The sequence below is a fragment of the Pezoporus wallicus genome, unplaced genomic scaffold (genome assembly GCF_028554395.1).
Source record: "Pezoporus wallicus isolate ANWC-B61680 ecotype Strahan unplaced genomic scaffold, APGP_CSIRO_Pwel_v1 contig_6382, whole genome shotgun sequence".
Lineage (NCBI taxonomy): Eukaryota > Metazoa > Chordata > Aves > Psittaciformes > Psittacidae > Pezoporus > Pezoporus wallicus.
In genome coordinates, this window is record NW_026638015.1 from 2781379 (window position 1) to 3287806 (window position 506428).

Sequence of the window (506428 nt, forward strand, 5' to 3'; positions counted from 1 at the left end):
TATTTTATTTCTCAGTAAAGCCGTCGCTAAACACATTTCTGCTATTTTCAGGTCTTCAGAATGCAGCTTTTGAAGTCATATGTGAAAATATCGGGAGAGACTGGAAGATGCTGGCACGAAAACTGGGCCTTTCTGAAGTGAAAATGGAAAGAATAGTGGCAGAGTATCCATTTAGCTTGTATGAACAGCTGTTTCAGTCCCTGCAAGCGTGGCAGAAAGGGAAGGGAAAAGATGCAAAGGTGGCTGACTTACTGAAAGCCCTTCGGGGCTGCCATAAGAATTTGGTGGCAGACATAGTTGAACAGAAGCTCTCACAATTGGATGCTGGAACCAGCTTACATCAACATCAAAACAATCCCACATCCCCCAGCGAGGAGGAGAGAAGTACCAAGTGCCTTCCACTCTTCTGAACCAAACTCAGTATTGGTGGCTCAGTTACTTTTTCTGCTATTAACTTACATGCCTTAATATGTTGATTTGTGGTCAGATGAAGATTAATGTAAAACCAAATAACTTTGAGGTAATGCTTTGTAGTTTTATGCTTTCTTTAAGAGATTTGAACTTGCACAAGACCCGAACTCTGTGTGTTGTAGAAATTCTCACACTTTCCTTCTACCACTCACCTGAAAACAAGATCTGCTTTACTGCTGGTAATTGTCAGATGTGTCTGCTCTGAAAATGCATCCATGGGACACTTCTGCGGCAGCTGTAGTTAAAATTTCATGGGGAGGCTGTTTTTTTTGTGGCCTATTATAATTGTAATATGAAAGGGGGAAAGAATAGCTTAGCTCTGTACTGGCTTTTCTCTTTAAGTAGCATAAGATACTGTCTTCCATAATTTGTCAAATACACTTTCTCTTTGTAAAAGGACATGAAGATGACCGTAACCTCTGGCTCCACAACTGCAGTGTGAGGAGGGTAGGAACTATTGTGGTGGCTTTTTATTGGCAGGAAATGGTTGAAAATTAACTAATTTAAATCGGAATGTCTGCATCGAGTGCCTGCCTTCATCCTGAAGGCGATGTTCTCCTGAAGCTATGAAAGAAACTCTGTGTGTGTCACGGATCTTTACATCAGCCTCTCTTTACTGCCGTCAGTGCAAGATTCTTTCCTAGGAATCCTCTCAGAACCTGCATCACAGATGTCTGTATCCCAGTCATGTCTGCTGGAAGTTGCAGCTTACCTCATACGCATCTGCAGTTATCTCTGCTCATAGTAACAAAACTGTACTGTAACAGCCTAGAAAACAAACTGGGTTTAGCGAAGGGGTGTGAAAGCCTCCTGAGAGCAGATACATAATATGGACTTTTCTTTAGTGGTATCCCTTGAAGATCAGCTGCTTTTGCTTTCCACCGCAGGTTGTTGTCTTCAGAAGTTACTCTAGATCCAACAACTCTTCCAAGTCCTCTGCAGTTGTTTAGTTCATTCCTGTGCCTTAACACCTTTTGGAAGTGGTTGTGAGCAACTTGCAGAGCAAAGAGGGTGTGAACGAGACCAGATTCAGCTTTAATGTGGAACAGACTTCAGAAATGGCCTTCATGCCTAAGCTAAGGGTGGAAAAGTTGCACAAGCTTCAAGACATGCAGGGCTGTAGAGAACTGTTCTGTATGTGAGGGGTGAAAGTCCTCTGAAATCGTTATGTTGGAATGAGTAGGATTGTTTGTTACTGCAGACATCCTCACAGATACTGGGAGAGGAGAGGCTCCTTTTTTGCTGTGACTGAGCCCCTTTCAGTTATACATGGTGCCTTTACTGTGAAAGCCAGGTGTCAGTGTGTAACATACCACTGCTCTGCATAAACGCTGTGACATTGATAACTTTCAAGTTTTTGCCTCTGGTTTTCACAATGACACCTGAAAACTTGATCACAGTTAACGGAAGGTGCTGTAATGTGAACTTATCATTTCAGTAAGTTTTTGCCTTAACTGATACAAGTGTTTTTCTAATCATCGTATATTAAATATCAGTGATTGTATGCATGCAAAGAAGCGATGGGTAAATACAGAAGTTCCCATTTGTCTGCCTTTTAGGCAGGTGCAGACCTCTTAAGTACTTGCTCCAACAGTTGTGTCAGTTGCCAGCTTCAGACTTGCAGTAGGAGATCCAGTCTGCACTTCAGCTGAATGACCACCTCAGATGTTCTGGAGGGTTTTATTTAATAGGTACAGTCTTCATTCTGTAGCATTTAAAGAAAAATACTACTTCAGCCTTTTTTGCTTTATGCGTCTAAGCAATCTGTGTGAGCAGAGTGGAAGAGAAGTTAGCAAGATGAGTTATGTTTGTGGTGAGACAGCTGTGCAGCAGTTCTGAGCTCAATCTGAGCAGCAACATGTTTTTCTTACCCACTTGTACTAGGTCTTTTGGTTCTCAGAAGGTAGATTTATCTGGAATATGAACAGGAGTATCCTGCCTGCTGCATATAACTAAGATACCTTAGGAATCAGTAAGGATAACTTGTTAATTGTATCCAAGTGCTTGTCAGCTGCAAGAAATACTCTGTCTCGTAAGATAAAATCCCTTGTTTCTTTAAGGAGTTGTACACCATGGATGTTCTGCTGTGTGTGAAAGCCATGATCTAGACTGCATCAATCCATGCAGTACCTCAGGGCCAATTAAACTGTTTTTATTAGAGATTAAAAACTTAATTATGTGGGGAAAAGATCAAATGGAATGAATGGAACAAAAATTTTTCATTGGGAGGGAGGGGTAAGGGAAAAGGGCTCAATTTGTAAGGAGATGTGTTGTGATCCAGGGAGTGAGCTTTTATTTTCCAATGAAGCTTTTTGGACTCAAAAGTTATTTTTACAACTTTTAATTCCAAGTTTTCTATTGTCTCACTTTGTGCACATTTCATTAAAAATACTTCCTTAAAACCAAAATAAATTGGACTGGTTCATTATATTATGGGGTTGCTGTCTATTATGAGATCCCTAATTGGGAGAAGGTGAAGGACACTTTTAAAGCAAGGAGTGATGCTAAATGCGTTATGTGACCAATGTTCTTGGAACACAGGGGGGAAAAAAAGAAAAGGCAAACAGCGTTGTCATTGGATGTCTCAGAAGTCATAGAATCAGAGAAGGTTTGGGTTGGAAGGGACCTTAAGCTCATCCAGTTCCAACCCCCTGCCATGGGCAGGGACACCTCACGCTAGACCATGTCACCTAAGGCTCTGGCCTTGAGCACTGCCAGGGATGGAGCCTTTAGGGCTTCTTTGGGCCTCACTACCCAAAAGTGCTAGAAAGGCTGTAGTTTTCCTGGCAGGAGCAGCATTTGAGTGCAGTCAGTCTCGGAACTGAGAAAGAAAACAAATCTCTGCCAGCCCTCAGGAGCTTAAAACTGAGTCACAGCGGAGTGTGTGTATGGGAGATAGGAGTTCTGTGAGTAAGTGCCTTGCGATTCTTTCCTTCTTTTTCCTCTGCTAGGCGTTCTGTGGCAAGGCTGTTGTATTTGGTGTATAATTAATTAAAACCAGTTTATAGCTTATTCTAAACCTGTCCAGGCTTTTAGAGGATGTGTTAAGAAGTTAAATTGATAGAGGCTTTGGTGTCTCGTGAAGGATATGCAGGCACTGAAGCGATAGCGTGCGCTTAAAAGCTTTGAGTCTCTGAGATGAGTAACTTAATTACCCGTTTTATCAAATCCTCTATGATACTCTGCAGGAGGATCTGCCTGGGAGGAATTACTAAACCCTTTTCCTTTTAGTCTCTTGAGAGTCTTGTTTCCTTACAGCCTGGAGAGAAAACAGCCATCAAATCATGTTGAGAGTAAAAAGTGGCATCTCGGGAGAATTCCCTTTAGGAGGATTGCTTTTCCATGTTGCTTCATACTCCCCTTCAGTACTTGCTTCCCATTTCCCATGATTTTTTCAGATACCAATTATAGATACCATATTAAGATTGTCATTACCGAGTTGAAGCCTTGCACAAATTGGGTGTCATGAATATTTCAGATGCAATGCCCTGTTTTCTCCATTCCCGACACACAGGCAGCTCTGTTTCCTTCAAGTCTTTGTTTCAGGCCTACAATAATTGGCTGCTTTCTGAAATCTCATTGCTTCATTTGTCTAAAGAAAAAATCTCAGTACCACACGCTGCATCCCCAACCTCTGGCACTCGGCATGCTCTTAATTCAGGCGTTTTAGTTGAGTATTTCCCAATGTAAATGTATTCCTCATCACTCTGTTCCTTTATCAAAAGCTGGTTTGTGCTGTTCTTGTTCCCTGCACGTATCACCTATGGCCTTAAAATGTGTGCCAGCACGGAGTTGTTTTTCCTCTTTTGATTTATTACTTCTTTTCTCTGCCAATGCTTTTATTGCAAGGGTACGCTGGAGGAATTACAGAAACTGCTGTTTAAAGCATATACCATAAAAATAGAACTATGGGGTGAGAGGAGGGGTTGGGGAAGGAGTTTCAAGTAAAGGTTCAAGACCCTTTGAAGAGTATCTTTGCCTTCATAAAGCCCGTTGTAGCTGAGGATTACTTAACATGAAGAGGGTGTGTTGCAATGGGCTCTGGGAATTGCAAGTTTACAGCCAAGGAAGTGCAGTTTTACCCAGCTGCAGGAAAAGTGCAGATTAGTTCAGGCTTGTGAGTGGAGTAAACTCATGGGCACTCTTAATGAGTAAATAGGCCTGAGTTTCATCCACAGAACTATCCCTGTAAGTGTGTCATTGTGGAAAGCATTAAACATTCATTTCTTAAACGAGACTGAAAACAACACGGGTTTGTTCTTGTGAAATCTGATGTAATACACATGCAAATACCTTCAGTTGGTGACACTGATGGGGTTTAAATTCAGTAATCCCCGTGACTTGATCAGTGTTGGTCGTTGAAAACCCGTTGTTTCCCAAATACGCTGCGTGTGGTGGTGGTGTGGATGCTAACGTTGCCTTCCTTTCTTTCAGCTTGGGGTTTAGCTTGTCAAAGATGAGCAATGCTGTGTTTCTGGCAGGTCACAGTACTGCAGTTTCAAAGTAACCAGCTATTGCAGCCAGGTCAAGGGGTTTGTGTGTGTTCTCTAAGATTGAAGAGATTGGTGTATAAGAAATAACACCTCTGAAAGAGGTGTTAAAGTTTTGAGGTTTTGAGGATTTGGTTTTGTGGGTTTGAGGATTACATCTCCAGTGCATTGTGGTAAGTACCTTTGCTCAGGAAAGCAGCTTAATGTCAGCTCATGTCAACTGCTTCAAAAGTTACCAAAATGCCATTTGTATTTTCTTCATAGTGTTCAAGCCTTCAGTCCAGGCTCTTGTGCTGCGTGAAGTTACACAGGGATACAATGGACCTTTGTCATTAAAGAGGCAAGAACCATCCAAACAGGATCTCCTGCGGTAGGTGTTTTAGTTACAGGTGAGCCCAGCTTTATAGAGCTCCTATGTAAAGCAGTAATCTTGCAATTAATAATGTTCCCAATATTTTGTAATGTTTTCCATTTCTTAATTCCATTATTCCTGTTGATCCCAGCAGGCGTGTTAACTTCAGAGAATGATCTGCAGCATTTAATCAGTGAGCACTTCTTCCTGGGGGCTAATTTTAAGGGGTTTTAACAGCTACTTTGCAAGCGTGCACACTACCTGTGGCAAAGGTAAAGGGATGCATGAAGGCTGCATTTCTGTACACAAGTTGGTAAGTGATCTGATTTTGTACACAGTGCATATATGCTGTATAGTAAAGCCAACGTACCTGTTTTTTATATACAGTGAGCATATAATCACTGAGAAGGGTTTGGCATAAAAGCCACAAAGCTTTTCTTCTTATTAATGGTAAGATGTGAATAGTGGAGCTAAATGCTTACCTTTGTTTCCTCACCAGTGAGGTGCTTCCTGTCACTTCCAGGCATATTGCCAAATTTGGGGGTGATAAAAACCTGCAGAGCAGAAGTGAAGTAAAAGGGTGCAGCACGTGGCAGGTCTGGGCCCATGGCTGCTGGCACCCACATCCATGCTTGCTTTTCTTTGTTACACTCAATGGGAGCAGAATTTAGGCACAGCTTCCCAGCTGTAAATTCCCTATCGTGGGAAACCCTGGATAGCCTGAATTACCCCCAGAGCCATTACTCCCATGGCAACCAGCGTGCTCAGCAGTCCATGGGCATGCGGCTGCAGCACGCTGCCTTCTGGCTATCCCAGCCAGCTGAATACAGGTTGGAAGCTGTTACTAACTGTGAGATTTGCTGCAGTCTCCTGTTGGTGACCACGTCAAAACCCCAAGCTCGGGAATGTAACATGAAATGTCCTGACTGAATTCTCTCCTTTCAGTTCCGCTGCTCCATTGGACAGGGCATACAAGAGAGCACAGGGCTAGAGATTAACACGTTCCCTTTCAACTTCTTCCTATCCACCAGTTTAGCACAGGGTGCTTCTATTTCTATATCCACCTTGAAAGGCAAAATTCAGACTCGTGTGTCTAACTGCATGTTTGTGCATGAAGTAGCTAATATATATGCAGATGAATTACAAGTGAGTAGAGCTAAACCCAGTAAAGTACATTTCTAGCTAAGGGCTACTTGCAGCTCTGTTATATATCACCTAAGTTACTCACTGTGGACCTGCTCATACAGTTTTCTGTATTCTAGTTTAAGACATAGCCCTCTGATGGTAAAGAACTTCATGTCTCCTTATGGAATGTGTGATTCTTGAGACCGAAATGTCACATTCTGCAGCTGGCTTGTGGCTTTTAACGGGTATTAAGTGTTACCATATATCTTAGATGACTGCATTTAAGAGGCGCTTTACTCCATGCAGTGTTTTTTCCTTTCATTTCCTGGCACTTCACGGTTGCCAGTACTCCAGCCTTGACTCACTTCAAACCTCTATTCCTGTGACTAAATGAATGAATTAGAACTTAAACCCCTTAGTTTCATGTTAGACAAACGTTATCAAACAGTAATGTGAGTACCTTAATGTGAGCAAGAGACACCCACAAACCATGAACTTGATTGTAAGAGTAATTCTGTGGGTGGGACCCTCATTTTCCACCCTGCATTTGGTACATGAATATAATGCTGGGGAAGGAAGGTGTCCAAGCCACCTCAGTGCTTAGCCAAGATCCCAAACAGTCCTTGAGCTCCTCAGCATATGTAACCCATCCTTGTGCTCCCTACAGCCTCTTTCAGCCTCTTTAGTTACAGTGGGTAACTCAAAACAGCTGGAGTGTGGCATAGGATACTGTGATCATGACTTTCTCCCTGGAAAAAGGAGATCCTCCTTTCTCCTCATCTTGCTTAAAGTGGGATTGGACACAGGAATCCTCATCAGAGTGAGAAATCCTTAGCCCTGGAAATTCCTGACTCTCCAGGAATCATTTTCACTGGATAAGCTACTGAGCAGTGTGAAAGGACCAGATCATTTCACAGCTTGACAGCCAAAGACAGATCTCACCCATCTTTACTTCTGTGAATGAAGCATTGCAGAAGAGCCTAGACCACACTCTCGGACTAGATACCAGCACGAAACCGTGTGGAGTTCTCAATTTCATTGTCAATCAACACCTTTGAAAAGTGCCCTGAGTTTGCTTTCACACACCATGTAACGCCAATGCTTATGCATTTCCTAGGTTAGTATTCCTGCTGGTTTGTGGAGTACTGTTATTAAGGATACTGGAATTTAGTTTGAACTGATTTTTTTAATGGTGACCATTTTAATAATGGCTGATTCAAGTATGGTTCTGAGCAACCTGATCTAGTTGAAGATGTCCCTGCTTATTGCAGGGGGCTGGAACTAGGTGAGCTTTGAAGGTCCCTTCCAACCTAAACTAGTCTATGATTCTATGGTTGTGCCATGTCTTCTGCCAGAAGAGGCCTCACCAGCGAGGTCTGATGTCTGTTATTCAGGCCTATTTGTTTTGTGAGGTCTGAGAGATTCCCACAGGCTAATTCAGAGGAATTAGAGGAAGGATTATGGAGAACTTAGATCACAGTTTCTTTTACTTAAATGACACCTGAAGTGCCCCATAGGCTTCTCACATTTTCTCCTTTAGAAGGTTGCTTTTTCTCCCTTATCTCCCTCCTGCAAACTTATCCCCACACACATCATTAAGGGTGGAATTATTATAACACACAAGCCTGAGGGAGGGCAAACACTTGTTTTCTTGGTGGTTTGTAGAGGACTTGGACATTTCTTGTATCATCCCTCGTTATTCAGACAGCCTGTTCCTGTGAGTTTTAACATATTCAACAACCTCAGCTAGGGAAAATTGGGCACAGATGGAATTGCCACAGTACCTGTAAGCAGGTCAGGGAACATCCTGTTTTTCACACATTATCATGTCAAATGTTACAGCAGCAGTGGCAGCTTCCTGTTTTTTCCACACAAAGAGAAGTAATGGGGAGCTGCTGGACACAGGATGCTGCCAGCTTCTTTTGGCCTTGTATTCTGAAACGACAAAGGTGGCATTATTAAAGCCAGACAAAAAAACCCAACCAAACTGAACCATATGAGCTGAAAAACCCTTCATAGAATCATAGAATAGTTAGGGTTGGAAAGGACCTTTAGATCATCCAGTTCCAACCTCCCTGCCATGAGCAGGGACACCTCTCACTAAACCATATCACCCAAGGCTTCGTCTAACCTGGTCTTGAACACTGCCAGGGACGGAGCATTCACAACTTCCTTGGGCAACCCATTCCAGTGCCTCACCACCCTAACAGGAAAGAACTTCTTCCTTATATCCAATCTAAACTTTCCCTGTTTGAGTTTGAACCCATTACCCCTTGTCCTATCACTACAGTCCCTAATGAAGAGTCCCTCCCCAGCATCCCTATAGACCCTCTTCAGATACTGGAAGGCTGCTATGAGGTCTCCATGCAGCCTTCTCTGCTCCAGGCTGAACAGCCCCAACTTCCTCAGCCTCTCTTCATACAGGAGGTGCTCCAGTCCCCTGATCATCCTTGTGGCCTCCTCTGTTCCAATAGTTCCATGTCCTTTTTATGTTGAGGACACCAGAACTGCACACAATACTTCAATACTTCAAGTGAGGTCTCACAAGAGCAGAGTAGAGGGGCAGGATCACATCCTTTGACCTGCTGGTCACGCTCCTTTTGATGCAGCCCAGGATACAGTTGGCTTTAGAATCATAGAATCATAGAACAGTTAGGGTTGGAAAGGACCTTAAGATCATTCAGTTCCAACCCCCCTGCCATGGGCAGGGACACTTCACACTAAACCATGTCACCCAAGGCCTCATCCAAAAGGCTTTCTGGGCTGCAAGCGTACACTGAAGCCAGCTCATGTTCATTTTCTCATCAACCAACACCCCCAAGTCCTTCTCCGCAGGGCTGCTCTGAATCTCTTCTCTGCCCAACCTGTAGCTGTGCCTGGGATTGCTCCCACCCAGGTGTAGGACCTTGCACTTGGCATGGTTAAAATCCATGAGGTTGGCATCAGCCCACCTCACAAGCGTGTCGAGGTCCCTCTGGATGGCATTCCTTCCCTCCAGGGTATCAACCGAACCACACAGCTTGGTGTCATCGGCAAACTTGCTGAGGGCGCACTCAATCCCACTGTCCATGGCAGCGATGAAGATGTTGAACAAGACCGGTCCCAACACCGATCCCTGAGGGACACCACTCGTTACTGGTCTCCAGCCAGACATTGAGCCATTGACCACAACTCTTTGTGTGCAGCCATCCAGCCAGTTCTTTATCCAGGGAGTGGTCCATCCATCATATTGATGTCTCTCCAATTTAGAGACAAGGATGTCGTGTGGGACAGTGTTGAACGCTTTACCCAAGTCCAGGTAGATGACATCAACTGCTCTACCCCTGTCCATCAGTTCTGTAGCCCCATCATAGAAGGCCACCAAGTTGGTCAGGCAGGATTTCCCCTTAGAGAAGCCATGCTGGCTGTCACCAAGCACGTTGTTGATTTTCATGTACCTTAGCATGCCATCCAGGAGAATCTGCTCCAAGGTTTTGCCAGACTGACTGGTCTGTAGTTCCCTGGGTCATCCCTTTTCCCCTTCTTGAAAATGGGGATTATATTTCCCTTTTTCCAGTCATCGGGAACTTCACCTGACTGCTATGATTTTTCAAATATGATGGCCAGTGGCCTCCGCACTCGTAGCCTTGCTAAGAACTACCTGCTGTCTATATACGCAGGCTTTTTTTGTGGCTGCAAACTGACACAGGTAAGAGATGCTATCTCTATAAGCACTTAAAAGTGGGAGTCACGAACCTGCCCCATTGCTACTGAATGTCCTGACTTACCTGCAGAATGTAGGACAAAACAACCCAATCCAGCAGCATGTTGGATTTGGTACCTAAAACTTTAATTGTCCCTGTAGATTCTGGCTAGCATAAAATCTGATGGTTCTGTTTACAGCACAAATCTGGTACCGCAGAATTTACTTGCATTGTATCCCTTATACTGCATATTCCCCTTAGTAGCTGAATATCCATGGATATGTATCAGGTAAATGCTGAATCCTTATGAAAGGAACACTGCTGTTGCACATCCCTTAGCAGTATACTGGACTCAAACTTGTGCCATGTTATTTTGGTGAAAGGAAACTGCATAGTTTACTACAGGAGGGAACGTAAGTGCTGGACACAAAAATGATGTGCCTCCCAAATTGTGTATGGGTATATAGACGTGTGTGTGTGTATAGCGTGTGTATAAATACACACACCCTTAAGTAAAGTGATTTGGTATAATGTGGAAAACAAGACTTTCCTGACAGGGCTATTTCTCAATGCTGCTTCTCAAATTTATGTCTATCACTTATAAACTATATGCTCTCTCTGTAAAGAAATATGTCCCTCTGACAATCCCCAGGAGCAGTGAAACAACAGTGTTGTATTTCTGGGCCAACACTAAATATGAAGTACAAATTCAGGGCCAGCTGTTGCCTCTTCAAGACCAGGCAGAGCAAAAGTGATTTTAAGCCATTGTTTTAATCTTGCAGATTTAAATGCAAGAATTGGCTTAATTCCTAGGGTATATTAGAGCAGTCATCCGTTATTGTAATGCTCAGCATTTTCCTTCAATCTAGTATTTTGGGTTAATATGAAATCTGTGCTGCTGACATTAACCCTCTGCTCATTTCCCTGTTCTTCTGCCCTTGCAGAAGGTGTAGACAACAAAGAAATTATTTAAGAGTGCAGTTTAGAAACAATATACCTGACCAAGTGAATGGAAGAATCCTTCCTTCTTGCTCTGTGTATACTTTAATGGTGCCCCTAAATGATTACAGCAGAACACAGGTGAGTCCCTGCCATTTCAGTCTTTGGCTTCACAGGTAAAAAGTACAAAGAATGAGTTAGTACCAAGTTCTTTCTCAATAGCTTTTATGGCAACAATTCATGAGACTGAATCTTGGCTAGACTTAAGGACATGGAACTGTTGGAACAAGTCCAGAGGAGGCCATGAGGATGATCAGGGGCTGGAGCACCTCCCATATGAAGACAGGCTGAGAAAGTTGGGGCTGTTCAGGTTGGAGAAGAGAAGGCTGGGTGGAGACCTCATAGCAGCCTTCCAGTATCTGAAGGGGGCCTATAGGGGTGCTGGGGAGGGACTCTTCACTAGGGACTGTAGTGACAGGACAAGGGGTAATGGGTTCAAACTGAAACAGGGGAAGTTTAGATTGGATATAAGGAAGAAGTTCTTTACTGTAAGGGTGGTGAGGCACTGGAATGGGTTGCCCAGGGAGGCTGTGAATGCTCCATCCCTGGCAGTGTTCAAGTCCAGGTTGGACAGAGCCTTGGGTGCCATGGTTTAGTGTGAGGTATCCCTGCCCATGGCAGGGGGGCTGGAACTGGATGATCTTAAGGTCCTTTCCAACCCTAACTATTCTATGATTCTATAATATTTCACATCAGTGTAAGAAGAACTAATGATTCTTGGAGGGTTTTGGCATTGGTATTTACAATTGTTTAAGGGGCAAAGGGAAGTTATAAGTTGATTTAGATTTGTGAGAGGATCTGACCTGTATTTGGAGTACTGACTGACTGATTGTGTGTAACATGAAAGGGAAAAGTGACCAATGTTCCTCTAGCTCTTTGCGCAAGAGCTTAAATGTATCATGGCAGCTTAACTTAAGGCCTAAGCTAGAACCTGTTCGTGAGTCAATATTTATGTTGAGTCACTCTTTTGAATGTGAATTACAATGCAAACAGATGGTCTGGTCAAATGGTCTTTAAGGTGAACTGTGTGCAGGAGAACAAGGAATTTAGCTTTGAAATAAAGCATTTGCCCTTCTCGCTATGGCACAGATGAACAACTATCTGAAGGGGGCCTATAAGGATGCTGGGGAGGGACTCTTCATTAGGGACTGTAGTGACAGGACAAGGGGTAATGGGTTCAAACTCAAACAGGGAAAGTTTAGATTGGATATAAGGAAGAAGTTCTTTATTGTGAGGATGGTGAGGCACTGGAATGGGTTGCCCAGGGAGGTTGTGAATGCTCCATCCCTGGTGGTGTTCAAGTCCAGGTTGGACAGAGCCTTGGGTGCCATGGTTTAGTGTGAGGTGTCCCTGCTCATGGCAGGGGCGTTGGAACTGGATGATCTAAAGGTCCTTTCCAACCCAAACCATTCTATGACTCTATAAATGTCAGGTTGGCTTTTGTTTTTCTGTTACTCCCCTTTATATCTTACAAGTAGTTTTCAGCCATTTCCTAAATTTTTTTTTTATTCTTACTTTGTTTAAGGATTAACTTAAGACAACAACAAGGCTTCTTCAGCTTTTGTCCACCTGCCTAGAAATACTGATTTCTTAACCAAGAGCAGGAAGAGATCTACCATTCAGATCTTTTTCTCTTGTTTTTTTTTTCTCTTGCAAGCTACATGCCATCAAATCTCACTTTCAGCAGCTAGATTGTAAATGAGTTTTTTCTCACTAACTGCTAGCATTAATTAATTGTAATTTGATGAAAGCTATGTCAATACCTCCATACAGAGGAACAAAGCATTCAGGCAAACAGAAAAAGGCAGAAGGAACACTCGAGTGACTAAGAGTATTATCTGGCACAACACAGGGACTAATCTTTTGTTGGTTGCTAAGATGAGTCAAAGACGGTATGTAAAGACCTCCTGTAAGATGCCTGAATTCAGAGGGGTGACCCACAGGGTTTAACAGGGTTAAGAAGCACAACCTGCATATGTGAAGTCTGACTCCAGTTACAGGGGGCAAAAACTGTGGTGTTCATGCTCATAGATGTCCATGTTGATGGGGTGCGTGGTGGGAGTCTGTTTTCACCGTTATCCCTGCTACCACCACCAGTGGCTCCTCAGGATGCTGCTCTGCCACGAGGTGTACACACCACTGTGGTGTGGGTACCACTGTACCTGCAAATCCAAGCCTCCTCTGGGACTGGACACTTGCGTCTTTGGGACACAGAAAGCCATGTTACACCAGTATCAAACGGGGGTTAATATAATTACTTAGGGCAGCAGCAGCTTCAGTTCCAATGCAAGTACTGCTCTGTAACAGCTACCTGGAGCTATCATATGTGATGATTAATAACGCTGACGGAGATTTTGCTGAAGTACTTTGCCTTTATAGTGGGGAGGAGAATTACTGGTATTTAGACTATGTGTACTGATTGCACTGGATCCCCATAACTTCTAATTCCAAGGGCTACAGAAAGCATTCCTCAGTTTTTAAACGCTTTGCATGCCTCTTTCTTTTACAGAGGAGATTGCTGTATAGGGGGAAGGTAAGTTTGGCTGCTGATGGCAAGCCAAGAAGGGATGCAAGGCTTCATTGTGGTTTTATTCATTGCTTAGAAGGATGCTTCAACAAGCACTTAGGCACCCTTAACACACTCCTCTCATCACCAGGATTTCTTAGCAGCACTCGAATTACAGTTTTCAACAGGAGCCCTGAAACTGCCTTTCTTTAAGGGAAATGTGAATCCCTTAATGTGGTAGGGATAACCTGTGCAAGCAGGGTGGTGCAGAGGCTGCTACTGCTCCCATTGACATATCGAAAGATGCTGCTGGTGTCCTCCCTTCTCCGTGAGGCACTGTGGGTTCTCCTTCCTGCTGCTGCATGCTTGAGTTTATGGATTTGCAGGGAATTTTGCTCAGTCATGATGTTAATTCAAAAGATAAGGATGTGACCACGTGCAGCTTTACCTTTCATGTATTCGTTAGTTAAACATCAGAGTAGTGAACACTTCCTGGCACAGGGACCACTGAAGGGTAAGGACAAACCAAAACAGAAGCAAGCAGGGAAAGAATTTACTTGCAAAGATGCTGTTATAATTCTGCCAAAGAGAAGAAGCACTTATTATATTTCCATTACTTTCCTTAATCCTTGTTTCAGGTTGACTTGAGCACTGTTCCCAAAGGTCTTGAGCTTTTTCCCTCTGGCAAAAGTAAAGCTGCTTTTCCTAAACTATTGTCTGTGTTCCCTGAAGGGTCTCTTCTGGCTCTGATTGCTTTTAAATGTCACTCTGCTGCTTAAGGCTGCTGGTAGGTGGTCTGAGCTGAATGTTTACTGTGATATGGTTTATACCTATACTTATTTTCCGTGTCACATCCTGACCCAGTAACCTCCTTCTTCTCAAAATGCTGAAGGTGGAATTCAGTTTTAAATGACTTGGTTGCCTGGGCAGGATTGCTATTCATCAGAATAGGGAAATAATACTGGGAAATGCACTTTCTTTGATAGAATCATAGAATCGTTTGGGCTGGAAAGGACCTTAAGATCATCCAGTTCCAACCCCCCTGCCATGGGCAGGGACACCTCACACTAAACCATGGCACCCAAGGCTCTGTCCAACCTGGCCTTGAACACTGCCAGGGATGGAGAATTGCCAGCCTCCCTGGACAACCCATTCCAGTGCCTCACCACCCTCACAGTAAAGAACTTCTTCCTTATATCCAATCTAAACTTCCCCTGTTTAAGTTTGAACCCATTACCCCTTGTCCTATCACTACAGTCCCTAGTGAAGAGTCCCTCCCCAGCATCCCTATAGCCCCCCTTCAGATACTGGAAGGCTGCTATGAGGTCTCCACGCAGCCTTCTCCAGGCTGAACAGCCCCAACTTTCTCAGTCTACCTTCATACAGGAGGTGCTCCAGTCCCCTGATCATCCTTGTGGCCTCCTCTGGACTTGTTCCAACAGTTCCATGTCCTTTTTATGTTGAGGACACCAGAACTGCACACAATACTTCAAGTGAGGTCTCATGAGAGCAGAGGGGCAGGATCACCTCCTGGTACCTGGTTAATATACCGTATCTATAGGCAGATAATTTCATCTGAGCTCTAGGATCACCTTGAAACTTGGGATGTTTTTGGCAGAGCACACTGCTGCCATTGCAGATTTCCATCATTTTCAGAACTTATCTGTTGCAGTTTTCTTTATGACTTCATTATGAGGCCAGTGCTGGCTTTTATTCACCAGCTCAGCCAATTCACTTTAGCAAATTCATATTTATAGTAAATACTGTGAAGACTGTGGGCAGTTCTGAAATGGTGAAAATAAGGATTTGACTCATGTCCATGAAGGAGTGATTCACCGAAAGCCTTATTTACATTTTCATTTGCCTATAAGCTGAAGCTGGTTGCAGAGAAAACCCATTTTCCTTGTTTATACACATACAATTATACACATGCAATCGTTTATACACGTACAATTTGGGACTAATACCTTACCAACAGTATCTTCACATGCACAGGTTAATATTTCAGTTCAGATGCATCTGAATGCTGAAGCCAGTGATTGCTGCATACAATTCCATGCAGGCAATGTGCATGTAATGCAAAGTATGTTATCACTTGAAATCTCTTCAGCTGAGGATTAAAAATAGGCTTAAGTGCTATTTGAGATCTCTTTATATTTTTAAATGCTTTTATCTACTTTACTACAGTAGGCAGAACTAATAATAGAGGATCCTGAGTACGTAGAAATCATGTACTCAGTGGACTCATGTACAGTCCACTTTGCTTAGTGTCTACTCCAAAGCCACTTGAAACAGTAGGAGCCTTTGCATAGCAGACAAAGTGAAACTGTTTTTTCCCTTCAATCTCTGATTTACAGGAACAGAGGTGTTACTTCCCATTCAAATCCCTTTTCCTTTAGTCAGGCTATTTAGCAAGCTCATTGCATATATTACTAAAATAATACAATCTTTTAATGTTATGTTTTTCTCTTAACAGGTCTCAAAATATTCGGAAGCCGAAGCCTCAGTTTTGAAGTGATCTGTGTCAGAAACCAACTCCTGTTCCCTCTTGGGCTCTTGCAAAGTAAACAGGTGAAAGGCTCAGTGTCTATAGAGCTCACTCTGGGATCAGTGCATGCGTACAAAGGTGGTTTGGAATACAAATGACATAATTCTTTTTCTTGTTAATTGATATTTTGCATGTCCTGAGATACTGCCATGGCTCTGAAGCTTCAGGATCCAGTCTTGCAAATCTTACTGTGAGGGTGGTGAGCTGCTGGCACAGGGTGCCCAGAGATGTGGCTGCCCATCCCTGGCAGTGTTCAAGACCAGGCTGGATGGGGCTTGGAGCAACCTGGTCTAGTGGAAGGTGTCCCTGCTGTGGCAGGGGGCTGGAACTGGATGAGCTTTACGGTCTTTTCCATCCCAAACAATTCCAGGATTCTATGAAACACAATAACTTAATTCCAGACCAGTTAAAAATAACACTAGCAAACCTTGGACTGCTAAATCCGAAGCAATGAGGCTGGTAACAGCACTGCTTATTTTTATGGACAGTCACATTCATTTTACTTGTTGCCTACAAACAAGCTGTGCTCTTTCTTGCACGTATCCAGCATCCCAGCCCAGATTCATCTCAGGCTGGATGAGACATCTAACTGTGGCTCCCACAGCAGGAGTCCGGCTGCCCCAGGCTCCCTCTGTAGTCAATGAGAAGAGACAAGCATCCTGAGCCGGTGATTCATGGACCACACCAAAGATCTGAATCATTCCCATGGAGTGGCTCTCTTGCTCCACTGATTACAGAGGCAAACAAGGGTAAATAGGTTCATGATGTAGGTGGTCAGCCAGGTGGAATGTATCCAAACCTGTTTTAGTTAGTCAGGAGCTGCATTATCACAGCTGGTTCTGAGTTCTTGACTCCAGACAGTTTCTCCTTCCAATATTATTCACAACTGTGTCACATGAATCTGACCTTTCCTAAAAGTATTCTTTCTTAATGAAAATGTGTAGCTAAATAACACACAACCCTATTGCCCTGATCTTAAAACTGAATGCACTTTTAAGTAGATATTTCATTATAGTTCCAAAACCTATTTAAAGATGGGCTGAAATCAGTACATTCATTTACTATAGACTACATTTACATTAGATATTAGGGGTATATTCCACTCCAGACTGAAACAGATGATACTTTGCTTTAGAAATCTGCCTAGCTCAAGGGGATTTCTGCTGCTGTAAATCCATACAAAAAAGACAACAGCTGCAATAACTCTGAACTGCAATTGCACAACTGAAGCTGCAGTCCTTTTCAAGTTCAGTGGGTCTGTACTTGAGTGGGCCTATGTGATTTTGGCTGCAGGAATAGCAGCTAAATTTGGAAAAGATTTATGGTCTTGACATACATATGATTCCCATCAAAAGAAATCATGTAAGGTCATCTGGGCTCCTAAATAGTTTTCTGCATGTCTCCGGTTTCTTTTGTGGAGACTTCTCTTCTTATCAGAGGCAGTAAATCCAACTCAAAACCCTCTGAAATTTCAGAGCAGCCAATTCTGATTTGATTTACACTTCCCTTAATCCAATGTCGCTCCATGTGGACCCATGTTATGTAAATGTTGATGTCAAGAACTGTGTCAAGGCATGGTTTCTAGATGTCATGGCTTCTGTTGCCGTAGGGCTGACACATTTACTAGTGCATTTATCTTTATACATGGGCATAACCATTAATTACCTCTGTCCTCTTCTCTATAGGCCACCTTCCAGTCTCTTCCCCTCTCATTCCTTTTCCCTCCGGCAAAGCATCTCCTGTCTAGCAACCTCTGGAGACATTTGTTACGGTAACAGGATAGTCCAGGTCAAATCTATCTACTGACAAAAGAATAATCAATGCTGTTGGCAAAAATCCTGTTCTTTCATCTATTCACTTTGGTATAAAATGCCTGAAATGTGTTCAAAATGCGTTCTGCTGCTAAGTCATGAAGTCTAAAGGACAAGGAGTAAATAAGGTACCATCAGCTCGACTCAGAAGGAAAACCGTGTAGGCGATCTCGGACTATTTTAGGCAGAGGTTTTGTGCTGGCGTAGGGTGGCTTTGAGGCTCACAAAGGAAATTTCAGTGCAAATGAACCATAAATCACTCTGTGGGCAGAGAAAACAGCAGATGCAACCCCACGCCGCTGCAAAGGGAACGGAGGAGTGCTTTGCTCCTTCACCCTCTGGTGAGGAGCTCTTCCTCATGGTGACTGCAGGTGTTTGTCCTCAGAGGACAGGGAAGGCAGCTTGGCATGGCCGGAGCATGACACCTCCCTGGCAGGAAGGGGGTTGCTGTTTTGCTGAGCTTGGATAAACATTAGGAGCTAATTTATCATGCCACAGGAAAGGAAAGCACTGCTTTCCCCCCCTCCTCCCTGTTTTAAGAGCTTTTGTTTGAATTTCATCACGTGGTTTTGAGGTGCGAAGAGTGGAGAGATTTAACCTGGGTCTCCGAACTGATTACTTTGCTGTCAGCAGGTATGGAGTATGGGTCTTTCTGGATGTGTCTGCAAGTGTTATGTATCCCTAAATGGCATGGACAGGGAGCCAGACCTCATGCTGAACTCGCAAAAGCGACATCATACCCATGTAGTTAGAAAGCTCTGAGCTGCTACTGCTCTGCCTCCCGTACAGTACATCTCAGCATATCATGCCCAGGAGATAAAAGAAAGGAAACATTTTTCCTGTACTTTAATAAACAGTACAGGAAAACATTTTTCCTGTGCTTTAGTTTTCCTGTACTACAAAGTAAATAGGAGTCAGAAATATGTCAGTATTCCGGCATTTGCAGAACCTGGCAGTTCTCCTGACTTGATTATTTCATGTGTATTACGTGCGACACAGAGCATTATATGCAAAGATCTGATTATTCAGACATGTTTATAGCATTTGAAGTCCTGACCCTAGGCTGATCTGCTCTGGACTATGGAGGACTACAAACGGGGATAACAATATGGCTTCAAAATCAAACCTCTCGGCTGTTTTTGAGGTGCCTTAGAAATTCTGCTGTATCCACAGTCTGGGCTTCAAGTGTAGCATTTACAAAGCAAGGTGTCTAATGAAGGTATTTGCAGAATGTCATGTGGGAGGCATATTCCTTAACTAGGATATTCTGGATTCAAGTTCCCTCCTGGACTAAGCCATCCTTCTGGGCATAAGTGGGTACTTAGCTCTTTATACTCGAGGAGACAGTGCCTCCCTTTTATATAGCAGACATTTATATGCCATGGGAACCCACCTGAGGCTGAAACCCATTTCTGAAGAAAGTGCTTAACCACTTACATTTCCATCTCTCCTCTGAAACTTATGCAGAGAGCGATACATTTGAAGGTGACAAAGATAAAGGTGACAACTCCTTGGGGCTGAGGAAGGTCTAGAGCTAAAACCTCCTGCCTCTCAGATGGGAAGGCCAACCACAGATGTGAGGAGCTGAGAAAACTGAATGTGAGAGTGTCTGTGCCTTGTTAACAAAGTGGTTGAAGTGAAGATTAGTATATGGGGTTCATTCATATTCACTCTCCATTTTGGAATTGTGTGGTAGGTTCTTTGCTTTCATAATGAAGTGTGATTATAGTTGGTAGCTAGTATTTGGTTTTAACTATTTAAGAACAAAACAAACCTTAGTTTCCAAAGAAATTACATTTTCTCTCTGTTTGGGATGACCTGGAATGACATCTTTCAGGATCTAGGTGAATACTGAGGTTCACTTATTGATGTATTCCACATAACCTGGCTCTGAGATACATGAATATGAGTGGATGTGTTATGGTGTCAAATTGATAGAGATTATCAACTCTGTGCCTTTACGGTGTTCAGCCTTTTGCCCTTGCACTCACAAAGTCTCCACTTGACTCGTGTTAAACGTAAATAAAATCAGGCCAGATTCTTTCTACTAACATTATTAGTTTTCACTTTTTATGTGGGATGAGTTGAAGTGAAATTGTGTTTGTTCATGCAGCTGTAAATTCCACTTTATTTTTCAGCCTTGTTCTATTCTTCCTTGAACGTATTATTTTGAAGATGCTGCCTTGACAGCTCCTTAGGCTGAAGTCCTCTTCATCCATGATGGTACAGCAAAAGTAATGAAGATGAAAGGTGAGGATTTTGCCTTTCCTGCATGCACTGTCCACCTGGATTTGGACCTTCCTCAACTTGCAACATCAGTTAGGCAAAGCCAGGTCAAACAGTTCAAGCACGTCTGAACTCGTGACTCCCTAAGGATAAGGAGAAAATAATGAACTTTACGTGATGACTCCATTGCCCTCACCACCAGAGCTGACACACCTCAGGAATGTATTTGCAGGGAAGAACAATTGGGAACTCGGTTTAGGAAGGGGACTGGCACAACCTGTAAGGTCTGCTGGCAGGAGTTAGTGCTTGGCAGTGGTCCTGCCACAGGGAAACCCCCAGCACTGGGAACCAGTTGCCTATGCAGGCTCTCATGTTCAGATCTCTGCTCTATGCTGGAAATGTTCATCGCTTGTCAAGGAGTGGTAACAAGGTAATTCCCTTAAACTCTTGAAAATAAGAGTGGTGAGGCAACAGAATGGGTTGCCCAAGGAAGGGTGGTGTTGGTCGTTGATGTTGGGGGTGTTGGTCAATGAGAAAATGAACATGAGGTGGATTCAGTGTGCGCTCGCAGCCCAGAAAGCCAACCGTATCCTGGGCTGCATCAAAAGGAGCGTGACCAGCAGGTCAAAGGAGGTGATCCTGCCCCTCTACTTTGCTCTCGTGAGACCTCACTTGGAGTATTGTGTGCAGTTCTGGTGTCCTCAACATAAAAAGGACATGGAACTGTTGGAACAAGTCCAGAGGAGGCCACGAGGATGATCAGGGGACTGGAGCACCTCCTGTATGAAGACAGGCTGAGAAAGTTGCGGCTGTTCAGCCTGGAGAAGAGAAGCCTTGTGGAGACCCCAGAGCAGCCTTCCAGTATCTGAAGGGGGCCTATAGGGATGCTGGGGAGGGACTCTTCATTAGGGACTGTAGTGACAGGACAAGGGGTAATGGGTTCAAACTTAAACAGGGGAAGTTTAGATTGGATATAAGGAAGAAGTTCTTTACTGTAAGGGTGCTGAGGCACTGGAATGGGTTGCCCAGGGAGGTTGGCAATTCTCCATCCCTGGCAGTGTTCAAGTCCAGGTTGGACAGAGCCTTGGGTGCCATGGTTTAGTGTGAGGTGTCCCTGCCCGTGGCAGGGGGGGTTGGAACTGGATGATCTTAAGGTCCTTTCCAACCCAAACCATTCTATGATTCTATATTGTGTCATGAGTAGGTTTCGTAGTTTTTCAGTCTCTTTTCCAAAAGTAGTTATGGTTCCAGTCCTATAGATTGTTCCCTTCTGAACAAATTTCTGAATCCCTTGAAGCCACTGTAGTGTGGAAACGTCGGCTGGGATGAAATTCAATGCTTTTTGTCAGTGGAAGGAAAAAATTTGCTTTCCTGGTAATAAAGAAGCCTATTCCAACTGATGGAATGCAGTTGATGGTGGCTTATTTTTTGCATACTTTCATTGTTATATCTGCACATTTTATTGAAAGTTTATCATGCAATAATAGTTCATGAGGGACATCAGCTGCACGTCCCCATTTTGAGAATGGTAGGAAGTTATTTTATAAGGAGGAAGTTCTTTACTGTGATGGTGGTGAGGCACTGCAGTGGATTGCCCAGGGAAGCTCTGAATGCTCCATCCCTGGCGGTGTTCAAGACCAGGCTGGACAGAGCCTTGGGTACCATGGTTTAGTGTGAGATGTCCCTGCCTATGGCAAGGGGGTGGAACTGGATGATCTTAGGGTCCTTTCCAACCCTACTTATTCTATGATTCTAAAAATCAGCATTTCTTCACATACCTTTACCAGGTTGTCTGTAAAAGATGTTCTTCCTCCTCTCAGAATTAACATGTAACAGTCTTCTTTGCTTCAAACATTTTTTTGTGCAAGTATAAGCATGAAATCTAGAACTGTATAAAACTGTACCTACAGTAGATCAGTGGATGTAACATCCAAAATGGATGTTCTGCCACTACAGGTATAAAGACTACTCTGCCTGCAGGGCTTTATTTGAAGAGCTGGTGTCTAGACTGTTATTAACAAACAATTTCCCAGTGAAATCAGTAATTCTCAATATTGAGGGCTTTCTGCTAAAAATTAAGCAGGCTGTCACTTTGGTATTAGGCTTGCAGTGTAAATGAGAGCAAAATGAAGATAGGGCAAAAAAACTTTAATATTTCAAAAAGTTGATCTGTATTTTTTTAAATAATGAGCAAGAGGAATTTCTTTGCTTGTTTTGAAATGTTTTCAGTTTTTAAAGTCTCACTTTACTTGACTGGTATCAATTTGACTTCTATTTTTTATTACCCTCCTGAATGTTGCATTATAGAGGAAGGAAAGGATTATCTGATAACAGCACTGGGTTATACCGAGACTGTGACAACACAGCTTAATTCATAACGTTGGGAGGTTTCCTCAGGAAGAGCACGATTGATTTGGGATTTTTTTTTTGCTATTCTTTTTATATTGAAAAGTCAGATCTCAGCATTTCTACAATTACACTTCAATGGTGCATTTATCACTCAGCGTTAAATCTGTGCTAACCAGAACTCGTGACCTGAATGTACCTTATAATATTTGGCTTTTTCCAAAGTCATGTGATCACATCAAAAACATCGAGAATAAAAACTAGATTTAGACCTCATAACTTAAACACGTGACCTGAATTCACCCTAAAGGTTCAAACAGCAAAGGGAAAGCGCACAGTGTAGTAACTTTGCAATTGTAAAGATTTGTGTGTTTGGGGAAGGAAGTGTGACTCATAATGACCCTTTCTAACCAGCGCTGGGTGTTGAGGTGGTGTGTTTACAAATCGAGTGTCCCATAATCCAGTCACAAATCAGTACAACCTCTCCAGTGCAGGGACTGCTGCTTCTTGGCGTGATATCCCTCTGCCTGCGTAAGTGGCCCTTGATGCTTTGCAGAGCTTTCCACTGTAAAAGCAAAGCATAGGGTTCAAAATGCAAACGCTTTATTCATAGTGGTAACCCGAAGCGAGAGAAGAGATTTCTCTACGCTTTGCTTACAAACTCCAGCCTTCCTCATGTGCGTGCTAAAAGCTTTAGGAAAACAATCCTCCGGGATCAGAGCAGAAGCTATATAAACACAAGTGGAAAACGTTTATCTGCTGGTTTGGAAACTGCTTACACAGGAAAATAAGGAGTCTTTTGTCAGTGAAGCCAAGCCCTGTTTCCTCGGGAGAATAAGCCACAGAAGTCACATTGGAGCTGCGTTGAGGACATGGTGGCACCGCTTCCTCACAGGGTGAGGCGGGAGAGGCCTTGGGTGCTCCTGGAATCATAGAATGGTTTGGGTTGGAAGGGCCCTTAAGATCATCCAGTTCCAACTGCCCTGCCATGGGCAGGGACACCTCACACTAAACCATGGCACCCAAGGCTCTGTCCAACCTGCCCTTGAACACTGCCAGGGATGGAGCATTCACATCTTCCTTGGGCAACCCACTGCAGTGCCTCACCACCCTCACAGTAAAGAACTTCTTCCTTATATCCAATCTAAACTTCCCGTTTCAGTTTGAACCCATTGCCCCTTGTCCTCTCACTACAGTCCCAAGCCTTTGGGCAGGACGCACACGTGTTATATGAATTAAGGCTGCACATGGCTCCTTACGCTGCTTCAGGTTTTGTTCTCTGCAGCCCCAGCATGCAAGCGCTGGCACCTCCAGCCGTTTCACTCACCAGAGCCTTAGTTACACTGTTCAGTAGGTTAGGACCATCACCTCACAGCTCTGTGACACACAAACGCTGTAAGGGTGCAGATGCCGGGTACGGGCTGAGGCCAGGTCGATGGTGAGAAGGGCAAGCTGAGGCGATGGGGTGCTGAGGTGGTGGGAGAGGGCCTGAGGTGGTGGGAGAGGGCCTGAGGTGGCTGGAGCGGGCCGAGGTGATGAGATCGGGCCGAGGGCTCGGGGCAGGGCCCCGCTCCCGCCCAGCGGGCGCTGCCCGCAGCAGGCAGCGGCTGTTTGTTGTCAGGAGCGGGCAGACCCGCCCGGCAGGGCCGTGCAGCGACACGCAGGCCGCGGGAAGGACTTCGATTGCGGGGCGACTCTGGCACACGCGGCGGCGATGACTGCAGACCTGCCCTGTTGCTCAGGCCTCAGCGAGCACGCCTCCTACCCCGGGGCTCAGCGCCAGAGCCCTGGCACCCTTCCTTTCGGGCGGACACCCGTGGGCGGCGGGAGTATCGCTCGTAAGAGAAAGGAAAGGCGCTCAACACGGCCGCAGCTCTGCCTGCGCGGGGCAGCGGGACTCGAACCTGGGTCCCCGGCGGTGGGGAAGGAGCCTCCCCACGCGGTGCATTGTGGGCACGCACTGATTTATGCAGGAGCCGCGGAGGGCGCTGGGAGAAGCGGGAGGTGGTGCTGGTGGTGCTCGGTGCCGGCAGCGGGTCGGGGGTCGGCGGCAGTGGCGATCGGGGCTCTCCGGAGCGTGAAGGGCCTTTACCGCCCCCTGAGGCCGCGGCGGCACCGCCGGGCCTAGGCTGCTGCGGGACGCAGCGGCACCTACCCGGCCTCAGCCGGCCTCTCGCCGGCCACCACGGACGTGGAGGAGGAGGAGGAGGCGGCGGCGGCGGGCGGAGCCGGGCCCGGCCCGCAGCGACGCGAGTCCGCCAGGGCCTCTGCGGCCGGACTCGCTCCTGAGGGGCTTCGTTGAGTCCCGGACTCTGTGCGCGGGCTGTGGGGCCGCGCTGCCGGCGTCGCTGGGGCCTCCGGTGGGGCGAGGGGAGGCCCGGCCCGGCTGGGTTCGGCGCTCCCAGTGAGGAGCGGAGGTGGGGGGATCAGAAAAGCCCCGTCTCCTCAACCGGCATCATTGTTCGTCGGGCCTTGCCGCTGGGAAGAGGAGCGGCGAGCCCGGGCGGGAGCTGCCCGTGCCCCCGTCTGACTCCGGGGCCTTCCTCCCCCGCCTGTGCCTCCCGGCGCTGGCTCCGTTCTCAGCCGGTTTCTTTGACCCTTTTCGGCTGGGTATCTCGGTTCTGAAGCATCGTCGGTGGGACTGGCCGGGGCGAGAGCGGGCGGAGGACTAACGCAGAGGGAACAACAGGTCTCCCTTCTCGCCTTCCAGAGCGATACCAGCGCCTTGCTCTTGGGATTATAAATGTGTGAACTAAGACCCAGGGAACTGGAAGGAGAACCTCCCGCTGGAATTAACAGAAGAGGAAAGAAGGGAGGCTTTTCCAAATCCTTTACGAGAAAGCTCGTGTCGTTTTCCCATGCTGTCCGTACTCTGTTCAATAGCGCGATTGTGACCTGAGTGGAATTTAAGAGCGATGAACTGTTGAAGGTTGTTGCACCACTGCATCAGGCTGTATAAGTTTTTACTGTTCCTTTTCTTCAGCACATGATTCCTCCATCCCAGCTGTTGCAGGACCTATGGGCCATTAATAGAGGGATGGGAAGCTGAGACAGTTTATTTTCACATTCTTTTATTGTGGGGACTTGGCTGGTTAACTGAAGCTGCTGCTGCTTTTTACTGGATCTGCTGTTTTCTTGGCAGGTTTACTTGTTTTCATGTGCGCGGGGTATTTCAATTGAATAGACGTTGGACTAGAGCTGAATGGATGCTTTACGATCCAAAAGGTTTTTGGGGGTAGCAAAAGCCGACTGAAAACAGAGAAGAACTGGTACTGCAGGAAACCTGGGGCCTGTTTTCCAAGCCTTTTTATTTTATTGAGCAAGGTAAATAACGTAGTGGTGTTAAAAATATAGAGCTTATGGTAATCGTGCATTAAAATGTTACAGAGCGCTTCAGGCTGTTCCAGGTCTTTTAAAGTATTGAGAGGACCCACATTAAGACTCAGAAGAAGTTTAATTGTTTTTTAAAACGTTCCGATACGAAGTGTGACATTTAAGCCTGATAACAAACTTCGTGGTACCTGAGAGCTGACGAATCTATTTGTTTCTGATTTGCCTTAGGTTATTGCAGGGCTGTGATGTTGAGAGGCTGGCTGAAGAACTTCACGAGTCTTAATGGTTCAGTGAGAGTGTGCAGTAATTAAATCAGTTTGTCTTCACCAGTCTTTTTAAAGACTTGATGTATTTAACCTCTTGTAAGGATCTGTTAGGGTCTCTTAAAAGTCCTTCAAGGTTAACAATAGTACAGTGCTTAATTTGCATTGTTAGCTGGATTCGGACTCTGCCTTTAATTATTTTTGCTTACCTTTTCTTCTGTTATCCACAGTGATAGCTGCTGCCACTTCTTAATGAGGTTTTTTGTTTTTTATCTTCCTTTACCTGTGTATCACCTGAATTGGACTATTTGGATTTACCACTAATTTACATGCATCACTTTTACCATAGACTTTCTACAGCCTGCATAAACTCAAAGTACTGTTTGAGATACTATCTTTGTATGTTCCAAGCAGATAATGCTTTTCAAAATATGCAGTGTAATCACTTACTAGCTTAAGTCTGTAATTTTTGGTGGCACGCTGCACACCTTATCTCTGTTTTTCTTTAAAGAGCTCAGCAGCAGTTTACTTTTAACAAAAATATAAATCCATTAAAATGAGATCACAGTGTGAAACACAGCTGTAAAAATCTGGTTTTGCAAGAAGTCACAGGATTCTCATTATGAAGCCATGCCTTGATTAAATGGGTTGTAAACCTTTTCTCCCTCGGTCTTAATGAAACAGTGGCAAACTCTAAGGTGTTGGCAACCTTTGCTGGTGCTATCATTGGGAAAGCTAAGTTAGTGTTCTGGGTAGTATCCCAAGCTCTTTTGCTTAACCTGTTTAGATTTGTTTGACTTAGAAACTTATGGTCTTTGTTTTGTCTTATTTTGTTTCAAGATGATGTGTGAGGTGATGCCAACCATCAGTGAGGCAGAGATTCCCTCTGGGGGAAATGGAGGCCATGGTTCAGGTTCCCCGTTACAGTCAGATGCTGATTCCCATTTTGAGCAATTAATGGTATCCATGTTGGAAGAAAGGGATCGCCTTCTGGAGACACTAAGAGAAACTCAGGAGACACTAGCGTTGACCCAGGGCAAGCTACATGAAGTTGGTCATGAGAGAGATTCGTTGCAGAGACAGCTCAATACTGCACTGCCACAGGTATGGACATTTTGAAAGGAAGGTACCTTTTGATAATACTTGCATTGTTTGTGCTATTTTGTTGGCTTTTTTGTGTATTTAATTTGCTGGAGAGTTACATCAGAGGCAGATGAATCTAACTTGGTACTTTGCTGAAGTATCTGTTGGTGCTTGCTCACTTGGAGAAAGAAAAGCAAGGCAAGGAGGGAACATCAGCCCTTTCCCTCCAGTATGCTTTCTTTGTTTTTGGCATTTCTTTGGCTTAGCCAGAGTGTGAAGCCGTATCTACATTCTTTTGCTCAGTAAAACTTGATGGACTTTCTCCTGTCACTGTTTTTAATGTTTTTAATTGCCTGATTTGTTCATGTACTTAAGACTGGGAAAGAAAGCAAGCCATTCTGTTACCATTATGGACTTCAACTTAAAAACTTGCTAAGTTTAAGACTGCTACCTTGTGAATACATGCTCAGTGGTCATGGCATCAAAACACCACACTCATGGTATTGAGTGTAGTGTTTAAGTCATTTAGTTCCTTTTGGACTGACTTCTGGAGAATGCAGTGTACCAACATGCAACCTGTAGTGCTAAATGTGTTACGCAGGGCGGTAGTGTGTAGTTAGAAAAAGGGATTAGTGTCTAGAGAACTTCTCTGTTTTTATTGATTCTAGTTAAGAAGAATACAACTGAACTTTGAACACTTGGAAAAGCATTTGGTTGTGGGCAAAGCAGAGACTGCTTTCAAGTGTCAGTTAACTGTTGATAACCTTGCACTTTCTAGTGTGGTTGGTTGTCCCAAACATGTCATGTTGATGTTGTACTTTCATATATTATGCTAAGAATACTTATTATTTTTACAAATGTTTACATAGCCTTAAATATTGTAGTTACTGTTGATACCCTTTAAAACAACAGGTTTAAACCCTTCTGCTTCCACTGCTCTCATTATCATATAATTACTGTATGACCCTTGGTATGTACTAGCAATTACTAAGGGAGAGAAACTAGGAAGTAATACATGTTAATCTAGTTGTGTTACAGTGGTATGATGGAAATCAGAAAGGACAAGTTTCCAACCTTTGTTGCTCCCTGGGTTAAATCATGTGCTGCAGGCAAAAATCATTCACTGTTGTTTTTTGGTTGTAATAATTGTGGCTTCTCTTTAGCTGTCATGTCAGGTACATTAATGGATGCCATTAACCAATTGCATGATCTGTAAACTTGGAATTTGTGGCTGGGTAGAATCACCCAAGCTCTGAATTGTACTGTTCCTCTTTTCCCTTTTCAGTTCTCAGCTTTCCTTCCTAAATCTAGTAAGCTGCTTAGTTTTCAAGTAAACACTTCTTTCTAAACATTTCTAAAAGATTAATGCAGTTAAAAACAATTCCCATCTTCAGGAATGTCATAATTACAGAGTTTCACATGAAATCTGGAGGAGACCAAGTCTCAGTTGAGTTGAGAGAGAAATTTTACTGCTATGTATATACATATACAGGAGTGTATGGATTTTTGTAGATTGCTGTTGAAAACAACTGTTGGCTTAGTGTGAAACTATGACACTCTTGTCCTTTGTGCTGCTTGAGCTCAAATGCTTGTGGAAAGTGATAATTGATGGGCTTTCAAAAGGCGAGAATGTTTTATTAGTCTTGCTTCAATCAGAAGTAACTGCTGTATTTGACAAGTTTTTGTTATGGTGAAGAGTCAGTTGCTTCAGAGGTGTAAATTTCTGATGAGGAGAAACAATGTCGGGTATTTGGGTTTTTTTGAGCTCTAATAAGTGTTCCCTGGGAAAACTCTGCCGTGAGGGCAATATGTGAAACTACTCAAACTTTCTTGTTAATTATTTCAAGCTGAGCATTCTTTTGAACTACTGCCTCAAATGACCTGTTGTTCAGCTGTGGATTGCAAGGAGCAGTAGAAGCAGGAGAACTTTAAATTTACTGACAACTGCGCTGTATTTTTCTTAGGGAAGAAGAGATTTAGTAGTGTACATTCTCCTAAGGTTAGAATTATAGAATAGTTAGGGTTGGAAAAGACCTTAAGATCATCCAGTTCCGACCCCCTGCCGGTGGCCAGGGACACCTCACACTAAACCATCTTGCCCAAGGCTCTGTCCGACCTGGCCTTGAACACCCCCAGGGATGGAGCATTCCCAACTTCCCTGGGCAGCCCATTCCAGTGCCTCACCACCCTCACAGTAAAGAACTTCTTCCTTATATCCAATCTAAACTTCCCCTGTTTGAGTTTGAACCCGTTACCCCTTGTCCTATCACTACAGTCCCTAGTGAAGAGTCTCTCTACAGCATCCCTATAGGCCCCCTTCAGATACTGGAAACTGCTCTGGGGTCTCCGTCCAGCCTTCTCTTTTCCAGGCTGAACAGCCCCAACTTTCTCAACCTGGCCCTCCTCTGGATTTGTTCCAACAGTTCTTTTATCATAGTAGTTTTCAACTAATAGGTTCCCTTTAATAGATCACAGGTTTAATTGTGAAGATCTGTTCAGTTGTACAGATATTAGTATAATTGCATGAATTACTAAATCGCTATGGAACCAACATATTCTTTCTCCCTCAGACTTGGTATGTAGCTTGCCGCACATCTTTGTAGTTGATTCTGGAGTGCTTTGTCTTAAGGAGTATTGAGTTGACTTGTTTGTGTGTCTGCTTTTCCTGTTTTATATATTTAGCTGAATCAGCCAGTTAGACTGTTCTGATGACTGTTGGAAACCCCTTGTATAAAGGGAGGAATGCCAGATTGATTTCTTCTGTGCCAAAACCACTTCTCTGTTTTTAGTATCAAGGCACTCAATTTTTAATGGCATCCCTGCACTTAATTCCTGACATTCTCTGAGGTTCTCTTCCTAAGGAAGAGTCTCAGACTGTTCTGTACGTAGTTAGACAATGGCAAATGGGTACTTATGTATTTGCACATCTTGTAGATCATAAAAGTGAATGCAACTTGGTCTGCAGCAGTGATATGCGTTTTTGAGGTGCCAGGGAAGTTTACTTGTCTGGCATACCTGTTGTCTGGTGGTCAGCCAGTAATTTAAAGCATCAGCTCTAACTCACATAAACCCATTAACAGCTGTTTGGAGGAAGGAGATTTCCCATGTGGATGTCTGGTTTGCAGAGAGAAGAGCATTCTAATCTTCTATAGGTGTACTTTATCTGTGACATTTACACAGAGTAAAATTGACTGTGTGGTTGTTTTTGTATGGACAGCTGGAAATGAAACACATCGATGCTGTCTTGATAGAATAACTGGATTCTTGGCAATGCTTTTTGTTTTCTGGGAGTTACCTTCTATTACAGATTACCCCAGTCAGACTGCACTCTGACCTTGGAATGTGAACTTGATGACATGAAAATGCTGTGCCAGAACTTAAAATTGATTTTTATTCTGCCTAGAATTTTCATAGGCAAAAAAACCCCAACTTTTTTACTTTGAGAACTTAAAGAAGTTTTATCTTTAATGTAAATGCATTCAGTTCCAATTTAATTATGGTCTTAGTGGATTGAATTATGCCCTTCACGTGCCTTTTAGAGTGTGTTCTACAAAATTCTAAAGGCAGGCTTGTGTTCTTAATCTGTGAAACGTACAGGATGCTACTGCATTTAGAAGTAAACTTTTGAAGTTAGAAGAGGTTTAAGTGACTACCAGCCTCTTGCTGTTGAGGTGTTGCAGAGTAGGGTTTGTCTTGCTGGTAGAGTTTAATGTAGACCATAGAAGCATCAAATCGTAGAATAGTTTGGGTTGGAAAGGACCTTAAAATCATCTAGCTCTAACACCCTTGCATGGGCAGGGACACCTTCCACTAGAGCAGGTTGCTCCAAGCCCTGTTCAACCTGGCCTTGAACCCTGTCAGGGATGGGGCAGCCACTGCTTCTCTGGGCAACCTGTGCCAGCACCTTACCACCCTCACCGTAAAGAACTTCTTTCTTATATCTAACCTGAACTTCTCCTGTTTAAGTTTAAACCTATTACCCCTTGTCCCATCACTACAGTCCCTGATGATGTTTCTGTAACTGACAACAAAATGTTTGTTTTGGATGGAAGAGATGAGCATTTAAGTTACAGAGACTCTGATACCTAGCACAAATAAAAGTGCAGCTGATGAATTCACAGCAGCTTATATCAGGATGACAATTTTAATATGTAAGCTTATAAAACTCTTAACAGATGTAGACATGTTATGTTTCTGTAATACAGCAACACTAAGATCATCTTAATGCTGCATTTCAAGTCTTTTTGTCTTAAATTTATACTACTTTGTTTTCATTCCTGTGCAAGGTAAGTAAAACCCTTTGTTGGAGACTTTGTGTGTAAATAAGAACCTTGTACTGTAATATGGAGGAAAAAAAAAAAGCTGCCTATAATTTTGGCTTGGCTTTGGCTTTACTGGGTTGCCCAACATGTCTTAATTGAAAATGAGTCTGCAGCAGGCCATCTTTAGTTGCTTTCTAACTATAGGAAATACCTTACCACTACTGCACATTTCACTTAAAAATAGCATGTGTTTGTTTATATTTATATTCAGTTAAAGTCGGGTACATCTCTATAGAATTACCTTCCTCACACAATCTCAGAAATACTGTTCAATGTCTCACATGAGAAATATCTAAACACTTGGTCCAAGGACTGTGCTGGTATTGTTTTATAATGGTGAGCTGAAGGATTTAGTTGCCATTTTAATAATGGTGGTGTTTGGATTTCCTCCAGACAAGTTTTAAGTAATACAGGATGTCCTAGATGTGGAAATAAGGTTTTGAATTGTACATATTATGAAGAACACAGTTGCAGAAAGTACATTAAGGAGAGGGCTTGCCAAACTTTGCAGCAGCTGAAGTTTCCTTAGCATTTTAAGTGCAAATCCATTTCCAGTGTTCACAGCTGTTCAGCCTTGAGGTGACATAGCTTTTACTTCTTATTCTTGCAAGATGTAGTACTGACTTCTAAATAAAAGACATAAATCTCAGCAGAGAGCCCAGTGTCCACGAATGATAGTGATCCAAAAGGTTTTCAGGTGTGCAAGTGTATGTCAGAGGAGATGCATCTTCCACTTCCCTCATCCCATTCTGACAGCAAAGATCAGCCTGACTCTTTCCAATTGCCTTTTCAGACAACTATAATCTTAGTCTGTGTTGGGTTTCAGTTGTTAAATCTTACTTGGCTCTTGCTGTTAGTCAACTACTGGATAGATTTTTTTATCTACAGTAGTTTAAGTCAGATGGAAATAGGAATTCATGTTCAGAGTTATTTACTGACTGTATCAATAAACCTCAGCTTGCCTAACATTTCTTTGTATTGAAACAGACAATTTCTTGTCTAAAACTGTAAGAATATCAAGTTATCTGAAAGTATGCTCTATGACTGGTCAAAAAGAGGAGTAGCTGCACTTAATATAGTGGAGTATATTGAGGACCAAGTCTCTAGCATTTGTTCTGACTTCTTGGTTTCTCATTTAGAGTTTTGGGTGTTTTACTGAAACATCCCACCCCTACCCAGCAGACTTCTGCTTGCCTGTTGTTAGCAACTTGCTGTTTATACTGTGCTTCAATTTATCTTGCTTGTGAAAAGACCTTCTAGGTAGATGGAATTTGGAGTTAGGTTGAAGTTTTCTTGTATTTGAGGATGAATTTCAGTGCTGTTATGATGTCCCATCAATCCCTTGAATAAAAAGACTGTGCAAAGCCTAAACCTACTGTTTTTCCTTCGTTTATTTGGAGGAAGAATGTTTTGATGACTCTACAGAAAAGCTTTTTTTGTTTGTTTTTCATAGGGTTATAGCTCTGACAGATGAGCTGGTGATTATTTTTTCCTACTCTTCTGTGTACAAATGCCTGATGATGGGTTTATTAATGTTTGTTAGTCTTCACTTGCAGTCTAACAGCTGTATGTAAGCTTGGGTGAAAAGAGCTATGATCAAAACAAGCTGTTCTACAATCTTAGGGTATATTTGGAACCAGGTGAACTTCACATATATCCACATCTATGTTAACTTGCCCATAGCCACTTGTACAACAGGTAGTGTTTATTTTGGTATTCTGAGAATTCTTTGCTTGCAAGCCCTTGCATTTTTCTCTCCTCACTAAATACTACTTTAAAGGTGTTTGCTAGCAAGGCTTAAAGATTCAGTGTGGCTGCATAGTTGGAATTTCCATCTGGACTCTTGGGTATTTTTGTTTTTTAAAGATAATTATGAATTAAATACAATGTTCTCCTCTCCCATCTCCCTCTTAGAAGTTCCTAATGTTATAATATCCATTGGTCTGTGACTTTAGTTTCTGCTTTCTGGTATTTATTTATGAGAGGTCAGTGTTGGTTTTACTCACTACAGGATTTGATATTAAAATTAAGAGTAGATGTTTGTGCTTTGATATATGTAAATCCTTTAGAGGTAACAATGTTGTCAGAGAACTTGAATCATTAGGAGAGAACATTTTAGCTGTCTATTAGTAATTGTGCTTTATGCTCTTCCTATGTTATCACTGTGTTCCAGAACTCAAATAACTAAGTGTGAAGTTTATTATTTATGCTTTTCTAAATTTTTCTTGCTTTAAAGGAATATGAAAGAGGTCTCCAGTTAAGCTGCTTTGAGCAATTTAGGGAGCTTAAGTCACTTTAAGTCTGTAAGGCTGACTGGTGTCTGTTGACATATATTAGAGAATACTTACCATAATCTCTTGCTCATATGGATCTTGAGCTACAAATACTGAGAAAGGATAAATGTACATTGTGTGTGTGTCAGGTAATCTGGGTGTTCATGACTTTCCAAGTGTATTTTTTTGTAAGCCTGCCTGTGGAGTCTCCAAGTGTAAATGGGGAAATGGATGGCAATTCTTGCCAGGAAAAATGTTTTCATATTCTCCAGGCTGAAAGAAGAATCATTATTGTGCTGTTGAGTGGAGTGAGGTTTTTATTCAACTTGGACTTTTTCACAGGAGTGCATGGAAATAGTGTTTCTGCATCTTGTAAACTCCATCTAACTGTGTAGTGAGTTGAATACGTATCCGTAGGTCACATCAGGAGATTACACTGCCAATTGGTATAGTCAGAATTGGAGGACTGTGATTACAATACTAGATGAAGTTAATGCTCAGTTTCATTCTGGTATGTTGTTTCTCTTTAGGTTTTCTGTAACCTGATGTGAAGAGTTGGTTAACTTATTTTTTTTCCTGTGACCTTTATCTATTTCAGACTTTACCTTGGGTTTTGTATAAGCTCTACTGAGTATCAGCTCCTTTTCTTCTTATGGGCATGACAAGGCTCTGTGGCCTGCAGCATTTTTAAGAGAAGCTTTGTTGCTTAATCTTCTGTTATTCCACAGTGGCTAGCCTTGAACTTTGCCCATGTGTTTATGTTCACGTCTACTCAGGGTATGGTTTTTGAGGATAGTATGACAGTCTTAACAGGAGTATGATTTTTAGTTGCATCTGAAATATACTATGACTTTTGATGAGTACACATGAATAAGAACAGTCACCGTATCTCTTCCCATAGCTCATCTGGTTATGTCTTCAGAAATATAAATGTTAAAGAAATGGTATTTTGTTTTAGAACTTCTGTGAAGTGCTCCAAGATTCCTTAATGTAAAGATCCTCACACTGCTGATATTAGGCATAATCGGGTATCTTCAGGTCAGATCTTAAATGAGGTCCCCTTGTTTAAAGGGCTGTGGCGAGGAAAAGCTTGGAAAGATAGAAATGCACATCCTTCTAGTTTTATTGAGGAGAAAAAGCTTCCACTTGGAAAAGAAGCGTTTTCTATTTGTTGTGATAGGAAAATGGACAGGCTTTGATTTTTTTTTTTTAACTTATTTGTTATTATTTTACTTTTTAGGGTTTTTTCCTTCCCCCTCTGTAGAACAGCTGTCTATGTTTGGGTATGCTCTAAGTCATGCTGTGTTGTGCCTTACTCCTCTTCCTAGTACATGGCAGAGTTTGGTGTCTAACTCTGTTTCACATCTAACTGTCTGGAAGTATTCTGAAGTGCAGTGTTTGCTTCTTTTAATCCTACCACCCATATAGATAGGGGAACATTGTTTTTAAATGTAAATTTACCTCTTTATAAAGAGTTACAGGGTAGAATACATGGCAAAACTGAGTGAAGAATGTAGACCATGGGTTAATAGAATCTGTACTATTGGAAGAAGTGGGACTCTTCCCACCTTAAATTCACAGACCACTGCACAGTATAAGGATATAATTATATAAGCTGGATAATTTACATAGCTTAAAAAACAAAACCAAACCACCTTAAGATGTGCAGTTTAAACAAAGAATTAGTGTTGACCTATACAAAGTTTAGACTGGCTTGATGTATAGTTGAAAGATCTCATTGTGAATGTTCATGTAAGGAAACGACCTTGCAGTTGAAGTTTATTAATAGTTGCCTTTTTAACATTGACAATTTCCTGTACTGAGAAATGGTGTTTGTTTTGAATGACATGAAAAGGAATTTTGGCTGCCCAAGTCCTTGGTGTAAATGCTAAACCTTTCTTTCATGTGGAGAGGGCTCACTCCATAAAAAGGATCATAAAATCCTGTTATTTTACTGGGACATTTTAATGCTCCTGGATCCATGGTTATCTCGGTAAATAATAATTTTATTAAGCTGTTTTAGCACTATTTCTGAACATGATCATGAAACCAAAAAGGGAGAGAGGTATCTCAAAGTGGAATTGCTTGCTTGTTTCATTGTGTGCTGCTTGATGTGAAAGCCTGTTTGCTGTGTAAATCATAGTTGTTTTAAGAAGTGGAAAGGGAATTCTGCTGCATGCATCTGAAAGGCTGCCTGCCTTGTTCAGTGGCAGGGTTTAAATTGTGGATTTGAATTGTGGATTTGAATTGTGGATTCGAATTGTGGATTCTCAAATGTCAGACGTGAGTCTGTCACAAATAATTTGGCAATATATGCTTTGACCAATAGAATGTTACAGTCTAGACTCTCCTCTTCTTTGCACTGCTATCCATAAATGGGAACCCCTGTAGCTGAAATGGTGTTTTACCGTGGTGGGGTTTGTGGGTCCCCATTACCCTTGCTGTGAATGAGTAATACTGGACCTAAATTCTGTTACAAGCTGTGCTTTTCACTGTAGATTGTGCTTGAGTAAGACTTGTGTGTTTACTGTTCCCATGGGGAGCCTGAAATCTGTGTAATTCCATGTTCTTTAAGGTTCTCTTGTGCATTGTATTGAAAGTCCTGATATCTTGCACTTGAGTCTCTTGCTACTGCAAGGATTTAAGACGTGGGCTACCTTTTGTCTTTTAATTTGGAAACCCAGAAATAAAAGAAACTATTGTCCCAAATCAAAGGTAATTAAAAAATTTCAGTGGGATTCAAATGTTCAGAAGAGTTACTTGTAGTATAGTCTATGTTCTTCAGATAATCTAATTATGGGAGTAAAGGATGACTCTACAGCTGAGAGACCAATATTGAAACAGCAGAGTATGTATGGAGGGTGCTCTTGGATTTATGGGTCAATCTGGTTGTGGCGCTTACATGTTCATGCGTGCCTTAGGTAAGCTTTTAGCTTCAGAATATCTCTTCAAAGCTCCTCTATTTGCCATATTACATTGGGGTGAATGACTAAAAGATTGGTTTAGATAATGTTGCAGGTGCACTCTGAATCTTGAGGGTTTCTTACTACTTTTATTCCCAAGTCATGTATTTTACATGCAGTATTCCCATCTTCTTGTAGCTGATGGGGGGGAAGGCTTGGAAGGTCCTAGCATTCTTTTAGCTTTGTGTTGAGGAGCACAAGGCAGGTGCATCGTGTAATTTATGCCTTTGAGAACATGCAGCTTGGAGTTTGCAGAATGTCTTTGGAGGGTGTGGTTCAACAACATCATCTTCCAAAAGCTGAGCCTTTGTTTTAACAATCTGGAATTACTTCATGTAAAATGGATCTGAAAAAGGTTTTTTGGATTTTAGCTCTTGCTGCTTGTCTGTGCAGGAAAGAAGCTGTCTTTTCTACCTCCTGGAATATTAGTTACGCTAATACTTATGTTGGTGTAACTCTGATCCCCTGTTGGAACTGTAGTCTTCAGACACTGCGTAACTCTTCTGTAATTTGTGCAGTGGTTATAAAAGGTTAAGCCCTGGGAGGCAGTAGAGGAGAAATGGGCCAAGCATGCCTTTACTCAATGGATTAGGAGGCTGCAGCATTTCCCTGTTGCATCATCTTTCTCATGTTTGTAGCCTAGTGTGGAATAGGAGCTTCTCATCCCATCAGACCAGGTTCCTCACCAATCCATCTTCTGCTTCAGCATTTGTTACTGGTTACAGCATGTTAAAAGTCTGTCTTTGTCTCCTCTTTCTTTTATTCCTTTCCTGCCTTTCAGTGTTATTAATATCCCTGGTTTTGTTCTTGGATGTAACATTTTTGGGTTCAGGTGGTTATGAAGTTTGAAACTGTTGATTATGGGCATCGTTTATGGCAGACAAAATTTACTTTGAAAGCTAAAAAGCTTTAAGAAAACCCTGTAAACCAACTCTTTGACACTTAATGCATGTTGTGGAGGTAAGTTTTTCTCTTGTCTGTTGCAAGACCTGAGACTACTCTTTTTGCATGGGCTTGAATTGCCTTTATTTGTAAAAATGGAGCAACTTCTCTATGCAGTGTTCCAGTTGCATTTATTCTGAGTATTGCAGATTTGGATATATTTAGCTTTTGTAAATTCACTTAGCAGGTAAACTGGGGTGGTTGAGTACAAAGAAATAGAAGAAGAAAATGTAAAGAACCTGTAAGTTAAATTTCCTGCTGAAGGCATGTGTCTGTCCTCATTGAGTATTACTTGCTTAAACAAGTTTGAAGTTATAAGAGTGAAGTGTTCATCACTTGGCAAAATAAATATATATAATAGGAGAGCACGGAGGGGGAAGTACGTGTTGGTGCTTGTTTAATGAGGGTGGCTTGGCCAGCCTTATTCAGATATTCCCAAGCATTCCCTTTTAACATAGTGTGAAAAGGTACTTTACAACTGTTAGCCACAGAGTTAAACCTGACAACTAGAGGCCAAGATGAATGATTAGAATAGGGCAGGGCAGTGCTTCAGCTGCTGCTTGCAGCTTTTGCAAGCAGAAGTATCTTGTCACTGAAATGATTATGCATGACAGATCTTGTCCTGGCTCTGTTTCCTAAAGAATAGTATTACTCATGTGAGGATGAATTTTTTAAACACATTAGAGCGCAGTATTTGGGATTAAATCAGTTTGAATTTCTAAACCTCATGGGAATTTCATATTAAATGAGAGCTGAGCCAGAATTGTGCTATTGCTTGTGCGTGCAGCTTGTGTAGAATTGATAGACACTTCTTTCTCTTCCCTTGCCCGTGGAAACTGATAGTTCAATGTTGTTTACAACTTAAAGCATCTTGCTATAGCTTTTGTAGTAGCTGCTTAGCCCCTGTAATGGGGGGTGGGGGGGTACCAGGAAAAATACTGAACTTGCTAAGTTTTCTCAGCATCTCACAGTCACAGTAGTTTAAGGATTTGGCATTTTTGAGGAGCGTTGTGTGTCTTGTATGGGATTCCAGAACAACTTGACCAGCTTTATGTGGAGTGGAAAAACTGAAATGAAGTCTCTCTAGTGTCGTATTAAAGATGGAGACTGATTTTGTCCCATAGCTTGTCAAACTGGTAATGCAGGATTCTTCCTTTTTAATTAAGTACAACTATATTCTCCTTTTGCCATAGTGGGTATGGGTGTGGGTAGGTTTCTTCACTGACATGGACTCCAAAAATGGAGATGCCTAAAGCTACAACTAAGAAGTTGTGCTGCTGCTTACTGTATTAGTTACTAATCAAAATAGACTAGGCTAGGGGTGCAGGAATGTGGTAATTCATATTGTGAAACCCTTAGAATTCACTGATTCAGAGTGTAACTGAGAGGCATTTGTGTTCTTAAACACCCCCCAAGTATTGTGAACTTATTTCTGTGTTAAGGTAAAGTGTTCTTCTGGAATATTGGTAGTTGGAGTGTTACAGTATTGGAAAGGATTACTCTGTTATTGCCTGCTCTCAACAGTTCTGCACAGAGCAGCCAGACACATCCCAAGTTGAAAAGCCTGTTTTTCAACGATGACTAAAGTTTTCCTGATACATATTTTAGCTGATCTTGTACATTTTCCCAAGCAGAACAAGCTTGGTATGGTTTCAAATACTTTTGTTTCCTATCTGCCCTTTCAGGGGATGTGTTCACGTGCGCCCAAGAGCAGCTAAGGTGGAACTCTTTTTGCATAACCACTACAATGAAAAGATTCTAGCCATGTGATGGAAGAAGGTTTTCTGCTATTGCATATGAATAGATGCTAAGTTTATGGCAAGTCTGAAGAGTCCCTCTCTATTTCCTATGCTTGCTGCTAGATAGCTGTTACCTTCCAGCTGTTTTAATGGTTCTGCTTTTGGACTTCCTTGCTCAGAAGATTCACAGTATTGCCTGAGGAGGGACAACATTTTAGAAGTATTTTGCAAAGACAAGAGAAGAAAATAGCTTAAAGCTAGAAACTATTTCTAGTTCATTTCTTACTGTCTGTGTATTTTGTTAAGTTGCAGGGTTCAACCCCCCAGTAGAGTATTTGGAGAAAACCTTTGGGAGGAAATACAAGTACTTTGGTATAGTTCACTGGTTGGATATGTAATCTTTAGTACAGATCTGTAGCTTTACAAGTAAGGCTGTGTTAAAGAGGCTATGGTAAAACTGGGTTGTGTCCACTCTGGATTAACTGGGCAACTTGGTCTAGTGGAAGGTGTCCCTGCCTGTGGCAGGGGGTTGGAACTGGATGGGCTTTAAGGTCCCTTCCAGCCCAAACCATTCTATGATTTTAAAAGATACCCTGTGTGATCCGCCATACTTGCAGCAAGCCTCAGATGCTGGCAATCAGTTAAAGTCTGATGAAAGGGTTAAGAAATTACCTGGAAAAATGATGGATTCTTAATGCTTCAGTGATCACAAGGCTCGTTGCCCTACAGGAAGATGCTTAGCAAACTACCAGTTGTTAGACTGAAAGAGGAGTAACTAGGTGAAAGTGACTTGGAACATGACATTGTTTAAATCTTTCCCGAATTCCACAGACCTACAAAGGAGTTGTAGGATGCAGCTGTGGCTTAGTGTTGTCTTGTAGCACATCACCAGCAAGTGGTCTTGTAGATACCAGCTGTTGCAGATGTTACATTCACTGTGTTGTATGTAGGTCTAATTAATGGTGGAGCTTGGAAGATGCTCAGAGATTGCCATGTGTATGTTGCAGTGCAAAGTACAGTAGATAATCAGTGACTGTTGGCTCTCCAGTGATGCACAAAGATACATTTTTGCATGAAGCTTTGCCCCTAGTCTTGTATACATAACAGCACTGTTTTATGGGGTTTAGAGGAAAATTAAATGCAAGAGTATAGCCAGTAATGATTGTGCTAGTCTGGGTGGTTTATACAGGCTGTAGTTAATGATTTGAGTGTAGGTGGCTCCTCTTTGCCTGTCTTCAACCTATGCTTTGCTCTGTGTACCTGGGTTTACAGTCTCACTTTCCAAACTGTTCTGTAGCTTGTGTAAAGTTTGAGTATTGAGTAATGTGGTGAAAGGAAAACCTCTGATCCTTCAAGGATTGAGAGGCTGGGTCCAGCCATGTTTGAGGTCTGGGACCTTTACCCCCCACCACTCAAAACAAGGCATGTGTATCAGAAATGTGTTAGATCAGGGAAGGGGAACTACAGGAGGGAGAACATGGAACTGATGTGTTTCTGCCACCCTTTTCCTGTTACAGCTGCATTCCCCTTGCAAAGCTGCCAAACACCACCCTTCATTTATGTTTTCTTGCACTTCAGTATGCAGTGTTTCCTGAAAACTCCTTCCAATGAAGTCCAGATTTAGTGCTTTGTAGTTCAGGTTCAGTGACTAAATTTCAGCAACTTGGGTAATTGGAAACCTATTTATTACCATGGAGGCTTGGACTTACTATAAGCCTTTCCATTTTGCTTTTGGGCATATGTTTGGTACCTTCTGGTTGTGTGTCGAGTTCTTTTGCTCATTGCTTGTCAAAGCTAGGCAGTTGATTTTACTTTCAGCTCCTAAGTGGCCTGGAAACAGGGAGTTTCATTCCAGAGCAGTAACATTATGCAACTGTAAACACTTAAAAACCTAATTGCCTGTTTAGGATTGAGCAGTGTTAATGACAAAGCCTAGATAGGTCACTCCAAGAAGTAAGCTTGAAGAGTACCAGACTGAAAACGAGGGCTGGAATGATAAGTTTCTCAGGCTTAGAATTAGTCACTGTCTGTCAGCTGGCAGCAATATTCTTCAGTGTTTTCATGCAGTTTTACTGTTTCTGCCAGAGGGGAGGAAAAAAAAAAGGTGTTTTTTTTTGAGTCAAAGAAAATACAAACTTCTGAGAGTTGATTAAAGGTGGTATTAAATGTTTTAAAATAGCTCAGTGCCACTGGTTGGAATGGGAGAGGGTTTTTAATACTAAATAAATCTGCACTTGTGTTTTGGTAGTGGTCTTTTGACTTACAAACTATCTTGTGCATAAGGAGAAATAGGAGAGGAGGCTGATACACTCTAACTTATAATGAATGTACTCTCACTCTGGTGGGTAGTTAGCTCTAGTAGAAAAACCTCACATACATTTTAATATTACTGTAAGTATTTCCTTACATGCTCTTTTAAGTTGTTGGGGTTTTGAGAACTAAAGATAAACTTAGTTCATTGACCTTATTCTCTTAATGCTTGAAACAAGTTTTATGTTTCCAGGTCAGGAAATCCAGGCTGCTTGGTGCTTACTGGAAATGAATTTCATTAGGTGAAAAGCAAAATATTTGTCTTTAGACACTCCAGGCTGATATTTTTTTCTTTCCCATTAGCACATGCCAGAGATATGGAAATGTTGGAAGCAGTGTGATTCATTATGTAGAACAGGCGAAGTGCAATTTGTGTTGCTTGTTGTTTCTTTGGGATTTATTGTTGTTAAAGTGCATGTAACGTTTGTCTTGGAAGGCTGGATTTAATGAGTAAAACTTGTCAGTTCTTTTCTGTTTTAACTCTAAAATACCCTTGAACTATTGTTTAATTCTGACTGCTACCTTAAACCCATTCCAGTGCTTTACCACCCTCACAGTAAAAAACTGCTTCTTTAGGTTAGATATAAGGAAGAAGTTCTTTACTGTGAGGGTGGTGAGGCACTGGAATGGGTTGCCCAAGGAAGTTGTGAATGCTCCATCCCTGGCAGTGTTCAAGGCCAGGCTGGACAGAGCCTTGGGTGCCATGGTTTAGTGTGAGGTGTCCCTGCCCATGGCAGGGCATTGGAGCTGGATGATCTTAGGGTCCTTTCCAACCCAACCCATTCCATGATTCTATGAAACAAACCCCACCTACACTGGTGTGACTTAATAGGTACTAAAGTTTGCTTGCTGGGAGCCTCCAAATCTACTGGGGACATTGGCCACTGTGTACTACCCAGAACCCTTTGGTTTAAAATGAAGTGGCTATGAAATACCCTGCTAAGCTTAGGTTTTCTTTGGTTTCTTTACTTTTAAGAGTGTGTATTTTTCATGCACACATCATTTGGAATAGTTGTGGTTTATAAGTAACACGATGGAAACTCACCTCGAATTCTGTCGGTTTCTCATCCCTGATGGCCTACGCTTTGCCCAGTTGCTCTTTTCATGCCCTCTTCAGCTTCTCAGGTTTTTGAGTAGGCTGTTTGATATGCAGAGTATGGAACAGAATGTTAGCAGTGAAACAGAATATTACTTGGAGATTAAACAGATAAATTCTACTCACGTATTTCTGCCAGAGATGTTCCTAAAGATGCAAGAGTTGCATCTCCATCCTCATATTGCCAGAAGATATGTTAATAGCATTTAATAGTTGTATTCTTTGAATCTAGAATCTGTTTCTCTTCTTTGATAAATTTAATGTTTCTCTTTTTGTAGCTTTTCATCCCTTAAATAAGCTTTCTAGTCATGTTGTAGCCTATAATCCACAATTCCTTATGCACTTGCATGGCGTTGCATTTTATTGTAGAATAAATTCTTTCTGCTTGAGCAAATTTCAGGCAAACTTAGTTCTTTGTCTGTAGAGCATCCCTAATACACAGTTTGTTAGTTGACTTTCAGGGATTACCTCTGTTTAAGCTTTTCCCTAAGCTAAATACTGTCTTTCCTGTCATGTAACATTTATTGTGTTGTGATGTACCACTGTCTGTGTATGTAATCTATAAATAATGCTTGTAATAAACATGGAGACCTGTTCCTGAAAGCATGTTCCTAAACCATGATTTTGCAGGTGACCAAGTGCTGTCAGCTCACCCATGCAATATATATGTGGTTGACAGGTAGACACTAGTTGATCCAACTTCTGGAAGGCTGTTTTTGGTTTTGCCTCTAGAATACTAAAGGCTGAAGGTCAGTTCTGAAAGTTGATGTGAAAGGAATGCTCTTGATTTAAAAAATCATGGAGTTAGAGGATAATAATAGCCCCCAGAAAATGTATTGCTGAACAATAGCAAATTTACTTGCTCAATTTAGCTGTTTGTTCAGAATATCATTGCTGGCTGCATGAATGTTATACTTGGAATGATGCACTTAATTTAGAAAGATACTTCAGTCAACACTTCAGTTTAGTATCGAGTACGGGTGTTTGTCACTAAGTTCTCATCAACAAGAGATACTTGCCTGGTATATTTGGCACTCTGACTGATTCTTGTAAGTGCTCTAAAGTACTTATTCTGAGTCCTATTCTTGTCATCCTTAGAGATGGGTATTTGTTATCCTGATGGCAACCAGAAGCAGAGCAGAGCTTTGTTGTGATGTTCTCAATCTCATTAATTACAGCAAAGTAATACAGTTTTATGGATGAGTAGAAAAGATTCTTGCAATTTTTCTTTTTCCTTGAATTCTTTCTCTACATTCATCTAGTGCCAAAGAAGAAATTAACTCAAACTATTCTGAGATGATACTCTTGCAAATGGTTTCCTTTTTGAACTGCTTGAGGAAATCATAAATTATCTGCTGTAAAAGGCAGTGTTAAAACTAGAAAGACATCCCTCTTAGCATTGTCAGCTGAAACTAGGGGCAACTTAAGTGACTCAAAGCAGCTATATTTGATCGAAACAAACAGCAACGGAGGTGTTGTGCAATGCCAGAACTACGTGTCAGTCTGTTTATGCAGCAGCAAAGTAAATTCCTGTGTGCATTGTTTCTTTGGGGTCATCTGACAGTGTGGTGGCTTGTGTCATAATTATGATGTGTTTGTGCTACAATTTATATTTGCACAGAAGTCTGAAATGGAATAGAACTGTCTGTACTATAATCATTTGAAGAGTGAATATATATTCCTTTCATATATACAGCTCTTTCTCAGAACGTGAAGCTCATACAGATAATAAAATGTATATTAATGGTATACAGTGATTTTTAAGTTGAGAAAGGCTGATGAAACAGCATATGGTTGTCTTTAATGCTTTCTTTATCCTGTGAAAGGGTGAAGATATCGCAAGTCTTTATCCAGACTTGAGGTAGAGACTGGAAAAATAGAGAACTTTCCATGTTAGTCTATTCTCCTTTTGGAGAACTGCCTGAGGTTGATGGTTCTAAATGTTAGTGTTGGCATTTGGAGGTTTTTATTATATTATTATTAATTTTATTATATTTTATTTGAAAAGGGCAGAAAGCCACCAAGAAAATAGGTTCCTATCAAGCTCTTCTGTGAATACGTGGAATCTATTAGTACTCCTAGTAGTTTCAGTAGTACATCATTATCTAATACATAGTAGGAATGGCATGTGAGGAACTGTGATTTTGGAACCACGTTGTGGTTTACCTAAGCTTGTGTTGGAGCAAAAAGGGATGTGTGCTGTCAGTTGCCTGGGAGTTTTGGAAGCTCCCACAGGTGGGATGTTGAAGGTACAGGAGAAGTTTGGACATGAAGGAGCAGTCTGCAGGGAAAATTCAGTTTTTCCATTGGCTCCTGTGAAGGCTGAAGTAGGTTTTTCTTTGCTTGTTTTTGTGTTTAAAAGTTCCACTACCTGTATTTACAGACCCGGTTGTTCTAATAAGTGTATTTCAAGGGATTTTTTACTTGAAAATAGTAGGGCAGTTTTTTTTCCTTTCTAAATACTGCAGCAAAATATTTATGTGAGCGTAATTGGTGGACAAATCAAACGGGGGTTCTTAGCAACTGAAAAAGGAAAAGAAATGAGGAATTTTCTTTGCAGTGATTTGCTGGTTAAGTGGGGGGACTATACTGAATCTTTTTATCGATGAACAGATTTTAACTAGGAAGAGGGATTCCAGAGGTGGATTCTGCATCTGTGATGGTGGTATTACTGTCCTTTCATAGCAACTTTTAGAAGCCTCATACATTAATCATTCCAAAGGAGTTCACTGTGGTATATGTTGTGCAATTTCTTCTTTGTCTTTCTAGTCACATGCATGCTTTAGAATAAAGTTTACCAAATTAATCTTGGAATTTGCAGACAGTGTCTTTTGCAGACAATATCTTTTGACTATGTCTGCTTATTTTGGCTGCAAATTAGAGTCTGCAGATGTGCTACCATAATTAGTTGCTGTGTATTGTTTTTAAGCATGTGTTTTCTGTCACTTTGAGTTTTACTGCAAAACAGCTCTGTCTTCAGTTTTTACTTGGTAAGCTTTACTCGCTATTACTTAAGTAAAGCACAACTTAATTATGCTTTACTTAGCAGTTACTGTTTGTTAAGCGGAGTATCTTGCAGAGCTTGGGAGAGTTAGACAGTGTTTGTGCGCACAGTGTGTCTCCACAGTATTACATTGATCTTGGTTGGCCATTTGTCGTCTTCACCTTGTCTTCATCATCACCAGCTGTAGTGATCAACTGTTTATTAGATGTGACTTTCACTTATTGGTGTTTTCCTTACTTTAGACAGTAGAGAAGCCTGATTTATTTACTGCATTTCAGTGTTTTCTTACACAAATGCTTCTAAAGCGTTCACTGGACATTGGAATAACCCGTGTGTATTTATTTTCACGTTCTAAGTTGCATCAATGACACAGTGGTGTTGTTTTCCTTCCGTTTCCTACAGATTCCTCTTCTAAAGCATGGATTCACACTACTGCTGATAATTTCTAACATAGCTCAGATTACAACAGAAATTTTGCCTAAGTGGGTAGATAAGGTTAAGTTCAGTATTTGCTTATAAATGTGGTGTATATGTTGTATATGTTATTCTATCTGGAGTATGCTCACTGAGTTTATAAAACATTTAAATGCCTTTAATGTTGAGTGTTTTTATTGAGGCTGTTGATAAAGAGTGGAAATGGTTTAGGATGTAGAGGCTCTTTCAGATACTCAATACAACCATAGCTTCCTGACAGAACCCCCAAAACGCAGAAATACGTTCTTTAATAATGACTACTCTCAGTGTTCATAGCAATAAAACGTGCAGTAACCGATGTGAGTTAGCTTAATTCCTGTTTCCTGATGACTTTTCACTCTATGTATTATTTCACTTCAGTTTGGTTTGGTTAAAGCTTTATTGAATTTGAAGGAAAAGCCTTTTGAGGGCTTTGAGCCCAAGGGCTCAGCTTTTAGAACATTCTGATTCTAATCCTCTGGAGATTTTAGCAGGACTATAGGGAAAGGGCTGTTTCAGTTCCGTTTTGTGAGATTTGGAAGTAAGTATAAATGAAATTCCTGTGTGTAGCTTAAGTAGAGAAATGGGTAAAGTTCCAAGTCCTCCAGCAGCGAAGCTTCAAGAATGCTCTCTTACTATGAAGAAGTAACCTATTCTGGTAGCTGCCAGTGTTATGCATTGTCTCTCACTATTAAATACCGACATGAAATTTGATGTTTTGCTGGTTTCTGTATTGTATTGTGCCGAGTGCTCCTTTTTTTCATGTCTCCTTCGACAACCCTTAAAAAAACAACCCAAACCCCACAACTTTGTGAAATAATAGCAAAGTGCATCCCAAACAGGGTTTTCCCTTTGCTTACCAGGGAAGCCCCATGTCAGATAACTGCACCGAGAGACAAATGAGTCTTCAAAAATACTGGTCAAATATCTTTTATCTTTACAGTTGACAGTGTAATGGTTTGAAGTGCTTGAACGTAAGGCTGTTTAGCAAGACTATACAACTGTATTGGCTTTATACATCTGAAATGAATACTTCAAGAAATCGTGTCAAGTGTACACATGAATCCACTCTCACTGTACCCTGAGATTTGATGTGCTTATATTTCTGTCTGTTTTTTTTGGTCAGGAATTTGCAGCGCTTACGAAAGAGCTGAATGTGTGCAGGGAGCAGCTGCTGGAAAGGGAAGAAGAAATCGCTGAACTGAAAGCAGAAAGAAATAATACCAGGGTTAGTTGCTTGTCTTCTCCAAGATCACCGTGTTAAAGCATCCAACTGAAAGTGGTTTTTCCCTGATGGTCGCACACGAATCCTTCAAGTGTTTTGATGAAGAAAGTTTGGAAGCTTATGCACAGCTCCCAGTAGTGCAGAGTCAGGAAAAGCTTGTAAGACTGCACTGCTGTCTGTCAGTCATCATTCTACTTGGTAAAGTTTTGTAATCCTCTAACGCCCAAGATCAGAGGAATAGAGCAGACAAGCTGTCAATAGACATGATCTGTTTCAACAGCTTGCACTGTTGCCAGTGGCTTTCTGATTTAGAGCATTTCCTATGTATATTCTTCTGACAAGCACACAGCTCCTCAGGCTGGTGGCAGAACTGAGAATACCTTGGTTAAGTAGAAATCTCATTTAAAAAATAGACAGAGATGTAGGAAATGCATTGGCTCTGATGCAAATTCAGTCACAGGTGAAATGTTAAAAACAAGTCCTTACTCCTAATGCAGTTCTCTTTGGCTTTCAGATTTGAAGTTTAGAAATCAAAACTTGGTGTTTTAGGAGGCCAGGTTTTCTGTAGTTCTGCAGAACAGAAATAAATGTTGTTCCTTTTCTGTTTGTTGTAGCTGTTACTGGAACATTTGGAGTGTCTTGTGTCCAGGCATGAGCGATCTCTCAGAATGACTGTTGTCAAGAGACAAGCTCAGTCTCCAGCAGGAGTTTCCAGTGAAGTAGAAGTTCTCAAAGCACTAAAATCTTTATTTGAGCACCATAAAGCCCTTGATGAAAAGGTAATGAAATATAGTAGCTAACATCATCTCATCCAGTCTCTTCTGCCTTTTGTGTGGATCATGCAGTTGTTCATGCTAAAGCTTTAGAAGTCTCTGAACTTCCTCTGTAATAAGATGGTGGCTTTGCTGTAACTGCATCAGTAACTTCTCTCCTAAATTAATATTGTTGTTCTCAGTAGTAGTTTATTCTAGTACTTTTAACAGTGGTAGTCTAAACTAGCATGGTTCAGGGGTGATATATTTGTTGTAGGAATGCATACATTTGCTTACCTGGATAATATCAAGATTTAAGCTTTTGATTGTACAATACAAGAAATGGACTAGAGAGAACAGGAGGAGAGGAATCTGCCTACACTGTGATATAAAATAAAGCTGAATTAAAGGAACTCCGCCCTTCAGATGTGCCTGATGTTGGGAACAGGATATACAAGTTGTGAAGTTTACTGTGAATTGTGCTGCCAACTCATAGTTTGCCTAACTTCTGTGACCCTTGTATATAAAGTCTAGCAAATTATTTTAAGTGGAATTCTGTCTCTTCTTCCCTGTTGTAAATAAGCAAAAGCATTCACACTCTGTGCCTTACAATAGGATAGGCAAATCCTGAATGTGTTTAATTCTTGCCTAAATTTACAGGTCATGTTAAGATAAGATAAATTAGTGACAAAAAAGGCAAAGCTAGATTTTAAGATATGATTTGCTTCTCTGGAAGGGTTTTTTATAGTGTATGTTGTAATTAGACTCAAGATTATGCAGGTCTCAAGTGTAATGGAATTAGCATCTTTTATTATCTGAAAGGGCATGGCTGCATGGCAATAAATTAAATGGATTTCTTGTTAATTTGAATGATTTCAAATTACTTGGAATTACTCTTTCAGGTAAGGGAGAGGTTACGAGTAGCACTTGAAAGATGTAGCTTATTGGAAGAAGAACTAGGTACTACACATAAAGAGGTATGTGTCTGTATTTAAAAGAAGGCTTCATGTGTGCAGTGTGTGTGTTTTAGCCAATATTTGTACCCAGTAATTTATTCAGTTATTAAGGTTCACTCTGAATTTCTTGTGTTTGATATTTTGACAAATAGAATAACTGTAATTTTTAACTTAGTCACTTTGAAAGAGCAGGAAAGGGGGAGGGGGGGAATCCCCTAAACCCAACCCCCCCTGCCCATCCCCTCCATCAAAACAAAAAGAGCTCCTGTGGCTTTAAAGTAAGAGCTTTTGGGTTGCAGTGGCATAAGTTTCTGAGTGCCTGTGCCGTATTTTATTAATATATACCTTGCAGTAGGATCAGTAATTGTTTTCCTCCTTTGCTTTTGCAGCTGTTCTTTATATTATTACTGAGTAAGGAACTGACTTAAAACATATGGATGTAAACTTTACTTTTCTTTTAGTTAATGATTCTGAAAGAGCAAAATAATCAGAAGAAAACACTTCCAGATGGGATGCTGGATATGAATCATGAACAAGAAAATACACCAACTACAAATGGGAAGGTACAGATATTAACTTTAATGATGAATCATTCATTTGAAAGTATAATAAAAGATTTTTGAGTGATGATTTAATTAAAAAGCCTGTTACCACAATTTCAATCTTTGCAATTTGTGCAGTAATAAATGGACTTGGAGGGGTGTTTACAGGTAACAGTTTGGTTTTCAAATGTGTATGTAACATGAAAATACATATTTTCTTTTCCCCTGTTCAATAGCGATCCTCTGATGGTTCCTTATGCCACGATGAAAATCTTACTAAAGTGATTGAGCTCCAGGACATCATAGATAAGCAAAACAAAGAGCAGACACAGATGAAAGAGCGTCTTACTGCTTTGTCTAGCAGAGTAACAGAGCTGGAAGAAGATCTTGATACAGCTAGAAAAGACTTAATAAAATCTGAAGAAATGAATACCAAGTTACAGAGAGATGTACGAGAGGTGAGGAATACACTGTCAGAATTTGGGTAGTCACAAATGCAACTGCTTTATAAAATGTCAGTCTTACTGGTGCTCAGTTATACCTTTATGCTTTTTAATGTCTTTGGTGTGATAGTTGAGAAGAAAATCTAAGACTAACTAGATACTTCATGAATACATTAAGCTGGAGAAGATTTAGCACTGTGGACTTGAACATGTTCTTGAAAAGATCTTGACATAAATGCTAAGATTGTTCATGGCATTTAAATTTCTTAAAGATGTATGTGGTTAAAGAATCACTGAAATGTAAGTGGTCTGACTGACAGTTCCTGTTACTGATCAGTCACTAATCTTCAAGATCCAATGTATTGCAGTGTACTGTATCTTTATTAAATAGAAGCAGAGCTTAGTTAAATCCAAGAACACACTTTGTCCCCAGCAAGTAAAGATTGCTGTGTTTGTGCCATTGAAAAAGCAAATAGCAGATCTGTGGTATAATATGATCATAGAACCATAGACTGGTTTGGGTTGGAAGGGACCTCAAAGCTCATTTAGTTCCAACCCCCTGCCATGGACAGGGACACCTTCCACTAGAGCAGCTTGCTCCAAGCCCCTGTGTCCAACCTGGCCTTGAACACTGCCAGGGATGGGGCAGCCACAGCTTCTCTGGGCACCCTGTGCCAGTGTCTCACTACCCTCAGTCATTTATTTATTTACTGAAAGGGAAAAAAGGCATTGAACTTGTAAGCCCAAGTAAGACTTAATTATTTTAACTTCATTTTTTACTGAAGGAAATAAGAGTCTATCTGATTTTCATTTATTTATGATTATTTTCAGTTTGTGGGTTTTTCTCCCATTTTGATCACTAAATAATAATCCTTTATATTCTAAATTCTGTCTTCTGTCTTGCATAGACTATGGCCCAAAAGGAAGACATGGAAGAGAGAATCACAACTCTTGAGAAACGCTACCTCGCTGCACAACGTGAAGCTACATCTGTGCATGACCTCAATGATAAACTTGAAAATGAAATTGCCACTAAAGACTCCATGCATCGACAGGTTGTAATTTAAAATATAAAGTACATTCTGTTCAGCATAAAACTAGTGGAAATAATGTTCATACTGTACTAAAGTACTTTGCTTTTAGGAAGATAAATACTGTGTATGAAGTGCTGTTGTTAGTGGTGGTTTTTCAGTAACTGGGGGAGTGCATCATATGGAGTTTTACCCTGGAAGCAAAGATGAGAGAATTTGTTGGGGAGGGGCAGTGGTTTTGAGCATTTTGTTGCACTGGATCACAGTGCAGCAGGGCTGTTGTCCCTATTAAGTGTGGATTTTCAAGTTCTTATATGCATATCCAAACATCTTTAGTTTCATGTGTGAGAATTACTCATTCGAAGCTAAAATGGTTTTAAACTTCATATAGTGTGTAGTGATTTTTGTAGCCTGTAATAGAAGTAAATGTTGCCTTACTGCAGAAAGATAATTGACATACACTTGTCATGAAGGAGTCCAACTTTATAAACCAGAAATGGTTGTTTAGCCAATCACATTCAAACTAGAGGCAGACAACTCCTAGTCAACAAGAGAAGTCTCTTTTACTGCAATTCTTGACAAAAGTTGTACGTACTTTAAAAATATACTCTTATATGTGTAGGTTATTTAAAATACGAAGGATTTCTTTCCTTGTAACTTAAGTCTTAGCACAGCTGTGACATAGGAAATACACAACTTGTTCTGTGCTGCTTCCTGTAACATAACTATGTTTGGTGAAAGAGTTGCTTTCGGAGAAGACACTAAATTGTCTGCAGGGAAAAATAAGAAAACACTTCTTCTCATGTTATGAAGAGGATGCCGCATCTTTAGTTATGAAACCAGCTTTGGACAGTACGGGCCTAGTGAGGTCTGATAAGGGCAGTAATTTTTATCCTTGACTTCCTCTGTGATGAAAATTAATTACCACTCTAATGCTAAACACTTGCTGATCATAATCCTGTCCAGAGTGAAGATAAGAACAGGCAATTGCAAGAACGACTGGAACTGGCTGAGCAAAAGCTGCAGCAGACTTTGAGAAAAGCTGAGACTTTGCCAGAGGTGGAGGCTGAGCTGGCACAGAGAGTTGCAGCACTTTCGAAGGTGAGTCAGTTGGGCAGTGTCCTCAAGGCTCTCTTCTCCATTGGTGTCCTGCTACACCAAATCTGCTCTTAGTGTGGGTTTAGTTACGTTGTGGTTTTCGTGTTTCCAAGGCCAGGTTGGACAGAGCCTTGGGTGACATGGTTTAGTGTGAGGTGTCCTTGCCTATGGCAGGGGGGTTGGAACTGGATGATCTTAAGGTCCTTTCCAACCCTAACTATTCTATGATTGTCATCTCCTAGGTAGTTCAGAAAATGCTTCTCCTTGCTTTCTGTTTTCTGTTCATCTCTCTGAACACACTCCAGTTTACTTTGTTTTTAACTTTTAAAAAAGAAATTGTTCTTTTTGGAACTTGAGGCGGTTTCCTGCTACACGATGAAAATGTCTCCAAATTAGTATTTTGCTGCTTTTTGTTAAAATTCAGTCAATAATTGCACAAAATCTCCTAAAACAAAACTGTTTCTGAAGGGGAACACCGGATTTCACTGTTAACCAAGTGAGGAATGTGGGGAGAGAGAGAAGTAGTGGTACTCATTAATACTGAGTTTTTTAGAAGGCTGCAAATGGAATAATGAAGTCTGAAGAATTATATGTAATAACTACAAATAAGCCTTTTCAAGCATGTGTGTATGTTTCCTTTTAAAGTCTTAGTTTCATTTCTTTCCCTGTTATCTTTCCTGTCCCTAACTGGCTCTGTAGTCTGACCTTTTGTCTCCTGGGAACTCTGCTGCTAAAGATGCTAAACTATTGGAACTTACCACCAAGCTTAGGAAGGTAGAATTTGTATATTAGTCCTTGTTTCTGCTTGCTGCTTTCTGCTTTGTCATGAGTACTAACAAAGGGTCATGTTGAGGCTGGTGAGGAAAAGCTGAAAATGCATTTATTTCAGTTTACTTTATTTTTCTTTCTTGGGGGTATGAATGAACTTCTGCTGTTGCAAGCTCATTGCAAATAGGAGTTGATTCATGGTGCTCTAGGGGTGAGAGGCTTCATCATTTTGTTACTTACCATACAGACTCTTGCTAGGTTCTTTCAGTGACAGAAAGGCATCTGTTCTGCATTGTGAATTAGCATAAATGGCAGTTGCGCAAAGCATGTTAGATATATTATTGTGTTTCCATGTTTCTATGCATTTGAAACCTTTTTATTTGTAAAACAAACAGATTCTAATGTTGTTTTCAAATTGACAGGCTGAGGAGAGACATGGCAATATAGAGGAACGACTGAGACAGATGGAAGCACAGCTAGAAGAAAAGAATCAAGAACTGCAAAGGGTACCGTACATCTTTCTAGCCAAAATACAAAGCTGAGAGAAAGAATCTAATCCTTTTCTAGCTGTTCTTATTTCTCATCTTTAAAGGAAAGCCAGAGTTCAGGCTGGCTAATAGCTGGGAATGTTGAGCCACTGAACTGTGATGGCTAATCTTAGATCTCAGGAAAAAGCTGAAAGTCTCCAAATATGGCTAGCAATTAGGCATTTCCAAGCATACTTCCTGATGAGGAGACAAGTAAAAAACTTGCCAATTAAATAACTGTGGATAAATTGGATCCTAGCTTATAAATAATGGAATTGGTTCTGAAATCTGCTTTTTCTTGAGTGTAAGCTCAGCTGTTCAAGCTTCTGATCTTTGAACAGTTAGTGAAGTCTTAAATGTCCCTTATGCTCCCTTATGGAGTCGTGAAGGTACATGCAGTGTTCCTTATTCCTTGGGAGAAATATTTCTATTAAAGAAAATGCGTTTGGTTTAAAGCAAGCTCACTGTTTTTTGCAACCTGGAAGTTCTTACAGACATGGTAAATTGCAAGTTACTTCAGTAGCTTTTATGTATCTTAGGCCAGACAGAGAGAGAAGATGAACGAAGAGCATAATAAACGTTTGTCAGAAACTGTTGATAAGCTTCTGTCTGAATCTAATGAAAGGCTTCAACTTCATCTCAAGGAAAGGATGGCTGCCTTGGAAGATAAGGTAACAACTCACATTCCAGCACATACCTTAATTAGATGTTAGTCATTGTGTAGTGTTTTGTGTCTTTTGCAATGTGTACGTAACTTCAGTGAGGAAATACTAAATCCTTATTAATAAATAGTTCATGTTAAGGATGTTTTCTACTGTGGATTTTGAAAACAGGTTCTTCAATCTCATTTTCTAGAGATTGTCCCTGGGCATTGTAACATTCCCTAGGTGACCGGTGTGGACTGCATAAATAAGCTCATCTGGTGTAATACAGGAAGTCTAAAGAATTAGAAGTAGAACTTTGACGTTTTTAGTTCAGTTTCTTCTATTTGCCACTACTTTTGTCTGTGCCTGTTAACCCTGAGTCATTGTGAGATTCTTGCAAGTTGAAATAGTCCTCCATTTTCTTCCCACGTAGATCATTTTGAGACAGGCTGTATGAATATATGGCTATTTCTTTCATGTATGCCTTTAAGTCAGGTTCCCTTATTCTGCATCCAACAAAGCAGTATCTTCTAAAGTAGCACTTTTCTTGATGCTGACTTTGAATTGATTTGTCTTGTGTTCTGGGTTTTTTTTTTTATCCAACTTTGTTTCTTTTACTGGAGAGTGAAATGACCATCTGGTCAATAAAAGCAAAGTGGCTTTTGTTTTAAAGTCATGTCAATAAAATGCTTCAGTTGCAATATATAACAGTGTATTCAGACTTCTATTAGATGTTTGCTTTGTCTTGCATTCATGTCAACTCATTTCTCATTCCTAAAGCATCAGTCAGGTACCTGACATTGTATCTGACATGAATTCTTTCCAGAATTCCAGGACTGTATTTCCCTGAGATGATTATGAAGATACAGTTAGTTTTTTGCCCTGCTTTTGTACCCTTGGAGGTGAGAGATATCAGGTAGTGCAGAACAAATGTAGCTCCTATTGATTCTCAACATTTGAGTTAATGATAAAGATGGTTTTCATCTGACATCTAGGGCTCCAAACTTGTGGTTTTTTTTTTTAGTTATCACTATTTTCAAGGTCACCAACTGTTCCTAATACTTCAGAAATTCTTAGTATGGGCTTTGATATGGTATCAACAAGGTTGTTCTATAATAGTCCTTACAAATTTAATATCTAAGAAATGGCTGACTGCATATATTCTTTACGTGTGTGAATACTGTGTGTCTTAGGGTTGACCCTAACTCACCTTTACCTTCCAAACCTCAACTGTGCTTATTAATAATGAGGAAAATGTAGTTGTCCTTCACCGATACAGCTTCTAGGAAAGTTTTCTTGCTGTGGCTTCCAGCTCATTCTTTTATGATAAGTTGGGAAGAATAATGCAAGTAAAATTGTAATACTTCCTTCTGATCGCTTTCCTGGAAGAATTCAATTCCTAGTCTTTTTTTTTTTTTTCCTGGAATGACTTGTTTGCATGAAACTTTATTTGCATCTTAAACATGTAATAATGATATTGCTTACCTGAAGGAAACATGTTTAACAGAACTTCCTGGCAATTGTGGAAAAGGAAAAGTGAATGCTGCTTAATTCGCAGATGATTCTTAGTCTGGTTTTGGAAACTGCTTTGAGTAGAGATTGTTGTAGTCATAAGTATTTATATTTACTGGAGTTGTTCAGAAGTCGTGGTATAACTGTAAAGATGACAGTTCTGATGTTAACAAAGTCCCTTAAGTCAGGGAGTGTTGCAGTTCTGGAGATAGGATGCCTCCAAGAAATTAATGTGTGGTAGTTTTGTATGTCAGGCAAGTGAAAATAAAACGAAAACCTAATGGTAACAGCCAGTAATGCCTTAGTAAGCATTTGGTGAATTACTTTGAATTAGTTTAGCTGCCTTGTTATTCCTTTGGTTGTTTTACTAGCTTTGTCCAACGGAGCTTCAAAAGGTTGGTATTAAGTTTTTATGGAACTTGCACTGTTACTAAAGCCATTTTTAGAGGGCTGTACACCTGGGACTATAAACCTCCAACTATAATCAAAATGAAATGATGAAAGCAGTAAAGTATCTGTAATTTAAGATGTTTCTGTCTGTATAGTGGTGACTGATTTTTTTTGGTACTTGTCTTGCTTGTGGTTTAAGGGTGGGAAGCTGTCATAAGTAACCTGATTTATGATACATTTTATTTTAGAATTCACTTCTTCGAGAAATTGAAAATGCAAAGAAACAAATAGAGGAACTTCAGCATGAAAAGGTAGAACATGTTTTTCTGATCTGTTATGCTGGAAAATAGTTGCTGCATTGCTACATAGCATGACTGGGCTTTAATTCCCCCATAAAACATAACATTACCTGCTCTGTTTTAAAAGTAGGGAGCTGTTATTGCTCATGTTATGGTATTGTGTGCCTCAGCTTTATGATGATTTAATAGGTAATACATAATGCTTGACTCAGAGACATAACATACTTCTGAATATGTCAAGTAGCTGGAGATACTGGCAATTTGTCCAAGTTTGAAGATTGTGTAGAACTTTTGTACTGTTTTATGTATAAACTTGAACAGTTAAAAGATAAATGCTTTTAATATTGGGGATTTTCCCACCATGTTTTCCTTAAAGCATTGGGTATCATGAAATGCTTGTTTGTCTGATAAAACTTTAAGAATTGGTTGGAGAGAAATCAGTGTTAGGCTTGGCTGTTCCTTTGCAATAGCAGCTCTTGGGTGTTTTACTTGTCCTGGGACTGTCAAGTTCCCTTCTTGAATAATAGTGGTGGGGCCTTTCATTCCTGTGCATCCTTAAGCAGTGGGCAGTGGATTTGGTTATTGTTTATTATATCACAGGTGTACTGCATCTCCCCAAATCACTCCAGTAAGTAACTAGGCCATACTGTAGAGGCTGTGCTTCTGGACTAAAATGGAGAACACATTCAGAATATTTTGCAGAATATGCTTTGAATTTCTGTATGTGTAGGCTAGCAGTTCTCACATGAGGCACAGATGTTCATCATCAGCCACTTTTTATTACTCTTGCGTTGTTTTCCCATTCATTGGATTTCTGTTGTTAAATTCAGAATTTCTAGAGCACGTAAAACTGTCCAAGTTCAAAGTGAATGCATTTGGAACCTTTGTGCCCAGAGCTAGAAAAATCTTCTTGTTTCGTATTCAATACTTTCACTTGTGTATGGTAAAATTAGTAATATGTGAATTTTATTTGGTACCTTTTAAAAATACATATTGTCATTACCTAAAGTCACAGTGTAGAGAAGCAATAGAATTACTCTTGGATACCCTTTTGTGATGATGCTGTATTGCTGTGGCAAAAATCACTTTCATGTTTTACATCATTGAAGGATTATGTTTTAAAATCTGTGATTTCTGAATTTCATAGAAATGAGGTAAAACCCTTAAATGTTAGTTTATAAATCAGTATTTGACACAGATTTTTTTTTTTTGCCCCCAAGCATATTGTTATGTATTTTATCTATTTATTTTTACAGGATCAACTTGTAGTAAATGTTGAAACATTAAGGGCTGAAAACGACCAAGTGAGACTCAGAGCCACATCACTTCACCATAGGTACCACCACTTAACTCTAGTTCAGTTTTCTCTAATTTCTTTTCAAGTCTCTTTGCTAAATGTAATTTTGTCTATTTTAACTGAAAATACCTAAGTCATAGCTATAAAATGGATTCTTTCTAGAGCATATAAAGCAGGTTTTATACTGCTTAAAATTGGTATTGGTGGGACAAGAGGAATGATTTGGGTGATTGGTTGAGTTTGTTTTCCCCTTTCCCCTTACATTCATAAGGATAAAATGTTTCTTGGTGTTGTAGCCGACCCGATTTCAGATACCCAATGACACCTTCATCTGTGGCTGACAGTCACACAGACTCCTATGGCACCTCCTCAGTGTTAAGGCGTCCCCAGAAAGGACGTGTGGCAGCTCTCAGAGATGAGCCCTCAAAGGTAAGAGAACTCAAATGAAAATAAATACAACCCTTTGGCAAGATGATGCTGATCTACTGCAAGGAGATTTTAGAATAGGATTACATAGCCATAAGAATACTAATGCTGGATTTTATAGCTCCTGTTTTACTAACTCATGCAAAGCTACCAGTCTTTTTATTTGTTAACAAATAATAGCAAAATTATTATTTTGAGCTCCAATTTGGTTTAGATATGATGAGCCTGTAAAATATCACTTGAAACAGTCCTGCTTTAGTGTCCATTCACTAATCTAACACATAACTGTTCTGGAAGCAATTTCAAGTCCCTTTCAGGACTTGTGATTTCTCATTCCATAAAGCTGATTCCAAAATTCTCACTGGATTTGATAGCAAAATGCTACTGTAATTTATGGTGTATATAGCCCAAGATACGTGACATTTACAGTTACTCAATGGGGATGCCCATTTTGACATTTCACTTCACTGTAAGAGGCAAAGTTTTCTACATTACAGCTTTTTTCTTTATATTTCTCTAAACATTGCTGTCTCGATGGATGCATTCAGCATGTAAGTGGGCTCTTTAAAACTTATTTTACGTATTGCAAACCAGCAAAACGTCGTGGTTTTCCCATTTGAGTTTGGATTTTTTCTTTTTTTCTGTTCTTTTAGGTTCAGACTCTGAATGAGCAGGACTGGGAGCGAGCCCAGCAAGCAAGTGTATTGGCAAATGTGGCCCAAGCATTTGAAAGTGATGTTGATGTGTCTGATGTTGAGGATGATAGGGAAACTATATTCAGTTCAGTGGATCTGCTGTCACCAAGTGGTCAGGCTGATGCTCAGACTTTGGCCATGATGCTTCAAGAACAGTTGGATGCCATCAACAAAGAGATTAGGTATGGTCTGTCTGCCGTTAAGGTTTGGTTAAAAATGAGTTTGTGACACTAACAATCCTTTTTGTGTGGTTACTTGGAAAATGGTGGTTGTCCATTCAGTTTCCTAGGAAGGGGGCTGACAGTCATAACTAACTTGCTTATGCCTAAGCACTTTCTCATTCTTTATCCTTAGACCCATTTATGGAAGGGATTGCGTGTTTTTAGTTTGACAGAAACCCCTGCACGGTGGTAACAGCAGGAGTGTTTACCACTTCTTTACAATTGGATTAGTAGATTTTCAGTGTGTCTGTTTTGTCTGATAACTACTGCTTCTTTCTAATGCCTGAGTCAGCCACTCTGTTCATATGGGTCTTGTTTGAATGTCATGTTCCTTTGAACCTTTTTTCTTTTAGACTTATACAAGAAGAAAAGGAAAACACAGAGCAGCGTGCAGAGGAGATTGAGAGCAGAGTTGGTAGTGGAAGTTTGGATGCCCATGGCCGATTCCGGTCCATGAGCTCCATTCCTCCTCCCTATGCAAGTGGTTCACTTGCCGGTTCTTCCCCGCCTGGCAGTGGTCGCTCCACCCCAAGGCGGATTCCACATAGTCCAGCTCGGGAAGTGGACAGACTAGGTATCATGACACTGGTAAGTATCCATTAACTTGAATTTTTTGGAAGAATGTTCCTTGTCTCTAGAAAATGGGTTATTTTATTTCCCCTTCCTCTCTTTCTTTCTCAGCTGTATTTTTCCTTTCTCTAGGTTTTCCTACTGCTTCCTTTCAACTTCTATAAAAAGTGTAAGATACAATCATAATGATTAGGAAAAACGTTCAGAACTCAAGTGTATTATCTGGTCAACATCTCATGCCTAAGTATTCATTCTGTTGTTCTGGTCTTTCCTCCGACTCCTCTTCCTAGAAGAAACAACAATTTCTTTTCAACCCCTGCTACAGCAAACACTTTCTTCCTCTGCTTTAAGCTTTATTCCACCATTCTACTAAATATGCAGCTAAAAAGTTATTTACACATACTGCTTTGATCTTGATGACTCTGAAGGTATCATAGCTGTTGTAATGAGTGCTAGTATCTTGTTTTAGCCTATAAAGGCTGGTAGGTAAAAGAAATATCTGTTAGACCCAGTAGCTGATGAAGTAGCAACTTATGCTTAGGAGTTCAGTGAGTAGAGAAAGATGCATCCTTTCTTTGACGTTCATATGACTGCTTAGAAAAAGTAATCCTTCTAGGAGCTGCTTAATGCACATAAACCTGTCTATAAAATGAAGGTGCAAGTGTTCCACTTTCTTGTTTTTATGTAAGTGTTAAGCAAACCTAAGTTTCTCATATTTGGGATACCCTTCACTAAGGAGCATCTTGGATACAGGTATTTGTTTGCAGGCACTCTCCAGGAAAAGCTGCTTCTCTGATTTAGTTCTGTACACATCCCCTTGTCTCCAGATTTGCATATGCATTTGGAAACTTACTTGTTGTACATATAACACCATACTTACTACACCTTACTGTCTTGGATTACTCTACTTGTATCATGAATAAACCATACCAATCAATAGGCAAGGAATGCTTTCTATCACTGTAAGACCAGGTGGACTGTAAATAACAGACTTGGCTCATTTAGGTCTCTTATAACAGACTTGGCTCATTTAGGTCTCTTTATAGGATTATTTAAAAACAGGTGTTTTAGCTAACTGCTTCTGTTGGCTTTTTGAAATGAATCTGTGCATATTCCAAAAAGTCTATTCCTTTTCCATAAAGAGGAATCATTTCTCCTTTCTTGCATTTAAAAAACATCATTACACTAGTTCTAACTGTATATCTAGGGTCAAGCACATTTCAAAATGTGGCATGCTTTGTATTCTGATGTTTCAGAGTAATAAGTAGTTTAAGTACTTACCTTACAGAAAACCATATACAAATGGAAGTAGCTATTTTCATGGAAGCTAGATCAGAAAAAACGTGTCTTGTGCTCAAATCTAATGTCACTGAAGAACAGTGAACTGTAATTAAATTCACTTTTAATCATAACAGTTGTGAATCAAAAGCATTTGATTTGTTATTTGCAGTTGCATTTGTCTGGCAACTGATTAGTGAAAGCTTCAAAACAGGAAGCTATTTTTCCAGTGCTACAGATAAGAGCTTTCTAGAAGCTTTTGGAATGGCTATTATGAATTATAAGACTGAATGAGTTCTTGTGGTCCCCTGTCCCCCTCTCCCCCTGTGTTTTAATAGAAAGCTGTATTAGTTTCTGATTGTGTAGGCAAATTTGCTTAATGCTAACTGCAGTTAGCATTACTACAACTGGTGGTAGGTAGTTCAGTTACCTGAAACCCCCTGATGCTTAAAAAGGATTATAAGGAATCAACGTGATAAATTGTGAAACCTACAGCTATCTTGAACAGGTCCTGTTTTCATTCCATATAGTAAACATTTTTATGGGCTATCAGAATTAATAGATAAAAGATCCAGCAAGGGGAAAATGAGCCTGCTGTGCTTTGTGTAAGAACTTGCAGGAGTAGATGATCTTTAAAGGTCCCTTCCAACCCAAACCCTTCTATAATTCTGTGAACTTACAATTTATTAATATAGCACCATATGGTTAGATTGAACACAACTTTACATATTAATAGTTATGTACTAATAACTGCATATTCATGCTGAATAATGCAGCATGTAGTCTAAATAAGAAATAAACATAATGCTGTATGTATTCTAAATAAAAATGCTTAAAAGTTGTTGTTTGTGGGGGGAAGACAACACAATATTCCCTCTTCCCCCAATTTCAAAGGGGACTGACTCTATTTTGGTTACAGCCTTTTGAAACAATTTGTCGCTAAATTGAATGATAACTATGAAGCAAATGATAATTATGAAGCAAATGATATAAATTAAACTTTTGTTAGCATTGCTGATGTAACTCCAGATTGCTGCCTTGCTCTGTGCACTGGCAGAGGTGAGAAGTACCTGTCCACCTAGGAAGAGAGATACAGTGGCACTGGAGTGGATGGAAGGTAAAACAAAACTGGTGGCAGACTCTTGCTCAACCATTCCAGGCTTTAAATGTAGTGAAAAACCAGAATACTGTTACTGTATAGAAATCAGCTATTGTTGGCACTCTGCTCTTCACAGTTATTAAAGCATGGCTGGTTCTTTATGCTGTGTAGGAAACAACTGCAGAAATCACTAATATGTGAGAAGGGATTACTGCAGACAAGGTACTAAGCCTGCCTGCTGTAGCTACCATGTAGGTGCTATCGTACAAGGCAGGTCCTTGACATATGACCGGAAATCCTCTCCTTTTAAATGCAACGCCTTATGCCCCTAATGTACTTCTTTGGTTTCTTGCTGAAGACCATGCACGTTTTGTGTGCTAATTTGCCTGTGGTAACAATACATTCAAACATCTATATTATTTTTACTGTATTTTACAGTATATTTTACAGTATTTACTGTATTTATTACAGTAGATAACCAACTGTAAGTCTTCCTTTATTTTTTTTACTTCCTTTACCCCTCTTCAGGGTTACATCTAAGTAATTTGTGATTTGAAGAGTACTTCGCACTGTGTATCATTGTGCCATTGCTGTAATTGTTGTTTATATTCTCCCTAATATGTTTTGTCTGTATGAGTTGTTTCAGTCTGTGCTACAGTTTCCAATAAATACAGCTTTTCCAAATTTCTTTCCTTTGCATGCCTCTGTCAGCCTAGTGATTTAAGGAAACACCGTAGAAAGGTAAAAATCTTTAGTTTATTTACTGGTGTGCCTTCCTTCCCTGTTCCCAAACTCATTAATGGATAACAGGAACATAAAGAAAGCATTTGCAGGGTTGTTCTGTAATAAAGCACCATTACGTGCTCTTTGATATGAAATGTAAAATGTAAATCATTTTACCTGAAGTGTGGGTTTGTTGTTTGTGGTGTTTGTTTTTGGACTCCTGTGTTGCTTTCTGTCTGTAATCACTATTTTGCAGTCTTCATGAAACAATATTTAACTTTAAAGATCTGTTGCTACGCACACAAGTAAGCCTAATTTCTATTAATCAAACTTTGAGCCATAGGCACAGGTATGCAGAATCTGACTTCACAGAATTGGTCATCTTGCTGCTGATTGTCTAAGCATGTAACAGTGAGAACTGAGATGCCTTCTCTCACAGGACTCTTTGGTTTTCTGTCTTTACATTTTGCTTAAACTGAAGTCGGGTGTATCAGTTTCGTAGTGTTGAAGACATTACTTCAGTTCTAAGCTCTCTGAATGAATAAAAGATGAGGGCTACTTGCTCATTTCACAAGCTAAGACTTAAATTGAATAGCTTGTCACTGAAGGCAGCAGAAGATGCAGGCGAGTCAAATATGCAACTGCAGAATGCTGAGAGCAAGAGTATTCCTTTAACACTGAAAAAATTAATTTTTTTCCTCTCTATTTTGTGGAGTGCTGATAATTGCATTTGTGGTTTGGCATTTCCACCTAACCCCTCAAGTTTTCATTCATTTTCCATTAGTCTCCAGCTTCTAGAGAAGAGGTACGAGATGATAAAACTACAATAAAATGTGAGACATCGCCACCTTCTTCACCTCGATCTTTGCGTTTGGACAGAGTCCAAAAAGGAGCTTTGCATACTGTGAGCCATGAAGATATCAGGGATATTAGAAAGTAAGTAACTGTGAATAATTCAGGCTTACCAGCACCTTAATATTTCAGATCATCAGAAAAAATTAATAATCAGAGCTGTTCAGCCTGTGGGATTTTAGTCCGGATGTTGAAGTCTTTCTTAGAGTGTGAACACATAAACGGGTGGCTGTGTGACACAAACAACAAGAATACAGGTTTTGTTAATGATCAGAAATGGCTTTATCTGAAGAATTCTTCTGGTACTCAAGGTCTGCATTCTTTGCTTCATGTTTAGGTAATAAAAGATGTACAATTCCAGCTGTCTTTTAGAGGCTGGGATTTAGGTATGGACTTAGAAATAAATTGCAGAATTAGCATCATTTTGATTGACAGATGTTCTTTTCAATGTGCTTGAGTATCTGGGTGGATTCCACTCAAGTATTTCAAAGCTCCATTGTCCTCTCTGGGTTGCACTTTAAACACTTTTATTTCTTAATAAAATAACTTAAATGACTTGTAGCTCTATGCTATGGTGCATAAACATCATGTCCCTTTCTTGCATAATTCAGCTGTTTCCACTGCTTTCTTTGTTTAGTGATGTGTTTCAGTAGATACATTTCTTTTCATGACTCATTAGAAGCAGAAATCAGATGTCATTAGTGAGTTTGAGCTTTCATTAACTTGCACAGAAACCAGAACTTGCCTTTTACTGTGTTGTGTTAGTAGATTCGTTGTACATATGGTCCTTCATGACTCCTTTCTTTTATGCAGTTCAACAGGCTCGCAAGATGGGCAAACAAGTAATCCTAGTAGCAGTAATAGTAGCCAAGACTCCCTTCATAAAGCCCCCAAGAAGAAGGGGATCAAATCCTCTATTGGCCGCTTGTTTGGCAAGAAAGAAAAGGGAAGACCTGGACAAACAAGCAAGGAAATGTTAGGACAAGGTTGGTTTGCCTTAACTTTCATTTTGATTCCCATTAGGAGAGGGTGTGAAATACTAAATGTCATGTATATGCACATACATCATAACATTATTTTGCTGCTGATGTGCAGTGTTTTTTGGAGCTAGTGACACTGAATATTCTGGTAGGTCTTTTTATGACTGTAAGATGCAATTGGGTATTGCTGTCTTTTAAGTTTTCTGTAGCCAGGTTATTGAACCTTATTGAACAGCTTGTTACAGCTTGTTTTGTGAAGCAAAAATTTCAACTGTATCTTGGAAGTGAAAGAGGATTTTGTTGGTATTGACACCAACAGTTGTCTTCACCCAAAGGAGCTGCCTTGAAACAAATCCACCTGGCTTCATAAATGCTATGGTTACCTTTCTCTCTTGTGTAATGCTTTGTGTAAAGCAGTATCCTTGATGTTGACACCAGCCATGTGTGATACGGGAGCACTAAGACTTCCTGTTACACGTGGTTGAAACATGAGATTCAATGTGCAACTCCAGCTGGTTTTAGACATCACCTATTTGAGTCTGACCAATCTGATTTTCACATTTTTATGCACCGTTTTGATGGGTATGTATTCAACTAGAAAAAGGAGTGGTAGACGGGTTTGGAGGTTTAGCTTTGTACATTTCTGATCAGTAATATAACAAAGGATTAAATACTTCAGGAAAGCAGGTCTGATTTTTGAGTTACAACTGGCCAAAACTGAGATGGTAACAAGACTGTTTTTTTGTTTGTTATTTTGTAGGGGGTATGGCAGAAGCCGATAGTTCCTCTCAGGATGCATTAGGCCTCAGCAAGCTTGGAGGTCAGGCAGAAAAAAACAGGAAAATGCAGAAAAAGTAAGTACCAAATGTTTGTCATCCTCTATTGTTAAGATACTGCTTTGTTTAAAAATGTTTTCTTTTTTGTTTTGCTCTGTTTCCAGGTATTTTTGCCTAGTATGGTGCTATGGCTAATAAGCCTCTGTAGACTTTTAGAATGATTATTTCCAGAGCAATAATAACAGTAGCATAGATGTGATGGTAAGCTAGAAATGAATTTCAGTGCTGAATGCTTATGTTGAAATGTTGCAAGAAGCAAACATGCAGATAAAAGTGGGCTCAAATCAAACCCATACCCACATCTGTTTTATTTAATACCTGCTTTGGGTTTGATTCATTTGGATTTCTCGAAGTTGTCTTTGGCTGTTACTTGCTCCAGAGTGTGAAAGTGTTGGCAGAGTGAAAGCCTGAGGTGTTCTGTACAGACATCTTCTGTGTGCATTTGCTGGTTCCTTTCTAGGTGACTCTGAAAATCTTACCTTTTGTGTTGCAGCTGCTAACTGCTGTTCAGTAACCTTTTTCACTTCTGGTTGTCCTGACACTTTCTCTCTTATATTTTAACAGCTGAAATCTTTACTTGCACTATATAAGTCTGATTTCCTATTTTTTTCCCCCCATAAAATGTGAATATTTCCCCTTTATTATGGCACCTTTTAGATACACGGTTACCTTTTTCCTACTCATGAGAATTTTTCACTGTGTGTCGTAGAAAATCTTCACTTTACTGTTCAACTTATGGGTATCTATTGCACACTTTGTTGCTCCCTGACTTAGAAGGGATGAAGCAAAGATTATAAGCATAGGTGGAAAATAGATATTGCTGCTAGTAGAAATCTTGCTGCTTATATGGTAATACAGGAAACACTCAAGTTTCTGTAAGTAGGATCAGGCATTCTTTGCATTTTTCCACTCAAAGCTGAGCCATTTACCTTGAACTTTTGTTGCTTCTGTTTTCTTCAGCTGCCTTTACTCTGTGTTGCAAAAGCTGACCAAGATCAGACATGTCTTGTTTTTTTCACTTGCTTTCTGAAGACCGAATAGTGAATGTTGAAAAGAAAGTGTGCTTCTTTTTTCTTTGTGAGAGATTTATTGCAGTACCTAAGTTCTATTAACCAATAAGAATAATGCCTGGTGACTGCTAATGCAAACCAGCAGTGTGTTGGTTTGAAAAGTCAGAATGGAATGTGGGTTTGTTTGTATAACAGAACGCTCAGCTGTTTTTCTTCAAGCCGTTACACTGAAGGCAATCCTACATTATTATGATCTGGTATTTTCCCTTTTCTACAGAGCTTTAAAGTCAGACCACATCTTGGTTGAATAAAAACTTCTAGTCTGGTCATACCTAAATAGGGGTAGGCCTGTTCTTGGAACAATATAGATCTTTCTCAATAGCAGGAATAAATGTCATTCTGTAATAAATCAATCTATGCTGTCTTGCTTCAATAAATGCAAAAAATGCAGTTGCAATCATGACTTTTCTTTGTTAACATTCTTCTGCATTTCAGAACTTACTGGTATTAAGTATACCTCATGGCTGCATGTTGTTGGTTGCTTAAAAGGCAAGTGTCTGTATTAGACAAATGCACTTACTGTCTTGCCTTCCTATTAAATATGAGTATATTTTTATTCACAAAAAGCTATCTGTGATGCAGGTATTTCAGTGAAAGTGGGTATGAAACAAGAAACTCTCTTGATGAAGATATATATCATAATGTTTAGTGTCATTGCTTCTTACAGCTAAGTGCAGCAGCAGGGCCCATTGAACTTCCATGAGAAGCAAATCTACCATTATAAAGACATACTTGAAAGCAGCTGTTTCAGATCCTTTGCTGCCTTCTTGAGGTGCTCATTATTAAAAAGTGGTAAAGCTGCTCCGAATTGTTTTTCACTTTGATAGTGGAGCAGAGTGGGGTTAGATTCTCAAGGTGGACTGTTTGCTTGTGAACTCCTGTGTTCAGCAGAAAGAATTCCAGTTACCTGGATGCCTGGGAACAATGACAGCTAGTTCTGCTTAGTCTTCACTAATCCCTATGTGCTTCCTTATCTTCCCGATTTCTGTACACAGACTGAAGGCAGTATTCAATGTCTCTACTAACAAAAATCTATAGTTACAGAGCTAAATGGCAGTCTGTGTTAATTGTCTGGTTTTGTATGCCTTTGAGTTCACTTTAATCCTCGTTTTACATTTCTCCTTCACTGTTTTATTTTCCTTTTGTTTACCATTTGATGTGGTAGTGCAAAATCAGGGTAAGTTCACACTTCTTTTCTTAGGATGGTTGTGAAAGTCTGAGAGCTCTCGTTTGGATTTTTTAGCAATATATTAAAAGCTCTAACTCTCAAAGTCTGATAAGAGGAGACACTAGATTCAAAAGAGTTTATTGTGGAAAATGTGTTGCTGAAATAAATCCAGTGTCGTGTAGTTCAGTGTCAATGCTAGTTCAATGTCTTGTCCTAATTTGCATGGTGTGTATTTCTGTAGCAGAAATAATAAACCTTACTTAGAATGCATTTAGTTTTGTAATTTGGGTCGTGTAAGTTGTGTAACAGTGGTGGATGTTTGTGGCAGTTCATTTAGAAGGTAGAGATTTGTGTAAAACTGTTGTTCTTTGTTTAGTAAATCTGACTTGGTTTTGGTGTTTTGTTCATGCTGTTCATCATCTTCGTGAGCTGTGCCATGGACAGTGTTTGCCCCAACTGTATTTGTGCTTTTCTGTGTACAACGCAAACTTAATACTGCATTAGTCAAAAAGGAAAATCCCTAAATTTAAGATAACTCTCCTTAGAAAAGATACACACAAAAGGTTTCTTGCATCCCTGAGATCAGTACATAATAAGGATATTAACCTTCCACTGGTGTTCTGCCTCAAGTTAGTCTATTTTCATCTTGTGTTTTCTATGGCTGCCTTTCAGTTTTTACACTTTGCAAGTCTGTCATTCTCATCAATATCACTCTCTTCACCACCACACAGCTCTACTCTGAACTTCCTCCAAATCAATTATTGTCAGTTCCATCCAAGAAATCTGGAATACAGCATTCCCCTTTGGCTGCAAGTTCTGGATTTATCCATTCCCATGCTGTCTTAGTCCAGTGACAAAGTGTTGCTCTGGGCTGCTTTATTTTCCTTGTGGTGTTAGTGTATGCTTGCCTGCCAAAAGCCATTCTAAATACACATACTTCAAATGGCCTTTAAAGGGCCTTGTGTGTTCGCATCTACATCAACCACCTGCAGTTTTGACATCATTTCTCATCCCATATGACCACAATTTCTTTGTTCTCCACAGCTGGTGTTAGATGCCTTTTGAATGTGTCTAACAACAAGTGTTCCCCTCTTGCAGCAGCACATGCGGTCTATTCCAAGTGATGTTCAGCCAACCTTTTATTAAGTCTGTAGACATCTATCCCTTCATTTTGTCACCTAAAGAGTTAAACCAGTAGCCAGCTACTCCTTTGACATTCTTGTGTCCTTCACAGTGCCAGCTTTATACCATCTGCTAACACTGCCAACATTACTGCAGTACTTTTTTCCTCCCAAAGATACAAGGCTGGATTTTGCATCCACTTATTGAATGGTACAATTGGATGGCCTGTGAAATCGTGTCAGATGTTCTTTACATAATCTCATCATGTATTACTGGAATGCAGCAAGCTGCTTGGTGAAGTTGGAAGGAGTTGTTGGAAAAGTGAAGTTCTCTACTACAGGAAAAAAGCATTGATGCATTACTGGCAGAGGAAACATCAACTGCCTTTGAATTCCTCCTGTGAACTTTCAGTTTAATATTTCCCATGCAAGTGCATTTTCTATCTCTTCTTGCATATATATGTATTCCACAATTAATTTTCCTCTTCATGGATGCATTCCTCTTTGGGTAATATCAGCATTAAGTTATCTCGAACACTTTTTGGTTTTCTATTTCTATATGTTTGCCTCTATCACATAACACTTCCTTCCAGCTACACAGTTGTTTTCTGCATACAATACCACCACGAGTGTAAAGTTTTCATTATAACCTCATGTGTCTGATATAATCCCTGTATTACTCATCTCCAGATGACTTACTGTTTAATGGTTAACCTGAAGTAGGCAGCAAGACTATAAAACTACTAAAAATGACACTGGAGGTCTCTGAACTCCATACAATACCCTAAGCAGCTTTATAAGCTGGGGGAGAGGCAGTGATTACCTGCTCTTGTGGGGCCATCCTAGTCAGACCTGAGACTGCTTTGGGCATGTCTGTGCTCTTTCATCACTAGTGGTCCTCCCTCACTGTGCACAGTTGCCTTACTACAGCCACCAAAAAGAAAACCTCCAATTTTGAAGTTAAACTGTTAGGGAAAAACATTGTGTTCCTTTCTGGCAAATACAGTATTAAGCATTTTATTCTGTTTTTACCAAGCAGTATTTTATAATACCTTATTAATTTATTTTTCTCATGGCTTAAATCTTTAAGCAACAAAGTGAAGCAGAACTGACTGTGTTCAGGGCTGGTGATCTGTGGGATTAATGTAATGTGTTCTGCAGTAGCAGGAAAATAACTGATCTTTTATTCCTAATTTAGAAATATATGTATCTTTAAAAGCTAATACATATTTGTACACTTACAGTCTTCTCTTTGTTAGTGAAATCTAGCTATTGAGCTGCTCACTGCTGAACACTATTTCCACCTTAGTTGTTGGCTCTTTAAAATGGGTATATTAGAATGGTTATTTGTAACCAGTTGTCTGGCATTTCCTTCCTTCTTCCCTCCCCTCTTTTCATCCGTGGGCAGCACATTTAATTAGGGTGAAGTATTGGGAAGCTCTTAGAGCTGTAGGAATTTATTAACATGCTGGTGGAGAAATACTGTCTATTGATAAAACAGTTCCTAGTAGATTTATTACTTCATTGATTATTTGTAATACCTAGTTATCAATGTAACATAAGGATTCTAAGTATGCAGGCATGTCTAAAAGCTGAATTCTGCACATCCATTTTTGTGCCAGTAGCAAAGGAAACTACTAATGTGTCAGTAACCCCTTTGAAAGATATCTTGTGTGGTAGTTTTTAATATCTAGCTTTGAAATATTTTATCATCTTAGGTCTATTCAGTACAGTTCTGAAGGCAGGGAGATCTTGTTTGGTTTAAATTGTGAGAAAGTGATAAATTCATGTAGGATCTTGAATCTGTTGTGTTGCTGCTTATCTGCCTAATTCTACACTTGCAAGCATGAATAAAAAGCCTAAGACAGTAAAACCTGTCCAAATTAAAGTCCTGAGGAGAGTGAGTAGAGACTCAACCATACCCAAGGCACCTTAAATATGTTCTTTTCCAGACTTTATCTGTTTTTTTTGGAACAGATGTACCCAGGCAATGATGTGTGCTTATACCCACAACACTAGTTTTTGTCTTTCGGTTTATCAGACAATTTTGGCAGCTATTTATAGGGTTCTTGTGAGCTTCCATTGTTTCTGTAAGCTGAATTGTCAATATCAAGCTTCAGCCTCTTCTGTGTCAGAATAACAAAGGAAATGGTGTCATCAAAGGAGATGAAAGCTCAGTTTCAGTACACAGCCTTTCAGAATACAATTGCCAAAGCATGGATCTCTGAATGTAATGGATGTCTGAAGTGGTGCCTGACAGGCTCGCTGTTGCACGTTGAAATTTGCCACGTGGATGGTTACTGTTCCACTTTCCAGCCTCAGCAGCCTGATGGACATTACCTTTCTGATGGCATGAGTATTTGATGTACTCATGGCTTTCCACAGGTTTCAGATCTGCATGTTGAATACAAATGACTTCAGTTTGAACAGAAATTTGCAGTAATTGAGAATCTCACAAACAAGTCTGACATCTCCCCTGTGTGTTGGCAGTGTTGGTTGGTTAGAGTGGCAGTACCAGTTTCTGAAAGGCAGGATCATGAGATTTCTTATCCAGTTCAGTTTATATCACTACATAGTCCTTGAACATGTGCTGTGGCTGCTTTACTGGGTATATCATATAAGGCTGAGAAAGAAAGAAAGCTGACTGTTGGAAAGAAGGTAGTAAATTGTATGCAGTGTTTAAATTGTAACATCTATTTACTAGTTTCTGTTTATTACTAATAACTGTTCCTGTAATTGTAGGCATGAGTTGCTAGAGGAAGCCAGAAGACAAGGTTTGCCTTTTGCTCAGTGGGATGGGCCTACTGTGGTAGTGTGGTTGGAGGTAAGTGGTCCCTCCAAAAGAAATAAACACAAAATCAAAAACATCAATGTACACACTTCTAAAGAACATAAGGTTTTGGAGCCAGGAATGTTTTCCAGATCCTTACTTCCTTTATTTATGTTCCAGCTGTGGGTTGGGATGCCAGCCTGGTACGTGGCTGCTTGCCGAGCAAATGTGAAAAGTGGTGCTATCATGTCAGCCTTGTCTGATACAGAAATACAGCGTGAAATTGGAATTAGTAACCCTCTGCACAGACTGAAGCTGAGGCTGGCCATTCAAGAAATCATGTCACTAACAAGTCCGTCTGCTCCTCCCACCTCAAGGACGGTAAGGAATGTGATCCAGCTTTACACATGTCGTAAAACCATGGAGTTTCCAAGAATTCTACTGAAAACATGTAACTGAAAGGATTTGAACTTCAAATACGAATTTCAGGAAACATAAAATTGTAGGGGAGCACATTATTTACATTTAGGATGTTTATTTTTCATGGATATCAAAGGAATAACTACATTTTCTTAAGGAAAAGAGGAATTTTTATCAATGTAAGTATGTAATCCAAAACACTTAGAGTGCACATTATTTGCCTTATCTCTTGGCCTCAGAAGAATTTATAATACAGATGAAATATATATATGCATCCAGAAATTAGTAAACTAGTTGGAGGCTCTTTTAATCCATGAGTAACAAGGCCATTAACTCCAAATGACGATTCAGGCCACAGAAACTAGGAGTCCACCTAACTCTCTATGCTATAGTAAATTTAGACACTTAGCATGAATTTCCTGTCAGTCTAAAGTTACTTCTCTGGTTCCTGGGATAACATACTGGACCACAAAGGTGTTTTTCAGATTAGAGCACAGTCAAGTGTTTGTCCATTAATTACATTAGTGTAAGCTATTTATCACCTTCAGTGTTAATATCTTTGAAGAAAAGTGATCCATGTTAATAGCTTTTGTTCCATGCCGTTGCTTTCAATAGATATATACCTTTACTTAAGACTTAGAAACCATTGCTTTTACCCATGCCTGCTCCTTCGTGTACCGATTGCTTATATGTTCTGCAACCTCTCCTCTTTGTTACTGCTTTCCTTTCACTGGATGGGATTGATTCCCTGTGGGGTCATATTAGACCACGGGAAATGTCTGGGTAACACATGAAGAAATGGAAAATCTTACAGCCACCCAACAAACGGTTAGTTTATGGTGTTGCCACTTCTTTTCTTAGAGTGCTTTTCCCACTTTTTGAACACTTGAATCAAGTGCCTTTTGGTCGTCTTTTTTCTTTCTCTCTTTACTGAATGCATTAAAATTCCGGGTCATTGCTTCTTCTAATGACTAACCTTATAACCTGCATCTTGATAGTTTTTTCCAGAAGAAGGAAAAAAATCAGCATTGATAAGATCATAAACAACACCGTAAAATGAAGCTCTGATTTGATTTCTAGAAAGTTGAATCACTTGTGCAGAAATCTCTTCTCTCCACAAAACTTTAATCAGTAGATGGGTTTTGCAATTCTTACATGAAAATGAGTGCCATATATATATATATTTACAATGCATGATGCTTGCTTTATCTGGATGTTTTGGAATGCAGTAGACTTAGTTTTGCAGTGCACCTTTAACTTGGATCTCTGTACTAAACTTAAATACTAATATGTATGTGTTCTTTTGCTTTTCTAACCACGTAACAGGAAGATGAGGAGGGAAGCTGGGCTCAGGTTGGAAACTTTATGTAATATTACAGATTATATGTGAACTGTCATGATAATTAAAGCATGAAAGAATCAGTTTTTCTTTTATAGCAGTTTTGTTTAGTGATTTGGTGTGGCTTGGGAATTGGGATGGGGGAAACTACAGGCTTATCTCTGTATAAGATGTACTTGGAAGAGGCACTTTTATATTGATTTCAATATTTTAATGTTTTCTAGAACTTGCAATATTTGGTGGTTCATCCTTTAAACTCTGTAAAATACTTTGTTACATAGTACATCATAAAAAGCTGTGCATAAGGGTTTTTAATAATAGGATTGTTAGAGGGAAGAATATTCTGAAGTCTTATAATTAGCTTTCCAAAATATTTATCTAGCTTATGAATTACCAAAACCTAGTTATTCTTTCTTGTTGTATTCCATGTATTGAGCATGCAAGATCAGGTTTTAAAATGACTTCATAACATAAAACATGGAAAGTTTTGTTGTGAGTACTTCTGTCTTCCCAGAGCTCTAACAGGAATATCTGCTCTGTACAGAATGTCCCGGCTCAACACAGCCACCGTTATAGGTGTGCTACAAGACATACTGAACCTACATAGTTAAGCAGATTTCTGTGCACTAATTGTGTAATCCTCCTTGATTAATTGTTTTCCCATAAAGCAGTGACAAATCCTAATTGTATTGTCGGGCATTAATATAGTTGAGTGTTTTGTACAGGGGTATAAACAAAACACAGGATTTGCCTGTGACCCATATCTTTGGTATAGTATAGTCTCCTCTTGCTTGGCTGCTCTCCAGCTTAAACCTGTTTAAGTCCCATTAACTACATCTCATACTCATTTGCAGATTGTTAATGATAAATATCATAGCTTGATTACCTGTTACAAGAGTAACACACACTTTCAGCCTGCTACCTAGTGATGGCTTGGAGAAATGCATTTCTATGTGGCCTTGTTCCTTTCCAGAAGATGCTTCCTCTAGAGGAGAAATAAAGCTTTTGACTTCTAATTGCACAGTAAAAATGAATTATTACCTTTTAAATTCTGGGCAAAAAAGGAGCTGCTGGGTTTTGTTGCTCCAGGAAAGATTAGATGCATAGTAACAAACTTATTTTTAGAGGTTTTCCCAGAAAATGCCTGGTGATTTGCAGGTCAAAAATGCAGTGAGATAAATATATATATATATATTTTTACTTATTATTTTTAGGATAAGGAGCAGAATTTAGAATCGCCTGTTCTTCAGCAGTGGCTTTTTATCAGTTTCTGAAAATAAAACCCCCCAACAATTATTTTCTTTTGATCCCTTGCATTTATATGGTAATGTGACAAATAAGATACCCTCTCCCTCCTCCCGTTTTCAAGAGACACTATTTTCAGCATCTAAAAGTGAAGTGCTGGGACTCTTGCTATCAAAATGGGGTAGATTAGTCTATTTTTATTAGTTTTTGCATATTCATGCTCTTCAACATGAAATTTAAGGCAGTTTTACTTGATCTGAGTATCTAAATTTGCTTTTCTTCATCAGAATAACTTCTTCAGACAATGTTTTGCTTTGCATACCTTTACAAGCTAAGAATTAAATACGCATAGTTTAACTCTTATTTCTTTCAAGTTTTATGACAAAGCTTTTCTCTTTTACTTCTCATTTTAATAAGCTTTTTCCTTCATTTCTTAAAAATAGACGTTAGCATATGGTGATATGAACCATGAGTGGATTGGCAACGAATGGCTCCCTAGTCTGGGGCTCCCTCAGTATCGCAGCTATTTCATGGAGTGTCTTGTTGATGCTCGAATGCTGGATCACTTAACTAAAAAAGATCTGCGTGGGCAGCTTAAAATGGTGGACAGCTTTCACAGGTCAGTAGGTTTAAACTGGTGGCTTAACTTACAGTAAATGTTTCCCTTATCTCTAAATGCTTTCTTTGTTTCCTTTTCTGAACAGAAACAGTTTTCAGTGTGGAATTATGTGCCTACGAAGATTGAATTATGATCGGAAAGAACTTGAAAGGAAAAGAGAAGAAAGCCAGAAGGAAATCAAGGGTTCGTGCATTGACCTTGGTCTGATTCTAATGTGTTTTCACTGGTCTGCTTCAAAAATCTATGTATAAAATATCAAGTCCTAAACACAGGAGATGGGTCTGGATGCAGGCCCCAAGCAGTGGATCATGAAACACATTGCTAAATCCCTTGTGCAGAGAGATGCTACAAATGCGGGCATTTTTTAAACTCTCACTGCCCTGAAGCTTGAAACAAAACTAAATGTTTTAGGAAAATGAGGGGTTTGAAAACGTTTTTGTTGTTTTTCCTTTTGTGTGAGTGTTTTTGGGTCTTTTTATTGCTGCTTGTGGCTGCTGATTTCTATTACCCAGCACTTGGAAAAGGTACTGAGGTGATGTAGGTGTTTATAACTTCCAGATTCAGGATTATTATGGAAGAAGAAAAAGTAGGATGGGAATTCACATTGTTTTGTAAGACTTCCCATAGAAATTCTGCCCCCTGCCTAGTACCAGCACACTCTTCTGACATCTTAAACATTAGGTTACCTTGTACCCAATTTGCCTAGAAGGCCCTGTGCCTGCTCTTCCCCATTCCTTTTAAAGTGCTGGTACCTTTTGGTAGTTATTCTACTAATTGTGCCGGAGAATGTTGCCAAGAGTCACAACTAACTGGCATGAAACAAGCCTGTGTTGTGGCTGGTAGGCCTTTTTTAGCCTCCTAAATGGTATGACTGCATTTATTGCCCATGGGGAATTGCTCCTTGGAACATGTAACTCTTAAATTCCTCCTGGGAATTGCTTGGGGAAGATGCTAGTTCACGCAAGCCAGAAACATGCGAAGGATCATTACAGCAGTTCAGTTGGTATAGGCATTCCTGAGTAGTGTAAAAAGACCCTACTTGTAAGGACATATTTGTTGTTTGACATTTGGGCTGAACCTGTAAATGCTGCTTTGTAATGTTTTATCCTTTAAAAAAATCAAAAGATGATTGCTGAACTGTTACAGTATAAAATGCCTTCCAGCAAACTTCCAATATATTTAGTTGCCACTTACAATTTATGATTGTGGAAAAGTATAGTAGTATGCATTAGTAAATTGAACACCTCCATAACTTAAAGGTAGATTAGATTATATTATAAAACTAATAAATAATGAAGCTTTAAACAGTAATAACTAAAGCTCTCTGTTCAAACCCAGTATTGAAGTGCATGAGAAACTGCTATAAGATTTTTCTTTTGAGCAGTATAATTTTTAGTCTGCCTTGGGTGACATCCAAGTGCCTAAGTGGCTGTATAAATAGGAGATCCTGTGTTCACCATCTGCATGAGTGCTATGCCCAGCTGAACTTCTCGTAACTGTGACTAGCCTCTGTCTAGGCAGAGGAGATTGAATGAAGACTGTTCCTTCTGGGTGCAAGGAAAACTACTGTATAGAAAGAATCATAGAATGGTTTGGGTTGGTAGGTACTTTAAAGCTCATCCAGATCCAACCACCTACCATGGGCAGGCACACCTTCCACTAGACCAGGTTGCTTCAAGCCCTGTCTAGCCTGGCATTGAACACTGCGAGGGATGAGGCAGCCACAGCTTCTCTGGGCACCCTGTGCCAGCGCCTCAGCACCCTCACAGGCAAGAACTTTGTAATTATCTAATCTAAATCTTTGCTCTTTCAGTTTAAAGCCATTCCCCTCTGTCCTATCACTGCATGCCCTTGTAAGAAGTCCCTCTCCAGATTTCTTGTAAGCTTCTTTTAGGTATTGGAAGACTGTTATAATGATCTGAGTCGTGGAGTCTAAGCATGAAGTTTGGTTGCCAATTCAGAGCACTTTGGGCACACCAAAAAAGGCAGGGGCAGATTAGATCACAACATAAATAACAAAATTCCTTAGGGACTACTGCTTAACAGCACTTAGGACTAGCTGTGTGTGTATGAAAATCAATCCCAACATGAGCATAGAGATCAGGAAAGGATTGTGGGGTTTTTGTTCAGGGAATTGTATTCTATGGTTCTATGCTTATAATTTGGGTAACTCTTTTTTTTTCCTCCATAGATGTCCTTGTCTGGAGCAATGAAAGAATGATCCATTGGGTCGTGTCCATTGGTCTTAAAGAATACGCAAATAACCTTGTAGAGAGTGGAGTTCATGGTGCTCTTGTGGCCTTAGATGAATCATTCGATTACAATGCATTAGCTCTCCTATTACAAATACCCACACAAAATACACAGGTAAGCAGGAAGTAGTTACTTCATGGCTGATAGGATTTTTGTCCTCTCTGTCAGGTTAAAAATGGAACTGAGTAGGGTTTTTTTGCTTAGCTGAGGGCATGTCTTTCTATTCCCAGCTCTGGGAACTTTAGAAATGGAAAGTTACCCATTATCCTGTAAGATAAAAACAAAGGACTGCGCTTTTCTGACTGTTTCCTAAGTGTTAATAACAATTCTGGTTGATAAATTTCCTTTAACAGAAGGTACTGTTTGAATATTTTCCCTGTAGCCTATTGTCACATTAGTGTAAAACTCATCAGTTTTGTTGTTTGCTGGTTTTTTTGTTCTGAAATAAGGAAGTTTGAACCAGAAATCATGAACTTTGTCCCGACTAAGAGAAGGGAGAGAGCTGTTTAAGCCTTCCTTAAATTTTTAATAAGTTACAAATTAAATGGTAACTTTTCAAGAACTGAGTATGTTTGTTAAACTGATAAGGTATTAAACAATGTGGGTTGTAGGAAGTTTTAAGAATTACTATAGGCTACTAATTACTATACTTTGGGAATTTATTTCCATTTCTTTTTAATACTGTAAACTTCAGGCTCGTGCTGTTCTGGAGAGGGAATTTAATAACCTTCTTGCTGTGGGCACTGACAGAAGACTTGATGAAGTAAGTTACTTGAGCTGTTGACCTGTTTTATGGTCCTGAGATCTTTATCAGAACTGCTAAGTGAAAGAATGCAGCTTGAACCTCTTTAAGCTATTGACAAAGGAGTAACAGAAACCATAACTTGTAATTCTTTGAGAGTTTCTGAATGTGTCAGGTTTTGTGTATTTAGGTAAGATGAATTTAAATATGACACTATTGAGACTTGCTTACAAGGTTAATAACTAGTAGGAACACTTTGGGCTGAATCCTCTTTCTGTCTAAAATGTGGTAAAACTAGTGACCAATGATGCAGGTGGACAAGTTATAACAAACTAGGTGTGCGACTTTTTTCTAGACCCTGTGAACCCATAGGCTAAAAGAGAGGGTGTTACATCTTTAACCTTTTCAGTTATCAATGCTGTAACTCCATGAACAGTTACAAGCTGGTGTTAATTCCCAAGAGAACCTTAATTCTCTGCTGCCTCTCCTCTGGCTGTCTTGTTCTAAAGGGAGTTTGTGGTAGCACATGTAGGCAGAAGTGATTCAGATTAAGTGGCAAAACCCTAATGTGATTAACCAGATCAGGAACCAGACCATGTTATCTCAAACATACGTGCAAGTATGAGGAAGAAGACAGGGAAAGAGTGTAAGTGCTGGCATGAATGGCTTTTAGATCAAGTGAGGTGAAGCATACTCCAGTATGTTTATGAAGGAGGCTTCTAGGACAGACCTTAATTAGTTTTGTGTTCATCTTTTGCCAAATGGATTTGTTGTTGGCCTTCTGTAGCACATCCTGACAGCCCTGTTCTCAGCACGCATCTCTAGAGATGTAGCTTTTATTAATAACATCATGAGAAAGCAGCTTAATAGTTTTCTAAGGTACTTTTCCTTAAGTGATTTCAAACTGCAAGAGAAGGAGCTTTGAGGGAATATATGTTTGCTCTGCTCTAGCATCATAGGGTGGTTTGATCACAGCAATCTCTTTAAATAATGTGGATACTTCTCTCTGTGTTCTACAAGGAGATAAAATTGGGTAAAATGCCATTCAAAGCATTGAGGTGTTTCTAAAGGTGAAGTTGGCAAATGGAGATGCATGATGGGTATATTTGCATTGACACAATACCTTCCCTCTGAAAGACACCTTTTGGAAGTGGGACTTAGTGTTTTATTTAGTAAGTGCTCTATTATATTTCTGATGTGGAATATTACTTCAAAGATGCAGAAGCATTAATGAGCAGAAAATGCACTTGGGTGATTACATGTTAACTTTACCCAAGTGCTTAAGCAGAAGACTTCAGAGCAATATAATATTTATTACACTTCCTTATTCCCCCCCCCAGTATCACTTCCTGCTGTCTGTGGCATGAGAAAGCACAACAGTGGTATCATTATTCCTGTAAGTCAGAATTGAAGGTTAAAAGTAATTGTTCAGATTAAGCCTCTATTTGTTAGTGTTCCCAAAGCAGCTTTTACGATCTGTTCCACTCCTCATATCCCCAAAGAATGAGTGATGTGACACTTAGGAATAACTGCAAATCATGACATGCAAACATTTGAAGTACAAAAGGTTTTCCTCAGTGTGCTAGGCCCATGAATTTCCATAGTTTTTGAGCTGAAGAGCCTACACTCTAGCAAATGAACACAAATTGGTGCAAATTAAGAGCTCTGCTGCTGTTACACCTGAACTGTTAGCTCACTCACATTAGCTCAGTCAGTGGTCATACATGTACTTAAGATTGTCATTAGTCCTTTTAATGTCAGTAACAATGCTACTTTTTTGAATCACTGATGATGTTTATCAATGTAACAGGATGATGATAAGAGCTTTAGGAGAGCACCTTCATGGAGAAAGAAGTTTAGACCAAAGGACATAAGAGGTTTAGCTGCTGGATCAGCAGAGACTCTTCCTGCAAATTTCAGAGTTACAACCTCAATGTCTTCACCCTCTATGCAGCCAAAGAAGATGCAGATTGATGGTATTGATTTTGTATTATTTTAAGCATGATGCAGTTTTTTTTTTTGCTTGAGATTACAGGGGAGTTAAGTTCAAATGACCTTTTTGCTGCATAAAAGCATCTGCCTTGTGCATGGTTGTATATATAACATTATGTTTAACCACAGGGTGCTTTATCATTTCAGGAAGTTCTACTAATTGTGGAGTTTCTTTTTGACTTCATTGGAATAATAAAATGAGAATTATAGTTAAAAAGATATTTATTTTAAACTAGGAAAATAAAATGACATTTTAGTAGAAGTCTTTTAATAATGTGATGTGTAGTTTCCTCAGTAGCAGCAATTAGACCAGTGTTAAGTCCCACTCCTGAAGTGCAATAAAACGTGTTCAACAGGGATGTGACTAAACTCTCTTGGATAACTTTGAGGTTATTAAGACTTGAGTCCCCTGCAGTGGACACTTAAGTGCTGATCATACTTGAAGCCACTACTTCCTTTGTTGCTGTGTACTTAGTGATCTGTATATGTGCCTGTGCAGAGATACATATTAAACCCCCCCCAAAAACCCAGCAGGAGGTGGAAGTTGATCAACGGTCACATGAGGTATCTTGTCTGTTTAAAAACAGTCTCTTTAGTACCATGAGAATAAACTTTTACATGAACTTGCTTTACAAAACACAAGTAAAAATAAATGGAAAATGAGTTTAATTGAAACAGGGTAAGAATTTCAGCGTAACCTGAGACTTGTCTTAGGTTCTGAAAACTCTGTAAGTAAAGCTCAAAGAAGCAACCTGTGCATCTGATGTTACTCTCCTAAAATGTGAGATGTTTTAAATTAGCACTATCAATAGCACAAAATGTTTTCCAGAATTTGTGGAAAATGCTGTAAATGAAAATAAGTGAAGTCTTTACCATCTAAAACCCTTGTCTTCCATAAGATATCAAAAAAGCAAACCAGCAAAATATATAAACTATATAAAGTAGAAAATAAATCACTTGTAGAATTACCTTTGCCAGGTTTTGTATGCTAGCTGGCAGGCAGACGTGTTTAGAATTCCTTTTGTTACCCACTGAACTACAAGTGGTTAACACGGGAACTGTAAAATACATTCTGCTTTCCTAACTTGTAACCTTAGTGCGTACCATAGCTGTAATCACATTGCTGTGATGGGTTGTTTTTGAAAACTAACATGCATGCTGTGTTCTGCATGTCTTCCCGTGCTTCTGGAAATAGGCAGTGTATCAGGAACACAAAGATTGGATTCTGCTACAGTAAGGACCTACTCCTGTTAAAGCCTTCTCCTGGTGAGTAAAGTTGATAGGTATCATGGTAATAAACCAGCTGTTTATGAAATAAAATGTCAGGTATTTTAATACAGTGAATTTACACACTTCAAACTGGTTTCAAGTTTTCCACATAGATTATGTTGAAAACTTGTAGCTTATTTGGTACAAGGAGAACTATGAGTGCTTAAATATTTACTTTTGTAAACATATTATTTTGAGGGGTTTTTTGAACAGCTTCAGAAAGGACCCATGACAAATAGCTATATAGAAAGTGTTGAAAGCAAAGATTGGGTGGAACAGCTTGTGAAAGTGGGGAGGAGGGAAGGGAACTAAATTAGGCATATAAAGGAAAGAATTTCTTGTGTGACACTGCAGTTGAGATTACTGATCTTTTAGAGTCCTTGGTCAAAGTTACCCCGCTACAACATATTTCAATACTGAATTGTTATAGGGGTAATTCCATAGTTACCTAATTCTTGGATTCACTGTGGTTGCTTAGGCTGGCTGGTTGGATTTAGCTACCTGCAGCCTGAATTTGGGTACCTGTGAGCAGTGCTGACACTAAGGAGCTTGATAACACAAGGGTGTTGTAGCACAAAATATATGTATTTTGGCTTATGAAAGATACATATTACTCCAGGATTTGATACAGCATCTCTGCTGTATTTTCTCCTAGAACAGTATTTCTCTCATTTTGCAAAGAAAAAACTATATATTTTTTTATACTATATTGGATATTTTAAAAAGTTAAAATCTTGCCCTCATTAGTTGGTATTTTCCATGAGCTATAAATTGCCTGTCTCTTCTGCTTACAGCTTCTTTCCTTTCCTCTCACCAGTAATATCTCTACTGAAGTACACAAGTTCTGAACCTTTTTGCATATACAAGTTTAGCTCTAAAGGGCTCTTACGTATGAAGTGTTGAGAAGGGAAACTCTTGCACATAGCAGCTGGAATCATGTGGCTCTGTCAGTTCATAATCTCATCTCAAGAGGCTATGTTAAATTTCTTTTAGTTTCAAGCACTGAAGTTTGAAGTCTTTCCCTCCCCCAAATTGTCCCCAGTGTTACAGGATTTTCTACAGTCAGATGACCTAGGATAAAAATCTAGGGAGACGAAATACTTGACCTCAAGTGGTTTACTTTTGCATTGCAACTGAAGGTATCAGAAGGCCGTAAGACTGTATTCATCATGGCATGGCAGTAATTCAGTGCATGTCTGCTACACTGCAGAGCTGTTTGTGACAAACTTGGAATGAAATGTGTTAAAAAACCTGCTAATGGATTATTTTGTGTTCTTTTTGTGTGTTTTTTGTTTCTTTTTTGCAGTTTACCCACACTATTTCTACCGGTGATATGCAGCATTTTGAACATTTGGAACCCTTAACCTGTTAATACTTGTTAAATGGACACTTTGAGATATTTTATTACAGAGTTTTTAATTAGCAAATAAATTCATGAGTACTATAGAGAAAATATTTTAGAATCTAAATGTTTCTTATATTTATGTGACTTCTCATTTATATAGTTACTTACTTTTTTCTGTTTCTATTCAGTCTACAAATCAAATCATTGCTGATTTTTTTTTTTATTCTAAGTTTAGTCTTTCCAACTGAATGTACTGTAACGCTTGTATGTATATGCCCCTATAAGTAATATAGGGTTTTTGTAAATTATGCAGTTACTGTAATTATCATTGTTTTTTAATAATGAAACTGAAGGTGAAAAGGATTTTCATACCTTTGTAAAAGTACCATGACACCAAGCAGTATATATTTTGTCTTTTTGAACTGTTAGCTTAGCTCTGAAAACAAGTCCAGCTTTTTTTCAGGTAAGCCTATGTTGTCGTTGGAGGTATGGTACATGATGGTTCTTCTTTCAGAACTGTACCTTTCCACAAAGAGGATTTGTCAAGTAGTGGAAATCTGTCTTTATTTAAAATGTAACTTGTTTTTAAAGCTGGGAGGAACTATAACACTACGGAACACATTTTAGAAGTGACTGACTTGGTCATAACACTCTCTGCTGTACTTGTGTAGCGTATCTTCACGGTGACTGAAGACAAGCCATAAACCAAGGACTCTTTGTTTTTATTTTTCCTTAACTGAGGAAGATGATAGACTTCATCATAATTTCTGGTCGTAATCCACAGGCCACAGAGAGTTTCTGTCCTAGATCTTTTTGATTTAAAACACTTGTGAAAAGATGCTCTTGACACTAGTTTTAATGGACCAATAATTGAAGCACTGCAGCTTCATGTCAGTGAGTAGTGAAAGATGAAGGTACAAGGGGCTGAAAACTAAAGCAGTGCAACTTCTAATAAAGGCCTTACTTTTTCTTATGTAAGTCATCATTTGTGTTTTGTAAACTTCTGAAGAGTTGTCTGGACTTTAATTTTGATGGCTGTAGCCATTTTGGACCGTGTTAAGTAGAAAATGTATCCAACACTTGTAAATGGCATATTAAAAAGCCAGCAAGAATCTGTTCAGATGGTGCATTATTTATTATGCAACAGTATATATAGCATGTCTTTTATTCTTGTTTGTTTTCCACTTTTAACTTGCTTGTAAAACTGAAATCCATTGTTACTGTTCTGTTTTTTCTATTAATCTTTTGTGTATTTTCAGATTATGTAACAATATGTACAGTCTACTTTTGAACTATTTTTATCACAGTATTATTTATTGCTTTCTTTCAATAAAGTACTGATGCATTTTCCACTGCCAATAAAACACTATTGAAAAGCTAAGATCTAATTGTATGCAGGCAGATACTTTTTCAGTGAGTGGATATTGTCAATAAAGCATCTTAATGATTGTTTGCTGCCCTGTAGATCTTGTTTCTCTCCAGCAGAGAAATGTTCCATTAGATGTGACATTTTCTTTGGAATTGTTTAAGCTCGTGTGTTAATCACTTTCTGAAAACCACTTTTCCAAAGAAAACTGCTTTGTTGCCTACTTCTACTTGTTAGTTAGAGCTATGATTTACTATTAAAGCTATCACACAACTTCAGTGTGTTCAGGTCCACATGATGAAGATTAAAGTACTGTCCTATATAGGAGCAACAGTTGCTTTGTTAATAAAATGAGATTATGACCATAGTGTTATTGGGGGAGAAACATAGGAGTCAAGGGAACCGGTACAAAATTGGGTCATAATAGGGCTGCTTATGTCAATTTTAATATATTTGTAAACCATTTCTTGCATAGAAAAGAAGACAGAAGGATAAAGTCACAGGATAATGGAAACAGTAGAGAAGCATATTTCATTATGTCCTCTAGATCAACAGCAGGATGTGGAATGCATGGAATGGCGAAACATTGTGATTGATGCTTTAAACATTGTTCGATAACCATCTCTGTTTGTCTAGCTTGTCTGTATGAGTTGCTATCTATCTGATCATTTGCAGTCGCTTTTTATATTCTCAGAGAATCTATCTTTCTAGAAAAAGCTAAAATGAAACTGCAGAAGGAGATCCTGACTTGCTGTTAAGAAAAAGATTGCATAGACGTTTCTGGTCACTGATGTGATAGTAGGTGTTCGAAGTCATGTATTGTTGCTTCTCGGGAGTGAAAACGATGCGGAATAGACTTGTAAAATGTGAAAAGAAAATATGTTTATTATTTTAAGGCTGTAAAACCTTAACTGTTATGGAACAATGGAATTGATATGAGAGCTAGAATAAATGAGTGAAATAGAAAAGCTTTCACGAACTGGCAAAATGGTGTGTTGACTTCCTTCTGAATTATACAGCAAAGTTTTATCTAAAGAGAAATCTGGAAAACCACTTCTGGCTCAGTTTTAATAAACTCCCCTCCCTCCTGGAAAGAGAAACATGCAAATGCATGTGTAGAAGGCATATGGGTGTGTTACAGTAATGTTTAAATAAAGGTTGGTTAAATATAACTTCTTGTAAATTGGCAAATCTCTTTAGTTGGAAAGAGAGCTATCAAAGTACGCATTTAATCTGCAATGAGGAGGTGGTAGAATTATCTCAACTTTAAACTTGTGATTTTGGTTTTTGCATGTTCAGAGGGCAGGGAAATCTCAAAACAGGTGTTATAACTTGCTTCATCTTTCCTCTTTCAAGCTTGATGTAGAAGTAAAACACTGCTCTTGCAGCGCTTCACGGACAGTAGCGCTTTATTGTGCCAAAACTCGGAGCAGAGATCACGTGAAGTAGTTCAAAGCAGAACGTGAGTTTGGAACTGGGTAGACCTAAAGTTCATTTTTTATGTCATTTTTGCCAAAAAGGTAGTTTAGTCTCATTTAAGCAGCAGCGTTTGGTGGGTTTATATGGCATGGATGGGAAATAATACATAAATGTGGCTGGTGTTTCTTCCTGTCATCAGAGGGACCAGGGAAGACTCCACAGCACCAGAGCCAGAAATAATGCCAGAAGGAATGAGGTTCTCTGAGCCTGCTTTCTCCTCCAGCAGAATTAAGTTTACCCTTATCTTTTAAATGTGCCATACTCAATTTATCTTATCCTTCACACAGAAAAATACAGTAATTGAGTCTATTTACACTGTGACCTGACCATGCTTGGCTTTAGGGGGGTGGAGGCTGCTGTCCCACCAAGAATGGGAATTACTAGTGCGTTGTCTTCCCCTCTCCAAAACCTATAGAACTGTTTGCCTGGGTTTATCTTACCCATTATTACTGTTTGAATTGGTGTATTTACTTGTAATGTTTTTCACGAGGAATGTCAGGCTTTGGGATCTGCTTCCCTGGGAATAAAACGGTGGGAGAACCCCTCCTAAAGTGTTAAAGCTGCCTTTGAAAACCTGCTTGCTTCTTTCTTCCCATCTGTTTAATTTAGATAGCCCGGGAACAGTCAGATGTGAATCTTTTGTTCACTGGCAGATCCAAATCCCTCAAGATGACGCAGTTGCAGTGATGGTGCAAAAGTAAGTATTAATATTTCAAAAGAGGGAGCCGAACCAGCCCGTTTCAAGCTGTACCCAATCTGCTGTAGCCATTAGAGTCCTGACGGTGCATTTTTGATGGGGTAGCGCTTTTAAAACCTAGGAAGAGGATACATTATAGATATTATACATTATAAATATAATATGCAATACATATAAATATATATTATAAGCATTTATATATATATATATTCCACTCATTTCGTTTCCCGTCCATGGCCCTCAGCCCTGCTGCAGCTGCCGCAGCTCTCCCAGCCCGTCCCACAGCCCCGTCCCCCGCCGGGGCGGTGTTACAGGGACGCCGGGGCGGGTCCCAATCCCACCTGGAGCCGCCCCGCCGTGCGGGAAGAGGAAGTGGGAGCTCGGGAGAAGCGGAAATTGCAGCACCAGCAGCAGCCGCCAGCCTGGGAAGCAGCGGCGGGGAGCCAGGACACCAGCGGCCGCGGGAGGAGGTGGTAGCGGGCGGCAGCGTAAGCGCGGCGGGGATGGGCCGCGGGGGTCCCCGGCTCGCTTGACCGCCGGTGGAGCGGGGAGGCCCCGGGCCGTACCCGCACCCCTCCTTGTGCCGGGGGTGCGGAGCGATGGGGAGGGTTCGTTGGGCCGGGCGAGGGCTGAGGCGGCCGGGGTGGGGTCGGTGTTGGGCGGGCGCGGCCGTCCTGAGGGGCCGTGAGGCGGTTGGAGGAGGAAAGGCCGAGCCGGGGGTACGTGGCTGCGCTTCTTTTGTTGTTTTAAACTCCATGAAGCTGCCCAGAGATAACCCACCCCCCCCCCCCCACCCCCCCTTGAAAGAAGATAAAGCCGTCTGCTGAGGGCTTAGGGGGCTTGGTGAGGGGGTAAGCCAAGCCATGGCCAGCGAAAGTCGGGTCTGAGGTTGTTGCGCCCTCGGAATGAAGAGCCGTCTCCCTCAGTGTCCAAGGGGAATGGCAACCAAAGGTGCAGCATGACTGCGAGGTGCCCCATGGAGCCTTTGCCTCGACCTAGAGCTGGTGCTGGTTTCTCTTGGCCTGCAGCGCTGTGTCTGGGCTTAAAAACGTTGGCATTTCCCTTTGTTCCTTCAGGAGTTTGTCGTAGGCCCTGGGGAAGAGCGGAGTTCCCGAGCTAAAGGTGCTGGGTAGGGTGGTGGTTAATCATAACAGCGGTGAGGGGCAGAGCTGGCCACATGAACTCAAAGCTTATATTTAGTCTGACTTTGAACCGTACTGTTTTCCTTTTCCTTCAGAAATACGACCATGTGAGTCAGTGACTCATAAAGAGATCATATTTCTCCCCATTTTGCATTGGAAGAGATGCTGGAATAGCAAGCTGCTGCGGAAACCAGGCTTATTCCTGTTAGCTCCCCACCAGCAATCGGAGAGGTCTTGACTGGGATTCCTTGTTACTAAGCTGCTTAGCTCCCTTTTGTAATTAAAATTGGTAATTAGAATGCAGGGTTGAGGTGTGGAAAGATGTTGGCGTTCATGTGCATAATTTAGGGAGAGACGTGGTGGATTCTGGATTTTGTAAGGGTATGCATGTGAAATCCTTTTTTCCTTATTGTTTGTGAGAGTGTGAGGGGGAAGCAAAGAAATCTAGATTTCTGGATCTAGAAGATGCAGCTTTTGTTCTTTTGAATGCTTGAACGCAACTGAACGTGTAAAGCAAACTTACACAATCAGGTAAATGCATGAACCAGGTTGTCTTTTGCACCAAATACAGAGTAACCGTGCACACCTGCACTTCAGCTCTTGTCACCTGAATTCCATCTCGAAATGAATTGGAGAGCGTGCAGCATGGTGGAGTACAGGAGAAAGGGTACATAGCATCCCTCTTAGGTTTGGTTACAGAGGTAGAACTTGCACCCCACATTGAGTTTCGTTGTTGAGCTGGTTTGGTTTTGCTTTCCAGCACTTAGTTTTGTGAGAGGGTTGATTTAGTGAAGGCCCTGTGGCAAACTGAAGGGTAGGAGAGCCTGAGATATGATGAGAAGGCTTTAGACAGGATATTCTAAGGAGGTAAAATGCCAGCGTTCTAAAGGTTTATATTAAAAACTTGCAGTCTCACAAGTTTTCAGAGTATTAAGCCATATAACAAAGGCTAATACTTTAATTTCCATAGGAATTTGGAGATGGGAGACCTGAAGAAGCATAAGGGGAAATGTACTACTACTTGTATCAGGGTATCATCTGCTCTACTCTTAAAACCTCCTTCCAGGCTACTCCCTCACTTGCTACTTTGGTGTGTGACTATCAGTTGTTCTCATCCTTGTTACCAGTCCTGAAGCGCCCCTTACAAGTGGCTCATCAGCTCATTCTGTCAGGCTGGTTTATTTTTCTCTGTGTGCTTTACCTATGGATTATTAGCTGTGCATTGAAAAGAGAGTTTTCATTCTACCTATTGAATTATCCATATATTATGAATGAAATAACCCACAATAATCTCTTTTTAATTAGAAAGAGAAGGGTAAGCAGACAGAATGATGGTATGTTAAAGAACTGTAGTGGAATAGTAATGAGAAGAGATAAATCCTTCTTCTAACTTGTGTGTCTGAAAAGCTAGATGAAGAGAAAGCTTTTTAGAGTTCATTTGTTTTGGCTTACCTAGAATAAAGGCCATAAAATACTCTTGGCAGGTCATCTGTTCTGCTCACTAGTCACAAAAGTGTTAACTGAAAGCGTCCAACTTGATACTTCACAGGGGATAAGGTTTCCAGAAAGTGAGATGTCCAACGTTATTAATTGGCCTGGTAAAAAGTGTTGAATTGCTTCTAGATGTTATTTCTTCCCTTGTTATGAGTTTTGCTTCTTGTTGCCAGTGCTCCAGCTCTTGCCCTCTGTTTCTCCTGAAAGTGGGACACGATGCTGAGGTTGTGTACGTGTTTCACGAGGGGTTATCTGAGAAACACAGTAACTTGGTTGTTCCAGGCAGGTGGACTAATGTCTAGGTTGCATGCAAATTCTTACAGTTCTTTGGATTTCTTTCATGATGCTGAAACTCATTATGCAATGAGGCTGGGTAGGTATAATGTAATATAACGTAGGCTATGCTGCCTAATGAACAATATCATGCTTATCATTGCTAATGGCTGGGGAAAGAAGCCAATTCCTACACCTTAAATATATGCATAGAGCCTAGAATTAGCAGCAGTCTTTGGAAGTGGATGTTGGAGAGCTGTTTGAAGAGGAATCTTTCAGTGCAGTGAATGAAGATAAATGTTGAGCAAGGAAAGACTTCCTTGTTCTCTTTGAAATCATGTCAGTGATTCCTCCTAAGCTTCTTGCAGTAGGAAAACTAAAAGGGGATTTCAAACCAGTTTGAGACCCAGTGGTCAAATTGACTTTCACTGCAAATGTAGCTTCTGTTTGTGTGTTTAAATAACATCCTCCATTGAGAAGTTTGGATTGCCTCTCCATCAGCTTTATACGTAAACAGAGTTGACATGTGACTGGAGCGTGACAGAGCTTGTTCTGATGGTGTTGCAGATGTGGAAGGCTACTGCAGGCCTCGCTGTTTGTATCAACCAGGTTGACGGAACTGATGACTGGGAGACGGATCCTGATTTTGTGGTATGGCTTTTGAATGTTACTGATTCATTCAGCAGAAGTGTGTACCGTGGTGTGTTAAAGAGGAATTCTTCAGGGTGGGGACTGTATCTCAGCAAAATAAACTGATAGGAACATATGCCTGAAGAAAAAGAATTAGCAGTTTGTGCTTGTGGGTGATTAACAAAACTATGTTCTCTTGGCTGGGTACTGCAGGGAAGTCTCTACGGAAGAGGTTTGCATCAAGAAGCAGTAGCCTCTTGGGGCTTGAATGTCTGCTCTGTGCATTTCAGCAGGGGACAAAGCTTATGGCAGAAGAGAAGTGAGGGTGGTAGAATCTTCTCTTCTGACTCTTCTGATGTCTCTGACTGCTGAAGGCTTTTGTTGTGAACTCTCAAGTGCAGATAACTTAGCGATGTCTTTGGGGTCTTAACTCTTCTTTATGTGTGTCTTTTGCAGAATGATGTGAGTGAGAAAGAACAGCGCTGGGGGGCTAAAACTGTGAAAGGATCCGGCCATCAAGAGCACATCAAGTAAAGCAGCTCTCTTTTTCAGTTTATTAAGTCACAATCCCAGCTGACTTTTAATCAACTCATGTTCTCAGTTACTTGTATCTTCATAATTAAACAAGACTCTCTGTAGAAGATTATTTGCCAGATTGCTGGTCTTTCAAATGTGTCAGTATCTTCAGATCTGAAATGAAGATCAGGAATTTGGTGTAGGGGCTCTTACATCTTTCTTTGTAACTGGAAATGTTATTTTTCCTGCCTCTTTGTGTCTGGAAGGCTTCTTTGTCCTGGTTTGGGGCCAGAGCCAATAGTGCCAGGAGAGAGGTTTCTGTTGGGTGATCTGAGCAGCTCCAGTTTGGTACTTTGAGGGTACATTTTGTCCTTTAATTCTTAGGCTTTGTTGAGAAAACTGCTATCGAACTCATAAAAATTCTGGCAGAGTGACAAACTGAGCCCTCTGGCAGAAAAGCAAACGAGTGCGTCAGGGAGGGCTGTGTGAGACAGAAATGATCCATCTTCTTAGTCTTGTGCTTCTTATGAGAAGTGTCTGAGACTTAGCTTTAAAGCAGTTTTAGGAAATCTGTGGTTGTGACATTCATTTTGGGTTTGCTTGTGTATTTCTGGGGCAGCAACCCTCATGGTATAAAGCTAAGAATAAATGTCATCAGTGTTGCGCAGGGGAAGTGACTGAACTAAGTGTGTTACTTCAGGGATCAATGTTATTCTGCCCTACTTGGAGTGCAGTGGGGATGTTTACTGGCTGAATTCCACCTGAGGAAGCTTTAAACTCCAGTGGGAAGTGTTTAAAGGTGCACTTTACTACCTTGGCTGCTTCTTCCTGCATGTTGCAAGGGAACATTTGGGGAAGAGAAGGGGCATGTCTCCTTCTATCCTTCTTTTATATTGCTGTTGTGTCCAGAACGCTTAGTTAGAATCAGAGTCCCATTACCATAGGGACTGTCTGATAAGAGATGATCCCTATTCTGAAAAGTTGCCATCTAAATAGAAAGAACTTGAAATAGGATATTAGAAGAAAACATGTTTCAGGCACACAGGAATTCTAAGTAGTTGGTTGTTCAAATAGCAGAATACCCTTCAGTCTTAAACCCAATGTTTTTCACTAGAAAAACTGTCCAAAAAGGCAACCTTGTCTAGTGTGAGGTGTCTGTGCCCATGACAAGTGGGTTGGGACTAGATGATATTAAGGTCCTTTTCAACCCAAACCATTCTATGACTCTAAGAATAAATTCTGTTGCTCAGAATATCATGAACTGTTTTGTGCACTGATAAAGCGAGAAGGGCTTGAAAAATACAAGTTGTCCAACTTTAATTAAGATGATATTTTTATCATCTTTTTATTTTGCATCTTTTTGAAGTTATCTTCTGAAACTTTCATAGTAAAACTTGCTGCTTAATTATCTGTCTTTAAAGTATTCATGAGCTGAGAGAGAATGTATTCCAAGAACACCAGAACCTCAAAGAGAAGGAGCTTGAAACAGGACCAAAAGCTTCCCATGGCTATGGAGGGAAATTTGGTGTCGAACAAGATCGCATGGATAAAGTAAGTATGAATGCTTCCCTGGGACGATGTTGTAAGTCTTGCCTCACTTTGTTTGTGGCCAGCACAACTACGTATGTGAGGTAAGCTTGGTGAACGTGCAAAATTGTTCCAACTTTGCTAGTTTCAGAGATGCAGGAGCTGAGATCATGGCATAAGCTATATGCAGTGGTGGCTCATTTTGATGGCAGAAGAAGCACTCTTGCAGTGCTTTATCAAGGACACTTGTAACCACTACTGCCCAATTCTGTCAGGCCATCGTGTTCTGTTTCCCAGATAAATCAAGGTGCTCTTACATAAATACCTGAACTAAAGCACTTGAAGCATCAGGAACAAGTATTTCAGGTGGCAAATCAGGCATATATGGTTGATGAGAAGTTCTGGGATGCACAAGGGGCCCACGTTTTTGTTTGATGCTTGCTCTGTCTTTAGAGCAAGTCTGTATGCTTATGTCCTGAGTGGATTCCCCTGGAGCCAAGATTCAAGTTTCTAACTGTGTATTTTTAAATTAACAAAGTACTTAATGCATGAATAAATGCAGTTTAGTTTCAGTTCTGTGCCAGAGAATGAGGAAAAGGGTGGGCAGCAGTGGTAAACTGTCAAAGGTGACAACTAATCATTGTATTTTTAAAAAGTCATTGATGGTAACATTTTACATAAGGACTTGATGGCAGTTGAAGTTACACTCTATTAACAGAAGAAATGATAATTCTTAAGGTAATTCTATTAGCCATGTGATAATTAGGCATACCAACTTCTGGCTAGTTTCTTTCATGTACTCTTAAAATAAGAGCCAAACTGTTTCCTGAACAAGAATGATTTGATTTTCTTACTTTACTTACTTTCTGGGTTTGTAGTAATTTGGCAGCTTTAAGGTTTTGCTGGATTCCCATATTCCGGAGTAAATTGCTGTCTAATTGTCAGTGAAGCAGGCTAGTCTGACCTTTGAATTTGGGAAAGGACTTGCTGAGCACATTCAATCATTAGTCCTGTGTAGCTCCTAGCATCAGCACGTTATCCTTCTCCTGAGTGATACTGGTGGCAGGAGATGTTCATAAATTATGATTTTAATAAAGCTTTCTTCCTTATAGCTGCAATTCTCAAACCTCCTCAGTGAGGTCTCCCCTTCATAGGTATCTGTTCCTCTGTGCAGGTGTGCTGGTGTTAAGGCTTGACTCACCTAAATCAATGAGTGTATCTGCAGCATTGTCGTGGTACAGGTTTTTGCTTTATTTAGGACAAAACCTTCGTGCTGACTTAAAATGAACGGTTACATCATTCTGTATGGCAGACCTCCATAACTGATTTAAAATGTAGCACGGTATTGTGCTGAGGAATTCTGAGGGCAGATTACTCTGAAATACAGATTTCTAAGAAAAATAGTTTCCATGTCTTTTCTAAAAAGGAGTTTGTGGTAATGGTTGGTATTTGATGAAATCCAAAGTTCTGGTACCACGTAAAGAAAACAGCATGCCTAAACCTCACCCACCTCAACTGATATAGCAAAAGAGAGGTCACATAAACCCCAGAATTTTCAGAGCTTTGTGTCTTTCATAAATGTAATGGGAATTGGGAGCCTTTTCTGTGACATTTAACAGTTATTCTGCTACAGAACACCTGCAAAATGAACAAAAGTATGACTGTTTCAGTCAGGAAAATAAAGGAGCTTTTATATTGCTTGTAAGCTAAGGTAGCGTCCTATTATTGTCATCCTTGTTCTCTTACTTGGTAATTACTTCACCCATTATATGTGGTAATGTTTTGCTTTCCTGAGTGCCTGGAATGTTCCCTGTAAATACTGTAAAAGGCAAGTTACTTATTAGACACCTTGTGTCCTCAAATGGTCCAGCTGTCTGGTAGAAGACAGTTTCTCGCTCCTCAAAGGTCAGAACTTGGGGCAGCTGCTTGGAGGGCTCCCTGCTGCAGATGCAGATGCTGACTGCCTTGAATGGGGCGGGTGGTGTTGTTGAGTCATGAGAGGTGATTGTCACAAGGTGCAGCCTCTCCATCTGATCATGGCTGTGTTTGGCAAGTTACAGAGTCTTCTCTTTCTGCCTCTGACAGTAATCATATGCATTTGAGACTCAAATGTTAAAGTGGCAAAATGCAAGTTGCTCTGGCCAGAACTCAGTTTTGGCACTGGACAAGAAAAAGCATTTTTGCTATGTTATGCACCCCTCAAGGTGCTTGGCTGTAGCATCAACCCCAGTATCTAGGAGGGTGTCCTAGCACTAGATTAAAGTAACACTAGTAAATGCTATCTGGATGTACTTGCAGGTGTGTAATTACACATCCCTGTGTCTTACCTGAAGCCAGTCGCAGTGTGATGTAACTGTGCCTCAACTTGCTGTGTTCAGCTTGAGTTCCAGGTACAGGCTCAAACTGAAGACTGTGGTGCAGGGATGCCTTTGGCATGGGGAGCTCTGCCTTTACGTGGAAGCACCACTTCATGCTGAGGTGCCATTTTGCAAGTGAGGAGAATGTATACAGAGAAGATGCCTAAATTTGATTTATGATCAGAGCCCTTCCTTAAAAGTATGTCAATGGAAAACCTAGCTGTAGTTATATTTGGTTACAGTCTACTATATGGGACTAAGCCTTACTTCAGATTCTTCATGAACACCATCAGGATTCTGTCTGTATCTTTCCTGTTTATCATTCCTGTGCTTTTGAAGTAAAAATGCAGAATTTAACACAGTCTTTATGAAATACAGTCACTGCTGTCAGACTGTTTCTTGACACTTCATTGCCTGGGCTGTATTGCTAGCATGGTGATGGTCTCAAAGACCTCTCAAGAGAGTAGCCATTTCCAGGGAAGTTAGTTCCAACAAGAACACTGGCAGTGATGTGTATTTATAACAAAGCTTATCCTCAGGTTACATGGTGCACTGTTTTCCATACAGAGCTGCGTAGAACTGCTGCCTGTTTCTGAACTTTCCCTTTGTTTTTAGTCAGCTGTTGGACACGAATATCAAGCCAAACTTTCTAAGCATTGCTCCCAAGTGGATTTGGTGAAAGGGTTTGGTGGCAAGTTTGGAGTGCAAACTGACAGAGTTGACCAGGTAAGCAATTCCATTTCATATACAGCTACTCACAGTAGTTAAGTTTCTCATTTTATATGTACAGCTGAAAAATTCCAATACCTTAAAATGCTGGTCTGCTCTTCCAGCTGTATTTGAAGTTTAGCAGTAAACTAACACTGACTTTTATGGAGATAAATAACTGTTTAAAGCAAGATAGAAGAAGGCCCTAATGGGAAATTGAGATGAATTGAAAGGAAAATCTACTAAACGATCATACAAATGAATATGGCCTGGAGTTAAGTAGGTATTTATGCTCCTGATCAAGGAGGTCAGAGCAGTATGGAAAGACAGAGGAGCTTCCTGTGCTGTGTCCAGTGAAGTGCATGCAGTTTTTCTACTAGTATCTAACTCTTTGTCATGCAATTTTATTTCTCTTCCAGTCAGCTGTTGGATTTGAATATCAGGGCAAAACCGAGAAGCATGCCTCCCAAAGAGGTAAAGTGGTGAGGTGGTCATCTCTGTAGACACATGTATTTTATAAATAGTAGAATAGATCCCTACTCTTCTACTGTTTGGGAAAAGACCTTGTTTAGTGAGGCAGTTGTTTAGTGGTGTTCTCAGTGAATCAAATGTTGAGGGGGTTGGGAGGAAAACAAGATGAAAAACTGAATTTCAAAGCTATTTCCTGAGTTGATGAAGTTTTGAGACAAGGAAATAGCACCATCATGATTGTCATCATGAGTCTTACTTGTCTTTTACAAGTGAGGATCAAGGAAGTGAGGGTCGTTTTAGGAAGACCAGGAGTTGTTCTTTAGTGTATTGCACCCTGTTGGAAATAAGGAGTAGATTTAAGAGGAACCATCATAAACTATAGGGGCTGTTGCCCATCTTATTTTCTGTGTTTAAACTTTATTTTGCGTGCTAAAGAGCAGTATTTCATTTTGAAAGAACTTTTTTCCCCTCAATTGCTGAGATGGTTCCATTAAAAACTTCATAATTTCATTTTTACTCTCAAGGCAGACTGCTCAAGTGGTTTTGGTGCAAAATAGGGAGTACAGGCTGACAGAGTGGACAAGAGTGCAGTGGGGTTTGATTACAGGGTAAAACATGAGCCACAGAAGGGTGAGTAGGCACACATAGTAGTGGGCTCATCCTCTGATGTAGTAGGCACTCATGATAGGGCAGTGTTGTAAAATACTAGGATTTTTACATCTGTTGAACTCATACCCCGCTGAAAGTTAACACGGAATAAAATTGATGTTGCTGAAAACTTTAACTTCTAAAAAAGAAACCTAAACCACAGGATTTGACTGCTTTTAAGTGATGAGCCAACTGCTCTTACTTTGGAAGCATTTATCAGATTTAGAGTTGTTATTATTGTGTTGCTACTCAGTTTTCCAGGCAGGTCTGATCAAAAATTGACCATTTCATGGAAAAATTCACACTTTCACCGTCTCTTTTCTTTCTATCTCAAAGAAGCATTTACACTCTAGAAATGCCAAAGAGTACAAGGGGGTGTTTGTTTAGGAGCATCCAGGCTGTTGCTGACATTGGTTTTGATGTTCACTTTGCTCTAAGTGTCTAAAGAATTTTATCAAGGAATCAAACAGCAGAATTGCTGATATTGCCCAGCAGTTGAACTCCACATGGTGCTGCTTTATTTTCCATCCTGAAGAGTTAAAGAATTCTGAAGTATTTATGACTTAAATATCTGGAATGAAGATTAAATGGGGATGTCAGTTCTTCGTTTAATACAGGATGTAATGTTAGCAGGTCTGATTATCACAGTTTCTCAAGGTAATGCTTTGTCATTGAACGCTTACAAACAAAATTCTTATCTCTAGATTATTCAAGGGCTTTGGTGGTAAATATGGTGTTGACAAGGACAAAGTGGACAAAAAGTGCTGTTGGCTTTGAATATCAAGGCAAAACATGAATCACAAAGTCTTTTATTATTTTATTTCAATATACTAGTTCAAATCAAGCAGCCTTTTAAACTTGGGATAAATATTTTGGTTAGGGTGTGTTTTTTTTTGTGGTAAATGTGTGTTTGCCCTTTGTCTATGCAGATTTTTGTTCCCCTTAAATGAAAAGGAAGGCATTGTAAACTGTCCCTGTGTGTTTCACAAGCACATTTCCAAAGGACTTAATGTCTATAGGGATGTTATTGAAATAAATGTGTAATTGCACAGATCTGTGGTATTCAGAGGAGGTATCAAGTCCTTCATTATTTCTGTATCTGTGCTCTACATGTGGCTTTAGGTAGGAGGTGCATCAGACTCTTCACATCTTTAAATACCATTGAGTCTGTGTGCTGTAACCTGCACTGGATTTGTGGTGCTTCCTTGCTCTGTGATCCCAGAGTTCCTGAATGGGTATCCTACCCCTCTGCTGAGACAGTCAGTGTAGCAGGGAGGGGAAAGAGGGAAAGATACTATCATTAATGGCAGGGCAACTTACCCCATAACATTTTACTGTGTTGTTTTTTATGAAATACTCTTTACAGTCATAAACTGCAATAATGTTTTCTGAAACTTCATGCATACAGATTATGTAAAGGGGTTTGGAGGCAAGTTTGGTGTGCAGACAGACAGACAAGACAAATGTGCACTTGGCTGGGATCACCAGGAGAAAGTGCAGCTGCACGAATCCCAGATAGGTATATCAGTTCACAATTCCTTGCCTTTCTTTCTGACTTCCCTCATTTTGACATTTCTCTTCCCTCTGTGAACCCTCCTCCTGTGGTATCTTTGGCCACAGTAGCTGACACGGGTCTCCTTTTTCTGTGTTTGAATGGTTGCTGTGTATCGGGTGTACTGGTGTCTGCAAAGCAGATTTAACGCATCTGAGTCCCCAGAAGCTCTGACTTCTCCAGATTTATCACTCCAGTAATAAATTCTTACTGGAGAAGCTTTATGAGTTTGCAGGTAGTCTGGATTGTTTTTAACTTTTTCAGTTGAGTTGTTCAAACCACACATTAACAATTTCTTTGTACTTTCCACAAATAATCTTCCTTTTCTGGTTCCTGTTATATGTACCCCTGGTTTTATGCAAGAGTAATCTAATATCTAATGCTGTCCTTTCTCATTGCCAGTTTAGGTACCTATTCCTATGGAATGCAGGTACCCAGAGCAGAAGTTGCTCCCCAGCCCTCTGCCTATCACCACCCTTAACTTAAAGAAACAAACTTAATTGGTTTGTTTTTCAGTTAAAGAAGTTAAAAGTGATCCTCAGATTTATCCGGGAGGATTACTTGAACACCTCCTCCCTTTTTGTGCCTTCATTTTATACCATATATTATAATGGCTCTTCTAAGGCAGCATTTGGGAATGGTCGTAACTCTTAGCTCAAGCTGTGCAGAAGCAGGACTGTTCCTCTTCTGTTAACCAGTGCTGTGTAGGAATATCTGGAGGATAGCCTCTCTACCCTATCTTAACATCTCTTTGGAAGTCAGATCTCTAGTGTACAAATACTAAGCACACTGATGATAACCACACATTTTAGTCTCTTGTATCCTTTTGTATGTTGTTTGTTCTGGTGAACATATTATGTGTGTTTGTGTTCGTAATGTTGATTAAATACAAGTGCATTATGCAGTATCTCTGAACAATGCGAAGAAGTGCTTTATTCTGTGACTTCAGAATGGTGTTCTTGCTAGGGTCTGATAAATCATGTTGACCTCTTCCTAATCTCAAATGGAAACTTCTTTTGAATTTCGTCTTACAAAAGTATATTGAGATGATTTTTTTTGCCATTCAAAATGATTGGTAATTGAAAATACTGCAAAAACTTTGAGTGTCATGTGGCTTTTTCAGACTATAAGAGTGGCTTCGGAGGGAAATTTGGTGTACAGACAGAAAGGCAGGACTCATCTGCTGTGGGGTTTGATTACAAGGAGAAACTAGCCAAGCATGAATCTCAACAAGGCACCGTTTTCACTTGTTACTCTCTTAACAGTGCAGCCACTTCTTACACAGTCTTAAATAGTTCTCTGAGTAGATTGGTGCTAGTAATGTGCAGACACTTTCTTGCGCTTCTATTCCCACGTGATCTGGCAATGTTCTTCCATTTCACTCTTACAGTGTTACATAAAGCAAGCCTCTTTTCAGGAAAGAGATAGCCAGTGTTTAGTTAAAAGCTCTATAATATGCATTATTTAATAGCTATATATACAATGCAATAATAACATTACTCGTATCATGATGTTAATGGCATCACACTGACCAGTTTTAGAGTAAATGTGAAGTTTTGCCTTTAAAAATTGGTGGGGAAAATACTCAGCTAAGGGCCATGGATGTAACCAATAACAAGCAATGAGTTATGGCAAGATCATTTAAAAACGATTGTAGTCATTAAAACAAGAATCAGGGAATGTTTGTGCTTCTTGGGTGAGCAAATGCTCTTTATTCATGCTCTCTTTATTCATTGTGAAATAGTTGGGGTACAAACCATGAATTCCTGGTTTTCCGTTATCTTAAAGTGAGAAGTCTGGATCAGGAAAATGTAAGTTTAGTCCATTTATTCTGGCTGAAAATACATACCAAGCTGAAGAAAATGAGGTTGTTCATTCTCATAGTATTTTTCTGTGCTGTAGCGACACAAATACACCATCAGATGTGCCTTAGCAGAGCACAAGGACATAGGCTAAAACAGCTGGACCCAAGTGGTTTTGGGGCTAAGAGGGAGAAGGAGTAATTATATTCAGGGATGTATAGGAAAGCCTGTGCATCTACAGAGTCCAAGGGCACATTCCTACAGCTCACTGCCACCAGGAAGGTGTTTCCAGCCGCACACTCTTTCTGCTTCTGTTGTGCTGTTTCTGATGCTCATCAGATGTTTCTCTCAGTACTAACTCGCTACAAAGAGCAGAAAGCTGTTTTTGGGGCACTTGTTTTTGGAGTCTTAACAAGTGCTGGAGTCAGCATCAAGTGAGCAGAAGAGTGTGCAGCTCAAGGGTGGTACAGAATAGCATGGCCACCCCATTTCTGTGGTTGTGAGTTGCTGCAGGCTTGTGCTGTTTTGTGGAATTGCCCCTTTCCATGTTAGAACAGGAGTTATTACCAATGACTTGAATATCCATCAGTTGGGTATCAGAACCAAATCCACTAGAATGAGAAATTTATTATATTTGCCTGTCATTCATAGAATTTACCATGTTAAAGAGAAAAAAACACCACCTCTGTGGTCACTGAAGACTGGATAGCGCTCCTTTGAGCAATGCAAAATCGCTTAGGTTATATGGTTACTGCAGAGGGCTAAGAATTGGTGCTGTGAAAGGCTGTGTTACAGAAGTGATGCATTAGAAGGGCTCATCCCTTATTCCTTGCTTGATACCTTATCAATCCTCAGCTTAATGTTTACTCAGAGAATGCATGTGGCCCACAGTCTGTCATCTGCTGGTGTACCTGAAGGCTCTTGTGTATCCTTTCTGCATCTAAAACCAGGTTGCATTTTCTTTGGCGGCTGTCACTGTACCTCTGCATGCAGCTGAAATGGCTATTTATTTGCATTTGAAATGGCTATTCGCATTTGGCAGAAAGATGGGAGGGGTAACAAAGTCCCTGCTCTAACCCTTTTATCCTGATTTTAGATTATGCAAAAGGATTTGGTGGGAAGTATGGAGTACAGAAAGATCGGATGGATAAGGTATGACAAATAGTCTGTAGGGATATAGTATAGTCTGGTTAGATCTGTAGGGTTCAGCTCCCAGTTTCTGGATACTTCTCCAGTCTAATAGTAGACTTCTGTGCTTTTCTAAATCTTTAAGAAGCCAGTTTATACACACAGCACCGATGCCAGTTTATACACGTCTGTGTGTACATTGGGGTAGTGTATATAAATAAGTAGTGAAAATTGAAGCATGGAAATGAAAGAATAGTAAACTTTGTATGAAATAATGAGAAAATCCATTAATTCCACAATTTCAGTCATGTCTTCTAACATGTAGCTGATGCCTTATATCTTGAGGATATCCTTCTAGTGAACTGCTTAAAATAGATGTCTTTTACATATTGACTTTGCCTGCTTTGATTCTCTTTAGGATAATTTGGTTTAGTATTCTGTAACAGTAAAAGGGCAGCTGATACTCCCCTTCTACCTGTCCATGAAAAAGTCCTCACTGACATTTATCTACTGAATAAATTTACTCTCTGCTTTATGTAGGACATTTAAAAGTGAGAAAGTAGTGGAGTTTGACAGTCTGTAGGATCTTTTTATTTGTGCCTTCAGGACTCAAGACCATTCATTTAAAAAACCCTCCTGTTTTGATACTGTTCTCAAATACAATATTGTTTTGATACTGTTCTCAAATACAATATTGTTTTAACAATATCTGCTTCTTTAAGGAGACTGGATGCTTTTACCTTGATGAAAATCCTGCACAATGTAGATTTGAACAGCAACAGCTACACAATAAATATTTAGGACATTGACTCATTTTTAGTTTTGATGAGTCACCTGTTCATAAGCTACATTTGTTTTCTAATTAATAGGATTTGAATATGTTTAAACCTGCCCCTGGAGATTAATTCTTCTGTAGTTCAATTTACAGAGAGGATTATTCCATTTGTCAAGTTTTGATTCTTCCCGATTTTATTTCGGTGTTCTGAAGACCAGGGGCAATATCACAATAAAATGTCACAGATTGAAGCTGTCTGAATGTCTCTATGAATTTGTGTGTTGTAACATACTCTTTCTCTCCCTACTGATAGAATGCAGCAACTTTTGAAGATATTGAGAAACCAGCATCAACTTACCAGAAGACCAAGCCAATAGAAGCTGGTAAGGCAGTGGCCCGAAATCCTTTCTTTGGAGGTAATAATGTTCAAAAGCCTGGAATATCACTGGGATAGAAGAGGGCTAAAAGGACTTTCCCGAATGGGCCGTGAGCTCAGAGAGTAGAAAAGCAGAAACAACTTCAATCCTAGCAGAAATTTGTACCAGCTCATTCCAGGCTACCTTTACTCAGAACCTTAACATTTGACTTTCATTTAATCTTACAGTTGCTAATAAAACAAGCAGCATCCGAGCTAACTTTGAAAACCTAGCCAAGGAAAAAGAGCAGGAAGACCGAAGGAAGGCAGAAGCTGAGAGAGCCCAAAGAATGGCCAGAGAAAAACAAGAACAGGAAGAGGCTCGAAGGAAACTGGAGGTCAGTAGGATTCAAATCCCATTTGAGCAGCATGTTTTGTGTGTTTCAGTGCAATGCTGGGAGAAAAAAGAACCTTTTAAGGAGAGATACTTTCCTTTTTCCATCCAGACCTTGAAGTTCTTTGTTCTTCCTGTGTTTGTACCTGTGCTTTACCTGTTTGCAACTCCAGCCATCTATCAGCATGTACCATATGTGTATCAGACATCAGATAGGGTGATAGAGGAACACTTAATAGTATATATATTTTTATCAGGCCTGTCCCAAAATATGCAAGCTCATCTTGACCACTAGCATTTGCGGCCTGACGTTTTCCTTCTGTGCCTTTTGGTAGTACCAGATTCCCATGGGCACAGAGGAGCTCATAAGGGGAAGAGACATGTGGTCCTACAAGAGTGCTTGTTCAAGTAGTTTAATACCATGGTTCTGGTTGGTAATGCTAGTTTTTTGGAGCCAGTATTGTGGAAGATGGAGGTGGTATCACCCGTTGGTATAACACATGCCTATGAGATTGGGGGAAATAACCTTCCAATTGTTAACTGAATCTTAGTTAGGGAATTAAGAATCTTAGTTCAGCATTGGCATGGTTAAAAGCTTTGTGATTTTTGTGGTATTCAGAAGCAAAATAATTGCAGGAAATGCTTAGTCAGAACCTACATCTTAGCTGCCTTATAGGATTTTCATATTTGGTGAAACTCCGCTGCTGAGATGGGAGGACTCGTGTGTTAATAGTAACTCACCCATTGTGTCTTGTTCATTTCTTTTGTTACACAATGCCTGAGGTGCCTTATCAGTAATCCTGAAGGCCTCTGTCTGCAGCTCTGTGACCTTTCACACAAGCTGCTGCAGCAGTGTTTGTCCACAGCTGCTGTGGCAGTTTTCCTTGCAGTCCCATGCTGTTACTCTGATGTCATTGCCTCATACTAGTAAACACTGATATGGCACGGAATGGGAAGCAACTGATGCTGGCATTAAGAGTAGTCCCTCTTTTCCCCTTCTTCTCTTCTTGTTTTACATATATTTGTTTGCACTAGAGAAGAGTAAGCATAGGACACAAAAGGAGCCAGTCCTTTAAATTCTGAATAAATGCTACTTAGCCATACGTGTGCATTGAGACTATAAAATACTGATACCTAAGTAGGATGCTACAACTACTGCTGCTAGTGTTCCAAGCAGGAATAACCAGTAGGGAGATTGAGCAGGTCCTTATTAAAAGCACACAGTACTCAAGGAGATGCACAGGAAAAGTGGTGAGCCCCATCAGCATCTTCATTGCCACTTGCTATGCTGAAGAGACCCTTCCAGAGGAGAGTGCTTGTCTGGGACTCTTGTCATTGCTCTTCCTGGCTGGCTATGGGGGAGTTTTCGTGTTTCCTTCTTTCTTGTCTCTCTCTTTCTCCTCCTTTGTTTTTATTTTCCACCTAAACTATCTTTCATTGTTAGACCCAGTGTAGCCCACCTACTGCAGGCCCCACTGATACATCTTCTTGCATATGAATTTGTCTCAACATCATAAGACATCTGGAATCCAGGAAAGATGGTCAGGTGGTTTCTGACCCATTTGGTCCTTTGCCTGACGACAAATGGGACAGACCCAATGACTGGTTTCTCAGATGTGGCAGATACTTCCTCTTAGTGGGATGCTGCTACAGAATGTCAAGGTTCTGGTGTTCATCCCATTCCATCAGTATGGTCTAATTCATCACAAGTTTAGACGTTATGTAACTAGTTTGTTTTACAAGTAGGAAGAACTAAATGCATGGAAGGATTGTGGTAACCTAGCTCTGATCTGAAACTTATCTGGGACATTCTAGCTTTATAGGATAAATCAAGTCAAGTCTCTTCATCTAAAGTGACAGCTGCTTTGGTTTTTTTCCTTTCAGCTTATCACCTCTTTTGCCTTATGCTCACACAGTACATCTTGAAGCCATATGCTCACTGCATGCATATATCACAAGATGAATGGGAGTTCATCTTTGTATATCAGTAGTTTCTTCTAATGCTGCCTTTCATCCCTGTGGACTTGGTGAAATTTTAATACCTTACCCTAACCACTGGGTTTCGTTACTGTCCTGTTACACCTTTAACACAGCATCTTAAAGCTAAGAGATGAGGAGGGAGCTGAAGCTGAGAATTCAGTCTTTTCTGTTGGATAAGGTCATCCAGCCTGCTCGGGGGTGCTACTCTGAGCCACAGTCAACTTGGGACTACCCTGTGTCATTCTTAGCATTGGCACCATCCTCCAGCACACGGAGAAAAGCTGATCCTTTGCCTTGAGGAGAATTTCTTGGTTCCCCTCTCCTCAGAGCAGTAAAGCTGGAATGCATCCAGTGTGTGCAGTTGCTCTGGGAGCTTTTCAGATGAGAACAGCCGAATGCCTCAGCATTTGCTCACTCGGAGCCACAGCAAAATGCTATCGGCATGTGTCACCACCTTCTTCTGGTGTAGCTGTTCAGCTGGTAGCCCCGTAACTCCTCTAGCTGTTGCCAGGCTGTCTCTGCTCCTGAACTACTGTCCACTCTTCCCAGCATGTTTCAGTGTGTTTAGGCTTAATACATTGCCAGTATCTAGGTCTGGCACCTAGCTGCTTCCCTAACAAAGTGATGTTTTGCTCCTCATCCTGTCCAGTCCTTGTCCTTGCCACCGAGACTGCAACACTAATGAAAGAGCTGTAGTTCCTCAGTTCCAGAGGCTGTCCTATGGGGTGATGAAAAATGGGAACAAATAACTCTTTTTGGACACAACCTGGAGACAACCTTGAGGTGCAAATTGCTCTTGAAAGTGCAGATCCACTCCTTCAGGAGATCTCCCTCTTCTTGGCACTCATTTTCTTCTGTCAGCACATGGGGTGTGGATAGCATTAAGACTTGTGACTTACAGCAAACAGCACTGTTATCTTTGCAGGATTTAATTTAGCAGATACTTTTACAGGTCTCCAAATAAGGAAGAACCGTGATAGGGGCTGATGGATATCACAAGTATTGCATTGTTAATAAGGCTATTCTGCACCCAGGAGATCCCTTTCTTGCTCTTGCTTCCAGTTACTTCTGAGACTTGCTAGGAAATATCAGGCCCAAGGGAAGATGGGCTTTCTCAGCATTCACTCTGCTCTTTCATTTATTTTCTATGAGGTTTGTATTTGCACCTGGCAGTAACTCCGTTCCAGCATCACTACTACTGCTTTGTTGTTAGACAAGTGTCTGGTGTCTCTAGGACTTCTCAGCCTTTCTGAAGCTTCTTAGGTCACCTGAAGGATGCTGATGGTAGTTGATAAGGCAACATTCCTCAGCCAAGGACTGTTACTTCCTTGCTTTGGTTTGGTTGTTTCTGGGGGATTCTGCAAAAGACCAGTCCCTGTAACCAGATCATCCTTGAACACCTGGGTCTTACAGTGAGTGTTCTGAAGTAGAAAACTGGACTCATGGTCGAGTCTCAGGTGGTACGAGTTCTCTTGTTGCAGGATACTCTATCTTAACTCAGTGCTTCACCTCTTGGCTACTGCTTCATGGAAGTGTCTCTTTCCTAGGGCACGTGGCAGCTCTGATACCTCAGACCGATCTGTTCAGTACTTCGTGTCTGTTTTTTGCTCTGCACCTTTGCTACAAGCAGGCTGATGTTCCTCAAGATGCAAAGAGGAGCTTTGTGTGATGGCTGTGTCTCCAGGGCATGCTTTTGATGTTCCCTCTGTCTTGACAAGTAGGGCTGGCAGTATATTCTGCACTACTGTGTGATTTCATTGCACCACAGTTGTGTTTCCACAAGGAGTAGCAGCTATGTGCCAGTGCATCATCCTGTTGGCTCTCATTGTCCCAGTGTGGCCTGTCCATTTTGGTACTGTAAGTAACCAGGCTTTCTGCTTAGCATTCCCTTCTGCTGCATGGGTTTGTAGCCTGGGTCGAGTGGAGGAAGAGGTTCAGCTTCTCCATTAGCTCTCTTGCCATTCATTTTGGGTGGATTTAGGCTTTTTTTACCCACGTCATTTTTTCATTGAGCTTTCCTCCTGCTGAGGAAACAGTTTTCCAGAAGGGTTTAAATGTAGTAACACAGGTTCTCATCAGTCATTGAACTGTTACATCTTCCCCCCCCAGTTCTGTCTCAGAAATGACTTACTTTCTTTACTGTTATTTTTGCTGTAAGTGTGGGTTAAATTCACACCATTATGCTTGATTTTTTTCTTGTGCTTCATCAAACTCTGTTGCCTGGACACATTGATATTTCCCCCAAAACTGGTATTTAAATTCCACCATAACCAGATGATTAATGTTCTTCCAGCCTGAGCATCTCCATGCTTAATTGTGTGATACTGCAGGGAGGGAGGGAGAATGAGTTTAAGGGGAAACTAGAATGGCACTGGCTGCACTGGCCTCACTCACAAGCTGAGCAGGAAAAGGGGTGGGATGTAAGCCACACTGTCCACAGTTACTGTAAAGGGTGGGGATGGACTTTGACTCAGGTGAACTTCCTTGTAGAAACAGAAAGCTTTCTTACTTCAAGAAAGTGTGTGGGCATACATGCTCCCACAATGGGAAAGTACATATGGGCTGCATTCCTTCAAGAGCCCTGTTTACTGGTGATCCTTTTTCTCTTGCTTTTCACATATGTCACACAGTCAAATGGTGTTCAGGGAGCTCTTTAGCTGCTGGTTTGAATTGACAGGTGCCTCATGATTTAGCCAGCCTCTGCTACTTTAGGGAACAAAGCAGGATGCTCATTCCCATGGAGCATTTCAGTGAGGAAGAAACCCAGCCTGAAGGGGGACCGTGCAGTTTAAATGTTTCAGGGCCATTACTCTGTGCCTGTCCTAAGCTGTAGTCTGGATTTCAGAGACCCATCTCCTAGGACAGCTTACTGGAGCTGTTGCCATGTTTGACACTGTTAATGGATTATTGCTATTTAGTTTGTCCCCAAACTCAGGTTTGACTTCTAAGAAACACTTTGCTGGTGCTTTTTGTGCTGTAGCAAAGGAGTTGAAAGTGGGGGGAGCACTGTTTGCATCCGGACTGTTTCCAGGAAGGACAGCACTGGGCTTTGAATTGTCTTCAAAGCTGGCTTTGTTCTCAAGACCCACTTTGCTTGCTTTCTTTGTTATGTTTTTCCTGAGCTGTGCCAAACAGAGGGAAGGAAGAAATGTTTTGTAGCAGAGCCCTATCCCTTCATCCCTGGACTACAGTTTATCCTGAGAGTCCTTTGGGGAGTTACAGCTTGACAGACTGAAACAACTGAAGTGCACACTCTCTCACAACATGTATTCCCTCTTCTTTTACTACAATAAAGAAGAAACTTAGGCCCTAGATCCACAGTTTTCTTATCCCTTATGGTAAAGAAAGAAAGGCAGAAGAAAATAGCTGATTTTTTTAAAGTCTTCTAAGTCATGCAAGCAGTGTTGCACTTCTTGTGCTATGGGATCCTGGATTCCTAATGCATGGCTTTCTAATGCTGATTGTGGATGTGCCCTTTGATTCACAGGTGGGATGGCACAGCATGAACAGCCTGAGTGCCAGAGAACACTTGATTCAGATCCATGTTATAGAATACAGTAGCAATACTGGTTTTATTTCTACTGCATAGAGCTCTTCTGAATGTTTGAATCCCTCATTGTCAGTATTTAGGACCTAGGTTTGTCTGAGCTGTTCAGTCTTTTGCCTTGGAGGTGTTTTGCAGACTTGCAAGAGCTCGCAGGATCGTTTCTCATCAAAGATAATAGATCAGTTGTACAATTAGAACACGTGGGCTTCAAGTTCTCTAAACTTAGGCTAAAATGGGACATGAGGCCTAACAGAATGAATCTGTTGGACACAGAAACCATTCAGCTCCTATGGAAATGTGCCTCAGAGCATTTTTAAATGCGCATGTGTACATACTGCACAGGGTTTGTTTCTGCACTTCTTTGCTGTGTTTCTGAGGCTTTACTGTCCAGCAACACTAAACCTTCAGGCAGGTCCAATAGTCCAGCCCTCTTTGCTGCCTGTTTGCATCAGTTCATTGCAGCATAGGCTGGCTGTCATCTTCCTTACTGGAGGCTTGTTTCTTCTTCAGAGTCATGACATCAATGATTAAACTGCCATGAAGTTTTTCTTTCTCTTCAATTTAGGAACAAGCTAAAGCCAAAAAACAAACTCCACCACCATCTCCTGCCACGCAGCCAGCTGAGCAGAAGGCACCCTCAAGCCCAGTCTATGAGGTTAGAGTCACTTCCAGTACCTGCTTTTTGATCCTAAGGGTAGGAACCTGTTTAGGGACCCTTGACAAACCTCACCTGTATTTCTGCAGGACGCAGTTTCCTATGAAGCAGAGCCTGCCTACAACAGCACCGCGTATTCAGCTGCACGTGAGCCAGAGCCCAGCTACAAAGCTGCAGAGTCAGACTACCAGGAAGCTGTGAGTCAGCGAGAGGCAGAATACGAACCAGAGACTGTCTATGAAGTGGCAGGGGCAGGAGAGCATTACCAAGCAGGTAGAGTGTCTATTTCTGATACTAAACCTCTTAAGCTACAGATTACTCCCATGTGCAATGACGTAATGAATCATTGTGCTGACAGGACACTGTCCTAGTTCTCTAAAGTCTCAGTCTGATGAGACTCCTTAGATTCTCCACCAGCAAACTGTAATTAGGAAAGGAAGGTGCAGCTGGAGCAAGGTTGAAATTACTTAACCAGGGAGGTGATGGTGCAGTAATTCTGGTGCTCCCTAGGGTATCAGTGCAAAAAGAACTTCAGAAGTGGTTACCATTGCCCCCTGTGCAACGCAGCTCAGCTTGTGTACAAAGCACAGAGAGAAAATGTGTGCTGGCCTACCAAGCACAACACTGTCAGCACTTCCTGGACTCTGAAATGGACGTGATGTGTGCCGTGCCTTTAATGGAGTGGAGTGAGGATGTCCCAGACTAATTGAAACTGCAAGAATAAAGGTTCTTTCAAATTCCTGTTTTTCTCACCTCTTCTGGCTACCAGATGAGGTGTGAAGAATGAATCTGCCTGCTCTGGTACCAAAACCTGTGAATTTTAAACAGGCCCCTTTCTCCCCTGCTCCATGCAGACTTATCTGGTATTAAATAGTCTCTTACTCAGTGATCTTGAGCTCAGTGGCTGTTCTGTCACACTTACAAAAGTGTTATAAGGCTGATCATGTCTACTTTACACCCTATTGAATACCTGCTTGTGAACGCTTCCTTCAGGCTTTAATTGTGGGTGATTTAGGAAAAAATCCATTTCAGAAGGAGCATCAGCACGTTTCAGACCTGCATTGTTTGTTCCCTCCTTCCTATGGGTGTTGGCAGTAGAATTAAAGGAGGAGCACCACACGAAAGAGCTCCACGTGATAGGTAGTGTGCTTCATGCTGTTATTTTTTTTCCTGTCTCTCTCTTTCTAGAAGAAAATGCTTATGATGAATACGAAAACGAACTTGGGATTACAGCCATAGCCCTTTACGATTATCAAGCTGGTAAGCAAAGCTCTTGGTTTTAACCTTCTCTTTGAAAAGTTTGTTCTGCACAGATAGGTAAGTCTGGATTTTTCCTTTGCCAAGCATAGAAGAGTTGGGGCTGGAGAGGACTTGAAGATCATCCAGTTCCAACCCCCAGCTTGTCACCTCTTGTAGTAATGTATGAGATAAAGCTGTGAAGATTTAGGGATCGAGCAATAGCACTGAGCTGCTTCTGAAAGCTACTAACCACTGTGTCTGAAAGAGTGGGAGTTCTCAAAAGCTCTTTTAACCAACTGTTAGCGCTCCTTAAACCCTGGGCAGACAGGGGTGCTGCAAAGCGTGACTGACTGATTCTGAGGAGAGATCAAGACCATGAAGTGGTTTTCAGTGTGTTAGGTGGGAATTGTTGCTCTGAGTTAGAAATGCGCTTAAAATGCAGTAGGTAAGAACCATCCTGCCAGAGGATGGGGGAGCGTCTCTGAGGATAGCCGTGGCCTGATGGGAGAGGGGAGGGTGAGGGGTGTCTGTGGTGTGATTAGTGGTGGTGGGTTGGTAGGTGAACTGCCCCGTGTGAATACTGAGCCTCTTCCACTCCCTCTGCAGCGGGTGATGACGAGATCTCCTTTGACCCAGACGACATCATCACCAACATAGAAATGATCGACGATGGCTGGTGGAGGGGGGTCTGCAAAGGCCGCTATGGGTTGTTCCCTGCCAACTATGTGGAGCTGAGACAATGAAGCCTCCTGTCTCCTGGTTATGCCTTAATTCCCCAGTCAATAAATCTGACTTTAATACACTACAAATCATGATGCTTTTCTGAGGACGGAGGGGTATATACATATTGCTTTTATATTTAATACTTTGCTTTTTAAGATGTTTATGCCACAGAAATCGCTAATATATTGTAACTACCATGTTCTTCACTAAGGCTCTAAAAATGATTTTCATGCATTTGGAGAACATCTCTCTGCCAAGTTAGCAATTGTCATAAAAAGCCTTTGGAGGACAACTAGCTGTCTGTTGTAATAGTGCATGTTTTACTCATAAGTGAGCAGATTTACTTAGTGTTTAAGTCTAGTTAGTCTTCCACTAAATGTTTTCAGCTAAGGAGATCATGGCTATGCAGGTTATTTGCATTTCCCACTATGGAGGAGTGGGGAGGACTGAGGAGGTGCATATTGTTTTCTTTTCTTTTCCAGATAGCGCTTGACAAAGCGAAGAGAATGCTTGGCATTTGCAGCTACTGGCACTTAATCAAAACCTGTCCAATATTTATGGAATATTAATGTTAGGAAGGAAACAGTCTGGTTACTTTTTCCTTCTCTTTTCAAGTGAAGTTCCTTGGCTTTTACATTGATTTTTATTATTAGTGTTTTCCTGCTCCTGCTTCTCCTGTTCATGTGATCCCAGAGGAGGGCTGCAAACACTCTAGCACTGATTATCCCAAATTCCTTTACTCTGTGTTTCGGTTTCACCCTCCTCTTTCCCAGGAAAAGCTCCTCTACAAGTGCTGAGACACTGAGCAAGGGAAACTGGCATCCAAATCTGTGTGACCACCTGCAGGAGTAGCCTCGTTGCTTTAAGCATTGGAAAATGGCAGGCTGGAATTGCTGCGTGCAGTACATCCTTTGCTCTTACAGGCAATGGCCTGCTGTGCAGTAATGACTTTTTATGCAACCATATTTGAGTCAAGGAATGTTAATACAAATAATTCGGTTTAAACCCCATAAAAATTAAACCTTACAAGAGCCAACTCCACTTTTCCTGTGGTCAACACAACCTTCCTGTAGTGTTCTACTGAGTAACAGCATTAAACCTGTTCCTTGCCAAAACTGAAACTTGTCCTTCTAAAGGTGACTTGACTGCAGATTTAGGGTCCCTACCAAAGATAGCAAGTTGCATCTAATAGCGCACGTGTTCAGTGTATGTACTGTCTGTTTCCACCTTCTGATCCAAATGGGAATGGCAGAACTGGTGCAGTAACTAAGAAAGAATACAAAGATTTGGGCCAAGGGAATATAGAAGTCCTGTATAAAATGGTCAGATGTATAATGTAACTAGGGAGAAGGCATCACGTTGAACCAATTCTTGGATGGTTGGGACAATCCTCAATGAATGTCATGTGTGTGTCATGATTCTATATTTCTCTTCCTTCTCATGGTCTCATTTCCATGTTGTATTTGCATTACTATAGGGTTGGGTTTTCTATGCAGTTTATTTTAGCCAATTTTGCCTAGAACACCTCATAGGGATATGATTTTTGTAAATTAAATATTCAATAAACTTTTGGAACCATTTGCATGGGATATTTTGGTATTTTTAAACTGCTTTGTCAGTCTGTTTGTTACAGATGGTTCCATCTTGTCTCAAGCTTACCTGGGACCAGCCTGCATCCACACTGCCTACGGAAAGCTGCCGCAGGATGCTTCATGCTGGCGTGAAGGGCACCTCCATTCTCTTAGGTGCTGCTGCCTTCCAAGTACTTCTCTTCCTCAGAAACTCGCTGCCTTCCTTTGCCTTTTGCTCCTACTCCCGTGTGGAAATATTTAGAGCAGAATTTTGTCTTGTATTGCCTTTAAGTTCTGCTACAGTAGAGGTGAGCTGTGGTTTCGGTGGAAGAGTCGCTCATGGCTTCTGGGAATACTGATGGCTGCAGGGCATGGAGTGCTCTTGGAAACAGCCATCAGCTACAGTCAAATAAGCTTTGACATCATTGTAAAGCTGTTCTGCTCTTAGTCATGACAGGGATCCTCAGGTCAAAGCTTTGCTCCTTTGAGCCTTGGCTGCAGGAAGATGACCAGAGCCCAGATTCTACAGTTTCTAATCCTGACCTTTACTGGGAAGCTGAGGCTTGACCGTGTGCTGCTGGAAATGCTAAGGAAGAAAATACTAACAAACATCCTTCTAATTATCCTTTAATGCTACTACATCTACAGGCAATGCAGAGCTTCAGAGCTCACCACCATCACTCCTAAAATACAGCAAGAGAGACCTTGCCTTAGTAGATAAGCACACCATGGGAGAAGGAGCTGTGCAGGTACAGGGAGGGGTGGAGTGTGGGGTTCTTAAAGCTCTGTGTTGCTGAAGACAGATTTGAAGGGGTCAGTGTGGGTGATGAGCACAGTGGTAGCGGGGGGGCAGCAGCCCCTGGGCCCTCCCTGGTGGCAGGATGGTGCCATCCAAGGGTCTTTTGATGTGTGCTGGGTGAAGGTGTGTGGGGTACGGCTGTGAGGTCTGGCCTAGCAGGCTGGAGGATGTTGCTACAGCTCCCCATCTGGGAAGAAACGAGCTTCCAGCAGGGAGAAAAAAGCTCAAAGGGGAAGAGGCAGCAGCTCCATGTGTGAACTTACTTGCTTCATGTAACGGAGGAAGTTTCATCTCTAAAGTACTAATTCCACTATCACAGTGCCACAAGATGTTCTATACGAGACTGATTTAATATCTCCTCAAGTATATTTAGGTAGCAGTGTTAAGACTGTACAGTTGCTACTACGAAGAGGCAGTCAAGTCTTGAAGCTTTAAGATCACTCTTACTCATCAGCAGTACTTGCTCTATACACTTGCTGCTGGAAAATACCATTGCAAACGACCTGCATTTACCATCAGCAGGGCTGGCTCAGTGCTCCTTATGAATACTAATGTGAGCAGCAAGCAAGCTGTTAATTTCTGTTAATGGACGTCTTGCTGATTTGCTGTCTGACTTTGGGTGAGCCATTTACTTCCCTGGCACCTTGAATTCATTGTGTTGCTGCTTAATGCAATGCCAGTATCACTCCAGAGCATGCTGGGGCTTCAGGTGACAGAAGGCAGCAGCAGCACCCATTTTATTCACTGTGTAATCAACTGATTTTACGCTCGAGAGTCATTCTTCTAAATTAATTCTAATTAAGCACATAGTAAAGCCACTCAAACTAATTGTTATATAAATATTTTATAGTATTTTATGTTTCATTTGCCCATTTCTGTAATAACTGCTGGCAACAATAAGAACTGCATCGGCTGAACAGCAATTACATGGGAGGTGGAGAAATTCTCAGGGATGAGATGCCCTTCACTGACCTGCATTGCCACAGTGGTGTGGCAGAAGCACCAGCTGCATTAAAACTGCCACTGGCGGGCCCTGGCAGCTGTTGATTGTTAATGCTGACTGCTGTTAGTTCAATAGTGAGGCTCAGCCTAACTGGATTTTGACTTTTAACCAAGGCAGGGGACTGGGAGGCAGGAGAAATGACAAAGCCCAGGGAGGAGGTGGTTTGGCCGAGATAAAGCACGTACCAGTACGAATTTCATATTGCATGTGGTCTGTGTGTCCTCTGCAGGTTTTCTTCTGAACCCCTGAAGTCAACCTCTACAATCCTCTCAGCACATCCTAGTTTTTAAGTCTTTTCTATCAATGCTCTTAACCAAGATTCTGAAGCAACTTTTAGCCAGGAGCTTTTGCAAATGCAGACCTAAAGCCACCTCTGATGTTCTGAGACTTCAGCCTGTCATAGGAGCATTCAAAGTGCAACCCATGGATGTTTAATACCCAACCAGCAAGTTAATTCCTTCTGGTGCAAGTTCAAGAGCTGCTGTCACTTCATTGTTGGTATTCACCTTGCTGCAGGCTCTGCTACACAGGGATATGAAGCTTTCAAGATTCGGGCTGCACTAATATGGCAGATAGAATCATAGAATAGTAAGGGTTGGAAAGGACCTGAAGATCATCCAGTTCCAACCCCCTGCCACAGGCAGGGACACCTCACACTAAACCATGGCACCCAAGGCTCTGTCCAACCTGGCCTTGAACACTGCCAGGGATGGAGCATTCACAACTTCCCTGGGCAACCCATTCCAGTGCCTCAGCACCCTTACAGGAAAGAATTTCCTCCTTATATCCAATCTAAACTTCCCCTGTTTAAGTTTGAACCCATTACCCCTTGTCCTATCACTACAGTCCCTAATGAAGAGTCCCTCCCCAGCATCCCTATAGGCCCCCTTCAGATACTGGAAGGCTGCTATGAGGTCTCCATGCAGCCTTCTCTTCTCCAGCCTGAACAGCCCCAACTTTCTCAGCCGTCCATACCCATGCTTGTCCATACCCAAGTACCCACAGGATGCTAATGACATGGTGCTTTTTATTAAGCTTGAAGAAGCTTCCTCATTCTCCTCATGCTGAGCCCACTACTTGTGCTGTGATTTACTGCTAGAAAGTTAGTTGGTGAAAGGGGAATTGATGTATTAGTCCATGGAAAGTGGAATAGAACCAAAATCAATCTCAGCTGAGTACTACCTTGGGTGGCTTCCAAAAAGGGAATCTGGATTGATCCAAAGAGCTTTACTTGACAAATTTGTCCCAGGATCTGGGAAGCTCGGACAGAAAAGGGGCATGGTGCATCTTGGACTGCCTGGGAAGTGCTTTGCATGCAGCAGGGAACTTCAAAAAGAGGCGAGTGGTGGCCTAGTAGAGAGTTTAATGGCCATTTGGAGCCAGGAAAGGTTAATTTAGGAATTACTGTTATTTAAATAGCAAATAGAATCGGCTGTTTCAGCTGTTCCCATTAGCTGAGCCCACTGAAAGTGGGAAGTGGCAGCTCTGCCTGCAGGGAACAGGAGCTGATCTTTACCTCTTGCCTTTGAGCCTGCTTTGCACACAGCAGCCATCTGTCTATGTGCTTACCTAGAGACAAAAGAGATGGTGACACTGAGTTAAAAACACCACCTTGGTAGCCTTCAGATGAGGCACGGGGCCAGCCTGCTCCATGAAGCCTCCAAAGAGTAGAGAATCACAGACTCCCTCACCTCTTCCTGATGGGTAAATCACAACTGGAGAATCAGAGTGGCTTTTGGTGTCCTTACCTCCTCCAGGCTGTGCTCACTGCTCAGCTCGAAGCCCAGGGAATGGCTGCACCCATTTTGGCTGACCATAAACTCCTAGCAGAACTCCCACCATCAAAGATGGTCCTCGGAGACCCCACGTGAGCTCCCAGGTCAGCACTCCCTGTGTCAAATTCCAGGTTTTGGGTTCTAGATGGTTTTGGCAGTGCAGAACATTGCAAAAATACAGAGTAGGAGATGGAGAAAGAAAAACTAAACAGGATTCATCAGTGAGCTGGACTGCGAGCTCCAATGCAAAAGGAGTCTGAAGCGGAAAGTAAATGTCAGGCTAATGCCAAGTCAGGAGCTGGGGCAGGAAAGAGAATCTAACTGAATTTCCTCTTAAAAGGTTTGTTAAGTTCTAAGCCTACAAAAGCTGGAGAGAACTGATGCAATTTGCTTTCTTACCCATTGGCAGTGAGGCCAAAGAGGTTAAATAATCTCACCTTTGCTCAGCCTAGTTGTGAAAATGTCAGGTGAAAAGCTTTATAGTTTTTATTAATAGCAATTATCCTCACTGTCTGAACCTGGTAAAGCTGCCATTGAAGAGTTAGGAGCACTTTTTAACTGGACAGAGACACATTTTGCTTCAGTAGCATCCGTGAGTAGAGACCAGGCTAGGAAGTGGTCGGACACAGGAGCTTGCACTGAAGCAAGCATGATGCCAGCACCCATCCTGTTCCCCCATCATTCCTCTGTGCAGAAAAGGTTTGGAAGGGAGCCCATGGCTGGATAATAGCACTGTGAGGAAAGGCAGGTGAGCTACTTCTGCCTGCAGCTCTTCATAGAGTTCCGATTCTTCATGAGCACTTCTGGCCAACCATGTAGTTGGTATCTGGTTTATCTGAAGGGGGCCTATAGGGATGCTGGGGAGGGACACTTCATTAGGGACTGTAGTGATAGGACAAGGGGTAATGGGTTCAAACTTAAACAGGAAAGTTTAGATTGGATGTAAGGAAGAAGTTCTTTACTGTAAGGGTGGTGAGGCACTGGAATGGGTTGCCCAGGGAGGTTGTGAATGCTCCATCCCTGGTGGTGTTCAAGGCCAGGTTGGACAGAGCCTTGGGTGCCATGGTTTAGTGTGAGGTGTCCCTGCCCATGGCAGGGGGTTGGAACTTGATCTTAAGGTCCTTTCCAGCCCTAGCTATTCTATGATTCTATCTCCATTAGAGACTGTTCTGGATCATATTTAAACCTGCAGTGATCTGTGACAAGCAGTTGCTGTACAAAGACATTCTTAGAATTGTATTAGGTGTTTTGTTGAGTCTTGGACAGGACTCAACATGTGCTGAAGCTGTGGCAGAAAGGGAGCTGCTCACAGCCAGGTCCAGAGCCCAGGAGCTGCTCTTTGTTTCATGGGGAGGTCCATCCTCTCAGCGAGCGTTTACCAGGGCTCTCATTTTTCATGGCAGAAACCTCTGTTACTAAAGCAAAGGTAAGCACTTCTATATGCAGGCTCAGCACATGTTCCCTTGCCTGCTGTGCTGAGGAACAGCAGGAGAGAGTAGTTCTGTCCACAGGTGATGTTTCTCAGGTCTGTTGGCCATTTCTCCTAGAGCATTGCAGGCCCTACCTCATCTGCTTACTAATTCTCTTCAGCAATGTATATTCATTTAATCTACATGGTACCAGATAATTACATGCTCATTTACGTTTGTACCACTTCTGCCATTATTATTATTAATGCTGCTGTCAAATGTACTTGTTCATCTGGGTCCAACAGCCAACTGTGTCCAGCACATCCCAACTGATACACGTTAGGAGCTTATGCTCAAGTTCAAGATGAATTATTGCTCCCAGGCACCTAAGAGTGCTATTACCATTTCTAGTAAGATATAAACTACTGCATGTATCATCCTACCCTGAATTCATCTATTGATGCCAGCTAGAAAAAGTCCTAATTAACCACGAGGGACTAATCCTAATTAACTCTTAGGGCTCTGGCTCCCTTGTGTCACAACAGTGCAAGAAACCTTAACATGGCCAATGAAGCACTGATAAAGCAATCAAAATCTATCTTAATGCAGCAGTGTAAGAACTCAAATACAGGCTGGTAGAATTCCAAGTTTATAATAACACTTCTCTACTAAACAGTGGATGTTATTTCCATTGCAATCCAGAAACAAATACTCCAGGGAGCTCCTTCTACCTGAGTCTAGTGCTTTTAGAACTGCTTCACTGCTCATTTGCACTTGAATAACCTTGTCCTGCTGTAAACCTGAGCTGTTGGGTTTGGGCTTTGGAGTCGTCAGCCAGAAAAGCCAAGCAGATCCAAATGTTATAACACTAAAGCTTAAGTATTCTTATTGTAAAGAAAATACTGTTAACATTAAAGGGCTCTAAACCTATTAGAAATGGTTCATTAAATCCTGCCCTGTATTAGCCCTACTGCACAGATGTTGTAACATTTGTCTCTGAATTTAATAGGTGCATGTTGACAGGACAAGTACCCAACCCTTACCAAATTAACATCACCAAAACACAGGTTGGGACATACCTGTCAGCCCAGATAGGAATTAAAATAGGCAAACACTGAAGTGAGGTTTTCAGCAATGTGCATGCATGGACAAAGGGATTTACACCTCTCAGAGCTTGGCTACAGCTCCAGTGCTCCCAGTCTAAATAACTCCTTTAGCCATCACTACACAGCATTCACTATGCATGTAGCCACGTGCCATCTTTTCCTCCTGCTCCTTACAGCACTTCCCTGCAGGTGTTGAGTAGAGAAGGGACTGTTGTCACCAGACAAGCCAGCACTTGCCTCCCCTCAGTCCTGGGCTGTCCTGCCAGCCTTCCCAACCCACTTAACCAGCACAGCTCTGAGCAGCACCCAGACCAACAGGGCTGCTCCTCCTCTTTGCTCTGTGTAAGGCAGTGCAACAACCCCACATTCCACAATTGAGGTGGACTGAAAGCCCAAACAACCCAAACCGAGCTGGTTTATTTTGGTGGGATGATTTTTTTGAGTCTCCATTTACAGTTCAGGGATAAAACTCTTACACTAAACCCAAGAGTCTCAAATAACCAGATAGAACTTGTGCTCTCCATACTGCAAGTGAGCAAACACAATGCAATCGTAATGTAGTCCAGCTGGCTGGGAGCCTTGATATCCTCATTAATAGGTTTGTCTGGTGCCCTCGAGGGGACAGTGAATCATCCACAGCCACCCACTGGAGTCTGTTTGTATTGTTTTTGCCTTTTAAAATCCCTGAAAGCAATTCTTTACGGGATTCGTTGCTGTGGTGAGCTAGACAGGCAATTTCCCATCTGTTGGGGCACCCTCTGGTTACAAAGTTTCCTTCATCTATTATTTAATGGTTGAAAAAAATTAGGAAAATTAATGTGTTTTGCTAAAATTTAAGCTTTCAGTCATTACAGAATCTGCTACAACTTTTCTGCTGTCCTTTCATACAGCTGAGCTGAAATCCAACCCCTGCATGTTCTAAGGTGAACAGAAGCTGTTAGGGCACATACCCTAACAGGTTTATGAAGGGGGATGACACGACCCAGCACTAGAGAGCTTAGAGGAGAAGCAAGCAAACAAACACACACAGTCAAGTAAATGGATTGAAATTAAAACTCCTTACCCTCAAGTGATGGAAGGAAATGAATGAGATTTCCAGCACCAAGGCTCTGATCCAGTCCTTCCTAGTGGAGAGGTAAGAACCTTCTGGTCCTGCCCTTTTATGAGCCCATGGCTAAACCAGCTGGCCAGGAGGTAGCAGTTGATTAGCAGGGGGAGGTGTTGGTGCTGGTGCACAGTGCTCAGGTGCTGCTGCTTGTTTTGATTGACTCAGGATGCTGGTGAAGGGACGGTGGTGAACCAGGCTGGGGTTGTGAATCCCACACTATTCCTTGTAGGAGACCACACTGAGCCATGTTCTGTGCACAGTAAGGACTTCCAGGTTCCAGTTGGAATTTATTCATCACCAATGGGTAACATGTTCTTCTAGCACTGACATCCCATTTAGTTAAAATCCCTCTCCTGGCTCTTCACTCACTCCTGGGAGTGGGATAAGCAGGCACAGCTCATTCCAGCCTCTGACGTGCTCAGTTAAACAGACCGAGCCATTTAAACCCTGCTGGGATCCCCACTCACTGCACCTCACCAGTAGCTGGTCCCCACTGATCCCACTTGTACCCATTGCTGCTGAGCTCCTGTGAGCACCCCTCAGCCCACTCAGCTTGCCAGGTCCTTTCATTGAGAACAATGCCTTGCCAATTTGGCATGGCTACTTATTGTCATGGCTTGCTCAAAGTTTTCTCTTCCTTTCTGTCACCTCCAACAGAGCAGTCCTGTGGATTCACTGGGAGATTTTCCACAGGCACATTGTCCCTGTTTCCACTGCACTGGTCTTTCAAGTGTTTACTATGGGATATTGAGCTTCCCTGTCAATAAAGCAGCCTCACCATCAGCACAGTCACTGAACGCAGGATTAGGTCTAGTATTAAGTGACTTTTCTTTAAAGGGTTGACAATTGCCTGGCAGTGTGAGAACACCGTTGGTGTGGGGATGGGCAGCAATGACAGACTAGAAGGCAAGGTGTGTACATGATCTGCTTGGACTACACACAGCATGGGAAGAACTCTCCTCTGAAAGAAAACTTCTTTCTAAACTTGTCAAGTGCATGCTGGAGGTCACCCCCCTCGCTTCAGGTCTTCTCTGTAATGCAGGAGATGAGCGTTAGTAGAGATTTCAAATAACCTCAGGTGAAATGTACAGCACATTGTCTCTTACTGGGTCACTATCAACTCGTACAGGTGAGTTAGACATACAGAATGTAGGACACATTATAACTAACACCCACTGCCTTGCAAGGAAGAAACTTGCTGAGACAGCACTGTGGAGAACAGTGTGGCTTGAGGTAAAAAATAGACTGCTAATCACAGGAGTATTTCTGCTGCACAGTCAGACACAGAGCTCAAGTCTGACTATTTCCAGGTACAAAAGAGGTTATTTTTGTTCATTTTTCAGCACCTCGTGTGGACTAAGACATCAATGACACTTCTGGTTTGGTCTCAGCTCTTTTCTCTCTCCTTTAATGAGAGTCTTGGAGCACTCCCTGGACTTCACCCCTGCTGCACACTGTAAAGCTCTGACACCAGCATCGAATGGGACCTCAAGATACACCAAGGTCAGGACGAAATGACAAGTGATCCCAGCAGTTCCTCACTAAGTATTTTCTAGGGGGTAGGAAGTACCACACGTGGCAGCACTCCGAATTCCTTACGGACAACAGGGCGCCCATGTAGGGAGCTGTGAATTCTTTACATCGTGGTAATGAGGCAGTGTTTCCCTCAGGATTTCTGCTGAAGAAGAATATCCTTGAGGAAAAGGCATCAAAGGTTTCGGAAGGCTCAGTTTCAGCTAGTACAAGTTATAAGGAATGGCTTTAAACTGCTTTGAAGTATCTAAGGAAGCTGGGAGATGAGAGACAACTGGATAATGCAGAAGTATCAATGGAAAATAACCCATCAAACATGAATTACATGTTTCTGTATATTGTATTTTCATCAGAATTTCCAAGCAAACAAACAGGTACACTGCAACACTGAGCCCAACACACGGACAAGCACATGCAACACGGTGCCCTAGTTGTACATGAATTCCCAACGTGCTGTTCAAGCACCTTTACATCAGAAGCACACAGGAACTCACACACGTACACGTGTTCCCTCCACCATTAGTCCTGAGGGAATACTTAGGTCTTCCTTGAGAGACCAAACCTCAGTTCTGCAAGTCCACCTGGGAAATCACCCACCAGCTATTCCCAATGGATCCCTCACCCAAGCACCCGTCCCTCTCGTGCAGCTTGGCTCTGCAGCATCTGCCGGTCACCAGGTTGCAATGTCTGACATGGCTCAAAAGAGCACGAGAGAGATTTACAGCACTGGAGATCAAACCCATATTGTCATTACAGCACGTGCTTGATGCAGATGAAGGCAAGTATGGAGGCACGAACACTGTAAACATAAACTGAGAAACCAACCACATGTAACTAGAAAACCCATTACAGAGCTTTACAGATTCCTCACCCCATGTATAATGTGTGTAATGATACAGTCAGCCTTTGTTTTCTGACTTAAATATCCAGGCCAAGTCTCAATAATAAAAAATTGGCTAAAATGCCACCTTGTAGGAAGAACAACAGTAGTTTCAAATCAATACATATCTTCAAACCCATCTATTGCTCTGAGACCATCCATTGAGCTCCACTAGATGTCAGCGTTACAGAACCAGTTTGTTTCAGACTTCAAAGCACCAAGTCCACTTGGTTCACTTATTGTAGTTACCTTGTATGTGACACACAGCACATGTCAACTACACCAAGCACGGGTTTATGGAAGCAAAGTGAACCAAAAAGAACAGTCTGGTTTCATTCTCCCCCTCCCCTTGTTTACTTGTTTGGAACAGAGAACTTCAAACCAGTCTCATGATGCTGAATATGTTTCAAAATGAGATGGAAATCATCTGTTATTCTAATCAGTTTTCCTATTGCAGTGACATGAACTTTGCAATTCAGACCCAGCACCACGAGCTCTTTTTGGCAGGTCCTGTAAGACCTTGAAGATAAAGCTCTTCATGTTAAATACGATGTAGTTGAGCCAGGTTGAAAACTGTTAAGCCACGTACAAATTTTACCCTCTCATTTCCTGCGGTACTGTTACAATGGAGACAGCAGAGCTGCTGGGGCTTTTCATGGTATTGGACAAAAGGAATGAAGGACTACAAAATGCAGGAAAATACAGAAAATCAAGAACAAAAAAACCCACAACACATGGATACAACACACAGCACAACAGCAATGACCAAATCTCTTTTTTTTGACCAACAAGGATTGACAATTGGGAAGTGCTCTTTGTTCTGCACTGTAAATCATAGAATCACAGAATGGTTTGTGTTGGAAGGGACCTTAAAGCTCATCCAGTTCCAACCCCTGCCATGGGCAGGGACACCTTCCACTAGAGCAGGCTGCTCCAAGCCCCATCCAACCTGGCCTTGAACACTGCCAGGGATGGGGCAGCCACAGCATCTCTGGGCACCCTGTGCCACCAACTCAGCACTCTCCAATACCACACTTCAGTTAGATACACAGAGGTTTATCACTGCATTACCACAATACCTGAAATAAAAAGAGGATGTTTTCTCTTTCAACAAAACAAAGCTGCCAAGCGAATTGTTGTTGGAAAAATATGAGAGAAATAACAGGTAACTACAAAAATGATGAACTAGAGCAACATCTGAGAAGGAAAGAGTAGTTAAGGAACGTATGAAACCAAATGGCAACAGTTCTAGGCATTTATTCCAGTATCTTAGAAAAGAAAAGTAAAAAATATTCTTCATTGCATCACCATTTGAAAATAGAAAAACAAATGTTTAGATTCAGCCAAAAGATGTGAATGGTTCCCTTGGAATTCCCATTTTGAGCCTTGTTTATTCACAGTACAAACAAACCCCACCGGTACATTTTTCCAGTCACAAGACACGCAAGGAGCACCGACCAGATCCTTTTCTCCATGGAGCTGCTTTGCCCTGCAAAACCTCCCCAAAACTCCCTCCCAAACCTTTCAGTGCCATATGGAATTGCAGAGCAGAGTCAGCCCCAGTGCCCTGAGACCACCAGCAGCAGGCAGGGCAGAGCTTGCATTCCCATACACGTGCTCAGGGAAGAGAATACTCATCCATCACTTGAAATCCACCTTAAGGCAAACAGATACGGAGGTTTTTTTCCCTCTTGTTGAAAAGTTTTACTTTTCCAATAGCAAAACATGAATCAGACATTCAGGAAATGAATTAGTGTTTGGCATAAGGAATGCTTTAACCAAAAAAAAAAAAAAAGAAGAAATAAAAAGGTAAATCAATTATTTCACCTTTATCTACATTTTGTTAAAGCATTTTATGCGCTTTCAATAACAGATTGCAAGGGGGTTGGCAACTTCTTTTTCTTTTTTTTAATGAAAATCCAGACAGTGTTCTCTGTTTGCAATCAGAACCACAACCTTAGTGCAATATTATATTTATTTCTTACAGTAATTTTGGTTGCCATACAAGAGTATTAAGGATTGGGGAAAAGTGCAAGTTACAGGAGCTTGATTTGTTTAATCAGTCGAAATCAGAGGAATTAAAGCACAAAAATTACAGCAACATAGAGAACGTGAACACAAGTTGTTACACAAACTATAGCGAGAAACAGAGTAATATCTAGAAAAGAAAAGAAAAGATGTAATGGAAAAAATCATCAATATTTGTGGCTCATACACATAATCATCGCCAGATCAACTGGGTAATGCTCTTTAAGAACGGAGGAAAAAAAGCACTATTTTTCTTAACTTAAGTCCCACAAATAATTAACTTTTGTGATATGTAAATTCTGTAAATCAACAGTCACATCTAGTCATTTTATAATATATGAATTCAACTTAAAATGTTCTCAGACACCTAGGGCAAGGAGTCTGTGCAGTTATACACAATTTACATCTTGTAAGGTTTTGGTATTGTATACACAAATATTACAGAAACTAGGCATGTAAATGCAATTTATTTAAATTACAGTGTATAAACAAAAGTTGATCCTAAAACCCAGAATATCAGAATGTATTTCAGAGATCTCTAACAACTTGGTTTGCACTATCATAGTAGCATGAAAGAAATGGGTCTTCTCTCCTCCCCCCCAACATTTCCAGACTGGTGAAAATACTCGGAGGCAACGTCGTTATCTGTTACTATTGCTTTCTGGAGCAAGATCCTCGCACAGAGCTAGAGACCGATTCCTCTTGGCAGAGGGGTATTTTAGTGGGGAAATTAGGTCCACCCAGGTCTCCTCACCTTTACTTTGTAAGACACAAGGTAAAAAATAAACTATTTCATTAGCTCTTTAAACCTCTTTTCTACTAATGGTATATTGTACCTAGTCTTTCAGTACCTGAAAAGATCCACGAACAAGAAACACACCTGTGTAAGAAAGGGATTACTGTCACCTGTAATTTACCGTGTATGTCAGCACGTGTTCAACGTAAATTCAACAAGAATGTTGTGATTAAAAAGCAGCTTAAAAGTCAACTTCTACATCTGCTTTTACTACCGTATTTCCTAATGCATTTTCTGGCACACGTTACAGAGGTAAGATCAACTGTACCCAAAGAAACAAAAAAAGAAGAGATCATGGCGTTAGTGGTTTATTTACTGAATTCTGTTGTATCACCAAATGGAAGACAATGATGGCTAAATCACCATTTTTACACCTCTTAGAAAGGATTTGATGGCCTCAAGTTGCCTGTATCGCCTATCTGGATGACACTGCCGATTTCTACATCGCCTACGGAAAAACTCAGTACTCCTCAAAGGAAAACGCCTCAACACTTGGTTTTTATTACAAGGTTACTTGGAACTTTCAAATACAAATATAGGAACAGGTCTTAAGTCAAAAGATCTTTGTTGTTCCGTAAAGGGGGCAGGAGGCTAAGTGAGTAAGTTGTATTTTATGAGTATCCAATGAATTGGTAACTGTTAACCACTTCTGAAGAAAGATTCATCCTCCTTTGTAGAAGTTCTAGCAAAGATAGAAAATATAACATAGCTCTGCTGGTTCAGATGCATCCAAATGAGGTTGATTTTTAAAAAGGTCAAGACTTTATCATTATTCCACAGAAATAGTAGTAAACCACAAAAGTTTTATTTTTTTAGTGTTTTTTTTTTTGTCTTTTTATGTTTTTTTTTTTGTTTTTAACTTCCTAGCACAGAAGTGGCACAAAGGCTGCCAGTAGACCAGCCACTTATTTTCTTAAAATATTGTGCTTATAAACTATCTGTACAACTATTTAAACTTGCAGTAAAGAAAGATATTTAAAATGCTAAACTTTATGTACTCATACTAGGGCTGTTGCAGACCTAATTAGACACTTGTTTGTGAGCAAAAATAATCACAATAAAAAAATTAGAGATAGGCTGGACCATATCAAGGACCATATCAAGGAAAGAAAGTTCAGGTACCTTCCAAAATGTAAGAGAACCTGGAAGGATGGTAGGTAGGCAGTCTAGCTGTCCACACACAATTTACCCACCTTGAACGTCTTGAGTATTACGTTAATAAAGACCTACAAAACTCACAGCTATGAAGAGGTGTAAATTACAAGGGGAGCTCAAACATGCAGAGAGAGATTTGTTAACTTTAAAAAAAAAGGGAAATAAAAAGGAAAGTCAGACTTTTAACCAAATCTGTGTATTTCTCCCCTGCTGACTGAAGTCTCCTGGAAAGCCCTCGAGCTTTTTCCCCACCACCCCAGTCCATGCTGGGCCACAGGGTGCATGCATCAATCCTGTGACTGCACCAACAGCCATGCAAAGAAATGGCTGGAGCCCCTGAGGTGCTCAGCCTGCTCTCCTTGCCAAGAAGCCAATACCTGTTAACGGTGACAAAAATGAGAAGTTGGATGCCTACCCAACTCTCCTGGCCCCTCGGAACACACGTATGCCGAGATACTCTCTACTACTCTCCATCCTGGCATCACCTTCTTACCTTTTTTTGCTTTTCTAATGAGTTGAAACGTTCCCATTTCTGCTAAAAGGCTGAAATCCCTCTCTTCACTTAAAACACTGGCAACCTTCCCACTGACTTCAATGGGAACATTCATCTATCTTCTTCTTCTTTCTTGGCCTGATGTTCAAACTAACTAAGCACTTACCACTCACTGAATTAACCAGCATCTCTTGGGGCTCGGCATATTTGAGTATCTGACTGTGAGGTCCAAAGATGCATCTGTACCAAACCCCAAATTTTTACTGGCTTGCAGAGTTCATATTGCAACTTAGCAGCAGTTTAGCTGGTTGAAAACTGGGGGTCTCAGGTTCAAACTAGCTTCATTTTGTTGTACCTCTAAGTGTGCATTCCTCCTCGGATTTTACGCAACGTCTGCATCGTCTTATAGGTCAAGTCAATGGAGCGTGTATTGAACTTGTTCTGCCACCTTGGAAGAGTGCTACGTATAACTGCAGAAATAAAGAAATACCAGGTAAAACAGAGCAAGGTTACCTTTGAACTAATTCCAGCAGAACAACCAGCTTCACTGCCAACAGGTCAGAGAGCTAAACTAGTAAAAAACAGTAATATGAACTCCAGCACCTGTCTTTGCCTCTGCTACCGATAAAAATGGGTCTGAATGGCAATGAAGCAATCTGTCCTCTTAAAATGAACTAAGGGCTGGGGAAGGAAGCCTGCTTGGAGACTGAATGTCAAGAAGAGAATATAGTGCTTTTCAATACAAAAGTGAACTGCTTGCAATTCTAAATGGAAAGAAAAGCTGCATGTAATGATTCCAGCAGAAGGGCAGTATCAAGAGATAGGATTTTTGAAGTTAACAATTTTCTCTCTCTCTCTCTCGAATCTCCCCACAATTTTGAAATAAAATGGCCCCACTAGTGTAAAACATTTAATTTCTGCTTGGGCATGTAGCACACAGTCTGCATTACCTGAGTACCAGAAACTGAACTGTTTTCCCCCTCCCCCCCCCCAATTTTGCTGGCACTCGCAGACAGACAAGGCATTTGGGGTATTTCAGTACCAGCCCATCTCTAGTTATCAACAGAAGTTTGTGAGGCAAAATAGCTATTCTTATCTGTCCAGCAGCTGTTTCAAAGCTCTTTCTATGTTCATTCTGTGCCCAACTCTAGTCACTCCAAGGTCTATCAGATCTTCCTTTTGTAGATTTGGTAAATGAGTGCCATCTATTTCATTGTCCATAAATGTTTCTTTATGTTCACCTAAGTTTAGACTTTCCAACCAATCTGCCACGTCTGGTTTAGTCCACAGGTGGACAGGCTTAGTTGTAAAAGGCTTATTTGAGATTGGCTGTTGTAATATTGAGGGAGAAGGAGACCTGCTGCGCCCTGTGGTCAAGCCAAATAAGTCCCCTGAAGGGGGCTGGCTGGGTAGGCTAAATACATCGGACAAAGTTGGAGAAGGAGATGAAGCTGAAGCAGAAGCAGTCAGAGGAGCAGGCATGATGTCTTTATTGATCTCTGTTGGTGAAACCACAGGGCTTGGAGCATGCCTTGCTCCTGAGGTCCTACTGTCATAGTCTGGGGACCTGCTCTGCAGTGTGATCGGCTGGCTGGTTCCAGGTCGGACAGTAAAAGTGATTGTTGTACTTCGTGTACCTGAGACAGTACTCATGACTTCCGTGCTCCTGAAATGGCAAACAGACATGGAGAGTTAGATACATCAGCCATCAGCTGAAGGGTTGTCCGTATCAACATGTGGTAAATAAGGGTTTGGAATGCTTCAATATTTCCATTTTTTAATGAGCACTATGAGGTTAAAAGTACTATGATGGTATCATGGAATCTTTTCCATAAAACAATCATCAATGGTAAGCCATAGTTAAAAACAAAACCTTTGCTCATGAGCAGTTCAGGAAAACACCTTCCAGAGCACATTCTTCCTTTTTAAGGCTGCACCAAATTAATTCATGGTTAAATGAGAAACACCAAGTGGAATAAGCACACAAGCACCTTGTGCTCCCCAAGAAGTGCCATCAGGAGTTGGTCTTCCCTTCGTTCCATGGAGGGGAGGGATCCTACAGTTCAGTTTTAACCTTCCAGTTTTACACACTGTTAGCACAGCTAATAACAGTAGTATAGGATGCAATGGATCTTGGATCTCTGGACATCTACTCAGTGCATTTCATGTTATGTTTGTATTTTAGGGTATGTTTGTATTCCCATTTGTTCACAGAATGTGTTGCACAAGCTTTTCTTATTTCCTATTCTGTTCTGGCGGCCTTTTTGTGCTTTAAAAATGACACTGTCCTTCCAAGGTTCATAAAGGGCCTTCTGTGTCCATTTCTTTCTATACAGAAATGGTACCTTGGCAGTTCCACTACAAAACTTAAGGAGAAAAAATTCTTGTTCCTGTGCATGCCCAGAGGTGATGTGGTTGTGATGAGGTCGCTGGCACCTATCTCTTACCTAAAGGAAATTCTGGATTACAAACTAAGCAGGCGTGAAGCTTGCTAAGAGGTCAGCTCTGATGGGAGGCTCACAGGCTGGTGAAAGAGCAGATGACTCTGCTTTTGTGTAGTGGCTATAGAACAAATTTAGAAGCAGAAGATCCAGGTTCAGGTTTGATCATAATGTAAAATGCTTAACCCCAGAGCCCTTACTTTTCACGAGAAAAGTCTTCCAGTCAGAGTGTGCACTTGAGGATCTTCCACAGAACCACTGTGTACCTTAAGTTCCACAGTTTTTCTCTTGTAAAATAGCCTGCCAACCAGGAAATCCTTCAGACAACGAATTTCAGACACTTCCAGACCAATGGAAGGATTTATTTATCCTTGAAGCAATGCCATAGACTCCAGAGGACAATCTGGATTGTTAGATTTCTAACCTAGACCCTGACTGAAGCCCTCAGTATCCAAATGCCAGATGGCCCACAGGTCTGATCTGTCATACCTGCATAAAACTGAAGATGACTTGAGTGCATGATGTCAGATACAGATGCTTTCATTAATAATGCAGCTTCACCACTGGGCAGAAAAGATCTTATGGAGCCAAAGAAGGAAGATTTAAAGTGCTGTTATGGAAGAAACTGCCATCTCTTCCTAACTCACTGCTTAAAGATTTTGTATTCATTGCCACCAAATCAAGTACCAGAACTGATCCATATAGCAGGGGTCAAAGCCCACATTTGTTCTCTCTGAAGCACGTCACTTCACTAGATTCACTTCATAAATGAGAGGCCCTCTTGTGCTGCTTTGCCCTAGGTAACTGTGATGGCTTTGCTCCTTCCTGCAGAGTAATGTGGCTGCTGGGGAGGAGGACGTGGGGTATAGGATTAACCTGTCTCAGTGGGACTGCTCCCAGTGCAGTGTAATTGTGAACTCCACAGTAAGTGACTTGATTTTGGTCACCCACATCCCGAACAGAAGAATGGTTAAAATTTCAATTAAAAAGATGGCAAATGGACTATTAATCCCCTTCTCTAGTATGAGCCTTCCTGCAGTCCTTGCTTTTACTGAACTGGAGACATTTTTCAGCGGTTCCTTGGTCTGCTGCTTGCTGTTGTGAGCCCTGTGAGCTACATACTCCCTGTATCACCTCTGGGGCTTTGGCACATAATTAACAAACCCAGACATCAGGTAACCTGCAGCACTACAACACTGAGATTCAAAGCATGCTCGTATCACAGTGAGACTCACTCAAATAAAGCTCCAATACTGTGTTATTAAGAAAGCATTAAGAGTAACTGTTTGGAGCATGTACATGTTATTCACATAAGCAATCCCACCAGTCTCCCACAGATTGTTCCATATATTTCAATGTGAACAGGGGGATCTTTTTGAGTGTTGAGAGATTGGTACTTCACTTAAAACACAGTAGGAACAATACTTGTAGCACTTATGTCTTTGCAATTCAACAAAGAAAGGAAACACTTGGCAAGGTTTTGAGTGTTTCCTGTGAGGTTTTGGGGGCTTAATGGCTCTCCTTGTCTTCCAGCACTGGAGCTAAGCATTCTTAGAAATAAAAAAGTCTGTGGCAAGAAACTATTAAATTCTACTAAACAAGGGGAGCAAGTTATTTCTACCTACTTTAACTTAGCATTAGGAATCGCACACACTTTATAAGGCATGATATGATTTTAAATCAACAAAAAACCTGCTCTGCTAAGGACTGGGATAATGCTGCCATAGTGACTGCAAGAAAAGCAGGATGAGTTTTGTATGAATGTGAAAATGATTCCCAATCTCCTTACCTGCAATTACCCTCTTACTTAACTTTCCTGTGTTACAAATACTAGAAATCATGCTTTTGTACTCACACTCATTGTGGCAATATCTTCTATTATGCCAGATGCTGAAAGATCATTTCTGTTACTTGACTGACAGCTCTAGGCAAAGTGTACACCTTCTGCTTTGTAACTCACTTTTGCTCCTCCTCCCCTCTATTGCTCCTTTCACAGACTCCCTGCCCATCCTTGTTCAGGAAATCACTGCCACTGTTCCTTTAAGGAAAGTATATTAAGCTACTAAACCAAAACACTCAAAAGGAAACTGCAGGCTCTTGTTTTAGGCATTCCTTGGACTACTGTTACCTAACCTCAGACCCATGGGCAGAAACAGTGGGTGAGCAAAGCAATGCAACCAACCTTGTACTTTGCTTTCTGCCAGCCTGGATCAAAGCAATGGCTGTGCACAGTTACAAGCAACACTAAAAGATCTGTGGGCATCTTGCTTTTTCCAAGACATTGGTTCAGGGCTACTGACTGTTAAAAATATAGCTCTGGAGCAGTGCTAAGAAAATGTTTTATTTTACTTGATTATGAGGTTTCAATACCAGTCACAGTAGTACTGAAGCTATCATTTATACTAACCCTTTTATCATAGAATCATAGAATCACAGACTCGTTTGGGCTAGAAGGGAACTAAAGCTTATTAGCTCCATGCCTCTATCATGGGTAGAGACACCTTCCACTAGAGCAGGTTGCTCCAAGACCTGTCCAACCTGGCTTTGAACACTGTGAGGAAGGGGGCAGCCACAGCTTCTCTGGGCAGAAAGCTCAAAGCACTTTCTTAACATTAACAGACTTAATCCTATAGTAACACATTCTGCAAGAAAGTTATTAGCTCTACCACACACGTGGGCACACAAACAGGTCTGTGAGTCAGCACATGGCCCCACTGCTGCAACAGCAGTTTAGGACAAGTTTTAACCACAGCAGCTTAAGGTCCCTGCTGCCTCCAGAACTACTCAGCAACCTGCAAGGCTCCAGTTGCTGTGCTTCAGCTGGCTCTGCTCTCAGCTCTGCAGCCTTCACACAGAGACATGGCCCTCATGAAGGTCACGTACAACTGCTGAAGCCCAGAGCTGCACTGCCAGGCTTTCAGTTTAAAGTCCTTAACTCCAAGACTAATTTTTCCCCTTTCTTTTTCCCTTCTTTCACCTGCCAAGTCAACTCCAGCATGTAACAGAGACCACTGTAATTGTAATCCGAGGGAAAAACACGCCTATTTGTGTAACTCCTGTGCATCCTAAATTGTAATTTATGACATCTCCAACACAATCTGTTATGCAGATACAGCCCTGAAACCATCGGCTGTCTTGCATGTTATGGCTGATTGGTTTCCTGGTCAATAAGGAACAGGCACATTCCAGCTGGAAAGCAGGCATGGTTTTGTTGTATTGTGGCTTTTCCAGAGAAGTAAGAGCAATTTCTTAAGCCTTATTTGATCATCTGTTACACTAAACATATTAAATCCGTATTAAACCTGTCTAACCCCAAATTTCATTTTAGAAAGGTGAAAAGTCTGATAATTATTTTAAATAAGATTTACTCTGTTAGAATCAGCATATGGTAGCAATTTACAAACATTTGTTGCTGTAAGACTGCACTGTCTGCAATGCCCATTATGTTGCTTCACATTAAAATCACAATATATAATTCCTATGTCACAATGATGTGGCTTCTAAGTATAAAAGCCATCAAAATAGCTTCTATGCCAGAAATTCAGGATTCCAATTTACTGTTAAATTAGTATCAGAAGCGAATTGGTGAAAGATGGCTCACTGCAACCAACCAACCATTAAGCTCTGATGGGAGCTGTTTTGTCCTGTAACTTGCCAAAAGACTCACTGTTTCTTCCACTGTATTAGAGAAAAAAGTCTTAACGACCAAGAGAACCAATAAATGAAGCAAGTCCCTATACAGAGGTACTGCAAGAAACATCTTACAGGTTTTGAGAACACATCAACCCAAAACTTTGCCTTCATCTCTTACATTTTTACTTTATTTTTGGGCTGTCAAATGAAAATTGAACAGTAGGAAAGCAAGACAATAATTATCTGGTTTTGGGGAAGATAAAGAGCAAGGGATGATGTGATGACTGGCGGGATACAGAGCTTCTCATAATAGTGTTATTTTAGTGAGAAGAACTGAGAAATGGTTAGTATCTGTGGCAGGTACTTCAGCAGGAGCAAAGAATAATCACTGAGGTCTGTGGGAGGCTGTTCAAGATCATCAGCTTCCATTCAAGTGGCAAAAATGTCTCGAAAGTGTCAGGAAGGAAATGGTGCTGATGGGGCAGAGGACAGGGAGATGGCCTCAGCCGTCTCTCCTTGGAGAGCTGCAGGAAAAATGGTCAAGGGAAGCTGAGAGGAGAAAGGGGGAAACCCCACCACTTCCAAGGATGAAAGACTGGACAGTGATAACTGCTGCAGATCTTAATTCTTTTGAGGGCTATTTTGTCTTTACTCTTCCCCTCACACAGGTATGTAAAACTGCTCTAAGCATCCCTCCCCACCCCTCTCACCTCTAAAAATCCAACAGAATTATGGCATACTTGAAAAATCACCCCCCTTATTTAGGTGCTCAGACAGAAGTTCAGGAATCTGGGCTTACGTGCTCATGTTTGTTTGAATACTTCTCTAATGAAAGTAGCTTTTAGTTCAGCTTGAGAGGACATTCTATGTCTGGTTCTGGAATGGCTACCATTTCTGGATTAGGATGATCTAATCCACACTGCACTTTGTAACAAAGTCAACACCAAAATCACTAAAGTGCAATAACAATGAGTGAGCATTAAAAAGAAGCAGAATGTATATAACACAGAATACACTATGCTTTATGGTCATCACTTACTTCATGGCACTTCAGCATGACCCTCTTCTGACAACAGCAGTCATGACAGCAAATAAAAATGACAAAATGGAATGACTGAAACACCGCAAAAAATTACTGACAAAGCAAGCAATCCTGTGAAAATGGCTGACAAACAGTTAAGGAAATGAAATGAATCTAATGGGACAGCAGTAAACTGGAAAATCAAAGCTTGAGAATTATCCACACAAAATACGTATTTCATCATCTGTGAAATCCAGACACCCTTTACGATAAACCAAATGTAGGATCAGTCTCTACGTAGGACTCACTGCTAAACTCATTAATGCCTTACCTGTTTGTGAAAAAAGGGGAACTTTTCCAGGTAGTCATAAAAAACCCCATCAGAGATGGACAAACCCCCTGGCCATAGAGAGTTTCACTGTTTAAACTTGTTATGCCAACACGGTCCAGGTTATTTTTCCTAGAGGACCCAATCCTGCACACTGAAACATCCTCCATAACCACCACATTCATAACAAGTATTCCCCACTTCCAGGAGTGATGCCTAAGCTGCCCCAGAGGCCACAGGGGCATTATACAAACACAGATGGAGAAACATAAGCACCGTTTGAAATAGAAATTGTTTCTCCCTATGGCAAAGCCATTGATCATTTTGGTGTGGGGATGGCAGCAGCGGCAGTTGCTGTTCATTAGCCCTTCTTAGCACACTGGAGCTGGAGGGAAGGATGTAGTTTCCACTGGGAGCTGTGGCTTTTCTCCTTCCCAGCCACTGGGTCTATTCTGCATTAATCAAGCTGACATTATTCAGTGGATCTCGCAGGCTTGCACTTGATCATTATGTTGCTAAGCGACTGCTGGGTTCACAGACAGAGCGAGCACTCCTCCCCTAACCTGATAAACACCCCTGCATTAGTCTTCTCCCCATTTCTTTTATCAGCTCCATATAAAAGTCAGTAGCCTCTCAAGTGAATTTATAGCACCGCTGTATTTATAGCACTGTGGTCGATACTATCATTACACGCTGACGGCAGAGCATCCCCTGCCAAGCTGCAGGGCTCTCCCAGGCTGGGTTTTCCCATCTCTGTACCTGTGCATATCCAAATTTGGAAAGGGAGTTGCAACCAGAGCTCATCACTGGGGCTATAGTTCTGGGTCAAATGAACCCTGAATCCAAACAGCCTCAACCTTTCCTGTAAGGAAGGATGGGCAAAAATGGAGGAAGTGGCGGTTGGATGTTGTGGCCTCATGACATGGACACAGCAGATAAAAACTCTATCGCCAGGCCTAATGACCAAAATTTCTCGAAGTAAAGGATGGCCAAAATTGGGAGTGGGATCTGGAGCTCTGTTCCAGAATCTTCTGATCAAACCCTTTAATTATGCTTTTATTAGTACAAAGTAAGCAAGCATATCCTTTTGCTTTTTCCTCCTCTTCCTTCCCCTACCAGTCTCCTTTTTCCTATCCCACGGCTGGTCATTGCTGCTGAGCAGCAGATGGTTCCCAGCCAAACGTTTCCATGCTCTATTTAAAAATCTTGAAACTCAGTGTCTCCATAAGAACCACATAAAACTATAAATACACCGTGTAAAATTACTGCTAAAGCAATGTGCAGAGAAAAAAGCAAGTCTAGGGACGTTTTTTAATGTAATAATTGAGAGAGAAATGCTGCTCAGTACTGTAGAAATATCTCTTCCTAATCCTCATTTATCAAAAACATAGAGAGAAGGTATTTTTATGGGTTCCTGTAGCAAGCCATTACACAACTACCTACAATTTAATTCACCTCTGTGCTACTCTAACAGGGCAATCGCCGTGAGTGAACTACAACTAAATGTCTACTGGCTGTGCAAAAGTAACTCCTGTGATATCCTATAGTGATATTAGGATTCCTGTCACTTCATGTATGTCCCAATGAGCAAATCTATGTTTGTAATTTCATTGCGCTGCTAGTGCTGGGCACATCATGCAAGCGAGCCTGTGAACAATGTTCCTATTTATAACACCTCCCAGTACTTCTCCTTGGCTGAAGGATATGGACAGGCATACTCATTTATTAGCACTCTTCCTTTAGCAGAGCCAATGAGCTGTCCTTTAATTTAGCAGAATCCCTTCTTTCCCTGAGCTAAAACTCCTTACTCCCTTTCTAATGCTACCTAATGGTTATAAGAGAATCAAAAACCTCTAGGAATTATAGCTTAAAATTTAAATATTAGCTGTAATACTTGGAATTTTGGCAAGATGGTATTCCTTGGTCATAATATTTGACAGCTTTATGAGAAATGATGTCAGTTGTGCAACTGGGCTAGAAAGGCTGTGATTTATTTTACTTCTTAAAACATAAGGCAACAGTAAAAGGAGTAAAAAACCTCAACCTTTGTCTGGGAAGCATTTACCATGTATCCATCACTTTTCTGCAGGCACCTCTGAGAACAGAAGTGAAATGTAAAGCGGCAGTTCAGGGCATAAACATACAGAGCATACCGAAACGAAATCAGAGCGTTTTCTCCACCGTGACAAATTTTGCTATTAGCCTTTTGCTCCCTGTTTCATGCTCTTTATCAAGCTCAGAAGTCAATCCTCTCTCATCCACCCCTGGTGATGAAGCTCAGAGAGAGGGGAAAGTGTCAGCCTTGCTCCAGGGGCAGGAAGGAGCTGGGCACAGGCTCAGCCAGGCACCACCTTCCAAACCACCGCTGCTTCACACGTAGGACTGCTGATTCTACAAGTGAACTTCTCCATTTACATCTTTCTACACCACTCCTGTTAAGATGACAAGGAATTGCCTGCAGCACCTTTTAAAACACACTTTTGGTATCTGTGGAGAGTTGGCTCACTTCTGCTGTCTCTGATTTATTACTTAGCTTAAAAGAGAAATCCTGAGTAACCTTTGCCAATCATTTTAGTATCTTCAGTTCACCTCAACTGAAAAATAATGCAATCACATTAGTTTTAAAAACAGAAGGAACCAAAATACAGTCCTCTCACCTTCCATTCCCAATGGGAATACTGTGGAGGTGTCATTTTCTTCCAAAGTCAAAGGGCAGCCAAGAGTTTTGCTGCTTTAGCCACTGTCCACCTCTTTATTGCCTTATAGTCCTTTCACCACTGTTATACCTTGAGATCCTCTCTCTAGTTTGCAAAGATGCCTGTTTGGGTTTACTTTTCAGGAAAGAAGTAGGATTTCAGCTACACTGCAATAATGCTATGTGTGGTTTGGTTTCCAAACTGAGTATCTGTATTCCATAATGTAATTTGCCAGAGCTGAGTTATAAGAATTAAAAAAGCTAAGGGACAAAAAACCTACGTAACTTTCTAACACTGCCCAACTCAGATGTTTCTCTAAAACGTAACAGTTTGTTTTTCTCCAATGAAGTGATGTAGTACCTTTTAAACAGTTTTGTTTTCAGCTTTCACACCTGTTTAAATGTCTTTTCATGAAAAAGATGTATCTCTGTTTGCTACTACTTTTCATTTTCCTCTCAGGAATGATAATACTTTGTCATATTCACAGTGCATGGTAGTTGCTAGCCTCAGTTATTTTCTAAGAAATAAGGATGACAAAGATCTCCTCTGTAACCTGTAAATAACTATCAGTTTAAATATAAAAGATGATATATAATGTTATACATAGAATCATAAAATAGTTAGGGTTGGAAAGGATCTTAAGATCGTCCAGTTCCAGCCCCCTGCCATAGGCAGGGACACCTTCCCCTAGACCATGTCGCTCAAGCCCTGTCCAACCTGGCCTTGAACACTGCCAGGGATGGAGCATTTACCACTTCTTTGGGTAACCTGTTCCAGTGCCTCACCACCCACACAGTAAAAAACTTCTTCCTTTTATCTAACCTGAACATCCCCTGTTTCAGTTTAAATGCATCACCCCTTGTCCTATCTCTACAGTCCATATGAAGCTAGAGGCAACATGGATTAACAAGAAACATAATCAACAGCTAGCAAAAATAGTACTCTTGAAGACATAAGACAAATAATATGAAACGAAATGTCAGTCATCTGCAAGACAAGACTTATGTAAATTCCAGCTTAGTGCACCAGTATTGATTTTATGCTTGCCTGAGGTATTCTCAAATGTAGAGCTGTGCTAACTTTAAGGACTGTCTTCAGCCAGTCTATATTGTTTTTCTTATACAGTTTTCACTGTATTGTTTTTTCATGTATTAAGGCTTTTCTTGTACAGACAACTCAATTTTTACTCTATTTAATCAAGTGTCACTGGTAGGAATTCCAGAATTTCAAGGTTTCTTTTCCATGTCTTCACTCTATAAACCAAATTATACATATCATATATATGTGTATATATATGTGTGTGTATAACCAAAATATCTCCCTGCCACCAGTTTGATGATTTCCATCTTCCAGGATGATATAACTACCTGATGCTGAAGCTTTTGATCACACTGATTTCTGAATGAGCAATCATTTGCAACTGACAGATCCACCCCTCTCCTAAACCCAAATTATCTTCATGCATGCAAAGAACAGTGGCTGAGTTAGCTCATATCCAGCAGAATAGCTGTAATAAAATTTACTTAAATGGTATCTTTTCTTTAAAAACAAAGTCAGCATTGTCTTTCTGCAAAGAACGTATTTCTATGGAGCAGTCTGGGACAAACAATGTGCAATACTTCAGCAAAAGGTACATTTAGGTGCTGTATGTAAGGCCAAACCACACCACAAAAGAAATACCTCAAGCTCTCAATAAAACTAACACAATTACCTTTTCTTTTCTTTTTCTTCATAATCGTGGATGTTATGTCCATATCCCACACAAATGTGGCTACACAATTACTTACACATTTACCCAATGGTGTCTGACTACTGGAAGTCACTTATCACCTAAGTACCTTTCAGGAACCACTTATATGCAGATGTACTGCACTGCACTACTGGGGATGCCGCTGTTGGGAGAAATAAGCCACCTCCTTGAACCTGCAAACATCAGAGACTGTTCACTAACAAGCATGTGCAATAGAAAGTAGGAACTTAAAACCTGTAATACTAAGTGGTAGAGAAGATAAATTACTTTTTAGTAAGAACATGAGTACTGCAAAGTGATTTCAAGGAGTGATTTTCTAAGACAGGTTTATACTTCATGCTAAAGTGGATTAGGAGAGGTATCAGCATGAATCAAATGACATGACACAGTTAATGTGGATTAAGCCAAGGCAAAACCACTTTTTTTACCTGTCTGAAGCCAAAATAATTTATGGCACTGATGAAAAATTAAATTACCACCACATTTTATGAGATTTTTTTTTTTTTTTTAAAGAGAGAAAAATACTACTGAAAAATAAATCTAAGTAACTCACACCAAAACAACTGAAAGGTTTGTGGAAACTGTCTTCGAAATTGGAGAAAACTGGGAAAGCTCCTGTCCCATGGTGTATATTACACAAATGTTGATAACATAGGAATGTAAAACTGTTTGTCACAGAATATTCATTAAGCAAACCTGTGCAATAGAGACTACATTCCTCTTTAATCAATGTGCTTCACAGGAGAAGTTAGTGAAGGGATGGAAAACATCCAGCCTTTATTAGAAATGATTTGGTTAATTACGTTTACCTTGTACTGAGACTTGCAGTTTTTGTTCCAGTAGGTGACTCCAATCCTTCCCCTGGCTTTGAGGATTTCTCTCTGTTCATTTGCTGCAGTATTGAGTTCAATTCACTAATAACATTAGCCTTTGGGCCTGAGAGAATTGGGCTTTTCACCTCCGTCATGTCACCCCATAGCTTAGATGTCCTTTGGGGAACAACTTTAGCCATATTGGGCTGAGCACTGATTGGAGGGGGGGGTGGAGCGGGAGGAGGGATAACAAAGCTGTCTACAGTTTCTTCAATTAGTGTATCCTTGTAAAGTGCATTGCTTTTGTTGATTATGGGCTTCATTTTTGGCTTAGGAGGTACTGGGGGTTTGTCCACCAGAAATGTTTGCCCATCTGCATAGACTGTACAAGTATCCACATTCTCCCCACCTTCCGAGGACAAGGTAGAGATGCTGGACACCGTTGAGATAGTGCTGGTTGTCTCTAAGTGATGGTCACTACTACTCCGACTGTCTACTTCCTCAATCCCAGAGTCAGTGACGTTATCAAAGCTGTCAGGGGGTGGCAGAAAGGAGGCAGGCAAACAGTTTGAAAGAGCCACTTGCTTTTTACTGTCTATGGAATTTGTTGCCTGGCTGGAGGCAAATGGCGCAGGTGAAGGTGTGCCATTCTTTCTTTGCGTAACCATCTCTGTTAGAGCCGAACCGGGAGCCGCACGGTCGTCGGGGATATCAAAGCTGTTGGCAAACTCCAAGGGGGGTGGTAGTGGCTCAGTGAACATGAACTCTTCATCGATATCAATGGAAGCTAAGGGTGGTGGAGGGATGCGGAATGGCAGGATGACGGGGTCGTCCACAGAGCTCGCTGCTACGATGGTTTTGCAGGGAGATGCCGGTGGCTCAGCCTCAGCAGGCACAGTCAGCTCGCCTTCTGCTTCCTCACTCCCCTCTGGCCTCTCTGGTGGGGAGTTTTCAGGGTTGGATTCCACTTCAGTGCTCTTTTCCTCTTCATCTTCGGGCGCTTCATCTGACTTCGCTGTGTCCACAGTATGAACCATTAACAAGCCAGCTGACTTCTGCTGTGAAGTATCCACGATGTTTATTAACATGTTCTTCTTCTCCTCAGCTTTCTTGTCTTTCCCTGCATCTGTTTCATACTTGTTCTCGGTCTCCTGCCGTCTCAATGGGCCACGAGTGTTTTGCCTAGCGACAGGAGCAGTAACGGGAAAAGTTGTTTCCATATTGGGTCTCAGCTTTGTATCGATGTAAAGTGGTTTATTAAGGTCAGCTTTAACAGTGTCTCCTTTGCCTGGAATCTGCTGGGTTTGTTCTTTCATGGCTCTGTCCCTGGCAGAGAGAGCGAGGGCTAGTGGTGAGTTTGGATCTAATAGCTTTCCTGTGACTGGGTGAACGTAACTATCTGAGCTGGGTGCATTCGTGGACTTAGCTGCCACTGTACTGTTTTCAGTACCTTTCGTTTTGGACTGAGCATTTAATGTCCTTGAATCACTTTGATTGCTGGGTTCACTGCTATTAAAAAGATTTTCAGGCTCTCTAAGTGCGGGAATTGGAGATGGTGACATAAGCTGTCTAAAACCATCCTCACTACTAAACATTGCTTCATCAGTAAATTTAGATTGCCTCATACGTGGTGTTGGTGTTGTTAGTCCAACATCCTCATCTCCCAGGTCTGTGGAGAGGAAGGCTGGAGAATTACGCCTTGCTTCCAGCCTCTTCTCCCTGTCCCTCACTGCTCCAGCGATGGCTGCTGCAAATGGACTGCTGACACCTAAGCTATCGTCAGGTCGAAGTTGCCCAGGTTGCTCTGAGGACTGAGGATCGATTTCCATGCTGCTCCCTTGGCTGCTTTTCCCACTGCTGCTGGTGGATGGCTCTTTCACAATAATTGTTGGGATTGGAATGGAGCAAGTCTTTTCTGGACTGTCTTCAACATTAGATTGTTTCACCAGCATCCCCTTCCGCCTCGCTGGTTTGGCCGGCACGTAAACTGCTTTGCTTGCAATCTTCCCAACCTCAGAATAGGGATTTTCTGGCATCTGACCCCTCTTGTTCCTGAAATTTGCCTGAGATGCAGCACTCCGATTGTACAGGTCTTCAGAGTCCAGAGAGTATCGGTCCAGTTCTCGTCTGAAATAGATCCCCTTGTCCCTTATCATTGTTCCCACACTCTCAGGCCTAACCAAAGTAATTTTTGCACCTGAATTCTGATTAAATGGAGGTTTAATAGTTCCATAGCTCCTTGATGTCAGGGATTTGGGGGAGTTGTACAGAGAGGGAGAAGGTGGTGGTGGTGAAGGAGGTAAGGACTGTGGTGGTGGTGGGATATCTTCAGAGGTGTCAGGCATTGAAAGACTTCTGGTAAACTTCAACATAGGAGGAGCCAAAAACTGCCGTTCTTCCTCTGTTATTCCTAAAAATCAGAAAGTATATTTAAAACACAGTCTTCCACTGGGATCCCTCACATTGTATTATTTCTGTATCCAACCTAAAAGTGCCAGGGTGCGTTTCACATGACATGAGGCATATGCAAAGTTACAAAAGAGGGCTTTTGGTTGATTCCTACAATAAGCATTCCTTCCTGTTGAAATTCCAGAAACCTGGATGCCAGAATTAAAAGGGATGCTACAGAATTTTAATTAAACTGATCACTGATGTGTAGGCAAACGCTTTGGGTTTAGGTATCACCAAGGTAGCTGTAGAGAAACACATTTGCTTTGAAAATTACTGAACAGGGAAGACATTCTGTGCAGAAGAGTAGTTTACGCCTTGCTCTCCCACTCTATAAAAGCACATAATAATGCAACTTCGAAACGAATGAATTTTTAAGATGCATTTGAAACTTAGCAAAGTGACTGCGAAGATTCTATTGGGGAAAAAAGCCTAATGTTTCATTTCAAAAAATGACATTATATTATCACAAATACAGCTTTTAACATAAATAAACTGGATAATATTGGGGTAATTCAGATGCTAATTTTACATCAGCTTAATGCGTTTCTAAACTGAAAAACATCACTACTAAGATTACTCCTAGAGAACAGAACAAGCCTAAATTTGGCTTTTTTCTCTTTCGTAAAATCATCTATTGTCATCATTTGGAATGGAAAAGAGGTGAATTTTGTTCCATTTGATCAATAGGGATTCCTTTGTAAGCTACACAACATTACAACGCTTTTGCCTCAGTAACAAAATAAAAAGAAATATCATTTTACCTTGGGTAATGCACTGCAAAGGGCTTGTACTGATAATTTGTTCCCTTCTCACTGCCCTTCCCTGTTAGAGGGAACATTCTAAAGAAAGGAATTAAAGTTCCATACTACTTGCCTACTGCCATCAAAGCAGCCTGTGGAAATACCATCTGACACACAAACTTCTTTTCTTATGAACTTTGCATAAAAATTAAACAGTCATTCACTGAGGTAAAGATGCTTTAAGAAAGGAGCAAAGTTACTAAAATTATGTGATTAATGCACAAGCAAACTATACATCAGAAGCATTTTACCTATAGATTTTTGTCTTCTCATTGTACCCCGAGGTATACCCAGAAAAGGACCTTGAGGACTCCCTGGTACAGTGGGCGTCATCACAGCAATACCCTGTCTCTCATACATGGACTACAAAAAAGCAAACAAAAAACCCCACAAGCATTAAAGCATGCAAATCTTTCTCTCACATGTAAGTAACTCTGCTGTCATATCTGCTAAACCCCTATCCCTTTTACTTAGAGTTGTTATGGAAAATATCAGATTTGGTATTATACTGGAGAGGAAGTGAAGAGAAAGGGCAAGCTGGGCTTTAGTTCCATGTTCATAAAATGAAAACGGCTATAAGTGGAGTTAGTTGAAATTACAAGGCAATATGTTCAGATTCCAGCACATTTTGTGTGCAGCAAGAAACACAAAGCATGAGCAATTACCTTTTTTGTCATTCACTTCAAAAACCTGCATAGGTGTCAGCATTCACTCTGCACCAAGCTGTATGCTCTCTTTGCTTCTGAAGAACAGACCTATCCCTGGAGTACAGAGTCAAGGCGTTTTGCACAAGGTTACACTGTCAGTGAGCATCTCAGCTAGGAACTGAGGAACATTACCTGAATCCCAATATGCACTCAATTGTCCCTCCTTCTTGTAGATCATTATGAATCTACTTGTTTTCTGCCTCTTAGAACAGCCTTAATTTCCTTCCAGCCCAAGTGTTTGTTGTACCAGATCTGATGCTCTTTTGGAGGAGTGGGTAATGGAAAAATACATGTAACATGCAATAAAACCAATTATTTTTCACATGCAAAGCTCTGTAAGAGCAAATTGTGCAACTGAACAATCCAATTTCAAAGTTCTGGAGTTTAAGTTTTTAATACATGCTATAGTATTACTGTAAATTCTTCCCTTACAAATAATCCTGTGTTATTTAATCCAGATATTATATATGCCATTATTAATAATAAAAACTTGCAGTAGAAGAAACCTTCACATTAGTGAAAACTGTATGGCTGCACTAACTCTTGGGGCTGAAACCGAAACAGCATACCTTGACTTTGAGCAACGTTTTTTTGCTTGGGGTTAGTATTGTATTGACACCTTCAAGTTCAGAATTAAGGCGGAATAAATTCACATCTGTCTGAGTAACACTGCGGTAGCAATGCTGTTGATGGGACAGTCTCAGAATAAGGATGTAATGAGAAAAGTTCTACAAGGGGAACGCTGACTTGTGTTAAAAAGCTATTATTAGCAACGCAGAGTAGACCACGCTTAAAGTTACAAGATAATAAAAGCAAAATGAGTATATAAAGCAATGTTCATAAACTCAGTTCTGTTGTATGCCTTGTACACTGCCACCCCCCCCCCCTTCAAACAGTTTCTGAAATGAAAGCAGTACTTCATAGCTACCACTCACATTCATATCTGTAGCTGAGGGAAAACATCTACTAGAAGGCCGCTGTTTAATAGTTGCCACTCTTGAGTCCACAGTTGCATTGTCTGCAATTCTTGATGGCTTGGAAACTGGTACTATTTCATCCACCTTATCTGTAATATAAAAGTATTCAGTAAAATAAGTATCATTTGTCCCACAACTGAAAATTTCCGTATTGCAAGGTCAAAGGAAGAGATTTACTTCTCAAAAAAATGCAAAGAAAAAGTTGTTTTTTTTTTTTTTTGGCAATTTAACAAGGCAACGCTTGAGCATCAGAAGTCGTGCAAGCCGAGCACTTTTTATTGCTGCTACAGAACATGCATGCTTTAGTTTTAAGCCTGCATGCATTCAATGTTTACTTAGTGTGACTCGAAAAACAATCCTCTTCTTCAAACCTTCAAAATGTGAAGGGAGAATATCTATATAGAAATGGAAAGAAGACCTTTAGAAATAATGAATCCGTACAGCACTGTTTCAAATAGAGATAAGCAGACTGTACTTAGCCATCAGAAGTTCAGTGATATTTTGGACAATAACAAGTACTCCAGAAGTGCTCTTTTATGCCTATTCTCCTTAAGTAACCACATCCTAATTTCTTCACATGCTTGGATTATCAGATTAGCATTAGTAACTGCATCATTTAAATGAATCTTTTATATGTATTTTGTACTTTAGTAACTGAACAGCCTAGGAATATATTTAGCTGTGGTCAGAAACAGACCAAACGAAGTCCAAATCTGAATGAGAACTTTAACATTTGGATTTGGGATTCTGATCTATTATATGATGTGACGATAAAATATAGGGAAACTTTAATCAAGATCTTCCAAAGCTGAGTGTTAGTTTTAGCCCTGTCTCCAAGTTTGGTCACAAACAAGGTTCATCAGCATTTAATACATAACATTACTGCCTCAGATGGAAGACCTCCAAGTACCATCTTATCAGCTAATTATAGCCTGATAGCTCCTTTACCGCCACTTCTACTATTATGAAACTAAGGCATGGAGAAATTAAATAACTAGCCTAAGCCAGCAAAAAAGTTCAATGTCTGAATCTGTGCTAAAATCCAACTTGAATCACACCAGCCTGTTTCCTTACTATGCCTTCCACTGAATTTGCTTTTCTGTATCATGCCAATTTAGTGTTTTTTTTCCTTTGTAGTTTCATCAAAGTAAGGATTACTTATATAGCCTGTGGTATTTATGTGAGTGAAATACCTCAGCCTGCCTCCTAGGCTTCCATAATGTGAGTCGGGGCAATGTTACTTTTCAGCAATTAGATCCATCTCCCAAATATTTGCTTTAGCAAACAAGGATAGCTACTTCATGAGGCTACTTCATGAGGCTACTACAGATGTAAACAACACAAGGTTGTGGTGGTCTAGTGATGGTGTTACTATGCCAAGTATCAGATTTAGGGAGTTAAATTTTACCTCTCACTGGAGAGCAGCGCACTCAGGGCCCTGGATATGAATATGGATGGGAATAAGCCAGGAGGAAAAGTGCTTTTGATTCCTCTAAACAGTAGATCTGGCTGATGCAAGGATGGTATTTTAAACAGGAGAAGAGAGGGAAGACCTTTAAGCCTTCTGGTTAGGAAGAAGGTTGTCCTAGAAGTGGATATTTCAGTGTCACAGAGGGTCAGGGAGCAGGCAGGAAAGGAAAAGGTTGAGCAGAACCAGTAAGCTGAACACTGTTGAAAACTGTCTCACAAGAGTAGTGTTGCTGTTGCTTTTCAACTGAGGTTAGCATTCAATTCTTTTCATTGGTCTGCTTTATTTTTGTGGGGTTTAAATCATCCAGTGGAAGGAGAAAAGGAAAAAAAATTCTTAAAATCATCACGTATTCAAAAACTTCACATTTCATGAGATTCTGTAACACAAACTGTGAACTTCTGAAAGAAAAATATCTGCACTTCTGCTCAGCAAAAGGCATCAGAAAGCAATGGCATAACCATGGACATTTGACCTATACAACAAAAAATATGGCTAGACTGTAGAATCATCCTCAGGGGATCTATCACCAAGAGCTTCAACTGGGCAGAGATTTCCTGTTAAGTCTCTCCCACCCTTTTTAGCATCCCAGAAGCCAGACAACTGGTCTTTGGGATACAGAAAGAAGGAAGCTTTGGAAACTGAAGCAGTAGGTACTCAAAATCTGTAAACAAGAAATATAAATATACCATGTATGAACTGATCCCCTTTATTTTTAACAGACACATGTAACCATATACCCATTCAGACAACAAAAAGCTACAGGGAAAGAGTGATGAGGCTATGACAGACACTTGAAAAGCATGAAAATATTTGTTTGGGGATGAAACATACATACCCTCCAACTGCACTGATTTTGCTAGACAATACTACAAGTCAGATCCTAATTTTGGATCTGACCAAAATATCAGTTGGTACCAATTCTTAATACCATCTACTGTTCCCAGTTGGAAAAATCTTTGGTTTGTGTAGGTTTATTGCAGGTTTCTTGTCTGTAGACAGGTTTTCAGTCCCTACAGATGCTCCCATTCAAAGGGTGCTTTGTGCCTTGCTGAGCCTAGCTACAGCACTTAAGACATGGGAGAGGAGAGCAGGTTAAAGCTTAAGCTGCTCTGCAAGGAGCTCTTTAGGGGTTCCTCATGTAGTATTTCCAACGGCAGCGCTGCTATATCTGTGCAGCTTCTTCTTTAGCCCTACTGCCCTTTGATCAGAAAGCAAAGGTAGAGTGGAGGTTGTAATTTTGAAACTACCACAAAAAATCTGAAGCTACAGAAGCAGCCAGCATGTGGAACGAGCTTTATTCTACATGGCAGCAGCTACATGGCGGGTCCTGCAGGATACGTCAGAATCTCAGCATCAGGCCGCAACTGCACCACACTTCTGATGTGAAAGCACTATGTAAGTAAAAGCATTCTCACTGCATTTTCAAACGTGCTCATTAGGCCAAGAAAATGAACTGGCTGAATTGTATTTAGCTGCATTCCAACTCATCCCAAAGAAGTAAGACGGAAGCAGATTGGGACAAACTTTCACTTGCCTTTGCCTTTCACTGTTCATATCCACAGTACCAGTGTGCAAACCATGTATGCACCAGAAACACACATTCATAAGGCAGCACGTACTGGAATAATTTGTCAGGCTCACTAATCAACTTGTCTCCCAACCTCCTTGTGATCTTCAGTACTCTGCAGCATGCATTCCTTGTACCAATGAGGGGAATCTTACAAGCTTGTGTTTGAAATTCTCTTTACAAACAGTTTAAACTAAAGAGATATGAAAAAGCCACAGAATGGGTGCAAAAATTTACATCTGGTGTGAGGTGTGTGGACCACTTGGCCAAAGAAGCACGCCTCCAATGGTGTTCTTCAAAGGAACGCAGCTGGACGTAGGCGGAAGGGAAGAAAAGATTCCTTAGTGGAAAAAGCCTACGCTGGAGGTTGGCCATGCCAGCTGCATTTCATGGTTAAACTGGTCATTTAGCAAAGTAGAGCCACAAGCACACACACACACACTTCTAAGGGAGCAATCTATGGCTGGCTGGCAGGAGAACCAAATAGTAGTTGCTTTATTCTGAATAACTTCAGTCTCGCAGAAAGACAGGGAAGAAGAGTCTGTGGCTCACTGGACAGAGCGCAGCTCGGCTGTCATCACAGAAGAGGAGTTTTAGGCCTACAGTTACTCTCTAGTATTTGCCAGAGGAGGAATTCATCACTGCTTTGCCATATAAACTCTTCTGAACCTTTACGAGAAGTTACAACGGCAATGTTGAGAGTCAAACACAGGAGCCATGCTACACCTGTGATCATCAGTTACCACTGCTCAAGGGGCTCCTGGTAACAGCATCCTTTCGGAGAACTGTCAGGGATACCACATGTATAAGCCAGTCTGATGCCTCTGCATGCATATAGCAATTTGAGTGCCACTAGATTAAATTCCCCCGAGAGAGGCAGCACCAACAGATATAAAATAACTTATTGTAAACTGCATTTCCATCTGCCCCGTGGGTTACAAATTGGACCCGTGCTCTGCTCAGGGTGCCAGCCCTCAGGAAATTACACGGCCTAAAGGCACAGAAAGGAGTTGCATTTTATCAACATGTAGGTCATCTCTGATGAAAAGCTCTTAAATCACAGACAGAGTAGCACAGTACCCAACAGCACGTCCTGACTTTTACATTCTCAAGAGGTCTGGCTGCTAGGCAAGTTGCTTTTTCTTTTTTTTTCTTTTTCTTTAATAATTAATATCTATGATAATTACAGGGGACAGTCTCCTCCTCATAGATTTGTTGCAGGAGATGGTTCTTATCCCCACAGAACTCATTGCTTAGTGACTCCTGTTTCCAATCCCCAGACTCTCTCAGAGGAAAAATTATAATGCTGCCCATCAAACCACCAGATCCATCATAAAAGGAACTTTGAAAATGAGAGTCAGGTGCCTAGATAGATCTGGTGGCACATCACTGTAACAGGCCCCAAAAGATAAATATGAGGTATGATCCTGGCAACATTACTTATTGTACGACATAGCCAAGACATGTGGATTAGCTCCACCGAGGGTCTTAGAAAGTGAGCTTGTCAGACCCACAGAGGATAAGAATGATCATGATCCGGTACAGGCTAACCCCAACACCTCAGGCTGGCATGCCAGAAACACCAGGCAAAGACTGATCGAACACAGTTTTGGAGGCGAGTATTGCCAAGACCTGTATACTTACCACCAAGTCCAGAACGCTTGCTCAGAGGGGATGGGATAATGGAGAAAGAAAACTCAAAAAACAGCTGCCTCAAGAAATGACTTGTATTTGTAAGAAAAGCAATGAATGCCTGGCACAGAGTAAAAAAATGCTCGTATGAAGTTAAAGTGAAAGAACAGAGGCAAATGTTCTTCAAATACCAGCAGCACACATCGTTAACAGTGCAAATAGAAACTACAAAATGTTAGACTAATCTAGTCAGCCAGAATACAATGTTAGCCAATGTAGGAAATGGTTGAATTCTGCCACTGATGGCCTTATGGCTAAGAATTAAAAGGACAGGCACATTAAAAAAAACCCTAAAAATCCTATGGTGTGGTTATTTTTTCTTCCCTCCCCCTTTTGCCTGGCGTGTAGGCATGGGCAACGAGGCCCTCTCGGTTATGGCTCTCTGCAGCCGGCCACTGCGACAAGGCAGCGTGGCCTGCGGTGGTTCTCGAGAGTCGCTCGTCCCTTCGGCCCCTGGTAAGCACACAGTGGAGGATGCCACTGCGTCCTCACCAGTCCATGTCGAGGCACAAGTTAACTCGACATGGGGGGTGGCTCTTTGGGAGATGCGTGTTTCAAGGACCTGTGTCCTTGGCTGCTTGAGGAAAGCTAAAATCTCTGACAGGTAGTTATGGATGGCTCTTGTGGAGGTAGCCACAATGCCCAGCTGCAGCTCCATACGGCCCATGGACTGTGACATGAGACCCATGGACTGTGCATGCTCCCTCTTGATATTTTCCAGCAGCTGCACAATCCTACTGTTGGTTTCCATCAACAGCTTCTCTCCCTCTGTTAGCTGGGGCTGCCCTCTCCAACCCCGATCCCTAGGGACAGGCTCAACACCGCAGCGCTCTTCATTCATTTCATCATTTCCCTCCTCCTCAGGAGAGTCACTTTCAAACTGAGGAGTCCTACTGAGTGACTGATCCCCGGGAGACTGTATGTCCATGGTACACTCCGGAGTCCGCGCTGGCGTTTGAAATCCCTCAAAATCCTCCCCAACGTTGCTGTGCGTTTCAGACGAGGACAACGGCCACTGCCAGCTCTCTGTGGTCCTGGCTGGCGAGTCTTCGTCAGAGGCAGGCACCGAGGATTCCTGTTCTTCAGCCGGTGTGGACAGCGAGCTCCCTCGGTGATGGCCAGCTTGCCCCGAGGATCCAGGAACCTCCCCATCTTGTTCCCCAGTGACATCTGGCAATCAAATAGAGGAGCAACAACCACTGTATCTGAGGCCAGGCAGATGGAGGTATCTACATGCATTGGACAACACACAGAAAGAAGCCAGTTGGGAAGCCAGAGTGTATGTGTTTGGGCAAACGGAAGGGCGGACTAAAGTTTAGTGAATGCACTGGGCACGTGGTACTTGACATTATTAACAGCTTTTGGTATAAATGCACACTGTCCTGTACCCATAACACACACAGCCATGCTGCATCCCAAGGCAGGAACTACCAATTCACCTCATCGTGACTGTGACAGGAAATGTCAGTGAACCTATCAAAAAGCTCACCTATGCACTGCAGTGGTGTCAGTCAGAAATCCCTGGGACGAGCTCAGGGCCAAGTGTCCAATTGAGCTTCCTGGGGTGCCAGATGTGCTCCACCACTGGCTGAGGGCAGCCCTTTGTTGTTCTGAAGCACTGCTGTCTATCTTCACTTTTGTCCGACGTCTCACGTCACTCCCACCCCCAGTGTGCTCTCTCCCAAATCACTGCTGCAGCACGACGGTGGCTGTCCACAGCGTGTATCCCGCGAGCAATGCCCTCCCTAACATTTGCCAGATTTTCCTTGTTCTTTTCTCCAAACAGCAGGAAACGCTTCCTGAGGGCATTGCTCGCCAGGATCTCATCGTCTTCTGAAAATAAACTGAAGTTTTGCCCTCCCCTGGCTACCTCTTCCCTTGCCTGAGGGCACATGGTGGAAATCTGGGTGCAATTGCTTCCCTGTGGCAGCTCAGTGTGCAAAGAGGCATTGTTACAGACATTAGCAAGGAGGATATTGTGCATATGCTTACTCTACATCCTCCCCTACATAAATGCACTCCCAAAGGCTAGAGATGGCAAAACTTTTTGCACCCACAGCGATCACTGGCTCACAGCAGAGCGCAGTCTGTCCAGCACCATTCTTGGTTACGAGAGTCAGTGGCTGTAACTCTCACCCTTTCCATGCTTCAGATAAAAATAACCATGAGTTAATTTTGGTTTTTTTTGGGGGGACAATTCGGTCATCAGAAATTAATCTGGGGTGGTCTGGCTAAGATGTTGCAGTACGGTAGCCCAAAAAGCCTGCATTCCTCACACTCAGGCAAGGGATATGGGAGAAAAGTGCTGCTGTTGGGAAGACTGTGACCTGAACAGCATGGCTGGCTGTGCTGCTCACACTACAGTGCTCTGGGTGCCAGCCTGCTGTCATGACTGCTCTATGGCAGCTCAGTCTTGAAAAATGTTATTATTTAAGGAATAATTTCTGCTCTGTGAAATACCTTTATATAGATGCTGCTCTTCAGAACAATTTGAAGCTGTTGGAAGGTGTTGCTGAGGTCATGTTAAATGATACTTCTGTTTATGAATCTGAAAAGTCTGGTTTTGTCTGCTTTTTTAGTTTTTCTAGTTTATATGGTTTTAAATGAAAGCTCCTTCTGACAGACCCAAGGATGTCTCCTCCTGTGTGTCAGTCTTTGTCTACCCTAATATGGCATTCCTTATTTCTACACTCAAGTGCCTCCAGTATTATTCTGCCCTGAAGGGGATTCTGTATGTCTTAATATAATTATGATTTTTAAAAATATTAAAATAATGGATATTAATTGTGCATTTAGGATATTCACTACTTCAAAGTATTCACATTCAAAGTATTCACATTCTCTCTGTGTCTGGCTGGACTGTCCAGTTGCATGTTTTATGGAAAGTGAGGATGAGATTGTATTTGTAAAAAGGCATGAGCTCCTTATGAAAATGGATCTTAGGGACAAACTGTCATGCAATCATTGGCTCTTCCACTCCATGGAGATTTGAAAGGGACTGTATATCAACCTAACTATAGTAACGGCTTCTTCCTTTGCACTTCTTCTCTCCCTATGCCTAATACAGCTGTAGCTGCAATCCTTCATTAACAAATCTCTCTTAACAACTAGAGTATAGGACCATGAAATTCTTTCTCAGCATTTTCCTATCTGAATACACATGAAAAAAAGAACAAAAAAACAGGGGACCTAGTTTTACCACACATAGCAAACACACATTTCAGTTAAATTCTATGGAATTGGAGAAAGATGAGGGATCATATATATATTCATTCTGGTAGAGCCACTGGTCATACAAAAGGTCTTTGTATTTCTTCTGACAAGTCATCAGAAAATTGCCCGTGTACACTGACAAAAGTGTCCTAAACAGAGCTCACCTAGCAACTGGTAAGTAAGAAAACCAAACTCAACTGACAGTCAAAACCTGAAGCAAAACAGAGCAAAACAGAACAAAAGACCCCTTCAAACCCCACATTAACTAATGAGTATTTCTGGAAAGAGTATCACTGAGTTTAGTTGGTCCAGGTTCAGGGGGATCATAAGAACACTTTTGTTATTTGTGCATGTTTACACGTTTGCCAGAGGCTCAAAAGAAAAGCTTCTGTGAAAAAAACATACTAAAGTTTTGCAAAATTCCTAATTCTCTATAAAAATGTACCACTTGCTGTCCTCCTAATCACTATATTCAGCCTTTCTGAGCTGAAAGAACAGCATCTGGCATAGGTGACCAATAACACAAATGACAAAGAGCACAAGAAAACAGTGAAAACCCCTGTGTAGAAAGTTAATTGTGGAAACTACTGGCGAATACTTATGAATAATGAATACATTCAACAGGTTTTAGGATAGGTTTGAGGATTGACTAGCAATGAAAAAGAGGAAGATTCGTAACTGTTACTATATGTAACAACGCGTTCAATACCTCTAGTAACTCCGGTTATGGGAAGCTTTGTGAAGCACTGACATGGGGCATAGGGAAACCAAGGCATGGCCTTATACGAGCTTTTGTACACTACAGAGCATTCTTGGGAAAACTGTGTGAAGGTCACTGGCTGTCACCACCTTCATGAATGTGTCAGTCTCTGCCCAATAAATCCATTCCTTGATGACCAAAGGTCGCCCTATAATTCAGACCGGATCTTGGCTAGATGATTGCACTAGTGGCTAGGTTGGTGCTGTGGAAAAGGTGTGCCAGTTACAGTAGGGGCACTGGAGAACCTGGTTTGGCCAGAAACTGCCCTTATTGGCCAAAAGAAGGTGACTACTTCAAACAGCTGCCGAAAGTGGGATTAAAGCTGACTGAAGGAGTTACCTCAGCTAACTGCCTTTACCTCATTTCCTTGGCAAAGGGGTGACTTCCAAGTGACTGTCAAGTCAGAATTAGCTATGGACCAAACTATATACCAACACGGTTGACCTTACTTGGTTGTTAACTTGCTTAAAAAAGATTTCTCACATTTAAAACCAAGTTTAAATACAGTGTGTACAAAGAAGTACAGCTAGCTTCCTTAGGGATGAAGCAAAGGGAAGAGTCAGATTCTCTGATCTAATAGTTTCCACCTTACATACCATTCCTACACACAGCATTTTGCTCACAGTGATATACACGACTTACAGGCAAAATAGGTCACTTAGGTCTTTCATAAACATCTTTATATCTAATGATACCAGCCAACTAACTGACAGTCTCCAAACCGTGACTTGCTTCATGTTCCCAACCTCATCTCCCTTACTCTGACAGGGCATGACTCCCATTTTGATCTTGAAGTGACCAAGTGAAGAATCAGAAAGGAGCATGCATATGGGCTAAAGGAAATACAAACATCTGGAAGATAGTGACCCACTACACTTCAGCTTTCGTGTTTGATTACTGTGAGCGCTACTGCAGCTATTTCCAAAAGTTACATGGGATTCACGTTTTACCTTGCTGATCCTGTTGTGTTTAAAGAAAAAATGAGATCTGTGATTAAAGCGGTCCATGTAGTAGGAACTAGTGAACCTTCATCAAAATCCTGGCTATCCTCCTTTCCTGTCAAGCAGGTACTCTGTTTCTGCAGTGAAGCCCATAGCTGGCTGCTTGCACGGGTGTTTGCACTGGGCTGATAAAGCCTGGTCTGATGTGTTAAATTAGCAATTGCTCCTGGTGGCCACAGGAGAACTGCTCCATCTTTTGTTCCTGCAGGGGTGATCTGTGGTTTGCCTGATCCTGTTTTGAACATGGTGATTAGAAGACAGGATTACTCCAGCCTTTAGGCTCATGAACATGTCCATCATTTTGGAGCATTGCTATACCATGCTGTCTCTTTGCATCACAATATTCATTACCAGTAAGAGTCTTTTACATTTGTTATTAGACATACTTAGGACTGTAGCAGTTATTGGGTTAAGATACACAGAGAACTGAATAGTCGATTCAGCTGTAGGGATAGAGGACTGAGACAGAGGCCAAGAACAGAGCAGGGCTTTGGATATAAACAAAGTTTAGAGACATCAGAGGTATTTCTTTAACTTTTGTTCACTGAGGAACATTTGAGACTTATGCCTGTGTTGTGCCTTACCTGCCACTTGGACTGGCAGTTGATCCCTCCCCTGAGATGTGCTGCTCTTTAAGAATCCCTCCTTTTGAAATCCCACCATTTCTGTTTCACCTCTGCTACTGGATCGTTGCCTTTTCCATTATCTTTCCTTTTCAGGTTCCCCACCAGTGGAGCTGGACGTGAGGGGTGGGGTACCGTCTTCCTGCTGACAGGTAGGTGGAGATGTTCCTTGGCCACAAGAAGTGGCCAGGAGCTCAACAACAGCGGTAACACAGTTGCGGAGCTTCCTGGGACCTGCCTCTGCTGCTCTGGACCTGGGCCTCTGCCTGTATCTGCATCATGCCTCCTGGGGTGGGTGCATTTTTCAACCTGCTTAGGTACACCAAGGTGATAGATGCCTTGTAAATACCTAAGATAGATACAGACAGAAACTGTACCATGCACAATCAGTTATGCAAAACTTCATACAATGCCAATTGCACCTATATGCTGTAGTATCACCCACCTTTTCTAGCATCTGCAGTCAACCACAGTCCAATATTTGGCACATGTATTTTTCCTTTTGAAAAGTGATGGGAACACAGGACATTCATTCTTCCTTGGTGTCAACAGGACTAGGCGCATAGCTCTTAATGTCAGGTATTGCATATGCACATATTTTGTTCCATAGCCTTCCCTAAATGTGAGTTTGCAAGCTGAGTTTAATTCCTTTCATTAGCTGCTAAAATTTATTTCCTTGTCAATAAACTGCAAAAATCAGTTCCATAAGTACTAAAGGGGTAGTCTTTAGGTGTGTAGATTTGTTTAAACTACATTAAAACATGGCTATGATGTTGCTTTTATCTCATGGATTAATTTTATAATTTCTTCTATTTTTAACTACAAGCAGCTTGATTTTAGTATAAAGACCAGGAGTGATTATGTGTATAAGTTTGCATGTCTGAAAGAAAATAAGCATCTAAACCAAGCAGATGCACCTATATACACTGTATTCCTTTTAGATTTTTGTCTCTTCCCATATTTATACAAAAGACCTGGCCCTGCTTAGTTTATGAAAGAATAGCTGGAAAGTAACTTGATAAATACTTCAGGGTGAATGTCTGTGGATGGGGGAACTATGTGAAGGGCAATTTGGACAAACAATGAGTATGGGAATCTAAATAAGGCTCTCGAAGAAGCAGATGAACTCCAGTACTAAGGGGGTGGTAGCAGAACGATGAGAACTGATTTCAAAAGAAAGCTTGATCAGAAGACAGAAGTTTGTATGATAATGTTGCCTGTCATAGAAGCAGTTGTGCTTGATGAAGTGATTTCTAGTGTCTCTGGGGAAAACCAGGTGACTCCTATTTGCAGATAACTAAAAATGGATTTTTTAGCTATTAGCTATGCCCACTGACAACTGATGTCTTTCTTTTTAGCTACTGAAATCAGAATAGAGGTATAAAAATTCATCAAAGACCAAAAGTAGGTAAAGTATAAGTAGGCCTTCAACATACTGCTCAGCATTTAAAGACTAACCTAATGCGAAAGCACTGCATCAGAGTAAGAATGTTAAAGGTTAAGACTGAAATCCAAATTTGTTGTTTATGATCACATTTAGAGGAAAGAAATAACAAGTTCAGCCTACAGTTATGTCTTGTAAATGTAGAGTTAAAGAATATACAAGAATGGAATGAGTTTTCATTTAGACAATTAGGCTAATCCTCATAAATCTGCCACCATGAGCACATTTTAATCTGGAATTAACTTCTTCCAGCCCCACCCCAAGTGAACAATTTGCAGGATTGTGCTTAAATCACAATGCCAAAATCACACATTTACCATACTGCAAACAACAGGCAGAGAATATTACTTTAGCAGTTACCATCATGAGGAGATAACAGAAGTGCTTTGCAATACAGTCAAAACCATAAGCCATTTGAAACACTTTTGTTCTATGAAAATGGAGTAAAAATACTTGGATATTCTCTAGGATACTGTAAACGCTACACTGCACATTAAAATCCAAAAAAGGGAAAACTTAGGTAAAATAAATCAGTAAAACATAAAAACTGCTCAGTGACTAAAATGAATCATTGAACATTGAGTATCTACAAATACCATTACATGATTTATGAAAAAGATTTGTATGTATTCACAATAAAGAGCTAGCAAAACTTTCTGGAAAGAAAGTCTTGTTCTTCTAGGGCTGAAAATACTTTCACATTAGTACATATAAATCACATTTACATACGATAATCACACCATCAAAAGTAATTTTAAGGAAGGCAGAAAACCGGTATGATCAAATTCTTTCTATAGATAACAATTTTCAAGTACCAGCTCTTTAACAGTATGATCAATTAATGAAAGAATTATACAGGCCTTTAAAATGCACCTGCAATCCTGAAGCCTTACAATTCGGCCTACCTTGAAAGAGGAATGGTCATTGTCTAACAGTGGTTTCTGTTCAAGAACAAAAACAAAGCAGAGAATATAGTCAATACCCACTCCTACCCTGCAAGCCAGGTGGAATTTAAGTGGCAATTTGATGTTCTGTTTAAGAGACAGCATTTGAAAATTTGGCCTAGTCACAAAAGAAAGACAAGCAATCAAAAGAAACCAAACAGAAAGGTGAAGGACCTAAGACACTTGCAGTCTTCTCTGTTCTTACACTTAATTCTCACGCTTCCACACCGAGGGGAAAAACCAAACAAACTAATGATGAATTAGCTAAAACCATTTATTTTTAATTATGTTAGAAATGAATTAACATGGGTATGTGAACATTTGAAGGAAAAAAAAAAAAAGAGAAATAGCAGCAAAGGGAGTTTTGAGATGAGGGAGGTAAGTCCTTCATCTCCCTGGCTCCTGAAAAAGAGAGAGAACACATTAAAAGTGTTGAAAAAGTTTTCCACTGCCCTAACTGTACCAGGCTGGAAAACACATGCAAGTTTTACTGTTCCTCAGGCACTTGTGACTTTCAGTATGTGGTTAGATATTCAATTAGTAATATCTGAGTATAGCAAGTGACACTCACATATGCCAACGCATTTAATTCCTCTGTTTCCAAATGCTACAAACCCCATGTTTTCTTTAACACTTACAATTACTTTTCCAACTTCTTTTATACCATTGTCTTGTTTGGTTGATGCTGAAAGGTTCTGAAAACCTTTTCAATTACTGTCCTGTAGTAAAGAAAAACAAGTATCAAAAAAGAGTGCTACATACACAGGAATAAGCTGATAAATTCAAAGTAATATCAGCACCCACACAGAGACTCAACCGACCTCTGCCCAGGATTACAGGTGTTTGTATATTATTAGTTAAAGCTGCCCAGGTCACCCAACGTAAGCCCTGGTTTGAAGTGCTCAGTACTGAGAGTTACCTCTTAATTCTGTGCCGACAGATGCTAATCGGCACATTGCCAGGTAGGTGCCAAATTTTTTTCAGTGGAAAACAAAATGTTAGCATCGTGCTCCTTGAAATGTGCTGATTTTTAACGCTTTGCTCTTCCAAAGTGTTTTGAAAGCACGTATGTCATAGGCACAGTCCTAATCCTTCACGTTCTTACACTGCTATGGACTCCCCACAAGACTACAAGTCCTAAAACCTGTAGCCTTGCTACATCAATAAAAACTGGGGCACATAGTTTTTCGCACATACACTTCCCAGATTCCCCCCAGAGTCACTGCTTTGTACTGGTGAAAAATGACAACCTGATGACAACCTTTATCTTATTACTACATTGCTATATCATTAGAATTGCAAATATGTAATGCAAATCAATTACTTACACGGATACCCTTCAAGAATTCTTCATTAAGCCTGATGCCTTTTGCTCTCATCTTCTAAAATACAGTGGCTGGTGAAGATCAGAAAACCTTCTTCCTGCATAAAAGCACTGTAGATGCTGGAAACTATCAAAGGAGTTGACGTTGTGAGTGCTGTGAAAGTTGCTTTGATGGTACTTCCGTTGTTTCCTGCAGACAAATCTGCATCATCAACTTCACCCCAGTGAAATAAAAACCTTATTTTTGAACCCAGACGCCTTTGTGAGTACTTTCTTCAAACACAACATAAAACTGTAAGCTAATCCACTGCTTGGCATTCACTGATATGTATTTGCTCTGCAATTTCATTGTTTCAGATGCCATTTGAATGTGCCACCTTTGAAACAATGGACGACAGGAATGGGATGAAGTGTGGATGCTTATTGCAGACAGAGCTAATAATATTTCTTTTGAATGCCATCAACTGATATTTTTCTATTCAAATAGAAAGACTTGATGCCACGTAACAATATTCTGTGTGGATGATAGCACAGTTACTCTGTACCTGAGAGGTGGTACTAGCATCTAAACTGTTCACCGGAGGAAAATCCTGCATGTGTATTTGGTACTAGAGCCCACACCAAATGCCATAGATCAGCATCAATACATACAAAGGGATTATTTTATATTGATTACCACATCAAATCTACGCACAAACCAACCACCCCAGCTCACAACTGACATTCGTGTGACACTGTCAAAGTGATATTCATTAATGCAGAAGAATAATTTATCCTGTCATTCCCATTCCACTATGAAAATTTAGCCTGCTCTAGTCTTAATTTTGTACTTTCTCTTAGAGGATTTTTATATGAGGTTTTTAAAATGAAACACTGTCCACTTTAGCTTTCACTGGAAACTCCGAATTGCTCACTAAATCAAACCCATTTCCTGGCAGTGAAAAACCTTAAGAGAATGAAACTTGTAAATTATGTACCTAGACATTTACAGAGCTTAGTTTATGAATGTGTTCCTTAAGTACCAACTAATTTTAACATTCTCCATCCACAAGAAGTTAATGATAAACAAGTTGAAAAAACAAACTGAAGGAAACTCCCTTAGAAAGCCACATAAACTTTCCTATGAGAAGTTAAATCTATTATTTTAAAATATTAATTTTGAAAATAGTATTTTCTGCAGTGATGAGGAAAACTATGACCTGAAATTTTTCTTTTAAGGTTTTTTGAGTATTATCAAATCTTCTTTTTAATTTGCTGCATGAATATTTTGGTTGCTGTTCAGTATTAACAGGCTCACTCCACATTACCTGGAACTGTATTTTACGTACTGCCTCCAAAAAACTGCTGCTACAACTGTTAGTTTACATGTTGCTATAATGTACTTATCCAACAATTCCTGTGAATGTACAAGACACAAAAGAAAAAAGAACACCTCTTATCCCTCCCCACTATCCCACAGAATCCAGAAGCAGTTTCCCTATTGAAAACGCATCCCTCCAAACATACAGTTTGAAGTTGGATGCTGTTTCTCCAGCTCAGGCAACCACTGTAAGCAGAACATCAGTGGCACGGATGAAATGCAGGTTACGTTTTAGTAACTCCCACTATGTGACTGCAGTCATATGCTTATACTGCCCATGCCATAATGTTGTGAACCCAGACAGGTTATTACTTGGATCTTCAGACACAAACTTCCTATCTTCTATCTGAACATAAAAAAAACACAGCCTATGTCTTTCCCTCTTCCTATCTTCCCAAGCAGCCGTGAACCCTCTCAGAAGACAACCAACAAAACCAGTCAAACAGAAGCACAAAAGCCATTATTTTCATCTTAATGCCTCCCTCATCTATGACCCAGAAAACTGAATTTTCCATTGAAGGAAAACTCTCCAACAAGAACGTAATGATTTTTTACATGCTGCCAAAATACATTTTTCAGAAAAATACCAGCAGCAATGGGATTTATTCTGGCACATTCTCTGATTGAAGAATGGCAAATATCACTTCCTGGAACCTTTGTTAGTGACCTGAAAGCAGGTCAGGAAAGAAAAAAGTAATCCTGATTTTTGTCCCATTTAGTGTTAAAAAGCAAAAGCTTCCCTGTTGAGAGAAGCCACTGCCTACAGCCTAGCTTTCCCTTCCATGACACTTAACTTTGTTGAAGACTGCAGACTGTTTTACCAGCTATCACCCAGGGGCTCGGGGAGGTTTTAGACCCTTCCTTGGGTTGGACACCATGAAAACGTGGAAATGACACAGCCCTGCTCAGGAGAGCTCACAATCTAGGAGAGCAAAATGACATACAGGAGCATGGAAAAATACAGTTCAACACAAACAAACTCTGCATACATGTATATACATTTACATTTAGAAAAGCTATCCAGGTAGCACCACTATTTCTACCTGCCCCTCTGCCTAGCCATCATTACTTAGATGATTGCTTAATAGGGATCGTAGGGGAAGTGGGTCTTAGGAGAGATTTCAAGGAGAAGGATGTGGCCTTATGAATCAGTTCAGGAAGGGCACTCCATGCATACGGGACAGCGTGGAAGATGTTATACTGAAAAAATAGTGCAGAGCAGCATTTCTCCAGGTCAAAAAATGCCAGTGTTGTGTGCAAGATCCCTATTTTCTTAGACAGAGACAGTGTGGTTATGGGAGTAACATTTGGCCATTAAAGAGACAAGTGAAATCACTAACGTAGGACTACACTGAGGATACGTTACTGGCCACGGATACTCTGAGGCTGCCAGGTAGCACAGTAACTGTGGGTGATGATATGGAAGGGTTTGGAAAAGAGCTGGATACAAAGAAGGAAAAAAAGGCAAGATGAAGGAAAGGAGACAAAAGTAAGAAATGTGGGGACTATTTTCAAATGTAGTCTTCTGTTTGAGTTCTTAGTGTGTTTGCAATTTATTAACTAAGTAACTAAAAAACATATAGAATAATTAATGTACATTTGACACCATAAAATAAACTGGACTATATGCCAACATTTACATTATGTTATTATCCTTCACTATGGAAAGGTGAGAAACAGGTTAAACAAGAGACAAAATGCTTCCCCTTACCCTTCTTCTTCCGTACTGAAGCTTGGAAATAGAAAGGGAATGAACTGTGAATCAATTCTGAAGGTAATTTTTATATGCTAAATCCTTGTCTGTTATTTTGAGCATAAACATTTTTCTTCCATCTAAGAAGTCAGTCTCTCCCTGCTAGCTTCTGCTACGCATGTCTCTATCAAACCACAGCAGACAGATAAACAGCTTGGCAAAAGCACAGTTCATCAGGGTTTATACCTTAGCTATATGAAATTGCTCTCCTGCAGGTATTAGGGACACATGTACATATTGTTTCCTAAAAGGTTTATTAAAAACAGTACGTGGGGCAACTTATTGCTACCAAGGCTTTCCAACTACGATAACAGGGGATTTTCATGCACACTGATGTGGAAAGGAATCAGGAGCACACGTTATCTGCCACATTTTGGATTAACTCATTTGAAAGAGAACAACTGAGATGGTCTGCTCAGTATTATGGAGCACGGAGTGGCTAAATCGGTGTCAATAAAACTGTAAGTAGAGTTCAGAGCCAGGCAAAGGAAGTAACTGTAGAGAATGCAAGATCTATCTATCTATATATATTTAGAAAAAGATGTTATTTAGCTTTGGTAAAAAAACAGACTCTGAGGGAAAACAAATGTGGAAATACTATTTATCTGTTTCTTCTCCTATGCAACAGGTGACATTCACTAAAACTAAAGGAATCACATTTAAAACCAATAAAAAGGAAATACATTTGTACACAGCACATTATTAGCCTGTGGAATTCTCTGCCACAAGACGCTATTGAGACCATGAGCTTCTTTAGTTCAGAAAAAGGATTACACATAAATAGTGATGAGAACATCCACAGTGTTCATCTCTACATGCTTCCTATTTAGGCTGCACATATATGTTATGAAACAAATGCTTGTTCATTAGATACTTTAATGGTATATAAAATGTGGGTGTTCTCATAGCTCATACAGATGTCCAATATATACACAGATACAAATAAAGATATATAAATTATATATAAATACACACATACAATCTGTGTTTTATGTCAGAAGACAACTTTTAACTGATGATAGTGAGAACATTTTCTCTTTGGAAGCTTGGTTGGTTGTTGTGCAATTTAAGGATTCTTGTTCCTTCTGCTAACAGGACCAATATTAAAATAGGTAGACCACAGATGTTATTTATAACAGTAGTCATATTGTTTGCTAGAGTGGCAAATGTTCAGAGTATCACACAACTGGTATTTACAGGCTTGTTCAGGAAGAAGACAAATTTCTGCCATGCTCTAATGTCACTACAGTTTTACTAGGGGACATACACTTGTGAAACATGGTTCAGGACTATCCCTCAGAATAGTGAAGTCTTGCCACTAATATCTGCCCCATCTGGATAAAGATATAGAAGGGAAAGGTGCTTAAAGATTCAAGTATGTTCCATGGTTGCTAGCCACAAGAGCTGCTGTGCTTTCTGTCAGCCGATGAGAACAGCAGATCAAGTACTATAACCTGAACAGGGGGTGAGAAAGCTAAAATCTGATGGTCATCACTGCAGAGCTGATGTTACAATCAATAAGCTACTTTCCTCTAGAAAAGAGTGCTTCCTCTCTCTGCCTTAAGAACAGTATCTACTATGTGAGACTGAAAAGTAAGAGAAATAGAAGAATATCCAAAGTGATTGAAGGGGTAAATCAGTGTCCAAGTATTTCTGCCCCTTGGGAAAATTTGCTGATAAGCCAGCAAAGTTTTACAACTTCTTAGCACTCCATGCAAGGAAAACAAATCAAAACATCCAGACCCCAAAAGTGGCTCCAGAAATAATAGTTTATATTTTAATCCTGGAAGAAAAATTATGGAGCATTCACAAACAGCTGAAACCTCTGGTCAAGTTCTTAAACTTCCTGGCATGGAAACCCCAAATTTCCTGAGATCTTGGAGCTACATATTCGAGTGTTCCATTTTGGTCTTCATTTGGTTGTTATACCACAGAGAAGACAGTAACCACTTCAGCACCCCTTTCTTGGTAAGAACTTCCACTGCAGCTATGTGACTTGACTCGCTAAAAGATGGATGGGGTCCATCTGCCCCAGAAAACATTAACTTCCAAGGGGAGAAAAAGTGGCCACAAGGCTTTGATTCCTTACAGTTAGCCTTGAGATGAGTCCATGCCAGAAAAAAAAAAGTGATTATAAAATGTGAGGATTTAAATCAATGTAAGGTTACATGGAATAATGGTTCTATTATATGAGAGACTCTTATTACTCTGCCATGAGGGACATGCTTTGTTTTTCTACCCAATTATCACTTGCTAAATACACTGGTTTAGTGTCACGGCCATATATAAATATGCACTGGGCTTTCCTCTTTGTATATATGGTCCATTAATAACATATTTATTAGCCTAGATGCAGAAATTCTACTTTTTAATGACCTAACAGAAAAGCACTATTACTTTCCTCACTTCTAGAAAACAAATCAAAATTCCCAAAGGATTATGCATATCTAGAATGTGGATGATCAAGCGAAGGAATCTACAATCACATTTCTTAAACTTAGCAAATAAAAGACTCAGTACTTTTTTATTACCAACAGTGAGAAGAATTACGTTTATATCATGCACAGAAGTCAAAGTGATATAATAATATGCACTTTCTCTGAGCAGAGGCTAACGAAAACAAGTTGAAGTTGAAGCTGCTTTAACACTGTCAGCTTTTTAACAACAGCTTCTGGCAGCTTACCTTTATCCACTAATGAGAGGCCACAGGAATTTAAAATAAAACAATATTAGATGAACTGAAAAGGTAGAAAGCAAAGCTAACAAAATATGACACAGCATTACTTTCTAATAGATGTGTCAAACTTTGATGATGCATAAAAAATGTATTGACATTCTCTTGCGTAGCAGGAAAGGCACAAGTTTAAACAAAAACTCTTCATGCGAATCATGCATAAGTTGAACTCTCCAAAGATGCAGCATTCTTGAAACCTTTTCTGCTCTATATACTGTACACAGTGCAGTTCCTTATAGGCATTTTAACATATATGCACGATTTATTTGTATTTATTTACATTTCTATTATGTCAGCATGCTTGTGAAAAAACACTTTCTTACCAAGCTCTTCAAGCTCTGAGGTCATTGACTTAGACCGCAAGGTCAGTGCAGTGGTTGGAGCTCGCTTAGGAGGCGGTGGGGCTTTGCATTAAACAGAAGGATATACAGTGTAAGTAAATCCACATCTCTAAAGCACTATATTCAAATACACAGGTTTATATTCATTTAAAAGAATATGCTACATTAAATAAGGCAACAATAAATACGTACACAGAGAGGAAAAAAACCCTGAGATGCTTTTCATGTACTGAATTTCTATACTGTTCCTACTTTAGCGTAGGTAGTTTGACACATCAGCAAGCTTTTATGTAACAGGATACATAGAAACATTTAAAGCTAAAGAACTGTGCACTTCTATTTTAAAGTAGGAAAAAAGACTTTCTAGAGAAAGTGCCTCCCAGCAGTTGTGCCCCTCTTAAGAAATACATAGCTAAAAATCTCCTGGAGACCAGGCAATCTCTGCCAGACTCATTTCATCTTTGAAGAAACTCTTAAAGCTGAGAAATACAAGAAAGAAGATTGAAATTTATCTTAATAGTTACAGTGAGACTAGGGAAAACAGGTGATCCTTAGAATAAAGAAGATCTTCAAATGCCAAGGCAATCAGCTAGCACAGAAACTAAAATCCAGCATGCGTTTTAGTATCCTGATAACAAATGTTTCTGGAGGTCAGAAAAGAGCTTAACATCAGAAACATATTATGCCAGTGTTGGTAGGGTTTCCAATAAACAGAAAGGCCTCATGAAAAACTCAGAAGTCTTAAGTGTTTTGGTCAATAGCATACATCAGGCTACACTATTTTGACAAGAGGTGGCAAATCAGTTTGAGGGCACGAGTGATGAAGGAAAGAAGGAGAAAATGTTCTCCTGTCCTCTGTGTCAGCATCACCTTTTCCCTGTTAAGCTCTATCACCTTCTTACAGAGCCCTGAATGACAGTATGTCACAAGAAAGCAAAACTATAGCTCAGGTTCAGGGCCAGATTTGAGGCTGTGTGGGTACTGCACATATTAACTCCAGTTCGAGATCTGCCCTTGCCCAACAAGAGAAGTGACAGCAAATCTGTGAGGAAAACTGCACAAAGCACTGGATTGTTAAATGGAATTTGGGATTGTTAAATGGGATTTGGTATCTGCCACCGGCCTCCCCATAAAGGAGAGTGACAGCAAGAAAATCCTTCCACATTCCTGAGGTACAAGGGCAATTGCAGGTAACAAGAAAGGCATCAAAAAGGGACAAAATTAAAGAGTGAAGGCTTTTTGGCAAATGATACATTATCAGTAGAAGGCTCTGGAAAGATTAAAGATCTGGGTTTGTTTTTACAGAAGCAACTTCCCTTTGGATTATGTACAACAGCACTTTTCTTGCAGGCCAGTGTGACACATCCCAAAAGGCAGAGGTGGAAGGTTTCTTTAAAATGTGTGAATAGTAATTCTATCAAACTAAAAAATGCGGGAATAGTAATTCCATCAAACTAAAAATAACACAGGACCATGCCCTTTTTTCCCCCAAATGGGCTTTAATTTTAATAAGCAGATGGCAAGAACACTCACAGTGTAGCCAAAGTTTCAGTCAGGACAAAGAGGCAGCCCTCGGGTGGCAGTTTGGAGCCCACCCTCTGCTGAAGAGCCAAGTGGCTGTGAGCGGCAATTTCAGAAACTGGTGGGAGGAAGAGGAATCTTCACAAATGTGCTGTTGCTGTACTGAACACTAGTTAGCAGCAGCAATCTTTTCTGTTTAATGATAATTATGAGGGCCTAATGACTTCCCACAGTAGCTGTTACCTGAAAAAACTCAGGGGTATCTAAGGTGAAGGAAATAGTGCAAAATCCTTTTTCTTTTTGTCTTTTGGTGAAGTTTCGGTGGGGTTTTTCTGGGGGGTGAGTGGGTGGGAAACACACTGAAATTCCTAAGGGATTAGCTCAACCTTATGATATAGGTTAACCCATAATCTCCATTAAACCTTACTAAGAAAACGTATTTCTTACTTTTCTTATTCTTACAAAGGTCCCTTCTAAAATGTGTGTTTTGCAAATCAGTAGTTCTCAATGATTTTAAGGGTAATTCAGTTTAGAATTAAAACATAAAAAGACAATCTGTTCTTTCTGCGTTTTTGTCTCTCACTACTGCAAGGAGGTTTACTACAAGATCTTCAAACATATGAATGTATGAAGATCCATAAAGATGAAATTTTATGGCCAGCATGAAAAGGGAATATTACCCTTTTTGTCATATATTAATGCATAAGTCAACAGAATTAAATTGCTCTAAATTAAATAGAAGATTATTTCAAATTTTAACAGTGAAGTCCATAAATCAGGATTTATAAACCAGTAATTTCATGTCCATGCTCTGTTTTCTGTGGAGCAAGACCAAAAAGACTCCATTAGGAAAACAGGAAAATGTACCTTTCTTTCTAGCTGTGTCATCTGGATCAAGATTCCTGGTTACTGTGACAACCTTAAGAACTAGGTGATTGCCCCCTTGTCGAATCATGTTCACCACCTGCCTGTGGCCAACTTTCACCACGTTCTCATTGTTAACCTGCAAAGAAAGAGAACAGCCTTTCAGATGAACATGCAGAAAACATCAGTTCTTTCAGTTTGAGAAACAGAAGGTGGAAAGGACAGGATGATGGAGAACTTCTAATTCCTAATTGTCTTCTAATAAAAATACATATTTAAGAAACAGCACATGAAAACAGAAAAACAAAGCTAGATCTTCATGAAATATGCACCTAATTTCCTTATAATTGCCATGTTTTAAGAGAAGTTAATGAAAAAAGGTCAACCAAATCTTTCCCTTTATGTGTTTTATTCCCAGCAATTCATGTGCTACAACTCTGCATTTCATACACTAAAACCATTTTCTTACATGACAGTAATTCATGATTCTATTATCCACAAACATTTAAATGCATTCTATGCTCTCTAACATAACCAATGAGAAATTAAAAACTTTTACTTTACAGATCATCTGGAAACAAAGATTTTTCACTCCTGAAGTAAACTCATGTTTAAGAGACACTCTTTTATTATATGCGCTCTCCTCATCTCCCAGCATTTTCCTTCTGGAAGTTTCTGGAAGGATCTAATGTCCTGCAAGCAAAGGCAGGAGGGCCACAGCAGTGCAAACCAGTCTTAACAGAGTTAAGTGTGTGAAGCCCCGACCGGCTATTGCAGTCATGCCAATTAAACTGCACTGCAACATTCAATCTGAAAATACATATTCTCTGGGTAATTCCTAGTGCTGCATCATCATTTTCTGCTCTATATGTCTTTCCATAATATTAATGGACATAGAAGAAAGCACAGGCATAAAACCTGTGTATAAGCATGGATAAAAGTAATTGATTTATTCATTCAATCTAGAAGAAGTCACTGAAAGCTATCTGAAATCTGAATGACAGCTGCATATAAGTGCTGCATGTGCTGTTTGAGCATAAAAGATATTGAGGAATGGAATGAGTGAAGAAAAGATGCTGCCAGAATCCATGCTGGGAAGTTGATGTCTCTCCAAAATTCAACTGACTCAGTTATATTTCACTGAGATTGCTCAGTGCCTTCCAAAATGAACAGTCATTTTCCAAATAAAGTGTTTTTAGGCTCCTCTATTTGTTCTGACAGGCTGGGCATCTCACACACGGAATAATTTGCAGTTTAGAGCAAATTCTCTCATTAAATATTATTGCCATTCAGCAGAACAAGCACAAGCAGAACCATTTCAACTCAAAATCATTTTCCCATCCATTGTAGCAAAAGAAAACCTTGTCTTTTTTCAGGCTTTAGCTGAGACAAAATGCATTATGCTGAAATAACATCTTGGTAAACCAGATTTAAACACAATGCTGCAGTCAGAAGTCTCAAAGTATGTCTGTGTGCGATGGCTACAAGCTTGAGATGCTTTCTGAGTTTCATGTGCAGTGATGTAGGTGTAACACATGCTGAACACCCAGACCTGCTGAGCAGGCAAATATGAAGTTCTCCCATTCTGTAGGTTGGGGATATAAAAGAATATTGATTTGAATAAGACTCTTGCTGTTCTATTTTACATATTCTTGGCATCTGGCATTTAATCCCAAGATCCGGTATTTATTTAGCTGGGCCAATGGCATGTAAATTTTATCTGCCTAAAACATTTTAGCAAATGGAATTATCCATTTACTTCCCGATTCCTTCCAGTGTCAAGACCTAAACCAGGTAATCCTATTCCACAGCAAAAAAGTTTATGTAATTAAGAACTACAGGAGGCATCTACTCTATCTTTACTGGATCTAAATTTTAAGCCACTGGAAGCCAGTGTGGATTACAATATAATCCCAACTGCTGTCAAAAATAGAGACCTCCAAATAAATCAGAAGTTAAGATTAATCAAACACATGTACGCTAGTGTAAAGTGATAAATGTGTACAATGATCAACAGCTTCTGCAGCATGCCATCTGTTCACATCCCTATGTGCAGTGATATTTAACATTTAGAGCAAGAGCAAATATATATGACATGTTTTTTTAAAGCTGCTTCAGAAACAGCACCTGTAAATGACTGTTTCTAGCAGCTTTGTTTAAAAGGAGTGTTACAAAAGCTGGGACCCAAAAGATTTCTATTGTAAAGATAAAAATATTGATGGAAGATGTGAAGATTATTTAAGCCAGAGCTTACAGAAATATTTGATAACAAAAGAATCAGGAATTCAGCAGAGCAGGACCTCATCTACCCTTTAGCACTTCAGTGAGTAAAACTACAGCATGATTAAAAAGCCACAACATTGGAATTCTCAATTCCAATTTCAATGACAAACTCTCTATTTCTTTTGACCTTCTTCTTCACTATTTTCTATCTAAGCCAAATGACTCCAGAAATGGTCAGTATAAGGAGTAAGTCACCAGAGTTCCAGCAGGTTGCTTTGATATTTTTAGTTTGATATTATTCAGCAAAACTTTATCAGGTGTGAATAATGTGGTGAGACTGTCTCTGCTTCCACCTCAAGTTTTGGCAGTGGGGAACGGTTACTGAACCTCATCCAGGCTTTACAAACAGGCTGAAGACAGTGAACTTTCACAAGCAGTAAACCAGATATCTATGTAATTGTACTGTACTGTAATTGATATTAAATGTGAATCGCATTCATAGAATCATAGAATAGTTAGGGTTGCAAAGGACCATAAGATCACCCAGTTCCAACCCCCTGCCATGGGCAGGGACACCTCACACTAAACCATGTCACCCAAGGCTCTGTCCAATCTGGCCTTCTTTGAAACATTACAATATCCTTTTGCTTTTAGTGGCAAAATGTGTAGAAGGATGTTCTACAAACAGCCAAACTACCAAAGCTGCTTTGCAGGCACAAATTTGTGTCTCTCTCCTCTTCAACCCAATCTTTCATCGTATTTTCTGTAGTCTTTCACTGCAAAACCTTACGTTCTTCTTTCCCTTTGACTCTTCCCCCAAATTTCCCTGCACAGAACATTCTTTCCGATGTCCTTCATATGTGAAAATACAGAACAGAAATAAGTACGTGCTGTGGCTGGTTCCATGTGACAACAATGGCATCTGGTGAGCCAATAATGCAAATGCAAGGAAAACTGCCCCTTGGGACAGCCAACACTTTCAATAAATCTCTTCTATCCATTCCCAACTCTCAGGAAAAGTCTCAGGACTTTATATGCTTGAAATTCACATTTTAGCATCATTTGGTTAAAACTGGGCAGTGGGATGGAAGCTACTGAGAAATAATTCATGAAATAATACAATTATTCCAGACTCAATGCCTTGAAAAATTAGCCTCAGCTGGAAGCCTGAGCTATCTCAGGCTGAGCTTTCACTTTGGGCAGGCATGAAATGTTCTTGAAGCGTTTAAAAGGAAGAATACTTTGGTGAAGATCAAGATTTTTTCATCTCTATGTCTCAGCACTTTTTCTACCTTGTATGATCAAGGTACACGGGCTTTTTTAGAGCAGTACAATTTACAAGGCAGGAGAGTGATGACTTAAGAGCAACTGGAGAGAAATGAGAAAAATCCATAGTAGACAATTTTTTCATATAAAATAATTTGCTAGTAGTGTGCAATGTGTTGCATGTCAATAACTTGAAGTATTATCAGACACAAGGCTTATACCACTGTTTTTGATGTACCTCATGCAACATTACCTGGCGTGAACCACTGGGTGGAAAGGATCGAGTGACCATGCACAGAGCCAAGGCCACAGGCAAGAGGCAGTTGCTCCCCAGCCTTCACCCCACAGGATCACACCACTGCAAGTCAGCTTACACCTAATGGCAGGTGGCACGAGAGAAAGGCAGAGCAACACTATGCATCAGTTCTAGGCCCCTCAGTGCAAGAGAGACATTGAGGTGCTGGAGCGGGGCCAGAGAATTGCAATGGAGCTGGTGCATGGCCTGGAGCCCAAGTGTGATAGGGAAGGGCTGAGGGACCTGGGGGGTTCAGTCTGGAGAAGAGAAGGCTCAGGGGGGACCTGATCGCTGCCTACAACTGCCTGACAGGAGGATGGAGCCAGGAGGGGCTGGGCTCTGCTCCCAAGGAACAAGGGATGGGACAAGAGGAAACGGCCTCAAGCTGCACCAGGGCAGGTTTAGATGGAGCTGAGGAACAATTCCTTCCCCAGAGGGTGCTCAGGCATTGGAACAGGCTGCCCAGGGCAGGGCTGCAGTCACCGTCCCTGCAAGTGTTCACACATTGTGTAGATGAGGCCCTCAGTGACATGGTTTAGTGGGTCTTGGTTGGACTTGATGATCTTAAAGGTCTTTTCCAACCCAGCTGATTCTATGATTCCGTGATTGGTCAGTATTTGGAGGAGATATGGATGGACCTGTTTGCAGCCATAAGTGGAGGTACACGCAGCTGCTCAATCCAGACACTTTTGGAAACATTTAAGACACTAAATATTCCTCCATGAAAGCAAACAATACTTGCCGTCACCTCCGCAGAGTTAAGAGGTTTTATTCCTTTCCCCTAGCTATGGAATCAGTTATTGACGTAGTTGTCATTTCACAGCTTCCTACAGCAATGCAATACACTAGAGTGTGAAACAGTCAGTTCTCCAAGACAAAAAGCAGTGTGCTGTGTCTCCTTTGCACCCCCACCACTGTGACCACAGCAGACACATTGCTGCTTCCTCCAACACCCTCTTAGAGAACTGAAAGAGCTTTGGGGCTTGCATTTGGTGTGCTTCAGAGCTGCGACTTACGCATGCTTAAAGCTCCAAACCAAAGACTGTGGTCAACAATGACATTCCTCTTGCATAAAGAGCTTTGAACATCACTAATGAAGAGTTCTCTCTCCAACATGGCCATTCTCCCAAGAGATGATTCAAAAGCATGGACTAAAGCAGTAACAAACTGATAGTCATAAACTACACTATCTCTAACATCCAGGTGCACTGCTCTGACTTGATCTTACTGAGCATTTGTACATCACAACATTTAAATCCCATAAAACCCAATAGAAATAATAAACTTTACTCAAGAATAAATAACGCTGTGGTCTCCAAGAGCCAAATATCAATCACATTTTTTCTCCACATAGAAGATGCATGAAAACCCATGACATCAATAAATTCCTTCTGAACTTTACCAAGAAAAAGATGCTCCTGTTCAGGCAACCCAGACACAAGTGCACAGGACGTAGGAGGAAAATAGCTCATTAAATGGAAGAAGTTTACAAAGGGATAGGATGGCAACTGGTTTGAGTATGAATGGAAGGCAGCAAAGTCATCTGATGGGTGATTTCAAGAGATGTGCTCTGGCTGGGAAGGGTACCACAAAAGAAGGCCTGAAGCCAGAAGCAGAGGAGGAAGGCAGAAGCACTTTTTAACATGAGATGACTGCTATGAGCACAAAGAAGCAGAAGCAGGTGTCTTCTGGTCTGTTTGTACAAAAACATTTTAGGTAATCTCAGAGGCCACAAAGAGCTTCAATATGCTGCAGGAAGAGAGAGGACTACAGCAAGATGTGAGGCAGTGCAGCCACACAGGTGCTGCTGAGGGGCATGAAAACCGTAAACTGGTTGTTTCGTGTATAATTACATTGGCACAATACTAAATGATCACTATGCTGCCTACAGGGCAGCTGGTATTGACTGCAGGAGCAAGGACAGAGATAGAATTACCTTGAAATTTGTTCCCTGAAGATGAAACTTACCCTTCCACCCCCCAAATAAAAGTATTTCCAGATTTTAAAGTAAATGAAGGAGTATATTATTCTTTACAGTGCCCACCTAGTCCCCAGAGAAAGCTACAATTGGGCAGGTCCTCATTCTTTTGCCACATTCCCCACCAGGAAACATCTGAGTGCAAACAGACTCTTCAGTGCGTAAACACATGCATTTAGCTCACTTCCACAGGCAGATTTAGGGGAGGAAAAAAAATGCTATTATCGAAAAATGTGGATTTGGGGGGGGGGGGAAGAGTGTTAATGAGTGTCCCAGAGATGCTGGGGCAGTGTTCAAAGCCAGGTTGGACAGAGCCTTGGGCAACATGCTCTAGTGTGACATGTCCCTGGCCAAGGCAGGGGGTTGGAACTAGATGATCTTAAGGTCCTTTCCAACCCAAACTATTCTATGAATCTATGACTCTATGAAAATGAAATGAAATAAAATGAAATAAAATAAAATAAAACAAAACAAAGCACCAAACCTGCAAGTGGTAGGACAGCAGATGCATGAGCTGGAACATATTCACCAGAGCAGCCTTGCCGTAGGAAGGTGCAAAAGAAAAAACACTACCAGAGAAAGAGACCTTTGCAGAGTTTGTTCTATTAATAATAATAAAAAAATCTTAATTTCTTGCATCTTCTTAATCTTTTCATTATCTAAACTTTCTCTCAGTGGAAAATACAGTCAATCATTTTCAACAGAAATTAAGCAGACAAAACTCCATCATTCTGCTCACAATGACGATCGGTGCAATGGTGAATAAATTCACCTTGCAGTTGTGAATGCATGTTCTGTCAAAATAAGCTTCCAAAAGCTCTTCCTGTCCATTGAAGTACTTCAAAGAACAACAAACCCCAAACCTGTTACACACACGTACAACCCCTGCCTACACACTCCTTAAAAATCCATCGGTTTTTTACAGAACACATGTTAACCCAATTACAATTTGTACCAGTGCAATAAATAGCACACAAGTCATTTTGTGGGCTCAGATTATACTTTTGCATTTCAAGTAACTACACAGATGTGCACTTAACGCTGTGTCAGGATGTCACAAAGCAGCAGGAATATCCCATCTGTGAAGTGCTCTTATTTTGTAGACTAAAACGTGAGACAAAGACACAGTGACCTAAACAATCTCTGGGAAGTTATTTGTTCACTCATTGTATCAGTGGTGCTAACCCAGGGGTCTGCTGCAAGACTCTGTAACTCACTGAACACCAGCAATTGGTTGTGATGTAGGGGTTGTGTTCCCCCAAACAGTTTGTGATGAGCTGGAGCAGTTTATAGCACAAACTTAGGTCCAAAACTTAGACCAGGTCACGGTGTCTTGTGGTTGTGTTGACCTGAACACTTTGTGATGGGCTGGAGCAGTCTATAGCACGAACTTAGTTCAGGTCCAAAATCTGCACTCTACAAGTGTATTTAGTGTCTCAAATCTATGTTAAACCCCATAAATTCACTCTAAATGCTGAATGCTTTTACCAGTGCTTGCCTTCTGTTGTAATTCAGCATCAACAGGCTCATAAGCAGCATGAAAGTGGACAGTACACCTTGAAAGGTTTCTGTGCAAAGCAAATTCAATCAAATCCTGTTGGCAGCATACTTCCCCTGAGTATTACAGGAAAGGACTGAATGAATAATACATTTGCTGATAGAGTTTGGAAATCCTAATGAGAAGGCAAGTCAAAAAGGTCCAAATCCAAAAGATGTTTTGGATTAATATGAGATTTTATGTGCTTATGAAATGCATTTAACCACAAATAATTTCAAGATCCATTGTCTCAAAAAGCTGGCCTATGAGTTTGATCTGTGTCTTAAAATAGAAAGTAATGTAACTTATAAATGAGTCCCATAATGGAAATTTATTCATGAATTTCTATTTGTAAGCTCCATTATTCACATCATGCTACAGAAGTTTGAACAAAAAGACAAAAGGAGATGGCTTCAGTCCACTGGGCCTCAACTATTCATCTACTTGAAAAGGTCCTGAAACAGTCTCTGGAAACTCCTGAAAACCTACTCATACAAATAAGAAAATAGGTTACATTCTGGTCTCCAACACTAATATCTCTGATTGTGATTAGTGTTTGACCAATGCCCATTTCATGTAATTAGTGTAAAAGATGCTTCAAAGACTTCATGAACTGGTGACTTAAAAGGCACTATTAAAAAAACCCAACACCCAAACACAGAATCAGGGATATCAGCATGAGGAAATTCCATCTGGAATCTTGCATTAGTAAATTTGTAATAGTAATCCCCCTGTTCATAGATTTGCCTGGGTTAGTGGCCCTAATGCACGGGAGGCTGTAAAGGATCAGGAAACTGGACTAGGTGGTCACCAGAGATGACATCTACCTCAACAATGTGATCCTATGGGGTTTCTTCAAATAAAGAATCACAGAATCATAGAATGGTTTGGGTTAGAAAGGACCTTAAGAACATCCAGTTCCAACCCCTGCCATGGGCAGGGACACGTCACACCAGACCATGTTGCCCAAGGCTCTGTCCAGCCTGGCCTTGAACACTGTCAGGGACAGAGTATTTACCACTTCTTTGGGCAACCTGTTCCAGTGCCTCACCACCCTCACAGTAAAGAACTTCTTCCTTGTATCTAACCTGAACTTCCCCAGTTTAAGTTTAAACCCATCACCCCTTGTCCTATCATAAGGAATCCTTTCAGAAGAAGAGGTACATATGAATTACAGAAGTATCAAAATCAGTGGTAGCACTGCCACAGCACAAATTTCTCTGCGTAAGTTCAAACACTGGGGTAAACAAACAAGCTATAAGATATCTAAGGAAAAGACACTGTGGAGATAACACGTCTTGAGGCTTTCTGTCTCATCCTGTCACCACACTTCCGCCTGTTTCCACACGGGGGAACATTGTGCCTTTTCTCCAGCAGCTCCCATGACAAGGAACTGCGAACTACCTGGGGCTTGTCTCCAGCAAGGACATGCTGAAGCAGTCTCCCTGGTGAAGCCCAGGTTCTGCAGGGCTGCTCCAGCCAGTTAACAGACTTCCTGCAGTTGATACAGCAATGACAAAACTCTCGTCTTCTGAACTGCAGCAAGAACCTTGTCTTTGCCTAGAGATAGCTGAGCCCCGCTGCTGAGGAAGGCTTTAGCCTGCATCTCTTCATCCCTCTGAGTAGCACCAGTACTGCACATCTTGAGCTGTGTTTAGGAACATCTATTTCTGATAGAAGCATTGGAATGAAGAGGCATCCCAGCTCATAAGCTCCAGACTCCTTTGTTGTCATGGCAACTGCATCACATAATTTGTTTAACATTTAGCCAAGCTCCATCTTGGAACTTCTTAGATTTCTTGTCCCTGTTATTCCTGTTAGACACAGAACCTCTGGAAAGAACCTTCTTTTCCTCTAATTTCCATCCTAGCTGTGACTAGCTTGTATTGATCCTTTTTCCCTGAGCCAAAACTGCCAGAAGCCGCAATAGCTGGTTTCCTGCTACTCTCCATGCATTCTACAAACTCCCATCTATCAGATGGGAGTAATGTCCTGTGTTGGCTGAACAAGCATTTTAATAACCTACCATGACAAAGAGTCTAAAACCCAAATGGAGCACAATAGTTGTCCAGCCCTTCAAAGTCAGAAGAGTTTGGTTTTGGTTTTTGCTTCTATGTGTCTACTTCATGTGTCTATCTATATGTCTTAACTATGTGTCTAACTATGTGTCTAACTTTTGCTTCTAACTATGTGTCTAACTTCAAACTAGCTTACAAAGATGGTCGTATGTCCACCTGTATTTCACCCAACCTCCACTGCACCCATGTCTGACCTCTCAAGAGAAACACAAAACGTACTTTCTTCTAATAACCTACTAGACTTAGGTGGGGAATGCTGGTGTTACCCCCTTCCTCACAGCCCTTGACCTGGAGCAGAGACATTTGTGAGTACCTGAGAGAGTTACTTACACACAGCCAGTGGAAAATGTTTGGGAGTTTATGTTCAGCAAGAAAATATTTGATCCTCATGTTGGTTTAACAACTGCAAAAGCCGTGACCTTTTTCCACAAGAGTCAAGTTGTGATTTTTGCTCGTGTCCATCTCTATGTATATATATGCACACAAACACAGCACAATGAGAAAACACAACTGGATATTTTACTGGATCTTTGCTTATTCCCAGGTTATTTTACTTAACGGCTTTCAATAATAATCAAGCCTTACTAGAAAACAAAAGCAATGGAGTAAGGTAACAAAATGTTTCTCAAGAACATCTTTTGTCCCGTTAAAAACATTGCCAAGAAATACAAACATCAGCATTGCTTCTGTAAAGAACTCAGTGGTCAAGTTTGGGGTCAAAGTTGAAAACATCCACTACAAGAAAAGCAGCAGCATTGAAGGTTGCCGTTTATCTCTTATCCATGGCATGGCTTAAAAGGTGGAACCATGTTAAAGCAGCATTTTACTCTAACATTTTGCATTTTGCCTGCTTGTATCTAATCTGAAAGCTATTGAAAGTAACAGTACTACTGTCCTCATAGGACCACCTTAAACAGAACATTTAAGCATCACTCAATTACTTGGGCCCATTCCTATTAGAAATAATTGTCTCCACTAATCAGGACCTGTTTCTATTTGGTTTAAGGCCCATTTCTTATCAGAGGTTCAATTAACTTTATTGCAGTTGATTGAACTGCAGTGTACTGCGATCAATTAAATGACACTTAAGATGAATCTGTCCAATGGCTTTCAGGTGCAAGAGGTAATAGTTTGTTACCTCCCAACTTCTCTTAGGGAAAAAAAATCAAGGGAACTGCACACATCTGTTTTCCTATCTCACAGACACACCTGAAAGCGTTTCCATTTCTGAGGAATCTTCAGAATAGTATTCCACCAAACTGGCATCTATTAATACAAGGCAGTATGAGATAGTGACTTCCACTTGATAGCTTAACCTGGTTTAAAGAATGTGACTTGTATTCACTGAATATTTAATGGTCTGAGGATGTCAAAGATGACATAAAGATGTGCAGTGGTTGTCTGGCAGGCCTCAGCTCTCCATTTCAGCACACTCAGCTCAGCCATCAGACAGGAGAACCTGGGGACAAGCTCTAGTGCTCCAGCCATGGAGACTGGGCACAGTGTGGTCAATAGATAGGAAGAAAGTCTGGGCACAGTTTAACATTTCATCTCCTTTCCCTACCAAATCTTCTCTTCTCTTCCTTAACCCTGTCCTGCTAACTCAGGAGCATGCCAGAGACAAGTATGTCACCCGGCTGGTTCACAGTGATCCTTAGGAGAAGGGTGGCCTAAAATTTAATCACAGAGGTTGGATTTGGCATTCACCTCTCCCCTTGCCCTAGTTTTGTTGGCACTGTGTTTATTTGTTACTCCTTTTGTCTTCTGAGGATGGACTTATTTTGTGTATCTGAGTTCCATTAGTACCCAACAGTTCATCCGCTCGCTGGTATGTTTGTTGCTTCTTTCCTTAAAATAAAATAAGGAAAGATTTCTTTTTCTTTTTTTTACCAAATTCCAAAGCTTTAAAAATATATGTTCTAATTTAAAATTCAGTAAAATTAAAATGAAGTTTGAAGTGCAACAGTGAGTATCTTAACATTCATTTCATGAACATGTCTCTTGCATTTAATTTGTTCTCAGATGCTATTACAGCCTATAAATTATGGTACAGAACCAGCACCAAAAATAAGGTACCAAAAATAGCAAACTAGAGGTCACCCATATACTAACGAAACATCTCTTGCATATCTGCCCTTCACAGATGAAAGCATGCATGAAAACCTAAAACTGCTCATCCACTGCAAGCAAAGCTGGTTTCTCCTCGTTTCTCTGACGTATACAGTTACCACCTCTGCTGAGGTTTGTTGTGAGGTCTGAGCAAACCCGTCTGCTCACGTAAAGAAAAGCAATGCAACCCAAGCTGCACGTTCAAGCAGTGGTTCTGCAGTGCAAAAGCAAGTTTAACAGGCTCTTGTCCTTCTGCTCTCCCCTGCTGACCGCTCACACACGTACTAGTTTGGCAATCACTCAGCAGAGACACTAATGGTTGTGGGGCTTTTCTGAGAAGCTGACTCCAGAGGGGAAAAAAACCCCAGGAGGATCATTTTAATCTGTATCATTTAAGTGAAATAATCATTTCATGATTCCACAAATGATCATTGTGATCTGACTGCTGGGCCAGTGATGGGCAGCACAGTGGGTGGACAAGTTGTGGACAAGCACCCTTTTGGTACTACCACGCGTTGATGGTGCATCCCTCAGCTCTTCTGGGACAGCTCCTTGCAAGGAAGCCTGAAGAACAGGATTCTGTTGGGACAAATTGCATTGCTAAGCTAGGCCTATCCCTGGAGCTCACTCATGGAGCAGCCTCACCTGTGTGTGGGAACAGGCATGAAGGACAGAGGAAGCTGAAGCATTCCTGCTGCAAGTGCTCATGAAATTGCACCCTGGAGTAGTGCTCATCTGCCACAATGACCTTTGAAGCAATTAAATGCTTCAGACCCCAATGAAATGATTCCCAGTTTAACACTTCATAAAAACATGAGGCTATGCTCAACCCTAAAAATAAATCCTTTTTTTTTTTTCAAATCAGGAGTACAGTGGTATTATGCAAGCACCGAGAAGACAATAGATCTTTATTTGAATTCTGAATGAACCACCTTATAAGTATTTACAGTAGGTAGAAGATAGCAGGCTGAGCCCTTCTATTTTTAAAACTGTGCATACCTACATTAAAGGCCATTAGGCAGAGAATTCTAAGATAGGATCAAAATATAGATCTCTTTAGGAGTACTAATTCTGCAGCCCAACAGTCCTTCTCATTAGGTAAGCACACATGAACCAAGCAACACAATTTAAAATGAAACATTATAGATGCAAGATCAACTGACTGGTTCTGTACATTTCCATGCTTTTTAGTTAAAGTCTTTACAGAGATTACACAGATATATTGACAGAATGTGTTGCCATCAAGCACAGATAATCTATATTTCCTCCTCCCACATAGAGTCACTTTCCAGAAAATGCCTCTGCACTAGAAACAATAAAAAAAATGAATTGCTCATGTATTTCTCTTTATATAGGAAAGCCCTGCAGCATCCAGAGATAACTCTTTCTTAAAGTCATGTTAGTTTTAACTGCGCTGCCTTCAACCTGGAATCGCTCATAAGGTTTTTTGGAGGCCATGTATCATGTTGTTAAACCTCACAGAACTGTTAGGTTGGGATGTATGTGTTGGCATTTGCTATACAAAGCTAAAAGAAAACACAATAAAACATTTATGTCTTTAGAGTGAGACTTGCAGGCAATTACTTTGTTCAGATATACATGCTACAAGCAAGTAAGGAAATAAGAGCTACACAAGAGAGCTTTAAATAGGTAAGCCAATGTAAAACAATATTCCTTATTCAGCATGAAATCCAGTCACTTTCTCTATGGAAGAACATAAAGAGTTGCTTCCAGAGACAGAAACAGGAACAGCTTGATTTTTTAACCACAAAGACTGGGCCTTGTTGTAAAGCACATTTACTTGATGTGTGTCTGCAGTGATTACTGTTGGGAAGGAGTGCGGTTTTGTGTTTTAACACCTATTAGAACATTACACACTCTGTGGGCAGGTGTTTAAATTTGTCCCCCACCAGACCCATGGAGCCTGTGGGCAGCCCAAGTTCAGCACCACTTGGTGTCCCAAGAGCATCTGATCATTTGACTCCTGTTTGCCCAGCAGAGCCGTGCAGCTGACCTGTACTACTGAAGGGCATCCTTGGATCCAGCAAGTCCTGATTCAATTAACTTTATGCTTATATAGCACTAGTGACTAAAGAACCGGTCACCAGTTTATGCCTGACGACCACATGGCCATGGCTATGCCTGAGAACAAGACTGAATGAAGACTGAAGCCCTAAGGAATGCTTAAGCACATCCAGCATCATAGGGGCATAGCACGCTGTAATTACAAATATGCAACTGTTTAGTTTAAAATAACCAAACTAAATTATAAATACATTTTAAACTACCTACAAGCAAGGAACAGATTGGAATTACTAAGGCAGAAAAAAAGAATCCACTCCAACTGTGATAGGAAAAGAGGTAATGGGTTAAAACTTAAACAGGGGAAATTTAGATTGAATATAAGGAAGAAGTTCTTTACTGGAAGGGTGGTGCGGCACTGGAATGGGTTGCCCAGGGAAGTTGTGAATGCTCCATTCCTGGCAGTGTTCAAGGCCAGGTTGGACAGAGCCTTGGGTGACATGGTTTAGTGTGAGATGTCCCTCCTCAAGGCAGGGGGGTTGGAACTGGATGATCTTAAGGTCCTTTCCAACCCAAACCGTTCTACGATTCTATAACTGTAGCAGCTTGGTTGCAGAAAGACATGCTGACACCTTGGGACCTTTAAGCCTGTGCTCTGGTTCAACAGCCTTGAAAAGGGAAAATAACTAATCCACTGTAATGTACCTGACCAACCATTTAAGGCCCAATGAATGGAAGTGAAAATCAGATTTGATTAGGAGCACAACACATTGTACAAACCAATAATTTTAGTATCTACTATTAGATAGTGGAAGTATCTAATAGTAGATACTAAAATAGTAGGTGCTAAAATAGTAGATTCTAGATTAGAAGTATCTAATATTATTACTACTATCTACTATCTAATATTTTTAGTATCTACTTTTGCTGTCAAATGTCAAAATTCACCAGATACATCTCAAGGACAAAACAAAAATCCTACTCATCCTACTTAGTAAAAGAGTGTATCTGTATGTGTATCTGTGTACATACATATATATGTCTGGATATGTGTATCTGTAGCCACCATGTTAAACTGACACTAGCACAGATAACATAGTGTTACACAGCACCAACTCAAAAGTAGCAAAAGACAACTTTTGCAATTCTCTTTAAAGAAAAAAAACTTGTTTATAATAGCAACTTCATTAATTCATAATGAGTCCTTTTGTTACCACCTGGAAGTAACAATGTTCTAATTTACTTACTGTCCACATAAAATGACTTTTTATCATCTCAAGTGAAAGTATAAGTGCGAAAAGAAATGTTTTTTTGCGTAGTGACCCTGCAGCATAGATGTATAACAGCAGACTCCTCAGAGCATTTTGTCATAGTGAATAAGAATCAGCAACAAACCTTTCATTAAGTTTGATTTTATTTGTAAATAGTTTGAAATAAAACCCTATTTTCGTATGATCTGATGACTCACGGAGCACGAGGCAGTTTTCTGGCCTTTCAAGCAGCGCCACGTAGCCTACACAGAACACAGTCCTGAGGCAATATCCTTGCAGCAAAAGACAAAACCAGCTGAGCAATGCTTTCCCTTATGCATTGCTCCAAGCCTGTGGGTGCCTGCAGTGGCAATGAGGGGATGCAGCCCTTCCTTCGGGAACATCTGCTCTGCAGTCAGATCCTGTATTAAGACAAGCTGGAAATGCTGCTTTGGAAGCACTTCTTTCCTTGTAGTGGCCAAAAGGAACCCAAACCTGCCCTCCCCTTTCTTTCATAGCTAAAGTTAGCAACAAAATTGCCTGCTTCCCAAACAGAAGTCAGCTGTGCAATGTATTGGATGAATCAGTGCTGTTACGCACTGACATTTTAGGAACACACTGAAGAGCTACAGGGCCATGTAAAAATGTGCGACACATCAGAAGCATATTATCCAAAGAAACATGTCACAAACTGAACACAGACACTGAGGAAAGGAGGTAAATGAAGCCCAAGTGAAGATAACAGAAAAGGGTTTTCAATTAGAAAACAGCAGCCTCATTCCTAATAATAGTAATTCTGCAAATTTGTTATCGTGCACTTTGATTTGCTGTGCATTAAATTAAAAAGAACCCCTAACAACAAACCCAAATATACATAGACAGCAAAACCCCAGCTTGATTCTATGTTACATATTTTGGAATGTGAATTAAATCCAAAGCAAGCAAGAAAAGATTAGAAAAGGGCCTTACAAAAAAGGAAGAACAGAAATGATCATAGATAGATACAAATGATCTATGATCACCCTGATCACAGAATCCCAGACTGGTTTGTGTTGGAAGGGACCTTAAAGCTTCCAACCCCCTGCCAGGGACACAGATACCTGCCCTAGACCAGGTTGCTCCAAGCCCTGTCCAATCTGGCCTTGAATACTGCTAGGGATGGGGCAGCCACAGCTTCTCTGGGCAACCTTTTCCAATGTTTCACCGCCATGTATCTCCATGTACACCTCAGTGGGTGATGCTCCTATACACTGAAGGGCAGAAATGCTAGGTGCTTCCAAAAGTAAGGAAGAGAAGCTTAGATTTAAACATCAAATATCATGCAAATCCTTTATAATTTAAATTAAACTGCTTCATATCTAAGTGTTGTAGAACGGAATTTAAATGTCAACCAAGTTCTTATGCAAAGGTTTAACACTCAGAGGCACTGCAGGAAGAGCCAGTATTTCCTATAAAATTATAACTGTCAAAAGATGTGACTTGTATTCTGCCCTTGAAAGTGAGACCTCAGGACGGCTTCGGTGAGACTTAGGAGCTCAAATTCCTGAAGTACTTCACAACTTGCATCCCACTGCAAATGAGATACAGCTACCCAGGGTGCTGGGATGACTCCTGGGAACACTTGATGTGCCAAAGCTTAATCCTAAATAACCATCATGAGTGAAGGGCCAGTCAGATGCTCACTCCTGACAGCAATACAGATGGCAAGTTATGCACCTTCCTAAGCACTGAACTCCCTGCTGGGCTACTAAATCCTGCTTGGCCAGCACCTGCAAGGGCACTGCCGCCAGACCAACTGAAGGGTTTGGGAATCAGCATGGGCTGAGGACGGTTTCCAGGAGACCTGATGGACGCAGCTGCCCTGTTTTGGAGACTAATTCTAATTGTATGATAGCCCCTTGTTCTATGCCAGAAAACTTTGGATACTTGAATTTACTAACATTTGTGAATTTTACATGCTAAAGATATATCTGGGCAAAAGAACTTTGTGTTTTGCCAAACATGCATCAAACAATCCCACCAGTAGTTACTGGTTTCATGTCAGAGCTAGAAATAACAATTTCTTTCATGACATGTTGCTCACATGGCTTTGCTGTGTGACACCCTCACATAGAGACAGAAATGTGAGAAAGAGGTAGACTCACAAGTCTAATGTATAAATTTTAGATGACTTTTAGGTGGTAATTGATTCTTCTTGCATGCCACCTTTTTTTTCTCCCAGCCTCTTAGCTCTTTGCTGCGTTGCCCATATTGCAGTAGCATCTCTCCAAATACCTTGACCTAAATCAGTTTTGTCCCAGTTACTGACATTGACAGACTGGCAGTGGTAGAGGGACAATTTCAGTGCATCCTAATACTCTTCTTATTGATTTCCAGGGGGGTTTTTTTTTAGACTACCGGGAAGACAGCCATGAAGGATGTGATTTAGAACCTGAAGCCTGACTATGCTAATGTAAAAGCTTCAGTTCTAGGAAACTTGCCATAAAAAGTAACCTTAATGTGTGCTACTCACTCATCCTAATGTGTAACCCAAATCCTACAGAGGCAGCAGGGGTGGAATTGCCCCAGTCTGAAGCAGAATGGCTTCTGCCATGGGCTTTCATTAGTGCATCCTTGTCAGTCTTCATAGTGACTTCCTGCAGAGCGCAAGCAAATCCTGATCCAAACCCCCTGAGAGCTTCTGAAATTAGGTATATTTTTAGACATTCTAAATACACGCTGTCTGAAATAGTTCAGTGATCAATTGCTAATAATATATACTTTCTTTCACACGCATATATATGCTTATCAGAAAGAATGTATTTCTTACTGAAGCAGCACAGTTTTGTCCAGAGGAATGGAGAAAAATGTAGGTGTGCATTTGACAAGGTATAGATCTGCTAGAAATAACTCTGCTAATGGGGATGGGAACAGTAAAAACTGTGGTGTCAGAGGCAGCAATTTAAAAATAGATCAATAAATAAATGAATAAAGTAGATAAAATACGCCATTCATTTGTCCTTAATGTTTTCTCAGTGGGGAGGAACAGCTATAATCTGATACAGCCTTTACTTGCTCCAGTCTGGGTACAACAGGCACAATAAAAAGAACACAAAAGGACATTGGTCCAGGAAAATAATTCACTCTTCTCATCAACATCCTGACTCCAGTTTTAACATAGTCTCAACAGAAAGCTTTAAAGCAATTTTGCTCACGTTTACATGGCAGCTCTTTCTCAGTGCTCTTGCTCAGAGAGACAGAATCTCATTAATTCAGAAACTGATTTTATATAAATCTGGAAAAACTAAGTTGTAAAATCCACTGAGTCTGTATGTCAAAGTCAGGGCAAATACTTAGGGTTTCCTGAGTTCCCGTGCTATCCCTTGATGGCTGTCTCTTTGGGAACCCCTGCCATCCTTGTTTAATGTGGTAATACTCCTGTGCATCCTTCCCATGTACCATCCCATACACACTAAATGTCCCTATTCCTCTCCTTTTCATCTGAAGACACTGAAAGCCACTTCATCCTTTACCTCATCACAATTTATTCTGAGGCCATGTGTAGGAGACAGAGAGGGAATGATTCCCAAAGTGCATGAGGATCACCTGAGCTAGCACAGAGCAATCTGGCATACCTCAAGGATGCAGTGTGACAGCATGCAGAGCAAGGAGCTTGAATCCTGGAAGGAATGCAGTGACACCAGCAACATGCTGCCTTCCAGCTAAATCAGCACTGCATCAACAACTTTCAGTCACTTCTCCTTCTGGAGCTGGTGCATTCAATGCCAGCTCAAGGCTCCTTCCACCATGCACAGTACTAATGTGTGCACCCAACACTGGTAACATTACATATACAGGGATATGTATACAGGTCAGGGGTGACACATATGGAGATAGCTGTTGAAGGAGCTAAGTGTGGTTAGTATGACTCCAGTATTCTCAGAGCTAAGGCATTCGGTAGTTATCCCTCAGCAGCTGAAAGATACAGATAAATGTGATTATGCGACTGGAAAGATTTCATCTCTTACTTGCTGAGAGTTTTGATTTTGCAGCAGTTTTTAACCCTGACAGTTTGTGACCTGATTTTTTTCCTTGACTTTTGAGACAAATATTTATAGTTCCAATAGAGTCTAAAACCTGACTCCTCACTATTCCTCACATCTCAAACTGCTCACAAAGAAAGCCATCAAAATCAGCTCTCACTCTACCCCAGTACAGTCACATTTTCAGAACTGAAGTCAAAGATACCATTAAACATGCATTTCATAGTCATGAATAGGGTAAAATTACCCCCCCCCCCCATCTGCACTTTGGTGTTATAAGAGACTTTAAGTAAGATTGTAAATCTGGAAAGAGACATCCCAGACCAGGCTTTAATATAGCTATCAAATGCACACTGACCTGTTTCTGGTATATAAACAGTGAATGCTACAAGAAACTGTAATACAGATGGGCCATTACAGTGCCATTGTACCTGCATGGTATCTACTTCATCTTAGCTTAGTATTTTTCTCTTTTCTCAGTGTTCTTTAGACTGTTACAATGTTTTAGACATACGTCCTTGCTAAGTGATAGATTTCCATGTGGAAGACTAAAGATGTGAATTTATTTGCTTGTTACATGGCTCATTATTTAGAGTGCTCACTGGTTTTGTTCAGTGGAATGACGGTAACGGTCACTTTCCCATGTCAGCATTAGCAAATAAGTTTCAAGAAGTCACACTTGGATTATAGAGTAATTCTTTACTGCAACAACAAACCCCTGCTCTAAGGGCCAGGAACTTCCAGTCATTCTTAAAGATGACTCAGATTAAGAGGTCACTGTGAGGAGAAAGAGACTGCTGAGATGTCTTGATGAGCTGAGGTACTGTGGTCACAAGAGAAGGATCTTGAATAAATACTTTCCTGGTTGGCTTTATTTTCAAAGAGAAAAGAAGTGAGTGTATCACAGAGTATTACTCACAAATTGAGGGTATGTAAGAAAATAGCAAAAGCTCACTGGAAAATTGTTCTCTGTCTATGGAATAGACAGAACTTCCATATGTAGGAAGTTGTGTGGATGCAAGAACTCTAAATACAGACATTCAGTCACTTTGTTATAGATCAAAGACCTAAAAAACATAATGCAGCCTCCTCAAAGCATCAGAATCTCAATTTACCTTCTGCTTCCAACATTGCTTCAAAATAAATTGCACACTTACCAGAGAATCACAGCATCATAGAATGGTTTGGGTTGGAAGGGCCCTTTAGAGATCACCTAGTCCAAATGGGCACGGTAATCTTTCACTAGATCAGGTTCTTTCACCTAAACCCACACCATTTACCTTAGGACAAATATTTGTCCTTGTTGCATATAAAAGAAAGCAAATACATTCAAACATCAGAAGCAAGCCAAGATTAGAACTGTGTCATTAGTTATCTGCACTAAGATTAAACTGATAATAACTCTGAAATAGGGAGGACCTTGGGGTTAGCTGCTTAGCAATAGGAACTTCTCCCTTTCAGAACCTGAACAAGGCCAGAGAGTCCGGTCTCTTTTTCTGATTATTTATAACTTAAAGCTTTCCATCCAGACAGTATAGTTGTAATGTTATTAATTACAAATCAATCAACTAAATCTTTACCCTATTTTGATTACATGATGTTGGTTATGCATGACAAAAATATTCTTGTTTGATATCAAACCCAAATAGTCTGCCTGAATTCTGACCTCTAAGAGTATTTCTAACCAAAGCCATGGTGCCATTAAAGACTATTATCACTGAGACTGGTTCAGTTCTCTGTGCTGCAGTGGATGCTGGAGAGGGACTCTTCATCAGGGACTGCAGTGACAGGAAAAGGGGTGATGGCTTTAAACTTAAACAGGGAAAATTCAGGTTAGATATAAGGAAGAAGTTCTTTACTGTGAGGGTGGTGAGGCACTGGCACTGGTTGCCCAAAGAAATAGTAAATGCTCCATCCCTGGCAGTGTTCAAGGCCAGGTTGGACAGAGCCTTGGGTGATATGGTTTAGTGTAAGGCGCCCCTGCCCATGGCAGGGGTTTGGAACTGGATTATCTTAAGGTCCTTTCCAACCCTACCCATTCTATGGTTCTATGATTACAAATTCTAGATCCGACTCACCAGGCAGGAATACTGCAACTACAAAATATCTTCCACCATCTTTATCCCACTCACTTCAGTAACATCAACTAAACAATCAGGAAAATGGGTGAAGTAAGAATTAGGATCAAACTCTCTCTAATCATGGGAAAAGTTTCTCCTAACACTGAGGAGTTAAGTCACTAACCAGCTAACGAAGCATAACTGGTAAGTAGGACAGAACTCGTTGTCTTTAGCCAGGATGATACATTCCTAAACAAGAGGATGAAATGGAAAATTTTTAAAAGCCCAAAATAGAAAGGAAGGACGGACTGCAGCTTGTGATAAAAAATGAAGAGTTCTTTCCTACAGCTGGGAAAGATGAAGCAATCTTTCACTGTTTAAACCCGCAGTCTGGGGAAAGCCAGGTATTTTACATTTTTACTTATTGCTTTGCCTTCTAAGCAGGAAAGGTAGCTGATAATTTTCCCTTTTGTTTGAAGTCTTGAGCACTGCATTCGTCACAACTCCAACTGAAACATCAGCAAAGTCCTAGTAAATCTTTCCTTCAGGAAATCATAATTACCACTGGGCCTCGAGGGCTTATCAATTACCTTCCTCGCTCCTGTGTTTGCTTCTTGTTTCCACTGCAAGAGTTACAATCATTTTGGCTTGAAGCGATTGTGCTACTTTAACTTTTTTTCCTCTTCATGCTTTTGAAAATGAAGATATGAAACTACCTGTTTACAAAGCTCCATGGGCTCCTCTCCCTTTTAGAGTACTATCTTGTAACTGAAGCAGCTCCCAGCTGCCTCCCCGTCCAGCACTCCCACCCCTGGCCCTCAGGTTAACAACGAACACCCCCACTTAACTACGTGTAACTGTATTGATTTCTTTTCTTTTTTGTCTCACCCCAGGCTTATCACGGAATTTATCAAGAGATGAAGAATTTTGTTTGACATAAGTGGAGCCCATCTGAAGAACGTAGGAAATCTAATGTGGCCGAAAGCTATGATTTAATACAGTACCACGACAGCCAGTCAAGAGAAGCAAACAACAAAAACCTTACTGAGCATTATCTAGTTTCAGAACTGTGGATGCTGTGCTAGTTAAAAGCTTCCTAGATAATACTTAAGTCACAGAAACAATCAACTGTGGCTCCTTATTTTCTTTGCCATTGTCTTGCAGCGAGACACAGATGAAAAAGACAGGCAAAGCAAAAGCACAGGCTCTGAGGTTTTGCCAGGATTTTGATTAGTGGACGAAGTCAGTGAACTACACTTTGTCTTGTCTTTTATGTAAGAATAGGGATGAGTCATGCAAGACTAAAATAAACACCTTTTTAGAGGCAGTCTTGCTAATAATAGCTGCTACATCTTTATAGTCTTCCCTACTTGGAACTACACTATGACTAAACAGTAGTATGGACCACAGTACACTCACAGCTGAGTTTTACCTCAGCTGATTTTACCTTAGTGGTTTGTTTTCACAATATCAAGCCTGACAGTTCACACTAGACAGTTTTGTCAGGTTTATGTGGCAAGGTCTACCTAGTGTGCAGGCTACAGGGCTGGTGGCTGTAAGAAGCTGCTAGAAGCTTCCCCTGTGTCTGATAGAGCCAATGCCAGATAGTTCCAAGGCAGATCTGCTGCTGCCAAGGCCAAGCCCATCAGCAATGCTGGTAGCATCTCTAAGATAAGATGTTTAAGAAGAGGGACTCCCCTACCCTTCAAACTGCACAACTGCACCCAGAGAGAGGAATGAGAGTATGTGACAGAAACGGCTCTAGAGGCACCAAGGTCAGTGAAGAAGGAGGGGAGGAGGTGCTCCAGGCACCAGAGCAGAGATTCCCCGGCAGCCTGTAGTGCAGGCTGGCTGTCCACCTGCAGCCCCTGGAGGTCCACAGTGGAGCAGACTTCCACCTGCGCCTTATGGAGGTGCACAGGGGAGCAGACTTTCACCTGCAGCCTATGGAGGACCCCACACTGGAGCAGGGGGATGCTCAAAGGAGGCTGTGACCTCATGGAGAGCCCATGCTGGAGCAGACTGCTGGCAGGACCTGTGCCTCTGTGCAGAGAGGAGCCTACGTTGGAGCAGGTTTGCTGCAGGACTTGTAACCCCAAGGGGAACCCAGACTGGAACAGTCTGCTCCTGAAGCATGTGCCCCATGGAAGAGACCCACACTGGAGCAGTTCACACAGAACTGCAGACACATGGAAGGGACCCACACTGGAGCAGTTCACACAGAACTGCAGACTGTGGGAAGGGCTCACATTGGAGCAGTTCATGGAGGACTGTCTCAGGGATGCCACGCTGGAGGAGGGAAAGAGTGTGAGGAGTCCTTCCCTGAGGAGGAAGGAGTGGCAGAGACAATGTGTGATGAACCGGCCACGACCCCCATTCCTCATCCCCCTGTGCCACTGAGCAGGGAAACACACCCATGTAGAGGAAACAGGGAGTAAAGCTTGGAAGAAGGGAGGGGTGGGGAGAAGGTGTTTTCAGATTTGTTTTCATTTTCTAATTACCCTACTGTGATCTGATTGGTAATAAATTACACTGACTTCCCCAAGCTGAGTCTGTTACCTGTGATGGTAACTGCTGAGTGATCTCTCCCTGTCCTTATCTCAACCCATGAGTCTTTCTTTCCCCCCTCCATTTTCTTTCCCCTTTCCAGCTGAGGAGGACAGTGATCCCTTTGGGGTGGGGGCACATGGCATTCAGCCAGGTCAACCCTCCACAACAGTGGGGCACAGCAATGTTAGAAATGCGCTATCACGGAAACATTTATACATCCATTCATCCTGTGTGACTACCAAAGTGAAGGTGGATTTCTCACTGCAATGCTAACCTAGAAAACAGGAACAGTGCCTTTTCCTAAAAGATAAATCATGTCTGAGAACTGTTTCTGACAAAGAGAGGATGTTTTCAACACACACATAAAATAATAACACATTAATTATATTATGTTTGAGAAAACTATTAAACCATTAAATGTCTTTCATGTGTCACTGGGTACGAGTGAGTATGACCATCTCCAATGGTTTTTATACAGCAAATTCAAATAGTAGGTAGATGTAGAACACAGAATGCTACACAGGAAATGTTATCTAAGGACAAAACCTTTCACAGTACAGCAAAGCTCAATAAACAGAATGAAAGGAAAACTTCCCTGAGCTACAACTGGACCTTGAAAAACTATTCATGCTTATCCCAACAGAGAAGCTCTTCCTGCTTGAATGCGCACCAGAGAACTGTATTGGATATATGTTTCTTTGGATTTAAACAGATGGCTTTCAGAGGCTGTCAAGCTCTCCATCCTCTCCATAACAACAATCCCCTCCTGTTCCTTCGGCTCAGCAGTTAACACAACAGCTGAACTATGGACTTGATATATTGGTGCTTATCCTCAACACAGTCCTTCCATTGTCCGATTCAAAATCAGCACCTTTTTCTGGGTTTAATCAGCTTTCTATACAGTCACTTACCCTGGTTAGAACCTGTTTTCATATAATCGCAGAATGGTTTGTGTTGGAAAGAACCTTAAAGCTCATCCAGTTCCAACCTCCAGTCATAGGCACGGACACCTTCCACCAGACCATGTCACCCAAGGCTCTGTCCAACATAGCCTCGAACACTGCCAGGGATGGGTCAGCCACAGCTTCTCTGGGCAGCCTGTGCCAGTGTCTCACCACCCTCACAGTAAAGAACTTCCTTACATGTAACCTGAACTTCCCCTGTTTCAGTTTAAACACATCACCCCTTGTCCTATCACTCCAGTTCCTGATGAAGAGTACTTCTCTGGCATCCCTGTTTTATTTAAACATAGTTTAATATAATAGAATGATCATATTTTGAAAACATATCTTAATTCTTCCAGTGGGGGTTCAATTTTGTAGAAAATCAAGAAAATGCCTTGCAGGTTCAATGCAACTGATCTCTCACTACAAGCCTCCAACAGGACTGCTGTCAAGTCACTGAATTTTGTCCTTCAAAACTGACAACCAAAACTGGCTGTTATTAGACAAATATTGACAATGGCTTTCTCTAATTTAGCTTTGAATTTCCTCTGTGAAGATCTTTTAATTATGTAGCCAAACTTGGAAAAGCAAAGCAACAAGAGATTCCTTCATGGCTCTGAGAGTCTTTTCATATTATGAGCATGTGCCATTTGTGTTTTAGCAGAAACACCACATAGCTTCATCTTGTTTCTTATGCACATCCCAATTATTTCAAAGAGATGTATTGAGACTAGAAAATTAATTGTCCTGGCAGCAAGAGCAGGACAATTAATTAAGCAGGACAATTTCCTAGTCTTTAAAAGCAAAAAATCCCTATCTATTTATCTATCTATCCATCCCTCCATCATCCATCCATACACCCACATCTTCTAGCAGTGGAAGAATTGTGCATCCCACACACCTGCAAAGCTGGATTTGTATCTTTATTATCTTTCTTTTGTTTCACAGAAACTTTAAGATTAAGCATGTTTGTCAAATTCCTTTTCCTTGCTTTTAACACACAGTTTTACAGAAGTTTCTTCCAAAACATCCTCTCAGTGAATAAGAAAAGATGACTTGGTGTATTTTTCTTCACAAAGCAAAAGCAAAATGTTTCAGTAGATTACAGTAAAACTGAAAGGAGAATTTCCTTAGTAAAGAAAAGAATCCAGCAACAGTGTCTAATATAAACTTCCAGAATCAGCATCCAAACAGGAAGACAGCTGCCCTGAGTATTCATATTAGCTACTGATTTGAAATATCCTCCTAAGTTCATGAACTAAGTAAATGAACTAAGGTACTAGTGGCTGCCCCATCCCTGGCAGTGCTCAAGGCCAGGCTGGACGGGGCTCAGAACAGCCTGCTCTAGTGGAAGGTGTCCCTGCCCATGGCAGGGGGGTGGAACTGGGTGAGCTTTAAGGGCCTTTCCAATGCAAACCAGTCTAGGATTCTATAATAGGCTGTTAGAAACTTCTCACACTTTAAACTTGAGGCAGAATGAAAGATGAAGACCAGAATGGCTACATTCCAGTAGACTACTAACAGATCTGCTGTTAGGGAGGGCTATAGGTCCAATGGCAGGAAGGCACCTGCATGGTAGAAAAGAACAGAAACTTTCTGTCTCTGCTTTCCGAAATGTCTTCCCCAGTGCACTACATGTTTCACACAGAATACCCCAGATGGATGCTTAAAGGGCTCATTAATTCCCTAAACACAGATTTCTGAGGATCTGTGCAACTCAGACTTTTGTAAAACAGGAAGGGAGAAGTAACAGGCAGAAAAACATGAGGGAAAAGGAGTTAATGTGTGTATGCAGGGATGCTCATAAGCATTAGGAATCAGCAACAGCTCCAATTTACTTCCTTTGGATCAAATGCTCAATAATTGACTAATTCAGTTGAAATACTTTCCAGTACCCAAATTACATTTTAAATATATCTTTCCTTTTGTGACAGCAGGCACAACTTTGCACTGTAGTTTTGCTGCAGATTGTGTTTGTTGTAACAGTAGCTACAATGATACTTAAAGGAGCAAATATGTGGCCTACTAACATTTTGGAGGAAAACCCTCCCAGCCAGAACAATCCATCAGTGCCTCCCATCTTTACCTTCTTTGCTTTGTTTTGCTGCTCTACCACTGTCCACTTTGCCACCCTGAGAACTCATCTACTGCAAAGACACAAGTAATGACAGGATCACTGACCACAGGATGGTAATGATACTTTTTAGAATGTTAACTTGGATGGGTTTGGTTTAAATTCACCAAAAACAAATCACAAAGCCCCAGAAGAAAGCATAATAAGTACAGCCCTTCCTAATTGCAGTAACAAGAAAAACAAAGCTAATAGCAGCCAAATTCTCAGCTGTTTGGTGTGTATATAATCCCTTTCCCATCTTAGCTAGACAGAGCCCAGCTCAACTAACAGAAATAACGGGTCACTTGGGAAGGTTCCTGATGGTTTTGGTTCTGTTTGTGAGACAGCAAACTTTCTCCTTTCAGAAAGTAAGGTGAGATACAAGATTTGACTCAATACCCGGCCAAACTCTACCAGCGGTTTACTACAGACACTTCCAGCAGACTGTGCTCCTTCTCCCACAAACAGACTTTGAACAGGTGAAATGTGAAAAACATGCAGTCCACTGTATTAGAAACACATACAGAGAAATGGTTTGGCTGGTGAAGGACAGCAGTAGCTCTGATGTTCCCCCTGGGTTCCTACTCCTCAGTAACATGTGCAAACATTGCCCTAGCATCTGGATGGAGAGAAATGGAATAGTAATTTACTGGGTTTATGGTAGCTTAGTAAGTGGAAAACTACAGCTTCTATATTTAAGGTTACTGTAATGACCAATATTAATTCATTCCCTGGGTATTGGGACAGATTGAGCAGCATACGCAATCCTATGAACTTTATCTGATGCAGGATACAGTTCACTTGATTTGCAGAAAAACAGGAAAAAGAAGTATGTAAATGTTACAATATAATATTAAAAATTAAATGAGAGATGAATGGATGAATGGGACACTGGAAACACCTGCTTCAGGAAGAGTGCTCAAATCCTGCTGCATTTGAAGATGGGACTTGAGAAAATCAAGACACAAGTCATCCAACAGAGTAGCCCAGCAAGATCTAGAAAACCTAGAAGAAATAAAGCAGCATTGCTGGAGCAGGAAGTTAAGGGGAGATGTAGAGACACATGAACCACAGAAGTACCTCATGAAAATCAACTGAGTGTTGCATTTCAGAAAAAGCATGCTAAAATACAGATTCTTTGGAACATGCATAAATATTTGATTGGTTGATAGCAGAAAAAGAGAGTAAAATCTGTAATGCAGATTTCTGCCTCCTTCTATTGTCATTTAAGATTTCACTGTTGCTATCTGACCTCTTTTCCAGCTCGTCTCTGTAAGAACAGATGGGAGTCAAGTGAATGACATGGAAAGGAATAGTGAAGTCTTAAGCCCCTCAGAGAACCACAAACAAGCTGTAGAAATAGATACATTTTCTCTTCTTAGCAGTAACTGTTTACTAGAATTTTCCTCAAATTACACCCCTTTTTCTCCAGTCTCCATGACTGATAAACTGAAGGAGGCAGCTTCCACCACAAACACATTCCTAAATCCCTTTTTTTTCCTTATCACTCACTCAATAATAAACAGCTCTGACATATTATTGTGGCATTTGAGGAAGGCACAGATTATCTACAATCACATTCTAACATCCATCTCTGCAGCATTTGTATCAGCAGCCTTTGTAGCTGAAAACTTAATATGAGATCCATGAAAAAAATAAGGAAAACTCTACCCATGGAAGTATCTATTTGGAATTTTGTTAGTCTGTGACTATGAGAGATGAAAAAAATATATGGAGAAGGCTGGACCAGAAGAGGCATCTCTCAGTTTTCAACATATTGTCTCATGTACATTATTACCTGGGTGTTAATACTGGAACTGTCTTCACAGCAGCTATGATCGTAGAATCAATGATAATGAAGGATGCAGCATGGACCAGGTGCAGTCCTATTTCGTACTTGGGCAACTCTCTTATGCGTAAGTCTGAGCTGCTGTACCCTCATTACTTTGGTGCCTCAACTGTCCATAACAATCCTAACAGAACCTCATCTGTGTGTTTGCATGTGTATACATAACCATATGCAAATGTGTATCTGTGATAGAATCTTAGAATCCCAGAGTGGTTTATGTTGGAAGGGACCTTAAAGCTCATCCAGTTCCAACCCCTGCCATGGGCAGGGACACCTTCCACTAGAGCAGCTTGCTCCAAGCCCCGTCCAACCTGGCCTTGAACACTGCCAGGGATGGGGCAGCCACAGCTTCACTGGGAACCCTGTGCCAGCACCTCAGCACCCTCACAGGGAAGAACGTCTGCCTAAGAGCTCATCTCAGTCTCCCCTCTGGCAGGTTAAAGCCATTCCCCTTGGCCTGTCCCTACAGGCCCTTGTCCAAAGCCCCTCTCCAGGTTTCTCATCAGCCTGGCTCCAGAGCAGAAATGCTCCAGCCCTTGCAGTGTCTCCATGGCCTCCTCTGGACTTGGCCAAGCAGCTGCATGTCCCTCTTGTGTTGGGGGCCCCAGAGCTTCCTTGTGGTGTAAGCTGAGGTGTATATACATACATACATATATATATACACTCCCTTGACTAGATACGTGATGAAGTAGAGCCTAACACTCTTTCTAGTATCAATGAGTCCTGATCCTTCACACTCTGGCCAACCATGCACACTTTAAACACTACCAGAAAGGATGAAGAAACCACCGCTGTGAGTAGATAACCACGACGCTTGTACAGATTTGCTTTCTGTAAGTCTGAAGAGAATTCAAAGATAACTGCAGACTGGATTCTACTGGTCTAGTGACAAAAGGACAGATTGTATGGTCCAAATTAAAGAGGATGGCACCAGCTTCTTATGCAGCTGCAGCTATCAAAGGACACTAGGCCACTACTGACGTATGGTACTGCTGACATACCCGCGGCTCCAGAAGGATGTATTAGCGTTTCCTATCTACAGACTTTGCTTGTACTTCTGCGTCACGTGTAATCATCTTATCACAACCCTTAGCTATTTCTGACCTAATTTTTATTTGTGATCCTCTCTGCCCATATAACATAAATGATGATACTCCTTTCATCTGAAGCACTGACATAATGAATAGCTAGATGATAACACCATCCCTGTATTCCCCTTGCCTATGTCGTTTCACATATGCTTTTACATCCCTGTGATCTGACTTGTCTTCTGAATGTGGCCCCACTTTTGTTTGATAAAAACTCCAACCTCTCAATTTTCTGCAAAATGTTGAAAATTCTTTAGATTTATTTCTTAGAGTGTTTTTAGTTCCCACATGTTGATGTGGAAGTGGTGAGAGGGGATACCAAATGTATTACTGATTCCGAATTTCAAGAATCTGTGTATTTTTGAAAGTCTGGCCCTTAAGATAACAGAATCACAGAATAGTTGGGGTTAGAGACCGTAAAGCTCATTCAGTTCCAGCCCCTGACATGGGCAGGGACACCTTCCACTAGAGTAGCTTGCTCCAATCCCATTCCAATCTGGCCTTGAACACAGCCAGGGATGGGGCAGCCACAATTTCTCTGGGCTGCCAGAGAAGATACCAGGTATCTTTAGATCTCTCTCATTCCTGTACACTGTGGGGATAAAAACCCAGTTACTTCTCAGTACAGCAAAGGATGAGGAGAGCAGAAGCACGGCAATCTCTGCCTACAGGAGTAATGAAAAGTTTCAGGGATGAAGCCTGCCCAGCACATTTGCATCATTATGCCTTATCACAACTAAAATCTGTTAATCCAATTAGAGTAATTCATTCAATGTACAGCAGTTTCTGTGCATTAACATAGCAATTACATGGAAATACAGGATCTCTGAAATTCTAAGAGACTCATCTGATTTTTGACTGCTATCATGTTAAGAGGAAATATGAATAAGAAACTATGCCACTGTTTAAGTGTGTCTGTGAGCAAATGCTGTTGCTGTAAGGAAGAGTGTGTGGGTGGACATGCTGAAATCTCCTTGGGATCAACTGCTGCACTATCACATATAGAACTTACACTGTTGAAGCAAGTCCACAAATTATAAAATAATATATATTTATTTCTTGCTCTATTTTGTCACTAGTGTTAAAGATCAGTATTTGCTTCCCACTAGTGAGCATGTTTGTTTCTATTAAAACACTCTCTAATAAAAAATGAATAACAACAGCAGCCATTTGGCTCCAACCGTTCCCCACAAGGAAGTCAAGGTGTCATTCACAATTGATTAAAAGAAGACTGAAGTTCTTGTGGTTATTTAAGAAGTAACTGAAATAATTCCCAGCTTTGTTTCATCTCCTTTCAGAGTATTACTTAAACTTCACAGATAACTCTCTATTTACCAAGCACAAGAATTCTGAAATGGATACTGAACACCAACATTACAAAGAATGTGCCTTGGCTCACAATTTGCTTTAGTAGTGAGTTCAACATTCAAACCAGTAAGTTTATTACTATTTTCATTACTTAAGTAAAGAAAGCACCTGTTTCAAAGATGGATGTTGATATTGTTAAGTACAGGAAATGACAATATACACATACAAACATACATGCGTGTGTATATATGTCTCTTCCTTAAAGAACTGTCTCAAAATGACTGAACTCTGGAGGTTAGTTTCTCTAAAACAGACAGTAGGGAAGAAGAAGGGGACAAGAAGGAAAAAAGAAGGGAAGAAGAAAGAAAAAAGAAAGGAAAAAGAAAAGAAGAAGGAAGAGGATGGGAATAAGAAGTGAAGGAAAACACAAGAAGAATGGAAGAAAAACCCTTTTAGCAGATCCAAGAGGATTATATTACATGATGTATTTTAAGAGAGATAACAAGGATTTCCTCTCTTCTCAGTTATCTTTCCCATAAATGTGAACGTAAGTCCATTTATTTGCATTACTGGTTTAAACCCAACAATCTCTGTGTCAAGAAAACTAATAGGGAATGTATCTACTGCATAAAGTGCTATAAGCATCATCATCAGGCTAGCAGGCAGGAAACAAAACCCTGCTAATCCAGACATTGCCCTCTCCTTAAGGCAGCATCACATGCAGAACCTCACTTTTCTCAATTAGTCATCTGGAAAGTGAGAACATACTTATTCCTCTTTTCAAGTGTTTTGGCATCTACTGTTGAAAAGCAAGAAGATCAAGAAGATCTGCAAAACTATGTGTGTACAATGTAAAATCTATACCCAGATCATCAGGGCAAGTGTATCCTATTTCTGAAAAAACTTTGCTTAACATTAAGCTGTGGATGTCAGAGACTTCTAACGTGAAGTGACACTTAAGGCATAACTAGACCAGATGCTTTAGAAGCTAAATCAGAATGCAAACAATTAAAAAATGCAAGACTATGGAGCTGTTGGAACAAGTCCAGAGGAGGCCACAAGGATGATCAGGGACTGGAGCACCTCCTGTATGAAGACAGGCTGAGAAAGTTGGGGCTGCTCAGCCTTGAGAAGAGAAGCTGCGTGGAGACCTCATAGCAGCCTTTCAGTGTCTGAAGGGGGCCTACAAGGATGCTGGAGAGGAACTCTTCATCAGGGACTGCAGCAATAGGACAAGGGGTGATGAGTTCAAACTGAAACAGGGGAAGCTCAGGCTGGACATAAGGAAGAAGTTCTTTACTGGGAGGGTGGTGAGGCCCTGGCGCACGGTGCCCAAAGAAGTGGTAAATGCTCAATCCCTGGAAGTTCTCAAGACCAGGCTGGACAGAGCCTACGGTGACACGGTTTAGTGTAAGGTGTCCCTGCCCATGGCAGGAGGTCGGAACTGGATGATCTTTCAGGTTCTTTACAACCCAAACCATTCTGTGATTCCACGATGCTATATATGTGTATCATGGAAGGAGCAGGGTCAGAAAAACATCAGGAAAAAGGAATGAATTTATTACACAGTTTCTTGCAGTATATTGGGTAAATAATTTATAAGTTGCTGCTGACTTGATGAAAATCAAAAGATTTTTTTTTCTCAGATAATAAATTCTTAAAAATAAAAGCATCAAAATAACCCGGTCTAACTGATTTACTTGGCCTAAGGTAACAGTGATGTTGCATTTCTGAAACTCCTCTGGGGAGGGAATCAAAATTTGGAAGTTTCCCATGATAATAAATAAAGTTAGAGATGTGCTCATGAATAAATTGACAGAAATGCAAGGAACAGCAGGGTTTGCACTGAAAGAGCCCTCCTGTACAAGTACCAAAATGTGAATTTCAAGCTTACTGACTAGACAATAATTTCAGCATCTGTACCTAAATTATGGCTCCATTTTAAATAAGAAAACTCAGCAATATCGATTTTATTTCAAAGAATTGAAATCCTTTTTCAAACTTTATTTCGAGGGCTGGAACAGCACTTTCCTTCCTCACCTTATATAGGCTCTTTTGAAATGAAAACTGCACAGTATAGAAGGAACTGAAAATTCAAATATGTATCAGAAGGAAAGTTATCTTAAAATAGTGTTTCTTTCTGTATTATTTCTAGTGGGGTTTAATGGTTAGCTAACTACAGACTTTCAAATCAGAGTAAGACATTTAATACCCTGGTCCTCCATTACCATGGCAAAACCAGCATGGCATTTGGCTGCTTGGTTCAACAACATGTTATGTTGTCATTACAAGCTGATCCACCTCTTGTGAGCTAGTTTGTTAATGCTGGCTCTTGAAATGGATGAATGAAGGTAAGAAATTGTCAATAAAAGCTAAAACTAATCTAACAGTAAAAGCTTAGACAAACAATTACTTATTTCTCTTTATGTTGATGTAGGTATATGGAAAAACAATGAATAAAGCAAGCATATGTGTGGGTCAGTAGCTAAAATAGTATGGCTGCAACTTGTCCAATACAGATAGCGCTGTGTTCACTTCCAGTGTGGTTTGTTGTAGACTGGTTGTACTTCAGTGGAGGAAATAATCCAGCTGGTGTACTTTGATTATGCATTTTCACTCCACATCTTCTCTTCCTTAGGCAGAACACATACGCTTTGCTTGCTCTAAATTTGATATATATGTACTCATATCCCCATTAACCCCCCCCCTAAACTTTACTAATTCTTGTATGATCTAAATATATGGAATTCATATGTATATATATAAAATCATCTCTGGCAGTGTTCAAGGCCAGGTTGGACAGAGCCTTCGGTGGCATAGTTTAGTCTGAGGTGTCCCTGCCCATGGCAGGGGGATTGGAACTGGATGATCTTAAGGTCCTTTCCAACCCTGACTATTCTATGAATCTAAGAAAACACATATTTGCATTCCAAGATGATGGCAGCATTACCTATAACACTTTTGTCAACCCTGTCAGTAGTCAGGAATGATTTAAAACTAATACAGACAACAAATGCTAACCGCATGAATGAAGCCATAAGCAACTGCTTACTGGTTCCTGCTATCAGCAAAATAATCCTCTGCAGAATCCTTTTGGATTTTAGAGTAAACATATCAAGGAGCAAATCAGACAGGAACACAGAAGGGCTCATCTTTGTTACAACATGCTACAGTTTTTTTTTTTTAATGGTCAGAATCAGGATCAAAAGGGAATGACACTGCAGCGCTGCACCATTTATCATTTTTCATTTTCCAGGAAGACCTCTAATGCTAAACAGGCCAAATGGGTGAGATGGTTTAGTGTGAGGTGTCCCTGCCCATGGCAGGGCAGTTGGAACTAGATGATCTTAAGGTCCTTTCCAACCCTAACTATTCTATGATTCTATATCCAGCAGCTGATTCCCTAAACCACAATTATTCCCATGATCTCTAGGGAAGATATGAGCCACGTCTACAAAGATAAGGACATCTAAGCTTCATTTTAAATGCATAAGTAGTTAGTGGCATAAACCTCTGCACAGGCTTTGAAATTACTCCTTATATCATACAATCATAGAATGGGTTGGGTTGGAAAGGACATTAAGCTCACCCAGTTGCAACCCCCTGCCATGGGCAGGGAGGCCTCACACTATATCATGTCACCAAAGGCTCTGTCCAGCCTGGCCTTCAACACTGACAGGGATGGAGCATTTACCACTTCTTTGGGCACCCTGTGCCAGGGCCTCACCACCCTCACAGTAATGAACTTCTTCTTTATATCTAACCTGAACTTCCCCTGTTTCATTTTGAATCCATCACCCCTTGTCTATTGCTGCAGTCCCTGATGAAGAGTACCTCTACAGCATCCTTGTAGGCCCCTTTCAGAAGTTGGAAGGCTGCTATATATACTAGTGTGTTTGTTTGATAAGACATGTTTTAAAAATGGCCATTATCCAAGAAGTGTTATAAAAAGACTTCTGAGATAATAAAACCAGTCCAAGGAAGAGTCCCATGTGCCATCACTGCAGTTATGCTGCCAACACAAATGCTGAAGATAGCAGATTTGAGAGAGAAAACAGGTCATTCAGAACAAGGGGAAGGTCAGCAAAAGAGACAGCATGCAAAAATACAGATGGTCACTAGTGAAAAACATCAAAAGGACTACGGAAAAACTGAAGGTTGCTTGAAGAATAAAGCAGAAAGTGTACAAAGAGATCTAGAAATCCTTTAAAGTGACACAGCATTTCAGCGGTGTGCAGACCTCGTCAAAAAGGATTTTTGGTCACAGAAAATCTATTACTAAAAAAATTGATAACTTCTGAAAAGAATTTAAAGCAAGAACTATAAATTCTAGACATCAGTCAAGAGCTAGAAAATAAGGAAGTGAGGGTCAAGATGAAGGAAAAGGGACTTCAGAACATTTGGAGGTTAAAAAGAAGGGAGTTGGTGGTATGTGAAACTCTTGAAAGAACAGTTACCAGGACAAAAATCTTGAGGACACACAGAACTACTTCAAGGAACTGGGCAAAAGACAAACCAACTTGCAGTAGGAAGCTTATTCCATCTTCTCAAGTGAGGATTTGATCCAAATGACAAGGATAAAACTAAACACTATTCTGTAACCACAGAATGTGAATTACTTGAGAGATGGGAGAGAATAAACACCAGCTGAGAACACTGACATAATAACACATTGAAATGGAGGGGATTCAAGCAGGAAGAATCTCTTTTTCTGTTTACATTGATTCTTTCCCTGGATATTATTAGATTAATACTGTTTATCACAAGAAAATGATCTTCAGAATCCAAGTGACAGAAGTCCATGTCAAATAGAGAGGTACAGTATTAGCTTCTCAAAGTCTGGTGTATGGAATGCATTTGAAACTGCATTCAATTATAAAATGGAATAAATTAGATTCTTTTTCCAAGATATAGGTTGATTTAAAATACCACTGAGTTGCAGAGTAATGATTTAGTAATATTTTTGCAGGAACTCAGAATTACCCTGGAGAATCCACTCCAGGAGGCACCAATTCACTCATACCAGCAGCAGAACTCAGGTTATATCCAATTCAGACACATTTAAGATGAGGAAATCTGACCTTCTGCTAACCTGTATCCTTATTCTATATATTACTATGGTTAGGAACATACTTGTAGACAACACTTCAGATTATGATGCTGGACAGAACAGAAAGACAGTGCTACTATAAAAAGTAAGCAGCATGGAATTTTGCCTTCAGAACTAAGCAGCTCTCTGTTGTAGATGCTGGACCTTACAATTAACCATGTGTCCATCTTTTAAAGAAGAATGTCTTGGATACAAACCAGCATGCCAGAAATTTCTATCGGTAACACCATAGAGAGATTTGGAAAGCTGAGGTTATGACATCAGCCTGTGCTGCTATTCCCTGTACCACCTTGGACATCTTTTCCCTCAGGATGTTTTAACCAATAACCTTTTCCTTTCCTACTCCCCAGAAAGGCAAATCCAGACAGAATGATCAAAGCCATTTCAATTTTCAAGGTGGGCATTCCTTTTTAAGAACTGTAACTTTGTCTCCTGAATGTAATGATTCTGCTATTCATAATCTTACCAGTTTTAGGAGAATTTATATAATACACAGGATCTGAAAGCTGTTCCTTTCAGATCAGCCCTCCCAATTGTCTGAATTCAATATTCTATGCAAAGTGCTACAGATCACTGCTTCTTTTAATTCCCACAGCTACTGCATATAACATTACTGTATCTGATCACCAGCTCCTGTTAGCTGAGATTCATTTACAGACCTCAGTTTACTACAAAAGGGTTGATGCAGTTTTCATCAGTAATGTTTCCCTCTAGATATGTAGAGTTTAATCATTCCTGTTACTATCTATACCTATGAAAACTTCAATACATCTCAATTTTGCCTAATTTGTATTTGAAGAAAACCCAAACAAATATAAATGCATTTTTATGGAGTCCTCTTGCCCACTTGAGCTGGAAAGCACCATTCCAAAGGCAGTGTGATAATATACTCAGGGCTCTATTTTCTTTTCCAAATTATTTCTACAGAAAAAGTAGTTAATATTCCTGCTGCTGGTATCATGATCTACATAAAATAGGAATCAAAGTATTTTATTTCATGTTGACATTTCTATGTCTGATAACTGAAGATTCTCTAATCTACCAGACTATGTCAAATGCTTAAAATCCCATCTGATGTTTGGAACAAATGAATAACATCCTGGTCTCATTTCCTGCAAAGCAATGAACTTTAGAGATGGGAACAGATCCTCACACCACACTGTGCTGCTCTCTAGCAACAGCATTGACAGGTTAAACATTTCCCTCCTGTTCACAAAGCTTCTTCTTTCCATAGATTGCTCCCATTCGGAATAGTTTGATCATTAGGAGCAAACCATGGTGACTTCTTCAGTCACCATGGCAGCACACTGGAACATCAATGAGCATTTAAAATCATCTGCTGTAATCAGGAAACAGTTCAAATAAATTTCATTGTCTTCATTACTCCTGAAATCACTAAACTGTCTGAAGATCATTCTAAATATGATTGAAGAAAATAAGTTACAGTAACCACTTTCTCTAGGCAAAAGTTGGTAACTGCGTGTGGTCTTTTTTGGAATGAATTTTCTTCATCATAAGGTAAATTCTGGAGTACTAATAGGTTTCCTTAACTATGCATAGTAAAATACTTTTACGTTGCTTTAAAAACCCCATAGAAATACAAGCCATAAAAAGCCCTAATAAATGAAGCTGAGCATTAGTCTACTACAGAAATGGAGAAAGCCCCACTCTTTGTCCCAGCCAGAGAGATCTTCTTAATGATGGGGAACAACTGGCCTCATGAATCCAATTCTTACCAACAAATAAACTTTCTTCTCCAGAACTATTCAGTAAAAACACTCCCCCACCTCCATTATTTATTGATTAAAATGGATGTTGTAGTCTATTTAAACAATGATTTTTACAAATATTCCTTTTATGAAAATACCTAATCCACTTAAAATCAACCCCGTGTAGCTCTTGGGGGCCTATGCTTAAGACTGTGAGGAGAGCAGCAAGCCAGTCAGTAGCAGCTGCTTTCCCCATGTGCTTTGTGTCTGACAGGGAAGAATGGCTCTGGAGCTCCTGAAACAATTCCCTCAATACTGTGTCTAAGGAGGACAGCAATCACTGCATGATCTGCTTCTCTTGATGATGCTCTCCATGGTATAATTTCTAAATCTTGATGCTGTTCCACATATTTGATATCATTTTATGATTTCCAAACAAGCTTGATTGCTAATATCTTAATTAGGATGTCTGGATCCAGAAGTGCCAGCAACACCTGCAACAGCACGGACCTCCAGGAAGAGAAATCTCCCCAGGAAGCCATGGTGACACTGCATTCAGCACACAGCCTCGCTGATTTTGTTCCAGCATGAGTATTGCTATGTCATCCTTCAGTTACTGCTCTGACTGCAACATAGGCATATCCAGGGATTACTCATCTGGCGCAGGACTTTTGTATGAACAAAGTCAGAGGAGCCAATCAGGCATCTACCATTATCAGTGGCTCAATCAGAAATCAGTTTGGAGAGGCAGGTAATGATCACGATTAAACTCGTTACACTGCACCTCCTGTTTACAGGCTCAAAATACATTTCAGGTACATTCAATCTAACCTGCTGGCACCCATACTAACATTGCCATTAGGGTTTTATAAATATATCATGACTCAAAGAAAAGCCTAATACCAAATAAGTTCCTACTTTTTGTAGGCTACTGTTTTAATGCCTAAAAAATGCTGTTAAGGCATAATATGTTAAACACCACGGAGATGATTTCACTGTAATACACTGGAATTTTTAGTAAGTATATAAAGTCAGCGTTGCAAACCAAGGCTGGAATTATTCTTTTAAGGTAATCTTTTACATTCAACTGTATGAAGAGCACATGATATGCTAATAGCGAGGTTTCAGAAATGGCCTAAACCAATGTGGGCGAATTATTAGCCTCTTCTAAAAGCTATCGAATAATAAAGTTACTCAAAGGAAGAGCTAAAGCTCACTGCAGATTACTAGTTCCAGTACTGGTATCTTTTTCTTCTTCCTATTGTACGTCCCAGTATGCCTTCCCCAAATATGAAGTGTGAGTCCTCAAACCTAAGTATTCACCACTTGGAAAAAAAAAGCCATATGTGACATTGCCATGATTCCAACAGCTTTTCCTGATCCTAACAATGTTGTGTAGCATTGTAATTCCACTTCAACTCTTCTCCCAGTTTTGTTCTCCAAAATCTGACACAAAACCACATTAAAATAATAAACCCGTTCATTTACAGCTACAGAAAAGACGAACAACTGAATGTTGATCAAAAGCAAGAAAATATTTCGTGTTATGTTTCATCTCTTTTGCTGCTTTCTATTTCCCCACCTCAGCCTTACATCTCTATGACAATCATTATACAAACTACATCATTCTGCAGCCCACACAGGCAGTTAACAACTTATCCCTGTTGTCTCAATCATATCCACTTATGAAAACGGCAATCATTCTTGCTTTGAGATTCTGATAAATGAATATGAATAATTAATATTATCCCTTCAGTCTCAACACTAGTTTTTGCTGTCCCTTTAATTCCTTGGACAAACAGGTTGGGATCTTCATTTTTGTGCCTATTAAGCCCCAAATCTTTTAATGCTATCAAAGCAACAGTCTTAATACCCTTGATCTGCCCATAAAAACGTACATTAGCAGTGAATCATGTCACAGGCTTCCACCCAGTACCCTGCATTTATGGAATTTCAGATATGTGTCAGCTACTTCACTTGCATCTGTTGAATCCACAACGCAGCTGACTCCAGACCTGATGATAGCTCTGCAGTTGGCCCTGTTAGAACCCCCCCACTGTTGTTGTTGTTGTTCAGTCTGTATTGCTCTTACAGCGGAGACATCTCTCTCCCTGTTAGAAAAATCCTATGCAATAGATGGAAAACTTCAACCACCAGCAAAATCAATCTTGCTTTGGCTTGAATTCAGCGTTTTTTTTTCTATTTTCCCTTCCAATGAAAAGATTTAAGCTGTTACTCGGATTCCTCTCAAATACTAACATGTTATCTGTCACTAAATATGTTGTCTGGCTTTCATGCTGACACTATGATTTCTCTTCAACTTCTGACCACATGATGTATCAAACAGGTCACCTCCACAAAAAGATAAAATACCCTCTGGTGAGCTTAGTTGAGATCTTCAATCATGAGCACAAATGAAAAGCAGCATTTATATTACCACTGTTCGTTTAAGAAATGAAATGTGAGCTTGAAACTGTATTTCAGTATAAAGAAACTACCTTTGATCATCTCATTATTTGACCATGGAAAACATACCTTGCTATTAATAGCACAGGCTCATTAATTCAAACTCTTCTCATGAAATTACTGTTTAATCTGAAAATTCACTGGAATCCACGACGATTTCAAAAGGGTTACTTTTGTCTCAGAAAGAAAGAGTGTATGAGCTTTTTGTGTCTTTTTGTAATTTACTGAAAAAGCCAAAACATTCTATTAGACCATTTATCAGCTTTAACCGATATAAACCTTGATGGATCCTTAAAGATCTTCAACAGGCTCCAAATAAGAGAATTGCAGTTTTAAATTCCATTCTACATTCCAAGCTCATAGAAACCACAAATGTTACGCCTTCTCACATCTTATTGCCAAAGCTTAACCCCAGGTTAAGCGGATATTGGATCTAGATGATCCTTAAGCCCTTTCCAACCAAAACCATTCTATGATTCTATGATACAGCTTTCTTAAACAGATCAACACTGCAAATTGTGTACCTTTGGTGCCAAAGCATGTTTTTGATAGGATTTATAGACTTTGTTCATATTATATAACAAATTATTGTCTTCCAGAAGGCAATTTACACTTTCATAAAGAATTTTTCTGTGCTTGTTTTTGTGCTACAACCAGGACATATGTCTGACATTGATGCTATACGATACACATCAACAGCTCATTAAATCAGCCACAGTCATTTCATTGTTTAACACAGCTGGTAGTCTGAACAAATCTTTGCCAGCTCATATTCCAGAAAGTGTCTTGTGGCTGAATAACCTCCAGAGAAGGAGGTTGATTTAATGGCTGGGCAAAGGCCATGGCCCCAGCTGATGTGCAGCAGAGCTGGCAGTGGCAGGATTTGCCCTTGCTGGATGGAGGCACTTCCAGCAACTTAAGCATGTGGCAGAATCCATGCCGTGCTCACAGCAGAGCATCCCTGCAGCTTTGTGGACTGAGTGCTGCTACACAGAATTCAGTCCTTAATTTCTCCAGATGCAGTTCCCTTATTAAAGGCTGTATTTTTCCCTCTCAGATCTGGATTTCTAACAAACTAAGAGAGTCAATGCGATGGTACCATTTTGAGGGCATGAAGAAGATCCTTCCTTAATGTACAGGATAATCAGACAGAAAACATAAAATAATTATTAACAAAAGGAAAAAAGACAGTATTATTTTAAGTGTACACCTTGATCAGATACTAATAGTGCACAATTACTCCATGCCATTAATGAAGACCCACTGGAATATTCCTCTTTTCCTACACCAGCTAGGTAGGTGGCCCAGCTACCTCTATTGCTTGCCCCTGAAATTCTCCTAGAAGCTGAAACAGCAGAAGAGAGAAATCGAAAGTTCATTTTTCTCCTTTATACAGAAATAACGAGCATATTTAAACTCTTCATCTGTGGACTTGTCATCACAGTTTGTTTTATGAATTTGGAGATGCAAGTCAGTATCAATTACATAAAATTAGTATTAAAAGTATTAGTAAGTTAATAATAAAATTAGTATTTTTATGCAATGTTAATTGCATAAAAAATAATAAAAAGACTCTCTGAAATCTCTGAAAGAGGTGGCCAATCTATGCACACAGCAACTTCAGTTCCTTTGATGTAACCTAGCCTTTTGATTTTCTGCTAATAACTCTATGGATTTGTGGGAAAATAAGGACATAAGGGGTTCAGTGTATTATAAAAAGGCTGTTAATTTTCTTTCTTTGATTATCTAAATATGACCATATAAATACCTAAGAACAAGCAAAAAGTCTAATGTATTAAATGGAAAAAATAATGACCATATGAATTTACTTTGTTATTCACATACTGACTTCAGCAAGGCCAGGATCCTACCTTTACATTTACGGTGACATTTATTCATAGAATCACAGAATGGTTTGGGTTGGAAAGACCACCTAGTTCCAACCCCCCTGCCATGGGCAGGGATGCCTCACACCAGACCATGTTGCCTAAGGCTCTGTTCAATCTGGCCTTGAACACTGCCAGGGATAGGGCAGCCACAGCTTCTCTGGGCAACCTGTGCCAGTGTCTCAATACCCCCACAGTAAAGAATTTCTTCCCTATATCTAACCTAAATCTCCTGTTTAAGTTTAAACCCATCACCTCTTGTCCTACCTCTACAGGATATTAACTGAGGAGACATGGATTTACTCAGGTAAAGAACCGTTAAAAGGGATGAACTAAGCTCATCTGGTAAGGATAAAGACAGTTTTCTTGTCACTTAGTGACATTCACTCACTGACAGGAAAGCAAATTTTAAAATAAGTAACTGATTTCCTCTATGCTTATAATCAAGTCTATGCAATTAGGGTACATTCACTAAAAGAATGAAGGAAGAAGCAAAAAGGAATTTGGATGACAACTTCTTCAAAGGCATCGCTGATTGTATTATTCATCCTTCTGGGCCAAACCCAGCGGCTTTAAAGAAAGGTGCATGACAAGAAAGGGCAAGAAAGTACCTACACACAGAAGCACGGGGTGCTTGTGCAGCAGTGAGAAAAATCCCAGACTTACCCACTGTGCCCTAACAGCCAGAAGAGAGACAAAGAAGTCAGGAAAAGATCATTTGGACACAGAGCAGTCTATAAGGAAGCCACATCTGATTAACCTGGGAACAGCCATCAGGCATTTTCTGAAGGAAAGCACCATATACACTAAAAGGAGTTATCGAGACTCAAGGTTTCAGCCTGAAAAATGGTGTGTTTCTGAACTTTCTTCTCAGAGTTTCTAAATAAAAAATACTAAGTAACAAGGTAACATTTAATGATCAAAAATACTTCTTGTGTGTATGCCAACATACAATTACAGAATTGACCAGGTTGACTAAGACCTTTAAGATCATCAAGTTCAACCTTTAGCCAGGACTGCCAAGGCCACCACTAAACCATGCCACAATGAAAAAGTCCAAACCACCAGAAACACCTTTTCTCTCTACTGCGGGTTGGTATTTGAGCAAGCTAAACTTAGACACTCACTGTGGTTTATCACAGACCATCATGGCACAGAAGGGCCAAAACAAGCCACACAGATTATCTTATAGTAACTACAGTCAGACCCAGTAAAGCTGCTGGAGATGGAAGGGAATGGATGAAAAGATAATCAGGCCAGTGATGAGCCCTGCTGATAGAAACACCCGGTTATACTGTATTGGCAATACCCAAATTTATCCAATTTGTCAAGGTTTCGACAACACTGTCTTATTTTGCTTCCTTTTTGTAACTATAATCACCATTTTTTGCTGGGGAAAGAAGTAAAACCCAACCAAATACCAAAACCAGGCTCACTTGGAAAGAAAATTTTATTCAAAGACCACTTGGTGCTGCTGAAATCTTCTAAAGGCTTCCTGGTTAGTTTAGCTTAATTTGTTCTCTGAGGAACCTGCTAGGAAGAGTAGCGACGAGCCACTGAAAACAACTATCAAAAGGGACTTGGAAAATGCGATCGTTTTCTTCTCACCAGTAAGATTAGAAAATTAAGGATCTTGGCAGTCGCAGAAAATAACATTCAGTAAAATACTATTTTTTTTTTAACAAACTGGATCTTCATGTTTTCAGGTCTCTATTCACTAAAGCTCTTCTACCACTGTTAATACTTTATAATGCATGTTTGTTTTAACAAGACGGCTGTACAAGAAGCAAAATATTCTGTGGCTGGAGGAGGAGCTGCTCTCTCCTTTGTGCTCACTGTGTGTCAGCCCCAACAGGATGCACACAAGGATGCCAAGTGGTTGCTGCCAAGCTGAAGCTCTGCCTGCTTTTCCCCCAAAGTGTAAGGACTACTCTGGATCTCTCCCATCAAATCAACCATCAGTTGTGATTAAATATGTAGCGACGATGATCTTATGACTAATAACTTAAATATAATGACTGGATCTTATGACTAATGATTAGATCTAATGACTTCTGGCTCTGTCAGATTTGCATGAAATGAACTAATGTGTTGAAAAATGGGAAGGAGGTTGGGTAGTGATAAATGGCTGAACAGGCAGACACGGAGACTGTAAAATCTGTCCCTTAGGAAGTCAGTCTAAAAATAATAAGAAGAATAAAAAAACTAAGTGAACAATCAATTCATTTTAAATTTCTCTGACAACCATTTATCTTCAGAAGAGGCATCAACTTTGTGCTGCAAACAAGGTTCAATTTAAAGCAGTTTTGTACCAGCAGGAGTTAAGTCAACCTGGCATTTATGACTCTTTCCACCCTTCCTCGCTGTAGGGAGTGTATTACACTGTGTATTCTGAATCTTTTCTCCAGTGAAGTAGGACGTAGATGGAAATAGAAGATTTAATCTTGTTGAAGAAAATGTTAAATTGTACTTCAGAGGGCAGGTGAAGGTTGTCTGTGGTTTGAAGGAGAGGGGATCTTCAGTAGAAAAATGCATTTGCAATACAGGGCACAGGACTCGTGAGGAAGAAAAGACTGTGTAAGGTCAGAGGCTGGTGCAGGACTAACACATCCCGCTTTCTCACATCAGTTGCCAAAGCCCCTGCAACTATCAACTATCAAAGCAAATCAGGCCTGGGCACCCCAGCACAGGGCTGCTACAGGAAGGCAGCACCCACCCTGCTCTAAAACTCTTCCTAGTAACAGCAGGTACTGTACTGTAGCACCAGGTGTGGAAAACACCATCTTCTATAGCAAGAAAAGTGGTTTTTAAAAAACCCTGTCAACATGCCCTCTCAGTGACACAAAAACATGCAATGCAGTTAGCCAGTAAATCACTGCAGTGCTTACAAACAGCTAAAACAGATCTGCTGTGCTTTTAGATTTATGTGAACACAGAAAAAAACAGAACATCAACATCAAGGTAAGATTATGATAAAACACTTTCCATTTACTGGTGAACTCTGGCTATACATTTTCTCAAACAAGCATAAGCAGAATAATGGCATATTTTACCCCTCATACTGCATTTTATTTATTCAGTTTCTCTGAGTCTCTACAGTATGAAATTCATCTAAAATTTGATCTAAACTAAGTCAATCCCAACCTAGATGCTTAAATGAAAGCAAAACACAGTAGCAAAAGCATAGAGATTAAACCAATACTCATTAGGCAACTTTAGTTAGACACAATAAAAAGCAGTTTCTCTTTTTGCATGAAGAATCTAAGGCATTAGAAACCAGCCTAAATGCAGACTGGAAGCAGAGCAAGACACCTGCAAAGAGACCTGAAAGTTGGAATCACAGAATCAACCAGGTTGGAAAAGACTTTTAAGATCGTCAAGTCCAACCTTTACCCCAGCACTGCCAAGGCCACCAGTAACCCACGGCACTGAGGCCTTGTCTACATGGTGTGTGAACACTTCCAGGGACAGTGACTCCGGCACTGCCCTGGGCAGCCTGTTCCAATGCCTGAGCACCCTCTGGGCAAGGAATTGTTCCTCAGCTCCATCTAAACCTCCCCTGGTGCAGCTTGAGGCCGTTTCCTCTTGTCCCATCCCTTGTCCCTTGGGAGCAGAGCCCAGCCCCTCCTGGCTCCATCCTCCTGTCAGGCAGTTGCAGGAAGCGATCAGGTCCCCCCTGAGCCTTCTCTTCTCCAGACTGAACTCCCCAGATCCCTCAGCCGTTCCCCATCACACTTGTGCTCCAGGCCCTGCCAGCTCCTTTGCCCTTCTCTGGCCCTGCTCCAGCACCTCAATGTCTCTTGTAGTGAGGGGCTCTACTCCGTTTGTCCTAGCTGACAGCTGCTTAGTTATCCAAGTACTCCTGTAAGGTAAGGAGGTTTTCCTCGACCCCTGAAGACAGACAAGTGACAAGTACAACAGAACACTCACAAAGAAAATGCTTTTCAGTGCACACATTTTCCTGCTTCTTCTGAACCTGCAGAATATGCTCTGCAGTCTTGCCTGGCATTTATTAACACAACAGGAGAGACTTCAGGGACAGACAAACTGGGGAAGCAAGTGAATGGAGGAAAACCGGGAAAAAGAATGCAGATGTGGGGGAGGACTCACATGAAACATGTGGAGGAGCTAATGACATCGTTAGCACCAAATTAAATGGAGTTTTAATGAGCATGCCCCCCATAGGAGACACAGCAGTAAAAGTGTTCCTTGCTGGAAGTAGTAACTAGATGAAGATTTGGCTGGACTTTTCTGAACCTCTGAGACCCAATCTGTGCAAATGGAATTTTTTAACAAAATGCCATGTATTAATACACAATATTCCATCATCTACCAGATTTTGCCATCATCCAGAAACACAGCTTCGTATCCGAATCTCTCCCATAGCCTAAGATGTGACGTGGCTGGTAAAACAAACAATGGGGCCCTATCAGTACATATCCAAAATCAGTTTGAGAATTGGTTTTGGATTACACAGCTGAAATGTTTATTACTTTTTTATTATTACTACTTTTAAACCCAACCCTTTCCATCTCAAAAAGCAAACATTTCTGAGCTGGGATTGCTAAACACCAGAGAATGCTTTGTCAGCTCTTTGAGCCACAATTTCAAAGGGGAGTCACTGGATTAAAGAAATGTCTCCCCAAAATTTGGTCATAAAATCCATATGGGTGAAGGAAGGAAGTGATGGGGGAATTGCTACTGAATTTTCCTGTTCAAACTTACACAGACCATGGTCTGTTGCATGGTGAATAACTAAATGATGTTAACTTTCTCAACCAAAATACATATACTCATGAAAACTGTATCTTAAAATCATGGCCTGGAGCAATTTTAGGTAGGGAGAAGACAAGTGATCCTGTGAAGGAGACTTCAGTTGCTGTTCTAACACATAGATCGATGTGTAGTTAAATGTGGATATGCAACTATAAAACACATTCAAAGTATGGAGGCTCTTAACCACAAATAACTGAGGAAATCAAGTCACACCCAGGCAGTGAGTTTGCAGAAGGGGCTTCACTCAAATACAGCTGAACACCTAATCCACTTCCAGAAGCACACAATCTTTCCCCAACTGCACACCCAGAGAGCCTCTGGCAGTGCTTAGATGGAAGTCCCAGGGTGAGACCATGAAGCAGGAGGAAAATAGGAAAATGCAGTGACCTGCAGAGCCCCCAGGGCCTGAAGAAGCCCCACACCTACAGGCCTCAGCACAACTATCTGCAAGTTATGTACTACTTTCACCAGCTACATCTGCATGTGAAGTGTGCCCCTAACTGAAAGCATTCCACATTGGGGAATGGAAAATACCTGGGAGTAAAGGAAAGACAGTGTCTGGAGACCCTCTTGCTCCTGGCCCTCTGAAGGCTTCAGGTTATAACTCCTACAGATGGAAACTTGACTCAGTGACTCTAAAGCAAAACATACATTATGAAGCTTCCTGATTACCCAAGGCTGAGGAAGAAAATCCTAAAATGGTCGATTCTTACCAAGGAAAAGGAATTTAAGTAGTGTTTTGGGGCCAGAAATTCGACAGGTACAGACAGAACAGTAGCCAAAAATAGCACAGCTGTAGATGGTATTAAGCACTTGGCCCTATCTACATAGACCTTCCATTAACTGTCTAAATTAAATTTATCTTCAAAGGATTAGATTTTCAGGTTGCTGCTTTAGCACAGTTAAATTTTCTAATATTAATGGTCATAAATTAAATCTAGTTCACTTCAAAATCTAGTTATGTATTTAATTCCATTAACTTCCTGGCACAGAAAATCTACCCAGGACCCTGTACTCTTGTAACTACAGTATTACTTATTAAAAAGTATTTTCTAGAAAAGTCATCTCTTTTTTTCCCACAAATCAAGCAAGTTTCATATCTTTTCTGGGTGGCCTTTCCCATCTAAGTCTTTGCTATTTATTAGGAACCACGAAGTATAAAGAGCCAAGACTGATGAAACCAGTCTGTGTGTTGTTCTTAGCTTTGTCTTGCAGCTTCTTTCATTTCTATTTTGCCTGTGCTAATGAATTAACTTAAGATTTTTCTGGGCAAATATGGATGTTATACAACACGGAAGTGCTGAAATATGTAGCAGAGTAGAAGCCAAACCATGTTTTATCTATATTTCATTGTAAATTATTAATTCTTATGACTTATTAATGCATATCCAATGCAGAAATCTTCAGATGCTTAATAAACATTCCACATCTGAACAAGATTTTAAATACTACTTTAAATGCAAAGCAAAAGTAAATAGGTTGTATGAAGTAGTGGTGTAGTAATGAAGCCATGGTGTAGTAATAATGGCCTCTTTATCTAGTTCTCATGTATCTAGTCAACCTAAGAAAAAAATCATATGACTATTTCTTTTGTGTATTAAAGATACATAATTAATCTACAAATCTATTAAAAGATACATAATGTAAAATCAACAAGCCTGAGGCACTAAATAAGTCAAAATAAATATTGCCAGCAAACTTTACCCCATAGATTACCAGGTAACAGACACTGCTTTGAAAGCAGCTGCTTAGAATCTGAGCCTGGAACTTCCACTCTAGCCTGGCACGATCTTGACTTGCAAAGGAGAGCTCTTGCATCCCCAACCTTCTTCTGTTCAGAATAATTAGACCCCATTGAGAAAACATGGTGAAGTATTAAATAGATAAAATTATTAGTGATCCCTACAAGCTCATTATCATCTGCCTTTTGGAGCTGGATATGTTTTATGCACATTTGATAAAAATACATGCAACCTGTTAACACTCCTGTTATACGACTTCAACGGTTTTTCAACCTCTGAAAAATGAGTTTAAAGCATTTCTAAATCATAACAGTAGGGAGTTCACATAGAATGTGACATGAGAAATAAATGGTATTGGCGTGGTAGAGAAAGGTCACATTTCTTCAGATAGGAATGAAGAATATGCATACCTCTCTCCAAATGAACGCTGTCATTTTGTTATTACAAGTGAGTAAATGAATCCACATGTAAAGCAGTCTTAGGACAGGACACATGCAGTGCAACATAGCACAAAAAGACTGCAGCTGCTGCTGATTCAAGAAACAGCATACAGGTGTGTTTTAGCTACAATTCCAAAATTTTTTTCTAATTTGGAAATGATCTTGGCCCAAAGTACTCAGGAATTACACCTGTATACAGGCAATAGCCATGTTAACTGCATCCTGTTAACACAACCACCTGGCTGTGCTGCGGATACAACTGTCTGCAACAGGGATCTTTAAAAGGCATCCCTGAAATGACCTGGTTTAAAAACTATCTATTTTGAGGCAGGGTATCAAACCCCTGCAGCAGTAAGTTTTCCTTCAATTTCTAGGATTAAACCCATAGCAACAACAAACGAAAGGCTGCATTCTCAGCCTTCCCTCTGCAACCTTACTACAGCTACAGCAGTTACACACCTTGAAGTCTTCTTATTTTTAACAAGATTTGATGACTACACACAAACACTCTGTTAGCAGTCCCTTGCTGCAGTCCAGTCTGATAATGTCAGGTGATGGTGGCTTTGCCAGTGTATCAGAGAGGCACAATAATGTAAAAAGAGGATGCCTGTAAGGCATATTCTAAAGTGCTGAGGAGAACAGCGTGCTTCCACTTCTTCCTTCTACATCTTCCTCTTGCTCAGATGTTAGGAAAAATAAAAAATAGTGCGAACTTCCATAAACCTGAAACTATGTTAAAAAGGGGACTCTGGATTCAGTATTTTACCTGTAGCAAACAGCATATACTTTTGCTTCTACTCCCACAACAGGAACAGAAAGGAAAGGTTAGTTATTAAGGAAAAAATGGGACATAGAAGAGATTGTTTGTCATTTAACAGCATGCAATGAATGAGGCAACTGCTGTTTCAGCATTCTTTTAACTTTCAAATCAGGAGAATTATTAGTACATTACTCTTCCATTCCCCCTCTTCCCTCAGAAATGCTACTTTGAAATTCTGCTATATTATTTCTAGTATGTTAACACATCGTCATACTTAAGAGCCTGATCTTCAAATCCTTCTTTAAGGCTTTCAGTTCAATTTCATGCCCAGTGTTTCATGTATCATTAGGTATAGTTTCCTCCCTCCTTGGGGCAAGAGAGTACAACTTGGTACCTCCTTAACATACACACCCCCACAAAAAGGTTTGAAATTATTCTGTAATTCTTTCTTACCTTTTGGGTTAGAAACTGTCATCCTGGAATTAATAATATTTGCTCTAGTCTTCAACTGAGGTGATTAAATCAGTTACTAGCAGAAGTAGGTTTAATTTTGTATCTATTAACTACAAGTAAAAAAGAGAGTTACAGTATGTCCTATCAGGAGTGTTGCACCCCTTAAAGCATTTTTCCTGCATTCAGAATGAAATTTCTTAATGTGTATTGTGAATCTGTGCAAGAACTGATTATTAACTCAAAATGTAATGCATAAGCAACACTTTGGTCAAAAGATATACTCGATGAATGATTTGAGACTATTCTGAAAATAACCCTACCTGTAAGTATTTAGGCAGATAAGACATTTTTAAGTGTCCAAGCACTATAAGCAACTCCAACAACACTTAATGCCACTTGTTTCTGTGTTTATTCAAGCTAACTTAACAGTGAGTGGAAACCTACTCAGTACACAGTAAAAAATTCGTTTCACCCTATGTCAAGTACCCAGTAGCACTTCTACAACTTACAACTTAGAGAAGGCAATGACATCCACTGTAGAAAGATTACTGCAACTTCCCTGCATGAGGCAGAACACGTGCCTTGACATTCAAATGTGCATCTCCTCTCCAAACCAGGAAGCAATTACTTCTATTTCTTCTCTCTCAATAATACACTCACATCTGCATAATACAGTTATATGATAGATAATTTAAAGTTTTTGACACAGGAAGCATACAGGCTAGTTTGGGCTCAGTGTCTCCTCTTGATTCTACATGGTTATAATTAGAGAGGAAGAAAAGGTTCTGTAATTAACCTGCTGGGAAATCTTTAATATTCCCACTCTACATGCAAATATATGCAATTTTTCTGCTTTCCTACAGGCAATTCAACCTGCTGTCAGTCTTAACAGACTGCACAGGTCCTACAAGAGTCAACTGCCAGAAAATTCAGCACTTGCAGTAGTAAGAAGCTGCACCGTTACGAACACCCCCCCAGTCTTTTCTCTAGAGGTGTCCTGATTCACTGATCTGGTAAAATCTATCCATTCTATGATTCTATGACTCTATCAACATTAGTAACAACAAGAAGATGGGGGTTTAGTAGCAGATTTTCAACATCTTGATAACCAGCTCTATTCTCACCAATGACAAATGACATTTAAATATTTAGAAATATAATTAGAAAATTAGAAACTCAAGGAAGAATTTCTTTGAGGATACAGCAGTCACATAGAGAAGCCCAACAAAACCATCTGAAAGGAGCTACGATACGAAACTTGCAGCCAAAACACACAAATGGCAAAACAATAACATTGAAATCACAAAGCTTACTGCGAACTAGTATTTAATTTGAGATATTTAGCTTGCTTTTTATAAGCCTGTATTTCATTTTGTCACAGGACTTTCAGAATTGGAAATGATGAGGAGAACACTTAACATACTACAACTGAACTAATTCTTAAAGATACTGTTGTTGATTTAACAGGGTATTGGGCCAGTGCCAAGACTAGAAGCTATATTCAATTAGTTTATGAACATATGCTTTAATGTGTTTAGAAGAACGGGATGCAATTAAATTCACAAAAAATATTTAGCAGATGGAATCAAATTAATGTGTTCCTATGTCTCATGTTCATGTAATGGTGTTTATTTTATTTTTTGCTTACAAAACCCCTAAACCAGCTAAATCTAAAACCAGATTTTTGTTTGTTTTCTGTCAAGATGGGAAGATGAGTATCAAAAGTTGTCTCAGAGTCAAGGAACAAACATCTATAACTGTATTTCCTCAGTTATAGTATATACAGTGCAGAACATTTTGAGCTAGGAGAGCAACAAGTTAACTGCACTGTGATAGTATTTACATATCTTTTGAGATGTGCAAGAATGACTAATAAAGATATGCACTTACTGAAATCTAGTACTACTCCAGAAGGAGAAAGCCAATGTTGTTTCTGACTTGACCTATCTGTGGCAACTCTGAACACACAGTCCACTTCAGTTCACTTGTGACAGGAAAACTGGTTAAAATAAAGAATGTTAAACCTATAAAAGGTTTATAGGTTACCACATACTGGGAAAAGAAAACCGCAAAGAAAAACCCTGCCATGTGCGTACTCTAATTCTGGAGCATGGATGAGAATGAAATGCAGATAGCTGAAACTCCCTGGCAGTTTACTCAGATTTCCAAAGCCCTTTTGACAAGCTCTGTGCAAAAGACTATTAAAGCAGGAGGTAATGCCATGAAGTAGAACCTGCTTAGGAAACAAAGGAGAAGGAATGAGTCATGCTTTTGAGTGCCTTGAAAGAAAGTGTAATGGCCCACACTTCCACAATTGAAATTATAAAGAGGCTGAGTAGCAAAAAGCAAAGCATCCTAGTAGACCATTCTTACTCAGAGTTTGAACTTACTGAAATTCCCAAACGATCCTGGCAGGAGGAAGTAAATAGGAAGTCTAATACCAGAAAAATTTCACCTATGGGAACAGGAGACACTCAGCCCTGACAACAAGAGGCTTCTGCTTCACTGCACAGGTGCTTTTGTTTACGTTTTACATTACAGGACACCTGAACTTCCTCCTAAATGAAAACATACACAAAAGTTCCCACATTTACTGCTGATAGATAAATAGATGATGACAAAAGTGAAATATGTCTATTACTGAGTTCTAGACTATGTGAAGGCCCCTGCTATCATCAGGATGGACCTAAAAGCTCTTCTCAGAGGGCAGCAGTGCTCTGAGAACTTGTGGTATTAGTGCTGCTGAAAGTGAAAATCGATGTTACAGAAAGAAAAACCAAAAATAATTTCTTTTATAGCACAGACCAAGACAACTTTTGCAGAATTCAGACTGAGAAAAAGAGGGTATCAGGTAGGGCAGATGCTGAGCTGTTATTATATGAAATTGCTGCTTCCCAGTTTTGACTGAACATCTCTCACACAGTGCTGCACACAACTGCATTTTCCTTTCCATGCCACACAATTTCTGCAGCTACAGTCATCCTTCACAGGCCAGCATCTCTGGCTCTCATGCCTCCTCATTGCCCCCAGTTTACAGTTCTCATCACTACTTTGACCATTGCCCTATCACTTTTCCATAATCCACTGATTCAGTTGACAACTTATTAGCAATTGCCCTGCATAAGTTTTCCTGTCAGCAAGCCCTCTCAGTTCCACATTAGCCACATGAGCAAACATTTAAGAATATCTTCTAATCATGCTACAAAATCATCAATAATGTTTCTCCATCCTGAAAACTGTATTTTGTTCACAACTTCTTGTAGTCGACCCTTTAACCATCTTCCTATCCACCTTCAATCATAATTTCCTAGGGAATATTATAGTAGTGTTTTGTTTAAATCCATACAGATTGACTCCGCTGCATTAACCTTGTTTAAGAAACCAGTTAATCTCTCTCTCATTAGTCTTTACAAACTAACTTGTAAAAAACACAGTCATTTATACCACTTCCCATTTACTTCCCATTTACTTTCAGTTACTTACCTATTCTTAAAATTCTGGTTTAAAACTTCCTACAGAACTGACCATCTGCTGGCATATAGGTGTCTCACACTTTATCTCTTCAAATACAGATGAACACAGCTTCTTACGGTCACTATGCATGTTTTATGCTGGAGTCTACTTGGACTCCCAAGAAACCCAAGCAACATAAATACTGTTTACCAGCTCTGCAGTTGCTTGTCAGGCTCCTTTTCAGTAGGTACCTCATCACCCACATGCGCAACATGAACCTTAGTGAAAGCTGAACCAAAGCACTCTTTTTTGTTTCCATACCCAAAGAAGAGGTAAAACTAAGTAATGAGAGAGGTGTGAACATGCTGTATGTGACCCAAATATTAATAAGAACGAACTATTTTTGTTATTTGCTTAAATATGCCTTACAGAATGCAAACCATGGGGGTTTCTGACTGTTTTGCATTCTTTTCCCTTACTTTTCAATCCCCTTTCAAATCTTTGTGGATTCTCTGCTTCCTCTTGTATCCTCCTGAAAGAGCTTATTCATCCAAGTAAAGCAGCAGTCTTTCATGCAAGCTTTGACATGAGCCTGTCTCCCCGTGTTCAAAGTTCTCCAGACCAGTTAATTGTACTATTCCATTTTCTTCAGTTTTCAAAGGTTGTCTTCCTAAAATACCACTTTTTACCACGTTAGAATTCTTTGGGTTTTTGTTTTTAAAGCCTGCTTGCATCTGCTTTGCAATCCGACGTGAACTGGCGCAGCTCACGAGCTCACTCAGGTTGGACCAGTCCCAGAGACTCTCCCTCAGCACACAAACCCCTAAGTTTTGGGTTTTAGAAGCCTCCTACAACCACCCATTTCCCATGGGGCTTTATTTCCTCTTTAATCTTACAGAACTCCACATCTATTTGACACCAATATATATTTTGACATGCGCAGAGGTCAGTTACATCGACACCATTTTACCTCAGCTCTTTCGCGCTTCATGAGAGCAGTTTACATCACTCCAACGATCAATACCACCTCCATTTCTGCCCTTTTTTCTTCTTGAGGAAAAGTCTGTCTAATTTAAACTGCAGCCTCACTCCGGGCTAATTTCCCTCGCCATTAAAGAGATTTTACCTTTAGTTGTGGGCTCTGGCCAGGCGGTGGCAGCGGCGGCGGCAGGGGCGCTGTGGGAGGAGGTCGTTGACTGGACACGGCTGGTTCCAGCCGGTTCTAAGCGGGCCCACCCCAGGGCACAGCCGAGCCCGCCTGTGAAGCCGGCGGTGCCGCTGTGAAAATGTGTTTGAGAAAGGGCAAAATGTGTGAGGAGTGAGGAAATAAAGTGAGAGAACCAGCCCTGGGAGCAGCAAGGTCAGAGGAGGAGGAGGGAGCAGTGCTCCAGGCACAGCAGGGAGCTGTGGAGAGGACCCCACAGTGAGCCCACAGCAGAGCAGCTGGGTAATTCCTGAAGGCGCTGTAGCCCGTGGACAGCCCTGACTGGAAATGGCTGGGACATGGGGGCACCCCCTGATCTTGCCCCTGCAGCTCCCCACCTACCTGCTACCAAAAGCCTGGCACATAAACAAGCAAGTCCAGAGGAGGCCACGAGGATGATCAGGGACTGGAGCACCTCCTGTATGAAGACAGGCTGGGAAAGTTGGGGCTGTTCAGCCTGGAGAAGAGAAGCCTTGTGGAGACCTCACAGCAGCCTTCCAGTATCTGAAGGGGGCCTATAGGGATGGTGGGGAGGGACTCTTCATTAGGGACTGTAGTGACAGGACAAGGGGTAAAACTGAAACAGGGAAAGTTTAGATTGGAGATAATAAGGAAGAAGTTCTTTACTGACAGGGTGGTGAGGCACTGGAATGGGTTGTCCAGGGAAGTTGTGAATGCTGCATCCCTGGCAGTGTTCAAGGCCAGGTTGGACACAGGGGCTTGGAGCAAGCTGCTCTAGTGGAAGGTATCCCTGCACATGGTAGGGGTTGGAGCTGGATGAGCTTTGAGGTCCCTTCCAACCCAAACCAGTCTGGGATTCTAAACCCAGCACAACCATTATCTTCAGTTACGTTCTGGTCCATGGATCTTCTCATTCAATTGATGCATTACACACCACATGCAAATAACTTGCACTGGAAGTGACTCAAGAATGACGAACACTCCCCAGCTTGCACTGTTTTTCTATTGCTTGCATATTTTGGCACTTCCTGCATTGCTTTTCATGTTTTCCTTCTAAGGGAAATGGAGAACAAAGAACAAACCTCACCAGTTCCTTTGCAAGTACCATATAAACTCCCCTGTTTGTTACCCTGTTCCCTGACTTATAATGTCTGCTTAGCTTTTTTGAACTTACTGCATCACTCATCTCTGTTTCTTAATTAGGGGCAGGGTTCAGACTCTAATCTTCACAACTGTAAGAAGCTGTGTAAGAGAAGAGATTCAGAGCAGCCCTGCGGAGAAGGACTTGGGGGTTGGTCAATGAGAAAATGAACATGAGCCGGCTTCAGTGTGCGCTTGCAGCCCAGAAAGCAACCGTATCCTGGGCTGCATCAAATGCAGCGTGACCAGCAGGTCGAAGGAGGTGATCCTGCCCCTCTACTCTGCTCTTTTGAGACCTCACTTGGAGCATTGCGTGCAGTTCTGGTGTCCTCAACATAAAAAGGACATGGAACTGTTGGAACAAGTCCAGAGGAGGCCACAAGGATGATCAGTGGCTGAAGCACCTCCCGTATGAAGACAGGCTGAGACAGTTGGGGCTGTTCAGCCTGGAGAAGAGAAGGCTGCGTGGAGACCTCACAGCAGCCTTCCAGTATCTGAAGGGGGCCTATAGGGATGCTGGGGAGGGACTCTTCATTAGGGACTGTAGTGATAGGACAAGGGGTAATGGGTTCAAACTTAAACAGGGGAAGTTTAGATTGGATATAAGGAGGAAGTTCTTTACTGTAAGGGTGCTGAGGCACTGGAATGGGTTGCCCAGGGAAGTTGTGAATGCTCCATCCCTGGTGGTGCTCAAGGCCAGGCTGGACGGAGCCTTGGGTGACATGGTTTAGTGGGAGGTGTCCCTGCCCATAGCAGGGAAGTTGGAACTGCATGATCTTAAGGTCCTTTCCAAGCCTAACTATTCTGTGATTCTGTGATAAGTTTGTGAGGTCTTACTCATGAAACATCCCACAAGACAACAGAAACTACCAACTGTTATCAACCAGCATCTCTTGGGGACAAAAATACACTCCAAATACCTCTACCAAACATGTGCAGCAGCAGCTCCTGAATTCCTTACACAGAGGAATTTCTCCTTCACACAAGTGTTTACCCCTGACCAAGAGGAAGGAGAAAATGGAGGAACACTTCCTTTGCACATCTCTTGGTCTGTCAAAACAGTTACTCTGCTAGCACTCACTCCAACTTCGTGACTGGCATATTCAGTTGGTGTCAGTCAAACTCAAAGCCATCATCAACTGCTTGAAAATAATAAGTATGAATGAAAGTGAGGTTCACAAAGACAAAGCAAATTCTTGTATTTTGCCATACTGAGGCCCATGCAGACCAGGGCTGAGTGAAGAGCCATGCTGGGATTCCACCTCTTGCTTGGTCCAGCACCCAGGGGAAAACGGCAATAGGCTTAAGAGAGTTCCCAAATACAGACTAAAAACTTCCCTGGCTTTTCTCTTAGCTGCCATCTCAGGCTCTGGAGGACCCTCTTATCTGCCTTTATCCTAGAACAGTTTCTTATGCTAGCATCATCTTCCTTTCTGATTCTCCATTCCTCAAAACTTTTAGCCAGGCTTAGCCTCCATCTCCTGCCAGTACCAGTCTTTCCAGCTGATCCTCAGTCCCACTTGCCTTATATACTCATCCCCACTTCCTTTTTCTTTGTTTAGTCATTTCACTTCCTCTACTCTTCACCATACATCCCATTTTCTCTTCATCCATTCTTCTCTTTTTCTTTCCCTAGTTTGTCCTCTCTCCTTCCTGTAGCTTCTTTCCTCTCTGAACACACAGTTCCTAGGTTATCACTGCTGCTCTCTAGTTCCCATCTCTTCTGTCGCTGTTTATAAACTTATTCTTTAGTTGAGACTGCTCTTTGAGTTCAGCTTTATTAGCACTGGAGAAGAAAAGCCTGAGATTTCCAACAGATTTTGAAAGGTCAACTGAGGAAACAAGAACTGACAAAAAGAACTAAATACAGCGCATAGGTTGGGTATAGTTTCAAAAGAAAATTTCTCAAAAGCATAAGAGCGCTACCATTTTTCTAATCAATGCTCACCAGAATTAAAAAGAAAATGGTATTTTTTCAACAAAAAAGTTTCTAATAGTGGCAGGTGTCTGACAATATTTTATCATAAGCAGTATAAGCTGCCTTATTTCCTAAGAAGACATAAATAAGTGTCAGTAGTTATTAGACAAGATGAAGAGCTGCGTTAGTGCATGAGAATTTCACCATGAAATTATTGAGAGATGAGCAGTAAGGAAAGTGCAGCTTGTTTCCTTTCTCCATCCAAAGCACAGAAACAACGAAGCTGCCTCAGAGAGTTAGCTACAGCCCTAATTAAAGTAGGTAACATAATTACCTCAAGAATACAACAGCATTATTTAATACACTTTCAATGCACATTTGTAAAGCCATACACAGGTCCCTTCTTTTTAACACATAACCTAGCTTGTCAGGTCTCTCAGAAAAAAGGTGTACCCATGGAAGGATATTTAATATTTGGTGTTTTAACTTACCCCCAGTTTACTTAGCATGTGTTACTCCATCATGATTTAATTTGGACAAGAAAACTGCATGGCTGCTCAAGCAGTAAATTTAAAGTGTAAATGGATTCTTGGCTGCTGATGGCCCAGTTTCTGCTTCTGTTTCCATAGAAACCCATGTAGGAGTGGCAAGAAGACATAACTTAAAATATGAACTTAAGGGTTTACTTCTCCCCTTTTCCTCCCTCTCATTCTAACTCCATCTCCAAGCAAATGGGGTGTAGTTTAAATTTTCAGACCCTTCTTTCTTATCCTTTGGTTTTACCCACGTAAGTACATGAAGTAATAATCACACTGTCCAGTGATTTTCTCTGCTGGATTACGAATTTTGGGCTGCAAAGTGTACTTGAACAGGAGGAGGAATGCTACAACTCCCACATACCTCACACATGTGTTTGGTACCGTGTCACAAACTGTGTCTGTCCAGGGACATTCTTAACCTTAAATCTCTTACCGATGGAATGGGTGAAGATACACCTGGTAGAGAAATAATCTGTGAAATGAGTTGCACAACATTCAGGCCTGTGTAGGAGGAAACTGTGAATCCTCTGGTCAGATACTTCCTATAGGTTAATTAACCTGCTAGGCTAATAATAATCCTCTCATTTACTAACCACTATCCTCACAACATCAGTAACCTTAAGATTCAGTTTGTGAATATCTATTGAGACCCAAGCTCAGTGTATTTACTATAATATTATGTCATGTAATTAAAAAAAAATATCTCTTAATGAACATAGAAATTCAGTGAATTTGGTCATAAGAAATGGCTAAATCCACAGATGTGACTAAGAAATTCTTTAAAGGAGTGACAGGGACAAAGAGGACCTTAACTAAAATTTCATATTAAGCACCAGACAAGGATCACAAAGGATTCTGTGATTCAGAGGTGGGTACAGTGTCTCAAACTTACTACTGGGTATATTTATTTGCAATCAGGATCCAGCACACATGCTCTCAGACTGCACTGGGCAGTTTTTCAACACTGAATCTTTTCATTGCAGAAATGAGCCCCACATCGAAGCAACCACTTCAGTATGTCAAGGCTCTCATCCAGTCATCATCTTCAGGGTGTTTTCCGACCCAACAAACACAGTTGTTTCCCCCCTCCCCATAATATTCTAACACAGAAACCTACTAAAATACACAGTTCATGAGGGTTTACAAACTTTGCTTCCAGAAACGTGGAACCAGTCTCAGCACATGAACCCCTCTTCACTTTTTCTCTCTAGTAGATGTCAGGAGTCAGAACAAGTTCTTTTCCAGAAAAAACACTTGCTAATAAAAGTCTTTTCCTGCTTCAATTTACAGATCAGGCTGTTAAAGCAATGCTCTGTGGACTGCTGCTGTTCTTTGGTGGGCAAGAAGGACACAGGCTTTCTTCATCTAGCATCAGAAATAAAGTAAGTAGCTACAAAGGGGATTATCATTTCAGAAACTAATTAAACTTGCCTTCCAGAACACATACGCCCTGCAATCACCAAGCCTGCTACTGCATGGTAAAAACTGCATGAAAAAGAAATATATTTCCAGTGATCTTCTGAGCAGAAGTTGCAGAGAATTCTTTTGGTAAGAGAAGCACAAAAATGCCTGGAAGAAACCTCAAGAGGTCTCTCAATCTGCCTCCTCTTGCAATAGGATCGATTCTACCTAAATAATACATGGTGGTGGTTTATCTCACCAGTCTCTAATAAGATTCTACTGTTCATGCCAGCAGAGTGCTCTAACACCTGAAGTATCTTTCAATCTACAAATAATTTTCCATATAAAATAAAACATGGATTTCTTTCAAGAGATACTCTTCAGTAGCTGCCTTTCTCAACAGATACTGGATTATTTTAAACAGCCTTCTATGGTAAAACAGACCACTCTGAGGGCTGGAATGTAGCTAACAAATATTTCTCCAGTCTGCTCGACTTCCTCCCCAGCCATTCTCCAACAAGTCAGTTCCTGAAAGATTGGCTGCTCTAATCTGACTGGAAATGTAGGTGTTTGAGGCTTGAAGCCAGAGTGGCACATGGCTTTGACAGGGAAAAGCTCTGGATAAAGCCATCAGCAGACTGTAATAACCACCTTAAAATAAATAAATAACATGAGGCTATTTTTTCTCTTGGTCTCCTTTGGGATTTCTTTACATGATCCATATTGTTATTGAAGTACAACGTCCCTACTAGACCTGCGTCTCCAAAGGAGGAACTGTCCTGATTGTGACTGCTGTCCCTGCCTGCCCGTTAAAAGAGACAGAATAAAAAGTCTTAGCTGTATTCCTCAATATTGCATAAGGGTTTGTTGCAACAACGGAATACTTGTTGATTTATTGAATAATTATATCATAAACCAACTGTATTGCTGGGACCAGGGTTTCTAACAATAATTCCACGACACCCAGATCTTGTGCAGACATCTAAGGGTACAGATGCATTTATAGATTGCTTATGGATACTTATTTGTATTTATCCAGGGCCTCTGGTACTTCACAATTAAAGTGACTGAGACATCAAAACCTCTTGGGGTATGAGGGAATAATTCTGCCTCAGAATGGAAGGAAACCAAGTAAGCAGAAAGAATCCTTTGGAAAAAACCCTTGATATTTCCAAAGTACAACACAAAGTAGACAAACCTTTTGAAAAGTCTTTGGGATGCCATGGCACATAAGGCAGCTCAAACTAGCAAACAGCAGTGGTTCAAAATAGAAGCCACTTTTGAAAGTATTTGCTAACCTCTGTGTCCTACTTCTTCTTTTTTGCAGGTGTTCAGCTGTAAGATAATGACTGTGACAAGTATTGTTTCTTTTGCCATTACTCCTAAATAAAAGAAAATTGTAAAAATACCTTGGAGTTCAATACAAGACTTCGCTGTACCTATCTCCAAGCACAGCAATTTTCCTAGTGGCACCTTTAGGACTCTGAAGACAGAAAGGGATGATTGTTGGGTTTTGGAAATGACAAGATATTATCCGTCACTCACTCCTGTGTGATAGAGGGAGAGAGATTCTCTGAATAAAAAGCCATGCTCAGGATGAAATCTGCAGCCAAAGTATTTTAAACCTCACCAATCAGCAATTTGCAAATCCATCCAGGGTTCAAATGGTAAGTAGAGCACTGGATGTATTTGAAGAAAATACAGGAGTACGGTATAATACATCTGTCCTCCGCATTTAGTCAAGCAAATTGCTCTAGTTTACAAAGCGGCTGTTACATGAAATTCTGCTGAATGCCTAAAATCAATAACTGAAAGAAGAGCTGTTAAATTGCTGATGAGAAGTTAATATAAAAATCTATACAGTTGATCTCCAAATCCTGCAAAACTGTTTGTGTTTAACACCTTGTATTTAACCAAACCTACCAAGAGTTTAGCTTTGTTGTTTGCTGTTGTGAACGGTGTGCAAACAGCTTCTCCCTGCCCTAATCTCCGTTTTTTTAACTAAAAATACATGAGTGGATATAATAAAATGACAATTATAATTTGGTGCTATTATACAGAGGTTGTGACTCATTCATTAAAGTATCTAAATTAGCAAGCATACTGCTAGCTAAAATGGAAGATGTTAACATAGGCAAAGACTCAACACGTTGCATTATACATTACTAACAAATCTCTGTGTAGAATGATGCATAAATATTTCTTAGAAAGGAAATAGGCTTTCGAAAAAGTAGCATGATCTGAAACATACTCTCAGAAGTCAGATCCCATCTGAAGTGTGAAGTGTATTCAAAATACTCTTGATTTCTATCACACAAGGAGAAAACAACCAGCATACATGTTGAGTTCAATTCAGTATAAATCATGGGGTTTGCCATCCACTGGGATTGGCAATTTAGCTTTTAAAGTGAAATCTCTGCTTTCCTTTCATCTTAAATCTTGAAGTATTCTCTACTGCCGCTTTTCCTTCTGAAAATGTTCCAGGAGGTACCTGATGACCAATGAATCACTGGAGAACTTTACATGTTTGCAGAGATCAGTAATCCAGGTATAAGCCATTTCCTCATTTTAAACTGGCCTGTGAACAGTGTTCAGACATGAGACAAATGGAAGATAATTCTTTTCTTCATTTATTCATAATGTTGATGGTATGAACATGCTTCATGTGATACCTTCAGATTCCCCATTTGATTCTAATACTTTCAGGCTTTTCCTTCCCCCACCAGAGAAGCCTTTCCTGCCTGAAGGCTCTAGCTCAAGCTCTATTACTTTTTTCATAGAGGCAGAAACATGAGCCTGTTAAAACCTACTGGAACAGCAGCACAAAGCAGACTTGAATCTAAAACTTCCATACTGTTGAGCTGCACTCTCCCTAAGACTTCTTCCATGATTCTCTGATTTTCAGTTTAATTTTGACTGTATTATCCTATAAGGTTTATAGCCCCAGTGCTGTGTCAGCAAAGTCCTCTCAGCAGACAGATAGTAAATGCTGACAAGAGGAGCTTTTCTGCTGGCATCAGAGCCCCATCTCTGAGCAAACAGCATAAACCAGCTAAGCAAACAAAAGCTCTTTCAGGTCAGCAAAGCTGTAGCAAAGCTGCCAATTTACCATCGTATCAGTCAACCAAGGAGCAGAGTTTTTCACATCAAGGTGATGTGACCACATCAGGGGAATGCTGTAGTACAAGGAGAGATGACTTTTGGAGAGGATTTATTTTGGAACAAACACCTTACACACCATAATGGGCACAACTTTCCTACCACCATCAGGAGATTCCATCCAGGGTTCATGCTTATCCCAGTATTAGTGCTAGTCTAGAGGAAGGTGTCCCTGTCCAGGGCAGGGAATGAGATAAGCTGTAAGGTCTCTTCCAACCCAAACCAGTCTGGGATTCTGTGGTCCTATAACCAACCCAAACCTCAACCACTCGTGAGTACTATGATTTCCAAAACCAACGTTTTAAAATACTGTGGCAGTCACTGTATTACAGAAAAAAATGCAATCTGATACAGCCTTTTCCACTGCCCCCCAGAAATGGCATAATCTGTTAATAAAAGTGCATTCCATCCATTTTTCCTACCCTTCCATTTCCCATAAAATGACAAATCTAGCACAGTATCATTGCAAGAAATATAAAATAATATTAAACTCCTCATGAAAAGCTCAAGAAGAAAGGTTAAAATGCAGACCAATATTGAATGTCATCCACAGGAGTCAAGTAAATGTCTGTAAAGTATTTTCATACAAAAGATATTCTGGGAATACCTGTTTAATTTGGTTGTTTTTTTTTTTTTACTTTTATATCAGGGTACTAATGTATTTGGACTCGTGGATACACCTCCAGAGAAAAACCTTCCTGTCCCTATGAGATGATTTAAATCAGCCTCTTAGTAAAAGGAGAAACAGAACTGTTAGCTTCAAAATCAAGGGTGTAACGGTACAGAGACCTTGCAGCTGAATAGGGCTATTGACACACTGATGGTCAGGTTCCAAGAAATGCATATACATAGAATCACAGAATCGTAGAATGGTTTGGGTTGGAAGGGACCTTAAAATCATCCAGTTCCAACCCCTACCATGGGCAGGGACACCTCACACTAAACCATGGCACCCAAGGCTCTGTCCAACCTGGCCTTGAACACTGCCAGGGATGGAGCATTCACAACCTCCCTGGGCAACCCATTCCAGTGCCTCACCACCCTCACATTAAAGAGCTTCTTCCTTATATCTAACCTGAACTTCCCTTGGTTTAGTTTGAACCTATCACCCCTTGTCCTATATTAGAAGTCAGCATTTTATTGTCAACTTCAGCTTTAGGAAATTTGAAATACTTAACATATGAGGGAATGCTTGCTTCTGTTTCCTAGATTAGGAACCTACTTTAGGAATGGTTTGTACCTCTCTTGGCTCCATGCCTGTTTTCTACCAATAAAGTAATTGCAAAACCCACCTTCATCCCAATAGCTATTCTCCAAAGGAAGAGAAAGCCTGATTTCTTTCACATAGTGGTAGAAGCAGCTTGCCACAAACAGGTTGTTTTCTCCATATCCTTGGCAAAGTATTAGCAAAGAGAAGACCACTGGACACAGACCACGCCTGCCTCAGGGAACATTTGAACCAAACAATAAAATCCGACAGTAAAATTCAAACCTGCCTCTGGCTCCTGAGAGCAAAGGCTGCCAAATTCAGATTCCAATACCATTTTCTCTTTCACTAGAGAAAAATATAGGACTCAAAAGCTGTAATGAAACAAACCTCCAGAACTTTAACACAGCAATTAAATGAACAATGCCCCAAAGACCAATGAGAGACCAGTACCTTGGCATTCCCTGTTGCTGTTATGTCAGGTGATGCATGAAATCTAAAGATGCCAACTGGGTAGCACCTTTATACCAAAAACTATACTAAATCACATTTTGTATGCATTACATGATGTTTATAATAACTAGACCTATACATACCATGAATATTCTGCAGTCTTTCCTGGTCACTACTGCTCTTACATATTTATTTCCTTCAAAAGTAAAGGCTGGTCTTCCTCCCTATTAAAACAGATGTTTCTAAACCAAGAGTAAAATAAAACTTCCCCAAACCAAAATGATTTTACAGCCTCTACAGTGTATCCTAGACCTCCCTAGGACATACTGTAAGAAATACAAATCTATGTAGTCTACTGAGATGCCTTTAATTCTGAATATAAAACAGGTATCAAGATAATCACCCAGCAGTGCAGGTGAGATAAATGTAGATGCTGCCTGAGTTATTTTTTCATGTTGGAGGTAAGAGATTTTGGTATTTACTAGTCTAAATTAAGGCCTTGACACGTTCCATTTAGGAAACAAGTTTTTACAGGGAATGACAAAATAAACATTCTAATACCTCCACATCCAAAATACTCCCTGCATCAATGGAACGTAAAAGCTTCCCTGCAAATAACACATCACAAATAAAATTACAGTGTACTCTCTCTTTCAGAGTTCTGTTATTCAATTACATGTAACTATGGAAAGGTTTAGCTTTTTAGACAAGTGTTCTTGCTCCAGTAACAATAATAGGAAGCACAGTACTTATAAAATCAGTGTTAAAATATTGTCTTGACTCAAACCATTTTATGATTCTATGATTTCAGCTTTCCACCACCAATAAAGAAGTCCTGTTCTGCTGCTGCTGGCCTGCACTAGCTAGGACTGGGAATGTAACTATTCCAGAAGGAAGACAACTTCAGAGAATCCACCTGGAGGTTTAAGAAGTGGATGAGAAAGCATAAAGATCAGTGACCAACCTGTTCCTCAAACACAAGAGGAACACAAGAGTGATGAGTCCCACTACCTATCCTCTGTAATTCTAGCAAGCACCAGGTCAGATACAGCAGTAATAAAGCCAAATAGCTAGAAGGACAACTCTCCCTTTCAGCAAGTTGGGCAAAGGTGTGTGGCAAAACAAAGTTGTCCCCTTTAAGTGTCCACATCCATTCTCTCTACTGCACACCAGACTTAAAATGAAAACTATGCTTTTGAAACATGATTGCAAAGGGTTTGGTTTTCAGCTAGGGATGCCATAAACAGGACAATATATAGGCCATGACTGTAATACACAAATATACTATCATATTTATGATCATATAATGATTTATACTGATGTTACAGAAACCATTTTTTTTTTCCCTATTCAGCTTTAGGTTAGGTATTTGTATACTAAGTTACTATTAATTTCCTTATTTGTGTTCAGGTATGTAATAAAGGTTCACTGCTGCTGTATGGACATTTACTTAGAGAGTATTTAGAAAACACTAGGAGTAAAGGAAGAAAAAAATCTCTGTTGCTACAGCTAAAATATAGGCAGTCTAGAACCACCTCCACTAGGTATCTTCCTACTCCTCCAAACTGGTAATATTCTAAGTGTCTTCTCATCTTGTGGAGCTGCACATTCAAATCTCCAGCAAAACTTAATAGGTTCATTGGGTCAGTTCTTTCATCTCTAGTTAGTTAGTATCCACAATTTTAGTCCCTATCTGTATCTCCTCACATTTAATACACTTAAAACTTCACTATAAATTGCTGTTAAGAGTTGCTCAAGAATCAAGTCAACTAAACTTGCTAAACATATGCAACTCTTCAATGGACATATGGTTAGTTTAGAAAAGCAGCTGAGGCTGTACTTTAAACACCATGATCTCTGTAAGGCAGTGAAAAAAATAAGGCATTCAATGACATTTCTGTTTGGAACAGAACTCACAGGTAAAATGAGAGCAGAAAAATGTAACCATCACCTTTATAGTAAACCAGCATCATGAGCACAAATTATCATCAATATCAGAATGCTTAAAAGCCATTTACATCCTGTAAATGGTAATGGAAATAAACTGAGAAGACAGTTAAACAGACACAGAATTTTAGTCCTCAAACATTACTACATTCTACCAGCTGTCTCAAAAACCACGTACATTCTCTCTTGATAACTTGACATCCTGACGACAGGGATTCTGTCAAACCATAATCAAGAAGCAAAAATGATTTCCTACAATGTTAGAAGAGTATAAACCCTGCAGCTTCCACTGTCTGTAAAATTTGTTGCTTTGTCTCATATATATGCATATATGTACATATGAGTGTATCTATGTATACAGCCAAACCAATCATTTGGTCTATCTGCCTATAAACCCATCAACATTTTATAAGACACCTCTGGTCATGAAAGCACATAAGAAATGCATTTAAAACCTTGATATACTACAGTGATGGCAAAAAAATCCAGTGCTCTTCCCCCCAGGTAGTGAATTAAGTGCAAGAATTACAATACCATTCTAATGGTAAAAACAGAACTTAGAAGACAAGACCTTCCCTTCTTCCAAACAAGACAGTGAAAACAAATGAGCTATCGCCAACTCACAGCATGTGACAAACAAGATTTAACATTATGTGATTATTTTTTAGGTGCAGAGAGACCTAAAGAACATCCTTCTTTTTTCCCCTGGAAATAGAAACCCTTTTGTCACCCAGGTTTTAAATGTGGTGCATTTTGAAGGGTTGTTATTCGTTAAATAAAGCCAATCTGAAATAATGTCAAAACCAGGGGCTAACAACTATGAAAACGACAAGTTAAAACTGCTTTTCCATTTGTAATTTTCTAAGGGTGACACCTTTCATTTTTGCTTCTGTTTCTCAGTAGGTTGGCAGAAGGTCAGCGTCAATACCCAGCAAAACAACTTGATTCACACTAAATGTGGGAAGTTATTCTTTATGTTATGTTTTGGATGTGGAGAGAGAAAGGCACATTAAATCCCCAAGTTAAATAATGTGTTTTTAGGCCAGTGTAAGTCATTTGATAGAAATCAAGATCTTCAATTAGTCTCATTCAAGGCATAGATGGCAGCTTTCAGTAATATTTATACCAATGAGTTACAAATGAGGTTTCCTTAACCACTTAATTATGTCTTAATATTTGTATGCAGTAAAGGGTAGCCTTTGTAATCTTTTCACAACTTGATTTTTGCATGTTTATGCACTGTAGATTCACAATCATAAAGATGTTACAGTCAGGGTTGATAACTTCGCAGAGGGTAGGATAAAGTGTTAGGTTTGTACATTTTTGTGTGGAATAGCAATAGCAGCCACACAAAATGCTGAAATCCTCTGTTTAGGTTTACGTCAGTGTCACACTGTTGGGCTGGGTATTTTGGAAAGCCATTGCTATCCCTCTGGACTTGACCTAAAAAGCTGAACAACAATTCTAACCAGCTGTCACATTACATAAATTAATAAAGTAAGTAAAAACCATGCAAAAAGTAACAAAGTATTCCAATTTGGGGGTTAGAAAGTGTTTGAAAACCCACACATAAGTCAACATCTTCCTGTAGACTGTGGTGTTCCTATCCAAGTTAAAAATGAGTTAGCAAGGTTTATAGGGATCATCATCAAGAGCCAAATCACCAGCCCATCTCACCTAGACTTCTCTTTCAAAGAGCATCCAGTAACTCATTCACACAGCATCTTACATAAAAGAATCCAAGAGTCAGCACATCTATGAAGGTCTTCCCCTCGCTCCGAGTCTGAAGTTGCTACCAATCTGTGCTACCTGTACAATGATGCCCCCAGTGACTTTTGTTTCTTACATCCTTGGACAAAGAATGTCCAGATAAAGGAAACAAAGTCTCTAGATTCCAGATCTTTTACTTAAGCCATTCAGGATCACACACGATTAAAGTTCAATAAGGATCAAACCTTTTGCAATATTAAAACCAGAAAGAGAATTCAGGACTAGCCTGAGAACCTGAACTGAACCTGGAGATTTTACTTTCCTGAGCTGCTATGAGTAAGATCAACACTGCAAGGATGCACGAGACTTATTGTAAGTGCAAATGTCAGGTGAGCTGACATTTCAGCTACTTACTCTTGAAGTGGTCTCAAGCCACTGAAAATTCTTTTGCCAAGCAAGAGCAGAGAGAGCAGCAAAAAGGTAACTGAGCAATCGCATGCTATTTCTCCCTTTTCTCCTCTTTTGGAGGACAATGACACATTGCTGGTGCCCTTCCAAAGGCACACCTGATCAAAAAATAACACCTTTAGCAGTTTTGCAGGAGAAGCACAAAATTCACTTTGGAAATGCCTTCCTGCTCCTGAGCTAAAGCCTTATCTTCTGAGAAGGGGAAACCAAGAAAACTAGACAAGACCAACTTTTCTAAGTTCCAAAAAAACCTGAGAAGTCTGAAAACTCTTTTGCATTGTCATGAATCTTTCTATTGTGATGGGGAATACTGCTGATTAAAATATTAATTAAAAGACAAAATAATGCCATTTTTACAAGGGCAGGTAGTGACAGGACAAGGGGGAACAGCTTTCATGTGACAACAGGGGAGATTTAGGTTGGATATAAGGCAGAAGCTCTTCCCTGTGAAGGTGCTGAGGCGCTGGCACAGGGTGCCCAGAGAAGCTGTGGCTGCCCCATCCCTGGCAGTGTTCAAGGCCAGGTTGGATGGGGCTTGAAGCAACCTGCTCTAGTGGAAGGTGTCCCTGCCCGTGGCAGGGGGTTGGGACTGGATGAGCTCTAAAGTCCCTTCAAACCCAAACCATTCCACGATTCTATGATTTTAGAGTGTTCTTCCAATTCTCCTCCTTTGTATTCTAGGGAAATAGAAAGGCCATCAATACTGTCTTGAAGTCTCATGGCATCTTCCCATTAGTGCCACAGACTACCTGAACACTGTCTCTCAGCTGAAGTGGTTACCCAGGATTTAGGGCCTTCAAAGGATATTGATATATAGGATACCCTATCAGTGATCCATCAGCTCTGCTACTTGGAATAATTACTTGCTATGATCTTGCTTATTTACAAAAAGAACGAGTTAAGCTGTATTTCCTGGGAACACAGCAGAAACAAACAGCAGGGAGTTTCCTTCCTCGGAAATCCCCCACTGTGCCATGATTCTGGCAAAATGATATTTTAACCTACATAACCCGGGAACATCCTAAGCAGGACCCAGCAATAACTACCCCAGGATATTCTGGCCTCAGCAACCTGCCTTTCCATCTCTCCCCCTTTGATTCCTATTGCAGTGTGCCAGCCTTACGCTGATTTGACTTCAGAGCTATGAGCCTTGTGGGGAGAAAAACCCCAAACTCATCTGTGTTTATTACTCCATCTTTATGTTTTCAGAAACACTGGACCAGTGCCTTGCTGGGATGTGGGGTGGGACCAGCTCAAATCTCTATGAAACCAGAGCTCTGTTCCCATGCTACACCTTTGCTGTTGCACAGTCTATTACTACGATTGCCTAGAGACATCTTCCCTGGGTAGAGAGCCTGAACTGCTTCTTCCACTGAGCCCGAAAGAAGGAAATTGGCACACCTCTAAACTTTCTTTTTGGAGGTCTCTTAAAGACCCTGCTCTACACTGGCAGGAATTACTGTCTTTCAGAAATAATTCCAGGAAAAAAAAACTTTGATTTGGCAGGGGAATTACATTCCAGGGTTAATTACTTTGGCATCAGATTTAAATAGATAACCATCAAATCAGCAGATTTAATGACTAAAAAGAACTGTCTTATTGAATGGGGAGAGAGAGTTTTTTGCATTACTGCATTTTGAGTGTTATCAGGCTGGAGACCAGCCAGAGCATCTGGCTTCTCACTACAGTTAGGCAAGAATTACAAAAAGAAATATGCACAAATATCACCAAAACCTAATTACATCTGTGGAGGATGGCAAAGACTGGAGAACCTACTGGCAACCAGCACTGAGCAAAGCAAAACCAGCTCAGGCATGGAGCTGGGGAGGGATGGGGCTCAGAAACAGCCTCGAGGGAAACACTCCAACTGCTCCATGCACCCCTAAGAACAGGGACCCCAGATCCCTCCTGACACTTGGACCTCTCATGTGAGAAAGACCTGACTGCGCTGTTCACCCTCCTCCCCTCCTTGCTTTAACAGAGCAGCCCAGCAGCTCTGTGCTTGAACAAGGCACACTGGTCTGCCATGCTTCACAATTTCCAGCCAATATCCATAAACAGGTCAGGCGCTGCAGTGTTAAAGCTCCCTGAACAGTTTTAGGTTTTTCCTCTTTGCTCTCCCAGGAAAACTCACCACACAGGTTATTTTATGCACAGGCAGCCAGGAAAAACAAGAGATCTCAAAACGACATCCATGCTCCAGCACACTGAATGAGGAGTTACCCTGGCGAACAGGAGAGGCTCAAAAGGGGAGTGTGTCCAACGCTCTGTGTTTTGCCAAGCAGAAATACTTTCTTCCACTTAGGGGGTGTCAGGCTTCAGCACTGCGGAGGTGTGAGCATCCTCTCTGGGCACAGACACAAGCCAGAGAGTATTCTTCAAGCTTTTCACTTTAATCCAATTTAGAATATGACTTGAGCCACATTTGAAGAGAGCTCAAGGAATCTTAACCCGGAATGCATTCAAACAGAGCAGGCATGGGATCACAGGCATCCTTACAACCAAATGAAGAACCTGCTGGGTAAGACAGTGATCTGTTTTGGAAAGAAAACATAATGACATGGTTCTGCACTCTAGGTTCTCATAGAAGATCAAATTCCTGAGGCAAGCCAAGCAGAATACTGCTTTGTTGACCCAGATGAGGGTCAGGAATAGGTTATGTCCTTGAATTCTCAGACTGCAAGCCCTGGTGATCCTATATATTCCCAGAATTATAGGACTGTGTGGAGGTGGAATGTCATACCTGGGAAACTCCAGGTAGCCACAGATCAGGTGGTGGCTGAATGCAGTTTGAAGCACATAATAGTGAACATAACCAGCTAATTCCAGCACCAGGTAGGATTTATGCACCCACAGCTGTTGATAGCCACAGCCCTTGACACCAAAGGCTGTGGTTCAAAGGTCCCCACCATCAGTGTGTGCGATGACCGTCACACAGCAGGGCCAGGGTCATGATCACTGAGGACACGATTTGAGACTGCAGCAGCTTTATACCTCTCTGAAGTCCATGCCAGCTGATCCAGCACACACACTGCCAGTACCAGTTAGGTCATCACAATGTGAGCCACAGAGTCAGCTTTGTGCTGGACCAATGCTCTGTGTCACCTGGATGCAGCAGGTTTGATTTGGTACTGGCAACTCTCAACATAGGTTATTTGCCCACCTTCCCGGCACTGGGAAGGGAAACAGTTCATTCAAAACCTGAGATCCACTGGAAAAAGACTTTTGATGTGCCTTTTAAAAGGCCACATCTGCTCTATGAAGGAAGCTTAATATGGGAGTCACAGGCTCAATCGAACAGAGGGAAGCTGCACAAAGGAATTTTTTTGCTGTTTCAAAAGATCAATCAGTTTTCAAAAAATCAGTACTGAGGAGGCTGGAACTTGCTTTGTGTCTTTAAACACAAAGCAATTTAACCCAGTGCAGTCAGAAACTGGCAATTACAGGTGTGTAAAGCTCAGCAATATACTTATGTGGGGGAAAAGCCCCAAATTCAGGTAGAATTTGAAGTAACTGCAGCCCATGACAGCTGTATGTATTGATCACAGATTGAAAATACCTTACACTATTCCCAACAATGACCTTTTATGTGAGAGGCAGAAGTTTGTTGTGTGAGACTTGTAGCTGCTCCATCTGACCTCCCCAAAATTGCTCTCTTTTTAAGGTTTTCTTTTCTCTTTCATTTTCAAAACTAACAAGAATTATTTGATACCTACGAGGAAAAAATTCAGTTGAATGGGACTTTTGTTTAACTCAGCTATTTTTCTTCATCTCACTAATAACTATACATAATGTGATAAGCACATGGAGTCCTTTTGACTGAAACAGTCACTAATATGATGCAACTAAAATGATCATTAGCATTACTGCTCAGCAGAATGAAATTAAACCTCTGGATATTTAAAACTACAGTCATTTGATCAGATTAGCAGAACCCAAAGAAAGTCAAAGCTCATGCAAATGATATTCATCTGAGTTTACTTCATACTACTCTGATATGATGGATGCTTACTGAATAAGGAAGAGATTTAGAGGCAAAGGACTCTGGATAAGGCTTAGGAATAAGCTCCTGGACTGCATTCAGTATGAGGGAAGAAAAGCAAAATCTTATCAGCATGGAAAAGGCAAATCTCACATATGAGGCATAGCTAATAACCCCACAAACCTCATATAGCATTTGATACACAATAATACCTAACAACTGCTTTGCACTATGAGACATACGACGTATGGAATAAGCATCTTACAATATATGGCATCTTCTATATGTCAATATGACCAAGCACTGTGTGAATAAGGCACTTCTAGAGAAGATACATAGCAAGGTCTTGCATACCCTACCCAGGTCAGCCAATGGCATTTTGGGCCAGTGCTGGTGGGGAGGTGGAAGGGAGCAGAGAAACAACATTCAATTTTCTTAACATTAAGATACTACATACTAAGTAACACATTGCACATATGAACTAGGAATAAATCCCAGTAACTCGTTCAGTACAAACTTATTTTAGAGCTTATAAGCGACTTATGTATGTCATATATACGATGATCTTAAAGGTCTTTTCCAACCTAGTCGATTCTATTATATATATATATATATATATATATATATATATATATATATACATATATACATATATACATATAAAAGCTTATAAAGGATGTCAGATTGAGTTCTTCAGCTGTGTTTGGGCAGCAGTATTTCTCATATGCCTTACAGTAGCTTGTCTTTCACTTGAGGCTGCAACTACATTTTGGTCAGAGACACCACACTCAGGACAAGTAATCCCCATCTCCATTCTTTGATGGCTGTGGGCCTCCTGTGACCTTATTTCAATCAGTTTCCTCTTCAATTGCTGTTCACTGAGATATCAGAAATACTTAAATGTATATTGATGAACTAAAACTCTCAGAATATGTCAACATTAAACTTTTGTGAACTTTGCCTCTTCAAAAGTACATACACAGACATGTGACTTCTATGAAATAACTTCTGGTTCATCTCACACAAGTTATCCACAAGGTAAACCACAAAGTAAATACAGAAAGTCATTTCCACAATACATGCCATTAGGACTGTTTGTATGGTTCAACTAAACATTCATCTAAAAGGTTACTCAACCACCAAGATCTGCTGATGGCCACATATGCAAATAGAAAAACCTATCTTTTTATGCCAAATCCTATTATTGCCACAGGTCAAAATCAACGAACAAGCTCTGAGCTCTGCAAGAATAATACTGGCAACTTTACCAAACTAAATATGCAGTGAATGGCATCATCTTTCTTTCTTTCCCCGATGCCTTTTACATGGAAACCCATACAAGAAAAACTTCATAATAAGTTCAAGATGTATCCAATTTTAATGTTTGTTTGCTGAAAAGACCTAAGCAGACTGAACATGCCCATGCAAGCAAACTTGTTCCTTACCACTGTAAAACATTTATTCCTTATATCTAGTGTGAATCTCCCCTCTGGCAGTTTAAAGCCATTTCCCCTTGTCCTATCACTATAGGCCCTTGTAAAAAGCCCCTCTCCAGGTTTCTTTCTTTAGGTACTGGAGCTGCTCTGAGGTCTTCCTGGAGCCTTCTCTTCTCCAGGCTGAACAACCCCAGCTCTCTCAGCTTTTCATTTCTATCTTAAAGTCCCAATGTGGGGATGGAGCGGGAGGCAGAGACGAAGGGAAGGAGTGGGCCAATAAGATACTGGTGTATTTTATACCTCCACGGGAAGCAGGCGGGCAGGGAGGTGCACGCTTGAGCTGCTGCCTGCAGCACTGGCTTGAGCCCAGTGTGCTCCAACACAGCATTCCCAATCCCTTAGCCATCTCATGGGAAGGTTTGGCACCTTAAGCCCTAGCCTATCTCAGGAGCCACAGCTTTCTCTCTCCCGGTGCTACCTTGGGCTGAATAGAGTAACTGCCTCATTTCCTCTGAAATCACAGGAAAATATTCGACATGAAGAAAAGGAGAAAACCAGTAGCTTAATCTTTATTCACAGAAAGAGAATATATATATATATATCTTTCATATTCTCAAGATGGAGATCTAATCAGGGAATAGCTGGGATGCAGCTCTAAACCCTTTGTCAAGCAGAAAGCAACATATATATTTTACATATATATATATATACACACACATAAAGCTATCAACCCATCCTTCAGAGGTTAACACAGAGCAACAACATCCTGCAGTCCTACGGGCAGAAACATGTTACCTGTATTATCAAGTTAATGACAATATTTCCAACTTTGATAAAAGCTTTCCAAGGACTGCAGCCCAAGTGCAGCCTGCAGAAGGCACCTCACTTGTAACCAGCTCTACTCAACCACTTCATGACTGTTGTAAAGGGGAAAACAGAAATTTGATGGCACCACCTTGGGAACATGGAGAGTTGTAAAGTAGTGAGCATACACCAAATGCTGACTGGGCAGCATTTATACTACCAATACAAAGGAATCAAATGCAAATACTTTGGCTGCAAATTGCAGATAGTTTGCTTGCCAAGCAGCCTGTCCTGCAGCACCCACACCTCATCCCAAACCCCTTACGCTCCCCTGGACTGCAGTATCAGGCCACCACGCTTCAGTTCATTCCTGTTTAAGAAGTGTAAATCCATTGTCTAAGCTTCAAATTCAGATACAACTTCATTTTTACTGAATAATAATAGTAGTAATAATAATAATAATGGCCTGAAAGAGACTAATCAAAGAAGCTAGTACTCATGATGGACTGTCAGCACATTGATGTGCTTCTGCCACATTCTCTTACCTAGAAGCTTTTACTTTCTTTTCAATAACTGCAGAAGGCTGCAGTGATACTAATTTGTGATATTAAAATGTTTCATTTCCTTTTTTTTTTTCTGGATTGAGCTATTAAGAGCAGTAAACCAGTACTTCTGGATTGAATAGCATTAATGAATGTCCAAACAATACAGAAAATATCTAGAAAATGAGTGTGTAATTATCTGCTGCTAATGCGTGGTCATTATCAGAACTCATTCACTGCGGACTTCTTAGAATATGGGAGGAAGAGAGAATAAGGAATAAACTGGGAAAAGTGAGGCAAACCTTAGAGTGCATTCTCAGCATCGCCCATAAACCTGCCAATTTAGGCTGAGGGAGAAGAAACAGCCAGCAAAGCAACAAACAAAGGTGGTTTTACCCTGACATTTTGTGAACCTATTGCCCAAAAGAAGTGAGAATAAACCGAACCACTGCCTCCCACAGTGCCCTAACTGGTATACTGGTAGGGAGCACAATGAGACATGTTTATGATCCCATTTTGTGGATCAGAACTAACCCATACAACTAGCAATATGCTGCTGCAGCTTGAGCTGCAAGTACTGCTGCTGGAACAGTTTTGGCAATAGGCTTAGCATCAGCACTAAGAGAAGTGTGCTATCCAAACAACCGTATGTTTGCTCCCATTCTGGGAATAGGTCTTTCATTTCTTCTTCCCTCTTTCCATCTTTTCATCCCCCTAAGTAAAGGAGAAAGCTTTTAATCTTCTGCACTGCCACCAGTGTTTTGTCTCAAAACACTTCTGCAAAATTGTAAGCCCCCAAATCAAGACTCCCATGAATGATTATTCCAAGTTATACCATAAAAAGGAAAACCCATCTTCAGAGACCAGCTTTTGTAGCAAGTTATTTCCTCGATTACAATTCCCTTCCATAAAGGACTCAAAATGTTCCGCTGGAACTAAACTGAGGTTGAAGTGGACTGCTGCGTTCCTGCAGCCTCTGCTCTGGTTGGAGTGGGTTCTAAATGAAACATTAGACAAGCACTAATAAAATGATGAGTTTTATCAGGAGGAGAAGGACAACAAATGTACATTATTGCCTTTTAAAAGAAGCTCCATGCATATATTGCTGGGTTTGCATTTAGATAAGGCAGCTGGGGAGAGATCATATTTAATGTATAAATTTTTCTTTCTATGATTTATATCGATTGAGCTTAGTTAGATGAAATCTACAGGAGCAGCTATTTTGAGCCGGGCCTGCAAAGGTATTATTTTGGTTTGGAGAGCTTGTTTAGATTCAGTTTGCTGCAAAAATAGCATTTTGACAAGTGCTACTGGTACCAACGAGAGCTGAATTGATTAATACGTGAGAGTTATTTTGGCAAGAAGACTGACGTGGGCAAGCGATGACCCAATCCAGTTTTCCACCTGCAGGAATGGCTGTAGCGCGCTGAGAAAGGCCCTCCTGAATGCTGTTGGAGCCGCCTTCCAGCACAGACATGACCCGAAGGCTCTGTGCAAAGGGTGCAGAGCAGCTTTGCCTCTGTGGGGTTCATACCCCAGGTTGTACCTCCCAGTTGGTCGCACAGTTGCTTGGAGACAGTTGCTGCGTTACAAGTCAATGAGCGCCGTGTAGAACAGCACTACAGGCACAGATCTGTTAGACTCTGTCAAGATGAGCTCTTGTACTTAGTGACTGCCCAGCGCTTTCTCTCCTCACTCTTGCAGATTAAGACATTTAGGTAGTTCAGAGGGGACGGTTAAGATTTTTCTGCCCTTACTGACACATTTTTTAATCCATATTTAATATGGAATTAAAATGTTTTCACACACCTTTCGAACCTGCACTGAGGATTTCTCAGTGTTGAATGCGGTCCACAGCACTTATCTAGTGTACGCATTTTTCTAGGTTATACCAAAAGATGCAGAAGTTGTCATTTGGGCAACCAGATCTCGTTGAAGATGTCCCTGCCCTTGCAGGGGGGTTGGACCAGATAACCTTTGAAGGTGCCTTTCAACCCGAACTACTCTATGAATCTATACAGGACATGAGAACTATTTCATGCCCTTGCTCAATAAATAAAAGGCATGTTTTACAAATTATCAATTGAATTTGGTTGCTCCATGTTAGGATAGAAAAAATCTCTCTCTCTCATGCATACAGCACATATCAGAGCTACTTGATGTAAAACACGAAGAATTTAATTTACTGCCACTCTTTTTGTCATCACAGAGTTTCTGTCCCCTCACAGCTGGTACTGCGGTCACATTTCTGCCATGTTTTGCAGTTTGCATGCATGTATTTCAAGTCAACCATGAAATACTGCCAGAAATCCATTTAAAGAATAGAAAACAAATCCAACTAAAAGTGACCAGCCTTCATTTCTGTTCAAAGTTTGAAAGCAGCTGGATCTTGGGCCACTGGAATTTCACAGCCACTGGTCACAGATGTCAGAATCACAGAATGGGTGATGCTGGAAGAGACCTCTGGAGGTATGTGGTCCAAACCCCTGCTCAAGCAGGGCCATCTAAAGCCAGCTTTGGAATATCCATCCCCAAGGATGGAGACTCCTTTGACCTGCTGGCAATACTTTGCCTCATGCAGCCCAGGATACAGCTTGCGTTCCCTGCAGCAACGGCACGTTGCTGGCTCATGTTCAACTCGGTGTCCACCAGGACCCCCAAGTCCTCTATTGCAAAGCCCCCAGCATGTCATTCCTCCCCAGGTGCAGTTCCCTTTGACATACTCAACATAGGTATCTAACCTATTTTAGTTACTCATGGTTCTCATAGAAGAGTTAGGGTTGGAAAGGACCTTAAGCTCATCCAGTTCCAACCCCCTGCCATGGGCGGGGACACCTCACACTAAACCACGTCACCCATGGCTCTGTCCAACCTGGCCTTGAACACCACCAGGGATGGAGCATTCACAGCATCCCTGGGCAACCCATTCCAGTGCCTCACCACCCTCACAGTAAAGAACTTCTTCCTTATATCCAATCTAAACTTCCCCTCTTTCAGTTTGAACCCTCTGGACTTGTTTCAACAGTTCTGTGTCCTTTTGATCACAGAGATCAGACTGTGACTGTCAGATAAAACACGGGACCTCCAGGATACCTAAAGCCTCCAGAGAGTAAATGACAGAAGCTGAGCAGGCTACCCTAGGGCATGGAAAATGTGCTAGACCCCTGCATTTAGTCAACTGAATAGTACCTGGTGAAGCCCACATGTAAACCAGCCCTATTAAAATTAGTCTTCACCCCCAGCATGAAGTGAGACCAGAGCTCCCACCTGCACAAGGACTGGGCTCTACATTGCCTCTTCAGAAGATATAAAGCAGGAAGCAGACTGTAGGTGTAACTATGCAACTGAACACAGACATCAGTGAGTAGGTATTCTTTCCTGACTAAAACTGGTACATTTTCATGCAGTCAGATGCTGATTTAGGTACCATCAGAATCACAGAACACCAGGTTGGAAAGGTCATCAAGGCTCATGTGGTCCAACCTTCCCTGTCAAAGCAGGACCTAGACTAGATGTCCCAGCATGGTGCCCAGCCAAAGTGCTCCCTGACTGGTACCTGAGCTACTGACAAACGCTGTGAGGTTCCCACACAACGTCCTAGGGTGTTTGTTGAAACACAGAAAGTGATTTTTGAAGGCATCCTTTCTTTTCTGTCAAGACAAGATGCATTTGGTGAGATAATTAATATAAGCTGCTTTATCTCCCTCTTCTTCAAGAGAAACAGCCTTAGAGAAATAATAGAGAGCCACAACAAAACCAAACCGTACCAAGTTCCTAAATCTTTTGCAGTTAAACAGGATCATCCCAACTAAGTTAGGGAGATCTGCATCAGGAATCTCTCTACCCTCTAAGGCTGAAGCCACAGCCACCCAGCATGCTGGGTTTGTTGATGATCACTAAAAGCAGATGAAATCACCAGCTCATCTCCTTTTATCATGAAGGGAAGGAGAGTAAGACAGGCTTCCTGGAAACTTACTCTGGATAGAGACTAATCCACCCTGTCCTTTGTGTGTCTAGGATGCCACAAGGCACTGACAGAGCACAAACCTCTGGGTCCCAAGAAGCAAAAGGAGGTGCTGGGCAGCAGTGGGTCAGGTAAAGCAGTCCCAATTCCTTGCGCATCCTTAAACTCCTCTGTGAGTGGCCTTTACAAAGAGCTAGACCTGGCAATGTATGTTGGCTAAGATGGCTGAAAAGCAACTTTTTCTTTGATTTAGTAGATCCTAAGGTAAGCTCTGAATGCTACATAGTCTTTGTATTATGCCTAAATGTGGTAATTTGTGTGCAGACTTAACAGGACAGTTCACAGCACAGAGCCCTCTCAAACTCCACTCCTTTTCCTTGTATTTGGAAGATTATCTATATATTTCTCCTCTTTATTTCCTTTATGTTAGAGGTCATTTATATCCTTTATGTTAGAGGTCATTTTCTCTTAGTACGCTATAGCCTGGTCTTTAAGCATGTCTGAATATCCAAATCAAAGCTCAAAGAGTCAAGGTAGTTATCTGCCTAACCACCAGCTCCTTCCAGACAGATGATTTCCCTTTATACATGCTATTTTGACTCTTGGAGGTTCATCTTTTTCCTTCTTAACCACATTTCCAGTGATTCTAATCAATGTGACATTAGCATGAGCTCTCCAGCAGTGGCAACAAGCTTCCTCAAGCAGTTCTCATGGTTATTTCTACATCTCTAAGACCAATGACACCTTTGTTATGTCCCATTCCTCTGCTATCAAGGCAGAACAAGAGATACTGTATCTGCTTGGAAATCTTCTACCTGAGTTATCTTCAGAGTATCACCTTGTCTTGATGATTTGTTACTGTTCATTTTGTCAGTCAGTTATGAAACCTTTCTCTGGTGTCTCTGAAACCAGACATGGCTCCTCAGGGTAAGCTTATGCTTAAATTGATCTAGCAGTAAACTGCTGTTCCTGTGGTTGTGCCCACAGTCCAGAGGCTTTCCAGGTGGCTCATATGGTTAAAGCTGGCTGCTGACCCTCTGCTTTTTCTTTCTTTCACTTTTCAGCCAGACCCACACTTGTGGAACCCAAGGAGGAAGGTGGGAGCCTGCACACCAGAGCACAGGTGTGGTACAGGACCAACAGGCCAGACCACATCTGACCCAAGCTAAATGCAAAATTGCACCACTGGTCTTTATGTTCAGTGTCCTCAGGAAGCAGCTGTATCCCAGGCTCCTCCATAGTTAACTCCACAGCTCAGAATTCACTGAGATTTTCAGGCTCCCTTGTAAAAGTCCATCATCATTCCAGTCTGCTGACCTCTGGCAGACCTTCCTGCTTCTGCTACAAGCGAAAGAAAAAGTCTACCATAACATATTATGCCTGTAGCTAGCTCTTCCTCAAGATCTATTTTGGTAAACCGTACTACAGACTTAACTCTTGAGGCTTTCATTTCTTTTCTCTCTTCTTTCTTCACGTTTCCAATTTTGAAGTAAGACTTTCTCATTCTAAATGACATTGTTTCAAAGCCATTCAACTGTGCTGCCTGTTTTGGTGGCTGCCTTCCTGATAGATAAAAACCTGGAAAGAGAGGAAAAGTTGGCAGACCTCTCTTGTTCTGAAAGGTGTCTAAAGCAGGCCAGCCTGTGTGGAAGGATGATAAATGACCAGTTCCCAACCAAATCAAAATACTCGAATAGTATTACTGAGGTTTAGTTGAACTCAGAAGAATGTTTGACTGCTTGTACTTCAACCTAACTATAATTTTGTGAACCAGATACTATTCTTTTGCTCAGCAAGAATGGAATTGCTAAAGTTTTCACCCTTAAGCCTGTTGTAGCAAGGGGTAGTCTGCAAAACGCTGTATTACTCCTTCTCCACACTGATCAACCTACATAAAGTGTACCCAGACAGCTCCTTGGGCAGCAACCCAGGACCATTCTGAGAGGTCTCAGGAGCTGGCCTACATCTCTCACTAAACTGATGAGGCAGCTGATCCCCTGTGAAGCCAGTTCTTTACAGAACTATTTCATTTTCTAGTTTCTTCATTACTCTTCTGCAGACCAGAAACCACTTAGACGTAAAGAGCCCCGTTCCTCTTCAGGGAAAGTAAACCAGTACCCATTCAGAGAAATTTATCCAAAAGACCATTGATGGAATTAGTGTATTTTAGTGACAGACTGAGTCACAAATGCATGATTCCCAACCGCTCATTTATGAGGTCATATAACAGTGAAAGGATTTGATCATAACATTATAACACAGCTGTTTTATTACAGATGGGGAATGAGTCCAAGCGTTTGATAATTACACTGCCTCAATTAGTGGCAACTCAAGAGCTAGTGAAGTGCTATTGTTTGCTCCAGGCAGGAAGCCCAGGGAAGCTCATTCCCAACTCTGAGGACGTGCAGTCTGCTGGGCTGATAGGGAACATGCAGTGTGTGGTTGCAGCATGACTACAACGTGTACCTTCCTGTCCCACACTGAATACAGTCAGTGGCAGCTCAGCTTAAAACTAACATCTCCCAGTAAAAGGGGGAAGAAGGCAGGCGTAAAAGGAAGGCACTAACCTCAGCAAAGAAAAGCAGCAAAGATCTCACAGAGTTGGCTGGGCCTGTGTAGAGATCTCAAAGCATCTCTGATGAAGACTCATAATGTGATAGAGCTGATCCGCAGTGTGAGTACAATCAATGTGTTTGTGGTCTTCCTGGTTATTTTTTTTCCTGGAATTTCTTCATCTGTGTTCATTTCCCTGTTTATTCCTGACATCCTTTCTTTCTCCTGCCTTTATTAAAATACACTTGTCTTATCCTTAGGCAGTGACATGCTGTCAGTATTTTAATAACGCTACCATAACTCAACTATCCCTAGCCACCAGCTCTCAGTATAGGAGCAGGGATCTCTGATGATTTGGAAATCACTCCATGGAGAAAGTAGGTTGGTTCATGCAAGGAAAAGCCTGCAGTGCTCTGTTATATTGCTACTGCAAATCTTTCACTTCTAGAAGAGAGACAAGAATGGAGAAAGGCTGTCAGCATTAACACAGTGGTTAGTGGTTACCATTCATATTTGACCTTGGCAGTGAAGTAAAACGGGGAAAAGAAAGAATCACACATTATCTTTCTAAAGTGATGGAAAAATATATACAAGGAGAATCATAGCATCTTCCTTTTTTATACTATCACCTTCTTAGAAGGTTCATCCATATCTGCCTCTCTACTTAGGCTTCCTAACACACCCATCTGCACATTTTGAGGGGCACAGAAGAGGAGAAGGGGTGAGCAGAAGAGGCTCCAAAGCATGCTCCGCTCCACAAAATCCTACTCACGGTTGGGTAAGATACAAAGGGGTTAATGTTATTATTATTCCCCACCACTTGGCATTACTCAGAAACATTCCGGCATCCTGCCATAAAACATGAACAGCCTGAAGAGATGGATACATATGGTAGCTGAACCAGATACATCCAGCTCGTGCTACCACTAGTAATGCTGAGAGTAAAGGGATCTCTCTGGACTGCACATCTCTGGGAACCTCGACCATCCAAGAAACATGACAGCCCTTCTCACAGGTAGCTGGACTGCGTACTTGGACTCTCATATTTTACTACCACCTCTCTGAATTCAGGTTCTGCAGCCTAATTTTGACCATACACTAAGGTACACAAGTTGGATAGCTCTGTTTGAACTACAGGCTTATCTATAGTAGCCGATAGAAGAATCAGATGGTACAAGCTGGCATTAGCAGTAAGATGAAAGACATGGGAGGATGCGAGTATGGATTCTACAGACAATCAATGTTTTTATCTTTATGAGAAATCCTTTCAAAATGAGGAATTTAGATAATAAAAATTAGGCAGTGCTGGATTTATGATCTTTTCCACATATAAACAGCGTGTTACAAGCCTTATGACATATTTTACTGTTGATAATCCTTAAGTGATTCAGAGCCTTCATATACAGCCATAAATCTGACAATGTTCCAATGGTTAATTTTCCAAAACATGCACTGCCACTGGCTTCCTATTAGTATTCATGCAGAAACACATGGACTGGATTTATCCAGCCCAACTTCTGTGCTAGCCTGAAGTGTCTTCGGAGCATTTTTGTCCCTAATCTGGAACAAGAGGCCCTCACTTAAAGCCCAGCTGCACTATGGAATCCTTAAGAGAGAAATCTTGTCTACAAAGCCACAGTTTTCTGTTTTGAAGAGAAATTACCTGGTTTATTTTGACTTGGTAGCTCTTAGCAACAAAGGTTGGCTCAAAACACACCTTCCAAAAACAACTTTGAGTCCTGAGCTGCCTTTCTTTAGTATTTATTCATGCTTGAAACAAGTGAGCATGCATTTTCTACATTACCTACCTTTAGTAAATCCTGCATTTTAAATTAGTTCTAGATCTAAGCATACCCTTCCTTCTTCATCCATCCCTAACACCCTAAAAACCCAACAGAACCATTCAGTCAAGCTGCTAATTTGCAAATAGAAAGTTAATCCTCATATTGGTACCTCGAAGCTTTATTCTGCTTCACAAAATAAATCACAGCCCGTTAAACCATCGGATCCAAATGTCTCAGTACGCTGAAAACATAAAATTGTAAGCAGCATTCCCCAATTTTCTTGTTCTCTCTCCACTTCTGTCAATTTTGGAGATTACATTTAGAAGTTTGTGGAGTTTTTTCCTGATACTTTTCTCTTTAGCAAAAAGACTGACAAAGAGAGAAGTATCCTGAGGTTACATTTTAAGCTATTTTTGGTGTCTTGCCTTTCTGACAGTAGTTCATCCCTTGGTGGATCCCACTCAAAATCAGAGTACAACACTTGAAGTTTAATTTATGGAAGATGAGTAGAAGGCAGTAAGACATTGCTGTATTTTATAAAACCTCATTAATACAGATTATGTATATTGAAGGCATCTAATAAAATCAAACCCTTCTTGTGCTTGGAACAGAAGGGGCTTGCAGGGACCAGGAGGATCCACTGGCAATAGGTTTATTGAGGCTACCTTAGGTTTTAGCCAACCCTGCTGATGTATTCAAATTCCTCATAAGAATCATAGAACGGTTTAGGTTGGAACTGACCTCAAGATCATCCAGTTCTAACCCCCTGCCATGGGCAGGGACACCTCACACTAGACCATGTTGCCACCCATAGAGCAAACACCCAACTCTGTAGGTGGTGCAGACTAAACATCCCATTTTATCTTTTGGATACCAAAGCCCAGACAGGAAGGAACTACATAACTACAGAGCAAGTTGGGGTTTGAAGTTGGCTCCTTCAAGCTTTACAGCAGCATGTAGAAGATAAGATAAACCTTCAAAGCATCTCACTGTTTGCAGTGAGCAGCATCAGGGCCTGACAGCTAATACTTTCATGTCTGTAATTGTAATGGGGCAGTTCTTGGAGCACACTTCATTGCGAGGCAGTTCTCTGTATGCACAGGGGAGAATAATCATCAAAGTGAATCAAAACTAATTAAAATAATAATTCAAAAGAGACACTTCTTCCAACGATATTACAGAGCAATAAGAGAAGTTGCTGTGCTAAAATGGCGTGTTTTATGGCAGGCAGTGATTCTCTGGTCAGAACCCTATGGACCAGAAATCAAAGTCAAAAGGGGGCAAGAAATTGTTCCACATATGCAAAATATGATCAAATATAAACATAGAGGGAAAAACCAAACCTTACACAAAAAAAACCAACACACCACTGCTGTTTTCCGTCAAGACCTTTCGAGGACAGAAATGCCTCACAGCTGCCAAAGCAGCCAATATGAGAACTAGCCACTAACAGTAACAGACTCAAAAGTGTGTATGAAAGAAATAAAGCATAAGACTGAGCCATTGCTCAGTGTCAGCTCAAAATAGAAACACGGTTCAGCATTAGGTTAAGTACTGTATCAAGTGCTCTCTATTGCCAGGGCCCAACAAACCCAGGATTTAATAAAAGACAGTTATGAGATTGAAATAAAATGCTGAGACCCAGATACCTGTGTATTTTTTCCTTAGATTTATAACCAGAATATTTAAAGATGAAAAGCAGAGGTTTTCTTTTTAAATTAGTATCATTTTCATAAGGTAATGACAGAAAAAATCTGGGGACTTTAAAATAATGATGAAATTATGAATACAAAGAAGATGCAAGAATTAGAAGTTTAAAAGCTGGCAGCCCTGGGAATGAGCAGAAGGTGATTCATGGCACCCAAACATGCCTCTTTAAATACTCAGGCCTTTCCAAAAGTGTGAAAAATAGTCCCACCTCAGTTACTGGAGAAGTGTGTAAAATCCAAACTGTATTCATCAATTTTGAATGAATATTCTGGCTGCATTCTTCAGTTCTGGGATCTTTACTACAAGACAGACATTAAGGTGCTAAAGTGGGGCCACAGAAGAGGAATGGAACTGGTGAAGGGTCTGGAGCACAAGTGTTATGGGGAACGGCTGAGGGACCTGGGGGGTTCAGTGTGGAGAAGAGAAGGCTCAGGGGGGACCTGATCGCTGCCTACAACTGCCTGAGAGGAGGATGGAGCCAGGAGGGGCTGGGCTCTGCTCCCAAGGAACAAGGGATGGGACAAGAGGAAACGGCCTCAAGCTGCACTAGGGGAGGTTTAGATGGAGCTGAGGAACAATTCCTTGCCCAGAGGGTGCTCAGGCATTGGAACAGGCTGCCCAGGGCATGGCTGCAGTCACCGTCCCTGCAAGTGTTCACGTACCGTGGAGATGAGGCCTCAGTGCCATGGGATAGTGGTGGCCTTGGCAGTGCTGGGATAATGGTTGGACTGGATGGTCTTAAAGGTCTTTTCCAACCTGGCTGATTCTATGACAGGCCAGACATTTTAACCGAAGCTGCTCCTGCACGTTAACTCAATCTCTGTACCTTAGAGTAACCTAAGCAATACAGTGACGGAGCAAAGTGACTGTGAGCTGCAACTCAGCTCTGTAGTTCAGTGAAAAAATAATAAATAATGAAAGAAATCAACCCCAAACCCTACCCTGCATTAGCAAATGTTTAAACAACCTAAACCTCAGTTACCGGGGGCAGTTTAACTGCAGTGACACAGCTTTCTGAGGTAAGACTATATTAACTTAGGAAGTGACTGCTACGGATTGAAGTTTACTCTCTCTTTTCCAATCACCATTTCCTAAAGCAGAGCCATGTGTGAATACACATCATGCTGACTGAATCACAGCACAAATTTCCTTCACCTGCTTATTCATCAGCTGGTTAAAGTCAGGCTGGCTCCTCCAACAGTTTAAACTCCAGTATATAACACCTTTTACTGTGAGAAAGCGAGCAAAAACCATGCTCTGATTCTGTTCTGCTCACTAAGCTTCAGAAGTGGTAACCCTGCAAGTGGGTTCACTTTAACTCTAGTATTTTCCTTTATTCAGCTGTATATACCTCTCTCCTGTGAATAAATAGCATTTTCTAAACCATGGATTTGCACAATAACACCCATTTGAAAGTCAATATTTAGGATGGGATCATGCAGCCACCAAAAGCTGTCATCATGTCACCGATCGGGTGTTTATTGTGAGTTACTGTGTTGAAAGCTCTCCGGTGGATAATTGCTCACAGCAGCATCAGTTTTGCATCTAAGATCATCAGTAAACAAAATCAAAATTCAACAACTGTTCCACCTCACTGCAACAAAAGGTCCTTAGAAAAAAACAACAGAAAAACCATTAAATTGGATTAATGACATTCATTTGTACAGGAAAAGCAGCAAAACACGGTATATAAAGCCACTTAAAACATCAAATATTTCTTCATAAACAGAGAGGCAAGCTGATGTTTAAATAGTGCTCTGGCAATTAGAGATGGGTTATGAAGGAAGCATTTCACTCATTAAAAATTCCTCTGTCATGATAGAAAGCCAACAACATTCTTGTTTGCAAAAGGTATCCTTGATGAGTTTTACAGCAGTGTAACATATTGTACCAGTTCATGTTCTTTATGTTCCAAAGCCTTCCTGTTTTCCACTGCTGAACACATGAATTTATCAACTACAGTAACAGAGATGGAAATATGTATCCAAACAGCCTTTCTATTCCAGTGAGAGTCACCATTAACATTACTGCATTCTAATCTGTAGGAAAGTACTCTAGTTTTCATTTCAATCCCCCTTGAAGAAGGAAATAAAAGTCAGTGCCTAAATTACAAGATTTAAGGTATGAGATTAGGTTCATCTGAATAGTTCATACAGGATCCAGCCCCACATGTACCCACATCATGGCAAAGCTTTGAATCCCATGTTTCCACTTCCAGTAAACCAAACACAAACGCTCGGATAAGGCAATTATACTTAACACAGAAAGCTGGAACTCTGTCGTACAGAACTCTAAAATCATAGAATCATGGAATAGTTTGGGTTGGAAAGGACCTTAAAGCTCATCCAGTTCCCACCCCCTGCCATGGGCAGGGACACCTTCCACTAGAGCAGGTTGCTCCAACCCTGTCCATCCTGGCCTTGAACACTGCAGGGATGGGGCAGCCACAGCTTCTCTGGGCACCCTGTGCCAGGGCCTCAGCGCCCTCAAAGTAGAGAACTTCTTTCTAACATCTTGTCTAAATCTCCCCTGACAGCTTAAGGCCATTCCCCGGCATCCTGTCACTACAGGCTCTTGTAAAAAACTCCCTTCCAGCTTTCTTCTTGGCCCCCTTAGGCACTGGGAGCTGGCCTAAAGTCTCCCCAGAGTGCTCTCCTCTCCAGGCTCAATGCATCAAAGTCTCTTAGCCTGTCTTCACAGGAGAGGTGCTTTTGGCCTCCTCTGGACTCACTCTAACAGGTCCATGTACTTATACTGCAAGGTATCCCGACTACTTTGTAAGGATATTGTGTTGCAGGTCTTAAAATGGCAGCAGTAGCCCACTTTGCATTACTGGCTACCAGGTAAGACATGGGCAGTTTCTTTATCTTAGAGCTGCCAAAGAGAAGCGTTGTTTCAATACTGAGGTTCTAACACTTATTACAGGTGGAGGAAGACCTATGTAGAGAAAACTACCTCAATTCATATGCTGTGTAAGCACAGCAGATCACAGCAGTTCACCTCTGGGAGACCCAACGGGACAACTTCAAGCACCCAGAGGTGGGCCCACACTGTAAGACAGAAGCAAAAGGCCTAAAGAACTGAACAGCACTTCTGAAGAGGTTTGCATGGGATAGGGACAAGAAACAGGAGAAAAATAGCAGACAAACGAGACTTGGGGATGAATAATCCTTGTCTGGGATCCTTGGAAAATAGGTGCCTACATCATTCCCTACTCTGAGTAACAACCAATTTGTTAGGTGGATGCTTGATTTTCTATTGAAGTATCTCAAACGGATTCTAAAATTACACAGGGAATTACGGGAACCAAATAGCTACTCACAGTCAAAACACATCTTAAAATCAATTTGCAATCTGTATGGGTGTTGTCAAAGCCAGCTCCGTTAATAGGCACAGTCAATAAGGCATATTTAGATCTAAAAAACAGACCAGAAACTTTCAGAAATACACTTACAATAACTGTTTTGCTGGTCATTCAAAACCAGTCCTCTCTTCAATTTAGCAGTGAAAGTGAGTCATAATAACCCTCCGTGTAAATAAATATATCAAATGCACTGTGAACAACTTCCAAGCCTGCCAACAGCAACTGTGGCCTCACACAAACCCATCCAGTGTCTGAAAAGCCAAGGCAGAGGTTGAGTCCATTAAAAACAACAGCAGTTGTTCGAAGAACACTTCTAAAAGATGGAACTGCAATAATACTAGAGAGATCTATATTGTGAATTAAAAAAGGATTCTTTGATTATACGGCTTTTATTTCTTTAACAGAAAATACAACACAGTTAGTGTAGGACTTTGGTTCCTGCCTTGCGGTCTGGCTTTTGAGAGTACAAAGCATGAGCTTCACATTCCCTCACCTATTTCAGCATGTGGGCTGGCATCAGATACATGCAAGGTTACAACATTTTGTTATATGGAATCAGTGCAAGTCCAAGCAGTCCTTATAAAAAGGCTATTCTGCCATCTTTCATGGCAATTCCTTAGCAACTATTAAACTCATAAATCATGGGCATTTCATGGTGAAGCTTATCTCTGCATGGACTTACTCTGCCCAGGGTTTTCATGATTCTCTCTTAACTCTCTTCTTTGTTCCAGCAAGTACCTAAACAACCATTATATTTGCCCAGAATCAACCCTTTTTGCTCCAGGTTGTAAATAAACTCTTCCATGATGACTTCTTTATGTACTTACATTCTAAATTTTCTCTTCAGCAGCAAATAAGATACATTTAGCTCCCTCTTTTATGCTATCATCCATTTACTCATTCTTGGAAAACTCCATGAACCATTCGATGTATTTGCTTGGACAATTTTCAGTGCTCTGGTCAGCAAAGCCTTCAAAGACCTTCAAGTGCACCCATGCAGCACCCCATCAGAGTTGCCACTTGCCAGGAAGTCTATCCAGGAGTTCCTCTATTGAAAACTCACAGGCAAAAACTCTCACCATGGAGAAATAATGTTGGGGTTTTTAACAAGTGAAAACTTCGTACCAAAAGCTGGGGAGAAGCAGAAATCCAGCTCCCTAAATTACTGCCAGAATATATGAAGCAAAAATGAAGTGATAGAGATAAAGGTTTATTATTCTCTATGGTTACATACAGGACTCTCTGAATAGATTCGTATCAGTCTTACAACAGGATATAAAATGTGATTTCTAATCTGATTGATTTAAGGTATACTTCAATTTCCTTTTTTAGATAAATTTGCTGAGTGCCACAGTCACAAGTCGTAGGAATTGCTTCGAACGCAGCAGAACAAAACAAGGCAGGGATTCCTTGGAAAGCCACCTTCTGTCATCACCTTCTCCCTCCCTGGTCTCCTGCATAAGCTGAAACAGGAACTTTGGAGGAGCACAGCGGCATCTGAGTGGGATGAGCACCTGTTTACTGTGATACCTCCAACACTGAATGTTCCCATCTATCAAATTCAGCAAGCTTTTCACTAGATCATTTATCAAACCATGTTGCCTTGTGTGCCCTGTTTATGATCACTTCTGTTTTCTGTTATAGACTCACGTACTGTTTGTGAATGCAGTAATTGTGTAATCGTGTAAGGACCCGAATTAGGGGTAAGTCAGAAGCTGCTATTTTTCCTTCCATAGCAGGATAAGAAAAAGAATAGGGAAGGAAGCCTTCTCCTGCTTTATTCAGTAATCAAATCAAATCTCAGCCCACAGCCACTCTCCTATAGGGGACACAGACTAGAAATTGAATGCAAAAGAAATAAGAATTCAAGAAATGCAGAGCTGAAGATTCAGAAGTTCCAAACTTCCCTACATCAGGAGTGCTTCTGCAGTTCCAGCACCCATACAAAGCAGTGGGGAGCCTCTCCTGTAAACCCCATGAAGTGATTTATCTAACGCCTCTGAAACATGTAAACCACTTTAGGAATCCCACTGCACACGATGGATTAAAATCTACCAAGAGAACGAAATGAATGGAATACATGTCCGGTTGTAAAGCTTTCATTTGCCTTTTCACATTTGGAGATGATACCAAAGATGTGTTTGCATACTGTTTGACCATGAATTAAGCTATTTACTCAAAACCCAAGAAGGTTTGGGTGTGGAGGAGGAAGGGGTATGAAGGGAGGGGAAGGTGATCACCAGCTGTCAAGCAACTTTCCTTTTAACCTGTGGACAAGACTGTGGTTCATAAGGCACAACCAGAAGGTGAGTTCAGCTCTTCAGCATCACATGAACTGACTGATAGTCTCAGAATCATAAAAAGAAAACTGGTGATAAAGACATCAAAACCTATGTACACACATGTGCAACTCTGTATTATAGTATTCCTCCTGCTTGTAAGTTGCTTACACCTCCCCCAAAAAAGGAAAAAGAAGAATTCCAGGTATTAGATTAGTTCTGCTGCAGCACTCCACAACAGGAATCTGGCAGTTAGCTCTGCACCATTTCTAACAACTCTTCTGTTTCCCTTCACCTGTAGTTTTGCAGGTTTGTAGCAACATCCCACAATTCAAAGAAACTGTGTCTTCTCCCCCAAAATACCAGGCACAAGGACAGCTTTTCATATAGCTCCATTCCAGCAAGCAGGTTTCCATAGTATCAAGAGACTAAAAAAAGCTAACAGGCTTCAGAGAAATTAATTTTAATATAATGTCTTCTGGAAATCTTCAAACTATACCTTAAAACCAGCATTTACTTATATGATGCTATGAGTTTTAATACCCAATATCAATGCCTAACAGTTAGAAAAGGAAGAGTTGTATTATCTTGTATCATTTGAACAGAGGACAGACAGACTTCTGCAAGAGTGAAGACTATCCATGGCTCTACATGAAACAGTGGATAGCATAGCCAAGATGGCTGGGTGCCACTGGATGGCTTCTAGGTGGCCAAGAACTGGCTGTCTATAACAAGCAGCTTATCTTTAAGCAAATTTGCTGGGTTTTAGAGGATTTTGTAGTAGGATGTCATTTATATGTATAAACACATATTTATGTAGTAGGAAATACTGGTTTTCATATTCACGAGAAGTCAAACAGGTCCCTGTGGACAGCTCCACACTCCACACACAGTCCCGTGGGCTTAGGCAGGATCCCTCAGCACAGAAATGCTTGCAAAACCACCGTGGCATTTAGGTCAGAATGCCATAAAACATAATGGAGAACTGCATGGACACAGAGCTAACTCTGGCTGCTGCTGCCATCACCATCCAATTCCTTCCCTATCCTCCTCTCAAAGGAGCATGTAAATCAGTGCTCAGTATCAAACAGGTACTCGTTACAGTTCTGGGAAATCAGATAAATAACCATTTCCTCCTGCACCTTGGGAATACAAGCCCTGTGTACACCTCACATTGAATCAAGACTAAAGGCAAACACTTCCCATTTTGCTCACAGCCTGGTTTTGTGTTTGACAACAGCAAAGTGAGTTCATTTTTGTCTGCTTTTCAGTCTAATTTTAAAGCATATTATTTGCTTAGGTGAGAATAACCGAGCTCTTGTAAGAACCAAGTTCCTTTTTGTTTGCCCATTTCCATCTATGCCGAGAGGTAACAGTCTTATTAATGTATTTTTAGAACTAAACAAGATTGGTCCATCTTTTTTATGATCACACAAAGCACATTTGGAATCCCATCACTTCCTACAGCTTGGAGCCTGCATTTAAGCAGATAAAAAGAACAATCCAAAATAGTTGTCATTTTCCTACAGTGCTTTTGTGCAGATCCAAAGCAGTTTGAAGGCACAATAATTTCATTCAGCTGCCATCATCCACTAAAAACAGAAATTAAGAAGAAAAAAAAAACCAACCCATACCCAAACCCTCACTGAGTTTAAGTGGAAAGAAAGCAAAATACTTCTCCATCAAGTGAAAAGTTAATCCCTTTGGTCAGAGACTGTGCAGATACACCAGAGTGTCCCACTTCCAGAAGAAGACTGTCCCACCATAAGCTCCATTTCTCTAATACATCTGCAGTTACACCTAAGCAGAAGAACTTAAAAACCAAAACAGGAAGAAAATTTCCTTTGGGCTTTAACAACTCTCATTTTAAGAAGTCAGGGGTACGCTTGTGCTCAACAGGCATCATTTATAGATGCCACCAAGAGGATGATGACCAAGTGGCAAACAGAAATCATCTTTTTCCTCTAATGGCTTGTTGAATCAAACTAGGTGTCTATTAAACAGATTGAAAAATGCTAGTGCCCAGTGTAGGTGTGCAAGAGCTGCTGTACCTCAGACTTGAGGTCAGTGGGAGACTTACTACCCTTCCAATAACCACATACTTACACACACACAACCTTTCAGTACATAGTAAATATATACACGTGCTGAAACACTGCAGTACTGTGGTGAATCTCACATCATTAAAACAGGCAAGAGTATTGTTGGTTCAGTTGAGCCAAAGCCTAAACTCAATGCTGTCTAGGAACAGCTCAGCTCAGAGCGTGCTGCACTGAGCCCAGCCGTTCTGCTGGACACGCGAAAGGGGAAGCTCAACGCATGGGCAGGAGCCAAATTGGCACCAAATGTGATAATCCATGTTAGTACAAAGACACTAACAAAGCCTCAGTTTATTTGCAAGAGAGAAAAAATACCCTGGTCCCTGGGTAGCTGCCTGAAAGAAACATGATTTAGATTTATACATGGTGGCAGAAGCTAGCGAACCTCACAGTAGACATAGGAGAAAACCCAGTTTCAGGGTAATTAATGAAAATTGAGGATGGGAAGTGTTCTCTTTTCTTAAAAGGATTTAAATCAGTAACAGATGGCTTTGTAAAGCCACTAATTCATCCAGCCATCGAATACAAATGTAAGAAGTAACATTGCTGTGCTTGCTAAAAATACTCCTAATGACCATAGTGGAAGTTACAGCAATAAAGTTAAGAACTTGCTTTGTAAATCAGTTTAAAAGTTTGTAGAAAGTTATTTACTGGAATAAAACTATAAAAATCTAACCTATTGCTAAATATGAATCTGAAGTCACCTCTGTGTGCATGTGTGGATGTTTCAAAATCCCCGTTCCAGTTATTCTAGCTGTCTCCCTAAATGCCTATTGCTACTTCCTACATACAGCCAGAGGACAGCGATAGCACAATGATAAAACAATGCTGTAATAAAGTGATGTCTATTTTCCACCTATCACTACTTAAAGGCATGTTTGAGGTAGTAAATTCTACAAGCTTTGGCGGATAAAGAAATACAGGCAGCTATTCTGCAGATCACTTTGCATGCTCTAGTACAAGCACCAACTGAACTGTTCTGCACCAAAATGATGAGGTTTCTTCTATTACTACCTCTGGGTTTGGGCCTCAAATCAAACCTTGAATTGTGCCTTGGCTTTTTTATTAATGGGTAATACACTTGTTTTATCTAGCTTACATTCCAACTGACATATAAATAAGCAGCTCTGCTGTTCTGGAAACAATAACATTTCCATTTATCTGGAAAAATAAGCGATTTTATGGCGCAATAATGCAAACTGCAATGCCTCATTTAGAGCAAAATGCATTATTCTGGTAAAATATTGCAGAATTTGTTTCACTCTCTAAGTATTGATATTATAACATTATTGTTTGTTATGAGATATGCCCTGTGGCAGAGGAAAACTCCCCGTGCACCACATCATACAACACACTCATGAGTATAACAATAGTAAGTTAATAATCCACCGGGTTATAATTTATAAATCTATATCCTACTATACTGAACCAAACCAGAGATTATTCTGAGTTAAAAAACCCGTTCCACTTTAATGGATCTCTTTGTTCAAAGATGGTTGTACTGGATTAGGTCATCAAAGGAAATCTCAATGGAAAACACAACCCCAACTTAGCGAATTCCTCACATCCTGTTTTAAGGCAGCACTCCTGAACAGCAGTAGTTAGTGGTTCCTCTATTTATGCTTCTATTAGTTCAACTACTACATCTAAACAAAGGTGACAGTGGGTTAGGCACATAAAGATTCTTCATAAATAAGAGATTTAGAGTCAGAGCTCCTACATTTCTTTCTTGCAAATACCTCAAGTAACAAATCAAATCAGTGCACGGTTCGATTTGTTCTGATTAAGCAGTTTCCAACGCAAAAGTTGTACTATAGATATCCAGTCACTCTGACAAATTACCAACCACCTCCAATGGCTTCAGAACTGGTGTTACATTAGTGAGACTTGTAGATTACAAAATCCCTTTCTACTGGAAACTGAAAGTTTCAGGTTGGGTAGCACTTGCCCTAATGTGTTGCTTTACTTTTATCTGCCTTTGTAATTGGGCAAATACCAAGATTCAAGTAAACATCAACTAAAACAGTGAAAAATAACACCTAGGGTAGAGCTATACAATCTCCCAAGATACAACAACCAAATTATAATCGTATCCCATTTCTCATTGTTTATCCAAGTGAAGAAAATCACATGAATTAGCAACCACTGAATCGCTTATGAAACCCTACATTCAACGACAGCTGTCTCTGTTTCACCTCTAAGACTACTCATGCGCTTTTCCACACAGTTTTCCTGTGTTCTATCCAGAAAAGCCATGACATGCACTGGAATTCTTACCACAAAAAATATGACTGGGTTTGAAGGAGGAATAAAACCATGTATTGTCAGAAATGCCAATGAAGAGTCTGTGAATGCTATTTCCAGGGGCAAGTTTAACTTTAATCTTTGAAATCTCATGTGAAAATTAATTGTAGGGGTTGGACAAATCAGTGCAAGCTTGATAAAAAGTCAGTCCAATGATACCATGCCATCCCTGTTCCAGCTCACATCTACTCTGTTTACCTGCTCAAGCAAAACAACTTTTCTTCCTTTTCTGTATTGATCTTTTATTTGTTCTGTTCAACACGTGTCATCTTCAACATTCAACTACTTCAGTCCGCTCAGTAGCTGACAGTGAAGTCTCACCCCCTTCAGAAGATCCAGAGACCATAATTACACATAAAAAACGATGCTTTCTCTTCAGCTATCCTCCTGATCAGTCCTTCCAAAAGAAAGGATCTATCTTCCTGTCAAACCTGCCTTTCCACAGTGAGATTCCATGTATCTCCATGCCCCCAAGCCACCGAACCCCCTCAAGCAAGGGCAAAACATCTGCTCTCCCTTGCGTTTTGCCCTCTGCCAAACTGGTTTCTCACTTCCCTAAAGCCTGATGCTTGCTGCAAGTGTTATAAATGGGACTAATTAGGATCCTAGTTGCCCATTAACTCTTTTATTATTCATGTGACATTTATGATAAATGCACTATATTACTTACAAATGGTTGAGGTGGCACTTACACACAGCAGCAGGAACTTCAGAGACATGGGAGAAATCATTTCACAGTAAGACAGACTAACTCCACCAGTTGTGACAACCACTCACTACAGTGTGTAGTACATTTAACTCTCCTTGGTTCAACACAAGAAATAAAGTAGCTTGGCATTCCTAGAAGTGCAGGTGAATCACTAATTTCTATTTGAGCACTAGTTATCTTTTGCATCATCGTAAATATCTTTTAAGATGGCTTTCAATAGCCAGTCTTGTGCACTGCACGTGTATCTCATAAACCAGAAAACCCCTGCCTTTCTCCAACAAGCCTACAACCACAGCAAAGTTGTGATTCCTCAGGATCACCGTAGCCTTGTAATTCAGTTGCAAAATTCAGAGCAGAGTAAGTCTGATGAACATAAATGACAGAGAAATGGATTTGATTTGCATGTAACAATTGCTTCTTTCAGAATTAATTACAAATATACTGGACTATGTAGAGTATAGATTAATGTCCCTGTTCAGCAAAGCATGAGCATGTTTAACTACTCTTCTAAGCTAAGGCTTGGAGTAAATTGTCTATACAATTAATTATAACTCTTCTTTCATTTGCCAGCAAACCAGCAGAGCTTTGTGCCAAATCAGTTACCCAGACCCCTTGCGTCCCTTTAGAGATCTTTAAAAAAATCCATACACGTAGTTAGCATCCTGTAATCCTCTCCATTAAATTATACATTATTCACCATCAAATCCATCTGCAAAATCAGCCAGTACAGACTATTCATACTTCCTATTGATGAAAAGCCTAACAAGAAATCAACTTCTAAAAATAAAGCATTGTGTAAACCCCTCACATAACACCAAGAACCATACTTTGAAAGCATCCCTGCACAGAGTCCATAGCAGCATGATTTGTAAGCTACTGCTTAACAGTTTGCTAAATGCTTACTCTCAAGTAACAGTAAGAGAAATGTACTTAGAAGACCCAGCTAAAAATGCACCTCCATTTACATGAGAAGTCTGCAAAGCCTGTTCTTTCACTTGTCACAATATGAAGAAGCTGTGCAACTATTTAAATTCCATCACCATGGGAGTTCAGTGCACACAACAAATAAAAGCTGCAGATTACATCCTCTCCCAAATGTAAAGGCCAGCTCTGCAGAAATGAATGCTGTGGCACCAGTAAACACTTTACTGAAGCACATACGCACCTGAAGAAGAAAAACTAAAATCAAATCAAAAGCTCTTAGAGACAAGATTTGGTTGATGCACCCTGAAAGGCCTATTTTCAAACAGACAGTTCCACAGAATCACAGCATCACGTTGTTGGTCATGAAAAGGTTGTGGAGGGAAGAGGAGGAAAATCCCAAATCCTGATTTTGTTGCAAACTGCCTAATAACACTAAAGAGGAGCACCAACTATTGTACCAAATCCTAAAATACCAACCCCAAATCCTCCAAAATCTAAAACGTGAAGACATTTGTGGTGTGACTGAAAAGAGTATTTAAATACATCCTTTTTATAAAGTAATTTCCATTGCAATGACATCCATTGCTTATTTTTTATATGACTGCATTTATAGTGCACTGTTGGAAATATCTCATTTCAAGCCAAGGTGATTTGCTTTATTCTCCATGGTTTCAAACCAGCATTAGACCACCGATATTTCTGATTGCAGAAACAGTTGCATAAAAAGTCATCTATTTTAATGACTGCAAGACCACAGAACTGATAGCCTACAATAAATATTGAAATCTATCATGCAAAGAAGAATAAAACCTCCCAGACGACACTGATAGTGTGCTCCCAAATAACAGAAAGGCCAAATTGAAAATTCCCAGCCAACCTGAACATGGCTCTTTTCTAAATGCTTTCCTAAATGCTGCACGAGATTTTAATATAGATCAAGTGAAGTACATTATTGGTGTCACTCCACTGCACTTGCTCTTTGGAAGCATCACACCACTTTTTTCCCAACCAAGGGAAAACATCACTATTTCCCCAACAGAACACGGAGAATCAAATTGCAGGATCTCCTACCTCGATCAAAAAGTCTCCAGTTCTCAGGCCAGCTTGCCATGCTACTCCCCCTTCATCCACCGATTCCAAGTACTGCAAAGCAGGAAAGGCTGGAGTTGGGGTGAATTCTTCAATTGGTGTATCAGCTTTAAAAATAAACACCACATTAAAATAAGAAAGTTATGGAGTGCTTGTAAATACCACTTGAGTAAAGGCCTATGACTGGCCATTGAAATTTATGGTTTAAAAAATGGTGGGTGCTCAAAGTAAGAGGGTTCTGCCTCAGAGGAGATATCAAGATGCTGGGAATAAAGTGCAGTCTCTCTGCAATAGCAATCCACAGGTCTTCCATTCAGAGAGAAAAAGACATGCTTCTTTACTGACACAAACCAAATCAAGCTGCATGAGGCAAGAGCTGGATTCTGAGTATTCCAGGATATTCAGTATTACTTTCAGTAAGCCTTTGTATGCCTAGCAAAATGCTTGTAAATCTGGCAACATCCAACTGAAAATAAATGATGTACCATAGCCAGAAGAGAGCATCTGGCCAAACTGGGGAGGCAGGGGGGGTGGTAGTGGAGCGGATGGGGTGAGTGGGAAGGGATGCAAAAGCCCAAACTGATTTTTCTCTTCTAGATTTAGAGGCATATTACAAAGAAGATAACAGAAGGAATCACTTTTTAGGCAAGGAGGCAGAGCAGGCCCTGTAACAGCTCTCCCTCTCTCTGTCACGTACGCATACAAGCAGAAAAGTCCTTGGGTCTTTCACCTGAGGTGCCCTCACTGTTACAGAGAAAATCTGGGCAAAACTGCTGGGCTTACACAGAGGGAGTAACCTCTGCTCAATGCACAGACAACTCCTGCCAGTGGGTTAGCTGAAAGGTGCCCTTCCTAACACAACTCCCAACATGTTTCTGTAGCTAAAATTAGAGAAGCTTTTACAACACTGAAAATCTACGGTTTAGGGGTGGGGGAACAGAGGAGAGCAAAAATGATGCCCCAAGAATGAAGATGTGGAATAATGTTCGTGCTCAAGCAAGGCAAGGGAGAACCCATGTAAAATGAGGGGGAGCAAGATATGGGACATACCATCATAGGTATGTTTTTTAAATACAAATGGAGCAAACTGGACTGAAAGTTAAAAAGCAAAGCATTAAATAGAATGCTTTTTTTAACTCTTAGAAATGCCATTGTTATAGGTTTTAGCCTACAGAAAAGTAACATGCAGCTTAACATACGAACAGCTTTCAAAATGAGCACGCTACAGGCCATGCAACATACGTGCAGCTTCTGAAGATATAAAAAAAGATCATATTTTCATACTAAAACTGCACCAATGTCACCTTGCAGAAGATCCACACCTATTTTAAACAAAACATCACTCTCTTGTCTATTTCTACTCGCAGACCTATTTCAGTAGACTGACATTTGAAATAAAGAAGCAGGTTTTATACGGAAAGCAGGTTTCCCATAGTTAGGTAAACTGCACAACAGAACACATTAAGGACAAAATATTACATGTACCAACACAATAGAAATACAGACAAAACTTTCTCCCCCCCCCCCCAACGATTATACAGTGCTTCTCCTATGTAAAAATGCAAACTGCTTCAGACAGAAGCCACTAAAATCTGTCTGAGTAGTACAGCACACAGAGAATCCTGTTGTCTAGCAACCAAGTGCACCAAGAATAATTCCTGCTTATATTCCGAGATGTATAAATTTCTTCATGCCAGTGCACATCACACACACACAAACACACACACAGAAGCACATACCTTTTGCCCCTCTGAGCACAAATCCAAATCCTTCATTGTCTTTTTTCTGCAGGACCACTGCCTTTTCTTCTATTATGCAGTCACTGTAGAGAGAATTCCGAGGATAGCGACCATTATTACATCCCTTCATCACCACTGTAGTAGCTGCTCCTCCAGTGTGCAGGTTCATCATCATCACAGCCCGTTAATCAAATAATATTGCAGTAACCAAGCATGGGAAAACAAAGAACAAATAGTAGCGAGGGGAAGACAAAGACTAAGCTGAATGATAAAAGAGAACATGACAAAGCAACTTAAATGGAATAAAAAAGGCAGAGAGGAAAAAGAAAGAAGAAGAAATCATGCATGGTGGTTTGTATTCTATATGAATGACTGAATGAACATGTGATCATGTAATCTGTTGGCTAGCTAGGACTCTAAAAGGAAAAAAAGTAAGTGAACTGAACGACAGTATCATTAAAAAACTCCTCAATCGTGGATGTACCAGATGCATCTTCTAGTGAAGCCAAAATGAAACCAACCAGAAGAAAAATGAGGCAGCATTTTAAATTTAAAGAGAATAAATTATGATTTTCTATTAGCTAACTAAAAGGCACAAATATATTCTGAAAGCTATGCCTTGCATCAAAAGCCCTTTTTCAATCCTATTGAATGTTGCATGCTGCAAGAATCCCACATGATCATCTGACAGCCTACAATGCTAACAACGTGCAGCTGCCTTGGCGTCATCAGGCACCAATTTCCACAGCATCAAGAATCTGCATAATTGAAATAGTAACAAGGCATGCACAAGCAGGAAAACACATTTCTAAGGAATATTTCCCATCTTCCGATAAACAATTAGTATTATAAAACGAGGAGACGGTGTAAAGAGCTATTTATGTAAGCAGTATGTCCTTAAAGAGAAAGTAGCCTTAAGAATCTTCCTGTTATTGGTTAAGGGAAAAAGTAGACGGTAGAGGAGGAAAAGGCATAAAATCCACATTAAAATGGGATCTTTCCGATGCAGGGAATGATCTGCAAAAGCCTCACGTTGTTTAGTGCTTTTCATTAAACGCTGGGTTACTAAAAATAAGCTCACAGTAGAAAATGATTCTGAATGCTCTTTAAGGTATAAAATCATTACACAGCACAAGTTCTTCTGAACAAAGGCAGTGTCAGGGGTTAAGTATTCATGAATCGAAAGCGCTGCAAAACACGCTGCTAGGTTGGCTTTAACATACCTACAAACCCAGTTAAGAGAGAGAGAAGTACGAGCAAGTTTTCTTTCTCATTTCTTTCTAGCCAACTGCTGTGACCACTGGTCTCATACAGAATCTAGTCCCTAAGGCACTGGATATGCTAAGAGACCGGATCCACTCCAGTGCCATTAATAATCCAGAATGGCAGGAGGAAAGTAATGAAATTAAAACAGCGTGACCTTTTCATTTAAAGCTCTGGACGAAGGCAAGGAGAATGAGAGCAGGACACCAGTGGACAGCCTCCAAACTCCACATCTTTTGTGTAGTCCTGGCTATCCTTTCAACGACTTTTCAACTCCGAGGGATGTGACTTCTTACTGCTAATGTGATGGTGTAGCTGTGTCTTCCAAACTCCAGGGTATTTACACACCACACAGGAATTTAAACTACCTCAGTGGTGACTTTCTGAGCAACAGATAATCTCCATTAATATCAACAGCTTTTGAATATTGTCTCAACTTACTACTACTTATCTTTCTTACTATTATTATATCAAGTGGAAGGTGTCCCTGCCCATGGCCGGAGGTTGGAACTACATGAGCTTTAAGTCCACTCCAACCCAAACAACTCTATGAGTCTATGGTTATTGACTATAAAATTCAGGTATCACTTGTACTTACCATTAAAAGCCAAACACACTCCTGCTCATGGATATGAGGGTGTGATGGAAGATGCAACCCACAGAACCCTTGCTGTAGTACTGAAACCCTCCATCAAAACTGATAGAAACCAAGTGAACCTACAAGTGCACTGGCTCAGTTTTTCCATGTCACCACCCACATTTTCAAGATGGGACCCATACTGCTGAAGAGTCAACAGTAAAGCTGTCTTCAGCTGCCTTCTTAATACACAGCCAAATTAATAAAACCCATTTCCTTTAAGTTTCCTTGCAAACAATCAATAGCTTAATAGAAATTAGAAGGCTGCTTTTGAGAATCTAATCATAGAAAGTGTTTGGTTCAAAGATAACGCCTCCTCTTCCCTCCCCAAATCCAACTCTTATATCATTTCATTAATATAAGGAATTCAGAAGCCCCATTAGGTGGGTACCTCATAAAACCTGGCTCTGAGTCCTTCACTTTTGCTGACAAAAGCAAACAAATTCCTTTTATCATTCCTTAAAACACTGAAGGATGAAGTTCCAAAAGCAGCGCTCAGAAACTTGGGATCAATTCACCTGATCAATGTTAAGCACTTAAAGAAAAGGCATCCAGGGTCCTGTCGCAGCCAGCTAATGAAATCACAAGTATTTTCTAGTCATGCCCACTTCTTCCTAATGTAGAGCTCTACAGTTGTTCAGATTAAAAGTGTGAAAACCACCTGTGATTTTCTTTTCATGTACTGCACATTTATAGCATAAACTACCCAGGTTTAGACTTCACTTTAGACACTGAAAGTGGGAATACTAAATTGCCAACATTTCACGAAGTTCCATGGTTTACAAGCAAGGAGGAGAAAGGCAAGGGCAGGAGAAGTGCAACGTGACCTTTTGGTAACATAATGTACAAACTGATCTCTATTACTTGACAAATACAGCTTAATAATATATTGTTTCAGTCACATACTACATTAAGAAAAACCTCATCACAGCCTGTAAAGCAAAAATGTAGGTCTGAAAACATCAGATCTGTAGCTATTTCTCCCCATTTACGTTTTAGGAGAAGGGCACCTGCAATAATCTTACGGTGTGAGCAGCCTGAACTTGTTTAAAGCAATCACAAGAAAGCAAACTGATTCTCCACACACCCCCCAGAGCTGCAGAACTCGGAACGAGCAGCAGGAAAGGGATGGGAAACAAACACGTGCACACAAATAAACCAAACCTGCAGCCTCTACACCCCTTCTCCAGCAAACTCACTTTGCACCCCTGAGAGAAGGGGGAAGAAGAAGGAAAAAAGAAGTTTAACCTCTGTTTGCTACAATGCTTTCTTTTCCTTCGCCAAACACAGTTCTCTTATCTCAGCATCAACCTGGACCTCTTCACTGACGACATACACACAGTCTACCTGGTTCTGGCAGGCAAAGTGGTGCCAACTGTAAAAGTAGGTCAACATTTCTCATAACAAGCCTTCTTGGCAGCAGTTCTTTGATCCTGAAGGTGTTGTAAATACTGAGCAACACAATGGGTATAGGCTATAGCTACCAGTGACAAATAAAGGCGACATTACATTACAAGCCTTTGCAGAGGTCTGAGCTCAAGCGAGAGGCATTTCTTCACGGGTGCTTTGAGTACAGGCAAACAACACACTACAACAGTCCCTGCTACCTGTGACACACCAGATTTCAATAGGTAAAATCCTTAAAGTCCATTCCTGCCCCATCTCAAACTGAAATCAAACAGCATCCCTTCCAGATGTGTTCAAACAGCATCAGAACCAGGTTTTCAGAATGCTACTAGTTCCATAGTATGGTAATGAGTAATTTTAAAATCATTAGCTCCTTACTTAAATAGGGCACCCATTACTTGGATTTTGGGCTGTGTAAGTCCAAGATTCACTGCACACAAAGCTAAATGCAAAGTACATCCTTTCAAGTGCAGAATACTTCCGCATGAAGTACAATCTTACATATAAAAACTTCAGGCTAAAAATGAGTCAAACAAAAATCACTTTTGCTTTATCCAGACTCTAAACATTAGAAGCCATACTTGTTCATCAATTCGTGTGGCTTCCCTAACACTTCAGGACTCAAGAACTGTGCAGAGCTGTTGGAATTTCCATACTTTACAGACTTCTCGATGGAGAAAGGGAAATACAGAGATTTACCCATGTTCAGACAGATACCTGAGAGCTGAGCTCAGCACTGTTACATTCAACGTAGCCACTGTCTTTTGTGTAGACTTTTCAAGCAGCAATAATTTCTGCTTTGCTAACAGCCCACTAAGACAATACTTGAGGAAGGAAGCAGAAATGTCACGTCCTTCATAAAGATTTGTATGAAGAAAATAAAGGTTGAAGCACAGGTTCCTGATGGAGGCCAACCCAGGAAACCTAGCTGCCATTTCACAACTAGAGTAACTACAACTTATCGTAAAGCATGATTTACTCCAAAAGTTAAAATACTGAATAACAGAGATGGAAGCTGGCAGGACCATGGAACACGTTTAGGCCAATTCGTATCGTGTGTACCAGTGCTGACTTGAATCTGAAAAACAGCACGTAGAGGATGCTCCACTCATCATCATCTGGAAACAGAAATGGCTATTTGGCATATTGTCAATCTCTCCCTAAGGCAGAGAAAACATGAATTTAAATAGGAATTATTTTCCTGATTCTCTCCCAGTTGTGCATCCACCAGAAACATAACTGAAGTTGAACATTTTCAGCTTTAACAAACTGGACTACAGCCTTCCATGGCAGCACAATTATCTAACAGATCACACACGAGATTCAACCAACCAGACTTACAACCAAATGAGTGTGTTTACTTCCTATATTTCTACAGTTTGCCTTTTCAACTACTTATTCTTACCTTCTAGCAACGCTTTCTGTAAGCACAATATACTCTTACAAAGGATATTCAATATAAAAATACAATCACATATTTTGTCCTGCCCCGAGTCAAAATACATGAAGACTTGCTCTGCACAACAGATCAATCCTGCCAATACAATTTCAGTCACATAAGACAAGCCTAAATGATTTTCCTGTAGAAAGTATGTTTACCCGAAGGTTTACAGCAAGATGTGTTTGGGAGGAAGGCAGTATAGACGGTTGATATTTTACTCGAGGAAGGCGCAACCTGTCATTAGAACAGAAATACTGCAGAACAGTAATCTTTAAGCCGTTAAACTTCTTACTTGGTAAAGATAGAAGTCCAGGGAGTATAATGATGGGACAACAAGTAATATAAGATGGAGAAGGGATGAACAGAGTCACACGGAAGAACTACCAATGTAGGGTTGTCCTTTCTGCTCTTCCATATTTGAGGCCAAGAGTTTTTTCACAACAGGGTATAGGTAAGTAAAAACATTGTTTCCTTCCTTTGCAGTGTTTGACTTTTCCCTTTCTTTTCCTTATGCCAAAACCCATCAGCATTGTTTGTAGGAAGTCACAGATGTAATTGTTTCTCGTTTCCTCACATACGGGACTGGGTTGCAAGCCTGCATTTTCTTCCATGGAGTTACTGTATTTAAAGTGGAGTTAGGCTGAAGTTGAACTGTTTCTCAAAACAATGATTTCATTATCACGATCCAGAATTCTCCCATTAGCACAACATTTACTGTTAAAACTGAATTAGATGTCGTATTTGGAGGCAACAAAGCTGCCCATCCATAAACGCTAACACAGTTCTCAAAACAGCCTTTAGTGTCTTCAAGCTATACGGGAGAACAAGCATCATTCCATGAGGCATTCACGATTACAAGGACTCCAAGTCATTCTGCTGTTTCACCAAAACAACAATTACAAAATCAGGGCTCCATATGGACATAAGCATGGAATAAAATGCTTAGTGCTTCCTATGGATTCCAGCTTCACAGGTGCTCTCAAAGAAACTCCAGCATCTAATGACAGTATCTTTACTTGGACTTCCAACTGTTGGTTGTCTGTCAATGTCTGCTGGCACTCAGGCAAAAACCAAAAGAGCACAGGGAAGGAGACACCACCATCTTTGTACTGTTGTTCTCTCTGGCTTTATAATTTGTGGCAAATAAATTCAAATTGCAATAGAACTCTAACTTCCCCTCAGCCAACTTTACATTTCCCTCATGTATGAATGGCTAACTCAGCACAGCTATGTCTTCCTTAGCTGGGGACCTTCAGGCCAAGTAAAAGAGTGGGAAAAGAAAAGAGGATGCTTCAGTAATGCTGCTATCTACTTCCTATATTCATATAGTTGTCTTTTTTGATCTCCTCTATCTGTGCTGTTTCTACAGAGTTCAGTGAACATCACACAGATCTTTGATCATGAGAAAAACAAGGCTGCATATTTTAAGCTGAAATTCATTTGTTGATGAAAGAGGCATATGCCAAGCTGTAGCATGCCATAAAAGACATTCAGATACTCCCTAATTCTTCTATTGCCCAGAGGAAATGACAGAGTACAGCAAAGCCTTGCAGGGTGCATTACTTCTTCCACTTAACAAGGTGTTTCATTCACACTTTCAAACAAGTAAACAATTTTGAATTGGATTTTGAATACTTGATACCCTTGGTAAAAATGAACAGTTCTTCACTAAGTTATCAAACCCACTAATATCAGTCATGAAGTGATTCCATAACAACTAGGAAGTCAGAAAGACTGTGCTACTTTTTCCATTTTCCCCAAAGATTACCCATAATTACACAAAGAAGTAGCCTATGGTAAAGATGGTAACAATGCTGTATAATCTGTTGAATTTACGCTATAGAACATTACAAAGAAATATAGGTTTGAAAGAGAAACATTACATTTTGTAACACAAGTGCAAAGAAACTATTTTTTACGTAGAACTAAGGACAAACATCCTCTATGTATATATATCAGTCCACATTCTTTTATCCACCCTTTAATGATACTTCATATCCTATTCTTTGGTGTGTAGGGGTAGGTGATCCCAAGGAACACCTCAGCTGACTGATATGGCTAGTACCACTGTTAGGTTTTTTCCTGTCCTCACCTTATGTTGCTGGAACTGCAACCACTAAAGTAACGTGTTGACATGGCAAAACAGGAAGTCAAACAACCTCCTGGAAAGAGAAATCATCCAGTAAAAGCCTGATTCTATATGATACAGAAATCTCAGGATAGGATATGAAGAGGAAAAAACTCAATGGTAAGGTCATATCCTATATACATACACACACAATATATACCTGTGCGTATATATATATGTGTGATACATGTGTGCCCATGTATATGGACAAACAGATATCCATATATGAATATATATGTACACACAGAATACAATGAGTCTATATACACTCTTCTTTAAGAGGAATGTTGTTCTTCTCTTGCCTCTGCACTGGTAAGGAGAAAACAAACCAGCATGGTGTGGTGAGGAGAGTGGCAAAGTGAGCTTAAAAAAAAGAGAAGCATCATTATCTTAATTTCATTTGCATTTTAAAAAGAAGGGTCAATTCAAGCAGCACGCAGAGCAAAAACTAAACAGGAAACATTTAGGCAAGTGTCCTGGTATAGAACAGGAGAGTTTTGTAACGCAGAGACCTTCCAGCCATTTCATACAGATGTGCCATCAACCGCATTAGTATTTGGGCTACAGCACACTCCACTTATACCTAACACTTAGTAGCAATTTTCAGTTGTAATTATCAAGCATTTGAACAATCTAAGCCTGTACTATTATGGTATTAATATTCATCACTTGTACTATGAGCCCTGAACGGACTGTATAAACATACAAATGTTTAGGTAACCAGAATATTTATCCACCTCAGTTTTTAAATCTGTATTTCTCTACCTCAAACCAGCTGCAGTTCAAGCCCCTGCTACTGACACTGAACTACACAGAAACAGGAGTTTTCTGCCTAAGCATCGTAACATACAAAGTATTTACACAAAAGGAATAATAATAACTATTAAGAACAGCACTCCTTTGCTATACAGGCTTTTAAAATCAATAAGTTGCCAAATGCTTTTGCTAAAGATGGTCAGTGTTATCACAGGCAACCCCAGACACAAGGAAAACTATGCGTTCAAGGTTAGCAAACAGGACAAGTAACAAAGGTACATCCAGGGAAGTAAGATACTAAGGTGCTGGTATGAGTGTACAAAACCATAACTATATATAACAATAACCATTTTCTTCAGCTGTTCTTAGAAAATCAATGCTTTAAAACATGAACATATAATAGGTTAAACTAAGGAAGAAATCCTTTACTGTGAGGGTGGTGAGGCACTGGCACAGGTTGAGAAGCTATGTCTGCCCCATCCCTGGCAGTGTTCAAGACCAGGCTGGATGGGGCTTGGAGCAACCTGCTTTAGTGGAAGGTGTCCCTGCCTGTGACAGGGGGCTGGAACTGAACTAACTTCAAGGTCCCTTCCAACCCAAACCAGTCTATGCTTCATTGATTATACCTGCCTTCCTCAGGATCTCTCCATTTCTGTTTCTGTAATACACTTTAGTCACACTTTCAGGGGAAAAAAAAGTGTTTTATTAACGCTTTCAAAATGTGTTACAAACCCTTTAAGGTGGCAGTTTGACACTGCAGGTCTTTGTAACTATTCCTAAACTCACTAGACATTTCAGAATCATAACTCGATTTGCTCACTCAACCAGAGAGTCTGAACATACTAAAGCCTAACATAAGTAAATTATGAAATAGGGGGAAGAGACTGGTGATTCCAGGAATGCTAACCATGAGTTTCAACTTAGTTTTAAGGAATCCCTCTGGGTTTCCATCACACCTTCTTTGCTACGATAAGCAGAAGGAATAACCATCCCCCTGTCCTGCATTCCCTGGAAACGAAATACAGCTCTAATCACAAGGAGTCTGAGTAACCCTGACTGTTCATTTCAGCTTTGCAGATGTATTTCACTTCAAATTCTACATTGTGCTGAAGCGTACAGGGCTTTAATCATCATTGTTGAAGATCCTGTACCATTTCATGACATTTGAGTACAAGGCATGTTACAAGTTTCAAGTTCTGTCTCGAAACAAATGAGGTGTTACCACAGACATGAAGGAAAGTTCTTCTGAAAACATCTGCCCACTCTTCTCCAATAGCATTAAAAATATAGTATTGAGTGAGAAACTTTGATTTTCTATGATTTTACTAGAAAGACACTAAGAGGTGATTTCAATTAGAGTTTAATTTTCACGTAGCCCTTTAAAAATCACCGTATGGTTTTACAATCTCACTAACATCCAAAAGGACGTGGCAACTGTACTTCTTAGTGTGAGGTGTCCCTGCCCATGGCAGGGGGGTTGGAACTGGATGATCTTAAGGTCCTTCGCAGCTCTAACTATGCTATGATTCTATGATTCTTCTGAAATGCCTTCTCTCCTCTCATCACTTCTCAAATTACACCAAACCCTTGAGTTATTTCAAGCCTACTCCAAATTTTATTTGCTTATCTGCAAAACAACTTGAGAAATGTCCCCCTGAGCAGCTTTTCCTGTCTAACACCATCATCCTTTTCAGCATTTATTTCAATGCATGGCCAGGTTAGCCCACAACTTTAGTAGCAGCAAGAAATCACTGACTGTACCACCTGATGAAGAGACTGAAGTCTGCTTTATTTAAATTGGCTATTTATTTTCTTAAGTAAGTGAATGTTGAACTGGAATCTCTCCTTATTGTCCCCCTTCCTTCGACATTCAGCCGTGGCTCACTGGTTACACTGACGCATAATTCCTGGAAAGGTGAAGCTTTTCTAAGTACTTGATAGATTTTGGTTTATCATTTCAGCTCAATTGAGTAATTAAAATTCACAGAGTTTGATTTTAAGTGTATTTCAGAATTTATGATGTTTCAAGTGTTTACAGTAGAGGCATGAACCACTTCTGCTTTAGTTACAACTGTTCTACAACTCTGACAGTGCTATGCTGTCAGGCTTTGTAATGCTAGTTTAAAGAACCGTAGAACAATGGAATGGTTTGGGTTGGAAGAGACCTTAAAGTTCCAACCCCCTGCCACAGGCAGAGACACCTCCCACTAGACCAGGTTGCTCCAAGCCCTGTCCAACCTAGCCTTGAACAGCATCCCCATGTTCAAGTGATAACAAGTCTACTCAGTATGAGCCCTAGTTCTCAATTAAACATAATTCTGAGACCTTTTATCTGTGCCCAACATGCTTTTTTAATTCAAAACATCAAGAAATTACAAGACACATAGGTAGCAGTCATTTCTCTAACCATGCAGTTGCCCTTCTTTCCTAGTGCACGTATTTAACTTAACATTCACTGTTCTTCCGTTCCAAATTTTGCCATAAAGTCAGTTTTAGTGAAATCCTTCTTCATTAAAGTAAATCCTTTGTTAATATATTTTAGTCTGAATTAAGCCTTTTCTAGACATTTCATGTCAGAGAGAGCAGGCACCCGAGCAATACAGCTATTCAATTGGCATATCTGCCAATCATTCCAACCCAGCATCCCCAACCTGCGTGCCGCAACCTCTGAGGTTGGAGCTAGCATCTGCCTCTTGGCTCAGGGAAAGAGTAATAGTCGCAAAAGACTTGGATGAAGAATCGATCTGTCTGCCAGGATCTTGGCATTCATCAGTAACACAAGGTACAGGTTTAAGGTGAAGCAGTCTAACATACATGGGATTCGAGCCCAGATCCTTATTCCAGGGGAACACTCTGACACAAGCTATAGCTTGCTATTTAGCAGGTCCCTTTTTACAGGGTCTGACCCCACTCCAGCAACTCCATACAACTCCAGCACATCTATTTTGTCCTAAGACAAAACATCCTCCTCCCACCAACCTTATGTTTTGCTCAAAAGAAGTGACCAGCTTTACTTCCAGATTTACTTCCGGATGTCAACCCCTTCCTGACTTCTGGACAGTTTCTTTTTAAGATGAAAACAAGGACATATGTTGCCTGTCAGTCAACCTGAGAATTTGCCTTGTAGATCAACTTCTGAAAATACAACCAATATTTGTGAAAATCTGGCAGGAAAGAGGAGAAAAGCCAAAGTGGTTTAAGTCATTGCTCCCACTGGAGGAATGCCCACAGTGTGAGCATGACAGTTATTTGTTCCTTTTGGCCTGCCAAGACTTAAAAATGCATCACTTACAATCAGAGGCACCATATGTCAGCTTTTGCTCATCTAGTGATGAGGTGAGAGGAAGGCAGCCAAAGGTGTAGTGGGGCTGGGAATTAAAGGTCACCTAGAGGAATCTAAACCATCACAGTGGAGGCTCAAAGACAGGAATGTAAAACAGTCATTGTCAGAAACTTCATCACTCTCCTGCTCCCTGAAAAGCAAACATTTTAATCCATTTTCTTCTCCTCTATCCTTGCATGGAATTATGTATCCTCCTAACTAACCTGGTATCACACCCTCACAGTCCCTTTCTGCTGTCCTCATCTTCCATCATTTCCACTTCCTTTTCCTATGTTTTCTTTAATTTTCTCTATTGTAATGTACAAAACTTTATTCCTCCCCATGCACAGGACACAGGCTGCTGCTTCGGTCCTGACATTTAGAATCACAGAATCATAGGATAGTTAGGGTTGGAAAGGACCTTAAGATCATCAAGTTCCAACCCCCCTGCCATGGGCAGGGACACCTCACACTAAATCATATCACCTTGTCCAACCTGGCCTTGAACACTGCCAGGGATGGAGCATTCACAACCTCCCTGGGCAACCTATTCCAGTGCCTCAGCACCCTTACAGGAAAGAATTTCCTCCTTATATCCAATCTAAACTTCCCCTGTTTAAGTTTTAACCCATAAATCCATCCTGTCCTTCAGCATCTTGTCAGAGGAGTTACAGGGAAAACTGAAGTTGAGAGTATCGGCTGCTGTGCAGGAAATGGCACATCCACCAAACCAACCCTTGCAAACATGATTGTTCTTTACCCGTATTCACACAGTCAAGTTTTCACTAGCAGCAGAGGTAGATCCTTAACGTTTTTCAGAAAGAGCATTTTAAGCTTTAATTTGGGAAAGGCTATGTTTTCTTTACTCCAGCTTTGGTCTTGGAAACTCTTGGTCTTTCTTTGCTAACACTTTACTGCTAAAACTGTAGGCAAACATCTGCACGTCTGACAAATTTTAATCATTACTTTCAAAAGCATTAGTTGCTAAAGGAAGGATCTTACTGAAGTGCTTTAAACAAACTTCACTACTAAGGCAGTAAATGCACTTACGAGTTCATGGAAACCCTTATAACTCACTGCATCCTTCTGCATTTTACTGTAATTGTATTAGAATTTCATATTGTATCTTCATGCAATTACACTCCAGATTTCAAAGAAGAGATACTACAGTTCGGATACATGCACACACATCCACCCTTTTTACCTCCTATTTTAGCAATTACTTTAAATATTTTCTGTAGTCACTGACATAAAAAGCTCAGTCCTGGCAGCACACAACAGCAGGGGAGGCAAAGTCCAAAGCTGCTGATTTGCAAGTAAGATCGTTTTCATTGGAAATTAAATAACTGCAAATGAAAACCTTCCCATTTTACATCTTTACCTGATCCAAAAAATCTACAATGTCTTAATTATTGCTTACACATACATGCAATCTTACAAATTATACTGAATTATATTCAAGTGTGTGAGGCAGAAGGTGTTAAAATGAGCCACATTTGTCTCTGGGCCTCACACATTGAGAACAGTTCAGCACTATCAGACTACTATGAATTAATTCAGAGCAGGCATCAGGCAAGCCCAACAACATACCTTAGAAAGAAAGCAATAATATACACTCACAAAAACATTTTACACACTTTGTGGTCTATAATTTGGCTTGTGCTGACTGTTCTCTATGCCTAAAAGAACCAAGCATATCGCATCTGCAGAGATCATATATCATTAAGACCTCAGAGCGAGCATTCAGATGTAACCACATCACTACATCACATGCTTATAGCTATACACTTCATTACAACTATGAGCATACTCATATTGTTGCTATCATCTCCCAGATTAAAATTGAGTTATGTATATGTGCAAAAAGCTTCAAATGCTATTGCTTTTACTTCTCTCCACCACAGGAAACCAATGATTATGTTTAAAGTCTATGCCTGCAGCTAAGAAGAATGGTCAAATCACTTTCAATTTATTATCAATGTATCAATCCCAGAATAAAGGGACAGAAATCATGGATTTGTTGTTAAGAATGAACAGCATCCATTTTAACATCCTTCCTCCAGTTTCTGCAAGAGATCAACTGAACACCCAGAAAACATTAAGTGCAGTGAAACTGGTGCCATCCAACAGCAAAACCAAAAAAATCAGTTATGTCACTGCAGAAAGACCTGTTCTCTATGGAATGCTGCTTCCTTCCAAATTGTTTGCCAGGATTTAACAGATTGGTGCCAAGCCAATGGCTGAGCACAAGCAGACAGCTCTCAGCAAGGACATGCTGCATTCTCTAGAACACATCAATGGGATCACAGCTAAGCCTTAACCAGGGAAAGGTCCCTCTGCTCCCTGTCTAGTGTTATGTACTTCGTGACTTGCAATCACCAGAATTCTACAAAAGGTATCCATCCTTTTTAAACACATATTTAAAAGACATGAATAATCTAGCTGTTAGAGAGAGTTCAGAGGAGGCCACGAAGATATCCCAAAGGCTGAAGCAGCTCTGCTCTGGAGCCAGGCTGAGAGAGCTGGGCTGGGTCAGCCTGGAGAAAAGAAGGCTCCTGAAGGGGAGATCTTAGAGCAGCTCCAGTGCCTAAAGGGGCTGCAGGAAACCTGGAGAGGGGCTTTGGGAAAAGACAAGGGGGAATGGCTTTAACCTGCCAGAGGGGAGATTTAGATTAGATATTAGGAAGAAGTTCTTCCCTGTGAGAATGGTGAGGCACTGGCACAGGAAGCCCAGAGAAGCTGTGACTGCCCCATCACTGGCAGTTAATGGTCTTTAAGGTCACTTCCAACCCAAACCCTTCTACAGTTCTATGACTCTACTTATGTAAAATATCCACATGAAACTAGGCCTCAAACTAGATGAAAGTATTTCTGCATCAGTGTCCTGGGTTCAGCAGTAGCAGTCATGTTTTTCCTTTTGTGTTAGCTGGTGCAGTGCTGTGTTTTGACTTCCAGCCTGGGAACAGTGTTGGTGAAGCCGATGTTTTCGGTTGTTGCTAAGTGATGTTTACCCTGACCAAGGACTTTGTGAGGCTCATGCTCTGCCAGGGAGGAGGGGAAGCTGTGAGGAAGCAGAGATGGGGCGCCTGACCCGGGCTAGCCGGGGAGGTATTCCATACCACAGCACGTCATGGCCAGGGTGGGGGGTGACTGGGAGTTACCCGGAAGGACAGGGGCTTCCGGGTGGAACTCGCTTTCTTGGCCGGTGGTATCGTATTCTCTTCCCTTGTTATTTTCCCTTATCATTGTTGTAGTTGATAGTAGCAGTGGTGATTTGTGTTGTACATTGGTTGCTGGACTGTTCTTGTCTCAACCCGTAGGAGTTGCACTCTTTCGATCCTCCTCCCCGTTCCTCCGGGAGCGGGGAAGGGGAGAGCCCCAGTGAGGGGGGGGGGGGGAACGGACCTCGATTGTTGTCAGCTCAGCACCACTCACTGGGAGTGAGTGAACAAGTTACCTGACTGGGTTTAAACCACGACAATCAGATTGGGAGCTTCCCCTAAAAAAGCATAATGGCTTCATAACACACCTAATGCTTAAACTGTGAAGACAACACCGTTTGCATCACAACTTTGGGACAAAGGCTGAGCTATTCAACAGGTAGACCCTGCAGGTTAAAAAATACAACCATAAAAAGCACTACATAGCATATGCTGAACTACCGGGGTAGCAGCTTCAGCTGTGCCAGAGAGTGTCTGAGCTGTCGAGGATTAAAGCTTGTGCTGCTCCATCTGACAGCGCGGATGACAACATCAGCAGAGAACTGCTGGGAAGCACAGCTGAGAGGAAGCTCTCATTTTTTTTAGGTGGTTGTATGTAAATTGGCTCTTGAGGAGTTGCTTCTGTCAGCTTCTGCGCTCATGAGACACGGATGCTGCCACCTGACTGGGTTAATGAATGGAGCTTTTAATTAAGCTTTCTTACACGTACCTCACAGACTCCACAATCCTATCTTCCTCTTTCTCCTCATCCAGAACTAAAAGCAGAAGGTGAATTAATTGGGTCCCATCATTAACTTTGTGGCAACAAGCCTTTGGAAAAGGTTGTTTATTACTACATCCTCTCCTGTGAGCTTCGTAATACTGCTGTAGCCATAGGATGTCAAGGAAAGGCACCAAGAAAACTTCTCCCATGCAGTGATTAGTACAAGTTAAAATGGGTAGAAAAGAAGAAAAGATACGAAAGGTGATTGGGCTGTGAAAAAACTGAAGACATAGAATAGGCAGGAAATCTTTCTAGCACATGCCTCATAATTGCATTGAAGGTGGCATTAAATCACGCCACTGACTTTTGCTATTTCACTATTCTATTGGGGGTAGGAGGGAGATAATGCAATTATTGCAGTAGTAAAACCTTCCACTGTTGTATTTGAAAGTTTCCAAATCCATGAAAGCGACTGGATCATGTTTTCCACCAAATCAAGTTTATAACCTTTCCATAGTACCACAATTGCTCCTATTATTTATGTCTCTGGAGTACGAAAACCAAGATCCCACTTCAACATCACTCACATCACATTTAGTAACATTTTACATTTGAAATTAAACTCTTTAATATACTTTACTTTGATAAGTTGTCTTTTCTCTGCTTTTCCTGACTGAGCAATCCACTGTCCTACCTTGAGAGAATTAATCAATTCCCTCACTTCTGTTCAAAAGCAGATAAAAATTATCATTTCTAAAGGTTAAACTTATTTTTAATTAAGATTTTTTTCTAATTCCATCATTCTGTGCCTTAGCAATAATCTCTGCTATTAACCTGGAGTTTAACCTTGATGAAATAACTGATTTAAGGCCTACAAATAATTTCCTTTGAATTAAAGGTTGTCCTGAACTTTAACTTCTAAAGAGTATTTCTAATACTTTGGAAGCTTTTGCTTTCCTGGTGACAATCCTGCCCATCCAGCCTAAAACTGACATAAGCAAACATTTTTCCTAACATAGTCAAAGGGATCTGCTCCCACCCCAGCTCTCAAATCCAGTGTCCTCTGGTTCTCTTGGCCACTGCTGACAGCAAATACAGGAATGACACAAAATTCCAGAGACATGTCAAAGCAGTCTTATGTTATCTCCTTGCAACTTGGTTGGTGTATTTCCTTTTCAGGACAAAAGGTAATGGTTTTAAACTAAAAGAGAGTAGACTGAGATTAAATATAAAGAAGAATATTTTTATGGTGAGGGTGCCGAGATGCTGGCACAGGGTGAGGCTGCCCCATCCCTGGCAGTGTTCAAAGCCAGGCTGGACACAGGGGCTTGGAGCAAGCTGCTCTAGATGAAGATGTCCCTGTTCATTGCAGGAGGGGTGGACTAGATGACCTCTAAAGGTCTCTTCTAACCCAAACTATTCTATAGTTTGATTCTATGAGCTTTCCATGCCTGCTTTCTGCTCTTCTCTGTGGCTCCAAGGCATTTCAAGCAAGTAGAACCTCAGGCCATGCTTCTCCTGGGGTTTGACAGCATGGGTCCTGCCTGCTTGCTCCATCTATGGAGGCAGAAGGAAGCTCTGCCCATCCCACTTGCCACCTTAGCCTCCAGAGCTGCAGCCAAGGATAAATGTCCAGGGCATTTCCTCCTGTCTATCCAGTAAGAGCGCTTGCTAGCCTAAGAAACTTTACCTTCTCTCACATGTATGCTATTACAATAAAGCCTGTCCTTCCCTTCAACATCTGCCCATGTGCATCAGATTAAAGGAAAATGATTAAAAATAATTAGTTCTTAAAAGGGTTTAATAAAGTAGTAAAGGAATGCCTTAAAGGAATGTCAGCAGTAGCAACATGTGACAGCCGCAGTAAGCAACGTCATTTGTGCGTAACAGAATTAATGCATCCCATCAGCATTTGAAGCAGAGAACACATTAGATCTGGTAGTTTCAAATATTATATTTGTATGATATTTAATGACTATTTGTGCTGGCAAGCAAATCTCACTGCCTTTCTACATATTATTAAGTATACTACCCATTTTCCTGAAGCATTAATGTATGGATAACTGATCTCCTATGCAAAGCTGAACTGGGATTTAATGAACCCCCATTACTCAAGCTGCACATTTTCCTAAAGATGAAAAATGCCATGTACAATGTATTTTCCTGCATGTGAATAAGCCCATTAATATAGATTTCTGAACAGAGTGTTTCTACTCAGCAATTTTTGCCCTTTTGGAAGGGGGAAAGAAAAGGAGAAGGGAGCTGATACTTCCTCGCACTCCCCCACATCATCTCCAGAAAGGAACTGCATCGGCTTTGGTAATGTTTTGGTTTCAAAGCTCTGCTCAGTACATAGGCACAACTGCCTTCTGATAAATGTTTATTCCAACAAGCAGTTAAATCTGTTTCACTCTACCTTGCCCTACTTTGATAGGAAATGATAACAGAAACAGTATTCAAAGCAGTACAAATTTGGAAATACTGAGAACTGCTGTTTGACAGCCTCTTTTAACAATTCCCCTCCCTGATGGAGCCCATCCTGGCAATTAAATCTACACATACTAGCAAGATCTACTAATCTCCAGTCAGATTCTTAAATGCAAATTCTTTTGCTTTAGCAGCAATACATAAGCACCAGAAAAATTACCATTTAGCTGTACAGAAAGCTGAGCTGCAGCCCCAGTCGAGGATCTGAAATGCAGCTTGGGGTGCAGTTGCAGTTTTAGGACAGCAAGGCCTCAAACTGTGTTTTTTTTAGGAAAGAAAGTATCAGAACAGCATTTCACTGTATGCCTTGTTCATAAAGGACAAAAAAGGAAGCTTCCCTTTCTTCATGGAGTATGTTCCCTATAAATGCATCATTACAGTAAGTCATTATACGTACCACAGTAGTTATAGGCACCTTTTGCAGCAACTAACTAGGCTTGGAAACTTGGACACCAAAACCAGTCTTTTAGTTTTCCTAGTGTTACTTTACTAAAAGTCTAAAATCACTGCACTTTTCTCTACTGAAGTGTCTTAAGCAGCCTACCTTTCCATTGCATTTCTTGGAACTTCCCATTAATTCTACCCTCTCCTACCTTTCCCTCTCAATTTCTTCTACTACCCCTCAACAGGGGCCCACTGCATTTCAGATTCTCTGTGGAAAGTTGAGCTTTCTGCAAAACTTTGCTTTACTCAGCAGCTGCCAGAACTCTGCTGCTTTCCCTTTTACTGTTCAATTCACAGCTATCAATGCCAGAATCAGGAACCGTTTCAGACATGCTTCATACTTCATTTCTCAACAATAAGGCTGTACAAAACCTATCAGTTTATCTGATGAACTCTCCTGCTCAGCTGTAGACATGAATTAGGTAATGGAAGCTTTTTGAGAGCTTTGCTGCTGCACTGCACAAACACCTTAAGAGGAGAAAAGCCAATCAAAAAGTAAACCATCAATCTCCCCTTTTTCCCTCCATATCCTCCAAACATCACACATACTACCCATGATTTCCCAAAAGCAGAGTAGAATCCACTCATCCCCAACAGCTCACGGGTTAAAAGACAAATCTGAGATGACTTTCAAGCCCTTAAGCCTGAACACAGCTTTTGGCCTCCTGTTTTCAAAGTAACCTCTCTAAACAACAGAGGACTATCTAAGGCAAGTGGCATTGTTCTCTCCCAGGAAGAGACCTGAATTTGCTGAGGAAAAAGACAACAATAAATCCAAATGCTTTAGAATCAAGAATAAAAATAAAATAAAGAAGAAAGGCTTTCATGGAAATGACATTTTCTCATGAAAAACTCTTTTCTTAGAAAGTAGCAGTAGGGATGATTTGTTATCTCTGAGTCAACGCGCTGCGGCCACAGCTTCTAATTCACACAATCAACCCTCTCCACTAACACTGAAATAGAGACCAGGCTATGAACTTCAGTTAGTAATCATCACCGAAAGAACCCTGCAAAAAGCCAACTGTGCTCACTGGAAATGTAACCAAGGAGCTTGCTCTGTGGAACAGTTACGTGTTTCATAGTGCAGGCTAACAGCTTCCATTGACAGCTTTATCACTATCAACAGCGAATCAAACCCCTGTCCAACAGCACAAACTGATAACTTGGCTGATCATGGTAGGGGAACATATAAGATGTTGAATTGGGGTTCTCTGTTCTTAAGTCGCGGCAGCAAGAGCTGATGCCCCATACCTCAGCATGTACAGTAACAGGAAGATCAGAGCTTCCAAGATGAGATGGTTGTAGTCAGCCATAAGTCTGTGCTTCCTCTCACTGCCTCACCAAACCTTTCCTCTTCATCCAGCATCACAAGACTCTTTCAAATCACAACTCAAGGGACTGCACACTTCTATTTTACAAATCATTATGAGTTGTATACTGTGGACAGGCAGCAGGCCCCTGACTTCAGAGCTCCACACATCAATCATCAGGAACACAGAAGGACATCCTGGGAATCCAAACTACTTCAGCTGAGTTGAACTCTATCCTCCCTCCCCAAATTAACTGACATTGAAACTAAGCATGACCCTCAGAACAAGGATTAAAACCACATAATAAAACCAACAGTTACCACATTTTCTTTCCTTTTTTAAATAGCATGTTGCATGAAACTCTGCCATCATTGCTTGACATGATCCAGAATTATTCTCCTACAAAAAAAGGTGTTTTTCTTGAAAACATAACCCCCCCCAAGCTGTGATTAGTCAGGAGACAAGTGTAATGATTCCGTGTGCCACTATGAGAAGACAACAACAGCTAACTGAAGTTCTGTGCTTTAAAAATCATCATTTCCACCAGAAGTTGACTGTATAGGCATGTGGGAGAAGAACCTGCTTAAAAATCATGACCACTCAGCAGAAACTGCACATAAATAACCTGATTTCTAAATTCCTTAACTGCCTAATTTTTACTTAGGATCTAAAGATACCATTCAGAACAACTAATCACAAAATCTTATTTCAGATTCTTGTCAGCAGCTATGATGCTGTGAACAGATATAGAAGGCCTGATCTTTTGAAGTATCCAACAACTTGAGTGGTTCTTGACTGTGGCAGCAGCTGGAACATACTGCTTCTGTGAAAGGCTGCTCTCTTCCACCACTCGTCAAAACAAAATAGTGATATTCATTCCTTCATTTCTCACTATTTTTGTGGACCCATCCCATAGGGAAAAAGCTGTGGAAAAACCAATTTAGATGTAGAATGGTATCTTGAGCAGCTCTGTTTAGTAACCTGCTTCCCTCTTCCCCTCAAAAGTCTAAGCCAAAAGTAACAATTAAATAAATCTCAGCAAGGTTTTGTAAACAGATTGTGACCAAAAAGAGAAATTCTTACCTGGAAGCATCAAAGCTGTCATAGGATCCAACTGTGTAGTGTCTAAACAGCTTCTTTGTTCTATCTGATCGTGTTTCTGCACAAAGAAAAGAACTTTTAATAGTATTTCTGTGCTGTTTTATCAAGTGCTGGTTTAATTTACAAAGTGGATTTTCTGCTATACATCAATAGCAGAAAATGGTTGAGGTCAAAGGGATCTCTGGAGGTCAACTTGTCCAACCTCCTGCTCAAGCAGGGCCATCAACAGCCAGCTGCCCTGGACCACGTCCAGATTGCTTTTGAATATCCTTATGGAGGAAGACTCCACCACCTCTCTGGGCAAACTATTCCAGTGCTCAGTCGCCCTCACAGCAAAAACCATTTCCTTTTGTTCCCTTACAGTGAATTAACATGGTTTCAAGGTGTTCTGAAAACATTTGACTTTGGAGGTGAGACATTATCTGTCACATCACACACATCAAGTGGATAAGGCGAAGTTCTTGTAGATCCCCTGCCATATCATTCCCAAGTTTTAAAGTTTCACCCACATCCTCAGTGGCTAAAACCTTTCAAGTCCAACCTCTGGTTCTTTTAGAGCTTGGACTTAGAAGCTAAACACAGTAAGAAAGAAAGAAGAAAAACCAGCAAGACATTCCAGAAAGGTTGGAAAAACAGCACCAAAATATGCAAACCAGTATTTTTTGTTTAAACACACACATGTGTTCGCAAAACTAGAGCTATTCCTATGATTTTTATTAGGCATATGGAGAATGAGGTAGGGGGGGAAGTGGCTGCCCACATGCACCACCATCAATCTAATCTCACAGGAAACAGTACTGTGAAACTTGTACTACTATTACACAGCAAAAACAAAGACTCCAAACAACTAGGGGATAAGGGGTGATTCAGAAACCAAAGAAACCCCATATCTGGGATACATGAAGAACAAAGGAAAGAAATACAACAATGTATCTACTAAAAAGGGTATTTAAAACCTAAAATACATTAAAATCTTATATTTATGCACTTTCCTAAGGAAAAAAACATCCATCCCACTGAAGCAGTTCCCATATCAGCATTAAATCAACCTCTAGGGCTATGAACATTATGTTCACAAGTAGTTTTACAACTGTACCTATAGAACAACAGAGCTAAATATATCTCTTGCTCTAGGACTGTGAAGATGCTCCCTCACTTACTGCTTTCAGTTGCTACCTACAGGAGCACCAATAAATCAAGCACGTGGGAAAGATGCAGAAGCTACTCCATTGTTGGGTTGTTTTAGTTTGGGCAGCAAAAGCATAATCTAAAGGGCTTTTGCTGAAAGGCTGTCACTGTGTGTGTGCGTGTAAATCACACTTCTAGGGAAGGACAAAAGGATTGTAGAGGAGGGAATTCATTGTCACATCCTTCTTCAGAATGACAGGAAAACACACAGAAGCCTGCTTCCAAAGAGTCATTCAAATAAAGTAAAACTTTAACAAAAAAGAGAGTAAGAAACCTCTTTTGGTTGCTTTATGTATTAGAGTAATCCTTGTTCAAATCAATTTTCTAAGTCTTACTCAGCCTTAACCACAATAATATTGTTTTAATGTATTCATTTTTCCAGACGAGTATCTTTAGAGCAGCCCCTTTTTCTATGGCTTCTTCATTCAAGGGAAGACACTTAAGCAGAAACTGCAGGTTTTGAGACAAGAAAAACTCTTGCCTAACCACAGCTTGGTCCTCAAATACAATCACATCACATCAGGCTAACACACATCAAAAAGCAAATTGAAAAGTTTCTGGTTTAGCTTGTGACCATGGAAATCCCATCTGCATGGCTGGAGTTTTTTCACTCAAGGACAGGGATTTTTTCACTGAAGGACAGCCTGACTCCATCCAAAGAGATGTTATTAGTTCTCCAAGCTCGGTTTGTTAAAAGTTATTGTGAGAGGTAGTGCTGTCAGATGACCAAATGCTGGTCTGCAGAGAGAAAAAAAACACATCAGCAGGATGACAGGTTTTAAACCCGAGCAAGGAGCACATTGCAGGAGACAGCACGGGAAAGGCTGACAAAATGCATCTTCCCTTGCCTTAACCAGTAGAGCTGACACGTAGATAGATAGCGCTGCCAGCTGGAGACATAAATACCAATACCTACATAATACAGAGGAATTATGGCTGAAAATATATATGCAGGTTGCAGCTGGCTGAACGTTTCTTCACAGTAGTGCACCAATTTGCAAGATACAAGAGAAGCAGTACAAAAAATAACCAGAAATATTTACATTTATATAAGTTTTGAGGAGACTATCAGGCCTTCCCACAGGCTGGCCAAAGAGGGAGAAAATCTCTGTTATAATACAAATCATAGAATGGTTTGGGTTGGAAAGGACCTTAAAGATCATCTAGTTCCAACCCCTTGCTATGGGCAAGGAAATCCTATCTGATAGTTTTGTATAGGCTTATTTTGTCCCTTTGTCACGCATCTACAACTATGTTTTCTGCCAAAAAAAGCCTTACCTTCACCCCAGGTCCCAGCTCCTTCTGCCCTTACCCCGCTGCCTTTCTGGAACAGCCAAGGAGGACGTAACTTGCTCCAGGACCCCCCTAGACCCAACCAAAGCTCAGCCAGGCAGCGCATGAGCTGCAAGGCTAGAGGGCACCATGCTGCCTTTCACAGAGTAGGAGCTGTAAGTGTAGTGAGCATCAGCGGTACCCAAGGCTACATGACAGCTGCTCAGAGAGATTTGGCTTTGAAGTACTTCACTGTATGACTGTAACTCTTAATGTGCTGGAAGGGGTTCAGTGAATTTTATGGGTCATGCCGTTGCTACTAAGTTGACAGGTTTAATTTCAAAATCCAGGGCCCTGCAGTGGTGTGGAATAAAGCAACCTACATGAATTACAGTCTTTTCCCCATCAAGCAACATTCTTTTTCACAATGTCCTAAAAATCAGATTAATACCAAGAGACATAATTAGAAGAAACACAGAAAACCATAAACCTGGATTCCACTTCGAGTTTGCCACCAGCCTGTTTGCAGAAGCCACGTATAAATAATTAAAAGAAAGTAAGAGGAAGGCTACTTCAGAAATCCTAAATCTCCTGCTTGAGCCCCAAGGAGCCAGATGTTTCTTCTGCAGCAAGTGCTTTCTGTAGCATGATATTTCAGTGCTATTAAGGAATACAAAGTGGGTGGGTGGGACGGAAAGGCGCAGTAAGACAGATAGCTTTGTTCAGCTCCTTGGTATTGCCAAACCAGCATTCTTCAGCTACAGCTTGTATCTGCTCCCTGTCTCCCTATACATTCCCCACTTCTCTGTGCGCAACTGCATTCACAGGGATTATTTGGGAAATCATTAAAGAAGGGGTATGTTTCCCAGGTTGCTGGGGAAGGTCTTTAATTACCCTCTTTTCCTAACCTCTGACTCAGATTCCAGGCTCTCCTATTATGCAGCATAAGTACAGGCATACAAAAAGGGGGGAAGGATCAGGAATCTGCCATTATAATGAACTGCACACTGAAAAAAAAGGGGAAATAAAGGTTCCTCTCTCAAATTTGACTAAAGAATACAAAGAACCCATAGGCATCTGTTTAACAAATGCTTTTCTGAATTCAAGCCATATATAGCATAATAGCACTATTAAAATAGCACTAAGGTCCCAGATTTTACCCGTTCTTACATCCCCAGGTTTTCTGAAGACCAGCACTTTGAATCAGAGTGCTTTCCAGCAAAGGTAGGACCACGTAAAACTAATAAACTTTACATCATTTATGGAGTCTTTACCTGCAGAAACCTGTAGGATTTCTTTTTGAACTTGGGTGCACACAAATTAGAAAGACTTGCAAGAAGATGTGGACTAGAAGGTGTAGAAAAGCGTTATCTAGCAGTGCATCTATTACTGCTTTATTACTGAGAAGAACATCTGTCAGCACAGATGAAATATCATTGCATCAAATTGGATCAGTTCAAAAGTTATTCTAAGAGGCAGAATGAAATACCAGTGTTTGCAAAAATAGTGCAGTTTCCTTTACACTGACAGAAAAAGGGAGCATTGGCGTATCATTGGAAATTTCTACATTTCCTGAGAGGCCCATATTTTACTACAGTTACTCCCTTGTATTGTTGGCTAGTATTTATAGTTGGTTGGAAGACTTTCTCTCTACAGACCTCCATCCACCTCTAGGTTACAGCTATGGGACATGCACGGTCAGAAGCATCAGGATAAAGGTCATGACTAACAGCTCAGCTCTCAGTGCACTGCGTGGCTGTCCACAGGGTAAAAACCCATCTATCCATCTATGGGAAAATGAAGGCTCCCTCTACAGCTACCAAGGCTATTTTCCATAAGAACACATCACCAACATAAAGCTCCCCACTTTCTGCTAAAAAACCCAAACCATCCATGAGGTTTATTCTCATTAGCTAATGGGCTGTCTCAGAGAAATGTGAGTCCTGATATGATGAGAGCCACAGAAGAATCTGCAGGGAACAAAATGATGGGGTAAGCTTTTCTTGGTCTCTTCTCAGTGTTGCCCTGTGCAACAGTGGTAATACGAATGATAAAGCCCTAGCTGGTTCTTCATTAGAAACCTTTATTGGTGCAGACATTTGAGTAAGGAACAGACTCAAACCCCGCCATTCCAGAACATAGGTTCTAGGGTTTGAAGAAAGGTGAACATGGAGAAGACTGCAGTGATAGGACAAAGGGGAATGGGTTCAAACTTAAACACGGGAAGTTCAGGTTAGATAGAAGGAGGAAGTTCTTTACTGTGAGAGTGGTGAGGCTCTGGCACAGGTTGCCCAGAGAAGTGGTAGATGCTCCATCCTTGGCAGTGTTCAAGGCCAGGCTGGACAGAGCCTTGGGTGACATGGGTTAGTGTGAGGTGTCCCTGCCCACGGCAGGGGGTTGGAACTGGATGATCTTAAGGTCCTTTCCAACCCAAACTGTTCTATGGTTCTATAATTAAGATGCAGCTGAAAAACACTTTCTCTTTTTCTTCTTGCACCTTAGGAGGAGAGATGGCTTCCCTCAACTGAGAAATATGAATATGCCTTCCCTGTGGCTTCACTGTGTTAGTCTCATAACTGACCCCAGGGCTCCAGCAGCGCCTGCAGACATTATCAAAAGCTGAAATATCACTGCCATGAAAAGCAAGAAATGAAATTTGGACTCTAACCCACCAAGGCAGCTAATGGGGCTCTATTTCTTCAGCGATGAGCACAGAGCTATCGCAGGCATGCTGCAGCAGACAGCCCGGTTACCATGCTGACACTATTATTTGTAGTAGATTGCTTACATATTTGATATTGGTTGGAAGAGGAAAGAACTAGGGGAAAAAATTCCCAGAGCAACTGTCTTCCTTCCTTTCATTCTCCCTGCTGCTCCTGGCAGGGCATTTCAGCTGCCGGGTTTCCTAGGAAACTGGAGGGGCTGCTCTGCCAGAGGGGATGTTGTCAGACTCTTGCCAGCACTCTTGGTACGGTTTAGAGTGATCGATGCATCCACAGGGTGAACAGAAGCAATAAAAGTGCAAGAGCCTGATTTATGTGTGATATTGGTGAGACCACGCACAGCAGCAGACACCTTCCAAACATCATGGATTGTAGAAGTCACGTTACACTGCTACTCCAGCCTACTTGCTGCAGAAAGGGTTTCCATCTGTTCTAAGCCCATTTGCAGCATGAAATAAGTCTGCACACTGATATCCAACAGTTGTCAGAGGCTAAAGGCTTTCACAGTGCAACTCCTCCTTTCTGTGGAAAAAAATGCTTACACAGCTATTTATGTTGAGGGTTAGAACAAAAGTCACTCGAGGCTGAGGAAAGCAGTCTCAAATTCTTTGTTACAACCAGCTACACAGATAGTACATAAAGTTAACGCAAGTTCACAACTCAACTGCACTTGTGCTAGCCATTATCTAGCTGCTTGTTTTGCAAGAAGACTGCACCTCTTTTATGGGCCTTTCCTAAAACTGAACCTATCGTATGACAAAAAATCGCAACCCTGCAAAATTACATTTAAAAGATTATAAAAGGAAGAAGAAGAAGATAAAACTAAGAGTAATCTTAGAGAGTGAAAAAGCGTATGGGATTGAAAACGTCACTAAGAACATCTATTTTCCCATCCTAAGTACCTGTGTATTCAAAATATTTGCCATACTAAGTGATGCCAAATTATCTCTATTGTAGATGAAGCAACAGCAAAAAGCAGCAGCAGGTTTGTTAAAAACCATGTCTCAAAAAACGTGGATGTTCTTACACTAAAATTTGTTTAGCACCTGCTTTTCGCATGTATGAAATAAACTAAGCATCACAGGTCCATGCTGTTGTGGGATAACCTGTACTATATTCCATGCTTGTCAAAAACTGTTGGTTTATGTGACCAGATTGACAGACATAACTCACTTACCCGCCTGCTTCACACAAAGGCCACGCGCTGCAAATTGACCCCAATGTTGCTATCAAATCACAGCGTAACTAAAGCTTTGGAAAGCTTTGATCTAGCTGATAATGTAATCCACAGCTTTGGAAAGCTTTGATTTAGATGAAAATTGTAATATCCAAACTGACCCCAGTGTTACTGTCGAATCACAGCCTAACTAAAGCTTTAAAAAGCTTTGAATTAAATGATAATGTGATCTACAGCATGTGCGAAACAATGTTTTAAGGAAACAAATGTCACATTTCCGAAGCCAGAAGCATTTTGTCAGTGAAGAGTCACCCTACTCCTTCCCCGGCCCCTTCCTTTCCATGTGTGTTACTCAGGATTTTCAGATTTTCACTGATTTAACTCTTCACTAGGTGAGCATGCCGTTTGCTTTTGAGTAGTAAGTGATAACTATGAACTTTGCTCCAGCAAAGAACCAAATTAAAACAAACACACACACACCCCCCTTCACACCACATACTGTGAAGTCTCAATAAGCTATTTTACTTATTTCCCTTCCTCCCTAGAAAATAGAGATTCATCAAAACTGGTCTCTTCCATGAAAAAAGGTAGATAAGATTTTAATAAATGAAAAGGGTTTTCAGGTCTAAGATACAACGGTTTAACGTAGTATTTCCTGTTTCTTTCTTTAAGCAGTCATTTGAGCCATAGAAAATACTAAGTTCAGAGATCCTCCTCCAAACCAAGCAGAGTAGGATCTTGGATTCTGTGCAAAAAATGCAACAATGTGATCAAGAAATATAAGTGGAATTAGCCTCTAGCTATTTGATCACAGGATCATTACTCTTTAACAGGAAAAGTTGCTGCAGTGAAGGGATCAGAGCATTAGTTCTTCCTACGTGCTGTCTGTAAAATCTGGGCCAGGCTTTCCCTCCCTCCTGAACATTAGTACGGATCACTTTGAGGCTGGAATGAATTAGGAGTTCATAAGATTGCTGGGAAGGCATGCAAGCACAGCCTGCTTCTGTTAGAGGGGTATGAAAACTCATAAAACTGAAATCTGCAGGTATTTCCACCCAAGAATTCTGAAGAAACTACAGTTACCTTTTTCATATCTCTGCAGATCTTAACTAATAATGTTGCTGCTTTATTAGAAGGGATAAACCATGAGCAGCAAGCAAAAAGAAATATGATGAGAGGAGATTTCGGTTTAGATATTAGGAAGAAGTTCTTTACTGTGAGGGTGCTGAGGCGCTGGCACAGGGTGCCCAGAGAAGCTGTGGCTGCCCCATCCCTGGCAGTGTCCAAGGCCAGGTTGGACAGGCCTTGGCAGGGGGTTTGGAACTGGATGATCTTAAGGTCCTTTCAAACACAAACCATTCTATGATTCCACGATGAAAGCATCACGAGCTGTAAACTAATGAATAGCTTTATCCATAATTCATTTTTCTTCTTCCTAAGCTTGCAGATGATTTTAAATCTCAGTTTTTGTTCAGGGTGGTGCTCTCAGCCCATTTTCCTTTCAGTTGAAGCTGATAAACAGCAGATCTTCAGTGGTTTTTGAAGTTTCTCAGATTTGAAAATAGGTGTAAGAATGTCTCAAAGACAACTCCTTGACCAGAATAGCAGATTCTTGGATGTCCCCCTGCCTTTCATTTTTCCCCGCTATCTCCTATATTCAAACAAGAAAGGAAGACTGATATTAATTCCCCTGTGCATCCTTAGAGAAGGAAGCTGGAGTGAATTAGCTTACTCACAAAAGGTGCTGAAATGGCTGATCGATGTAGCACATCAGGAAGTTTGCTTGCAAGAGGAACCTTAATAACTGAAATACTCAAGGTAGATCTACTGGAGAGACAGCTGGGGAGGAACATTGGTTTCCCATGTCACTGGTTTTACTTTATCAAAAAGCTCACTTATACCTGAAAAGAACAGCAAACGGTTGTTGAAGCATGTGCTTCTTACAGTGAATAAGGCTTACAGAGCTAAATAGGCGAATTCTCTATTCTGTTGATGACTTTACCACTTACCTGAACAACTCTGTTGCTAAGTTTTAACTCTGACTTGAAACATAACCTCACAGGCTTGCATGTGTGCCTTACAAAGAAGCAAAGTTGTAGGTGCATTAAGATGCAGCAAATCTCTAAGGTAGATTGAGTTTCAGAACTAGGTCTTCCCTGTGTTAAGCAACCTCTTGCTAACCTGTTTACAGAGCTGGCACCACAGACTAAGTTTATTCTTGTCTGGCTCTTCCCTCGTTTGCAGACAAATTTCAAACCATGGTAGTGATCACTTGGTCTTTCCTTCAGAATTTGTTCTGTTGGACTTCTGCAGGCCTTCATTCCCTCTTCCTCTCATTTATAATCCATGTGCAGGGGAACAGTTAATCAGCCCAGTGCAGGTCCTGCAATGGAGGTTTGGGTCCGTAGTGTCAGGTGAAAGGGAGGATTAAACTCATTGTCTTGAGCAATCCAGACAGGTTTGGGTGATGCCATTAAAAGAAACCAGTTGGAAGAGGAAGTACTTTTTTCCCCTCTTTGCCCCAAGACTTACAGACTTGGCTTGTAAAATGATGGATGTTGACCTGGACTGGTAACACACAACCAACCAAATATGGATTTGGTCAATTTGCACACAGTCTGATCATTGCTGAAACATACAGCTTTTACTAGGTCTAAAATGAAGCATTAGACTGCATAATCCTTTACTACATATAGCAATATGCAGTGTGTACTTTATAAAAACCAGTTCTCATTGTTGATCCCAAATTTCAGCTAAACACATGAATAAAGGCATCCTGGTTTTCCAATTTAGGCAGAGCAAAGATTTGTTTATCTGTTGCCTGCTGGCCATATAATCTGTTGAAAATATTACTTATTTTGAAGGTCAGGATGGTTTCTTGCAATAAAAACCTCAGATGGTGTGATGTTCCAGTTCTTTGGAATTGATTTGTGGCACAAATTACTGTAATCATAACACCTTATTTCATATTCTCCATCTTCCCTGCAAATACTCTATGAGTGAAGCATAAGCCAGTACAAAACTACCTGAAACTGGAGCAGTGCAGTCGACTGCTGGGAAAGTACCTGAGACATCCACGTGTAAAGTTTCCTACAAAGGCTCAAGAAGCAACACTAAGTGCCACTTTCCCTATTGCAGGTATCCTCAGACCTCACAGAACAACGAAACATCAGAATAACCTTTGAAGTTTGGTCAGTTCTGGTTATTAGAGTGCCAGCTTCGGTATTTATTTCCTGATGAAAAACGACACAACCAAAACAGTTTTAATCAATCGTTTCCACATGGTTATAAATCTGCCTCAAGAACCTGAACAGCCATCTAATAGAACTGTTTGTTTCAATATTATTACAGAAGCAGGTAACAATTTTCACTGACTTTGCCTTAAATTTAGGATATGCCACTGGAAGTTTGCTCATGTGCAGGAGCTGTGGTCTAGTCTGCATAACACCCCTTCCTGGCAGTGTTCAAGGCCAGGTTGGATAGGGCTTGGAGCACCCTGGTCTAGCAGGAGGTGTCCCAGCTCACAGCAGGGAGGATAGATCCAGACGGTCTTTAAGGTCCCTTCCAACTCAAAGTGTTCTATGGTTCTGTGATTTCTACCTGCGCATATTTGCAATCACACAAAGATTAACTGACTGCTTTGAAGAAGGTCATTCCGCACCCTAAGGTGAAAAGAACAGATGGAGAACTATTTTGGACTGGGTTAGGGAAAACAGGCCCTGAAAAGTCATTCTTCTTTGGAGTTTCAAAAACCATTACTTTTCATATACAGCAAGTTTCAACAAGAGTTTCCCCTCAATTTCTTCCTTTACCAAAGCCTCACTCAAGTCTAAATCTTCACCAGCTATAGTAAGGATCAATGAGCTGTCAAATTCTCTCAAGAACAGGTAAAATTTGGAATACATAGGAAGCTGTCGTCTGCTGTGCATGGGAGATAGGTGAGAAGTTCAGGGAACCTCCCAACCTTTCTCCCCATAACACTCTCCAACATACATAGCTGTTTCCTGCGCCTCTTTGCCAGGTTCAGAGTTAGTTACCAAGTCAAACTACATGTAGTTCTCTTCCTGCCATCAGACAGGCCCCTGACTGCTCTGAGAGGCCAATAGGGATGCCAGGAGAGTGTTTTTAATACTTGCTGCTAGATAAGCCGTGTGGAGAACTCATTTGTCCTTTGCAGAACATTCTGATTTCCCTTTCCTTTACCAGGGGACACTGAAGGCTATGAGCAGGAGCGCTCAGTTCTCTTGGAATACTTCAAACATAAGTAAAAACGCCAGCAAATGTCTGTCACTCTGTCCTGCATATAGAGATTGCACTTCTTAACCCTCTTCCCAAATCTTGCCAAAGTTAGTCACCCCAGCATCTAAAAAGGAGAGTGTGACAGGTATTTAAGAGATTATAAAATGAAGATCATTTCTAAGAGCAAGATAACCCTAAATATAAATCAAGCAAAAGCCAAAACTTTAAGCCTTCATTCAGGATCTTTTTCTTCCCTTGCTTTGATTGTGCATATGGACTTTACAGTCTGAATGTCACCTGGGATAAAGCACACTTACCAAAACCCAACAGACATACAGAGGAATACTGTGCAGTTTCTACTGTAAGGGCCTCACAATAACTTATAATTTAATATGATTACTTCAGTCAGAGAGAACAAATAGTTCAGATTGGCAGAGCAGAATGTTGCTAAGCAATGTTGTACTGGAGTTTACACAGGACCGGAGAGAGAAAGATAAGGGTGGAACAAGATGATGCAGATGTGTGTGGTGTGTATAGCTCCCTGCTCAACAGGAAGAATTCCTTCCTTGCCATGCGCCTGAGGGGGTCTGAAATAGAAAGCTATCACAACAGCTAAATCCCTTAGGAACACCATGCTGCTTTTAAGGAAACTGGAGTACAAACTGAGCTTGTGATGCTTTGTCAGAATATGTAGGTACAGCTGTGTGTAGATATAATACAAATAGTATAATATACATTATATAAGGGAACTCACACCAGTATTCCCAGCACTTGGGATGACTGCAGCTAGAAAGGACCAAAACCTGAAAACATTCCTTTTAAACAGTAGAGAAGGTGCTTGTCCTTTCAGCACTGAAGACAGATACGAGCAACTGCTTTAACAGAATGCATCTGAAGATCTATGACCTGCTGAAACCTTAAATTGGAAATTAGAAAGAATTGCTGAGAATGCCAAGAAAAAAGTTTTCCTCAGAAAGCACTAAAGATAAGATTAGTAAAGGGATATTGTATGTTAGGCAGTGCATATTAAGAATGTACGAGTTATTGAGAAAAGCAATACAATACTGTGCAAAGTTTTCTGAAGTATTTTCCAAACATTTTTTTCCACTTTCCAAGCATTTCACTGACAAGAGTTCACTATTCCCTTCATATAAAACCTCTCCATTTCCCCACCACCACTTCAAAACACAGTCATTTTCATTCAAGCTATACACAATACCTCCAAAATGAACTCTCTTCTCGGATCTTGACTTTTCAGCCATAGTTTCTAACCAGCTTAAGCTTGAGTTGCGCGTGCATCTGCATCCTCCCGAAGAAAAACATCCCAGCCATTTAACTTCAAAATGTACTATTTTAACTACATAGAAATAAGTTGAAGCTTCTCAAGAACCACGGGATTTGACAAATGTTCTGACTTCTTTATACAAAATGCTGCTGGAAGCAACTCTTACTTTTTAGAGAACAGCAACAACACAAATCCCAAAGCAAGATGACCACACACAAGACTTGTTTTACACACACAAGTTATCAGCTGAGGCTCAAAGCCCACGTCCTTTCAGTTCCACACTGTACTGAGACATTTTTTTCCCCCTACTGCAGGTTTCCATGGAAATGCATCAGTCACTAATCTAAATAAATGCGAGTGAAGGACGCCTGAAAACCCAGAGCAATTACGCATGCCATTAGAGGGAAAGAATATGATTCAACCCAGCTATTAGGAACGTGGCACAGCTATCACTTCTATATATTGTTGTAGTGTTCTAAAAACAAAACTGCTTTATTTTTTAAACCCACTCTTTTACAGCCGGGGGGGGGGAAGGAAAAAGCATTAAAAATACCTCTCACGTAACAAGCACACAATGAAGTTGGACTCTATCAGCTGCAAAGCACAAATGTAGTTAATAACACACATTCATTTTGCCATGAAAATCCATTGGATGTGAAAACTTGTCTTTCAATTACTGGTCAAAGATACTTCACTTTAGTCATTTTGATGAGCAATACAGAACTGAATACTTTGATCTGCATTAAAGGGCTAATGAGCCTTAAAATATTTGATGTAAATATAATGTCTGACTAATGCTTTGCTCAATTTTTTTTTTTGGGGGGGGAGGGGGCTACTTACAAAGGTAACTGCAATTCAGCATCCATCTGATCTTTGTGCATATAGAATATACATAGTATACAGCAGTATAAGCACCCATCCTTCTCCCTATGTGCACAAGTGCTTCTAGATTTATTCCATGGCACACACAGATCTTCAGAGCCCCCATGCTGAAGTTCCAGCACATGTTCTCTGTCACACAGTGTAGAGTTCTCATCTGGTTCATGCAGCAGGTAAATGAGCAGTGTGGGATATATGTCACTTTGCTTTCCTATATTCCTGCTGCTCTGCAGTCAACCTGTTCCTACCTCTTGTCACACAGGAAAATTTCAAATGATGTAAAACTGGGTCTGTGCTGCTCTATATGAACAAATGTTTAGCCATAAGGGCAGAGAGTTATTTCATAGAATTACAGACTGGTTTGGGTCAGAAGGGAGCTTAAAGCTCATCTAGTTCCAACCCCCTGCCACGGGCAGGGACATCTTCCACTAGAGCAGCTTGCTCCAAGCCCCATCCAACCTGGCCTTGAACACTTACAGGTTAAGATGTCCCTCTCCAGTTTTCTTGTTGGCCCCTTTAGGCACTGGAAACTGCTCTTAGGTCTCACTTGCTCTAAGGTTCTCTTCTCCAGGCTGAACAAAACTTTCACAGAATCACAGAATCATTTTCAGGCTATATGAACTTAATATTACTACCCAGTTACTTTTCCCCTTCTTTCACTCTTGAAGAACAAACTATTGTAGTACAACCGGTTAGAGAAAACACTGGGCAGCCTTGAAAAGATACAGTTACAGCATTCTAATGACAATTTTGTCAAGTTCTGATTGTCTGCATTGGACTTTCCAGGAAACATCTCCCAAATGACTGTAATTATATTTAAGAGTGAGGTTAGTGAATAAAGAGTGCTGTTGCAAAGTCCGGAGCAGAGATTTGAGATCTAGTATCTATGCTCTATGTATGTGTGCCAGGAACATGTTAGCTGCGTACTTGTAACTATTGTGATTTCAGCCAATAACCGTCGTTAGACCACAAGCAACATGATCCGAGATGGAGGAAACACACTTCTGGAGAAAAAGACCTCTTACATTTTTAATTGCAGTCAAGTCCCTATTCTGTGTGAGCGCTATTTCCAGACCACAGCCAGGCACTCTCTGCCCTGAAGTACTGGGTACATCAGTAAAGCAAGTGCTCAGGAGGCTGAGAACTGTTTTTTCTTATATGCTTGGGGTTCTCCTTGCTGGCATCATGGCACCACTGGGAATGAAGTCTAATTAGTTATATTCAAATTCACAGGATGTAAAAGCCAGCATGAGGGAAAAAAAGGATCGCTTAGACTAATGCTAGTAGAGAAAGCACTGTGCAGCAGCAGAAACTGCTTAGGAGAGGAATGGGACTACAGAAGGGATCAAAGGGTAGTAAAGCAAACAGGACATGAAAGTCTCTAGTGGAGAGGACCCTATTCAGGCCAGTTTTCATCGTCTAACTTTTAAGTTTTGTGAAAACAAGGGAGGGTATATGCATTAAGAACACTAAAAGATCATACTACAAATCAGCTTGACTATATATTATCCTTATTACGTTAACTTTCAGTTTGTTGGTTCTAACACTTGCACTGAAATGCCTTTTCTTCATCTGTTGGGAGTCTTTTAAAAAGCAGCAGAAAGTAGGTCTTCCTTCTCCAACCTGACAATCTTTTATCTATACCTGAAGCCAGACCCTTTCAAGTTGCATTTTCTAACATTTAGTTGAATCTAGATTAAGAATGTATTTTAAAAGTGACAGTTAAATGCTTTTTAAAGTGAAGATTTTTGTAACACACTGCACAACCTTTAGGAAATACAATGCCATGAAGAGATCACTAGAAAATTACATGGCTTTAAACTGTACTCTGATTGAATAGTGACTTGTCCAGTTATCATCAAAAGCCAGTCTCATCCAGTGAGGATTAAAGCAAAGAGTGTATGGTGATCTGGAACTTGGAATAATATTTGAGCATGTAAGTGTAGGAATACATTAAGTATTCCTACATTAAGTATTACAGAAATTAAAAATCTTACACCTGAAATGATGTTATTTGGATGAAACAGTGGAAATTTAAGTGAAAATCATCACTGAAATGATCTCTGTGAACAGCTTATTACAACATCCATAAAGCCACCATGACTATCTAAACCTCCAGGGCATTTCTCCTCCAAATAGCATTGCAATTTAGAGCATTAGGGAGTGTAAACAGTCACCAAAGGCTACAGCAAGAGAGAAATAATACACGTAATAAACCTACCTCTCTGAAAGCAGTTCAGCTGAAGAAGTATTTGAGCTTTAAATGCGTAAGTCTAACAACCCAAATGTACATTTGTAATTGTAACAGAAACGTCAAAATACATTTTTCTAAGATATCCAAAGGGTAAAAGAGCAGAAATAGCAAAAAAAAAAAAAAAAAAGGTTATTTCCAGACGTTTCTGTAAGTCTAAATGACTAATTCTTGGAAGCAAGGAGCCTTATGGAAATTAATTCTCTTAAGACTGATATATTCCTGAAACTCCATTACGTATCCTGCTAAATGCCTATAAACTAATAAGAAAAAACTAATTATGTTGCCTCTTTGTACTTAGGAGACTTAGTTATGAGATTTGTAACATGCTGTAAGTGAAGGAATCCAATACTTGAGGTGTGTTACTCCACATGAAAAAACAAATCCAGGAGGCTGACTGACAAGAAAGGGTAGAGACAGAAGACAGGAACACAGATGCATTACACATAGTCAGCAGTTACTAGCAACTCTTTAATGTATCATACCTCAGCAGACAGCACCATTAACTCAACGACAGCACCTCTATGCACAATCCTTGTTTTGTAGAACTGCTTACAATAATCTCTGCTAAACTAATCCCTGCTAAACAGTCACCAGAAAAACACAACTGATCTCAGTGAAGTTTCACGTTTCACATAAAGGTCCTCATCATTTCAGATATACAGAAAAAGTCTCACCAGGTGTAAGTTTCAGTTGTATCTGCTCAAGAGTGTTGTAACATGTTGGTGGTCTGGTCCCCAGTGAGAGAGAAGTGTAGGTCAGCTCCACCCCAAAAAGAGAAAAGATGTAACAGGAATTGGCCCGGGATCACAGGGAAGAACTGCTGGTCCATTTCTCTGGTCCTTCAGATCTCTTCTACTGGGGCTCAAAACCAATGGGGCAAATCAGAACCCTTGGCTGGCAGCTGGAGGTGCCAGAACATTTATTACTCTGATTTGCAAAGCATTTCAGATTCAAAGAGTTTCTCCCCAAGAAGAGGAGGAGGAAAATAATGGAAAGGTGACTCTGCAGCCTATTAACCCATCAGGATTGACAGGGTTACTGGCATCAGAAGGCATTTTTCTTCCCCCATCTTAAAGAAGAATCATGTAAAAGGTCTGACATAGTGAACGTCCCAACTGACATACTGAACCTCTCCAAACCACTTTAAAACCTGGAATACTTACTGAAAATGTAGCCTTGACCTAAGAGAAACTTTCATATTGTGGACTTTTGTGGCATCTAAAATTTGGCTGGGGCAGGGATAAGGAAGTGAGGTGGAAGAGATTTTGAGTTAGCGAACTTTTGTATTGCAGTGGTGTGTGCAGGGGATGCACAGAATTGAGGTACATACTTAGTAGGGTTATTCCTTTCTAAAAATGTAATTGAGCGTATTAAACCAACCTGGATTAGCCAGGTTGCTTGATAATCACACTCGCACCTTCTCACCGTGCTCCCTCTCTCTCTCCTTATCTCTTTCTCACACATAAATTGCATCTCAACATACTCAAACTTGATCTTCAAAGAGACCATGCAAGCCTAATCTTCCAAGTGTATCATAAAAAAATGCCCTTTTCAGTCTATTTACCATAAAACCCTCACATACACAGTACATGAAATAATCACCTCACAGGGATAACAATTTGAACAGCTTGAAGAGTTTTTTTGACACTCACAATGATCTAACTGGTTAGATAATTATGTTTTAATACATCACTGTCTAATTATTCTTTACAGGACTGCTGAGGCACTACAAGTTACTGGCATACATACAACATCACTATCATTTTAGGCAAGGAAGGACATGTAACTGCTGTTAAATAATCTCCTTGCCCATCACGTAGCCTGAAGTTGACAACTTGTCACCTCGGTAACACGATGATGTGAAATTGTTAAGACAATAGTTTGAAAGAAAAAGTCTCATCTAGAACTGGGGAGCAGGAATAAGGTGGCTGAAGGTAGATTTGCTATTTACAGTATAGTATTTATGGCTCTGTCAGCATTAAGTGCATTTTGCTATCAGAAAATGATCTGATCAATAATTCAGGTTATTGGCAATACCCCGTGTATTTCCACAAATGCTCACACCTCTGTAGGATTCTTGTGGAAGCTGCCACAGATTCACAGTGCTTTTCTCTTTAAACCCCAGTTCCTTATTCATCTTGACTTGCAATCACAAAAACCAGCTGAGAGATGTTCGGTGTTGGCAGCAGTAGCCTGACTCTGCTGAGGTGTTTTCAGGGCTGATCAGCAGGGTGTTCCCCCCATAACTGAAGTACTAATAACACTTATTTTTCAAAGCTCTTTCTCAACAAGATGTCAAACTGAACTGCTAGTTATAGGTAACTACTCCTAATCCTGTCTGTAGATACAAACATCTCATAACAGGTAGCAACTAAACAACCTACCCTCAATGCAGGGATATTCTTAGCATTCTATCATTTCGTACTAGCAGTGCTCCTCTACAGAATAAGCTTCAGCAACCTGATTTCCCTCCCCCCAAGGTGTTGTGTTGAAGACCAGCAGTTTTATTCCTGAAGTAATAGAAGCCATCATACATTTTGCTCTGAGAGAAAGTGAATCAGAATGGTCATTACTTGGCCAAAAGAGGAATGAGTGGTTTCCTGAATGTGCAATTAGACATCTAAGGAAATGGACTTCTTCACCCAGAAAGTCAGAGAAGTAGAAATTAGTGGGAGAAAAGAAAAGATCACATCAGCTTTGTGGAAAGTACAAATTATAGAGAGAAGAAAATCCTCTAGATAAGTAATATTAAGAAAAATGAAGCTGCACATCAGCAGTTAAAGTACACTGATAGCAGGACACAGCCTAACTACTTGCAAAACTTCATGAATGCTTATTACCAAATCCAAAGATCTGCTGGAATGCTGGAAAAAAAAGGAACATCTCCCCCTCCCCGAAGTCACAGTTTATATAGTGTGAGAGGAGGATTTTCTTTACATCTGTGCTGCTTCTTCAGCTGACAGGAAGGCCAGGATTCTTGGACACTGCCCCATCCCTGGCAGTGTTCTAGGTCAGACTGGATGGGGCTTGAAGCAACTTGGTCTAGTGGAAGGTGTCCCTGCCTGTTGCAGGGGGTTGGAACTAGATAAGCTTTAAGGTCCCTTCACACAATCCAGTCTGGGACTGTGAAGAATCTTCTCCTAATATCTAATCTGAATCTCCCCTCTGTCAGATTAAAGCCAGTCCCCCTTGTCCTATCCCTACATGCTCTTGTAAAAAGTCCCTCTCCAGATTTCCTACAGCCTCCCTTTCATATTCAGAGGTTGCTTCCAAGTGCTACAACTGGGTATATTAATAAGACATAAACCACCTTTTGAAACCTACTCATTAGGCTTCATGGTTTAGGGGTGGACTTTGCAGTCCTGGGGTAACGGTTGGACTCAATGATCTTAAAGGTCTTTTCCAACCTGGCTGATTCTATGACTCACATGTGTCAAGCACTGCACAGGAGAAACAAGGACAACCAGATGAGGTTGTACAGTGTGCAGTGTTTCTCAGAGTTTGGGGTTTACTTTGGTGTTTTGCTGTAGATATGCAGCAGTAAATCAAAACAGAAATGAAAGGAATTTCTGACCTGTTATCCAGGAGGCAATTCAAATTCATATATTGCTAACATCTAAACTTCAGCATCACGGATGGAGAAAACTGCCTTTATTTTCCTCTGAGGATCGACCCTTGTGTAAAAGAATAGACATTTCCTATTGATACTCTTCATACCTTTGAGATGTGACCACTATTAAAGTAATAGGCATAATTTTCTTGCATGGTCTGAATACATTATCTATGGTCACAGACATGCAACTATGTGGAAACAGGATTCCTCTGAACATTTATCCAGATACACAGTTCGTACTTGCAGCTAGGGACAAAGAACCCCAGAATGTGATTTTTCCCCTTATCAAGGCTATGGACACTGGGAAGCCCCAGATTATGCCTTTGATTACCAAAGATTTCAAAGACATTCATCAAGATAATAGTAGACAACTGTGTTATTTCTGCACAGTTGAGCCCAGTAGTGATAAGATTATATCACACTCCAATCTATTTTACAGTCTCACCCAGTAAAAACTTGTGTCACTTTGTTACATGTCTCTTAGAAGTTCTCTGTACCAGTTACTCATTTGCAGAGTTATTTTCCCACTGCACAGTATCTCGCAGGAGCATTAAGTAGCTATTAGTATTGTGTATTTTACACTGGCATTTACGTTGCATAAAAAAAGATTAAAGAACCATCAACCACTTTTTCACTTAATTATTTCCAATTCACTAACTATGTTTCCCGGAAATTATGCAAAGTCATGAAATGTTATTATGTAGAAAAAACATATTACTAGTGGACAAGACTGTAACAAAATAACATGTAACTATGTTAGACAACTACAATACAGCGTCGTTGCCACACACTGATCCTGTATGATGGATTAAAAGGCCCAAGAGACCAATCCTGAAGAGGTGTTTTACATGACATTAATTTATTTCTTTTAAGGGAACTTCCTCACATAAAATAAATATAGACTCATTGAATGGTTAGGGTTGGAAAGGGCCTTAAGATCACCCAGTTCCAACCCCCCTGCCGTGGGCAGGGACACCTCACGCTAAACCATGTCACCCAAGGCTCTGTCCAACCTGGCCCTGAACACCGCCAGGGATTGAGCATTTATCACTTCCTTGGGCAACCCATTCCAGTGCCTCACCACCCTTACAGTAAAGAACTTCTTCCTTATATCCAATCTAAACTTCCCCTGTTTAAGTTTAAACCCATTCCCCCTGGTCCTACCACTATAGTGCCTGATGAAGAGATACACAGGTATCTATCACAAGTTTAAGGAACTCGACTAAATATTCCCCTAATATATGCATTTTCCCTTCGCTAAATATTTCCTGTATACCTTAATCATTTTTAAGTTGTACTATCAACAGCTGCAGTATTTTTCAAATGAGAACCCATGTATTCCTTTCCTAGGTGCCTGCTTGTAGCTGAATAGGAAACATTGGATTCTACACATAGAGTTACAAAAATGGGAACTTCATGAAAAAAGAAAGGATTTTTCATTCCAGAAGATGACGCCTGCAGGAATTCAGACCCCACTGATGCAGAACTAGCAATACAAGAGCTGGAACCCGATAATCAGGCAACAACAGCTCCAAATGTATCCAAATCTGGGCAAGGAAACAGTTATGGTTTAGAGCTCAATTTTTTCCCTGCTCCCAGCAGAAAGCCTCACAATTATACGGTATTGTTCATATTTAAAAAAACCCCACAAATATACAACATAGCAATCTATGGGGGATTAGGAAGGATCCTACTGAACAGCTCTTCGTCCATTTACTCCTATTGAGGGCTTCACAGGACACAACAGTTTCCCTATCTCTTCCATGATTTATCACCCATGTACCATCTATACCCGGGTAAACCCAGCTAAACAATTCCCCTCCCATGTCCCTACACAAGCTATTAAATACAAACTGCAGCTACATGCAGGGAGACAGTGGATCAAGAGCTCAAAGCTTATGTGAATTTTCACTTTTACACCATCCACATGGTCTTCCTTGAACATTTATTCAGCTCCCTCAGACATTATCCAGTGATAGAATCGTAGAATAGTTAGGGTGGGAAAGGACCTTAAGATCATCCAGTTCCAATCCCCTTGCCATGGGCAGGGACACCTCACACTAAACCATGGCACCCAAGGCTCTGTCCTGCCTGGCCTTGAACACCGCCAGGGATGGAGCATTCACAACTTCCCTGGGCAACTCATTCCAGTGCCTTACCACCCTTACAGTAAAGAACTTCTGCCTTATATCCAATCTAAACTTCTCCTGTTTAAGTTTGAAGCTGATCTCCGGGCAATATGCGTATCTTTGCCACATTTTTTCCCCCACATCCACATCTGGCCAAACACGCAGCGAAACGACAAGCCAGTTTCACTGCCAAACTTCCCCAAACATTATCAAAACCTCCCTTCAACCTGCTCATACCTGATCTTCCCATGTCTCCACCAACACTGTTTCAGCAGCTTAAGCAAGTTATCAGAGCTTTTCGCCTCTAACGCCTACATCTTCTGTGTTACATGAAAATAAGCAACTCCTTTAGCTTTATTTTAAGCTATGTATTTTATGAGTGCGCTCCTTTCACGCAGAGGAGGAGTGATTGTAGCCTACTTGAAAGGGGCTGGGAGTGAAGCAAGCACACAGTGGGATGAAGGCAATAGGAATTATATTTAACATGTTTAGAATGCACACTGCTTTATACCAGTAAAGCTTTAGCCTATATTTTTTTTAATGAGTGTATTTTTGTGTTATTAGTTTTCAAACAGTTTATATACTGCTGGGGACACAAATCTATCACGTAGGTAAGAAAAAATAGTATCTAGTCTCCCCCTTAGCAACCGGGAGGATGGAATGAGAGAGAGGTCCCTCACACTGCTGAGGATGAGGACTAGCCTGAGGGAAACAATTTGTTTGATAGATGCTACAGCATCACCTATACAAACCCCTGAGAGAACACCTTTGCCACAGGCTGAAACAGGTAGAAGCATTCATTTCTGCTGTTGAGATGAGACCATATACAAAGGATTTAGCCTCTAGGAAGCGCGCAAGAGGTGTTCAGCAGCACAGGCCATTTACCTGGGAGAGAGAAACACCAATTCCTGTTCTAAGGATTATCCTATAAAAGATTTAGATGAAAACACTGGATAGAATGTGGTGACAGAGCTTCCTTTTTGTGTGAAGCAAAAACAGGGAAAAAAAAATAGAAGCTATAGCTACACAGAGAAGCTTTCTGGAGAATAAGTCTATGAGAAGAGCCTAAAAATCTGAAGAGACTAAATGGAAGAGTAGAGTGAGAAGAAGAGACAGCAGGATAGAGAAAAGGGAGCTGTTACTGGAAACCAGTAAGGCCCAAGTGCCTTTGGGCCAGAGGAAGCCATAAACCACAGATGTGAAAAGAGCTCCTGTTTGGTCAGAAGACTGCCAAGTACCGATGTATTAGAACTGCGGCAATTATGTCTTGGAAGAATGCGACTTCAGAGAAGGGTATAAAATCGTACCCAGGAATTAAGCTCAAATCTTGACAAATTCTGAAGAGAAATGTATGGAAAAATATAATGGGAACTCACCTATTTCTTTTTCATTTTGTAGAGCAGAGCTCCTCAAATTCATTTAGAGAGTTATCATCACGGTTTTACAGAACAGCTCAAGATGCAGAAAAGACACCACCAATAGCTAGGAGGATTCTAATAACAGATGTAACCTATAGCAACTTTAGATGATATTTAGAAATAGAAATATTTAATAACTAGTTTACTCCATCCAAATCTCAGTCCTTTATGCTCACACTGTTTCTTCTTTGGCTTAAGCAGACTGCCACCTATTGAGTCACTGTCCCCTTTCTATGCTGTTAGGAAATGGATTAATACTGCCTTCAAATAATGAGGATTCTGATAACAGCTTTTACTTTTTCTTATTTGTAAAGACACAAAAAGGTATATAAATTTCTAAGGATTAGAGTGCTGAGCATCATTTTTCTTTGCTGCACAAGCTGTTTTGCTATTAAACTGGAAATATGTGCTAGTAACTCATTCAAAACTCTACGGTTCCCCAGCTGTTACAAGAACATGTTAGAGAATGGCACAGAGAAAGCCAGCAAATGTATAATCCTGTACCTGAAAGAGGCTGAATACCCAGAATCTCCCCACTTATACTGAAAAATTCAGGTAGCACAGGCAGCATGAAACCCAGAGCATTCTACCTTAGCAAACCCTCCCTCTGTGCCACTGAGGCAATGAAAACAACCGGCCAATGGGCCCAGAGGATGCTGTCTGCAACAAATGGCTGCTATTCAGCAGCACTCACAGAACAGTGTTTATAGCCACTTGAGATACTTCAGCTCTCATTTTGAATTAGAACAAAATAGATGAGTCAGATCTGAAACACAGCTAAGAAATCAACGACAACTGCTTGTATTCATCCTAAAATATGGCACTGATGGAGGTATGGAAACAGTCATGTAGCCAGTTAGTACTTAGTGCTTTTACTAGAATATATTTTTAGTTACTGCATACTGTGATAGTTTTGATAGGTTTTATCAAGATATGGTCCTGGGGTCTAAATGGCATTTCTGATCAGGCTCCAAGAGGCAGGTTATCATACATGCACACCTTGTCCCAGCCCGAAAAGAGACAATATGAGTAAGTATCTGCACTCATCCTCTGATTGCCAGGGTTTTCCTGCAGTTCTATTGCACAAAGTGCTGTTGATTACTTGTTTTCAGTTTCAAGCACTTCCAAGATGTGATCTTATCTGGGACATTTCATGGTGACAAATTATTTTCTCTAAGGAGTGTGAGCAAAACACAGAACAGACTCATAGATCTGCATTAATCTATAATCTAAACCCATATTTCCATATATACTAACCAGAAAAGTATTCAAAAATGTTTAGACGATATTATTACAGCTCAAGATAAACTACACTGCTTAGAAAGTGCAACCTCTGAAATAACACAAAACAGCAAAATGCGTCCTTTCCCCCTTTCTCCTAATGCCCTAACACGTCCTTTATGAAGTTTTCATATTCAGGCAGAAATAGCAGTGGACTGAAATGCAGCTGAACACAGATTAAACACTACAGATGATTTTCCCCTTAAATTCTGTACCCAAAGAATGCCATCTAGTGACCATCCACTGAACACAAGAATTGGCATCAATAATGCAGCAGCTTGCTTCAGCTGTGAACATACTACACAGTAACTATGATGTGCACGTTCATTTTGTCACGCTTCTGTGCGTGTATGTTTCTGGCTGAGAGCCAGAAAGAATGACTTCTTAACCACACTATTTTATTCAAGGACATCAGACATCCCTTGGCAAATTTGTCACTTTCTCTGTGCTCCAGCTACTCCATCCAGGAGGTGGCTTCTGTCTTACAGAACACAATCAGGATAATTGTTTCCATATGCATCTATAAACTGCTAAACACTGAAGCATTTATGGTTTTCCAGCATTTTCTAGGCAGGAAAGATCTCATTTTCTCTTGCTACCCAGCTTCTCTTTATTTCCTTAAGAAGAAACATTGAGGTAACTTCATTTTGGTACAAAAAATCATAGACAAAAAAGAATATAGAACTTTATCTGAGCTGGTTTGTGTTGTGACAGTATCTCCTAAAAAGCACATTTTACTATAAAAGACCAATGATGTCTTACCTGCAGAGAAACATATAACACAGTTGAACACAAACCACATTTTACACTAATCCTAAAGGCAAGACTTCTCAACACGCCCTCACACCATGTAGTGAGTACCATAAAATCTTAAACAAGACTTAGTCTCACACACTAAGCTCAAACAAACATGTTAGCAACCCAGTCACTTACTGCCTGATAAGGACGTATTTTGTGACATGTTACTGAAGACTGTGATATTGCAGTGGTTTGACACTTCTCTCACTGATCTTTACTTCCCTCCAGTATGTCCAGCATGGCCAATGCCCAGAAAAATACAATGAAGTGTGATACACAACATCATGCATTGTGCTGATAAATACTGTAAGTGAGGCACTGGCACAGGGTGCCCAGAGAAGCTGTGGCTGCCCCATCCCTGGCAGTGCTCAAGGCCAGGTTGGACACAGAGGCTTGGAGCAACCTGCTCTAGTGCAAGGTGTCCCTGCCCATGGCAGGGGTTGGAACTGGATGAGCTTTAAGGTCCCTTCCAACACAAACCAATCTGGGATTCCATGATTTCTGTTTCAAAAATATTCCTATTTTTTTTTCCGTTGCTTTTCTACTGATATTGGATAACAGATTTGGCTTTTGATTTGGCTAATTCTTGCAATGCTCTCTTCAAATTAATTTTGCCTGTACTTGAAAACAAATTTAATCTTTGGATGGCAGCTAACAGGAGCAGAGAAGAGCAATGTCTGCCTTTACCTTCAGTAGCACTTAGAACACAGTCTGGGTTAGAATGATGCTAATCACAGCCTTTGTAAGCAATAAATGTAGAATCAAATCATATTCAGTTATCATAGGAAAACCTAACCTCAATAAGGATGTCTGCTTAGAAAACTTGAGTAAGGCCATGTCCTACATATAGTTCGATAGTGAAGATAGCCCTCACCTGAAACAAAAGGCTTTTGCACAATATCAGTTAGAAAACTGTAAGGTATGCCAATTTATAATTAATAATTACGATTAAAAGCTCTGCATTACAGTTAGATAGATCCACTAGAACATGCACAGACAAAACTATAATACATTCACAGAAATTCACAATACTGTGGTCTGTGGTTTTACAGCTGGGCAGGTGAATCAATACAGCAAACTGAACACAAGAGCTGCACTGCTCTCTGGATAACAGTTGTAAGGGTTGATACAAGAGATCTCAGAGAAAGCAGGACCTTCTCATGCCATCATTCCGGAATAATGGAGCACAACAGTGACCTTATCTGAAGCCCAAAGGGAATTTAAACAAGGGGCACACAGAGGGGATGTACAAACACAGCATCCAGAAGTTAAACTAGAGAATGAAATTCAAGCTCTGATTGTATCCTTTTAAAATTCTGCTACTGTAGGTAAGAGTAATTGATTTTCCATAAGGAAAAGATGCAATCAGCAGGTTAAAAATGTAGGAAGGCTTTTGAATATTGATATTCCAGATAAAGACACCAGAGCAGTCAGACTTATCGAGAAGTAGGTTCCTAAACAGATGCTTGAGATTTTAATATACTAACACAGTTAGGTGACTTGTCCAATATTAGATTTGAACTTCGAGAAGCCTTGGCTTAAATGTTCAGCAAATGAATATAATAACAATAGAAAATACGTTCTTGTTTCTGAAACACTGAAAACCCCATGGAGGAGGTATGTTAATGAGCACTAGGTCTTACATTCTGTATGTTCAATAGAATGGTCTGTAATACTTCTTTCTTTTTGTACTCTAGTATAGCTCACTAAGAAAATTAGGGGGAAAACCTCCAAACAATTTACCCACATTCAGTCTTGATTAATAACAAGGAAGAGAAAAATCAATACAAATCAGTGGTGCATTCATAGGCACATAAATGTATCTTTGACCACGTAAGCAAATGAGGACTACAAAGTCACTAGTAAAACCTGACTTAGGGCATCAAAAGTAAGTGGTTTAAATTTATATGCACAGATTTTATAGGAGACGAAATCACAATGTTATTTTGTGCAGGTTTGAGGGAAAAAAAAGGTTAAAATGCAGTTTTGTAAGCTAAAGCTTTTCCTTAAAATAACCCAATCAACTTCAGCAATAGTATGCTTTTAAAATTACAGCTTTATAAATACCTTTTATTAAAAATAAGGTCATTTTGTTAAGTGTCCTAATGGCTACCATCAGTCTTATTTCAAGCAAAATGCTGTTCAGCTCAGGAAATCATTGGTGTCTCACATCTATGAACAGCATTAAAGTTAATTCATAACTATGCACACATGTTTATGAAAACATTAAAGCTACTCTCATGTTTCAGAGGGAGGGCTGAACTGGATTTCTTATTTTCATGTTTAAGGGACATATTTACAGCCTTTACCTTAAAGCTTGACTATAAGTGACTCTGGAAAATTAATTTAATCTAAAGGCATAAAGTTAAAATGGATTCAAATGATTTTAAATCAGAATGACAGGGATTTATGGCAATTTAAATTCCCACCTGCAGTTCAGACTACTTTTCATGAAACCAACAACCTTTCTGTGACTCAAATATTGTTACCCTAGTCTGTGCCTCTTAATATGACCCCAAATCTGGGTTGATGACAGAGCTGCTGCCTATGATGTGGCTTTGGACAGGCCAGGCTGCAAATGAAGTAATATTCAGACAACAACTATTTTAAGCTTATTTATTTTCATGTAAATCATTATCTGCTTAACAGGCTATTGTGCTTAGTGGCTTTCTTTGTGCTTTGAAATAGTAGCTGAAAGTCAACCCATAAATCTGGCACTTAGTGACAAATTGCATCATCCACAGTGTGCAGCTGAAAAGGTTTTTCCAGGGTTAATCTGAAAGTTCGGTTTAAAACAACCACTGCCCTCCCAAATGCTTCCTGGAACAAGATTCAAGCAATCAGTGATCAATGGGATTTTAATCCTATCCATTTCAGTATCCAAGAAATCTGTTTGAGCTATCAAAATGAGGATTAAGGAAAAATCCTAGTCGGGGCAAATCTTATTAGAAAGCCCAGATCCTCAGCTACCTGTGATACTGCTAGCAACTATTTTGTTTCTATTCTACCATCACCTTGGCCAAAGAATGGATGTTAATAGCCTACTGCATATAGGAGTCTGAGACACTAACTCAACAGTGACTTCTAAACTGGAGTTCAAATAGTCTGCCTTAGGTAAGGGAAATACATTGCACTGAATTAAATTAAAGCATATAGTGGTAGCACAGAAAAGGTAATATATATACATATATATATACATACACACACACACACACACACACACACACTGTCCTTGTGTACAGTTCTGGTGTCCTCAACATAAAAAGGACATGGAACTTTTGGAACAAGCCCAGAGGAGGCCACGAGGATGATCAGGGGCCTGGAGCACCTCCTGTATGAAGATAGGTTGAGAAAGTTGGAGCTGTTCAGCCTGGAGAAGAGAAGGCTGCGTGGAGACCTCACAGCAGCCTTCCAGTATCTGAAGGGGGGCTATAGGGATGCTGGGGAGGGACTCTTCATTAGGGACTGCAGTGATAGGACAAAGGGTAATGGGTTCAAACTTAAACAGGGTTAGTTTAGACTGAATATAAGGAAGAAGTTCTTTACTGTGAGGGTGGTGAGGCACTGGAATGGGTTGCCCAGGGAGGTTGTGAATGCTCCATCCCTGGCAGTGTTCACCCACGGCAGGGGGGGTTGGAACTGGATGATCTTAAGGTCCTTTCCAACCCTAACTATTCTGTGATTCTATATAATCTCTTTGTGGCTTTCCTCAAAACTTACTATTGGCACAGTTGCTGTGACTATGAGAAACAGTTTGCTGAGCTCAGGGTTAATCTCGCAGCACATTTACTACATCTTGTGCACTGAGCAAGGCTGGAGTAAATGTGTGAATGGACCAAGCAATGCTGGCAGAGTCCCCCAGACCAGTCCCCCAGAACTGTGTAAAGTAACAGGAAAGAATCAAATTGGCAGAAATCAGCTTTTTGTGTGTGGCTCCCCTGTTCCCCTTGTATATTCTTACCTTGAACACACAGAACTGACAGGAATTTTGGTGAATGGAAGTTTCCTCTGCATTTTTTCCTCCTGTTTTCAAACTAGGATGGTGCCATCACAAGGTGACAGTCTCTTCGCAGCTCATTTAAGAGTGCTTGAGGAACACCCATCAGCGCTATTGCTCAACAGTCCTGTTAGCTCATCCTTCACATGAGTTCACAGCAAGCACACTCTCAAACTGACTGTTTGCCCCTCTGTGTGTCCTGTTACTCAGTTCTTCAACATACTCTGCTTCCTTGCATGGTTCAGGAGCATATTGTTTGCTCACCCGTGTTATTGCTTCAGTAGATCACTTCCACAGTCATTACCTTTGGATGCAGCAGCTTGGACACAGAGCCTTGCTGTGGAGCTGTGGGTGAAGTGTTTGGCTGTGGATAAACATCCTTCTCCCCAGAGTTAACAACAAAGCACCCGGTTACCCGGTTACCACAATGGCCGCTGCGCCGCCATTGCCGTCCCGGCGCCGCCACCTCCCAGGTTTCACTCCTGCTTTTAGCTCCATACAAACAGCCTAAGGTGCGTCCAGAACCAGGACAAGGGCACATTTCTTCCCTAACTTCCCCACTTCCCCCCCCATGCAGGCCCTGAAAGCCTCCTTTCTTTCAGATGAGGGCTGCGGAGCGGTCCCTCGGTGCCAGTCCAGCCCCTCACACTTCCCACCCTTGCTGTGCCTCTGCTTCAGCCTCCTGGTGACCGGCTTCACCTCTGCTTATCCCAGCGCCCTCATCCCTGCTCCCCAGGGCAGCAGCAGTCCTCAGCCCACATGTTCCTCGAGCCATTTTGTCCAACATTCCTCCAGCACACTGACTGGGAAGAGGGAGGCTGGAGCAGCGGCCTGAGATCCTGTCACGCATCCTCTCCTGCTCCCTGAGACGCCATCAGCAGAGGCCCTCACACCATGCCAAGGGATCCATCAACCCTTTTACCACCCTTCAGCTTTCCAGTTTATTCATCAGCTAATAGAGCCCATACCCCAAATTGGAAATAGGATACAATGCTTCCTCAGGGAAAACACGGATTGCTTTCTCACACCTACAGGAGATTACCAATAAAAGAAGCTCAAAGGCCTACAATTTCCAGTGTAAATGGAACTTTTTGCCCTTTTGAAACAAAATTTTTGAGCCCAAAGGCAATTAAGAGATCATAATGTCTTAAAAAAGTAAAAATCCACACACCACACGTTCCAGAGATGTGAATGTTCCCTGTGTAAAAACCAGAAATGGCACCAGATGAAGAGAACCTATACTTTTCCATAGACAGCTCTTGTGTACTCACAAAGCCTCCACAACACAACTAGAAAAGACAGATTACAAACATGAGGGTTCAGAAGAAAAAGATTCCAGGAATCAGAGTAAAAATATAAGGAAATATGTCTACATGTACCTTTACAATTACATAGTTCTTGCCAGGATAGAATCATAGAATGGTTTGGGTTGCAAAGGACCTTAAGATCATCCAGTTCCAATCCCCTGCCATGGGCAGGGATACCTCACACTAAACCATGGCACCCAAGGCTCTGTCCAACCTGGCCTTGAACACTGCCAGGGATGGAGCATTCACAACTTCCCTGGGCAACCCATTCCACTGCCTCACCACCCTTACAGTAAAGAACTTCTTCCTTATATCCAATCTAAATTTCCCCTGTTTAAGTTTTAACCCGTTACCCCTGTCACTACAGTCCCTAATGAAGAGCCCCATCCCAGCATCCCTATAGGCCCCCTTCATGTAAATAACCAGATGCTTTCTGTCTCTTATAAATAATGTGACAACTTGAAGTTTGCCCATGTTATAGTTTTACTGAAAAACCCTGGAGAATCCCAAAAGTATTTTTACTTAATGACACTAACAAGGCTCTTCAACATTGGTTTCATATAGTACAACGTAAGCAAAGGAAAAATCTTAATCAGTTTTGATTCTAAGTGGATCTTGATGGCAACTTTCACATGCTGCCTTATTTGTTGTTCAGTCTAGAAGAAGGATCATCAAGTCTTTACTGATGCTTTACTTCCAAGAGATTCAGTAATAAATCAGACCGAAGCAGCAGGAAGATTGTCACACTGGACTCACTAGTTAATAAGGGATTTTCCAATTTTTCCTTTTATATTATTTTTTATAAGTCTATTGATTTTCACATCGCACCCCTAAAGTAGCTACTCAGATGTGATAAAATGGCTTTGGCAACCATAAACCTGAGTCCTGTTGTGATTTCAGCATGCAGCTATACAAGAATTCAAGACTACTGCCAATGTCCATTCCCCAACCAAGTGGGACCAGAAACTAAATTAAACTCATACTGCAAAGCAGTAGTTTGTGATATGTTAGTGATATGCATGAGGCATAGCCATATTAGGCCTCCCTTTCACAGAAAACAAATTCAGTCCTGCTTATAAAAAATCCCATATTAGATAAATTCCTTACCTAATTCATCGAAACAGCTTTGCAAGAACTTTCTTAAATGTGTGGCTGATGCTTTAAAACCCATTAACTTCAATACTTCCAACTAACATTCAAATGTGATGCATGACTTGCAACATGCTACAAGGTAAGATTAGGACTTCAAGAAATTCTGAAGTCTTCTTTTTGAAGAAGAATATTTATAATACATTTCAAATCTTCCAACGCTATCTCCATAGTGAAATCTCACTGAATCCCAAAGCCCAGCAGCTACGGTGAGGCTCATATAAGGTCATTGTAGTTCACCTTTATGTTTATGCATCTCGTATTTCCTGAACTAAGACACTGATGCAAATACTTAAAACCATTTTGTTAGAGGTAAAGCTTCTAATTAAATAATCAGTAGTACCCATACTTGTTAGACAGCTAATGAAATCTGTGCTAATAAGATATGTGCTAATAAACACAACTCCTGTTTAATGAGGATAAGAAATTCAGTCACATTAGACAATTCTCTTCCCATACAAAGCACGATTATGCACAGAACTCTGTTTCAAGGTTACTTAAACTTTAGACACACCAGTCATTATTTTAGGAACAATTTACATAGAGTTTTACACACAAACTAACATAAAACCAATAAATTTCACAGGTTACTGCCACTACTAAGCATACAGTTACATACACACCCAGAACCGAAGGGAAGCTGGAGGTAGTGGTGCACCGAAACACGCAGAACTAACAGCACTTGCAACCATGCCAGCTATTTTGCTTCCCAGGTGTATGTTGTTCTCTACTTATCACTCTTACAAACACTTCCCACCCCAAGCTACTTAGAGTCATTAAGCCCTTGTGTCAAGGTCTGGGACTGTGTCTACATGTGTGACTAAGCATCTGCACTTTTCAACACTACTGCAATATGTTTTGGGGGAGTGGGGACCTGAGGACATCCATTCCTAAGAATAGCATCTTCTGTACTGCAGCATAGGGGGCATCCTCAGGAGATGAGAGATGATGCAGAGAGAAAATAAGCACTAGGCTGTTCAGCAGGAATAGCATTTACCCCACTCTGTCAGACTACCCCACAGGCATAAATTAGAAAAGACAAAAAGGAGGATTACCTCCTTCTTAATTGCAGAGAAGAATGATACCAGCAATCATTTCCACCCTCCTGTTTTTCTATGGATTCTACCACTGTCTCCATTAAACCAGACACTTGCAAGAAAATAAACTACTTCTTTCATCTGTCCACCTGCTGCCCAGAATACAGGGAATACCTCACCACGTCAACAGCATACACCATGAAAATCACATTCATTTATGATGAAGAAGTTAAACCCTTAAAACTTGTTTCCTAGAAATGGAGCAAAAATGAGAGACCAAAGGTTCACCTGATGTAACTGTCTTCCTAAAGTAATCAGCAATTAGGAATTTCAGTTCCCCTTCAACTGCCTTGCAGTGCACCCTTCAAACACAGCATGCCCTGTCAAACCTCCTCCCAGTAACTTAGCTTTGGGTACTGCTATGTTTTTCACTTTATTTGAGTAAGCAAATAGAAAAAAAAAAGGAGAAAGAAGAAATCATTTTGTGTTCTTTTTCCTAGAATAATCATGACTGGATGCTTGCTAGTTAATTTTCACAGCTTTATACAGCTGAACAGAAGTTTCCGAAGATGCAGAGTTTGAAGTGTTCAAAATGAAACTAGGTATTGAGCTGTTATCACCAAAGCACCACAGCAACACTGCAAATCCCTTTTCTAGCCAAAGGAGTTCCTTATCTTGAGACTCACTGTTTCACTTTTTAGCCAGATTCTCCTTCTGTCTGTGAGCATTACTTTATCAGCAGCCAACCGCCTACATCGAGGATCGTAATGGTACTTACCAGTGAACAGAAAAATCGGAAGGATTACATTTCTATCCCAATGTTGCCTTGTACCTCTCCTCTGATTTCATCTAAGCTTTAATTCCTGCAGTACCAACCAGTGCACTTATCTGCAATTTGCCCTTCTGTTTTCTTGGGCAAGCACTTGGCAAAAAATCATCATTCTTTCTACTATGTTTTAAACATCCTCTGGTTCTTAAAAATAAGTAACTCCTGACATTGTTCCTTCTCATAGTCTTTTGTTCACTGCATGTGACTGTATCCTGGCTTTGGATGATAAAATCTTAGCAAGGTGTGCGATTTTTGTGGAAGTCCCTTGGATGGGTCCTGGGTATATATTCATTTCCTCTTCAGCAGCGGCCTACTATGGCCTCAAAGTCTTATATGAGACCAAACCAAAGGATAGATTTTATCCTGGCAAATGAAAGGAGAATTATAATCGCTAGGGTTTTACAGTCAGGAATACAACTGCTTCATGTCTAAGTGGTGACTAACAAATGCTAATATGACATAACATAAAAACCTTAGTTTTATAACTTATCTGAGAGACAAAACATTTAGAATGAAAATAGTAGTTGCTATTAAAAAAGGGTTTTGTCTTTTTTTTTGGTTAATTTAGAAATATTTTATCCTGGAGTTTAATTCTGATGGGTAGATTGAGATTAGACATTAGGAAGAAGTTCTTCCCTGTGAGGGTGCTGAGGCCCTGGCACAGGGTGCCCAGAGAAGCTGTGGCTGCCCCATCCCTGGCAGTGCTCAAGGCCAGGTTGGACACAGGGGCTTGGAGCAACCTGCTCTAGTGGAAGGTGTCCCTGTCCGTGGCAGGGGATTGGAACTGGATGAGCTTTAAGGCCCCTTCAACCTAAACCAAATCATATGATTCTATGAAATAATGTCATGAAGATTTCCACCCTTCCTCCCACTTCCTCCTTTTAATTTGTTAAATGTTGGTGTCCTCAGCATAAAAAGGACATGGAACTGTTGGACCAAGCCCAGAGGAGGCCACAAGGATGATCAGGGGACTGGAGCACCTCCTGTATGAAGACAGGCTGAGAAAGTTGGGGCTGCTCAGGCTGGAGAAGAGAAGGCTGCGTGGAGACCTCAGAGCAGCCTTCCAGTATCTGAAGGGGGCCTATAGGGATGCTGGGGAGGGACTCTTCACTAGGGACTGTAGTGATAGGACAAGGGGTAATGGGTTCAAATTTAAACAGGGGAATTTTAGATTGGATATAAGGAAGAAGTTCTTTACTGTGAGGGTGGTGAGGCACTGGAATGGGTTGCCCAGGGAGGTTGTGAATGCTCCATCCCTGACAGTGTTCAAGGCCAGGTTGGACAGAGCCTTGGGTGACATGGTTTAGTGTGAGGTGTCCCTGCCCATGGCAGGGGGGTTGGAACTGGATGATCTTAAGGTCCTTTCCAACCCTAACTATTCTGTGATTCTATGAATAGCAAAGTATTGGCAATTATGCGTGAGGTAAGTGTTGGAAGCACACAGACATATTACAAAGGTAGAAAGGTACCTATAGGTGATGAGCTCATGTGGGAAAGTTAGTACCACATAAATTTATACAGCTAGAGGATATCAGTCTTTCCCCACTGCAGCTTTTATGTTCAGTCAGGTAAACTCTACTCATTCTACAAAAGCATCATGGATAGGATTAAATGTTTTTAAGTGCTTTATAATTGCCACCAGCTTATTACTGCAAAGCAGAAAGTGCCTGCTAGCTTTGCTCTTCAGTAACTTCTGTGTTACTGGGCAGCTGACTCAGGCTGTAGTTCAATGCAGTATCAAATGATGGGACTCCCGGCCTTTCCATTAATCCCTGATCATTTTTCCACATGAGTCTGCTTACAGAACAGCCTTAAAAACTAACAACTGTTTTTAAAAGCATTATGTCTTTCCCTTTAAAAGCACTAAGAGCAGCCACACAAAGCTTTGTGCCAGTAAAACTGGGAGCAGAAACAGGGAGAGGAAAAAAGTTGGAATTGACTAAGAAAACACTATTGCACAAAATTTGCACCCAGAAAGGATGTGATTATGCAATGCTGTACAAGACTACACTAAACGCTATACTACTCTATACGCTATACTACTCTAAACGCTTTAGTTCACTTAGCAACTGATAACCTGATGTCTCTGTCTCTTACTTAGCCACATAAAAGCATCTCTGTGTCTGCATTAATACAACTTCATTTGATACTACAGAAATGTTGGGTTATTCTTGTGCTTAGGTACTTGCACCTGACACCTTCCAAAATGCAGATGTGCTACAAGCACCCAACCCCTTCCCTTCCCTCCTGCAGATATACTTCGGCAAAGACACGCTCATGGCACAGATCATTTTTCAACCTATCTTCCTCTTTTTCCCTGCCAAGATTTTTTTCAAGCCCTGTCTCTTATCAGTGTTGCAGGTATCTGACCAGATCGGTTTCACCAATCCGTTTTGATTTTGTTCATGCATAGCTCCCATAGCACCTATGAACACTTCCAGCACACCCTGAAATGCCAATACTCTCACTGTTTCATTATAATGCAGTTGCAAAGACTTCTCCGCATTACCTAACCAGTTTCCCATCTCCTGCAGGGGATTACTGCACACAAACATGTCCAATAAAGTAGAAATACAGTTCTTAACTCTTATAATCCAACATTTTAACTGCCCATCCAAAAGGTAACATTATAGCTTCTAAAGGTTTCCTTTACTTCTGTTAACCTTTACTTCCCATACGGTAACTTTTTTAATGTAAGGAACTGTTAGATAAATGAGTCAAGGCTACACTGTATTTAACTTCCTTAAGCTACCAGTATGTTGTACAGGGAATTTTCACGGTGATTCCTTTTATTATTTCCAGGAGAGCAGCCAAAATATGTAACTATATTACATGTCTCTGGATAACATTAAAGTAGTGCCCGATACGTGTATAACCTATCCATAAGCACAAAGTACAGCTTCCTGTGATTTTTGTGCAATTATAGTCGATTTTTTTTCCAACAAGAAAAGCCCCAGACCAATACAGTGAGGTCCTTTTCGCTTCTAAATCATCCATGAAATTATCCTGACTTTTGCAGCATGTCTTGTATTTGTGAGTTGTAGCCTGAATCGAGGGGGAAGAAAGTCACTGGGCATCTTTCTGTTTGAAGCAGAAAGCAGAACCAGATTTCCTACCTGAGTCTCAAACACAGACACATTTTTATGAATAACGTAGCCAAGTTCCAATACCATTTAAAATTCAATATATTTTGTGAGTTCAGAATTAGAAACATTTACTCCAGTTTGTCTGTTTTCACCCGAAGACAAATAACCTATTCCTGACGTGAAAAATAAGGCTATCAATATTGACGTGATGCTCTACCACTTAGCTAAATAAATACACTCTGGATATTGCAAGGCTGAGTAAGCACAACCCTGCCACAGTGAGTTTCAAAGTTATTGGAGGCATAACATTTAAACCCACTGCTCAGATTTGCTGAAACCACGCTGACCATGCTCCCCCCCCCCCAGTAGGCACAAAACAGTGGCAGATATCCAAGAACAAGACATCTGGAGACAGGAAGCAATGGGATTTGAGGGAGAAAAGAGTGTGTGAGGCCTCTAACAGAAAAACAACTCCTTGTGACCTTGCTGAAGGCTGCCGGAGATGCTGGTGAGGTTTGGGGCTTCCTACCTTGAGCTTATTGAGCCAAGATGAAATGTTGGAGAGAAAATGATCTGCATTTCAGGAAATTACACTTTAAACCCCTTACCTCACTGGTCTGCGTTAACAGTTCAGAAAGCGAGGTGAGGCTCCAGAGCTTCCCTTTCATACTGATCCAATATCAAAATCAGCAGAGCTCTTCAGCAAGGGAAGTATTCCGCTTACATGGCTCATGCTGTAATCAGCAAGGGGTATGTAATGTACTAACTGATCGGGGTTTTTAATGAATCAAAATAACATCCTTGTTTTTACGTTGCTTTTACTATGACCAGTTACTGTCATCAAGTGTATTATCAAGTCATTTTCTCCCCATCAGGCCTTGGCTCATCTTTTAGGAAGCTGGAAAAGGCCCATTTCCAGTCTCTTTTGTTGCAGGCAGGTATGGAAGCAAAAAGCAATGACCTAATTTATGACCAGAATATGGATTATCTAACAGCTGCTGCTACTTAGGTATCATTTTCCTGATCACCTTCAGCACTGCCATTACTGTAAGTAGATACCCTATCATCTTCCTTAAATTAATATGAATTTTATCTCAAATAACTGGGGAGTGTTTCAAAGGGGTTTCAAGCTCTGTTGTCAAGCCTTTTTATCTGAACCATTAAAAATAAGAAGGGAAAAAACCCAAATGTGTCATTTGGGAGATTAGAGAAGGAAAAGATGATTTATCAACACTTTCAGCATATGCACAGAGCTGAGACCTGCCTCGCTTTGTGTCAGACATTTTAAGTAAATGGCTTTTAAAAGTGTTAGGTCATGCTAAATGAGGTGAGTTCAATGAAATATGGCACTTTCTTTAATGCTGATAGCCAGGATGATTTTAACAGAAGTCATATTCTGATACAAGGAATATTTGCCCAGGTGCATGAGTGAATCCTGACTAAAGAGAATGCCAGGAAAAAAATGGATGTAAAATAAAAATAACACCTAAAACCTACTGCTGCTATCATTTAATATATTTATAGCAAGAGCAAACATCAAGCACATTCAATCATAAGTTCATAAGAGACTAAGGAGCATCTCTATTAATAAAGAGCCATTAGTACAGGGAGGAGATGTTACTATCAAAATACATATTCTTGCTGAAGTTTGAAAAGCTCCAAAATTCCAGAAGGTGAAAGCAAAGGATTTTTGTCTATTAATAATTACTGAGATACGATAAATTGGTTAAAACTCCAATAATTTGACCCTAGACTTTGATGGTTTGAAATAAACCCACATTGTATGTGGAGCTTCACATGACAACTAGGAATTCAGTATTATTTCTAGGCTGTTAGCACATGCAGAACAGCACTGCTCAAATTCTGCCACAGGCTGAGTTGTTCTGTCTTAAACCAATAACTGGGCTTAAATCCCTCAGGAAGCTGTATTACTTTATAATTCATTCACTTTATACTTCTTTCTTTATTGCACTTCTAAAGTAATTTGTAACATTAGACATTTTTGGTATCTATATATGCTCTCAGGCTTGAATTGGCTTGGACTGTGATTTTGGAAGGGAAAGGTGAACACATCGCTGGAAGTAAAAGCCATTATAATGGTCACTCCATTCTCCTTGAGACACTCCTTAGAGTCTGCACTTTTTAATGCTCTATGGGTTTGATAGACATATTCCTGAGGAAAACATGCAGAACAAATCAGAAAAGGAAAAGCTCCACACTTGCATGTCTGATTTCATACGTCAGCAATCCCAGATGCATTTGAAACGTTGAGTTGCCTAACATGGAAGTTTACTTTTATATTGCTGTGCAATTCATTTTTAGCCTATTTCAATGCTTTAGAGAATTGTGTTGGTCCTTTTCAGCTGATCAGAGTTATTGCTAAGTGGCTCTTAGCAAGCATAAAAATTACAGTGAAAGGGATGAAATGCGCATCAGCCGAGGAGTGGAGAAAGTAAAATATTATGAATTAAAAGTCACCATTCAGAGATGAAGATTCGAGGATGATCAGGTGACTGGAGCACCCCCCATATGAAGACAGGCTGAGGAAGTTGGGGCTGTTCAGGCTGGAGAAGAGAAGGCTGCGTGGAGACCTCATAGCAGCCTTCCAGTATCTGAAGGGGGCCTATAGGGATGCTGGGGAGGGACTCTTCATTAGGGACTGTAGTGACAGGACAAGGGGTAATGGGTTCAAACTTAAACAGGGAAAGTTTAGATTGGATATAAGAAGGAAATTCTTTCCTGTTAGGGTGGTGAGGCACTGGAATGGGTTGCCCAGGGAGTTGTGAATTCTCCATCCCTGGCAGTGTTCAAGGGCAGGTTGGACAGAGCCTTGGGTGATATGATTTAGCGTAAGGTGTCCCTGCCCACGGCAGGGGGTTTGGAACTGGATGATCTTAAGGTCCTTTCCAACCCTAACTATTCTATGATTCTATGATTCAGACAGGCTTACACTCTGTACAAGCTTTACACCTAGGCTTGGATTTTCTTTCTCTGGAATAATTTGTTAATGTTTTTCTGGATAAATTTTGAAGTTATTATCCTGGGATACTTTATTTTACTCTTCTTGAAACTAAACTTGTACCATTAGCAAAGGAAAACCACTGTCCTTTGAGAGAGAGAAATTGATCAATGAAATGAGTTGGTGTAGACTCAGTCTTCCGCAGTATTTCTTACAAATACTACTGTTACAGTAAGAAACCTCCATTGCATCTTGGTCAGAAGACCTAAGCTGAAAGGCTGCAAAGTCTTTCAAGGCACCCTTGGTCAGAGAGAACACACACATTACTGGGTTGTGTGTGAAGCAGATGACTCCATCCCACAGCCATACTGCAGACAAAACCAGCTCCAAAGTTACCTCTGCTTCCAAATTACCATTATTATCGAGTGATAATTCATTTAGGAGTCTTTTCCCAAACTGCTGTTTATCATTTCTGAGAACATTAAGGCTTTGCTCAGCAAAGCTGAAGTGCAGAAATTTGCTGAGGTTTATTCTTTAAATTGCCATTACTTGAGACAAAAAGTGGAGTTGATTTACATCCTCAGCTACAGAGAGCTGTCAGAACTAGTTGAATATTACTGTGCCAAGCTCCTGTGTCAGCTGGGTTTGTGGACTGGCTTGCCAGCACCTCAGATCTCATTCTTTGCATTGACTTTCCTTCTCCAGTATAAAGTACTTTTCCCACTGATTGATGGAGGGGAATGCAAAAACATGCTACATAGCATATTCCTGATCCTTCTAAGCCATACAACAGAACACAGTATCTTTGTGAATGATCACTGTGCTGGGTTCTGTCACCTAGTCACATTTTTTAACTATGAATTTGTATATGGGGAACCTATTTTGTGGCAGAAAACCACTTCTGAAAGGATGAAACTTTTCAGAATCATGTGAGCTATGCTGTTCATTGTGCTAAACACAGAAGCAAGGCAGAAAAGTTATTTCCAAGGTCATCATTTTGGGCAGTATCCTCCAAGGCAGGGGGATATACTGTCTGACCTGTCAGTTGAAGCTCTGGGTACTGGGGTTTGAGAGCTAGGCAATGCTCCTCAAACAGACATGGATAAACTTTCCTAACAAAAATGTGGCCTCTCCCTTCTTATATATTTAAATTGCTTTTGTACTTTCCTTCCTGTAGGCCTTCCAGCTGCAGCAATGTTCTGTCCTAAACTGCTGCTGTTCATGCCAAGCACTTGAAGTTGCACAGTAATTTTGTCACAGACACACAGGTACCTTCTATTCAAGGTGAAATCATGTGGAAGGAGCATTTACGAGGTGCTTATCTGGTCAGACAGCATCTCTTCTGTGCACGCTCTTCTGTCTCATTGAAACCCTCTTCCTGCTAGTGGTTTTCAAAGTTATTTAGTTTATAGGATTTTTCTAATAATCTCTACAACGTTTTTTCCATTCCCATCAGCCAGAACTGATCCGAACAAAAGAAGAAGTTGTTTAAAAAGGATTTTTCTACTCTGGATCACTGCTAAAAGGTAATTAAGGGGACAGGCTGGATGAAAAGATTTTTGCTGTTTTTTTCTTCCAGTGCTGACCTTTACATGAACAATTACATGTGATTAGGGAGTGCTTTTACAGCTGATTATGTTCTGGCTATCTATTATGTCCAAACAGCAAATCTGGTAAAACAAGACTCCTGTCCTTCTTCTAGAAGGACCAGAGCTACAACTCACAAATTGCACTTTTACAAGAGCTTAGGAACTATTGCCTGGATGAAACCTGAACAAAGCCTCATCAGAGACTTTAAACACATCTTATACTATTCTTATGTGTCAATGTAGCCCCTGACTGCCAAAACCAGGTGACCCTGAACTTACAGGAAGGAGAAGGGTGATGGTTGTATCCAAGTGCTCTATTGTAGCTGGCTGAGGGCCAGGTCTACTCCCATTGGGGTCCTTTGGCTGTACACACAAGCTGTGCTCTGCTGGCATGTCAGGTTGAAGATGGGTACACATTTTTTCCTTTTCTATTCAGGAAAGAAACCCGTATGTGTGAACACGAGCTCCACCACATCCTCTGGGCTTGATGATTTGGGGCTGGAGACTTCCAGGCCTTTCTGTTCTACACTGGGATGCAATGGGGTGCCCACACACACAGAGACTGAATTTCTGTGGAGTACAGCCAGTACTGACACTGCTCTGCAATACACCTCCCATATCACTACCCTGAGATAGAATCACAGAATCAACCAGACTGGAAAAGATCTTTAAGATCATCAAGTCCAACCTTTACCCCAGGGCCGCCAAGTCCACCATTAAACCATGTCACTTAAGGGCTTTGTCTACACAGTTTGTAGGTGTGGTGATTCCACCACTGCTTAAAAAGCTATAAAAAAGAATGCCAGGGTTTCATTTTATAGCACCCACCTTCCCATGCAAGGTTAAACAGGACATGCTTGAAATTAACTATAAGCTACCTAAGAGCAGAAGCCAGGGAAATACAGTGTGTTAGCACTCTGGGCAGCCTATATATGTCCATACAGGACACAGTGAAGGCTGCAGCTTATGCTCTGGCATATAACACCCAGTGCTAGTGGGTCCCTTCCCCAACATCCTCTTATGCCGACTATTGGTTTTCCAAACAGTACCCAGGTATATTCTGGTGGACAAAGAAATGTTGCTGACTCTTGCAAAAAGGCAGCATGGAGAAAGCAACCTTGACGTGGCCAAGAAGGGGAAGAAACCTTTCAGATACTGTGTGTGCCAAGCCCCATGTCCACAGAGGACAGAACAGCTACTCATGCAGATGTTGGCTCCTCCATGCACAGCAAAGGCAACTTCCCTTTCTGAAAGAAGGCAGCTCAATTTTCTAGCAGCCTGGCTGACTAGACTGTTGTGCTAGTTACAAAATGGGATGGTGGAAATGAGGCACAAATCTAGTTTTATTGACTTTACAAGGTGTTGAAAACTAAGAACATGGAAAAAAAAAAGACCATTCTGTACCTCAGAAATAGCAGTCCGGGTAGCAAAGTATGCATTTTATTAGCACAACTTTGACTTGTTTGGTGATTTCTGAAATCTAGAGGGAATGTTGGATAAGAAATGCTGCAATTTTTGCTTATGACATTTGTGTATGATTATATACACAAAAAGAAATGGGCAAGGGAAGTATACCATTGCTGCATAATCTGTCATGATGTTTTCAAGGTGCTGGAACTTCAAGAATAAGCCACACCAAACGTTTCAGTAGAGACATTCAGAAAGAGAACCCCCAGTTTAGATGCCAGATAGCGTCTGCTCAGAGCACCAGGGACACTAGGGGTCAGCATGGGCGCATCTACATTAGCATTGGTAATGTACTGGTAAGTGCTGCCCCCTCTGCTGCAGCTCACAGGACGGAACAGACCTGAAATTGGAAATTAGATTCTTTTATGGAAAAATGAGCTCTTGAACAACTGCAAATGGTGGTTCAAGACACATGCCCCCCATTAGATCTAGTCTGAAATAAACTCTAAGGACTCAAACAGCAACTACAACTATTAGCAAGGTGTACGCCAAGGCCGCAGGACAGAAAAATGCATGGAGGATGCTACTGAATGAAAAGTCACCCCAAAGATGATGTTAAGCATGAGCATGGAACTCGGGGAAAGGTGCACGGAGGAGGCCAAGAGGCGCAAGACAGCAAGGATTACTAAAAGACATGCAGAATCTGCCTTCATTTCAGTATCATTTGTAAAATCTAAGAGTTCTTCAGGCACATGAGGGAGGAAGGAATAATAAATGGTGAAGACAGAGCGTAATTAAAGCTAACTTCCAGCCTGAAAGCAAATACTGCACCTCAGTTACGGGCAATCAGATAATGTGAATTCTGAAGGACATGGAGTATAAAATCACAAGTCTAATAGCATTTTTGCAGTAAATCTCTCAAATCAGAGTAAGACCCAATGATGGAAGAAAAGCAAATGGAAATACCTAACTAAAGCAGAAGAATGAAAATGTGTCTTCCATTGGGGGGGCAGCTGATTTTATGGACAACAGATTCTTCTGTACTTCATTTCCCATTGGCAGGTGTTAGGTAGGACTTGTTACTATTTTAAGAAGGAGAATGAATTTTGAGGGGAGAATAAGCGGGTCAAATGAAAAGCTATGTCACACACTGTATTCTCAGTGGATGCAAACTACTGCTGCCAGAGATGCAAGACAACCCATGATTCTGTGCAGCACCAACAGCACGAAGCTAATAAATCCTGTAAGATATCTATTAACCCAAGGTAGTGCTTCGCATCTGCATAGATTTCAGTTAACTTGGATTTTATACAAATCAAGCTTCTCCTGCACAGAACCTTCTAACAGAACGTTTTGGCAAAAAAAAGCATTGTATATTTAGGAATACAAAGGAAATTTAAGTAATGAACTGGTTCATCACTAAATAACATAGAAAAAGCATCAATGCAGAAAGAAGAAATATGTAACACTTGTATTCTGTGTTTGTACAGGGATAAAGCAAGATGTTGCATCAATCTCACCTGAAGGAATACCCTCACTCTAAGCATAACGCTGGAGAATGTTAAAAACTGGGTCCCTAAGGCTGCACTTCTTTTAGAATGAGGTGGCAGAAGGTTTTGTGTCTAAGCATTTTTTCAAAGCAGGCACAAGAACTCAGCAGACCACTGATAATGATTTCCTTTGGTGTTCTTTGTTCATTAGACCTCAAAATGCCAAGGCAACTTCTTAAGACTGAAAGGCAGCAGGTCCTGTGCTATGAAAGGGCAAATGAGACAGCCTGGATAATTAAAAGCCAATAAGCCTGGCATCTATCCTGGCAAAATAATGGAATCATTCCTACAAGTCTCAATTACTGAAGGATTAAAGATGGGATAAAGAATTAATGCCAGTCAACATGATTTTTTGGAGGAAAAGAGACCTTGCCAAGCTAGCATGACATCTTTGAAGAAATCACAGGGACCAGGTGCTGTTCTGCACTGCCTGCTTCCAGGGAACATTTGGGATGGCAGTGAAGTTCCCTGAAACTGGAACTTGTCTTAGGAGTGAGATTATACATCAGCATGACATGAAACACCTGCCTGCCAGTTTTACTGGGCACACAGTGTTTAATTGTGGTTTGTTTTTTTTCCAAGAACTATTCCTCTTTCTTTCATTCATGGCGTGCAAATGACAAGCTGCTATTAAACACCATTATTCAAACTTCATAGCAAAGGGAAGCTCTTTGAAGAAATGTTCCTAAACCTCATTTAGAGGAAAGAACAGTTACTTTGGTGCTGGTCTGAAAAAGGCTGAGTTTCAGATTCATTTCCTACACATTAAAATGATCCGCTTTCTAAATCATTACCATAAGAAGTTCTGCTGCTTTGCAAAGTCCAGGATGCAAATTCCTGCTGCAGCACCAGTTTGGGATGTTTCTCAGCTGATGTTCTTTCAGCCATCCCAGAAGACCTAATTTAATTTCTAATCATTTCACCATGCTTAACACATTTTTCTAAATTACTTTTGCATTTTGTACTCGGAGGGAGTACAGGCTGGGTTTTGCTTATAAAGCTCTTCTCTTTCATTGCCATTGTTTCCTATGCAAAGGGAATGAAGCTAAACTGCATAGAGAACTCAGCGACCAGCTGCTTTCAGTCCATACCATATTTCAATCATAATAAGGCACATTCTCTTGATTTCATATCTTTCATACCCACAGCTCCAACCTCTGCTGCCTTACACACAGAAGCACTGTACCTCATTTGTGCCTTCTGGGTGCAGGGCATTTTTCAGGACAGCCCACTAAAATATGTGAGTGCTTAAGTTCAAAGGTGTAGAAAACGGGTTCAAAGGTATAGGAAATGTGCCCATTTTGCTCTTATTTGATGATATTTTCATCTTATATAGAATAGAAGAATGGTATAATTAAAGCCTTAAGCTTGTTAACATTATTATTCACACTGTACTATAGCAAACAGGAAAAACAATGAGAAAGACAATAGGATGCAATAGGTACAGACTGCAGTAAATGCTCTGGTGTTTTGCCAGACACATGGTGTTAAGTTTGCATAACTTCCTGACAGAAAATTTGGAAGATATTTCTGTTCATACCCTTTTAACACCTCCATTTGGGAAATCCTTTTTATTATTCTTTGCCAATTATTTTCTTCATTTTCCTTTGAATGATCAAAGGCATTTTTGCTCAGACCCAGTCCCGTCATGTATTCAAGCAATCATGCCATCATGCCATCCACTGAATCCACTTCCTACAGTATCTGCTGAAAAGATCTTTAGGGATTTGTGACAGAACTTTGGTTACCTTCTCTTCAAAACCACTACAGATGCAAAACTCCCTCCTTCTGTACTTTATAACTTCATTTCGTGCCCCTTCCCAGTATTTTCTTCAGATTTGGAGGCAAAAGCACAGCTCAAATGTAATGCAGAGTTGCTGTGATAGGCATATCACATTTGCATAGTTGCTGTGAGGAGTTTCTTATCTAGAATACACCTTTCTGAAGTCTTCCAATCAAGGCATCATTGAAGGATCTTCAGAACACTTCACACGTGGCTCTTCACCTGCTCATGTTCCACAACACTGATGCATTTATTCATTTTCATAAAGTTTCCAACAAATGAAGTGGAACTGCAACTTGTTACCCTCTTTTTACATCTAGTATTTGAGAACTGCACTGCTCCTAGATTTGCCTATTCAAACCTCAGTCTTCTGGTTTAATACTTCTCCATCTTTACATTCTGATTTGTTCTTAAGCCCTGCACAACCTATTCTCTGTCCTCAGAGCCTAAAACCATTCTCTCCGAATATTAGATCTGGTTTTGCCTCCTTCTCTTTCACTCTTTAGGAAGGGAAATAGAATAGGAAGTATAACCTTATCACAGTGTTTGGCTACCTAGAGCCGTGTCCCTGATGCTTCATTCCCTTACACAAGTTTTTGTATTACCAAAGCTAACTTCTTGCCTCCTCTTCTGCTCATCCCTTAAACTCAGCTTCCATTACAACCAACAAAATGAAAATACATATCAAATATTACAAATATTTCCAAATCCTTATTACTCTGGAAGTATTACCTTGCCCAGTGCATCCTATCCCATTCTATCATTTTATGCAGTGGGTATATATGAAAGAAGGCAAGTAAACCTGTGCAGTTCATAATGACATACATAAAAGAGTAATGTTTGTGAATGAATGACACAAGGCATGAATTTTAGTGTATTGTTTGTGCAATGCCCAAAGTTCTTAATCAATACATCAGATATCCAAAGCACATAAATAGTGAATTTAAAACTGAATACACTCCTGGAAAACATGAATTATATTCTCAGAGCTTGCTTATAATGAGCATTTAATTAGAGAGCTGTCTTCGTATCTTAAAAGCAGAGAAGATACTAGCTGTTAGGTAACTCTTATGCTTTAATGTACATTTCTTTTTCTTTTATTACAACAGAACTGTAAAGACTCCTTGCTTAAAATCATGTATGTTTTACTTACTCATGGCAAGACAAGTGTATGATAAAGGAGATTCTGTTTCCTTTGCCACCAGTAAGGATGTACATGAGACATCCCACTAATGGATGCCTCCTCTAAAAACTAGTAAAAGGTCAACAGAGGTAACTTCACTGCTGTGAACAAGAGCTAAGTACATTGTAGGACTATCTCAGATTGGGAGATGACTGACCAGATCTTCTTCCAGTATTTAATTGTCTAATTGGCCATTCTCCCATACTGTAATGAAATGAAAGGCAGCATAACGCTTTACAAAATGTCTGCATGAAGTTCTGTGGAAAAGCTTTTGCAGTGCTTCATAGCACAGTCCCTCATGAGAAAGACTGTTTGCTTGGGCAGCATCCAGTAAAATCTGATCAATAAACCCCTCTCTATTCTTTAATTCAGCAGCTCAGCTTTATTTAATTCTCCACTGCTGTATAAGACATTGCTGCCCAGGCTACCTCTCTGCTTGGACCTTGCATTTGTCATTGTTAGGACTCAACAGGAACTTGATCTGATTACCTGGTTTGCTTTCATTTGGTTTACACTGAACTTCTTCAACGCATTCTGCAGGAAACCATCCAATATGTCCCCGGGTGCTGCCTTCCCAGAATCCACCTTCTCCAATGCTTAAAACTAAAGAGAGACAGACACAGGCAGAAATCAGACTTTTTTCTCTTCTCAAATAGCAAGATTAGTTACACAGTTCAGTAATAACTGAGCGTCACATTGTAAAGGCAAACATTGTACAATAACTCAAATGCTGGTACCCCAAAAATGGGCACAGAGTAACCTTTAAATGAGACCTTCTCTGATCAGCCTTTAGAACCTCTTCCTGTATTTAGTTTGTCACAAGTTTCCTTGGCCTTCACATAATTCTTTCCATCTTCAGTTTTCTCATTGCTGCTTTTATTAAGGATAAATGCAGGGTCATACTGTGACCAAAAATAGTTGTCTTGCCTGTTTAAATGACACTGAAGTGCTGAACCCATTGTAATACTGAACCCTCACTAGAATTGGAGGTTCGTGATCCATATTTTGGTATCTCATATGTTTTCTACTTCCTAAAGAAACATACTATTTTATTTAGTAGGTAGCTCCAGAGATTTGCAATGTAGGTTGATTAATACCATTTAATGGTCTGAGTACACAGCAGACACTTCAATATCCCATCAGTGTGACACACAACAGAGAGGTTTTAAAATGCTTCAATGATTTTTCCTTGGGAGAAGAGAATGACAGCAGAATCCCAGACTGGTCTGGGTTGGAAAGGGCCTTAAAGCTCATCCAGTTCCAACCCCTGCCACGGGCAGGGACACCTTCCACTAGAGCAGCTTGCTCCAAGCCCCTGTGTCCAACCTGGCCTTGAACACTGCCAGGGATGGGGCAGCCACAGCTTCTCCGGGCACCCTGTGCCAGCGCCTCAGCACCCTCACAGTGAAGGACTCCTTAATGTCTAATAAATAAGCCCATGGAATTTGTCACAGCACAGCTCCATCAGCTGGGTGCTACCCAAAGTAACTGCCCCCGCTGAAAATCCAGGCTAACCAGCCCAAGCACATCTCTCTGCTGATGTTTGCATCATTGCAGTCCCTGACCCCTGGCTGCAATTGAACTCTGTGTGTCAGTGGAATCGCTGTGACTCAGTGGCACTGCATTTGAACTCGATTTCCACGACTGCAGAATAAGATAAAAATGAAATCAATGATGGGGAGGGGAAAAAGAGAAAAATCTTTGTAATATCTGAGAGGCTGTAAGAAGTTTAGTTTGACACACCAGGATCTATAAAACTGCACTTGAAATCAAATGTTTTACCTAGTGCAATTCTAAGCTGTTTGTGGTATTGCTTACAAAGCACGGAGATCTCATAAGATATTTGACAGAAATATGTTTTTCAATGTGTCAATTTTGGGTCTTTTAAAGTAGTAAATTCAGAGATACAGATTTCATGAGCTGCGTATTTACACATCCCTGCCAATGAGAAGTACACATTAAGCTCCAGGAAACACATCCAGTCAGGCAAAATCCTGCACCTGGATGTGTCCCAAATGCACAGTTTATCAAGCCCCTGCTGACATACATGAGGAACCTGATGGCTACCCAGGTAGTTCTTGGATAACAGAGGAGGACCTTGGAAGACACCCACAACTGTACAGTGCCACTGAAACTGAGTAAAAACATTTTGGTAAGCTGCTTCTTTCAGTTACCTCACACCTATTGATAACTGTCAACATAAGCAGACACCACTTCACCTCTAAACCTAAATGCAAGCAAAAATGAAGAAACCAGATCTGTGCTTTCATTGTATCACTAAAAGAAACATTATATAAATGAAGATATGAATACATATAAATTTGGGGCATAATTCATGAAAAACACATTGATCAATTCCAGATGCTCTTGAAAACATCTCAAACCTGGGCACATTAACACACAAAGTCAATGTGATAATTCAATGTTACATGAAACAGAAGCCTCGTCATTCATCCAATATATTCTGGGTATTTATCAGCTTCCAGTATACTTCTCACAATGTAACCCCTGTCCACAGAATAGAATATATTTCTTATATATAAGGAAGTATGAACATTTAATTAATAATATCTATGGATAGGATAATTACTGTAGGATCTTACTGTACATTGATTTCACTTCAACTCATACAAGTGAGTGTAGGATTCCAGCCAAGAGAAATCTCAAAATGTCAGACAGTGAAAAATTCCTACTGCAACTAATTGGGGTTTTTTGAGGAGAGTTTGCAGCACTGAATCCCAGTCCTGATTTCACTCCACAAACTGGCAAGAGAGGGAGAACAAGAACTACTTCAGAGAAGGAGAAAGACATCCCTAATTCCAGATTCTATTAATCTGTCAGATCTGCTATTGTGATGTTCCAAATTACACAGATATTTCCATCTCCAACAAGCAATGTGAGAAGGAAGCTGGGTATTTCACAGCCATTAAGTAATGTGGGCATGGCAGGTAAGACATTCGAATTAAGATGGGAAAAGAAATTTACTTTGTAAGTCTATCTGTGAGTGCAAGTTGAAAATTGATTACTACAGAGTAAAACCAGCCCCATTTTAGAACATTATTACATTAAATATTAGCTATTACTAATAGCAAGAGCAAAACAAAAATAAGCATAGTCCTGCCTAAAGAGATGATGCCTATGGAAAACAGGCTAAAGAGGGAATGAGGTGTTGCCGTATCGCAGATAGCCTTCCCAATTCTGGTTCAAGCCTCTCCAGAGATTACATCCACAACCAGAGTGACAGTATCTTTGGGTTTACTATCAAGTAAAAACACCCTTGTTGGTGTCCAGAAAGGAAGGCAATGTCTGGTGGAACTGCAAAGGCACAAAGATGACACAAGAATTAAATAGGAGGTGACAGGGATGCGGCTCACACGCAGAGATGGAGACAAACTGCTGGCGGGATGGAGGAGAAACTCATGTGGCCTGATCCTCAAAGGGCACAAGTTGAGATCTAAAGGGTTCTACACTACCAACAAACTTGAACTCATCTTTTTAATACATCTCAAGTGGTGCCATTAGCAAGAAACTCTGCATCAGGAGCCAAAGCCGCAATAATCTACATCCCTCTAAAAACTGGCAACACTTTGTGTATTCCAATGTGGAAACTGCGCACTGGAAGGATAAATCAAAAAGTATCATTTATCTTTTGTCCCCCTGAAGGCTTTATTAGAATGAGGCCATAATTTCTGTCTTCTCCCTCTCACAACAGTGCTTAAGAGGCACATTGTAATAGATGATATGGTACCAGCAAGGGATTTTCTCCTCAACATTTTCCCCTCTGAAGGACATGACAATGGTAAATCAAAGGATAACTGCCCCAAAATTAATAATTAACCTTAAGCTTTTCAAGCATTTTTTTTTTCCTTTGCTTTTAGGAAAAACAAAAGATGTGGTTGCTATGGCAAGAGCAGGCTGGAGTCTCTACAAACACCGTAAATTACACAGAGAACCTGATGGTGGAAGAGTAAAATTAAGGTTCTAGTAACATCAGAAATCCTGGAATGTCTTTTCACAACAACGTATAGTTTAAAACAAGAACCATGTTCGCTTACAGGAACCAAACTGCAAACCAAAACTGGACAAATACCAAATAACTGAATAACAGAAAAAAATATCAAGGCAGGTGCCAATCATGATCGTCTATGTCAATGCCTTTAAAGTATTACAGTTAACATCAGCCAGGTTCTGCTTTGCCAAAGTCCAGAGAACAACACAAAATTATATGCAGCGCCGAGCAATCACGGGATATTTTGTCTCTTGCAGCTCCTGTAAGTTTACTGACACTGTATGTATTGTAATTAATATTAATGACATACCTCGAACAGCTTCATTACTCAGTATACTACCAGAAAATCACTTTTATCAAAACAACACTTCTGTTTTATCCTTCCACATTACAGCTCCCTTCATTACCAAGAAACAGAGTATATTTTCCACCAAATGGTGGGGCACACTATCTCTGAACTCCTTGGGACACTCAAACTTTACACATGACATAAATGAAGGTGAGCACAAGTCACAACTTCATCTTGCTCGCTCTTAAAAAGAGCTATTTTTCTTCAAAGGTGGGTTTAGTTTAGGCTGTACTCGATTCCTTTACTGCTGTTTGCTCCTGACAGATATCCCTCCCTCCCTGTGATTAATGAGGAACAGGATCCATCTGTTCTGCCTCACGGGCAGAGCGCTTCCAGCTTTCAAAGACTTAATCAAGAGAGACTGACATAACTGGAGATCAGGATTGGAAAGGAAGTCACTGTCTGTCGCCCCAATGACAACCGCACACAGGCCTCCAGCACGCAAACAAATGACTGTGCCCAGCTGCCAAGGAGAACATGCTCATGTGCAGGCCATGTACAATCTGGAGGGGAAACCTTGTATACCTGCAGCTAATGGCTTGGTATAACTGACCTAAGCAGTGAGATTCGACAGGTATTTCTTGTAGTGGGGCAGCAAATTCAGCAGTTCTTTCCCAAGAAGCTGTGGCTGTCCCACCCCTGGCAGTGACCAAGGCGAGGTTGAATGGGGCTTGGAGGAACCTGCTCTAGCAGAAGGTGCCCCTGCCTGAGGCAGGGGGTTGGAACTGGATGAGCTTTAAGGCCCCTTCCAACCCAAACTATTCTATGATTCTAAGCTATGGAACCCCAGAGAGAAACCAAATTAGTGAAACAAGATGGACAGAAAATATTCCTTAGTTGTTAAACATACATTTAACTTCCAGTTTTGCCTCCAGAACAGAAGTGTCATACCCAATTGTGGATTCAAGAAGTTTAGCTTCCTGAAATCCAAATGACTCTCTTGGTTTAGCTGAAGAGCCTTACCTACCTCTAATTCAGTATTTTATTGTCTGCCCCCTCCTAACAGTCCAACTGCCATAGCTTAATCTTGAAGCAGGTTGTGCCTCTATGGCCACACAACTGCAAGCAGATAGATGGTAAGACTAAAGAGTCCTAGCTTCAAGCTTTAGGTGCAGGTCACCGGCCCAAACCACTCTCACCACAATGTGTCAGGCTAGATCCTGAGTTAAAACAGCTTTCATCTCTTATCACCTCTACTTCCTCAAGAAAGAAACTGTGCAAAAAACAACGTTCAGGAAAAGGATCTTGGGATGAGAAGCTGACAGTGACTATTTACAGAGCAACCACTCACTACGTCAAAATCTACATGTACAACAATCTGCGCACAACTCTCTAAATCTGAGGAAATATGGTTCAGCTGAAATAGAACTGTTCAAGATTTGTCCCTGCATTTTTTGTTTCTTCCCTTTTTATCTTTGCCAACAACTCTCTACAAAGATTGTCTTTTTCCTCTCATTCGAATGTGTCAAATAGCTTTGGGAAAGTGAAAGAGAGAGAAAAAAACAGCGTAAGAAACAAATCTTCCGCACTGATTTGAATTTTGGACAAAACCTCTTATCAAGCACTGGAAAAAGGCATCCATTTGTGAAGTTGATCACCATCTTTGTTGAGGAAGGTACAGATGGAGTCAAGTTCGTTCTTCTCCACAGCAATGCCAAAACTACAGGTCAAGGGACTGCAGAGTAGAGAGCATTAATTCAAGAAGAGATCCAGAAGATCCAGAGCCTGTACTGTTGTGTGGGACCATGCTAGTGTGCTCATGTATCATTCACAGCTCCTCTCTGTCTTCTGGTACTCCCCATCTCCTGGATATTCCAGGCCAGTTACTGACTACATAAAGCAGGCTGCTTTTAAGTAGTCAAGAGTGAAGACGATGGGGATTTGTGGATGCTCTTGCATCCTAAACACTTTCTCACAGTCTTGACAGCAAAGCGAGCTCTCCTGCTGGAGTGGGAGCAAGGCCACGTCTTTGCTACAACACTCTGATGCATCAGCTTGAAGCACAGCTCTCTCCCGCTCTTCAGATACAGCAGCTTGAAGAAGTGAGTTAGGTTATTAGCTGTGATGAGACATAATTATTTATGTTGGGAATTTAAATCAAACTCATCAAGCCAGGAGCCAGCAAAGAAGCCAAACAGACCAATGAATCTGGGTAAGATTAATATTCCATTGCACATTAATTTCAGCCTTCATAGAAAAGAGTAGCAAAGCAATGCTTCTGCAAACCTCTTAGGTTAAATATTGCTGCCATATTTATTCACACAAGGTACAAAATGCTCCTGAAGAAACAAAATAGCATTTTGGAGGCTCTTCCCTTTCCAGTAGTTTATTTACTAATCTAACAAGCGCTAAAGCCCCGGAGACCAAATTTCCCTCCTGCCCGCAAGCACTGCCTGTTGGCAATATCTTCAAGCACAGCAGGGGTTTAATAATCTTTCCTTTTCAAAATGACTTACAAGATTTCATAAGAAATGGAAATGTTAGCGCTAGGTTTGGATCGCTCTGCTGCTGAGCTCACACTGAAGTAAGAGAAGCTGCTGCAAGGGTCAGTATTTCTACTGCTGACAGCTCCTGACTTTCTGCCCAGAACAGATGCTCAAATCATTACTACTGAATTACTACCGTTTGTCTGACCCTGGAGAGGGTGACTGAGAACAGGCCTTGGTGTGGTAAACTCCTAAATGTGCCCACTGTGCATGCCCAGGAGACTTCTCAGAAGGTTCATGGACAAGTCTGCTGAGATATTGAAATAACTCCCTGTTTTCCTAGATACTGAGCACTAGAAAATCTGTTTAATCACAGAGCAAGAGTTAAAGAAACTGAGCCCTGCCCAGATGAAAGAGAGGAGCTCGTAATTAACAAGGCAGGCAACAAAAGTAAGAGAGGAAAGGCAAAATTTACAGTGGGAAGCCACCCATAGACAAGCTATACTGTAATCTGGGAGCTGAAAATTGGAAGAAATAACTAGAACCTGGCAAATGGAAATGCTGCAATAAAAACACAGGGAAAGACAAGAGAAACAAAACTGTGAGCAGGGTGAGTCTTCAAAAGCCTCAAAGAACTTGAACTGGGCAACCATGTGGGGTTTGAATTTGTAGTGAGGGTCAATTCAGATGCATAGCAGCCTACCAGTATCTGAACAGGGCAACAAGGATGCTGGAGAGGGACTCTTCATCAGGGACTGTAGTGATAGGACAAGGGGTGATGGGTTCGAACTGAAACAGAGGAAGTTCTGGCTAGATATAAGGAAGAAGTTCTTTACTGTGAGGGTGGTGAGGCACTGGAATGGGCTGCCCAGGGAAGCTGTGAATGCTCCACCCCTGGCAGTGTTCAAGGCCAGGTTGGACAGAGCCTTGGGCAACATGGCCTAGTGTGAAGCATCCCTGCCCAACCCAAACCATTCTATGATTATATGCTTTCAGGTATGTTTTAATACAACAGATTCTGAAAACAGTTTTGATTTGCTTTGTTTCTAAGTGACAGGAGATTGTCTGCACCAGGCTGCTGGTACCTGTATCTGTTACCTTTCCAACAAGATGAGCTACTACGTGTTTGAGTCACAGCAACCTTCTCAAGGAGGCACAGATACTTACATATTCCTTTGGCTTCATGACATAGAAAAATGCTAATTCTTTACCCACAAAGAACTTTGGAGCGTTGTGTTCTCTTCATATAGCTGAGTTTTATGATAAAAGGAGCCACTTGATTTCAAGTATCAGAATTCAATTTAGCTACACAAAAGCTGATTAAAATAAATACTGCAGATATTTTCTCTATGTGTGTATGTGTTTGGATTGTGGCAGATTTCTTGCTGTTGACTTTTAGATGTAAAATGAAGAAAGAAACAACCTATATTTAAAGTGTTTCAGTGAGGAAGGAAGCTATCTCCTTTTCATTGATGTGAAGACATAAGATTGGGGCTCTTCTTGCACCAATAAAGATTATCAGGTTTATTTTTACAGCAGCCATGGCCCCTCTCTCTGAGTGGCAGACACAAATGATGTCAGGATGTATGACTAACAACTAAAAATAAAGCAGATATTTTTGTACAGGCTACGTTAACATCCTATTAATACAGGATCATTCTGTTTAGTTTACATTTGCTTTTGGACATTGCCCATTGACAGCTTTCCCTGAGCAGTTTCCCTGGATGTGTACATTCCTCCAGTAGTACTGTGAACCACTGTCACTCGTGCACTTCTGGTGGTTTTAGAAAGAGAAATAACCCTGCTTCATCTTCATCAGATGAAAGAACTTTTCGTCAAGAGTTCAGGAATTCATCCCTCTCCCTGACCCTTCTAATTCTACCAATTTAAAAAAGAAAATCCATAAAAACATCTCCTAACTAATCCCTTTCTCTAATATGTTGTCCTGGGTTTTTATCCCTGTAATGAATGCTTCGCTACATCTTCGCTGTGATTAGTCTCATGGGATGTCCATGTGATGAGCATCTCCCCAGGGTCAGAATCCCACTGCAAATGCCAATACATGTTCGAATCTCCCAAAGCAATTCAAGACACCACTACTTCAGCATCAGTGTTTTATACAGAACAGTGCAGCTGCCAAGCTCGCAGAGGAGAGCTTTTCTTTTGTAAATGTGAGGCTAAAAGTGAGGACAAACTGAATTCCATGGGGCTCCTCCAAGACCTTGCACACAGTGAGTTGCTAAACCCCAAACAGGTATGTGTACCCCCAGAAAATTAAGACCTCAGTGCTGACTGGCTCATGCCCTTGCTAAGCAGATCTCTAAATGACAGATGATGTACCAGGTAGCTAGTGGAGTTTCTGCTCAGAAAGAGAATGAAAGCAGGACCTCCCTATAGCCAGTGGTTCTGGCACTCACACAGCATGCAAGTACTGAGGCTTGTAAGAGCTCTACTGCCTGTGCTTTGGAGTGATGGAGAGGGAACTTGTCAATCTCTCACCTTGGAACAAAGTTTTTAATCTCTATAAATAATGAGATTTTGACTGGAACAGGGATGTGAATCCAGATTTAATTGAACCTGGGTTTTTGTCACCTATTGCTTCCTCAACACTGTTACACAACCCAGACCTTTTTAAAGCAGCACTGTCTTTTTACCTGGACTCTTTTTGTTTCTCTACGTGACCTTGCTGTGTTCTTTCTGACATATTTTTTGTGACAACTGAGGAACCATTGAGATGGTAACACAAAATAGGATTTGATCTTGTTCCGAAAGTTGTGCCTTTGCTCAGCAATGGGAGGCTGGCCATGTTTCAGCCTTGCCCTGCAAACAGCCTTTAAATTACGCTTCACGAGGTTTCATCCCAAGTAATAACACTGACAACCCCTGTGTACACTTCATTCTCCACACCTTTTCTGAAAGCAGACTGGCATGTACAGAAATCTCACCAGACTTTACTGCATCAAACTTTTATGAAATGCTCTAAACCAGGAGTGCCTACAACTGCCAGACCTCTGCCAGACTTTAATTCAATGTGCAAATCACACCCCTGAAGTTGAAAACATAATCCCTGCAGGGATGATTTGATGTTGGATGGGTATGTCCCCCTTTTTCTAACAGTAATAATTAATTTATAGTCAGAAAACATACGTTTTCCCTATACATAAAGGCTCAAAACTCACAGACCAGACACAACCTCATTTTCTATTTCAGCTTTTTGACATTCATTGGTTAGTGTCCCCACAAAAATCACAGGTCTCAATTTAGATCATGCTATGACAAGAAGATCTGAGAAGTGGTTGAGAAGTGGATTAATTTCTTCTTGCATTGTTTTTTTGCAGTTACTGTCATAACTGGAGCACGCCCAATTATGGAGCAAGTCCAAGAGGAGGCCATGAGGATGATCAGGGGCTGGAGCAGCACCTCCTGTATGAAGACAGGCTGAGGAAGTTGGGGCTGTTCAGCCTGGAGAAGAGAAGGCTGCATGGAGACCTCAGAGCAGCCTTCCAGCATCTGAAGGGGGCCTATAGGGATGCTGGGGAGGGACTCTTCATTAGGGACTGTAGTGATAGAAGAAGGGGTAATGGGTTAAAACTTAAAACAGGGGAAGTTCAGGTTAGATACAAGGAAGAAATTCTTTACTGCGAGGGTGCTGAGGCACTGGCACAGGTTGCCCAAGGAAGTGGTAAATGCTCCATCCCTGGCAGTGTTCAAGACCGGGCTGGACAGAGCATGGGGTGTCCTGGCGTCCTGGTCTAGTGTGAGGCATCCCTGCTCATGGCAGGGGATTGGACCTGGATGATCTTAAGGTCCTTTCCAACCCAAACCATTCTATGATTCTATTCTATGACTGAAATTTTAACCCTTTATTCTGGGGATATTTGTGCATGTAATAGTCTCAAATTCTAATTTAAACAAGCAGCCAGATAACAAATGCCTCTACAAAATTCAGCATCAACCTGGTGCACTGTTTCCTCTTTTGTCAGGAAACACATTCTCTGCTTTGTCTTAATCCAGAACTGCCTGGAGTCTCCATTGTTTTATTGTGGGGACAAGAATCCATTTTAATCTTACATCCTCTACACAAACCAAAACATTGGTAATTATTAAACCCAACCAGTGAACTGAACACAACCGTGTACAACGTCTCACAAAACTAGATGACGGTGCTCAGCCACACTCCTCCTTTATGTGTTGGCACCTCCTAGATCTTGGTAAACACACACAGTGTAGGAAGCGATTTAGTGCCAATCACAACCCCCAGCATTTCACCCTTTGTAGGTGCTGGCAGCTCTTCCCGGGTTGCTGAATTTGCTGGGATCACAAATGAGCAGAGGTCTGGCTGGCCTTTTAAAAACCTTTTTTCCCCCCACTATATGCAAGTTTTCTTCATTTTCTTGTAACTGACCAACAAGCACCTTTCTTTACTGTTCTGTTCCTCCACCCTTCCAGTGAGAACTCCATGTGGAACACCCCGGGCCGTCAGATTTTAACCCAAGAGCCAGTATTCTTTTGTAAAGGTATGAAAAGATCATAGAATCATAGAATAACTAGGGTTCGAAAGGACCTTAAGATCATCCAGTTCCAACCCCCCTGCCGTGGGTAGGGACACCTTACACTAAATCATATCACCCAAGGCCTCATCCAACCTGGCCTTGAACGCTGCCAGGGATGGAGCATTCACAACCTCCCTGGATAACCCATTCCAGTGCCTCACCACCCTCACAGGAAAGAACTTCCTCCTTATATCCAATCTAAACTTCCCCTGTTTAAGTTTTAACCTTTTACCCCTTGTCCTATCACTACAGTCTCTAATGAAGAGTCCCCTCTCCAGCATCCCTATAGGCCCCCTTCAGATACTGGAAGGCTGCTATGAGGTCTCCACGCAGCCTTCTCTTCTCCAGCCTGAACAGCCCCAACTTTCTCAGCCTGTCTTCATACAGGAGGTGCTCCAGTCCCTGATCATCCTCGTGGCCTCCTCTGGACTTGTTCCAACAGTTCCATGTCCTTTTTATGTTGAGGACACCAGAACTGCACACAATGCTCCAGGTGAGGTCTCACAAGAGCAGAGCAGAGGGGCAGGATCACCTCCTTCGACCTGCTGGTCACGCTCCTTTTGATGCAGCCCAGGATACGGTTGGCTTTCTGGGCTGCAAGCACACACTGAAGCTGGCTCATGTTCATTTTCTCATCCACCAACACCCCCAAGTCCTTCTCCACAGGGCTGCTCTGAATCTCTTCTCTGCCCAACCTGTAGCTGTGCCTGGGATTGCTCCCACCCAGGTGTAGGACCTTGCACTTGGCATGGTTAAACTCCATGAGGTTGGCATCAGCCCACCTCACAAGCGTGTCGAGGTCCCTCTGGATGGCATTCCTTCCCTCCAGGGTATCAACCGAACCACACAGCTTGGTGTCATCGCCAAACTTGCTGAGGGCGCACTCAATCCCACTGTCCATGTCAGCGATGAAGATGTTGAACAAGACCGGTCCCAACACCGATCCCTGAGGGACACCACTCGTTACTGGTCTCCAGCCAGACATTGAGCCATTGACCACAGCTCTTTGTGTGCGGCCATCCAGCCAGTTCTTCATCCACCGAGTGGTCCATCCATCAAATTGATGTCTCTCCAATTTAGAGACAAGGATGTCGTGTGGGACAGTGTTGAACGCTTTACACAAGTCCAGGTAGATGACATCAACTGCTCTACCCCTGTCCATCAGTTCTGTAGCCCCATCATAGAAGGCCACCAAATTGGTCAGGCAGGATTTCCCCTTAGAGAAGCCATGCTGGCTGTCACCAAGCACCTTGTTGATTTTCATGTGCCTTAGCATGGCATCCAGGAGAATCTGCTCCAAGATTTTGCCAGGCACAGAGGTGAGACTGACTGCTCTGTAATTGCCCGGGTCAAATTTGCTTTTAATTTGTTTTACATTTTTACATGATAGTTTCCCCTAAAGTAGCTTTACCCCTCTCCAGACTGCACCCATTCTTTTGACACCTCAAGGCTTTTATGAAGTGCTCTTATGTGTTACTCCTTTTGCATTTAGTCTCATATAGGGGAACGGGTTTAAACTGAAACAGGGGATGTTGGATATAAGAAAGAAGTTCTTTACTCTGAGGGTGTTGAGGCCCTGGAATGGGTTGCCCAAAGAAGTTGTGAATGCTCCATCCCTGGCAGTGTTCAAGGCCAGGTTGGACAGAGCCTTGGGACAACATGGTCTAGTGCGAGGTGTCCCTGCCCATGGCAGGGGGTTGGAAATGGATGATCTTAAAGTCCATCCCAATCCAAACCATTCTATGATTCCATGATATCCCGGATGGTTGCAAAGCTGGTTCCAAAAGCTGGTCCCATGCAAAGCTCTGTCTATTTTGTCTGAATTTGAAGATGACTTCTGCGTTTTCAGACTTGAATTTTAATTGGTATTTGGCATTCCCAAGAAAACCTATAACCTCAAAGCTTTGTTTGGCTGCTTCTACTCTAGCTTAGATAACTTCCACTAATTGGGAACTCCTATAATGTTTTATGAAGCGTTCATATGAACTCTTCCAAAAGTTCTTGTGCTGTATTTTCCTCAGATCATCATCACTGCTCCGGAGGTCATCAGGGCACAATCTCCCAGAACTGCAAAATTATCTTTTCATCCCTACAGACATCACCAGCTCTCTTTCATTTCACCTTCTTCCTGCATCCTTGTATTTAAAATTAATCTTGTGTATGTTTTATCTCTAAGTGCAGCATTCTTCAGATTTCTGTCCTACACTTCCCGAGAGCTTGAGTTAACAACAATGATTAAACCCAGAGGCACTTCAGAACCAGACACATCCAAACATAAAAACACAAAATACCCTTCTAATGGCTCCCCATTTTTAACAACTACTGTTTGCAGGCTCAAGGGAGGAGATGAAGGGAGCTTATAAGGATGCTGGGGAGGGACTCTTCATTAGGGACTGTAGTGATGGGACAAGGGGAAATGGGTTCAAACTAAACCAGGGGAAGTTCAGGTTAGATATAAGGAAGAAGTTCTTTACTGTGAGGGTGGTGAGGCACTGGAATGGGTTGCCCAGGGAGGTTGTGAATGCTCCACCCCCGGCAGTGTTCAAGGCCAGGCTGGACAGAGCACTGAACGTCCCGGTCTTGTGTGAGGTGTCCCTGCCCATGGCAGGGGGGTTGGAACCGGATGATCTTAAGGTCCTTTCCAACCCTAACTATGCTATAATTCTATATTTGAAGTTTTACTTTGTAAGATAAGTAGTTTGTGATGCAAGGAAATTTTCAGCTGCCTGACACTTATTTAGGACACTGACTTTTTCCCTTTTATTTGATTTCATAACTGATATTTGTTTTGTATGAACTGAGTAGAAAGTCTTTTTCTTCCCTGACCAGTTGTACCTGGATGTGTAAAACCACAGCTGTAGTAATGCACCCTCGGAAGGTGAATCCCATAAGCCACACTGCCCACTTTCTCAGCCATTCCTGCCTGTACTTAATGTCTTCAAAATAATAACACAAAGTCTGTCCTTGCTTTTAGCATATTCTTAGTTGGGAAGTGCACCAGTGGAGAGACATTATACATGCACTGCCAGACTTCCACCCCAAGATATTTACTGTAGGTCCTTCCTTTCTACTTACCTGAAGTCTCACAAGGGGACTTTTTCTACTTAACCAATAAATTGTTCCTTGAGGAAAGGGCTTGAAAAGACTTGACCTTATCCCTGTTTCCTTCCTGAGCTGCTCAGATAGCTGACATGTTTACAACCTTTTAAAGCCCTGGAGTTGTCTTTCTATAATGACTACAGAAGCAAACTACGTGCTCTAGTGTGAAAGACAATGCTGCTATTACTGCACGTATTGCTGAATTTTAGTAGTATTTGGAAGTCATTTACAGTGGAAGAAGTAGCTAAATATGAACTGGTTACAAAATAGATCTAGGAACAAATACCCTGCAAAGAAACAAATGCATAACAGCACCTTTACGAAACAGATTTCCCTCCTAAAATAGAAATTTAAGGGAAAATCTGCATCTAGCAGAAGAAAATGGTTCTTCAAAATTCATTATGTACTCACCTTTGACTCTGTCTCCTTTGTGCAGATGAATTTCCCCTTCCCCTTGAGGTTGATATGGCTTAACGACAATAAAAAGTCTTCCAGGTACAGCACTGTAAAGCTTGCGTTTTGGACCCTGATAATCCAAGGCAGACAGAGTATCCTTGTTGGCACTAGGACTGTAAACGGCACTGGAAATAGAAATGAAAACACATTAACTGGGTATTTAAAACAGGCAAAGTCAATAACTTACCATCACATTAGCAGGATTAAATTAAGCAGTGACTAACATAATTGTCTTCCAGTAAGACATCTAACCCTGCAGGAAAAACACACATTTTTCATCCTAAACATGTCCTTTTAATGGTTGAAATCTTTCAGTAGGAAACAGGATCAATATTTATCTGACCATGATGGCCTGGAAAAGAAAACGCATGACACTGAAGTTTTTAGTTTCTCTGCAAATGACATTTGCACATTCACAGACCCTGATGAAGTTTAAAATTGATATGTAAAGCATACATTAAAAGCATCACAATTTGTCAGAAAGACTTTAAAACATCAGTATTTACAGTTACTCTTGGGAATGGCCATCTCTGTAACACTGTAATGTTAATTGGGCAATCAACACAATTGAATTATTATCTAAAGGGACTGAATAATCGAGTTACTTAGTCACTCCAAGGCCTAGAGCTCAGTTTTAGGTCTGCACAAAACATGGTTCTTATGCCTAACATATCTTCCAAAAAATCATTCCCTACTGATGGCAATCAACAGCTGTCCCAATGACTTCAGCACGGTATGCCCACAGAAGCCCTAGGTCATCAACCAGCACACAATGTGCTTACGGTGTATAAAGCCAGTGAACAATGCGTAAGATCATTAATAAACCTCCAGACAATGACTGAACCATCAAAAATACACAAAAAGAGAAAGGCAAATATTAAAGAGGGTGCAAACCTATAGGAGATACCACTTGGGGTCTTACACAGGAAGTCTAGAAACAGAAAACATTAATGAGAAAGAAGAATATTCATAAAGATTTATAGGAAAAACACAGGGTACCAAAGGAAGAAAATTATCTAATGATGATCTAGCACTGTAACACTCCACTTAACTTCCTTGTAAGGGGAAAGAAAATGTCTCAAACTTACTGCTTATAGCAATAATCAAAATTAAATACATGTTTACTTGGTTTTGCCCTTGTTTTTAACCAAACTCCTACCAAAATAGGAGTCAATAAGGCTCTCACTATCGGTAAAGAAGTTGTCTGGTAAAAAAAAACCCAAACACAGTGGGTATTCCATATGAGGAACACTTCCACGTTCTTGCAGTAACTTCTTTACCATTTGGAATAGCATCCTCTTTTCACCTTGGTGTTCTGTTCTTCTACATTGTGAACAGGTTCTAATAAAGAGTTTAAAAGCGGGCTCTGGTTGCATGTCTGGGATGGAGTCTGCATCAGAAACCTCAGCCGACTCTCACAGTTGTTTAAAGGAAGACAGGAAAAGATGATGTTTGGGTTTCAGTTCTTTTGCTCCATCCCCTTCTCCTTTTAAGTGAAGAAACAGTCATCACCACAAAAGAATCCAGATCTATAAACTGCTGCTACACACCTGATTTCCACTTCTAGCAAGCTTTATTTTCTCCCTAGCCTGGCAGCAGCCAGGTAGCAGCTATTCACAGTTATGTCCCAACATTTTCTTTAACTCCTGTCCTAGAAGATACATGCATTTTCTCTCTGGGAAAGGGGAGGGGGAAATGGTACATTTAACCTTCACACCAAAGGCAGAATTTCTCCGGAGACAGTTTGCTAATGGAGATCAGGGCTGCACCGTGGCATAGATGACTTCTTCAAAATAAAAGATCTTTCCTCTCCCACCTTGTCCCCAACTTGGGCTCCCAGCCCAGCAAGTCCCATACCATGAAGCAGCAGGAGGAGGATGCGGAGGTTTCAGATGTGTGGCTGTTTCTCTCTCACCCAGAAGGTGGCTGTCCTTGATGGCTCAGCCCCGACTGCGGCTGGGCTGGCACCTCCTTTCACTCATCACAGTGACAAATCCCACAGGAAGGGTGCCAGCTTCCCACACCACCAGTTTGGTCCAAAATCAATATCCAAGCCACAGAGGCTGTAAACCTCACATGAACCCCTTTCAGCATCACTTTCAAGCCCCTTTCCACAATGTCAACCCTACAGACCTCATTAACCCTTCATCACACTATTAACTTGATGGCTGCTTCTGCTCCAGAACCCACTTATTCCTATGTCAAAAAAGGCTTTTTCATCCCTAAGGGGAGAAACAGCTTCATGGTGAATATATTATTTGCTAATAATAATCAGAGACAGCAACAATCCCCACATTTCGCTGACAGTAAGTAGGTGGTCATAGAGTTAAACAAAAGCTGTGAGCAAAGTGTCCTGCAGGGTGCCATTCTTGACTTCAAAACAGGCCTGGGGCAGGAAAAGGCATTGCTTGCAGGAAAAATGGTATATAAAACCCTTTTAGTTGTCCTTAGAGAGCCTCTAGCTCTCTTCTCGCTACTTGCACATAGTCTGGACAGCTCTGAAACAAGTCTTGATGATGCATATGAAACTCTGCAGCTGGGTGGCACTTTAAGTAGCTGTGATATTGATGCACTAAGAGAAAGACCAGAATGTTACTTCCACCAAATTTCAGGCATTAAACTGGTTTCCACTATCATTTGGGCTACTTTACAAAATGATGTGCTTTCAGAAAGGGAAGAGGGAAGTGGCTGAATAAAGTCAAAGCAAATAAATGGTTGCTTATTCCAAAGTAATTTAATTGTTCCTGCCATCTCAAAGGGCTGTTTATACTTCAAGGATCTGCAAGTGTGTTATCCCAGGAATACTGATGAAAAAGCACTTTTTATCTTTTCCAGCTAAAATAATCATTGACTCTAAGTAAACCCTCCCACTGGTGGCATCAACAGCATCCAGGCGAATGTGAGGGCACTCATTCTCTGAGAAGCATCCCCGGGGCAACCTCCTCACCTAAGCAAAGCCTCATTATAAACTGGTTTTAAGCCGATACAGCTCTCTGTGAGGAAGTGTCATCCAAATTATATCCCAATGAGATTTTGCCCTTATTGTAACATACAACAAAGTAAGGCGAGTTTCATAGAATCACACAGCAGTTTGTGCTGGATAGGACCTTAAAGCTCATCCAGCTCCAATCCCCTGCCACGGGCAGGGACACCTTCCACTAGAGCAGCTTGCTCCAAGCCCCTGTGTCCAACCTGGCCTTGAACACTGCCAGGGATGGGGCAGCCACAGCTTCTCTGGACACCCTGTGCCAGCGCCTCAGCACCCTCACAGGGAAGAATTTGTTTCCTGAGATCTCATGTGTATCTCCCCTCTGTCAGGTTAAAGCCATTCCACCTTGTCCTGTCCCTGCGGGCCCTTGTAAAATGACCCCCTCCAGATTTCCTGCAGGTCCCCTTAAGGCACTGAATTTTGCTCTCCTGCACGACACCACTGGCATAAGCAATTTGGTTCCTGTTCCTCCCAGTGATTCTTACATTTCAGACAACTATTTTTTCACAAAGCACCATGTTTCCACTCTCCAGCAGTATTGTTCCTGTCACAAATACTGCTTGTCAGTTTGGGTGCCTGCAGCCAAGGAGAGAAGAAGAATGTGCAAGGTAATAGGCGACAGCTTCAGCTTCTTGACGTTTTGTTTTACTGAACTGAAAACCCAGCTAAAGATCCATTACACCTACAAATGACAAACAGAAACAAACGCCTGCTTTTCTTAACAATTCTCATGTCCTTCCCTGCTCTGAACAGTGGATGGGTTTTGATATTAGGGAACAGGAGAGGCAAGGCCAGATAAGTGAACAGTGAATTAGACGTATTTGGTCAAACTATTCAAGCTGTCAGTACTCAGCTCTGCCTTCCTTCATTTCTGCACTGTGCTTCACCCCCTTGTCCTGGTGCAGCTCCATCACTTGCACACCTGACATGCAGTTCCTGAGTCCTCCTTGAAGTGAACCTGTAATTGCCTATTCACAGGGCAGTAGCTTCACAAAGCTGAAGCCCACGTTTGTGATGAAAGCTTAGAGACGATCCTCTGGTTTATCATATTGCTTGCAATACCTACAGCACTCTAATTATTCAGGATTTGCTTTCCAGTGGGACATAGCTGCAGGGTATTTGCAGAGTGCCTGCTGAATCACACTTGCAATTCAAGAGGAAAGGAAAAGCAGCAAAGTCACAGGGAACACGAAACCCTGCAGCAAGGATAATCATGAAAGAAGCCCATGACATCTAGCAGCAGCATCTCAAGAAACCCCCATTGCTCTCAGCCAGCCTCCTACACAGCCTCACTTATTCCCCCCCAGTTATTCCCTCTATTTTACTCCTTGGTTCAGCACACATCTACAAAAGAGAGAAACTGTCTCTGCTTCACCACCCACGAGCTGCTCCAACACAGGTTTCTGGCATGACCAATAGTTTCATGAAGGGACCAAGTATCTCAGAAACATTTTACTTTGCTGTTAAATACACTCAATATTTCAATGATTAAAAGATCCTGAGAACCAGCACCTTGATTTGGAGGTGCAAACTCAGTGTTAAGTCACTGCTGAGCTTTGCTGAACTTTAAAGGCTGCATAAAAGAACATGGCAGTGATGACCTTAGGGATATGTCATGCTGTGCAAACAGTCCAAAACACACCTGATGTGCCTGTGCTGCTGCCGTTTGGCATCCTCTCCCAGCCTGTTCAGGGATGGCGAGCGGCTCCGGGAGGATGGAGTGTAACTCCCCACAGTTTTTACAGTTCCATTAGGATTATTCTGCATCTGTTGAAGTAGATGAGGTGAAAGGCTGCGGTGTGAAGAAGCAGAGGAGGAGGCTGACCACTCAGGGAGGTTGTTGATGTTCAGGTTGTTGTCACTGTTGGAACGAAGCAAGATCCGAGGCGCTGCTAAGGTGCTCGGAGGTCTCCGCCTTCTGTTTGAGTAGGTGGGAGCCTCTCTAAAGGGCACTGTGTAAAGAAAGACACCCAGGGTAATCACAGATGATTTCACCATTCATGTATGTTTACCTCCTATAAAAAGATTTAGCAACAGATGGCATTGTTTCTTCTGCAAAGACAGAAATCCACCTTGCCTGCATAGCTAATCGAATTCATTATAACATCATTAAACCCCAAAACAACTGAGCAATGTCAACCTGTTCACTGGCTTTAATGAATAGCCAGTTGACACCAGCAGCGTAAGTCTGCTAAATAGTCTGAACTATGGCCTAGGAAAGAGGAAACACCTCATTATGGCCAAGTTTGAGTCTCACGAAGTTCGTATTTGTGCTATGTTGTCATATTCAATCAGGAAACCTGGTACAGAACAGGAACATCTACAGAGCAGGGCTGCATGTATGATTCTATGTGTGAACTTCTAACTTCCTTCTCCCACTGGCACCCAAACTGGGAGGATTTCTTTCCATCCCAAGTTTAGGGATGCTTTAGTTTTTAGCCCAACCTGAAATCTGTAGCGTTAACAGTCACCTTACCCTCATCCTCCAGGTTAAAAATTGAGGACAGAGATTTTTCTCCTGGCAGAACTCTATTACACTGCTGTAATCCCCAGGTATCCTGTTCTTTCTAATCTAGGCATTTCTACTGCCTCTATTACTATTGTATATAGAACATATTACCCCAGGGTAATACACTCACTCTGTCACATGCCGTGTCCCAAAGAGAACATGACTGTATCCACAGGCTGCTATATACTGGTTAATGAAACAGTCATAACAGAAAACAAAAGCAAGGGCAATAAGAATCTGCTACAAAACCAGAGGGCCCATTCTTTCCTCAGCATTACTGGTACAGTGCTGCAGTCACACAAGACTATTACAAGTAGACATTATGCTCTCCAGTTCTCCCTTTTCTCACTGTAATGGGTCAGTCAGCTCCAAGTGCAACTTCAAAGGCAAATTTCCTTATAAGAGGCACACAGTTATCCCCAGATGCAACAGCATTTCCCACCCATATTATAAGGGAATAAAGGAGCTGACCCTGACAACTCATTCTTGCTCCGGTCCCCATTCATGCAACTACTCTCATCAATTTATTTCAGGATTTGATCCAAAGTGCACATATTTACATCTGAACAGCCACAGTTGTATAACTAACAAAAGGCAGGCTGGCATTATTCTGAGGACTTCATTGAGCTGTTGTAATTGTCAGGGGAAGAAAAAAAAAACCTATTTCAATTGGGAAAGAAGCCCCACAAAATATCATCCTACATGTCTAAAGTGCCATTTATACTGTGCCAGGAATGTCTACGCATTCAATACCTTTCAAAACCACACAAAAACCGCAGTAAGAATGTCTGCCATACTGAGCAAGTAAATAAACTCACAGAAATATGAGTATACATAGGAGTCAATCTGTCCTGCCTTGAAATACAGCCTTTAATTGAGAGAACGCACCAACACTTCAGGTTTCAGAGCAAAACTGAAAGCATATTCCTAACAGAAAATAAAGATGGGAGCGCAAGGAGAAGAACGGTTTATGTCGTTTTCACCAGAATCGGTTTAGGATTAACTGTGATGCTGAATACTTTAAATTAACAACTTTGGTATTTCTAATGAGCTGTAACTTTCTCTAGTAAATAGCTCAACAACATCAGACCGACTGAGCAAGAGAACAGAGTGCGTAGAGAGAAAGGGCTTTCAATTCATTTCCATTCATTTGAAACAAGGCTGAAATAAGGGAAGTCGTCTTTAAAAGCTGTTACAGAGGATAAAGTCCAATATTGGTGCTAGAAACTGGCAGAAACTGTATCATTTTCAGGATATTCCAAGTTCTTTGTTATTCATTTAGGTTTCAAAGCAGCGGAGTGTGCCACGGAAAGGACCCTGGTGCTTCACAGGTCACAGTGACAGCCCCGGTTAGCACTAACTTAAGGAGAACTCACAGCACTTACTTCCAAAATTAACATACACAGACCCTCTGCACTGATGTACATGTCACAGACGTGCCATCTGTGCATCCCTGTAGCTCTGACATTCGGAATATGACTCCCAGAATTACTTCACTGAAGACAGGGGATCTCTCCCAGGTACAATAAAGCAGGAGAGCTACTGTAATTTCAGTCGAGGAGAAAGCACACTGAACTGAATAGAGGGAATGTTCTGCACATCATTTTGCTACCTGAGGGTCTCATGCTGCTCTCTTCAGGTCACCAAAGTTTAGCTTGGACTTCAGTCAAAACTGGCTCTGACCCCTGGATCTGAATCTCTCATGAATGTGAACAGGTAACACTCCAAGCACATTGCCCACTTGTGCAGTCACAGATTGATAAAACTAAATAATGCCAACATTTGGGGGTTTTTACTGCAACTTTGGTGAGGCTGGTGGGATATCTTCCAGAAGAAGAGGGAGGGAGCACACAGGGCACGATGCTGGGGCACAGTGACAGGACAGAGAACTGCTGAACACCTTTACACGGACACATTTCAGAACACACAAAACTGGCACATTCATTCCTACTGGAAAAACAGGGTCTCTTTTGCACGTATCCACACTCTCCAGGTGCCACATTAACTCTTTTTCCCTTATGTACATGAGAAGGATTTTATATCGCCATGTAGGAGTTATCTTCCCCTTTGCTATTAATGTTCTGTTCTTAATGAGAGAACCACAAGCAAAATTAGCCTTTACTACAGAAAATAACCTGGAAAGGGGCTGACTAATTACACCAATTGACGTGTGTCTAACACAAATCTTTTATAGAAAGAGTTAAAAATAAGCATTTCCGTGCTTAAAGTGATTAATATTCTCCCCAACTGTTTCTTTTCCCCAGCAATCTGCAAACTCTAAGTGGGTGGATATTTTTTTAGCTGCTTCTTATAACCATTATTGATATTATTTTCACAATTAGAGAACCACAACACAGAAGGATGGAATGCAAACGTCCACGCTTTAACCCCTTTGGACTCAGTCTTCCCCTAATATTTCCCCCTGGTCAGAACTGGAAGTATAAACTGGTACAAAACTTGTTTGGGAAAAACACTTGATATAAAAGGACATGAAAACACCTGAACTCATTTCATGCTCCTAAAGTTTAAAATTATCATCCCTAAAAGCACCATTTAATCCTTCCTCCAGCTCTCAGAATTCTATTCCTGGCACTTCATACATCTGAAGGGGCAATTCAGCCCCATTCACTGACAACATTCCCCTAGGAAATTCCTTCTGGGTCTTCAAATGCATTTCTTAGGGAACAAACCCATCTTTTAGAACTATTTGATTTTTCAGAGAAAAAACCTAAAATGAATAAACTCGCATCCAGCCTTAATAACCAGTTGCCTAAATGCCTAAATAAAATAACTCTGATAAAGAAACTGCAGGAATTGATTAATTACAGAGTCACTAAGCCCATCATATTCAATGTACACAAGAAAACACCGGTCTGAAACATCAAAGTGTTCTGCTTTCATTGCTTACCTTCTTTCTTTGTGAAGGCATTTAACAAAGACTTCATTTTTCCCTTTTTACTTTAGCAGCAATCCCCTCATTATATAACCTTGGCTGGGAAGAAAAGAGGCAAAAAAAACCCAAAAAAAAACAAAACAAAATCCAACAACAAAAATATAAAAATAATAAAAATCTCTGAATCAAGCTACCCAGTTTCTATGTGTTCAGGCTGCCTGCACCCTGACATAAGCAGCAGGTTTCCGGGCACTGTGTAATTGCGAGCATAGCTGGGCATGCGGTACCCAGCGTTCTGGTGACAAAGCCCACCCCACATTCTGTCTGTCAGCTGGGAGCCAACTGTGCATAGACTGGAGCTGCTCAAAAAAAATAGAAAGAACCTTACAAAAAACCCTGCTATCTTTCACAGCATTAGTCATGTGAACACCACCGACCGCCACAGCCTCGCAGAGGATGCGAGCGCTTCCGCGAGCGCTGCCTTTGTGCGGGAGCCAGCGCCGGGCTGAGGATGCTCCGAGGGGGGCCCCAAATTCCACTCTGCAAAGGGCAGGGGGGAGCCCGGGGTGAAGAGGAGTTTGCAGCAGCACTCCACAGGGTGCAACAGGGGAAGGAAACCTGGGCAGAGGCGAGGGCTGCTGTACAAGTCATCTAGCTTTGAAAAGGCTGACTCAGTGCACAAAGGCTTCTTGCCATTTCTTTGCTTTCTGCCACTTATTTATTGGGGGGTTTGCTATTTATTTGCCTTTTTCCTCTATTTCCCTTTTGCCATCTATCTGCCTTTTGCCATCTATCTGCCTTTTGCCATCTATCTGCCTTTTGCCATCTATCTGCCTTTTGCCATCTATCTGCCTTTTGCCATCTATCTGCCTTTTGCCATCTATCTGCCTTTTGCCATCTATCTGCCTTTTGCCATCTATCTGCCTTTTGCCATCTATCTGCCTTTTGCCATCTATCTGCCTTTTGCCATCTATCTGCCTTTTGCTATCTATCTGCCTTTTGCTACCTGTTTTTCTGCTATTTATCGGGGGTTTGTTATTTATCAGCTTGCTCACGGCAATGCTCCAAAGAACCAATGTGAGGAAAAGTACAAATCACACCCAGCTTCACACAATGACTACGTTGAGAACAGAGACAAAACTGCCTCTAAACAGCAGATCCATACATGGCCTATATTCCAGTCTGAAACAAGATACAAATACACCTATTTTCCACTTCTATTGCACTGGAATAAAACACAATTTCTTACTGCACTTTTTTCTGTAAAAGTACAAAAATTTGACCAAGCCTTTTCATTAAACTCAGTGCAGATGCCAGAAAATCAATGATGGAGCCACTGCAGGTTTCAAAGTACTAATTCTGAAGAGAAATGTCTATAGATAGCTATGCCAGTCAGTGCAAAATGCTCCCAGAGGAAGAGCAAGTAACTGAAACAGGCTGATAGGAAGCAGGGGGAGGTGCTAACAATCACCAAAATTTCAAGCATAACTAGTTATAAATGTAAGATATAAAGATTCCAAAGAATGAGAAATTCACTGTTCAAAAGAGAGAGAGCAGCCTCCATTTAAAACTTGCCTTCAGAGAGCATAAACTGTAGAGCAGTTAATAAACATTCATTCCATTTCAGACATGACCACTGATCACTAATGCATCTGTTTTGAAAATTGGGTCTTTTTTCTTACTGAGAAAACTGCTTCAAGAAAGACAGAAAATGGACTGAATGCATTGACTTGAACAGATTTAACTTCTCTGTACATAACGATCTCTTATTTCGCAGAACACTGAAAAGGATTAGTAAGCACAAATTTAATAGTTTCAACTTTACTTAACATTGCAGTGTTTATATCATTATTAACTTACCAAGAAAGGAATCTATCTCTTCAATAATATAATTTTCTCCTTTGGTTCAATTTATTCTTAAAAGTATCTGTTCTTAGCAGGTGGAAATCTTACCAGAGGAACTGCTGGATGCAGCACATGTGCATCACTAAACATCTTTATTTGACAGGAAGAATTTCCTTCTTCACTTTGAAAAGATACAAATCTTTCCAAAGAATAGCTTTGAACTGTCAGTCACTAACTTTAAAATTCATTTAGAATTCATTTAGTGCATTTAGAAGAATCAATATAGGTTCCAGAAGAGGAACTGCTATGCAAGAACCACGTGCCACTAATTTGAACTATAAGCTTCTGTGTACTGCTTTTTCTACTATAGTCATTCAATCCCCTGATTATGTTTGGAGCCACAAATGACAAAGGAACTATAATTATAAATAATATTTTATATTTCCACAGTACTTTCTAACTAAACTTAGCCAACGGTAAGGGCTCATGAATTCTGAGTGAAAACCTCAGTATTATAGAATCACAGAATGGTTTGGGTTGGAACGGACCTTAAAGCTCATCCAGTTCCAACCCCCTGCCATGGGCAGGGACACCCTCCACTAGAGCAGGGTGCTCCAAGCCCCTGTGTCCAACCTGGCCTTGAACACTGCCAGGGATGGGGCAGCCACAGCCTCTCTGGGCACCCTGTGCCAGCACCTCAGCACCCTCACACAGAAGAGCTTCTTCCTAATATCTAATTCTATCTAATTTTCCTAATATCTAGTCTAATACCTGTTAGCACTCCTGCTTCGATAGGCAAACAGAGACTGACAGCAGTGGGTTTTACAGTGGTAGTTCCTGAAATGCTCAGGGAAGTGATTTTCATCTTAATTTCTGCTTACTGATTAGGCTAAGAGAACCCTTTATAAAAGTCAGGCAAGTGCTTGCTGGTGTTCTTTACTTTTAGCAAAGTCCACCCCTGTATATTTCAAGAGGAAAATTACCTGTTATGCCCCCAGGGAAGGAAGAAAATCATTGCCTCTTTGTCTGTGCTTCAGTAACCAGAACACATCCACAGAAAATCACATACTGGCTCTACGCAGTAACTATCTACAAAGAGATGGAAGCCCAGCGTTGCTCCTGTTTCTCCAAGCAGAACATCCTGTTTTATTGAGAAGGTGACCCAGGTGCAGAAACCTTGGAGTTGAATCCTCAGACTGCCTCTTCCTTTATATTGGTGTCAGTGTTTGAAAATAACGATAGCTCAAGCACCTAACCACAGCAGGGAGGTGAGGAAAGGGTTAAATCAGTTGTGCTCATTCATGTCTGACCATATACAGGAAAATAAGAGCAGACAGGCAAGTGTAGTCAATCAAAATCAATCCCAGGGGGTATTTTTATTAGATTCTTGCCAGAGCTGTAGCATTTCATCATCCAGAGGATTCCAATCAGGGCTAGAAAAACATAAAAAATATTAAAGTCACTGGAAATGATCGAGTTTCGTGGCAATTGTGGGAACTCTTTCCAATCCACACCAGCAGAGACATCACCTGACGAGTGAGCGCTTTATACCACTGAAGTGTCTGTCTTTTCCCCAGTGCAGGAAACAGAATTTCTTCCTCATGGCAGAGCCCAGTGCTATAAATGCTATTGTACGACTGGAAAATATGACAGTCAAGGAAGACAGTCAACTATTTTCAGCTGCAGTTTTGGGTTTTTTTTTCTGATTTTCACTAATAGCTTAGTAGAATTTGTTTCTTTTAACTGAAGTCTTAAAATCTGCAGCGTTGGGAAGTTAAGAAGGAAAATACTCCAGCAGTTTCCACCTTTTCCTGCCTCACAATGTTAGGTTTGACATTATTAGCTAGGACAAACACTAATAATTTGAGCATACTAACGCACAGCAATAACATAACCCCCAAGCCATTAGCATCCATGATCTAACGATCATGAAGAACCTTACAGAGAGAGGTCAGCTAAGCCCTAATTCCCTATTTCTTTGGTAGGTGCTCAGGAAAATGCATATAAGGCCTGCATGGGGATGTCTCTCAGAAGAAAAGGCCACCTTGAACAGAAATCCAAAACGTGAGCTCTTAATTCTGAGTAGCACTTTTTTGTACATTCATAACATCAGGCTCCCAAACTGTGTAGGTATCTCAGTCCGTAGCTCCCAGTAGAAATCTATGGAAAACCAATGATTTACATACTCTTGAAGATCTGTGTTTAGACACTTAAATGCCCTTTAGAAAAAAACAAGTAATAATAAAAATTATAACAAATAATAAGAAATAGTAATAATAAACCATAACAAAAAAGACCTTAAAGCTGCACTCTTACTTAATCACCCCATCAACACATCTCCAAGAGCAAGAGCTTCTCAACTAATGGTAGAACACAGTTATGATTGCCATGCTTCAAACCTTTGTCCAGTTTGGAGTTCTTGCCAGAAAAATCTCTTTAACTTGGATAGATATCAATGTCTTTGTTTAAAATACAGTTCTTAGCACGTATAAATGTATTTCTCTCCACTATAAAATAGGCTTCCTGTATGCTAAGCCACCAAATGGAGAGTTAGACAAGAAAAGACAGAGTCAAATATAGACTGGAAGACTGCAGAAAGACTCCTAGAGGGATAAAAAGAGAAATAAACCCTAAGCTGGTAGAGTGCTTCTAGACTAGTTACTTATTCCAGAAAGGCACAAGGTCCTCAGGAACACAGCGCTGACAGATTCAGAAGGAATCAACCTCAGAAGAACAATTAATCCTATTTCATAAAGCAAAAAGGTTGGGGTTTTTATTAGTTTTCTGAAGAAATCTGGGCAGTCTGCTCAGGAATAAGCAGTTAAACCAGCACTGAGAGAGAAGCATCACTAGAATGACGCTCAAGAAGCTCAGCCTCAGCTGACCCAGTATCTCCCTCACCACAGTTAGCATCTCCTTCCCACCCAGCTACTAGTGATATCAGTCAGCTCTCATTAGCAGTCTCCGGGCAGTCAGTCCAAGTTTGAAGGGTAGAATGGGGGCAGGAGCCTGTGTGTAGGAAAGGGAAGCAGAGGGACGGCTCAGGAACAGATGGCAAGAGTTATCAATTAGACAGAAAACCAAAAAATAGCAGAGAGAGTCACACTGCCACGTGCCAGACACCCCTTCCATCACCCAGCATTTCTGCTACGGTGCCATTCCCAAACCCTGCTCTCAGTGACAAGGGCCAGCCTCTGCTCTCTCAAGAAGCCTAGCACCTAGCTGTGTTCACAGCACTTGCTTAAACACAACAAGGAGCTGAAAAGGCTCTCAGCTATCCAGCACTGTGTGGATGGCTTAACCCGAGACAGGTTTTGGTGTGGTGGAGTGAGCAGGCCACTGCTGGGCTTCCCAGTAGTGCAGGGAACACTTCATGTTCTTAGAAGTATTCAAGGGGTAACAGGTTAAAACTTCAAACAGGGAAGTTTAGACTGGATATAAGGAAGAAGTTCTTTACTGTGAGGGTGGTGAGGCACTGGAATGGGTTGCCCAGGGAGGTTGTGAATGCTCCATCCCTGGCAGTGTTCAAGGCCAGGTTGGACAGAGCCTGGGGTGACATGGTTTAGTGTGAGGTGTCCCTGCCCATGGCAGGGGGTTGGAACTGGATGATCTTAAGGTCCTTTCCAACCCTAACTATTTTATCACCCTATAAGTATTTTCAAACTAAACATGTGAAGGTTATGTCGTTTTGGGTACACTGCAAAGGAAACTAAAAGCTGATGAATATACAGTTGCCACACTAAAATGAGCTTAAAATCACAGGAAATGAAAATCAATCACTCTTCCTTAGCATACTCATATGAGTGATTATAAATAAGGTTACAGCAGTAATGCAAGAGTCAAAGAGCTGCATGCACCTGCAGAAGGCAGACACATTCACCTTAAAGCTTTACTTTCAGGTGCTTATACAACATCAAGAGGATACAGAGAATCTTCTATTCAGAATGAATTTTAAAACTGCTAAGTATTGCTTAAAACTTGTTACATGTCAGATCAAATGTCTGAAATCTCTTTGATAGGTTAGAAGATTACAGGTTTAGAAATGATGCTCCAAAAGAGCTCGAAAAGCATGGGGTTTTCTTAACAATAAAAATAAACCTACCAGATTTCATGTGTCAATAGCCACAAATATCTGAAGCTCTGAGTGCAGCAATAGAGATACACAGAACAGAACTGAAATAAATCCCAGAACTGAAATAAATCCTCCATCCCCAAGGCTGAGAGGCTGCAATTGCAGAAGGAATCAGGGTCAGGGGTGCAAAGAGAAGCAGAACAATGGAAGTGTAAAAAGTGGGGAGATGGAACCCTCCTCTTTCACAGGAAAGGCTGGAAGTGGGGAGGAAACAATGAGCAATAACGAGGGCGATGTCTTGCAAGTAGCAGCTTGAGGAGAGAGCAAAGGAAATGCAGTGAGAGAGCTGCAATAGTTGAAGGAGAATTTTAAAACATGACTGAAATCTATCAGCAATCTTGAAGAAAGCAGCTTATCTGAATAAAATACATGTGGCTCCTTTTCAATCTAACAGCTATATTGCTACAGCAAGAAAGCAACTCATCCAAATAAACCCCTGTGTTTTTTGTAGTCCTGTTTCTGCCTGTTTTCTCCCTTAGCCAGCAGTGGGGAAGGCGACGGGCAGCCCTGACCACGGGCTCAAGGTCTCCTGCAACCACAGCCCCTCATTTCTCTTACACGTTTGGGTTGCAAGTACCATCCAGTCTTACTCTGCATAAAAAAATAAGTACACATAACTACAGTAAGTAAGTATATCCATCTTCAACGTATTCATGCACCCAGGTAATAAATGTTTGGGTCTGCTGGTTGTGAAGACAGGGAAAAAGAGAATCTGCCCCATCTCTGGTAGTTGGCCAGGCTGGATGGGGCTTAGAGCAACCTGGTCTACCAGAAGGTGTCCCTGCCCATGGCAGGGGGCTGGAACACGATGAGCTTTAAGGTCCCTTCCAAGCCAAACCAGGCTGGGATTCTGTGGTCTGTTACTGTGAACCCTTTCAAAAAAGGCAACGCGTGACTTGCGGCAGATAAAACATAAAACTACTTGTTGTAATTGATTTCTTTTAATATGGATTGGGCTGATTTCAAGGTCTGTTTTCATCAGCAAGGAGAACTCATCCAGAATTGTTCCTCTTTGTAGAGCAGTGAACTATTGGTAACCTGCTAGCTAGAAGTGTTGTTGAAGCAAGAGATTTTCAACTTGAGCAGTATCTGGACAGAAAGATCTATTTAGCTCAGACCATCAGCCTGAACAGAAAGCATTCAAGTGTGAACCCCTGAAGATGCATTCTTTTCCCTCCAACAGTAAGACAGAAAATACAGATAACATACATACATCCCATTACAAAGTCTTATTATACTCTTTAAACAAGCTGGTGAAAGGATGGTGAAATTTCCTCCCCTAATAATACACTGGGAAATAGCATCCCGATGCAGCACCACTCAGAAGCACCGAATTACACAACAAATTAATTTTATTCTCTGCATTATATACACACATTCAGTTGGGAAAAATGTTATTTAACATCAGGGAGCCTGTGCATATTCCAACCCACATAGTTTATGCTAAAGAAATGAATAAGTTTCATTCAGAGAGAGGGGAATTTCATGGCTGGTACCTCCTGCAGACAAAGAGACCCAATTCCTCTTCTAATGTCTGATGCCAATGGGCCTTGGATGCAGTACATGAATTTATGGGTTGCAGTCTGATGCTGCAGAGGAGAACAAAGACAAATGAAACTACACAACATGCTTAGAAAAACAAATGTACCAATATTGGATCGCATGCTGTTTCTGTGTTCTGGTGTTGTATAGAAAACAATCTAATTTTGCCTTTGTGTAACTTTCCTCCTACCAAAAGCTCTCAACGAATTCCTTAAATCATTATGTTGTTCCAGGCTTTATTCAGTGATTTGATTTCACTGCTTTAATCTAAGTGTGAACCTCTTTAGTAAATAGTGGGACAAAGCATCTGTGCTTCCAAAAGTGTTGGTGGATCGTGTCAGTTTTATTTAGAATAACACCCTTTTCATAACTGAAAAGTGGATACTGCTCTCAATGGGAGGCAAAGAAAAAAGACTGGACTCTTATAGAAGTTACGAAATATATTAGTAACCAGGGTGGTCAAGTGATGTGTCAGAGGCATATATATTATACTAGTAACAATTGAAATAGAAAACTGTGATTACTGAGAGGGTGGAGGGTGTTGGGCAAATTTATTTGTACTACTTTTGGTGCCAGTCAGTTGGAACCAATTCTCCAGGCATCTTTCAGCACTCCTCCCCCAGCACATCAGACATGAAATGCATCCACTCTGCTCTAAGAACATCTTACAGTACCTGTGCAGAAGTCTAAATGATAACATAGGGTACATAAGGAGGGAGAAGTACACCTACAGTGAACACCAGCTTTATAGCCCATCTCCAGCTCAAGTCTTCCTCAAACACACAGTTACTCCCCATTAACTGCAGGGCAAAAGACAGAAGACCAAGTCATCATGCAAGTTCATGAACAAGTTAGCCCAAGGCAGGAATGATCAGAAAACACCAAAAAATTACCTTCCTTCAGCTCCCTCCTCTTCAACTGTTGAACCTTGGTGTCCTTTATCACCAATTTCCAATCTCATTTCCCCTTCTCATGGCTACAGTTGCCTTTCACTGCTTCCATCACCAGTTCTCTAAGGATGATCTTCCTACCACCCAAAGCCAATAGGAAATAAATGGCACTTAAGAGTGAGAGATAACGGCTAGAAGATTCCACATCATGGCAAAGTTACATCAAGTTAACAACAAAGACAAATGGATAGCAATAGAATGAGTGGGGAGAAAACAGTATATAAGGCAGCTCATCTAGAAGAGGAAGATTTATAGGAGGTCACAACACATAAATGCCTAACAGTAGTGGAAAAACTCACCCAGTCTTCATACACTGAAGTGTAATTGTGGAGGAGGGAACAATCACTCAGTTAATATGACATTATTATATCTTTTTAATACCTTATTGCACTTTGAGGGTAATATTCTCATGGAGAAAAGAATACAGTCTCTTACTTGAGGAGATATACCTGGGCTTGAACTGCCAGCAAAGGCAGTACTGGGAAAGCTTTTCACTGTGCTGGTTGGCTTCCCATAGGTGCATATGACTTTATGATGTGTTTAATGGCAAAAACTTCCATTGCCATTTTCGTACTTACAGGAGAGCAGCAAAAAGAGCCCAGTTTTATTCTGCAGAGATATTGCCCACAAAACCATCAACTAAGTGCAAAGAGAACTAAATTGTTGACTCTGGCAGGCTCCCTGAAGCCCATGAATCTGCAAGTAGTAAGAGGAGAACTGAAGGAGAGAATGTTGTTGGGGGGTCATGAGTGTAGAAGAAGCCATAAGACCTCCATATCCCATAGACTGGCACAACAATCTAGAAAGCAAAAAGCATGTATATGATTGTAGATGTAGCTTCTCAAACATGGGAGTTAGTGAGAACCGCGATTAAAGCACCTCACATGATCCTCTGCACACTGTTTTTTCCCATCTTATGTGGTCCAAAGTGGACCTAAGCACTGTGAGTACCAATTTCTACTTAATTTTTGAGGTGATGCACATTTGGGCTCCCTGAGGAGAGAGTTTCTCACTGCAAATTTCCAATTGTCTTTTTTTTCTGCTATGGGTAATAGACACACAATCAACCATTCAACCATCAAAATATCTTCTGCTCTAAACAGAGGAGAGCAAGCTCTATCTAAAGTCATGTTGTTAAGCAGGGTCTTAAACCCCAATAAAAACCCAAGATAAACCCCAACAGTTTAAGCTGATAATTGTCTCACTATACTTAGTTCCATTTAGTCATTTGGTGTTTAAAAGAAACTAAACCACCGCTGACTTATTCATTAAAATAACAGTATTTTAAATTATATTAGTAGCCTACATTTCTTCATCTCAAAAATAACTGTTAATGAATCATGCTGGTATAAGGAAGAAAGGATAAAAAAAGGATGTATCCGCTGTAACAGGGGGTTATCTTTGTACAAATATGTAGGTGTTTGCAGCATTTGTAATGTTCTCAGTGGTTAATCCCATTGAGAAAGGAAAGCTTGCTCACTGAAGAGCTTTTGAGACGGATCAATAATTAAAGTAATACTACAATACTGTGCCTACCTCTGACTCAAGACGTTATCACTCACATTTTACAATGTTTGTAAATGCTGAGGGCAGACTTTTTTTCACCTCAGTGTAGCCTGCTCCTTGATGTTGCCAACAGATGAAGGTTTGAGATGCTGCACTCACAGCTGAGTTTAGAGTCTATGTAACAAGAATATGAAAAAGAACTCTCTTGTGCATATCCCAGAATCGTGGACTGGTTTGGGTTGAAGGGACCTTAAACCTCAGCTGGTTCCAACCCCCTGCCATGGGCAGGGGCACCTTCCACTGGACAGGGTTGTTCAAAGCCAGTGAGTCAGAGCAGGTAAATAAGCCCAAGTGAAAGAATAAAGAAGGTGTAAGCTTAAAACCTGTTATCAAAACCTAATCTTATGTAGATACGATTTCAGAAACATTACCATTTATTCCTATGTTGCTGGCAGCAGTGGTAGAACTCCATGATATTCATTAATTCAGAGGAAAACGCGTGGCTGACATCCAAAGCATTACTATGAAAATAGAACTGTTCTGGATATTATTTGGCAGTCACACCCCCGGACATCATGAGTACTACAATGAAATTTGACTTCCGTGTTCAAAATAACTCTGTTTTTCTTTCCAGACAAGAAGCGATGCAAATAAAGGCAGGAGAAAACAGCAACGCACATCCCTAGAAATGAATGGGATCACAGAAAGGAGAGTAATTGCATGAATAAGTGAATTGCAAATGTTGTTCTTGACTAAGTCATGGCTTTTCAGGTGCAGATCTTCATGTTTCAGAATCATAGAATCACAGAATGGGTTGAGTTGGAAGGGACCTTAAAGATCATCTAGTTCCCACTCCCCTGCCATGGGGCAGGGATACTTTCTACTAGACCAGGTTGCTCAAAGCCCCACTAAACGTGGCCTTCAACACTTTCAGGGATAAGGCAGCCACAACTTCTCTGGGCAACCTGTGCCAGTGTCTCACCACCCTCACAATCGTTGCAGGCTGTGTGTTTAGGAGAGAAATCCTCCTGTGGTATTACCTGTACACATGTTTAATTACAATGTGTGTTCACCAGCACTTCCATTACAGGAAGGATCATTTGGCACTCACCCCCTAGGATCTAGCCAGTTGTCATCTACAAAAGCATCTAAACTAAGTTAGGATGATTGTACTCATATCATCTAAGGCACAATTTCAGATATGAGAATTTTAAGTCATAAACAGTATATCTTCATAAGCAAAAAAAGTGCATGAAGAATACACTGTGTATCAAAAGAAAACAGTACATAAGGGAACAGATACAACAGGGTAATGTAAAACATGTACTTCAGACAATGCATCAGGTAGCTTCAGCTGAGAAGCAAATTTAAATTACTTGCAATAGCCTTTCATTTACAAACATCTATAATAGACCTAAACTGAAGGGAAGATCCAGCCCTTGGCTCCACCAATGGAGACCAGACCAAGTTTCAACAGGTACTGGAGGCGCAGCAATACTGCAAGCAGCACCCAGCAGCTTTGGGAACTGAGGAACCTCTGCATCTAGACAGCAAACAGGTGACCACAGTCCCCAGGGATACCTCTGTGACAACAGGGGACAGAAACAGAGTCTAAGTTTATTCACACCCCCCAGGCTGTGCTCCCTGTGGAGGTCAGGAGAGCCTGAGAGCATTCCCTCAGGTGGCTGAGGATGGGTGGAAGGGTGGGGAAACAGAACAAGAATAAACAGGAATTTATGAGGACATGGGAAAAACTTCTATAGAATAACTGCAAGAGTAAACTCTCCATAAAGTCTTAATGTATTTTTCCTGGCTGAGAATTTGGCAAGAAACGTACAAACGACTCACCCTAAGTCCCCCTGACTAGGGCCATGCTTCCCTTCCTGTTGGGAAGCTGCAAGGAATAGCGAAGGAAATATCAGCAGAAACGAAGGAAGAGAAATAAATGGGACTCACAGGACACATCTGAGGTCACAAAGTCTAAATGGAAGTGGAAGGACTGGAAAGAAGGAAGAAAATGCAGTGAAATTCCAGTGATTCCCAGTGAAGCTGGGAGATATAACCTGAAAGAGATTTTCAGTGAGGAAAATGAAAACGGATTACTGCTTAGGAAGCACAGCACTCAATGACTCACGAAAGTGCATGTCGTGTTGTACATAAACAAGGAAGCACCGTACATTTGGATGCTGCTCATTGCGCGAAGGACTAAGTGCAATTCCCACAGCCTCTTCTCAAGCCTTACTCAGTTTCTGAATGCCAGACACCAGTTTAACATGAAGATTTATCAAACCATACAGCAATACAGGAAATGATTAAGATGCATGAGTGACTAATCAATGATTTACATTTATGCAGGAAGGCCTACAGAAAGTAAATGCTCTGAGCAAGCTCCTACACACCATCCACAGAGTTGTGACACTGGAAGAGATGAACCTCTTATTCCACAGGTTGACAAGTAATGAATAAACATGAAGACACAGCTGTTTAAACCCTAATCCCAGTGAAAGTGGTGTATCTTTTGCTAAGGACTCTAATGGGACCACAATTTCAGTCAAGAAATGAAGGAACACTTGAATGACGCAAGACAGAGGACTGATAAAAAGCAACAGAAATGGACGTGTTGGATAACCAGAAGAGAACACAATAAAAGCATAGAAGGTATTCAAAGGTACTTCTTCTTTTCCCAGATCATTCCTTTGAACAGCCATAGTTCATGGACTTTTCTAAGCCCACGACTCAGGAGAGCAAACAGGGCACAGCCCTGGTTCCCAGCAGCCAGGTAAGCTGGAAGATGGGCAGCTTCCACAGCCTGTCCCAGGGCCACAAGTCACATTTCAATCTAAAGCAGGATGGTTTATCCCTACACCTCTACCACTGCCTTGTCTTTTAGTGCAACCTACACTTTGCAATATAAATTAAGAAACCCAACGTGCTGCTTTGATCCATTAAAAGAGTGGAATCATCTGTGGAACAAACGTGAAACATTTCACAGCTGCAGACAAGAAACACTGTGAATCAGAGCCTCCAGAGTCCAACTCCAGCAGAAGAACAACCCAGGAAGCCTTCCATTTCATTATTCAAACACCATCAATATTTCAATAGATGAATTCACAATATCCACTAGGAAACACATTTTTAACCAGTGCTCCACTGGTCCATTACCTTAAAGGATAGGCAGGGTTTCTTTGCCTTAGTGCCCTTTCCAGCTTACAAGCCCAAGCAGCTTAGCGTTTAAAAGTTTGTTGGGTTTTTTAGAAGAGATTATTTGAGACTATCTGACCACTAACTGACAGCAATGGGCAGCCCTTTCTGAAAGATGTATTGCTAGTGGTAAATAACATCATAAATAAAATACAGGTTCTCTCTTTTTATCATCACCTTAGTGTCTCAGTGTGGATTTTGCTTTAGAAGCTCACTAATTAAGCCTTACTGACCAATTTTAACCTTCATTTGTGTTCTTTAAAGGGCAGAACTGTCAGGGCTATTGTTGCTGTGTGCTGCTATGGTTGGGAAAAGCTTCAGCAGTAAATTAATTGATCTTTTTTACCTGTTCTGTCACTCTTTAACAGGAAAAGAATGGGGAGAAGCAGCTATCTCCTAGCTAAAGTTCTGTGGCTGATGATCATTTTCTTGGCTTTTACAACATCACTAGTTCACATCAGTCAATATTCTACATTTTCAATACCTACCTAGTGCAGTGATTCCTAGAATCAGTGACAGAGCAAACCCCCCCAACACACAATTGATAATGCCAGGTAAGAAACATATCTTCACTTAACAAGGAGCACTGTAAAGAAAAGACATGCAAACACAAAGGAAAAAAGAGGTGAGAAGAAACCCCAAGGTCTAGAGAGTGGATGTGCAGTGATGAGTTGAGCCCATAAGCATAGAACAGTACAGAGAGGTTGTGTAAGGATAGGTAGCTCAGGAAACTGGCTGGCAGAAAACAACGTCGTGGCTCCCAAAATGCCTGCAATGGATGAACTCGAGTAAGGAGACTCGAAAGATGGCTGAAGTTGTTAAACAGGAATCTAAGGATTGCAAGGAGACAAAATTTAGGGAACAGTTTTAAACAGTACAAAAATATGGAAAAGGAGATAGGAAATCAAAATAAAACAGAAACTTAATACTAATGGCAATAACCATAGATGGATACTTCTGAGCAAACGGGTACAGGCACATGCCAAGGACAAATCACGACAGTTCTCGATAGCAAATGGTCTCTCTCAATGGTCTGTGGATTTTAGTAATGCCTCCAATTACAGCACATGCAGGGAAAGTTTTAAACAGCACAAATAAGACTTACCTAGCTTGAGGCTACGTGCTAGAAACACTTAGGGAATTTGGGAGGACACAGGAATGCTAATCATAATGCAAGCTCATATTCTTAGCTCTTGATGCCAAAAACAGGGTGATCTACAGCAGCAGGTTTTGTAGGCATTCATGCAAGCCAGGCACAGCCAGTGGGAATTTCAAGCATGATGACAGCAGAAATTTCTCTGGAGAACCGAGACCTCTGAGGTCCTCGAGCTTGCCAGGGGAATAGTGTTATGAAAGGAATGAAAACAGGTATTACAAAACAACTTTAATTTTTGTTTCATTCAAGAACAGAACAATGTACCTCAATAATTAAGAAGCAGCTTATTCATTAACAACCTACAGGCATTAAAAATTACTGCCCATGATAAGGTGGGAAGGACCTTGAAATCAGTTTTTAAGAAGATGACAAGTGCTAAGTAATTCATGTAAGTAACAAAAGCACCAGAGTGCAGCAAAATCCAGCAAGCAGCGCCAGACTTCAGCACTTCTGCTGCGTATTCCCAGGCCAAAGAACAACAGGGAATATGGTTCATGTGTAATTTTTGAAGAGGATCTAGCAAGGTGAGCATTACACTGGACATCCTTTACTCAAAGTACTCCATGCAGATCCACTGGAGAAGTCTCTACACAGTGTCTGGGTATGGCAGGATGTCAATGCTCCACAGAGTGAAAAGTGACCACAAACACACTGCTGCCAAGGGATGACGGATTCACCACTAAGAGTATTTTCTAGGTGCATTTAGCTCAATTCTGAAAGACACACTTCAGTGGGGCACAGACATACAACCGGTTCCAGCTTAGCAGGTTTGCAATAGATCATAACGTGTTTCACAGCCAAACTCCCCCCAAGACAGCCCAACTGCGCGTCAGTCTATAGTTCTGTTTGGTTAGTTAAAGGATGATGCTGAGGGCTCTTGTAAAACTGGTGTGGTGGCATTTCAAACACCAGCATTTCAGTGTTGCCCTCATTTAAAAACACCATTTAAGAGGGTTATTATTAAATTTACAGAATTATATTGCTACACCAAAAAAAAAAATCATTATGTGTACCGGGAAACACCTTAAGAAATCATGACTTTACGTTCAAAAGTGCTGCACTTCAAAAGGTAGTTTGACTAAACAAATATATTTCATTTGTAAAGTATTCCAGGAGGACTGGAAAGAAAAAAAACAATTCAGTTGTACCCTATGGAAAAATACCTGCTGCTCTCTTTTTCTTCCAAGTATCTACATCTACACTAAGAGAAATCTTTTACAGATATATCCTAGAAAATCCAACGTTTTCACCCACTGTGGTTTGAATATTCTCATTCTGTCCAGTAGCATGGATCTGTGAAAAGCCATCATTAGGTAATTTTCTGTCCCATAGCAACCACTTTGCTTCCTCAGGGAAATATTTTTCCATCCTTAGGCAATACCTTTTGCTGTGTGGTTTCTTAAATGAAGCTGTTTGTAATCTAAAGCTAACATGACAGTTTACACTGGGCTTTGCAGAGGTTTATAGCTATATATGTGGAAAATCAAATGCCAGTCATAGGCTTTTCTCACTGTATATATGTATGCATTTAGGCAGCAAGAGCATTTCACATTTTACATAAAAAGCCTGGTTTTGTTAATAAAATATTGTTTGAAGTAATAGATTCAAGTTATTAGTCATACATATTATTAAACAATTATCTAAAAGAGAGCAAAGGAAACAAGAGAGAGGTAATGTTTTAATGATCAGAACATGCAGTAATTCCAATGGACTCCGCTAAGTGGTAAGTAAAGAAGACACCAGAACTTATAAGCAGCTTGAGAGAATCCTCCTGTACCTGTTACAGCTGAAAAAATCCAGGTAATCCAAAATTCCAGGGCTGCTGTCCAGCGCAAAGGAGGGTTCTTGGTTCTTTATCAAAGGTCTCTGTGGAGCTGGCTTTTGCTTAAAAGGGTTTTTTAATAATTAAATCACACTGAAGTGACTAAATAATTTACTGCTGCAATTTAACTGTGCAAGTCACTGCTGGAATTCCCTACTGGCATTACACAGAAGCCAATGTCAAGAGAGAAATACACAATGTAGTAGTAGACCACCATAATAAAGTCCCAAAAAAGCTATAGAAGCAGATGTCGTACTACACTGTGACTTGCTGTAACCACATGAGAGCTTGAGAGCTGACCTCAGTGTTTTCTCCATTCAAGCATACAAGGTCTATCATGAAAGAAGAATCCCAACATTTTTAATATACTTTTAATTTGGCAATCCTATAATGTCTTTTCATGACATCAAAATGCCACTGGTTTAGATTTTGATCAATTAAGGCCACTGGAACATGCAAACCCTTGCAGCCCAGAAAGCCAACCTGGGCTGCATCAAAAGGAGCGTGACCAACAGGCTGAAGATGACCCTGCCCCTCTACTCTGCTCTTGTGAGACCTCACCTGGAGTACTGTGTGCAGTTCTTGTGTCCTCAACATAAAAAGGACATGGAACTGTTGGAACAAGTCCAGAGGAGACCACGAGGATGATCAGGGGTTTGGAGCACCTCCCGTATGAAGACGGGCTGAGAAAGCTGGGGCTGTTCAGCCTGGAGAAGAGAAGCCTTGTGGAGACCTCAGAGCAGCCTTCCAGTATCTGAAGGGGGGCTATAGGGATGCTGGGGATGGACTCTTCATTAGGGACCGCAGTGATAGGACAGGGGGTAACGGGTTAAAACTGAAACAGGGGAAGTTTAGATTGGATATAAGGAAGAAGTTCTTTCCTGTTAGGGTGGTGAGGCACTGGAATGGGTTGCCCAGGGAAGTTGTGAATGCTCCATCCCTGGCAGTGTTCAAGGCCAGGTTGGACAGAGCCTTGGGTGACATGCTTTAGTGTGAGGTGCCTCTGTCATGGCAGGGGATGGAACTGGATGATCTTAAGGTCCTTTCCAACCCTAACTATTCTATGATTCCATGAAACCTTTCCCAGGGGAAACTGGAAATGCTTGGGATTTCAAAGGTTAAATGGCATGCCACCCACAAAAAAAGCTGTAGGAAGAAAGCAAGATGGAAAAATAAGATCCAGCAAGCTGTTGTACAACAGGAGCTCATCAGCAAACCCAGTTTCTCCAGCTATATTTTGAGAAATAAACCAATTGAGGAGGTTACAAAGGGTGAAGCTTTGAATTTTCATAACTATTCATTAGGATTGCTAATTTCAGCAAAGATGAAACATTCCCATCTCTCTCTATTCTGGCTCTTGAAACCAAATACAGAAAGAAAACTAGTAGGAATCCATTTGTTCTCATTGCACAATTCCAATTTTTTGTCATTAAGCTTTAATGTAAGGAAAAGACAGGAACTGAACAGTGTTTATTTCAATGATGATGCAATGTGATGGGTGCACTACATAATGTCATTTGATATCAAAAGACGTGTCCTGGTGTAACCTCCCTTATACACTGTGAGATGTCTCTGAAAATACAGAAGGCAGCTAAGAGCTTTGAAGCTGTTACTGGTAACTTGTCACTTGCTTTCTGTAACGGAATAGGATTTGTGACTATCCAGCCTTAGTGGTCCAAGTAGCTCAAAAGCTTACTTATGAAACCATGCCTTCATTAGCTTCTGAAAGGCTCATCTTTCTCCTTTAATTTATTGAGTTCTATCATATAAGCACCAAAAAGAATTGGACAAAACAGACTTAAGGCAAGCTTTGTGCCTCTTTGTTTGGAGGCTGACTCAAAGCTGCACTAATTAAACCAGAGCTCCCCAATGGGGCTTCTCATTCCATCAGGCAGGGCTGCCTGGGAGATGGGGACACATCAGTCATGCTTTTGCTCTTGCTGTGCCTCTTGAGCAGGGAGGACTGGTACAAGAACTTGCTGGGCTTGGGGAACTGCTAAACCATCAGTTAAGTTGAGACTGGACTAGCTCAAAGAAGTATAAATTAGCAGATATAAACTAGCCCTGGTTGGACAGGGCTTGGAGCAACCTGGCCTAGTGGAAGGTGCCCCTGTCTGTGGCAGCGGATTGGAACCGGATGAGTTTGAAGGTCCCTTCCAACCCATTTTCTGAATCTATAAAGCAGGACTAGCAGTTTTGATTATTGATTTTGTAACCCATTTGGGCATTTTGGTTCTTAATACTTCATATAAATTCCTCTTCAGTTGCATGTTCATAGTTTCAGGAATTAGATCAGCTCCCAGTGCATCTCAGGTGATGCCTCATGCTGTGTGTTTTTGAACATCTTATCAGATAAAGATGGAGCAGAATTAGAAACCCATGAGATTTTAATTGCTTGTGAAGCAATTTATGGCAGATTCTGACAAGAACAGAGAATGTCAGAAAACCAAGCAGAACTGAGCAGTCCTCAAGATAATTCCCAACTTGTAATAAAAACAGAGCACGGTACATCCATACATTTCATTACAAAGGCTGTAACCATGGTAGACAACGCAGCACAATTTGATTCTGACAACCTGTAATCCCAGTTATACCATAGTTTGAATCAATTTTTGTAAAGAATCTTGTAAAAGCCACGCTATTATAACTTTATACCAAGAACAACAGAACAAAACTTAATGGAAGTGCACCGAAAACTTCCTCTATTTTAGCTAGGGCTCAAGGGAAAGGCTTAAAACATTCCTACCACAGCACAGTATCGCTTTGACTGGCCTAACATAAAATGTGCTTGAAAAGATGGAGAAGGAGTACTAAGGGGAGATATGAGCAAACAATGGTGGGAGACTGGAGATTCCCTGCCACGTCTCCAGGCACAGGTAACAAATTCCTACGGAGGACAAGGAGCAGAGTAGCCCCTGCATGGTATTTCAGAGGTTCTCCAAACTGAAACATGCTCCTCTAAGTGTTGACTTTGCTGATCTTGAACTCTTCTCCAGAATCAAAGAAGTGTTATTGGAAATCTGTAAACAGCTCCAAGTGAGTCAACACTGCATAGGCAAACTTCAAAGCTGTCAACCCAATCAATATTGCAGTTACCAGGCACTGTTGGTCTTCAAAAATGCCAATCTAACAGAATCTACATCCCGATGATTTCTCGTGGTAATGTGTAAGTACGCGCTACGTATTTTGTTTTCCTTTGAGACATAAGTGATAAGTGATAACTGAGAGCAATGAAATTTACTCTAACTGCATGTCTCTCACCAGGAGTTTAACTGACCTATCGTCAGACGTTCTCCATACAGAATAGAGGCAAATTGTACAATAATACAAAGGCTATCCCATATAATTTATTCTTCCAAAACATACTGTGCAAGCATTTACAAGCCATTTGAATGAATTATGTCTTAGTCATGTTGAAAAAAGTATTGGTTAATTTGTCCCTACGATTTTAAAAGAAGGCTATTTGAGCTTTAGTAAATTGGGAATGTGGCTGTTGCTGCTCCAACATGTATTTCAGGTCTGAAAATACCTCCTTTGATCCAGCATCAAACTCTCAGTCACATTCAGTTCTGAAACTCAGATCCACAAAGAGATGAAGTACAGCTGAAGTGACAGAAAAGAGCAAGCAAGTACACCTCAAGTAACATTACCGTATGTTTAACATTTCCTTTTTACTTCTGATAATACTCTGAAAAATCCAACACTTTTTGTTCCTTTGTTAAAGCATCTGAAGCATTTTATTTCGAGTTTTGAGAACTTAATTACTCTAAAATGGCTTCTGTCACTCACAGCACCATAAGAAATGGATAGGCATAGACCCAGCTGCACAAGCACACATCCACTGACAAGTGGGCTTGCTGTAGGCATCCTCCAAGACCTCTTATGCAATATGTATTCTACAACCATTTCCCTACTTTGCAAAGTCCCTGGAATGTTGCATGGCTCATGAGGACACTTTGCAAATCTCAGGCCAGCATCAGGGCCATTATCTCCATTAAACTCCAAAGTCAGGATGCTCAAAAGGACCTCCATGCCCAAATTCTCTTGGCTTTGAATAAAAATTAAGCTGCTATTTTTTAATACTTAAGAAAAAGCCCACATTGTTTGATGAAATTCAGAATCTTCCTGTTCACAACTGAATTGTAAACCGCATTGAAATACCAGTATACTAACACAACGTATCAGTATGAATTAAGCAAGAACCATTCTCTATAAAGAACTTCTTCAAACAACCCCACTATCTGTATTCATAGAAGTACCTGTACATAATGACTATATAGTTATTACACATGAAAAATAATAAAATCAGTGCGTTTTAAAACAAATACAGTGCATCAAAATTACATGGATGACACTTTATAGGGGATGGGTGACAGCTACAATGATCCAGGGGGGACTACCCCACTTATTGCAATGTACATCTTAATCTGTAATTATATAGCTTAATAAACCTTAATATATATTAAACTCTTTTTCAATCTATTGTTCTGACAGCTTACAGTTTTTGATTGTTAATTGGGTCCATAGCATAAAATATTTCTTTTAATGCAGTCTTCTATCCAAAGCTGTCCTTTTTCTGCTGCACAGTTACTGGCTTTCCCATGAAAAAGGAAGGTAGGACCGTGTAAAGGAGGATACCTGGATACAGAATCCTTGCTGAAATGTCATCCACAAGACAAGTGTGAGATGAGGTGCAGAACTGCCTTGTTCTTCCTTGGTAATATAAATATCCAGTACTCCCTACAAGTAACACCACTCTTAAAATGAGTGTGTTACTCTCAAACATGTCAAGATCACTCTGCCATACTGACCAGAATAATACAACATTCAATCACTACTTTCGATACATGATTTCATATATGCAGACATAGCATAAAACACATTAAGAACAGACTATTCTATTAGTCACAACAATAAGCATCTTACAATAAAAACCTTCTTCAGTCCATCCATCTTTTCAATGTTCTGAGGCCCCAGTGTGGAGTTTGGAGTCATTCACAGCCCAGAATCTTTAACAGTGACCCTCTTTATCTACTGCCAACTTAACCTCAAGGCAACAGAATATGGGTCCACGAAAGGTTTCCTTAAGGGAAAGCTATGCTCCTAAAATACCTCTGGGTTTTGTTAATTTTTCTTCACCAGGAATCAGAACACCAAAATTAGACTTTTTTACTATCGCCCCCAAACAGAAAAATTACCATGGTTTAACCCTTACCTGACAGGAACGGGTTCCAGGGACTTCTACTTGGATATGGGAAGCAGGATCCTTTAAGAAGGGCAAGGAATGAAGGCAACATCAGAAAGAAGTTAGGTGTCAGAATCTAACTTTAAGGGGAAAATTGGAAAGCAGAAGTTTATGGAAGCAAAGCTCTTCTGATGGAATGATTTGAAAATGGAAACATGGACAAAAGAAAGGTTTTAAAGCAGATGGGGAAGCCAACTCCAGTTTCTCTTAGTTTCTACTACTCTGCTGTCCCTGCCATGCTGCACATGAAAGGGGGAAATGAAAATGAGGTAATGGAATGTACTGAGCAATGTTAAATGTGATTAGAGATGGCAGAGGATGGTGACAGGTTTTGGAAGACTGGAATATCTTAGCAATACAACTGGAACACTGAAGAAGACTGCTTTAAGTGCAGTGTTTGGAGTGACACATTGGAGAGTCAGGGACCACTTTCTGTAGTGGTGAACAAGACGCTAACACTCCCCTCTCCGCCTCCGTAACAGAATCACCATCACAAAACCATCACTTACCCTTCTGGACAACACCCTGATAGCAGGTTTTGTAATTATTTCAAATTTAAACCCCATCTCCTAGAAACAGTTTTTCTCTTCTTCCTCTCTATTCTTTGGCTATATTTTGACAATTCCTGATGTACAACCTGAAACGAGCCCATCTATGAATGTGCATTTCTGCCACATATTTTCTCTGCATCTCTACATCAAGCACTATAAAAAGTCCACAAAACACTCCTAGGGCTGGTTTTGAATATTGATGGAATTCTGTTTTCATAGCTATTCAATTATTATTATATCATTTGCACAACTTAGTGCAGTGTTTCCTATACAACCCCTCCAATTCCACACGCTTTCAAACTTTTATCTTAGGAAATGTCAGCCTAAGTTTAGTTTAAAAGCATTATTTTACACTATAATTATCTACAGTTCGTGTCTGAGTGTCTATAAATTCAAGGGATATTGTTATAGTTGGGAAGTTTTATTGTTATAGTTGGGAAGTTTGGCCATGACGGATGTTATAAGGCAGTTCTGTTCGGTAGCACAACTCCCTGTTTTAGAAAGCTCTTTCTAACCACACTCCCACAGGAATTTCATAGCAAACACCATTTTCCAAAGTATTTGACATGTCAGATACATCCCTGAAAGTTTTCACTTTTTACCACCCCAATTATAGATTTGGTTTAGAATGGCCTGTGACAGAAGTGTCAGAGTTTTGATGTTTTAGGGATCAAATGATGATCTTGAATAGATGTCCCATAACTACAACTTCCCTAACCACAAGCAAACAAGAGCAATGGTTGTGCTTTGATTTTCTAGTATTAAGGAATATAAAGGGATATTTTTAGTAAGCTGAAAAGGAAGAAAAGATCTGCCTACCCCAGGGACTGAAACAAATGTACATTAAGATACTCAAATGCCCCTTAGTAAATTAATGAGGGATAAATTTGTGGGGGTTTTCCTACCAGGTGGACGATAGATGGGTTAAAGTGTTGCTTCACTTACTACTGCATTCAACTTGTTTAAATCTACTACATGAAACATTACACAGATTATACACAAGAATTGCAGGGATCTGTGTCTTAAGGCTGCTTGTGCAGCAGAGGATACTCCAATTATCCCTCTGGAATATGCTAGAGCAAGAAGGAAGTGCAAGAAGGAATCAGTGTTCAGAGTTGGTAAAACAAAATACCCTTAGTGGGAGCAAAACCAACTGAAAGACCCCGTTCCTGATAGTTTTCAGGAAGCTGCAGCAGCAGGTACAACAATGTAACATGGAAAGCTTGAAGGGGAGTCTCAAGGAAAATAAGCTTGTAGTGGAAAATTGGCAACTGACTTTTTCATTGTAATAACAGGTATTCAAATGGAACAGAAAAGCAAAGGCAAACATTGCCAATATTTTGGCACTTGTAGGAGTTATCCAAAAAAAGCAGATCTAGGTTCTCTACAGCTTTAACCTGAGAAAAAAAATGCACATTAATGCTGCAAAGGAGCTGACACTTTTCATCTGCAGCCCACTCAGCCAAGGAACATCCACTTATATACCCTCATGCATTATTCACCAGGAAAATGGAAATAATCTACCAGTGGTTAAGCAGCTCAGAAGCAAATGCAAATCAAGGGAAAACAGTTAAGAATGAGGATCATTCACAACTCCCGACACCAGTCTGGAGGCTCCTGTGGGAGCCGCACAAATCATCACAGCCCCTGTCTTTGGTACCACTTAGCCTGAAATCCAGTCTCTTTCCCTGGGAAAAGCACTGACCTATGCCTGTGCACTGAGAAGGAGCTGCCCTCATTTGGATTCAAATGAATTTTCACTCCTTATCAATAAACGTGGGTTCTTCAGCACATACCTGAGAAAGGCTGATTTTTACCTATTAAAAGCTTGCATTTATGGTAGCACTGACTACAGTTATGTTCATTCTTTCTCTATGAAACTTTGCACACACAACAGGGAGGCATAAAAATAAACCTAAAGTTATCTACAAAACATTTCCAATGAGGAAATAAGTTACTGCTGCCACAATCTTCATTTTCAGTGGGGATTACCTTCGACCATGATTTATGACAATCATTTTATTATCTTTAGGAGCATACAACGGGAAACATGAAGGTACATGTGAAAACAGAAAGGCCGGTTTAGGTGTGAAGGAGTTAAACACCATTACTTGCAAGCTGATGAGAACAGAAGAAAGAGGCACAATTTTTCCAAGTGTACACAGATTACTCTGGACAAATTTTCCATGAAATCTGCATAAATCTCATATTATGAAGTATTTCCATGTGCCTGAATGTATTATCATCCATGCACACTTGGGCTGTTGTAAACTCCATGCATTAATGATCATTATTGGAATTTAATAGCTTCAACCCTCTCATTTCACTCTTGATATTTGGTTTTTCCTCCACAGTTTATAAACAGCAAAACAGTTTTCAATTCAATGGAAACTCCTGTTTGTTTTTCAGGCAAGACATTTCCAATGGAAAACACAGATTTAATCAACTAGTTATTTATTTCAACAACTGGTTGAACCCAAAATCTCTGCTGGCAGCCCTAGACCTGCTTTCATGAAATTACAGAATGACAAATTACAACAGAAAACATTTATGTCACAAGTGGAAAATTAGAAAGTGGAAAATAAGGAATTAGAACATCAAATTTGCCTCACTCCAGGTGGCAAAAAATCCATTAAGATCATGTTTTTCTGCAGTCCTTTCAGATATATATTTGACTGTCAAAAAGCCTGAGGCAACATGAAATCCTAAACGTCAGTTATTCCAGGTAAAATGAGTAAAAGATGCTGGTGATGATGAAGAAATCAGATCAAAACCCACCTCCACTTAGAATTCAGGCTGAAATCTTGTTTTAATAAGAATTTGGCTAATACCTTAGAATATGTACACTTGTTAAATGGTCAGAAACACTACTGACATAAACCACTGTACTGGCAGCTTTAGTTCAATTGTATTTCCTTTCATGGATTTTCAGTTAAATTGGCTCCTTTATATCTGCTGGAGTAAGATCTGGAGTGTTAAAACTACACCATATTATAGGGATTGTGTAGTGACAACACACCACTTAGTCAAGAGACACAGGACCTCGACTCAGCAAGAACAGAGCTCAGCTCTCACTGTACGGACATTACCAAGACATTTTTAATGTTCTTCTAATCCAGACCAAAACTCTACTTTCATGGTGCCTTCTTGAAGATTTCCACAGAGAGATCTAAGCATTCCCCTAGGAAGACCAAGCACAAACACATCTTCAAATGATATTCACCTCTGATTTTCAGGATCCTATGTACTTCAAACATGATGCTTTCCCTATAGAGCTGTATTATATATTTCATAGACTGTTTGGAAGCATTTCTGTGCCAAAAATAGCCACCAAATTTAAGATCAACTGCAATCTAAAACATCCTTTACAATAACTTATTTTATATCACTAGCACATTGTACACACATACTCAAGATTTAAAGATTATTCATTTAGGTTGAATAATTGACGTCTCCTGTGCTTCTATTGCTGATCCATCTACAAAGAAGTGGCATTCTAGGAAAAGATGAAATAGGTACCCAAATATTGTGCCAATTACTTCAGAATTCGCTTCTCTTCACATACAGACTATACTGATCTTATCTCAAATCCACATGTGCTAAAAGAGAAAAATCTTGAGTATCATTTGAGACCTGATTTTGATTTCAAGCCTCTTTTGGGCCAGTGCGAATTGCACTGATTTTCCTACATGTCTGAATGGGGCGAGGTATGCCCTTTATTTTATCCATAAGTAAATCTTGACTCTCTGTGTTCAGTTTTATGCAATTAAAAGATGTTCAGCTTTGCAGAAAAGATTCTTTATCTAATGATAAAGTAAGTTTAACTACTGATCTGGTTTTTATCATTTCAAACACATCCATTATCATCTTGCCCTGTCACAAGTAAGCAACCTATAAAATGTTATTAACAGAGAAATATGAAAGCTGTTTGGAAAGGACACCCTATAGCTTGTATGAGACTAATGTAAAGGTAATGGCTCTATCAAGAAACATGCATTGTCATGACTAGAACCCATTTCTTGTAATCCTCCATCTATAGAAGCCTATTAGGAACATAAGGCATAGGCTGCTCTTTATTCAATCATGATCTCTAATGATAATGATTTGATAACGATCTGTGTACTCGCCTGACACCCCATGAAACAAACCCTTTTGTCTTTTTAAACAGGGCTTTCCCTGCAACAACCGAGTCAAATGCCAACCTTGGGTGACAAGGGCTCATATGAGCACACTGGTGCTCACTGATGGGTCAAATAACTCTATACCACACCAGTGCCACCTGCGTACTCCTGCCCTGCTTCCTGAACCCCTTCCAGGCACCTCTCATGTACCAAAGATTATTTTAGGGTTATTTACCCACCAGTAAAAAACTTGCCAAAATTCTCAGACTTGGCTGACTTTTCCTTATTGCCTGGAAGCAATTCAACCAGAAGAGAGACTTTCATCCTCCACAACATGTATTTTAATGACTCACTGTTTTCCTATTTCTTTCTAGCTTCCACCAAGCTTAACGGACTTCAGCATGATTATTAAGATACTGCAAACAACAACAACAACAAAAAAGCCTTTACTTTTCTTCAAGAAGAAAAAGTGTATGGCAAAAACAATTTAGCTGTAACCAGCAAAGAATGATCTAAAATTAGAGCCTGTTGTGTTAGGGATGGTAACAAAGTGTCTAAGCCATATGCTGGTATAATCTATAAAAGCTAGATTCAAGGCTGGTGTCAGTGTAACTTACTGTCTCAGAAACCAGCATAACTGCTATTGTACATGAACCCAGTATTAATCAAATCATTTCAGATTTTAATTGTATATAGCACTGGATCAACATTTGGGTATCAGAAGCACATTACAGCTTTACCATGGTACGCGAAGAACACGCCGTTACCAAATACTAAGTGTATCTAAATGGGGAATCTTTGGTTTTAAACAACTCCTTACTCCATTTTTTCACTTGGAAGAGTTGAGCCAGAAGAGAAGCAGATATTTTCATCACAGAGAATATTTCAGATTGCACAGGACACAGTCCAGCAGCTGCCAGAAAAAGACTTAATAGATTGTCTTTTTTCTTCTCCAAGAGGAAACCCAAACACACCCTAAGATGAGGCACTAGCCTAAATCCACAATAATTCGTGTGGCTTTTATCCAGATTTACACTTCCTTAATGCTGAACACGATTTGTCACTTGCATAACAGAGTTTAGACACCAGGAAAACTTCCCCCATCAATTGAAACACTTCCCTCATCTGTTGGCACAGAATGAACTGTGACTGATTATTGAGACGTAGCCAGGGGTGGAAAACACTGACTGTCCTCAGGGCAGGGTGATTCCTGGCTACCACAGCAGACACAGGGGTCATTTCCAGCCCGTGGGATGCAGTGCCAGTGTTAAAGCACCGTCACCATAGCGACCCAAGCATCACCCACACAGGGACCCTGTTCCATAAATCTCTGGCAACACCCTAGACTTAGTAACAGACTCTCCATCCTTTTAACTTTCAGTTATTTGCAGCAAAGAGGCAGATCCTTTAAAAAGGGGGGGGGACACCCTAAAGCCCTATTATCTTTGGGATAATTCCATAATTTTTTTTTTTTTTTTTTTTTTTTTAGAAATAATAAAGTAAATCAACAAAAATCCTAAATTCTGTTTGGGAATGTCACATAATAAAGTCCACCATACAACGAAAAAGTTGACTATTTCCTCCACATCTCTGGACATGCCAAAAATGATGCTTAATTGCATAAAATTCCTGCCAGTAAGTAACTTTTGAAAGGTACTTTCTCAGATCATCACCTGTACTCCACAGAAGGCTGGGAAGCACTGTTAACCCACAGGGATTCTCACTCAACTAGATCTTCTCTTACTTAAAAATACACCCAAAAAATCCTGCAGTGCAGGCACATGGAGAGAAACCTCTACCCCCTTTGGAGGCAGACTGGCTCCAAGCTTTAGCTTTTGTCAGTAAAGATGATGCAAGGGAAACCCTTCTCCATCCAACCAAGACACTGGATGTCCTCCCACTGTGCACAACCAAGCTAGCAATGAAAACAACCAAAAACCCCAAAAGAGGATATAATTATTTACAACAAGGAAAAAACAGTCCTCTGGTAAAAATCCAAAGAATGACTATATGAGGAATCTAATTAATGTAAGTTTGCTTTCATCTAGTTGAAATAACCAATGTCCAACCAGTCCTTCCATCTTTTGTCTCTTTCAGTTCATATATTAGAATATGCATCTATTGCTTATGAAGATGTCTGAATAAATGAATTCAGGGGACAAGGAAAGCATCCAAAAGTCCAAAGGATCTATGGGGAGGACTGAAATGGTTTGGTTAGCTTAGTCTAAGGAACCTTTTTTTGCCCTACTGCTACACTACAAGTCATCATGTGTAGTTCTCTGCTGCTTTCCTGTGTTTCCATCTCATGTATACCCACTGTACATTAATAACCACAGAGCAATATCCCAGCACTTGCCCTCTGAAGCCACAGGTCAGCATCAGAGTCCCTGCAGCTTCTGCACTGAAGACCAGAGCATCTCCTTTCCTCCTCCTGCATCCCCATAGCCTGGCCAGTTGGTCACATTTAAGACAGGAAACCACAGGATTCAAGCCCACAACCCCAGTAGAATATGTGCCTCCTCCTCTGGGGTGAAAGAGCCATCAGGTTCTTCAGCACCTCCTCACCTTCTGTAGACAACTCCTTGACAGCAAATGCTAAATCACAATGCCCTGCAATACCTGTGGATAAGGGAGAAAAATTCTGAGCCAGTGGTTCTGAAGAATCCTTTATTTAAAGGCCTAAAAGCTTTTTTGATAAGATTATCTGGAAATAGTCAGTAGACAGATGAAATATATCAAACAGAATGTAGCATTCTACTTTTTATTTGTTTTTATATATATCATTTCTTGCCTTTAATTTTAACTCCATGCCCTCTCAGAAATGAAATCTCATAGATATATCCCCCACTTTATTTTCCTGTAATGATATCATAGCAGTTTGCTCTGGCTATTCACAATCTCTTTGTTCCCTTCACAGCTTTTCCTAGTCATAGAAGGAAGAAATATGTAAAAATAGGCCACAAGAAACTAGACACACTTGATCTGTGCAGCAAAAATAGAGCTCTTTTAGCACCTGGCATTCTCAAGAGTGTTAATGAAGCCGGCAAGATAAGCCAGGCTTTGACCCAAAATAAAAAGCTTAGCCCTTAAAAGAAAGGTAAAGATAAACTTGAGCTAACACAGAAATTGCTGGGGACTCACGGCCTCTTTGGATTTCATGTGATGCATGACCCTGGACATCTGGATAAGTGCCACATGGACATGCAGGAAGGACTGGGTTTCCTTCTGAAGGCAAAGAGAGTGAGACAGGACCAGAGTATACAGCATAAGATAAAGCCTGTCTCTGTGGGATGGGGACTACAGAAGAGAACAACTAGAATCACACACTCACAGAATGGTTTGTGTTGGAAGGGAGCTTAAAGCTCATCCAGTTCCACTCCCCCACCATGGGCATGGACACCTCCCACTAGAGCAGCTTGCTCCAAGCGCCATCCAACCTGGCCTTGAACACTGCCAGGGATGGGGCAGCCACAGCTTCTCTGGGCACCCTGTGCCAGCGCCTCAGCACCCTCACAGTAACAAATTTCTTCCTTACATCTACCCTAAATCTCCCGTTTCAGTAACACACATGAAACATTAATTTCAGGCTGCTAAAATCCGTGAGGTCAAAATACACCTGTACCTTGGTGCCTGCAGTCCCAGAAATGGTACAAGAACTAGTGACTGACTGTTAGAAGAAAGAGAGAGAAGAAGCAAGCAGCCAGCTGCCAGTTTGCCCTTGAAAGGCCTTTTTCAGGAGACACGAATTATTTCTTCAGGATAAATAAATGATTTGTGTTAAACTGCAGATTTGATAAGGCACATTTAAAACTGAAAACACACGACAGAATTATGTTAAATTTTGCTATCTCAGATGTTCCAAAGAGATGTAAGAGGCAGTTTCCCAAGTAGGAAATGCTATAATACAAAAGCTTATATAGACAGAACAGAAATTTATCAAGTAACGGGTTAGGTTTTTTCATAAGAGAATCCTGTAGGAGGAAGAATAAAATCTGGGCATTTTATATTCATAGTTTCCTTATTTCTAAAGGCATACAGCTAGAATGATAGCTTTAGGATGGTATCTTTACTGGGGTACTGAAGTCCTAGCCTATTGGAGTTAGGAGAAATACATAATTAACAGACAACCAGAGATACTCCTACACACACACAAGAAATACAATCCTACTGCCGTAAGTCTTCCTGCCTCTTCAATTCAATAAATCTTTTGTCCTTTTCATTCGGCATGGATTTCACCCCTTTATAGCCACTCTGCTGGGTAATATTTACTCTGCAACCTCTTCTGTATCGAGACAGCATCCTGTTTTTTTTTCTGAAAAATCCTCAACAATTCTTTCAGCGACATTACATCAAAAACAGAGTGGAAAATAAGTGTTTGGACTTCAAAACCTGGATGGGAAATTCTTCAAGACACACACAGAAAGGATAAGAAGAAAAAAAATCAACCCAGAAGAGATTCACTGAGAAAACCACCTTGTTGCACACTAGTAGGATTCCCAGGGTACACCCTGGGCAGACTGCAGGAGACTGGAATCCACAGTCCAGTCTGATACATGCAACCACCCAGATGGAAGATGTGCACGTACCCACCCATGTTACGGAAGGAGCAAAGAGATGCTTATATTTTTAGCTACTCCTGAAAGCAAACAAAGCCAGATAACTCCAAAGTAATTATTTCTCCAGTATCTTTAAAACCCAGTTACTGTCACAAAAATCAGGTCCTTTGGGACTGCCACGTGCGACTGGGGAGAACCATGGAAACCAGTGAACAAGACATCCTCCTGATTCAGCTGCCCTTACACTGCAAACTACAGAAAAATCTTCTAAGACACTTTCTGTGTCACTGAAGTGGACATCTGGCAACGAGACAAAAGAGGAAAAATAAAAATAACATCTCCAAACACCAGTTCCAAGTACAGAGGGAATGACAGAAAACACTCAAGTTGTTTCAATTGCCTTGGACACCATGGGAAGATCACAGAATCCCAGACTGGTTTGGGTTGGAAGGGAGCTTAAAGCTCATCCGGTTCCAACCCCTGCCACAGGCAGGGACACCTTCTACTAGAGCAGCTTGCTCCAAGCCCTTGTGTCCAACCTGGTCTCGAACACTGCCAGGGATGGGGCAGCCACAGCTTCTCTGGGCACCCTGTGCCAGTGCCTCACCACCCTCACAGTAAAAACCTTCTTCCTTCTATCTAGCCTGAACTTACCCTTTTTAACCTTTACTGCAAAAGATCCAGCTTATCCCAAAATCCAAGGGAAAGACTGCCAACTCAGGCACCGCCCAGGAGATTGAGATATAAATGGAATAACAGCCACAGCGTGAAATATTGTGAACAGTGTGAACTACAGTGTGAAACATTACACATTACAAAGCAGTATGCTTAAAACCCTATCCCTTTATCAAGCCTTATCTATAATTCGACTACAAATGGACTTCTACGAGGATACTATTTCCTTTTCAAGACACTGCATATTATCAGATCCATTTTCAGGAACATTCTGACATTAATACCTTGTTATGATGATCAGATTATGCAGAAGATGTTAAAACACATTTCTTCAGAGAAGCCTAAATTCTTAAATTGCCAAACCATTGTATGCTGAATAGAACACATAATAACAAATTTACTTTGATAAATGGTTTGAAAGAAAACTGTTATGTTTAGCTGTTAAAAATCATGTAAATATAAATTTAGCATAACACAAAGAGGAGTTCCAAGATAAGGGAGTCAATGAAGTGTAAGAAATCTGTTCAAATGGAGCAGATCAGCAATTACTGAAAAGATTATTTGAATCAATCTAAAAGAAAAATCCTATCCTTCATAGAATCATAGAGTAGTTAGGGTTGGAAAGGACCTTAAGATCATCCAGTTCCAACCCCCCTGCCATGGGCAGGGACACCTCACACTAAACCATGTCACCCAAGCCTCTGTCCAACCTGGCCTTGAACACTGCCAGGGATGGAGCATTCACAACTTCCCTGGGCAACCCATTCCAGTGCCTCACCACCCTCACAGGAAAGAACTTCCTCCTTATATCCAATCTAAACTTCCCCTGTTTAAATTTGAACCCATTACCCCTTGTCCTGTCACTACAGTCCCTAATGAAGAGTCCCTCCCCAGCATCCCTATAGGCCCCCTTCAGATACTGGAAGGCTGCTATGAGGTCTCCACGCAGCCTTCTCTTCTCCAGGCTGAACAGCCCCAACTTCCTCAGCCTGTCTTCATACAGGAGGTGCTCCAATCCCCTGATCATCCTCGTGGCCTCCTCTGCACTTGTTCCAACAGTTCCATGTCCTTTATGTGTTGAGGACACCAGAACTGCACACAATACTCCAAGCGAGGTCTCACAGGAGCAGAGTAGAGGGGCAGGATCACCTCCTTCGACCTGCTGGTCACACTCCTTGAAATCACTAAACTCACAAATACTCAGGTTTATGTTGATACAGGGTTTTTTTCGTGAGAGTACTTGTTTTATATGATTGGCAATGTAACCAACTTGCTTCTGCATTTGGAAGGCTATCCCTATTTAAATCCAGTTATTCCATGATTCCATGGGAGCGATTTCTTTTTCCAAATGGGAGTTATACTGAACCTAATTATTTTCAATAGCACAATAATTAAGACCCACACTGGCACATAAAAATCCACATATTCAGAAGTTACAAATCCACCCCTATGCCTTTAGTCTTGACTTCACAACCTATTCATAGCCTATAAGCCTATATATAAAGGAAATTATTGAGTGTAAGAAAAGGTTTGTGATGAAGTGCTCAGTATAAGGACCTACATTACATTGAGAGTTTCTTTTTAGTTTATTCTGGGGGTTTTATGTAGTCCACCTCAATATTCTGGGAAACAAAGGCATTTTCTTCAGGAAGCATTCCTGACTATTCTTATCAATCTCTATATTACCTGTTGTGTTTGGTTCTGCATTCTTTTTTTAACTCTAGGATTTATTTCATGTTCTTTCATCTCTTTTCCCTGTGTTCTCACCATTGTGAATGGGGGAAATAGAAAGCCACAGGGTTCTGCACACATCTGTTTCTCCATTTGTCTTACCTCTATTTTTGACCTGGCTTCACAGCACTGCGTGAAATCCGCCTGACACAATCTTAGAGAGCTCTTGAGGCTCATGTTGAAAAAATGATGTACAGAAAATACATGAACTTTTCAGGAATACCAGAATACTCTGTGTGACACTTCAAATAATTTTTCTTCTATAGTAGTCCTTCTTGGGCTCTCTCATCTCTTAGAGCTGCATCCAAGGCTCCCTGCCTTCCCTTTCTAGGTGTGGACCCTCTAATATCCTAATATTGAATTGCCATCCAAACCCTCCCATATACAGAGACCTGCATAGACCACACAGAATCACTGAATGGTTTGAGTTGGAAGAAACCCTAAAGCTCAGCCAGTTCCAACCCCCTGCCACGGGAAGGGACACTTTCCACGAGAGCAGGTTGCCCTAAGCCCTGTCCAACCTGGCCTATGTATCATGACTGTAATGATCACATACTTCCCAAAGGGCATACCCTCTTAGAAAAGCACAATTATCATAGAATCATAGAATGGTTTGAGTTGTAAAGGACCTTAAAGATCATCTAGTTCCAACCTCCATTATAGAAAGTTTAGGGAGAGAGATTTAGTGGACCTGGAAGAAACTAGCAGAAAGGTGCTTAAGGCAATGCTGACGGAACAGCAGCAGAAATAAAACCTGCGAAGTCCAAGGTCGTTTCTTATATTCAATTCAGATTTTGATTCAAGTTTTACCTCTCCTCAGAGTTCTTCCTATCAGTTCAGATCAGCTCCTTTTCACTAAGGAGAGAGTAGCTTTGGAAGAGAAACGTGGGCATGGACACAGTACCATGGTTGGGAAGATCCATCTGTGCTCTGCGTCCTCTTGCTACAGCCAGACATACTGGTGTTAGAAACAAGATACATCTGTTTAATAAAGGTGCCATCGAACCTAGAGCAAGTAAACCAAATGGATTCAAAACCAGCAGAACACAAAACTAAGATGCTCAAAATTCAGGGTAAGCCTAAGAACTCACAGGCAATGACCATACACCATGTAATTTGTGCTGCCCTGCATGCAGTTTGTTATATGCCCAGAATACCCCAAAGTTCAAAAGCCAGTAATAATAATAACTTCTGAAAATAAAGCTTAAACTTTGAATTAAAACTGGTTACTGCAGAATTTTGTACTAATACATACACAGAAAACAAAACTGCTTGTGATCAAAGGGAAAAAGAAAACTACTGCAAGTTTTTCAAGCTCTGTCCTACATTTTGGTATGTAATTACATTAACAGCTCACAATTCCCAGTTTTCCCAATTTATTTGCTACCACCTAGCAAGACTGAGGATATGATAGTCTATTCCTTGAAGCCTTTGGAGAAAAACAGATAAATAATAGCCACAAATCTATTTCATACCCATCAGTAGTCCTTTGCTTGTAACCCAACTTATGTGTAATTAATTTAAAGGGTTTCTTTTTCCTATAATTAAATCAAATAATTAAAATTAAATAATAAGAATAAAAATAAGAGACACTTGAAAGAAACTATAAAAGGGAACACAGGATTACAACGATCTATCAAACCAAATGCATTTAAAACGTGGGCAATGACGATCCCAGCGTCTTTGCCATCCAAATTACACTAATATAACCTTTCCCACATTAAAATGCCCACTAGCCTATGAAACAGGTTCATGTTATCCACATTCACATGAGAAATACACAAGGCTATTAATACGTGTTTGCATCCTTTGCCTTCTATTAAGTAACAGGCGACAAAAACAGAGCAAGCATCGCATGCTGCTGACAGGTTTGTAGATTTTTAAGTCATTTCCTGCCTTTTCTTGTTTCTGCTTTTATCTTTCTAAATATGACCTCCCCTAACTTTACAGGTTTGATTTATGAAAACTGAAATTACTCAACAGTTCCCAAGACCCAAATAAATAAGAAACAGAATAGTCATGGGGTTGGCTAGCATTTAACGCAAACACTTGCAGCTGAAAAACCAAGATTGCTGACCTCAATCATTCTGATCTAATTAAAGAAAACGGGTTAGAAAAGCAATTTTACCACAAAGCAACTAATATCCTTATGTTGGGAAAGACCTGTTCTGCTTATTCTACGATAAAATCATGGTTTTAAGATTTTTACAGGCGCAATACCAATAAAAATAATCACTTTTATTCATACTTGAGAAATGTTTTATTTCAATGCAATTGCCCGGTGTGGAATACGTATATTATAAAGGATAAGCCTACCATATTAGCAGATTTTCAATTAAAAAAGGAAAGAAATCCATGTGAAAGCACAGACAAACCATCACATACACACATATCTCTGCATAATTATAGAGGAATACAGGAACTCTGACTCGAAGCCTAGCAACAGTATCCAAGTATTAGTTAGGCTGCTGATCAACTACCCAAAACTCGCTCACCAGCTCAACGTGTTTCATTTCTCTATGGCAAAAATGCAAACAACATAAAACTAAAGAATCCTATTGCCTCGAGCTTCCGAGCTGCTGAAGGACAAGATGTACAATATCGAAACAAACCTTGTTCACTTGAAGAAGAACAACCCATGTCACTTAATCCATCTGAATATTCATCTCATCACAAAGAAGCAAGGCAAAAGGGAGAGTTAAAAATAGGTTATCCAAGTCAAAGGATTATCAGCTTGCAATGTACTTAATATCTGCATATCTGTATCTAAGGAAAGCTTCAATATTCCTACATATATGATTGGGGTTTGTACCTCCATCCTATAGAAGCCATAGTAAATTCCGTAGAGCAAATGCTTCCTAAATCTGCTGTGCTCATTTACTCACAGACAGCTGCAGGCTGGATGAAAACAATCAGGGATTAACTTTTCTATTCATCACATCTTTTAATCCATCACTTTCTCTTATTTTGCAATGAATAAATGCAGAAAGTTAAATACATTAGAAATGTGCTATAGCTCGTTAAAAAAAAAAGCTGTTTAAAAAGGGACATTAGTATTATTTTTTAACAACATGCAACTGCTGTACTGCACATCAGGAGTATACGGAATGTCTTCCTCTAAGCAGGAAGAATGATGGAACAACAGGCACTGAGCTGCAATACACTTCTGGGTTCCAAAGACTTTCAAAATAAATGATAATTATACTTTGATGTTGTTATAATCCTAATCTGGGGGCAGGATGTACTGAAATAATCTGAGAAGCTCTATTAAGCATCTCAGACTGCTTGTAAAACCAGTTGCTAACTACTTATGGTAACAGATTTTCTTGCTGGATGAAAAATCTATTTCAAATAGGACTAATTGCTAAATAATATAGCAATTTTCATTCACCTTTCAAACATTTGTCAAGAAAACAAAAGGGATTCAGTGATGTTTTGAACCTCGTAAAAGAAATACATACAATGAAATCTGGATCTTGGCTTTAATCCTTGACTGAGATCCTTTCTTCCTCTCCTCTGAATCTTTATCTTTTATGTTTGATTTGGTCATACAGGACTGCACCATCCCCTGCCTGAAATAAGACTCACGTGAACTTTTGCTGCTACTGACAGCAAGTTGACTTTGGTTGTACTAAGCCACAGGAAACATTGGCAAGGCTCTTATTTCTTAGTTTGTTACTGAAAACGATAGCACCAAGTAAAACAAATAGTTATCAGTGCTAAATACTTCTCCTGCCAAGGTTTCAATACATCAGTCACCCAGACACGCAATGTATTACCTGAGATGGAAACATTGTCAATTGATGGTGGGAAGAGGAGCAAGGTAAGGAAGAAGCACTCACTGATAAAAGAAGGGAGAACATGTATGAGAGAATCCTCACAGTTTTGAACTTGCAGAGGGTATATTCACATTTTTTAATAGCATGGAACAAGTAACAGGGGTTTTTTGCTCCTATAACGGCTAAATGGAAGAGTGTTCCACAAAACTCTGGTTTGATGGGAGGCACAAAGGCTTACAACCAAAAAGGGATACAACTGCTTAGTGCAACCTCGCCTGAACATTTACACGCTGCAGATCAGTCATGAGGACAGTCAGAGGAATTGGACCCCAGGTCTCCCCCTTCCACAAATCACCCTTTATTTCATCATGAGCTTCCTCTGTGCAATTATCCTTGAGACAGGGAGCTGCAGCCATTCAGAATGAGGATGTGAGAGAAATTAGGCTTTCTCCAGTCTGAAGAAACAACATGGAGCTAGGACCACTGAAGTACATGCTCTTCAACTGAAGTGCTGCTGCTGAGCTGCTCCAAGTACATCTACCCCCTCTGACCTTTCCTGATGGTTCTGAAACCCTAAATTACCTTCCCTCTCTTGAAACACACTCAGCATAGCCAAGAGAGTGGCCTGTCGCACAATTTTACTTGGCTGAGAAATTTACTGGCAAAATCTCCTCTTTCTTGAAGACTAGGTAGGGGCTCCTTCAATTAATCAGGTTGCCAATGGCGCCTACTTCTTCTGGTTTGGATCCAAACTTTAATCCATTTTGCCTTTAAAAGACTCCATCTCTCTGGAGATGAATCAGACAAATAATAAACATGGCTGCTCACACTGACCCTAAGTACATGCTTTTATCTGGCAAGATCTAAGTGAAATAACCAGACACTACACACCTCAGAAGAACATCTCTCTCTCACAGTCAGATGTCACATTAATCCGTGGGTCATTATCTTTGCCTTTTTTTACTCTAAAAAGAAGTTAATTTTACATTATTCTTCTTTTTACAGAAGTGTGAAGTCTTACGATTCTTTCAAAGAAGTTTATTTTACATACACCTCGTTTTTCAGCATCTCAACATATTTGTTTAATGTAAGTGCTCTATAATTAAATAAAAAGGAAGAACAATCTTTGTGGGACAAAGGTTTAGTGGCTGTGAATTAGAATTTCCTACTGCTACAGGATACTCCGGTCAAGTTTCACCAGAGCTCCCTCTCCATCATCTTCAACAACCGGGATAGTCTTAGCACTACAGGATGGCAAAGATACAGGACAAGGGGGTAAAAACACATAAGAAAATCTAAATAAGACTCCCTTTATGACATGCAATTCAGCCTCTTAACTGAACAAAACCAGACTTCACAGACAGCTTAAAAAAGGAATCTAATGTAAATGCCAACTGGCAGGCAAAGGTGGAATAGATAATAAGTGATACCAAATCATAAAAAAAGACATCACAGAATAGTTGGGACTGCAATGGACCTTTAAAGCTCATCCAGTTCCAACCCCTTGCCAAGGGCAGGGGCACCTTCCACTAGAGCAGGTTACTCCAAGCCCTGTCCAAGCTGGCCTTGAACACTGCCAGGGATGGGGCAGAAACAGCTTCTCTGGGCACCCTGTGCCAGCACCTCAGCACCCTCACAACAGTTTTTTTCTTTATATCTAACCTGAACTTCCCCTGTTTCAGTTTGAACCCATCACCCCTTGTCCTTTCACTGCAGTCCCTGATGAAGAGTCCCTCTCCAGCATCCTTGTAGACCCCTTCACACACTGGAAGCTGCTCTGAGGTCTCTGCACAGCTTCTCTTCTCCAGGCTGAACAGCCCCAGTTTTCTCAGCCTGTCTTCATATTGGAGGTGCTTCATACCCAGCACTTAAGCATATGTACTTGTTGAAGTGGAGCTCTTTGGAGCAGCACATTGAGATGTAAGTGCTGTTGATGATGGCACACTGCAGACTCAATCCCTTGCATCCACAGGTACGATACCCTCCTCCTATGGGAAGGTTGAGCACTGCCACCACACAAAGCAGCCCCTTCACTACAGCGCACAGCACAGGACCATGAATCATAAGCATTACATTACTGCTGGTAGAGCCTTATCATTGCAGTTTTGGCAACATTACTTGAAACAGCTTTGTGACTACTAGCAAACTGGAAGACACCCACACAATACCTTCTGCATTCAAAGTACAAGTGACTTCCTACTGCAATAGTTTGGGACAACAAAATTATCTAAGAATAATGTTAATTAGCACGTGTCAATCCAGATGGACATGGGTAGTGTAGTTCCTCACCATGTGAGATTAGAGATTTAAAGCAAATATTTTTCCTTTTTCAGATACTTGATTTGAGAAATGTAAGAACTTGTTTCTGCCACCAGATAAAACCTGCTTTTGTAACTACTAAATTAGGTCCAGCCTCCAACACTGCCACCAATTAAAATCTTCCCATACTTAGAATCATAGAAGCATAGAATAGTTAGGGTTGGAAAGGACCTCAAGATCATCCAGTTCCAACCCCCCTGCCATGGGCAGGGACACCTCACACTAAACCATGGCACCCAAGGCTCTGTCCAACCTGGCCTTGAACACTGCCAGGGATGGAGCATTCACAACCTCCCTGGGCAACCCATTCCAGTGCCTCACCACCCTCACAGGAAAGAACTCCCTTATATCCAATTTAAACTTCCCCTGTTTAAATTTGAACCCATTACCGCTTCTCCTATCACTACAGTCCCTAATGAAGAGTCTCTCCCCAGCATCCTTAAAGGCCCCCTTCAGATACTGGAAGCTGCTATGAGGTCTCCACGCAGCCTTCTCTTCTCCAGCCTGAACAGCCCCAACTTTCTCAGCCTGTCTTCATACAGGAGGTGCTCCAGTCCCCTGATCATCCTCGTGGCCTCCTCTGCACTTGTTCCAACAGTTCCATGTCCTTTTCGTGTTAAGGACAACAGAACCGCAAACAGTACTCCAAGTGAGGTCTCACGGGAGCAGAGTAGAGGGGCAGGATCACCTTCAACCTGCTGGTCATGCTCCTTTTGATGCAGCCCAGGCTTAGGATGACGTACCCAGTAAAGTAGGAAAATTCTTGTGGAAAAAAGTATTATTGCCATTTATATTACTTAGCTGTATATGAGGATTGCATTTAAGTCTCTATAGCTAAAGATCCTGTGCATGATGACCACTAAAAGCTAGAAGATTAGGTCAGAGATCTTCCATGAGGGATGGGAAGGTTTTTTTCCAGTGGATCAAGAGCAAGGTGGAGTTTTTCTCAAAGCATCACCAACCCCTTCTTCCAATGGATGCTGTTGTGAATAAGCAATCTCAATGACAAGCTTACTATTAAATGACTGAACAGCTCATCACCTCCCAGCTTAAACCTCCATAGAAGAGACCCACCCAAAGCTGCACGTATTCCAAAGCATTTCTCACACTTCTAACTTAATGACTATTGAGTCTAAAAGAATTACAAAATACAAAGTAACCATAATTATTGAATGAGCCTAAAATACCCAAACCAAGGTTTAATGAACTGGTTCAACACCAAAATTCACTATATACCCAAAAAGACACTTTCTGAGAGATGAAAGATGAAACGTTTCTCAAGAGACTTTAGAGTGTGATCTGTCCTTCATATATTCATGAAGATACTTCTCAAGCTCTTTACTATTCCTTCCCACTCTGTTGCCTCAAGGCTCTAAGAAGGTGCATTACGCAAATGATACATGTTGGAGTACATCCAAAACTACATGAATATAGCAGATAACCAGATAAGTAAGATAAATAAAAGCCAACTTGTTGAAGTTTCAACGCTGACCTTATTCTGCACGTTCATCATCATCCCAGCTCTTGGGTTTTCTGTTCAGGATATTGTTCTTTGATTTATTCCCTTTTTTTTTTTTTAACTGGGAGACATTCCAGAGAAAGACACGCTGATGACTTAATTTTTGTTATTTTATTTAAAGTAATAAATATGAAGGGACAAATTCCTGTTAAATTGAATTAGCTCGGAGGAAACAACATAACATAATGTTTCTTCTTTCAGACAAATTCAAACAGTTATGTGCAATCCACCAAAAAGCACAAGTGAACCATGGAAGCACTGCTATTTCTATCCTTCAGTGGAAAAGGGAAGGAATGAGGAAAACTTGCAGAATTTTCCTACAGAAGATAGCTTCTAAGCATTTCTCTAGAAATCATCAAACCCTACAGAAAGTCTTTACAGTCAGCAGTAAGTTCTGCCGAAAGCCTCAGCCACGTGGCTATCGCTTGTTTCCTGGACTGAGTCTCATCCATCTACTTGATAACTACATCCCAGCTTCTCCCACACACTGACATAACTGGGAACCTGCAACAGTCAGTCCAAAAAATGATGACAGTAACATCAGCGTTCCTTCAAGCAAACCAGTCTAGAGACTGCTGTTTGTAAGTATACTGTAAGCGTTACTTTGACTTTACAGTTACTCATACTGTAAGTGTATGCGTAATAAATGCTAGGAAGTTGTTCCTTCACTAGGGTTTTTTTTCTTTTATTGTGCACAACTACTCTTAGAAGAACAAGATCTATTTAAAGCAATATAAAACATAATACTGGCTACGTGCAGTAATTGTGCACTGACTCTACATGCAAGCCAAACTATTGAGGACTAACATGGCAGAAATAAAAGGATCATTTGAATCTAAACAACCATTTCCTTCCATTTCAACATCTTCATGAAGTTATAAAACCATGAGCCATATGTAAATATAGACGACAACAAGATGCTCACCTATTCACTGATTCAACTGTAGTTATTATTTACCTCAGACTGTTTATAAATACAGATGGATGAAGAATTCTTACATGAAAAGGAACTATCTCACTTTCTCAGGTAAGAACCCTTCAAACTCACTATGAGCTTTCATGCAGAAGTTATTGCCTTTATGCAAAACTGAAAGTCTCACAGTGCTATGAGAATTCATGTTACTGCACAGTTTTAAACTCTATTATAGATCATACACTACCAGAAAGGGAAATGAAAAGGATGCCTTAGTCCAGAGCAATTCTTGCCCGGTCTTAAGTTTGATGTGAGCTGGCCTAGTTTTCCACAGAAATTAAACACTATCAAGTCACAGATTTGCATCTCTGAGTTAAATCAGTGCAGATGACTATAGAGCCCCTCCTGTTTCAAAAGGAATGTCTTTTTTCCTCCAACTTCAAGATGTTTCTGTGGAACTTTAATTAATTTGGACTGAAGCATTTTAAATCAGTGTAATTAAACGATATTGGAAATCACTTTTATCAAACTTTTTTATTTTAATGGCAAAACTATTTATGTAAAAAGATCTTTAAAAAGCCTTAAGGTTTTCTGTCAAGGGCCCTTAACACCTGTAACTAGCCTTCATCCAGTGCCATACACTCAGTGAGAGGAAATGGGTTTATGGATATGGATAGACAGCTTCTGATATAGATTTTCATTTCATAGATGAGAATAATCTTTATCTTCTGCTTCTGACCAATTATTCATATTGAAAGCTGCTTTAAGCTGATGACAAAACAGCCTGCAGGAACCAATTTGGCTCTTCCAGGTGTGAGGATGTGTACTTAATCTGTTCCAAACTAATTTATACTTACAAAGCATCTACCACTCTGCTGTTGATTTCCATTTCCAGAGCATGTTTTGATAACATTTCAGGTTTTCCCCCCATCATGTCATATAGAGAAGTTACTTTTAAAATCTCCTTGAAATGATACTGTCATCAGCCCTGCAGTCACATCTCCCATCGGACCAGATTTAACATCTTTGCAAAAACCTGCTTTAAACATGTATAATTTATGTTCAGTGTCTGTAAATATTTTGCTTACCGATATCAGCTTCCCTGTGATTCTTGATATATTCAGCAAGCTCAAAGTTTCCCGCTATTATAGCCACCTAAAGGATTGGAAAATAGTTACAATTAATATATTGTTATAAACTTATTAAGTAGGAAAACATGTGTTACAATCCTGACAAACATCATACAAATACATTTTCACTTCACAAAGCAGAGTAACTGTTTCTTACTTCTATTCTGCAAGGCAATACATTTCTGAAACAACATTGAGATGCTCTCTCAATATCTCTGTAAGCAGCACTGCCAGTCTCCCAGATAAGGTGATTGAGGAGGTCTCAGGAGACTGATGGAGGAGCTGCAGCTTTTCATGTTGTAGCACTCAAAAGCAGCAGTGAACATTAAACACACCATCCCCAAAGCTGCAGGAACTCTACAGATGTGTGGAGAATGCCACAGGAGCAGCACACATCCAAGGTGGTATTTCCCTTTAATTGCTCCTGCCTCACTACTTACCCGCACAACGAAAGCAGGAGCTACAATGCAATGTATGCAGGATAGCCAGGGAAGAAGTACCAAGAACTATAAGCGTTCAGGTACTAAGTCACCAAAAAATACTTAAAAATAGAAACTGGGACAGTTTATGCGCATGTAAAGAATTTACAATGTTTTAATAAATATAGTTCTAAAATAACACTTTTTCATTTCTTTCCTGGTTGTTGAACACAGATGTGCAATATCTATTCTGAATTCTCCTCTCAGTGCGCTTAAAAAGAGAAACACCTCTGCTGGATATGAGGAAAGTGATAGAGTTGTGCCATCACCATCTCCTCCCTTCTTCTATTTTTTCCCTGAATATTGAGCAATTGCCTTTTCTGGCTCAATTTTGCAGCTTTATATTCTGACAGATACTGCTCCCCTAACGGCACTGTGGCTTTCCTGAAGGAGCTAAAAGGGATAAACTGGGCTCACCTTTCTCAAAGAAGCTTCTGCATGCACAAGGTGCAGGCCCAAAAAAGACTCAAAAGTCTTGTTTAAGGACTCTCCTAGATATAGGGCTAACGACAGTCATGAGACATGAATGAAAACTCAGTCTGAGCTGATGACAAAAAGATTCCGTGCAGCTTCGTACCACTCCACACACCTCAGGGATGGCGAATCATTCAAAGGAACACTAAAGGTCTTATGAAGTACAGTTAGTATGAGTAGCATCTATTAATGTAACACACATAAGATCTTGTTCCTGCACTCACCACAGGAAACTGAATGGACAATTGTATTTAACAGCAAGCAAAACAAACTTGTAAATCTTTGAAAATGAAGACTTTACCCAAGCAACAAGCCACAGACAGAAAACCTTGACTATTGTATAACTATGCCCCAAATCCATTTTATTTTATTTGCTTTTCAGGTTCTGTCTTTCTTCTCTTGGCAAATTCTTTTGTGTTTCATTAAAAGTTTCTATCCAATGTAACAGCTAAATAAAGTAATTATGTTTTCTTTTCATTTCAAATTTATCTATGTCATGGGAGACATTCTGTTCCAGGTCTCTGTAGCACCTAGCAGTTGTACTCAATACATGTACACTTGTGTTTTAAAATAAGCCCCAGTAGGCAGCCATGAACATGGGCAGTATAATCACTTTAATCCTTAAAATCATTAACCTGGATATAATATCACCATACTTACTAGTGAAAATCATGTCATCATTTTCTCATTACAGTATTAACAGTAAAGAAATGCACTGTTCTAGGTACTTATCAGTAGTGTTGGGTTCTTGGGAGCAAAATGCATTATGATGTATCCATAACACTGGTTCAAAACTTAATCCCACTTCTGCTTTTAGACTATGGTTGAAGAAATCAGTTTTTCTTCTCAAATACGTCATAAGATTTCTGCATGCACTAATATCTGCAAAGATCAGGGAGGTCAAGAGACAGGGGCAGATCGGCCTCGTCTCCAACACAGGCAATTGTCCAACTGAGAATTACTATTCTAACCACTCGTAAAATAATCTTATTCCAGGAATGACTCCTGAAAGAAGCTTCTTCTCAGAATGGATAATGTATCAGACTCTGGCCTCTAGTCTGCTCTGTACAGCCCCTGGTGTCCTGGCAAATGGTGCTATGAAAGTAATCCAGAGCTGTAGAAATATTCTCTAATTTCACATTCTGCAGCCTGGCTTGGTTCAGGTTCATAAAAGCAACACTTCACAGAATTACAGAGTAGTCTGGACTGGAAGGGACCTTAAAGCTCATCCAGTTGCAACCCCTGCCATGGGCAGGGACACCTTCCACTAGAGCAGGTTGCTCAATCTCCCCTCTGTCAGTTTAAAGCCCTTCCCTTTTGTCCTGGCACTACATGCTCTTAGCAAAAGTCCCTCTCCAGCTTTTTTTTGTGTGTAGATCAGGGGTTTTCTCTACAGTATAAGCAAGCAGTAATACCTCCCTTCAACATTACCTCTAATTAGCACAGAAAACTCAAACAGGGAACTCATCGGTGACAAGCAGCTTGCTAGACAGCAGCTACGTTACTCAAAAGAATCTTTGATATAGAGTAGATTTTAAGTACAAACATGCTGTTTAAGTAACAAACACATTCTATTACTTGAAAAAAAAAAAGATATTGCCAGATAACTAAGAGACAGCTTGACAGGGAATTGTTCCTGTACTTGCTTCTGATTCAAGCATTCAATTCAGCAGCTCAAGGTTACCATTTCTCTCCATTTCATTTACTTCAATCGGCTAAAAACAGCATGTAAAATTCTAACAGCAAAAAGGAAGGAAAAATATGCTAAGATCTAAAGAAGGCAAGGAAAAATTAAAAAGTACAAATATTTCTTGGCACAACGTCAATGTACTTCACTTGAATTTGATGGGTAAAGAGTGTGGGAGAAAGTGAAGGCAGAGAAAAATCAGAAAGACACAAAATTATCCTCATTCAGTTTTTATAGTTGCAAAGCACAAAGCACAGAGACCACAAACATTTCCCAGCAAAATGTGTCCTGAACCAGAGATATAAAGTGGCCAAATGAAACCATAAGCGTGAACACATTAGGACAAGGGAATGGGCTTCACAAGATCCAGGGCTTGACCCAAATTCAGGTGGTGCAAAGACTCCGTCTCCCCTAAGCTAAGATGAAAACTAAAGCAGAACCAAACTGAAGCTCTATATTTGCACTAAAATTCTTTGTACTTTAGGAAAAAAACTCACATTCTAACACAGAAACTTTGCAGAAAATACTAGTTTGATTCTCTACACACTTCATAATTTATATGGTTTTAAATAGCCGTATTTTGCTTCTTAGGATGTTTTGTAGTCAAGTGCTAGATTTCTGACTGAGGGGTTATGGCAGGAAAGAAGGTTTTGTTGGGGTTTTTTCCCCAATCACAACACATCTCTTCTTAGCAGTGAAAAGCAGCACAGCCAGCAAAGCTACACTCAAAGGTTTTTTTCAGTTCCAGAAGGAACTGGATTCCAGTCATGCAAACGCATCCCATGCATGTCTGCAGACGTGAAATACTGCCATGAAAGGCTGGAGGTAGCACTTTGCAACTCCCAGCTACTTACAGATTCCGTTATGCTGAGCCTTCAAAAATTGCAGCTTTTAAAACCTGCCTATCCAGCAGCCTTACTGTAATCCAGGTAGTTTCATTTCTGCAACAAATGGCCTTTCATTTCATCCTTTTGCCACAAAGACACTTATCGTACATCAAAAATCTGCATGCCACCTTATTCTGTAAATCTGATAAATTCTGTTTATGGATCTCCCTAAAAAAATTGTAACAATAAATCACTCATCTACAACTTCCACTCAAACCTGAGGTTTTTGTCTCTATTTCTGTAGCATGTATTTAACTTTGCATCAGCTCCAGAATCAGACAGCACCTGCAGCGTCCCAGCACGGTGTCAATCAGAGTCCAGCTGAAAAGCAGGACTAAGTAGTTCCCGCACAGCGCCTACAGACTTCAAGCAGGATCTCTCTCTGCTGTGCTGCCATTTGGTTGGGATCTCTGCCATGTTTCTACTGCACAGTCCAGAAAGCAGAAACTCTCTTTTGTTTATAATCATCATTAGAGGTGGTTTTAGATGAATGAGAGTAACCAAAGAGAATCATTTATTAGCTCCCTCCAAGTTTAACTGACCCCACTAAGGGTGTTAACACGGGCACCTAATCATATTCAAATTAGATTTGATAACATACATGACTGGTCTGAGTAAGTACATATGCTAACAACAGGGAAGTGAGGAGAAAGTAAAGCTAAGCAGGAAGATGTATCTTACCAGAAGGTTACTCATACAACATAAAAGGAAGTAGAGTAAACCCATGTAGATTGGTGGTATTACCTATTTCCATAATATGCTGGCTTCATAATGCCATCATAACAAAAAGCTAATGGAGTCACTGGCACAGGTCACAGCTGTGACACACTGAGGGCTGTCAACATGAAGCCACAGGGTTAACAACTCTGGAAAGGCAGTGGAGCAGTGGCTGCCACTGCCAGGGTACCTAACACAGAGTGTGACCAGAAACTGAGTGTTTGTATGGATCTTTGCTCTGCCTCAGCAGAAGCAAAGCTTTTACCCTCAGCTCACGGTCTCGCTGACTCACAGACAGATGCTCCTTTCAAACAATGCAACCAGATACAGTGCTTTACTCTTCGCCACACAGGGCAATGCCAGATGCTCTGCCACCAACTGAGCAAGGAAGGGAAGGAGTTTAACTGACACTTGGCTAGTTGCTATGGTTTGTAACTAAGTGACAGCTCAGTGAAGTAGAAACCTGAATGAATGAAGCAGCTGTGACCCTGAGACTGGGGGGAGCCAGCAGCAGACGGGGCACCCCATGACTTGGCCAGAACAGGGCACTGGATGAGGAATGAAACCCTCCTAACTGGTGAGCCACCTCAAGGAGGGGATTTCTTCTGGCACAGCATTATTCCCACCCTCTGGTCTTCTGATATTTACAGTCGGAAACGTTCCATCTGGATACAGGCAGTTTTTAAGCTGGCTCTCAGAAGTCAATTCAGAAATTAAATATTTGACCCATCTGGTTAGTTCTGCTTTCCTGATTCTTGTTCCCCAAAGAAATTTAGTTTAAATAATGACAAATAAGAGTACTTTGTATAAACAGTGCAACCTGACAGATGTCCAGTTACAGTCTCACTCTGCCTTTAGTGAGACAGAGTTTAACGTTTTCAGAGTCTGGACCAGACGTAAGTAGCAGCACTGAGTCACCAACGTCTCTGTTCAGCCTCATAAATGCAGTTCTCATTATATCAATTACTTACATTCAAGTAGTTAGATTTTGTGATTGTGATTAATGCAGTGCTTTGTTCCTTTCGGGAAATTGGAAATTATATATACACTTTACCTGTCACTAACCTTTCACAATTGATTTTTTCCGCTCTTGAAATGTAACACAGGTAGAAGTTCTATTAAATTAGAGCAAGATCTTTGTAGCCTGTTAGCAAACACAATTTTAGAGCTTTATAGGTTAGTCCCTGAAAGACAAGCACCAAAACCAAATTACATTATCGCTCTTTGGAACAAACTGCTATGAGAAACGGTATAGAAAAGAAGAGAAATTGAAGTTATCCTCTCTTAAATCCAGCCAATGATCTTGGACAAACTTTCTACATGGGAGTGAGGAGAGTATCTCTTAGTTCATTTCTGTCTCTCTCTCACTCTAGGCTGCTGAGGTTCCTTCTGCACATGCTTAAATCTTAGACCAGACAAGACATAAAGCTTTAGAATGCTCTGCCTAAATGGAGAGCGGAGGAAGCTGCTTGGGCTGCACAGCTGTAGCTGCAGTTCACAAGCAGCAGTTCATGGTAAGGCAGGCAGCACCCCTCACCTGCTTTTTCTCCCCCTTCTCTTCCACACAATCTCACTTTCCTGATGGAAGTACATTACATTATTCTTTTCTTCAGGGCTGACGTTTCACCCTTCCACTGTCTCTGCTAACCAGCAGTGCACACTATATTACTGTCTTTCCGGAAAGCTTGGAACTGCAGTGATATCTGGAATTGCAGATACCTGTATAGCACAGGTATGGCACTATACATTAAAGGAGATAGCTCTATTCCAGGACAAAATGCAGCTTCAGTCTTGATTTTGTTTAGTTTCAGCCAAGGAGCAGAAATGCAAATGGATACAGGGGATACTCTGAGGACAGGTACCCTACATGCTCCCATCTTCAGGTGACACTGGAAGGACAGTGTGAAACAACCCTGTAAATGAGACTGCAACCATAAGACGCTCCAGAAACTGCCTTCCACTTTACTCACAGACTTCTGAAATAATAAATTATCTATTTTAACACTGAGAACTCTATTATTATAACAAGAAACACCATTCACGCCATTACATAACAGGATTCACAATCACCAGACACTCGTAAGGAATTAACACAAGTGAATTTAGACGGAATGGCTGGGATCACTTTCTTCATCAAAAGGCTGCCAGAAAAGCTCTTCCACATGTCATAATCAGGATGTTTTCTTACTATTAAAAAGATAAGAAATGTTATCTATAATAAGCATCATTTTCCAGACAAAAATCATATCAACAATTCACCCAATAGCTGACATATCAAGAGGTGATAATCAGCAAGGCAATCTCTAAACCATTCCGTTATCATCACAACCTTCAGAGACAGGCACCTCTCTGATCCGATATGAAAATCTAACGATGCTCAACGTGAGGCAATGAAAAGGCACAGTAATTCAACTTCAACGTATTTCTACTGCGTACTCTGTAAAGAAAAGCTCTTCCTAATAAAACAAAGAGGTAAAGGAGTCTAAAGCCACCTTGAAGTCTGTCCCAGGGTACCATCAGGTATGCAGTGGTCATCCACAAGGACATTACAAAGTCAAACTTAGGTTGTCAAGAGCACAGACTCGTCTCTCACACAGCACCATGAGGTACCATCCCTGATAAATAGCGACAAAAAAATCATACAGCACATTCTGCAGCCTCCGAAAAAGGGATCTTATATCAGTTTCCATTAGTTGCTCTCATACACAAGCAGCATGTACATGTTAAAGCTCTCTTCAGTGGTACAGATGGAGTTCGGTTTGGAAAAGCAAGAAGCAATCTGCATTCCAAATCTCTTTTCCATAGGTGTGGGAGAAAAATGTATCCATCAAACACTATTGGCTTTGTACATGATTTCAGAGAGCCGGTACATGAAGGTGTGTTTACTTACTCAAGAAATTAAAGAACATATCTAGAGCTCAGTTTGCTTTGGAAATACATCCTCTTGTAATACCTTGGCAAAATATGACAACTTGGCAAGCACTGTTCAGAGCTCAAATCACAACATAGACTTCAGGTACCTTCACAGTTAGGGGAGACATTAAGAATTCAATACATACAACAAAATGGGGTTTTCTTCTCAACTAGTTGGAAAATTCCATCCAGCTACAATAGCCATATCATCTCAAATAGAAATGCTGAATATTCATGAACTCTGTATTTTACTTTCCAAAATCAAAAGGCAAAGCATCATTCCACATTTTATAGTTAGATTTATTACAGCTGATTTTTGACTTGGAGGCTACAACACTGCAAAGAAAACCAGCGGAAGCTTCTTCGTTCACCTCATTCTAAAATAAAACCAAATGCTTGATTAATACACTATTAATATCACTAATCCACTCTCTTTTTCTAAGAGCATTCCTGAATACATATAATAAGGATGACATGAGACATGACCTCAAGAAGATACATATGCTTTACATTATGGAGACACACATTTACACTCCAAAACTTACTTAAAAGTAATCCGTTTTAAAACTGAGATCTAATACAACTATTAGTAATCTATCCAAAGCAAGTTACTATTTTGGGAAGTTTATAGTAGGGTTGTATTTTGTTCATATAATATTTTTTGTTGAAAATTTACCAGAACTGAGGTTTTAGTTCATAAAATTCATTTTACCAATTCATTTTATCCCTTTGAAGCTTTACTTCAAGTTTCAGTAAAACTCACTGAAATAAGAGGAACAAGACAGACACAGAATAAAGAAAAGCAGTAACATTTAAATATCTTTCCTTTAAATGATGCTCAGTAAAGGTTTGTACAAAGTGCACAGATAACCCACATCTTCTACCCTGACAATAAGACGTTGTAAATTCTCCTAAATGATTCTAGAGTAATGCTATCAAAAACTAAAGTAAAAAATCCTACTCAGCATTTTCGGACATGCTCTTTTCCTGGACAGAAAATAATTCTTAGCAATTTTAATTAGATAATGTAACACAAGCTTAACATTCCGCATTTTGAAAGGTACTAACTCTGTATATTAATATATCTGATGTCCAGTAGATGGCAAAATATCAGCAACCATCATCATTAATCTTCTTGAAACTTGCTTAATTTAATCCCCAAAGTCTTTTTTTCCTTTTTCTCTCTATTCTCCACTTTCTAATTCCATCAGCGAGCAGGATTAGCTTTACCTTTTGGATGTTTTCTGTATGTTATCTGCTTGAAAGACAAGTTCATCTTCATCAGTTCTTGATACAACAAAGCACAATAATGTTACTATCCTTTAAATAGTCCTTTGAAGACAGTTTCTTCACCACTGAGATTTTTTTCTCCAAAAAGCATGCTGCTGCTACTGTTCCCAAATTTGCCAGCACATGTTAGCATACTGTGTACAAAAATCTCTTAGCAACAATATCTTAGTGTCTAACATTTTCCTTCTTCTAACTATGATTCATGGAGCCATCTGTAGTCAGATATTGACATGCAGTATCTTAAAATAGATACCTTACATTTGCTCAACAACTAGTTTTAGCATCTGAAAATATAAATTATGGGAAAGGGCCAATATTTCTTTGAGGCTCTTCATCATTCCCTTGATCATTTTAGCACTGTTTAAACAAAGGCTCGCCACCAGCGCTTCGCCTCAGTATTAAGGTCAAAGTATTCCTGCTTGGCAGAGCGCAGCACGTAGGCAACCCCACCGCGCCGGTGCAGTCCCTTATGTAAGTCCTCCAAGCAGTGTCAGCAACTTCCCTGGTGAGAACCACCTCGTGCTCATCCCCTGGCTACATTTTGATACTAATCAAAGACCAGGTGTTAAACTTCTAGCATTGCTGCATATAAGATCTAAAGCATTTTTCAGACCTTTGGAGTCTAAGCCTCATGGAAAGTATCCTATAATGGGTGCAAAGATGCCATTGCCCAGCTGAGACATTGACCAAGACTTCTGCAGCAGTGGATGCTGAAGGGAATGCATCAATGCCCCACACCCTGCTCAAGGAACAGGGGAAAAAAAAAATGACAACTGACCTCCCAGTTTTTGCCTCCAGAAGTTTCCACTCAGAAGAGAAAGCATCCTGTTTTCAGCTATAGCAAATTACCTATTAGGTGTCAAAGACTTTATATAATCCAAGTTATCTGTTGCAGGGAAGAGTGCAATTTTGTAACTTTAAAGAATAGCATGCTACTAAAATCAGGCAATGTTAATTACAAGTAATCATATCCAGTAGGAGACATTATACAGAAAGATTGGGTAGCATGGCTTGGAAACAATCCAAAGTGTGAGTACAGGCTTCCACCCCAGTGCAATCAAACAGAATTTCAAGCACTTCAAAAGAACAAGGAATTTCCCTTTTTGAGCAAATAGTATTTTAAAAATAAGCAAATATGCAACAATGTTCATCCAAATAGATGATGTGAATTTAGCAGAGCATTATCAAAGAAGTATACTGTGAACGTAACAGTGCTGGCACATTTTTACTGCTAAAATGCTGGTTTTGCTTGCAAGAGGCTTTACAGTCCCTATGGGTCTTTGAAATATGCTCAGTAGCCATGAAACAGTGCCAGGGCTGACTAACTTTGCGAATTCAAGTCAAAATTAAGAGAAGGCTATCAAAGGGAATGACCTCCTTTTAGTCTCTTCATGTCCTGCAGTGCTGTCTTTGCAGGACTCTACACAGGACTGACACATAAAAATGCCTCTAGGCAGCCCTGTTCATTCTGCAGTAACCTCATTATGATTTTAAAAGCGAGAACCTGTATTTTATTTTACACTGGCCTTTCACGAACATACACAACTGCGTTCTTAAAAGTTAACTACTCCTATTCATCAATAAGCCATGACTGAATACCCTCAGATTAAACTAAGCCAGCATGGACACCAAGATAAAAAACTGTAAGCCTTTTCTTCACAACATGTGAGCAAATCGGTTCTAAACCACCTCACTCTCTCACTCTCACATGCAAACTTAACCATTGTTATGCAAGAACCAGCTTGCCAGGAAGTGTAGAACTGAACACAGGGGTAGTCCCTTAAAGTGACCACAAAACATGGCAGAGAGCAAAAAAGGAACATGCCAGGGACAACTCTGCAGCTTCGTGGCCTTTTTTTACTTCCTCCTGTATCGTTAGATGAGAAACGATGCAGATTTTTAGGTTACTTTGTACAGACTGTATTAAGCCTCCTTGACGGTCACTGCATGCATTGGGGAATTTAATGTTAAATCTGTTTCAAAAATAGAGAAAAGATTCCATCTTCTTTCTGCCTCTCTGCTAAAACACCACCTTCGCAAGTCAGTCTCCAGTAAGACGCGCCTTTCTACATCTGTGTTTTAATAATTGAAATGAAGAAGAAAAAGCCATCAGTGTGATACACACACATTTACAATTACAGACTTATTCCAGGGGAAAATCTAGCTCAAGCTGGGAAGAGCCATCAGAAGCCAGTTATTACATAATCCTTATTACTGCTACATGGGCAAGCAGCAATCGCTAAGGAGTATTTACTGAAAGCAGCTAAAGCCAGGTTGCAGCATCAGATGAAAGCAGCTAAGACAGAGCCAGTAATAAAATTGACTTAATTTTCTCTTCACCACCACCCCCCATAATCTGCTAAATCAAAACGCCATGAAATGCAGCCTTCTTCAGCTGAACTCCTTTAGAAAGTGTGTGCTACCTGCTAAGGTTTTGTTTTCCTTGACATTACAGCACATGTCAGGCTATACAGAAAACTCAGCTCGAGGGTCTAGGGGTCAGCGCTGCTCTAGGGTAAAACCTTTCACCTCATGGAAAAACCAAAATGTGCTACATGAGCAGCTTCTTCCTCAAACACTTACAGCGAAATGTCTTCCTACTCACAGCAGGCAGCAGGATCCTGCCCACTATTTCGCAGTGAAACCTGTTTATGGGATTCAATTCTGCAAACACTTAATACAGTGTTGCTTAAGCTGCCAACCAGAATGGCTGAAAATGCTTTCTGAAAGCCCTTAGGGTAAAAATGCATTGGGTTAATAGAATACTATGATTATTTTACCCGACACATTTGGTGGATTCACTCCAAATTCCATGGGTTAACTATAATAAAACCTTTGGAAACAGGAGTCTGGTAGAAGTTAACACCAGTAACATGCTCTGATGGACATAGGACGGCAGCATATGTCAAATGCTTGTCATGAATGTTCTCTCCAAATGGCAACACAAGATGATGTTAAGTCTGTCCTAGAGGCAAAGATCCTCCATTTTTATGAGCAACAAGTACTCAGATACCACCAGAAATTAACACTGAATGGTCTGTATAGATGTGCAAAACCAAGAGCCACAACATCACCCAACCATCGCTATGATCATTAATCCATACTCGCAGGCATGAGCATCCACTAGTCCCACTCACAGGTTGTGCTCAGCACTGCATGGACACAAAAATATCACTGTTTCCCAGAAGTGTAATTGTTAAGTTCATAGAGCCATAGAATGGTTTGGGTTGGAAGGTACCTTTAAAGGTCTCTGCAGTGAGCAGGGACATCTTCCACTTAACCAAGTTGCTCAGAGCCCAGATCAACCTGGCCTTGAATGATTCCAGAGATGGGGCATCTGCCACCTCTCTGGGAAACTTTCTCCAGTGCTTCACCACCCTCACCATAAAAAAATTCCTCCTTATACCTAGTCTGAAGTTGTGACAATCCCTTCAGATCCAAGCAGACAGAGGACCACCAGAGAACAGCAGGACACCACTGGGCATCCTGGTCATCATGGTAGAAACAGCCTCAGCACAAAAGGTGGATTTCTATTCCCCTGCTATTTTTGGTTCATTAAGTATTGACTAATTCAATCAGTGTCACTAAAGCAATTACATACACAGAACAGCAGCATACAAAATGTAATAAGGTAACACATTATAGAAACTAAATGGCATTAATACCGCAAAAAAAACACAGTTTTATATAATTATATATATTAATATATATATAATTAAGATCATACAAATCTCCACTGCCTCTTGCAACTTCACCCATGCCAACTAACTGTGTCTGCATCATACATGAGCCTTTCTTTCTTTGAGGCAACAACTGGTGCTGAGCTTTACAATGCAGTTTGCTGAATTCATCCCCTTTCATAGAATGATAGAATAGTTAGGGTTGGAAAGGACCTTAAGATCATCCAGTTCCAACCCCCCTGCCATGGGCACGGACACCTCATACTAAACCATGTCACCATATTATAACCTAGCTTCAGTTGCTTCCAAGCTTTTGGAAGTTGGTGGAAAAACAGACTGGCTCCTAGCTACCTCCGAAACACTGATTTTCCCAGGGAAATCCTGATGCATGTGGGAACACCTGAGCCATTTCAGCAGGAAACCCCTACCTGGGTGGGGAGAAATAGCACAAAGAAGTGGGGGAAAAAAGGTCTGGGATCATTTTCATGGAGCTCAATACAAAAGATAGCCTCATGGAGACTCCTCCATAAGTTTACAGTCACAGAACAACTGTGCAGCAACAACAGCTTTTTTTAAAAGACACATTCTGCAGTATTTTTAGCCTCTCCAAGCGTGGCAATATTTTGCCTTTCTCAATAAAAGACAATCAGATCATCTCATTTCTTTTCGTTTCCCTGTATCACTTCCATTTGTCTTCTCTTCTGGAAAACGACAGGGGTTACAACAAAGGGGAGTGATCAGCCAGCGCTATGCAAACCACCTCTGCATCAAGGTGATTGCATTTCAAACCCATTCTCTATCCATATGTATTTTTGTGCTCCTGTTCTCTTGTCATACCCAGCCCTTATTAAGCCAAGCGAGAGTATTAATGAAAGCCCCTTGGGCTGAGGTCTACCTTCAAAATTAGCTGTAGTATCTTCAGAAACAGTTGAGGAAGAAGCATTTTTGCTGTTTCATGTTTTCAGCAGAAATATTACTTCAGCTTTATCTTCCTGTCACCAGCTGGATCATGAATCAAATAGCGGCCCTTGGATATTGCACTTCATGTGCCAGTCAGGAGGATCATCTGCCTCATGGTTTGTCAATACTTCAAACCTGACAACAGCAGGAAACCTGCTGACACTTGAGGTCACCTCTAACTTGCTATCAAGCACTTTCCCATTGGAAGCATTACTTGGAACAACATCCTGTATCCCTACTATTCTCAGGAATACGTTCACTTGCCAGCATTACCCTTAATACCCTGACAGATACCGTATCAGCATCACAAAAGCATAAATACACCTGCTTCTCAAAGGAGAACATGTGTTCCTCTGTATAAATAGCACTCCGAGGTAAGTGATGAGAAAACATATCACAACTAATCCTTGTTTGCACCTGGATATATCACCATAAGACTCCTCCTTTTTAGTTTATTTTAATTATGTCTTTATAAGACAAGTGTATGTTGAGTAGTCCTGCATATAAACATTCACAGTCCCTTATTTTTAAAGGTAAAATCCATAGGTTGTTCTGGGATGGTCACTTGTGTAGATTTAAAAGTCGTAAATGCAATTGTTACTAATACCTCTGTGCCCAAATCTTCAAGAGCCATTCTGCAGAATTTATTATTAGATTTATTCTAGTACTTTTGGGGGTTTTACATGATTAAAATCTTAAATCTTTTCCTATCAGTATCTAAATATGACAAATGACTAAGTGTGAATTAGACCATACACTTCCATGACAGATTGGCCTTTACCTATTATTACTGTACTACAAACCACAATGTAACTGCTCAACACACAGAAAATAAATCCACCGAAGCAAGTATGAATAAATTCCATTATTTGCCTCAAATCAGGACAAAAGCTGAAAGTCTGACTAAAGGCAGAATGCAGCATGAGAAGAGAGCTATATTTTTTGCCAGCAATACCCAATATTCAATAATGCATTCTTCACCCTGGTGCTTCAGGAAAGGAATAAGGGTGAAAATAAATACTTGTCCTTGTGTAATTCACCTGATCCATTGACAGCTACACATTCTAACACCAAGAGAGAAAACTATTTATATTTGCTAAGTATTTATAAAGGTGCCTTTTTGTGGCACCACCCAGAGATTTTTAGTTTTAAAAATCCTAATTCCTTTAAAATCCCTTTCAAAAGTCAGAGGCAAAAACAATACCTGAGAATAACTTCTTGTCCTTTGCCTGTAAATTTCATCAAAAAAGACAGAAATTAAGAATTATAATAACCTAAATCAAAATTGAGGTTTGAGAAGCCATTCTAGTGATGTGCTGCATAATAAAATTGATTTTTCAGCCCACTAGCAGGGCTGGGAGCACTGTGTGCATGTCCACCTTGTGAAAGCCCCGTCCTCCCTGGCCACTCAGCTTCATCTCCCCAGTCTGAGGCTTCCTCCCCAGCATCACTACCCAAGCAAGCCTCCCTTCTCCTACAGTTAGTCCCTATTCTCCCTCTAATCTCATTTCCTTTGTCTTCTGCCCTTGATGATTAAAAATGTCCGCAAGACTCTCATCCATCTCAGAATCACAGAATGGTTTGGGTCGGAAGGGACCTTAAAGACCATCTAGTTCAAACCCCCAACCAAGGGTCTTGCTCCATTCACTCTTCCAGCTCTTACAGGTTCCCAGCCAGTCTTGTGCTGTCCCACCACCTTCACTTCCCCATGCCCAGTTGTGCCTGATTCTATTCCCCCAGCCAGCTTAGCACCCAAACATGCACTCTGGCTTTGGAGCTCCTCTATTTGAGTCAGACTGCAAACCAGTTTACACAATCATAATATTAAGATGGAGATCAGCAACAACATACAGGGCAATTAAAGAAAACAAATCAACACAACAGGGGAGATGGGACAGGGAGAGGTGGGTCAACAGAGTTTCTCAGTATGAGCAAAACAACACATGTTTTCCCTCACCCATCCACCGAAACAGCTGAATCATTTTGTTTTTCTGAACAATGCTGCCTGACACCAGGCATGGAAAAAATTCATTTCAAATGACTCAAACCTGGCAATAATACGAGCAGTTGAAAATAGCTGTACACCCAACACACTGAAAGGAACAGTTCTACCTGCAGTGGAGCTTGTAGACTGATGCTCCTCCTGCCATCTATGTAACATCAGCACAACGAGAGCCTGCACTGGTCTGGGACAGCAATGATCAATACTAAGGTACACCTAAGAGAAATCATTCTCAGGTACAACTCTGCCATTAAAAGGTGTCACTAAATGCCACCTTGAAATCATTCTTCTGTATATTTGACCATCTGCTTTAAAAACACTGACAAATTACTAGCGCTATGAGCTCTAAGCTTGAAAGTGCTGTATAGTCCATATGAAATCACATGAATTACTCATAGAGCTTCTGCTACTGAAAGAAAAAGGAAAAACATGATAAACAAGGTTCATTTTCACTTACACAACAGAATATCAACAGCTTGCAAACACTGCAAAACTGAGATTTCCAAGCTACTGGATTATTATTTGCCATATAAGCAAGAAATTAATTTAGGAACACATGTAATGTATGTAAAACTATGGATGTTGATAGGATATCCATGGATATCCTATTTTTCTGAAAGGGTATTTTGTGTTTTACTAATAAAATAGAAACTATAAAGGCAAAATAAACCCTAAAACAACTGGAAAGGTTAAAGTTAACCTATAGCTGGAACAGAAGTTACATTTCAGCATTTGTAAGCCAGTGTATGAGAACTAAATTATGTACTGTGTGTTGGTGGCAAACATCATGTTTTGGCAAGTTCTATCATAAGGTATAAATGAATTGCTGTGGAGGCACAAGCAGTACTCACAACAGGCACGGCTGAGGGCACATCCAACTTCACTCCTTTGAAGGAATGCACATCCCTGCTTCCATTTTAGTTACTTCAAAGGAAAAATGGTCAAGCCCCATGTATATAAGAGTTTATTATTAGGTAGCACTTGAAGATCTGTAATACCAATGGTTTTTTTCCATCTGTTAGTACAGAATAATTAGTGTGTAAGGTACTTAGGTTACCCAGCCAGGACGGGACAGATAAGAGAATGATGGATAAACAGAACTGGCAACAGAATATAATGATGTGGCACAGGTTTCATTTTACCTCTCATTGCTGGTCATTCTTTAACTAAAACACACAGTATACACAATTTCTTCACTTGGTCACAGCGATGCAGGAATTGCCCCAATCCACCTGAAACATCCACAGGGAGGACAGAGAGAGGAGATTGACCCCACATCCATACAAGCATTAATACTTATTAAATGGGGGGGAGACCCCACAAAAAGACATATAGAGAAATGCTCCATCCTCGGCAGTGTTCAAGGTCATGTTAGACAACTTGAGCAAACCTGGTCTAGTGGAAGGTATCGCTGCTTATGGCAGGGGGCTGGAACTAGATGAGCTTTAAGATCACTTCCAATCCAAACCATTCTGTGATTCTATGATTCTGTGAAATTCCTGCTGACCCATATTCTGTGATTGCAGGGTACAGACTATCAGCACAGCCTATCGCAGTTGCCAGTCACGGACAGACTTTCAGCTATGGGTGACATCAACCATACTCAACACTGACTACTAACTTAATGGACCCCAGTAATCAGTCAGGATGAAACACATTCCTTCAAAGGTACCTAATAAATGCAAAAGTAAACCTCAAAGCAGCCTTCCAGTATCTGAATGGGGGCTATAGGGATGCTGGGGAGGGACTCTTCATTAGGGACTGTAGTGATAGGACAAGGGGTAACGGGTTCAAACTTAAACAGGGGAAGTTTAGATTGGATATAAGGAAGAAGTTCCTTACTGTAAGGGTGGTGAGGCACTGGAATGGGTTGCCCAGGGAAGTTGTGAATGCTCCATCCCTGGTGGTGTTCAAGGCCAGGTTGGACAGAGCCTTGGGTGACATGGTTTGGTGTGAGGTGCCCCTGCCCATGGCAGGGGGGTTGGAACTGGATGACATTAAGGTCCTTTCCAACCCTAACTATTCTATGATTCTAAGGGCTTCATTAAGAAATACAGTCAAGCTTTTTCATGGCCTTGACACCTGGCTAGACCATTTCAACACTTACTCTGCTAGACATATGATCCAATAAATCCATGCTTGTTTTAATAAGCACTGTGATTTGGTAAGAAGTGAACACAGTCACATCCTCTCTGGTGGTAAAATTACACTACATTCATTGAAGCTAATGCTAGATACAAACTCATGCTGCTCATTTTCATCCAAATAAATAAAGCTTTGGCAGGCCTTGAAAGCAACACACAAATTTCTCCATGTCTGGGTGCTTTTGTTTTACAGAACAGCACAGTTTTCATATCAGCAGTTTTCTCAGCAGCAATTCAAAAGAATCACCCTTTTAGAGTTCTGAGAAAGGAACATAATGGAGGTTACTCAAAGGAATAGATGCTGCAGCTACAACCAGTCTCATTATGTACATCTGAGATGCTTCGATGTTCCTTGCTACTGATTACATGAGTAAACATTTTTAGCATGTAAAATCCTATTAACTCAAGGGGATTCTGCATAATTTTATAACAGCTCCAATTGTGGTGTTTGATCGACTGGGTCAGCAACAGATGGCCAAGAATTAATTCTAATGCTGCTTTATTGCAGTGCTGGCATCAGGGTTTTCTCTACTGACTCCAGCCACAGAAATTAGAATTCTTCCTACATTCCCTACCCCTCAAAGTAAGACACCACAGAATCACAGAATCAACCAAGTTGGAAAAGACCTTCAAGATCATCAAGTCCAACCATTATCCCGGCACTGCCAAGGCCACCACTAACCCACGGCACTGAGGCCTCATCTCCACGGTGTGTGAACACTTGCAGGGACGGTGACTGCAGCCCTGCCCTGGGCAGCCTGTTCCAATGCCTGAGTACCCTTTGGGGAAGGAATTGTTCCTCAGCTCCATCTAAACCTGCCCTGGTGCAGCTTGAGGCCGTTTCCTCTTGTCCCATCCCTTGTTCCTTGGGAGCAGAGCCCAGCCCCTCCTGGCTCCATCCTCCTGTCAGGCAGTTGTAGGCAGCCATCAGGTTCCCCCTGAGCCTTCTCTTCTCTGAACTGAACCCCCCAGGTCCCTCAGCCCTTCCCCATCACACTTGGGATCCAGGCCCTGCACCAGCTCCACTGCCCTTCTCTGGCCCCGCTCCAGCACCTCAATGTCTCTCTTGTAATGAGAGGCCCAGAGCTCAACACAGGATTCAAGGTGCAGCCTCACCAATGCCCAGCACAGTGGGATGATCATATAATATATAATAACATATAAAACATATAATAATATTGTATAATATTATTTAGTAACATATAATAAATGGTAACAGAAAGGATCTTATTCCATAGGGCCATGAGATAGTTCACTGGTCACTAAATGCACTTCCAAAGCTATACCCTTCCCCTAAAATTATTCCATCTGTCTCCTGTGCTCCCTTAGTTTTATTTGGCTTTGGTTACTCATCCTTCACGTCTTGAAGCCTTACAACCACCACCTCTAGCCTTTAAAATGTTTTCTTCTCTGCCTTTTTCCCCCCTGTATTTTTGTGTTCTAAGAGGAAGAAGAGTCAATACAAAGAGGAAGACAAATGCAAACTATTCAACCTGCCATTTACCTTCCCCCACATAAAATACTAGAACAAACATAAAAATTAATCTCAAAGACATAAACTAATAAGAGCAAAGAGATGACGCCAGAACCCACCCCTCTAACAATCAAGGTTTCCTCTTAGTCCATTTCTTAACCACTCCATACTTCTAAGGTGCAGTGATAAGCATTATGTACTCTTGTGCTGAGTACATATTTAGATGGCAAACTATCAGCAGTTTCAGATATGGTGCCTGCAATTAAACTGTTAATGCACCATCTTCCCAGTCTTGGGAATGCACCCAGTCTTGGTTAATGCACCATCTTCCCAGTCTTGGGAAAATGGTCCCAAAAGTAAACTGAACTGGCTGAGATTTGCAGGCTTGAGATACACAGCTTACACTCAGAAAACATTCAAAATATGGAGATGGTTAAACTGACATAGAATTATTTGGCTGAGTTTTAAAAGCCTGAAACTCAAAGGCGTTTCCTACACAAAACTTTTGACGAGGCAACTCAGATTCCCACACGGACACAGGCAGTATTTCAACTACTTCACTTGTCAAAGCATGAAAAAAGAGCAAAAGCATCCTTGAATTCTACACAAGCATTATCCAATGTAGGCTGAGGAAGTAATGGGAAAGATACAACAAGTGAAGGTAAAGCAGAATTTCTTTTGATTGAAAGACTACTTGATTTTGGGAAATAGCCCCTCACATTTCACACCAGGACAGGACCTTTCAGTGGCACTGTGCCATCCTTCTTCCAGAAGCACCTTTTTCCATAACTTGAAAAGAATTCTTTCTGTTCTTTTTTCTTACAACATTGCAGCTTTCATCCTTATTTCTCACTTCAGTTTGCATTATGAATGTTCCTTCAAAACCCAGGCTAATTAAGACTGCTTTGAAATAACAGCTTAAGGTTGTCAGCCATACCTGACAACCTTTGGACAAACAATTGTCTTCCATTTGGATTTTAACAGAGCTTTCAGAAAAATACTTTAAGAAAATAGTGAAAAACCATCTAGGAAATTTTGACTGATCTGAAGAAACACTTCTTTTCTTTTGGAGATGGAAATGACAGCTTCAACTTTTACCACTGACAGTGCATTATAGCAATCCCATCCTGAAACTTAACCTAGCTCTCTGGCCTCACATTCAAGGAAGAAAGACCTTCTTTCTGGCTAAGTCAACTAGGGCCAAGCAAAGATGAGCTGCCCGGTGACTCCTTGGATCTCTCTTACGTGAACTCCTGGATGTCTCTTACATGGGACCGGAGATAACCACAAAGCATCGGACTGCAGGACACCAATGACTTCATGTTTTGTCATCAGCAGCTCATATAATTCTCAAACTCATTGACAGTGTCACCAGACCAGCTAAGGGAATGTGGTTTTCTCTCATTCTTTGTTATTCCAATACCACCTCCAATTATGACATTAAACAAAGGCAAGTTTTCAAACTGACAGTTATCTTACTCTACAGCTGTTTGCAGCCTTGTGCAGTGTAACTTCTCCACAAAACCAATTTCATGTGAGATTTTCCTCCAAATATTTCTGAGTGGCAGAGGGGTGTTTCTTTCTTACCTGAAATGGAGACTGGCTGTTATAGTTCTTAATCTCCTTGTCAGCTCCCCGGAACAGCAGCACTCTTGCACAGCTCTCCTGAAAACAGTAGAAGAGTAGACTTGTCAGTAAGAGTCTTTAGGTTACTGAAGTGGCACTGTGGCTATGAGATGTATTGCTGTTTGGTATATATTTTCCTAGGTAAGAAGTAAGCAAAATGAATAAATAATCTGAGAACTTAAACTGTTAAAATACTAGTTTAAAACTGACAAGGCTTTAGGTGTTTCGCACTGTGTTACAGTAGAAACAATATGTGAGTGTAAAACATGTACAGGAATTAGAGAGGTAAAGATCTTACTAAAGGTTTAAGAAACTGTCCTGTAGAAATTCCATAGGTGACAAATCAGATTTTGCAGGAAATGTGTTGGTTCAAAATGCAGCTTGACTCTTACAGTCTCTGCCTATTTTGTAGGAAGAACAGTACAGTTCACAGGGCAGCAGTACCTGGGATGAACTGTATCCTCCCCTACTGCTAAAAATGAAACAAAGCAGCTTTACCACTTGCATGAGCTTATTTTTGAGGTTTATTTCCACCATATCTTTAATTTTAAAGATTTCATGTTTTGTATGTCTTTTTATATACCTGCAATTATGCATGCTGGCTATACACCCCACACTGACCAGTCTTACCCTCTCTCTTTTCCCCTGAAAACAGTAATAGTTACAGCGTAAACTCAACACAGCCACTTTACAAGAGAAAAGCAGGCTGCAGTCCCTCTGAACTGAGGAAATCTGCAAACAAAATGCCTTAAAAACAACTTTTTTGGACCAAGACAGTGAATCACTGAAGTTTTGATTCCACACTGCTGTAAAATACAACTGGCCATAATCTGCTAGAACTCCTCCGCGGTTCTGTTCTTGGAATACTGGAATTCCTGATGATTCATATAAAGACTGTATTTCCTACTAGTCATCTTTAATGCTCATCGTAGGACCCTATGCAAAGCAGTTCACGTTTCAAAATGGTTTTGTTTCCTTATCAGAAATATTTGTTACTTCTGTTGTGCTTTGCAGATTTCTTGTCACATTGTGTTGGAGTTATACTTAATCCAGTATTTCAATGTGTTACATTTCATTTTTAACAGTAAATATGCTGCTAGAGAAAACAATCACACAATTCAGCTATTTTAGTGACAGAAATGAAGCTTATTTACTGGGTTCTGAGTTGTGAATATGAAGAAAATAGGGTTGAAAATCATTTTCTTCATTATGTTTTCTAATTTATCCCACTGGATTCTTGATCCCACTTAGTCTCCTCCATCAGAGGGTTGTCATAAATATATCTGGGGAAGAGGTTATCCAACTCTTCTGTTCCCACACGTCCTATTGTGCACCACAGACTGAAACTACAGAACAGACCATTAACTCAAGTTGATATATTAAACAATCATCCCATCAATAGTAACTTTAATAAAATAAAATTGGAATAGTCTTATTTGCTTGCATTTTAAATCTGCACATTAGGTGTGTTCTCAGTATCTCTGCACACAGGAAAACACATGTGCAGTTCTGGTGTTCTCAGCATAAAAAGGACACGGAGCTGTTGGAACAAGTCCAGGAGAGGCCACAAGGACAATCAAGGGCTGGAGCACCTCCCATACAGAGACAGGCTGAGAAAGTTGGGACTGCTCAGCCTGGAGAAGAGAAGGCTGCGTGGAGACCTCAGAGTGGCTTCCAGTATCTGAAAGGGGCCTACAAGGATGCTGGAGAGGGACTCTTCATTAGGGACTGCAGTGATAGGACAAGGGGTAATGAGTTCAAACTGAAAGAAGGGAAGTTCACGTTAGATATAAGGAAGCAGTTTTTTACTGTGAGGGTGGTGAGGCACTGGAATGGGTTGCCCAGAGAAGTGGTGAATGCTCCATCCCTGGCAGTGCTCAAGGGCAGGTTGGACAGAGCCTTGGGTGACAAGGTCTAGCATGAGATGCCCCTGCCCATGGCAGGGGGTTGGAAGTGGATGATCTTAAGGTCCTTTCCAACCCAAACCATTTATGATTCTATGGCCAAGAACAACGTGTCCAATGTCAAAATGTTTCTCTTATTTTCCTGTGTTCTGTAACAAAAAGGAGTCAATGTGCTGCAATCTAGAGGAAGACCTCCAGGTTAAAAAAATACAGTTATTTTCAGAGTTACTTTTCCACAAATTGCTTTTTGATGGAGCCCTAAACGATTCTGGGTTTGCACACTATTATATTCCCATATTAACAACTATTCCACCATTCCTGCAGGTATGGCTTAGTAAACACACTGGAAATGTTAGTAGAGCCCTTCAGCATTAAAAGGCTCAATTCTGATCAAGAACTTGACAATAGAAATCCTGATGTTAAGAAACACACTGCACTTATTGACCAATTATGTATTTCCTCATCAGGATAAATCATTGAACACTACAAAACCAGAAGAGTTACACATTTAAAAACTCTACAAACTTTAAGCTGTCTGCAGTGTAACAGTGGTTTATTTAGTCAATGCTTTTGATAAGTAGAATTTTGACAGAAGTGGTTGTTCAACATAAGGATTTTCAAGAAAACTTATTTGGGTTAAACTCTGCATTTGCTTTTTTATTTTTTTAAAACAGAAGCATTCTCAGCTCTCTCCCTTTTGTCTCCTCCCCATCCTTCCAGTATTAAGGCAAATAAATCAGGGAGAACAAGCAAAAAAATTCACCACCAGACACAATTTTGATTACTTTTCCTTTGTCAGTTCAATGGAAATTCCACGTTTCAGAGCTCTCTGTCATTAAGGTGCTGCCTACGAATGCTATAACTCCTGTTTGCACCTCTTTTAGCTCTGACAACCTAATAACTTCAGCTATTGAGAGCTTAGTATTGTTCATTCATCATATCACACATAAACTGAATATGCAATAGCTTTTTAGACTTCAGTGTGGGCTTGTCAGGAGATGAGATTCAATTTCTTGTCTGAGATCTAATTACCTGATTTAATACAACAACAGTTTTCATATAGAATCCAATCCACCGACTGAAGAAAGTTACACTTTATCCCAGGCTTTTTTAACTTGCAAAACACAGAGACATATGATCTGTGTAGATTGTGCTGAGTGAGAGAAGGGCTATGAAATAAGTTTAAAACCCAAGAGTTTATTCAGATCAGCATCTAGCTGACACTCAGGAAAACAGCATCAGAAAATTCCACATGGAAGACTGGAAGGGAAAATCCAATGGGTAATGCCTCCCTCTACAGGAGTCAAGAGGTAAAAAGGATACTGTTCACATCCTCTCCATCCAGAAAAGGCCAACACCATTCCTTTCACAATAGCTAATAACAGATTTCAATAGAAGGGGCACTGGAAATGGTCAGCACAGTTATGGCTCACAGCCCCCTGGCAGTGTTCAAGGCCAGGTTGGACACAGGGGCTTGGAGCAACTTGCTCTAGTGGAAGGTGTCCCTGCCCGTGGCAGGGGTTGGAACTGGATGAGCCTGAAGGTCCTCCCCAGCTCTAACTATTCTATGATTAAGGAAAAAAAGAAGCCTAACAGTGTAGTCATGAGATGTTAAACTCCCAGTCGCAAAGTCAAGCTTAATGACTGTGAAACTCTTTGCATATTTCTAGATGCAATTTCAATGAGAGTCTCCAACTCTCCTACAGAATCTTTTTTTCCGCTAAGGTCAGGAGGTAAACACACCTCTCCATGAAAAATACCTTCATACATGAAAGATAAATCATACTGCATGTATCATATGCAGTAACCTACAAGTGTGTGATCTTGTAAACAACTACAGCCATGAAAGCACTGCAGTAAAATGGTTACAAAAACAACAGAGGCGAGTTCAGGGCTTTACATTTCTATGTGCATTTATGGTCCGGGCTTCCCAATTCTGCCTCTGCAAAAGTAAATGAGGTTAAAGTGAGTATTTTTAATTGATTTCCTTTTTAACAGAAGTGGCAGCCAGTGAGCAAGCAGCTCTACAGTGGCACTGCTCCCCTGTAGTGCTGTGCACTCTGAGTAATCAGCATTAACGAGATTTGTACAATTGGATTCTATGAACTGACAGCAATTCTGACACACACACAGTGAGTCAGCAGTCTTGAAAAATATCAAATTATTCCCCAAATTCTATTTATTAAAAATGTTGAGGGTATTTTAGACCTAATTGAGGAATATGTCTTCACAAGGCTTTTGACAAGAACTACGATGGTGATTAATGAAGAAGCAGATGCTGTAACAGATGTTTCAGTCACATCCCATGACTTGTGTTTTCCTGATTCAATGTACATTGTATTTGCTGTGTTTTAACAAAGCTGTAAAACTTCTTCCCTCTCTATCCCTTCCACACAAAGAAAGTATGAAATGCCATCAAATCAAATGGTTCTACCATCTGTAAATGGCTACGTAAGCTGTAAACAGCAGAGAATCCGTTATCACCTGTGTCATCTACAGATAGATACATTTCCCCACTATTTTCCAAGTATTTCTTATTTCATTCTAATTTAATCTCTAGCAAAACAGCAATAAATACTGAGTAGGAAACAAATATTTAGATAGGATAGAAAAAGCTGGTAGAACATGACATTATATTTTCTAATCAATATGTATACGCTTGCTACCTACAATGAGTAGCTTTATTTGTAATCAGCGAATAAAACACTAAAAGGTAGGTTTTAATGATGTTCTTTCTAGTTTCTAACACCGCTGTTTAAAACCTATAACCTGTAACACTATGTAACATTGCATATTGTATAAATCAAATGAAAAATAATGAGCTGTGTTGTTCTTCAGTGTGACTTGCCTTTACAGACCATTAATAATGGGAAACTTATCCCAAATGCATTAAAAGCAAGGAAACTACATCTCAGGAAAACCTAACATCAAACCAGTAAGCTTCTTCAACAGAAAACTAAACCACCCTCTGTTTCTGTGGGCACACATGAAAGATTCAGAATCACAGGATCCCCACACTGGAAGGGACCTCAAGGATTGTCTGGTCCAACCTTTCTTGTCAAAGCATGACCTAGATTAGATAGTCCAGCAACCTGTCCGACCCACCAGAATCCACCACTTCCCTGAGGAGACTATTCCAGTGGCTGATCATACCCACTGGGAAGTTTTCCCCTTGTGTCCACTCACAGTCTCCCTGTGAGTAACTTGTGCCCATCAGCCCTCGCCTTCTGCATGGGACTCCTTGTGAAAAGGAAATCTCCATGGTGTTTGCAGCCACCCTTTAAATATTGTAACGTAGTGATAAGGTCTCCCATGAGCCTTCTTGTCTCAAGGCTGAACAAACAAATTTTAAAGACTGAATAGATTTAGTATCTCAATTACACCTGTTTTTCCTCCTGGCTGTGTGTCATTCTCTCGCAGCACTGGTTTCACATCTCCATGGGACTGGACTCCCCTTCCCTTGAAGCAAGACATCCCCCCACTTAACCATGCAGAGGGAACCCCTCAGCTCCTGCCAGGGACCTTTATGTACCTGAAGCAAGATTGTAGGACTCTGTGGCACTGGCAGAGGAAGTATGAACCAGCTCACCTGGTTGTACAGGGCACAGATGTGCAGCGCTGTGTTTCCTGAGGCATTCTGCGCACACATATCGGCACCGTAGAAGAGGAGGTGCTCCAGATGTTGGACATGTCCATATCGGCAAGCCTGAAAGAGATACACCAGTGTTTTGGTTACTGTGCAATCTAGGCAAGCACTCCAGGTAAAGACTTCTAGCAGAAAAGATGCTATTTTACTTAGGGTCTAACTTTTAGAACCACCACTGCACTAAATGGGAGGATTAACACCCAGATACGCATACCTGCCCCTAAACACCAATGTGTTCGCTTCAGTTCCAGCAAGTCTGCGCACAAGTTTAAGCATCTGAATTTTTGAGGACTGGCAGTTTAAGGGATTGAGAAAACACGAATTTTGGTACTTTTGATCCACTAATATTCCTGTCTGTCAAACGTAGCAAGGAGACAAAAAACGGTTTTTCATTCTGTGAAGCCTCGAAAGTTGCCCACTAGATGGCACTGAAGATGATGAGATTCCCAAAGCTTGCTTTGAAGGCGTGAAAAGAGTTTGGGTAAACTTGGCCAAAATTCAGGTAATCATCTTGATTCTGTGATATCAATAGACACACATTATACACATGGCACTGGTCCAAAAGAAGGAAAATCTTCAAGTATTATTTTGTCAGCCATACAAATCAATGTTAGACCCGGAATACTGGGAAATTAACCTCTATGAACAAGGCTTCACTGAAATGAGAAACTTTCCTGATTAGTACATGAGTTGGAGAAAAACCACAGTATTTCCATTCAACAGTCTCCTTTACTTGACTACCTCCTACCCCAACCGAGTACTTACCAGTTTCTAATGTTTTTAACTTTATAACATCTCAAATTAGTATCATTTCTATATAATAATACAGATTTTAAGATAAGAGATAGAGGTATACAAACCCATTCAGTCTGTCTTAGGTACCTAATTGCTACTGACTTCAGTGGGAGTTACAAACTGACATATCTTGCAATTTGGATGAGAAAAATTAAGTGCACTGCTCAATGCACACATTAAATCTGGGACATCCAAAATCCTAGCCTAACAGACTACCCACTGCATCTTTTCTTCCTCTATTTTCAGTTTTTAACACACAGAAAGGGAAAACCAGTGTTTATTTAACAGTTTATTCATTTACAATTTATTTATTTAGCTGTTATTGGAACATGAACATTTTCAGGCTAGGCCACAGAAAGTGAGCATCCAACAACGAGCAAAGGGAGAAAAGGATCTGAACTGAGGGGGTTGAGTCTGGAGAAGAGAAGGCTCAGGGGAGACCTTATCGCTACCACTACCTAAAAGGAGGATGGAGCCAGAAGGGGGCTGGGTTCTGCTCCCAAGGAACAAAGGACAGGTGTCCTGGGTTCAGCTTAAACCACGACAACAGGACAAGAGGAAACGGCCTCAAGCTGCACCAGGGAGGTTTAGACAGGAGACTGGGAACAATTTTTTCACAAAGAGGGTACTCAGACACTGGAACAGGCTACCCAAGGCAGTGGTGGAGTCATTGTCCCTAGAAGTGTTCACACACCATGTAGACAAGGCCCTCAGTGACATGGTTTAATGGTGGCCTTCACAGTGCTGGGGTAATGGTTGGACTTGACGATCTTAATTCTCTTTTCCAACCCAGCTGGTTCTGTGATTCTAAACCATAACAGTGTCTCTGACTGTGTGAGATATTAGAGCAAGTACACAATTAGCCATACATTATCAATCCTGCCCAGTCTCTAAAAGTCACTCACTATCGAGGGATAAATGTGCAGACGTAACTATTTAAATAAATCATAAAATATAAGAACTAATTTCAACTTTCTATTCCTACCACGATAAACTGGACTAAAACTAGGCCCTTTCTCTACTTTGCTGTTTTTTTGCCAATCTGACAATAACACTTACGGGGAGGTGGTGGAAGACAACCAATGCAAGAGAGCTGCATTTCCCCTTGCTGTAAGGGTCTGTGGGGTAGGCAAGCCAAGCAACTATTCACCAGGACTCCCCACTTAGAGTCAATGGAGAAAGACAGATATGTCCAGAGGAAATCCTTTTACTATTCTCCTAGCACAGCATAAACCACCTTAAGCCTAAAGGCTTCATTTATACAGGTAAAAATTGTTACTAAAACTAAAAATATATGTGGTATCAATTATTTCCTTGCAGGCAAAGTAACTTCCCCTTCTTCACACAGACAAAAGCATATGGGATTGTATCATATCACCATCTTTCTCAGTTGATAGAGGAACACTTCCATTATCTATTACTGAAGACAGATTGCCCATAATCCAGATGTAATCCTAAATAGATCAATGTTTACAACCAACACAATAGGCTTGGAAAGGAGAAATGATAACCATATGTCTGTGAAGCTGGGTTTTCAAAACAGGGAGTTTCTCTCTATATTTTCCATGAGTCCAGATGGGATAACATTTTGACATAGACAATCCATTTCCTCAACATCCTCAGAAACAATGATAGTAAATTAATGTGCTTCCCCCCCCTACTAGAAATGGATCCAAACAACCTCAACCCAAACACTCCTACACAGTGAAAAAGTTCAGATATGTGGGTACCCAGAAACCTTCTTTCAAAGAACAGAAGTTCTATACTAAGACGATCAGTGCACAGAAAAGAAAGTGAGCCTAGATGATCTAAGCAGGCCTGTGAGGTTGATTAAAGAAGTCTATCTTCCTTGTAAGCTATGGTGAAGTCAACCAATGATGAATTCTGGCACCATCATTGATTCAAGCTATGTGAGCACCATGAATCTCAAATTATTACTTTTCTAAATCATATTTCTTGATAGAGCAAACTACCATCTTCATCCACACACTGAATAGGAGAGAAAACTAAAACCCATGTACAATCAGGAAATGAAAAATCATTAGAATCCCAGTTTCCACACACACAGGGAATGAAAAGTGACTCAAATTGTATGTAAGACTTTAACTTCCTTCAGTGCAACACACTGACAGATCTGAGTAGCAGGATCCTGAACACAAATCTTCCTGTAAAGTTAACCAGACAGAAAGGACGAAGTACCTCTGAGAAGCACACAAGAAGCATTACCAAGAATACAAAACCTGGCACCCAACAAGAAGACCAAGCTATGCTTTTTTACTGAAGTGCCTAATAGGAAGCTGAACTTCCAAGAGTCCATTACAGAAATGGGACTAGTGCTAATTCTGCAGCAAAATCCACAGTAACCATAGGATTTCAAAGTTACAAAACTCCACTAGAATAGTTTCCACTTCTAATCCACCACAGCAGGATGCAAAGTAACAAGCAAATAGAAAAAGGAAGAAATGCCATACCTGTATGTACATGGACTAAACACACCCAAACATCCTTCAAAACAGTAACCATGGAACACATCTGGCACATTTCCTCCTGCAAATTCAGCTCCAAACAGAAATGTATCTTTCCTACCTGATGAATTTCTTGCCATCCATTTTCATCTTTGCAACTGACGGTAGCGTGTTCATGAAGTAGCAGCTCACAGCAGTAAGGATCCCCTCCCACAATAGCAGTGTGGTACAGTGGTGTCAGGCCACAGCTGTCTTTGTAGTTCGGAGATGCTCCAAGCTCTAAAAGGGTCTGAAAGTAATCACAAACTGTGAAAAATAAGATTTTGGAGGGACTTCTAACTATAAGGAGACTTTACCTGAGAAAGTATTCATAAAGGTGATACTTGCCATAATAAATATTTTTTTGCTCACTTTTTATAAGCTGATACAATTTAGAATGCAGCACAGAAAAGCTAAGGAAGAAATGACCTCAGAAAATTAGGATCTGAAGGAATTTCTGTCCAATTTCCACCCTCTCATTAAGTTCAGAAATCACGGTTGTGAAAATGCCACACCACCTCTGCAGCACATTCACCTCTTCAGTTACAAGATGCCTTATCAAAAACGTCATGCAATCTGAATGTCTGTCAGAAGGAAATAAGCAAAAGCCATAAACATAAGATTTAATCTAAGCTATCAAAGTGATTTAAAAATACTTAACAGAAAAGACTGTTAAGATACATTATATAATCCATGTCACCACTGGTGTTTGTTTTCAGAGATAAGCAATAATAAAGCCATTCTATTTCCTCAGATCTTCTCCATTGTGTTAATAAGGTTAAATTCCACCACTTTTAATTCCTACCCCAAAAAAAAAAAAATAATCAGAAATGAAAAGGCCCTTTTTGCTGAAAGCAATTGTTAAGATTTGAAAGCCACACGGAAGCACTAGAATAAGCACATATTAAAGGATCCACTAAGTACAATAAAGTAATTAACTGAAAACATTCTTCTTTATATAGAATCATAAAATAGTTAGGGTTGGAAAGGACCTTAAGATGACCCAGTTCCAACCCCCTGCCATGGGCAGGGACACCTCACACTAAACCATGCCACCCAAGGCTCTGTCCAACCTGGCCTTGAACACCGCCAGGGATGGAGCATTCACAACCTCCCTGGGCAGCCCATTCCAGTGCCTCACCACCCTTACAATAAAGAATATATATTGGTTTCCTATAAAATAATGTATCATTTGCACTGAAAGCACTTACCTTGAGGGCTACTTGGTTCTTGGCTCTGGCTGCTTTGTGCAGAGCTGTCATTCCATCTCTGGCTCTGAAGTCTAAATGTGCTCCTCCATTTTTCAGAGCTTTTATCACTTCTACAGTATTGTCAAGCTGAACTGCCAAAGTTAGGGGTGTTTCTAAGGAACAGAATAGGTATACTTGAAAAAAAGATAAGCAAATCGATAAAATAAAGAATATTTGTTTGTAAAATGTTCAGTTAAAAATGCTGCTCAAAGAAAATCATAAACTATGTTTTCTCCTTACAAAACCATACAGCTTCCATTAGCAGAGTTACGAAGGCAACAGAAACAGCATGTGAGATTCAGCCCATTAATGAATTTAGGTTGAGCAAACCCAAGGTGTTTGTTTTATTGTCCTAACCTCCACTTTCTAGGTCATGATAATTCGGGTCCAGTCCTCGGTCCAACATCTTAGCAATTTTTTCCACTGAGAGGTGGTGGACATGATCCATAAACTTTCTCAAATTAGCCTGAAAAAGAGTGACAAATGAATCTGTCTCTAATTTTAAAAAAGAAATTTTTGACTAAAATGAAATATTCTGTCAATTTATGTCAATATCTATTGACACTGAACACAAGCTAACTGACATCCCTGGACACCATGACTTTTATACCGAGAGCATAAACCCTGAGGTTTATAATCACAGAATAACAGAGTTGTTTGTGCTGGAAAGGACCTTAAAGTTGATCCAGTTCCAACCCCCAGCCACGGGCAGGGACACTTTCCACTAGAGCAGCTTGCTCCAAGCCCCTGTGTCCAACCTGCCCTTGAACACTGCCAGGGATGGGGCAGCCACAGCTTCTCTGGGCACCCTGCGCCAGCGCCTCAGCACCCTCACAGGGAAGAGCTTCTGCCTAAGAGTCCCTCTCAATCTCCCCTCTGGCAGGTTAAAGCCCATTCCCCCTTTTCCTGTCCCTACAGGCCCTTGTAGAAAGCCCCACTCCAGATTTCTTTTAGCCTCCCTTTATGTATTTACTTAAGTATAATGTTCAAAACTCAAATGCAGTAATAGAATTCCAGGTTTTTACAGTTTTAAGGAAAAAAAATGAGCAAAAGATTCACTCATTAAGAATTTAGCATAGCGTATGGTCATCATCATTATAACTCTGACCTGCAAATGAGTCTAGAGACATAGATACAGCATGCTGAAAGCTCATTGTATTTACAATGTAAGGTTCATTTAAAATTACTAGTATACACATGGAAGAGTCAAACATGGGAATTTTTCTATGAGATGAATTCTCAGATCACAATTCACACATCCCTGTTGGTGCTGGCAGCACTTACTGTTTGCTGGTCAGCAATAGGCTTAGGTGGGAATGAACTCCTTATTTCCAGTTCCTCAGACATGTTACTTTGCCAAGGAGGCAACTGCTAACTTCCCCAGTCAACTGGGCTTACCTTGGTGTGAAGCTTGGCCACCTGCTTTTCATCAAGATTGAACTGTTTGTACACTCTTTTCTTGTATCGAAACTGAGAGAGAAAAAAAGAATCCATTTTAAATGCCTTATTTTGCTCAAAAGCTCATAACGTGATTTTCTGACCTTACCAGAAACGTCTGGAAAAGATCTTAAAATCATCCAGTTCCAACTACCCTACCATGGGCAGAGACACCTCACCCCAGACTATGCCACCCAAGGCTCTGTCCAACCTGCCCTTGAACACTGCCAGGGATGGAGCATTTACGACTTGCTTGCACAAGCTGTTCCAGTGCTTCACCACCCGCACAGTAAAAAATTCTCCCTTATATCAAACCTGAACGTCCCCTGTTTCAGTTTGAACCCATTACCCCTTGTCTTATCACTACAGTCCCTGATAAAGAGAAGTATCATTCACAGTGATGTAGATTTAGGCAAGATTTCAAATAAAGCTTAGTATTTCCTTTTGAATATTCACCACAAATCAACACTCTGCTTAACACACTGGCATCACAGTTAGACAGTTTATGTAAGCAAAATTCATCTTGTATAAATACACTGAAATCAATGGAGGAGGATTGAAAATGAAATCTGCCTCTGAAATCTACAGAAATAAGCAAAAATTACAGTGAGAAGTGCTTTTCCCTAAGGATTTCTGTGCACTTTCATTTCTAGCCTCAGGCAGGAACAAGAACTAGGAAGGCATGTTGAATTTTAAAAAATATATTTCAAAATATCAGCTTAGCATTTCTGAAATGGGAAAAAAAAAAAATGATTCCTGAAAAAATCCCTTAATCCACATAGGCAGAACTCACACAGGGGAATAGTTCTCCTGATGTTTATCAGAGCTAGTTACAGAGGTTCAAATCATTGCCTCTTTTTGTGACTGAAACTCACTCATGTGTTACCCTGAGCAGTTTGCTACCCTGCAGCCACAGTATGGCATCTATGGCACAAATAATGGGATTTATATAATTTTACATATAATTTATTTTTATCTAATTATATTATGCAGGTCTATTGGACAATGAGACTGTGAATGAGGCTCTAACACCAGCTTTTCCCAAGATCACTTTTAAGCCCTGAATTGTTCAATCCTTTAGCTGAAGGGAGATGAACTTAGCAGTGAACACTTAGAAAACAACATGACAGAAGAGAAATGCAGTGGCTATTTAATTTGCTTATGGCTATAATATGGGCATCTCTGCCCATATTATAATAATGATCGCATAATAATGATGATCAGAGATAATATGAATCTCTGAAGTAAACTGCCAGACAAGCTGGACTTGAAGCCTTCTCTAACTCTGGTCCTGTTTCCTTGGATTTGTGTGATAGTAGAGTACATTTATGAACTGCAGATTATTAGTGGCTTATGTGCTACCATATAAAGAAGACCAAAATTCATTAAATACTAGTTTCATGCCCCAGTTTCCTTCTATATTGTGTTTCAGAGTGAGCTGGCTCTGCTCCATGTTCAACCAGTGCCATAATAGCTCTGCCCAGTTTATCCTCCCAGTGCACAGCCTCTGCATGAGCAACAGCGAGGGGAAATTCCAGTGTCTGCATGTGACTGCTTCACACATACACATTCTCTTTTCCTTTACTGCTTTCCGAGGAGACAAAAGAAACCTGTGCACTGTGAAGAGAGGCACAACAGAGGGAGTGAGTCTGGAGGGGGGAAAGGCTTTACTGAGACAGAAAGCAAAGGCTGGTTAGTTGCCAGCTGCTACCCTACTATTGCAAACCTTCTCAGAGACCCAAAAGCTTACTCCAAAACCTTACATTTCTTTATTAAATCACAGAATAAGACACATCACTCATGTCCTCAGCAGAGGAAAACTTCAAAATCCCATCTCTCAAAGCTGCTGATTATTTGCAACCTTACAGGGATAACACATGGAACAGCTCCACTGAGCAAGTGAACTCCAGCACTTCAGTGAGCAAGGGTTCAAGTTCAGACTTGCTGATCACTACTTCCCAAAAGCAATGCAGGTGCATGTAGAAATCCCAAACGCAGCTCAGAATACAACAGTTTCAAATAGACCTAAAAATACCTCAAGTGAAGGAACTCCTTTATTCACTGGCTGTGGATATTCCCTAAGAAGTCGTTCCTCATCCAGAAACTTCCCATCTCTACCATTGCTTGCAGGCTGGAACAGACCATAATTCAGGACATCCTTCAAACTCTGATTCAAAGTGCACAGAATTCGTTGCTTTGCAACCCACACTGAAGCTTCTGGGTTAAATCTAATGCACTTCTGCAAAGAGAAATCATTAAAAAAATCTAATTAATGAAAAACATTTAAATAGCATCTTACATTCTAAAATTTACAAATATCATACAAACACACACAATAAAAACTACAAATTCCATGACAAAAACATACATCAAGAGTTGTATTTCAGCACACATTCCTCTAGAACAACTAATGCACAAGTGCTGCAGAAACACAACCATCAGAGCCCACATCCTTCTTCAGAGAAAGGACATCTTCACAGCAAGCCTGCTTGAAAAGCCAAGTGAAAGGGATGTTGCAAGATATTTAACCATCCACTTTATTCTGGGCCCTTCTGACAATCAGTCTGATCCACGACAACTGCACAAAATAACAGCATTCAGGTAAGAATTCCAGTTAATTTGAAACTACATGTACCTTAGGGTAAGTTTATGGGAGGAACTATATGGCATGAAGCAATAGAAGACTTGAAAATCCTTCCCAGTTCTCTGCTTCTCACCAGGCTGGAATTTAGGGATTCCAGAAATTTAGGGATTCCAGAAATTTAGGGATTTTGCCACTGTAGCTTATGTTGCAGTCATTGGTTGCAAGCAGCCAGGAGACGGCAATGCCTAGAAACGAATTTGTTGCTTCTGATGTGCCTTAGGAATGTTTGGCACTGCCAACTCACCCTGTATTGGGCCATGAGAAGTGTTTGTACTCAGCTGCCATGGCAGAGCTGCAGCACAGGAGTCCCTTCTTTGCCCACTCAAAGCACACCCCTGTATCCCTGACCGCTCACACTTCAACACAGGATGCAGGGATTGCACATGGGTCAGAGAAAAATGTTCTTCAGAATAGATTTCAATGGAAAACAAATCTTTCTACAGTGTTTATGCACATTGCATCAGTAATATGCAATATATACATTCAGAAATACTTTGCTTTCCACAGGTCTGACATTGGCATATATGAAACATATTTTGCATTGAAAGACATGAGACCTGTTCTTTCCACCTTCTTGGTGCATCCCAAGACCAAATTAAATGTGATAGTGCCTTAAAGGCCAGCTACATACACATTCTTTCTAACAAGAACCACTGAAGAAGCCCTGATTGGCTCAAGAATCCTGTAAGAAACACACTAGGCCACTCAAAATCTAAGTCTAGAAGCAAGATAGTGCATCAACACTGGGTGCTGAAACGTGAGACTTTTGGGTTTGATATTAAAGCTCTCTGGACCATGAGACACGGACAGTTACAACCTTGCATCCCTTCACACTGGTGAGATTAAGTCACTATGCACAACAGAAGGACTGCCAGGTTGGACCAGATGATCCTTGAGGTCCCTTGCAACCTGGGATTCTGTAATTCCATGATTATATACCTAGAAGCAAGGGCAAAAATAGCTCACCTGCTCCAGCTAAAGGGTAGATATTAACTCAATGGGAAGAATGTTCAGGATACAGAAATGCTGAGGAATAACATTTACCTATTCAAAACCTACCAATCAACACATCTTTTTCACCAGACACACGAAACTGTCAATCGTACAGAACTGCACTGCAAGAGAAGAACCATGACAAATAGTTTGCACAGCTGCTTCCAAAATGAGATTGTCAGAATAGCAAAATACAAGTTATGCCCTTCAATAGAAGATGTTGATATTAAAGACGTGACAACCAAAAAGTGGAAAATGCAAACAAGTTGGGTATCATGACAAAAGCAATGGAGCAAGTTGCTTGTTTTGTGTGCAGTGCTGGAGCAACCCCAGAGGAGGCCACGAGGATGATCAGGGGCTGAAGCACCTCTGTATGAAGACAGGCTGAGAAAGTTGGGGCTGTTCAGCTTGGAGAAGAGAAGGCTGCGTCGAAACCTCAAAGCAGCTTCCAGTATCTGAAGGGGGCCTACAAGGATACTGCAGAGGGACTCTTCATCAGGGACTGCAGTGATAGGACAAGGGGTAATGGGTTCAAACTGAAACAGGGGAAGTACAGGTTGGATACAAGGAAGAAGTTCATTACTGTGAGGGTGGTGAGGCACTGGCGCAGGTCACCAAAAGAAGTGGTAAATGCTCCATCCCTGGAAGTGTTCAAGGCCAGGCTGGACAGAGCCTTGGGCTACATGGGCTAGCGTGAGGTGTCCCCACCTATGGCAGGGGGGTTGGAACTGGATGAGCTTAAGATCCTTTCCAACCCTAACTATTCTATGATTCCATAGTAGCACATCCTACTTCTGATACTCTGTGCTTATTACATGCATGCAATTAAATAAAGGTGATTTACACCAACCACTGCAGAGGAGCAAACTTTTATTCCTACTGGGTTTAGCGAGCTGTTTAATGCTTCCCCATGGGCTAAGCATCTAAAACCCTAAACTACTCCTTTTAAGCAAACATATGCTTAATCATACTTTCTATAAAACAATGAAGAATAAAAACATAACATTATATTGTTATTTCACGCTCCTCTGATTAAACAGACTAATTTTAAATATCTCTTCTGTTAAATCAATTATAATTATACAGCAAATGGGGTGTGTGTTGGATTTGGCTTGTAGCTATACCACAGCTCATGAACTATGATCATCTCCAAACTTTACTATTCTACATTTAAGTTCTTGGTTTCCCTGTCTGCAAACCTGAACCCAGCTTTCACTTATCTGTAAAAGAGCCTGTGGGCTGATAAATTAAATCAGAAATGGATCATCTTCTCTAGAACTATTTAAAATGATTGAGTTACTTTTCATTGTGAGTTTATTAAGAAGGAAAAAAAGTACAGAAGGTAAAGCAATAAAAATGATCGAATGAAACACAAAACCAAAAATACTTTTTGATTCATTTCATTTCCTGCACAAAATTAGATTTAAAAATAAGAAGTGTTTCAATAGCGTCAATAAATAACTTAGTACTGGTCTAAGAAATAATGAAATAAGAGGGCTTCAGGAGGCTACAGCCTCCCTGTTTCTAACAGCAGACTAAACCTACCAAGTCAAGTTAATCTTTCCATTTTATTGGATCTATTCATTAAGCACTGAACACAGTTCAAGACATAGCAAGCTGGTAGGATCATCAATAACTTCCTAACCACAGCCAATCAGCGCTTGTCTTGACAGAGGAGTACACTACAGGCAAAATCCTTTAAATTTAAGATGTATTAACAGTGGATTTTAGTATTTCAATCACTACTGAAATGGAAGACCCAAGCTGATGACTGCTTCAGCCAAGATTTAATACAACCCCCATGTGTGGCTCACAGCAGCCTCAGTCCTGCTCTGCCCTCTGCAGCTTTTTTGGCCAGCTCAGGTCCCACACTACTTCCTCTTCACAGAGGGTTAGTATCGTTCCATATCAACTAATGGAGTGATACTGGCATTTCAGCAGCAATCCTTATCTAAAAGATTTCAAGTACAAGAGTTTAAGAGAGAAAGCTCCCAGCTCTGACACCCACTCCCCTGAATTTCTGCAGCACTGTGTAGATTGGGCTTTAAAAGAAGAGCTCTACAACCACACCTGAGGCCACCCTGTCAAAACAGCTTTTCCCTGTCAGCCTGCAGACAGCCCATCTCTATCACTCTATAAATGAACTTAATTAAAAAGAAAGGAATAATTTCATCTGAGATAGATCTTCAGTGGCAGCACAGTATGATGTAGATCTTAAATGTCAGCACAGAGTGATGTATGTAGCACACATTCATTGAAAGAATGTGTTGTATAATCATCTTTGCAATGAAAAAGGCTGATGCCTTCAGACTACCATCAACTGAAAAACCCAACAACAGCATTCAGGGAAGCTCAGGACAGTTTAGGAAATTAATCAAACACTTCTGGTTCTAGACAGAATCAGTAATTCCCAAGATTTTCTCTGTGATGAGACTCTTATTCCTATTGTAGCATTTGCAGAAGACAATGATTCTTTTGCTTACAGAATTACAATAGCAAAGTTCTGCAACCTCATGCTCCTAACATTCCAGACACTGAACTTTACAAATTCAGCCACAAAAGAAATACAATTACTCAATTAATGAGACATTTTTTAACAAATGAAGTGTCTGTTCAATTATTTCTGTAAGATAAGAGAGATTGTCTTTTGTTGAAAAGTCCCTATTTTCATCCAGCAGACTTAGGGATGTGAGAAACAGCTATTGGTCCACCACAAAAGGTTCATTTTATCCTCTCTGAGATGTTCCCAGTTTAAGTGGCAAGGAAGAGGGAGAGAATAAAATGGTGATTTCATGTCATTGTAAAAAACAATCAGAAGCTTTGTTCTTCCTCCAAACTGAGTGTGTTGATTTCTCTGCGTTGAAGTCTGAGAAACAACACCATGTAGTAAAGGCACAGCAGCAAAGGAGGAAGGAAAGAGTGATTTGTACTTCTCTTTCCTCATCTTTAAACTCTGAAAGACACCAGCTACTTAAGAAGGATATCTTGTTATGGAGGATGACAGAAAAAGGCAACAAACATGACAGAGAATTTGATGACCTCCTGCTAGACCCCAGTCTAGCACCACACCACAAACTACCTCATGAAAAGAGAAATTAGAGAAAACAGTGGGATTATGTAGATATGAAGCTTTTGTAGAGATAACATGATTTTGGGGTTCAATCTTCATCTGCTGATGAGATTTTAGTTTTCTAATCCTCTTTCTTCTACCCAAACACCTCTGACTGCAGATCAGACAGGTATTTTGCATTATGATCACAGCTTTCATCAAGTTAACATACTACATAGAGTCTCTTGGGTGCGATGGTGTCTTCAGTTTAGCCTATTAGTCAGATATACCACCAGGGTACAAAATGTAGACATTAAAAGAAAACATGACATAAATTTTGCCTGTAATATATCAAAATTGTAAGAGAACAGAACAGATCTACTGCAGACTGAAGCCAGCAAAACTTCAGCTTCATTTTATTTGTAATGCAATATGATTTACCGTTTGCTGCAGATCAGGTATTATAATTCGAATCACTAACGTGTTGCTCTGACTGTCTTCCATTCTGCTGCTTGGCTTCTCTGCAGTTGCTCTAATTGTGTCATAAATGGTTTCTTCTTTGGAGCTGTCGGATTCAGATTCAACAGAATAGTCAGAAAAGCTTTGTGCCATTTCATCTTCACTTGATGTTGGGCTACGAGGCATGGTCAAGTTCTTCAGCCTGCCAATACAAAGAAGAAAGAGGAAAGGTAAGCTAAAGTCTTAAACATCAGCCAGTTACAAGTTTAGTTTTCCTGGAAGTAACATGTATTTAATAACAAAGTTTTAAGTTTCATCCTTTTATTTCCTTCCGTAATTTATGTGGGTATCAGAAGATAATGGAAACAAATCTGCCTACCAAATTACTACAGAAGAGGAAGAAGGACAGGGGAAGGAAGAAAGAGTAATAGAAGGGAAGATGACCTTTCATCCCAGGTCCATCCAATCCCCCAAAGGACCTAGAAAACACCAGCAGGTTCTCTGCTAAATAGAACTGTAGCAAACTGTGCTTAAAACTCTGGCTTTCAAGCTTACTTCTCCCAGTGCAAAAAAACATTTCAGGAGATCAATACAGGTGCTAAACATCATCCTGTACATCAAGAAACTGCACAGGTAAGGTTTCAATGAAAGACAGTATATTCAAATAACAGAATCAAGAAAAAAACTGAATCCTACATGGAACCAGAAAGGTGTAGAGGCTACTTTGTTTGCTGCTCACACAACATCCTTCAGTATCAACGCTACCATAATAAATCTACTATACATGCTCAAATACAGATTTTACAAACATTGTTAATCTGTGGTATAGATCAGGCTAAAATAAAAGTAATGTTTGTTCCAAAGTTGGGACAGTTGCATTCAGAGGTCTCACAGTAAGAACAGCAGAATATTTTCCAATCTGGGTTTTTCCAACTACAGCAGCAAAAAACATCTTTTATTTTGTCCCACAAACTAAAGGTTTCTCCAGAAAATGAAAACTGTTATTCTATGGGAAAATGGGTGAAAAATTATACTGCAAAAATTTAAAAGACCATCATAAACTTTGCAGTACCCACATTAACAAAATACATTAAAGCAGAAGTAAAGCACAGAAGGGTGAACTGACTTTACCATGTCACACGTATATGAGGTGACTGTACTGAGAAACCCAGATACATGTCTTCTAGAATGGTCTCAGAATCAGATCCCCCAAAGTAAATACAAACAACAGTGAGGACTAAGAACTTTTTTTTTACCACCATGTTTAATGATGTAGCTTGAGCCAACTAAATATCACAAGCAGATTACTCATGCCTCTTCGCTGGTCATTTACAGCACAGTGATTACAAAGCAGGCATGAAAGGCTACTGCTCTCAGTCAGCAGTCTAAGGTGACCATAGGATGGAGCCAGTGTTCACACCAGAGGATGGCCAGTGGTGAGGCAGACCTAAAGCTTGAGATCAAAGCCAAGCATTTCCAAAGTACATCACACACCCACACCATCAAGTCTTACCTTGACGATTTCTGATGAAGACCAATTGCAGTGTTATCACAGTCAGCTATAATTACTAATGAAGACAAATGCAGTGCATTCAAACATCTGAAAGCATTCCAGTTCACAGCAGCTTAATGTGCATCCCTATTTACAACAGAAAACTCTTGAGGGAGTATTTCATTCTCTTACTCTTCACTGAACTGTAAATTAATGCCACTCTCCAAAGCACCTTAAGTCAATAAAAAGCATAAACACCTTATTAACTTATTTATCTACCAATGCTAAATCACATGAAGCCAAACTATAGTAGGTCAATACACAGTATTTAAGAGCATGAGAGGTATTTAACAGTATTTAAGAGCGGTGAGAGGAAAAAGACATTAAGACCATCACATGGTTTGTCCCTCCCTAAAGCGATCTGAGTGCACAGTAGATTCCAGGGCAATGGATTCAACAGAGAGCAGTAAGCTGCAGTTAAAAGCACAAAGAGCCTAACTATTCTATGATTCTAATTAGGAAAAAAAAAAACTTCCCAATGTGTTGGCAAGTGGTTTGTCATGCAAAAACTACTCAGAAATGAGCAGTTAGGGTTGGAAGTCACCTCATTTTCTGGAATACAGACTTGAATAATCCAAAAGTAACCAGGGAATGGATAATGACAGACTGCATCTATAGCAGCAAAATTAACAGAGCTTGTGTCCCACCAGTGCTCACAAAATCATAGAATGATTTTGGTTGGAAGGGACCTTAAAGTGCAACCAGTTCCAATCCCCTGCCACAGGCAGGGACACCTTCCACTAGAGTAGGTTGCTCCAAGCCCTGTACAACCTGGCCTTGAACACTGCCAGGGATGGGGCAGCCACAGCTTCTCTGGGCAACATGTGCCAGCGCCAACACCTTCACAGTGAAGAACTTCTTCCTGGTATCTAACCTGAAAGAAAAGATCTGCTACAGGAAAGCAGGTCATAGAAATGCTTTTCTTAAAGATAATAGAGCAACCTAAGAAACTAAACCAGTGCAGGTGCCAGTGTAGGGCAGATCCTGCAGGAGAGCAGACTTCAAGCATGTCTCCCTAAACCTACAGGCACCTTAGGGTAATAGAATACAACCATAGAATAACTAGGGTCGGAAAGGACCTTAAGATCATCTAGTTCCAACCCCCCCTGCCATGAGTAGGGACACCTTACACTAAATCGTATCACCCAAGGCCTCGTCCAGCCTGGTCTTGAACGCTGCCAGGGATGGAGCATTCACAACCTCCCTGGATAACCCATTCCAGTGCCTCACCACTCTAACAGGAAAGAATTTGCTTCCTCCTTATATCCAATCTAAACTTCCCCTGTTTAAGTTTGAACCCGTTACCTCTTGTCCTATCACTACAGTCCCTAATGAAGAGTCCCTCCCCAGCATCCTTATAGGCCCCCTTCAGATACTGGAAGGCTGCTATGAGGTCTCCATGCAGCCTTCTCTTCTCCAGGCTGAACAGCCCCAACTTCCTCAGCCTGTCTTCATACAGGAGGTGCTCCAGTCCCCTGATCATCCTCGTGGCCTCCTCTGGACTTGTTCCAGCAGTTCCATGTCCTTTTTATGTTGAGGACACCAGAACTGCACACAATACTCCAGGTGAGGTCTCACAAGAGCAGAGTAGAGGGGCAGGATCACCTCCTTCGACCTGCTGGACATGCTCCTTTTGATGCAGCCCAGGATATGGTTGGCTTTCTGGGCTGCAAGCACACATTGAAGCCGGCTCATGCTCATTTCCTCATCAACCAACACCCCCAAGTCCTTCTTCTCAGGGCTGCTCTGAATCTCTTCTCTGCCCAACCTGTAGCTGTGCCTGGGATTGCTCCCACCCAGGTGTAGGACCTTGCACTTGGCATGGTTAAACTTCATGAGGTTGGCATCAGCCCACCTCACAAGCATGTCCAGGTCCCTCTGGATGGCATTCCTTCCCTCCAGGGTATCAACCGAACCACACAGCTTGGTGTCATCGGCAAACTTGCTGAGGGCGCACTCAATCCCACTGTCCATGGCAGCGATGAAGATGTTGAACAAGACCGGTCCCAACACCGATCCCTGAGGGACACCACTCGTTACTGGTCCCCAGCTGGACATTGAGCCATTGACCACAACTCTTTGTGTGTGGCCATCCAGCCAGCTCTTTATCCAGTGAGTGGTCCATCCATCATATTGATGTCTCTCCAATTTAGAGACAAGGATGACGTGTGGGACAGCGTTGAACGCTTTACCCAAGTCCAGGTAGATGACATCAACTGCTCTACCCCTGTCCATCAGTTCTGCAGCCCCATCATAGAAGGCCACCAAATTGGTCAGGCAGGATTTCCCCTTAGAGAAGCCCTGCTGGCTGTCACCAAGCACCTTGTTGATTTTCATGTGCCTTAGCATGGCATCCAGGAGAATCTGCTCCAAGATTTTGCCAGGCACAGAGGTGAGACTGACTGCTCTGTAATTCCCCGGGTCATCCATTTTCCCCTTCTTGAAAATGGGGGTTATATTTCCCTTTTTCCAGTCATCGGGAACTTCACCTGACTGCCATGATTTCTCAAATATGATGGCCAGCGGCTTCGCAACTTCATTCTCCAGCTCCTTCAGGACCCACGGATGGATCTCATCAGGACCCATGGACTTGTGCACATTCAGATTTTTAAGATGGTCTTGAACCAGGTCCTCTCCCACAGTGGGCGCAAGGGTCTTCATTCTCACAGTCCCTGCATCTGCCTTCTAAGACTTGGGTGGTTTGGTCAGAGCCTTTGCCAGTGAAGACCGAGGCAAAGAAGTCATTCAGAACCTCAGCCTTCTCCAAACCCTGTGTAGCCAGTTCTCCTGAGAGCTTCCTGAGGGGGCCTACATTCTCCCTAGTCTGTTTTTTATTTGCTATGTGCTTCTAGAATCCCTTCCTGTTATCTTTAATACCTCTAGCTATGTTTAATTCTAACTGGGCCTTAGCTTTCCTAACCTGGTCCCTAGCTTCCTGGACAACATCCCTGTACTCTTCCCATGCCACCTGCCCTTGCTTCCACTTATTATAAGCCTCTTTTGTCATTTGAATTTTCCTCAGGAGCTCCTTATCCATTCAAGGAGGTCTCCTGGTCCTCCTGCTGCACTTCCTTCTGGTTGGGATACAACACTCCTGAGCTTGCGGCAGGTGATCCTTGAATATCAGCACACAGTCTTGGGCCCCTCTGCCCTCTAGGGCTGTATCCCATGGAACCTTACTAAGCAGGCTCCTGAAGAGGCCAAAGTCTGCTCTTTTGAAGTCCAGGGCAGTGAGCTTGTTGCACGCTCTTCCCACTGTCCTGAGGATCTCAAATTCGAGCATCTCATGATTGCTGCATCCAAGGCTGCCCTGGAGCGTCATTCCAACCAGCCCTTCCCTGTTGGTGAGCACGAGGTCAAGCATGGCACCTCTCCTTGTCGGCTCCTCTATTACTTGCAGAAGGAAGTTGTCTTCTACACAATCGAGGAACCTCCTGGATTGCTTGTGCCGGGCCGTGCCGCCCTTCCAACAGATGTCAGGGTGGTTGAAGTCCCCCATGAGAACAAGGGCCTGCGAGCGTGAGGCTTTTCCTATCTGTCTATGGAGTGCTTCATCTGCAGGTTCTCCTTGATCAGGTGGTCTGTAACAGATCCCCACAGTAATGTCTCCCATAGCCATATTCCCTTTAACCCTGACCCACAAACTCTCTGTGGACTGCTCACCTGTCCCCACACAGAGTTCCATACTCTCCAGCCTATCCCTAACAGAAAGGGCAATTCCCCCTCCCTGCCTGCCAGGCCTGTCTTTCCTAAAGAGCCTGTAACCTCCAGTCATAGGAGTCATCCCACCATGTTTCTGTGATGTCTGTTATATCATACCCGGTAGACACGCACACATCTCTAGTTCCTCTTGTTTCTTCCCCATGCTACAGGCATTTGTATAGAGGCATCGGAGCCGAGCTCCAACTGAAGCTGGCTCATTGGCTGGAGCGGCTGGGATATCTCTACATTGCTCCAAGCATTTATTATAGGTTCTGGCAACAGACTGGGTGTGTTGGGATGGAATGATGCCCCCCTCCCCCAACACATCTAGTTTAAAGCCTCCTTGACCAGTCTGGCAAGCCTCCTACCAAAACTGCTCTTTCCCTTCTTTATCAGAGCAGCTCCACCAGCCCCCACTAGACCTGGCCTACAAGCTTGGGTCCCGTGTTCAAGACACCCAAACCCCTGACAATGACACCACCTTTTTAACCATTTATTAACCTGGCTAATCCTCCTAGCTTTTTTTAGGTCCTCCCCTGTATCCTGGAGAATTGATGAAAAGACTACCTGAGCTCCAGAGCCCCTTAACCACCTCCCCCAGGGCTCTGAAGTCCCTCTTTATGTTCCCCGGGCTACTACTATCTATATCCGTAGCACCCACATGTATCACCAGGAGTGGGTAATAGTCCGTGGGACTTACTAGAGCAGGCAGCCTCTCTGCCACATCCCTGATCGGTGCCCCCTGTAGGCAACACACCTCCCCTGAGACAGGGTCTGGCCGGCTCTGAAGCTGCATGGAAATGCAAGATACCATCTGTTAACTGCCACAGCTCTCAGAGTGAAGTTGCTACCTCAACTCAGTTTTCTCTCAGTGATCTTCCAAAGACTGGACTATCAACAACCAAAACAACTGCCTCGGAAGAAGTCAGGTAGGTTGCCTGGCTTACCTAGGCTTGTGTCGTGGTTTAAACCCAGCCGGCACCCCAGAACCACACCACCATTCGCTCACTCCTGGAGGGATGGGGAGGAGAATCAAAAGAATGTAACTCCCATGGGTTGAGATAAGAACAGTGCAGTAACTAAGGTATAACACAAACCACTACTGCTACCACCAATAATAATAATGATAAGGGAAATAACAAGGGAAGAGAATACAACACCTCACCACCCACTGACCGATACCCAGCCTGACCCGAGCAGTAATCTAGCCCTTATGGGTAACTGCCCCCAGTTTATATACTGGGCATGACGTGCTGTGGTATGGAATACCTCTTTGGCTAGTTTGGGTCAGGTGTCCTGTCTGTGCTTCCTCCTGGCTTCCCCTCCTCCCTGGCAGAGCATGAGACTCAGAAAGTCCTTGGTCAGAGTAAACATTACTGAGCAGCAACTAAAATCATCGGTGTTATCAGCACTGTTCCCAAGCTGAAAGTCAAAACCACAGCACTGCACCAGCTACTAAGGGAGAAAAATGACTGCTACTGCTGTACCCAGGACAGCTTGTATAGCCAAAGAAAGCAGAGCACCCCAGGATCCTAACTCCCAGCTGGCAATTCATTGGTTGAAAAGGATATTACACAGCTAAAATACAGATGAGTGTTTGATGAAACGATTGTCTGGGATGTCTCATTTCAGTTTCTTAAAAACATAACAGATAGTAGGCTTCCCACAGTTAAGCTGACTGTGTTTTGTAGCAACGTGCTGCTTCAGTGGCTGCTCTTGCTATAGAGAAGTGCTGAGTGAAGTCCATCTGTCACTGAATAAAAACAGATTTTCAGTGATCTTGAAAGTAAACTGACAATGGAAATAACCACCACAACACTCTTTGCTCCACCTCACATCCTCTATCTTCAGCTCTGCTGGGCAATCTCCCTCCCTGAACCCTGCACATCCTAACCCCAGCTGAACAGAGCTCTGGCTGGTTAAACACCACTTCTGACACAGGAAGGCCATAAAACAGCTGGCAGATGAAAGAAGGAAAGGATGGATTTATGCTTACCCTTATTATGGTACTTTTCCCTTAGCACCTTGCTCTTTAGCTCTGCAGGAGCACTGGGATGTTTTCTCTGCCTCTATGACTATTACCAGGTTATGTTTCTCAGGCAAACAGATGACATAAGTTGAGCTCAGACTGCTGCCTTCCTTCACACATGCTATTTTTAGCTGTTCTGGGGTTGTTTTTTCCTCTATCCAGCTGGCAATTTTCATTAAATCTGCAGGAATTTCTTATCAACCATTAAGAAGAGTTTAAAACAGCCTATGAATAAATTAAAAGAAACCATGGGCAAGTAGCGTGACCATCTAACTGCCTTTTTCTTTAAAACAGAAAAGACACAAAAAGCCTTATAAAATACTAGAATTACAACAGTGCACAGGTAATGAAAAGGCGAGAAATTCAGCTCCCAGAGCTCGCTCTCTCTCTATGGGAATGGTGAGCTGCAGTGAGTGGAAATGGACACAGACTGGGAAAAAAGCAACAGCAGCAAGAGACTGATCAGGTTTTTCGAGACTTATGGTTGTTAAACGCCATCTGGAAAGAATTTATTAAATATAGATGTTTAAATTTTCAGCTATCTTAAATATTATAAACTTGAGACTTACTGAAGAGCCTACATAGATGCCAGGGAGGGTCTCTTCATCAGGGACTGTAGTGATGGGACAAGGGGTGATGGGTTTAAACTGAAAAAGGGAATGTTCAGGTTAGATATAAGGAAGAAGTTTTTTACTGTGAGGGTCGTGAGGCACTGGCACGGGCTGCCCAAAGAAGTGCTAAACGCTCCACCCTCGGCAGTGTTCTAGGCCTGGTTGGACAGAGCCTTGGGTGACATGGTCTAGTGTGAGACGTCCCTACCCATGGCAGGGGGGTTGGAAGGCTGGAACTAGATGAGCTTAAGATCCTTTCCAACCCAAACCATTCTATGATTCTATGAATATCACCGATACTGAAACACACTGGCTGAGGAATCTTCATTAAACATAGATGTATTATCAGATACACACTGCACTTGCCCACTACAAAGATCATACTTTAAAATTTTCAGTTTTGGCTACATGCACTTTTGTTGACCATGCAAAGTAACAAACCCTCCTATCTCGCTTCATACTGGCAAATATGGAACACAATGATATACATACATACACAAAACTCTATTTTAGAAGATCTGTCCCATATAAAGTCCCATCCCTATTATATCCCCCAGCAAATACAGCACGTGCAGGTGTGTTTGTCCAGTGTGCCTGGAGCAATCCCAACAGTTAATATATACCAGCCAACTACCATAAGCAAACAGCTCCACGCAGAGATTCCATTTTTCTCCAGGGCTTCTCTGGCAGGAGCAGAACAGTGCTGCAGCTGAGGCCAAGATACCCCTGGGTTCTGCAATGGGCAAAAATAACATCTTCTAACTTCTTTAGGCAGAAGTTCTTGCCTGTGAGGGTGCTGAGGCGCTGGCACAGGGTGCCCAGAGAAGCTGTGGCTGCCCCATCCCTGGCAGTGTTCAAGGTCAAGTTGGATGGGGCTTGGAGCAAGCTGCTCTAGTGGAAGGTGTCCCTGCCCGTGGCAGGGGTTGGAGCTGGAGGAGCTTTAAGGTCCCTTCCAACCCAAACCATTCTATGGCTCCATAGGGTCAGACAGAAGGACATGCAGACTTAACACCAGGACTAACTTTTGGTAGGAAAATCACAACAATGGACACTAAAGGGTGCAATCCTTCCTTCCTGACCAGTGAGAATCTGGGTATGTTACCATGTGAATGTAACCTAGGGTCTTGCACAAGTGGCCATTTCAGACTATTTCAGACTAATCACAATAGCTATTAGTTCTCCTCCCTCTAAAATACAGCTGAGGCACACACATCCAATATCCTGTCCAAGGTCTGGGAGCAAGGTTTCAAATTCAAGGGTCACTGGCTCCTTGTCATGGTAAGAACAACCTATTTTTATATAAACATTCATTTGCACAATAACAGTCCTGTTGCCTACAGGGAGAAGTCCTCCAGACTGCTATTGTCAGGTGAGTTCAACATGTACCTGTGGGAATCTCTTGGATACAGAGTCAGCATTGTTATAGGCTGAGTAATGCCATTAACCAGGCTGTGAGAAAAGTTTGGTGACAGAATAACAGCAACTGTTACAAAGAGGTATTTAACCATTAACTCTGAAGAAAAACTATTCAGGAAATGGATTTCCATCAATGTAAAACATGTCAGAGCTCCCAACACTTGGATTCTGTGGCTTTATTTGGGATTATGTGTATCAGCTCAACAACCAGCTCGCCAACTTACTAAATTAAAAAGCTGGAGAAGATCAAGCATTGCCTTTTCTCATTATAGCAATATTAAAACCAAAACTCATTACAGACAGAACTGAAGATGGGGGGGGTATAATCCCAATGCTCCATGCATTTCACACTTCCCCTCACCCCTGCAGAACAGGTCACAGAGAAGAAAATCCGATTTGAAGACCAACTCTAATGGACAATTTGCAATTTGATGGGTTCAATCTCCACTTTGCACTCTCATTTTAAAGCTATATAACTGGCATCCCCTCCCAGAGAAGCAGTCGCACCCTCCCTTGTGCCCCAAACCACTCTACTCTTGCCCCCAGACTGCTCTAATCTCTGCACTACCATGAACACTGAAGCAGAACAAAGCATCAACCCAGGTTAAACTCCAGCTTTTTTCAGTTTGGGAGGTTAGTTTCAGCATCCATCACATCTCTGAACTGGATCACTACGCAAATGTTTGCATAAGCTGCAGGAAGAAGATGGCAGAGGGCCAGAAGCAAACAGCCAGGGCATGAAAAGGGCAGAGCCACTTTTTCCACAGGCAGTATTAATGTTTGCCAGCATAAAGCGAATGTGAATCACCACTGCCTAAGTGACAGGAAACAAATCTACATAAATACGGCCATTTGATTAACTCTGATTAAAATCTCTTGATTATTAGTACTGAAATAGGGTGACTCTGAACAGGACACTCTGCTTAACCCCACAGATACAGAATTCCTCCAGGCAAATGCAAAACCTGACTGAATACATCTATAGGAAAAAAACAGAGCATGCAGGAGTGCTAACCAGCCCATAGCAAAATCTCAGGAGAGACAAGGCACCTGGAGCTACCCCTGTTCTCTCAGGTCCACAAGGAGGCAGCTTTGGTATTGATGGACGGATGCAGTTCTGGGCATTCTGACCTAGTTCAAGATGTCCCTGCAGGGGGGTTGGAAATAGACAACCTTTGAAGATCCCTGCCAACTCAAACTATTTTATGAAGCTGTGCTGGTCAGACTCCAGAGTCCAACACTACCTTTAAACTCTTAGGGAAAGACAGTGGCCAGGCAGCAAAAGGTAGCACAGTTCTCTCAGTCGTTGCCACTCACTTACAGGACACATAGATGAGGTGCCACTAGGCTCAGCACTTCCTGATCTCTGCAGGCTTTCATGCTGCTGAAGCACCTCCCTGCTGCACTGCAACTGAGCCCATTTGCTATTACAGACACTGCCTTAGAAAGGCTAAGTCACAAGTAGCACTTTCTTGGGGCTCAGAAGATATCCAATGATCAGCAAGGTCGATTTCACACCTACACAGTCTCAGGGCCAAGGTCCACCTCATGGTATGATTTTATTTAGAAACAGAGATGTAGTTTCAGAGACTGAAAACTAAAGGGTGTAAAGAGTTAATCTGTTACGCTGCAGTTCCCTTCATCTGTCTCAGTAAAATGGGACAAATGATTCTTGAGTCTTCTGTAAAGGCCTTCCACTCTGTGGAAGAAAATGCTAGAAAACCAAACCCCCTCCATGGTAATTAACTAAACAAATTTAATCAGACACTATTTTGCTGGTCACAATCCCCATAATTATAGTTTTATTCCCTGTACACCATTCCTTCACTTAAATTCACTTTGGTTACACTGTCTGGTAATGCATTTTTGATCTCCCTGTTAAATAACTGAAACACCCAAATAAATATTTTAGAAGGTGTGTGCTGCAGCATAAGTATTAACATACCAGAATGCCAAGCAAAATTTCTCCTTTTCTCTGAAGCGGTTGTTTCTCAATGTGGCACAACCTGCCTCAAAACTTAAATATTGATTGAAATCCGTATTGAAAACCAATGGTTGTGCTTATTGGTTCTTACCAGCTCCATCAGAAGATTCTTCTTACCACCCTGTTTAAGGGAAGATTTATGCAGTCCTTGATTTCTTTGCTGGGTGATCTGCACACGTGGCAAATTGTTCTGCAAAAGGGCTCAAACGTAACACTTTTTCCCCTTTTTTTGAGGGGAAAAAAAGAAGAAAATTGAGTGAAGTAATTGTTGAACCTGCTCCTGACTTTGGAGGCAGGTTGTTATCCCTTGTTCATGTGTATTTGCACACCACAGACTCACCAAGAAGAGGCTAAGCCTCATTAACTTCTGGTATTTAGAGTCTTAAATACCATCATATGATTAAAGTGGGTCTTAAGATCACACTGTAAGAATGTATTGGGTTTACTTCATTGTTTTTAAACAGATGTACTTCACCATTAGCACTCCTGTGCATATACAAGATCTACACATGCAAACTATCGCAAATACAGGGTAGTTTTCTCAAAGTTTCTCCAGTTTCCTTTGTCCCCTCTTCTACTTCGCATTTATTTTCACCATAAACTAGTCAGCTGCTTGTGGCACCTTCAGAAAGGCTGAAGTTCAATCAGGCAGATGCAAAGAGATTTTAGGGAAGGATAAATACAAAGAATACAGGAGACAAGCACCTTATTATACTGAATGGAAAGGCTGGAATTCAGGCAGAGAAACAGAAGCAGAACAAGCTTAAACCTATTTGAAACAGAAGTTGAACATGAGAAAACAGAAAAACATTTGAAGCAGGAATTTGATATGAGAGAATAAAAGATGCAAAAAGGAAGCAGGTGTAAAGATTCAGCACAAAGAAGCATGGGCAGGTTGGTTAAAATGGTTAAAATCAAACGTATTACTAGGGGAAACATAGGAAGTATTTATAAATGTTAACCACAGTGAAGTTTGCAGTAAAGGCCAACTCCCACTGGCAATATAATATCTTAAGGGCCTTCTTTCAAGTACCTGCAAAGTTTCCAGTGCAATTTTGGCTAACCTTTATTTAAAGGTCATTCTTCCAGACAAGGAATGAGGGCCAGCCCCACAAGCCCCACAGCAAGTTGCTTCTAGGCTCTGTTCACTTCTAGAGCTGTTTTTAGTATGGCCTCGTGGTTTGTACATTTATTAGAACTTCCATTTTCCAAAAGACTAACTAACAAACAAGAGTATTCAGAAGTCATTCTTTACATAGTTCTTGCAACGGATGCTATAGTTTACCCAGGACAAAATCATAATGCACTTCAAAGTGCATCAAATCATTAAAGTGCATGAAATCGTGATTTAAGAGACTGAATCCCACAGCATTCACATACACTTCCTTGTAAAAAGAACTTGCAATTTGAAAAGTTGCCTGTACAGGATGTATTGATCCATAATTCCAAAAACCACCTCAAACAAATGTTCAGCTAAAGAAGCTAAATAAGTAGCAACTAAATAACTAATCCAAATATCACAAAAATCTTTTAAGGAAATGCATTAAGCATATTATCCCAGCTACCAAGTTTACCAGCATCCCAAATCTGAGATGTGCCTTCTTAGCCTCATAAATTCAAATAAATACCCCTTTCTAAGCAAGTAGGGTTGGATCTGTCACATTATCTTTATATTGTTGAGCTTTCTAGGAGCAAAATTACATTGAGTAACCTTCTGAGACCCGTTGTAAGCAACTTCATGTCCCACACGAGGAATCAATCATGTATGAAATCCCACTGCCATCAATAGAATAACTTCAGGAATAACTCCAGAAGACTTGACCCTTGCAAGTTGCAAGTTCACGAGTAAAACAAGAGCCAGGGTAAGCTATGAAAAGCCAACACAAAACATTGAAAACTTTATCCAGTTCTGCATCCAGTAAGGCATTCCTTCATCAAATGACAGCTTTTCACTTATCAAACCAGGAACACTCGCTACAGATCCAGCTGTTACACTGGCCCTGGACCCAGTCCAAAGACATTTAATGTCATGCATCACAGAATCATAGAATAGTTAGTGTTGGAAAAAAGAGTACCTGCATAAAGTAACAGGAGGTTTTTAAGCTGCAAACTCAGCAATACAAAACCTAAATGAAACAAAAAAAACCCTTCAATTACCTGAAACAAGAACGATACCCGTATCCTGGGCTGCATCAAAAGGAGCATGACCAGCAGGTCAAAGGAGGTGATCCTGCCCCTCTACTCTGCTCTTGTGAGACCTCACCTGGAGTACTGTGTGCAGTTCTGGTGTCCTCAACATAAAAAGGACATGGAACAAGTCCAGAGGAGGCCATGAGGATGATCAGGGGACTGGAGCACCTCCTGTATGAAGACGGGCTGAGGAAGTTGGGGCTGTTCAGCCTGGAGAAGAGAAGGCTGCATGGAGACCTCAGAGCAGCCTTCCAGTATCTGAAGGGGGGCTATAAGGATGCTGGGGAGGGACTCTTCATTAGGGACTGTAGTGATAGGACAAGGGGTAATGGGTTCAAACTAAACCAGGATAAGTTCAGGTTAGATATAAGGAAGAAGTTCTTTACTGTGAGGGCGGTGAGGCGCTGGAATGGGTTGCCCAGGGAGGTTGTGAATGCTCCATCCCTGGTGGTGTTCAAGGGCAGGCTGGACAGAGCCTTGGGTGGCATGGTTTAGTGTGACGTGTCCCTGCCCATGGCAGGGGGTTAGAACTGGATGATCTTAAGGTCCTTTCCAACCATAACTATTCTATGATGCTACACAATGTAACCAATTACGAGTTGTTCTCATAGTAATACAGAACTATTACACCACTCCAATATTAAGAAGTCAGTATCTGTTTATAAAAGATGAATGTAACGGTCATTTTGGTGGCCCCAGAAGTTTTCCTTACAAAACAGATACACACAGGGTACGCAGTTCTCTCTTCTAGCCTTTCTCTTTCCAGCCTCTGCTTGCACTTGACTACGTAAATATCAAAAAGATTAGAACATGGTGGAAGGGAAAGGACATAAGAGACTTTAAAAAGATTTAAAAGAGGAATCCAAGAACATTTCAGAGCTTGTTGAACATATTTACCTCAGGTTCATCTCCCTGGCGGAAGAGGCAGCTTTGCTGCTTGTTCATTTGCATTTTATGCTTATCAACCTTTTTCCTCTTTATCCACAAAGAAAACATTTTGTGAGAGTTCAAATACAAACATCATTAAATGTTAACACAGAAGCACTGTTCCTGTCTTGTTATGAAGATTAGATCAGGTCCTGAGAGCAGATAAAGCAGTTTCCCTCTTCTCCTTACATAGATAAGAGTTAGCAGTTAAGTCTGCTATAAAGCTGAACCTGAATTTGCCTCAGGTGTGATGTTGAGAGGGGTTACTGGTTATTTTCATTTATTTGCTGTGCTGCCAAAAATTGCTTGCATAATTTTAATCAAAGAAATAAAAAAAGCAGTTGAAAAAGCTAAGCTTCAAATAGATGTTCCATTTTTCTTATAAAACCATGAGTTATCTTTATCCAAGAGCTGATTGAAAATAATCCAATTACCCTCTGCTGTTGTGTGCGTTGGGTTTTTCCCTTGTTTACTTTCAACAGACTCATTTTTATTTCAACTCAGCAGGAAATACCCCTTGATATCTGGAGAGGACCCCAAGTCTTCAGCAACCTAATAGGTTTGGGGGCACAGATCTCACACTCTCCAGGTCTGCAAACCTGGGGCAGTCCCCCACCAAAGTGCCCCGTGGTTGGAGAGGTTGCAGTTAGACCACTCCAGAGCAGTGCTCTAGGGAGGACACCAAAATATGGGAGTTTTGTTCCAAAGCCCAAAGCAATTAAACTTTCCAATACAGAAATCATAGAATTATAGAATGGTTTGGGTTGGAAAGGGCCTTAAGATCACCCAGTTCCAAACCCCTGCCACAGGCAGGGACACCTCACACTAGGCCAGGTTGCTCCAAGGCTCTGTCCAACCTGGCCCTGAACACTGCCAGAGATGGGGCAGTCACAGCTTCTCTGGACAACCCATTCCAGTGCCTCACCACCCTCACAGTAAAGAGCTTCTTCCTTATATCTAACCCGAACTTCCCCTGTTTCAGTTTGAACCCATTTTTTCTCTATAAAGATTTGCAAGTTGTCAGATGAAGAGACCAGTTTCATTGACCAGCTTCATTTGTGGTAAAGTTTCATGTGAATTACCAACATAAGGGTCCAAAAATCTCAGATCAGAAGCGGTTGTACAAACATACATTGATTTGTGACCGTTATCTTTCATGTTGGGGAGTATATTCGCAATACATGAAGTACTACCATAGGTGAATAAACATCTAGTTCAGCTGCTGCCTTGGTTAGGACCATTAAACCAACTCGTGTAAAGATTAGGGAAGAAAGGCAGAAGGACCTGGCCTTCATATACTTCTTAATCAAAGCACCCAACAAATGGTGGCCTGGAAAGGATGTACATGCTGCAGAACTAGGGCAGGTTTAGCCAAACTCCAGCGTAAGCAAAGCCACGTGCTGTGTCCTCGCTGTCTCTGCACCCATCTGTGCATGTCTGCAGCAAATAGCCCTGGTTCCCAGTGACAGATGGTCTCCAGAATTCCCTTATTCTCACTGCAGAAAAACTTACCTGGCATTTTTTAGAGGAAAATTTGAAAGGCTTTGACTTACACACCAGCCTGTGCAAGCAATTCTCATGCTGCAATTAAGGCCATTCTTTAGGACTGTGTATGTGAATGACGGTGGTGATGGCAGACTGCAGGCTCAGAAAGGTTAAGTGAGCTGCCAAGATGACCCAGGCAGCACAGGGTTGCTGGAGAAGAACTGAGAAATAAATTAATCTCTTGACCTTTGAAATTTTGAGCCAACTCATTGTGAAGGTAAGAAACTCCTTTTTCTCAAATTCTAGCTAGCCAAAATTCAGGTAATCAAGACACAATAAAACTGATGAAAAAGAACCAGTTTTCTCTGACTACCAGCATTTAATTATTGCCTTCAGGAAACTGCTTGAGAAATAAAAGATCACTGCTTAACAGGAAGAAAACAAAATTAAACACGAGTTTATGAATATTACTAGGGAAACAAAGAAAATAAAGAATACCAATGTGTGAAAATAGAGAAAGACTCATAACAAACTCTTGGAGCTTTCATTACTTAAATGCCAGGTGTGATTTGGAATTTAATATTAAAAATAAATAGCATGCTAAATCACCCAAGGATGAGTGCTTTTAATTTAGAGACGGAGTACCAACAGTACCGTTTTCCTGAAGTAACCCTCTTCCAAAGCAGAATCAAGACAAATACCAGCTTCCATGAATGCAGTGCTGTGGACTTTTTGTTGTGCTTTAGAGTCAGAGAATCATCAAGTCATTTGGGTCAGAAGGGTCTCCAGAAGTCTAAGTTCAACCTCCTGCTCAGAGCAGGTCTAGCAATGAGAAAACCTCCAACAGCAACATCCAAAGCAACCTCTGCCCCATTGACCTGGTGGGGAAAGAAATTTTTCCTCATACCCAGTCTGAACTTCTCATGTTCCGACTTACATAACTGTGATCTCTCATCTTTTTGCCATGTGTTGCTGCACAGAGGCAGCACTCAATGTCTTTCCTGTACTGAGGATATCCAAAACTGGACACAGAACTCAAGATGCAGTCTGCTGAGTGATAAGCCAAGTTGTATACTCAGTTTTCTTTATCTGGTGGCTGTGCAGCCTGCCAGGACAGCCCAGGTTGCTGTTAGCTGCTCTTCAGACTAGCCCATGCCCAGCTCACTGCCCTTCTGCACACCCCAGCCCCTCTCCTCAGAGCTGCTCCTCTGCCAGCCCATCCCTGCCTGCACTGCTGCAGGGGCTCTACTTCATAGGCCTGGGACTTACTATTTGTCCTCCAGGTCAGGGATAGAGTTTGGGCAATCTTGCCCTCATATTGATGCATGTAACAAAGCCAACACCAAACCATCTACAAAAACTTGACCCTACAAAGAAGGGCAAGGCCAGGACTAAGTTTAGAATCAACACTGGCAACCTCACAGGATGTTATGGACAGCTTGGTCTTACTGACACTAACAGCAAAATGCAGCACTTGCATCTGTATTTGTCTTTAAACAGAGCTGTAAGGGCTAATATAAAACCAAAATATTAATCGACAACTATGACTTTGTTCTATAACCATTCTGAACTTCTGTTCTAAAGCCTCCTGAAAGTCAACCTAAAGGCAAACATACATTTTGCAATCAATATGTTATCACTTATTTACACGCTACAAAAGATACTCATATGTATAAAGTTTTTTCAACTATACAAATGCATGCTGGCTGTTAAACCTACCATCAATGATATAGAAGCACAGAATGGTTTGGGTTGGAAAGGACCTTAAAGCTCATTCAGCTCCAGCCCCCTGCCATGGGCAGAGACACCTTCCACTAGAGCAGGTTGCTCAAGCCACATCCAACCTGGCCTTGAATACTGCCAGGGATGGGGCAGCCACAGCTTCTGTGGGCACCCTGTGCCAGCACCTCAGCACCCTCACAGGGAAGAGCTTCTGCCTTAAAATCTCATCTCAATCTCCCCTCTGTCAGTTTAAAACCATTCCCCCTTGTCCTTTGCCCCTCTCCAGATTTCCCATAGGCCCCTTTTAGGTACTGGAATATATTCCTTTCTGTCCAAGGGGACATTTAAAATTGTCACAGACTGAACAGTCCAACCTATAGTTTACAACAGATTCAGGTACATTTCAGAGTCATCAGAAGTTCTGGACTTGTCTCCATCCCTTCCAATGATTTCTTTACAAAGTTCAATTTCTACCTGGTAATGTCTCTAATTCAGTCACAGATAATGCAAGTCCTAAAACGAGGCTTTTGGAGAACCAGAAATACTTTAAACGGATTTATTTCTAATTGAGTAGATTTCATGTTGATTGTGCTCCTGGAAGACCTGATTAAGTGAATTCATTTCCATTTATAATTCTACGACAGCATACTTGGGAGACTCCAGCCATGGCAATGCTCACAGGCTAATCAAGATACGCAAACTGAATGCAAAAGCACTTCAGAAACTAAAATAATCCTTGAATGAATCATGATATAAAATATTCTGAAGAAAATATGCATCCTATATATTCCTATAAAAATTCCTAGTAAAAAAATTCATCTTGAACTCCAGCTCTATTACTCTCAGTTTCTGTTATTAAGGAAGTATTTAGCATAAGTCACTAAATGCTCCACAGGTATCAAGCAGCTGCTGATACAGGATTTCACAGTCAGAAACCTTTGTAATGGTCACCCATATGGAACCCAGGAATGCAAAGCAGTGATCCCCAGGAATTCCATACTTGCAAGGACTCCTGGTTTTCTATTAACTAGAGGCTGGGATGACTTCTGTTTTGCTGCTCAAATACTTCCATGCATATTGCTCATGTGAACAATTTCTATGCAAAGCACATTTCCTAACACTTAAGTCGATGCTGTCAGAGGTAGCTATCCCTGCACCTCATTAGAAGACAAGAACAAGGCCCAGGCAGCTCTGTGTACCATGTAATGCAGCTGTGCAGGGAAGGAAATAATTAAGCCCATCATGTGAACCAAATCCTTCAGGACATACCCCTTAATGAGATTTATTGAACCCACTCTCCGCCTTGGTGCTTGCACAAAGGAGGCAGAGAGAGTGAGGAAAAACCCTCCTTTGCAGCATCAAAATAGAACTAGAAATGTATTTGGGGGTTATTCACACTTTTAAAGAAAAGAAGCATTAAAAAGAGATTTGCTATTAGGTTTTATATCTGCTTAAGGTTCTCCCACAGATTTTATTTCCTCTGCCTCACAGTTTTAGTCTGGATTTTTGGTTGGGTTTGTTTGCTTTTTTACCATCACTACCTACCTCACCTCAGAAGTTCTCCCCAGGCCTTAATGCATCTAAATTCCTCATCTTCAAATGGTTTTTCAGCCACACATGGAGACTGACCATTTCTGCCCCTTTTTTGTGGTACTGGAAGCATGAGTTTAATTTTCTCACGTGCTTTTATTTTTACTTCATGATTTTGACACTTCTCCTGTGTCTTCCTTAGGTTATGGGGAGCCACCAGCTCCTCCCCAGCTTTTTGTATGACATTTCAAGTTTTCTCCTAACTTTCCACCCAACAGAGTAAGTCACCAGGTGCTGCTCTCTCCCACTGCAAACCTGCAGCTAGCAATAGGCCTGACAGCTGCACTTCTTACCATTAGAGTTTGCCTTTTCTTGCCATGCAGAGCTCCCCTTACAGCTACACCAGGCATCAGAGCCACACCACCACTGCCTTGGCAGAAGGACCAGGCACTGTGGGATGCCCAGATCCACACAGGTACCCAGGGTGCAGAGCTGCTTTCCCGTCTACTAGCCTGAGGAAGACTCATTAGATCAGAGCAAGTCAGAAAGAGTATATAAAATTATCTTTTGTTATAAAAAGAACCAAAACCATGTACGATATTTTGTATACTGTAATCAAGTTTGTTAAATACATACATAGGTATGTAAAAAAAACCCCACCTACACATAGGTATGTAAAAAAAACCCACCTAACCCTAACCAATATCTTAAGGAGACCTACAAGGATGCTAGAGCGGGACTCTTCATCGGGGGCAATGGGTTTAAACTTAAACTGGGGAAGTTCAAGTTGGAGATAAGGAAGAGGCTCCTTATTGTGAGGGTGATGTGGCATTGGAACAGGATGCCCAGAGAAGTGGTAAATGTTCCATCCCTGGCAATGTTCAAGGCCAGACTGGACACATCCTTGGGCGACACTGTCTAGGGTGAGGCATCCCTGCCCATGACAGGGGGTTGGAACTAGATGATCTTTAGGTCCTTTCCAAGGCAAACCATTCTATGATTCTATCCTAAAGATTCAAACCCAGAGGCCACTGTGTGCAACAAAGACCTATAATAATTTTTTCAATACAGACCCCAGAGCTGGGATGAAAGTTCCATCTTACTAATTACTCAAAACACATAAAGCACAGAAGAGTGTTTACATCACTGTCACTACTAGCTCTCACTAAGAGCAGCATGGCGTGCTCAGTCATGAATGTCTGCTCTTCACGTCTGCAGTGACTGTGACTATGAATGCAAATGGCAAACAACATTAAAATGGGGGAAAAAAGACTGAAAAGGTAAGTGAAGGCTTTATGCAATCACATCTGTATTCTACATTGTATTTCAGCGTCTATACATTACCAACGTTCATTACAAGTGACTGTTGCTCCTTATGCTTCAGACTTATTTGAAAGGTAGTTGAGCCATACACTGATGAGGGCTGTTTCCCACAAACAGTTTTGTTGCACCGAGTAAATCATTTTAAAATTGAGCAACTTCAGTTTATTTTCCTGCTCTTAGAACTATTTCCCATCTTTCACAAACCACACTCACTTCGGTATCCAATTCAAATATGGACTTGATGATCTGAAAGGTCTTTTCCAACCTAGCTCATTCTACGATTCTATGTCCATCCCTTATCAGGGAGTGACAGTGTGGGCCCTGATGGAGTATTTTGGTCATGCCATAGACTAAAGACCAGGTTGACTCTTGAAAAGCTCCTAAATAATAAATACAAAATGTTTCAGCCAATAAAACATAGTTATTCACATCAAGACAACACTGTCAAATACAATACTTAAAATCCAAAATTTGCACAATTGTTTCTGTATCATTACCCTGCTTTTTTGATTGGCATATTTATCTTTGATAAGCAGTCAATTATTGAATACCATTAAAAATGGACGTTTTTGGTGTACTGGCCTTTGAGGTTCACAGCTTTTTAATCTTTCTCTCCTTTTTCCATTTCTACAGACTACTGCTCCAAATTACACTACTTCATGTCACCACACACTTGAAACCAACAGAAAAACGGTAGATTGCCAAGAGCTAGGAAAAGCTCTTTAAATGTATTTGTATTTTGAGTATTTGCATATTGAAAAGTATTTGCATATTGAGTATTTGCATATTGAAAATTCATAGAAAACAAGTTAGATGGTGCCAATTCTGGCTTCTTCATGAGGCTGATGAGGTTACACAGCTGAGAGACCATCCCCTCTTGTTTCTGCTCAGGATTCTCTTAACACCCACATGCAGTCAAAGATTACCGAGTCCCCACCCAGATCATGTTTTTTCCTCTCTTCAAGCACAGGATCAAGAGAGCAGAAGCTGCTCTTTACCAGAGAGCCTCCGATGCACCCCTAAATAAACCTCTGTGCCATGAAATCCTATTCACACATCCCCAGTGCTTCCTGCTGCATCAGGTTTCTCCTCCAGATGTTGCTTTATGTGTGGCTGAGCACCAGAGCACAGGCTCATCCCTCACACAACATACCAAACACGAGAGGCCACATGGCTTTTCCCTCCATAGGAGCTCTAGTGTGAGTCTCTCCTACACTGATCACCCATTTTTAATGCATCTGCAGCAACACAAAACCTCCAGGGATTTCTGATCTTTTAAAAAGTTTAGCTGAAGTTAAGCAGTAACTTCAAAAGCCACTGAGAAGTAGAAGGAGATGGGCAAGGAGGAAAGACTGACAGCACAGTCACATAAGGCATTTTCCTTATCAGATCAATCTAAAACCCACGAAACCGTAACTCCAAACCAAATGGAAGATGAACAGTGCAGTTAGTTACTTCCACATAATTCAGTGCTGCACACTGAAGAGATGTGACATTTCTACAGTGTACAATGTAGCAACAATAACTTGGTTCAGAGAACAGCAGAGCTGCAGCCATGCAGTATTTATAGTCCTCTCTCCTCAGCTTCTTCTTGCTGCTCCTTTTCCCCCTGGCAAATTAGCTGGGATGCTGCTTCCCAACCACAGCTGCTTCCACTGCCAGAGGAGAGCCTTCTGCAGACTAAATAGTCCCAAAAGGACACAGGTCACGTTTTCCCACACATTTGGCAAGTTTCAAAATGAAAAGGGTTCCAAATAACTGTATATATTTGAAGAAGTGGAATGAAATGTCAAAATTTTCCACATTCCCTTTTTTTTCATGGTAATATATACATCAGTGAATCTTCTATACAGAAATATAACCTTGTTTGAGGGCATCTCTCTACACCTAGATGCACACCTAGGAAAGTAAGTCACTAATAAGAGCAAAGCTCAAGTAAATTCAACTATTGAGTAGCTAAGGCATGTCTGTAAGCTCCTCAGCAGACAAACAGGCATTTATTGTGCCAGTACTCTGACTCACACAAACACGAGTCAACAAAAATCATAACCACATTGGCAAACTCCAGTAAATATTTCAGTGTAACTTCTTAGCTCTATTTCAAAGCCACAGCAGCCCCACTTTGCGTTTCTGAACCAGCTCCCAGCTGACCAGCCAGCTTATCTGCACAGATGTCTGCACAGCCATGTAGAAATACCCATCTCTGTAAATCTATGAGAATGGTACAGAAAATGGGTCTACTGAAACACTCAAAAATGAAGCATTTGGGAGCATTCAGCGTCAGAATTAGCATGTTTTAATTAACACAAGTTAAAATGACACATTTCATCAATTTAACCCTAACTTCTCTGAACACAAACGGCCCTTAGAATCTTAATGCTATCAGAGCATCCCAAGTGTTTTCCCTGTTTCATGTAAACAGAAATATGTCATCAACCTGGAATCATAGAATGGTCTGGGTTGGAATGGACCTTAAAGCTCATCCAGTTCCAAGCCCTGCCACTGGCAGGGACACCTTCCACTAGAGCAGCTTGCTCCAAATCCCTTCCAACCTGGCCCTGAACACTGCCAGGGATGGGGCAGCCACAGCTTCTCTGGGCTTTTCTCTGAAGACTCTTATTTGTAGGTAAGCTCCTTATTATTATTACAGCTCCTGAAATCAAAGATAATTCACAGAATGTGAATACCAGAAGCATTCACGTGACTATCAGATACTTTACACCGCCTGGATTAGTAAAAACCTGCTAAATCAGCCCAGTTCTGCTCATGAAACTACCAACTGCTGCTTTAACACCACACTCACTGGATTTACAGAGAGCTGAAGGTACTTCCCACTGTAAGGCTCCAGGCAGTCCATCAGTTTTGTAATAATCAGAGACTCCCAGATGTCTTTAACACTAACAGACCCCAAACACACCCACTGTGCACTTATTTTCCCTATTAAATTGAGAGCTCAAATACTGAGGTAAGGACCAGGACCAAGGTTTGCATCCCTGCACATACATGCATGATGGATTCAAATATCACTTGCGAGAGACTTAATAAGCAAACCTGATTTGATTCAAGCTCAGCCAAGAACGAAGAGACAAGCTAAAATATATTTAAAATTCAGAACAGAAAGAACTCCCCATGGACCTTTTCAGAACTAAATACAAAGCCTACAACTACTTGAGCGCTTACTGAAACGAATATATATTCACATACTTGTGACTCTCTTGGTTTTTTGCTATGCTTGTCTACTCTAATCACCTTTTCCCCAGCACCCTAAACATAACAGAAATGTTTGTGGAGTGCGTGGCAGCAGAGAATGGTCCTCAAAAATGCCAGATGCCTTCCAGCTTTAGGTTATTCACTACTTATGGCAGCCAGCTCATGCTAGCAGCAACAAACAAATATTACTTCTTGTCCAAATACAGACAATACAAATATGTACACAGAGAACCTCCACGGTTCCACACATTGGCTCTTTGAAGACACTAAGCAGACACAGGAAAAAGGCAACATCAAGAATTTGGGCAACAGAATATGCTAAAATAATACAAGTTAGCACAAACCCAGGGATGTTCTGTGTAAGTGCAAAGCAGACATACAGGAGAGATGCCTCAGCCGTTTCTCACCCAGGCACCAGACAGCTTCTTCCAGTTCCCTGGACTTGCAGTATCATACAATGGTTTGGGATGCAAAGGACCTTAAGATCATCCAGTTCCAATCCCCTGCCATGGGCAGGGACACCTCACCCCAGATTATGTTGCCCAAGGCTCTGTCCAACCTGGCCTTGAGCACTGCAAATATGGAGTATTTACCACTTTTTTGGGCAACTTGTGCCAGGGCCTCACCACCCTACAATAAGGAAATTCTTCCTTATATGAAGCTTAACCAGCCTGAATAAATGTGGAGTATAGGAACCCATAAGTAAAAGATATGATAGAAAAACAAATCTACCAGAATCCGGGAAGTTTCAAGCTTTACTGTCTCAAAATAAGTTGAACGTAACTGGCTGCTCTCATTTAGGCAGAATTCAGCGCTCTCATACAAATATTCTCCACTTTAAGCAGAAAAAAATAGGGCTTTAAATAGGACAAGCACAGCAGCAGGGAAAAATCCTTCCCAAACTCCAAATGCTACTGGACAGTACTGCTGCCCAAACAAACAGTCTTCCAGAACTTTTAATCCAAAGTGTCATTGTGCTGCTTTCCACCAGAGGTTTCCCAAGCACAGGAACTACAGCAGGAACCCTTAGGGCAACAGCTTTCTAGATCTGCCACCGCCTCCTCTCATAAAATGGGACAGCCACAAATTCAGAGCACACCGCTCTGGCTGCTGGCTTCTCCAACAGCTTACTTAGGATAGTATAACCTTCATTAAAAAGGTCCCTTTAGGGAAAACACTGAACAGTCAGGATCAGAAGATATTTAACTAACAGTGGTATTACAAACAGTTGGACTGACAATCATGTGAAGCAGAGCATGGTTTAGTTTGTATGTGAGCACTCTGAAGACCTCTGGGTCATCAGCTAAGGAGAATTCAAATAAGAACAGAGCACATGAAGCAATTTGTTCACTTGGTACTTCAGTACATGATGGTCCTTAGCTACTAAACCAACTGCAGTATACCCAATACTCTGACTAAACATTAAAGTCAAGCTCAAGCATGAAATCCACACACCACCAACAATCCTTTCTGATCCCAAAAAAAACCATCTCCATGTCTTGCTAACAGTTTATGTGCAACTTATTCAGTGTCTATGCCCAATATTTCTGAAATGAAATGTTTCCACTACAAAACATATGCTTAGAAGGACTCACATTACTAGGACAGGTATATCCTGTAAAAGAAGAGGATTCCAAACAGCTTAAATTCTGAGTTTCTGATAACAAAACAAAACTAGCATCAGTTCCTGAATTTTCCTGCCTGTTCCTAGTAGATTAAAAAGAATATTCAGTTATGGAAAAAAAAAAAACACCTCCTTCCTCTGCTTATCTCACCATAAAATGGCAATATAATTAAAGTAATGAGTATTACTGCAAATTATAAGCAATCAGTGCTGAAAGAAAAAATGTGTCATCCTCAGTTCATGGCTCAATTATTTCATTTCCCAAATACTGCAAAATCCAGGATAGGTAATAAAAAATAAATCCTTTTGAAAAGCAAGAAGGTACTCACCTTGGATGTAATTTCTCACGTAACTCATCAGATCTGCCCAACACGACGACATTAACCCTAAACTTTGCAGTGCAAAATGTTCACTCTATTAGAAGGTGGACAACTTTGAAACTTAGACTGACAGAAAGACTTGTACCCACTTTCTATCCATACCTTTAACTGAATTTTGAGCCTTAAGTCAAAGGAAAACCTACCAATTCTGTTTAGGAAACAAGTGGCCCGTTTGCCTTTTTGACTTCAGCACTTTCAAAGGGTTGGGAATGTTATCAACTGTTGACCAAAAAGAAAAAAGTATTATCAAGAAGTGAATAAAATCCAGATTTCTATTACCTATAAGGAAGAAACCGCCTTACTCTACTCCAGCTAGCAGAGTACTGTATTTGCTATGCTTTCAGCAGTCCAGATGGCTCCATGTTATTTACCTCCAAACAATGGTTACTGCATTGTGGAAACACTTGTTACCGTTGTGACAACAGGAGGGAGACCGCTCTGCCCCAGTTATAAATCACAAAGCACTCAGAGCAGCTGCAGCCTCTGTTTCTTTATCATACTCTTAAAGAGAGGCATTTTAGTGAAAGATGGGAATTTATTAACTTTCCTGGCTAATCTATGATAAGTGAAGACAGATGAAAGATGGAATAATGACAGGGAGGGAAACCAGAGCTCTGGCTGACCAGCACAAAGACAGCCAACCTACTCAGAAGTCAGTTACTCAACTGTCAGATCCTGTCTACAGTTCGAGTGCCTTGAACACACAGGTCAGTCCATTCCCATTCAGTTCAGTTTACTGGAAACACATTTAAGTTGGTGTAACAGGACAGGATTGCTAATATTTCGGGGGGCTCAATTAAAATTCAGTTAAGAAAATCATTTGGCATTACCAGAAGAAATAAACTAGTTTATGTCATGCTAGCAGTTTGCAAAGGAAACAGAAAAGCAAGAGAAAATGCAGCAATATACTTCAAATAATTTGATCAGCCTGTCATGGAAGATTAAACTGTTCTTGCTAAAAATACTATGAGTCACATCAATAGTAAAACATTTGCGCTAATTTAAGTTTTACCAAGTAAATTACCATGTAGCAAGCTACAAAGGTTAAGAGCTGCTGTCATATGATCTCAAGAAATTCACCAGGCCTAATTAATCTGGTTGTGTACAGTCTCTTGGAGAAAATCACAAGCAAAACAAGAAAGAGTGAAAACCACACACAACTGAAGTTGCTGTTGTGCTTTAACCCCAGCCAGCAACTAAGCACCACGCAGCAGCCGCTGTTCAGCTTATCGCACATCACCAGGGATACATTCTTCTCATTCCATTAATGTGGTACAGGGAAGGATGCCCTTCAAATGAGCAGCATGTGCCCTTCCTTGTAGCAGATTTCAAGCAGACTCCTGGAGGGAGTTTGCCTCCCCAGATGCAATTGCTCCGTTCAACAGGACATAGCTTCCTAATCAAGCCTACTTGTTAAACGTGGTGAGGTGAAAAGGAATCAGGTGAGGAACTAAAACATGAGGCTCATAACATGCTATGAACACATGTCCTGAGTTCAGCTGTAACAATTCCTAGTAGCTGGTGCAGTGCTGTGATTTGGCTTTAGTTTGAGAACAACACTGATAACACACCAATGTTTTAGCTGTTGCTAAGTAATGCCTACCCCAATCAAAGACTTTTCAGTCTCACACTCTGCCAGTAAGAAGAGGCAGAAAAAGCCAGGAGGAAGCAAGAGACGGGACACCTGACCCAAACTAGTCAAAGGGGTGTTCCATACCACAGCACACCATGCCCAGTACAGAAACTGAGAGGAGTCACCCAGAAGGCCCGGATCACCACTCAGGTCAGGCTGGGTATCAGTCAGCAGGTGGTGAGCAATTGTACTGGGCATCACTTGTGTTTACTGTTATTTCTATTTCCCTTCCCTTTTTAGGTTTATATTCTCTCCCCTTATCATTATTATTGGTGGTAGCAGTAGTAGTTTTGTATTATATTTCAATTACTGGACTGTCCTTATCTCAACCAGTGGGATTTACATTCTTTCAGTTCTCCTCCCCATCCCGCTGAGAGCAGGGGGAGAAATGGAGTGAGTGAGCAGCTGCATGGTTCTGAGTTACCAGCTAAGCTTAAACCATGACAACACAATTTACAATGAATGAGACTTAACAGACTAAGTACGTACAGCAAGTAACAAAACATTCCCAAGAGGTTCTTGAGCTGCCTAAATGGGATTATCTCCATATACATAGGAGCATATTCAACAAGATTACACTCATTTATATTACAACACATGTCCATGTGCTTTAACACAGCAGATATGTAGAGCAGAAGCAGATCTCAGGCATCTGTACAGACAATACACTGTCTTTTAAACTAATAGTTATATTCTAGGATAGGATTCTTCTAAGTGAATAGTTTTACTCTAGGATAGGATTCTCTCTTCTTTCCCTTATGAATAGATAGCAAACAAACAAGGTTCCATGAAACTGGAAGCACAACAAATGGAAGAACAGAAAAATCTTTCCACAACTTACAAATTCAAAAGCCTTTGCACATTTTGGGTAGCCACATGTACACAATGCATTAAGATCACAAACTCAGTTCAAAACAACCAGATATCAGTTTTCAGTCTCATTAGCAACCCACCATCCCAGGGGAAGTCACTGTTCCCAGGTAAACACATCTTCTCTGATAAAGAGACTGGAGAAAGGAGAACAAAATTGACAGATGCACACAAATCTCAGTGGAGATCTCCAGTTAGACTAATAAAACCCATGCCAATCAACCACATTATGCAATGCTTATTTACTTTTGCTGAAAATACACGGAAATTTTCATGACAAAGGAATTACAACAGGAACAGAAAACCCTCCGAAGGCAGCCTCTGACATTTTATGTAAAGGACACCCAAGTCCAGCTGCCTCCAGTCGAGCACCTGTGTGAGAGCTGCAGCGTGCTGATTCCTCTCATAAAACACATCCTCCCTGTGAGAGTATTACCTGTGTTTCCATGCCTCTACTGATACCACAACATGGGCTTTGGATTGGTTTATCAGTGGGTTTACTCTCTGTAGTAAGGCTGTTGGTTGCACTGGCACCAAGTTCTGACAGGCACTATGTACCCATCCACCTCGCCGCAGCACAGCTGCGTTTCCTTCAGGTGGATCATGCGATCCCCATCCCAGTGGATATCTCAGTGACCTCTGTTTGGCTCTGTGCTAGTTATGCGCCTAGACAGACACCCTGTGTATGTCCAGATGATGACCTAGCCCATTTATTAACAAAGTATTGCATTTAAGGCCTGTTGACCTGGGTTCTGTGGAGAAGCAATAAACACTGTCCCTGCTCTGAATCACCACAGAGGTATTGAGCACATTAGTGAAACTTCATTTATGAAAACCAACAAAGCATCTGAGCCACAGACCTAAAACCCTTGTTCATATAACACAGTTCACAAACCACAGTTACACCAGGCATCAATTTGTTTGGATCTTCCGGTATGGATCTGCTGCACAAAACATCAGCTATTATTTCCACAGAGGATTTATTCAGCACTGTGTCCCTACTGATAATATGAATGTAATTTAGAGTCTCAATTTTTACAAACATGGATCTTTCTAGAATACAGAAAGTATAAATGCAATTAAAGAAAGCATAGTCATTTTTCTCTAACTTTCAAATAGTTCCAACCCCTGGGCAATGGGCAGAGACACCTCATACCAGACTATGTCACCCAAGGTTCTGTCCAACCTGGCCTTGAATGATGCCAGGGATGAAGCATTTACCACTTCTCTAAACAATCTGTTCCAGGGCCTTACCACCCTCACAGTAATAAACTTCTTCCTTATATCTAACATGAACCTCCCCTGTTTCAGATTGAATCCATCACCCCTTGTCCTATCACTACAGTCCTTGATGAAGAGTCCCTCTCCAGCATCCTTGTAGGCTCCTTCAGACACTGAAAGCTGCTCTGAGGTCTCCACACAGCTTCTCTTCTCCAGGCTGAACAGCCCCAACTTTCTCAGCCTGTCTTCATACGAGAGGTGCTTCAGACCCTGATCAGCCTCTTGGCCTCCTCTGGACTTGCTCAAACAGCTCTATGTCCTTCTCATGTTGATACCACAAAAAGATACCACATCATTGCCTCAGTGAGACTATGGGCCACAGCTTCAGCTGGGAGAGATAAAATGAGCATCACGGGAAACCCATGAATTTAACCTATCCAGTGTTATCTAGACAAAACCTATTTTGGTACCATAGTAACAATCCCACCTGCCATGGTGCACTTGGGCCACAGCTTGCACTGCAAGCCTCTGTCTCTATCCAGCACAACCTCACCTTCCTCAACAGCTGTGTGATGTGAGCAGGTGCTGTTTACCCAGCATCTCAGCTCAAACGAGTCATACACTCATTGCCAATAACAATACACCTTTGTTATTGGCATTATGAACATATAACACTACCACTGGCAGATAAATCAGAAGAAATTAATACAGCCCTGAAAAGGAGTACAGAGAACATTGTCTGAACACAAATTCCACAGGACACTTGCATGGAAATTCTAACTACTTGAGGGTTAGGCAGGAAATAGAAGAGAGAATAAACGCTATTGAGGGGAAAACAGGACAATGTTTATAGGAACATTTTTCAGGTAAGCCTTCAGAGGACAAATCACATGAGTATCTCATGTGCCTCATTAGCACCACTAAATGCAAACACAATAGTAAGCAACCAGAATTGAGTATCATCACTAAGTGTGAACAGAATCAGGTGTTAATGGCCTATTAGCATCATAATTAGCAAATGGGATATTTATGCTCATTCAATCTCCAAACAATATTTTGAATAGCTTAAACAATGACATTAGCAGTAAGAGCACCTCCTGAAGTGGAACGTTTCCAATTCCAAGGTTGCTGAGCTTCCCCAGGATGCACTAAGTTTAGTCTTGGAGCTCCCAGATGCTTTGAAAACTTTCAGAGAGAAGGGTTCTCTTCTTCCCAACTGCCTTCCAACAACCATCATGCTGGCAATGCTTTGTTGCCAGCACTGACCAGGTTTCCTTACCACATTGAGCAGAGAACTGCAAGGCTGAGGTTGATATGCTCCCCAGTACAACAGCATTCACATGTAGCTGTCTGGGTTTGACCCCGTCCTACTCAAAGAGCATTAGCAGAAACCTTTCTGCTCTGTTCCAAGAAGTCTCTTACCCTTATTAGAAGCTTTGCTGTGGTGATCACAGGCTACAAAATCCATACAGTATGATATTCACTGGTTTAAAACAGAAGTTACCTTTTTTCACAATCTACAAATTTCAACTGGAAATTTCATTTTTTAGCTCTCATGCTGCACAACTCAGTGAACAACAGTTCCACGTACACTTAATCTACCACCTTCACGCTTCTGAAAAGCTCAGTTCCTTCACACTCAGCTTTCTCTCTAAACTGAACTCACTTCTGGATTTTCCCTTTGCATCTCATCCAACTCCATGAGACCCAGAGATACACAGCATTAAAAAATTATGTCCCACTAAGCATTAACATAGCAGAAAAAATGCTGCCCTCAGTCCTTTTCTCAGGGCCTTCTTGTTCTTGCCAAACACAAAGCTGAGCTCTAAAAATTAACACCAGCATTCTTTAAAATTAGGACTTGTGATCTTAAACCAGCAGGTACTTCTTGGCACAGAGTCCATCCCTCCATGCCACAGCTGACATGCAGGCACTGGAGACTCTTGAGAAAACAAATCACAGCTTGAGTTCACCAAGTAGCTACTCTGCATGCAGGCTACATGACTGAGCTCTCAATAAACCCGTTGTAACACAAACACTTAGAGGCCAAATTGTGATACTATATTTGCTCTATTCTTAGTCTTTCCCTCAGCATCAGATACTCAACCAATATAGATTTTAAAATTAAACAACAACCAAAAAAACTTTTACTGATATTGACTGCACTATATAAATTGCTTTAAACAATGTCATTGGCATCCCTGAGAGGCCTTTTGCTGTTGAAGGACCACACAGCTATACTTTAATGATGTAATGTGATGATTCAGATGAGGCTTTGAAGGGTTTTGTCCATACTTCTCACAAACCTCAATTATATTATTTTCCTTATCATCTCAAACCTATATAACCTAACCCCCTATTACAACACTGATCTTCTCTATTCAACCTTAAAATAAAGGACACAGTTACTACATACTTGAGTTGTTGCTTATTAAAGGACAACCAGTGTTCATGACAATCCCTATAACCAGGTCTAATGCAAACATCCTAAACTAAGCTACACACCAGCCCTTCTCCTTGCACAGCTAGAGTGAGAATAAGCCTAGAAAGTTCAAAGGATAACATTTGATGCTCAGCTTTGTTGCTTTTTTCTTTTCTAACTCTAGGACTGTTCTGCAAGGGAACCAGACATACTACTCTTTCCACCCCTCCTCAGCCTTGAGTGATAGCTGCCCTGTCTTTCTCTGGCCTGAAGGGTTTTACAGCCTCTGCTTTTAACTGCCTGTTAGATTTCTGTTGAGAAAGGCAGAGAAAGATACCAAAGACTGTGGTAGGTTACACTTTGCTTATCCCATGGCCACCAATGACATCTGCAACAGCAATCTCCACAGTAACTCTGGAATAGGATCCAGTAAATAAGAAATGAAACACATTTCATTTTAACCACTAGTGGTTAAAGATTTCTCTTCTTGGCAAGGGATGAAGTGGATGTGAATGCTCTGGGTAAGACAAACTAAAAATCTAACTTACCTATTTCTTTTGCCATAATAAAATGGATAAAATCCTAATGAATCCACTTAACTTGCAGCTTCTTTTCAGTACAACAGCAGAACTAACATAACATTTAGTTGGGTAGAACTGGAAGTCAGTATAAACTCTTCTGCATACTCCTCTGATCATGACTTTAAATGTACTACACAAAAACCTTGTACCTTACCAATGCCTGATTTTGGGATCATTGTCATTCCAGTGGCTTGGGATGCAGGAAATAAAAGGTTCCACACACACATAACTGTCAACTACTTACCCACAATTGTATTTTCACTGGGTTTGAAACACATTTCAACAAACTGAAAACAACTGCTCTTAGGCCACTGCACTCTCTTCACAAAAACCTTTTACAAAGGACAGACCACACTAATGATGATATTAAGGCGACCTCACCCACCAGCCCTCAAGGCAACGCATTCCATCATAACCTAAGAAATCATGACAACCTTTGCAAAGGAGGAGAAGCACATGAAAAGATGATTTCAAGCATTACAGCAAGTTTTATGCACTTCCAGAGGACAATACCAATAGTCTCCCCAGTGACCTGGGAGCAACTCCAGCCAGGGAATGTTGACATCCTGCTGGCATTCCTCTGACTGAATAAATGATGGGTGCACCTAGAATATTCCTTAACTAGTTCAGTGACCCTTCTGAAAGTATTAGAATTCAATGAGCCTGCCAGGAATTTGCTACATATTGTCCTCTTTAAGAAAGCCTGAATTCAAGGCATGTCCCCATTACAGGCCAGCTCATTAATTCAATTATCCACATCCAGAAACTAGAGCAGGAACTCACACACCCCCTGGATGGGGCCAGATGTTCTTTTAGCAAAATGCTTTTCACTAATGAACAAGTGGGTTTGGTCTTCCTCACAGACAGGTGAATTAATGAAGAAATTTTAGAGAAATTATTAACTGATTATCATCATCAGAAAACAGCGTGCAACATTCAGTGAATACATTTCTTCAGGAAAAATAAGTTCTATTACACTTTCTCAGCTTCATAAACTATTTACACCAGCAAGCTTTCAGCTGACTGCTTCAGGCAGCTCAAATATCACACAAATTAGGGCCATCAAGAAGGTGTTTAGTGCATTCTCTGCCCCTAAGCAAGATTAAATAGACCCAGGTATATGCCACCAGGTAACTCTTGCTCTTACAAGTGTTCAGTGACAGACTCTACAAGCTCCCTAAGAAATTTGAGACCAAAATAAGTATTAACCAAGAAACCCTTGCATACATGGGCAGTGTGCAACGTGTGGCATCCACTGTACCAGCCTCCCAGGCTTCCACGTGGCAGAAGTATCAAGTATACAACATGGCCATGAAGCAAGAACGTACAAAACATGGGATTTCCTGCAGCAAATGTTTATGGTTACCCAATAAACTCCCTTCAATGTTACATGTGTGTTTTGCTAAATGCCTGATAGTGTTCAAGTAGTTAATACAAATTTACTTTTGAGTAATGTCTTGAAAGAGCATGAGCATGGTTTGAACTGACAAAATTATACCCACATTTTATTATAGCACAACTGCATATACCAATTACTTGCTCCAGTTCTATTACTAGGGAGTTGTTTCAGCTTGTTGTTTTGTTTTTTATGTTCTATTTTTACATTAAATTTAAGCCAGACAGCTTTCAAGGCAAAAAATAATGTTCTTGAAGGTACATAGCAAGACAAAATGCCACCTTTTTAACACCCTTAGGTGCTACCAGAGCACAAACATTTTTTGTACATATTTGCAACTATCAACACGAGCACAGAGACTGAGCACACTGAAGTGTAAGATGTTCAGGAAATCAGGAACTAGTGCATCAGCCAGAACTGCCCAAGGGGATCTAAGCTCTCCCACTGATATGATTCCACAGCCTCAGTGGAAAACAAGTCTAAAGCAGGAATTCAAGTAATTTTTGTTCATTTTCATATTGGGTTTTGTTTTCCGGTTGGTTTGCATCTGAATCTGATTCTGCAATGCAGAATTTCTGTACTGCTTAAGGAAAGACGTAATATTTACATGGAAAGCTGAAGTCCTTATCTTTTAACCAACTGGCATATAAATAAAGGTCTAGAAAACAAGTCTTCTTGTTCATTCTGCTGGTCACCAGTTAAACAGATGCTTTTCAAAGACGACATTTAAAAGTCTGTATGCATGATGCTGCTTTACAAACTTTTCAAAATATAATTTATAGTCATTTACTGAGAGATTACAACAGAATAAACTGTTTACAAAAAATAAACCCAAATTCCCAAACTGAAAAGCTACAGCTACCATCTAGTTCAAGCAGAAGAGAGAAGAGAGAAAGATTATTTTGCAATATGAGAGTTCACAGAGCTGGAGAGAAGCTGAAATATCAAGCAGTAATTTCATAAACAATTCAACTGTAGCCAAATGCTAAGAGGGGAAAAAACAGAACAACAATTGCAACAACACTGTGGAACAAGGCTTGGGTTAACAAATACACTGAAAACACAGTATAAATTACCATTAGATTATACCTCACAGGACCACTGTACACTTCTAGATGACCAGTAAGGAAATGTCAATATTTGAGGACCTCAGTATGACAGGTTAAAAATGATAGAATCTTAGCTATCAATAAATATGAATACAGTGAATATACTACTACATATGTCATTTCACACTACATAATATTCCATCACACTGAATGAAACCAGTAAACATGAACAAACATTTTCTGCTAAAAGCATATTATCAAGAGCCAGGAATGTTGCTGAACTGCTACACTCAGTGTAACTGACAATGTATTTTTGTCCCATCTGGTTTGGCAGGTAAGGGAGCTTTACAAAAAGGGAAGGAAAAAGTAGTACAATGAGTTTAATTTCATAGAGTATTATACTTTCTTTGTCAGGCTGAATTATCATGTAAGGAAAGTTCCACAGTAACCCTCAGGCTTAGTCCGGTTTTATTCACAGCAGAGAAAGATGGACCAAGTAGGTGGATTACCACAGGAGAGAGAATTTCCAGCAAAACATTTAAGTTTTCAGTTAAAAAGGCCCCTCCTTCTCTTTTCTGCCTTTCAAACATACAAAAGGTCTATATTTTAGGATCTCATTAAAAATGAAGCTCATGTCCTCACTAGAAAGGAAGGCAGAAATGCCACTGGACACAAGAACACTGTTGTATATAAACAGTTGGGATTAGAAATATAATCCACCAAAAACCAAAGGAACAGTGACACACTATGTTCCAGCTCCACAGGATACGAGCCAGTGCACTGCCACCACACAGCTCTGCCGAAGGTATCGTTCTCCTTGAGAAAAACTGACAGATACGGTGTTACTGGGATATATCAGGAAGGGGAACAGAGGAAAGAGAAGCATAAAAAAGCAAAATACTACCTTAGACTATTTTTTTGAATATGGATCTTTTAGGGACTTTGACATATTTTCTTCCATGTGGCCTTTAAAGGCCGCTTCAGAGGTCCTGCTCTTTGCATTAACACTTGTGTTTTTGAAGTCTGCTCTGAGGTGGCACTGATTTCAGCTGAGCTGCTGACACCAGCTGAGAATCTCAATGTACATAAACACTTTTGTTCCTTAAATGTTTTCCACGTTTTTTGAAGTCTAAAAATTTCACATCCCTCTATTCTGCACCTTCAGTTTAGAGCTGACTGACAAGCTAAGTGGCATTCACAGTGATACAAAAGCCTTGCTTTTCAAACCTGACTGTAAAAGTAAAAACAGAGTAAAACCAGAATTTGTCAAAAGCTAAATTCTTCTATGATGACATTTTCAAATATTTGTTTAGGGGTAATCCTTGCTATCAGGTAAACACTATGCCAATGAGTAGGTGACACACACTTTTCTGGTTCACACAGCAGAGGCATTTAAAAAAAAGAAAGAAAAAGGCATGTTTTCCTTCTGTAATGCTGTTTCATCACATTGAAATGGTAGGTTCAGTTCAGTGTTGCAGGTGGTGCTTGTGGTATTTGCAAAGCATAGATAACACCTCAGCTACAGGCTGGTAAGCTGGCAGACATCAGAGAGCAAACTGTGAAGATGATATTTGTGACTATCAGCACTAGTGAGAGTTGTGGGAAATCTTGAAACTAAGGTCAGAGTGCAGGAAAGAGAGGTACAGCTGCCTGTCCCCAGCTCTCATCCTTCACACAGTTGTAACTACAGAGAGGACAGCAATGGGGGTGCTCAGACTTACTGCCAAGGGAAAGAAAACAGAAGATTACAGCACCCACAGGCGTGAGGCAACTTCTGTGGTCTGAAAAGCCAGTAAGGATATTTAGTGCTGACCTTGCGATCACTCTTCCCTCACAAGGGGTGCTTCTCCCCCACTGGATGACCGTACCTCGTGTCCAAGAGTGGAGTTGTTCCTGTGGCTCACAAAGGGGAGCCTGCAGACTGCTCCTCCGACCTGCTGGGCTTGTGCTTTCCACTGAGGAATGGACAGATCCAAGTGGGTGTCACAGGGCTGAAAGTGAGAAACAGGAAAAGCATTACATTTCTGCAGGCTGTTGACTTCCCAAAAGCAGGTTTCAAACCCGTTTTAGAGAGAAGATGGTGGTGAGCAGAGCAGCCAGCCTTCCAACCTGGAAGCCCTGTGGATCCTCACCTCAAGCAAGAGGGTCACCAGGCTTTTATGGGATAGAGAAGCCAGGTCTGCCATACCTGCCAAGCAGCCACCCTGTGAGCTCATGCAGGAAAGAGAAACTCATTCTTGCAGAGATGGCTGAGCCACACAGAACAAGGATCCTGCAGAAGAACCCTTCTCTATTCACCACTAAAGCCACTTAAACCACTGAAGTCAGGTGAAACCCTTAACTACATGGATTTGAGAGCAATAAAGCCCTGTAAGTCATTCACTGCTGGCCACAATTTTCCCTTGGCTCCTGGCCCTGCTTCATTATGACAGAACAGTCAAAAAAAACAAAAAGGTGTCTCTCCAAACCCTCACCTAGATCCCTCCTCTCAGGATCCCACAGCTGACACATCTGGCTGATTCTCAGGAATTACACGCTTATAAACTGCAACTGGCTGCAGCAGACAAGTAGACAAGCATTGTCTATCATAAAGCATTGCCATTTAATTCTAAACTTTTCAACCTTTTCAGGTCTAACCTGAACAGCATTATCAGTTTGTGACGGGAAACAGGCAATGACTGAGCTAAATGAAGGTCTCTGGATACACATCAACTTCTGTTGCTCCCACAGAAATCCCAGCTTCTGGGAGTTACTAAAAAGCATTCTTAGTGAAAAATACAAAGTTAACAAAAATTAAGTGTCCACCAGACGCATTTGTTTTTATTACTCCTAGGAAGAAGCAATGGGTAACAAAGGATACGTGACTATAACTAGTAGGAAAAGTTGCTTAGGTTTTCCAGGCTATAATATCCTCCAGAAAATCCTTAGCATTTTCTGAAGAAGACACAAATAGTACAGTCCACTGCATTGCTGGTAGGATCACTCTGCAGTCTTATTAAAGCAATGCATAATAACAAACCTAATAACAACATACTGCACCAAAGTCATGTCCTATGAGAACACTGACTAATTGGATAGATATCATTTAAGAGGAAGTTTTGAATGCTCCATCCCTGGTGGTGTTCAAGGCTGGGTTGGACAGAGCCCTGGATAACACAGTTTAGTGTGAGGTGTCCTGCCCACGGCAGGGGGTTGGAACTTGATGAGCTTAAGGTCCTTGCCAACCCTAACTATTCTAAGAGCGCCATAACGTTTCATACAGCTACAGTCATTTATAGTGTACTTAGAAGTCTACTTTCAGAAGTAATGACTAGAGATATGTATACACACTAGGGTAAATTATGGGCCAGATTACCAAGCTTGCTACAACTATGACATGCTGCAAGGGGAACCTAATGGGAAAGCAGCTGCCCTAAGAGAGCTGGTGGAAGATTTCCACAGCTCAGTTACCTGCCAGATTAAAATTTACTCGCACTGCTAACATGGAAGCTCTTAAGGACATGTCCTGGGAGTAACCCAAAGGCTGGTAAGTGGCACAAGCTTTATTACACTCCACTTTTTCAGGTCGCGTCCTCTGAAAGTCAGTCTCTGGAGATGAGGGGAGCAGCAGCAGCAGCATCCAATCCCTCCTGTCTGCAGCTTGGCAGTGGGGCACAACTCAGGAATCCCTTGGGTTTCATAACTTCACAAACAGCACTCTATAGTGGAGGAAGTCAGCACACTCTTTTTGGATAACTGAAGAAAACCTCCACATGTTACAGTGCTCAATAAAATATTTGGAAATAGAGCTGAAATGGGAAAATGTTAATATACAATTTTAACCAAAACGTGAGTTTTAACTGAAATGCAACATGGTTTCCAGGGACACACCCTATTCACAGTATCATAGACTGGTTTGGGCTGGAAGGGACCTTACAGCTCATTTAGTTCCAACCCCTGTCATGGGCAGGGACACCTTCCACTAGATCAGGTTGCTCACTCACCATAAAAGCTGTTTTCGACACACATCTATAAGGAACATCAACGTGATTCACTACATGCCTACTGCACATCAGTTTTTGCACTCAGTCCTCCTTTTAAAATAGGTTGATGGGATCTGAGCACAGGCTCTTCTCATTACAAAAGCATCTTTTTGTACCCAGAAAAATCTTACTGCAAATTCTTTAATTATATGCCTAATTTAATTGCAGCCTACATTTTGGATGAAAATTAGATTGGAGCCGGTGTACAACACACTATCAGAGACACCTTAAGCTACCAAGACTGGTCCAGATTTCTTACTACAAAGTCTCTGAGAAGCAACACTGAAAATGGTTCCCAAGAAGGGACAAGTAACTCTAAGTCGTTCACAACCAAGACACCACCAGACTCCCATCTACAAAATTGACTAACTGCAACTTTTACAGTTAAATGAAGAAACTGAGCACCAGGTTCAATCAGAAACGCAAAAAGCCAAAGGGTGGGTAAGAAGTAAAGCTACATTTGGGAAAGATCTTTAAATTTCTTTTAGAGACATCAGTTTTCACCAGTGAAAGAGATTCTTTTACCAGCAGGATTAAATAAGTGGCATTTTAAGGACTTTTTCTAATACTTCTCTTGTTGCCTTTTCCACTGGTTACTTTTACCTACTTGTCCCACCTGAACGTCAGCAAATACATTCTCCCTGGTTACGAGTAACATAACATAACACCTTAACTGTGATAGGGATCACATCTAATGGTTTCTCGCCACTTCTCCTCTCCTTTAATACCTATTGTCTTTTTCCCTTTTTCTCACCTCCACTTCTTCCCCCTCAGTAATTACAAGATGTACCAGATGGTACAACCCGGGAGTGACCATCAGCTATTAAAAGTGACCCAGAAACAGCTCTCTCCCTATCTGAAGCTTAGTAATGTCGAAGGAGGATATCCAGAAGTCACAAACTACTCGAGATACACAGCCTCTTCTCACATCCCCAGGTAAAAGTCATAGTGGTGGAATGGCTGGATGATTTTATATATTTACATTGCAGCGTTAGCACAAATTAGAGTATCTTGATAATCAGATTAAGGACTCTTGGACATACTCTCTGGTGTACTCTGACAATTAAATGGTTTCATAGCTTCACAGTCTCTGCGTTGAACATAAAAATACTGTTTAACTAACTGGTTTTCTGAGGTTTACTTTCAAAACTGAGACAGAGTAAATATCCTGTTTGTAGTTGAAAGGCTGTTAGTCCCCGAACTGTATTTCCATAACAACTGAAATCTCATTACAATTCTCAGATTTTGTCAGGTATTCTCTCTGCTGATATTTTGACAGTAAAGTTTAATTAAACAAAAAGCACGTGTGCCTATGAATCTGATATTGCAAGGACGAATTGGTATACATGGCTAAGTATAACGCTGGTACTAAAACCTGGATCAGAGACATTTATAATCCAAATGTAGGAATGAAATAATTTAAATCAATTAGATATGACAAACCCTCCTACATGAAAGTGCAGTAACAACTTCAGGAGAATGATGCCAGTTTCGTCATTGCCACTCCATTTTAGAAAGGAAGCAAGCTCAGCAGTGTAGGAGGGAGCTGTGCCCTGCCATTTGGCTTCAGGGATGGACAACAGCCACTGCCCGGTTTTACTTAACTGTAAAGGCATTATCTCTGGTGCCTCTAAGAAAGTGTTAGCACAACACTTACTGCATCCCCTCATTAAGCACCTTGCTGCTCACCCATGCATAGCTATTGAGATACTCACAGCCCTCTCATGCAGCTGGGTGCAAGGCACATTTCCCTATACACTACCACACACCAGATCAACACATGCCCAGGAGTGGACATGGGTGCGCTGCTCTTCTCTGCTTTTTTCCATCAGAAAGACACAGCAGCCTGGCTGGTTTCCAAAGAAAGGGTTTGTTTGGAGTCTTTTAACCAAGAGCTCATATACTGCTTCCTTCTAACACAGAAACAATGTTAAGCATGAAATATAGCTACCATATCTCAGGGATCAGACAGAACCATATGCTAAACGTGTCACAGCAAAGAAAATCAAAATACTTTTTCAAATCTAATTTGAATTTAAATCTGATTCACAGTTTGCCTTATGTTTAATCTCACCATTTAGAAGTAGGTCTTTATTTGTATCAACACAAGTGTTGCACACCATTTTCCCCTCCTTCCTCAAAGAATGGAGATGTTAAAGCTGCTGTATTAAATCATCAGTAACAGTGGCACTTACAATTTGCTCCTAAGGGGTCTACACTGTACACTTCTTACCAACAGGATAATGCACTCCAGCAGCACACAGTATTTGCAGTACTGTTCACAATCCTATTTTCAAAGACTTTCAGATAGGGATGGCCCTTACACGCTGTGGTGTCCGAGCCAAAGTTACCCTGTGCTGGCTTACAGACTGGCTGACTTGAAGGCAACATATTAAAACAAGATTCCAGTTCTGGCCAAGGGCTGATCTCAGACCCCAGGCTTTTAACATGAATTAAATCTCATCTCCTTATTCTTAAAGATAACTGTGTCAAACACATATACTCAGCATCTCCGAGATGTCAGTGGCAATCATCTCCACAACCGAGTAAAAACCCAAGCATTTTTATTTTCAGTATCACTGACATCAAGCAAAAACACTTGTGTAAACTGCTGGAAAAGCGCCTCTGTCATATCCTTGTCTACTGATTGCTCCACACAGAGCCTCACAGCCTGATCTTTCAGTTCAGACACAAAGCTCTGTGCTAGGGAAACTGAATTCCAGGGTCAGCTACATTGCTATCCTAGCTCCAACCACACTATTTTCTTCTGGTTTCCCTCTATTCCTCTAAATCTGCAAGTTTCTATCCACAGGTGTAGGACTTTTCCCTGAAATTTCTGGAATGTGTTAATGCTGTGCTCACAACGAGATCACTGCTGGCAAGTTGAGTGTAAGTAAATACCATGCTAACTCTGTTCATTTTTAAAGAAGCAATGAAGCTTTTTATTGAAGTATGAAGACTGAAGGGAGACACTGGCTAGAAAAATCACCATCAGCCTATTTTTAAGTTATTTTTCCCTGGCTGAACTGAAAAATGCAGAAAGTAAACAGCATATACTGTTTACACTATACACCTATTCTCAGGATTCTTGGCTTGTGAATTCCAGGTGCTGCTTCTCAAGCAGGCAGGAAAATTAGATTCAAAAAAACATTGATTTTAGCATGACAGTGTTTTGCTGAAGTTAATAACATGCAGAGCATTATGCACGTATTTACATTCTTGATTAGGACAAGATTGAGAAGTTAGAAAATAGAGCAATGATCCTCCTGTAGGTTTCAGCGAAGGTGTTTCAGATATGCAGGAGATAGTTATAACACAGAAGAAATACACAAAGGTCAAAAAAAAAAAAAAGAAGTATTAAAAGGCTGAAGATAAATAACTTGTCTCCACTATCCTTACAGAGAGTTCACATTATCTAGGGTGCATACCTTTTTAATTAATAGAAAACTAGTTTGATGGGAAGATGTACGTCACCCTGGGGCTCTGAGGGGCTTCTCTAGAAACTCACAGTTCTGTTCCACAGCAAACGCTTACCAAACTCCCCAACGTAACAATCTGACCTCAGAAGCAGTGAAACTGGAGTCTGCCAACGAAACTTAAGACAGAAATATGATCAAGCCAATGCAGTCTCTTGCATAATTCACTTTCCCTTCTTCAGAGTGCTCTCAGCTGATCTGGAGGAGGAACACACCTCACAGCCCTCCACCTTCCTCACATCCCAGATACCCTAAAGACACCCTACCTGAGCAAGGCACACCCTAAAGGGGTGAAAGCCACAGGACCACTAGCTCCAGGAACACAGCACAAAGTGTGATTTCCAAGACTCAAATTACTCAGCAAGTGCTGTGGCTGCCAGCTATGAGCAGCACACAGTGAAAAAGAGCCAGGGCTATTGCTGAGTGGAGGAAGCAACTCATGGGATACAGCATCTGAGAAATTTCTAAGCTACAGGAAAACAGAAAGCTCAAATAACCTCAGCTGAGAGACAGGGGAGCACAAGTGTAGGGAAAAAGATAAAAGCTGGGATGGAAGCAGGGGATAATCAACCTGAAGAAATTAAATTTTATTTTTATCTGGACTTAGCAGGGGAAATCCTGAGTACTGCGGGATAAAACAAGGGCTACCAAAAGACCTAGTCAGAATCAAAACAAAGATATCTCAGGTGGCCCTGACTCTCAAGTGTATCTTCATGGGCTCTTAATTCTAGTTTACTGTAACACACCTGCTAAAGGTGCCCAGCAATAAGGCTGCATCTGGCCAGGCTTCAAGCCCAGTTAACTAAATTCTTGGTTTAATTCTTCTAAACCATCAGACCAACTGTGGCTAGAAAAGAAATACTAAAACTGCACTGTGGTTTGGAGGTACCGCATAAAATAATTGCAAATGCCTCAGTAAAGTTTTTATATCTCATATACGTAAGGTCAAACAGGTCATCAAATTTGGGACTGGGAAAAGTGTTGCCCCTATTCAGCAATGACCTTTTGAGGGCGTTTTGCCTCCTACAAGACCATGATGGCTTCTCCTAACCTGGTCATCCCCTGAGCAGTGATGACATCTGTTTCCCTACACTCTGCTTGTGATTTGTGCTCTCAATTGATTTCTGACGGATTAACATATTTGGCCTAACTGGAGTGCTTGGATGTTTAATATAGAAGAGATGAGCAAAGTTAATGTCCTATGACATCCAGGAGGACAGCTGGGACTTCAGTGCCATGGAGCTATGAAATGCATACAGGTACCTGTTTAAAACTCAGCACATTTCAGAGATGCTGAGGACCTGCAAACTTCCACTCACAACCATACCCAAGCCTGAAAAATCTTACTGTGGTATCCAGCAACAGATCCATAAATTTAGCAGCAGGTACTCCAGTTCACTAATTGTAACTGCAACTGTTAAGCAGAACAGGAGCCTGTAAAGAGTGGATCCACACTTAACCCACTTTCTTGCTGTCTCCTATTACATGTAAGCCAGTGGATGTGGAAGTGCTCCCAGTTTCCCACTGCAGACAGGAGGTGTGGTGCTCATCAGCACCTTACTGAGCCTGAGAGTTGTTTACAGATTCTCATTCTTCACAATCATGAGCAATTAGGCAATCACAAGTCTAATGCAGACAGGTCCACAGGAAATCTAATCCATTCACCAGCTCACCACAGGTTTGGATATAATATTCAGTACCAGTAAAATAACATCAGATACCATAACAAACAAACACCTGAACACAGAGCTACAGAGCTCGGGAAGGAAGCAGGAAAGAATAAAAGCATTATCAATTACAATCTCTACCCTGAAGTACTTCTTCAAATAAAACACTAAAAGAGAAGTGCAAAAAACAGACCTAACACTAATTATATATTTATTCACAAGAGAGATGAGGCACTGTAAAACCTACATTAAAGTCCTACACTGCTGAACTGCGTTTCAACCTAGTTACTAAGGCTTTATTTCAGTGTGTTATTGTGTTTTCAATATAAGCAAAGAAGAGCCATGTTATTTCACAGTTAAGTCACAACCTTGATCCGCAAATAGCTTTAAACAAAGATAGCTTTTGTTTTTGACGACCTCTTCTTTTCCTCAGACAGAGGCTCCCTTCAACAAGGCAGGTTAGTCTGAGAGAAGCTCCACAGAGCCAAGACCACAGGAAAGGACAAAAAATATAAATAAGGAAAGGATGTAAAAACTTTCAGGAGGATAAATCCACTGGTGCTTTCAATTACTTGCAAGGAGGTTTTGTGACCCCCCTTCTTAAAGACCGAGGCCTCCTTACACAGGTGTTTCACTAAGCACACCAACACCGATTGTATTTCCCACCCCTTGTACCGCTCCATGGGCCCTCAGGAAGCTCAGTGCCATCCCCAGACCCCTTTCCCCTGTTCTACCTCATCCTGCCGCCCGCAGTCATGCAAACAGCACGAGGAGAGAAAGACTCAGCAGTCCCGACTGCTCTGCTTACTTCTGCCTTCCCGCCCTCTTCCTCCCGTGCAAGTCACCGCGCACTAGTTCCCCCACCGCCCGCCACCTCAGGGCCGGGTTCCCGCCTGCACCGGCCCGTCCACCCCTCACCGCCCCCCTTCCCCTCCGCCATGTCCCCACAGCCACACACACCCGCCCCCCTCAGACCCAACCGGGCCGCCTCCCCGCTCCCATCCCAACAAGGGGGGAAGGCGCCTTCCATGCCCCTGCCCGCAACCCACCCCCGCTGAGGTAACGAAACTCCGCGGCTGAAGTCAGCCTCACAGGGTTCCAGCAGGTTCCCTTGCCAAATCCCACACCCACCCTGACCTCCCGTTTCACCTGCAAGGGGTAGGGCAGCCACCGACCCTCCAGACGGGGCAGAACCGGTCCCCCCATACCCTCCACTTGGCTGCCACAGCACCCACCTCAGCACCCCCACCCCGGGCCGTGCCTACCTGCCGCGGGAAGGGCGGGAAGCTGTGAGGGGGCGGCGGGGACACCGCTCCCCTCACACCCGGCTGCCGCCTCCACCCGGGCTCTGCGGGGCCCCGATACCCGGGCCGTAGGAGGGGGGAAGAGCCGGGCCGGGGAGCCGCCCCCCTCTCTCAGACAGGCAGCGCCCTCCTCGCTGGCCGGGCCCCCTCCCGTCGGTGCCCGCCGCCGCGCTTACCGGCTGGTCGCGGCGCCAGGCGGGTCGAGCCGCGGCTGAGGGAAGAGGCGGCCCCGGCGCTGCCCGCTCCGGTTGCCGCTAGAGCCCCGCGGAAGGAACGGGGCGAGGGGCGCGCCGCCGGGATACTCGCATTTTCGGCGGGGCCCGGAGCGGTGTCCGGCAGCTCAGCCACCTCGAGGAGTGAGAAACTTCGACCGACACATCGATTTCCTGAGAGGAACAGAAGGTGTCAGGCTCGACCCATGAGGAGATCCAAGCGCGGGGTGGGCGCAGGGAGCGCAAATCTCAAGCTGAGGGAGGAGAATCCTGCATGGAGCCTGGACACAGCTGCGGTGCGGAGCCCTCAGGTGATGCGAGGCACTTGCTGGTGGTTCTGCTGCTGTTTCTCCACATCTCCCCATCCATCAAACACCTGCGGCCACACGGAGCAGCTACGGCTCGGCAGGTAATCCCAAACGCACCACAGACCGTCATGGCACGGACAGCTCGCTTTGGGAAACGCTCATTTCTAGGTGGGATCGCTGCCAAGCCACCACAAGGATCAGGAGACCTAGGAACCATAGTGAGTCTTGATGGACGCAGCAAAGTTAGGACTAATACTCAGCAAAATGTCATCCTCAAAAGGCTGCATCTTCGACGCTTTCTATCCCCAAACCACACCAGTTTTGAGTCAATAAATGCCACCTGCTGCAAATTTCAAGTTACTCCACACAAGAACATGGATTTCATGATAAGGAGTCAACCCTTAGGCACAACACAATGCTGCACTTCAACAACACTGACTCACTGTATATTTTCTATATAAACCATTTCAAAGTGAACTGAAAATACACGTAAAAATATCCTTAGCAACTCACGGTTGGACTTTCTGAACAGAAGTTTTTACTATGGTAGCTTTAAAATGGCTCTTTTTATACAAGAAATGGCCTTGAAAAGGAGACTATCCTTTAATATACACAGAGCAACTATGTCACCTCATAAATATTAATGAACATCAAACTGCATGCCATTCAAGTAATTTTCATGCAAAAGGCTTTATGCACATAGGTGCATTCACTAGCAAAATTCACACCTAGTTCTCCCTATGGGTTACAAGTCCTTGGTGACACATGGAGGTCTTTCCTTTTAGATATAATGAAGGATATTGGGAACGCCCAGCTCTCCAAATGGAACATCACTGTAGCAAATGAAAAGCAAACAGAACCAACGGAGAAGTAAACAAGCAAACAAACAAAAAGAAGGTTATTTGATTTGAATTGGGAATTTCTTACCTCTTCTGAACTGATTTACCCGTCCCTACATTTTGCTCTTTAAATTTTAAAGCATCTGAACATTTGTTCTGTCAGTTGAGAAAAAATGGACTTACTTAAACTCATGTTAGATCCCCCGAGGATATCATGGGGAAAATAGGACAGCAGTGCTAAGAAGAAAAACTCCATCTACAGCATGTTTTACAATTAAAAACATGCAAACAGTGAACAGCAACAACAGGAGTGGGGGAAACAAAACAAAACAAAAGAACAGTGAAAAGGATTTCATCCCTTTTTAAACTAATTCAGAACTAAATATTGGACCCAATTACCAGTGTACAAGAAGTGCAAATGAGAATTCCTTGTGTCAGTGGCAGTAACTGACAGCATGAAGTGTGGAATTCTGCATCCATATTTTTACTGACATCTAATTAACACTTATACCTTCATCCAATTCCAAATGAAAAGTCACAAATTACGACCAATTGAATAGTTTATATTTTGTCACTTCTCAGATGCAAGAGAAATTTGGTGTCCTTCAAGTAGGTTATAAATACCAATGGAGACAACTGGAAATCACAGATCTATATCCCAGTTTTTGTGAGGTCCAAAAGTTATGATCTTCAGGAGCTTCAGCTGAGTAAAAGCTGAGAAACTGGGACAAAGTGGCTACTCCCAACTACAACCAGTTGCGTGAAAAACTTGGAATCATGGGACATGATATTAGAAAATTTTGCCTGTAACATTTTCTCCTTCCAAAAGCATACAAAAGGAAGTACAGCAAGAACAAATCTCTGCATTTCATAGAAATTACATCACTTTGCAGCTTCAGGGAACATTCTTCCATGGGTATGTTGACTATTAATTATACTAGACTGGACAACTAACACTTTGTAGGCTGAGAGGGCTAGGTGGGATGAAACCCATTGTTTCTTACAGCTAAGAAAGTTTCAAGGACTTTTTAACCTCTTGTCATTTTAGATTAATGATCTGGTTTCAGTGAATTCTGGTGATTTGGAATGCAAGTTCAGCATTAGACTTTATTATTAGATTTATTACCTGATTTTTAAAACTATCTCAAACAGAACCTGCATATAGATGAATTACGGAAATCCGGGAAGGACTAAAGCAATGATGTGGCACACTCCAAACTGATTTCTTGCACAAGAGGTAAAAAGTGAAGTATTTTGTTAGGAAAAAACCTTACATATTCCTTGGCATTTCTGTCAGTTTCTAAAAAGATCAAACTGTATAAATTAGCTAGGAATTTTATTCTTTTTTTTTGCATATTATTAAACCCCATAGAAATAATTTTCATGGCCAAAATAATTCTTTTAAATAATTTTGAATACTCTATTTGCTTGCAGATAAGATCTCAAACAATCCAACCCATAAACTCATCAGCACTGAATTCCCAATCCTTTTCTATGCTCTGTTCAATACTTTTCTAAGTGTGACTTTCTAATCTCTTTCTGGCTGGGAAGTTTTGACATCTTGATCCCATTTTTGTACTTTGCTTCCTTACTTCTTCAGTACCTATTTTCCCCCTTCTGTTCAGAAACGGTGTATCAGTTGGCCTTAATAAGCCATCTTATTAAGCTTAAACCAATATAAAGTTAAATGAATGCGGACATTTTTTTCCTGTGACTGTGAATAGATTTCTCCAGCAGTTCTTTATGTCCCTCAAGAATAATAAAAGTCATTAAAAGCACCCGTTAGACACAGATCTGGAAGGTCTATTATATAGCAAACATTAAACAAATTATCTAATCTTCCCATAGCAAAAGTTGGAATGTCTTTCTTTTCTGATAAATTTGTGATTTGTAATATGCATGTTCTGATTTCAGTGGTTAGTCCATTTCCTCCTCAGGTTACATGAATAATGACTCAGTTACACAATAGTTCAGTTTAAAAACTTGGCTGTACTTGGCCAGTCATGAGGATTATCCATAGAACCATAGAACAGTTTGTGTTGGAAGGGACCTTAAAGCTCATCCAGTTCCAACCCCCTGCCATGGGCAGGGACACCTTCCACTACAGCAGGTTGCTCCAAGCCCTGTCCAACCTGGCCTTGAACACTGCCAGGGATGGGGCAGCCACAGCTTCTCTGGGCACCCTGTGCCAGTGCCTCAGCACCCTCATAGGGAAGAACTTCTGCCTAAGAGCTCATGACCTTCCAGGTTGCATCTTTCATTGGTACCTCTACAGCTGGTTGGATGTGTTGCTCCACTGGCACTTGTTTACCAGAGACAGCAACCAACAAAAATAGAATTGGATTTGTAATGTGTGTAAACAACCACAAGAATCTTTACAGATTAATATCAAAGACATCTTGCTTAATCTGCTCTGAAGCCCTGCGAAAGGTTCTCCCTCCAGAGCTGAGGTATGGGTGGTCACTCTCCTCCTTCCTGAATCTCACTTGTTCCCAAGCATGTGTCAGAGCCCCTCCACTACCACACAGCTGACCCTCAACATCACCACAGCTTCTCCCAGCTACAGATGTAATTTTTAAGTAAAGAATCTCATTTTTATTGTTGGATGTGAGCAGACATTGTACTTGTGCACCTCTGCTTCACACACAGCCCTCAAGGTTATTCATTCACTGAAAGCCTTTAATCAACTGGATTTAATTGAAATAAATTAGAATAATAAAATAGAACACAACAAACTAAAACTGGAATTTAAATATACTACCTGTGGCTTTCACTGAACATTCCACAACTCTTATGGCCAACCATGCTGTTTGATAAAACTTGGTTTGTACATACATGGTTTTTTTAAACTAATTCCAGTCTTCACTTTTTTCTTGTATGAATTCTCTCCATGATTTCTGTATTGCCATCTATATCTGTTTTCTTTTATTCGTATTCTTAGTGTAGAATAAAGAAATGAAGGCAGGCTGTTGTGAGTAGATTGTATGTTAACAGCACTTTCCTTACAGACTGGATGGATGGGTGTCCTGTTCTGTATCTCTTCTCCCAGTCCTGTTTGGCTTTTTGGAAACATCCACTATCAGATGTAGTACAGAGATGGTAAGAATTACCACTGTACTTTATCTAGGTAATACTAAAACTGAAAATCAGAAGTCATCTATTACACTTTCAGAAATAATAAGAGAAGTAGATAATTTACCACACTTTTTGCTAAGGGTAAAGTTGGGTAAGGGCAAACGACCTAAGAAGACTCAGAGGTGTGTCTGGCATGAGACCTCACTTGGAGTAGTGTGTGCAGTTCTGGTGTCCTCAGCATAAAAAGGACATGGAACTGTTGGAACAAGTCCAGAGGAGGCCACAAGGATGATCAGGGGACTGGAGCACCTCCCATATGAAGACAGGCTGAGAAAGTTGGGGCTGTTCAACCTTGGAGAAGAGAAGGCTGCATGGGGACCTCATAGCACCCTTCCAAGTATCTGAAGGGGGGCTATAGGGATGCTGGGGAGGGACTCTTCATTAGGGACTGTAGTGATAGGACAAGGGGTAATGGGTTCAAACTTAAACAGGGGAAGTTTAGATTGGATATAAGGAAGAAGTTCTTTACTGTGAGGGTGGTAAGGCACTGGAATGGGTTGCCCAGGGAGGTTGTGAATGCTCCATCCATGCTGGTCTTCAAGGCCAGGTTGGACAGAGCCTTGGGTGACATGGTTTAGTGTGAAGTGTCCCTGCCCATGGCAAGGGGGTTGGAATTGGATGATCTTACGGTCCTTTCCAAGCCAAACTATTCTATGATCCTATAAACACAATGGAAAAGCAAGTGCTACTTACCCTGTTCAAATGCATGTGCTGTTTGCATAGATTTTCTCTCCCTATGAACATAGGTATAATTTTTTTTTTATTATATTCCTCTCAGAGGAATTTAGCATTTAACTGTCACAAGAACTATGCCAAAATTAAGCATCTTACACAACATATATATCACAATATCCGAGTCAAAAAGCCTGCCCTAAGTCGCCTGCAAAACTCAATCAGGCAAGGATAACAAATTTTCTTTTCACTAGCTAGCCAGCATAGAATTACCTTTGATGGGCTCATTTGTAGAATATCAGGCAATTGAATCTTCATGGCCTCTTAAGGCCAGGATCCTGGAGGCAGAGTGGGAATGTGACATCAGGCTGAGAAAGCTCCCACCCTCCAGCTACATAGATCCAGGCAGATCCTCTCCCCACACACTTTCAGCAAAGCCAGGAAGGGTTCTCCAGTTGTGGCTTGAGGTGTCATCCCAGCCTGCAGGATGTGATGCTTGTCACGACACCCCATAGTAACAGAAGGTCCTCTCTTCTCCCTGTCCAATAAACGTTCAGACAGGCAATGTCAGGGGATGTGCCATTTGGGACAATAACATATGTCACCTCTAAACAATATGCTCTATCAGTGGTCTAATGCTCAAACTGCTCTATAAGTATTTACTAAACATACCTGTAGACAGACATTATGGAATGCCCAAACTTGATTTCTTTTCAGAGAGGAGGAATATCTTTCATCAAGACCTCACAGGAACAACACCAAAGGAAGGAAGGCTGGAAGGGACCTTTACAGGTCATGTAGTCCAACCCTCCATCAATGAGCAGGGACATCTTCAACTAAACCAGGTTGCTCAGAGCCCCGTCTAACCTGACCTTAAATGTTTCCAGGGATGGGGCATCTACCACATGTCTGGGCAAATTGTGACAGTGTTTTACCACCCACATTGCAAAAGATTTCTTCTTTAAGACAATGGTCAATTTATCACTTTATCAATCTGCCCAATATATCAGTTTATCAGCAATGGTCAATTCTGTCACAGGCAAACCTCCTTCTCTGGATTAGACTGCAGGAATCAAGAAAAACGGTGAAACATACTGGCGGTTATTCCTATTTCCATGCATTAGCACATTTGTCATTAAGAATTAACGTAACAGACATCCAAGGTTAATTATGTTGGCATTCATAATTACCTCACCCTTAAACCAAAACTAAGTATAGGATATTTGAGATTCAAAGGTGTTTGAATTGCCAGATCCACTTTAAATTGGAGATATTGTGCACAAACACTTAACTACTTCAGTGAAGACAAGATCAAATCAGGACATTGCATGCACATACATTTCATTTTGGATATGTACTAATAATTAAGCAGTCATTACAGCAGGGGAAGAATTAAGAAGTGGAGTATTACAGTTTTAATGCTTTTAGAGTGATTTCAGGCAACTTCAAATGACAAACATTTCTCTCCACTGCACTCCTGTTCTCTTACCAAGCCATTACTAATAGTCTGTCCTGCTGCTAACTCAGGCAACAAACCACGTGTGACTTCAGCAGATGTTCTCTTTTTGATGCCAGCAGGAATACTGACTAACATTTTTTCATGTTATGGTTTTCTGACTTAAAACTTATTCCTCAGGATCAGGAATGTTCCACATTTAACCACCTTGAGCCATAAATACCCATTTACTGAGGTTGGTGCTTGGTTCAGAGTTACACAACAAGATTTTTCAGAGTTTAATTATTCAAACCAGGGGTTACACAGAACCCACACCTTTAAAAAGAAGAGTTTACTGAAGTTTGGTGTTAAAAGACAGAGTTCATCAAAACTAAGTGTGCACTCTGTCTTCATCCGGCTTGTCTCTGTCAAATGAGGTGGTTGCTAAACAAGGGGCAGAGACACTCACTGGTAAAGCAGTCTTTTACTATCATAGAATCCCAGACTGGTTTGGGTTGGAATGGACCTTAAAGCTCATCCAGTTCCAGCCCCCTGCCACAGGCAGGGACACCTTCCACTAGAGCAGCTTGCTCCAAGCCCTGTCCAGCCTGGCCTTGAACACTGCCAGGGATGGGGCAGCCACAGCTTCCCTGGGCACGCTGTGCCAGTGTCTCACCACTCTCACAGTAAAGAATTTGTTCCTTAGACCCAACCTAAATCTCCTCCTTTTAAGTCTGAACCCATTCCCTCTTGTCCTATCGCTACAGTCCCTGATGAATTGTGCAGATATATAACCTCTTATTCGTAAACAAAGCAAAGCACTACTCTCTTGTGTTCAGCATTCACCAACCTGCACCTCAGGGAGAACTAAGCAACCTTTATAAAGAACAGCAGATAAATTATTTTATTTAAGGGTAACATGTAAATGTCTTCACCAGCTATTGATAACTTGTTTTTATTTACACAGAATTTTCAAAGTCCATGAATACTTTCAGTGCATTCCCAGGAATGTTCATTTTCCATATGTAACTGTTAAGGTAAAAATAGAGATTAAGAGACTTTCCCAAAGGCATGAGTTAGCCACAGTGGATGGAGAACTGATGAATCCTGCTTCTTGCTAAATCCAAATTATGTTCCCTCTTATATTAGTCTGAACCTTCTGAGCTGTAATTAATGCTAGCAGGTGTTAGGTAAGCTTAGATTTTACTGCTTCTCAGCCTCTTGCAAACTGTAAATCAATTTTAACCAAAATATATGTGGAATACTGTCTGCCACATTAGAGAGACTCAGGGCAAACAGAAATGAGAGAAAATGGCGTTTTTTTCATATTTTCATACATATTTTTTTCTCTCTTGGGGTTTTTCTGTTGCTTTGCTGGCTGGACACAACCACTCCTTTGAATCAATCACAGTAGCTGGTAGCAAGTTCCTGAGCAAAAGTGTTGCTTCCTGCTTACAAGAGATAGTAGCTCAAATGAACCCATTTTACTTCTCATTGCAATGGTGGAGAAATTTGCACCAATGGTTACACATCTCAGCTGAGGGGCAGATAAACTCCTATTTCAAATAGCCATGTATTAAGATAAGCTAATTGGATCTTTCTGGCTGATGTATTTTATTTGCTGTTAGGAAAGGCTGTATCCATGTGCATAACCATTACCAAGCAGAAGTTTCCTAAAATTTGCTAACTTGGTCTCTCTGATTATCTGACTGTATCCTGAGTGAATCACTAGGATATTTAACCTATGAGAAGCTGAGAAAATACACAAGAGCTGTATTTTGAATCAGGTCTGGACCGTTACAACACACAAGCACAGAGTCCTAATGGATGGAAGCGTAAAAAGATTCTTTCCCTTAAATTCATATACTGGTAAGATTATCCAATACGTGACAATATTGGCAAGAATTCATTCCTCACAGACAAAAAATAAATTACAATAAATACAAAATAATACCATAGAATCTAAGAAATTTGGGGCTGTTCCGCCTGGAGAAGAGAAGGCTGCGTGGAGACCTCAGAGCAGCCTTCCAGTATCTGAAGGGAGCCTACAAGGATGCTAGAGAAGGACTCTCCATCAGGGACTGTAGTGATAGGACAAGGGGTGATGGGTTCAAACTTAAACAGGGGAGCTCAGGTTAGATATAATGAAGAAGTTCTTTACTGTGAGGGTGGTGAGGCATTGGCACAGGTTGCCCAAAGAAGTGGTAAACGCTCCGTCCCTGGCAGTGTTCAAGGCCAGGTTGGACAGAGCCTTGGGTGACACAGTCTAGTGGGAGGCGTTCCTGCCCATGGCTAGATGAGGAACTAGATGATCTTAAGGTCCTTTCCAACCCTAACCATTCTATGATCTATGAGTCTGTGTGACTGATTTACAAATACCTTGTGACACAGAAAAAAATATAATCACTTTGATATGAACAGTTTAGTCTGTTTTATCACCGAATGGTGATTCTAACAAGTGGGAATACATGCGAATTGCAAAAGCCAAGAAATTCCTATTCATTTCCTACAATTCACTCTTCAGGGTCCTCATAAGAATAAATGCAAAACACTGATGCATTCAACAGCTGGGGATAAAACCACTCCACCCATAGTCTAACATCTCTGAAGGCAAACGAGGCAATCATTTCCAAACCTTGTCATTCTTAGAATCTCAGCTATAGCATTGCTACATCAGGCTGGTTTCCTGCTCCAAACTTATGTAAATTTTACTGAAATCAGGGGCACTCTGTGTCTAAGATGTTGTTGGTGTTGTGACCTGACTCTCAAAGACGGTGAGCACCCAGACCACCCTTTGGCTTCCCAAACAGCTGTACATGTTCATCATGTCACACATTCAAGCCATTAGCCTTTCAGCATTCTAATATTTAAGATCATTTAGATAGATTTACCCAGAGGAAATTACTGTAGCTATTAATTTATGTTCATTTCCTCACACGTAGAGGGAACATACGAAAGTCAAGTCATTTTTGCTGCTGACAATAAAAGTTATATATTCAAAGATCAAGTACTTTGTGGGTTTGCTGTCCCGGGCCCTTCATGCCTTGTCAGCTCTCTGTCCTCACTGGAAGACCACCAGTTAATGGATTTAACCTTTACATCAGTGAAAAATAACAAACCAGCATGTCAAAGATAAGTTACACTGAAGTCATGCATGTCCTCTTTCTCCTTCAATTCTTTTTATAGTCATTACATCCAATTTCCTTCACCATTGCTTTACTTAGTTTCATGGAAAATACAGTTATTCAAGCAAGTAAAAGGCAGTTAAAAGAGCAAAGTTACAGCCATTCACAGAGCTCACTGCTCTCTGAAATCCAACTCCCACATGTGCCAACTTCAAAATGTCAGTAACCATCTCCTGGAGACACCTTGACAACCTCTTCCAGCTCTGGACTCAAGCAACAGTGTAAAACAACTGAACATGTAATAACTTTTTTCCAAGGTAATGTGAAGAAAGAGAAAAACCCCTTGGTGTAAAAATAAATCTCTATGAAAACTGAAAACAAAAAGATTACTATTTCACTGGTGGTTTGTATTTCCTGCAAATACAGTTACTTGTCCATAGCATGAACAGTCATATAAATACTGACAGATACTATGAAGGTTTCAGAAGGGAAGCAGAGGCTGTCTGGGAGCACGTGTAATGGTTACGCTATTTCAGCTTGGTTCATGTTTCCAGGAAAACACCTGAGGCAGTGCAGTAGAAAAACAAAACCCAGTTGTAGACAGTAGGAAATTAAAACATTTATGAATCCAAGAAAGTCAAAAGAAGCTGCTAAAACCTTTCTTCCCCATGACACGTAGGCTCCTGGGCCCATCCCAAATGGCTTTACATTGAAAGAGAGCAGATTTAGATTAGATATTAGATAAAAATTCTTCCCTGTGAGGGTGCCCAGAGGCTGCCCCATCCCTGGCAGTGTTCAAGGCCAGGTTGGACACAGGGGCTTGGAGCAAGCTGCTCTAGTGGAAGGTGTCCCCGCATGCGGCAGGGACTGTAACCAGATGAGCTTTAAGGTCCCTTCCAACCCAAACCATTCCCTGATTCTGTGATCTGAAATACATGCCAGATCAACATTGTCAATGATTTCTACAGATTCTACAGTAGAAATACAAAATGCATTATTATTTTCTTTATTATTTACAAGTGAGGTTCACCTGGAACAAGCGAAGTTCAAGTTTTTAGGCCCTATACAGCATACTGCTTATGATAATACCAGCTGGGGTTCAGAGCCACGAAACAGAAACCTAGACATCAGACTCCAGCTTCTGTCTGTGAACGTGACAAATAATTCTTCAAGTTAAACAGAAGTTGGAGGCATCGGTCATAGCAAGCAGAAGTTTGATGCTGTGACCAGCTCTAGTGTGGATTTGTATCAAGTTCAGTGACTCCTTCATGGACCCAATGGTTTTGTTCAGTTCTCTATACAGGGAATTTCTCTTTTTCACTTCAGAGTTAAAGTGCACGTCCTGTAAAGCAGTAACAACCATGCTAAGCAAATCCAACCACAAAACGGATCATAGTATTTACTGTGGCATCCTCCCAGGGATCTTCCTAGGATACCTTTGGCTGCAATTTATTCTGCAGTGTGTTACATGTGAATGAATCCTTGTAGCCAGCACAAAGTTCTAGTGATTTTGAGTATAATGATCTACACCACCAGTTTTGAATGCAACACTAGGTCCTAAATGCATTCACTGTTTATAGAAAAAGCTGGATTTTGGTAAAGATGCCTGAAAGAAGTCATAGTTTCCATAGGACTTGTTAAAAGTAACAATTCCAAAACGGGGAATGGATTATTTTCTGCTAGATTTCTCAGCTTTTACAGATTTTTTCTCTTCCCCTACCTCTATTTCAAGTCCAAGCTGTTACCTGAAACACAGCCCAGCAGGTAATCAGCTGAGGCAGTCCTGTATTTCTATATACACATGCACCGCATGGTACATTAGACCAGGTTGCTCCAAGCCTCATCCAATCTGGCCTTGGTTGCAAAAGGTTATAAATAAGAGGACCTTTTAATATTTATTTTAGTTCTAAAGTGTGATTTTCTACTATATTAACTTCCCTTAAAAAAATAATAAGCAGCTCTTTGGTCCTAACTTTCTCAAAAGAGGTTCAATGTTGACAGATAGATATTTGGATATATTAGATGCTCTGGGGGCATATACTGTTCCAGCATAATCCAGCGTGTTTTAACTACTGCTGATAGTCATAAAGCTTATACAATAAATAACAAAAAAAAAGCAAAAAACTTGAAAATCATGGCTCACAACTCATTTTGGGGTTGCAACTGGACGATCTCAAGGTCCTTTCCAACCCAAACCATTCTATAATTCCATGATTTTAACAGGCAATGTGCCTCGAGCAGGGTCTCTTCCTTGGATCCTGTCTGACAGAAGACAAGGCAGATTGTCAGGGACCACGTTTGTTATACTCCACTTTGTTATTGCATGATAAGAATGAAATAGGGGTAGTTCCCACAGTCCTGGACTCTGTTAGAGCCACCAGAAAAGGTCCATGAAAGGAGAGAATGTTTTGAAGAGTGAGAAGTTCCAAGAAAAATCAGTGTTTTCCACTTAGGAATTGGCCAGCCTAAGATGAACCTCAAATTACCAAAACATCAGAACACCAATTCAGTCCCACACAGGTTCAAAGCATCATTCCACTCCTTGGAACTGGTGTAAGAAAAATGAGCAAGACAGTATCTGATGGATTTAATTTCTACTCAGTTCTGTCACAGAAGATGATGAGCATAATCAAGCACTGCAAAGTCAGAGTTTTTCATTGACTTCAGCACTGATGTCTTTTAGCAGTTTCCCCTTGCAACTCTTCAGTTCAGTATGGTAATAGGAAAGCTATGAATGCTTTTGGAATGCCTTAGTAGAGTATTTCCCTGCCTTCTCAGGATTACTTGTCAATTATAGAAAATGACTGATTCTACATCTCATGAAGTCAAATACTAAAAAAAAAGAAATGAGAAGAAAAAGAAAAAGCAAGACAAGGCTTTAGAAAGCTAATTTGAAGAATTTGTCCTTTTTGACACATTTAAAACACAGTCTCAATTAGAACAGCTCATTACACAGCAAGACTTTCTCGTTTTCACCCTCAGTCAGTCAAAATGAGCCACACTGGTCTCTGTCATGGGCCTCTTGTGTACACACTCCCTGTAATCGTGCTCACCAGCCTATTTCAGTCATATAACAGTCAAGTAAGAACATGTGCAGTCAGTAACACTTAAGAATAACAGGCTGGGTTCATCACCGAAGTCAGTGGGAGGGCATTTGCCCCATTAACTTGGAAATACAGGAAATTTCCTTATGGAGTAACCACTTTGCTGCACCAGACTACCTGGGCTCATGCTCCTTCCTCAAGCCCATACATAGTGCTCGTTAGTAGCAGATGGAAATCTCAAATCAAGAAGAAAATATTCCCCTCCTGAGGACTGAATAGACATTTTTACTGAAAAGCCCAGCTCATCCCACTTCCCATATAAGCCACAAATTGCTGCCTCCTCCTGCATTATAATTTCCAGATAGGAAAATGGAGATTATCATTTGAGGCCCATGATTAAGATGGATGCATTGTGCTCACTGTAGCAGAGATCTCACTTCTCCAAAATTCAGTATTGTTTACCCATAGCATCCCTTTATCAGCTTGACTCTCAGCTCATTTAGAGCCTGCTGAGGCAATCTATCGCTATTCAGCAAAGCATTTATGCTTTTACCTTATTACAATTGCATTTAAGCTAATTCTTGAGATAAAGATGTCTTTAAATGCTTTACGCAACAGAGAAGAAATCTAAGCTGTGTCCAAAACAACTAATGGACTGGGATTTCACATGTAAAGTCTTTTCAGCTGTTGAAAGTAAAGTTAGAGTAAGCACATAAAGACTTCTTTTCAGTGTACGTTTTTCTAACTCGACTCCAAAAACATTACTTCTGAGTGGAGAAAGATGTTTTTTCCTTGGTTAAAAGTGTGGAAACTGTATTTATTTGATGCAAAATACCCTTCCTTCATAAAACCATTTTTACAAGATTTTCATAGAATCATAGAATAGTTAGGGTTGGAAAGGACCTTAAGATCACCCAATTCCAACCCCCCTGCCATGGGCAGGGACACCTCACACTAAACCATGTCACCCAAGGCTCTGTCAAACCTGGCCTTGAACACTGCCAGGGATGGAGCATTCACAACTTCCCTGGGCAACCCATTCCAGTGCCTCAGCACCCTTACAGTAAAGAACTTCTTTCTTATATCCAATCTAAACTTCCCCTGTTTAAGTTTGAACCCATTACCCCTTGTCCTATCACTACAGTCCCTAATGAAGAGTCCCTCCCCAGCATCCCTATAGGCCCCCTTCAGATACTGGAAGGCTGCTATGAGGTCTCCACACAGCCTTCTCTTCTCCAGGCTGAACAGCCCCAAGTTTCTCAGCCTGTCTTCATACAGGAGGTGCTCCAGTCCCTGATCATCCTCGTGGCCTCCTCTGGGTTTGTTCCAACAGCTCCATGTCCTTTTTATGTTGAGGACACCAGCACTGTAACTGTTTTTTACATTTAGGTTTACATGTAGGGATAGGTCAAGGGGGAATGGCTTTAACCTGTCAGAAGGGAGACTGAGATGAGCTCTTAGGCAGAAGCTCTTCCCTGGGAGGGTGCTGAGGCACTGGCACAGGGTGCCCAGAGAAGCTGTGGCTGCCCCATCCCTGGCAGTGTTCAAGGCCAGGCTGGACACAGGGGCTTGGAGCAAGCTGCTCTAGTGGAAGGTGTCCCTGCCTGTGGCAGGGGTTGGAACTGGATGAGCTTTAAGCTCCCTTCCAACCCAAACAGTCTGGGATTCTATAATTTTCCCATTATGGTATTTTTAGTACCAGATTTTTCATTAAACATTTCAGTTTAAATACTAATTGCTATTTAAACTGAATTGTAACCCCTAGGATGTTAGAGACAAGGTAAAGGGTTTGTTTGAGTGGTTTTTTAAGGGATAGAGAAAGGCCTCAAGCTTAGTTTAGCTTTTAATTTTCCATAGAAAATTTCTGTAATGATAGGAAATACATTTCTTCAGTCAGGAGGCCGTCTGAGGACAAACTGATCCTTACCTAATTTAGAGGACGCTGTCATCCTCAGCTAATTTAGAGCAACAGAACATTTATAGCCTCCTATAGGAACTGATTTACATAACATAAATCCTTTGAGGCAATTGTGCAGCCAATTCCTTGTGGGTTTTTGTTTGCCTGTTTTACCAAAAATACCTTTTTTTTTATTATTATTTTTATGAGTCAGAAGGCTGCTTGCTTTTGACTAGTGCATGTTTGACATGATCACACATCCCTCTGCTTCTGACTTCCTGAACTCAAAATGGTTATCTGTTTATAGAATGGTTTGGGGTGAAGGGGCCTTAAAGCTCATCCAGTTCCAACCCCTGCCACGGGCAGGGACACCTTCCACTAGAGCAGCTTGCTCTAAGCCCCTGTGTCCAACCTGGCCTTGAACACTGCCAGGGATGGGGCAGCCACAGCTTCTCTGGGCACCCTGTCCCAGCACCTCAGCACCCTCACAGGGAAGAGCTTCTGCCTAAGAGCTCATCTCAGTCTCCCCTCTGGCAGGTTCAAGCCATTCCCCTTGGCCTGTCCCTACAGGCCCTTGTAAAAAGTCCCTCTCCAGGTTTCTTGTAGGCTCCCTTTAGGTATTGGAATACTGAGTACTTCCAAAGGCAATAAAATGACCCTGAGTGCAGGAAGGATGGGAGACAATCTGTTTTTCAGGAAATGGAGCAACAACAAGAAGAAAGAAGATTTCTAGGCACCAAAAGCCTATCAGTCTTCCAGAAGTACGGGGCACTGGAAAATTACCTACTATTAAAGAATGCCTAGACTTAATAGTAACACACTGTATTTTCTAATCTGAGCGATCCATTTTGGTCCAACATCTACTTACAGACAAAACGTGCACAAAGGCCCCAACATTCTGTAAATCATTTTACTATTCCTTTTAAAAATGTCAGTTCTTCCTTGCAATGTTCCTCATAAAAATCAAAACCAAACACACCAACATGTTCACAAGGATTAAACCTTTTGCTTCTCTACCCCTCATACACAATGGCAAGAACATGTAACCTTCATTTCAATCATTTCATACCAGCCACACGCTTGTCACTGAGCATTTTCAGAACCTAATTTTACATTGCTGACAATCCCATTGTCCTGGAAATAAGATGGAGTGAAGCAGTGGTGGAACATGAACACTGAGCCCAGTGGGCTTAGACCTGAGAAACTCCAGACTCTAGTGAATCACATCAGAAATATTGTACCTTGAGTTTCCTGCTTGCTTAGGAGATATGAATGGGAAATGTGCTGCATTAATGTATATAACCTCCTGTTTGGTGTTACTGTTTGATTTATAACATATACAATCTGTTTAATGCCACTGCATAAATACATAATTGTGCTGCTCATTTTGTTCACTGAGAGGTTTGTCAAAGCTAAAGAACTTCCTGCTTGACTTCACAGGGAATGTGGTCTGAAAGCAGAAAGGAAGCATGGAAGAGGAAAACAATGTAGCTGTACTCTAATAGTTGCTCCTGCTATAAAACATACATGAACCTTTTGCAATCTCATACAGTTTTTATTGCTCTGAAGGGAAGGAAAAAAGAAAAATCATTCTCTTACATATATTTGCTATAGGATACAATGGATGGAGCAGATGGTTTCTGTCAGGAATTCCTTTAGGAATGCAGTTGGTCACCAAAGAAACCCCAGCTAAGGAAGAAAACAGTCCTGACTCAGGCATGGACGTTTTACATCATGCTGTCTGAGGTCAGTGTCTTCACCTGGCTTGTAACCAACTGCATAAGCCACATCAGTACTGGGTGTGCTTCAGCTTTTAACTATCCTCTTGGCCCTTTGGATTTCACCAGTGCCTTTTATAGCAATATTCTGTCTTTTTTCCTTTGCAATTCCAATAGCTAAGTTAAATTTTGGGGTGCCTCAGCCCCCTACTAGATCTGTTATAGCAAGACAACCAAGAGAGGGCTGCAGAGACAGCTTCCCTTGAGTGCAGAGAAGACCACGAGCCCCGTATCTGGATCTCCCTGGTGGGTGGTGAGCACAGGGCCAGACGAACACCAGCCAGAGTGGCCATACACCACCTCTGCTTTGCTTGTGAGGGACCATGGGTGGATCAGTACTATGCAGAGCAACCTACAGCACCTAAAAATGCATGGATTTTATGAATTACCCTATTGTGAATTCTCCCTCTAATTGCTGGTGCTCTGAGATCATTCTGGCTGCATAATATTTGGTGCCTTCTTATTTGCTGATGGGTTGGGGGAAATGGGACTGGTACAAATGCAGGAGACAGATATGTGGTCACCAGCAAACAGGGTCACCCAAAAAGAGAGTTTGGGGGATAGCAGAGAACCTACAAAGCCTCCCCCTCCTGCTGGAAGCAGTGGTCAATAAGGGAAGGAAAACAAGCACCTGCCTGAAGAGAGGATGGGAAATTCAGATGGCAGTGGTGTGAACTAATCCAAGTGTGACTAATGAAATGACAGGTGATTTCCAGTGCCACTTCACCTTTTGAGTCCACGCATTTCTCTTTATCAGCTCATCCAAGCTGCAGCTGCAGCCTTGTCCCTAACTGGGGAGGAATAAATAGGCTGTCACCCTCATCAGGTTTTCCCTCCCTTAGCATGAAATCTGACATAGTGGCAATAAGATATGTATCACAAGGAGCAGCCTGAGAGCTGGGAGGAACAAACTGAAACCCCAAAACAGCTACTGGAATAAAAGATTGCCACAAAGCCTCAATATTCGAGGAATAAATTAAAAAGAAGAGTAGACCCCCTCTGCAAAGCCAACAATAGACATATGCACATAGACATATGGAGCCCATGCTTCATTCTTTATGGGTTTTCTTACCTTGCCTTGGGAGTCCTAAAGCGGGGCAGAAATCCCCTGTCAGATTCTCTGTAGGACATTGATCTCCTTACTTCTGTTTTTCCCTTTCACCTTGGCATGCATCAGCTACCCTCTTGCATGATGCTATGAATTTCACCACCCTCACAGTAAAGAATTTCTTCCTTACATCTAACCTAAATCTCCTTGTTTAAGTTTAAACCCATCACCCCTTGTCCTACTGCTACAGCCCCTGATGAAGAATCCTTCTCCAGCATCCTTATAGGCCCCACATCATTATTGAGTGTGTTTTGTGTAAAGATCTGAGCAAGCAACTTTCTGTAAGTCAATGTTCATAAAGGAAATCATTTAAAAGTCAAATGTATAAATACTGTTCAAAAACAAATAGAAAATGTGTTGATGCGAATATCTGAACAAAGAATTCCTCTGGTTTTCTAACAAGCAGGCAGCACATGCAACGTGTCTGGCCAAATGCATTCAAATAACAGCTCACATGCTGAATATTCGGGGCTAGTCAGAACATGAATAATCTTCATGTTGAAAAAAAGTGAGAGAATCGACTTCAGAGCAATGTTGTAAGTTAAAAGAGCAAGAAAATTCACCAGGGAGAAAACACATCAGCCCTCCTGAAAACTATCACACTGCCAGACCTTCCAGAGTTACAGTTTACTGTAGGATTAGTCTGATTTGGTATTTGCAATATCATTCAACAACTAATTGCCCTTTTCCTGGTTCAGGTTTCCAAGCAAGGAAAATTTCCCTCTTTCCCTGTCCCCTCCCCTAGGGATCACTCCCTTAATTAAAACCAACTTTCAGTATCTTTCTAGTGTAAGGATACTTATATAAAGGTATATTAAAGTATACAGTTATACTGTAAGTACCCTATACAAAGCTTTTAAAGCTTTCTACTCTTGAGGGATTGCCTGAAGTTGAGTGTGGACTCACAGGGATTCTGGTTTTCATTACAAAATTATAAACAAGACTTTAATAATACTTCCCTCTGGATTTTCACAGCTTTCTTTATGACAGCTTGCCAGTGGGCTTCCTTCAGAATCAACTCCTGTGTCTCTGTGGTAGAGAGGTACGGCAGAAATTCGTCAGTATTTGTCAAAATATAGATGGGGTTCTGAGAAAATAATGTCTTTCTATTTAAAGACAAAACTGGGCACCCACCTGCTCAATATACAACATATACCCTGAAATGAGAACAGAGCCCATCACCTCGTGGAGCCAAGGAGTAAGAAAATTGGGAGTGCAGGGCATTTAGAAAGAAATATCTTCCTTGAAAGTATGTGATATTGCTTGACCTTTTAACTAACTTAAAAAATAGGGATCTAATTTTCTGAGTTTCAGACTAGAAACATTCTTTTGGGGGTCGATCGTGGTTTTTTACTCTTTCATTAATTATTTTCTGTGGTGTTAGCCACTGCAGAGATTGTGAACATCTTGAAAATGTGCTTTAACTTATTCCAGGGATATAGAAGATGAAACTAATTTAGCCACTAAAAGCAGCAATAATAATAATGATAATAATTCACTGTTGCTTTTGAGATTAAGCCTCAGGATTTTGACTGACATTTGAAATCTCCAGGTGGAATCTATAAGGGAGGTAGCAAAGGAAAGAAATCTGGACCCAAATTTACTCGCAAGTCTTAGTCAAGAAGAGATACCAGAGTCATTTGGATGGCGCACAGCACTCACCCCCATGGGCCCATAAACTTCCCAGGAGCACAAGAACCAAGAGGAGTTCTTTCCCTCTGTTTCCACCTTTGCTTTTGTGTGCTCTTTGAAGATCCTTGCCCTTGTGACTCCTCTGCAAACCATGATGCACACCTGTGGAGGAGAGAACAAGGCAACACGAAGCACGCACACAGTGTTAGGGGGTGTCTTGAACTGCAAAGCCCAAGATACTCATAAACTGTGAGGAAACCCTGCTGAGCCCACTGTGGCACACCCAAGGTATTTAATGTCCTAATGCACTCATTGGCTTCTCACTATACAACTTCTGTACTATTTCCCTTCTTCAATTTGTGAACAGGCAAATATCTCTGCATCAGTAGGGAGCTCCATCAACCGTGTATTGCTCTGTTAAAGGCAACAAAGTTTCTTGCTTGCATGCTGTTAAGGGTCTGTCTAAAGTCAGACTTTAAAGACGACTTGTGGTTGACATTAAAACTCATGCTGTAGATAACAAGCTGAAAAGCCTTCTGAAAATCCAACAGTAAAGGGTTCAAACTGAAACAGGGGAGATTTAGGTTTCTTGAAAACCTATTTGATCCCAAATGGCAGACCCAGCTTTTAATTGAGGGAATTTATGGGGATGGTCAACACCAAGCCTCAGAAATTAAGGCAGCAGTAAAGTAGGTCATTTTTATCTTGATCCCCTAGCAAAAGGCAGATGAATTGAGTTCTTATGTGTGTGCACAAAATCCCAGGGTAAAAAGGGTGCAATTGTTCATGGTAAGAAAGGCAAATGCAGTATAATTGCATTTTTATTTGCTATGGCATGCATTTTGTACAGGCAACAGGTCCATTTAGACTCTAGAAGAGTCTGGTTCATACCAGCTATGATCTTTAAAGTCAGTGTTACTAGCCTGGTAAGAATGGTACACACATCTATCCTCCTTCATCACTGAGGTTACTTCACTTTGAGTTTTAAAGCCTCATCTTGGTTGTAATCTGCATCTCAAGAGATTTCCTTCATCATCAACAGAGAACACTCCACATTCCACAGGAGGCAGTGTTCATACCATTCATTCACTAAATTGTGCACCAAACTCATGCCACAGCCTAGGAATGAACAAAGGAGGTTTGGTTTCCATGTGGGACTTGTCTTAATCAACCAGACAACATGAAACAACCATTTACTTTATACCTTTATACCAACAAGGTGAACACCATTTGAACCTGTACCAGTGTAAGCCTGAATTTAGGGACACTGTTTCACGAACTTGCCCAGGCACAGGATGCTCGGTCCACTCCTCTGAAGTAATTACAGTACAGTTGTTATTTTAACGTGTTTCCAGTTCTTTGAATCCAGTTTTCTGCTTACTTTTAAGCAATGGTTTCTTTTTCAAACGGTACTTTAAAGAGAACTTAGGTCCACATGGAATATTCTGTTTGTGTGCTGCTTAGGTTTCACCTTTGGTGAAAGTTAACAACAGAAAAGAAGATTAAATACTCCCAAAGAGTATTGATTGTTTCTATAATTCAAAATCCAATGCACAGACAACAAGACATTTATCAAGTCAAGCTGAATTGTATTTGTTCATACAGTCTCACAGACGTATTGAGTTCAGCAACAGTGATTTCAAGTTTTATAGTTAGATTCATGTTAGAAAGCTGGGATAGGTGTTACCATTCCAACTAAATCCCTGTTATTACTATATACAATTTAAAACCTTATCTATATTTCATCAACATTGTCTCCGCAGTAAATTATACTGCTGAAGGAAATGCAATCATATGGTTTTATTGCTAGAAGGCTCCAAAACCCTTTTTCAATTCATTTATTTAATAGCTGCATTTACAGTTAAAGATGTCCATCAAGTGCATTTTTACTCAAAGCAATTTTTAAGGCAGCCAACAAGACTGTTCTAATTCTTTTGTCCCCATTTCTCAAAATATCAAAATGATGTTATGTGCCTTGTTGTCCCAGATCGTCTGTCACTAGATTGCAGGGCATCATAGATCATTTGATGGTAACCCAGAAATAAGGAGCTACGTGCTAGCCTTGACTGCAATACCCATGCTGCTAATACCAGCTGGGCTGTAGTGCTGTGGTGAAACACAGAGTTTGGGTTGGATTCGCTCTGTAAGAAAATATGTGAAGTATTTGCTGCACCTCTGATACTTGTAGAACCCCAAGAGTGCTACATATCAACCATCAGCACTAAAGCAGATTTACGTGCACTGGCACAGAAATCTCTAGAACGGCTGGAACAGATTGGATTTCCTCAGGGTCTGACAACAGCCACAGCCCATGTACAAGCACATCATTATGTATTATCTCTGCTCATGACAGTGTTCACTGTAGTTTCCACTCTGTCTCACTGATACAATTTTAAATTAGGCTAGAGCCTTTTCACTATTTCAAGTGTCAGTCTGCTGTATAACACAGGAGTTCCCAACAACCTGCCGCTACTTAAAGGCCATATATACAGTTTTTATATATATCATACATACAATCTTCATAAATATCATCTTCCCCCATGACTAAATACCACCCTTCCAGGCTGCCATGAGCCGAGCAGGCAGCTGTGGGAGCCTTAGAATCATAGAATAGTTAGGGTTGGAAAGGACCTTAAGATCATCCAGTTCCAACCCTCCTGCCATGGGCAGGGACAACTCACACTAAACCATGTCACCCAAGGCTTCGTCCAGCCTGGCCTTGAACGCAGCCAGGGATGGAGCATTCACAACATCCCTGGGGTCTTCACGCAGCCTTCTCTTCTCCAGGCTGAACAGCCCCAACTTTCTCAGCCTGTCTTCATACAGGAGGTGCTCCAGCCCCTGATCATCCTCATGGCCTCCTCTGGACTTGTTCCAACATTTCCATGTCCTTTTTATGTTGAGGACACCAGAACTGCACACAATACTCCAAGTGAGGTCTCGCAAGAGCAGAGTAGAGGGGCAGGATCATAGAATCATAGAATCGTTAGGGTTGGAAAGGACCTTAAGATCACCCAGTTCCAACCCCCCTGCCATGGGCAGGGACACCTCACACTAAACCATGCCACCCAAGGCTTCGTCCAACCTGGTCTTGAACACTGCCAGGGATGGAGCATTCACAACCTCCCTGGGCAACCCATTCCAGTGCCTCACCACCCTTACAGGAAAGAATTTCCTCCTTCTATCCAATCTAAACTTCCCCTGTTTCAGTTTGAACCCATTACCCCTTGTCCTATCACTACAGTCCCTAATGAAGAGTCCCTCTCCAGCATCCCTATAGGCCCCCTTCAGATACTGGAAGGCTGCTATAGGGTCTCCACGCAGCCTTCTCCAGGCTGAACAGCCCCAACTTTCTCAGCCTATCTTCATACAGGAGGTGCTCCAGTCCCCTGATCATCCTCATGGCCCTTCTCTGGACTTGTTCCAGCAGTTCCATGTCCTTTTTATGTTGAGGACACCAGAACTGCACACAATGCTCCAGGTGAGGTCTCACAAGAGCAAAGTAAAGGGGCAGGATATTGCCATTGATATCAGGTGCCTGGGCACTGCATGGAAATACTCATCTGCCCATGAACAGAATTATCTGGAGGTGTCAGCAGTTAGGAAAGCGCTTAAGCTTTACTCTATGTTGCATCCATTTGAACACAAACAGGAAAAGGCTTCCCTGCCAGGTGAGATCCTTTATGATGTTAAATAATTAAGTTTCTCCACTTTCACACCCCACAGCTGTATATGGATATCAGTTGCTTCACTGCACTGTGACACTTGAACAGTGGCACGTGTGTAGCTCTGAGGCAGGGTTGAGGCACCGCTTGTCACTGGGCAGGAACTGAGCAGAGTTGGGCAGTCTGACCCAAAGTGAGAGCCTGCTCAGGTAGGCACAGCTCCCTCATATAAATCGCAGCTTCAGGAGAACGTGAAGCCAGCATTTTTGATAGCCAGAAATGATTGGGACTTAAAGTTGGGATTGCCCCCAGGCATCAGAGCAACAGAAGCAGGATAAAGTCACAGGCTTTGAGAGAAAGTGTAATGCAGTTATTTCCTATAACACGGAATGAATCTGCTGCAAACAACTTCCTCTGCTGAGTTTGTGACACCCGCAGAGCTTGACAACAAGTGAAGTGCTTTTAGGCTTCTGAAGTGAACAAAAACTACACTGAAAGTGTCTTAAACATCTTAAAAGCACCAACAGGATCCTTACATTCCCCACCCTTGCCCAAAACACACACAGAAACAAGGATGAACAAGCAGCCTCTCTTTTAGAGCACATTAAGTCATTCCAAAGTATTTTGCAATCAAATCACTAACCATGTTAGTGTTTAAAGATTTCATAGGGCCCAGTTAATTATTCCCTGGCTGTGGCTGCATCTCCTGTTGTCCCTTCTCCCCTGAAGTAGTGAGATCTCCTTCCATTCGGCTGCGGAGCTTTAAGTGCTGCCATGGGGCTCTGCAGATCCCCTGCCCATCTGTTCAAAGCATTTCTCTGCCCCTGGGCTCAAAGT

The 506428-nt window shown here is 41.0% G+C and overlaps 6 protein-coding genes across 22 annotated transcripts in view; 4 read left to right on the forward strand and 2 right to left on the reverse strand.

The window, feature by feature from the left end:
- The window catches only part of FADD (Fas associated via death domain), a 1459-nt gene extending 722 nt beyond the window's left edge, over positions 1 to 737 (forward strand). The window contains exon 2 of the mRNA XM_057408769.1: positions 52 to 737. Coding sequence (XP_057264752.1) covers positions 52 to 410 — 359 coding nt within the window. The 3' untranslated portion in view covers positions 411 to 737. The remainder of the gene's footprint in view (positions 1 to 51) is intronic.
- Positions 738 to 23849: 23112 nt separating this feature from the next.
- Positions 23850 to 24846, forward strand: LOC130598888 (alanine and glycine-rich protein-like). Its single transcript, XM_057408781.1, has 2 exons — positions 23850 to 23995; positions 24531 to 24846. Exons 1-2 carry the CDS (start codon positions 23850 to 23852, stop codon positions 24844 to 24846), a joined length of 462 nt encoding a protein of 153 aa, XP_057264764.1.
- Positions 24847 to 24904: 58 nt separating this feature from the next.
- PPFIA1 (PTPRF interacting protein alpha 1) lies at positions 24905 to 85393 on the forward strand. 11 transcript variants are annotated; one of them, XM_057408751.1, is made up of 32 exons: positions 24906 to 25881; positions 26994 to 27257; positions 47465 to 47566; positions 48178 to 48342; positions 49218 to 49292; positions 49733 to 49834; positions 50050 to 50271; positions 51165 to 51311; positions 52254 to 52388; positions 53085 to 53159; positions 53576 to 53659; positions 54220 to 54351; positions 56475 to 56537; positions 57782 to 57861; positions 58119 to 58251; positions 58902 to 59125; positions 59518 to 59752; positions 62823 to 62852; positions 63619 to 63770; positions 64500 to 64672; positions 65427 to 65520; positions 71604 to 71685; positions 71812 to 72012; positions 72817 to 72879; positions 73378 to 73404; positions 75079 to 75254; positions 75340 to 75437; positions 77446 to 77621; positions 78202 to 78270; positions 80060 to 80225; positions 81437 to 81507; positions 82817 to 85393. In XM_057408751.1, exons 2-31 carry the CDS (start codon positions 26994 to 26996, stop codon positions 81493 to 81495), a joined length of 3804 nt encoding a protein of 1267 aa, XP_057264734.1. In that variant the 5' UTR covers positions 24906 to 25881; the 3' UTR covers positions 81496 to 81507; positions 82817 to 85393. The 11 variants fall into 11 exon arrangements, with proteins under 11 accessions (XP_057264737.1, XP_057264734.1, XP_057264735.1 ...); XM_057408754.1 differs by lacking the exon at positions 81437 to 81507 and having other exon boundaries at positions 24905 to 25881; XM_057408752.1 differs by lacking the exon at positions 73378 to 73404.
- Positions 85394 to 86730: 1337 nt separating this feature from the next.
- Positions 86731 to 111085, forward strand: CTTN (cortactin). 3 transcript variants are annotated; one of them, XM_057408763.1, is made up of 15 exons: positions 86731 to 86885; positions 89874 to 89957; positions 90393 to 90466; positions 91874 to 92003; positions 94952 to 95062; positions 95464 to 95518; positions 97572 to 97682; positions 98839 to 98949; positions 100614 to 100669; positions 101734 to 101803; positions 102025 to 102173; positions 108262 to 108351; positions 108441 to 108624; positions 109540 to 109611; positions 110197 to 111085. In XM_057408763.1, exons 2-15 carry the CDS (start codon positions 89874 to 89876, stop codon positions 110331 to 110333), a joined length of 1434 nt encoding a protein of 477 aa, XP_057264746.1. In that variant the 5' UTR covers positions 86731 to 86885; the 3' UTR covers positions 110334 to 111085. The 3 variants fall into 3 exon arrangements, with proteins under 3 accessions (XP_057264746.1, XP_057264747.1, XP_057264748.1); XM_057408764.1 differs by lacking the exon at positions 98839 to 98949; XM_057408765.1 differs by lacking the exons at positions 97572 to 97682; positions 98839 to 98949.
- A 12369-nt stretch (positions 111086 to 123454) lies between these two features.
- On the reverse strand, positions 123455 to 483055 carry SHANK2 (SH3 and multiple ankyrin repeat domains 2). Of its 5 annotated transcripts, XM_057408750.1 has the most exons (25): positions 437398 to 437613; positions 432306 to 432509; positions 430232 to 430303; positions 429191 to 429299; positions 428795 to 428946; positions 427666 to 427833; positions 424228 to 424344; positions 418696 to 418773; positions 398360 to 398426; positions 377078 to 377128; positions 351949 to 352258; positions 347273 to 347442; positions 332915 to 333028; positions 286276 to 286351; positions 266074 to 266156; positions 264317 to 264441; positions 166201 to 166336; positions 163795 to 163875; positions 163421 to 163429; positions 160696 to 160716; positions 143921 to 143980; positions 143544 to 143674; positions 142153 to 142264; positions 138648 to 141060; positions 123455 to 127635 (listed from the first exon to the last, which is right to left on the reverse strand). In XM_057408750.1, the coding sequence occupies exons 1-25, from the start codon at positions 437599 to 437601 to the stop codon at positions 127062 to 127064; spliced, it is 5637 nt and encodes a 1878-aa protein (XP_057264733.1). In that variant the 5' UTR covers positions 437602 to 437613; the 3' UTR covers positions 123455 to 127061. The 5 variants fall into 5 exon arrangements, with proteins under 5 accessions (XP_057264733.1, XP_057264730.1, XP_057264729.1 ...); XM_057408747.1 differs by lacking the exons at positions 143921 to 143980; positions 163421 to 163429; positions 377078 to 377128 and adding exons at positions 474141 to 474263; positions 482918 to 483055 and having other exon boundaries at positions 437398 to 437617; XM_057408746.1 differs by lacking the exons at positions 143921 to 143980; positions 160696 to 160716; positions 163421 to 163429 and adding exons at positions 474141 to 474263; positions 482918 to 483055 and having other exon boundaries at positions 437398 to 437617.
- On the reverse strand, positions 148337 to 157221 carry LOC130598879 (uncharacterized). The gene is made up of 2 exons (XM_057408768.1): positions 153874 to 157221; positions 148337 to 149485 (listed from the first exon to the last, which is right to left on the reverse strand). The coding sequence occupies exons 1-2, from the start codon at positions 153950 to 153952 to the stop codon at positions 148626 to 148628; spliced, it is 939 nt and encodes a 312-aa protein (XP_057264751.1). The 5' UTR covers positions 153953 to 157221; the 3' UTR covers positions 148337 to 148625.
- Positions 483056 to 506428: the final 23373 nt, after the last annotated feature.

What these genes read in the sequence shown, in the direction of transcription:
- LOC130598888 (XM_057408781.1), top strand. Translation starts at nt 23,850, where the DNA reads ATGCAAGCGCTGGCACCTCCAGCCGTTTCACTCACCAGAGCCTTAGTT. An exon ending in GGGCTGAGGCCAGGTCGATG is followed by an intron (nt 23,996 to 24,530) that starts GTGAGAAGGGCA and finishes TGATTTATGCAG; the next exon opens with GAGCCGCGGAGGGCGCTGGG.
- PPFIA1 (XM_057408751.1), top strand. Translation starts at nt 26,994, where the DNA reads ATGATGTGTGAGGTGATGCCAACCATCAGTGAGGCAGAGATTCCCTCT. An exon ending in TACAGAGAGATGTACGAGAG is followed by an intron (nt 50,272 to 51,164) that starts GTGAGGAATACA and finishes TGTCTTGCATAG; the next exon opens with ACTATGGCCCAAAAGGAAGA. An exon ending in GATATCAGGGATATTAGAAA is followed by an intron (nt 63,771 to 64,499) that starts GTAAGTAACTGT and finishes TCTTTTATGCAG; the next exon opens with TTCAACAGGCTCGCAAGATG.
- CTTN (XM_057408763.1), top strand. Translation starts at nt 89,874, where the DNA reads ATGTGGAAGGCTACTGCAGGCCTCGCTGTTTGTATCAACCAGGTTGAC. An exon ending in GACCAAGCCAATAGAAGCTG is followed by an intron (nt 101,804 to 102,024) that starts GTAAGGCAGTGG and finishes TTAATCTTACAG; the next exon opens with TTGCTAATAAAACAAGCAGC. An exon ending in AGGCTCGAAGGAAACTGGAG is followed by an intron (nt 102,174 to 108,261) that starts GTCAGTAGGATT and finishes TCTTCAATTTAG; the next exon opens with GAACAAGCTAAAGCCAAAAA.
- LOC130598879 (XM_057408768.1), bottom strand. Translation starts at nt 153,952, where the DNA reads ATGGTGGGATTTCAAAAGGAGGGATTCTTAAAGAGCAGCACATCTCAG. An exon ending in ACTGCCAGTCCAAGTGGCAG is followed by an intron (nt 149,486 to 153,873) that starts GTAAGGCACAAC and finishes TTTGATTGCCAG; the next exon opens with ATGTCACTGGGGAACAAGAT.
- SHANK2 (XM_057408750.1), bottom strand. Translation starts at nt 437,601, where the DNA reads ATGCCTCGTAGCCCAACATCAAGTGAAGATGAAATGGCACAAAGCTTT. An exon ending in CTGGAACCCGTTCCTGTCAG is followed by an intron (nt 352,259 to 377,077) that starts GTAAGGGTTAAA and finishes TTCTTTACACAG; the next exon opens with TGCCCTTTAGAGAGGCTCCC. An exon ending in CTGGAGACTTTTTGATCGAG is followed by an intron (nt 166,337 to 264,316) that starts GTAGGAGATCCT and finishes CTTTCTTTGCAG; the next exon opens with GTTAACAATGAGAACGTGGT.